Source organism: Callorhinchus milii, unplaced genomic scaffold (genome assembly GCF_018977255.1).
Source record: "Callorhinchus milii isolate IMCB2004 unplaced genomic scaffold, IMCB_Cmil_1.0 Scaffold7, whole genome shotgun sequence".
Classification (NCBI taxonomy): Eukaryota; Metazoa; Chordata; class Chondrichthyes; order Chimaeriformes; family Callorhinchidae; genus Callorhinchus; species Callorhinchus milii.
This window is the reverse complement of record NW_024704748.1, coordinates 22,944,925-23,505,975: the sequence shown is the minus strand read 5'-3', so window position 1 is coordinate 23,505,975 and position 561,051 is coordinate 22,944,925. Positions and strand designations below refer to the sequence as shown.

Sequence of the window (561,051 nt, the reverse complement as noted above, 5' to 3'; positions counted from 1 at the left end):
GAAGTGAATCATCAATTGTATCCATGTATGATGGATAATATGTGCATGGATATAAGTACACTCACCATACTGATTTTCATTTTGACTTTTACAACCTTACTATTTCAAATAATCTTTAATATACACAAATAACATTGTTAGAACGTTATAATATGGAGTGATGATAATGCCAAAAAAGAAAGATATACATGATTATATATATCTATATATATATTTAAGTCTTTCTTTTCTTTTCTTTTCTTTTCTTGAAGATGTGACTTGTGATAGGATCCTGTTCCATGTGCTTGTTCTTCAATTGATCATACTTCATCTGGATAACAAATGTCAGCATGCTCTTTAACCATTGAGTTCACACTGATTTTGTCTTGCTCAACGTATGCACATATAAACTTTCTATCAGGTACACTAGATAGCAACCAGAATCTACTTCAGTTATATAGTGCTCTGTTGCTGCTCTCACTGAAATTATCTAACCTAACACAGACCATGGAAAAAAGGGTTTATCATCACTTTCACTGTTCTCTACACGAAACAAAGCTGCATATATAGTATCGATTGAAATAACTCAATTGTGCTACCTAAATCCTCACAGAATGATTTACAGATTTAACCCAAGAAACGAGAGCTAAAGGCTAGCAGTTAAACATTCAAATCTTGATCGTATTTGTTATGCTACACAAGCCTAACCTGGTAGTGGAAAAAAACCTGAACTTTTAGGTTAAGCATTCATCCAGTCAACTATTCAACTATTCGAATTGAAACTCAGCCACCAGATTATTAGATTTTCACACAACCACTGCTAGGTTCCATTGTTCGAAAACATCAGTAGTGAATGCAAGCCTTGTAAAGTGACCCATATTTTGCTAATATTCGTAATGAATTGTGCATGGTTATATAAATAATAGAGCAGAGTTATTGGTTAAATACATGAGCTCTAATGCATAGAATTCAAAACATATTTGGTTTGCTTTTTCTTCATTCGGTCAACAAAACTCAAGTACGTTTTGTAAAGTACAACAAAATATAATAACATTTTAATACAATGGTTTCAATAGGGCAGAGGTACCACAAACTAACAATACTGCAATTGTAATACAGTAGGGCGCTACTTATTCACACGCTGGATAACCACATGTCTACATATCTATATTGAGGTTGCAGAAATGTTGGTTAAAAATGTAGTTATGCATCTCTGTGTGATGTCATCAGGTTCACAATTTTACCCTATTAATACATTTAAATCAGCAATGTTAGGAGAAGAAATCTGATAGACGTAAATACATGGATAGAGAGAAAAACTCAATACACAGAAACAGTGAGAGAGTTAGGAAAGAGTCAGAGAGACAGAGAGAGAGAGAGCACAAGAGTTGCGGTGTGGGAGAGAAAAGGGGTGTCACTGGAGAGGGGGGGCCTTTGAGAGAAAGATAGGGAGAGAGATAAAAGGGATGTCACTGTGTGTAGTACAGGTGAATGGCAATGCAGCTTTTGATGAAAGGCCTTGGTTAATACAAGATATTGTATTTGCTATTGACCTGATATCCACACTGTCTTCATATACACAATGGGCACAATCCCAATTACTGTGAATCCTGCACTCGCCACTGGACTATGAGTGACAGAGTATGTACATCAGTGTTTCAATCCAGGAGCCTCGGGCTATGCTTCCTCGCGATGATTATTGCACAGAGTCGATGTTTTTCTGTAGTATCTGACCAAGTAATTTCTGGCGAGAAACAATAATTTAAAGGAGAGGCTTTAAAATCAATCTTACTTAGATGGCTATTCCCTAAAATATTTTTGCAGGGCAATCTTACCTTTTTGAAAAGCTCAGCACGCAGTCGATTTGTTTGGGAGATGGCTTTCTTCTTTTCGTCTTCCTTCTTCTTTTTCACCTCCGGTAACTTGTTATAAATCCTACGTAAAATGTTTTGAATGACATGGACTTGTTAGCCGCTTTTGGATTGTAGGCATTTATGTGCTCCATCACAGTTTTAAAAATATTGAGCAACAAGAAGCGGAATGTAAAATCTTTATGATGGTGCCTTAACAAATTGAAGATTTGACAGGGTGCAGCCCAGCGTCTTTTTATTTCCAGCCTATCTTCAATTCAGTAAATTACTCTCATCCATCAAATATGATTATGATTATTCTCTCTATCAATGTATACGGTATAATTCTTAACAGTGAGGTGGTTCCATGTCTTATCTTTATGGGTGGTTTTTCAGGTATCATCTCCTGACATGCGCTGGACATGTGAGGATGTAGAAGCCTTCTCTCTGTGACTGAAGATAATTTCACTGCAGCTCTTTGCCTGATTTGTGACCACAGCACATTCTGACAAAAGCAACTGTCAATATAAATTTCCTGCTTTAATGTGGTTTTACATTCATCCTCTAAATAACATAAATCCTCCAATCTGATTGCAGGTAACAGTCGGGTGCTACTGTTTAATTTATGTATTTATTATTCCAATTGTAAAGTATTTGAGGTATTTAATGTCTTGGTGTTTGCCAATCTGCACTTGTGTTTTCTAGGTGAATATGTTGTGTGTGTGGCCTGGGAAAAAATCCAAATAAAAACAGAGTTTCCAACAATTGGAACTGGAGTTTCAAGAATGACGAGGGTTTTCCACCCACATCAGAGTCAAATTTGACTAAAATAATATAAGCTCAAATGCAATATATGAGGTAGATATGTATTTCAGTTAAGAAGGCAAAATATATCCCAGTGAGTTTTTTTCCACGTGTTTTGTGTTTACTAAATAATATGCTTTTTAGGCATGATATTGATTCCATTGATAGATTTATCTTGACATTGTGTTCAAGGAGCTTGTGATATCTGAACATAAAAAGGAAATAATACAAACTACTGTAGGTTTGTTACCTTTTGGATCTCATCTGCATTTCTTTCTCTGGAATCACTCTTTCCTTTGGTTTAAATAGATTGTCTAAAAAGTTAAACAGAAAAAGATGAAGGAACATAACTCTGATTTTTCACATGGCTCTACTGAAAGTGTATGAGAGGAAGGACAATGTCTGAATTGTTATCTCAGGACAGAACACAGATGGAAAATATCCTGGAGAGAAAGACTGTCTCAGACAAAGTCCAGGGGCTGGAATATTCAGAACCACTATGCAAACAGTGTTCACCCTAATTGCTCATTTCACTTCTGAACAATGATCATTAGGGCAACTATTATGTTTTGGTTTTCATGTCACAACTTTCCTCTTGTTTAGTAGGTTAATCGCTGATGATGAATGACTATGAAGATATTAAACCATTCATAACGGTAATTGTTTCAACTTTGGTGAGTTTCGAATCTCAGGACAAATGATTGGATACAAACCAGAGACGGGATTTGCCTCGATATTTCGGCATCCAGTGGTAATTAATGGAGAGCAATGCTTTGATTATGTTGCTGGAAAAGAAGCAATATTGCTTCCAGCAGTAAAGCGATTAGCAACAGGAAGCCTGACTTAAACTTCTCACTGCTAATCGCATCGGTCGGGGTGGGGGGAAATTGAACAGAGTTCAGTCCCTGCGCAGAACTTCCATATTGTGCCTTTAGTCAAATTTGAAATACATTTAAAAGTTCCTTAAAAAGACTAATTTCTGGGCAGAGCACGTGAATTGATTCTCAAAACTGCATTTGTACTTGAGCATTGTCAATCAATGTGCAGTTGAATCCATCTCCTCGAGGTCGTCTTGGCTGTGAGGACCCAAAGACCTTCCTTTTCAGATTGTATCGTTAAACACCAATTTATGCTACACTTTCACTGTAAATTGACACATTCAGTCTAAAACCACCCTTCTGCTCACTCCTCATAACCTCATGTTCCTCTTTTGCTAGCAATTGGATCTACAGAGGCCAAAGTTAGTCCGATTTCTGGTTACTTGGACTCAGAGCCTATTCATAGTTATTCAACAACAATTTGCATTTATATAGTGCCTTTCATGCAGTCTCGGAGGTTGATTGGTGTACATAGTCATTGGTGTATATGCGCTGTGTGAAAATGCTCACTGCGCTGAATGAATATTTTAAATTATCAACACATCTTGAGGTATCTTAGCATTCTGACAGGACCAATTTCACAACCCTTGACTTTGACCCTGAATTACACTGAATACTTTTAAATTAAATGGATAATCAAGTGAGCTAACGGGATCAGACATGAGTGAAAGAAAATGTATTTTAATGCTTTACTTGGATTATTGCCTCGGCTGCAACATTTTTATATTGGAAAAGGTATTGATTTTAGAACTGTCCAATTTTTTAACATCTAAAAATTACATTGTTCAAATATTTGTAATTTGTACATAAAGTACATGCACAGGTCAGGGAAATGTTTAGCAAAATACATTGTCTAATTTGAATCAACCCTGATAATAACTTTAATAATAATAATAATAATCATAATAATAATCCTTGCATTTGATATAGTGCCTCATCACATCTTCGAGAAGTCTCAAAGTGCTTCACAGAATATACTGTAAAGTGAATTGACTGTATATTTTGTGGGCGAAATATATTTTGTGTCTTCAGCCTTCCTTACTCTCATTACCTTTCCTGTATAGTAGTGATTCCACTGAGTCATGAAAGCTCAGATCCAATACTGGACAGAATCAGTAACCAAGCTATCTACTAATAAATGCTGGGTGCCAACTTAATTGCTCCCCATGGTTTAATGTTAAATTAAACAGAATAGCTTCCAGCTAAAGAGAAAGAGCATTAAAAATGCTTAATGTTTTACATATTTTTGTTTCATATTTCCTGGGCTAACATGTTTTTAGTCACATTGGAATGAAGCTGGTGATAATTCTATTAATAATAATCTATTTATGTCCTGTCCATATAAAGGAGGGCCTCACAGATCATTGGCACAAGAAGCACAGAATCTCTCATGGCCTCACTTATTTTTAAGAACTATGGAAAAGCATTTTCCAAATTACTGTAATACTGAATTTCTAAATGTTCTTCCAAAATTTTGCGCAAGCTTACATTTCAGGGAAATAGTCTTAAAACTAATATCAAGAAAAGTGGTCTTAAAATGTCTTGTATAAAAGCCGAGAATCCTGCTTGCTTTTGGACTTATATTTTCTCTTACAGCTCCTGCGCAGGGCAAAATATTGGGAAAGTTTCCTTACTCCACACGTGCTTCACCGAATATACTGTGAAGTGTAATCACCGAGTAGTAAGTGGAAACCTGGTTGTTAGTCGATTTGCAGATCATTTTTCCAGGGATAATAATCATTTAAAAATAATAATAATTGGGTCACTCAATCCACAACAGCAACTGGCTGCCGGTATTTTGCTCACAAAATATAGTCAAGTCAATATCCTATGAAACTCTTTGAGATGTCTCAAAGACATGATAATGCACTATAGCAAATGCAAGGATTCTTCTTCTTATAGAAATTTAGATACTTTATCTTCATGGTTGGTATAATCCACCAAATGGTGTCAGAAGTAAAACTATTGCAATTGGACTAATTAGTATTCATTCTTCACGAGTGCATTTTTCCACTGTATAAATTCATAATAGATTTGTTGATTCACTCCTGTGCCAAGACTCTTGTAATCGTACATTCATCTAACAATCAACGGCTTCAATTTCATCTGTTTGCATCTTTGAAGTTTCCTGGATCTCAATTTGTGAAAGAATTCAATCGGAGGATGTTCAGATAAAAAACTTATAAATTGAGTGGAAAGCCAATTGTTAAAGAAAACTGTAAAGTGTTTTTAAAAGTACATGGAAATTGTGTACATGAAGGATATAAATTTGTTGGTATATGCGTCTCCTACCAGTGATTCACACGTTAAGATCTGACAATCACTGATTGAAAAAACCTGTGATTTTTAAAACAATTTGTTGAAGTATGTTTTTGCCTTAGTACTGAAATTATTTTTCCTCTCCTTTTAGGAGAGATTTTCCTCTCCTTCAAGGCTTGTACCATTGCCAGCTGAGAGGGCGTGCAGGCAGGCAAACTATTTCTAGGCTCCTGCCAATCTCGCTCTCATTTGGCCGCTAGAAAATGTGTGAGTACCTCCAGGTACTCTGAATGTCAATTTCCTGCCTCTGTCGGAAGGCACAAGACCAGTGCCCAGCATTATCTGCTGGGAGTCAAGATGACAAAATGACCAAGCCATGTGAGGCATGTTAACTAGAATTTGTTTATTTTTCTCTCTCACTAATTTACTTTTCTCTTAACCTCTCCTGAAGATAATTGGTTTCCTTTGCCGAGCCTTCAGTGGTGCATAGTTTTTTTTCATAAGACTATGTCTTGATAATGCAAACAACAAAACCAAAACCAACAAAACATTACTTCCACTAAATAAGTGAAGGGTAAACAACCTATACAGCTTTAGTACTGGGGTAAATGTGTTTACACAAGCGAGACCAACAGTGTTAGACTGCAAACGCCAGCAAGTAAGCTACCAGGGAGGAGATTGCTGAATTTATCTTTAGATTTAAAGTCAGCTTTCTGTAGTTCTTGAAAGAAACTTACAGAAACTTGCTTGAAAATTAAGACTCTATTCAAGAATTTGCTAAATTCTGAACGCTTTGAGTGTAAAGTCAATCGAGCAAATCTAGAACCAGGTGGAATTTCTATATCTCTTTTTCTTTAGAAATTGGAACAGAATCAAAAATGGGAATGTGATAGTCCATGCACATACTGATAGCTTGCTACTTTTTAGAATGAGGGAAACCTTCATACACCAGATATTAACGTTTTGCCCACAAAATATACAGTCACTTTACAACATATGTGAAGCTCTTTGAGATGTTTTGAAGATGTGATAAGGCCCTATAGCAAATGCAAGGATTATTATTATTGTTAAACAAAATATTAGTATCACAGTGACACTGTTAATCACTATTAACACCATAATCACAATGGTTAAAGAGAAAGACACATTCACGTTTCAGCGATGACCTTTCAGATCATGCACTGGGCTATGCTTCAATTCCCAGAATGTAGTCCATCAATTTGAGGGAGGAGGCAGGGAAATTTCATTTAATGTGGTGTGAGATGTGCTGGCAAAGGGATTTATAGGACTTTATGGCACCACACTATATGTATGCTCAATCCTGCGTTACCAAACCCACTACTGCATGAACTTTAAGCAACCCTTCACATAAAAATAAGAAAAAATATAGTACTGAGTGGTACATTGGCATGCGATAATTCCAATGCACTGTGTTGGTGAATACAGGATATGGGTTCACACCATGTGATTTCCCAAATGGTCACTTTCAAACTTAGCCCTGTCATCATAGGGACGTCCTGAAGTGGAGGCCAGAGACTATCACAAGATCAGGGATGGGGGCACCCAAGGTTTCTCTCACATTCCCTATTGCTGTTTATACAGAGCCATTGCCAAGCCTGGGGTTAGATCATTCTCTTCTTTCATCTGGTAAGATCCACGATGTAGAAAATCTTCTAGGGGTTGTCTCACAACCTAAAAGAAATCTGTAAATCTGTATTTTATGAGCCCGTTCCTTCTCCCCACACTGTTAGAATCCAAGTTCAGCGGGATATATATGAACGTTATCTTATGGAGAATTATTTGGTTCCTCTTTGCTCTACTGGGGGGGGAAAAAAAGGCTTCTCAGTGTTACTAAGGAATTTGTAAAACCTGAATTATGGAATAGTCTCATAGTTCATTGGGAACAAAGAAATCTTTTTTTTTTAAAAAATGATTTAATCTATTTTCTTTATACGTTACAAAGACACTTTTAACAATTTATTTAACATCCTTATGTAAACTGTGCTAATAAAGCACAAAGGTGTCCATTTGTATGGCCTCAGTGTTTGCTGCAGTGTTTGGCACGGATTTACAATGATGCAAAATGTCAAAGATCAGAATTGTTAAAGTACCCACAAAGCAGTACCCACGAGAATGTGGTTTAAAAATGGGTTGGAAACATAATTCTCATTGTGCACATTCAGTGGCATTGTGCATCAGAACTGCAACATGCTGTCTCAATTCAAAGTGTGGAAGGAAATGTTTGCTGGTGATAATGAACATCATGTGTTAGACCCCGTTTGCACTAACAGCTGCTTGTTACTTGTGCTGATAAGAGGAAAATTGCAACAATTATTTTGAACTGCAAAATGGCCTTACAGCTGAAACTCCAATTATCCTCCTGTGTCATTCATGCGTAAGGAGAAGAATTCCTCCTAAGATTGTTAGCTTCCTCTTGTCGCATCAGAGTCGTTTTTTTTTACTGAGAAGGAACTTACCACTCAGCGGATGTGGCACAGTGAATTGCCTTTTTTTAGTTGGAGAAAGTGACATTGTGTGGTCTGGTGGAGATCCCGGGTGTTTTGTTTTTTCCATCGCAGGCTCCAGCAACTGGACTTTCCTCTGCTCTGCCTTAAGTATCAGCTGCTCGATCCGCTTTTGTGATCGAGAAATAAAGTCTGGCTTATGCAGCTCCAAGGCTTCCTGATGACAAAAGTAAAACAGGAGAACTGATCATTACTTTATGGTTCACAAACACAACATGAGTGCCACGGAATATTGCACCCAAGATATTTCTTTCACCGACATCTGGAAACGAGGAAGCACGGGTGGGTCGTGTGGAAGGTCACTGCACTCGCGTAGAGCAGCTGGATAGAAGAAGTTCATCCACTTTCGATTGGGCCATAAAGCAAATTCATATTAAAGTCAGAGAGCAGGAGCACATTGCATTAAAAAGGAACTAAAGTCATGTTTTTAAGACAATTCTTTCATTAGACGACTCATTGTTTTACCCACATTTCTCTCATGAACATGTGTGTGACGTGTCTTGTTCCTATAATGCCAGCACCCTGCAAAGATCTAGTCAACCTTCCTGGTTTGTGATGGTACCAAATTAATTATGGGTGAATGATCACTCTGCGATACAGTACTCAATGTGTGATATCCACTCTCAATATATGAGTGAAAGTTCTCTTCACAAATTCCCTACACCTGAAGAGGGTCATCCAAATTTGCTCCTCTTGAAAGTTGCCAAAGAGCAAAAAAAAATCTAACAACAACATTTAATCTGACATTTTACCTCTTCCTTCTTCATTGGTTCTAACACAAGTTATTCTTTAAGCTAACAGGACAAGAGGTGCAGAAATCATGGGACTTCACTCACGCTCCAATTTTCTTTCCTTCTGTGGTGAATTGTCCTTCACAATCACTTTGTGCTTCTCCTGGACAGTGTGGCTCAGATTGTAAACATGCTGGATGCAGAACTGTGAGCACAAATGTCTATCCTTTCAGTCCATTTTGACTAAATCCGCTTCAATGAGAATCCTCTGTTCTGCTACCTTGCTTTCAAAATATAGCCTTCACAAAGGTCTCTAGCTTAAGTATTGCCATGTGAGAGAAAACTTTGTAACAATATAAATAGTGCAGATGGGATTTAAAATACTGCTCTAGTTGTCCAGCATAGCATTCAGCAGCGTTGGAGTAAGGTGGAAGGTTGAAATCAGATATATTTTCTTTGAATCCTTTTTTTTAATCCATTAATTAATGAACAGTTTTGCATTGTGAGGAAGATTCCATGCTATTGGTTGCTTTCTGGTTTTTCGATATTGTTGGGGTTTATCTGTGTGGTTTTGAAAACCTTTAAGTACTGCGATTATTTCATACATGAATACTAATACAGGCAGAACAAAAAGGACATAATTGAAAGGCTATGGATTCTGGAATGAGAACAGTAAATTGGCTGTCATTGATGTCCTGCACATCTGGGAGATCAATCATTGTTTTCTGGTGATGTGCTCCACTGTATAAGTGGCAGCTCCCACAGGTTTATTTACACTGCTGTATCACACAACATCCTGCACAGAAAGGAGGAGTGGGAAAGGGTGGACATTAACAATCATTTGCACTACAACGCTTTCAATGTAGTTAGGTACTAAGTTGATTATAATGCAGAATTATAATAAATCCCTGAGCTTTCAAATGTCACAGTATCAGTAAGTTCCACTATGAATGATTCTTTGGATGAAATAAAATGCAGTGAAAAGCAACAACTATCGGTTTTACATCATTCAATTTTACACAGTTACATCCTGAATACTGAAGCCTCATTTGAAAGGATATTATTCTGTGAACTTTAACTAATGGAGAAATGCACAGCAGGTAAAAAGCAGATCGATAAACAGCTGCAGTCACTGGGAAATCACAGTACAATGTGACAAGAAGCAGCAGGAGAAATATTGGTTAGAAAATCAGCATAATTACTGAGACGCGCACTCAGGAACCCTTTTAATAACAACCAGTAGGGTGATATCGTGGCACTAGAAACACAAACTAGCTTTCAAATGTTCTTGACTAATGTTGAGTAACAAATATTTGTTAAATATATTTTTTAATTTTTTTTATTATTCTCTCTTGCTCTTTGGGTGTTCCTGGGTGACGCACCATTTTCCATCTGTGTGGTGGGGGGGAGTGGGGGTGGGGGAATGTTCCTTGTTAGGTTAGTTGTTGTGCGACATAATCCTAGGAACCTCGCTGTTACAATCATTTCTCCTTTGTGCCGAACAAGCATTCGGCCTTTGTGCAACACTTAAACTCCAGCTTAGGTAGTGAAGTTACCAAATCAGAAATGAATGGTGTTCCCGCATCCTACAAACTTGCTGCTTCTATACACTTTGTGTTCCTGCCAAGCAGCAGACAATTTCCACAGAGAGTAGAATATTCTGTGAGCAATTCTGCAGCCATAAAATGATGAAAATCCAGCTGGGTTCCAGTTAAAGCAGTTTCCTGGTGTCCAGGCGGAAATTATCATCGATCATTGTCTGAGTCGAGTTCCAGGTACACATTGAAGGATCTGCCAGTTACAAATCATTTTTGCATCATTCAAGAGTTTGCTGCTGTAAGGGGAAGGATGAGATCAAATTGTTCAAAGGGCCTTCTTCATCCAAACCTCTTGAGTGAGTTTGTGAATCTCAGTGTGCTGAAAATAATGTTGTAAAACTTCAACAACAACAAAATTACATTTGTATAGTGCCTTTCACGTTGGGAGGATGTCCCAAGGTGTCGAAACAAATAATCCTCACTTTATTTGTGGTACCTACTTGTATTCACCAACCGTAAATTTACATTTTTGCACCTATTAAATCCCTTCACATTGTCCTCCGTGGTTTAGTGTTTCTTTGAATTCCATTAATGTATATTGTTACAGAAGTGTGTTTATCGAAACTGCCTGTTAAAGGATCTGAAGAAATTGCTGATGCATTCAGTTTAATATCTTTCAATTCTTTACAATCCTGGTGTTGCACACAGTCTGATAACATGATATGAATCCCTTAAGTGGCTAAAAAGCAATTTTGCTTGCTGCACCAATTGTGAACTCTATTACAGAACATTACAGAACTAATATCTGATAATGGAGCTTGTGAGCATTTTACAGTAACTTCCATTATACGTACTCATATTATATTTATTAGATGCAGGTTGCAAAGTATCTATTTGGACAATTTGAGGAACAACTGTTGAACAGGACACAGTCAATTAATTTAATAACAAGTTTCGCAAAGCTTTTGCACACATTAGTTGTAGGAGAGTATTTTATGAAATAAGAAATAAAGTACTTTGCTTGCTTGCTAAGTTTCTTTTTGTGAAGATCCTGGCTCCAACCAGTCATAATTAAACCCACAAAGTTTAAGGTCAGCAAATTTTGAAAGAGACAAGCACCTTGGCACACTGTAATGTTATGCTATGCAGTGGTAAGACATTGAGTTTTTCCCACATTGTCAACTCCCAGTCCCTTAGGATGAGGGAGGCACCAGCAGTGAAGAGGCTTATTTCCCATTGTGAGGGAAGGAAAAATTGAGATCAAGTTACCCCAGTCAATTTCATGCACATTCTAGCGTCTGACACAACACCAAAATTTGGCAGAGGTCAGAGAATAGAATATGGCACAGAATATGGACTGAAAAAAGAAACGCACAAACACATTATTTTTAAACTCCCAAATGTTTCAGGTTTATTCTAAGATATTTTCCTACTCAGGTGCCTTCATCTGTTGTTTGTCACTGACAATTACTAGCTCATTCATGAACTTTATTAAATATGATTATAATAGCCTTCTCACATTCCCATTCCAAATCGAATTTGTAGTTTTCATAATTGTAAAATTATTAAAACCTGGACTGCACAGTATTGGTGGGACACCTTTATATTTGCTTTGGGTTAAAATATAACTTTGCAATGTATTTATCAGATATTTTGTTGCCTCTCCTCTCTTCTCTTGAAAGCGCAGATTCTAACTGGTTCCACTGGTTCCACCTCTTTCCAAAACCTTGTCCAACGAGTGTCCAGAAACTATCTACTTTTTGACCCTGAAATGTTTGGAGTTTCCTTTCTATTGAAATCTTGAATATTTTTTGGTTTTCTATAGGGTGGAGAAAAAGCCTCACAAAGAAAATATTTTCCCCAAATCATTTCTCTCCTTTACATTTTCAGTCTTATTTATCCACATGCTCTAACTTTATAAAATCTTCCTCAAACTATTCACCACACTCTGTTACTGAATCTGCCTCTGTCTGTAGTGACTTGGGTTTGTCTGATTTCAAGTTGTAAAAGCCAACTGTGTCTCATTTTGTGTTGTTCTACCTAATAACAGTAAATTATCGCTGTCCAGAGTTTGATGTCTTACCCGCAATGTGAGCAATCGCAGTGGAGTTTTCTCATGCTCGCTGGTGAGCCCTGAGTGCTTATCTTCCCCTCCACGCACAGCGGGAGATTCTGTCGCAGACTTGGTGACCATGCTGAGGGTGGATTCCTGTCTGCACTCTCTCTCTGTGTTCTTCCTCTCTCCGTTTAAATTAACACGACAATTGGGAATTTTCTTGTCAACTGTTAAGAAAACCGTACATTAATTCATGCGAGCACTGCAACTTTATATCTAGCGGTGAATTGTATCTTGCAATCCCTCAAATGGGATGTCAGTCCAATGCATTGCAGTAGTAAAGGGAGAATTCAGCTTAAAATAATATATATTATCTTGAACAATGTTTTCAGAAATGGATTCCTTGCCCAGCATTCCGAGCAATAAGCTAATGTTTCATATTCTCCCCCCCACCATATACAAAAACATTTTTTCCCTCCTTTTGCTTCCTGGTTTTACTAAGGATAGATTTCAAAGGAATAAATCTTTCTGGGGTATCCCAGAGGCTCAACCAGTTCATTTACTGAGTGGTTCTGCCTTACAGACTTGGGAAGGTCCCAGCTTCAACCTCTCATCTGAGATGAATTAACTGATCTGGGTGTGTATAAAGGTGCAAGAATTGGCCTCAGTATCCTCCACTAAGGAGAAGAAAGTCAACCAGGCGCCTCAGTCTTGACCACTGTCCAGCAATCTTGGCTGTAAGTGCAGGGAGCAAGAACAGGGTGGGGCTCGCCTACTATTTCATTTTACAAATTTGGATTTTGATACAGAATTCACAGCTATGCATCCACCCATTAACCTTTAGTAACCCCCGCTATTCGGTCTTACATAATAAAGTATTGAACACACTGGCTGAAACTCTGATCGCCATTAATGTGTCGTACATTTGGCAATATTGGCTATTATTTTATCCAATTACAATCCTATACATTGGTCTCAACAACAACAACAACAACAAATTACGTTTGTTTAGCGACTTTCACATCAGGAGGACGTCCCAAAGCCCTGGGACACAGTGTTCTGGATCATAACACCTTGTGCCATTGAGTGTTGAGTCAGGTGTTTGATTTCTTAGATTGCTGGGTTTCTGATCTAAACTACGCAGAGTGGTAGCCAGGGAAACCCCACGGCAACAAAGCAAAATGAGAGGAAACATTATCTGTAGGCTGCTCACATCGTTCTCCTGAAATGTCATTTCAGAAGAGCATTGGCAGAGACCTGAGGATAAGTCTTGGCTGAACCATGGCCCAATGAGAGCACAAAATGAGAGAACAACTCAAGACTGTGGGACAATAACTTAAAAGAGTGTGTAGATAAAACACTTACATACTCTTCACCTAACATACATCAAGGAAACCATTAGTTTTCATGGATATATCAATATCAATGTAACTCATTGGCAGCATGCTGATTGTGCCTGCTACATAGCATTGTTCTAATAAATGTACATATTGTGAAACAAAACCGTGGAGTTCATGAATCATTAAGGCAATAATTGTCTAACCCGCTGAGCATTCCTGCAATATGTAAGGAATATCAACAACGGTCTGATAGTGGTTCTGTCACTGGTACCATCTGGAGAGGTTATAGACCTGCAGTTTTACGATATTTGTGGAATATGTCATAAGAAATCTAAGACCCTTTTTTTTAGATTATTATTGTCTTTCCTTTCAAACTTCAGAACAGATGTTTTTACGCTTTGGAAGACAGAGAACCTGACCGAGTTGAGAATGCTTTTCATACAGTTAAAATACACAAGATATTTCTTTGTCTTAGGAGAAGGGAGAAACAATTTCATCATTGTCCACATAGGTAGTTAAAAAGCATTAATTGTTATTCATGTCCACCTTTTCAAAACCTTTCATAATTTTAAACATCTTCATCAGGTCCCTTCTCAATAGTCTTGCCTCGAGAGAGAAAATCTCCGATCTGTCTTGCTAGCTGTATTCACTCATCCCTGGTAATATTCTATTAAATCTATATTATACTCTCTCTATTGGTGAATAAAAAAGTATAGCATGCATAGGATTGTACTTTAAACAGTTTAAACTGTTGAAGCGTGTTACTGTGAAACTTTTGGACTTACAATGTGGCTCTCAGTGTACATATACATATACACATTTCTATCTCTGTGAAATTAGGGTGAGCTGTTTCAATTGCTCCACAATGAAGCACAGATTGGAACCAAATTGCCAGAAATGTATGGTTGTTATGAGAGGGGGAAAAGCTTACATTGATGGATGAGGTGGAAAGTGGGGAAAGGTCTTGTTTGAGTTGGGTTTAAGGCACGTTGCAGGTCAGAGAAGAGAAAGAACTTTACCCTTTGGCACATGCTGTACCAGATCTGCAAGTGGTTAATGCTGAAATGAAATGCCAATAGTTGGAAAATATTCCATTCCTGGAACTCAAAATCTCGATGAGCTAAGCATTTCATTGAAAACATTTTCGATAGTTTAAAAAGGAAGAAATCTGACTTTTCTCTGGCAGCCAAAACGTCACACATTGAATGAAGCTCTCAGAGCAAGTTGTGAGATTATCCAAAGCTCCCCAATGTGATAAATTGCCGTCAATGCATCTGTCTAGCTAAACATATAACTGATGTTCCCGTCTTTCCACAATGTAAGTACAACAGTATCAACATCTTCACATGAATCTCCTGTAACGTGATCATTTACAAACACTTCATTGACAATTTCTTTCCATCTTTGTGTAGAGAAACAAATGTCATTTAAAATTCCTCATGTCTTTTAATGAGTAACTTGTTGTAGACATGATGCACATGTACAGAATGCGAAGAAAAATGGGCTTTTGGGAAAATATTGAACCTACTTATTTAATATAAGATTAATAACATTAATACCCATGTGAATTATTCGTGTTTCTGAAAAGCTAATGGTTACCATCACTGAAAATTGGGTATCAAATAGGAAATTTACTTTTGGTTATTACAATCTCATTCTAAAGATTCTTCAGCTTTCCAGGATTCCACTTTAAGTCTTTTTTATTGGTTTGTAACATTAAAATAATTCTTGCATTTGATATAGTGCCTTATTGCCCACAAAATATACAGTCCACAAAATACAGTCAATTCACTTTGCAGTATATTCTGTGAAGCGCATTGAGACGTCTCGAAGACGTGATAAGGCGCTATATCAAATGCAAAGATTATTATTATTAGTGTTATTATCACGTCTTTGTAACATCTCAAAATGCTTCACGGTATTTACTCTAAAGTGTAGTGACTGTGTACCTTGCTTTGCTCTAGGCCTGATCCATATTCATGTAGTGATGTGTGTCTGCTGATCTCCTGTGAGATACTAGTCACAGACAAGACTGGTACCGCTTTAGAACTCAAGTTGTTTTTTATTTGCTGTCATGTTGCCTCGTGTCATGGATGACTCAATTTAAGCCAACATCAAGAATATTAAAGCGGGTTTTGCATTATTAACACCATTTGCATTATTTGTGTTTTCCTTTTGTTTTGCATTATTAACATCTCTTTTGCCCTATTTTGTTGCAACCCCCCCCCCCCCACCCCCACTTTGTTTTGCATCATTAACACCTCTTTAACCCATCATCCTCCATTCTCTACCCCATTTTCTCCTTTGTCTTCCTTGCCCTACCTCCCCCCTCTCTATTAGTCTTTAGAAGCCTCTGGGCTTCCAACATGCCTGTTCTGATGAAGAGTCGTGGACCTGAAACATTGACCCACTTTCCTTTCTCCATAGATGCTGCCTGAGTGTTCCCAGCGACTTCTGTTTTTTGTTTCAAGAATGTTAAATCAGAGCTAACAGGAAGAGGATGGAATCTTGTTTAACACAAGACAATTTCCTTTGATTGCTGCCTGTGTCTGTGTTGGGACCTCAGGCGCTGACAGCATCACCATCCATGGTTGCACACTCCACCTTGCTAATCCAGTCCGGAACCTTGACATCTTGTTTGACCCTCAACTGTCCTTTCTACCCCACATTTGCGCCATGACCCGCTTTGCCTTCCCCCACCTCCGCAACGTCGCCCGGCTCCGGCACTGTCTCACAGCGCAAGCTGCCGAATCCCTCATTCACACCTTCATTACATCGAGGCTCGACTATGCAAACTCACTGCTTGTCGGCCTCCCCAACTCCTCCCTCCACAGGCTGCAGATCGTCCTCTCCCACACCAGGCTCCGTGACCCTATCACCCCCATCCTCGCCCGACTCCACTGGCTTCCCATCACACAGAGGATACAATTCAAGAGATAGAGGATAGAGTTCTGGTCCTCACCTTCAAAGCCCTCCACGGTCTTGCTTCCCCCGACCTCTTCGACCTCCTAACCCCCTACCACCCTGTTCGTTCCCTCCGCTCAGTGTGCTCCAGCCTGCTTCATGTCCCCTGCCTTCCTTGTCCCACTATCGTCTGGCGGGCCTTTCCGCCACTCTGCACCCACTCTCTGGAACTCCATCCCGCAGTCCCTCCATCTCACCCCTTCCCTCGACACTTTCAAGACCTACCTCAAGACCCTCCTCTTCAACTGTGCCTTCGATCTCCCTGCTTCCCCCCCTGCCCTCCATCCTCCCCCACCCCAACCCTCAGCTTGGGTCTGTAACTCTGTCTGTCCAGCGCTTTGCGATGTCCTCCTGACGTGAAAGGCGCTATACAAATGTCATTTTGGTGGTGGTGTTGTTGGCAATCGCTCCACCTTTATGAGGTGGGATTTTTGGGAATTTGGTCTACTCAATACTCTTTATCTTGACTCTTACTAATAGACAATGCACACCATTGCACACATAGACAAGAACCCTAGGCAATTTAAGAAAAGTTTAGTTACAAATAATGAATGCCGCTTCACTGCGACTACCTGCAACCATTTCTGGGAACAATTTTGTTGTGTGTCAATATGTAAGTCAAAGGCATCAGTGCAATGCTTTTGTTATGCTTCGGGTGAACTGACCTTGCTACAGTGTGCTACTCTTTGCCGCAAAAACCTTGACAGATTTTGGCAGATATTATCAGCAATGTCTCTGACTCTGTATTTTAATGTTAATATTTTATTATTTAATCTTGCTATTTAATTAAGTGTATGTATGTAACCGCATTATATCTGGCATTTCAGATGTATTAGTTTGAGATGTCAACTTCTGTGAGTGGATTGGATAAATCATTTACAGTATTCTTTCATTTAACGTGTGTCATCTCTGGCAATGTAATCTCAGTTCATGTCAGTATTTTATAATATACCCATCAAAGAGAGTAATATAATGTGTGATGGTTTAGCAGCACATGAATATTTATATATCTATTGCCTCATGAACATGTATTTGGTATTGATCCATTGATGTTGGCGATTGTTATTTGTATTTCTCAATCCAACAAGTGGAAATATCTGACCATCTGTTTGCGTATCTCAAATAGAGCTGATGCTATATATTATACATGTGAGGAGGGGGGCGGGGGAGGAGGTTGAATACACACACATAAGCGCACAATCAGAGGATGAAATAAATTTAACATTGAAGTTTACATAGATTTGTAAATCAAATATTATAAAATTTGTTGTGTTCATTGATGGATCACAGAATGTTGTTGCTGCGCTCACACAGTTATTGAAACGGATTGCTCTCTGGTGAAAACTTTGTTGACTAGCCCATAAAAGTTTCGAAGATTACTGTAAAATATCATTGCCAGCATTACCCAGGCGTGACTTCATTGACCATTGGTTCACAAGATATGATCCTCACATTTTATTTGGATTTCTTTTGCTACTGATTTTGCATTTTATAGTCTTGATCTGTGTGCCCAAACCTGCTGAGTTGAACAGTAGCTATAAGGCAGCAATAAAAGCCTTCCACAAAATTAATAACTGGAGGAATACTGAGTGAAGCTTTTGTGCCCCTTCAAATACAACAACAACAACTTGGATTTATATAGCGCCCTCCATGCCGGATGGCGTCTCAGAGCGCTTTACAGTAATGGATCCTGGGACCGAGCCGGGGGGGGGAGAGGAAGGTGACCAAAGGTGCGGTCGAAAAGAAAGGTCTTCAGCAGAGACCTGAAAATGGGAAGGGAGGGACCGAGACGAAGGGAGTGAGGAAGGCAGTTCCAGAGCCTTGGGGCGTAGTGGCTGAAGGCACAGCCGCCGAGGGTGGAGTGGAGGACTCGGGGGACGAGGAGGAGGCCAGACCCGGAGGAACGAAGGCATCGGGTACTGTTTTGAGGAGAGAGGAGGTTAGAGAGGTCGGGGGATGCAGAGGAGTGCAGGGACTTGAATACAAGGGTGAGGATCTTAAAATCGATCCTCTCTGGGATAGGCAGCCAGTGCAGTCTGGCAAGGACTGGGGTGTTCGGGGAATGGAGCTCTATTAGTAAGTAATTGTATTCTGCAGCTACTGTAATGGCAATGAACAGCAGGAAAGTCCGATGTTCCATTATGAAGTTGATACCATGGTTGTATAATGCCAGTGTCACCATGTGCCTTTCATTTCACATAAACGTTTATGTAATACATATCTGCCCTGCTTGTCAGCCTTCCCAACTCCTCTCTCCACAGGCTGCAGATAATCCAGCCCGTGTCCTCTCCCGCACTCCGGGAGTTACTCCGTAACTGGGAGTAAATGGGTTACTCCCATTTCCATCCCCCAGTGCCTTCGCCTTGCTTCCTCCCTTTTCTCCTTCAAGGTCGGTCTCAAGACCTTTCTCTTCGACCGTGCTTCAGCTCCCCTCTCGACTCTCTACTCCCTCCTCGCTCACTCTCTTCCCTCCCCTCACCCTGACCATTTCTCCCCTGCTTGGGTCCCGACCCAACTGTCCAGCGCCTTGGGACGTCCTCCCGACGTGAAAGACGCTCTATAAATGAAATCTTATTGTTGTTGTTGTTGTTGTACTCCGTAACCCTATGTCTCCCATTCTCACCTGATTCCATTGACTCCCTATCATTCAGAGGATCCAATTCAAGATCCTGGTCCTCACCTACAAAGCCCTCCATGGCCTCGCCCCACCCTACCTCTGTGACCTCCTTCAAGTCCCATCTTAAAACCCTCCTCTTCGACCATGCAAGTCACCCCCCTTTCCCTCCCATCCCTTCTCTCCCCTTGACCCCAGCTCGGGTCTGAAATGCTGTACTCTGTCCAGCGCCTTGGGACGTCCTCCCAACGTGAAAGGCGCTACACAAATGTCACCTCTTACCCCTGAGGAGAATCACCACAACATGAAGGGCATCACACCCCACATTGTACATTGTTTAAGCTCTCTGGGATACTACCCCGTGTGAACGGCGCTATATAAATGCAAGTTGTCTCTCTCTAATGTCCCAAGAATAACACTTGAATCCTAAAAAAAACAATATTGCTGTAGTAAAATGTTCTATTTTGAATACCACATATTCAAAACTTGGGTGGACAGATTAGCATCTCATTTCAGTCTACACTATGGCTAAGGAAATGTTTTCTCTCATCAAATTATAAATTATTGTGAGGGATGGGCCATGGAACTTTACTGTTTTCTCTGCAATCTACGGAACACGACTGAAAGTGCCAATTGACATAATGTTCAGCTAAAGCTAACCGTGATTATGTATATTTATATATCTTCATTTGTCCATATGATAAATTTAAGGGCCATCACCCATCTTTAGAAATTATTATGACAGTTCTGGCTTCTCACTGAACCCGACCAAGAACATATTTTACCGAAAAAAAATCAATCTAGTTTGCAAATCAAACTTGCCACACATTGCGTAAGACCATGTTCCACCATTGGACCAGGTCCATACCTACATTTTACTTCTACTTTTCCCTGCACAACCTTTGCCCCGGCTGCTGTCTTTCGTTGCTTTATCTCCATCTTCTGGCGGAACAGTCTAAATAGACTGTCATCAGTGATGCTCTTTGATTCACTGAAAGGCAGCATAATGCATCAGAAAATTTTCTATTGACAAGTTAAAATACCTTTCAAGGCTGGGCTTCAAGCATATATTATCCAGATTATCTTTTTTTTTAACTTTAAACCATCTAGTTCTGCTCTTGTAGTGCAGTCAGATACTCTAAGGATCACAGGTGTAGACGTAAAGACCTGGTTCACATTTCCTCACACTCTTTTTTTGTAATGAGAAGAAATTTAGCTTTGTGAGTCTCTCTTCATAACTCATAGCCCTTGGTCTTGGAAACATTCTTGTTGCTCTCCTTTAAACCCTCTCTGATGTTTCAATGTGGCCAATTTGGAGAGTTGCAAAATTATTTGTAAATCTGTACCCAGAGATGTTGGAAGCTTAATCTTTGGATTATATAGATGGTGATTGCAACTGATCTCCTGGGTGGCCACTGAATGGAAACCGGATGTTTGATTGGTGTCTGAGCAACGTTCCAGTGGGCAACCTCAAACCCATCTAGGTTTCTGCAGGATTTGCAAGTTACAAATCCTTTAGCAACATCACACACTAGACCCCAATGTCCTTTTGTAGGTGAAGTGATGAATTCTAAACTGAGGAATATTTGCAATTCTTCATCTCCTGAACACCTGAACAGACATTACTGCGATGTGCCCATTTAAGTACAATAATATAAAGGTAAAATTCATACCTGGTACATCATTAAGGTCAGTAACTGCAAGCTGAAGTCTAGAATGCTGCCATTTATCAATCTGTTGAATTACAGTTTTGTTTGTTTCTTTGTTGATGTTTGAAAGAGAACCTAACAGGTCAGCAGACTCTTCGGGTAGATTCGGAATATCTTTTACATTGAAAGGAGATTCTCCCTTGCCCTGACCAACAGTTGACATTTGGTGCTTAGTGAAACCATTGTCTGCTAATGTTGCAGACGGTGCCTTGACTTTACTCTTCTCAAAAACTATGAAAGTTACTTTTCGTTTTGGCCTTGTGTTGAGTGAAATTAGATTTAATGTGCCACTGCCACCATCTGCTGACACTTTAGAAGAAGTGCAGCTCAGTTTTAAGGATAGAGCTGACTTTTGTAGTAACCCAGCAACATTGTTGTTCGTAGGAAGGTCAAGAGCAACTAATAGGGATTTGTCATAGTAGTAAATACTATTTGAGCTTTGTGGCAGGACTTTGATATGAGCACAAGAGAGAACAGAATGTGGGTGGGTGGCAGACAGCTGTAAATTGTCTTTATTGTTGCTGAGCAATATTTCAGAATGTCTGTTGTTAATTTTTAAAAAGCATTCATTATCAGCTGCTGAATGTAACGCTGAATGAGATTTAGAGGGCTTTTCTTTACATGAAGACACATTGACGTTATCTGCGTGGCGAGGCATCTGCACAGTACAAATAGAATTCTTGAAATATTTCCGGGTGTTCACATGTATGTCTTGTGCTGTTTCCTTTTTCTCGCTTATAGCGGCATTCGCAGGTTTAGGAGATTTATTCACTGGATTGATGATTTTTCGGGCAGTAATTGTAATAGAAGAGAATCCCTTTCTGTGTTTCATTGAGGCTTTACCTTTTGTGCCACATACAATGGATCCACGAACATTTCTTTGAGTTGCTATTGTTGGCAGAGCAGTGAGCTGTGCAGTATCAAGGAATGAGCTTTGATTTCTTAAAGGTTGATTGGAGAGTTCAGCCCGAGCAAGGTTTAAACACAAAGGCGAGGCATAAAAAGGCTCTTCTTTTGCATCTTTCTTTAGTGGTGAGATGCCAAATGTTGAAGCCATTATTACTTCTTTGTTAGGCATTGCATATTCCTGGAAAGAATTTAAACAAAAATATGTATAATTTTAGTACAGGCATACTTTATTTCAGTTTTCCATTGCATACATTCCTTTAAAAAATGTAATTAAATGAAAATGAACATAAACACTTTAATCCTGTTCAATAAATTGAAAAACACGCATGCCAATTGTATCTGGTTGTAATAAACAGCAGGCAATGTTTCTTTTGCAGAATTCTGGATAGCAGTATTAAAGAGTTTCTTGATATTCAGCTAGGTGGCATGCACTTACAAGAAATTCCCCTCGTGTGGACATTAGTTTAAATTCATACCAAGTCATATATTACTGAAAGATAATATACACAATGCTTAACTCCTTGAACGCGGAGTCTAAATGATTTTTTTTGTTCCATTTGTTTAGGAACCCTGTAATTGCGTTCCCATATTTACTTATGTTATTGTGTCTTCTGTTAGTCAATAATAATGCAAATTATTCCCTAGGTCACATAAATATTACGAGGATTATAGGCATCTTTACCATTGAAATGTACATTCTTGAATTCTAGCTTATGAGGGAGTTTAATATTTGTATGACTGCCTTATCTAATGTATCTGACATTGATAGTGTCAGCTATGTTTTGAAGTATCAGCCTAGACTGTGAGCTCAAGCTCAGGATTTAGAGGTGGGAGAGCTACTAACTGAGCCAGGCTGACACCTGTATACACAAAAACTAAACTTATAAAACATTTATACCTATTTTTGAACAATATCTTGGCAATAAATCATTGTGCTGGCCATTTCAGTTCCCCTTGTCCTGAACTCTTATATTCTTTGTGTCTGCATACTTCAATGTTCAATGTGCAAAAGTGATGCCAGGAGCAGCTTAGCGACCCGGAAGTCAGACATATTTTCATGCCTCCATTATAACGCAACTGTTGAGACATTGGACACAGCTGAATGCATTATAGCAATGTTTCGCTATAAAAGCAGAAAACATTTGAATTGTACTGGAGATCGGTTAGCTTCTGAAAGAGGTTCACACCGAACAGTTTATCAGAACAAATCAGCACTTGGTAACAATCTGCTTACACAGTGGAAATCTAATTGTCACATTGCTAGGACAGGATGAGATTCCGACTCAAAGCAATATGTGATCCTGACAATATCCCTCTCGTTGCAGCATGGTGGAGGCTCAACTTGGATCAGAAGATAATTTTAATTTTAAACTTAGTTATACTTGTATGTTATGAGTCAAAATATTCATTGTGATTTTGTCAGGCTTGAACTATTGTATTTGAATTTAAGTTGCTTTGTTTGAACCAGTAGCAGTACATTGCCATAAGGAATTTCCTTTACCTCTGGCGGTTGTGCTTTGAAGTGAGAATGCTGGGTAGAAAAGTCACTTTTAGCACCATTCTCCTGTCCTTGGGATAAAGCTGAAAAAAGAAAACAACATCTGTGTATTTGTAAGCTTCGCTTTATAGAGGGTTAGATTATTACTGTCTGAGGGAAAAGAAAGAATAAGCATTTTCAACAACCTTTAAAGCCAAACCATGTGGAGAATTATAAAAGCAGATACACTGTAACACATACATCCATTCTGTATAAAACATTAAAGTAAGGTTAAAATCTTAAGATTATTGAAGTGACATGTTCCTAGTGTGTATCTATTTCGAACACTGCGTGAGAATCCTTTGTGCTTGATGAACTGAAGATGGACTCAAATGTTACTGGCTTTGACCATGAAATCTTTAGAATTCAAAAAGCCTACGTACATTATTGTGGCTTATTTTGAAGAGCCCAACAGTAAGTTTGCATCGACAGTTGTATTGATAGCCGATTTGTCCAACAACGCAAGTCCTTGTATTTATCTATGTTAACCTGGAAATCTAAAGGTGAAATTTGGCATTCCCTAAAAGTGCTTTGACCTCAAAATTTTATGAAATGCCTCATAACTTGCCTTCCCCATCACCTCATTTAATATTCTAATAACACTTCCAGCATTGCTATTTTATTGATATCATTATTTGATGTTGCAATTTGCGAATAATTTTTTTTAAATGCTATTGCCATTTATAGATCAGAGCTGTCTACTTTGGACAGACTGATGAATGCAGATTTTTTAATTGAGAAAACAAGCATATTGTTTGATCTTATAGTCACAATCGTTATTCAACTCTGATATGATAGCCAGAAAACATGTTATTAGACTTGACTGGTTGGTAATCTGACCGACATTTCAGCTCTAATGTTAGTATTCTGTTGAGCTTCTGTAGTGATATTTTTCTGCATTGGAGGAGCTTTTGAATCCCTTCTGCCCACAGCAAATAGAATGAAAAAATCACAGAAATTCTAAATAAAGTTTTCCAAATCAGCTGCCAACAACTTTTGGTTCCCGAGGCAGAGCAGCAACTTGAAGGACCAAAAACTGACGACATGGATCAAAATGATCGCTCGTTGAACAAACCTGTTTTTGTCATGTGTTATTTGCATAAAATATACAATATAGTCCTCATAGTATTCAAACACAACAGTTTATATATTTTTACAACAGATTTTTCAAATCGTTTGGATGTGGTGTTTTTGCTTCTGTTCTCACCTGCAATTTACATGTGTGAAAATATTAGTTACAAAGTCACAGGTGCAACTGGTAGATTGGCGAGGAATATGTACAGTACAATTATGCATAGTATTTTTAACACATTAATTGTGGTCCAGTCGCCATCGTCCCCAAAGCATTCATGTCTATAAAATACATATAATATTGCACCTATAAACTGGTATTAGAGCCAATACGAAAAGAACATAAATGGGAGCTTCTCACATTATTATATAACAAGGTTCACTTATGCAATTTTCCGTTCATAAACTGAAACAAAAATGAATGTAAAAAATACATGTAAAAAAAGTACTGTTGTCATGTGTTCATAAGTCAGTCTGGAACATAATTTTATCCCTTTAATCGGAGGAACATAGGAAAGAAGTAAGAGGCCGTTTAGCCCATTGAAGTGGATGTTAAAGATCTCATAGCACTATTCGAAAAGAGAAGGGAGTTTCTCCCGGGATCCTGGTCAACAATCCCCCAAATTAAATTGGTCACTCACTCCATGGCTGTTTGTGAGATATTACTGTGTGCAATGCAACTGGCTGCCCACAAAATACACAAGTCAATCCACTTTACAGTATATCCTGTGAAATGCTTTGAGAAGTCTCAATGACGTGATGAGGCGCTATACCAAATGCAAGTATTATTGTTATTTTATTAGAGCGATACAATTATCCTGAATAAATCTACCTTCAGCGCCACTCATTGTTGATTCAGTTTATGAATGGAAAATTGCATAAGTAAATCTTGTTGTATAATAATGTTCCACCCTTTCAGCAATTTTGCTTGTCTTCATTGTGGTGAAAGCATGATTAATTCAGGATGTTCCGGTCCTCTATCTCAGACCATCATCTGCTGTAGTACAATTTACTACAACTGATGAAGCTCCGAGATAAAGGACGAAAGCAGCTTGAATTAATCGCACTTCAGTGCTGAGGACCAGAGAAAAAGACAACCATGCAATCAAAAAGAAAAAAAACGTCCAGAGATAATGAAACCATCCAAGCAGCTTAAAAATAACAATAATATTTGTTGCTATATCAAATCCACGATAGACTTGCTTTAAATTTGTTAAATTATGTAACTTAGCAGAAGAGCAATGCCCATGGATAAACGTGTAGGTGGCAGAATAGCAAATAGCATTATTCCTATTTACCTTAACATCTGATGTAGTTATAACGTTCACTGCATGTGAATTTGAAAGGCTTCCATTAAATATTGAAAATGTTTTTAAAATTATTTTTTTCAAAGGCTTTTGTAGTACACCGTTCTATTTATTTCTAGAAATTGAAATGCCCACAGACATCAAACTTGGAATCCATAATAATAATAAACCTTGCATTTGATATAGTGTCTTATCACGTCTTCGAGTCGTCTCAAAGCGCTTCAAAGAATATACTGTAAAGTGAATTGACTGAATATTTTGTGGGCAAAAGTAATAATAAATGGCTTGCATTTTTTTAAAAACAAGCTGTTTAAATGACAATCAATCCAGACATGTTTATCTTACAAGTGATGTTGTTGGCCACTCATTTTTCCCTTATTAAATTTTCTGCTCCAAATTCCTTAATCTACACATGGAGTAGCTACAGCTTCTATGTTTCATAACAATAAGGGAAATCGACATATCTAAATGAAATGCCTGTCTTAAAAGTCCTGTACGACACAAATGATCAAATGTAATGTGATATTCTTAGCCCTGAATAAAACCTGAGAATTCATTCTTACTATCCATTATTTACTGGACAAAAGGAAACTAGTTGTCCTATCATATCTGGGTATAAGCGCTCTGGGACGCTACTCCGTATGAAGGGCGCTACATAAATACAAGTTGTTGTCTGTTGTTGGTATCAGGTATAAATCACAGAATACTAAAAGCCGATACAATATAACATTATCTTTAGCTTGACATCTATTTTATTTCATATTTCCTGAATTAGGTTGTTTGCATCACTAATGAAGGATTCATCCCCCACTATAAATAGTTCTCATCAGTCATTTGTCTAAATAAGTAGACAGGTAAATGACTTTAAGCAATATTACATATTGATGTTACAGTGCATGTACTTGATGGTCTGACTACTGTCTGATCAGATAGGAGCATTTTGTATTAGCTGCCAGATCTTCCTATATTTAACCTTGGGCACTTTCTGTGCAACTTTGATAGTCCTATTTGAAATCGATGAATCCTGAAATTCAATTTTTTCAGACAGTTTCCAAACTTACTTTGTGCAACCAGAAGTTAAGCGAGAAGCAGTGTCCTGAATTATCTGCTATGGCATGACCACCTCGATCTTGTCTTCTATAATGGAGAAGTTCAGAAACTCTTAAATCTAGTATATATCGAAACCTTCCATATTATAGGAACTAGTTATACCAATATAACCTAAATGTCCTCAGCCTGAGGGTTCTCTTCCAATGAATGCAGAAAAGTAATACAGTACTTTATCTAGTGGCCAAAAGCTGCTCGGTTGTGCATTTGGGCCTGTCCCAGAAAAGCTGTGCTCAATATAAAAGGAAATACTCTGAAGGGAGGACCGTTGCCCTCTCTGTCAATCTGTTTTTTTTAATCAAACCAACCACTCCTGCTTGAGAAGTGTGGTAGCAGCAGAACTCTTTTATTCTATGCCCTGCACCTGGTCTTTTTGACTTCAAGGGCAAACCCCCTCTGGCTGAAAGTTCAACTGTCAGCTCTCAAAGGTAGTAATGCAAGTAAAACCTACAACATGGTCAGCTAGTGTATAGGAGCTGCGGCCGAGAGAACTTTCTGGCTTTGTCGTTGCTTTCCAAACTGCCTTTGATGTTACCCCTATTTTGTCCATTCTCTTGCAGTAAATAAACAAACACTGCAGAAGTTCAGACTTGAAATTCAAAGTAACCTGCAAGTGTGGGGCAGGATTCCAGGGAACTATTCTGGATCCTGCAACGAGAGGAATTGCTGATCTTTGCAATGTGGCTGTTAAGATGATGTGATCGCCATTTTAGCAGGGGCATTCTTTCCCTGATTGGTTTGATTTGAGGCTAAACAGAGGCTTACGCTATACCAATTTGGAGGGGTTGATTTTACCTTACCAGCGTTAGTCAGATAAGATACAATGTCATTCTGATTTGCAAGGAGATGTGATGCAATCAATATTCTTCCTTTTTCACTCAGAATTGTGAACTTATTATTCTAGAGGGGGGCACGTAGTTAAGCTGCATTTTGCAGCAATTAGCCACATAAATTGACGTTGAGCAAACGTGATTCATAATAACAATTTCAGGCCGAAGTAAATATTCAAAGTGAAACATGGCCGTCAAGTCTTGAAACATTGTCCTGCCCTGAATCTCTCATGCATTGACCTCCTCACTTTGATAACGCTACCAGTGGCTCAAAAATTGCTGACAGAATTTTCTCCTTTTTTTTTTGTTGTGTTGGCAGAGTACATCTAGAGAACTAATTGGCAGAAAACAAGGTTTGGTTTGCTGCAAGTTTTCATCAAAAGGGAATCAATATCTCCAGACTCTTTACAGAATGGAAGTGTTCAATCAAATTGAGTTTAAAACATTATCCTTAAAATCCCTCAGATGGCTGTTTGCATCATTGATTCTGAAAATTTCAGATGAAGCTTTATGAATATAAATCCACAGGGCAATACATCCAACAAGGAAAGTTGACAAATGGGAGTTTTGTAGGTTTTCCAGGTTAAAGTTTGCTTTTCAGCTGAGTTGTAGCATTTATTTTAGAATCAACAATGTAATAATAATCGGTGCCTTATCACATCTTTGAGATGTCTCAAAGACGTCAGTGTGAAAACCAACATACTATTCTTTTCTTTGTATTTCATTGAAGGGATTGTTTTTTTTGAAGATTATTAACAGCCTGAGAGAATGCGAGCTGCACTTTAATCAACCACCATCTACATTGGTTCCCTAAAGTATTACAATCTAGTGCAGTGTTCAGATAGTACTTTTGAAATTATAATGAATATTTTCAGAAGCTGGAGGAGTTCTAAAAAGCATGCTGAGAAGATAATGATTATAGTATTAAGTTTTCTATTACAGTGTAGGTAAGGTCAGTGAGATGGGTCACTGATTTAGTTGATAAATACAGAATAATAGCGAGACAGGAAAGAGGTTCATATTAAATCCAACTATAGGGTTCAGATGATTTCTAAAGACATTTGGATTGTTAGACATTAGCAATCTCCTATGTATAATACTGATGTATGCTTTTAACAACCCCAAATTATCCCTCATTACACACTGACTATGTTCATTTTGATTCAAGCCTGGATAATGTCATCTAAGAGAAATTGTAAAATAGTCAATTGTCATTTCTAACTTAATAGCTAAATGTCTACACATCTGCAATACATAGTCTATTTAATGTTGTCACTGTAGTGAAAAAGCCAGTTAGTATTTGTAAAATTTGCAGAGTAAGTTTAAAAAACTACTACTTCTTTGCAATTTATTCTCATTAGTATTCTTACATGATGTATTGGATATTTCAGGCAGTAACAGTATAAATAATAATCATATAATAATAATAATAAATGTTAATGCGGCAATGACTTTAAGCAAAGTGTTGGCAAACTTTTCTATATTTGTGCACACACACACGATGATAGATTGTTTAAACATGACACGCGGCTTTTCAAAAAAAATTTCAATACATTTTTAGGACATTGTGTTTTTCCGACTAACATGGCATCAAAATTGTAAAGTATAATTATTTAGCTATGTTAATAACTCTTGTTCTTTCTCCTTGGAGCTGCAAATCAAACTCATAGGACCCAATGACAACAATTATTCCAAGGAGAAGAATCATGTGATTGGAATTCACCCTTTGGTAAATGTTACCAGGGTAGCTGGAGCCTGCCAAATACATTTACACAAATACCAGATTGACAAGCATAGTCACCAGACAGATCAAGAAGTCAAAGACTCAACTACTTCTTAAATGAGTACTATGATCATTTTATAACTTCCAGCAGGTCATTGTCAACAAGGAGACTTCAATTTAAAATTCTTCTGCTTAAAGACACTCAGTACTGATAGCCCTGATGCCTATCTACATGTCTCTACTAGCAGTGTATTGCAACTCTAAAAGGTATGGTATCTGTACGTTGTCAATGAGACATTCCATGATTTAGGGTGACTCAACATTGATGCATTTTAATCAATGCATGTATTAGTATTGTCCTTTATATTCTTAGGTCTAGAGATCTTAGAAGCTGCACACACGAGTCAATACCACCACAATGGAATGGAAAATGCGGTGTAGCTAAAAACAAATAGTTGCTCTTTTACACTCCCATGAGTAAAATAGGGAAATTTGTTTTAATAATTTTTACCTGTTAGCAATGTTATCACTCCACAGGCTGTGAAAATGTTGATCCTAGCTTTGATCATATTCACAACCTGATACCGTAAGGGGAATGTCATATGAGTAATAACATTCAAAGCTGTGCTATCTGTTGCTTTCAATTTATTTTTGGTTCAATACTTGACAGCATGATGCAAAGCCTGATGTGCCGCTAGAACTCTCAATTGACCCTTTTCCTGAGATTTACCATTAAAAGCCTCAAGGGTCAGACGTTTTCATGTTTGTTCAAAATGGGTGTAAAGCCACTTTAACAAACTTGTAAAAAGACTCCAATAAAATGGCATGAGAGTCTGATATATCTGAATCAGGGTTGTTAGAAATGTGATTTTTGTTAGCTCTTGCACTATAACAATCCACCTGTAATAATGAGATTGTTTCAATCGCAAAGTACCTAAACAATCTATTTGAGTGGTGCAGAAGTGTATAAATTGCCCTGCGGAGAGTGGGGATTCTCAGAGGTAATGTCTCAATGACAAATTTGGAAGTGCTGCTTTTCAGAGGAGGCTCTGAATTGTGGTTATGCTGACAGCTATGGAAAAGATCCAGGAACATTGTGCAAAATTGCAATTGGCAGCAAAAACTGAACAGTAATGTTACAGAGGCTCAACAGCATTGCATAGGGATCTCAGAACTTCAACGTAGTTGCTCTTCAGAGGTTTATGTTCATAAAGACATATAGTTGTATCACTGAACATAGCTGAATAACTGTGATTGGTATTCTGATGGCTGATGGTACATGAGGTCCATATGATAGCAATACAGTTCTTCAATCATCTTCTTTATTAAGACCTTTCAAAACCATTTACACATTTACAGAATGTTTGGGCCATCATCTCCCTCTCCTGCACTATTAATAAATCTGTAAAAATCATTACACCAATGCTCACAGATGGTAAAGTCCTGTGTATTATTTACTTCTGATAATGTTATAGATAATTGGTTTCCCATTCATTAAAGTCACTAAGGCCAGCTGTAATCTATCAAAAAGTCAGGATAACTACCCTATTATCTAAAAACAAATTTAAAAATGTCATAATTTCTTTGAGAAGTATTAGACATTGTAGTGATATCACGACTTTTTGGTCATCCTATATTATTAACAATTCCCTTTTCAGTCATATTTTCTTAGGTGCACAATAGAGATTCTCCCACATGTATCTAATTTGCAGTATAACTAACTGAGATTCTTAATAAGAAATTCTGTTCTAATCTTATTGAACTGTGGGAGCCAGAAGTACATTACATCTGAATGAGTATTGACCAATGAGTATAATCTCCGAGATTTCCACTACTGTTTATGCACGTCAATATTGTTGTCAATTTGGCGGTAGATGAATCCTAAATTTTAGAAGTGATATTTTAGCCCATTTAGAATTATGCAACTTTAACACACATTTGCTTTATTCTGGTAGTAAAAAGGTCATTCTGTACTGAAACTGTCTCCATTGGGATTTAGGGAGATATCTTGACTTAGCTAATTGCCTTGCAACTCCATTGTAAGCCTTTAGTAGCTGTGAGTATTCCTTAAGAGCTTCAGTCATCATGAAGATAATATCCTTTTATTAGCGGTGAAGGAATCACTTTAATAAAGGATTTTTCTCAGAAATACTGTATCATTCAACAATATTAATTAGGTTTTATAAAAAAAAATCCAATTGTCAAGGAATTTCCTGCAGTGTGCTTCATTATAATAAATTGGGGACCAAAGATAATTTAGGAATTATAGGATCAAACTCATTACAAGTTGTGCTGACTTCCTATTAGCAGAGTGAAATTATTTGTCACAAAAATGTAACTAGTTACTGGGAATGAGGTTAATTATACTTTGTTTTTATCCACTTTTACTGTCTTTTCACAGCCACGCTTTATTTCTGATGTCAGGAATGCACTGCAGTCTGGATATCAACTCGCTCCTGGTCCATGTGAGTCCTGCCTTGCATTGGCCACTAGGAGGTATGCTTAGCAGGGTCCATTCACTTTTTCTCAATTTTTCACCCGTCCCTCAATATAAATTAAGAAATCCATTTGTCATTTAGCTGAGGAACGCTAAATGTAGCCAAGTATAAATGGCTGAGTGAATTGAGTCCAGGAGTTTGCTGCTAAAGCTATTGAACTATTAAGTATTCACTTCCCATTATTTAAATGCAAGAGTTTAATATACTTGTTCTGAGTAAACACACATTGGCAGATGTCACATCCGCAGATTCTGTAGCTAAAATCATCATACGTGTGCGTCCACTGGGGAACGGGAAAGTAGGGAAGTTACTTGAGATTAGACCATTGAAGAGTCAGATTTCACAGGGGCCAAAACCTGCAAGTTAGAAAATCCTGCTACAAAGTCGGAGAATTCATTATTATTTTAATGTTCATGGATAGTAGGATTCACATGCTGATCCTACTTTAAAAATGTCAAAAAAAACAAATGTTTAATGCATTATTTAAAAAAAATACAAAATTAAATCTTTTCACTACCATCTTTAATGTTACCAGGTCATTCTGTACTGAAACCTTCTCCATTGGGATTCCAGGAGATATCTTGACTTAATTAATTGCCTTCCAACTCCATTGTAAGCCTTTAGTAGCTCTGAGTATTCCTTAAGAGCTTCAGTCATCGTGAAGATAATATCATTTTATTAGTGGTGAAGAACCACTTTAATAAAGGATTCTCTCAGAAATATCCTCTGCGGTTGCTGCATGAACACCAGCAGTAACAAGTCTGGAGTTGAAACAAAAATTACTGATTTGCAGGTCAGAAGTTAATGATGAAATGAAAAATATAAAACCATTGACAGTAACTATAGAGAGAGTTGCTGCACAATCTGCTCTACACATTTGCTGGATTTTAATTAATACCTGTTTGACAGGTTTGCCTAACTTAAAAGGTCTTCAAGTTAATGGAAGTAAGTACTAGAGTGTTTCTCCATTTCTATTTACTGAATAAAGCTTGTAATTTATTAAGTGCTGAATATAATTCATTGTGATGTAAGTACTGTATTCTGTGGAAAACTCTACAGTTTCGTGCTGTCACTTAATTTTTAATTGGATGATGAATGTCATGAGAACCAAACCCTGAAACAACTTTAGATTCAGATATGAAATGAAATTATGATTTACATTTATATAACGATCTTCACATTGGATAATATCTCTGAGCATTTCACAAGGACTGAGATATAAATGATTGCTAACACTTTCACACATGAGGCAGTGGTATATAATCAATATCTCCAGTAGTATAATATGTGAGCCAGTGATTGATGTTACTGTCATATGTTTGGTGTAATGGACTTTCTAAATTGTCTCAGAGTACCTAATACAGGTAAACAGCTTCCCAAGACCTTGTCTATTGCAAGATCTATGGATGTGACTGGTCCAGTAATATATTTCTGGGATGATAAATAAAGAAACTGCTTTTCCCCCTCCTGCTCCTTTTCACCCCTCCTCCTCTGGTCAATTATCCTCAGTGGAAGGATTGTGTGCTGATTTATCTCCTTTATTTACGTATGCCACGTCAATCAGATGGATTTGTACAAGGTCTTTCCACATCCACCTGAATCCGGACTTTGTTTGACAAAGGAAGTCATCTCCGACAGGGCTCTCCCATCATTGCACTGGAGGGTCGGTTTGTACTGTGAGTTCAAAGTTCTGATGTGGGGCTTGAACCCACAACCTTCTGACTCAAAGCAACAATGATACCCGCCGAGCCAGGCTGATACTAGAATTGCAGGCTTTCGAAAATAGCATACAGAGAGGAGTGTAAGGGTCGTGGACCCGAAACGTTGGCACACTTTCCTTTCTCCGTAGATGCTGCCTGACCTACTGAGTGTTCCAAGCGATTTCTGTTTTTGTTTCAGATTTCCAGCATCTGTAGTATTTTGCCTTTTTTTTCACATGGAGGAGTGATCTGGCATAGCATCTCTTAGTGAAAAGTGTCTTTTGCTTTCAAGCTTCGGAGGGGAAATCTCCAATTCAAATGAAGTTGCAAAATCTCTTTGAAAACTAATTGAGGGATAGCAAAGGGCTTGCGTGAACTTGCATTTCTTTTGACGATTAACACTAGAGGATCTTTGGTGCCAGATTCAGAGTGTTATTCCATAGCAATGCTGAATCTTACGTAACAACTTTTCAGCCATCTGCATAGAACGGTAGAACATTGGAATGTACAGTACTGGAAAAGAACATTGCAATCCATCTCGCCAATTGCAAAGTCAGGGTATGATTTCGCCTTTTGTGTATTAAATAATAGACAATCGTCGTTCACAATTCTAACATTGTTTCCATAATACAAGAATGCACTATCCCAACAGCACTAGCTCTTTTAGAAGTGGAAAGCAAAAAAGGAAAGCATGGAACAAATGCTCAATGTGTTCTTATTTTTTAACCCGTTTTGCACATTTTGAAAGTTTTCCTGGGGATCAAGAGCCTCCTACATTTGTTTTTTCTAAAGCCCTATAAAATAAAACCTAACAGGTCAGCATGCATACAGAAAATACACTTGTATATGGAATGGATCTCTGCAAATCTTGGCAACAGTGTGCTGTGCCAAAACAAAATGCTGGAAATTGTCTGGCACATAAAGTAGCGCACAATCCAAATCTTCTATTCCCTCAGCCAACTTTGTTAAAAAAACCTTGCATTAGTAGAAAGGGGAAAGGGGGGAGGAGACCAAAAAAAACACAGGCTGCTTTTTCATTTGAAACAGGCAAAAAATTGCCTTTGCCCAAACCATGTTTGCAAATACCACCTTGCAAAAGGCTGAAGAAGAAATTTGACACCCTGCCCTCCATCCCCCGATCCCATTCCACAGTGCAGGTCCAAATCCAGTGCCTTGGGACGTCCTCCTGACATGAAAGTCCTAGACAAATGTAATTTGTTGTTGTTGTTTGGAATCGGTAAGAATGTTGGCCAAATACAAATTCACTATCTCCTCAATTACTTCTCACAATCCACATGAGGTATGGGTAGATGAACTAACTATTTTAATATTTTTAAAAAAGTATAGTCATTGAAACTTTCATTATGTTCATCTCCACTTGAGTAAACACAATAAGGGAGAAATTCAAACCAAGTCTAGATTTACTGGCACTGTTATGTTAAAAGAACATTACAGTAGAATAGCTTTAAAATTAAGGCTGGGTTTAAGAATTAGCCAAGTTTTGAACACTCTAAAATGCTGCTTTAATAGAGTAAATCTCGATGCAGATGGAATTTCTCCCACATGTTGTGTGTCAGTACATCTGCCATCAATTCAGACATGTGTCAGAGAAGCAGAAGTTAATTGGGAGCAAGCAATTGCTTCCTGTACCTAAGAAAGGGATAAATGTGTTCTTTTTTGAAGTTAGGGCAATAGATTCCCCTGCCGATGTTGTTACATCTGAAAGTGATTTATTGAAGAAAGTTTAACTTAACCTTGAAAACTTTTAAAAGAAAATTGGTGCTTGGTATGCATGTTATAATATATTATTATTATTGTTAAAATATATGGAACACGGTTCTGTCATTTTGGTAATAGTGTTTTCTGATTCTGTCAATTTTCTAACCATGTTTATTGGTACAATAATGCCATCCCAATGCCATCACTTTTCGTACTTCACAACTAAATTCCCAACAGGTCCAATGAAATTATAAATTCTGTATGCCTGTCTCCTCTGGGATATACAGAGCACTCAAGTCTGAAACACAACACTCGACTGGCATCCAAATTGAGTAGCTTAATGAGATTTGCCAGATCTTAGCCAGGATACCAGATGAAATATTCCCTGTGTGGAAGCCAATTTGAGAGCACAATTAACAACAACTTGCATTTATATAGCATCCCTCACCCAGGGTAGTGTCCCAGAACGTTATTAACTGAAGTTCCAGTGATATCTGTGGCCTGTACCATCCTTAAGGAAGGAAACACAGTTGCAGATAACATCAATGGGGTCCAAAAGGCATAATCATGCACTTTTAAGAGTTTTTTGGTGCTAAAAAAAAACACCCTTTTAATCTGGCCTCACTAGACCATGAATTAATGGAGGCTGACGGGAAGATAGGCTGCTGTTCTGCACTCAGTCACATCAGTACAGCTCTCAGCCAGATGCTTAAAGCTTCGGCCTTCCGATGACTTGCCCTCAATCTTTCTCGCTCTCCTACTGAGAGATCTGTGCCCTCTGCATTCAGACAAGCGGATACAGTATCAAGAACTCAACTGAATAGTAGATGGAACGTGTGCATCTGACATCTCGTGTTAACTGTTCGTGTTCCAATGAATGGCAGAGTCAAGTCCCCAACTGTTTGTTTCTCAAGTATTAAAACGTCTAAAATGTCTAACAATCTACGTCTATGACTGAGTAATGTATTCATAAGGTGACGCAAATCCTTTTTCAAGGAATAAATTGTATGTCAAACACGGCAAGATCATTTTACTGAGATATGAGATGAGTACGTGCAGCCATACCAGTTATAGCACGTCTTATGTTACCGCGATATCTTGCAGATTGTATTTATAGTAAATTTGAATATGTGCTGCTTTTAGACTTGCACAGAGAGATCCTGCCTACCCCTTTAAAATGTAAATGTCTCTCTGCAAAGTTAATGCATTTTTACAACGAAAAAAATCAATCCACTTTTTCAGGAAAAAAATGACAAAAATACAAATAAAAATGGTAATGGAATTAGTGAATATTTTAAAAATCAATTTCTGCTCGAGTGGAATCTGATTAAAACAATGCAGTAGTATAAGTATCATTTGCATATGTCTTTAAACACCAAATTCATCACTTACTGCGAAACATTGTTACAACGTCAGCCAAGATTTGAATACAAATGTGTGTTATTCGAGTTGGGAGGGAGACGTGTAATGGAAATAGCTAACAATCATTTTGCAAAACATTATTTTTGACCAGGTAACAATGATCCAGTTTATCTTTTTTTTCTTTACCAGTTGCCCGGACTTTTTAATAAATGTATAGAAAACGACATGATTTTGCAGGGAAACCTATCATGAATAAAAACGAGATTGTGTGTGTGTGTGTAACATCATTTTTCATAAAGATGAAATTGCATCCATTCGAGCCAGATGGTCCCAGCGATTTTATTCATTGGGGGATTTTTAAAAAAATCTTGAGTCTGAATGTTTAATGCATAGAGGTTCACCCCAATCCAGTACCAAAAGTAAAATTTGAAGTTGTAATATTTGATAGTAACTTCCTGACTTAATAAGTACAGAGAAATATAAAATATTTAATTTAATAACAAGCACATGTTAAGCTTTCCTTATCAGCGGGTTATGATTTCTTAAATTCCATATCATTTTTGTTAATAGATTTAAATGAGTTAATTATGTTAAAAATTAAGAACTTGTGTTTAGGATTTTTTTTTTACAGGTTTCTCTTTCAAGGTGTTTATTTTCCCAGTTCATTCAAAATGACTGGACAAAAGGTTAGGTTGACGATCTGCTACCAGTGGCGCTCTGAAATTAGATATGTGTAGGATTTGGCCTCGGGATCATCTGTACTAGCTTTGGTGTCTCTAACAGATACATGGCTGAGATACCGAACTCAGTAATTCAGAATTTAGCTTCAGGCTCCAGCAATATAATTTGCTGCTTAAATAAATATGCATCATAGAGCAGGGGGTTAGAAAGAAAATTTAAGCAAAGATTTATATGAACATTATTTGCCTAGTTGATTTGCATTACTTCAATTCCACTATGTGCAATAAGTCAAGATTTGCATTTACATTACCCAAATGAACAAAGATTATCAATTTATTTTCCTAAACCTGTTTTCAAAGTTTAATCAGCAATAGGGTTTTATCTGAAATCCAAACTTGCTGGAAACATTACAGGAATATTAAACTTTCTTTTAACAAATAAACTCTCAGCAATGGGTGGGGGGGGGAAACATAGTCATGACATCTTCTCAAAGTTCCACTTCTCACTGAAACCTATTCTATTTATAATCGAGTATTTCCCATTTCTTTTATTTGATCATAAAATCGAGACTGATAAAAGTTACATTTTAAAAATTTCAAGAAGATGCTGTCAAACGCCCAAACTTTGCACCAACTTCACTCAATGTGTAACTGTTATTTGACATTGCTATGAAACATTTGAAGATATTTGATTTGGCATTAAGCAAGGCTACATAAATCTGAACAGGTGGGAGCCTGTATTGTTTTGTTTTGCTTAGTTCATTCTCTACTGTCCTTTAATTTGTGGCTCTAAACCAGATTTTGTTAAATGAAGCAAGATGTTAAATCATCCTTAACAGCATCAGAGCTGGTAATCATTTAAATAACTAATTTAATGAATTCACTAATATCATATTTCTGTTCACTGATAATTGGTTCAGTCAAGAGCAGCGACTGTCTCAAGACAAGTATTTTCACAGCCAGCGTCTGTGGCTGAAATCTCAGAGATAGCTGCATTTATTTATTTGTGAAGACTGAGAGTTTCTTCTAATTTATAGTGGGTAGCATGTGCTTTGGTGATTTGAATCCCAGGAGATATGTATGAGAGTCTCAATGGCATTTATACGGCTATGTGCATCTAACTTTTACAGGTAGGCTTCAATCTAAGAGTGTGCTTATGCATAAGAGAGAGATGCACACCTTTAAATTTGTTTAGTTGTTCAAAGTCCCAACCCAGGGCTTGAACTTACGGCCTCTTATTTTTTTTGTAGAGATCTTCAGTCTGATTCCAAAGTTGATGTATCCGAGTCCATTCTCATTGAACTAGAGTTTGTTCATCATTAGCTAGTGCTTCAAAGTATTATGGCTTCTCCATTGCTTTTTTGCCCCCCAAAAAATCCAACCAGGTCATGAAATCCATTAACTGTATTCAAAGGAGGAAAAAAATATACATTCATTCCAACACTTGTGTTTCTCTCTGAATTTGATTATGTTTCTTCACTTTTGCTTCTTGCTTTTGAACTGTTTTATTAATATTCTCTGTCCTTAGTCCAGTGGAGATGTTATTTATGACTGTGGAAAATTAATTTTGCCTCACAACAACCCTTTTGTTGAGTTAAACCAAGTGAGAAATGAGGAGGAACTGATCCACTTCTCAGCCCTGACACTCTAACGCTAGGGATTATGGTTTTGTGATTGACCATAGTAATCATAATTCAAGCATGTGAAAACATTTCCATTATTCTATCTGTAAACTGTATTCAACACGTTTTTGTTAATCACAAACAACAGGTTATTTTTTTCAAGTAGGCTATAATTATATCTGCGTTCTTTCTCTCTGCATTTGGATTGGATTCACCCGCTCTTTCTCTCCGCATTTGGATTGAATGCACAGTCCTTCAAATAGAGAGAGAACAGCTGCGGTCCCAGAAAACATTAATGTCTGTTGCTGTTTTTACAAAATCTAAACCAGAATGTGAGATGTACAGAATGGGGAATTTAAATAAGAAGAGAAGTATGCCTGTGTTCTGCATATCAATTCCCGGCTTGCAGAGAAAAAGACTTTCTTGCTGCACGTTTTAAAAGTCAAATGTTTTTATAAAGTTATAATTGATCTGAAGAGAAGATTACATTAGCTAAGCAGTTGCCAGTATAATTTAGAGAATGTCCTTTGTGAAACCCAGTCACCACTTAAACAAAGCAGTTCACTTATTGAAGTAATGACATGCAATATATTACTGTCAGCTACCAGGCACCGGCTGGTATTTGAGTTCCAACTGGTTGGATTGTGCATTCTTCCAAGACACATTTGAGTAGGGCAGAGAGATTTGGAATCAAAAACACAATTCTAAATTCAAACCATTGATACAATAGAAACACTAGAATATTTTTTTCAGTGCCGTCCATTCATCTTCTTGTTCTAGTCTTCATGGATTTGTTTTGAAGACAAATTACAGAATCTATTTTGACATCTCTGTTTACATTCCATCGTACGGAAATTAACTGGCCACCTGTTCACAGATTTTAATGAGAAATAAGTGTCAAACAATTACAAAACTAAAATTTGTATTTCATGAGGTCAAGGGGATGCTTGTATGAAAGAGTAATTTTCATGGATTGAGTGAAGGTTAAGGTCACTATTTGTACAATTTGTAGTATCATGGTTATATGATTGGCAAATTGAGAATATTTAGCTGCTTTAGTTGTTAGCATCCTCAGCAATTTCTCAGTCATAGATGTATGACCAATTATTAGTGTGATATCGTTTTATTATCCGAGAATGGAAAGGAGAGTGGTTGCAGAGCAGAAGATGCAAAATGATGGACAAGAAAATAAATCTGGTGAATAGCTCTCTGTAGCCACATTCTTACTAAAAAAAAATTGATTGTAAAATAATTTATTTTAGCACATTAAAAAATGTGTTTGATAAGTATCTATTTAATCAATGCAAATTTCATGGATCCACAGATTTAATGGACTGAAGCACAATATCACAAAAAAATTAGATTAAGAAAGCTCTTCAGTCCATTTGATCTGAATATGTTCAGAATACCAACTCTCTTAACTTCCCATTATACCACGAAGGCACTTCTTAAGTGAGTCCACATTCCTGACCTCCACTCCCTCACTTTTGGTGATCTCTTCCACATGTTAATTATCAAACTTTTAATTATTTAATTCAATGACAAATTGGGGCTTGAAATACTAAAAGAATGTAAATAAATTTCAATTGTTTCTTCAATTTCCAGGTCGTCAGGAGAAAGTTCCATCTCTTTTCCAAAGATGCCATTGGATCTTTAACGCAAACAAGACCTTGGTGTAACATCCCGTCCGAAGGATAGCATCTCTAACAATTCAGCATTCTCCCAGCACTGTACTAGAGTGTCAGCATAGACTAAGAGCTCAAAGTCCCAATGTGGGGCTTAAACCAACAACTTTCGGCCTCAGAGGTGAAAGGGCTACCAACTGAGCCAGGCTGCCACTTAACTAATTTTAATGATAATTGAAGAATCACAGAAATATTTATTCAGTGAGTGATAGGGTTAGACAGAGGCACAGAGGAAATGTTTGGTTTTCTGGAAGAATGAGCTCAAAAGGACAAAGCCTTTATCCGAACTTCACTGGTGATCTTTTGAGAATACAATTTGCATTCAGTTCTGTCAACCAAGCAGCAGTTTTAATATCAAATAAATATAGCATTCATTTATCAAATGTCAATAGTTCAGTTTAAGAAAGATGTTTTGTTCAGTCAGTTAATGAGCTAAGTTGACCATTGGCAATGTTTGTGCCGACAATGCACATGATATTTGGTGCAGCATGAATTCTAACAATGCCGTTTTTGTAAAGCCATGCTGTTTTCCAGAAAACTTTACAAAACATTTAGTGGTACACAAAGTATCGAAAGGTGTCATTCCATCACCGAGAGTGATGAGAAGGAATCCTAATCTATCTTTGGCAAAAATAGAGAAAAAAGCTAAGACACTTTGGGTATTACCTTTTTGGGATGTTTACTGACAGATTCCAAACAGGATATTCCGCAATGATAAATCCAGCATTGTTCTTGAATGATAATAATCATAATATAATCCTTCCATTTGGAATAGCACATTTAATGTCAAGAGGGCGTTTCACAGCTCTTCACAGGATATACTGAAAAGTGCAGTGATTGCGTGCAATGATCAAAATGCTCCACTCAACTCGTAATTTCAAATCAGCCACCAGTATTCACTGTCAGAAACAAGTGAATACTGCGAAGAAACTCAACTGCCTGGATAGCTGCAATTAAAATCAGCCAATTTCCAAAAATGTGATTGCAAGAGAAACTGTAATGATAAGAGTTCAGACAGGAAAAAGCAATGTATTATAATGGAAATTTTAATGTGGACAAATAAGCCCAAAAAGACACAAATATTTTGCTGTGAAATTAATATACTTCAAATTAATTGTAATACATATGAATTGACATCCATGTCTAAGGATGTTTCTTTTGTATTACAGTTCATACCAATATCCCATAGCGTAGATATTGCTTGCCTTGCAAATGAGAGGACCCGGATTCGATTCCTGGCTGGGGCAAAAACTTAGGTAAGTTTCCTTATTACACATGTCTCTGTTTACCTAGCAGTAAGTAGGAACCTAGTTGTTAGTTGGTTGGGAGATCGCTTTCCGGGCTTAATAATCCCTACAAAAAAATATGATAATGATAATAATTTGCTGACTCAATCCATAACCATTTGTGGGAGGCTGCTGCGTGCAATTGGCTGCCGAGTTTTGCCCACAAAATATACAGTCAATTCACTTTACCGTATATTCTGTGAAGCACTTTGAGACGGCGCAACAATATGTTAAGGCACTATATCAAATGGAAGGATTATTATTGTTATAATATTACCTAAAATATGTTGTAAGTATTGTAACTTTGCTGCTGGAAGTCTTAGCCTTAACCATCAGCCCCATCCAGCTGGCTCAATAATTCCACAATTATCATTCTCATCATGATGTGACTGCTGGCACATTGGTAAATCTGAATTTCAGGTTGTCTTAATAGGAATTATATGGATTCTGTTTTGCAATGAACAGAACTGCCAACTGCCTGGGAATCAAGCCATGTAATCTGACTTTTTTTTCCAATGCCAAGCATCTGGCAAATAAAGATTAATGCCTGACAACGAGGAAAGTCTTAAAAAAATTAATTTAACACTTACAGTCGCTTTTGCACACAGAGGACATACAAACAAAGGGGTGATGTTCATGAATGAGACCAAAATAGTCAGTACAGAAACATCCAAATTGAATATTCAAGGTGTACTCATTCCGTAAGCAAGAGGGATTTCTCCAATATTGTCATTTCTGAATAGACATTTGTATTCCACTCTTGTGCGCTGTATATTTTCACTCAATGGTCTTTCATTTTGATAATGCATTCAGCTTTCTGACTGGGACCACTTTCCTATACTATGTTCAATGACTCGAACAACCAAAATAAAGCTTCGGAATCTATTTATTTCAATAAATTGTCATAGCTCAATGATAAATTGGTACAGTAAATGTTAGAAAAATGTAAATGGTTAAACTAGCTGGTTTAGTCATGCAGACTTCATTTGTTACTTGAATTTAGCGATATATCCCTGAACTGAAACATTTGAAATATATTAAATGCCTCCAGTATCTGGTGCTTTAATTTATTATTGAGCTAAACAGTTGATCAAACTTTTTGACAAGTTACTAATACTTACACTAGCTGGGATTATTCTCCTTAGAGCAGAGAAGGTTGAGGAGGGATTTAATAGAGATGTTCAAAATGATGAGGGGTTTTGATAGAGTAGATAGGGAGAAATGGTTTCCTCTGATGGCAACGAGAAGACACAGATTTAAGATAATTGGCAAAAGAACCAGAGGAAAGCCAAAGAGACATTTTTTTTACGTAGAGAGTTGTTATGATCTGGAATACACTGCCTGAAAGGGTGGTGGAAGCAGATTTGCTAAAAGCTTTCAAAGGGGTACTAGGTATTAGATAGGTACTTAAAAAGGAAAAAAAAAATATTCAGGGCTATGGGGTATGAGCTGGGGAGTGGGACTGGTTGGTAGCTCTTTCAAAGAACCGGCGCAAGCACGATGGACTGAATGGCCTCCTTCTGAGCTGTAAAATTCTATGATTCTAGTGCCTGTATCATAAGTTTCAGGTCCCAAATGAGGCAGTGAAAAACTCCTATGGGGAATGGTAAAAGCTATTTCATTTGAATACAAACGAACTTGCATTTATGTAACGCCATAAAATATGTAGCAGACAGAGCCTCAGATTAATGTCTCATCCAAAGGACAGCACTTCTATTAATGTAACGTACCACCAGCACTGCATTGGAGTGTAAGCCTAGACTATATGAGTTCAAAGTCTCAATGTAAAGCTCAAAATTGCAACTTTCTGACTCCGAGGTGACAGGATTACCAACTCAGCCTGGCTATCACACTCACTGTCAACTGCAGTGATTATTTTTGTAGGCAAATGGAAAGTTAGATTTCTTTTACGCTGAACAAATAATCTCACTAAACAAGTTCAATACTCTAAAAAGCTGCTACAAATTCCTTTCTTGTAAAGCTACATTTTTTACTATTCTATGAACAGCAAATCCCATTAGAAATTCATTGCCACACTCCAGCAGTTGGAGAAGCAGCCCTCTGATCCTTGTTCTTCTCTATAACAATAAGTATGACAAGCACAATGCCATCAGGAAGCCATACATCTGCTGTGGCATTTTCAGTAGTAATAGTGCGCATTCAGTCCTCCAGTCGTCCTCATTTATGATTCGTGGCATAGCATTATGTTGCCTGTCATGGTCAGCAATTTTTGTAATTGTTGATGATGGAAACATTTAGTTCCATTTGAACAGCCATTCCCAGCTCATGCTCTGCTCAGTTATTCAACAACTGATCCATACACCCTACGGCCAGATGGCGATGTATCTTTTAATGTGATTAAGGAAAGGTTAAATTATATTGGAAGTAAAGGGGTGAAGGGCAGGCAGAATGAATGGCCGAGAAGGACTGTGGTATGCTGCATCGACAAAATTTTACAGCATTACGTTTAAGGCTAGACAGCAATCAATGCAGCAGTAAATAATAATAATAATAATAATCCTTGCATTTGATATAGCACCACATCACATCTTCTAGACGTCTCAAAGCGCTTCACAGAATATACTGTAAAGTGAATTGACTGTATTTTGTGGGGAAAATGCGGCAGTCAATTGCGCACAGCAGTGTCCCACAAGCAGCCGTGGATTGAGTGACCAATTATTTTGTTTCTAAAATTAGGTGTGCAGCAAGGTCCGTATTTTTTAAGAGACAGATACAGCCTAACCATATGGCTACCCGGGAGATGAAGAAGATTGTATCTGCTGCAGCATCAACGTACATGTGGAGACATTTGGAAAAAGACTCTATTTCTGTTTTCATTTTTATTATAAATACTTGAAAGTACTCCATAACTTGGTTTACGATGAGCGAAAGAGTGAAAATTATTGTTGACTCGAGGCTCCAATTTGTGTAAAACACCCACTGAAGAAGCCCAGCAGGAATTGGCAAACAGGCAGCAACCTGTGTCTAAAGGGGCATTAATGAGCGGCAAGCTTATTGCCACTCAAAAAGACCCAGCACTTAGCTTACAGTCCCTTTTGTCTAAACTCTGTTAGAGCTGATTTCTTCTCATACTTCCAACAACGGAGTCAAAGAGCCTGAACTCTCACGTTACAACTTCAATACTCTCTTTGTCTCTCAGCAGGCACCGAATAAGGTGGACCTGAAATGATACCCAATTAGTCCTTTCCAATGGCCTGTAACGTTGCTTTCCATGTGTCACTGTCTGACCTCTGACAATTTCATCTTCTCATGATTAATTTCCCCTAGTTTTGTACAGAATTGAACCTCATGGTATGGAATTGTCTGAATCAGACTGTGGAACACAAAGACAAGGTATACAGAGCTGAGGTGTGCAGTAAAGGTTATCGCCAAGTAATTAATGATTGTACCATCGATTACAAATACATTATGAATACAGTATATTTAACGATGCTTTCACTAAGGTAATTCATTCAAAAAGCCTATTAATCAAAGGCAATAGGCACACTCTGCAGACAAAGCATAAAAAGCAAATACTGTTTTACTTTCTGCCTGTTAGGATCAGTCACAATAACTAAAGGAAACCTAAAGCATACGTATGCCTGAAATATTCAATCAATCCATTGTTCCAACATTTGAGTCTTTCTACTCTTTTACAAAGAGATGCTTTCTCCTTTTTGACACAGTCTCAATTGTTTACAGTGAGCATTTTCTTTACTCTGAAAATCCGTTTTCACCTTATCTTCCCAATGAAAATTTGGGAAAAATGGTTATTCTGTACTTGTGGAGATTAGTTGATGAACTTAGCTTTGAAGGTTAAATGCATTTGCATTCTAAATCATCATAGAAATTAAATGTCTGGAGCATCATTAGACAATGAATCAATAAGAACCGTACAAAGACTGCATTGAAAAATTGGGTGTATCTCCAGGAAATAATTGTAATAATAATCCTTGCATTTGGTTTTGAGGTTTTCACATTGGGAGGACATCTCAAAGCACCTCATGGGATTTACTGTAAAGTGTAGTGACTGCTTATTTTTAAGTGAACGTGGAGCCCAATAGAGCACAGCAATGTCACACATGAAATTATGAAAACATATTACAAGTTAATATTTTTAAAAAATCAAATTATGTACATAAATTATTGAACTATACGATCTGCTAACTTTGGAAACTTAATTACGACATCCTTCAGGTTTACAAGTGAAACAAAGTTGTGCGTTTGATTTGATCTAATTGATTCATTACCTTGAACAGCTTGGTCTTCACTGGCGCTCAGAATGTCACATTTAATGCTTTGGATCGGAACAGATGAAAAAGGAACATTTACTTTCTCGATCTGTTGGAAACAAAATTCAAATCTGTAGGTTTTCTTAATGAAACAATTTTTGTTTATGTTTTTGGTCCACTTTAAGAAAACGTTGTACTTAAGTTCTTAAAAGCGACATAAAGATGAAACAGAAAACAACAACAACAACAACAACAAGATTCCATTTATAAAGCGCCTTTCACGTCAGGAGGACGTCCCAAGGCGCTGCACAGTTGGGTCATGACCCGAGCAGGGGGGAAATGGTCAGGGTGAGGGGAGGGATGGGAGGGAGCGAGAAGGGGGAAGAGAGTCGAGAGGGGAGCTGAAGGCTCGGTCAAAGAGAACGCATTTGTCTCGCACATTATTTGGATTATTTTAGTTCTCTTTAGATTCCCCCTGGAGTGAGGGAGTTAACCCCATTTTAAAAGAGAAATACTGTTTGTCTGAATGCATACAACTGAATGTATGTCAAGTGGTTGGCAATTCCATTATCTAACCATCTGCTCGGAGGTGTGCAAGATCAGGGTTTGGGTCATTTGACAATATTCCTTTCCTTTCATTGAAAAACACCTTAATTTCTCATGATATCACAGCCAGACAGGCCAGCTGAGATCATGCAAGTTTGCAACCTTCCTGTCCATTACACAACGTGATGGACAACACATGTACTGTGCCACCAAACACTAAACTTGTATTATCATTGATATTTTTCAGACTGGAGATGCTATGGTGATTTTCTTCTTTGTAACTGTATTCTGAAATGGATCATCTGTTTTTCTTGGAACAGTTATTCAACAATTATACAACATTTTTATGCACAATAAAAAATAAAGTCTTCTGATAAAAAATGAGACATAGATGTTATGGAACATATTTTTAATGGCCATAAAACTGCTGCAAGGTTCTTGTTCAAGGAAGTAATGCAAAATAAACAAAGAGGCTCATTTTCCCAACCTCATCTCAGTCACTGAGATGCTTCTTTTATTGAAATTTCCTATGGGCCTAACAATCGGATAATGGACATAACCTATAATGAAACTTTTAAAAGAAACAGATGTTGAAGATGTTATTTGAGATGCTCACTGAACAGGAATTTTGGGGATATGTTTAAAAGGATCAGTGGCCATTCCCTTTAAGATGCTTTAAGTACAATTTCCACTGAAATGGACCATTTTCATTCTTTGTATGCTTCATCCCATTTGATCTAATACTTCCAGAATATTCACCCAAATAAAAGCATCAAGATTTTTTTAAAATGAGTCCAGCATCCTGGCCTCAACTAACCTTCTGATAATCTTTTCCAGCTGTTAATGATCCTCAGTGTAAAGAAATACTTCCTGGTGCCTGACCAAGTTTAAAAGCTATTGTTTAATGTTGGCTTTATTTATTCACTAAGCCATTTGGGAACTCATCAAGATATACCTGACATTAGCAAAAATGGGCAAAGAACCCAATCTTATAAAATACAAATCAATTCAATCTTGATTTGCAAGCTGGGCTTGTTTTGCAATCTAGGGGGAGGCTGGCTAAATGCAGCGATGCTCTGATAGAGACCCAAATACAGGTATCTGTTCATCTCTCACTCATTCTAATGGTGAGTTTTAATAATAATCATAATCGTTGCATTTGATATAGTGTCTTATCATGTTTTTGAGACGTCTCAAAGCACTTCATAGAATATAAAATGTAATGACTGTGTATTTTGTGGGCGAAACACAGCAGCCAATTGCACACAGCGGTGTCCCATAAACAGTCGTGGATTGAGTGACCAAATTATCATTCTTTTTTGAAGGGACCAAAACCCCTGGAAAAGCGATCCACCAATCAACTCAACAACAATTGAGCTTTGAGTGTTTCCATAAAATTTGTACAGATTTATCCTATTGAGATCCACTTGAAAGTACAGCACTTTAAGCTTAATGTGCTCTGCCAGAAATACAATGGCATCGAGTGGAAAGATCACCTGAAGAAAATATTCACTTTATTGTGTTGGAATAGGTAGTTTCTTTGAGACCCACTCTGCTGGGTTCTCCAGCTGAAAGGATAGATGCTTTGTGATTTTTCTGGGCATTCTGTGTGTGGTAGACTGTTTTTAACCTTCATTAAAAATCGTTATCATTGGCAATCCCGTGTGGAATTGTAAGTATTAAGTTTACAACTTACTGGGACACTTGAGAGTTAAATTAAATTTATGCAGGGTGGAAAATGCAATGTTTTATAACCAATTTGATGTGATCGTTATCTAGAAGAAAAATAGTGAGTAAAAGACTGAGGCAGAATGCATTGGAAGTATTATTTCCAAGGGATACATTTATTCAAAGAGAGTTTCATGAGTGTATTGTCAAAATACCCAGAGATGGATAATAACAGCAAGTAGGCCTCTTGTTACATAGCAACCAGGAAAACAAGGATCAAATCCAAACATGACCCTTTTGCTACGTAACTCAATTAATTGAACAGAAATAATAGAGCTCTCTGTCTGAATTTGCATGCAAGCGATTTAAATATTATGTTATTGAGGCCATTTTGCGCTGATCATTAAAGTTTTATTTTAAAGACCAAGTGGAAAGACAGCTATGTCTAGTGATTTAATCATGCTTTGGAATTAGTTCTGCACTCGTGACACAAATTCCGATGCAATAAAAAATCCTTTAGACTTGTTGGGATGAAAAATGTGACTTTAATAACAGATTCAGCTGGTAAAATGGGGGTCAGTTAAGAACCGTAAAGTTCTGTTGAAATTCTTATGTGCTCAGCAAATTGAATTTTGTGTTTATTGGGACATATTTTACACTTCTCACTGAAATAGTGACGTTTTCACTATGTATTTAATGATATGTTGCATTCTTCATTCCATAGTGTGATAGCTGATCATTTTTCATAGATGATCACATATCACAATTGTGGCCACTGGCTTGAATTGGGTCACAGAATGACATTCAGCCCTGATAAGCAAATGAGCAATATCATTTCTATAATTGTTGGGAAGCTCTAACCTCTTTGTGTAGAGTTCCTTGTTAAGCCCTCCACCCACACTCTAGAAGTGAAGAGCAATCGGAAACTAAGCAGCTCTGAAGCATGACAGGAGGTTGAGAGAAGGGATTCTGAGTGAAAAGATAAGTGCCAACATGAACCTGTTAGAGATGACCCCAGAATATGAGGAGCGGACACTGAAAAAGGATTGCTGTTTGGCTCACTGCACCTAATATAGGGGTCTCTCTGCTCATTAAGAGGTCTTGTGTGATGGTGAAATGATGTTCCTAATTGATCAGGGCCCTTGTGATTACTCTATAATAATAACATGAAATTAATATCTACATATTCCGTAAATCATTATCTTACCTCTGTGTATTCTACTGTTGCTTTGTGGTTGCAGTGGTTTTCATCAATGACATAAATTTCAGCTCTGCTCTGCTTGGGTAATTGGCTGTATTTCACAATATCTGATGCGACCAGGGTAACATATTCTTTCCTTTGCATCAAGGAATCTTTTATTCGTACTTTATCAATTCTTGCACCAAAAGCAATTTCAACACAGGTTTGTCTGCAGACGGGAAAATCTTGTATTCTCTGGACATGTTTTGTAAAAGGAATACCTGAGTAGTTCAGGATAGAACTGCACCCTATGGAGCCCGAATGATTTTGATTTAGTCCTCCACTGTAGCCAAATCTGCAATTTATATTCTGTTTTTTCAGGCTTGCTGTGTCGATAATGTTCCCATTGGACAATTCTGGCATTGATAAAGTCCGTGAAGCTGGTGGAGCTGTTCGTTTCTTAAAGTCTCCTGTGAATCTTCTCTGTGACTTGTGAAAGTGAGACGATATGTCTTCCATGTTACTGTTTCCACCATTACCAGCCATAAAAGATGTAGAAGGTAAAATCCTCACCTGAGACATCAGAAAATCCCAGTAGTTGCCTTGACAATCCTCATTTCTCTCAGCCAGAACCATTTGTTGAAAAGGTAGCTCCATTGTTCTGTGTTGATTTGATAACTGGATATTTTTGGACGCGTTTCAGTTTCTGCCTCTTTGATGAGCTGATCAGGAAATGGGATTCTTCCTTAGAGCCTCAGCTGCTGCGTTTCATTAATAGAACAGTAATACCGAAAGAACCTGAGAGGTGTAAAAATCCCACGGACATTAAATTATTTAGATGTGCCAGCCCAGCAAAAACATCCACACTCTGCATTTTCAACAAAGAGAAATTACTACAGTAATACAGAGATGGTTCTCCGACCATAACACCCGCACTACAAGTTTGCAATAAACACTCATACCTTTGTCTCCAATGTTGGTGTCCACATTTTTGTTCTCTGGTTTGAAGAATTGATGCAAATGAATATTTCACATCGAGAAGAAACTCTGTAATCCAATCTAGTTATTTACGACAGGATTGATTACACTTTGGTGCACTTTGCGGCTTTCTTCCAGTCTTCAAATAGTGCTAAACACACTGATCTAATAAAATGCTTTCCAGCTTCAACTGCAACTTATTTGTTAGGCAATACTTTGTAGCTGTTGGAACATTTACAAGTCATGCGTGAAATAACTGTGAAAATCTGCCCCCTCCCTTCCCCCTTTCACAAAAGGCAGCTCTGTTAGAATCCAAGGCAGACATCACTGACTGTTTACCAAAAAATAAAACTCTTATCTTTTCAGATAAAAGTTAGCTCCTTATTTTGATCGCCAAACCTATTCCATGCTATTTTGTAAAATCATGTGAATTTTATTACCATCAGTTCTTTTGAAAGTTTTCGCAGTTTATAAACAAAATGCTGGATAGTATAGCTAGCTGTAGTTATGCAATAAATAACCTGTCTTTGAATAACCTGTGTCATCTAATTAAGCAGTGTATTATTAATTTTTTTGCCCACAAAATATACGGTTAATTCGCTTTGCAGTATATTCTGTGAAGCAATTTGAGATGTCTCGAAGATGTGATAATGCGTTGTATCAAATGCAAGGATTATTATTAATTTTAATGAACATTTTTTCTGAAAGCTTCCTTCATTTGACAATTATTTCCTCCCCTCCCCCTGATTTTTGTTCTCTGCTCTAATTTTCTCCTGAAGTCAGTAACTCGTGGTGATCAGTAGCAGTTCACACGGTGCTTAGGGGGTGAAGCGTGAGTGGGCTTCATAGCCATCTCAACCGTGTTTGTCAGACACTGCTGTCTACAATTGGCTGTCTACATTTCGCCCACAAAATATACAGTATATCCTGTGAAGCTCTTTGAGATATCTCAACAATGTGATAAAGTGCTATACCAAATGCAAGAATTATTATTATTGTGAGTAGTAGCAGTTTATCGTGTGGGACATTACTGCTAAGTGCAATTCTATCCTCACCTGATGTCGGGTGTCTCTGGATAGGGATCAGGAATGAAAACCTTGCATTTTTTTTCCACAAACCCCAGCCTAAAAGCACTGAGCTCAATATAGACCCCAACTGCTGTCCTGGCTGAGAATCAACTCTTGGTATACAAAAGGGCTGAAATAGTATTTCCTTGTAAGACCACTTTGTCTTAAAATTCTTTAATTCAGTCTTAATTTGGAATCTGCTTCTTTTTAAGAACTGAGATAAACAGGGTTTCCGATGTGTCTCATTTAATGGCCTGTTTCTATTACGTTCCTATAGTGTCCAAGGGATTGCTCAAGAGCTTTGAAAGAACAGGGGCACATCCATTGTGATTCACATCCACTGCACTTATCTATCAAGGTTTGTGCTATTGCAACCTCTGTTTGTTCTGTACATGACCCTGGATTGCAAGAATTCTTTTCTAAACACATAGTATAAAAGTAGCATTAATTTTTAAAGACGGGGTCCAGCGCAATGTTTTTGTTCCAGGAAAACGTGGATTTTCTTGCAGCTTAATTTCATCTCAAAGGGATTTCTGATGTTTTGAAATAAGGTTATCATTGAAGGCGTTCAAAGAAGTTATCATCACAAAAGGCTGTGTTATGCCTGACAGATCAGTGCATGTGACTTTTCTTTAATAACTTCAAACAACCAAATCAGTGGTGGCTTACTGCCTTTAAAGGTTAAGTCACAGCAGCTGGAATTTTTGAAGAGAGTTTACGAGCGATTCCCATCATATTATAGTGGGCATGATCTTACCCATAACAGTATGATCCATATTAAAGAGGAGGAAAAGCCTTCTCTATTATCCTGTGATATTGTGAATTCTCACAACTCACTATCAGGCAGCCATGCAAAAATCATCAGGTTTACTCAAACTAAGAAAAGCACACATAAAAAGATAATATTCTTCTCGGAATGAGGAACGTTTGACCTTTAAATCCAATATTTTTAATGCAAAAGGATTACTTTAGTCAGTGCATTAACTGTAGTTAACCAGATATTTTTGGTTAAATGGAAAGATTCCTAATTCCAGAGATAACTTCCCGTTCCAAAGTCTTCCCAATGACTGTCAAACACAACTACAATAAACAAGAAGTTCAGAAAACTTCCCACATTAGAAAACTTTTAATCAACAGGTTCTGCTGATCTGTAAAAATATTAAACAAATATGAATTCAAGCTTTCTTTTCTTGCATAACAGCTTTCAACCTTGTTAAGTCTTAAAAGAAGTTTGAGCTTAATATGATCCTATTATGAGGACTGAGCTTCATCAGTCATGCATTCAGAACATTTAAGGGTCATGTAATGATTAACACTGAAATGCTTATTTTGCATTAGCAAGATCTCAGACTTTGTTTTGCACTGGGTTAAAGGAAACAGTCATTGACTTGTAATTTTCTGCAATAGATTCACTTTGTTTATCCTCACAAATGACTAAGTTCTGTCTCCAACAAACAACCATTCAAAATTTTGAAGTCAGGTGTGAAAAGATATCCACCCAGTTCAGTAAGGCTAATGTTATATGTTTGAAGACTAGTTATGTTGTGTGGTTTCATTTATTTCCCAACATCTTGTTTGTAACAACATCAACAAAATTACATTTATAGAGCACGCTTCACGTTGGGAGGACATCCCAAGGCGGTGGATGGTCAGGGGGTCAGGACCCGAGCATGGGGGAGGGGTGGGGTAGGGGTGAGGGAAGGCAGAGAGGTGGGAGGGTGACTGAAGGCACGATCGGAGACAAGGGTCTTGAGACCTGCCTTGAAGGAGGCGAGGGAAGAAGCGAGATGAAGAGACCGTGGGATGGATTTCCAGAATGTGAGGGCAGAGTGTGAAAGCCCGGCCCCCGATGGTAGGGCGGGTCGGGCGGGAGACATGGAGCAGATTGGAGCCCGATGAACGGAGGGAGTGGGCAGGTTGGTAGGGAGTCAGCAGGTCAGAGAGGTAGGAGAGGGCAAGGCCATGGATGTCCTTGAAAGTGAGGTTGAGGATCTTGAATTCGATCCTCTGGAGGATGTGGAGCCAGTGGAGTCGGGTGAGGGTGGGAGTGATGGGGTCACAGAGCCTGGGGCGCGCGAGTACACAAACTGCAGAGTTTTGGATGATCTGCAGCTTGTGAAGGGAAGAGTTGAGAAGGCTGATGAGGAGGGAGTTTCCGTAATCGAGCCTTGATGTGACGAATGTGTGGGTGAGGGTTTCGGCAGCCTGAGGGGTGAGGCAGTGGCGGAGTCACATAATGCGGTAAGTGATGTGATGATCATCACATGGGCAGAAAATGTGGTTAAAATGTGTCCTAAAAAGACAGGTTTAGGAGTAAACATCCACGCAGCTTTGAGAGAACAGTTTCGCCCACAGGCTCTGAAGATTCAATAATATCTATGTTTTCAATCGAGTGAGGAGTGCTGCCTGCCATTATTCAGAGCTGAAAGAGTAGCATTTCAACACTGCTTCACCAGAAACCAGTGATAATTATCACATTTAACACCCCCCCCCACCCCCCCACCCTCCCCTGTCCCCTTCCCTGCCAGGGTAAAGCTGAATACATTTAAATAGGATCATTATTTTGGAGATTATACGCTTCAGGTACCAATCATTGAAAGTATTATTCTGAAAGCAAGGACTCTCAGTCGTGCTGCAACACAAAGCACCGTCAGTTATTTCATCTGAAGAAAACTGAAAGAGATTAGGTTATCTTACATCAGCACACCTCTTGATGGGTGATTGAGCACCACTATTGATGGTGGCTGCGGAGGTGTTTGACTCTCAACGTATTCTTTCCTTCCCAAGCAGATGTGTTGGCGTGCAGTCTGTAGGAAGGAAAAAAATTAAAGAACATGGGTGGGGGAGAGGGGTACTTAAAAGCAAACTGGACAAATTGCAGACAATTCGGATGTATGCCTCTGTAAGCTTTATTTACAACCAACCAGTGTATCTCTGCTTTTGTCTTACCGCTTCTACACACCTGTTTGACAGTCTCACTTCTTTGTAAATGTGTTTTCAGTTGAGCTATGGCCCCAATATATGAGAAAACTGCATATCAGCCTTTGATCAGGTCAGAGGTATGGTTGTGTGCAGTCTGCACTTACTCAATCTCTGCTTCTACTGCAATGTAACTCACAACAGGTCTTATTGCGATATTGTTCTGCATACCATTAAAACTGGCTTTCACAGACAAAAAATAAAAAATTAGCATTTCTCATTCCTCACTTGAATTTTCGAAACACTTTATTTGATACACAGGTTATTTAAGACACGATTCCAGGGCCAGCCTGATGGTGTCATGGTTAGAGCTGCACATCACAGATCAGGAGTTTGCTGGTTTGAATCCTACTGTGTGCTGTGTCTGTTGGTTTCACCTGGGTCTGTGTCGAGAGATTATGGAGTCCTGTAGCTCAGTGGTGAAAGCACTCTCCTTGCGAACAAGAGGACAAGTTTATTCCAGGACAGGGCGAAACGTTGGGCAAGTTTCATTAATTCACACATCTCTATTTACCTAGCAGTAAGTAGGAACCGGGTTGTGAAGTTGATTGGCGAATGGCTTTTCTGGGGAATGGCTTTTCTGGGAGTAATAAACAAACAAACAAACAAACAAACAAATAAATAAATAATGATTTGGTCACTCAATTCACGACTGTTTGTGGGACGCTGCTGTACGCAATTGGCTGTTGCGTTTCGTCCACAAAATATGCAGTCAATTCACTTTACAGTATATTCTGTGAAGCACTTTGAGACATCTCACCAATGTGTTAACTGTTTGCCAGGACAAGACCACGATCATAGAATCATAGAATCATAGAATTATACAGCACAAAAAGAGGCCTTTCGGCCCATCGAGTCTGTCCCGGCTCTTTGAATAGAGCAATGTAATGTCAATCCCACTCCCCAGCCCTTTCCCCATAACCCTGCAAACCTGTCCTCCTCAAATACCCATCTACCGCGTTTTTAAAAGTAGTTATCGAATCGGCCTCGACCACACTTTCGGGCAATGCATTCAGATTCGAACAACTCGCTGCATGAAAAAATTTCTTCTCACCTCCCCTCTGCTTCTTTAGAGACTATTTTGAATCTGTGACCTCGAGTCACTGACACACCCACCAGTGGAAACAGTTTTTCCCTTTCCAACCTATCAAACAAATCAAATCCCAGCCTCTCTAGCCTTTCCTCATAATCAAGGTCCTCTGCACCCTTTCCAATGCCTAAACATCCTTCCTATAGTGTGGTGCCCAGAACTGGGCACAGTATTCTAACTGAGGCCTAACCAGTGTTTTATATAGGTTACATATATATTTATAAAGCCTAGAATCCCATTTGCTCTTTTTACAGCTTTATCTGGAGTCCTGCAGCTCAGTGGTTAGAGCACTCGCTTTGCAAGTGAGAGACCTGAGTTCAATTCCAGGCAGGGCGAAACCTTGGGCAAGTTTCCTTACTCCACACGCCTAATAATAATCCCTCCCAAAAAAAAAACAATAATTAAATTGGTCATTTTCAATCTACGACTGTTTGTGGGACATTGCTGTGCGCAATTGGCTGCCGCGTTCGCCCACAAATATACAGTCAATTCACTTTACAGTGTGTTCTGTGAAGCGCTTTGGGACGTCCTCCCAACGTGAAAAGCGCTATATCAAATGCAAGGATTATTATTATTATTATTATCCACCCTTTCTGCGATGTCTAAGACTGTTGCACCAGGGAGGCAACATACCATCCTTGACTCCCGTCTTCTGTTGCAAAAAAGTCGGTCTATACCGCTCACTGTTGCATCCCCAATGACAACAGCATTACTCCTGTTACCTATATCCCTCTGTTCCACCCGTTGGTTTATACTGTCCTCCCTGGAGATATCCACATTCTCAATGTTCAGTACAGAGTACTGGTTTGAGAGTGCTACACTATTGGGGGCATTCTGCCCAGCCCGTCCCCTCTTCCTACCATGCCGGACAGTCACCCAGTCATTTTCTGTCTGAACCCTCGGTGTGTGGGGTGAGGTGACCACCTCTTGAGGTGACTGGTCCATCAAATACTCACATCCGTTGATCAAGTTTGAATTCCAAGGCTCGATCACCCCTCTCTCAGGGGTCCCATTATCTGCAGGACTGATGAAAACATCCTGTCCCTGAGCATTAACTGGATGAAAACATCCTGTCCCTGAGCATTAACTGGATGCAAGCTTCTCTCGAGCCTCAGGGGAGTGATGGAGCACAGTGTCTACACCTTGGCTTCCAGCTCAGCTACTCTCAGCTGGAGCTTCCTGAGTTGCAGACACTTGCTGCAGATGAAGTCGCCCGGGCTCAGGGCACACTTCATTATCTCCCACATGTCACAGACCTCACATTTAACCTCACATCTTTCCACACAGTTTTTCAATATCTTGTTTTAATTTTTTTGTTTTCTTTGTTTTAATTTGCCGTCAGTGTTGTGGTTTCTGACAGTTTGTCGATGTTTGTCCCTGGTTCTGCTGTTGAAAAAAATGACGTCACACCTACGTCACTTTTTCTTTTTTCATCGCTCCGACAGTTCCAACAGCCTCAGCCGTTCCTTTTGTGATGATCGCTCTGTCCTGATTGCTCTCCCCGAGTGACCGAGTGCTTACCTCCGCTGCTCCTTTTATGCTGATTGCTAGGCCCAGACTCCGACTCTGCTCTGTCCTGATTGCTCTCCCCGAGTGACCCTCAGGATACCAGACCAGCAACAGTGAGGCATGTGGCAAAGCAGGAAAAAAATGGACACATTAAAAAAAATTATTATATCTAAAAAAAAGGAAGGGATTCCATGTAGAGAATGAGTGATGGGATTGGCGTAGCAGTATTGTAATTCCTTTCAGACCTCTTGGAAAAGAAAACATTCAGGTCAAGTGGCTTTCTCCAGCATTAATTAAAATAATTTCCCAGGTACCGATGTAAACCAGCACAGTCTCACCCTGCAATTAATACACCAACAAGACAGATATGTCACTGTCGTGTAACATTGATTAAGCTAGTTTAAGATGGTTCATTTATTACATAGAAACAGTTCTATCCAGAGGTTGCAGAAACCTCGGTATTGTGCAGATTAATCAAACCAGACAGAAAATGAAAGGGCTTTTTTTTTTGCTCCATCTAATTAATGTAGTTAATACGTGGTACTGTACTTTGTGAAAATAATAAGGTGCTTTTAGTTGGAAATTGTTCTTTTGCCAGCTGCTTCCATAGTTACTTCAAACCAAAGATTTTTCAAAGAACATGTCTGAGATGCCAGGGGCTCACAGAAATGAAATCAAAATTATTAACCTTCTAACATCGTGGTTATACTGTGTTTTAGAGGTCAAGCTAGACCCAGATCAGACAAACTCAAAACCTTCACAATGCAATGTTTTCATTTTGATTTATGTATCCTGAATCAGAGCCAATACAAAGGGCGTCTGTGGCTTGTTAAATTAACATACCTCAATGGAGGAATATATATGTAGATTTCAGCGTTATAATCCTTGTGTTTTGCAGCAGCTGAGACTCAGATTCCCAGCCTAATCAAAACCCATTTTTGTAGTGTTCAGTGTTGAGCTCAGGTTTACCTGCACTCAGTTACATAGACCTACATGGACTACAACAAGGAAATAGGTCATTTGACCCAACTAGTCTATGCCAGTGTTTATATGCCACATGATCTTTCACCCATCCCAATTTTCTCTCCCTATCTCCCTCTATACCTGTCAATACACTCAATCCACTTTACAATATAGGCGCTATTTCAAATGCAAGGTTTATTATTATTATATTCACTTCTTCCTCACATATGCATATTTTATACGGTTACTTGGTGATTACTTTAATTCCAGGCATAATGTATCTTATTTTCTTCTTGAATTTCATAGATAAATCTCTGGGCTCTATTAATATGTGTTGGAGCCCATTACGAAATGTGTGAAATGTACCGAACAGATATATTGAAACAATGAACAGGGGGATGCATCATTATTTTATTGAGGAGTAGTAATACAAAAAGGACAGAGAATAAAGGCAGAAGGGGAGGAGGGAACATAATCCAGAGCATCTTTTAATTATGTACAAGTTCAATTTTATTAATGTATCTGTTTTCAAACTAAGAACTCCGATCGCTACCCAATGCAAGTTGTTGTTGTTGTAAACTATAATACTGTAGCTGAAACACCGATAATCTGATCTTATTTATCAAGAAAAATAATTTGGAATTTTATATCACATTCATTGAGAATTTAAAAAAATCAAAATCTTGAGGACCTGCATATGTATATCATATTGTTTGTCATATTGTATGTTTCTAGATGTATAGATAAAATATTAGACCAGTTACTAATCACGTTTTTATTTAAAATTATTTTTCTCTCCGAGACGTTATCTAAAAATACCACCAAGAGCTCCTTTTATTTATCTGCTTTTGATTGAGAGTCCCTCGGGCTTCCATTCAAAAACAATTCCCCTGAATCATTACATTCAAAATTGGTCTCTGCCCAATTTCTATCTTTGATCTGTCATCAACAACAAAATCTCACACTTACATTTGTTTGGATTGTATGGAAAAAGTCTCCTTCCACTCTCCTCAGAGGAAAAACAGTACAGCACTCAGATCTGCATCTAGGCAATACCCATAATGTTACATATTTTCAGCCTCATTCTCCCCTGTCTTAGAAATATTTCTACCTTCAGTAAGCCAGGAAGCAGATAATAATAATAATAATTCTTGCATGAATTAACTATGCATTTTTGTGAGCAAATCCCGACAGCCAATTGCACAGATGTGTATTAAAGCTGTGCTCTAAACCGACTCGGGCTAGTTCACAAACCAATTCAGGTCCATTTTTCTATTTGCTGCTGTCTAACATTTTGTAGTATTTGGTTAATGAGCCTCGCATGCTAACCTATTCAAATTTTGTGAAAGAGGGTCATTGTACAACATTTTGGTACAATTCGTAAAGAGTTCATTCACTGACAGAAGTTTTGTAAGCATCTCCCAATCTTTGTAATTGTCTTTAGAAGTTACTGGGAGTGACAGCTGGTCTGTACATAATGATACCATCTGGACAACTGAGGGAATTGGGAGGGAAACTGCCAGAGTTTGGCTATTGAGGCACAGGAAGTTTTTCTACAATGGCTTCAATCATTAGAGAAGCTGTCCATTGGTTTTGCACGTTGATGTGCCACAATAAGGATCAAGAGACAACAGATGAAATCCTAGCCTCTGCTGACATTCAGAACTGAGCTTCCTCCAGATGATGGGTTGCGGATCTCAGCCAAATCATTGAAAGCAAAAGCCAGAGGGAAAGAAAGAAATTCAGGGGGAGAAACTTATTCAACTGCCACACTTGAACAGCATTGACTCCAACAGCACTAGCCGAGCAGTCACCTGTTTAGGAAAGGCCACACCAGGGCAAAGGGTCTGGTTTAAAAAGTACTGAGAAATTATTTATGGAAGGCTCATTGACAATATAGTAAAGCTTCTATCCATTATTGTGCTTGATACGGTGACTTTCATGTTGGGAGGATGTCTCAAAGCGGCTCACTGGATTTACTGTAAAGGCAGCAGCCAATTTACACACAATAATGTCCCATAAACAGCCATGAGTTGAATGATCAATTTTATCTGGGTAGTACCGTGGGATCTTTAATATCCAGCTAAATAGGCAAATGCAATCTTGGTTTAACGTCTCATCCAAAGGACTCCAAAGAGAGATTGTGACTTGTGGATTTCTCAATATAAGCATGTATTGAAACGATCACCACTTTTAGTGATCTGTGTCCAATGCACCCCAATCTCTGCATTTTCCTAGACTAGCCTTGATCTAATAGTGGCTGAATTGAGCCTGGTAATCCTGAAGCTATGCATTTTTGTGGGCAAAACCCAGCAGCCAATTGCACAGATGTGTATTAAAGCTGTACTCTAAACCGATTGAAGAAATTATTCTGTAAAGGTGTGATCTGACAACGACAATAAACATCCACATTTACTGTATTGGAGATTGAGTAAACCGAGACCTGCTGTGGAGTAACCAACCTCCAACAGTCTCTTTTCATCACGCCGTACCCCAGTTCACTTCGGTAGAATCAAGCAATATCCATTACTGCTTAATAAAATAGAAAAACAAGAAATGTACTGGGAGGTTCATTTCTGAACTCACTGTTTAAAAAAAAGCAATATAAGTTGCAACATTTATGAAGCTGGTGATCCACAAACGAGGCGGGCAGTGAGGAGAAACTAATTTGCGACTGCAAAAGTGAGGCACTGAAAGTAAAGCGCTCGGTAATGTCAGCGGACACTTCTGTCTCTTTCCTCTCAGAAAAGGGTTTGTGTCATTTTAAAAATAAATATTTAGAGGGATTTCTCCCTGTCAGAATGTACTTGTAATGTTGTGTTTATTTATGATGCTGCAAGAAGTTCAAGCCTTAGTGATTAATTTGCTTACAGTGACCAATTCATGTAATATGCAATGAGCGATATATTAAAAAACAATAAACAACAAGAACAACAAAATTACATTTGTAAAGCGCCTTTCACCTCGGGAGGACGTCCCAAGGCACTGAAGGTGCAATAAACATAATGGCTCTTACACTACACAGTGTTCCCAGCGAAAATTTAATCTTGGTGAAATCCAGTCACAATAAAAATAGTGTTTTAATTTTTTAAATAAATGGAAATTCTAGAGATGGGTGGGAAGAAGTGAAGAAAAGCGTGGAAAAAAATGAATGAGAGAAAGAAGGAAATAAAAAAAACTGAGTAATCCAATCCTTTATACCTGAAATGCTAATGAAAGCTAAAAGTGTAGAAATTTCTAGCATCCATTCATTTCAGGTGAAAGTTTCAGGCTGGAAATAATTAACGTTGGTTTAATCGAACAATCTTTTAAATATTAATTGATGGTAATTAGCTTAACATTTCAATTGCAGAATGCCTGCCTTGACACCGTTCTGCTGATAGATCTCATTTGTATTTCCTCAAACGACACCTTTACTTACATTGCCAAGTTCAAGTGAGAGACCTGAGTTCAATTCCAGGCGAAACCTTGGGCAAGTTTCCTTACTCCACACGCCTAATAATAATCCCTCCAAAACCCAAAAACAATAATAAATCGGTCATTTTCAATCTACGACTGTTTGTGGGACATTGCTGTGCGCAATTGGCTGCCGCGTTCGCCCACAAATATACAGTCAATTCACTTTACAGTGTGTTCTATGAAGTGCTTTGGGACATCCTCCCGACGTGAAAAGTGCTATATCAAATGCAAGGATTATTATTATTATTCATCCAAAGTGAACTCCTGAAGACTTAACATTGCAAAACTGCTAGTTTACTGAATTTGTACTCCAGAGGTGAGTCCTGAAAGAGGATCCCTTTAGAGTTTCTGTAGTGTAAACAGTCTGCTGGTCTGAAGCTTGAGTAATCATCCTTGCATTGATTGGGATTATCCAGCAACAGAGATTCATATTTCTATATCAGTACCACAGATTTGTGAAATGGATTTCAAATTATTTTCCATAAATATAAAAACACAATAATCCTGAACCTATTTTAGGATCCATTCTGGATTTTTTTTAATGTGTTATTATTCAGCAATACTTATTATTGAGCTCAATCCTGTCCTGTTTTGTTCCATGCTGTCTAGAGGTTGCTCACAAAAAAAACAATTATGTATTAGAAATTAGGGGATCCCATGCCATGAATGAGCAAATATTGCTGATGGAAATAAAAATAAAAGGTTATTATCAATATCTAGGGTGTTCCCCATAGTTGCCCCATAGTTCTTCTATGTGAGCGCAAAGTTAAGAGTGTAGGAACAGCTAGGGGATATAGATCAATGTGAGTGATTTATTGAGGACATATTTGCAATACTCCCTGATAAACACAGGAAAAGTAATACTATTGTGCTGCCAAACACAGCAGTGGATAAGGGATTCTAGTTTAGAGGGGAAACATGAATTTAAGAGATTTGTGGAGGATGGAGGAGAAGATGAAGTTCATTTTGCCAATACAAATGATAATGGGCCATGGGGAGAACTGGCTGTATGCCAGAACCTCATTAATATCCTTTTCTAATTAACTTAAATATTAATAACCAACTTACACATTTTACAAGGCTTTTTCAAACGCTTTGAATGACTTTAAAATGGTTTTAATTGTCAAACTGAAAGCAATTATTTGGGGATGATTAAAGTTTGTTGCTTCCGTTTAATAAAATGACCATATTTTGCTCCTGCAAATGTACTACTCTGGTAAGAGTTCCCTGTGACCTGGGCAGTGATTGTTTTACAAACAAACTCGATCGTTAAACCTTTTGATTTTTTTTAAATAACTTTCTCATATCAAAGCCTGAGAAAATGTTGAGATGGTGATGCTTAGTTAATTGGGATCTAATACGTAGTGATCCCTAATGAGATTCCTTAATAAAGAAATGGGAAGTTTGCTCTGCCACAATCTATTTTCAAAGCGAGTGGAGTTCCTATATGGCATGATTGCGGTCTGTACTTCACTTGGTGTTACCAGAAGTAGATCCCACTCAGATTCTTTGTTAAAATTAGAAATCACTGTCTATTATAACAGTAATAATAATCCTTGCAATTGATGTAGAGGCTTGGGATGTCCTTCCGCAAGAAAGGTGCTACATAAATTTAATTTGTTGTTGATTTTGTTATGGTCGCTCCTTTCACATTGGGATGAGGTCTTAAAGTGCTTCACAGGATAAACTGTAAAGTGCAGTGTATTTTGTAGGCAGACACCTACAAAATGTTAGATTCCAATATTTCCAATTGTGGAATAATCAACATGATAATATGAGTGATAATGATAACAATATAACATTCTTCAAATTGGAGAATAAGGAGATTTGCTGAGAGAAGGAAAGACATGTAAAGTATTTTAACCTTCCCCCTCCCCGGATGGCTTGTGCTCTAAAAGAAGAAATATATGTCCAGCATCCAACCACAGTGTGTTCTCCCTGCTATGAAAAGCAAGTAACTTAATTGCATGTTGGGCAGGCTAAGTCTCCTCTGTCCTCTGAGTTGTGTAATCTTCTTAAAACCAATTACTAATGGTTTACCATTCCAAATAAAATTTGAAGTTAATTGGTTTAACTTCTCAAATAAGGCAAAGGCACTGATGCCAGTAGCATACAGGCTATGTGAATCAGGACTAATTGTCAGTACTTACTTCCTAGTAAAATAAATAATTCAAGCTAGCGTTGTTTAGCAACTTTACACTGTCGAGCACTCTGGGAGGCTACCCCACGTGAAGGGCGCTATTTAAATGCAAGTTGTTGTTGTATACAGTAAGCAAAGATAATCAGAAAAATTACTTATAATCAGATCTGTATGTGAGTGGCTTGAGCAGAATTTGTGCTTCATACAAGGTTCATATAAACTGTGGCTTGAAATTATGTGATGTGAAATAATAAGGCACTTTCCAGTCAAGATAGAAAGGTTCCAGATTAAGTCATTGCTCTCTGCTGAACAGCTGATCTCAACTGGGAGCACAAAAGCTGAGCAACAAATAGCCTCTACTGCTGTGGATTTGGGGGGATGGGGAATCACAAGCTCAGCAGCACCTGATCTCTTTCCTGTGACCCATGCTGGAAATTCTGTGTGTGGCTTCAGGTAAGAACAGGTATGGTGGAGGTATGATGTGAACCAAACTGATATTTGCTGTCTAGGCCAGTGATGTGTCCCTCGCTTGCTGATCAATACGATGTTCAGACGAGCCTTAGCCTGGGTAGCTCTGGGATGTTGCCAAAGCTAGGATTTCAGTGTATTCCCTTCCTTTTGCACTATTTTAAATAGCATTGATCATTGATTGATTCATTTATTCATTGATCACGTCAGGACATTGACGGTCACGTTTGCTTATAAAATGCAGTCTTTAAACTTTAAAATGCATTTTACACGCAATCCCATGAAATGCTTTGAAATGCCCTCCTGATGTGAAATGCACTATATCAAATGCGATGATTATTATTATGATGATTATGATTATAATCATCCACGTATTCTGTTTTCACACATAGACCTGGTGTTTCAAAGGGAAGTTCAACCCTGGCCAGTCTGGTATCAAGAGAGCAAGAGATGGCAAGACACTTAATATTAGAGAAAGCTGTGAAAGAAGACAGATGATTCCCAAACTTCCTCTACCTCCATCGTTTCTCTTCTCACCCCCCACCCCCCCCACCACCAAATTCTCAAAGATCAATTTCAAGTGGCTTGTCACCATGGATACCATTCAGAGATGGCCAGGGAAGCTTGGTGCTCACAGTGATTACATCTCATTGAATTCACCCGTTTTGTAGTTGGCTGAGAAATCTCTCTCTCTCCTTTTGTCCTGTGCACAGTAGCAGTGTATCTGCAAGAAGAGCCCAGATCGAGCACATTGCTTAACATCTCGTCTCAGGACTTAACCCCTTGCCTGCTGAAAAGCAGAAAACTGGTCTCACCAATAAGTATCGGGGGAGTAAGGATTCATTTATATATATTGGAATATTGGACTTTGCATAAAATGAAAGGTAACATTTTATCTAAGCCAGTCACACCTGCATATTCACAACAGAATATCCAAGAGAAGAAATGTATGGGGGTTGTTAAACTATTTAGTTGCTGCCTTTTTTCCATTATTTTGCACAAGTTAATTGGTCTGTAAAATATGGAAATTCCAATGGCTTCACAGGCAGCATTATGTTTAAAAAAAACTTTTCGAGCAGCCTCAATTCCAATACTGCTTACAATTCTGCACTAATTGCAGCAAAATTGACAGTGTCACTTAGAAAGGCTGCAAGGATAATTGATTTTGCAAATAGAAATGCCACACTGGTGCACGGTGGGGGGGTGGTGGGGGTGGGGGGAAATGTCAACTAGACTTGTCAAGTCTCCCTCTTGTTGGTTTATAAATAGAGACTCTTTTACTGCATCTCACTTTGAAAAGCAAATGCTTCCTTGTGGGCGGAATCTCCTTGTGGTTGAAAAATACAGAGAGTGATAATTGTCACAGCATGGGACATTCCTTTGGGTTGGAGGGAAGCCAATGGAATGGCCACCGACATCATTCACCTGTGTTTTTTTTTGTGTTTTCATTGGCTGAACTCATGGTCTAGATTGACACTCCCAACGGAATGGTGGGGAAGTGTTGCATTGTCAGAAGTGCAATCCTGCGAAACCTCAGGCAACTTTCCTTACTCCACACACACTGAACGACCGCACTGAGAAGGGGCTCAGGGCACTCTGGCCGTGCTCATTTTTCTTCAAGGACAGCGAGGTCACAATGCAGGTCATGCTTGTGACATATAAGACCTGTGTGCAAGCAATCCTCCTTTATGGATCTGAGCTCCTGGGGATACAGCGGAGAGACTTCCTCTGACCCTTCTGCAAAGTCCAGGATCAAGCAGTGAGGGGGATTTGTGGCAAACATGGGAATTAGCTACAGGGAGGGAAGGATCCAGCCGACACGGATCTGTCGCTAAGCACCCTGGAGACGGAGGTGGCGTCACAGTGGGCATGTCTTTTAGCCAATACATTGAACTTGGACCTCAAGAACAGCAAGGTGACTAGCTGAATGTAGATGCTCGCCAGATAGCTGATGAGGAAACTCTAAGGCTTGGGCGATAGCTGTTGGAAGACATTTCCTGGAGTCCAAGTTTGTGACACACATTCATACATCCAGTGCCTGGAATCCACCTTGATTGGCCTGCAGAGAAGCAAACAGCTGCTGCTTAAACTTTGCACCACATATTGGTGGAACCATCGCTCAATGGGAAGGACATGTGCCCGAGCTGCGTACAGGAAGATAATGGCGATGCTCTCATACATTTCATGCTGAGACGCATTGCCCACCGGGAAGCTCGCAGGGAGTTCCTTGTACCTACCAACCACCTAATGAGGGTTCAAACCCGTGTTTGTCAGATTTCAAATGACCAACTAGTGACTATCCTCCTTGGGGGGAGATAAGCGGGGGTCTCCTTGGAGCTGAACTGGCTCCAAGATAACATGCCTGGCAATGGAATGTCGGAATCGAGCCAGGCCTCTGTGGCAGTCTCGGTAATTCGGTTTCTGAGCCAGGCAGGTCTGCAATATACCAAGGCACAGCTGATGACAGCACAGCCAGCCTGGGTCATCGGCTGACCTGAGCAGGAAGTTGGGAGAAGGAGGGGTGGAGGACGGGGAGGGTGAGGTTAGTTCTAGAGAGGCTGAAGGCAAGTCTCGTGTGCCAACGGTGGGGCGGGCAAGGTGAGGGATGTGAAACAGTTCGGCGCCTGCTGAGCGGAGAGAGCGGCCAGGTCGGTAGGGGTTAGGAGGTTACAGAGGTAGAGATAAACTTTGAAAAATACATTTTGAAAACAACTTTTCCCATTCTCACAAATTCTGCGTGGGAGGAAGAAGACAACAGATAAGTAAAGAGTTTAAAACATTATAAAAAATTTAAGCAAAAAAAATTAGAAAGATGGAAAAGGTCAAAATTAAGAATAGGACAGAGTTTAGGAAGGGAGAACGAATAGCGGAAAAAAGGTGAGTACAGAGGAAATCTTTAAAATGCATCCATTTTAAATTGTGTTTTTAATATTTCTTTTTAGGTGTTGAGGGTTAATAGTACAGTAATAAATCTATCCGGATACTTGAGCAGCTTTACTCCTGCAACATTAGTGTGTGTGGTGGGGGGATGGTTTGAACAGCACTGCGTGATCTGAAAACTTCTCACTATATAATTTGGCAAATGTGAAATCCTGTGATGCAGAAACACTCCTGCAGATAATTGAACCAACGATTTTAATTATTTCTGCCCTGGTGGTTATGAGTACATGCAATTTACCTTTTTCTGTTTTCAAAAATCGAGAACCAACTCGTGTTAAAAACATTTTTGTGGCAGAAAAATGACATCTCGTGTGTGATATCCTCACCATCCAGCTTTGTGATAGGATCATCTTCAAATGGCACTCACATCTGGGTGGATTGTGTCATTTGGGAAGTGAGTTTGCAGAAATTTCCATTTTAGAACTAGGGCAATTGCAAGAGCACAATAAAACAGCCCTCAATAGTGCCTCAACCAGCAATTTTTCCAAAAGATTCTTACTCTCGAAACAGTTGGGAGTCATGCCCTCAGCAGTGCAGGAATTCACAGCGGTCAGGGGTATGCTTGTTTTATTTAGTTTAAAATTGCATCTGGCCTACACTTGGTTCCTGCGCCAGATCTCCCTTCCTTTCCTGTGCAATTCCAGATTTGAATGTGAAACCTATGGAGATTATGTCCCGGCTCACATATATGCTTTCTGTGAGTTCTCACCCTAGAGTAAATATTACTTTAATGAACTAAAGGGTAACTACAAAGATTGTACTTATAATTTGCTCAACTAAGCAACTGCCAGCCCATCTAACCCAGGGGTAAGTATTGTGAGAACTATTCATTTTACTTAAGACCAAGTTCTCAAAGTTCCATGTGTGGCTACTTTGTTTAGTAGTGATACCTTCCTAATGGTTAGGGAAGGTTTATTAACAGGGCAACAGAGTAAGCAGGCAATACCCTACCAACATCAACCTCCACGGTTGCCCACTACATCTCACCAAGCCAGTCAGGAACCTAGATGTCTTGTTTGACCCTCAACTGTCTTTTCTCACCCACATTCAAGCCATGACCCGCTCTGCCTTCCCTCACCTCCGTAACATTGCCCGACTCCGCCACTACCTCACCCCTCAGGCCGCTGAAACTCTTGTTCATGCCTTCATCACCTCCAGGCTCGACTATGCAAACGCCCTGCTTGTCGGCCTTCCCTAGACCTCCCTCCACAGGCTGCAGATAATCCAGAACTCTGCAGCCCGTGTCCTCTCCCGCACCAAACTCCGTGACCCCATCTCCCCCTTTCTCGCCCGACTCCATTGGCTCCCTATCATTCAGAGGATCCAATTCAAGATCCTGGTCCTCACCTACAAAGCCCTCCATGGCCTTGTCCCACCCTACCTCTGCGACCTCCTAACTCCCTACCAACCTGCCTGCTCCCTCCGCTCATCTGGCTCCGGCCTGCTCCATATCTCCCGACCCACCCACCCCACCATTGGCGGAAGAGCCTTAAGCCACTCTGCCCCCAACCTCTGGAATTCCATCCCTCAATCACTCCGCCTCGTCCCCTCCTTAGCCTCCTTCAAGTCCCGCCTCAAGACCCTCCCCTTCAACCATGCCATCAGCCACCCCCCTTCCCCTCCCATCCCTTCCCCCCCAACCCCAGCTCGGGTCTGAAATGCTGTATACTGTCCAGCGCTTGGGACGTCCTCCTGATGTGAAAGGCGCTGTACAAATGTAATCTTGTTGTTGTTGTTGTTGTTGCCAGTCCTATGTTACTGCAATATCAGCCACCAGGAGGTGCACGAAAACATGCTCAAGATCTACTTTCATTGTTCCCTCCCTTGCAGGGAAACACCTGCAATCTGTTTATCCCATCCCCAGGATAGTGAAACTGAACGCTATGGAAAATCAAGAGCAAATCTACATCCTGCCACATTGGTGCTCATTTACGTTATTTGAACATCTTGTTCACATCAGAAAACTATTTGAATTGTAAAATGGTGCAGTATTATGGCGGGAATGTGTCAGAATTGCAAACCAAGTCAATGTTTCAAAAATCTTTATAAAAAAGATACCTACCATGCCCATGATAATACTTTAATTAGACCTGAATCGTGCTGTTCCGAATGTGTTTTAAATGGCTCTGTAGTTACAGATTTAATTAGCTGAATTGGTCTCTCGATGCTCAGTAGGTTGAAAGCCAAATTCTGTTCCCTTGGGTTTTTGGTGCGCCATATTTTACTGCCTAATGTGGTAGGTTCCACTTGGATCACATTTTGGATTGGAGCTTTCACTTGTCTCTAGCTTTGTAATGTAGCTTAAATTGCTATTAGCTCACAAAATTAAGATGCTAAAAGTTGGTTTTCTATGCTGCTATTTATGTAAATCTGAAGTGCAGTAAATGAATGTACTGAACATTAATGGCTCATATATTGGTCTATAATGGTCAAGGGTTGGTGTGGTTTTAATGGAAAGACAGTGACCAGGGTACACACATCACATACATTTGGTGCACTGCTTACCAAGATTTAGATTCAATATTCAAATGTTTGTGACTTGTAGGAAGTGTGAAGAGGATTGAGAACACCTACAATTGGTTCTACTGAAGATGACCTTTACTCTCATCTTTCCTTCACAGGCAAACTTCAGCTAGAGCAGTGATGAACGTTAATCCTTAATCCTTGCATTTTGATATAGCGCTTTTCAAGTCGGGAGGACGTCCCAAAGTGCTTCACAGAACACACTGTAAAGTGAATTGACTGTATATTTGTGGGCGAACGCGGCAGCCAATTGCGCACAGCAATGTCCCACAAACAGTCATAGATTAAAAATGACCAATTTATTATTGGTTTTGGTTTTGGAGGGATTATTATTAGGTGTGTGGAGTAAGGAAACTTGCCCAAGGTTTCGCCCTCTGCCTGGAATTGAACTCAGGTCTCTCAAACGTTAGTCAATCATAGTGTTTAAAACAATTTCCCAGTTCAGTAATGCTTTACTCAGCAGGACACAGCACAAGTTCAGCTTCCAACGAGCTCCACAATAGCAATAGAGAACTGAACGGGTTTGGTTTGTTGTCATTTCTACATTCCCAGTTTAGTGATTCATCTTAAGTATATTTGCATTTTCAGGATGTCATGCTCAATGTGTATGACAATTTCTCCATCTCAAGCCATTCCACTTACCCCCAGTCCACGTAAGCGGATTCAGAGAGAAGCATTGACTGGAGACTGGCTTCTAGATATGAAGCTTCAATATGGAACATACTTTTGTCACTATTACTCTGCTGTGATTAACAGCATCTTTTCTTACGTTGATCACCACTGTAGAGGATAAAAAGATCGAGAAACATATTCATATATATAACATATCCTTGAACATATTCAAGACTGAGATTGATAGATTTCTTGTGGATAAAAGGATTAAGGGATATGGGGATAAGGCGGGTAGTTGGAGTTGGAATAGATCAGCCATGATCTTATTGAATGGCAGGGCAGGCTAGAGGGGCCGAATTGCCTACTCCTGCTCCTAATTCTTATGTTCTTATGAAAGAGAGAATACATCACAGAAGTTTCACACTCAAACCCCAAGGAGCATTTTTAAAACTGTCATATACATCTTCATGGATGGCATATCACAATGCAGCCAGAGGAAAGGTGGTACGTCAGCTATTTCTCTTGCATCTGGCAATACAGGACAACACAGAGAACCATTATAACAAATCGTGCCAGTGACTCCAGCTTCCTGAATCCTATTCTGGTGGGCGTGTCTTTCTGTAATTATTCTTGACTTGCTTTTGTTTGCTTTCTGAGTCCAGCCAGTCTATATTCCTGTTATCATGCATTGGCAGTATTCTTCAGAGAAAATTACCAACATTATTTTCCCCCCAAAGGGGGAAAGAAAATCTTTTTATTTCTGTAATAGCCCATTCACAATACTTCACCATGCTGGGGCATCATTCTGTTTTAAACTCCACTTAAAAATTAAACGTGTGTTTCTCCAAGAGAGGGATGAAACCTTTTGTATTATTGTTCTATTTATACAAATAATACATTCGGCTATGAAACATATCAAATGTCTGTGCCAATTTGGGATTGAAATATGGGAAGAATTTTGCTTTAATTTGTTTTTTTTGTAACAGTAAAGCAAAATTCCCACTGACATTCATGACCCCAATATGTTAATAACTTCAGTCAGATGAATGATTTGCCCAACAGTTGATACAATTTAATTGTTAAAAGAGCCGAATGGATCAGAATAACGATGAGTTGGTATTGAACATAACGGTACAAAACAAAGAGGACTTTGAACAATGGATAAGGAAGTGCTCGCTCAAATGTGCAAATTTCAGGTGAATGTTAGATTGAGAGATCTAACACTTTGTAAAGGAAGGTCAAGGCATCAATGAAAGAAAGAAATGCTATTATGCTCAACTGGTAGCGCTCTCTTGTCTGAGTCAGAAGGTAACAGGTTCAAGCCCCATGTTGGGACTTGGAACTCATATATTCTAATACCCCAGTGCAGGTCCGGGGATATAACCTGGACTTTGGATGAGATATTAAACCGAGGCCCGGTCTGTTTGTTCAGGTTAAAGATCCCATGGCACTATTCAAAAAGAGAAAGGAGTTTCTCAGGCATCCTGGCCGACAATCCCCCAAAACAAATTGGTGATTCACTTCATGACTGTTTGTGGGACATTGCTGAGTGAAAATTGACTGCTGCCTTCGCCCACAAAATACAGTTACTCCACTTTACAATGTATCCTGTGAAGCGCCTTGGGTTATCCTACTGACATAAAAGGCACTATACCAAATGTAACAATTATTATTTGGGTGGAATAGGCAGGTCAGTTAAAATATGTTCATTGAATAGGTGTCATCACCTCATCTTCCAAATTAATGAAATTCTGCATTTAGACACCCTGATATAGTACCTTTGTACAGGATACAAAGCTAGTATTTTTGAACAGATTTTGAATGGATAATATCATTCAGTTCACATGTTTGGTTTCAGCAATGGAACCTTCTTTGAGGGGTGGATTATGAGTCATTTTACACAACTATAATTCAATAATTTGATTTAATACAAATATAATTCAATAATATAATTCATATAATTTATACAAATATACATTCAAAGTGATATAACTTACAAAGCTGAATATAAAAGCATTGGAAATAGAGCACTGAGTGCAGAACACTGAAAAGATTTGATCATGCAAGCTGGACCCTAGTTTGTCACTCAATACTGTCACATTTTCTTCCAAGGGGGTATTCACAGGTTAAATTTGCTCTGCTTGACTAATTTATGTATTTAATTATTTGTAGGCTGCAAGGGTGTATTGAGGTCTGATTTATTATAGTCCCAAAAGGGATGGGAAGTGCCATTAGTGCCCTCTGAAAGCCACCGAAGTGCGAAGAAAGCCAGAGAATGAAAACAAATCTCACATCTGTTTCACTCTCTGGCCCCTTTACTCTCTTGACTCCCGCAACCTCATGAACCTACGGAAATCATCGACCTCTGAGGTGGAGACTCCTCTTAGCACTTCACATCCCTTTAGTGAAAATTGCAAATCAATAGCAATGTTATCATACATTTCTATGGGCCAAATGAATGGTACTCCTTAACCTGTTCCTTGTGTTAACTCGGGGAAATGTGTGCAGTTTAAAACCTCCAAATATGGATTAATAACCACGTTCTCAGGCAGAAAATTGATTGTATAACGTCGGTTTAAATTGGCAAGTATCTAGATGAGAAGACACCTATGGAAGTTTTGAGGCCCCTGAATGAAGATGACAATAAAGAATATTGCGATTTTTCTTCCTATATTTCTAACAGGTACATCTCACTGATAAATGGTCATTGAAAGACAACCTTTCTTAAAACATTTATCAGATACTTCCTGCATGATCTCAGTTTCATTTATTTGTGTATAATAAATATTAGCATTTTACATTGGCTTACACATTTACTGTACTTGTGCACTCGTTTACATAATATTTAGGGCAACATGTATTCACACGGTTGGCGATTCCTAATAGGAGCCTGAGTTTCAAACAGCAATTCTTGTCGAAAGTATGTCATGGTGACCTGTGGGAACTTCAGTCACAAAGTAAATCAACAAGAAATATTGGGAGGCATCATTACATGCAGCTTGGAATCATTATTAACAACAGCAATTCATATTATGTTTCACTGTATTTTAAACCCCAGTATGTCTGTTGGCATTGTTATGTGTACGACAGCACTTTTACCATTTCACCCCATGCAGTTCTGCTGTACAGCAAAATCGATGCTTTACTTTGGTGCTCTTCATATACTGTACTTCCGAAATTCCTGCCTGCTCCTCTGAATCAGTGTTGATGCTGGGGATTAAGTTATCCTGATCGTGAAATTTAGCAATTTTTTAATAATAATATAATTTTGTGTTATAAAGTTGCAACAAAAGGATTGCTATTTTAGCAATGGGTGTAAGATAGACCTCTTCCCCCACTCTTTCTTATTTTGTATGATCATGTTTATTTCCCTCTTTTCTTTGACGGGCCTCTCGTCTGGCAAATTGTATGTGCAACGATTTACCAGTGCCTGGTCTGTAAATCACACTTCTTACTTCACACACTGAGACAATTAATACCTTTGCAAGATGAATAAATGAATTAAATATAAATGTATTAAGTATGACATGGATCTTAAAAACATGCTATAGAACACGAAAAGGCAATGAATCAGCTTGATGCAGGACTTAGCCCCCACAGCAATTGATGCAGTGCTAGAATCAACTTCCCTCTGCTGTCCAAGACCTGAAATAACACTGCTGTCTGCTTGATGAAACAATTACATGCTTGACCTTAGGATGTCGGTGGCATTAGCAGATTGCACCGGTACATTTCTTATTGAGACGAATGGGAAAGGGGGAACGGGCATTTTAAATGTTACTGTAATTGGTCTTCAGTCATTCTACTTTTTTGTTGCTTGGGCTCATCTCACAAAGTGCATAGTCAAGGTTTTACTCTGGTTGACAAAAAAATTTTAGGAAAAAATAACAGCAGCCAAAACTGCTTCAAGTCTTATCTGAGAGGACATGTCAATGCATGGCATCACTTTACCTTGATTCAGTATTAAATCTGAATATTTCATGACCAGTCACTATCCCTACTTACATATTCTATTTGTATTGTCTAGAAGAACCGAGAGAGAGACGGATTTATTTGAAGATGGAGGCTTCATTGCGTCATAGACCATGACAGTAAAATACCCTAATTCCAGCAATGGAGAAACAAATTGGAATTTTAGCAGGCACTTAGCAATAAGATTGAGGTTCATGGAGTTAATGGCAAATTAGCTAATTGAACTGAAACTTGTCTAGCAATTAATACCAGAAGGGGATGATAAATGGGAAAGCTTCTCTGAGAAACTGGTGATTTGTGGGGATCTGCTTTGAGTGGCCTATTGGTCACATGATTCATGAAAATTGGAGAGTGCCTTCTACAATATAGCATATTGTTCATGACATTAAGCCACACAGTCATCTGCCAAATATAAAAGAGACAGATAACACTCAAAAGACTATTGGGCAATGTCAGCAGAAAAATGTATTCTTCCAAAAAGGTTATGCAATTGCTACAGGAATTTTATTATCATGAATAATAATGCTTGTGTTTCACATAATGCTTTTCACATCAGAAAGATATCTCAAAGCACTTCACAGATTTACTGTAAAGTATAGTGACTGTATTTTGTAGGTGAGTTTCTCTTACCACCACATAATTATGTTGATAATTCCTATGCATAACCTTTGCATCCTTCAATTTCTATTTTGTAATGATCCAGTCTGTCCTGCTTGCAGTCACCCGTGTCAGAGAATGCATGACATGTATAAAAATAAGGTTTGTCAACGATTAAGGCTGACTTTAATGGATAATGTTCCAAATGCATCTTGAATGTGTGCTTTGATGGAGAATTTTACCCTTGTAGCAGCTGGAAAAGTAGTTGGCAGTGTGTCCTTGACCTAGACGTTTGAATGCTGGTATGTTTCCATTTTCAAAGTGAAGTCTGATCATCAGGAACATAGAAAAGGAAAATGGAAAAAGCATTTAAAAACAAAATTGCAGTGTGCATGTACCATGTTACTTGAAATATTTAAAGACTGCAATTTGCCACAGCAGCGAAAGTGTATTTTAGTCAAAATATATCTGATAATCTTTACCAAATAAATACATTATACCAGTCTCCATGTCAGCAAAATAATAACTCGAAAAATAGATACAATAGGAACAAAAATGCAAAAACTGAAGCTACCTACATAAATTTTCTTTTTGGCTCTGTTGGGATTCAGTCATTTACAGGAAGCTACACTCTTATACTGCATCTGCCTGCTGGTTCCAAATCCTATTTTCTGCTGAGCATAATTGCCTTTAAATCTCAGAGTCTTAAGATATTTGTGAGTTAACTTTGTTAGTGGACCAGTCAACTAGAGAATTGTATAATTAAGGCCGAAGCTACACATTTCAGACTCATTTTGTGTTTCAGCTTTTTCTCAGGTAGTCTCTCGTGGATAATGGCTTTTTCAGCTTAGGCAGTCATATTGGTGTTTGTGTTACCATGCCAGAACCAAGTACTAGCAGTGATCTGAATAACAAAGCATCCATGTGCAACGAATAGCATGTGGTGTGCTAAACCCCAGCTTAAAGAAAGCTTTGCATGCTTGAGTTTGCATGAAGACATCAGTATTCAGGTGCTGATAAGGCCAATGTTAATGTCCAGGAAAAATGATGGCTTTAAACTATCATTTACAAATCTGGTTTGTCTCTTCATCAATATGTAGCAAACAGCATCAAACATATTCTCAAATGTTTTGAAATTTTTCGCCCACACTATTGTTGTCTTATTATTTCGCCCTGAAGAAGTTATATGGTATAGATCTTGTATTTGATGCCCTTTATCTGACAAAATGACCTTCAAAAGAAACCACTGCAAATCATAATGCATATTAAATCCAAAGTGTGTAAGAATAAATCAAGGTTCAGTTGATTAGTATTAAAATTAACAAAACACATTTTAAAACGATTTAATTTTCATATTCTGATAGCTTCCTGATATTCCTGCTTTCATTTCTATCTGAGACAAATGTGGTGTAATAATTTATTTGAAAGGGAGGCTCATCAGCAAGACTCTTTATATAATCAAATAGTTGTAAAAATTAGAATTATCATTAACAATCTTCAGTTGTGTTTATTTGCTGTGCATCTTGAATACATTTGTGCCGTCGACTTTGTCAGTGTTATTGATGTTATTGAGGCCAGTTGTTGGGAGCATATCATATATATCATATAAATCATATATATGACAGTAAATATATAATACATTCAGGGATGATTTAGCATATTTGCAGATTAAGTGGTACCTCATAAATAAGTAAGTCTAAATGTGTAGGTATTTTTCTAAACCCAAATCTCACAATTAATTACTATGGAGCTGTTAATTACCTAAGAATATAGCCATTTTCAAACTGCTCAATTTCAATATTTTACCCCTAAATACAGTCTGCCAAGCAATTAAATGCTGCAGTGTTGAAAATTAACTGACACTTGAGATTGCTACAAGGGTCACAAGAGAAATACAGATGAAGAATACCTTTCAGGCCATATGAACTTAGCCTTCCAGAGTATGCACCTTGTTTTCTACCCACATCAGCATTAGGCTATTTCTTAAATGAGTGCAGTAGCCTCATCTCTGCCACCCTTATGAGCAATCCATTCCAGATGTTGGTCACCCTATGTCAAAGAAATACTACCTGTCCTTGCGTTGACTTAAAGCTTTGGTCTGAGTTTACTTTCAGTATCCTTTTTAGAATCTAATAGACTGCTGCTAAAAAGTGTCCTCTGAGACATTTCTTTTCAAGATTGAAGAGCCCAAGCTTATTTTATTGTTCTTCATAGCTCATCATTCTAACACAGGGGATAAGCCTCATTATTCCTTGCAGCTAGGTTTCCTGGTGTTTTATTAGTAACTTCCCAGTTGCATCCCTAGGTGCTTAAAGGAGGATGTTCAGCAGCACAGGAATTGTCTTATTTGACTGACCAACAAGGCAACCGGTTGAATATTTGCTCTAAAGTTTAGCTAATTATCACCTTAGACTGTATTCCACCCTGGGCACACTGAGAATTCTTTTCTCAATAGTTTAATGGTAATGTTGACATACATGCGATGAAAGAATTATATTACACAAACCTGTGGGAACTCTGCACAAACAATGTGCCAAAGTCACTGGTCACAGAATAATATGACATACTTATAGTTTCCTTCTTAAGGAATGGTATTTGAAATCACCAATAATAGACCCCAATGTGGACTCTCAGAGAGAATTTAGTGACAGGACATTAAGATGTTGAATCTATCTCTGACCCAAAGACTTGTACTACAAGATTAGATGATACCAACTGAGTAAGAGAGAACTTGCATTGTCTCAAAGTGCTTTAATGTAATTAGTGTTAAATGCAGTGATGGTTATTATAGGCAAACAAGCAGCAATTGTCTGCACATTAAGGTCCAGCAAAGAGCCATGAGATGAATGTACAATTTATCTGGAGGATTGTTGGCCAGAACACTATGAGAAACAGCTTTCCCTTTTCAACAATCTTTAATGTCTACTTGAAGATTAGGTATGAGGAACCTCAGATTATGTTTCATCAGCAGGATGGCATCTCGGACTATACAGTGTTCCTCCCCACCACCCAATGCAGTTCTGTCAACCTAGAGCTGAAATCCCAATGAGAGACATGAATCTATGACCTTCTGACCCAGTTGCGAGAATGGTGCTGAGCTAGGGCAACCGTCCAAAAGGTTCTTGCGTGCTTTCAAATACAATAATTACAGATTTTAAGATAACCAAAAGACTTTTTCGTGCACTTGACTTATTTGTTCAGCTATTCGTTTTGAGTTCTTTGTAACTAGTGGATCTATTTTTTTAAATGTGCAATGTAACATTTTTAAAAAAATCAGTGCAGTTAGAAATAAACTATGGTTGATGTTTTATACATGTTTTCTTCCTTTTCTTCAAACTCCTACAGCAATTATGCTGAGCTGCTTCATATGGCTGAGTAACTAAGTAGGTCATTGCATGTTATTCTCTGTTCTATACCACTTATTTGGTTGCAAAGAAACAGAAGGCATATGTCTCATGAAAACCAATAGTTGAGTGGCCAAGCAGGTCATCCACTTGTGTCCTTTACATTATTACTTTCAATGCATGGCATGTGCCATGTGTACAGTGAGACTCGTTTCTCTTTAAGAGAATTGATTATATATGAGTGCATCATAGGCAGGTCAGCTGCACTGCAGTTTGGTTACTACGTTTGCCTACAAAATATACTGTCATTATATTTTACAGTAAATCCTGTGAAGCGCTTTAATGACAGTATATTTGCTCTAAAGTTTAGCTCGCTTTCCCGGGGGTAATAATCCCTTCAAAAATAAATAAATAAATAAATCATTTGGTCACTCAATCCATGACTGTTTGTGGGACACTGCTCTGTGCAATTGGCTGCCGCGTTTTGCTCACAAAATAGAGTCAATTCACTTTACAGTATATTCTGTGAAGTTCTTTGAGACGTCTCGAAGATGTGAAGGAGTAAAGGATAGATTTTTATTGCAGCATGTTAAAAAAGACTTTAATGTTTCTTCACTGGATGATTATAGGGCTTACACTGCTGACTATGATAAGTCAGACAGCTTTAATTTGGAGTACTCCCATTCTTCCACTGGAGTTTGCATCTATCCTTGCCATTTGTCCCGATGTAGATCAGATCCACTGATGTTTTGCACTTCAATGCTGCGAACATACAGAAACAAACATTAATTCCAGCCAAATTTGCTATTCCATGCCTATTCAGCGATTGCTAGATTTCATCTTTTGCACTGCTGCTGTGCAAACATAGTGGTCACAATGAGATGGTTGTTTGAAATGTTAGAGACTCTTATTGGATAATTTTGGTAAAAAGCTGTGGATTAATGTAGGAACAAGAGGATGACATTTGACCTGTCAAGCCTGCTCCTCTTGTTTATTAGATTATAGCAGCTTCTCGTGTTCTTAATCCTATTCTGAATGTCAAAGAAAAAAAATCCACAGTAGTAATGTAATGAACAAGAGTGAAGTGCAATGGAAATAATATTCAAAATAATATTACAAAATAATTTGTTCTGTTAGAAAATAAACCCTGAGCTTCAATATAACACAGAATAATATTTCCCTCAAAGCAGAAATTGAGCAGGATAGATATTAGGTGAAATATGAATTCTGAAAGGAGACTGAAGGCGGAGAGATTCAAGCAATATTTTTTCCATTAATTTTCTATAATTACAGAGAGGTGAGAGTGCAAGAGAAAGCATAAATGGGTTCTGCAGAGGTAGATCTCACTATCATCTGGCACAAATCCAGCTTGTTTTACAATATAGACATGGATCAACTGGAAGAATAATATATTATGAGATATTTACTCACATCAAGAAAGGAAAAGCATGATGGGCCTTGTCATGCACAGTGAGATTTCTCAATATGATTCCAATGAATTAATCTTGACAAAATGTCCCTGAAATAGCTGAATTCAAAGTGGCAGGAGACATTGTGACATTCCATATAGCTTGTCAGCAATTGTAGCATACCCCATGACCAGTATCACCAAAGAACCTAAGGAATACTTAGCAAAAAACAGTATATTTTGTAAAAGAACATCATTGCACATTGTATTTATGTTGTGTTTTCCCCTTAATTTAGCTTCTATGCGTATCAGCTGCACTCCAGCACCTTGCCTAAGACAATGACTGTTGGGAAGGCAATTTATAAAATAATCGTTGCATTTAATATAGCGCCTTATCACATCTTTGAGATGTTTCAAAGCTCTTCACAAAATGTACTGTAAAGTGAATTGACTATTTTGTGGGCGAAACGCGGCTGTCAATTGTGCACAACAGGATCCCACAAACAGTCGTGGATCGAGTGACCAATTTTTTATTTTTTTTAAGGAATTATTCCCCCCGGAAAAGCGATATGCCAATCGACTAATAACCGGGTTTCTAAGTACTGCTACGTAAACAGAGGCGTGTGGAGTAAGGAAACTTGTCTAACATTTCACCCTGCTGGAATCAAACCCAGGTCTCTCGCTTGCAAGGCGAGTGCTCAAACTATTCATGAGAGCATCACAACCAAACCCCATTCTGTTTTTTCAACCCAATTTCCCATCAGTAATAATAATAATAATAATCCTTGCATTTGATATAGCGCTTTTCACGTCGGGAGGACGTCCCAAAGCGCTTCACAGAACACACTGTAAAGTGAATTGACTGTATATTTGTGGGCGAACGCGGCAGCCAATTGCGCACAGCAATGTCCCACAAACAGTCGTAGATTGAAAATGACCAATTTATTATTGTTTTGGATTTTGGAGGGATTATTATTAGGCGTGTGGAGCAAGGAAACTTGCCTAAGGTTTCGCCCTGCCTGGAATTGAACTCAGATCTCTACTTGCAAAGCAAGTGCTCTAACCACTGAGCTACAGGACTCCACATCACCACATAACTCACATCACATCACCAGTCCGTTAATCTATACCACACAGAGACCCTTACCTCGACTATGCAATACTGAAATGTGCATGAATTTCTTTGCACCCTAGTTTATCAAGTACCCTACAACAGCAGATTGATATACAGCACACTAACTCCATAATTACTCTGTGAACAATCTTATTATACTCACCTGTGAATCATGTCACATTATTATTCAGCTTCCTAGCTGGCCCAGCCAGCTATTATACCATTTTATTAATTTGATTGTGGAAGTGATGCCAGGTGTCATTGATGTTCAGTCCTGGATGAGGGCAAATTTCCTACAGTTGAATGTGAACAAGACTGAGGCCCTCCTGATTGGCACACGACAGCACTTCAGCACCTCAGGCTCTGATAGCATCAACCTCCATGGTTGCACACTACAACTCACCAAGCCAGTTAGGAACCTAGGTGTCTTGTTCGACCCTCAACTGTCTTTTCTCCCCCACATTCAAGCCATGACCCGCTCTGCCTTCCCTCACCTCCATAACATTGCCCAACTCTGCCACTACCTCACCCCTCAGGCCGCTGAAACTCTTGTTCATGCCTTCATCACCTCCAGGCTCGACTATGCAAACGCCCTGCTTGTCGACCTTCCCAAGACCTCCCTCCACAGGCTGCAGATAATCCAGAACTCTGCAGCCCGTGTCCTCTCTCGCACCAAACTCCATGACCCCATCTCCCCCTTTCTCGCCCGACTCCATTGGCTCCCTATCCTTCAGAGGATCCAGTTCAAAATCCTGGTCCTCACCTACAAAGCCCTCCATGGCCTCTTCCCACCCAACCTCTGCAACGTCCTAACCCCCTACCAACCCACTCGTTCCCTCCGCTCAGCCGGCTCTGGCCTGCTTCATGTCCCCCGACCCACCCGCCCCATCATTGGCGAGAGAGCCTTCAGCCACTCTGCCCCCAACCTCTGGAACTCGATCCCCCAATCACTCCGCCTCGCCCCCTCCTTAGCCTCCTTCAAGTCCCGCCTCAAAACCCTCCTCTTCGACCATGCCATCGGTCACCCCCCTTCCCCTCCCATCCCTTATCCCCCCTAACCCCAGCTCGGGTTTGAAATGCTGTACTCTGTCCAGCGCCTTGGGAAGTCCTCCCGATGTGAAAGGCGCTATACAAATGTAATCTTGTGTTGTTGTTGTATTCTCCTCAGTAGCACAATACTAACTGCCTGACCTACCAATCACACTTTTCAGTTCCAAACATAGTCATGATATATGATATGAAGAAAGATGTTGAAACCAATTTATGAATTTGTAATCACTTTTTCCTTAAATGCTGTTGAGAATCACTATCACTTGAATGCCCGAGGAGCCTGCAATACTGTCCTGTAGAAAACGATCAAGCCATAGCAAACTTCAATAACTTTTACCTAATACGGTCAATTAGTGCCTTGTGGAAGATTGCACTTTAGGCAATATGAATACTTTAAAGTGGTATTTCTGCCACTGTACATTTGCCAATAAAACTTAACGCAGCAGTATACATTTGCTATTAGAAAACTAAAACCACTAGCTTGACTAATAATTGTGGGAAATTATAGGAACTTTAGTGACTCTGTAATTTTCTGATATTTTAGGCCATTTAGAGTATCAGCGTTCCAAGACTGAAATTGTTTTTTTTCTATTTGCGCTGTTGGAACATAGAAAATGGGGCAAGAATTGTTCAGGTGACTAATGTTGGTGCATGGTGTATTAATAGGATGGAATGTCAGAGATCATACTCCTGTCTTTTTTAATGCTCGTTTTGGCACTTTACTGATGCCAATGCTTCAAAAAGAGCTGGCATTAATGATTTGAATGACAGGAAAAGTCTTTGTGTCTTTGTGTGTGTTCACTGCTTACTACGTACTGAACCATCTGGATTTATTCTATTGCTGGTGCCTGGTCAACTTGGATTAAATTCAATTGCGAGTGTTTGTTTATGAATGTAATGTCCTGAAAATACACAGCGCTAACTGTTTTGTAACAACCATTTATCATCAGGATTTATGAATCCACATGGTGCTTTTAAAATAAGAAGGACCAAATCAAAGAAATAGCATACATTATTAGCATTACCACATACAATTCATTCATAAAATTGTTGCTGCTATTAATTTCCATCCTTAATATTTCATAGGCTCGATGGGCTGCATTGAATGCCTCCTTTTGTTCCTATTTTCCTCTGTTCCTATGACAGTGAACCAAAAGTCTCTAAATGTAATTACTTTTAACTTAAATACATTATGCCTTCTAAATTCACATAAATAGTTGGATCTAATAAAAATATATTTGTAAAAATTAACGGTCCCTGTGTTTATTTCCTATTGACAGACATAGTCAGGTAGAATTATATATAATGCCTACTTGTCCTTCATTCCAAGTCAATCACTTTCCAGTCACACTTCAGTGGGAGACTGGTGATGATTATCGGAGATTGTTGCTGTTGAATGTCATCCTATTAGAGAGTAAACATGGTGCTGTCAGTTTTCTGATGGACAGCGTGTAGTGGCTTTGGTTGGAACATTGAAGTGTGGGAAGAAAGGAGCACAGATAACGTAAAAATATTTTGAGAGGCAATTAATTCCACTTTATATTTTGCATTGCTTTCAGGAGGCCTCTTAAAAGGGTTCAATTCAGAACTAATTAATGAAGGATATGGAAGCGTTCTTTTGTCACTACAAGACTAAATGCAATTGAGTGTCTATTAGCATTACACCAGTAACTGTAGGGAGGGATTAGTGAGTTTCATTCCTCAATTATTCCACTCATCTCTGCAATTGGGCATTGCAAGTTTCCAACACCTCTAGTCTATGAACGTTATGTGATATATTTACATAGAATTTGCTGCCTGTTCATCTGAGGTTTGAAATGTTACCTAGTCTTAATCTGTAAAGCCATTTTGTCTTCAAATTTAAATTCCTGAAATACTTTGGAAAAATCTCAATTCAGTCATAATTTGGAATCCGGTTCTTTTTAAGATCAGTGGACAAACAGCTTTCTAATTGAAACTGAATTGAAGAGTTTTCACAATTCTGGTGATATACAGTGTTTTAAAACAAAATGGACTTACAGTCTAAGATTAGATGGAATTTCAGTTCTCGGATCCTTTATTTTAAGCACTATCAAAGAAAATGAAAATAAGAAATCAATTCTGAAATTGTGCAATGTGACTGGTGTAAACTTCCAGTGCCCTGTGCTCCTGAATTTCCCCCTTGTGTCTTGTACAATTTCCTTGTTAAATGTGTTTCTGTCCTACTGGGACGCTTCACTAGTTCAAAGAACAACACGTGTAACTCTGAATAATTAACTCCGGGTTGCAAAGGATACAGAAGACCAGCAATTTATTAAGCACTTCACGGTTGTTTATGTGATTAGAATAGTTATTATGAGCAGTTGATACATTACCAATAGAAATATTTACATTTATATAGACACTGGTTTAGCAGAGTTCAGTACAGATACATGAGTTCAATAGTGAGCCAAAACTGTCTGTACGTACATATATATATATATAGGTTCCTCTACCATATAATATAATTCATAAAATAGGACAATAACAGGACATAACCAAAGGCAATGAGTGAGAATCAACAACCTGCTCTAGTGCTGGCAGGAGCGGTTCCTAACAAGCTCACTGAATATCACTTGAATTGACAGAATCTCTGTTACCAAGGTAGCCTCAGGTAACCATATTTTCTATCTAATTCTGTTTTTATAATCTCACATCACAAACTGCACCCTGCTGCCAACTAACTTTCAGTATAAATATGTATAGCTCTATTTTACAAAAAAAACTTTTTACAATGTTATATAATGTTTTCATGCTCGGTGGATAACCAAATTGATTACAATAAATGCATTTTGTGAGATCAGATAATTCAACATAATTCTGAATAGATTGGGGCTGAAGCTGGGACAATCTGGTTCTGCATGACTCAATGTGACTGCAAACAGTGGCTTAACCACTATTGTCTTCAGTGCTATCAATGCCAAGATTTTATTTAATTTGACAGTGCTATAAATATTGACGCTATTTGAATAAGCACGTTAATTTAGTTAATTATTTGGTGGTGAATTCATTTGATTAGTTATCTCATTATAATCTCATCATCAATAACTTGTACCAATGACAAGTGGAACAAGAAAGGATTGCTTTTAAAAGAGCTAGCACAGACACAATGTATTGTACTTTTTTTTAGTAAACCATCTGACATCATCACTTGCTGTAATGCTCAATTTTTGTTTCCTTTCTTCCGTTTTGTTTCATTGTGCCTTTCCTGAGGACATTGACTCGTCATGAAGTGCAGTTGCAGGAGAAAATCTGGGACTTTATGTTCTGTTTGTTTAGTGTTACAATGAATAGCACATTTATCAAATGCACCTTTGGATGAGTTGCTCATTAGATTTCATTATATACAGAAAATATATATTTCCAATAAGTTACATGCAAAATATTTCATGAATAGTTCTAGATGATAATAATTGGCCTGCATAGAAAACACAGGCTTTTAATGACTTCTGCGCTTGTGATTCATGAGGCCCACAGAGGCTCTCGCATATGGTACTGTTTTATAACACACTCCAACCCACATGTTGTAGCATAAAAAAAAGAAGCACTAAGGTAGGTAAATTAGACCCTTGGATCTCATTGAAATTATTGATTCCAAGAACCAAAGAGATTAAGCTGCTCTTCAACTTAAAATCAATGCTATATTCACTAAACTGATCCCAATCTCCAAGAAGCTTCAACAATCTCTAAGAAATGTCTCCGTTTTCACATGAGTCAAATATTTGATGAGGGGAGACCTGTGACTGATAATTCAAGTTCACAGTTTCAGTCATTGCAGTGAGGGCAAGAAAGGGCAAGAAACTCACAGAAAACTGCAATAGAACCAAACAGTAAATATAATTGGTTCTAAAGTATCTTCTTAGATCATTGTGGAGAAAAGCTGAAGCCTGTTTGGTTCTGTTTTCCCACTGCAGCATTCAGTAGTTGTCTACAGTTGGCAACGGTCAAATATGTTGTACACAATGAGAATTATTAAGAAAATGTTAAAACATTCTGAAATTACATATACTGAATAATTACAAAGAAGTCACCAATCAGAAGCAAAACAAAAATATTGTGCCACTGCAATATATTGGATTAAGTATTGGCACCACAGGTAAAGCTGCCAACAGGATAGCACAAATGTATGCACACAAATCTTGTGTCAATGAAGACTTCGAAGGTCATACTGTAATCTATCCCTTCAGTTGACTTATTATTCACAAATATTATAAATAATAATAAAAATTCTTGCATTTAACAGATCAGGATTGTCATTTGAAGAAGGCATGAGCTAAAATGAACTTATGCATTAACTTTTTCACACAAGGCTTACTTTACTATTGATAGGACTTGGTTAGATTTTTCATAGAATAGAAGGATGAACATGGGTTGGATCCTCAAGCTGCACTTAGATAACCTGAATAGCTTTTTCTCATTTATACTCGCTCATTCTTTCTTTCATTGGCATTTTCAGCTTTTTTTTAGTGATCCTTCAAGACGCTTCTCATGGTTACCAAAAGCATATTTTATTCTTTTTAAGTTTAATTTCCTTTGACTCGATTTTAAACAACAGTTCTACGAAATGAAAAGATATATCGAGAATTTAAAACGTATCCTGCATTTACAAACATTTTTCCAGCGACAAGAAACTTTTAAATATTTTCAGAATTCTCTTGAGTGCATATGCCTTTCAGTCCTCTCCAAACAATTTGATGCAGAGTGATTTGATGTAGGATGCTACCATTGCTAGGTACTGTAGAGTACCCCCAATCTCAGTTACGCTGCTTTTGGGGGTGACAAGCAGAGACCAGTCATTTCCCCGCAGGAGACAAGAAGTATTTTCACCCGGCTGATCTCTGTGACCTGCTAAAAGTAATAAAACATATTAACAGGGGACAAGGAGCACATTGCTTGACTCAGCTCTCTGTTGCAGAGATGCATGGCTGGTGTGAAATCTATGGAAGGAGAAAAACAGGTCAGGAGAGTGGAAAAAAAAACTTTAAAATATTATGGAAGGTTGACATACTTTTAAAAAAAAGCAGAGTTTATTTTTAATAATTAAATTTCACATCATTTTCGAATTTGATGAAAGTTGGGCTCTCTCTTAATACCATTTCTCTTAATAGCATTAACATTTACTTATTTATGATCTCCTCCAAGTAATTTATTGGTTCCAATGAATGTTAGGGTAGTTGGGAAAAAAGGTGATCTTAAAGCAACTGTAATATTTTCTGATGTATCGGCTCAGTTGATGGTGCCTTTAACGTCCCCAAAGTCATTTCTGTTGCGTTAAGCTGCAGCTACTTTTCCAAAGGTTCTTTTACCGTTTTTACTAGTATTCCAGTTCCCATAATCAACAGCCATCAGCCTCCGATGTGACTGTGGTTGTATCATATAAATGCATAGTTGCTATGGTAAATCTCATTTCAATATTCATGGCCAAACATTTTAAACCAGAAAATGCTACAGTATTTCCTTTCACAAGCCTCCTTTAGTTTTCTAAACATTAACAATATTATCACTCTGCAAATTGGAAAGTAATTAGAACAACAATACTTGCTGAGAATTGCAATACAGTATTTTCAAACCTTTTTGACCTTAGGGTACATTGTTGCAATAGTGATAGACCTGACACAGTGGAGTAATTTAATTGATTTAATTTTGCTTAATATCTACCCATTCTACATTATTGAATTTCTGTCCTTACTTTTCCATGATGTGCTTAATAATATATACTGTGCTCTATTATATAATATATGTAATCACAGTAATATAGAATACTGTATAATAATCCTTGCTTCAACACATCTCAAAGCATGTCATAGGATTTTCTATAAAACGTAGTGACTATATTCACAGACAAATTTGATGAGCAATTTGCACACAGTAATGTGTCACAGCCATAAAGTGAACAGCCAATCGTTTTGCTAAATTAGGGGAAGGTTAATTCTGAACAATGAGAGAATCTCCCTTCTCTTTTCGAATAGTTCCATAAAATAAATAATAATGATAATTTAGTCACTCAATCCACAACTGTTTGTGGGACACTGCTGTGCGCAAGTGGCTGTAGCGTTTCGCCCACATGAATAAACAGTCAATTCACTTTACAGTGTATTCTGTGAAGTGCTTAGAGACGTCGCAAAGATGTGATAAGGCGCTATGTCAAATGCAAGGATTATTATATTATTATTATTAGTGCCATGAGATTTTTAATGCCAACTCAACAGACAAATAGATTTAAACATCTCTGCTGAAGGACGGCACTTCCATCCTCGCAGAGCTCCCTAAGTACTGCAGTTCAGTGTCAGCCTAGATAAGGTGAGTTCAAAGCCCCGATGTAAAGGCTTGAACTCACAAGCTTCTTGATTTAGAAGCGAGATTGCTGTTAACCGAACCAGGCAGATATCTGAATGAATCACGTGTCATTATTAATTGATTGAAATATTTTAAAAGTAAAATCCAACTATATTCTGTTTATAAAAGGAGGCACATTTTGTGTTAAACTTCTGCAATGTACAGCTGTATAGGAGGGCACAAGGATATGCATGGAACTGGCCAGGAGTGCCTTTTTCCCTTCCCCTCTCTGGTTTCTGCTTCAAACTGTACCACATGTAAGATCAGAAACTTATTGTTAAGGGAATTTTGAATGTAAAGCTCCACTCCATGATATAGAGACTCGGGTAGTTCAATAACCATTGCAAATTGTTTATGGGCTCTGAAGAAGGGATATACATCATAGGACATATGACAGTCATTGGCACAGAAATCCAGCAAGTTGATAAACACCAGCTGAGTTTGTTGGCATGCAACATGATGTTATGCTTCACGTTGTAAAATCTTTATTTGTTATGTCAAAGTATGGAGCATTGCCTGTATCATAGTGATTAATATAATGCCCAGCTCTGATGGGCTTCCTCCATTCCCAAAAAAAACTTTCAGCGGGAACATACTATTTTTCTCTGTGATTCGCATTTCCTAGAAGAGACGAGTTTTTCTTATTTATCTTCCCATGTATGTATTATCACTCGTAAAATATTCCTGTGAGACACAGTTATGAACATTGCTTCTTTATTATCTTATGATGACTCACTGCCCAAGGACAAACGTGAAAAAGTCAGTGTGAAAACGAGGACGTTGGAATAATGATATCAAAATGGTCCATTATTAATGAAGTGAAAGAGAACATTAATGATAAGTAAGTTCTCGCATTCTAGAAACAAATGTGAAAGATTTATGAAAGGCTGCTCAATTTATAGAGTTTAGGTAATGATCCTTTTACAGTACTCATAACAGTAACAGCAAGATACTAAAGTCTGGAACTTCTGTTGCAGCTTACTGTGGTAAAAAGACCAATGCAGTTCACTTTTATGTTGGAGCCTATTTTTTTTCTTTTACTCTACCGAGTCAGGCACCAATTGGAACAACAGCAACAACAACTTGCATTTATACAGCACGCTTCATGTAAGATAACATCTCAACATGCTGGACAAAGAGGGCAGGGCATGAAACTGATCTTAGTTCTTTATTGTTGCCATACTTAACCTCCTGCTACCTTCTGCTCATATGTTCTCTCACTCAGTGGTCTCAGTTTAGATCTTTCCTACTAATGATGGGGCTGATGTGTGGAAGACAGGAGTGAAAGGAATTATCAATGTTGTTGACTCCTGTGCCACAATAGGATCACTCTCAAGCTCATTTTATATTTACTGACTTTCCCTTTGTTGAAGTGATGTGACAGAATCTGATGCCATTCACACATCAAAATAAGATTCATGAACAGAAATTAATGAAAATAAACATAAGGCACAAGCAGCACAAACAAAATGCTCCATTGAAGGAATTGATACAACTTCTATTCAGCTGAAAAATAAATATTTGACCTGATTCTCTGCTTATTGAAATGTCCATTTGCTCACACATGCAATCTCATATCAAGCAGTGGAAAGGCAATTCTTACATCTTAATAATAATCCTTTCAAAAATAATAATAATAGTAATAATTTGGTCACTCACTCCACAAATGTTTGTCGGACACTGCTATGTGCAATTGGCTGCCCACAAAATACACAGTCTCTACACTTTACAGTATATTCTGTGAAGCTCTTTGAGATGTCTTGAAGGTGTTATAAGGCGCTCTATCAAATACAAGGATTGTTATTATTTATGGCTGTTCTGTAACATTTCCTAACAGTGTTATAATACAATTGTAGAGTTCTGGGAGCAGCAGTTTAGCTGGTACTTATCAGCCTGAGTGTTGCATGTTGATTATTTTTCAATTCATACGGTATCAACTTATAACAATAAAAACTTGCATTTATATTCAAGATTAATGCATCACACTAAACTTTGTCTCCCAACTTTAGTTATCTTTTTGACGTTGAACGCCCAAAAGTCCATCTGCTGGATTGATTGGGCACATTAACCTTGAGCTTTCACTTCCCTCTCTTCTTCTATAAAGGCCTATCAAGAGAGTGACTTGCTACAAAACATGCTTTTGAATGATAACCTCACCAACAATGAATCTTACACTGTTTCAGACAAACAGAAAGAGGAAACTGTGTGTCATTGCAGTCGGGATAATCCATCTGCATTATCATTTGCTGACCCCTTACAATTAACAATAGTCATGTCATTTGTTTGTAATCCAATGCTCTATCCCCAGAATGAAGCATCAGTCATGTTCAACCATATCAGTGAACTGTATTTTGAATGCACTGTAAGTTGTAAGGTCAAGGCTAAAATGTTTATAAGACCTACCCAAAACTAATACGTCTTGAAAAAAATCTCAGCATTCAATATTCCTGGACATAGATTTCAATAATAATAATCCTTGCATTTGGTACAGTGCCTTTCACGTCTGGAGTTTTCCTTAAAGTGCTACACAGGATTTATTGTAAAGTGTAGTGCCTGTGTATTTTGTAGGCAAACCAGCAGCCAAATTTGCACAACATTGCACAAGCAGTCATGAAGTGAATGATCAATTTTATCTGTGGAATTTTTGGCTATGAACAAGATACGTTATTATGTGCACTTCCCATAGCCATTTACCTGACAGCACAGTCCTGATTCCCATATCCAAGCCACCTAACAAGTGTAAGCAGGATTTAGTGCAATGCTTCCTTCGGCTATCATCAAGTTCAGGAGTTATTTTCTGATGAGGTCAGTTAATGGGAGGCTTTTGTTCCATTGTTTGAAAAGAAAGTTTAATTATTTCCAAGGGAATCGAGAAAACACATATTTTGCCTTTGTGATAAGATAAATCCCTTTGTGAAATCTTGTCCAGCTTGCGTGAGTCTTAACCCTGCTTCCTGTAGTCATAACAAGCTGTCACTGACGTGCACACTACAGCTGTCCCACACGAGCTGAGATATAGTAATGGCATCTATACACCTTCTGCATATCTCCAAGCCTCTTACAGTGCAAACTCCGCCAGCTTCTACCATGTGGCTGATGAATTTCTCATCCCAAAAGGCCCTTTCGTACTTGCCCAATTATTAACGAAAACATTATCAAAATGCACTCGTCCCCAATGATTCTTGGTTCTGGCTGTAAAAAATGCCTTGTAGCTCTGATGTCTTTATACACTGGTGTCTTGGGTACCACATGATAATACTGTTTGTACTGTAATATAGTACATTATCAGGCTATTGGCTTGTCAGGATAATTTGGGGCTAAGGACTGCTCATGATTATGGAACCAAATATACAATGTTCCTCATGGCATTTGTTCATGACACAAAGAGGTTTTTTTTGAAAAAAATATGCACTGTTAGATCAGAAATTTTGATTTGCTTCACAACTGGTTTCACGATTAGTTTCACAATTATCTGTTAATTGACAGTGGTGGGCAATAGTAATATTCAAGAAACGTCCCACCCCTCCCACACACACACACAGACACAAACTTCTGATGGCGGATATTATAAACCACAGCCATTTTATTGCAAAGTTCTTGTAAAAAAAAATTGTGTTTTGGCAGGCTGCCATAGATTGAGCAGAAGTTGCCATGCTGTGAAAATGATCACAGTTTAATTCTGAGCTCATCTCTACCAGCTGGATCCAGCGAGTGAGACTGTATAGAATATATTTGCTTCTATCTGTCAGTTGTTGGTGGCTGTGCATCGTTAGAATAACAAACACAAGTGTCAAGAGTATAATTATAAATAGTTTTAAACTATGTTTTCAGGGTACGTGAGAAACCACACCCCCTTAGGTTATGTAAATGATTAAACGTTGAAAGATTTCCAACTTCAGGAATTATGAAACATTTAGGAAGAGTCAGTGGTTAACCATGATAACCCCCAATTACTGTCAATATGTTGTAAAATATAACATCCGGCAAATTCTTTAATTCGGCTAAATATACTTTTCATTGTTTATTTTTAATTGTTTGGATTTTAATAAAACTTTTTTCATGAACGTGCATTCCACATAAGAATTTTTACAAAAGTTGTTTGTTTTCAGATCAAAAACATGATAAACCAAAGTAGTAGGCCAAGCTGTAATCTTTCAACAAGAACAGAAACAAATAGCTGGTTAAATTAATTTCAAACATACCAGCATTAAAGGAATTTTTTTTGTCATTGGGAATGACACGTTCTGAGTTCACCTGCATAATCTTTGATTATGTTATTGAAAGCGTGTTCATATAGGAAGATCAAAAATGAATTATTCCTGTGAGTTTGCAAATGTGGAATGCAGTAATAGTCTGAATCAATGTGTTAGTGTGTCATTGGTATGTTTTCCATGGGAGTATTAGGACACACTAACTGCCCCACTAAGATGTGTGAGTTTGCCTCAGGCTCTGCTCATATCAGTTCAATGGGGGAATACCATAATCCTGAACAAACTGGAGGGTGGGGTAAAATATTCATGGGCATATTATATACACTGTCTCCATAATTTCCTACTTATCAAGGATAGATTACCACTTGATAAATGTGTAATATTATATCAAAGTCACTAATCTTTTAGTGCAGATGCTGTTGCATATCAGGTGTAGAAAACATTACCAATAGATTCCCATTTTGACACCCATCATGCAGAATTCCCTACCAAATAAAAACCTACCCAAACCCACACTATATGATAGTAACAAATTACTAATAATATGGGAGTGATTTCAAGGGAACATTCTCATGCAGTTTCAGATCATTGTATGAAGCACTTAAATCCGATTTTTATGATTTCTAAGACGTTCTTTGGCACCCTTTTAATAATGTCTTAAAGATAGCATTGCATTAATTTCCTCTGACAGTAATTGAAGATTTGTTCATCACTATAATTGCGATTAGACGTGCAAGAAAAATTGCCTTAAAAAATTATCTTATCATCTTTGAAGCCAAACTCTTTAAAAATAATTATCTAATGCAGGTAATTACATAGGTCGTTTTATCCAATAACAACTGGTTTCGATATTATATGGATTTAAGTATTTTTTCTAGAGGGAAATATATAACATGTGGCAGTGTGAAATAACAGGAGCCATGTCCTCAACAAATCAGGATTCCAGTCACTTCAAAATATGAAAATGGTGGTTAGCCACTTCTGACTTAGTTTATTTTATAGTCATTCCAGTCCATGTTTTCCTTCAATCTCTTCATTAAGATTGTTCCTGCAACACTCAGCGTTAAACATTTAATGCCTAAATTCCATAGCAGATAAATTCTAATTATTTAAATAAGGACTTTATTGTCCCGACCATAAAATAGTTCATGCAAAATCCCTGTCTTATTCCCACAGGCAGTAAAACCTTACCAATCGAGCTTTTAATATATTTAGGAAGTATATTTTAGTGTGAACATTACAAGCAGTCTAATCTAAACAAATGGTATGCAATCGCTTCAATGATTGCTACATTATTTCCTTGGAGATACTGTGGGTCAAAATCACCATGGTGAATACTTACCAGTGAATAAATAGTGGAAATATTTCAAACAAAAGCCTCCTTTTGGCTATATTCCAATCTGAATTTGCCAGCAGTCAAATATTAGCTCCATAGACCAGGCTTTGGATATTAGATCAATTATTTTCATAAATGTTTTATAAAGGTCTGCATCACAACATTGCAACCCCATTGAGAAGCAAAGCAGAAGGACATAATGCTCATTAACAAAATATTTCCTGTGTTATAATTTAATGAGAAATGAGACGTCTATAGTCTGTTATATATATACTGTATATATAGTCTGTTATATATATACTTATTTTAGTAATTGTCATTAATATTGTTTTTGATGGGTAATTAGCTCATATTAACATGCTATAAAGTTTGCTTGTAAAGGTTTAAGTTATTCTGCTTTGAATTATAAAAGCTATAGTTTGGAGATGATAAAATATAGGTGAAGACATTTTTACTGTTAGGTGTAAAAAAGTAGAATGTGAGAACATATTGTCAAGATCTGGAAGCAAAGTAAAGAAATTGGTAATTCAAATTATTATAAGTAAGTGCACTTAAAGCATGGAATAAATTGGCACTTACTGCAACAAATGTAGAAAATAATGGTTTATTTACTAACAAATTATAGATGTTTTACTTTTCATAAATTTTCTCCAGCTTTCACTGATGTTTACAACTGCTTTTCAAGGTGATTTTCTTTGCCTTAGACCAGGAGCACAGAGACCGACTCTAATGTCTACCGCCTTGCCGAGTTGGCAACTAATTCAGCATCTGTCTGGTAGATATGGTTCAATCACATTGGATAATGTTTTTTCCCAAAGGAGGGATCAGGAGCGTTGCTGTCTTCTTGACAGTGGAGATCCAGGAGGGAAAAAAAACATAAGGCACCATTTGAAAAGAGAAAGGAGTTTCTCCCAGTGTCCAGGCCAACAAACCCCAGATAAAAGTGATCATTCACTTCAATCCAAATTTGTGATCCAAATTTGTTGCTGCATTAAATCCCATCAATTACACAATCACTACGCTTTACAGTATATCCTACGAAGTGCTTCGAGATGTCTTCCTGATGTGAAACTTGCTCTAATACTATATTAATAACAAAGTCTTAGGCTTCGATCCGGTTCCTTTCACTGAAGGAGGAACATCTCAAGGTGTGGTACAGGAATCGCCGCCAAGTGTGGTGACTGTGTAATTCGTCAGTGAAAAGCAACAGACAATCTGTGCACAGGGACGTACTGCAAACAGCTGTGACACAACTGACCAATTTTATTGTGAACCAGGATTGTGAGGATTGTTAGTGGAAGTATTGCACAAATGCAATAAATGAAAGGAGGGGAGGAGAGAGAGAGAGTGAGTGAGAGTGAGGGAGTGAGAGAGAGAGAGTGAGTGAGAGTGAGGGAGTGAGAGAGAGAGAGAGTGAGTGAGAGTGAGAGAGTGAGTGAGAGTGAGGGAGTGAGAGAGAGAGAGAGTGAGTGAGAGTGAGGGAGTGAGAGAGAGAGGAGTGAGAGTGAGAGAGAGAGAGAGAGAGTGAGGGAGTGAGAGAGAGAGAGAGTGAGTGAGAGTGAGGGAGTGAGAGAGAGAGTGAGTGAGAGTGAGGGAGTGAGAGAGAGAGAGAGTGAGAGTGAAGGAGTGAGAGTGAGAGAGAGTGGGAGTGAGAGTGAGGGAGTGAGAGAGAGAGAGAGAGAGAGAGAAGAATCTGGCAGCCCTGAACCAAACCAACCCCCCCCCCCCAATTCTGAAAGAATAGAATTAATACATATAAATATAGTTATATATACTTAATGCATTCAATTTATATTTATGTACATAGAGGCATTGCCTCTTTAAGAAAGTGACTCCTCTCCCAGAACAATAATAGTGGAGGCAGCGCCCCCGGAAGGGAAGTGACCTGTGGTTTGTTCCAGAAACAAAGTCCAGTCAAGTCCTGAATTATCTGTCATTAGGGGCTGAGTGTTTAGGGGGGAAGAGAGGGAGAGGGAGAAAGAAAGAAAGAAAGAAAGGAAGAAAGAAAGGAAGGAAGCAGAGAGAAAGAAAGAAAGAGAGAGAGAGAGAGAGAGAGACCACTTTACTGGGAGAGAAAGAACATCTCTCTCCAGTGTTGAGAGAGAAAAGAAAAATAGATTGTTTAAAATATAATATATCTGTCTATCTATTTGCTGGGAACCTTCTCTCCCTCTCTCCCTCCCTCTCTCTCTCTCTCTCTCTTTCCACCATTCTCTCTCTCCTTCCTTTGGGAAGTGGGGGGGGAAGGGGGGGGGAAGGGGGTGGGAAACACATGAGAAGAACTTTCTTTCCTCTCTCAACTCAACTGTGGAAAATGGCGGCGTGGACTCCTCGGGATAAATGAGGGCAAAGCTGGAAAGGGGAGGAGAGAGGACCAAAAAGTTGTGGAAGAAGTTTGTGCCGCAGCAATGACTCGTTGGGTCCCAACAAAGAAAGAGAAATACGGAGTCGGTGAGTTGGAGAGTTCCCCACAACCCTCACACACCCCCCACCACCACACCACACACACACACACACACAGCCCCCCCCCCCCACCACCACACACACACACACACACCCCCCACCCCACCACCACCACACACTCACACACACACTCACACCCCCTCACACACCACCCATACACACTCACACACACACTCACACCACCACACACACTCACACACACAGACCCCCCCCACCACCACACACTCACACACACACTCACACACTCACACAGCCCCCCCCCCCACCACCACACACACACAGACCCCCACCACCACACACTCACACACACTCACACACTCACACAGACCCCCCCCCACCACCACACACACACACACTCACACAGACCCCCCACCCCCACCCCCCACACACACACACACACTCACACAGACCCCCCCACCACCACACACTCACACACAGACCCCCCCCCACCACCACACACTCACACACAGACCCCCCACCACCACCACCACACACTCACACAGAACCCCCCCCACACCACACACACTCACACAGACCCCCCACCACCACCACACACTCACACACACACTCACACAGACCCCCCCACCCCCACCCCCACACACACACACACACTCACACAGACCCCCCCCCCCACCACCACACACTCACACACACTCACACAGACCCCCCCCCACCACCACACACACACAGACCCCACTACCACACACTCACACACACTCACTCACACACACAGACCCCCCCCCCACCACCACCACACACTCACACAGACCCCCCCCACCACCACACACTCACACAGACCCCCCCACCACCACCACCACACACACACACACACACACACTCACACAGACCCCCCCCCCACCACCACACACACACACACTCACACAGACCCCCCCCACCATCACACACTCACACACACTCACACAGACCCCCCCCCCCTCACACCACCACACACTCACACACACTCACACAGACCCCCCCCCACACCACCACACACTCACACACACTCACACAGACCCCCCCACCACCACACACTCACACAGACCCCCCCCACCCACCACCACACTCACACAGACCCCCCCCCCACACCACCACACACTCACACAGACCCCACCACCACACACTCACACAGACCCCCCCCACCCACCACCACACACTTACACAGACCCCCCCCCCACACCACCACACACTCACACAGACCCCCCCACCCCACCACCACACACTCACACAGACCCCCCCCACCCACCACCACACACTCACACAGACCCCCCCCCCACACCACCACACACTCACACAGACCCCCCACCCCACCACCACACACTCACACAGACCCCCCCCCCACCACCACACACACACTCACACAGACCCCCCCCCACCACCACACACTCACACAGACCCCCCCCCACACCACCACACACTCACACAGACCCCCCACCCCACCACCACACTCACACAGACCCCCCCCCCACCACCACACACACTCACACAGACCCCCCCCCACCACCACACACTCACACAGACCCCCCCCCCCACCACCACACACACACACTCACACAGACCCCCCCCACCACCACACACTCACACAGACCCCCCCCCCACCACCACACACTCACACAGACCCCCCCCCACCACCACACACACACACAGACCCCCCCCCCCACCATCACACACTCACACAGAACCCCCCCCACCCCCCCACACACAGACCCCCCCACCACACACTCACCCCCCACCACACACTCACACAGACACCCCCCACCACGCACTCACACACACACAGACCCCCCCACCACCACACACTCACACAGACCCCCCCAAACCCCCCCCACACAGACCCCCCCACCACACACTCACACAGAACCCCCCCACCCCCCCACACACAGACCCCCCCCCACACACACTCACACAGACCCCCCACCACACACTCACACAGACCCCCCCCCACACACCCTCACACAGATACCCCCCCACACACCCTCACACAGATACCCCCCCACACACCCTCACACAGATACCCCCACACACACCCTCACACACACCCTCACACAGACCCCCCCACACACACCACACAGATACCCCCCACACACAGACCCCCACCCACACAGACCCCCCCACACACACACTCACACAGAACCCCCCACACACACGACCCCCCCCCCACACACACACAGACCCCCACACACACAGACACCCCCCCCCCCACACACACACACACAGACACCCCTCTCCCCCCACACACAGACCCCCCACATCTCCTTCTGTAATGGGGGGCAACTTAGCATTTCACAGTCGAAGAGTTTGGATTATTTTTTCTCGTGTTATGTGTGTTTTTGTGGGGAGGAGAAGCAGTGTTTATTGGTGGGGGGGACCCTCCTACTCCTGTTTGTACATTGCAAAGATTTCCGAAAATCCGGGCCTGCTTTGCTTTCTTTCTTTCTTTCTCTCTCTCTCTCTCTCTCCCTCTGTCTCCTTCCTTTCTTCCTCGTTCAACACCCCCCCACTCCCCCCCCACCCAAAAAAAAAACACACACACAAAACGTGGCTCAGTGTGAAAAGCTTCAAAGCTTCTCAAGTTTGGAGGAGGTGTTAAAATGGGGAGTATATTAGATTTAGAATTAATAGGATCTCTCTCTCTCTCTCTCTTTCCTTCCCTCTTCTTTCCTTCCACTCCTTTTTTTCCCCCCACTTTCCTCTCTTTCCTCCTTCCCTCTCGCTTCTTAAATACTGGGAATCTCTCTCTCTCTCCCTCTCTCCTCTCTCCTCTCCTCTCCTTTCTCCTCAAAGACTGGGAAGCTCCTTCCCTTCCCTTTTCCTCCTCTCCTCTCTTTCCTCCTTCCCTCTCTCCTCTCCTTGGATGAATTAAAATGAGAGGCACCAGGGCTTGAGAGGCTCCACTTTTCCCAACTCTCCCAGAGGCCTGAGCCTCAGTCTTGCCTGCCCTTGCCCTGTTCCTGCAGGAATTGTTGGATCATTCCCCAAACATCAACCAGTGGCTCTTTACATTGTGGGGGGAAAAAAAATCACTCTTTGATGTAGGAATCAAACCTGTTGAAATGCCACAATCAGTAACTTTCTTGCCCGGTAGTAACCCTGCTACCGTTTTTGAGTCCTGATGGATACAATTTGTATAAAGACACAAACACACAGTCTTGATAATGAACAAATACAAATGTTCTTTTATCAATTGATTCTCTTGTTATTGTTCAACACCGACCGACCGACTGACTGGAACTCGTACTTTTAAGTTGCTCACAAAAGACGATTACTTTTTTTTAAGAGGAAGAAAGTCTTTTATCTCATGCCAAACCGCTCAATACAAAATTGTCTTATGAAGGTATCCAGCTTTATTTTGGTAGGTTTATTTGTTTTGCTGTAAAGGAGGTTACGGTGTATCTTGTTTATAAACATAGGCTTACATTGTGTCCAAAGGATGCTATTGCAGCAGATAGTACTGATAGCTCTGGCTTAACGTGTCGCCACTACCTGTTAAGTCATCATGCTGTCAATGTCCTAGTCACAGTTATTTATGTATTTATACAAATGTCCAACTCGCCACTCCAGATAACTCCTCACTCAGCCCTTTGCCCTGGGAGTGACGAGTTACCTGAAATACTGTAAAACGATGGGTATAATAATACTGTAGGGGCTTGAACATCAGTGTAGTGATGGGGTGGTGCTGCATTATTGGAGGTGCGACCATCCTTCAGATGGGATTTCATGTCTGCCAGATCAGGTGGGCATTGAAGATCCTGTGGCACAATTTGAAGAGAGAAGAGTTCCCCTGCCCCCCACCCCACCCAAAAAAGTCATTTGTGGTACACTGATGTGTGCAATTGGCTGCCGCGTTTCACCCGCAAAATAAACAGTCAATCCACTTTACAGTATATTCTGTGAAGCGCTTTGAGCCGTCTCAAAGATGTGATAAGGCGCTATATCAAGTGCAAAGATTATTATTATTATTCAACTTCTGGCTGTTTGTGGGTCATTGCAGTGTTCAAATTCACTGCGGCATTGACCTTAAGATTACAGTCACAATGCTCTACTTTTTTTTTACTTGGGGTACTTGCGGAATAAGAATACCACAGAGAAAGCGATTCATCCGTGACTAGCTAGAGCAGTTAGGGAAAGCATCAAATTAAAAGAAAAAGCTTATAAAACTGCCAAGAAAAGCAGCAAATCTGAAGATTGGGAGAGTTTTTGAAACCAGCAAAAAAAAAACTAAAAAACTCATTAAGAGTGAGAAAAAGGAGTATGAGGGTAAGTTCGCTGGGAACATTAAGTCTGATTGTAAAAGTTTTTACAAATACATTAAGAGGAATAGGCTAGTGAGGGTAAATGTAGGTCCACTTCAGTCAGAGACGGGAGAAGTTGTAATGGGGGATAAGGACATGGCAGATTCCCTAATTGGGTACTTTGCATCTGTCTTCACCCGAGAAGACACAACAAGTCTGCCAACAATAGAGATGCACCAAGGGGATAAGGACAGGGAGCAACTTAGGGAAATTGGTGCTCGGGAAACTGTTAGCACTAAAAAGTGACAAATCCGCTGGTCCGGGTGGCTTGCATCCCAGGGTTTTAAAAGAGGTAGCTTATGAGATAGTGGAGGCCTTGTGTCTGATCTTCCAAAATTCCTTGGATTCTGGAATAGCCCCCATGGATTGGAAGATCGCAAATGTCACACCACTATTTAAAAAAGGTGGAAAGGAAAAGATGGGGAACTATAGGCCAGTTAGTCTAACATCAGTGATAGGAAACATTTTTGAATCATTGATTAAGGATGTGGAAGTGCGCTATTTAGGGGAGCACAATATAATTAGGCCAAGTCAACATGGCTTTACAAAAGGGAAGTCATGTTTGACAAATCTCATAGAATTTTTTGAGGATATTTCGAGTAAACTAGATAAGGGTGAATCAGTGGATGTGGTCTATTTGGACTTCCAGAAGGCATTCGATAAGGTGCCGCATAAAAGGTTAGTCCAAAAGATAGGGGCCCATGGAATTGGGGGAGCATATTAACGTGGATTGGGGAATGGTTAACGGGTAGGAAACAAAGAGTTGGGATAAACGGGTCCTTTTCAGATTGGCGGGATGTGACTAGTAGAGTGCCACAGGGATCAGTCCTTGGGCCTCAGCTATTTACCATCTATATCAATGATCTGGATGAGGACATCAAAGTTAGTATATCTAAATTTGCGCATGACACAAAACTAGGAGGAAGTGTCAACACAGAGGACGACATTAAAAGAATGCAGCGAGACATAGATAAGTTAGGTGATTGGGCAGGTAGGTGGCAGATGAAGTATAATGTAAGGAAGTGCGAAGTCATTCACCTAGGTAGCAAAAACAGTAGAGCGGGTTATTTTTTAGAAGGGGAGAGATTGGAATGTGTTAGTGTCCAGAGGGACTTGGGTGTCCTTGTACACCAATCACAGAAAGTTAGTCTGCAGGTGCAGCAAGCAATTGGGAAGGCAAACGGTATGTTAGCATTCATTATAAAAGGATTAGAGTATAAGAGTAGGGAAGTCTTGCTGTAACTGTATAGGGCCCTGGTGAGACCACACCTGGAATACTGTGTGCAGTTTTGGTCTCCTTATTTAAGGAAGGATGTACTTGCCTTGGAGGGGGTGCAGCATAGATTTACTAGGTTAGTACCAGGGATGAAAGGGATGAGTTACGAGGATAGGCTGACCAATTTGTGTCTATATTCTCTAGAATATAGAAGAATTAGAGGGGATCTTATAGAAACCTATAAGATCATCAAAGGGCATGATAGAGTAGGTAGTGGGAGATTGTTTCCCCTGGTTGGAGAAACTAAAACCAGGGGTCACAACCTTAAAATCAGAGGTCAGCCCTTTCGCACTGAGTTGAGGAAGAACATATTCAAGACTGAGATAGATAGATTTCTTATTGCAAAAGGGATTAAAGGATATGGGGATATTAGTTGGAGTTAGATTAGAAGATCAGCCATGATTGAATGGCAGGGCAGGCTCGAAGGGCCATGTTATGTTACTTCTAAGGGTCATAGGTAGTACACAGAGTGACTTAGAATTGCATAAAATTGAAAGTAAAAGAAAATAATTATCTTGAATTGATTATTTTTAATGAAACCATTGTGCGTACATATTTCACTTTTGTTTAGCAGCTTAAAGTTTACAATCTGTCGATAGTTTAACAAATATCATCCACCTCTACAGATAGTGTCATAACTCTGTAGATCCAAAGACTTGTAATTAAAAGTTTTAAGAATCGCCGTTTGGTATTCTAAACCAGCAGTTTGTCCATCCTAAGCTGTTGTGACATATAATAAATATAAGTTAAATGGAAATAAATGTTTCATTAGAGGTTGGGCATTCAGCATCTCTGCTCACACAATGGAATTCTATCCCGGAATCCCTCTGCCTCACCCTCTCTCTTCCCTGTTTCAAGTCCCATCTAAAGACCTTCATCTTTGACCATGCCTTTGACCATCCTCCCACCTCCACCCACTTGCCATCCACCCCTCCTGACCCCAACTCCCAGCTCGGGTCCAAAAATTTGCTGGCTGCAGCGCCCTGGTATGTTTTTCCGACGTGAAGGGCACGAAACAAGTGTAATTTGTTGTTGTTGTTAATCAGATTATTCTGCCTTTTATTGCAACTATGGTACCATTCAGCAGAGTGAAAATTGTAAAGGGGTACTTGAGCAGAAACCTTCAGACAGTTTTTAAACAAAGGTTGAAAAACATTGCTCCGCAGTGTATCCTGTGAAGTGTTTTGACGAATTTAATAAGGCACTGTATCAAATGCAAGCATTATTATTTATTATAAATGGAATAGTACTTTATTTCCGCTGCACACCATTGTTGCTGTGAGTCTGGCTTGTTTGTGATGAATAGTACCATGTATCCAGAGTGATGAAAGGCTTAATCATAATTGATATTTTGCTGATGGCTGCACCAGTAAAGAAATATATAGAACTGACTTATTGCAACTACTTAGAATTTTAGCATCAACACCAGTAACATTAACAAGTGTTGAAGCCCCAGGCACAGAACAAGGGACCCTGTGCACAAACTAGCCCAATTCTCTCTTCTGCTTGTCAGAAGGTGCAATTGCTCAGTAGGTACCAGTAAATAATGAGGTCTAATAATAATTAATTCTTGCATTTGATACAGTGCCTTACATCATTGAGATGACTCAAAACACTTCCTAAGATTTACTATAAAGTGTAGTAACTGTGTATTTGTAGATAGGCGCAGCCTGTTTGTGCACAGCAATATCCTACAAACAGCCATGATGTACCATATAAATAAATTGAGCTATATTTAAAAGCGACATTGTGCTACGTGTATCTGTAGGTGTCACAGCACCTGTAATACTCTTGAAGAACAGTGTGTGAATCTTGTCAGGCTAAATAATATATATAAAAAATTAACCGTTCGAAAAAAGAGAGAATTACTGCAAGTGTTACACTAATCTGTGTGTGAATGGTTCTTTGCCAAATCAAAACAGTGGCTCATGGATTTATTTGGATATATTCTGGTACATAGTGCTGGCCTAGTTAATCTCTGTTCCAATTTGTAACATTTTTAAAGCTATATTCTTCCACTTTTAATTTCTCTTTCTAATATTCTACTTGGGAATCACCTCATTATACTTAATTTCTTACTTGTCTTCTATCTTTTGTTAATTGTTTTTTTTAAAAGCAGGCATCATTATTTGTTGTACCTCCAATTGACCACATGTTAATGGGTGTGTTCAGTGCATGTTGAAATGATTATACAGGTCTGTATTAATGTCTACAGCTGATTATTCTCAGCAGCTTAGCTTCAATTTGGTACAATATGTAAAAATAGGATAGAATTATTTTTAATAAGGGAAACTACTTATTAGACCAGGTCACCTAAAGAAGCCCAACGTTATTTGAATCCTTTCTGATGGTTATTGTGTTTACATGCATTTCTTTTTGATGGGCTGTCATTGTGGTTGTACTAGGACAGTGATTAACTGTACAATACTCTGGAAGTAACTTGGGTAAAACAGTGATTAAATATAACCTGGGAATGGACACATGCATAACGCCTTGAGCCTTTGCAAATTACTGGAAAATAGCGCATTAAAAAAATCCTTCCATTTGATATAGCACCTTTTAATATTGGAACATCTCAAAGCACTTCACAAAAGTTTGAAGTGTAGCGACAGTTTATAGGTGAATTACAAATGTATTAGAAATGTGTTTTATTTCTAAGTTGCTTGATTAAATAAAAACATGGCTGCTTAAGGGACTTTGGCTGCTATGTATGTCTACAAAATACAGTTGCACGATTATTATCAAATGCAAGGATTATTATTATAAGATTATTTTGTGGGAGAGAGGGAGATATCGTTGATACTATTTCCAGGGATAACTATACAGGGCGTAATGTAAAAAGCAGCATCATAGAAATCAGCAAAACTACTGATTTGCAAAATCTTGAAGCTTAATAAATAGTTTCAGTGAAACCAAAAGTTTAAACCAACTTTAGTCTATAGGACAGGAGTTCCTAAACCTTCCAGGCTCAAGGCATTTACCTTTCCACCCCCCACCCCCCACTTAGGACAAGAACTGAGGACCCCCATTTGGGCTGCACGGACTCTGCGGAGCAATGAGGCCACCCTTCCATCCCCCACAACCTCCACAAAAGGTTGCCTTTAAATGCCTTGCACTGGAACCATGGGAACGAGCCTTGCTCTTCCGTTCCTCAGTCTGTCTCTTTGCACGTCTGGTGTGTTTCTTGGGTCTGCTGCACCCCCTGAAATAATCTTGTGCCCTGCAGGTGTTTGGGACCAGTTTGGGAACAAACCCCTGCGATAGCAAACTGCAACAAGAATCTTTAGCCACAAGGTGGGATCACTCAAGACATGTGCATCCATCTATTCGGAAAGTGTCCAGTCATGCAAATGCGCTATTAAGGGGTTGAAAGCTTATTTGTAATCTGTAATCTGTTCTGAGCTGGCTGTAATATTTCTAAAGCTAATTGTATTTGCCCAGTACAACATTTATCCACTTAGGACAGTCTTGTTAAATCTTTGGCTGCTGGGATTGAGGACACATTTACACCTCCCAAATCTCATTAATGAGCCAGACAGTTTAGGCAACCATCAACAGTGGCTTTGATTTACCATGGAGTGTCCTGAACTTTGCCAGACATGTCTCCCCCCGCCCCCCCCCCCCCAGGTCTATATTCAGCCAACAAAGCCCGTAGGATTCCTCCCTGGTTGGTAGCATTGTGGTTGGTTATTGATATTAAAATACGAGCATTAACTTTCTGGATGTGTTACTTTGAGCCATGGTGAATAGAAATGTTTTCTTGCAGCACCTATGGAGGAGTCCCTCTGAGGAATTTCATTGGTGCTGTTCATTGGAGTCCTGTAGCATAGTGTTTAGAGTACTCGCCTTGCAAGCGAGAGGACCCGGGTTGGATTCCCGGGTACGGTGCAACCTTAGACAAGTTTCCTTATTCCACACGCCTCTGTTTACCTAGCAGTAAGTAGTTATTAACATGGTTGTTAGTCGATTGGCGGATTGCTTTCTGGGGATAATAATCCCTCAAAAAAAATGTATAATTTGGTGACTCAATCTGACTGTTTGTGGGACACTGCTGTGGGTAATTGGTTTCCGCATTTGCCTATAAAATACAGTGACTACACTCTGTGAAGTGCTTTGAGATGTCTCAAAGACGTGATAAGGCACTATATCAATTGCAAGGATTATTATTATTAAACATTATTATTTTTTGACTTGAAGAATAGAATGTCAGGAAAAAATGTTCTTGCTGATAACGCCACTATGTACCAGTGTGGTCTCCTTCCAATTGAAAGGTGAGTGACAGCCGAATCGCTATAGGTAGATCTGATCAGAATTGGACATTGAGTGGATAAATGGCCTTTTTTCTTTTGTGCTTAAAAGACAGTCTGCTGTGAAGATTGATCATGATTTTGCCTTTTCAGTTCTCTCTCAGGCAAAGATTAGCAGACTTTCTTTAGTTACAAACGCTGAGCTTCTTACTTATTTTTGTAATCAATCTGGTCCATGCTGGAGTAGAAGAATGGAAATGAATGTTGGAAAGGCTGGTAGCTGGAATCCTCAAAGTTCAGTCTTATTTATCACTGTCAGCAACTTAGATGTTGTGCAAAACTTGTATTTGGCTAGTGATGGATGTTGTAACTGTGCTCAGTAAGCTGCAGAGAATATCCTTCACTCCCCTATCGCCTTCCTGGTCTCCCATAGAATCCAAAGCTGTAAAGGTCAGTGGTTTTTGAATATGGAGGATTCTGTGCTAGACTTTTCATCTCCACAATACTGGAGAAAGATTACCCTTCTATAAGGCCCCAAAGAGGTGCTACAATTTAAACTATTGTTTAAAACTACAGTTGCTTGAAATTATGTTTAAACTAATTTAAAAACCTAATTTAAACTATGTTTAAACTAACTAATTTAAACTAGGTTTAAATTTGGTTTGTGTTTTATGGAAAACTCAGGTTTTAAATGGAGCTCTACTTCGATTTTTGTGTGAAAATTACTTCGGTTAATGATTCACACTGTTTCTCTTCTGTTTGTAACTCAACTAGATGTGTTAGAGATTTGTCCCTGTGCAGTAATTCAAACACAATGTGCGTAATTACCTGATCCAGGATTTCTGAACCATGCGCAATGGGCTGCAAATAATCGCTTGCTTGTTGATCCCTCAGTATTATTTCATAGAATCGTACAGCACAAAAAGAGACCATTCTACCCATCGAGTCTGTGCTGGCCCTTTGAAAAGAGCTCTTCAACCGAGTTCAAAATTGTGTTGCATATGACCTAGTTGCAGTTATCTCCAGTTGTTTGTTACTATTACAATTACTACTATTGCAAAAAAGCCCCGTCCCAATTCTTCCTAACACATTCCAGAATCTATGTGGGCATAGTGTTGAGTTTCATGACAAACAACTTTAGGTTTATCTGGAACTAATTCTCAATACTTTTGTATTCTATTAATTTACACATAGCGAATGAGTGAGGGAAGAAACATTATGAACAATGCATTAGCTTCCATTGAGTTTCGACAGATTAGAAGGAGAGCTTTTGGAATGCTTTAATAACAATAATAATCCTTGCATTTGATATAGCGCTTTTCACGTCTTCTCGATGTCTCAAAGCGCTTCACAGAACACACTGTAAAGTGAATTGGCTGTACATTTGTGGGTGAAACGCGGCAGCCAATTGTGCACAGCAGTATCCCACAAACAGTCGTGGATTGAAAATGATCAGTTTATCATTGTTTTTTTCTTGAGGGATTATTATCAGGCGTGTGGAGTAAGGAAACTTGCCCAAGGTTTTGCCCTGCCGAGAATTGAACCCGGATCCCTCGCTTGCGAGGCGAGTGCTCAAACCACTGAGCTGCAGAATCCAATGAAGCGTTCTTATCAAAACCTCACAATGTCTCTGAATTACGCTGATCTTTTGTTCACTTTTCAAACAGTTGATATTTTATTTTGGGTTCACAATTCAAGAATTCATCAAACAGCCTGGTTCCCTGTGAGCTTCCCGGTGGGCAACACAGCTCAGCATGAAATGCTTCAGAGGATTGCCATCATCTTCCTGTCCTCATCTCGGACCACTGAGTGATGGTTCTCCCAGTTGGAGGTACGGAGTTTAAGCAGCAGCTGCTGATCCTTCTGTAAGCCAATCAAGGTGGATTCCAGGCACTGGATGAACGAACATGTGTTCATGGACTACAGATAACGCCTTCCAGCAGCTGTCACCCCAAACTTCGGAGTTTCTTTATCAGCTATCTGGCAGGCATCTGCCATCTGGTGGACCTTGACAGGACAGCTTGCGACGTGCCAGCCACCTTGATTTTCTCCAGGTCCAAGTCCAATGCCGCGTACCAGGTTTAAAGCATTTTCCTCCTAGCAAGGAAATGTCCCCATCTTTGCCCTTCCGTCCACCTGTGCAAGATCTTTGCTCAGTTGAGAATTCATCTCCAGCAGATCCGTTTCAACAGTTGATGTATCACTCACATGCTGTGCAAGTTTATATAAACTACTCACTGTGTAGGTTGGCAAGAACTGTTTTTTAAAACAATCTGTTGGTGTCGGTGAAGAGAAATGAAAAAAAATGCTGTATCTCCTAAAAAAAAGCCTCAATTATTCCTGGTAATGAATACTGGATCCAGTCAGTTCAAACACCATCATGTGAAACCTTTGTTTTTTTCCATATAGTTCCCAACACATAAAAGATTCTTATTATCAAAGATTTTAGTTGATATAGAAAAGTTTCCTTGAAGATCACAATGGACTTGTGCAAATACTGCTTGTTTGGGTGCAGTGATGAATTTGTGCAAGATGTGTTCCTGACAAAGATGCCTCATTAAAGCCTGGGGAAGCCTAGGATTGCTTTTAGTATGACACGATGTCTCACAGATGCTTCAGAGATGGAGATCTAAAATTGGTTATAGTTTTGAAGTTGTAAGTCTGGCATCCATTGACGGCACATTATTTCAATATGTGTATGACAGTGGAGTGGATTAAGAATGTTAGCATATTGTTGTTCTGAATTTGAATTAGTTTTGGAGGATTTTAAAAAAATCCTTTCATCATAATTGGCTTACCACAAACGAGATTGAGAGTGAAAGCTCGTGAAATTGTACATGTTTTGGCAGCTAGCTTTGGGGTGGAAGGAGAGGACTTGTAAGTAAGATGGAATGTAGGAAAATATTTCCCATTTTATAACTGGGATAGATTGAAACAAGTGTTTTTAGTTGCAGGGCCTTTTTTTTGTAAGAACTCTTATTTCGCTTTCTATCCTTGCGTCACCCTGGATTAAAAATTAATATGACTGGTTTGGAATTTGTTGGCAGTTTGAACAGGAAAAGAATCTGGGAGTGACAGGAAAGACATCACAGCAATGTGAATGAGTCAATGGTGCACTACCAATCTAAAAATGTTCTATGTTGCTGGCAGCATCATCTAAAACATTCTATGTAGTTAGCATCATTCCAAATAAAATATAGGAAGTGCAGAAGAGGCTTGAAAAAGAAAATTAGAGGGGCAAAAAGATTATACGAAAAAAGGCTAGCAGGTAACATTAAAGGGAATTCTAAAATATTTTACAAGCATATCAAGAAAAAAGGGTAGTCAAAGGTAGGGTGGAGCCAATTAAGGACCAAGGGGGAAATCTTATTGTGGAGGCAAAGGGCATGGCTGATGCGCTGAATGAGTACTTTGCATCTGTCTTCACAAAAAAAGTGGATGCACCAAATGCCGCAGTATCAGAGGAGAGGGTAGAGGAAATGGATAGGATAAGTATAAACAGAGAGGAAGTACTGAAAACGTTGACTCTGCTGAAGGTAGATAAGCCGCCCGGTCCGGACGCAACCAAGATTACTATGGGAGGCACGGGTACAAATAGCGGAGGCTTTGGCTACAATTTTTCAATCGTCGTTGGACACAGGAGTGGTGCCAGAGGACTGGAGAGTGGCCAATGTGAATCCCCTGTACAAAAAGGGAAAGAAGGACAAACCTGGGAACTACAGACCAGTCAGCCTAACATCAGTAGTGGGGAATCTCCTGGAGACTATAATCCGGGACACAATAAATCTTCACTTAGAACAATATGGGTTAATTAGAGACAGCCAGCACAGATTTGTTAAAGGCAAATCTTGTCTAACAAATCTAATAGAATTTTTCGATGAGTTAACAGTGAGGGTGGATGAAGGTAGTGCAGTTGATGTAGTTTATATGGACTTTCAAAAGGCATTTGACAAAGTGCCACATGAAAGACTTGTAAGAAAGATAGAAGCCCGTGGTATAAAAGGGACAGTGGCAGCATGGATCCAGAACTGGCTGGGAGACAGAAAGCAGAGAGTTGCTGAACGGCTGCTTTTCTGACTGGAGGGAAGTGTACAGTGGCGTCTCTCAGGGATCGGTATTAGGACCACTGCTCTTCTTAATATACATAAATGATCTGGACTTGGGTATAGCAAGCACCATTTCCAAGTTTGCGGACGACACAAAGTTAGGTAGGGTAGTAAACAGTGAGAAGGATAGTAGCCAACTGCAGGAAGACATAGACAGAATGGTAAAATGGGCAGACACATGGCAGATGAGTTTCAATGCGGAGAAATGCGAGGTAATGCATTTTGGTAGAAAGAATGAGGGGAGGCAATACAGGCTGGTAATACAATCTTAAAGGGGGTAAAAGAACAGAGAGACCTGGGGGTGCAGGTAAATGAATCCTTGAAGGTGGCAGGACAGGTAGATAAAGCTGTAAAAAGTGCATATGGGGTACTAGGCTTTATAAATAGGGGCATAGAGTGCAAGAGTCAGGAGGTTATGATTAACCTTTATAAAACACTGGTTAGGCCTCAGTTAGAATACTGTGCCCAGTTCTGGGCACCACACTATAGGAAGGATGTTAAGGCATTGGAAAGGGTGCAGAGGAGATTTACGAGGATGGTACCAGGAATGAGGGACCTTGATTATGAAGAAAGGCTAGAGAGGCCGGGATTATTCTCATTGGAGCAGAGAAGGTTACGAGGAGATCTAATAGAGGTCTTCAAAATCATAAGGGGATTTGATAGGTTAGAAAGGGAAAAAGTGTTTCCACTGGTGGGGTGTGTCGGTGACTCAAGGTCACAGATTCAAAATAGTCTCTAAAAGAAGCAGAGGGGAGGTGAGAAGAAATTTGTTCACCCAGTGAGTTGTTCGAATCTGGAACGCATTGCCCGAAAGTGTGGTCGAGACCGAATCGATAACAACTTTTAAAAACGCAGTGGACGGGTATTTGAGGAGGACGGGTTTGCAGGGTTATGGGAAAAGGGCTGGGGAGTGGGATTGACATTAATTGCTCTATTCAAAGAGCCGGCACAGACTCGATGGGCCGAATGGCCTCTTTGTGCTGTACGATTCTATGATTCTATGATCATCATCACTGCTTTTGATCAAAAGAAAGTTGAGCTACTTTTACAAATTATTTTTCTTATTAATAAGGAAATCCTTATAAATATACTGTCAATTCACTTTACAGTATATTGTGTGAAATGCTTTGAGAATTTTAGAAGACGTGAAAAGTGCTATATCAAACGCAAGGAGGATTATTATCGTAAAACTAACTTGCTTCAGAAGTAGAACAGGGTGAGTGATTTTTTAAAACATTTTGGAGCCATAGTGAGTTAAGAAAATTTAATTCTTCTTTTAAAGTATTTGGTATCAGAATAAATTACTATGATAAAGTATTTTAATAATGAATGCTATTCTGGAAAGGATACAATGACTCAGAACTCTGAATCATGGAGAAGCAGACTGGATTCCTGCTTCTAAAGTACTTTTATTGATGAACTGCAAGTCCTTTAATGAGCCAGAAGATTGAAATATTCTTGTGTGTAATTTTTAAAAAATTACAGTGTAACCACCCAATGGATCTACATTTTCTCAGGCACTATATCAAATGCAAACATTATTATTTTTATATTATTTATTTGTGCCTTTTTAAATATTTTACAATTCACTTCATGTTACATTGATCAATAGCATAATATAATACAAAGCTGAGTGATTCGAGTACAGTTTGATTAAATCCATCAAAAATATCTCCCTCACAAATAGATGAATTCTGTCTTCTTCAGATTTCACAGTGTTCTTCTTATTCCTGGGAATAATATGAAATGTTATGCACACAGATAGACACATCTAGTTGTGATCCTTTCAGATTGCACCACAGGTGTTTTTTTGATTTTTATTATAACTAGGAATACTGAATAAAAAAAGGCTCCAAGCTGTAAAATTTAGTTTTTGTTTAATTCCCTAGAATTACAATTTTTGTCCCAGCAATTTATGATTGGAGTACTGGGCTGAGTTTTTTCAATGTTCAATCTGCCTTCACAGTTTGGTCAAGCTATTGATGCCTGTCCATTCCTTTCTGCAGTCTTATATCAGTGAAGGTTCATATCATTTCATTCTTGGAACCTTTCAGTTCGGCTCTGAAAAATTAAAATCTAGCACTTAATTGCTTCAAAAGATTATCTTAACTACAAATAGTCACTACACTTCACAGTAAAATCCTGTGAAATTCATTGAGACACCTCGACAAAGGGATCAAGCGCTATGTGAAATGCAAGTATTATTTTATACATTGTTAAAAGCTCATCCGAAATCTTCCAGTACTAATCATTCTCTGGAAACTAGTGCAGTGTTTTATTCAGAATAAAATGTGTGTAAGCAAAACTCTTAGCAAGCTTTTAAAATATTAAAAATATATTTTAATTTGTCGATTAATATTGTACCATCACTGGAAATTAGCTATGGTAAAACAATGTGGCGAGGAATAATTAATGGTGCTGCGATAATACACCAATAATAATGTAAGAGTAGATTAATGCCCTTGTATATGTCATAACTTGTATAACACGCACCTGACTTCTCAGAAAAATAATTCAAAATATTTAACACTTTTGAAACAAAAGGTTTGTAATATCTGATTTGTTACTGTGTGGAATTTGGGTTTTAAAAAAAAGTTGGCCTCTTTTGAGACATCTACATAAGAATTAAAAATAGGAATAGATTTGCCCTTCTTTCATATGACAAAAGCAAGTCCAAATTGGTGAACCAGTGGGCAGCTTCGGAAGTGGTTTGAGATGCTGTGGAATTTTATTATATACCATAGTCTGCCTTTCATAGCCTCACGTTGGCATGAAACTTACTTTTAGACTTTTTAAGTTAATTGTTTTCTTTTCAACAGACTTCTGTGTTTTTCCTACAGGAGACAATTAACAGGCTTCCAAAAAACAGGATTCCACTTCTGACCTTTTCCCCTTAATGTAGGAGCAAGAACATTAGCTAATGTTCCATCCCTGGTGCCACCCGTGCCCAATGAGCTGTGGAAAACGCCTATCATTTCCACACTAATTTCTTCAAGTACTCTGATGTGTCCCATCTGGTGCTGATGCCACATGAATATCAGACGACTCCAGAAACCAATATAACCAACATTTGCATTTGCTTTCCTCAAAATTTGTGAACAAAATGCACTCAAAATGTAAGCTTTGTTGTTTGCCTCTTTATAGTGTCCGCCTCTTCTCTCAGAGTTCACTGTTTTCTTGCTGCAATTATACTCCAATAATTGCATTTGGATACTTAATTATATTATCTATATCCTTAACATTCCTTTTCATCCTGAGTCAATATGTTGAATTTAATGTAGAAACCATTTAATGAATACAAAAGTTGCCATTTTGAACACTAAAGTGCAATTCAGCAACTGAAATTGTTTTGACCATGTGTACAGCATTAGAAACTTTTAAAAATGACATTCTAATATATTTTTTCAATCAGAGGTGGCACCTGTGGAGAGTACATTGCTTTATTTTCCTGAAGCCGGATCATTGACAAAAATAAATCTTGTGGAGTCCTGTAGCTCAGTGGTTGAGCACTCGCTTTGCAAGCTAGAGACCTGAGTTCAGTTCCAGGCAGAGGGCGAAACCTTGGGCAAGTTTCCTTACTCCACACAGAGCCTAATAATAATCCCTCCAAAACCAAAAACAATAATAAATTGGTCATTTTCAATCTACGACTGTTTGTGGGACATTGCTGTGCGCAATTGGCTGCCGCGTTCGCCCACAAATATACAGTCAATTCACTTTACAGTGTGTTCTGTGAAGCGCTTTGGGACGTCCTCCTGACGTGAAAAGCGCTATATCAAATGCAAGGATTATTATTATTATTATTTATCTTTGTGAAAATTCCTTTGACCTCGTCCCACAAATGTAATGAAAGTCCAAATTATCGATTCAACCCATACAGTCTTACTCTAACCTATACATTGCAGCAATGCAGTGCTCTATATAGGGAATGTTTGAACATCTACACTTATTTTTACAACTGCCTATATTGTGGTAATCCTGTTCTGAAGTAAATGCTGTATTTGTCATTGTCTTTATTGTGATAACTGATGCAGCTTTATCTACTTTTCCAATGTCTCTTTCTCTTGTATGCTAATCATAAATATACGCTGTCACCATTTGTTGATAAATTATTAAGCCAATCTCCAAACTGGCTCTTTGCCTTGTTAGTTTCATATTGTTGAATTTGTTTTCTATGGTCCTCATCATTTTAAGTCTCTTATCGTTTCTCAAATTAGAATCAATTGAACTCAGCAAGCTTTCACGCAATGTTGGTCCTTAGTCTTTACATCGTTGCTGAGTATTACAATGCATACCATTCTTTTGAAGGTAGTGTGAAAAATGTGCAGACTATTAATTGTAAGGAGAGCTGTAGCTGAACCAGTGAATTACATAACATTTGAGATTGAGAAGATTTAGGTGACCCTTAGTAGCTGCATATTGGATTAAGTCTGCCTATTCATATTTGTTTGCAGCGTCTTTGAAAGCATTCTGTTTCACTTTCCTGAAGTATTTGTACAAATGGATAATTTCAGCTTAGCGGACCAATGCTTTCTTAACATTCGTTCACTCTATAGTTCAATAGAACTGCTGTCTCAATTGGCTGCCGCGTTTCGCTCACAAACATACAGTCAATTCACTTTATAGTATATTCTGTGAACTGCTTTGAGACATCTAGAAGACGTGAAAAGTGCTATGTCAAATTCAAGGATTATTTTTATTTTTTATTAGTTGCTTGGAGTCTCCTTGTGATTAAGCAGAGTTGGGAATGCTTTGAGTCAGATTCTTCTGAGTAAAGGTTGACCAGCAACTTATTTCTGTACTTTTGCTTCTTGGATGATATCTGAAGATTTTTTTCCAGACACTGGGAGCATTGCGTTATGTTTCGAGCAGATTTTTTTTGTCAACATTGCAGGAAGGAATTGCTAAATTAACAGGAAAGGTTAGTTTTAAGAAGGCATGGCAGAGCACGTGTTCAGGAAAAAAAACTATGGCAGTGTGTGACATGGGCAGGATGTATGGTTTGACTGAGGTTTATATAGCAATAATTGGCTGGCTGAACACCTGCAGTACGATTCAAGAGGAAATTGGATAGCTATTTGGCAAAGAAATCGATTTGAGGCTTATGAGAAATAGATTGGTGTGATTTTTCTTTTCAACATTGGAGCTGGCCAGATGGACTGCAATGTTTTTTTCTTGGCCTGTATGTTCTATATATAATTGATGCCTAAGTCACATCTCGCTGTTGTTTTTTTTAAGTACTATTATTTCAAGTGGGATGCTTCATGGGGGGAAACAAAAATGCTCCAAATGAGTTTTTGTTCCATTTGTTCAAAAGAAAATCTTCCACTTGTTTCTCAAATTCGAAGTGGATATCCCCGTTTGATGCTTGAAGAATAAATCTTTGACAAAATAGCAATGCGCTGTGCATTATACAGTATGAAGGGAGAAGGGCAACCAGTGATTCAAGAAGTACTTGCATAAAATGAGTATTTTTGTAAGGCGGAATGAAACATTTAATAAGCAGTATCTATACAGAGCATCCTTGAATGTGCCTCCTCACCCCTCCCAATTCCCACACCAGCTCCATTCCTCTGATGTCTCTGTGTGGGTTTGATGTTTTAAAATAATTTCACAAGGGACACTTCTAGCCAGTGGACAGAGCCCAGTTGCTTTTATTTTTTACAGCATAAGCATGATTACTCATTTTTTGGCATTTCGTAAATTATAACAAACAAATCTTTGCAGAGCAAATCTAGCATGCCTGAACTGAAATGTACTGCATTCCTGCATACGAGAAGCGACATGCACAGTAATTTGGTGTATCATATTGCAGTTGTTTTGGAACTCTTGATGAACTAATTATCTGTACAGATCTCTGTTAACGAACCTGAATGTTTGCTTTTTTTTTCTTTTGAAGGCTGGAAAGTAACCCCCCCCCCCCTCCCCCTCTACCATTGCTTAACGCACCATGTTTACAGAATATGAAAAAAATGTTAAATGAGCATTTTCTTCCTTCAAGATTTTGCTGCATATTTTTTCTTTCCCGCCGCCTCCCATCCGCCATGATAAATCTAAATTATTCTTCTGTCTGCCATGAATGTCCCCTTATCGAAGCAATCATACATGTTGTGGTGTCTGCCTATTAAATGTAGATTGAATCATTTTATCAGATGCTCTTCCTTCCAGTGGCCTTTTATAATGTCAGTAGGATAATTGAGAGCTGAGCTCTCACTGTATAACTAGCCAGGAAGGAAATCAGAAAACCTCTTGTCAGCCTCACTTGATTTGATTTTTGTTTCCTCCCCTTACCTTCCCGTCTCCAATTTTGAGCTGATTTCATGTGAGATTGATTTCTCTCACATCATACTGACTGACATTATTTTCACTTCTTATTTGAAACTAAGTAGTAATGCATTTCACTATACACTGTAATATGCCTTTGATGTGTGTGGGGCTACAGTCCCTTGCCATGCTTGGGGCCACCATTATTTTACAACTGATTGCCTGTTAGTTGTTTGGCAACTTTTACAGTACGTCTGAGACCCAAGATTTGCAAGTTGGAGTATGGAATTTGTGTAGCTTTATCCATTAACTATTTGTAATCTTCTTTTCTTGAAATGGTGACAAGTTGTCGCGCAAGGATCTGTAGTGCCTGTTATTGATTCTTGGGTCTTTCATCTCCCACATCTGAAGAAGGGAAGACTGATGGTTGAAAATCTCTTTGCTCAATTGAACTTTCTTGATTAATGGGACCCCTTTGCCGAGGCCTGGAATCAAGATCATTGTTGGCAAATTGTTGATTTATGGTCCTCGTGGATTAGCTTTTTGGTATTGGTGTGAAATTTTCTAATTTTGCTCTGTTTTTGTTTGACGCTCCACTGATCATAAAATCTGCTCTTTCAATAGATTGATGTTCAGGTTGCACTCTTGGGGTCTAATTCTTTTCGAGAAGGAGCAAAGTAGAAAATAACTGCAATGGAGTTTTGTGAAGAACTCCTACAATATTTTTCTTCAACAATAACAACTTGCATTTATATAGCGTCCTTCACACAGGGTAGTGTCTCAGAGAGCATGACAGTGGCAGAGCACGCTGCCGAACCGGGTTGGAGGTGACCGTAGGCACGGTCGAAGAGGAAGGTCTTCAGGCACGATCTGAAGATGGGGAAGGAAGGGGCCAAGGAGGAGGCATAGAAGATGAGTGCTCCAGAGAGTGTTGAGCTCAAAGATAATTGATTACAACTTCCGTGTTTGTATTTTGCAGGCAAGGTATCCACAGATCTCTTGAGCGTTAAACTGCTGTGTTGCGTAGCATGTTTGCACATCAATTCTTTTCAAGGTTAAATGTTTTAGCAATGCAAGAAATGTGTTCTCTTATGGGCTAGTTTCTCGAGCTGTTATTCCTCTGGGTAAAAGCAAACTGACGGAAATAAACATATAAAGGTGTATGAAGGGGAAATCCTGTAACCGAATGAACTAATAATGTGGAGATTTTATAGAGGAAGGCACCTAATAGTAATACTTAATGTAATCATATAAAATTCTTGCATTTGATGTCATGCCTTTTGCATGGGGAGAATGAAAAGCCATCCTTGAATTTTTAATACAGTATACATTGTGAAATATAATGAATTGTGCCATGGGATTTTTATTGTTCTTGTGAAAAGGCAGATAGGACCTCATCCAAAGGTTAGCACCGCTAACAATGCACGCTCCCCCAACACTGCACCGAAATTTTAGCCAAGATTATGAATTCCAAGTCCTGACTTGGGGCTTAAACCCACAACCTTCTGACTCGGAATTGAGAATGCTACCAACTGAACCAGGCTGACACCTGCATGAAGGCAATTTGAAAGCTGACTTGAAGATGTTAAACAAGAGTTCTTGAAATTGAAAACCAAGACTGGAATCGTATTGAAGGTTGCTTAGAATCTGAAAGTGAAAATGGATTAACATTTTGGGTGTGACCTTTCATTCTCGTTCAGATGCTGATTGACCTACTGTGCATTTCTGACATTTTCATTTTTCATTTTAGATTTGAATGTGTAGCTTACCTGCATCGGCTATGTCTCCAGCTGCTCTGTTATTGCAGCTTGTACTTTGTGATCCACAACTGTATGCTTCACTGTTCTGTTCAGCTGTGTTCTGGCATATCTGCAGTTCTCTGTGATATGCTAATGGTATAGTGAAGGACGTGACACAAATCTGTTAAGCTCTTTTCTGTAAGTTGGAAGGGAAAAAGTAGGAGCAAAAAAAAGGAAGTAGAGTAGGCTGAATACATCTGTATTAAAAACACAAGGATGGCTCCTCTTAATGGCTCTAATGAATTGCTATGCTGAGTTGACGGAGCTCAGCTGAAGTGGCAGTGGATGCTGGAAATAGTCTTGATTTCTCTGGGCTAGAGAGGAGGAATAGTCTTATGTTCCCTCTCTTGATCACAAGCCAGTGACTTGCCGAAAAGTCCACATGCAGGACAGTCCCATATACAACACGGTTGTCTGGGTCTAGTGTCTCAGAGATTTGTTATAACAAAGCTGATATCACTTGTATGAATAGGAAACATTGCAGGAAGTGCACAGGAAGTTGTATCAGAAAATCTTCCTGCATATAGTGAACATCTGTATAGCACACGGGAAGTGTCATCAGCGGTGACCTGAGTAGATCAATTTTTAAGCTTGGGAAACCTGCTAATCAGTTTTAGGAGGGAGGTGTACTGCTCTTCCAATAGATTGAGGGTCCACAGTGGAACCCACTAACTGAGCAACTAGAGTGTGTTATAGACCTGTGTGTGGTTTGTTTTTTTCTTTTATGGTGAAATCTTGGGTATTGTTTTACAGAAAACTGCATTCTATTATCTAACATGAGTTGCTACATACTGGAGATGAGGGATAAAGGAAGAAAGGGTAAATGAAGAGAGAATATAAATGAATGTAAGGTTATACACATGAACATATTTTTTGAACTTTCCCTTGTTACCTCTGTTTTCATTAAGTGAGGTTTGATACAGGATTGACAGTATTGGGCTTTTTTGTATTCTAACACACATTGGAACAGGATCACTGAAAAATGTCATATAATAATTGTTGCATTTGGTATAGCACCTTTTACATTGGGAGTACCCCCCAAAATGTTCACCAGACTCACTGCAAAGTGGAGTGACTGTGTATTTGTGGACAAATCTGGCAGCCAATCTGCACAGCCATGAAGTGAATAACCACATTTTATTTGGGGAATTGTTGTCTTGCGAAATAATTTTTTATATCCAAATCAAAAGTGTAACCAGACCATTTTCTCTCTGTTTAAATATTTTTAAATCTTGTTTGGCTTTCTATCTTGGAAATTTGTCAGTGTGGCATGAAATATAGTTGGCAACTGAAAATCCCTTCAGTAAACCACAGGTGAAATCACTGTGAGAACAAAACTACTGTGGGTTGCAGTGTTTCCAAGCAATTAGTTCTCGCTATGTTGGCTGTGAGATTCCTAGTGTGCTTATTGTCAAGGTGAGGTTAAGCACTGTAGTAGATAAATGGTATATGATTATCACAGTGCGAAAGTTGTGCAATAAAGTGAGTGTAATATGATATGATTATGTTGTCAGCAGAGTGTCAGCTGGAAATTGTGCAGTTGGTTACCACTGTAGTGTCCAAAATTGGGTACAAAAATTACAGGATATCCTTTATCTATTTTGCCAGAAGGCAAATTTGCTAAACTTTCAGGCCAATAAAAGTACTTTTTGGTATTTCGATTTTAAAAATTATGGAACATCTACTGAGCAACGGCAGTATCATTTACCTGTTTGCACTTATTTAAATAAGCATATCATGGAGCTGACGAGAGGGGAGTTTTGATCATTTCGTAAATCGGTGTTTAGGGGTTGGTAGGGGCACAGAAGCCAAGTACTGCATAATCTTGACTGATATAAAATGGTGGTTAGTGATAAATAATAATAATTTGGTCACTCAATCCACGACTGTTTGTGGGACACTGCTGTGTACAATTGGCTGCTGTGTTTCGCCCACAAAATATCCAGTCAATTCACTTTACAGTATATTCTGTGAAGCACTTTGAGACACCTCGAAAACGTGATAAGGTACAATATCATTCTTATTATTCTAGGCTTATTAGTGGTGTATGCTGGCTATACAAACCTAAACACAATGTACATTACCTTTCACTTTTTTTGGTCAACGTAAAATAAATCGCGACAATGAAAGGGTATTTTAATTACAATACAAAATTACATTTGTAAAGCGCCTTTTACGTCGGGATGACATCCCAAGGCGCTATGACAGTCAGGGATTAGGACCCGAGCGGGGGGGCGGTGGGGGGTAGTTGGGATCAGGGAGGGTGGAGGCCAGAGAGCTTGATGTGAATTGAGTATTAAATTCACGTTATTGTTTAGCTTCAGGTATCATTGCTTTGAAATGGGAGTCCAGGCTCCTATATGAATATTTGGCAGTAAAATTCCTTTCAAAGACTGCATACTAACACTGAAGGAAAAATAATGCTTCCACTCTTTGTTCCATGTACAGTGCTAAATTTGCAGCCACTGTTGGAGAGAAGTGTGATTTTTCAGTTGCTATTCTCTCCTGTGAATCTTGCAAAGAAAATACATTCTGATTCATGATTAATTATGCTGCATTTATTTTTATTTACCCTTATTTCTCTGTTCATTTTTTCCCTTGGTCTGATTTCATCCATTTCCTCTACCAAAACCTGGGCTTTTTTCTCACTTGGATTCTCTGCTCACAAGTTCAGATGTAGAATATGTCACTTATCATTCCATGGAGAAAATCAGCAATCTGAGTCCTGCAGTTTGAGATCCATCACCGCCCCTGCTAAGCTGCTTTTAAACAGTGAAAATTATGTTGCCGTAAAATATATGCAAATACATTCCCTCAGATTTAGTACAGTATTTGACTTTAGATGGAGCACATCTAAATAGATATTTTTTTTGAAAATTGTGCACTCCAAACTCCCGATGATCAATCTCATTTTTTTTAATCTATTGTCGGCTATGCATATGACTCATTACAACCTGTGATTTTTTTTTGGAGCACGAACTAAAGATTTGCACTTGTGGTAAAAACGTACATTGGACCTCATATGTGATTGCAATTGAACCCTGTCTATGATTCTCTCTTTCATGTGCAAGCGTATTGTAGTGGGGAAATGATGGGCATCTGTTTTGGTCCTTCAATGTGCACTGTATTCAGAATTCCTCAGCATATTGCACATACACAATATTCACATTTTAATAGGGTGAGATTGAACTTTTGTATGTAGGTCGGCCCATCAACTGAAGGAAAATGAAACTAGAATAAAGTTAAAAATGCAATGTGTTTGCAGCTGCAGTTTTTAAATTGACTAGCTTTTTCAGAGAATTGTACAATCCTGGCTTCTTGAATCTGGATATCTACTGTAAAAGTTCAATTTAAACTTAATTTATCTTGGCTGAACATTATTTTGCCATTCATTTTACCTACCTGATCAGAAAATACATTGGGTATTCCACTTCAAGCCAAGGTATGCTCTCTCAGTGTGTTGTGATGTATGTGTGCACATACATTGTGATGTGCACAGATAGCAATTGAACAGATTTTATATATTTACAGAACAGTATACAAATATGATTTTAATTTTTGGCTGTACTTGCTATTGAGTTTCTCACTTCTTTCTTTAAAGGAGCTGAAATAGTTTGGTTTGGAGAATGCTATCAACACTGTTTTATTTAAATAAAACTGGAAGCATGCAAAGACTTGAAATAAACTATATTAGCAGGAAGAAGAGGGTACAATTCTAACTTGTTAGAATGCAAGTCTAATTCATTATAAATCAAAGTATTTTTTAAGTTGAACATACATAGCAATGAAATATTGCTATTGAATGTTCAAATTGTTGCTTTACATTACTTAATCATTCCCATGTGCTTTCTATTGGATTGAACTGAACGCTGATTCGTTTTCTGCTGGCGGCGTAACTTTTAAGAAGATAAATTAATATAGTACAGACAATGGTGTAAATGTGATTGCTGGTAAAATCCTGGCCAATTAGTTTGAACTTTTCTCCTTAAAACAATTAACGTGTCTGACTTGTAACCAGGTTGCATATACCCAAGAGTTGCTGATGCATTGATTGTGGCACAATATCAGATTTAATTAAGTCTTTTTGGTTGCAAGGTTTAAAACGTGTTGTGCAAATTCAGTAATGGGTCTTTCAGTCTTTCCATATGCTGTATTGATAGTTCAGGTGATAACAGACTCCCTAGTATGTTGATCTCTACTTGGCATGAGTTGCCTGTGGGGAAGCTGGTCAGATGCAATCTGATTCAGCCCATCCACGTGCAAAATGCTACCAATCATACTTATTCGATCATTTCCAACGATAAATTTAACTGTACATTTTGTTTGAAGGCTATTGATGACTGTAGACAATCATGGAAGGTAAGTAAAAATAGACTTTTTTTGGTTGCTCTTTAATATGAGGTTGAAGCATTAAAAATAACGTACAACGGATTCTTTTGTTGGTACAATTATATGAAATGTTCAATAATGTAATTTATAAATTTTCTTTTGAATTAGACGTGCATCACAATAACCTTGTTAAACTATGCCCCCCCCCCCCCCCCCCCCATCCCAGTCTACAGCTCATTTTTCAATAGAAAAACTCTCTCAAACACATTTTGTATGTATTTCCAAGTTGTGAAATAGAAAATGGAAGTTACAATTGGGGCACACTTACAGAAAATTGGTGCCCAGAAACATATCGACTCTTGGAAGAAAGGCTTTTTATTACAGAGATTGAAATAAACCAATCCCAAGTAGAAGGCAGTATTCAGTGATATGAAATAAAAAAAGGAGAGAATGCACATTGCATCAAAATGTAGGAAAATTGATTTGCTGAATTCATTGTGCTGTCCTCTTGTGTTGTTTGACACCTGAAGTAAAAAAAACAATAAAATAGTTTCAAGCCTGTAATGAAATCTTAAAGGATTGAGACTTCATTCTGCTGAACTCTGAAGCGAAAAGTTCAACTTTAAAGCTCATTCTCACTATTTCCTTTGGTCCTTTCTCCCCAAACTACTGTTGCAAACAAAAAAAATTCCCTCCCCCCAAAAAAAGACTGTAAACAATTGGGTTGTTTTGGACTGGAAATGTTTAGACAATGCTAAATAGAAATGTGAACGTAGGTACTGATGATGAATATATTGTGATTTTTTTGTATAATAAATTTAGCAAATACAGACTTAAATGTAAAATTTTCTGTTTTCAGCTATATACAATTATGACTCCAGAGAAGAAGTGGAACTTGCACTGGAGATTGGTGATACAGTGCACATACTGGAGACCTATGAAGGCAAGTACAAATGCTGTATTTGAGGAATCTAAAGTTTAAACTTGTAGTTGGTATTTTCAAAAGTTTGGGACCGTAAGCCACTTGCTGTTCTTCTGTGATTGAATCTTGTAGCTTATAGAGTCACTCAAAGGATCAAACTGACTTGGTTTCTAGAAATGTTTCTATCTCTTGCTTTGTAGCTTTGTGCCAAGCAATGATAAGCTAAGGGTTCACATCTGCAGTATTTACTTCTCAGCTTCAACTGCTCTGTTGTAGGGATATAGAATAGAGAGAAGAGTTATCCTGGACCTTCGCTCACTCTGCTCAATGCTGGTCATTGAGTTCTATCAGCTGAGCATTGACATCAACCAACTCTGGAGTATTTGAAGACTTAACCTGGGATCTTTTAGATGCGTATGACTTAGCTTTACAAGATCTTGACCTGCTGAGGTATCAGGGAGCTTCCAAGTAATAAATGTAACTATGTCGGAGGAATACTGTTGAAATCAAGTGAAAGTGCTATTATGCACCTTTAGGCTGTTATGTGAAAGTGGCCATTATGCACCTCTTGCATGGTAGAAGTTAATTCATTAATTAATTGTTAGAGAACATCTTATATTGTCCTTTGGATGTGTAATAGTTTGTTTAGAACACAATGGGTTCTGCATGCTGTTTATTCAGTTGCTCTGGTGTGAGTACATGGTGGAACATTAATCATGTCTTTAAATTTTGGAATACTGTGTACTTCTGTTAAGTGTTTCACAGGTGTGAATTCATTAATTTATTATTTCTCACATCTGAAACATTCTGTAGGTGACTCATTTACAACCCAGCCCACAGAACAATGCACAATTTTGAACATCTGCTTATGTTTCATGTTAAATTTGTAAATTTCTTTGTTTCTAACCTGAGTTGACCCATAATTGAATAATGTGAGAATGCTCATTCATAACAAAACCCCCCATGGACAGTGTAGAAACAGTGATTTATCATGCTTTCATCCAGAGCCAGAAGCAGGCTCTACCTCCTTTGCCTCATGTTGTTTATCTTCACATTGTCGAGCAGTAAACTACGATTGATGGATAAGATACAACCCGGCATGCTTAATGCCCTAATTCTATTACTTGCAGCTTGTCTCCCGAAACTTTAGTATTAAAGCAAAATCAAGCAGTGTGTCCCTCATTTGAAGAAGGCTTGGAATTGATTTCGAACCTCACCTGATCAAACATCTTTGGATACAATGCAACATTGAAGCTTAATATAATTTTACTATTTTGTTTAGGCTCTACTAATTCCACTTAAAGGATATTATTCCTGTCAAACAGTTTAGTATTATTACTAGAAATGTAAAATTCACCTCGAGATGTCCATTATTACACTGTTATGCATTGATGTATTCTAATGTCTAAAATCCCAGTATAAATTCTTACAAATTATTGTCTCTTCCAATCAATCTGCAGCATCTATAACTTTAACATACACATTTCTCAAATTCTAAATGGATCTTGGCAGTTTGCCCTTTCCAAATGTGTCCACATGGCATACTAAGTATTACAGAGATGTCTGTTTTGTACTGTGGTGGGGAACTTGTTTTTCAAAGTCTAATTTCTACACCCTATCTCTCCCTAAACCCGTACCATGCTTCCATCCCTGCCAAGAGTATAGGCAGGAGACTTGTTCCCAGGCTGCCTCCAGTATTGCTGCTGTATTTTGCTTGCTAGAAGGTGTACAAAAGCAAGCCATTATTTTTGAGTGTTGCATTTTTATTATAATCCAATCTCTTGCTTCATTTGGGGGGGTGGGGGGTGGAAAACACCTGGCTTCTTTCATCTCCCTGCAATGCAGCTGTGATCATGATGAATTATTGGTGTAAACATCCTGTGCCAAGAGTGAATTTGGAACACTTGTGCCATTGTGCTGTTCTTCATTGTGTCTATTTTAGAATTCAACAACATCAAAAAACATTTCCAACTGACCCCCTCCCAAGCAATGGAGAGCAGACATTGTAAACTGAGCATCCTCCTCTTTATCACCATATTGTATTCCTGGCAGTATAACCATACAATAGGATGTCCGTGTTGTGACTTTCCTAGACTTTGACCTCCATGCTAAAGGTCCTGTTCGTATACAGAATGTTAGTTTTACATAATTAATAGCCCAAGAATGCAGTCAGCTTCAAAAGAAAACGCCATGTGTTTTTATGCTTCAGAATGAATATCAGTAACAAAGAGCTGACCTTGAAATGCTTTATTGAGGGCATGGATCCGTCTGGATTAATTTTAGCAATTAAATGCATTTGAAATTCCAAGCACATTTTGAGAATGCTGGACTGGATGTGGATTAATAGGTGCTTCTATGCTAATGACATGCTCCACATGCTGTTTCAGAATTTTGTTTCTTTCAGAAGTTTCCTGATTTATTTGTCTTTTTAAAAATTAAATTCTCTATTTGAGATGTTAAGTAAAGATGTGGTTTAGTGGAGTACTTTACACTAACTGTTGACCTTGGGTGCTATATTTTGTTCTTTAATTCATGAATGTAATAAAATCCATCAAAGCTAAGCTCACAGACAGCTGTCCAGAGTGCGCTCCTGTTATAGAACAATGTCTAAGTAGCCAAATCTGTCTTAAATACACTCTCGGGGGATTGGGCCAGAGTGGCCTTTTTTTTATAAGGGTGGCATCTGAGTAAAGGTTTGTTGGTGTGTGAAGTGAACACACACTGAAGGGGCTATTCCAGAGTGGTTGCTAACAGGGGGTGGTTGCTGTATGGAAGTGGTTGCTTGACCAGTTTAGTATTTGCTGTTTTCTGGAAGAAAGAATTAAAACCCATCAGTTCTTTCATAGAATCACAGAATTATACAGCACAGAAGAAGGCCATTCGGCCCATCGGGTCTGTGCTGGCCTTTGAAAACAGCTATCCAAATCAATCTCACTCCTCTGCTCTCTACCCATAGCCCTGCAAACTTGTCCTCCCCAACTAATTATCTGCTTCTTTCTTAAAATTTGTTATTGAATCGGCTCCCATCACCCTTTCAGGCAATGCATTACAGATCCGAACAACTCGCTGTGTGAAATTGAAGCATTTGTTGTTGCTTATTTCTTGTATGACGTTAGTCTGAAGGTGGTGTACAGTGGAATTCTATCCTATTAGCCATTTGGCTTGCTGCACTAATAAAAGCCTGTTTTATCATTGGGTCATCATTTTGCCACTGACATTACTTGCTCCTTTGTTTGTGCACCACACAGAAAAGTCACGTCAGTGGTGACCTAATGATACGTAAGTCGGCAATTTTTTTTACCTAGCAAACAGACTAGTCCATGTGCTGGGTGTGAGCTGTCTGGCTGCAACCATACACAATGAATCTGGCAATCACCCCCCAGTTGCGCATGTTGGAATTTTATGAATCCCTAACACTGCATTATAACAGGACTCCAATGTATTTTGATGATTGATAATGATGCTCAGGTGAGCTGAGCTTGGAACTATGAGATAATATTGTGCTTGTGGTAATGTTGGATGAATAGGGAAGAGAAATGCGGAGCTAGGATATAATTGACACAGTGCTGTGTAAGTAATAACTGAATAAAGACAGAGCTGGAAATGTAATGAGCTTCTCTGAACTTGAATGGGAAGAAATGGGTTCAGATCACACAGCGAGGCAATATAGGCAATGGACTCTGCTTAGGCATTCACAATACTCTCTTTGATCACTTTTCCACCATTGCCTCAAGCTAGAAACTGTAACAACTGGTGTAGGATCTGTACATTCAAATCATATTTGCCTTTGATATTGATATGTCTTCAGGTGCTTTGTACAGTGACTAGTTATGTAGGGAAATGCTTAAGTTAGTCTGTGCTGCAAGTTGCAATGGTCAATTGATCGTTTTTGGTGAAAAATTACAACTGGAAAACTATCTGTTCTTCAAAATAGTCCACCAGAAGAGGGGAATGGAAGCACATTGATGAGGTTCTGCGAATTGCTGTGGGAATATTTCAGTAACTGAAATTTTGTCTTGGTTTCCAAACCCGGTTGAATTTAAAGCTAATTTTATCCATCTGTCCTAGAACTTTTTTAAAGGGATGACTTTTAATATTATTAAAGAGCCAGTTAATGTGACAACGAGTAGAAAGAAGCCAATGGACTAGTCTTGCGATTGTATTGCAAATACTCTGATGATTTAATTTGGATGCTGCTCAGAATGAATATCTTCAAAGGAGATTTATTAATTTGCAATAATACAACAACTTTCACAAATAGTAGTAGTTGGTGGTTCTGTTATATTTCTCTCCCAAACACCATATGACCTTTTTGAGGTGGTCAAAGGCCAGTTGATTTACTCTCCCAGCATCTTTCAGAATGGGTGTTTTCCTACAATAACATAGAAGAATTAAAGTTCACTTTATATTGTGCTTTCAAGGCCATTCCATTGGATCTTCCCTGAACTTTCACTTTGCCATTTTTTAAAGCTATTACAGTTGTCAGATCAGCTCTTCAATAATATTAAAAAATGAGTTTGTTATTACTTGCCAGTGGAGCACTACGCATGGTTTTAGTTATGGGGTTTGAACATCCACACATTCATGTTCCAGTAACCTTTGTGTGTCTTTATTTATGATGCAAACTGAAAAAAGACCTGAAGGTGAGGAGTTTGATCCTGGAAGTAAGTACTCTTTTGTCCTATTTTCTTTTTGATCGAGCTGCTTGTGTCTATCCATCCTAGGGAGGGTGGGGCAAAGGAGTGAGAAGGTAAGTGGGTTCTTCCTGGGGTGAAGCTTGTTGCAAGGTGACACACACCTGCTGAAGCTGTCTCAGTTTTTTGTGATTCAGTGTGCACGTCCACAGTATTTTAGGGCACTGTTGATTGATCAGTCTGCTTGGATCATCATTGGAAACATAGATATGCATTTTGTCCCTCTCATCTCCTCATAGCGCTGGAAGACTATGGACATAGGCAGAGAGAGTGTGTTTTACTCTGGAACTGGCCAATTCTCTCCCGTGACTAAAAACCTTTAGGATAACTACAGAATTACAAATGATATAGAAGAACAATATCATTTTGACTAATTAAGGCTTATCAATATAAGATTCAACAACAAATTTGTTCCAAGTGTAGTTATATGCATAAGCACATAGAAATACTGCAGTTGAAAACACCGTAACTAGACTCGACCTCCTGAAATATAGCCTTGACTATTTTAATGAAGTATGTAAGAATTGTGTTCAAAATTTGTGATAACTTTAATATTAATCGCATTTTTCTTTCTGCGTCTTGTTTTAGTCTGTATAGGAACGTACAGGATGGAGACAAAGATGATAGCTGCCCTTCTGATTGATTCCAAACATTTGACGGCTTTTTACATGTCCATTTAATTTATATAAAAAAATCACAGAATTGGGATGTGCTGTGTAAAGGTTATGCAAAATGCGATAAGTAGATTCATATGCAAGTTTTTAAAAATATATTTTTCTTTTTAAGGTTGGTTCAGGGGTTACACACTACGACGTAAGGTGAAAAAGGTGAGTGTTTTAAAATCTCTTTGCCAAGTTCTATTGATGAATACCGTAGGGTGTGCTTTGCCATTAATTTGATGCCATGTGACCTATATTTGAAGTGAGCCAACAGGTGATCCAAAAAAATGGTAAAATGATCCTGCAAACTGGAATATTGCATGAAAAGGTAAGAAGAATAAGAAGAAACCTATTTATCCTATCAGTCTTTCCTTGCAATTTAAGTGGTGCTCCATCTATTGTTTCCTGCACCAAGTAAATATTCCTATTTTAGTATGCTTCATCACCATTTCATATCACTGTGCTTGGGTGAGAACTTACTGTTCCATCCGTGTGGAGTCCTGTAGCTTAGTGGTTAGAGCACTCGCTTTGCAAGTGAGAGACCTGAGTTCAATTCCAGGCAGGTCAGGGCGAAACCTTGGGGAAGTTTCCTTACTCCACACAGAGCCTAATAATAATCCCTCCGAAACCAAAAACAATAATAAATTGCTCATTTTCAATCCATGACTGTTTGTGGGACATTGCTGTGCGCAATTGGCTGCCGCATTCGCCCACAAATGTACAGTCAATTCACTTTACAGTATATTCTGTGAAGCGCTTTGGGACCTCTAGAAGACGTGAAAAGCGCTATATATCAAATGCAAGGATTATTATTATTATTATTATCGGATTGTAATTTTATCTCTTTGTGCAGCACAAAGAATATCACCAAATTTATCAAAGAAGTTCCCTTTGTGGTTCTGAAACAAAAATCCAGTATCATCTTTGCACTTTTTAGGGTTTTTTTAACAGAACAATTGACTACATTCCAAATCCGGCCACCGATCATTTGAACTGAAGTGGAGGGGGGTAGTGGGGGAGAACAGGAAAATCAGATGTCAAATTGAAGTAGATATAAGTGCTCATAACAAGCACAACTTGTGGCTCTTAGTCATTGTTTGAACTATTTATTATTTATGAGGCATTTGGAGAGCACTCAAATTCACTGCACTTTATTTTATAAAGAAAATTAACTTGTGTTGCTTAGTAGAAGGGCATCAGTAATTCAGTTGCTGTAAGTATAATCATGTAAACTATGCAGTGAATGAAGATTGTACTTTTAAATGTAGTTTTATAATGTGAGGGTATATTAATATCTATGTCTGTCCCATTCTTAAAGCAAACTACATTTTATCTTAACATGTGCAGCTTAATATGTGCAGCTTTATCCTAGGGATACTTACTGTCTACATAAGTCTTTAAAGGTGAAAAATAGAGTTGACAACACTGTTTTTGCTTTTTTATATAAAAAAGTCAACAGGATTGTGCAATGTCAAGATGATAAGTAAATTTGAAGGCTGGCAAAGGAAATCATGAACGCAGGTCACTTGAGACATTTACAGGCCTACTTCACAGTTCATTAGTGTGCAAGTCTTATCCAATAGGGCTTCCTAAATGTCTTTTTTGTGTCTTCAAGTGACCATAAAGAGTTACTGAAATATGTGTCTTTGTAAATTGCTGTCTTTTTGGAGAAAGTACGTTTTGTTACAATGTATTAGCTGAGGGCCATAATGAAATTGTCCCATTGCAGCTTTGGAGCATTTACTGTGACATTTGATTAATTTGATGTCCTGGTTTGTTAATGAACACATTAATTTACGTGGAGGCAGACCATGTACTGCAATTTGTTTTTGAAGGCTAGTATTATGCATTCTCCAAGCACAGATCACAACAATTTTTTGAAGTATCATTTAAATTAAGAAGTGATAAAATGTCTCTTTTGATTAATTTTTTTTGTTTTTAGGGTATTTTTCCTGCTTCATATATTCACCTGAAGGAAGCAACTGTCGAAGGAAAAGGGTGAGTTATATAATTCGAACACGTAACAATGTTTTGTGGTTAGAATTGACTTTCATTATAAAACGTTGAAGTCCTGTCAGTTGTTGTTATGTCATTTGTTAGAGCACACACCTAGCTGCAGTAACGATGTTGTATCTTTTTGGGTTTGAAACTGAAGTTGTTTCAACTCCAAAGGATATGTTTTGCAGAAATGCAAATTAAGTGATACTGACCATATAAAACTGAATACTGTACATAAAATATAAATAAATTGGCAAGTCGTTTACGATTTATACTGTACCTATCAGAACCCACGTGAAATAAGAAGTGTATTTTCCGATAATTTTGAGCTAGGGCTGAAGGGATGAAATTCTCCTATGTTGGATAAAATGAGTTTGGGCAGTTTCAGTACAGTTTCTTTGTGTGTGTGTGCGCGTGCATGCTCACAGTGCAGAACTTCTCTGAATTTTAGCACTAAATTGACTGCTGCGTTTACGGAGGGCACAATGGATGATGTGAGAAATGAAAAATGTCAAACTGTTTGCAATGGCCAAATTCACTTTGTTTTGGGGGCAAGGAATAAGGATTATGTGCTGCTCCAAACCTATGCTGCACAATACTCAAAACTGTGTGGCATGCCGGTCACTATAAACTGGATCTGTATATTCCCAGAAGCAGCCTTGTTAAAAAGGCTCTTAGCGTAAAACTTAAGGAGTAATAAAAGCAATGTTTGTGGACATTGCTGGTTTTTCAGAGACTGAAAGCAGCATTCTAATGGGAGAGTCTTGGGATTTGTGGAACAGCTGCTGTATTTTCTTTCATGTAATTGCCTATATTAGACTTTGCTAATTACATCCCTACATTGATCTTTTTCGATGTAGACCTCAACTGATTTAATCATCTAAAACATGTGTTTGCTCTAATTGTGGAAGAAATCTTGGACTGCTCCCCTTAATGTCAGATCGTTTTGACCAAACATTTTTCTTTCTCCTTGCCCCTCCTCCATACCTCAATTCTTAACTTTTCACGAATTGAATACAGTAGCCATTTCCTGAGAGAGTCTTTGAGCATTTATCTTAAATTCCTGGTCTGAATACATAAAACACACTTTAGCTTAAAGTGACTTTAGCTTCTTTCCCTCATTTCCCCACATTTCTGAATTTTATTGGAACTGAGAACATTCCTGTTGGTCTTCCCAAGCTCCAAACATGTCTTCCTATATGCACTTTTGCTTCGTTAATCTCTTAAAATTAGGAATTTCCTAGTTTCATTTTTTCCCAGGATGTCGAGACTGGAAATCCTTGGCTCCTACTTAATTTTAAATGTTATATATATATATATATATATTCCATCTTCCTTCAGTCTACAATGTTTTTAAAAACACAAACAGAAACACTTAGCTACTGATTCCTGAATTCTCATTAGCATCAGCCTTTCCCCAGCATGTTTTCAGAATGGTAAATTTGCTCCTATAGACAAAGTGTACTTTTGATGGAGCACAGCCGTCCAATGGTCAATTTGATTTCCATCTTATACTGCGACACGTTGTGAAATAAAAGGAACGAACAGAACAATACAAAACTAAAGAAGCAGTCTGACTTATTTCTTATCTCGCACCATTTCATCGTAAGTCCCATTGTAGATTGTTGAAAAGTATTGACAAAATTACACACATACACAAAAAGACTAGTTCAAGGCTTTGCTTCAAGAATAGTGCTATTTATTGGTAGAAATATAATGAAATGTTACAGGCATTGCAATGTATATATGAACACAAAGAAGCTTTGTGCCATCTTCAGTATTTTTAAGCTGGTGTATCTATTTAGCCCTGTCTAACTCACGGTGTTGAAATAATTGGCCTCAGTTCCCTTAAGAGGCTGTTGACTTTGTATGTAATTGCACAAAATGTGCTTTACAATTATATGTAACTATGTGAACGTTAGATAATCGTAACGCACAGCTTCATATGGCACTAGTTATCAATTGATTAACTGTTGATGTAGGACTGCTTTGCGATTTGGTGCTGATAGCTCTTTGCCTTCACCCTTCTTACATCAGCTGGGCAAATCTATCACATTGAAGGTCAGTAAAGTTCTGACGGAAGAAATTCAGTAGGCAGCCAATAGATAAAATACTGCACACCTAATTATCTAGCTCTCACCTGGGAAAAATAACATGTTTAATGTAGTATCTTTGCAGAATGGTGTCAGACAAAAATAATCCCTAGTCCATTGTGGGTTCCTCAGGAAAACTGAAGTAGAAATTGCATCACCTGATGCACTTGTTTCTGTGGTGACCTGTAATTTTTTTTATTCACAGAAAGGAAGGCCATGACAACGGTTGCATGTATGCCCAATTTTATTCTCATTGAATTAGTAATGTCTACGCGAATGATTATTAGTATTAACATTGTGCAATACCAGTATTCAATTCAAAATCATTTTATAGTCGATTCGCGATGATTGCTTGTGTATTTGTAAGAAAAATGCATGTGCTTGGCTGAATTATTTTTTCTACAATTACAGAAGAATCTTAACTTGTCATAATCAAACATGTGTTCAAGTTTTTTTATGAAGGGTTTCTTTTTCTTACTACATGCTGTGAAATTTCGGTGGCAAAATTATGCATGTGTATTAGAGTACATGTTCCTGACAGTTGACTGAAGTGTGGTCTTGGGTTTAGGCAAATATCAAACAGAGAACTGTTAGATTTTAGAAGATCATGTGAGGAGGAGGGGATTGGCAGTTCAGAATTCAAGTTGTTAAAAATGGGTTTAAAGTAATCCCATCTCTTTTGGAAATTAATTGGTTTATTTTTAGCAATATAATATAGTGTCATTCATTTTATAACTTGGAGGTAATAATGTTTTGTGAAAAGTAAAGTGCCAATATGATTTTTCCAGAATTGCGCTAATTTGTTTTAGAACAATTGGAAGCTATTTGGAAATCTATTTTCAGTTATGAATCTTTGAAATAAATACTTGCTGTCACTAGGCATATTTAGTCTTTATTATGGAAGAATTACACTTATTTTGTGTAATACTCTTAATTTATTATCTCAAATTACTCCCACTGTCATCCATTTTAGCCTAGTCTATTTGCATATTGCAATTGAAGGATTTGATCCAATCTTTCTTCCAAAGCTACAATCTATAAATTTACATATGGGTTTAATGCTCACCAGTAGTTCCGTTTCACCAGTCATAAAGCAACAACACAAGATTGCTCCCACGATACACAGCATATAATCAGTTTGATTTGTCAGATATGCCGTAAATACTATAAATGGGTTCAGCAGTCTCTAAGGAGATGAGTGACTGATGGCAGACTTTATTTGCAGTGCCACATCTCGTGGAGAGGGAAACTTTGAAATCATTCATTTATACGAATTTGTATATCTTTTAAATATGAAAAAAATAAAATGGGAGCTACATATTTTGGTATACTTGAATTCAACCATGTGTTGCTGTGCTGAACCTTTGGACTTGGTTAACTCTCTGTGGTCAATTTTGTTTATGCAAACTCCTGTTTGCTATGAGGTAAAAACCTCAGTATTGCTGTTGCCTGACTATTAATGATGCTGATCATTTTACCAAAGCATCTATTAAACTGCACTCGTTTAATGAGTACTTCAAGTCATGAATAACAAATAAGCGCAACGTTTTAAAAGGACTACCATACACCAGCGACACCAATCAAAATGTAAATGAATGCTGTCAAACCACATTTTGCCCGAGTGTAAATGCAATAAACTCTGGATAACATGACCCTGGCTTAAGGTGTCACTGTCACTTAATGCTGTCAATATTCTGGCTGCTCCTCATGCAAAATATTAAAAAGGGACTTTGCATTACTTGTCCCTCCGCTTAACACGTAACTTGATGCATTCTAGAAATTCATCCAAAAACATGGTGTTTTGCATCGCAAATCCTATCCTATGGCTGGTGTGGGCGCTCAGCGGAGGTTGGGTCCGCATGCTCAGATGCATTGCAGAGGCCTCTAGTCTATTGGAGGTCCTCTCCAAAACCTCCATTGTCCCTACCAGGCAACAGACCAAAGGCCTCTGTGATACATCTGAGCATGCACACCCAACATCCCCTGAGTACCTGCACCAGTTGCAGCATCACAACACCACCTTGTGGCCCTGGAAGACTTGTGCCTAACTCGCCACTCTGGATAGCTTGCATTTGAGCCCACTTCCCTTAGAGTGACGAGTTACCTGATGTTTCCTGTGTTGGTTTGTGCCATTTTTTTTAAAAAAAAGACCACTTTCAACTCCTGAACTACTATATTAGGAACATTTTTTTAAAAAAAGAAAACAATTGGTTTATGCTCAATAATGAAGGCAACCAAAACTACTTAGAACATTGTAGGAAAGGCTTTTTATGGTTTTGAAGTTGGTTATTCCATCTACAGTTGTTTGTTCTATCAGTGGATCCATATACAGCTAACATAGTGAGATATCCCACATCCATTCAGTGTTCTGTACTGTAAAATCTCCTGTCAATTTTTCATAGTAATATTGTATTGCCTGTGAATCACTTTTTTTCCCATTACATTATCTGTAATGGATGCAAACACTTAATATACCATGAAGAACGATTCATGACTTCCATTTATCAGTCACAGCATCAACATTTCAGGCTGCACTTGTATTGCATAAGTGCATTTGAAAGGTTTAAGTCCTGGTGCAGGAGGTTGATTCTCTAACAGCTGGATCAGCTGAAGAATTGTGCATCTCCAAGCTTAGACACATAGAAACAGGAGTAGGCCATTCATTCCATTGAGACTGTTCCGCCATTCTATAAGCATCTGTAAAATGTTGTGATTTGCAACAGTTTTCCTGACAAATATGCATTTCTGTGATTTAGTCAGGTCTATACAGCAAGCAAGCAAGAATCGCTCTCTTTTCTCTTCTTCCCCCTCTATATGGACGTACACACACACTACATTGCGGTCTGCAAGGGTGGATTATGGATTTTTGGTGGCAACTGGGGTCAAAAGCATGACACTTGCAATTGGATTCACAAATATTAGATAATATTAAATAATAAATATTAAATAATAACAAATATTATTATTAAATATTAGGTGGTGGGGAGTAGAGCGAAATCCGCTTCAATGCAATGCACTCCAGGATGATACATTTCTGGTTCCTGGCAGGATTCAATATTTGCGAATCCAGTTGTGAAGAATGAGCATTTGTACCCACTGTTTTATTGCAGTTGGGAGGTGGAGTTCATAGCCTCTAGAGATAGCACTTATCTGATTTTAATCCATGGTGCTGCTGTGAAAATTCGAGGTTTCCATATTGCAATGCTATTAATATGTCTGTCCTGGTTTGGAATCTTATTAGGGATATTTGGAAGAGTCACTTTAATTTATCTAAATTTTTTAACATTTTAAATCATTTTAGACATCTCTTGAAGATGAATGAAGATGTTAGGAGTTCAAAACAAAAGGGAACTATGAATTTAATTGTACTGATTTTTATTTTCTTCAAGGCAACATGAAACAGTTATCCCAAATGAGCTTCCACTGGTTCAGGAAGTCACAACAACCCTTCGGGAATGGTCTGCCATATGGCGGCAGTTGTATGTGGTAAGTAAAAATATATCTTATGATGAGTTTTATTCCTGTGCTGAGTTAGGGATACTTCAATGCATATTTGACATAGCATGGGAATATATTGTTGACAATAATTACATTTGTTACAGCCCCTTACATGTTGAAACATCTCAACGTGTTTCAGTTTTGCTGTAAAATGTAATGACTATATATGTAGCTGCCAATTTGCACACAGACATGTCCCACTAATAGAATGAATTGAATGACAAATGTATCTGCAGGATGGTCATCCAGGGCATCAGGAGAAACTCCCCTTTTTCCATTTATGTTACAGGATCTTTAACGTTTGCCCGAACAGGCACAGGTGGGACTTAGGGTTAAGGTCTAATCTGAAAGGGCAACAACTCCGACAATGCAATATTTCCTCAAGTATTGTGTTGGGGTTATCTGTCTGGTTTGTGAACTCAAAGCCCTGACATAGGGGCTCAACACATAATCTCGGATTTTCTAAAATTTTTGGTTCTTCTTTATTTTTCTTTGCAAAATCTTCGGAAATAGGAGAGGAAATTCCTTCCAAAATAATTGCAACTGAAGTACATTTTGTAATTTGTACTTTTGTGCATGAAACAAGAAAAATGAATCCTGCTTATATTTATAATTTTGATCACTTCAGCACTGCTGTTTCGTCTCTTACTCTGCATTCTTGACATTCTGCTGTTACGTTCATTCCTCTTAGTTTACTTTTTTGTTTTGGTTCTCGAGCCTTCTCTCCCTTTGTTCATTTTTGTCTTCAGTCCACAAGTGTGTTCAAGATAATGTGTGCACTTGTTGCATTAAAATGGAAATCCTTATGATTTTTGGAGAAGCTGCAGAGAAATTCGGTAGCGATTGTCATTTGTGGAGCACTAGAAAGCTTATTAGAAACTGACGTTTGTTGTATTTTTCTTATAATAATAATCTTTGCATTTGATATTGTGCTTTATCATGTCTTTTATACTTTTGTGGGTGAAACGCGGCAGCCAATTGCACACAGCAGTGTCGCACAAAACAGTTGTGGATTTTTTAAGGGATTATTACCATACTGAAGGGAGTGAAGGATTTTTTTTTATATTCATTGTTTTTTTTCTTCCAGTATTTGTGCAATATCCAGACCTCCTGTGTAGATTTACATGCTGTTTAACATTGCGAAGGATGTATTTTCAGTTTGAATTCTGAACGCATTGCTTGTTTTGAATTTCTTTGCAGCTCCTTACTAGATTGCTTTTATGTAGCACTTGCCGATTTCTTGCTTAATAACAACGAAAAAAATCAACTGATTGATATTCTGTCCCTTCCTTATCTTCACACCAGTAACAAATGGCAATAGTTTCTACTGAGCATGATGTTTATTCAGCTACAATTTTGGATGTATTGCAGTGAGTTGTCGTACCATGTTATTAAAATCTTGTATATAAATCCCTTCCCAATTTTACACTGAGGCAGGACAATCCTGGATTGATACAAACTTTGTAATCTGAATATACAATTGCAACACTTGTACCCATCTTTAACAGAACAGGTTTCCTGCTTTCCTTTCAATGTATTTCTGAAGTTTTATGCGAGCATGTCTATGTTTCTTATTTCAGAACGACAACCGAGAGATGTTCAGCCGAGTTAGACATATGATGTACGATCTTATTGAGTGGCGATCGCAGATTCTTTCTGGAACGCTCCCGCAAGATGAGCTAAAGGAACTGAAGCAGAAAGTCACTGCCAAAATAGATTATGGCAACAGGTCTGTTTGACTGTGTTAAATAATCTGCTAATTAAACTGAGCAATTATTATTTCAGATGAACGATATGGTTCTTTAGCATTGCTTGTGGAAGTTTGAAGTGTGAGTGCCTCATCATTGAGTCTTTAACCGGATGAGGAAAGAGGCTGAATTGAGGATTAATTTCATAACCACATGCAATTTTAAAATAAAATAGCTTTGTAGAGAATGGAATTCCATTCGTTTTTAGAAAAGATTGTCTAGCGCTCCAGGACACTACCCCGCGTGAAGGGCGCTGTGTAAATGCATGTTGTTGTTGTTGTGTACCTCGTTTAACCATTGCTCCTTAGGTTTTTTGTTGAGTTAAATGTCCTCAGGATGTAGCAGGGAGAGTACTTAAAACAGAAGGCTAGTTGCTTCCCTTCCCTTTTAAACAACCGTACAAGAATGATGTACCTTAACATTCATTTAACAGTGATTGCAATACTTTTTGAGTCAATAACCCACTGGCCACTGTTGAACATTTATAAAAGTCAAAACAATCCTTTCATAAACGTGTGGGTGTATTAAGGTTGGTGATTATAACTGATACATTACAACATAAAAGTAACAATAACGAATAAAGTAACACCATGGTGAAATAGATAATACTATAAATTAGCAATGGAGTGATATAAAGGAGGTCAGTTTTAAACAAAGGCAAGTAAAGAAACAAGACAGATTATTTGGCATTCATCTATAACTATGAATATTACTCTTTCACAATGCAGTTGTTTATGAAATCTGAAGTTTTTGAAATCTATAAGAAATTTCCTGAGCTATTTGAGTTTTCTGGTCTTTTGAGTTTCCAGAAAACATCTCGTCATCAAATATTCTGATTGGAGACGAGTGCAGATCATGTCCAACAGGTGCACACTCAATACAAATGAAGGATTCTGTTTGGATGAAAGGAATGAACATAGAGCCAAGAGTTAAAGTGTTGGTGTATTATAAATGTTTGGGCGCCTTGTGCCAAGTCTGACTATTTGCCTAGCTCGTGCTATTTCATTGATTATTTACCCTTTTGCTGGTTGATTTTCAAATATTATCTGGATGTTCATGTATTGAGTTCCAAACTAAAGGTCTTCTGATTGTTATCAAAATAGAGTCCATTGATACCATTTTTTAATATATATATAATCAATAATTTGTTCCTGTATTTTAATATACTTATTTAAAACCTATTCTTCAACATGCATATAATCATCGAAGCGCTAATGACTTAGTTAACATGCCAGATTTTCCTCCAAACCCCATATGCATATCTTATTTTTTTAAAACCATTATTAGAATGCTAATATCCCAGTGGTACAATAACCTTGAGAAATATGCAGGGAATAGAGATAATCTCATCTCTATATAGCTGCGTGGAAAGCTGCTTTCAGCAATAAATTTACATATTAACAGTTGTGACAATGAAAGCAGACAAAAATTGATTAAATATTCTCAGTCGTTTCTCAGAAAGTGTTCAATGAAGAGCAGTAGAATACATGGGATAATTCCAAAAGTCAGGAAGGTCCAAGACTTTGTTTTAAGGACTGTGTGTTGCGATATTCTTGATTTGTTTGACCTGCGCATGGAGTATGATTGATTTTGCTGAATAATATTCAGAGGATACTTTCAATGGCACAATTAGTGGAAGTAGTTGTCTGGGATTGGTAGAGCCACTCTATTACTCTTTGTTCAGTTTTTTTTAAAAACAAAGTGGGTTTGAGCTGGGTTACCTTTATGACTGAAGATATTTTAAGCATAAATTGTGAGCAGCACATGAATTTTGTGGTCACATGTTTCTCAGAAAGTGAGTGGAGATTCTAAGGAACAATCTGCCTGAGCAGCTAATGTGCACTTAGCTGGATATTAGCTGTACAATTGCACATGTTGAATAAAATAACAACATGGGAGAAATCCATATTTCCTCCCAGATTAATCGTACTTATTTCTGGCCAATTGATGTGTTTGAAGGCCAGCCTTCTGTGCATATATGATAGCTGGATTCCGGGTTATCAGGAAGCTGCTGATGCCAATCACTCTGCATTGCACACTATCCACAAGATGTGCTGTAAAGTCACTTCCTTTGCCCCGCATGCAAGAAAAACAGCGGTGACCTGACAACCCATTTATTCGCATTTTGCTAATAACTTGGTTGATGAGATATTTGACCCAGGCTACTACACTATAAGCAAGAGTTATTTGTATAGATTACTACAACAATGCTATTCTGATTTAATTTCCAGAATTCTTGATCTGGACTTGGTGGTACGAGATGAAGATGGCAACATATTAGACCCTGACGAAAGCAGTACCATCAGTCTATTTAGAGCACATGAAATGGCATCAAAACAAATAGAGGAAAGAATACGGGAAGAAAAGGTAATTCTACTTTTTGACCACAGATGAGCTGTGTGCAAATTCCATCGGTGCAAACCCTTGTTGCTTGTGTCTGGGAAGCATTACTGTGTTCCTCAGACTGCAAAGCTATTTACAGTCATTTTAATTTTTTTAAACAATATTTCCTGCTTATTATGTTGACAGATATCTGGTTTTGGTTTGTGTTTAGGTAAGATTTAAAAATGAGTGTGAACATAGATATTTTTTAGGTCAGGGTATTAGGGGATACGGCAAAGGTGGGTAATTGTATTTGAGATACAGATCAGCCATGATCTTATAGAATGGCGGAACAGGCTCGAGGGGTTGAATGGTCTACTCCTGTTTCTGTATTTCTATGAACCATTTTCACATTATCCCTTGGAAATAAGGGAATGGGAGTTAAATACTGGGCATGGCGGCATGCAGAAATGGAAACTGTCAATCCAATTTCCTGATATCATTATTCTTTATAATTCCTTATCAAGGCCCTCATAAGTAACAGTATTGAAATATTTGTTTGTACCGTCAATTCAAATGGATTTTCATTAATGATCAAAATCCTCTAGTGGGGACTGAAGGATTTTAGGATAAATTCTGAGCCATATAAATGTCAATATAAAAGAAACCATTCTGAAAAAAATTCTTAACTGGCTCCAGCCTGGGTCAGGTTGGTCGAGCCAAGAATGTTGAAATGACGGCTGGGAGTTTTCAGTTAACTGATTGATCAGCAGCAGCAACTATACCCACTATAGATTTAAGGATAAAGCTAGGAGCAAGATTATTGGTTGTGTAGAAATTAATGACATTTCTTTGTACTGACGAAAATGTATAGAATTTATGTATGAGATACTGCAGGAGACCTAATCAGCTCTCAGTGATAAGTGACTGTTGATGACACTGAAGCTTTATTGCTTTTAAGTTGCCATCTGTTCTGCTTATGCAGGTGAAGTCCCGTAGCTCAGTGGTTAGAGCACTCACCTCTCAAGCGAGAGACCTGAGTTCGATTCCCGGCAGGGCACAGCCATGGGCAAGTTTCCTTACTCCACATGCCTGATAAAAATCCCTCAAGAAAAAAACAATAATAATTTGGTCACTCAATCCATGACTGTTTGTGGGACACTGCTGACACTGCTGTGCGTTGCAGTATATTCTGTGAAGCGCTTTGAGATGCCTAGAAGACGTGAAAGGCGCTATATCAAATGCAAGGATTATTTATTATTTTTATTCAGACAAACCGAAGAACAACAACAATAACTTGCATTTATATAGTGCCCTTCACTCGGGGTAGTGTCCCAGAATGCTTAACCTCCTTTGAACACAGGAAACAAAAAGTATTCACAGCTGTTGGTCAGATAAAACATGTTAATATTTTTGGCATCTCTCTGATTTAGGATCTTCCACACTTCAGATGTCCAAGTATAAATTGAACCCCATGTTTATTTTTTTTAAAAAAAGTTGTATACTTGGAAGCTTGTCTCACATATGAAGACAATGCAAGTTAAATTTATTGCAAGTATGGTGCCAGTCTCCATAACCTAGCAATGTGCCAATTTTGCTCATGCCAGTTCTGGTTTGTACGCAGTTGTTGTTTCCTGTAAATTATTCCATCTAAATTCACTACAAAAATCTAAATTGGGCAAATCCACTCATGTAGTACAATGAAATTTTGTGCTGGAATACTTTGTGCAATAATATTTTTCAATTAAACTTATTTCAAAAGATGTTTTTGTCCACGTTCAATGAAAAAAGATTTTCATAAAATGATAAGAACATAAGCTGGCTATATCTTGCTCAGTTTGGGGATTTATTTCAATGTGTGACCATTTTGGCTAGTACAGGGCTCTAAGTCGAGTATATTTATTATATTTGGTGCTAGATTTAACATGTTTGCACAGAATGGTGGATATGTGGAACACATTGCTTGTGAAAAAGTGGAAGCCGATATTGTCACCAAATTTAAGATGAAGCTTGGGAGTTTCTTTGTGGGGGAAAAAGAATTGTTGGCATGCAGATATAGACACTTAGCTGTCACCTTAAGCCATTTCCCTGAGTATGGCAAGTAGCTTTCCATTATTAAACTCTTGACTCCTTTCGTGGAAAAAAAGTCATCCAATAAACTGTCCCCTGAGGTCTAGACCAGGTTCAGCAAATGCTTAAACTGCTTTGTCTTTCACCTGCACTTGAGGGCAAGTCTTTATCAATGTAGCTTAATTCCTTTTTTATTGCAGGTTTTATTTGGAGAGCTGTAAAATCCCCTCTTGCCAGTAGATATCAAATTTGCTGAGGCAGTAAATCTGTTTTAATTGTCACTGCCCAATGTGCATGCTCTAGAGTTGAGCCATCTGATTTGTTTAGCAGTTAAGCATCCTCTTCATTGCTGCAATGATTTAATGTATGTGGCAACCCTGATTAATTGTACAAATGCTAGAATTAACCTGAGTTTGCTCAGTTTAATTTTTCAGTTGATAATGAATTGCCTTGCGGATGCACTAAACCAGAATTTTACTTCATTGTTTGGTGATGAGTGGAACTTGTTTTACAAAATAAAGTGTCATCCATAGAGTCTTGATTACTGGCGAAGCTGGTAGAGGGAACTAGTATTCTACCTTGGGGACAATGAAAGTTTATTTGTGATTTTGCTCACCCCCTCCAATTTGCTCACTTCACTCCCTTTTTTGAAGAATCTGCCATCTGTAAAGGAACAGCTACAAAATTAATATGATATTCTCCATTACTTTGCCCCAAGATGCTTTTATGAAAGATGTTTTAATGAGGCGTGGCTGTCAATTTGAAAACTTAATGTTGCAGCCACATTATGCAAGATCAGTAATTTTAAGCTCCATAGTACTGCAAGCTTTTCAGATTCATGCAAGGAAAGAAGATTGTGTTTATAAAAAAAATGTAACTCCTCATCTTTTATTATCTCCATGGGATAGTTCTGGTCTTGTTTGCCAGTCTGTCTGTGCTAGCGTAGCTTATGTAAATAAACTCTAGATTGCTACACAGATTTTCTGAATGAGTTCCTCAGAGACTGAACTATGAATTACTAGTTTAGGTTTGGCATGTTTTTGTAACCATAGACAAATAACTCTGGATATTTTATTAATCATGGACCCATATTGCTACATTCTGTGCAGGTTTAATATGTGGTTGGATCCGTGCTCACATTTAGAAAGTAACTCTTGCTTATTTTATTTGTAGTCACAGAAGCAAAATATTGATATAAATCGACAAGCCAAATTTGCTGCCACACCTTCCTTTGGTCTGTTTGTGACTCTGAAGAACGTTGTCTGCAAAATAGGAGAAGATGCTGAAGTCTTAATGTCTTTATACGACCCTGGTGAATCCAAGTTTATCAGGTTGGTGACGAGATTCATTTTGACAGGATGACTTACCGCTGCTTTAATATTGGAATTCTGTTTAGTTATTGGCATGGCGATTTCATGTACACTAAAACCCTGGCAAGCCAGACTAATGGAGCGAGATGCGGTCTGGCGAGCTGGAATTTCTGACTGTGTATTTACAATGCCGGTACCGACATTCGCCGGCTTTTATTCAGTGTTGATTAATGCCAGCATCAGCACCGTAGTTATTTGAATCCTGCGAGCTGAAGATAGCAAATAAGTAAATATCCCTGGTCCCTTCAGTCAAATTAGCAAGCACAGTTGGGGGGTGGACACACACTTAGCTAGTGGGCTGACGGGAGTTTATATACAGGCGAATGGAAATGAAAAAAAATTGGCTTTGGGCCCAGAGTTTTACTGTATTAATAATCTGTTAAGGAAGAACACTTGTATGTTCTGAGATTTCACAGCAAGTCCCTGAAATAGACTGTATTTTGCTCTTATAAATTTCAACGCAGCTTTGTAGATTTGACTGACATAAGGCTGAAGTAAAACATGCAGAAAATCTTTACTTCTGTGTTGAAATTTTATGTTTCAATATATGCATAATTTGTTTCTACTAACTCCTTTGAAAATAAAATGGGAGTGGAGAATTACCTTAATTATTCTTATTGTTATTTTGCAATTAAACTCTTAAGTGTTTTAACGTAGGAGTTTCTTGTGTATTGGAATTGCAGGCGATTCAAATTATACAACAGTCAGATTGTGAACATCATTATCATTTTCCTTCGTAAATAAGTGAATCTTATTTTTGAGCCTTAGATAAATAAAGATTGCTGTTCAAGGAATGTGAACTCATTATAAAACAAAAATGCATGCATTTAGAGCAAATCGCATTGCAATGTTTATGCGGTAGCCATCAACCAAGTGGAAATTACTCTGACCTCAATAGTTTATTTCTATAAAGCATTTCATATTATGATTTTATGATTGCTGATCTCTTTGCTAAATTCTGCAAACTATATTTGTGTACAATTGTGTAACATCCTTGCAAACTTTCACATGGATTGAATAGCACTACAGAGTGGTCAGTCGTATATTTCTTGTGTATATTTTAGCATTCAATTGTATAGAACCAGAATGGTTCTTGGCATGTCAAAATCCAAATTAAACATTCATGCACATTTTATTTAATTTACTGAAGGGAAGAGGAAGTAGTGAATAGAGGCAACGACTGATTAAAGTGAATGGAGGCAGCACTGCAGGCAATGGCAACTGTGTTTGAATTTGAAGCAATCTGTGTTTAAGTGACTTTTGTTTTCTTGCAGTGAAAACTACCTGGTTCGATGGGCAAGCTCAGGGCTTCCAAAAGAAATAGACCGATTAAACAACCTCCGAGCTGTATTTACGGTATTTTTAAAATATTTTTTATGATAAACAGCCATAGCTATTTATTTTCATCACACTTTACTGCAAATTATCTAGCTGGTTTGACTCCAGCAGTATCCCAAAACACACTTTGGGGTCCCCAAGCCTTGACTCTTGCCACCCTTCGCCTAATACTTTCTGGAATCAGGTAAGCAGGAGGTCGTCCTCCAGGGAGAGAGTTCGCATCCCATCAATCTGTCTCTGGGATTTCCATGTTTTGGTGGGATGCATGGAAATCTCAGCTTGGTCTGGATACTCTTAAGCACGGTGATGGGTTTGTGCAAGTGTCAGACACCCGGCTGATCAAAAAAAAATTAACTACAAGTTCTGCTTTTTCATTAAAAACTTTAGCTCTACTTTTTTTAATGAAATGTTGTATCATGTAAAATGAATGACTGGAATATCTCAATTTCTTACAGGACCTTGGCAGCAAAGATCTTAAAAGAGAAAAAATCAGTTTTGTGTGCCAAATTGTGAGAGTGGGTCGCATGGAGCTGAAGGACAATAATTTAAAGAAATTCACTTCTGGGCTGCGAAGACCCTTTGGAGTAGCAGGTAAAAAAGTATCTTATTAATCATTAGGATTATTTGAAGACTTAACAAAATAGTCATTTTAGTTTCTTTCTCCAGGCTCTCTTCAAATATTTAACTAGTATAATAAGCTTCTGGACTGAATGGTCTATAAAAGTATGCAACTGTTTCAAGATTTTCATGGTGGAGTCCTGTAGCTCAGTGGTTAGAGCACTCGCTTTGTAAGCGAGAGACCTGAGTTCAATTCCAGGCAGGTCAGGGCGAAACCTTGGGCAAGTTTCCTTACTCCACACAGAGCCTAATAATAATCCCTCCAAAAAAAACCAATAATAAATTGGTCATTTTCAATCTACGACTGTTTGTGGGACATTGCTGTGCGCAATTGGCTGCCGCGTTCGCCCACAAATATACAGTCAATTCACTTTACAGTGTGTTCTGTGAAGCGCTTTGGGACGTCCTCCCGACGTGAAAGCGCTATATCAAATGCAAGGATTATTATTATTAAAAAATAACTTGTCAATCAATTGACTGGGATGGTCATGGATGTTCCTAGGTGCTCACATTGCTCCTTCTACTCTTTTTTTCTACCCATGAAAGTAAGCAATGTTGTAACTGGCATAGAAGGCCTCAAGATTGCGGGTTGAAAGAAAGTGTTGTACTTCAATTTATTAATGTGATAATACTGTATCAAAAGAAGGTTAAAATATTAAGAAACTAAATTGCGCTACAGCATGTAAACTGAATCAAACGTTTATCTGAAACTCTGGTAAGGACCTCAGCATGTTTGTCTAAAAGTGAAAGTTGCAGTGTTTTCCATATTTTAGTGCAATTTAAATAGGATATAAGCTGTCCCAAGATCTGAAGTTGCAGCAGGTTTTATTAAGCAGCCAGAATGATATAGGAAACCACTTTGATAGATGCTGAGGATTATGGCACACATTCTCATACCTTCTCTAAGGAGTCAAATGGAAGTCTTGCACTCAACTTGTAACCCTGAATTTAGCTGGAGGCAACAGAACATAAATCTATCAGCACTTTCTCAAGCTTTTCTTGTTCAGAACAAATTCCATCCAGCATTATTTTGATTCAAATGGAAAAATGTTTCAGTCTTCAATAATATAACAGTTTGGAGTTGTTGTGTGTGCGTCTTCTTACCCAAGATATTTTATGATTAGACATAAGATGCTCATCATAGATGGGATTTATATAACCCCAGATTTGGTTTTAGGACGTTCTATTTGGCCCAGGAAGCAGAGTGATTCCACAGACCATCATAGTCCCCATCATAATCATAGCCTACTTCATCTATTTAATTTCCAAAAGTACTTCTCTGAGTAAGTATTCCTAAATTGAGCAAAATTAGAACGATTGATTCCTGTTCAATATGGACCCCCGAGGAACGGAATCCTTATCCCGAGGGATTATTTTTGACTATTCTCAGAATAATAATGATAATAATAATCCTTGCATTTGATATAGTGCCTTTCACATTGGAAGGATGTCTCAAAGCACTTCACAGGATCCACTGTACTGTGTAGTGCCAATATTATTTTTAGGCAAATGTGACACCCAAGTTACACATAGCAGTATTCCATGAACTACCATGAAGTGAATGACCAATTTTATTGGGGCGATTGTAGGCCAGGAAACCGAGAGAAATTCCCTTCTCTTCATGTAGTGCCACGGGATCTTTAACGTCCATCTGAAACAGGCTGATGAGATCTTGGGTTAATATTTTAGCTGAAGGATGGCACCTCCAACAATGCAACTTACCCCAAGCATTGCATTGGAATGTCAAAGACTATATGAGTTCAAAGTTCTGACACAGGCTTTAGTCCACGGCTTTCTGACTAGGAGGTGAGAGTACAACAAACTACATTTCCTTATCGGAGGTAAATGAAATAAATGGATTGTAGTTTGCTAAATGTAAAAATTACTGGGATTTAAAATATCCTGAAGCAGTCATCTTTACTTTTTGTAAAGAAGGCAGTTAAATTTTGTCTTCCCACTTTCTGTTAATTTCAGTCATGGATGTCACTGACATAATCAAAGGCAAAGTTGACGACGAGGACAAACAGCACTTCATTCCATTCCAACCGTAAGTAGCTAATGTCTGGGTTGATCAGGAAATTGTCTGACATTCTACTGTCAGAAGAAATTATTTGTTTTGTTCATTAATCTTTGTAAAGAGATAACATCTGCTTACATTTTGTGGCTTCTTCACCTAAACTGAGGTTGGATACGCACGTAGTCTATAAATGTGCTAATATAAGTTGCCACGAAGGAAAATGTGATAGATATCATGACTTTAAAATTGTACACAATTCAATCATAAAAAACGTTTGTTGTACTGCCCTTATCACCTAAAATACCGCAACTACCTTCTTTAGTGTGCTTTTTACAAGATGATGGATTCCGTGCAAGTACAGTATCCTAATTTGATACAGGACTCTTTCTTTAGAAGTTTTTTTTTCTCATTCTTTATGCATTATCCCCAATTGAGAGACCAAGCAGAAAACTCATTCTCTGGATTATGCCACTCTTGAATTAGCCAGTATGAGATGTTTGAGTCCATTAAGAGTGACTCTTTTTAGCTTTAACCGAACAAGTTGCATCGCTGAAGGAAGCATTTGGTCTTCACTTGCCACTTCCTGAGGGTGAGTTTCATAAATTGCAGTTGATAATTCTGGACACAAATCCATGATTTACTACCACTGTGTATTGGAGCATACACTCTGCTTTCATGCTGCTTAACTAAAACAGTTTTAGCTATTTTGAGAAGTTTTGGTATCGGTACATTAATTACAGCTGCATGCAATTCTGATCCCTTTGAAAAGTATCTCATATCTATAACTCTTATGTATGCAACATGTTGAAGCGAGGAGTTCAGCACAGATTGTTTTTCACAGATCAGTAAAATTCCTGATTTGTTTTGTCCGCACTTCATTTTTTCAGTAACACAAAAAGATAATTCATGGGCTTTTACTTTAGCAGCATGGGAATCCATCAATATTTTTTTACACCACTAAAGAATCCTTGCACGTGTGACTGTCCAACTGATTCACACAAGCAGGTATTGAGGTATAGGGGCAAGGATTCAAAGCAAAAAGACAGATTATCTAGAACCAGCAGATGCATTTACAATTTCTGAATCTAACTTGTAGTTTTATATCTGAAATTATAGCAATAATAAGTGACTACTAGTGGACATTTCCATGGTTACTCGGTTTTATAGTGGCAGAAGATCGTAGTGTATTTTTAAAAAAACACAAGCGGTTTACAGCGATGGGGGCGGGGGTGCTTTTTGCAGCGGATTCAGTGGAAGAATTATGGCTGTACTTTTCTATTGGCCCCAGCTAATGAGGTAAGGAATCTGGAATGAGAGGAGCTGCTCTCTGAAAGATGAGCTGGTTGAGCTGAATTCTATTTGAATCAGATTCCTCACAGCCACCTCCATCATTGTTAACTAGCGAATGCAACCTTTTAACATTTCTGGTATGGATTGGTCCTGGCACTTAAATGAAATCTTTCACTTCACAGCCTGTCAAGTAAGAAAACCATACTTCCTTTGTAGAAATCTTGGCGCAAAACATTTGGAGGCATTCTTTCCGTGATACAGAGTGATAGAAAGGTCTGCTTTTCACTGCCTGTACTGTGTGCCTCAGGCACGTTTCTGTTCTCACAGTCGTCGGCCGACTCACCTGTAGTATTCTAGGTCTAGATTAATTACTAGATTCATGTCAAGTTTATCCTTGGCCAAGGAAAGATTCTGAACAAAGGAAAATGCACGTGTGAAATGAGAACCTTTATTTTGATGAGTTTCTCTAAACTTGTTTAGCCTTTATTGGGTGTGGTTTGTCCAAAGTAATCCTCCCAGATTGACCTGGCAGTCACCCAGATTCATGGCTATTGTTGAGAATCGAATTATGTGCTGCAAAATATTATTGCTCTGACTGCCAAGTTGTTCCAGTAATAAGTCATGGATATCCTCAAAATGAATGCCGTGCCAATCTCTCAGGACATTCCACTTTGATATGAATAAAAGTCCAACCTTTTCCAGTTGAGCCAAAGCTGCTATTTCAGCTCAAGGATGTATTTATTCACCCATGGTTCAACATCGATAGTGTATACTTGTAATTCATGTAGTTGTTAAACGGCCTATATTGGCTTGCACAGTTTTAGCCACCTGTTTTGTTTGCACACTATCTTTTGAATAATAATTTCACATCAATTGTCTGCGTTATTAGTTAATTGGAGATCTCTGAGTAACTGGTTAATTTGGGCAAAGTAGGTAGAACTGTGGCAGAAGCAGTACAACAACAACTTGCATTTATATAGTGTCCTTCATGTGGGGTAGTGTCCCAGAGTGCTTGACAGTGGCAGAGTCTGACCCCGAGCTAGGGGTAGAGGGAGGCAGTACATTGCGTCCCATTCTTTCTTCTTATTTTAAGAATGTGAAATAATCCTTGCATTTAATATAACTCCTTTCACATCAGGAGGATGTCTTAAAACACTTTTTTTTTGGGGGGGGGAGGTGGACAAAAGAACTTCAGCATTCCTGACATTTTGTTAATGTTGGGGAAAATGTATTGTTAAGGAAAAGGTGGTAGGGTGCATTTCCTTTCACTTCTTCATAGATGTGTTCTATCAGGGATAGACCTCACAGCTGGGGTGGTAATTGATTTCGGGTCAATGTATGCAGGATGGTCAACAACCATGACGTTTATAGGTTCTTGTAAACCTGCATGCACTTTTTTGCGTGCAAAAGTTGAGTGAGAAGGACAAATGTCAGTTTGCCTATTTTCTGTGTGTTCTTTCCAATACTTTGAAGCTCAAATGTAAAATTTCCTCCTAGCCTATTTGCACTTCCCTATGTGGCTTGGCATAGCTTTGAAGTGTGTCACATTACACATGTTTCTGTTCTGTCATTCTGGTGCTTCCAAACTCTCATGCTTATTTTGTTGAAAGAACTCGGGATGTGTCCGAGCTATACAATTGACTTCAATATGGAGAACAAGTAATATGCTATTACATATGAAAGCTAAGCTTAAATGAAAGTGTCACATTTTATATCAATAATTAGCTGTTTTACATCTCTGCTTGCTGCACTGTCAATTCAGTGTGCTTTTGGCACCTCGGTATCCAAGGATTTGGGGCAATAAATCCCAAAAACCTGAGATTTGGAAAAAGACCCGGGGTTGCAATCCCAAGCTGCAAATATATTTCAGTAATCATGTATAGCATCTACTATGACAACAAATATGCAAATTGGTTATTGCATCTACTATTGCCCTGTAATTTGCCAGGATAAAAGAGTGTGATTTTCAGTCACCTGATATCAAAATTAGAATGTAAGATATTGGTGCACATTTGTGCTGCTTTGTGGTTTTAATTAATGTACAGTATCAGGCTCAATTGAAACAGACAAATTAATTTCTTAAGTGTAGCTGCAAACAATAAAAAAATCTACCAATCCAATTTTTTTCTAACTAGAAAAAATATGAATTGATTTTTATAGGTATTTCAGAGAATTTCTTCTACTGGTGTATGTGATATTAATTAAAATCAATTTAGATATCAGCTTACAAAGATATCAAGATAAATTGCATTGAGTATAAAAAATCTTTTTAAATGTAAAAAGCTGATCTCTGCAACCTGTGACGACATGAATTACTCACTTTCCACTTATTTAGAAGAAAACATGAAATAAATTGTAAAGAACATGAGATTTCAGCAATTCAATTCCATGTACTGTAAAATCACATGTTAGTATTCACCAAAGACCTTTATTTTGGGGAAAACATTGCCTCATATTTGAGTGTTCCTGTTGCTCTTCCAAGATATTGCAATGGTGACGTAGAACTCTTGGTGATATCACTACAATAAGCCTTGGAAAATCACAGCTTGGAAACATCATTAGCCATTCCAAAATGTAAAGTTTCAGTCTTTTTTTTCTCTCTCTGTAATTCTCTTATTTTCCACTTATAAAATCTTATCAAATAACTAAGCACAAGTCCGAATTGTTTGAGTATTTAAAGCTTAATGGAGATGTCCCTACATTCGCGTGCAAGATATTTACAAAACGCCCTTTAAAACAAAAAATATAGATGAAACGGTCTGCAATATTTAATGTACCCAAAGGGCTGCTTTTGAACCATTTCCTCTCCACCTGTAGTACTTACATCACGTCCTTCTATTGCGTGCCTCCATTGTCGTTCTCTGATGACAAGTGCTATTTGATGAACAACCAATGTCTCATGCCAATGAAAGGAATGGATAAGGGCCACACGTTGAAGTGGGTAAATTATTAAATGGTGCAGATGAATAACTCCAGCCGACCATCGTCAAGTTTTACATGTACATTCACAGCATGTGTTAGGGAACCATCTTAACTGAAACAGTGACTAATTTTTGCAGTAAAATGCCGAATAAGAAATTGAGGATGGGTAGAAGTTATTGAAAATGCAACTAGATGACACGATCTGAACGGCATCAAACTATAACGCTTCAGTGTGTCAAATAGTCTATTCTCATGCCTGACTCTTTCTATGTTACTTTGTAATAACTGAGGAGGTATATTTAGTGCAAGCATTTATTTACAATTGGCGAGATTAAGCTTTTGAGGAGAAATATCTTTAAGGGGAAAGTGCCTTGATGATGATTTCCCAAATCAGATAACCTGTTCATTGTTAAATTAAAGATTATTCAGATTCAAATTAATGTATTTAAAAAATCTAGTTTAGGATGAATAAAAATGTATCAAAAATTCTATTTAAATTTCTACTCCCCTTCCTTCTCAGTTTTATTCAGTCGTCTCATTCAAATGCCCTGCAAGTCCCCACTGGCCTGTGTTTTTTAAAGACTTCTTCAAGCATGATAGATATATATATTATATAGTAATGATCAGCTAGATTTGATGGTAATCATCTTTTGATCACAACTGTAACTTTAAGTATATTATGTTATGTATATTAGGTCATTCTGTTGGCATTCCTGGTCAAGAATAACTGGTGCCTCATTATAACATATTGAATTTCTGTGCTCATTATGGGATTCCTTCCGATAGTAGAGAATAATGCTATTGGTTAATTACTCAGTTTTGATGTATGTCTAATGCATATGTATATTTACAAATACGTTTTTGTTCCTGTTCTTTTGCTGCTCTATTGTTATCGACATGTTTCAGTAATTGGGTATTTTGAATTTTCACCATTATCCTCATTGATCAGTTGCTTAAAAACAGAGTCAAATTAATACTTGCAGTATAGTTTAGGTGTTGAGATTATTGATCTTTGTAACACTGAGTTGCACATCTGTTAGATACCACAATGTAAAAAAAATCTTTCAATCTTTCAGTCACATTTTTATTCATACATGGGTGATTGTTAACTAGTTAGCGTTTAGTCTTTATCATGAATGTATATCTGGATGTTTTTGGTGTGTGTGCAGGTTTAAGTCAATTGTAGATATATTGTGCAAATCTAGTTTCAATCTTTCTAAAGTTTGAGAGCCTTCAGAGTTGTTAAGAAACTAGTCTTAAATATTAATACTTATTATCTGGCACATTTTTGCTACTTGTTTCTTCTGGCTCTTTACTTTTGTGTTTATAATTTTTAAAAAAATGATCTGAAGAACATTGGAGCCCACTTAAGATCAAGAATCCTAATTACAACAGTAGCAACAATCACATAGTTTTTCAACGATGGCCATGCCTCAAATTGTTTTATAAGTAGTGAATGGAAACTGAAGGACGGTGGGTTTCCACCCCAACGAGGTTATTGACTCAAAGGCATGATCAAAAAGGAAGGTTTTGAAAGCGGCGGTGAAGAGTATGAGATGATGGGCTTTTGAAAGGTAAATCCAGAGAGTTGGCCGTAAAGGGACTAAAACTTTTGTCAGTTCAACATAAATTGTGTAGCATATCTGGATCATTCATTCAGAGCTGTTTTAATTGCAACTTTTAAGTTTAGAATTCTTTCCTATCCTGGGAACGAGCCGGTTAGATGAATACTTGTGTTTCTTCTGGAAGCTGATCACTGATCTTGGGAGGGCTCTTTTGCAGTATGAAAGCATTTTTGCAACAAAGCTTCTGTGGAGACAATTCATTCTGATTGTATGTGCATATTGGATGCTATTTTCTCCATATGTTCCTGGGGGAGGACTTTAAACATGAAGATTTCTGTGTTAATGATGCAGATTTGCATTTATTCTCATGCAATCAGCATTTTCTTGATTAATTGATCTTCCTGTATCTTTCTTGTTAACCATCTGTCCTGTGTCGTATGTTGCTAATGATAACTGTTTGTTGCATTTATTGCAATGGTTTTCTGTGCCCCCTTGTACTGTGACTTCTGGTCCCTCTGTTTCCTGTGGTGTTGGTTATCGTGTGCATCCTCCAGGCTAGCGTTGGATGACGCCATTCGACACAAGCAGCTGAACATATCATCCCGTTTTTCACCCAGGGTAGCAGGGGAGAATGACTTCCTTCAGACTGTTATCAATAAAGTTATTGCGGCCAAAGAAGTGAACCACAAGGGTCAAGGTAAGCAACATTGTTTTGAGGGGAATATGGGAAATTGTGCTATTGCAGAATCTAACTGATCTCTTTTTTATAAACTGCAAACTGTGAATTCTAATGTTGTGCCCTCTGAGATTAAACAACCACTAAAGAAATGTTCTCCAAGCATGGATTCCTGTTCCTGTAATATGTTCAAGCTGTTCAACATTCTTAGTTCAATTATTGGTGTTTGTAAAGTTCCGTGACCTGCTTTCTTGAGAAGTTTGACTTTTTAAAGACTTTCTAATGCATACATTTTTAAACTTCTCGACACCGAAACTTTTAAAACATTTTTTATTTTGCAAGTAGTTTGTTGACAACTGTAGGGTTTTAGAAAGTTCAATCTGCTATTCTGTTTCTTTGCTGTGTTTAACAACTTCACTTATGCATTTATAAATAATGTACTTTTCTATGCATAATTTATGATGCATTTGTATTTATAATTTAAAGTTGCATTAGCGATTTACAAGAATACAACAACTTTGCTAAACTTGGTAAACAGAGCAGAAAGGCCCAGTCTACATCAGGGATTGATCTGCATTGAACTAATGAAGCAAAATAATTCCCTTAGTTAGTTGATAAGTTTATGTGGTGCCCTTCTATTGTCACAAGCCATAGTATTCAACATCATCATATTTGCCTTGTAGTGACATCTACTTGCAGGTAACTGGTATTTGTAACAATTTTGCTTTAAATTGGAATGAAACACAAATTCACCCATCTTCCTCTGCACATTCTCAGTTTGTTTTTCCCTGGTAAATGGTATTTGCTACAGAAATGACTTCAAGTCAAATGCTTTGGCATTTGTATATTAGGAGAGTGATTAACCTAGTCTTCAGTTTTTGCCAAAATGGCAATCATGTGAGGGAGATTTATAACCCAGAGTGATTAAACATCAAAACCTTGTTACAATTCTATTGAAATCATATATAGTTTATGACCTATCTAGTTGCAGCTAGTAACCCAATTAATAAAAAAGAGGCACGGTACCATTGGCAGATTTCAGACCATTTTAAAATGGACCACATTACTCAGGGGGATAGCTGTTGGATAGAGTAGTGTTGAACAAAGCGGTGATAGTACCTGAATGAATCCCATATTCAAATTCTAGTATTTCCCAGAGCAGAGTACAAAATGTACGGAAAACATGTATAAACATCCAAACAAATTCTGTTTTTCTTATAATATTCCAAGTTAATTTTGCAATAGTAATCATCTAAAGCACTCCTCTCATTCCTTTGGCTTCCAGTAAGGAAAGCCAGAATCCACATACAGTGTTGTTGATAGACAACTATATATTGAACTTCCCAAAAGTTCTCAGACTGTGTATTTGTTGGCATATTTGTTCAATCAAATGTCCCACAGCCATGAAGTAAATGACCAGTTTATCTGGAGGATTGTTGACCTGGACACTAAGAGTAACACCCTCTTCTTTTCGAAGACCATCAGTTTCAATGTCCACTTGAATGGGTCGACGTGACCTTGTTTTATTGTCTCAGTGAAGGACAGAACCTCTGATAATGTAGCTTACTTAACACTGTGCTGGCGTGTTAGCCTAGACTGTGAGCTCAAATTCCTGATATGAAGCTTGAAACCACAAACTTTTTGACCCAAAGGCAAGTAGGCTACCAACTAAGTCAAGCTGACACACTGGAGTTTACTGCTTTGTTAAGTAAACATTTTATCTTAGTGCATTTTATCATTGTGGTATTGCTGCTTAAGAATAACATTCCTAAGAATACCAATTTTAAGCTGTGCGTCTACAGAATGTTGAAGGGAGAATGTTGATGGTAAGCACATCCTAGCAGCAAGCTATCAAATGTCTTTTGAGAACTCTGATGCTTCAGTAAGTAAATGCAATGCCTAATGTGGTATGTGGTCTATTTGGACTTCCAAAAGGCTGTTGACGCTCAGTCCTTGAACATATTCAAGACTGAGATAGATAGATTTCTTATTGCAAAAGGGATTAAGGGATATGGGGATAAGGCAGGGTTGTGTTATTAGCTGGAGTTAGATTAGAAGAGCAGCCATGATTGAATGGGGGGCAGGCTCGAAGTGCCGAATGGTGTACTCCTGCTCCTACATGTTATGTTATTTATGTATTGACTCCTACAGACCTAGAAAGTCCTGGGTTAAGTTAGCTCCATGGTCTGTGTTTAAGTAGCTGATCTTGGCTTGTGGCAATTATTGGGGTTCTACATTTGACCTCACTGCTTCTGACTTGAGTGGAAAATCAACAACCTGTCAACTTTCCTGATTTCTATCTTGTCATCATCTGCTGAAACCTTACAATACAGATGTAGGTCAATGCACAATCAAACTTGACTGATGATCTGATAAAGGCTAGCCTACTGACACTGTCTGGATTGACAGATGAACAATATCCACTTCGGTGAGGGACAGGACCAATGGAAATATGACAGCATATTTAGAGGGAAAAATTGTGATGGGAAATGTATGTCTATCTTTGTACAATTGTATACCATCTTTTTTAATTCCTCCTCATTACTAGATGTAATTATAAATGAAAGGCAGTGAAGTTGGGTGAGAAGCGTCTATAGATGAGATCAAATGGACCAAAGAGACACCCTCACCCGAATCTTTGTGGTCATTTGAAACCTGAAATTTTTTTCCACAAAAAATAAACCTTGAATGTGGTTTTTTTTGTTGTTGCTGCAGCACGGTGGCTTAGTCAGTTTTTTTTTTGGCTTCAAACTCATCAGGGTTCAAACTGCCTTTCATGCATATCACGATGTAGGCAGAAAGCATTATTCTGCATATGGTTGCTTGCTGTGTTTTTGTGATATCTGCCCTCGGCTGCTCCTGGCTGTTTGGCAGTGCAAATGCAGATCAGCACCGCCCCCAGTGGACCTCTGTGGGTAATCTCTCCTCCTCCGCCTCACTCTTCGCTTGAACAATTTGAAGCTTGGCTGTTTCCATTAGCGGTTTATAAAAATGCTGATCCCAGCATGAAATGGTTTGGCAAAAATGTATGCCTGTATTGCCACAGGAATTTCAAATGCAGTTCTTTTGCCCCTTTTCAAAAATTAGTTTTCAGATGTACTGAGGACAAGGACACGCATGACCGTGATTTGATGTTTTGTTACTGGAGGTGATACTAAATCTCACTGCAATATGATGGGAAAACTTTAAAGCAATTAAAGTATTTTTTGTAGTATTTCCTCTCCATATTGTATTATTTTTCTTCCATCTAGGTTTGTGGGTGACCATGAAGTTACTCCCAGGAGATATTCATCAGATTCGAAAGGATTTTCCACATCTGGTTGACAGGTCAACAGCAGTTGCAAGGAAGATGGGTTTCCCTGAAATAATAATGCCTGGTGCGTTTTTAATCATCTGTTCATGTGTTTTAACAATGGTGAAATTCCCGTAGTGACCCACATTTTTGTTCACTGTGTTTAAAAACCCGATACGAATGCTCAATTGAGTGACATCTGTGATTTTGATGTTTTGTTAATAGAGGTGGTGCTAAACCCCCATCCAATATGATGGGAAACCTTTAAAGAGGTTAAAGTATTTTTGTAGTGTTTCTCCCACTAGCAATGAGATGGGCAAGTTGTTCTAAAAATGTTTAAGTCTGTGCCAATGTTTGAGGAACAGGAAAGTTGTTTTTTCTAGTGAAGGGCTAAGAATTTGAGTCTCATGTGCATGAACTTAAAAGCTTTGCTTAGTGTAAGTCTATGCAACATTGTAAGCCGATTGTTTTTGAATTTCCTGGGTAAAAGGCAGGTTTTGTTGCAGTAAAACCTGAATCTGCAAGCCATCTAAATATTTTGGGTGATTGGTACAGTGTTGGTGTATATAATGTAGGAGAATTACATTTGCAGAGGGTGATAATTGGGGTCATTCATCTATGAAAAGCATAGGGGTATACTAGTTCTTAATTCTTCAAATCCCTGCTACCAGAACTGTGTTTCCTCTTCCCCACAACTCTTCCATTTGTGAGGTTTGTCCAACACTTACAGGAAAGAGATACTTTTGCAACTCTTCAAATTGTCCCTGTGGTCGAGGGAAATGAATAAGCAAAGATTGAGCTTGCATTTGGATGCCTGGAAGACATTTTAAGTACATGTAAAATTTGAGGAGTGTGTCAACGTTCTTGTTGCAGGATCCGACCTGTCTGATGTAATTTGTGTGAAAGTTCTTATTTGCATAAGAATTGAACACAGCTGTGGATCTAATGAGATGTTTCAGGATGACATTGAGAGTTGAAGGCAGTGCAGTGAAGTAATACCATTTTAATTCACACTGCAGTGAAGAGACATTGATCTGTTTTGCCTTTTTTACTCGATGCTGTTGTTTCACCCGAACAGTATCAGAGTTTGAAGAACATTTCAAACTGTGCTTCATTTTATCTGGACTCGTTAAAAATGTGCATGGAGATTACACTCTTGAGTTTAAACCCCTGAACATTTATTATAACTATTACAACATTTCTGTGAGTAAGCATTCCCATTTCTCTGAATCCTGGAAAGAGACTCTTCAGTTTTCTACTTTTGTGAGAGTACTTTGCAGATGATCAGAAAACATTTCCATGACAAATTACACTATTTAGTCCTCATTTTCCTCCATAAGCAAATCACGACTACAAGGTAAATGAGATGCCATTTTTCAGCTGTGCATTCCCAAACACATTTTAATAACTTATGCAATTCCATGTTTTCCTTAAAGCTAAGCATGAAGACCTTTTGTTGAGTTTGTGCTTGGTGCATCAGTTTAAAATCTTGTCAACATACTACTAGGTTGTGATGCCTGTATGGAGGAAGAGATGAGGATGGGGGGAGAGTAAGAAATCTCAGTGCATTAAATTTTCAGTAATGTTGAGTTCTCCAATGAAAAGCTAAAATCCACTAAATATAAACATTGAGGGTGTGGCCTGTGGCATAAGGCACAACTGTTTTTTTTGTTTCCCCAATCTTCATATCTTTAGCTTTCACAATAAAGATATACTTTGACATTACTTGTGGAGTGGAAATTTTTGTTGTCAAACGTGTGTCCTTGAAGAAAATGAAGCTATCATGCCCATTTTATTTTAATCAGGTGATTCTCTACTTTGCAACTGTTTGGTTTTATTCTGAAATGCAACTTTTAGATCCATATTCTACCATTACCTATACATATACTCCAAATAAATCATGCTGTTTTTCTACGCAGTCTTAAAGGGATTGTAGTTCTCAATTCTCAGTTCTGTGAAATCAGTCTTTTAAACTGTTCATTTTTGGTAAAAAAAATTAAGTCATTGTCATTTTCTTTGAGCAGAAGTGTCTATGCCTTGGTATCAAGTCATTCTGGTCCCTCGCTTAATTTGGTTCCTATCAATTTATCTTTAGCCTCCCAATTATTGCCAGTTTATGGTCTTTGGATTTGAATCATGTCATGGTTTGTAACAGGAGCACCTCTCGTGTTGCCTTTTAATGTTGTAAAGCATTAAACTTCCTAAGCAGAGAGTTGTCATAACAGTTTTATTTGTTGGAATGCTGTCCTGGTAACACAAAATAAATTAAAGTTGATTCCTCCAGAAAATAGATGTCTGGTTCTATTAGAAAGTACAGCTGTAACTCCATGTCAGGCAATGAGCATTCAGGAATGCTTCAACAGCGATAAACAAACCAAGTAATGTTCCACACACTCTTTAGATAGTACAACAACAACAACTTGGATTTATATAGTGCCCTCCATGCCGGACGGCGTCTCAGAGCGCTTTACAGTTTATGATCCCGGCACCGAGCCCGGGGGAGGGAAGGGGGGGTGGGAAGGTGACCACGCGGTTGAAAAGAAAGGTCTTCAGCAGAGACCTGAAAATGGGAAGGGAGGGAGCGAGATGAAGGGAATGAGGAAGGCAGTTCCAGAGCCTCGGGGCGTAGTGGCTGAAGGCAAGGTTGGAGCGGAGGACTCGGGGGACAAGGAGAGGCTAGACTCAGAGGAACGAAGGCAACGGGTACTGTGCTGAGGAGAGAGGAGGTCAGAGAAGTAGGGGGGTGCAGAGGAGTGCAGGGACTTAAATACGAGGGTGAGGATCTTGAAATCGCAGAGGCAGCAAATTGTCCTTTGGACCCCACTCAACTTCTGCCAGCACAACTGACAAGCAAGCACTGGAAGAAGTCTTTAATGGGGAGGGTGTGGTAGGACCTAATGTAAGTGTAGAAGAGTCATCAATATAAGATATCATTAATTGTTTCCATGTGACATGCTAGCAATTTCTGTTACCATTTGAATACTAGAATACATTCAATGAATGTTAATCCATGCCTACAGTCTGATATTGATTACTAATTAATACAGAGATATTTCTGCATTTGCTTTTAACTAATAATCAATTCTTTATTGACAATTTTGAGGTGGTTCTGGCATATCTTTTCTCTTAAAAGTCTATGAAATGCTTAAAAGAACGTTTAATCCCTGTTCTTCTGCCTAGGTGATGTTCGTAATGATATCTATGTTACACTTGTGCAAGGAGATTTTGACAAAGGGAACAAAACAACGTCCAAAAACGTGGAAGTCACAATGACTGTGTATGACGAGGAAGGGAAGCGTTTGGAGGTATGGCTGCTACAGATGAAACCGAGAGTGAACTGGACGGAACTAGCGATCTACTGATCTGTGTGGGACATCGTATTTGTTTACTTGTTTGTGAATTCAGTCTTGAAGCCTCTGCCGTTTTTTCCACCTTCCATTATTATAAAATTTGTCCCTATTCTGTGCCTAAATTGTATCGTCTTACATGAATGTTATCTTTTGGGCATTCCAATAATTGTTTATTATTTTAAGTTTTTTTTTATTGATTCCCCTATTCAGTACTGATGCTTGCTATTGTGTTTTTTTTTAAAAGAACGTCATTTTTCCTGGTGCTGGAGATGAAGGCATCTCTGAATATAAATCTGTCATTTACTACCAAGTGAAGCAGCCCCGTTGGTTTGAGACAGTCAAGGTATGTTGAGACGGTCGTAATAAGGCGCTATATCAAATGCAAGGATTATTGTGTTCTACACTATTAAATGGAATCAAAGTAAATATTTTCTAGGAGTATGTAGTGTGCTTAATTTGGTTAAATAAACTGTGGTAAAATTTTGTTCAATGAACAATTGTGACCATATTTAATCGTGACTGATTGGATTTTGTAGGTGGCAATCCCTATTGAAGATGTTAATCGTAGTCATTTAAAGTTCACATTCCGGCATCGATCATCCCAGGATTGTGAGTATTGTTACTGCTCTTTGTACATATAATGCACTGATGTATAATGTACCTCTTTTTGTTGCAGTCATTATTGTTACCTGAGAATAAAACTCAAAAAAAATAGTCTGCGGTCTTAACTCGCGACATATTCGAATTGGAGATATTGTGTTCAGCCTTGCATTGTTTTCATTACTGCTATGGTCCCCAACCTTTATGGTCAGACAACAAAATACATTTAGTTTATTGAGTTTTTATTCATTTACGGCCAAGCCATGGGTATCACAGCTCGGTAGCGACTGGAACGGTGGTGCATATTTGCTGTACTGGAGGGGGCGTTTGCAAATTTTGGGCTTTAGAAGTTGGGTGTTCTATTAGAAGGCATTTGTAATGGTTTTGATTTAGTTGCATTCTATTATTGGGGAATATTAATAACCTACTTTTGCATTCCTTGTTTCAGCCAAAGACAAATCTGAAAAGATATTTGCCTTGGCATTTGTCAAGCTAATGAGGTTCGATGGAACAACACTGAGGGATGGAGAACATGACCTAATAGTGTATAAGGTACTGTGAAACTTTTGCACTGATTTTTGTTTTATACTTTTCTACCTATGTGAATTGTGAGGCAAGTGAAGGAACTTGAGAACTAGTAATTTTACAGTAGTGACAATTTTAAAATATATGTTGATGTGTGCTTCATTATGTAGTGTCCAAGATCACTGACATTATTTTTGTGCACAGTGGGATGCCAAAAAGCCAGAAGATGCATCGCTATACTTAAATTTGACAGCAACTAAACTGTTACTTGAAGAAAAGGGTTACACCCTGACTGGAAAGAACATGCACAGCACTGGAAACTTTCCCATTAGCAAAGACTCGTTTCAGATTTCCACCTTGGTCTGTTCAACAAAACTCACACAGAATGGTAAGGCTCGAGATTTCCAAGACAAAATTTACAGTTGAGCGCTTTTAAGTCATTTCATTTGATAATCTAGATGTGCCTCAAACTCAAGACAAAGTAGCAGGTTGAATTTGATGACTGTGTTATCTTTAAAATCTGAAGTNAAAAAGTTCCGTGCAGATTGGAATCAAATTGTAGCTCCTCTAAATCAAACATATACAAATTGCAATCTGGGACCATTCCAATGAGTACGACTTAGTGTCTTTAAGTATTAAGAAATATTGTATTTATTCCTCTTTTCAAAATCATAATCATCTTTAAAAATAGAAATTAACCCAAATCCAATTATTTCCAAAGCAGCCTACATATTTCTCATTTTTGACGATCATTAAAGCATGTACTAAACATTGCTTTGAATACTGCTCTTTTGACAGCTGTTGCAAAAATATTTGCTCCACTGGCATTCTTCACTGATTAGACTGTATATTTAATGTGTACTGGAGGCTACACAATGCACATTTTAGAAATAGAGACAATTTCACATCAATTTTAGTTGGCAGTAAGTAATAGATGTAGTCATCATAGACACATGTCTGTTGTATTTCGGATAGTTTCCCTTTATGGTGAATGAATCTTTTCCAAAATAAGCCAAGTTGATATTCCACCAGCAACTGAAAATAGAACTCAATTATTTTGGCCTTGAGCAAGTTGTACTGAGGTTATTAGTATTATTATGTGACACAACTGTTTCCATCCCTTTTGAGAGATAATAAAAACTTTTTGAAATATCAAATGCCCTCATGCAATCAGTTTGAATGGTGCTGTGTATATGGACAATTCAGATTTGATGGACATTATACTGAAACAGTTACATTTCTTTTATCCACACATGATTTCAGATAATTTGACCTATGGTTGGTGTTTCAGATGTGTACATATCTTGAGTTAATAGGCAGAACATGAGAGGTTCTGATGATTTTGATTTCATCTTCACAGAATACCAATCCTACCATTATTCCATTATAGCATCACACTGTTTCTTATAAGTGCAGTGCCCTGCCCTCAACCCTTTCTGGAAATCTGTTTCAGTCGTTGATTGTGCTTTGGCTAAAGCAAGACTTTCTGGTGTGTATCCCAGAATTGCACGTCATAACCTGTGCCCTTTTGAACTGCTGAATTGATATATCTGAAACTTGTATTCTCGGTTTAGAAATCAGAAATGGCAGAAAAAGCCCATTAAGCCTAAGCTGGTGCTATCTCCTTCGCTGAAGCTATGTAAAATCATCCCAATACCTTGTTCTTTCCCTGTACCTCTTGTTCCTCTTCAAATGCTTATCCAACTACCTTCAAATGTTATGGTTTCTGTTTCAGTAGTTATTTGTGGGAATGTTCAGATGTTTGTTTCATGTCCAAATAACCCTTTGTATAAAGACATTTCTGCTAACCTGCCAATTAACTCTGCCAAATGCAATTTTGTTGTTGTTGCCAGTGGCAATTCTGACATTGTGCTCCTTTTTTACTGGTTTATCAATCAGCTGGAATAAACTTTTACAATTTATTCTTTCAACACACTTCAAAATTTTGAAGACATTTATTGAACTTCCTCTATCCCTCCAGTGAAAACCTAGACTTTTGTCTAAAATAATTGTAGTCAAAACCCATTGTACGTGGGTGTGCTCATATTGCAATTGGGTTGTTGTGCCTGACTTTACTTCCATCGCTGAGCCAGTTTAGATGTAATGCACATTCGTAATGCATGTGTTTCTTTTCATACAACAATTTATTTGTCTTTGAACAAAGGTTTCAGAATATCTTATGCATTTCACTACAGTGCTAAGATGGCTGTTCATGGCTGTTTGGGAGATATTGCTGTGCTCAAACTGGCTGACATGTTTGTCTGCAGAAAATCTTGTGAAGTGCTTCTGGGTGTCCTCCCAATGTGAAAAGTGCTATACCAAAGGATTATTATTAAGATGGAAAAGAATTACAATAGTGAACCATATAGGAAGGCATTCTTTTGCGAATATATAGAAGTGTTCTATTGTATGAAATGGATTAGGTTGGAGAAAAAAATCTGTGTGATGGCGCAACTTTTATTGTTAGACATTGGATGAGACCAGTTGGGATTTTGAAGCAATCTACTTGTGTCGTGAGGGTTTACACATGACTGTACTGTGATTAAAAAAATATAGATTGGCAATAAAACATCTCTTAAAACGGACACTAATCTATACAGGTATCCCTATCAGCTTCAGATATGATTATACACTTTAGCTTGGCTTGATGTTGCTACCCTTCAAGATACTGAAGACTGTTATTAGACATCTGTTATGATGACCGCCAACGATCATAAATGGCAATCTATTAATGCTATAACGTTAAATTACTTAGGTACCCATTCTCTCAGCAATTCTTACAGGCTTTTAGCTAAAGTGTTGAAAGTTGTATCTTTCCAAGCTTTATAAGCATTCAGTATTCTCTTAATCTTTCAAACCCTCGTGTCTAAAATTACTGAGTTAATTGCAATTGGGTACTACTTTTAAAAATCAAAAAATAACCTACAAAGTTTCAGATTCCTGTTTTTTAGCAGAAAAGATAATTTTGCTTGTTAGAAGTGTATTGAATCATAATTATAGCATAATTATAGCAATTATGCTATAATTGAAGCATATTGGAGATAGTTTAAGCTTACTTGGAGAATATAAAAAGGGTCAAAAAGAGTATTGGAATTTCGAAATATTTATGTGAATTCCAGGAAAAGTGGGATTGTTAATAGTGCGGACATAAATTTAAATTTTATCATATGGCATAATTGTGCTTTTGCTTAAAACAATTTGCTTATAACATCCATGTGAAAGCAGGGAAATGAGCAGGCAGCTGAACACTATTCCCTTTCTTCTGCTGTTGTATCAATTTGGCTTTATACATACTTTCTTTTGCTGACCATTAAAGATGTTTAATGTTTGCATTTTGTTCACAGTGGATCTCCTGGGACTTTTGAAATGGCGGTCCAACATAAATTTACTGCAACAGAATTTGAGACAGCTTATGAAGGTGGATGGAGGAGAAGTGGTTAAGGTAATTATCTCCTTTTTAATGATGCCTGATATTTTTCTTTTTTGATAAACGGTTTAAAAATATCTTTCTGAAAATTCCCATTTCTTTGACGAGTTGAATGTTTTCTAACAGATCCTGAATAGTTCTATATTAATAAAAAAAAACAATCTTCCTATGCTGCCAGACCAAAATAAAGTTCATTTTGTTTTTCAAGGATGTCTGCCCCAACCAATATAAAGCTGCTCACCATCGCACATTGACATCAGGCTTTCCTACATATAGTCATTAGCTATACAATAGCACAAAAGGTGTCATATCTCATCACGTATTTTATTCTGCAATTATGTGGGTGTACAGCTATATGAATCATAGAATTATAGAAATTGCAGTATAAGAGGAGGCTGTTTGGTTCATAAATTAGCTGAAGTTGATCAAGTACATCTAACTAGAGTAGAGCCATAACTTTTTGGACAATTTCAGGCTACTTTATCAGTTTTATTAGTTTCATTTAAAACTGTGGGCATCAAAATTCCAAATGCACGAATAAGGGCAAAATAGGCCAGTCATTGAATGACCTTAATAGTGAGATTTCACTGTACCCTAATCTCATATTTCTACTCTTTCCGTTTCCCTGTATTTAAAATCAGTTTATTCTACCCTTTCTTTGAATTCCTTTGGTATCTGTGCTGTGTTTCCTCTCTTGTTGTTGATTTAGTAACGGTATAGTATTTGGAAACCAGCTGTTCTGTTTGTTTATCTTCTTCATCTGTTCATTGCCTTCACTTTTAAATATGCAGAAATATGCTCCTATTCCTTTGACTGTTCCGAGTTTATTTTGGATAAAAAGGTTAAGATTATGCCCTAGATTATTCCCTTTCCCCTCCAACCTGTCACATTTGATTTATATTCATATTGATTGATTCTATAATTGCTGGCAACATTGCTGTCTCATCAATAATTTAACCTCAGTTTTTGTGTGGTGCATAGGGCAATCTCTTTTCAGTAACAAAAACAGAGAGAGCTGGGAAAGCTCAGCAGGTCAGGCAGCATCTATGGAGAAAGGAAAGTGAGTCAACGTTTCGGGTCCACAATCCTTCGTCAGAACGGACCCGAAACGTTGACTCACTTTCCTTTCTTCATAGATGCTGCCTGACTTGTTGAGTTTTCCCAGCTCTCTCTGTTTTTGTTTCAGATTTCCAGCATCTGCAGTATTTTGTGTTTTTAATCTCTTTTCAGTGTTTGGTGACAATACAGTAATATGCAAATCAATAAGGTGTGGCATAGCATTTCATATGCATTCATTTTAATATTCCATTTATATACGTTTATGTGCATATAATGTGCATTTGTAATAACTCAATCCAGCAGCCACATATACTGCGATGAAATTCAAAAGGAGAGGTTTGATGCATTAGAAATCCATATATATTTTAACCAGCATTTATGGAGATTGTAGCATTCTTCTCATTATTCTTTCATAAAAAAGTCACTATTTTCAATCAATCCATCATATCAGCTAATGATCCAGCTAATTTTAGAAGCTATTTTTACAAGAGCTGCTGCATTTGTTAGTAAACTGAAGTTGCAGAAGATTCAGAGAATTATCAGTTGCCGATGAAGTTTAGCAAAGGCAGGAAGGAGGTCATCCAAGGCTTCAGCAGAAGTTTAGAAATGCAGAAAACAAGAGAAGCAATAAAGATGGCCACAAAGAGAGAGAGATGTTGTGTCTCATGTTACAAGAGAAAACTGATTGACCTTTTAAAGGATGCAGAGATGATTATTCAAGATGATTATGGATATCATAAAGGTTAAAGATTTTTTTCAGTTTAGAAGAGAGTTCAACTAATTGTATTTCTATAATCGTGAAAGGGATTGACAAAGTTGATGAAGGGAAAATTATCCACCATTGTGAAGAATTTAAATTTAAAGAACTTGCAGGGAATGCAAGTATTAAATATTAGAAGGTTGCATAAAAGGGGAAATTGAGCCAAATATCTTCAGGCAAACATTTTTGAGTTGTGCATTAAGTTATCAAACAAGACAGATCATACGCATCAGATTAAGAGGTAACTCAAAGAGTTTCTGGAGAGAGAAGGGATTCAGGAATGTGAGAGAATGATGAAGGGAGAGGTATATGGGGGCGCGGGAGGCAAGTCTGTTTGCCCATTGATTTCTTTGTACTTTTTTTAAAAAATTGTATGATCTTGACTTGTGGTTTCAAGAACAAAATGTACCAGAGCAAACTGATGTTCTGTATGAATTCCGTCAAAATAATTGATTCTCCTGTTAAAAGAAGAATGGTTGAGGGGAAAGAAAAAGGTGAACCTCAACCGATTCATTTATATAAGTTTATGTACATTCATCTTCTAGCAGCTAATGTATTTTTCTTTCAGTTTTTACAGGATACACTTGATGCACTTTTTAACATCATGATGGAGAATTCTGACAGTGACACATTTGATACATTAGTATTTGATGCTCTGGTAAGATCTTTTTATAAATTTAACTGTTGCCACATCCTAACCATCAATTCAATGAATAATTCAGTACTCAATGCAGTTAATAACTGATATGTACTTCAAGACGTAGCCTTTTAAGCACCATTGAGGACTGGAAAATATGTGCAGTTCTGTCTCAGAACATCTGTATAAATGACTTTCTCTACATTTTCAGAATGTGGAACTTCTGGAATGTCCAGAAGTCTGGTACACATAATCAGTACTGAATATATTGAAATTGTTAGATAATGCAGCCGGTGTCCTTAAAAGATTAATTAGCAATGTAAATATTTCAGTAACTGCCACCAGACTTGTTTAAGTACATTTAATGAAATGAAGGGTAACTGAACCTTGCCTTTCGTAGCAAGAGGGGGATGTATTCTATGCTGTACTGTATTCTATGCTTGTATTGAGTTTCTATGAATCCTAATTTGCCTAAAACCTCTGGTGTTTATTTCTTCAAAAGGTATTTATTATTGGACTCATTGCTGATAGAAAATTCCAGCACTTCAATCCAGTTCTCGAAACTTACATCAAAAAGCACTTTAGCGCAACCTTAGCTTACACGTAAGTATCTAAAGATGAATTTCAGTTCAAAATGTTGTTTTTGTAGTTTCCTTTGGCTCCTTTAATAATAATCCTTGCAATTGATATAGCGCTTTTCACATCTTCGAGGTGTCTCAAAGCGTTTCACAGCATATGCTGTAAAGTGAATTGACAGTATATTTGTGGGCGAAATGCAGCAGCCAATTGCACACAGCAGTGTCCCACAAACAGTCGTGGATTGAAATGACCAATTTATTATTGTTTTTTGTTTGTTTGGAGGGATTATTATTAGGTGTGTGGAGTAAGGAAACCTGCCTAAAGTTTCACCCTGCCTGGAATTGAACCCAGGTGTCTCGCTTGCAAGGCGAGTGCTCTAACCACTGAGCTACAGGACTCCACTTTGTTGTATACACAACTGGGAAATCAAATTTCTTACTTTTTTTTTCTAATTCTAACAGTTTTGGAGAACAATCCTTTTGGAAGTAAATTTAAAGCTTTGATATATATGGTTTTGGCTGATGTTCTAGATTTGAATGCCACTGACATCATCTCTTCTAATGATGCATTCTTTGCTTCCGCGCCTCAGCATCCGCTCATGGAAACCTGAATCTGGGTAGATTTGTTCCGGTTGATTCATTTTCTGCCTCCAATGCCAATAGTTTCAATGTGTATCAATTGCCATGCATCCTTCATAGTGAAGGTTATCTACCGAACCAGCTTGCATAGACTTCGAGCTAGAAGTGCAACGGATTTGCTTGAAGGCTCTATCACAAAGAGGATTTACAAACTCCATTTACAAACTCCATTTTTGCCAGTATAGAGTGACCTAGAGTTTGGTGCTTTTGAGCAGTACAGCTCCTGGTCAGCTCATTTGATCTCATCTTTCCAGAATACCCACTCGACTGACTTTCTATTACAATATCTAGCTGTTTCTTCAGTTGAGTCCAATGTCCTGGCCTCTGCCACTCTTGCTTGCTCAAAAAAATGTAGTGAGAGGTCAAGTTAATATTTTCAAAATGGAGGAAAGAAAGTCATGTTTAATATATGTAAATGGGTGAATAGTCTGTAAATTTGCTTTGCGGATTAGGAATACCATATAATAATAAACATTGCATTTGATATAGCACCTTATCACGTCATTGAAATGTCTCAAAGCACTTCACAGAATATACTGTCAGTGTATTGACTTTCTGAGCGAAATGCAGCAGCCAGTTTATGCACAGCAATGTCCTACAAACAAGCATGGAGTGAGTGACCAATTTTTTAACTGGGGAATTTGTTGGCCAGGACACTCCCCCGCCTCCCGAAAACTGTTTTGGAGTGTCATCTTTCATGATGTGATTCCATGTCCCGTAGTGGGGCTCGAACCCATAGCCTTCTGACTTCCAGGCGAAAATGCTACCCCTGAGCCAGGCTGACACACCATCTGTGCAGAAACTTCCCAGTAGATATGGTAGCTGACCTGAAATTCCACATGGTTTGTGACAGACCAGCTGGCTTTTTGCTCTATGCCTTCTTATGTTCTTAAAATATTATTACTGTTAAGAGTTTGGGGACATAAGTAGGTTCAAAATAATTTTGAAAGGAAAGTGAGTCAGAGAGGCTAATTATTTAATTCCTTCAACAATGAAGTTGTCCGGATTAAGGGATTGAATTAGACTTCCCTTTTTACTAGTTTGGTAATGCCATTTAAAAGGCTTTTTTTTTACTGCTGATCCTGTATTTTTATATAATGTCCTCATTACAATTCTTTTTCTTTACCGACTCGTCATTTGAATTGTGCCTGTCATGATTAGATATTCCATTTGATGATGAATACCTCTCTAAATGTATTGCTCAATATTCAGTTCTGGTGATAAAACATGTTTTGAACTCCCTGACTGCACTGCTAGTATCCATGGTGTAGGTAGACATTAACTGTGAGTCATCCAGTGAAGTAATAATCAAAATGAGAACATTTGGGAGAGTACTGTATAAAATCACTGGAGGAAACCTTATCTTGATGCTTTTGTTTTATGAAGCCCCTTTTGAATCTTGCAGAACATCAAGTGCTTGTGTACATTTTTTTTCCCATGCTACAAATGGGGTTGTTTCAAACTGGATTACTTTAATGGAATTGTTACTTTGTTTAAATATTAAAATTCGAAATGATATGGACATGTTCAGAGTACTAATGAAGTATTGCGGTGGAGCCTTTTACAGAATTTTTTGTGTCTATTTTGTGGTCGATTTGCATGACATTTTAGTAATTTTTGTTAATGTACCAAAGCAGCATAACATATAAGTAATAGTGATTTATTAATTTTTAATCAGGAAACTTACCACCGTGTTGAAAACCTATGTGGAGCATCCAGAGAAGCCTTCTGTTAGTGACCAACTATTCAAAGCTATGAAAGCTTTGGAATACGTCTTCAAATTCATTGTTCGCTCCAGAATACTGTTTAATCAGTAAGTACTAAGTCTGTTGACAATGTTTTTGCAGGTTATAGCAAGGTTGCTTATTTATTTGGCAGAATATTTTAAATAGTTTACTACTAGCAATTCCTTTAAAGCCATTGTTTTATCAAGTGTGTCGCTGAGTCATACAGGTACGGAAGGTTTCTGTGCTCAGTTATCAGAATTGAGTCGTAAAATAATTTGTAGAATGAAATGTTATTCCTGAGCAATGTATCCTTAGTTCTTCATAATGTATAATGTTGGAGCTTCTACTATCTATGTCTATGGGGTTTTGTTGTGATGTTTAGGGTATTTTAATAAATTATGCTGATTCAACAATATTTAGGAGATGCAGTAAAACTCGCACAAGCTGTCTCTTTATAAATCGTATAATCGTCTTAATTTGTACGTCCACCAGAGTCCCTTCCGTTTCCTACCAAAACAAGCTTAGATTTCTCTGCACTAGTCCTATGTTATAACTCGGATAAAAGTCTAAATCATAACAGTTTCTTGGCCTCTGAATTATTTCTGTCAGCTTAGTATAACTTTTTTGTTTACAAGTGTAAAAGGCTTATGTTACTTTGAGTTACTTTTGCTCCTTTCCTGTACAGAATTAGAAATTAATTTTAGATCCAAACATTCTCCCGGGGGCGGTGGGTGGGTGGAAGAATTGCGATGGTTACATTTAAGCAGTTTTACCTTTCATCTCTTCTGCCTACCATCTCAGTCAGGATTTCTTTCTCTGTAGCCTTATAAAATGTCACCATTACCGACAAGGCCGTCTCCGATCACCACTTCATCTCCTTCACCACCTCCACCCCCTCCCCACCTCCACCAGACCCACCACCATCTTCTACCGCCCCTGGAAGAAGTTACCCCCACAATCCCTAACCGCTGCCTTGGAGTCCTCTGAACTCCTCTTCTTCTGGCCTTCAACCCTCACTGACCCCTCTTCTGCTCTCATCCTCCTCCACAACACCCTCTCCTCCACACTCGACACTCTTGCCCCCATCATCTTGCCCCTCCCCCTGGTTCACCACCCACCTCCGCTCACTGAAGAGCCAGGTGCGGGCCGCTGAATGCACCTGCCTCAAATCTGGCCTAACGGTCCACCGACAAATCTGGCTGGACCTCCTCAAAATCTACCGCTCCACTCTAGCCTCGGCCAAGTCGTCCTTCTACTCCAGGATAATCCTGGAGGCGAAGAACAACCCCAGGCTTCTGTTTTCTACCACATCCCGACTCCTCCGTCCCCCCCCCCACCCCGCGCAGGTCATCTCCTCCAACCTTCACTGCGAGGAGATGCTGGATTTCCTTGAATCCAAAATCAAGGGAATCCGCTCCGCGGTCACTCCCCTCCAACTTCCACCCACCCCCACCCCTTCCCTCCCACACTCCGACTCCTACCCATCCTCCCCTACACACCTTCGAACCCGTTTCCCCCCCCTCTGTCACCAAACTCATCCTGTCCCTGAAACCCACCACCTGCTCCCTTGACCCCATCCCCACTCCACTCCTTATCTCTCAGCTCCACCTCCTTGCCCCACTTATCACAGACATCATCAACCTGTCCCTCTCCTCTGGCTCTATTCCCATTCACCTAAAAACTGCTATCATCACTCCCACTTTCAAAAAACCCTCCCTTGATGCGTCGCAGCTATCAAGCTACCGGCCCATCTCCAACCTCCCCTTCCTGTCCAACGTCCTTGAAAGAGTTGTTGCCTCCCAGCTGCGCTCTTTCCTCTCCATCCATGCATTATTCGAACCCCTTCAGTCGGGTTTCCGTGCTGCCCATAGCACAGAAACCGCCCTGGTCAAGGTCACCAATGACATCTTGACCATTTGCGACCAGGTCTCCCTCTACCTCCTCGTCCTCCTCGACCTATCGGCAGCATTCGATACGGTCGACCACGCTTTCCTCCTCCACCGCTTCTCCTCCCACCTCAACCTTCAAGGCCCTGTCCTTGAGTGGTTTAGGTCGTACCTCTCCCACCGTCTTCATTTTGTTTCCACAAATGGCTTTTTCTCCAGCCCCGGTACTGTCTCATGTGGTGTCCCTCAGGTCCTCGGTCCCCTCCTCTTCACCCTCTATATGCTCCCCCTTGGTGACATCATCCGCAGACATGGGGTTAACTTCCACATGTATGCGGATGACACCCAACTCTACCTTTCCTCCTCTACCTTCAACTCCACGACCACCGATGTCCTGACAGCTGCCTGTCTGACATCGAGTCCTGGACGAGAGACAACTTTCTTCAGCTCAACGTGCGCAAAACTGAGGCCCTCCTGATTGGCTCACGTCAGCGCCTCCGCACCTCAGGCGCTGACAGCATCAGCATCCAAGGCTGCACTCTCCACCTCTCAAAGCCAGTCAGGAACCTTGGCATCTGTTCGACCCTGAGCTGTCCTTTCTTCCTCATATCCGCACCACAACTGGCACCGCCTTCCTTCACCTCCGAAACATCGCCAGACTACGCCACTACCTCACCCCTCACGCTGCTGAAACTCTGGGCCACGCCCTTATCACCTCAAGGCTGGACTATGGGAACTCTCTCCTCGACGGCCTTCCCGGCACCTCCCTCCACAAGCTGCAGCTCGTGTACTGTCCCGCACCAGGCTTCGCGACCACATCACTCCCACCCTCGCTCGCCTCCACTGGCTCCCCATCCCCCAGAGGATCGAATTCAAGATCCTCATCCTCACCTACAAGGCCATTCGCGGCCTTGCTCCGTCCTAACTCTCCGACCTACTATCCCCCTACTTACCTGCCCGTACCCTCCGTTCCTCTGGCTCCGGTCTGCTCCACCTCCCCCGCCCCAACCGCCCTACCATCGGTGGCCGGGCCTTCAGCCTCTCAGCCCCGAGGCTCTGGAACTCCATCCCCCAGTGCCTTCGCCGCTTCCTCCCTTTCCTCCTTCAAGGCCGGTCTCAAGACCTTTCTCTTTGACCGCGCCTTCAGCTCCCCTCTCGACTCTCTGCCCCCTCCTCGCTCCCTCCCTTCCCTCCCCTCACCCTGACCATTTCCCCCCTGCTCGGGTCATGACCCAACTTTCCAGCGCCTTGGGACGTCCTCCCGACGTGAAAGGCGCTCTATAAATGGAATCTTTTTGTTGTTGTTTTGTAAAAGGTAAAAGCATTGGATCTGGATTTGAATTTGACACCCTGTTTTTAATGTGGATTTTAGTTGTGGTTCCCGAAACCTCTGGACATAAACCAACAATGTTTTCCATTATTGCAGGAGCGCAGTTAAGAAAGTGCATGCATTGCTGTTTTCATCTCCAGGAACAAATTGATTTGCACTATAATTACTGTATGCAATGGGGATGAAAATTGCCATAAGTTTCATATTGATTAAACTATATGGCTTTTTTTTGTACTTGTATTTCTCCAACTATAGGAAGCTCACGTTAGAAATGTTTCAGATCAGTCAATCTGATAGGGCACTTCAGAAAATGTGCTCCTCTTTGTCTTAAAGCATTCAATGTATCCAAATTCACAATATTCTATTTCTTTCAAACAATATTTTAGTATTTGATATAATACTAAATTAACACCAGTTTAGTAAACTCATTTCGCATTTTTAGTTGCCCTGCTTATTATGAAGAACTAAAGATATATTGCTCAGGAATAGTATTTTACTTTATAACATTCCTTGACCGTATGATTCAGCTACTCACTTGATAAAACAATGCCTGAACTTACATGAGTGTGCAGCTTACCTTTACTTTTAGTGCACATAGAAATATGCATGGAGATTAGATTTGCCCATGATATTCTTAGACTTATTTACCGTAAATATTTTATGAACTTCAAACATTCAATGAATATATATATATATATGTAATATTTAAATATATGTAGAATCGCTCAGTATTTGGTGGGGATTATAACTTCATTAAACTTGAAATACGTGCAGTACAATTGCTAATCCTCTTGCTAATAGTATTCTGCATAAAGGGCATGGAGTGCACTGAGAGTAAGGAATAGCAATTTCCAACACACAATCTGACCAAAATCAGAATGGAAAATCTGCTCCAATTGAAATGAGATACAATACAAAATTACATTTGTATAGCACCTTTCACATTGGTAGGACGATGCTCTTAAATCCCCCAACTGTAAATGATTGCATAGAGAATAATTAATGCACGGATTTATAATAAATTAACAATACCACTGCATTTATGTGACATCAGAATGAATGACCATTGAAATAGTTCCTAGTGCAATATGCACTAGGAAATTAATTTTTTGCTATTAGTGGGTGCAATTGCTGATATTACCTAAGATACTTTGTGCAGTAGATGCTTAAGAATTGCTTTATTTTAGGATTTGTGTAAAATATATTTGTAAATTTATTAAGTTGTATTGCAATTGCACTAAAGAAAGATGATGTATATCGTAAACCCTAATTTTTTTGGGGGGTGGGGGAGACGAGTTCTGATATTTATGTAGCGACTCATGCCTTCACAGTTTGACGTAGAAAACTTCAATTATATTAGTGCTTTATAGCCACTCACAGGTATATACTCAAATAAAATTTGGATGCTGTCTTGCTACAGATAAAATATTCTTCAAGAACTATATAAAAATTTTATCAGGAGATTGTGTGGTGTAGTGGTTCACAGCAATTTCCTTTCACCTCTGGGATCAGATATAGTTCAATGTGATAAAAGGCTTTATTTCAAGGACTGCAAAGGTCCTAAGTGAAACGAGTTTGTGCAGCCGCAATCAACTATCTACAGAGCGTGGAAGTACAATACAAAAACTTCCAGAATTCAGCACTATCTTTCTTAGGGAAGTAAAAATAGATATGTTAGTTGGTGTTAGAAATAAATGGTGCACATAGCAATAGGACATGCTGATCTCGGATTAAGGAATGTAAAGCAAACATTTTGCTCGTTAAAATAATTGGTGAGGTCACAAAAAAGAGGATTAATTCCATTTTCCAGCATTGAATTCTAATGAACATGATTGAATCCTAACCTAAGTTTAGATTGATCAACAGACGTGGGCAGAAGAGATCAGAACACAGAAGAGAGGAATAGAATGGGTGGAGGGTCGTGGGGGTATAAATACCAGCACACATTTGTTTGGTCAACAGGCCCATCTTTCTATGTAATTCTATGATCTTTTTAATAATTAAAATTCTGTGTGTGGCCATTTTTGCCTTGAGGACTGTTCTGGGAGGAAGAACAATCTTTTTGTATTATGCCGTGGAAGCTTTTATGTCTATCTGAACAGGTGGAAGGACCTTGGTTTAGCATCTCATCTGAAAGTCAGCACCTCCAACAATGCAGGGCTCCCCTAATACTGTATTGGAGTGTCAGTCTAGACCAGGCTGCTCCAACCTTTTGGCTGCTGAGGGCCTGATACCAGATTTGAGAAATGTTTGCGGATCGCATAAGCAATATTTTTGTATTTTCCCCCCAGAAACGTAACCCGTAAGAATTGTATAGAAATCCTTTGTTTTTAAACCATCGAGGTATTTGTGTCTGTGTGTGTGTCTCTCTCTGTATCTGTGTCTCTCTGTCTGGGTGCGTCTTCGTATCTGTCTGTCTGCAGGTGTCTCTTTCTCTGTCTCTCTGTTTCTGTATCTTTCTATCTGTCTGTGTGTCTGTGTACCTCTCTGTCTCTGTATAACTCTTATCTGTGTCTCTGTCTCTTTCTTTATCCGTGTGTCTCTGTATCTGTCTCTCTCTGTCAACAACGACAACAACAACCTCTGTCCGCGTGTGTCTCGGAATCAGTCTCTCTGGGTCTCTGTATCTCTGTCTGTGTGTGTCTGTATCTCTTTCTCTCTGTTGGTATGTGTGTGTGTGTGTATCTCTTTCTCTGTCTCTGTGTATCTCTCTGGTTTGTGTGCATCTCTCTCTCTGTCTGCCCCTTTGTGTCCGTGAGTGTGTGTGTCTCTCTGTGTGTATCTGGATCTCTCTGTGTGCATCTCTCTCTCCTGTTACCGGTGTGAAAGTGATTGGCAAATTCTGCTGCTACCCGGTGCTTTGCACCGCTGTTTTTCCCATCAGGCTCCAGACACACAGGCCGACTGTGATCGCAGGCCAAACAAAATCATCCCCCCAGCTGCATATGGCCCATGGGCTGCCAGTTGGACCACTCTGGCCAAGACTAAGTTGCGAATCCTAACGTAGGTCTTAAACCAACAACCTCTTGAATGACAGATGAGCAATGCTCGTCAACTGAGCCAAGCTGAGACCTGAGCAACTTCTTTTTCCCCAGTCCAGTTGTTTGTGCGTGGGCATGTAACATTTCAGGTTTCAGTGAATTTATGATTGAGTAATCAATTTTTGTCTCTTAATGGGTTTGTTTAATGAGATATTACTCAGATTTGTGTGTTTTCCTTCAGATTGTATGAAGACAAAGGAGAAGCTGATTTTATGGATTCCTTGAGGCAGCTGTTCAGGTCAATCAACGAGATGATGAGCGGCACTTCAGATCAGAATGTAATAGTTAAGGTGAGTTTTGCTTGCAGAAATATGAACGCTATCCTAGCCTTTTATTGAAACTAGGCTTGAATGTTGATGTGAAATGATTCATGCACAAATTTGAGCCGTTTGTGTTAAAATGCCCGAAAAGGTAAAATAATTAATGTAACCATATAAAACCATGGAATGCTAGCTCAGCAAAATGTTGCTCTTGGTTTCAGTATAATTTCTTTTTGTATAAAGTGGAGGTTAAGTGGTGTGTATCACAGCTGAAGTGAAATGTTGCTTGATAGCACCTCGGCTAGATATGTATTCAAACCCAGTCTTGATTTACTGCATTGAACTAACTTGCAGCATACTAAATTATCGGATCGCTATTTTCTGATCTAAACTATTCACACAGATGTAGATATATATTTTAAGCTTGTGAGTCAGGAAAAATGGTACAAAGATTGGCAATTTGCCTTAGAAGCTCATTTGAATAATAAATAGTTTGCAAATGCAAATTTAGTTTTGATTTATAATTTTGCATATGTAACACAGAATTTTTATACATTTTGGGTCTTAATTTTGTTCAAAAAGGTAAGATCACACTCCAAAATGATCACAGCACACATAACACTGCAACAGGAGCAAAATTAGTCTGAATTGATTCACTGCCACTGGAAAGTCTCTCAGTTCATTCGGAATATCACTGTGATGGTGGTGTCAAGAGCTGAAGTTTAAGAGGATTGTTGCAGCAATCTCTTTCGCTTATCTCTTATCCTGGTGAAAGAACCTTTCTTCACAGGATGGGCCATCAATCGAGAAGTGGCTTGATTTAGGAACTGTGGACCCAATCATTCAGCCTCTGGCTGTTTAACAGACTTTAGCTTTCAGAAGCTTACTCATCTGTGTGTCTTCAAAGAAGGTTATTGGATTAACATGACCAGACCAATCACATATTAATCAGGAAGAACATGATGCCACCTGCTCTGCTTTCATTCTCGGGTAAATGTGGCACCAATGCATTCTAATATTTGGATTGTTTAAGGAGGATAGGTCTCAGTTGCATTCATACCCAGTTTATTTGGTACAATTGGTAAAGGGGTAGAAGCCATTTATTAAAAGGACAACAAATTAGAAGTCGCAATATAATTTTATACGAAACCAACGCGCATTCTATATAAGAGCAGATAGATGACTGATGCCAATATTCTTCACAATTTATATATTTTTCCCATCTGCTACACAAAGCACTCCAAATGAGAGGGTGACTTACTCCCGAATGGTTTGCTCGTGCTGTGACTGAAGTGGCCATAAGAGTGTGCACTACACTTGACTTGATTTTAGAAATGCAATTCTGGATTGTGAGAGGCTTTTTAATGGGAAAATGTTTTATTCCTCCACTGCCCAAGCCCAAATGGCATTACTCTATGGAGAATCGCAAGATAAAACTGTACTTTTCCACTAGGTTGGTAAAGTAGGTTAACCAAATTTGTCCCAAGTTGTCTGGCGCATAGTTTTTGTTTTCAACAAAAATTAATCTGACAAAATGATTTGGTGCAAGTCATTATTTCAATGCATAATGGAAAGATGCATACATTTGTACAGTCAGTACATTTTGTGTTTCCATGTGGCAAAGCACTCTTATCTGCTTTCATTGGTACAGTTGTCAATCTTTTTTCTCGTCAATGGCTACTTAAGGAGAACATACTTTGGTGTGATTACCATTTAATTTGCCCCTTTATATTTAAAGAACTTTCCTGGAGAAATACCTGTCAAGACACTTCAAGAGTTATAATAATATAAAAATAATCCTTGAATTTGATATAGCGCTGTTTCAATTCGTTGAGACGTCTCAAAGCGCTCCACAGGCGAAACGAGGCAGCCAATCGCGCAAAGCAGTGTCCCACAGACAATCTTGGATTGAGTGACCAAATTGTTGTTATTTACTTATTTTTTGCAAGGGGTTATTACCACCAGAAAGCAATCTGCCAATCAACAAACAACCAGGTTCCTACTTACTGCTAGGTAAAGAGAAGCGTGTGGAGTAAGGAAACTTGCCTAAGAAATTCACACCGCCCAGGAGTTCTCTTTGTTTGCCATATAATAATAATAATCCTTGCATTTGATACAGTGCCTTTTCAGGTCTTTGAGATGTCTCAAAGCATGTCACTGAATATACTGTAAAGTGAATTGACTGTATGTTTTGTGGGTGAAATGCAGCAGCCAATTACAAACATTGAGTGGCTTCGAATTATTATAGAAGCCATCTGTCCTATAAATTGCTGGCTTGTTTCGATACCTGAGTGTTGTGTTTATACTGACTGTTGCTTGGAAGCTATTCTTTGTCACTGTTTGGTTGTTGTTTGTGTGTGTTCTGTCAGTGCAATCCTTGAATTGGTTACTGTAAGGTTTATGAGAATGACTAAGGATACGCCCATAATTTCTGTATGTGGACAGGTACCTAATCTTTGCTTCCGTTATCTTGCAATTCATCACCTCAGCATGCCTGAGTTTGGGAGATTTCTATTCCGAGAAGTGAATTGTACACAAAATTTCAAACTGTCCCTCTAAGGCACGGTGTATTGAGCATCAATATGTGTCGTCACTGCAGTGGCCTTGTTAACCTGATTCTGTAGGTAAATACATTGAGCAGACCATCCTGTGTTACTGGTTTCTTCATCTTTGACTGTTGGAGGCTGAAACTCTAAATCAGTAACTCCTTGGGACATAAACGTTTTTTTTCAGAGTGATGAGGCTTTTCTTCTTTCGGACGCTGCAGGAAAAATCGAAGTGGTGCAACATAATGTTTTTTCACCATTTGAAACCCATTTCTCTGCTGGTGGTTTTCTGTGTAATATAAGTGGCTGCCTCTGTGGAAAACCTGTTTCACTGATGATTGATTCTAACAGCGGTTGGAACATGCAGTAAGAAAGAAGAGAACTCTGTAAATAATCCTCTTTTTGACATTGAGAGGAAATGTTTTGACCCTAAGGTGTGTGTTTATGTGGCCGGTGTGGGGGGAGGGGGGGGGAGAGAAGCAGTCCTCAATACTTTGGTTTCTCTTTCTTGCATACACAATGTTAAGAGTCCTCCCAGGAAAATATTTACCCACTATTCAATGTAAAGTCAATTTACTGTATTTTAAACTTGTTCTACTCTTAACTAATATTTATGTTACGAAGGCTAGCATTTCGGCATTGAATCATCTTGCCCAGTTCAGTGCTTGCATTTTTGGAAATTAGGTGTTGTGGGACTCAGATTCTCTCTAAGTGTAGTCCAAACTTTGTTTCCAGTGCTTTCTCTCTTTTTAAAGTATTGTTTCAGGCCTCGTTAGTTTTAAATGACCTGACCTAAGTTCAACTAAGTTCGGTCATAAAGAGGGACATGAGTGAAACTTCAGCTGTGTTGACTTATGTAACTGTTTGTAAGGAAACACCTTGTTTCCACTTGCAAAATATTCACTTTTTAAAAAAAATTAGAGGCTTTTCTCGGTGTTATGACAGCCTTGGTTCATGATTTAATTTGTGTAGATTTTTTTAAATAGCCAGTAACAGGTCTCTGAAATTAGGTTCAGTTCAATTCTTTTTCCTGATGACAATTTGGGTAAGTAGTCAACAAACAATGCCTTACATGGGCATTTTTTAAAATGTATGTGCAACCAGTTGTTTGCCTTTCCTAATTCTGAGGGGATATAGTTGAGTTGATTTTTAATTGAAAATTTGCTGATTTGAAGTTATGACCTAATCCCACCTGCGGGTAGGGTTTTTGTGCAATATGTGGTATCTGGCAATGTATTAGATGGCTTGAAAGCTTTGAGCAAGTACGAATGAGCAAACCTTACATGTTTTGTACTCTCCATGTTTATACAATGTGAGTGCAAATCACGCTAAGCTGAGCTCCAAAATGATAAACACTGCATTAGTAAGTATCACCTAGAAATGATCTTCTCTTCTCCATAGGATTTTCTCTCTCTTTCTTTCCCCCTCTTCCCTCAACCCTGTTCTGCCCTTATGGTTTACAGGGTTGAGCAACCGTGTTCCTCTTGAGACCACAAGTAACATTTTCAATAGTTGTATCCTGGCAATACCCTATCTTCTGAATGATTTTTATGGTCTCAATTTAAAAGAGAGTGTGTGTGTGCTAGTTTAATGTTTATTAATATTGTTTCCCTCAATGTGTTTCGTTTCAACATCGTTTCATTACTCTGCAGAGCTAAGGTCATTTCTGTTTTTAATAACCCTTGCACTTTATTACATCGGAAGGATGTCTATCTCAAAGCGCTTCTCAGGATTTACTATGTAATGGACTGACTGTATTTGTAGGTAAACACGGCAGCACCCATAAGAGTGAGTGATCAATTTTTATTTGGGTGATTGTTGGCCAGGACACTGGGAGAATTCCCTTCTCTTTTCGAATAGTGCCACAGGATCTTTAACATCCACCTGAACAGGCAGACACGACTTCGGTTTAACATCTCATCCGAAGGACGGCACCTCAAACAATACAGCACATCTCTAGTGTGGGATATGAAAATGCAACCTTCTGAGTCAGAGCCACAACTGAGCAAGACTAACCCAGTTTTGTTTTCAATTTTTTGTTAGGGTGCAGCCTTGAAGTACCTCCCAACAATTGTCAACGATGTAAAGCTGGTATTTGATCCTAAGGAGCTTAGGTAAGGAAGCAATGCTGCAGATTTGGTTGTATGTTTTAATCATTTAAGTGTTTTTCATTGGGGTAGATATAGACGTAAAGATTTCAACTCTTAGCTGGGTTTTTAAGTGCTTTAAGAGGGTTACAGAATCAACATATTTTGAATTGAATATTTTCAATATTATTTTTTATTAGCTAGAACTTGATGTTTACTGAATGGATCCATGCATCTCACATTTGCGCTGTTGGCTAGCAGCACTTTCTCTTTTCAGCTCCTTTCGCTTAGAATTAAATATATTTTACACTTTGCCGCTTGTTCATAGGTGTGAGTTTTTTTTTGTGTGTGGTAAACATCAGTTTGAGTTTCTTCCCAAAGTGTTATTTCTTATTTTTGTCCTATTGTGACAATCTCCATCCTTCCCCAGCCATCTGTTGTAGTTCTGGTGCAATATTCTACTCAAAATGTTAACCTTTTCAATTGCTGATTTGCTGTGGGTTTCAAGGATTCTTTTGCTGGTACACTTGTACATAGCTTGTACACCTTTCAGCTTCTGAATTGTGGACTGGAAAATAGACTGGAAATGGAAAATTCTGATAGTAAAGCTACTAAAGAATTGCTTTATTACTATAATTTTACAAAAATAATCACTATTTACAGTCGGCAACCTGTCTTCACTTTTTCTTACCTTGGCTTTTTTTATTGAAATATTTCTGTTTAATTTACTTCTTCTGTTACACTTATCTTTTGTATTTTTTCCAGCTCCCACAGTCTACTTTGGAAGGTGGGAACAACTTGCTTAAAGCTCCTTTTCATTGACTCATTTTGCAGCTAGTCAAGCTGCTGAATGGTCAGAACTGCATTTGTATGATAGATGTAGCTTGGTCAATTGCTGACCTGGGACAGGAGTAGAAAATCCGAAGTGGACTCATAAATACATACAATGAGACACCCAGAGAAACTCTCCGTTAAACACAAATGCACATTCTCTTAAACGTTAACACCAGTAATTAAAGGATTTAACTTTTTTTTTAAAAAACACCTCTATTTCGATAATGTACATTTTAAAATAGTGAAATCAGTATTAAAGCTCAATATTTAATTTACTGTTTATTTGCATATGCAAAACTGTGATCGTTAGTGTATTGTTATTCCTCCTCATTCTCATAATGCAGAACTATATTGGTTTCTTTGACTCACTATCAATTATATTTGCATTTGTGCCAAGTAACCAAAACTACTTAACGGAATTGCGATTTTTTTTGTTCCTTGAATCAGTTTATTTGCTGCGTGCGTTTTGGCTGAATTAATGTATTTTCTTGTTAGAAATTTTGTTTCTTTTAAAATGTCTTAAAATATAAATGTTATGAGTGGAAGATATAAATGCAATAAGCCATAGTTACTGCATAGCATTTTGATGTGATTCATGTTTTCACTTAACGTTTGGGGATGATTCCCTTGTGTCTTGTGACTTACTGTTCCATTATTTTTTATTCTCCAAGTCATATGTGAAGGGCAAAATTGTTTAGAGCGTTTGAAAGGAAAGTCTCTTATTACTTATTTATGGTAATAATGGAGGAGGAGTTATATTGGAATAATTATGCTGGCATTCATATTCATTTCGTTTTCATTTTTGAGCAGAATATTTTGTAGTATGACGATAATATTCATTTGTGAACTGTAGAATTTTCCCTCAATTTTGGAATGTGTTTTGATGATAAATTGAAATAGTTTATCCCTCACAAAAATAGAAGAATGAAGAATAAGAAAAAGCTCTTCCACAAGCACGGAGGCCTTTTCTGCCAATTGTTTTTCTTTCAAATCGGGTGGAGGAACTTTATTGTGTAAATCATTGGTGTGGGTATTAGGAACACTCAAAAACAGGGCTTCAAGAATCCTTATGCGATCCTGCTACAGCCATTAATATAGGTCTTCTGATAGCTTGCAAGCCCGACAATTTTAACATTTCAGTGAACACATGTGTATCAATGGGAAATTCAAACCGATTGCCTTGATGATGGATGTGATTTTCTCTGCCCTTGCCCTTCTCCTTTTTCAACCTCTCCCATTTTGTTTTTTAAAAAAAATTGCAAATCCATTGTTACAATATTGTAATGCTTTGAGCTGTTCATCCTATGTGCCTTGCATTCTCTAGTTTTGATAACATTGTGAGATGAATCCCTATCTTGGACTGTTTCTCTGGGTTTTTGTGCTGCCTTACCTCTGAACGCTGGTTAAGTTATCCATTGCTATTGAGTGTGGGATACAGTACTCGAGTTATCCAGGAACACTGCACAAGTCTGGATTGTGCACTTAAAACGAGACTAAAATGAACTTGCTTCCCAAAGCATATTCCACAATCATTCAACTGAAACCTTTTTTGCAAGGTATTGCAAAGCCTTTCTAACTTGCACATTCTCTAAATTATTATAGCCTTGATCTGCCTTTGCCAGAGAGTTATTCTGTCTTTAGGTTCAACTACCTCTAAATATTAGGGTAGGATGCTTGATACAAACTGTTGGGGGATCAGACTCCTTTCATTTGTGAAAGCTATTCACGAGCTTTAATGGTAAGTTCACTTATCCTAGCCAGTTGAACGGTAGGAATGTGAAGTTAACATGAACCCAATCCTCTGCCAACTCAAGAGTAGGACATCCGCCTTACTCAGAGAGGAAATAGGTGGCAGAGATCTATAATTGAAGATGCATCAGGTAATGTCAACCAAGCCATAAAATTGTAAATGAAATTGCTGTCAACAGAATCCCACGAGAAAATTTACTAGGGGCAGAAGGTAGTGTTGGGATTTATTTTCCGATTTTCAGAATTGTTTGGTGCTCTTTCCGTTGAATTTTTGATGCTATGTTTATGGATGTACCTGGATGATCATACACTCATTAGTCACCTTTGTTCACAGCAAACTATTTACAGACTTTATCCACAACGTTCCGCCGGGCAAGTTAGTGCTTCAGAAGCTCTACTGTTTGATAGAAATAGTGCACAGTGACCTCTTCACACATCACGGTGAGTAATATTTTCTCATAATTAAAGCGACATTTTTCTTGGTGATAAAGCTTCCACTGGGTTTTGATCTACATTTCTGTGACAGGAGTTGTGGGGGTCTGAGCCAATTAAATTTACTTTGTGAGAGCAGCAATGTCCTTGACTACTGTTTTAAAATTTCAGGTTTGTGTGGGAGAAAGATCAAGTAAAAATTCACTGACAAAATTCTGTGCAGCGTTAAAAGTAATTCCCGTGGCATAGGTTTCCAGAAGTATTACGAAATAAATAAAATCCCCAGAGCTGGTGTGAATTACTGCAGTCAAATATTCTTCTTGTATTTTGTCAGTTTATTGATTGCTTTCAAATTAACATCACAAATTGACAGATTGATAAATTTGCTTTCACTAACTTGAGGGACCCAAGTGCACCAAGCCAAAACAACAAATTATTGCTTCAGTTTTATGGGAGACATTTGATTTTTCATGTTGTGTAGATGCAGTTGTTTTTTGTGATCATAAACCCATCTATCCTTCCTCACTACTCCAGCAAGTTTGACGGAATCTTTTTTGTACTTTTGGAAGAAATGCATTTTGCATCCAGCAACCTATTAGTCAGACAAAGAACTAAACTTGTAAATCATGCTCTGACTTGGGGATCAGAATCAAATCAATGCCTAAATAGTCTATTTTACATAATATTTTAGGAAGTTGAAAAAAATTGGCACTGAAAAATGTGTAAACTTGAAGTTCTGCTTGTGGTGGGGTGTCGCCTGCTATTTATTTGGAGACTGATACATTCGTTGTATGCTTTGTTGAAATGGGTTTGTAGTTTTGTTTTGTAAAAAAAAACTATAAATCTCAATTTTTATGGATTTCTCTTGGGTTGAAGACAGTGTTTTGACAACTCTCTATCAATGTGCATATTAAAAAAAATAGACTTCAAATAGGCTCTGCACATTTTACTGGCTGTTGGTGTTTTATTTCCCCTGTGCCTACAGTTTTCTGCGTGGTTCCCCTCCTCCACTCTCACAGCTCACTGTGGAATTATTCTTTGAAATTTTTTAAAAAATGTACAGTACTCTATTTGCAAGAACCACATGGAGCAATCTAGAACTTCAATGCTATATATTAGAGCCAAATACATCACAAATTTTTTTTTGTAACTGCTCATATCCAGTCAGGAAGCTCACAGTATATTATTTTGGATACCTTGGTCAAGATAATATGTTCCCTGGCTATTTGATTGTATAGGGAATAATTGCCAAGCTTGATCGTGCTCTCACACAATTCCCATGCATAAGCAATTATTGGTAGGATAAGTGATCAGAATAGAACTCCTGCTTGACTCTTGCTCTGCTTGACTCTTGCTCTTTCCTCCTACCTTAACCCAGCAGGCTGGGCCAATTGTAGCATTCCTATTGCTTTCCAGGCAGACTTGCAACCCTTCACTCTGTATTCTTGTGCCTTTGCCGATTAGGACATCTGTGTCACTCCTCTCATTGACTTACTCATATTACTTTCCTAAATATTCATGCACCAATGCTCAAAATGTTTTATTTTCTCAGCCTCTCCTTTATAAAGATTAATAAAAGGCTCAGAATTTATGATTCCGTGATATTAAACACTCAAGTTTGTAGCTGTGTGAAGTGGAGTGAACAGATGTTGAATCATTGTTCTCCAGGCATCGTCATGCATCATAGTTATGAGCAGATAGCTGATCCTTGGCAATGCTACCTGAGGAGATTTGTTTGGGACAGCAAGAAAGTTGTAAACTATTGATTTATCAAGGTTATTCTGAGATCAGTGGTGCTCCACTGCTTGTGACAAGGAAACTGATGAGGGTTAAATTATAGCATGTCTGTGCTCAGATTTACTAATTCTTCCTCATTTGTTGAATATCTGCGTACAACCAAAATAGTACACTTGGCCTTCGTGCACTTCAGTTAGAAAGTGAGTGGAGAAAAATTAGTTCTGATTATTTTCCACTGTCCCCTGGTATGGGCAACAGGGAGGAATAGAAGCCTTGATCAAATAACCTGCCGAAACTCATTGAAGAATGATCACTTCAGTGAGTACCACCAACATCTTTTGAAATGCAGCCCAGTGTGAATTACACCTTCAACAGTGCGGAGAGAACAAAATGAGGTATCAACTCGTATGGGAAAGTCACCTTGAACATTGTATTGATTAAAAAATTTACACCTTCAATGCTCACATAGTCTTACCTCACTGGGATGAATAAACGCAACATTTTCTCAGTTTTTCAAGCACTAGAAGAGTTCTGTCATCTCCCACATAAGGAAACGTTTGCTGTTGAGCAATTCAAACTCCTTGTGTACTGTTGAGATAGTAGTAAACATGGTCCCTTCAATGTTTGAGCTTTATTCTGTAAACGTTCAAATGCAGTTTTTGTTTTTCACCAAGGATGCTTGAACTTATAACCTGGTGCAATTGTTTTTGGGTCTGGTTTGCCTCCTGTAGCCAGCTCCTGATATTAAATTGTACGTCCCAGTGACCAAGGCCCACAACAACAGTCGGTCTTTGGAGAAAATGTCATTTAATGATAGAAAACAAAGAGCAAAATTTATTCCAGTGTGTGCTCAAGACTGCAATATGATTAATTTCTGGGTTGAAAAGCAACCCTGCTACCAAAATGTAGGCTTAATTCTTCATGGTACAGAGAGATCTAATTGTGGGTGGTTCAGAAGCACTCTACTGCTCCGAGGTCAGATAAAACGTCAAGCTTAAACAGGGAATGGTTGTTTAATGTATACCACTGCCTCTAGCTTTCCAAAAGTGGTGACCACGGCTGTACACAATGCTCTACGGGGATCTGAGCAGTGCTTTGTGAAGCATTATTGCTTTGGCCTTTTATTCAGCAGAAAGATATTGCATCATATTTGGCTTTAGTAGAACCAAATGCGTTGGTGCTCTGTAGTCTTGAAACTTGAATATGTAGCTGTTATTCCAAGCTAAATAATGCACAAACTTTTTGGGATCAGCTTGATTTAAATAATTTTAAGATATGTACATGTAGGAGGACTGATATCTGCATACCGGGGCAGTGCTGAAGAGACTCGAAAGGGATTGCTTAATCAGATTGTCTTTAATTTGAGTTGACTGATAGCTTCAGACCTGCTTTTTTGTGACTATCCATCCCACATCGCTTTTATCTTGAATCGATCAGTACTTAAACAAAATCCATGGTGTCATTTAATATCCTCTCATTTTCACACAGTGCCTCAATACATTTTGCAGTTATATTAGATCTCATATTGAAGTCTCTCATTGGGTATTATCACTATAAAATAAAAGAATGTGAGGTAGAAATGAATACAGATCTAAGATATGACATGCATTCTGAATAGAAGTAACCATTTCTGTCTTGGTTAAACTTTCCCTGAATTAATTTAATGTAGATGGAAATATGACTATAATCTGCTTTGGATAATTAAAGCTTTGGACCTCAACAGTCTCCACAGAGATGAGCCAAGTTCTTTACATTTTCTTTTCATTCTTTTTGCTGTTTTCTTGGGTGAGCTACAAACTGCAAAGTAGATACTAACAGCATTTGACAATTAAGCCAAAAATCTAATAGGACAGAAGGTTATTAGTCTGGGATCAAATATTAGTGTAACAGATAATACTGTCTAAAAATAGTATAAACCTCCCCATTATTTACAAAGATGAAGCTTACGCTCCAGATTGACATAAAGGCTAATGAGTAATATAGTGTGGAATCACACTATCTAGGAAAAGCAAAACTTGCATCCTTTCATTTTCTATTTAATGGTACCTTTGTGGGTGGAAAGGTCCTTGTTTCAAAGTTTGGTAATTTTCTGTGTTCATCAATCTAGCTATCTCAAAACCGGAACTGCCACCCCCCACCAATCAATGCATCAAGCTGTTTTTTAAATGAATCTTGTGTATGGCCTGTCTTCTACCACCTTTCCTAGCAGCTGTTCCAGTTGTTGATTATCCTTTGTGTGAAGAAAAACCTCCTGGTGTGTGTCTTGAAAATGCCCTTTACAGCTCTAAATCCATATCCTCTTTTTATACTGTCTTAATACATCCAAATGCATTGGTCTGGGTTTACTTTTTCTTCCACAAAAACCATTCCACTTTCCCCCTATCCCATTTGAATCCAAAACACACAAGTCATTGTGTTTGTGGTTTAATTGTTCCGTTTTCTATAATTATTCCGATATTGTCCAGTGTTGCTTTTAAGCTGATAAGATTTTTGAAGGAGTTTATTACATACTGTACGTATACAAAATATGCATAAGGGTGTGTGGAGGTGGTTGGTGGTGAAGTTGCAAGATCCAAAGAAAACTATTTTGAATGCCTTCAAGTTGATCATTTCGACGAATATACATTCATTGTATTGTTTTAGATACCCTGTAGTTCTTTGATGAATTGCTTAATGGTGAAAATTGAAAGACTGACCTTTGAGCCAAGTTTATTATTGAAATCGATTTATTTGCCATGTTTAGACTGCAGAGAAATCCTTCTACCCTTGATGACCGATCAGCTGAAACACCACCTGGAAAGACGAGAAGAACTGGAGGCATGCTGCCAGCTTCTTAGCAATATCCTTGAAGTACTCTACAAAAAGGATGGGGTTAGTAGATAAATCCTGTATACATTGAGCCTAATTTTCCAAGTAAATGCATTTCCATTAAATTGACTTGATATATTTTCATGTGTTAAGATTCTCAAAGTGTTTGAATTAGCTTCAAAGTTGTATTCTATGGTGTTGTGTAGCTCCGCTATAATAGATATATGGTTGAGGTATACATCTGGAATTGTTTTCTGCATGAAATTTGAAAATTGTGTGTTCATACTTTTCAGCATGACAAATCCCCTATGTCCAAATGTCCCTGAATTTCTACTCTAAGTGACTGCTTCTCAGAGGCTCCCTCTGCCTCCACATCCTCCTTGGCCTCTCTACTGCCTTCCACACCGTTGACCACTATGTCCTCACCCGCCGCTTATCCTCTCACCACAACCTTTACGCTCTGTCCTTAAGTGGTTCAGATCATACCTCTCACACCACCTGTACTTCATCTCCACAAACGGTTTCTCCTCTAGCCCCATCACCATCTCATGCAGCGTTCCTCAGGGCTCTGTCCTTGGTCCCCTCCTTTTCAATATCTATATTCTCCCTCTTGTGACATCATTCGCAGACAACTTCCATATGTATGCAGATGATACCCAACTGTATCTCTCTGCCTGCACTCTTGACTCCAAGACCACTGCTGTCCTGACAGAATATCTGTCGGACATTAATAATAATAATCCTTGCATTTGATATAGCGCTTTTCACGTCTTCTAGACGTCCCAAAGCGCTTCACAGAATATACTGTAAAGTGAATTGACTGCATATTTGTGGGTGAACGCGGCAGCCAATTGTGCACAGCAATGTCCCACAAACAGTCTTAGATTGAAAATGACCAATTTATTATTGTTTTTTTTGGAAGGATTATTATTAGGTGTGTGGAATAAGGAAACTTGTTCAAGATTTCGCCCTCCCTCAAGTCCTGGATGAGAGCTAACTTTCTTCAGTTGAATGTCGACAAGATCGAGGCTCTCCTGATTGGCTCCCTTCAGCGCCTCCACACCTCAGGCGCTGATAGCATTACCATCCAAGGATTCACACTGTACCTTACTAAGCCAGTCTGGAACCTTGGTGTCTTATTTGACTCTCAACTATCCTTTCTACCCCACATCCATGTGCCATGACCCGCTCTGCCTTCCCTCACCTCCGCAATATTGCCCAGCTCCATCACTGTCTCACACCGCAGGCTGCCAAAAACTTTGTACGTGCATTCATAACATCGAGGCTTGACTATGCAAACTAATAAAGATAATAATCTCAGCATTTGATATTATGTCTTCGAGCTGTCTCAAAGTAGTTCAAAAGATGCACTGTAAAGTGGAGTGACTGTTTTTTGGGTGAAACAAAGCAGCCAATTCCCCATAGTAGCATCCCACACACAGTGGTGGATTAAGTGACCATATTAGTATTATTTTGAAGGGACTATAACCCATGGAAAGCGATCCACAAATCGATTTGAAATGTTTGTCTGCATTTTGCCGTGCACGTACGATGACGAGTCAGTCTGATTTATAATCAAATACTTGAGCACTTTTGTGAAGGAGTTAATTGAAATAATGATAACTGGGGGCTCACATAGTCACATTGCTCACATATTCATTGTATATGGTGATAAAATAATTCCTTTTACATTATTGCTAGTCCTGAGACTTGTTAATTTCACCTTGCATCTTTTGCGTTTGCAGGCAAAGTCTGCTTGCATCTGCATTATTTATGCCTCTCAGCATTTTGCAAACCTTTCTCGGTTTCAGCTCTTTTTAATTTCTCTTCATGGTTTAGTGTCCCGAGTACCAGAATTATTCTTCGCCATTATTTTCCGTACCCTCTCCAATGTATCAATGTTCTTTCCGATGCAAATTGCAATTAATAATCCAAATGTGGCCTCACAAAAAAAACAAGGTTATTTTTGACTGAAAATACAATGGCTCAAGTTAGTCGTGCAGTTGTTTCCTACGTGTTAGTTACAGCTTTATATTCTAGCTGTGGATCTTCCCTGCTGTGAATATTTTGTGTTGATGACCTGTACAGGCAGACTGATGGCCTTTAAGCAAGGAAGACATTATGCCTAGCTTTGACTGAACTAGTTGTAAAACTTGCTTATCCCAGCGTTTCCATTGTTGGGACCAAGGCATGTACTGTGCAAGACCTGAATTGACCAGTGGAAAGAATAATTACAGGGTAAAATGTCTTCATTTTTAAAAGCATATTCATGTTATGATTTACAGTAAGCCTTGGCTTACCAAACTCCGTGCATCTGGAATTCGAACTTGGCCGACTCGGGCCCAAAACCCCCCCAAATAAAAAAAAATTCTGCAGGCCTGCAAATGTGTAGGCTATCGACTTCCAACTCTCCCAATACACGCCACCACCGTGCTGAGGAGCTTCACCTTGCCAGCCTTTGCAGTGGTCGGGGATATCAACTTACTCACTATCTTGTGCTCACGGGATTTAAATAATTACAATTACCAGCAACGGAATTTATCACCATTTTTTGGAAAATTGCCAGTAATTGTACTTAACTGCAAATCCTGGTTCGCCGGATTGGATCCCTCCCATTTAAGTGTTTCCCTGAACTCATTAAAGATCATTTTCCATTAGGCTGCATTTTAAAACAGTTCCCTAAAGCCACCAAGTTTTTCACTCCTGACACAATGATGTACTTGGGTGCTGTTACCACATAAATAAGCAAGTAGCAGGAAATGGTTTCATGAATTCTTTGAAACAAAGGTGTGATTACTAAGGAATCTCTGCACTTTATCTGACCGCACTGGTTTTTTGACATTCAATGTAACTCCTTCTGTTGTCTTGAACTTGCATAGAATTATAAATGATTTACACCTTAGAATGAACAACAACAACAACAAGATTCCATTTATAGAGCGCCTTTCACGTCAGGAGGACGTCCCAAGGCGCTGCACAGTTGAGTCATGACCCGAGCAGGGGGGAAATGGTCAGGGTGAGGGGAGGGAAGGGAGGGAGAGAGGAGGGGGGAAATGGTCAGGGTGAGGGGAGGGAAGGGAGGGAGCGAGGAGGAGGAAGAGAGTCGAGAGGGGAGCTGAAGGCACGGTCAAAGAGAATGAAGATGGATTTTAATGAAAAAATTCAGTATTGTGCTATATTAGTTTTCTTTGGTAACCATTTCTATTGGCTTAATTCCCATCTTAGGGACCAACGCAGAGACATGTCCAGATAATTATGGAGAAACTACTGAGAACTGTAAACAGGACGGTCATCTCTATGGGACGGAATTGTGACTTAATCGTAAGTGGCTCTGAAAATCTATTAGATTTTTAAAAATATCTGGTGTGTCCAATTATTTTGCTACCAGCAAACACAGCACAAATCTGCGAGCCCCTCATCCGTTAACGATAATTCTATCCACTGCACCATTAGAATCATTATTTGAATGTGTTGTAACTGGCTTAAATGCAATACAGTACAATACAAAATTACATTGCCTTTCACTTGGGAGAACGTCCCAAGGCACTGGGACTCTATGTGGACTGCATAAATAATGGGATAGTACCACTGAGCTCATTAAAGTGGGAATCTCTATTTTACTTAAACTTTGAACTCCAGTTGGTCCAGTGAAGTTCCCAGTTTCCTCAAAGTAATCATTTGTTTTTCACCTTGCACACTGACATTGACACAAACATTGATATGAAAAGCAGTAAAACTAGTCACACGTCAGGATTTACTTTTCTGTACTGTTGACTTTGTATCGCTAAAATGCCCAAAATATAATTTTAAGTAAAATGTTTAGCACTCCCAATTCTCACCTTATCGCACCATATCCACTAATTTCTGCCATTTAAATTATCCTTTTTACTCGATTTGTTGACATCTCAAAATACTTGCTTTCTTCTCGGATTCTCAAGTCTCCATCATTTGGTGTGGAGGATGGTGTGAGTTAAAATATGGCTCCAAAAATGTGTTTTTGTTTTAGCCAGTGGAGCCTGAGAATTGTAGAGAATAAGAATTGCCAAGGTTGTATACTCCATCTGCCCGGGTCAATCTTTGGTGTAATGTTTTTTGTGTTGGACGCCCAGTACCTAGTTATCTATGATTGCACTGTTGTGGCTGTGTGAGAGAACTCATTTGTGGTGCACCAAGTATTATAGATTGAACCATTAAAAATAGACACTCTTGTTTGTTTTCTGTGTCTCCATATCTTTGTAAAACTATTTTAACTTATAGTGTAACTATGGATGACACATGGGAAGGTTAGCTTTTAGGAATATCTGAGCCCAGCAACAAGTTGAATCAACATCAGTAGATAGTCATTTATTAAAATTGCGTTATTGAGCCTTTTTTTAACTGCAAGTTCAGTTTTCCAACTATTGGGAACACAGGATTCTTGGGGTTTTGCATCAATAGATGTGTTTAACCTCAAGACATGGCAATCTGTCAGAATAAACAGTGCAGCACTATTGCAACGTGCTTTGTAGTGTTAATACGGTGCAATGGGGACCCCATTCACGATGCATGCACACAACCAGTCTGATTGCTTCTCGCGTGAGGGAGAAGAAAATAAAAGGGTATGGGAGGGAGTAATGAGTGGGTGAAAGCTGGTGTGGAGTATAGACACCGGCACAAACTGGTTGGGCCGAATAATGACCTGTTTCCGTGCCATACATTTTATGTAAATGTCAATGTAGGCCGACCAGTGATGGATTTAAAATGTCTGAATTCTGGGTCATTGGGTAGTCAGCGACATCTTCCTGCTTGCTACACATGTACAAGTATCCCATTATCTTAGTGCAGGAACTAATTAACATCCAGGGAGTGAGCCAGTCGTCAACACCCATGTTGAGTGAAACTGGCTATGCTGTCTAATTATAGTGGATTTGATGGATCCCAAACCTTGTGTTACAACAAAGCTTGTGTTGTATTGTTGTATCGATTGTGATCAGACTTCAGCGTACCTATAGGCAAGCATCTGTGCAGCTCTAAGGGTGTGAAATATTTCAGAAGGGCCAAAGGTAAGGAGTGAGCATTGGGCTGCACACCTGTTTTAATAGTTGCAGAATGCCCACAGTAGAGAAGGACGTCATTTGGACGATAGTGTCTATGATGGTGCATTTCTCTGTATTAAATTATTTTTCTCCCGTTTCTTATCTGTATTGCAATTCATTTCAGTGGATTCATAAACGTGAATTAACCCCAGATTTACCATTAGAGAAATTAAACGGTACCATTGTGTTCTGTACCTCTGACAGTTCAGTTAATAAGCTATGCTGGAGATATTCATTTGGAATTCGAATGTAACTTCTGATTCTCAGGTTGTGTTTAAATGGATAGGTATCTTGCAAGTTATTTTGTGTTGTATTATAAATTATATCTGTACATAAATGGACATATTTGAGTTGAATCAGCTAATTTGTAACCAGCTCACTATATTCTCTGCATGAAACTTGTAGAGAAGTTGGTAAGGTGTGAAATGTTTGTTTTTCCAGATTTATGTCTTTGATTACATGCACATATTCAGTTTGTTCTTTGCTCTATTCCCAACTGTGGTTTCCATTGACGTTTTTATATCCTGCAGCTCTGCTCTGATGTACTCTGATAGAGCAGAAAAATCGCCAAAGCTAGTGTGTGTAAAAAAAAATCAACACTTTAAATTGCCAAAATTTGCTGCAGTTCTTATTTGTATTGGTGATTGATTGCAGGGGAATTGCTTATTGTACTGTGCGCTCAGGTTTTCTGTTTATCTGTCTCTCAACACAACAGTGCCTTATCTATGCTTCAAACTGCAAGATTACCTTTTTTTTAAAAAAATAATGCATGATGTGTTTGATGGTGCAATGAAGAAATGTAACGACAAATATGAAATTAAATATTGTAGAACAAACTACATTTGGTCAAAATGTCTAACTGCTGCTTCTGGAGTGGTTTGGGTTATCGTAATCACAACCAATAATAAAAGCAAACTGCAGTAAACCTGTAAGATATCTGTTGTGATGGAAACTGAGGCCAATTCCTCAGGGTTTGTGCCCCATGGTCGTGATCTTTTTTTATGGTAGAATGATTGTTTCAATTTTGCTGCACTTCACTTGAGAATATATTTTGTGAAACTTAATGGTGTGATTATTGATACTTTTTGTAAAAAAAATAGAAATCTAGTCCCGCAACAAAAGGGGAGGGAAAATTGCGTTGTGTTTGAGGTAAGAATGATGTAAGTGTATCTCTAACTTACAAGTACTCACTGCTTGTAAGAGAATAGTTGGCCAGAGAAGTATTCACTTGTAAGTATTTCTTTGGCCAACTATTCTCTTCTTGCCTTAATTCTGATTCCTTGCCTGTTTCTTTGGAGCATATAATATCAGCTGTTCCGCTTCATCAATGATTCACATGTCACAGTGTTTACCCCAATATCTTCTTTGTGTTGGGGGTAAGTGTTGTCTCCTTGGGCAATGCTGGTATCAAGGTGTCAAGGTGACGGGCTTGGCAATGGCATGCTTGAATTGAGTCAACCCTCTGTGCTAGTTTCAGTTTGTCCTGCGCCTGAACCAGTTTGCAATAACCCAGGGCACTGTTAAGACAAACCAGAAAGCCAAGATCATCAGCAGCTTTTGGAGGGGCAAACCAGTCACTGGGATGAGGATTCCTCTCACTCTGTACTTGTTAACACTGCAAGCCAAAGCGAAACGAGTTGAGTGATCCAAGCACGACAAAGCAATGAAGAGATTGCTAAGCAGGGCTCTCAGTGGCTAGCAATGCAGATTTTGTGAGTTGAACCCTAGCGGTAATAGCAATGCACATTCTGGGGTCCCAAAGCTCTCACCAACATGCCTCTCACACTTTCCAGAATTAGGTAAGCAAGGTGCGTACCTTCAGAGAGTTCATTTCAGCGCATTTCATTTCAGATGCAGGGAATTTTGCATGTGTAGGCAGCATGCACATGTAGAGTTCTTCCTGGTTTGGTTACTCAAAGCATGGTGATGGGTTTCAGCAGATATCAGACACCCAGCTGAACAAAAAAGTCCCTATATAGCTTTCTAATTGTCCATTTTTTAAATCGTTTTGTAAAATTTCTCAATTTCAACTTATCTTAATGTTTAAATCTATGCCCTTTTGACTTATTTGTCTGTTTTACTTTTATAATACTCTTCAGTGTACTTACTGTTTCTTAATTATACATTCTGAATGTCTTTTTGTTGTGACTGGTGATCTATCTGACATTTTCTTTTTTCAGTTTCTCTGAAATCTGCTGAGTGGAATTGAAATTAGCACAAATTCCAAAAAAAAGTAGATTCTCATCTTTATGAGATGAATGACCAATTAATCTTTTGTGTGTGAATTTCAATGAGAATTGAATATTGGAAGAATTCCCTGCTTTCCTTCAAAAGAATCACCATGGGATCTTTAACAAACTCAAAGCACCTGAATGAAGGGCCTTAAGTTTAGTGTCTTGATTTGAAGTGCAGTCCATATCGTACTTTTGTATTTTTTAAAAATATGATCGTACAGTGTGATCATGTGCTCAGTGCATATGTTTGACCAAAATCATGTTTTCCAGATTACAATAAAAATTATGGTGTGAGGGTGAAAGCGCTCAGTGGTTAGGTGTAGGTTTTGAAGATGATGCAACTGAGTGTAATATATACTGTGGAACATATGACTAGGATTCTTATAGCAAGTGTGACATTCAGAGATGCTACACAGAATTACAGCATGACTAGCTTTTGTGCTGCTTGGACTTCTTTTGCCTATATGAGAGAAGGAATATAGATGGAACAATGCTATAGCTGACATTAATGTAGTTCTGTGATGATTTTTGGCATTGCATCTAATTTTCTATTTAAAAAGAAATTTGGGATTTAAAACCAGATGGCTAGAATATTAAAGTGTTTAGTCTGTGCGCTATGGGCATAGCAAAGCCGTTTTGTACAAATGTATATGTCAGTTGACCAGCTTTCATTCTAGCTGTTACCTTAGGCGATGGACAGCTATTACCAAAGTTCTATTTCCATAAAAGAGATAATTGAAACTAATATTTTCATGTAGCTTCTGTTGAGATTGGCTAACAATGCATGGAATAGTTTGACTCCTCTGAGATTTTTACGGGTGAGTTATTTAAGCGATGACAAAGTGTTCACATCTATAATCACCAAAAAATTTAATTGGTGAATGACTTGGATATTTTACTCGAATATGTATGGGTTGTCTCATTCCCGTCTTCCATGATTTTTGACTCAGTGCCATGAGCTTTTGACTTTCTTCAGATAGATTGTAATTAAACTGTTGGATTCACATGGCCATTTAATAATCTCCTGATTTGCATTAGCAGCCCTCTATCATGAAATGTTAATTTCTGAAGTGCAACCTTATTTATGTCTATGAATATTTAATGTGCTTGTACTGTAGGAATCAGCAGGTCATGTGCTGTGCAATAAAGGACTGCTACATTTTATCTTTGAATCTTTGAACCCCTTGCCCCCACCCCCCTCTCCCCAATACAAATAATTCCTTAAAAAAACCCACAACTGTTTGTGGGACACTGCTGTGCACAATTGGCTTCTGAGTTTCGCCCACAAAATACAGCCAATTCACTTCACAGTATATTCTGTGAAGCCCTTTGAGACGTCTTGAAGAGATGAAAAGGCACTACATCAAATGCAAGGATTATTATATCTTACAATATAAATTGTAAAACTCCTTCATGTATAAACCTGAAATAACTTGCTACGTATTTGAAATATGATGGTGTTGAATCAACATGATGAAAACAACCTTGTAAATGGTATATAACTTTAAGATGGCATTACAGTCGTTCACCTTGACCATATTATAGAACCAAAGAAATTTACAGCACCGAAAGCCATTTGTCCTATTGTGTTTGAAAGAACAATCCATTCAGTCATAGTTAGCTGCCTTTTCTCCCATTCTCTAGCAAATTACTCCTTTTAGATTTCTATCCAGTTGCCTCTTGAAAGCTAATATGGATTGTGCCTTGACCACGGCAGCTAGCAGAGCATTCCACTGCCTCACAATTCCCTGTGTAAGAACAAATCCTCCTCATCTCCCTTTGCTGTTATCTTAAATTCATCCCAACTAGTCATTGTTTTACCAACCAATGGAAATAATTTCTCTCAATTCTTTTCAAATCTCTCAAAATTTTAAAGACCTCTATCGGGTCATCTCTGTTTGGGTATTTACAAGTTTAAGTGAAAGAAGGACCATAACCACACCTCTATTTTGTGTTGACAATAGACAGCTTTGCAATGTGTGTTGGTAAAGCACCAATTTTTTTATTATATTGCAATAAAGTTACATACATTCAATCTAAAATCCAAAGTTTAGCAAGAATGGAGTCATTCTCAAGCATTATTGCACGGAAAGCATACACAGCACACCATTATTAATATCGCTAGAGATTAGAAAAGTATGATCCCATTGTTGTATCATAAAAAATCAGTATAATGATTAAAATCTATATTTCCTCTACCAGTTGTTTATCTGTCAATTCCTGGGGACGGGGCTGGGAGGGGAGGGGGTTGGTGGAGGAGGGAGGAGAATCAGTGGTAAGGCTGCCTGTTGTGTTAGCACACAAGGAATGATACATTCTGACTCCCAATGGTCTGGAGCTTTTAATTTCTCAGTTCTTCATGTTGGATCGTGGCTTTCTGTTTTTACTTGGATACAACAGTCGGGAGGGAGTTCCTTGTGAGTTGCTTCAGTTTAATCAGAGTTGATTTTAGTGAAAAGATCCTGAGAGAGAACCGCAGTGGCTGGAACTGTTTTCAATAAAATACCAGACATCGTTTGTTTCCTTAAAGAGATGAATTGTAGTTACATAATCATCCCTAACGTCTTTGCACTGGAATTTCTTTTAAGAAAACAGTCACCTTTTTAAAACACAAAAATAGTTATTTTCAACATAGAAATACATTTTTAAAAAATGTACTGACTTCTGGCTTGTCAAAAGTATTAATTTGTACTATTCATTGTTTCTAGCAAGGCACAATTGCCAATAGTATGAGTGACACTCTCCCTCCCCACCCCAAACCCCTTTCCTTACTCTTTTTGAAACCGATAGTTCTGAGTATTTCTCTGATCCCAGTTTTCAAGTTAACTCTTAGACAAATTTGCTGACCATGCAATGTATTCATGACTGACCACATGTCACTTTATGTTCCTTATGGTTTTCTACCTTCTTCCAAGTATATTCAAGGTCTCACTTCAGTCTTTGATTCTCAACAAATATCTGTAGATATAAAATATCCTCTATTGTTGATGTCAACGTTTAACTGCTTATTGGAATCATAGAATATGCTGTAATTTGACCAAACTTTCTCACAATTATGCTGAGCTCCTTCACAGCCTTTTCTTGCTTAATTCTTAATTCAAATCTTTTTGTTTGAGTGAGTGTGATTCTTAATCTTGTGCTTATTTCATTGTGCTGAAATACTGCATGAAAAACTGGATTAGGACTACAGAGCTTTTGCTCCAAAAATACTGAAGCGTTGTTTACATTTTAAGATGATCTAAAGTGACATTTATTTGGTACCTTCTCGATTTACAATAGGGTAGTTTGTTCATAAAGTTGCCCCGAGTACTCATTATCCTTGGATTTGATATAGCGACTTATCACGTCCTATCGGCCTATATATTGAGGTTAAGTTATGGTTTTGCATAATAGCAAAGAGTCTACCCCCATTTCATAACCCTATTGTTGATATACCTGAATGAGTTGCAGAGAAAATAAGCTTGATGGTTTTTCTAGCTGGGGGGGGTTCTTGTTTTCTTAGTCACTCTTGGCGTAACTTGATGCATCTCACTCTGGTTATAAGTTTTTTTTTATGTTCAACTACCCCTATGGCGTACTTTGAGTAGCATCATTTAAACGTAACATGGGAATGAAGATTATGAAGTGTGAGAACAGCATGAAATGAATAGTGCATGGCTATGGTCACACCTAAGTTTATATAAATATGCCTATTCTACCTTGTACTTTTCTGTCCTCCAGTTTTTCTTCTGTTTCCTGAAGGTTGGGTTCTACAGTCCCATTTTTGTTCAAGTGGTCATTCTTCGTAAATCTGTGATAGTGAGTATTTGACGAGTATTGTATTTAACCACGAAGGCATCAAAGTGGAGGGCTAGAATCGATAGCTGGCTGGAATTCCATTCTTGCTGAGTATAAGTTGAGTCACTTAGAGGCTGGTACTGTGGACTAGTACTAGAATGATTCCATTTATCCACTGAGCCATCAGAAGCCCTCCTTCCACTCATGATGTTAGCAAGAATAAAGGATACCGATGTTTATAACAGGAATAAATTAATTGAAAAGCCAGAAGAGTATGCATGTCAGAGATTAGAATTACAAAAGGATTTAAAAAGCTTGATTTGCATATAATAGTTTTTCATCTTTTGTTTTTAAACAAAAAACAGATCGATAATCTGTTTTTCATCAGGATTGTTTTCAATAAACTGAAAGGTTGGTGAAATTCCTCTTCTGCACTGCATATGCACTTCAAATACCAATGAGCTTTTGAAATACCTTTTGAACATATGTAGAAAATAGTATTCAATTTTTAAAATTAATTTCTTCAGGAACAGTATCTTCTTTTCAAATACTGCTACACTCAGCAGCTCAATCAAGGCTTATTCATACTAGTCAATGTTTCTCTCCCTGATGTTAAGTATATTTTAAAATATTCCTGTTGGTGAGGAGCTGAAACACACAATGTGATTTTGTTATTGTCATTTTGCCCTAGTTGGCCTCTTGTTGGCCCATTTAGCATTCATTGGGTATCTATTTGCTAATAATTTCTAATTTTAATCTCTATTTATGGAAACTGCAAGATCGTGAGCAAAGTGTTTGCAGATTAGCGAAAGCCTTTTCACAAAAAAATCAAAATGATATTAAATAGCTCTTTGCCTTTATTATAACTCAAATAATACTACCCTATTATTCAACCTATTCAGTCCACATCTCTCCTGAAACAATTTTTGTTTGTAATGTCTTATCCATTATCACAATTTGGAAATGTGTGTCAAACTGGGGCAGGGTGATGCTTGTTGCCCAGTTGGTGTCCATCACATTTTGTAACTAAAATTCTATATTTACGACGGTGAATGCAAATCTCTGAAAGCTGCGACAAAATTCTAGCTTTCATTGACGGTTTGATTTTAAAACAATCTATTTTCCTAACTGCACCTTATTGTGCAAGATCTTATAACACAACATAAATTGAACTCAAGGAGTTGCAAAGAAAATATGCAAACTTGGGAGATTTGCAAGTAACTTGTATAGTTTGGGCCAATTTCAGAGTTGGCAATGGTAGAATTGCTATGGGCTATTGCTTTTTATAGCTGTCTCTTTTCTTTGTGATTGACATATTTAATCTATAAAGGTTGAATAGTGCCACAGGAATAAATCTTTTCACTATTTAAATGAGGAGCTGATACAGCCAAAGCAAATTGTAATGTGCATATTTTATATAGTCATCAACATTTGAAATTAAGAATCACTGCAAGGCAGGAGACCAGTTGAAGAGTATACATAGATTTTGTCCGAATTCTATGATATTAAAGCAATTTTACAGTGTTTTTCTGATAGTGATGTACTTTGTTCAGCTTGTGGCATCATAGGAGTGTTTGGCAAATGGTGTTTTGTGAAAAAAAGCATCCTTTTAATGAGATTATAAATTGACCAGAGAAAACTTCTTTTTTAAATTCCAAAATATTTGTGCTTTTCAAAGTTCAGTTTAAAATTTTCTTTCTAATTTTGTTACAGAATCATTGGTTTTACATTTATAAACATAAATATTTAGTGTTTAGAATCCATAATTTTTATATAAACCCTGTAAAATAATAATAATAATAATAATAATAATAATCCTTGCATTTGATATAGCGCTTTTCACATCTTCTCGACGTTTCAAAGCGCTTCACAGAATAGACAGTAAAGTGAATTGACCGTATATTTGTGGACGAAATGCGGCAGCTAATTACGCACAGCAGCGTCCCACAAACAGTCGTGGATTGAAAATAACCAATTTATTATTGTTTCGGAGGAATTATTATTGCCGTGTCATCAGGCTGTGAGCTTTCTGTGAGATCTTTTACACGACACATGCCTTCTCTTCCTGTTTAATCTGAAAATGTCACCCATCCAATTATCATTTAGTACAGGGACCATGAATAATGCACAAGTGAGCAAGTATTAATAAATACAGTAACTTCTAATTCTAGATATTATACATAACATTGCTAAATTTAATTGTGTAGGACTTCTATGTATATATATTTCTATATATTTCTATATATTTCTATATATTTCTATACAACAACAACTTGCATTTATATAGCGCCCTTTATGCCGGATGGGGTCTTGAAACGCTTAACAGTGGCAGAGCCCGACGCTGAACCAGGGGGAAGGGGAAGGTGACTGTAGGCACAGTCAAAGAGGAAGGTCTTCAAGTGTGACCTGAAAATGGGGAGAGGGGGGCAAGCAAAGGGATTGAGGGAGAGAGTTCTATAAGTTTGGCTGAAAGCACGGCCGTTGGCGGTGGGGCGGAGGATCCAGGGGACAAGGAGGAGGCCGGAGCCAGTTGAGCGGAGGCAACAGGTAGTTGTGTACAGGACTCCAAGATGCTATTTTATCTGAAGGGCAAATTGTTCTATACTTGCATCATGTGTCAAGTTCATTAAAGGATGTTAGCAAGTGGTTGAAAAAAAATTACATTGTGTCATATATATATTTAATTTTCATCTCATCACCATGAAAATGTAATTTTATTAGTCGGTAAAAGTGAAGGTATTTGTCCCGGGGCCAAACTGATTGTGTGGGAGCTTTATTTTCTGGAATCTTGTTGCCTCCAAACATTCTGTCCCCTCCATATGTTTTCCTGTCCTCTAAGGATGTATCCCTATGTCCTTACTCAATTTTATTGTGTTTGTATTTTTCTGGACTGTTATTTCCTCTTGGCTGTCTTTGGATGCTCTCTACCCAGGTCCCATTGCACCTCTTTCTGCATCTGCTAGCTTCTGTCTGCATACGAAAAAGCAAGAGGAAAGGAAACAAAAAATACCTGCAACAGGGAAATGAGAAGTAAAAAAAAAACACACACAGTTAGGAAAGCAAAAAGGGGATAGTAGAGGTCTGCAATGGAGATGTGTGAAATCTTACCATTGCATTTTAGAATGGACTTCCAACCCTTTCTTTCACATTTCCTTTTGAAAGTCGTCCCATTAATTTTAAAGTGGAAATCAGTTTCCTTCAATAAAATTCAGTTGTGTTCGAAATGCAGTTATCATTCTGTGAACTACTTTAGTTATATTTTTAAGTAGAGAAAATTGGACGGCTTTTCCGACATTTAGCATTTTCTATCAAAGTATTTCTATCATTGTTTTAAGTGTGGAAAGTCGTTCAAATTGAATGCATTTGATGAGTTAACGTCATGTCAGTTATTATACAGAAGTAGGTCATGTGATACATCGTGTCTGTGGTGTTAGTTCCCCACTATAGTGTTACCACTCTAATTGTCCCACACTTTACATTTTGTTATAATAATCCTTGCATTTGATATACCGCCTTATGTCTTCGAGACGTCTCAAAGCATTTCACAGAACATACTGTAAAGTGAATTGACTGTATATTTTGTGGGCGAAACACAGCAGCAAATTGTGCACAGTTGTTTTCCATGAAGTCTTTATCCAATTACCTTTTAAATGCTGCACGTGTGGTAAAGAATTCCATACTCTGTACTCCTGTCCTTCCTCTTTGCTTTCGTAATAATCGATTTATTCCTTCTTGGTACTGGCTCACTTGACTAATAAATTCATAGTGACTCAATCTCGCTATAATCAAAAAGTAGACCTTTTCCAAAGTTGCATTTAACATATCTGACTTTTATTTGTTTCAGGAATAGAATTTATTTCCATAAATCATTTGAAATAGCCCTATATTTTCAGTAGCACAATGGTTTACTCCTGTAAGAATCAGAACTTAGTTTTAATAAACTATATGTTTGTTTGAGTGTTATCTCAAACTGTTTCTGAAACATTTTATAAAGTTACATCGACCCTAACGATGCTCAGTAAAATCAATGTTGATATTCATTTTCAATACATTAGACTAAATATTGAAATAATTTCCCATCAAAATTACACCAAATACGAAATAGTGATTTATTTAATCGGTGTTCACAGTAAAATCCATTTCATAGATACTATTCTATAAATATACAGTTTCATCACTTAAAATATTTTACTTAAAGTGACTTGCTCTTTAAACCGCTATCTTTTTAGAATTCTAAGAGTGAAATATTTTTATAGTGCAAAACTTTTTTAATAATAATAATCCTTGCATTTGATATAGCGCTTTTCACGTCTTCCAGACGTCTCAAAGCGCTTCACAGAATATACTGTAAAGTGAATTGACTGTATATTTATGGACGAAACGCGGCAGCCAATTGCGCACAGCAGTGTCCCACAAACAATCGTGGACTGAGTGACCAAATTATTAATGTCAAAACTGAGTTAACATAATAATAATCCTTGCATTTGATACAGCGCCTTATGTCATTGAGACCATTCAAAGCGCTTCACAGAATATACTGTAAAGTGAATTGCCTGTATATTTTGTGGGCAAAGTCTACAAGTATATGTCGTCTTCTAAATAATATCTAAAATCTTCTACGAGCTTTCGTTGTGATGTTTTCCTTGTTAATGAACTATTTCAACTTCTGATACTCTGTTCAATAAAAACGGCTTTTGCAGTTTTCTGCAAAGTCTTGTGTGTCATTTGCAATGTACATGATTTTTATTGGGAAGCTGATTTTTTTTCGATACTTCATAGTAAGCAGTTTATTTCTTCCATTCAAAAGTGTGTGTGCATTATATTTTTGTATGTCACACACATTGCTTATGTAGATGACATTTTCAATCGAGTTGATCTTTGGGCACTAGTGACTAGTGGATTAAGTGCTCTCATCGAGAAACAAATTTGTGCTCGGAGCAATAAACCAGCTGTGATGGAAAAATAACCCACAACTTTTGCATATGGGTTCACTTTTCACAGACGAATGATAACCATCCAGAGATTCTGCAATAGTGTCTGTCCAGTCTGTTCTAGTTTATGATCAGAACATTTATACAATCTTTATTCATAGCATGTAAAGTCTGATGGTAAACCCATTATATAGGCTGTGCCTGTTCGGGGTCAAGGTAGAATGGACTTTTACTCAAAAGAATCTGTGATGATTTTTATTTAGACTCTCAAACTCAATGTAAAACTACAAAAAGCAGCCTTCTCTGCTCCCTTGGCTTATTCGTTAATCGAGAAAGGCATTAGAATATCTTGCCTATTCGAAAAGGATGAAATGACAGCTTGACATTAAGAGGTTGAATCCATTGCATTTGGAGGACTAATAGAAGTAGTGTTTGAACACATTCATTTAAATTCTGACTTTAGTCTGTCAACTATAAATAAAAATGGCAAGTTATTATCTCGTGCCCGGGATAGAAGTGATTTCATTAGAACTAAAACCAAAACTTCTTGCAGTGGATGAGTTCTGCCTTGTACATTCTGTAGAATGATAGCCAACTGATTTAAACTCTTGCAACTATTTAACTTAAATCTGAACCAATTTAAAGAGGGGGCCACTTTAATTCACCTTAAGCATGAAATACCATTGACATTTAAGAAGTTAAATAGGCTTAGTTAAAGAAACCACAATTTCCACTTTCCGTGCTTTTTTGATTCAGTCTTGCTACTTTTTTGCTTTTGGTAGGCAGATGGACAGAATTCTTGTGAATAAGGCAGGGTTGAAACCTGAGTTTCTTCATTAGGATGTAGCTTCCTCAAAATAGGCTGAAACTTGTCTTCTTGTTGCTTGAAGTCCAGTTCAACACTAGCAAAAATAAATATGATTTATATCATGGAAGTGGAGATTACATTGTGGTTAATACATCCTAGTATATTATGAAGAAAACTCACTGGTGCATTGATTTATATTGCATATAAAATACCCTCAATTCCCAAGATGATGCTTTTCAACTTAACTGACTGGTTTGGTGAAGAATTCACCACTAAATCAGGTGCTTTGTTACATAATCTTGGATATATTTTGCCTCTTTGTTCTAAATTAATATAATACCAGTTGCTTTTGTTGAGTTCTACTGATTACAATTGAAGTAAAATGAATTGTATTGTACTGTGATAAATTCATACATAATGCATTTGCAAAGGTGCTTTGTTTTTAATTTGAATGCTGTTTTCTCAGACTAATATCTTATCATAGAGTGAAACAGTTAAAGCTGATTTTCATTTTACTTAAATTTATTTTGAGTTTGAGGAGATATTTAAATATTTTTTAATGAAACCTGGCTTATGCTGGCAATTTATAACAGCCTTCATTTAAATTCAGGATTTTGCATTTCACAAGCACTGAGCAGGTTACCTGAACTGACAGTTTTATATTAGAGAAGTAGATCTTGAAGTTCTTTTTTTTGACCCAATTGGGATTTTCTTATGAAGATGAGAGACGATTTTGAGTATTTTTACGTGTTAAGAAAAGTCAACCAGGGAGAGAATTGTTTTTCTTTTCTGCAGGGGATTTTGAGCACAACATCTGATTAAGCACTTCATGCCACCAATTAGTCTCCTCATTGCCCATGCAACTCATAGTAGATTACTCTGGTTGCATTGCAGACTAATGTATAAAATATGGTAATCCCACTGTTTAGAAAAATAAAATGTGCAGTAACCGTTGCATTTACTATAGAGGTTTGGGTCAAGAATAGATACTGTTTTTTTTAATCCTTCAACTGAATTTGGTATAAGCTACACCACCCACCAACCCCATTGCCAGTTGAACAATTCCATGTATTCTGCTTGCATTCAGAAACAACTGTAGGTCTACTCTTACTTTACATACCCTGTAATTTCTTAAATTAATACAGGGTCTTAAAATAATAACCTGGGTTTAGTATCTTGCTGTGATTTTACAGAGTGACCAAAAAGTTGTGTTACCATTACAATGTCTAATAAATCTCAAATAAATGATGAAGAAATAAAATAATTATTATTAAAATAAATGGTATGGCGACTTTTTGGTCACTCAACAACCCAGTTGTTCTGCGAAACTTTGAATAGTATTAACACGGGACTAGGAGATAGGAAATCTCCTCAATTTACTGACAAGATTAGACGGTTCATTATTGGATGGATACAGTTTTAACAGTAATCAGTTGGTTGAGCAGTCTTATGTTTCACCACACAATTTTGCAAACTTCATATCAGCATAAATTAGATGATGTTCAGCTCAATATTTACTTACAAAAAAGTTGAGTAGAGGTGTTGACTATCATATTCTATTAAAATAATTTACAATTCAGTGTTTAGGAGACTGTAATGTTCAAGTTGACATCATTAGCAAAGCGAACAGGAATTTTAATGTTATTGAAAACTGAATACTAGGAGGGCAAAAGGGAATACATGAGGGCAAACTTGCTTTGAGCATTGAGAGGATTGCAGATGATATTGCATTGAATGTTTACACAAGCTTTGAAGCCACATTAATGAACACGCAGCATGTTGTTGTCATCATTCATTGTTATATTTTTTGTTAGGTTAATAGTGATCATATCAAACCTATCTAACTTCTGTTATTATATTGTGATCGAAATGTTCCATGCATCAGAATTCTGCTTAATAATTCTAAAGCTGAGGTTTAAAGCACAAAAGAAATATTACTGAAAATTGGTTATATGACAAACACAAAATGTTTCTTGAACAGTAAAGAAAAATTAACCAGCCAATTAATAGGAATGATTCAATTGCTTTATTTGTAAATTTGTCATCACTTCATTGTATCCTTTTTAAATTTAGCTTTATGACTCAGAATTTATGATGGCTTTTGTTAGGACAAAGCTTGCAGCTACTTTTTAAAAATAATCCTGCAAACAGCTCTTCTGCAAATTGGAATAATATTTTAGAAATTCAATTTATTTTATATAAAATCCTTTGTTGGGATTCAATTTTAAAATGCACATGTTGTAAAATATTGTGTGACATTGTGAGGACCTAATTATGCAAAATAACATTTCCTTGACTAGTTATTCTCAGTGTGCCCTTACATCTCTTATGGATCTGGATTTAATTTTCACCCAAACCTCAGCAATGGAATTCATTTCAGTTTGCTATAAATGTTTAAATAAATTCACAAGCATTGTACCTCAATAATTGTAATGGAAAATTTGCCACCAGAGAAATTACTTTTACACAAGCCTAGCAAAAAGAAAGTAAATAGAAAATTGAATGAAATAGAAGTTGAAATAACAGTGTGGAATGAGAGCTGTGGAATTGTTATCACTGTAGGAAATTGTATTTGACAAATGATAAGTTTGACATCTTGATTATAAAAGGTAATTGTACATTCATTGTTGAAGTGTACAATGATTGTGTTTTTTTACTGAATTCTGCTTTCGATTCCTTCCATTGAGTTCCAAAATCATTGCAATTATATTTAAATCCAGTGATGTTTCAATCCTAATTCCTGCTATTTTTGACATTAAATGTTTAACCCTGGCAAACAGTTTTGCACATATGTGCACAACAGTATTTTTACAGAAACTTGGAAAAGTGGGGTGGGGATAGATTGTGGTACTTGCCTAAAAGCACTCTTCCCATGTCAAGAAATCCCATTACAATTAAAACAATCAGAAAACTATAATTAAGAAAACAAATAGAACAAAATTGATAAATAAGGAGTTGCTTTGAGCAATAAAAGTATGGGGAGGAAACTCCTAAAAGTGTAATTTATTATGTTCATATATTTGCAAAAGCCTTTGGGATCAGTGAAAGATGAGCAAAAACGAAACTTATGGAGTCATTGCTCCACAGACAAATAATATATGGAGATGATGCTCTCCAATAAAAAGCTAATAAAAATGTCTTGGAACTAAATTGGAAAAGTACAACATTGAGAGACAGATTAACAAATGAATGTGGACCTCAAACTCCCTAGGTATCCACCAATGCTAACTTCTGGGCCCGAGCCAACTCTTCTCAATACATGTACCACAGAATAAAAGATGTCTGCTTTCCTGACAGCAATTTTTAAAAGGCATTAGTTTGGCCGTTAGTGTGACCACTATGGAAAATGTGTTGACAACTTTTTGAAAGATTTATTAGAAAAAGGAGTCTGGCATTACAGGCTACAGAACGGACTTTGTTGGAAGCGAGCCTACCCCAGCACAAAATGCACGTCTTATCGCTACTCATTCATTGTCGTCTTTTAAGCAATCTCTGAATTGAGTGCTTAAAGGAATAGAGAAAGCACGTGTAGAATAATACTTTCAGATAAATGAGGCAATGGAGCATGCTGTGATAGATTCAAGATTGTGAAAGGCAAAGGGGAGACACGCTTTTCACAGAGGGTAATCAAAAGCTAGAACAGGCTACTTACTTTTTAATAAAGCTCGATTCTGTAATGGGAAGATACAACAATAATAATCCTTGTATTTGAAATAGTTCCTATCACGTCATTGAGATGTCTCAAAGCACTTCACAGAATTTACTGTTAAGTATAGTGCAATATCCTGTAATGGGACAGTCTAGTGTCTGTACAGTTGGTTTTCTTGAAGGATCAAATCAAATGGACGATACAACTTTCTTCATCTTAACCTCTCTTGTGAATATTAAAATCATGTTTTTTTTAAAATCTGTAATTTGATTGAAATTATTTGGCTGTTACACAAGCTCCTTGATTGATAATTGAGAACAATCTTCACATGAGGTATTTTTTGTCTGCTTATGTACTTTTACAGAAAAAATTCAAAAAATCGTTCTGTTTTTTGAGAAATAAAATTCCATACTGTAATAGTTACAGTTTAACCATGTTGTATAATATTACCCTCCAACTCTGCCTAACAGTCATGACACATTATCTTAAATTTCCTTGGCAGCTGACTTCATCTAATACCTACATATATTTCTTCTCACAAAAAAAAACTGCTGGAAGGGCCTTGAGAAAGGCAGGACTCTGTGCCCTTTTTTGAAACCTCTATTCAATAATCTGCCAACAGAACAACATTGTTCACTGGGTATATGGTATTATATTCATCAGGTAAAATGTTACAGAGGAGTATTTTCTGGTATGGAAACTGATGATTGAATCCTAATATACTACTCAATATACTACTTCCCATTCATCATAATGGACAATTTTACCAACTGCATATTGTTTTGTGAAAAGTTGGTTGTTACTGCACAAAATGTCTCAATATTGCTTTACGATTATTTCCTCTCTATTCCCTTCTCTTCTCCTCCCCACCCCATCATTCACCACAAAACGCATCTCTATGGAATCTTTTGCTAGCCTTCATACCCCACTGAACATTTGTCTGTTCAAAAACATCTTGCTTCCATGCTGTAACAAAGATGCTCTCACACTGCATGACCGTCCTGCCAACCGAAGGAATCAACTGATGCGTTCTGACCAACCCGAGCAAGAGGAGGGATATACATCTGTTATTTTCTTCAATTAAATATAAATACAGAATAGAAGGTTGAAATTTTCAGCGGATGTTCAAATAATAATTTGCTTGTGTGTTCAGTTGTGCTAGCAACATTATCATTATTAACATCAATATAAAGACTATTACTTATTATTCTTATCAACATGCCATAGTTGTATTTAATTCCTTCTTCCCTGTGAATCTTCACCATTGTTCATTGTCCAGTATTTTCTGGCCAAGCTATCTTGGGCAGGAGTTAGGAAAAAATGTTCTTTGTACTCCTGTTGCAAAGAGCTGATTTTGTGAAAAATAATAATAATGATCCTTGCATTTGATATAGCACCTTATGTCTTCAAGGCATCTCAAACACTTCACAGTAAATTCTGTGAATTCACTGTATATTTTGTGGGCGAAACTGAGATTGGTGAAATTTTGAGGTTTCTTCCTTAATATTAGATTTTCTACACGAGAGCTTTGTTCCCATAGTAATGAGAATACAATAATGTAACTCGTGGGATTAAATGTTTTGATCTTCCCTGATGATATTTGTTTTTTTAAAAAATTGAAAAAATATAGATGTTATTTGCATTTTATTTCAATGCTTGCGATTTTTTTTCAGTTAAACACAATGAATCTCACACATTGTTGGAAATATAGTTAACCTGTACAGATATCTATCTGTAGTTGTGTATTTTCCAAAGTCACTTGTTTTCAAATGGAGATTGATTTTTTATCAAAAACTAATATGAAAAATCAACCTAGAAATTTTGGCTTAAATGGAACTCGATGCCTGATTACTTGAATTGGTGAAACTAATGAGAATATCAATTCAATACAAGATTTGTTTTGAAAAGTGTTCAAGCTTTATATTAAATTCAAACTTAGAGGCATTTGATTTGGTATATATTTGATTGAATAATAATTTTGCGGGTGAAATATAGATTATTATGTTGAACCTCAAAAAATTAAAATGATACTTTTGAATATTATTGACCATTTGGTTGACAAAATCAGTTTATTTCCTTCATTAAATTATTTCTGACGAGCTTTATGCCAGTAATCCACGGAAAGCTAAAGGGCTTGTTCCTCTAGATAAATGATTTATGATGAAAAGATTTTCCAATGTATGCCTTCTGCGGTGATTCTGTTTTAAACCAAATTAAAGAGACAATTTTCTAATCACTAAACAGAGTGGCTGAGACAGGTTTTATCTAGATAGAATTCACTGATTGACCGAACTATCAATTTAGAATAGTTACTTTGGAATAGTGTGGAGTCCTGTAGCTCGGTGGTTAGAGCACTTGCCTTGCAAGCGAGTGACCTGGGTTCTGTTCCCAGGAGGGTGAAATATTGAGCAAGTATCCTTACTCCACATGGCTCTGTTTACCTAACAGTAAGTAGGAACTCGGATTGTTAGTCGATTGGCGAATCGCTTTTCAAGGGATAATAATCATTCAAAAAAAATGTGGTCACTCAATCCACGACTGTTTGTGAGCCACTACTTTGTGTAATTGGCTGCTGCATTTTGCCCACAAATATACAGTCAATTCACTTTAAAGTATATTATGTGAAGCGCTTTGAGACATCTCCCCCCACCCCCCAACTTGGAGTCAAGCTCCGCACTGTTAAGAGCTCTGGGATGCTACCCCATGGAGGGCGCTTATTTAAATGCAAGTTCTTCTTGTCTAGAAGATCTGAAAAGCGCGATATCAAATGCAAGGATTATTATTATTACTGACTGCTATGACTCAACTTTTGAAAAATTAAGTATATTGAATACTTTTAGATTACACTTAAGTATAATGAGTTTTAAGTGACCTAGGTTCACTTGGACAAAGTAAATGTGAAATGTTAAACCAGTATTAATTATTAATCAAACCCTGTTGTTATTCAAGCCCACAGTTCCCCAAATGCTTGCTTACAAATTCATCACTGGAGCGTTGTCTAAAAGCATTTACACATTGGGGGCAAATTTAATTTTAGCGTGGAGAAATGTTTGGCAATTATCTGGTGCAAATGTTTTAAATGGGAGCTCTTTAATATAATGAGTTACTATTTGCATAAACAGTGTCGTATGAAGGCAGGTTTTATATTCCACCTGTATTTACTAATTGTGTACTCCTTATAAAAAGCTAATTACATTTTGGCCCAGAGAGTGGACTTGGATCAGAGGATAGCCACGTTAGCCCTCCTTACCAGCTCTGCAAAGGATTTTATAAAAGGATGATTCCTGTCACTGACTGTACAAGAGCCCTCATTTGTACAACTGAGCTATTTTATGCAAATAAATTTGAAAAGTGCAATGAAAGGTTAAAAGGGTCCCCAGCCTTCTGAACAATGTGAGTTCTGGTGTCTGTTTACACTGAAAACTCTATTAAAATTTGCATATTCTAGGCACTGTTTAATGCAACAGCATGAGTACACATTCTGTTGCTTCCTTGGAACTGGCAAATGTCCGCCAATATAAATCCCAGATGACAAATGGTTGGAAAATGATTAAGTACAGGCCACTGCAGTAAAGCCAAGACGAAAAGAACTGTGCCACATCATGCTTTCCTTCTGCAAGTGGCAACTTTATTATTAAATTGGAGCTGGTAGTGGCCTAACTACAGAATTTTTTGTACCAAACTCTTAAAAAGTTATTTTAATTTAGAATGGCTATTTCATAAATATCATTCTAAAAATATATATTTTTAAATGCAGCTAATTAATCACAGCCACTGTTTGTTCACAAGATGTTCACAAAATTAGCCTGGATAAAATTAGTCATTTATTTTATTTCTGGCTGTTTGTGAGATATGGGCTGGCTGTGGGCAAACTGGCTGCTGTATTTGCCTATAAAACACAATCACTAAACTTGACAATATATCTGAAGAGATTTGGGAATTTTGATACCATAAGCTGCTATATCAATATTATAACAATTATACCTGCTATAACGAGAATCATCTATTTTGTTTAAATTTCTTAAAACTATATCAAATATCAAATGCAAGGATTATTCTATAACCATTTGGTTTATTTGGTCGACAATTGCACGATAAACAATTCACCATTTCTAAATAATAAGACTTCATCTTAATAATCAAGCTAAACTGGTAAAGAGTAGATGCAGAAAACATTTCTGAACACAACCTTTGTGAGAGTGTGGAATGCCCTGCCCCAGATATCCCCAGACACAATCTGAAGTTTGAAAGCCAATGTAATGGAATTGGCTGAATGGCCTCCCCTGTTCCTACGTACTGAGCTTGGCAAAGAAGGATATTAATGAATATAAAGTGTTGTACTACAGTGATGGTATGATTCCTCATGGAACAATTTTTGGTTTAGTGGCACTGTAGCTGATTTGTATTTTGGGAATGGATAATTAGCTGTACTCTGCCTATCCACAAGGTCTTAGTTAATACAGATTATTCACTATCATCTACAGTTTGAAAACTGCCACACATCATTTACTGCCTAAAACTATTATTTGAGATGTAAGCATATTTGAGGAATAAAATGCATTATAAATTTGTTTACATTTGGTATGTTTTGAATAGTGTAAGAACAAATTAGCTGAGAAGAGACGAAACACTATTTTTTCCTCAGGTTCTGGCCGTGCTATTACTCGATTGACCCAGCAGTTCATTCTGTGATTCACAGCTGGGTTGGAAAAATCCAACTTTCTGGGTTGTAAAACCGCTGAGTTTGACTGTGATTCATTTATCAAGCTTGTTCTGTCAGTTCATTTAAAAATGCTAGCTAGCTCATACAGTGTTCGAGGTGTTTATGCTGTGGACAGCATCCTCTTCTAAATAGGATCCGTTGAATCTGAATTTGAGTTGTTTGTGTATCAAAAAGAGATTTGTTGCACTGAAATGCTGTCATAAATTCAGAAATTGACCTATCCTGTTCGGCTAATATTAGGTTATACATTACAATGTGTAGTGGTTCGATATGTTTTTATACAGATCTGAATTACATACAAAGCTTCATTCTAAACAGATTTGTCCAGTTGCAATCTATCTCACTGCCAAGGAATGCTGAGCTTTCTGTAAATACCAGCATCAGTTTACATTCGACAACAGCTTAATGTAGTGTATTAGCCTATAAGTATTTTATACCTGGGGCATATTGAATTATCTTTTAAGCGTTAACTCGTCATTAGACTATAAGAAATATGCTGCATCACATTAGTATTCAATGAATACAGATTGTCTTCAGAAAAAATTAATTAGTTTAATAATTTCAATGCAGCGCCTTTTCATCTATAACGGGACTGACATTGTGTGATGTACTTGAATAACCAGTACAGTAATTGATACATTACCTCATAGCTTTCATTCTGCTTCATTGCAGCAGTTGAACAATGTAACAATAATGTATGTTGAGTATTTATTAATTTCTGCGGTGTTTCCTAACCTTTTTTCCCCCACATCCAGTTTTAACATCGTCTGCTCTGACAAGTTCCCGATTAACAGCTTAAGCATGATTCCCTACCTCTATTATATTTTATTTAAAAACTTGCCTTAAGCACCAATGCATCAACATTAGGAACATACACTGCTGATTCCTCAAACACTGGGTTTTAAGTCTGTATATTGTTGACATTGGGAATATCAGACATAAACCAGTATCCCATTTTAAAGGATTTAGTGTGGGATATTGGAGAGATCGTATCCTATTCTCACATAATTTAGAGGCTATATCCAAAGCAGACCGGGGACAGCATAGTCTTCATCATCCTCTGACAGAGGAAATTCCTCAAGCAAATATAGTACCAATACTGTATTAGTTTCTTTTCCATAGATGATATGATAATAATCCTTGCATTTGATATAGTGCCTTATATTGTTAAAATGTTTCAAAGCGCTCCATAGGATTTACTGTAATGTGTAATGTTACATATCTGTGGGCGAAGGTGACAGCCAATGTGCACGCGGTGATGTCCCAGAAAAAAACAGCCGTGAGATGAATGAATGATTTTATCTGAGGAGATTGTTCTCCGGGGTAATTCTCTTTTTGACTAGTAAAAGGGGATCTTTAACATCCACCTGAACAGGCAGACAGGACTTCAGTTTACGTCTCTTCCAAAGGACAACATATCTGATAATGTGCAATGGACGATGAGCTAGAAGTCCTGACGTGGGGCTTGAATCCACAGCTTTCCGACTCAGAAGCAACTGAGCCAAACTGACACCTTTCAGAAGATGAATGTTATTAAATTTAGAAGAGTAAAGCCGAAATACTGTGCCTGGCGAAAAAGTAAATAGGCAAATTTGGTCATTTCAAAAGTGCTGTCAATTTGGTTAAGAATTGGTCTTACAATGAATTATAAGATCATTGAGAAACGGTGAACCTTATTCTATATATTCATTATTGTCACAAGTCTCCTTGTTGGTATAATCATTTTTTTTCTGGATTAGGCTGATCAAAGAAAGTGGAAATCTTCTTTACTGATAAATAAGTAGGATGTGCCAGAAATCAATAGATTTTGTTCCAGTCAAAGTTGCAATGAGACTGCCTACGAGAAAACAGTGGCTGATAAATGTATGAGCTTTTGTAAGATGAGTAACATACTCCCTTTGTTCAAATACAGATGAGTAATCTATTAACTCTATCACAGGTTACGACAGTGTTCCTTTTAAGAGTTAGGTATCTTATGGGCCATTTATACAGCAGAGTTATTGTTCATGTGACATTTCTTCCATTTTAAATGCACACTAAAAGTGCAGTATCATGCAGCTTTGATTTGAATCTGAGCCCCACTCCTGAAACAGCTTTGAGGATCGATGCAGTTGACTGCATGTAAATCTGGTTTACACTATACCTGATTTCTAAAGAACCTTTAGATTAACGGATGTGTTTATTTTTCAGTATAGTTATTCAGGCGATTGCCCACTAGTCAGCAACTGGCATTGCTGAAAGCAGCTCCTTTGTTCAATGAATAACATCCTGCATATCAGAAAGCTCTTGCAACAATCTACAATTGAAAACCTGGACCTTATGCAGAATCTGCAGGTTTGAGAACCTCCAATTCTCATTAATGAGTGAACCAGCAAAAAAAATTGGATTACTGCCCGGTTGCTTTATTTAGCCAGACATCAGTTTAACCCCAGGGAGATCTTACTGCTTTTTTGGTAATATTTTTTCTATTTCAAATGGGTGAAGTACTGAGTGAATCCCACTGGGATTTGAACCTAGAACCTTCTGACCACAACTGACCCAAGTTTTATAATGTCATGGTATTGAGAGTGTCCTGGGAAACATATTCTAGGCAATTCAAAGGAGTCGCACCATCTTTGGGAAGAATCATACTTGTAGTGAGAAGGTGAATGCTTTGCCAAAGAAACTTCACCGAAGAAACTTTGCTTTGAAGATGTAAAAGCTTGTGTTGCTATTCAGCACATGGAGAGGTTTCCTTAGGTCAGGAAATCTGGAAGAGTCTCCTACAGACATCCTCAGAGAAAGCTGGCAAATGAATCTTAGCCCTGATCTACTATCTGGTATTTGTGATCAGTCAAGACAACTCCCAGTAGTAGCTGACACAACATTTGCTCTTCAAAAGAATTCAACTCTATTAAGGAGGGGTAGGGATAGCCTCTAACCATGATTCGGCAGAAAACTGCAATTCAAGAGAGCTTCGTAGAAGTAAGGAACTGTTGGTAGAGACCAATATCATCTGTGCTTCATCAAGAATACTTATAGGTAGACCTAGGCAGTATGACAATGTGACATGAGTACAGGATTCTGATAGACAAATTCAAGATAGACACCCAGAAGTATTTCTCCATAAATAGGGTAATTAACAACTGGAATGGGTAACCAGGAAGGAGAGTTAATACTGCAATGAGAAGACAGAATGTGGGAATTCTGGGAGGATGAGAGTAAATGTTCCAAAGGGCTTTCTTCATCTGAACCTCTATTGTGATGCTGATAGCGACACCCATCTTTTTGGTGCCAAATATGTTAACCCACCCAGCTGAAGGTCGGTTTTGCCACCTGTGGGAAGGCAATAAGTTAACGTCAAATGTATTGAGGTGCGTCCGGATATATCTCCTTATTTTATCTATTCTAACCTTAATTACTGTTCCATTCTCCTCAACCCCCAATATCTATACTTGAAGTTTAAGTAGTTGTTTTACGATCGTAACAGGTGGGTTTGTTTTACCTATATTGGTTTTCTGCACTTTCTGACACTTTACAAAATGTTGGTTACCTATTACAATTCAGTAATATTTTACTGACTTGTCTTCCTAATTACTTTGTTGTCCTACTGCCCTTCGTTGTCTTATAAAAGAGGGCCCTCAAAACCACCCATTTCAGTTCTAATGAAGGATTGCAGCCAAATTATTAAATGTTTGGAAGTTGAACAAGCGCTATGCATTTTCTGTGTTTTAATATTTTAATTAAAACATTTGTGGCGTCATAGGAATTTTTTTTTAATTTGTGGTAGATGTTGCGTAACTGTTAAAAAATGGTAGTAGCATAATCAAAGCAAAATATGGTTTTCAGTGAAATTTTAATCATTCTACAATAATAATTGAAATTAATTGTTACTTTCTTTGGCTTACCTATAAATGATGCATGCACTGTTTCGACAGGTATCACAGTTTGCAGTATCCTGTCCGGTTCGATAAGAAAGTCTGTAAAGATAACATTGCATTTGATTAGTTTGGGGAAAATACTAACCAGTAGTTAGCACAATTTAAAAGTGTATTTCTGATTTATATGGTGTCTCAGCTCATTTACCACAAATTAATGTTCAATGTGCATATGATTATAATTGTTCCCCTAAAAATACGATTGTGGCGTACATTTTACTCCAAGTCCAGTGAAGCACTTTGAGACATTGTAATGCTGTGTTAAAGCGAAATATCAAATATAAGAATTATTGACTTATATTTGGTTTGGTTTTAACACAGAGTTACTAATTTGTTTTAAATTCTCTTCTATGAATGTTGCGTGGCCTTTTTTTCTTATTTTACTAACATAAATGTTACCTTGCAAATTATTTAATGATTAATATTTTTAAATTTATTTCAAGGATAAGATTGCTGCACTAAAAGTGGATGGCCAAGGGAGCAGAGAAATGTCTCTGAATGTCACAAGCTAATTTAATCCTTTTCAGCCAGACCTCCATTTGGTACAGGAAATGAGGCACCTTAAGCTCTTTGTATAGATGTTTCGAACCTCCCATTTATATGGCATACATAATAGTAAAAGTATTTGGGGAGATTTCAATTTGCTTTGTATTCATTCTTTCTGATTTCCAAGGCCTTTGAATATGGACATGTCCAGTTAGTTGATTATGGTTGTTCCATGTTAATTGGCAGGATTGGTTCTATCAGTTGTCAAGACTTCCACATGATTAGTACCATTATGGCTTGAAAGAACTCGACTACTCCCAAGGTTTATCATAGAAAGATGAATTATTCAGTCTATTGTCAAAATAGGGAAGTTTACTCTATGGTTTTCATCCCAATTGTAAATTTCTAGATTGTTTAAACCTTTGAATCAGGTTAGTTGCAATATATGTTTTGCACTAACTAGTTAAAAGATATGTGAACTTGTACACCCTTAATGGTCAGATTCAACTGGGAAGTCTAGATCATGTTCTAACTGAGAGGCTCTGAGTATGCACAATACCAAATTCAGATGCTAATCTTTTCTTTTTCACTGATGTCTACAACCGATGTATGCCCAGAGAACACTTGCATGTTCAAAGGACCATTGCACATAACCATTAGCTACTTGTAGGCTAATGTGTCTAACTTTGGCTTGTTTGGCTTGTTAGTTTGGCTTGTTTGTGTTTTCTCAGTGTCTGATAATCATATTATTATTATGTTGAATAGCCATTAGGTCATTTATAAAAAAAATGCTGTCAGTTCAGTCGTTTCTAGTTCATTGGAGGGAGGGGATGGAAGACTTTTTGGGTGGAAAATAATGATGACTGCGTGGGAGCATGAGTGTAACAGACTGTTAGGGTTTTACTTTAGGTGAGGGAAATAATAGCAAATTTCATAACAAGTGGTATCTTTTCTTTCAAAAACATAACATTCCTGGTAATTGTATCCCAGAGGTGTTAGAAGTCTGGATAAGAAAAAAATGGGTTTTCTGAGTGTAATTGTTTTATTTGATGTTTTTATGTTTATAAATTTTGCTAAATTCTGCAACATCCATAGTAGAAACCATTGCTCAGAGTGCTTGTTAGCCTAGATTGTATATGCAATTTGTGAGGTGGCAGGGAACTTGTCTTCTCTTGATCATGGAAATCTTGAAGCTGATATTGCTGTGTATAATGGCCTTTTATTGCTTTATTGATTTCCCATCCAAAATCATGTTGTGGCCTCATCTGAATAATATACACACTTATACAATTATTTTCTTATCAAAGTCGATCAAAAGTGAGATCTCTACTTTCTGTTTATATTTTGTGTATCTTTTTCCTAGTCCTGATAAGATGATGCTAATTGTAGCAGCTCAATTCACCATAGCCACTCGGCCGAGATCTGTTTAGTACAGAACAGATTCATTCTGGGCCTTACTAATTTATCTGACTCAATAGCACATTAGAGCATGACATTACGTGAATTTCAACAATACAATTTGAATTCTTTAAATCGTTTCATTTTAGAGGTTTGAAAAGGCCTTTGTATTCCCCGATAATTTTTTTTGCAACAAGAATGCTGTTCTATAAATAGTAAACTCCAGATAACTTGGTTTAACTCGTCATTATCACCTTAGTCATCATGCCATCAATATCCCACTTGCTTACCATCATTCAAAAATTTTATTAAGGACATCCATCGCTTTAACTTGCGGCTTGACTCATCAACATGTAATCCATCACAATCTAGAAATTCTAAGTACTTACAATGTAAAATTGATTGAGTAACTCATCCTATAAAATGGAGTCTTGTATTACATAGACCTTCCACCCTATCCTGTGATTGGTACAGGCCATCCAAGGTTGGTATGCCACAGCGCGTCCCTCCAATAAACTAGAGACCTTTGCGATGCATCTGAGCATTCGCACCCAACTTCTGCTGAACATCAACACCAGTCACTGGTGCTCAGTGGAGGTTGGGTGTGCATCGCAGAGGCTTCTGGTCTATTGGAGGACCTTGGCCTATCCTGTGACTGGTATGGGTGCTCAGCGGAGGTTGGATTCACATGCTCAGATGCTGTGTCCGCGATAAGCGAAAGAAAGCAGTCCAAAGGGGCCTGGGAAGGTAAGCTTTAACCATAAACTCTCTCAACGTGTGGTTCATTTGGAGCTTTAACAGCGACCTCAGGGGCCCTGAGCTGGGTTAATTCCATTCGGCATTCCAGCCACCCTTGTGGGAAAGCCTAGCACTGGGGGAGGCAGAAACCAGGATGTTTCATGTATCAAGTTACTGCTTCTCACTTGCTCACTTCTCCCACAAAATATACAGTCACTACACTTTACAGTGTAACATGTGAAGCGCTTTGAGACTTCTCGACAACGTGATAAGGTGCTACATCAAATCCAAGGATTGTATTATTATAATAAACTGATAGACGCGGTGCCTGGGGCTGCTCTGTTACACTGACAGCTGTTCGCTCTGCACAGGCACAATGTGTGCTGGTGTACAGAGGAGAAACAAGAGATAAGATGATTAACTCTTTAAGTTAAGTGCAAAATATAACTATTAATATTGAAGACCTTTATGGCCAGAGAGAGGATGGGTGCGTAACTTGCCATATCTGATAACTCGTCCTTGAGCCCTTTTCCCCTGGAGTGATGAGTTATCCGGAGTTTTCTGTAAGTGTCAAATTTTTTTTATTGGGCTTCTAAATTTGAGAATAATAATTTTTGTTCTTGGGTACAAATAATCTGCATCAGCAAAAAGATAGCCTTTAGGCCGCTTAATGCTGTAAAAATGTTTCATAAAATGATGCAGGTTTGGGAATTAATCATAATGAAAGGATTAAAATGGTCCCCAACGTGTGAATATCAGGCTTGCTGAACAGCACTGAAAAATTAGCTGCTTCCTGTACCACTGAGGCTTGAATCCGCCAAATTATTTTCTGTATCAGTGTTTTTCTGGCAAGATATTTGAAATGCTATTGGAGTGACATCTTAGTAACTTCCATCCCTTCGATAGATATCCTGGGAACTATCACTGTACGGATATTTGAGTTTGGGGATCATAGAAACTCAGTTTTTTCTCTGCCCAGAAAAGTTGACCCAACATTTGCTTTGCTAAGCTCACAGATCTTTATGCCAGTAAGCAATACATGAATGTCAATATTAATAGTTGCATTTTGCACTTCTCTTAAAGAGAATTAATAATTTAAATTCAATCATTTAGCTCTCGTTTCTCCTGAGTTTCAAATGCCCACGCTACCTGCACTTCATCCTCACTATGTTGAAATCAAGAAACTATCTTCCAAATTCTTTCTCACAATCTCAAGACTATGGAGGCTTTATTACCTTTGTTTTTTTTTCTCTTGTTATTTGTGAGGTTTGAAAAGCCAAATTTAGGCTAGTTACTTCTTATCAACTTTTTACTTTTTATTCAACCTTGGTTGTAAGCAGCACCATGGATGTTGGTTGTGACCCTAAACTTTTGAATTTTGCACAAAAAACTGCCACATTCAACTTGTACAGAAAGTAGTTTTCAATGGGATTGTGAAATGTTGAGAAATGTAATATAAGTAGGTCATTTTTTATGTACTCTGTGCTATATAATATATTAAATATTGATGCAAATATAAATCTGATTAGCCTACACAATGCACAATCACTATACAGCAAATCCTGTGAAGCACTTTGAATCATCCTCCCGATGTGAAAGGTGCTATATCAAATGCAAGGATTGTTATTATGATAGTATTAGGAGTTCAAATTAAATTGATGATTACATTTTTATATCTAATGTGTCTTATTTATACTTTTTTCACTTTTTACACTGGATATATTTTTTTCTGGGATGGTTAATTAACCCTGTTAAAATACTGTAAATGCCATTAATATAACATGTAGGAGCCGTAGTAGGCCATTCGGCCCTTCGAGCCTGCCCCGCCATTCAATCATGGCTGATCTTCTAATCTAACTCCAGCTAATACCATAACCCTGCTTTAGCCCCATATCCCTTAATCCCTTAATTGCACTGAGTCGGCAGAAAATAAATGTTATACTATTAGAAAATAGAATTTAATTGTATTTTGAAAATTGATCCTTACTTCAACAAAAATATGTGATCCAAAGCCAGTAAAATGTTTAGTACACTTTTTTAATTCATTAAGTTACTGTTAATATGGCTTAATTTTTTTTTCAAAAAACGTAATCAATAATCTACCAAGAATTTTACTGATCAATTTATTCTGTTTTCCTTACCTGCGATCTTGGATCAATATTCCTGTGTACAATTTACTTAAGTCCTTATCAGCTCTTGTTAGGTTATTGACTATTCCTCCTACCTTCTGGTATAGAACATAAGAGTTCAAGAGAAAATGTGTATATTATACATGCTCTTACCCTTCTCTGAGAGCTTCGCCTTTTTCTAACTCCTGAATAACACCAAGAAGCACCTTAATGGTTTCCTGACTGGAATTGATCAAGTTTTCCATTATCTGCAGCTGTGCTTTCAGATCCACCGTTTCTGTAAGAGGCACAATTTGCCTGTTTGAGTTTATCACAGATACTGATGTTTGGCTAGGCTGATTTCGCTCAATCGGTACAATGTCTGACAGAAGAGGTTCAGGGCATTCTTCACTACTTTGTACTCCACTGTACTCCTGTTCTGCACAGATTTGACCATTGTCTGATTGAGAACACAGACCAGTGGGCTGCAAAGTTCTTTCATGTTCTTCCTGTACTGTCAAATGTTGTGGGTTGTCCTTCGTAAAGGAGTTTGATAATTGTGCAGGTTCACTGTTGGTTTCTGTTAAATGGAAGGAGGTGAACTCTGTTAGCTGCAGATTGCTGTGCGCTGACTGATTAAAGTTCTGATTTCCTGATGATGGCACCTTATCTTGATTTGCCTTATTAGGCAGTTGATTATCTTGTTCTGTTGGATTGGAATCTGTCAAGCTTAAAAGAGGAGAGGGCTCTTCAGTACAGCCATGTTTCTCTGGCTGCATGTTACCAGAATTGTCAGAATGCTCACTACCAGCTTGTTCTTGTAAGTTGCTTAATTCCCCATGTGAGCTGGTGTTTGGACTCTTTTGATTGCTCACTGTTCCACTGAAGTTGAAATGCTCTCCTGAATCTTCATTGAGGTTATTATCCTTAACAGCAAGGCCATTGTTTTGTCTCCTGAACGCTTCAAGAGTTGGAGCAATTTTAATGACATTCCCTTTTTTTCTTTCCAAAGGGAATGTCTGGTAACGCTTTTTGAGATCGGGTGATGTCTGGACACCTGTGCTCCTGGTAACATTTGGGATTGACCTCCGTGCAGGCACTGTCATGTATTTGCGATAAGCTGCCTTATAAGAAATAGTTTTCAATGCTTTTTTGTCCAATTGCTGGGTTACCAAAAGATTCTTGTCCTGTTCATTTTGGGCCTCACAGATGTCTTTAAATCTCACCTGTAGAGCTTTATTTCTTTTTCTAATGTGCCTGTTTGGGTCCAAAGCATATTTCATCTCCACTGTTTGTGAAGCTGCTTGTTCGACTTCATTCTCTGCGCTTGTGAGTGGGCATTTGCTTGCTTCCTTACTCACCATGGTTCCCCTACATTTGGGGGAAAGAAAAAAAGGACATCTGTAATGCACAGTTAGCAATGTATCAAATGCTAAGAATCTGGTGGTCCTGGATTTTAAAATATTGTTAGAGTGACACCATGAGATGCATTTTATAACTGCATACTATTTGCAAGACTGTCACTAAGTGACATTAGTGCCAGCAAATCATTTGTTTGTTCCAAGTAATAAGGGTTAATGTTTGACCATCCAAAGTACTAATGTCATATTCCCCACAAAAAACAACAGATTCTCTTTCCATTTGTCTCATATATTCTTCCAGCTCATTGCAAAAAGCAACAGCTTATTTCTGAAAAGTTCAGTTGACTTGGTTGGTATTACACTCAATATATTAGAAAGTATGACAACTTAAAGCACTATATTTTTTGTAGATGCAAGCTTAATGTCACTTTAAATCCAGCACTGTATCAAAAATTGACTGCTAACCATTCTGCATTAAAACAGATTCATTGAAATTCAACTGACTATTTAGTCCATGTGGGAGAAAAAAAACTTTCATGGATCCTATCCATAATTTTGTCTGATTCTAGTTGATGGACACCACCAACATTTTTTAAATTTGTGCACTCTTATTAGCATATGTCTGCGGTTCAAAACAATAATGAAATTCGAGAGTTTGAATCCTCACAAGCAATACACGATCATTGAGTGGGTGAGCGCATAAGCTAAGTGAAAGCAGGTGCTGATGAATTCACTCAGGAACCAACAGACAGAGTCCCCTTAGATCCATGTGAAATCAAGCATTGGTAGTTTGTCAGTAAAGATATGTACGTGCACCTGAAAAAATGCTCTACATGTTGATATTTATCTGCCAATTCTTGAATATATCACTCTTACCGCAAACTTTTTTTATCAAGAGTAGTGTTTAAAACAAATTACTCGTTTACATTAGAACAGGATGTATAACATATATAAGGGAAAAGGAGAGGTGGAAGTAAACATTTATTCTAATGAAGGTTATTTATTGGTGCAATGAATACAAACGTGGACAATCCAGAATTCACAAGCATCATGTATAATGATTGCATTGTATATCACATGAACCTGAGCCCTTATCTAGTTGATGCTGCGGTTGTGCTTTCTGCTTATTTTATTGTTGAATATAAAAATGAACGTATAACTTATATTGGTGTTTTGTTTAATCTTCTTGTCTGCCTCAATAGAAGAGGTTTGGACATATATAATTGGTCACGTTGGATGTCTATTTTATAAAAAAAACTATGAGGCAGTGATCATATCTGCAGTGAACAGACTTAAAGCAACATCAGAATTTATTCTCTTTGACCGTGCCTTCAGCTCCCCTCTCGACTCTCTTCCCCCTCCTCGCTCCCCCCCTTCCCTCCCCTCACCCTGACCATTTCCCCCCTCCTTGCTCCCTCCCTTCCCTCACCTCCCCCTGACCATTTCCCCCTTCCTCTCTCCCTCCCTTCCCTCCCCTCACCCTGACCATTTCCCCCCTGCTCGGGTCATGACCCAACTGTGCAGCGCCTTGGGACGTCCTCCTGACGTGAAAGGCGCTTTATAAATGGAATCTTGTTGTTGTTGTTATTATATAAAAGGAAACTATTGTATATTAATGCTCTACAGTCAGATTTGCCAAAGGGTCTTTTCACTTGATGTCCAGTACCTTGACATTCATATGTACAGACTGGTTTTAACAGATGATGAAATGGAACTGTAAAAGCCCTAGCAATACTCACGTTAAATTTCTTTAAGCATTACAACTTCTTGAAATCAAATGTCCATTAGAATTTTTTTTATATACACCTATTGATTAAATATGAAATCCAGTTGCCTGAGCAGAGGAACACTTAATTTTTTTTTTGAAAGAGACACGGTTTGGAATACACGACCTTCTTTTATTGTTTTACTTTAAGAACCAAACTGTGTGTCAGATTATTGCCGAGCAGCTCTTTCATTATTCAGCAGGATGTGAAATCAAAATCCTGTTCTCCATAAATTGGAGCAGAGGTTAGGATTTCCAATGTGGAATGCTTCCTTTCTTTTCCCCTCGATTTAAATTGTGTATCCTAGCAACAGACAATATTTCTCACAAACATTCATCCCTTTTCACTTCCTGACGAAGAGCATATGTTCAGCTCATTATTGCCAGAGTACATTTTAGAACAGTGGCAGATTATAATTTAGAAGCACATTTTCAAAATAGCAAAAATCATGGGGTGAATATTTTGCAGAATTCTTCTATCTCAAGAAACATTACATTTGTGGTAAATTCAATTTTCAGCAGCACAAAGAAATTGTTGAGTCAACCACACCAAAGTCTCATGAATGTAGGAAATGCTTGTGCTTTTGTGATAACTCTATTCGTTTATCTTTATGTAAAACAACATTCATAAAATGTACTCTATTATTATAGTTTAGGACATTGATATTTCTTCAACCGATCCAAATACTGATCTCTTTGAAATTTATAGTTTGAATATTTATCTTGAAGTTTCTTTTACCTTTTACTGCATAGCCCCAACAACAATAAGACTAAACGTAATATAGAAAACTATTTGATAATTGCAGCTATCTATGTTCCTATATACAGCGTGAATCAAAAGTCCTTACTCATAGATTTTTAATTATTAATTATGTTCTTGTTTTAAGATAACATTGGTAGAGCGTGTGAAGCTATTACAGGAGATGTCTTTCATCACGTTCATGGAAGTTTTTGTCACTGAGTTGATGGCATGTAGTTTAAACATCTCATATAGACTTATGAGTAAGGACTTTTGATTCACTCTGTATGTTTATAATGAACCTGTGATAGACACATTGAAGGATTATGCACTGTATAAACTGACTTGGATCTAAAATACATAATCCTCTTAATTACACACTTCTGGTGCCTGCTTTTTAAACAAAAAGTCGTAAAATAGTTTACCGGTGGTCCTTCAGACTTTATGTTTCAGATGTAAAAGAATTCATAAGGACCAGAATATTCAACTTGCTAATCCCCAAATGATCAAAGTTTGTAATTGTATTTTCTTGTTCCAGGTGTAAAATTGGCTTTATTTTAGAATGCAAACTTTGTAACATTTTTATTTGAAGAGATTTATGATGCTATATCATTTGCGATTAATATTTCAGTGTTTAAAAGCCATGTATATGATATGTGTGTGTGTATGTGTGTATATATATAGATATGATCTATTCAAGTATATTTGTATATAGTGTGACAGGTACAGTATTGGACATTTCAATTTTGAAATAAACTACAATGGAGCTGGCATATGGCATGTGGATAATTAAATCTAGCTTCAGAGTTTGATGAGAAGTGAAAAATTATATGACTATTTTATAAACTGAACAGCTGTTAGAAGCAGAAATTGTGTCATAGGTGTGATGCCACTTTGTATTGTGCATCAGTTTCTAGTGTATAATGAATTACTAGTGTATGCTGTATATTAGTATTTGATATATCTTGCCATGATGTACATTGGTATTCACGTAACGTAAAAAGCCTAGATTGCTGCATTCCAAATATAAGTACATAAAAAATGGATACGTGTTCTATTTTAAAATTCACATTAGTACAAGAGCAGTTTGATGAAGAAGGCAATTTGATGTATTTGCGCTTCATTCTTCCAGAACACCAATCTACTATCTTCCCATTATGTCATCACGTTACATCAACTGCTTTTCTCATAACCTTGAAGGGAAGAAAGTCCCCTGTTAAATTTGCCAGCTTCCTCTACCACCTATCCCGCAAGGAAAAAGTCCTCTCTCCCTATTGAGGAAGACTTTAAAGATCCCATATTCAGAAAGAGAATGGAATATTTCGTGTTGTCCTGGCCAACAAACCCCGATCAAATTGGTCATTCACTACCTGGCTGTTTATGGGAGATTGTTTGGTGCAAATTGGTTGCTGCATTCGTCAACACACATGCAGTTACTATATGTAACAGTAATACTGTTATTACAAGTGCTTTGAGATGTTTCAGCACAAGAGAAATGTCAACATCTACTGCAAGGATTGTTATTTATCCACTGTGATCTTTCGTTGTACCTATTTTTTAAGCTGTTGAATATCTGTGACAAAATACTTCCTGGTGTCTGTTCTAACCTTCTCATTTCCAACTTTAAACCTTTTTTTATCCAGTTACATTGGAGTATTTCAAATTATTATTCTGGGTTCGCTTTCTAATTTTTAAGTATCATATTTATCTCTGTAAGGTCTATTATTTCAATAAATCTTAGTCCAATGTAGCAGTAGCAAACTGATTAAGGACAGTTTATTGATTTCTTATTTGCTTTGCTACTACTCTGGTGAATTCTGTATGCATACTACTAGCAGATGGGGAAGTAAATTGCATTGTGCATAAATTGCTATATTAAAGTGTGGAAATTACCAATGGATTAGTAGTCTGTCTTGATTGCATTGGCAATAAAAGATTTTCTTTCAGATTCCCTTTGTTTTTAAGCAAAAAATACGACTTAGATGAAAATTTATCATTTTAAAAAAGGAAAGCTTACTACAGTGGAACCTCATTTATCTGACACAATAGAAGGAACCTCCACTGGAGGTTTTTTGATATTGGTGGTTAATTGGGATTCCGCTAAATAACCAGTGTATTGATAGTTAACTGTTGCAGCACTGAATGATAGACACTCAACTGTGCACAGACATTCTTAAGGTATACTTTTCTCCTCTCCCCCCCCCCATTGCATCTTAAGTAAGATATTACTATCTTGCTTGAAGATTGTCNTTTTTGCTTGAAAATGTCTACAAGGTAATGTATTGTTCCTGATTATAGCCAAAATTGGCGTTCACATTGGTTCTCCAATTTCTGCTTTTACTGGGACAAAAACAATTCTAGGCGTGAACTTCCTCTGTGAACCTGAACCTTTAAAGTAAAATAATTGATCTAGAAAAACATTTTAAAATGAAGGAACATTTCCAAATTGTATTTGCTTTATTAAATCCAAACATTTGTTTCATGATATAGACCAATGGTACTTTTTGGAAGATTGCATAATACGATTCACTGAATATGATATGGTCAATATTCTAAGTGCCCCCACTCGTCTCTTGTTTTGCTCAATATCCCGACTTAGCTGAATCTCGGAGGCGAATGGAGTAGATAATCAAAGATTCCACTATCATTATTACATTTGAGATTTACAACATTGAGAGCAGGTGAACATTTTGATGACGAGCAAAGCCAAGTGTTAGTAACTAAACCAACTTTTAATAATCTTGAGTGGGGAAGTCACGTCTGAGTATTGTTAGAATTCTGATTGATTGGAGCGCTACGGTTAAGTTCTTTAACAATTCAGTATATGTACATTTTCAAAAAATACGAGATACTCTTCTGAATCATTTGTTTATGCAATACTACTCAATCATCAAGGGACAACTCATTGGGAGTGGTATTTATCATATTTTTAAAGCATTTACTCATAGATTATGTTGTGGCTCACTTCAAATTAAAAAAAAACTCAGTATTTCTCCATCTATCATTAACTGTTACTGATCTTGCTGCTGTGTTCTTTGTTTTGAACTCTCAGTGGTATTGATTCCATTTAAAATCCTTACTTTGCACATTGACTAACTTTTATCAGTCTGACCTTCGTTGATATTCCTCATATAAAAGCAGACCATGGGGAAACTATGTAAAACAAGGTCAATGGGAAACATGGTAAACCACATTTTGTGAAAAGTGCATCTTAGAATTTGAGAGTATTTTGATGTGATGTGTGGCTGCAACCCCCATTATATTTCCATCATGAACATTATTGTTAAGGAGAAACAGACCAGTTCATGAAAATATAGCACTTTTCATCCAGCAAGTCTTTTGGTCTTGGAAAGTGGAAAAATGTGCTTTAGGACAGAGAGGGTTAAAATAAAGTGATTCTTTCCATGCAGCAAACCAGTGGTGTGGAATCAAATGGTAAACTATACTACAATTCCCCTGAGACCAGCCCTTTGTGAGTTACTGTAGCAAGCATAATTTTTTTAGTGAGCATTGTTTTCAAATTGTTGCTTGCGGTATAGAAAATTATTTATTGTTCGGAAGTTGCTAGCCCGAGAACTATTTCTGCAAGGGATTTAAAAACGGTGCAAAGCTTTTTATTTTTAACAGCATGCAGAAAGAATGCTTCACTGTGCCTTTATACGGAGCATCGTAGGATGACACACCATACAATAAAAGCATGCTGCCTCTCTGAATATCGGAAAGAGTTCTAATTATTGTCTCTGCTTCTATCTGCTTCTGCCAATTTTATCGCCCAGAATGATGCATTGCAAAAGGTTTTTATGCCTGCATGTTCTCAAAATTACACTTCTGTGAAGCGGTCACTTATAAATTATTAGGTGATAGAAAGACTACTGCATTAGAGAATTCAAGTGAAATAACACGCTTCACTTCAATATTTGTCAAGGAGTCTTGTTAGTAAATTGCTCAAAATATAATACGAATCACTCTGGAAATGATTGCAGTTGCAAAGTACAAATGAAGCATCATTAGCTTTCAAGATCATTGTTAACTATTTGTATTCATACTCAGCCTAGGTACATATTTGCTGATGCTTTTTAAATTAGGAGAAATTAGGAATGAATTTAATATTGTCAGATCAGTTCCATATCTATATTAGAATGATTGCTTACCTTGAAGTAAATTAGAGTTGAAAGAGCAATGTCTGTAGGCTGCTTCTGCTGTACATATCCATGTGTGCGTCTGGAAGCTTTTCTATAGTGATCCAGCAATGGAGAACATGAAGCATTAGTTTACTTTCCAGGATGATGCTGAGCATGAAGCTATCATTTAAAGTTCCCTCTCATCCATGGTTTTTTGGTAGTCCCCTTTCTCTTAAGATATCAATGAGACATTTAGTCAGCTGCGGCCAGCAGTGCATTTGCTAGAGGCAGCCACGCACTCACAACATTTCCTCAGTTACTGTGATTGCCCTGTGCAAGATCTCTAGGTTGCTGGGGAAGTCCAGTTCCTATCAGCTGCTACTGGTATGCTGTGCACTGAAAGCAGGACCTCGCCTCCTCATCATCTTGGCTGAGATGCTTTCACAGTGGATACATGCCAGCGAGTTATTACACAAACTGAATTCCAGGCTTCTTGAAGTGAGAATGAAAAATGATATTTTGCTGCAGTTTTTTTTAATTGGATGTTTTCTTCCCACATGTTCCACGCTGACATTTGAGAGAAAACAATCAATTCCAGTAGTACTGTGGACTGCTGGCTCCCCATGAGGGAGAGTTAGAATATTACTGTTTTTTTTCGTTTCTCTCAACACAGCTGATTTGTGATGAAGAAACCTGTTGAACCTGACACTCGAGACCTGTGTAAAATTGTGTATGATATGGCATTTGGCAGTAAAAAATAAGCTTAAAATATAGCTATTCAGTTAACGCATTTTCTAATCTTTGTTTATATTTGTCATGCTGTCAAGCACCATTGCACATTATTAGTTAAACTAAAGCTGCATGACAACTCTGTTAATTATTGTTTTTCCCTGTCACTGGGTTGTAGGGTAGTTCGATTCAAAGTCCTTGGTTAACTTATAGGTTTCCTCAAAGCTGACTTATATTTTTTTAATGTAAACCTGCTGTTTAAAATGCTCATTTTAACCACATTGCCTAAATTCGGTAAGCAACATATCTATTTGCACTCAGTTACAATAGAATGGTACAGTTAATTTTCAAAGCTAGAGGTCATATGAGAGCAATGCATATTGAAAGTTGGCAGCTTTTATTTAATTGCGAAGGGACTGCTGCCTGCATCAGTTGACGCATATAGTGGTGACTGTTGGGAGTCGTTCATCAGTTTCGTCAGTTGGGAGCACTACCATCATTAGTTTGAGCTAAGAGCAATTCTTTTCATATTGCTGCATCTTCAATGACATTAAATAGGTCACCACTCTTAGACTCATAATGTGGCTCTGGAGATTTTTTCTTATTGGGGAATCATAACATACAGAATCTGCAGATGTGTTTAATTTGATCAGTTGGTTGTTAGAACCTTCCCTGCTTATGGATGTGAACCTAAATTATATATGCTGCCATTAAAATGTTCTTTATTGATGTGACCACCCACAAAACCCTTTTTCTCTTAGTTCAGTTCTTTGGGGCAGTCGTGTTTTAAATGTAGATGAGCTTATTAACATCCCACCATCATGTTTTATCAGTTGACTTATCACTTCAATTTAAGCAATTTTAAACCCTAAATTAAAAGTTTCCTTTACAATAAATATAATTCGTGGATTTGGAAATCAAAGTCTCTATCTGCTGTCTCTATATGCTTTTAATTCTGATGTTTTTGTAATTTGAGTCTGTAATTTGTATTTCACTGTTTAATAATGAGGTGAATATTAGAAAGGGCTAAAGTGGTGTTTATTACCCTAAATTGGTGTTTTTTGCTTGAATTCAAGAATCATTTGAACTTGCCATTGTTACGAATGATTTTTGTCTTCAGAGGTCTTATTGATTGCAGTCCTGAAAGCAGTAATATATATGTAGGTGATAAAGCCTCTTTAGGTGATATGTTCAGGAAGGGTATGACATGTACCAGAAGGGATTACGGGAGTTGTTAAAAGATTGCAGGACATGTATTGCAAGAACATTATACTGAATATACTCAATTGTATAGTGTCAAAAGGAAAATTGCTGAGTTGTGCATGCACATTCCTATACGTGCAGAATTTATTTGGCCTATTTATTAATTAATTGTGTGTGTGGTACGGCACAATTGAGTATTTTGGACAAGAAATACACTAGAACAAATTATAAAATTGTAAATTGTATGAAACAATTAAATTCAGTTTTTAAAAATATTTTTCTTTTAGAAGTGATATATATATATGACTTATATTTTCGTGAGATTTTAAGATTACATTATGGAAGTGCAGTGAAGTCACTTTCATAAAAACATAATATTTACAATGATTGTTCATGATACAGCTGTTAATATGATTTTACTGTTAATAATCTGCCAAATTAAAGTTATGTTTTGCTTGTGAATTTCTTACTACAGATAACAGATTGACTGGAGCCAGGCTGTGATAATTCTCTTCCCTATGTCATTCTCTTAAAGCCACTTTCTGTGTTTCACTGTACTTTTTTCGTTTTTTTATAAAGTATCTTTCCTCTCTTGACGGAATACCAAATTCAGCTGAGATATGATTCCTTGAATGCCAGAAGGCTATTCACCCTTTAGGTCATTTGAATGGAACCTTATCTCTCACTCCCTGATGCTCAAACATGCGTGTTTTCCAGCAGGGGTCATTGTGTCATGACTGGGATTGGACTCCTGTCAGAATTTTTCCCTTTTCCACACAGTGAGGTCAAAAATAGCCCCCGACAACTTTTGCCACAGCTGAGATTGAATAACTAATAATAGACCAAGATTTGAGCCTTTGACTTGGTACATCAGACAAAGCATATACAGACTGACCAGTTGGGGGAGGTACAGTATTGGGCTTGTATTATTGAGGCATTTTGGGTGGTTTGCAGCAGAGATGATGAGGCAGTGGGAATAGAAGAGTAGGATCTCAGCAGATTGGAGGCAAATGGGAATGAAAGATAGGGAACAGGCAAATTTACAACTACTAATTTAGTTTGAAAATATTTCTTGTTGCAGGAAATCTGTTAATATGCAACATAGCTGCTAAACAAAGTTTTTTTAAAAAACAACACCTCGGGCAATACACAGTAGCGATCTTTGCACTTCTAGTGATTCAAAAAGCAAGCTATTTGCAATCGATTGAAATTTCATTGGCATTTGGAGGTTGGTGAGCAGAGCTCTGTACATGTATGGACGTATGCCTTCCCTATTTCACAAGAATGCGAGGGATCTTGTAGGAATTTTGATAGTCTTTTACAAATAACAGTCGGGCAATACCTGGAGCAATGCAACTGAGGCTTTAGTTGAACATATTGCCTTAAGCAACCAATTTGGTCCAACCACAGGGACGGCCACTTACACTGACTGCCATTCTCCCTGAACTCCATTCTTAGCGTTGTAATATTTACAGAAAGATAAATCTATATGATTTATTAAAGGAACATTTTGTGAAACTTGAACTTTGTTGCTGAATTTCTGTATAACTAATTTTCATGTGAAAGCCAATCATTGCATAACTTCAGTATTTTGCTTTCCATGTCTCAAATGTTGTAAATCACTATAATTGGTTCCATATCTCAACCACAACAACAACTTGGATTTATATAGCGCCCTCCACGCCGGACGGCATCCCAGAGCGCTTCAGAGATATCTCAAATCTCAGTCCTTTCTTCATAAACAAATGCCTCAGTGTACAATGATCAACCAGACTTGTGATTTGCATCTTGGCTGTGGAAGTGTAGCAACAGTACACCTTGTTCAAATGAATTATTTAAAATGTTTTTAAAATTACATATTTTCATTAGGCAATTTGTCAGTAGTATTGCAGTATTAGTCATTCAATCAGAAACGACAACAAATGTAGCTTAACAGGCCTTTTAAAGTATCAAATAAATCTGTATGATACAGATACTGTGAAATTGTAATGACACATAGAATACCAGCTTTTACTTTGATGATACCAGTCATCTTATGTGATTTCCCCAACCCCCCATCTGACAGCTTCAAAAGGCAATTGTTACCTTGTGAAAATGTTTATTTTAGGTGTAAACAGGATGCAGTTTGGGAATTTATATTGGGAGTATTTTGCTAATTTGTGTGGGAAGCTATATCGGAACAGGCTATTTATAACCTGATCTTTATAAGGAAGGTGAATGTTTCATTACCTAACTGTGTAAATCAACAACTTTTTAATCAATTTGCACATGGTGTAATTGCCACTTGATTTTGAATTTAACAAATAGAAAAATTATACTACAGCTATATGAAATAGATTTGAAAAAGTATGACAATGTATAAAACTAAGAATAATTTTTTTGCATGAATTAGGAAAATGCCACTCTTTTCGGGATCTGATTTGTAATATTTCTTAGGATGTCTCGGCTAGCTGTGACACCCACATTTGCCTGACTTGCATTCTTTGTTAAGAAAACCTGTTAAGAACTATGACAAATTAGACCTCAAAACAAATTGCCCTAATATGTAGATTCATTTTTTTCTATTTCCCAAAGGAAGAGGTAAGTATGAACTGATACATTTTGATTAAAAGGCACATTAAAGTGAATGCTCAGTTTGAAAAGAATCCCGATCATCTCTCTGAATAATAGTAATCAGAATTTTATTTTAAAACATCAGTGAGCATATTCGCATCGCACTGTCTTGTAGAGTTCAATTTAGGGCTTTTTGACTTTGAAGTTAATACCATACCGTCTGTTTTAGCATCTGGTAACAGAGCAGATGTTTGACACATACCACAAGAGGTATGTTGGAGGTTAGTGATCTTCGCAATATCATTGCGCATCTGTTAGAAAAGCAGGCGTATGAGAAAGTTAGCTCATTCTTCTGTTACAGGCTCCATGGGATTTCCGACTGGGACCAATGAATTTTAATACCTGCATTAAACAGCACTCAATCTACTCTGTTCCTTTGATCATGTACATTAAAGGGCATCGTATATATTTTCAATCTTAACCTGAGCATAAAATGTCAGAGTATTCCTGTAGTTCTAAATTATTTGGGAAATCATTGCAAAATTTCACTCCTAACACAGTGGAAATAATGCTGATAGATTTTTATCAGTGTGGCCAGGTGTAGGAAATGAAAGCAAACATCCACTTTTATCTGCAGTACTGTTTTCTACATATGAAGCTGTTGGCTGACTTTGAAAATATTGACTTCAAAAATATTTCAGCATATCTGCCTTCTGAGCCTTAACCCTTAGACTGCCTGCAGCTCGACAGACACACTGTGATGCTGAGGAAAATTCTAATCATGCAATAATAATAATAATCCCTGGAATTGATATAGTGCCTTATCATGTCTCAACATCTCAGATACTTCACAGATGCTTTGTTATATTTGTAGGTGAATGCAGTAGCCAATTTGTGCATAGTAATGTCTCACAAGCAGTTAAGTGAATCACCATTTTTTTTAAATCAGGAGGATTGTTGCCCATTATACTGGGAGAAATTCCCTTTTCCTTTTGAACAGTGCATTCGTTAATGTTTACCTGAACAGACAGTCAGGACCTCGATTTAACATCTTATAACTTCCCCCAGCATTGCATTGGAGGGTCAGCCTCGATTCTGAGCTCAAAGTGAGATTTGAACCCACAGCAGACTGACACGCTTGTAGTAAAACTATTTTTACGACAGCAGTAGTAAATCAGCAGTCGGCTAGTTCCATTATGTTTCGTATAAAATGCCATGTGTGGTAAAGTGACTCCTACAACTTGTTTGTTTCTGCAGCTGATGAGGAACAAGGTACAAAAGAAAGCGGGTGCAGGATAGAGAATGACACAAGAGTGAAGTTGCCTGATTATTGTTATTTATTGTTATTGATTATTATTTCATGATGGCGAAACCTTGGGCAAGTTTCCTTGCTCCACACGACCAATAATAATCCCTCCAAAAAACAAAAACAATAATAAATTGGTCATTTTCAATCCATGACTGTTTGTGTGATGTTGCTGTGCGCAATTGACTGCCGCGTTTCGCCCACAAATATAGTCAATTCAATTTACAGCATATTCTCTGAAACGCTTTGAGACGTCGAGAAGACATGAAAAGCACTATATCAAATGCAAGGATTATTATTGTAATTGGATGCTACTCTCAGTTTCTACTATCTCTGTGGCTTCAGGCTCAGATTCTTGCAGACTACAGAGTAGAAATGTACATGACCTTATTTTGTATATGTGGGTCAATCTCAATTGTGCCAAAGCTTTGTGACCCCAAATTGCTGGAGTTGGAATATCCTCATTTTTGAGTGATCGGTTTAATATGTTTCAATCTTCTGATTGTCTCCATCTTCTTAATCCATAAAGGAATTAATATTGTGTCTCCTGCGAGCATAGCTAAAAATGAGTATATATCTTGAGTTAATCTGGGCTTTACGTTGAATAAATTCTTACTAAAAACAGTGATGGATGCCTTTTTTAAAATAAAATTAATATATCCTTATATTTCTATCTGTGCAAGGACAATTATATTTTTCTGTTAATTTAGCATCTTAGAGTCTATGCACATATACTATGATTACATAATAAGAAATTATTAGAATCAACAAGTCCTGTATTGACTTTGCAAAATGTAAATTCAAATGCTATGTTTATATACAGTTTCAGTTTAGTTACCATGTGGTAAGGAACCATTGACTAAATAAGTCTTTAGAGGAGCAAGTATTAAAATGCAAATGTATCCTCAACCAAGGAGATATACAGAGAATTATTCTCAGATGTTACTGATGACGTGCACTTTGAAATGTTTAAATGGCATTCTTCATTCATTTCTGTGCAAGTTGACTTACAAAGATGGTGTTAACTGAAAGAGTTAACACCTTAGATGATGACCTTCTGCGAAGTGCATCAGCAGCACCACCATGTTAGTCTGTAATTTTAAATAATTGAGAGCAGCCTCTTTTTAAGTGACCAATCTCCTTTCCTCAGGAATGAGCTTGAATTACTGTTCTGTTCAAATTACATGCTGCTTTACTGAATTATAAAGGAGGCATTTGATAGATGTAAAAGGATTTCTTGGATATAAAAAGAATTGCAGGGCAAAAACTTCATGGCTTGTTGCAAAGGTTTACCTGTGAGTACATGCTCTATGAGTGTCAGCCTGGCTCAGTTGATAGGACTTTTGTCTCTTGAGTCAAAAGGTTATGAGTTCAAGCCCCACTTAAGGACTTTGAGCTCAGAGTTTCAGCTGAACCTCCAGTCAGTGATGGGGGAGGGCTGCACTGTTTGAGGCGCTTAACTTTGAATGAATCATTAAACCAATCTACTTGTTCAGGTGGACGTTAATGATCCCATGGGACTGCTCAAAAAGATGGGTCAGATATTGATCTGTATTCTATATTCCTGTTTTCTGCCAATGCAGCTTTTAAGCTAGTCGCTAGGAGGTGTGCAGCAGCCAGCTCAAGGTCATTGACTGCCCAATGTTCCATCTAATAAACCATTGTCACCTTTTTGCAATGCTGGCGATGACATTGGAAAATTTATCATGTGAGGCATTAGGGGTGAAAACTTGTTTCCAGCTTGTATGTTATAACCTATGATCTTAATTAATTTTCTTCAGGCTACATGTGAATTTGTGTTTGATTTCTCTTCTTTAGTTACTCACCCTTTCATTTTGGTCCACAAGAAAAGAAAGAGGTGTCATAATTCCATACAAGGGCAACTTTCTAAAAGGTTATTTAATTTGCCAGTCTTACAGTTTTCTAGTTTACAAGCTTATACAAATAATAAATGCTGAAAGAAATCCTGTTAGATCACTGAGTAAAAAGGAACTACAGCAATAAATCACTTTAAGAATTAATGAAGGCCAGCTACAAAATTGTATCTCAATGATTGCTCTAACTAGAGCAGTTATGTATCTGTAATGTTATCTCTGTTTCATTGCAAAATCCAGCATTGTCAAAGTATTCTCAGTATATCTTATTGATTATGATAATGAATTGGATTACAAAATCACTCTGACAGCACGGCTGGATTGTATTTGTGTTCCAGAAGGACTGGTCTGCTTGTAGTCAATGTTTCCATTATATTGAAGGAGAATTGAGCAGATGAATCTTGGAAGTGGATGAGAGTGGTTTGTGAGGATTATCGGGCTTGTCTGCATTGATTCCTGTAGCCTAGTTTTGACGATCAACTCTCCATGTGGAGGAGAATTGAAGTGTTTCCACTACTTGAGGTACAATGCACCAGAATGTCAGTACATTAAAACATGGCATGGGGAGGAAGTGCGCTGAGAGAGAATCTTTATCTTGCCTCTATTTGTGCTTTTCAGAATTGACTCATAAAGCTTTCTCACTCAAGTGACTAATTTCAGAAATACCTTAAGTGTAGCAACAGGGCCCCCTTTACATTTTCTTTATCCCCAGTCAGTTTATGTTCAAAGTGATGTTTGTGATCACTGAATTTACTACACAATTACTACACAATTTTAGCCCAAACTGGTTCACAATTGGCTGTCCTATCAATTCATATCTGTACAGTGAGTCTTGTACTATGTGAGATAAAATGCATTGTGTTATTGCTTACTCGTGTTGCATAATGCCTGAATAATACTGTGAGTTTATGTTTTCTGCTAATACAATTGCCTTTCTTGATGTTTAACATGGAATGTGGGAGAAGTGTGCATTCTCGTTGGTTTTACATTTTATAATGTGTCACTATTTGTGAAATCATCCATGAGGAAGTGCGATAATGAACGTCAGGTACAGTACTTTTTAATGCATTCAGTCGATGTAGTCAGTCCAATATTTGACAACATTTCCTCTCCAGCAAAATGGTCTGAAAACAATCAAATTCATCATAAGTATTCATATCATTCAGACCAAACCTCCGCTGAGAATTAAACTCCTGAATTTAACTTGCCGAGTGCACAGCCTAATTCTTATTTTGAAATTAATAAAATATTAATTAATATTAATTTTCTAAAAAAAAGTTGTTTCAAAGCACATTGCCTTTATTAATCAGCACCTTTCCTGTCAGGAGGATGGCTCAAGGCACGTCACAGAAAACGTGCATGTTGGCAAATGTTTGGCTTTATTTTGCTATACTTAAGGTATTTCTGAAATGAGATGACAGAAAGGAAAAATAGTATTTGGTTCCAAACAGGCCTAAGAAAAGAATAATAATGCTTACATTTGATATAGCACCTTTCTCGTCAAGGGGATGTCTCAAAGAGCTTCACAGGTTACATTGTAAAGAGAAGTGACTGTATTTTGTAGCCGAATGCAGCAGCTGATTTTTTGCTCAACAATATCCCACAAACAGCCATGAAGTGAGTGACTATTTTTTTCTGGGGGATTGCAGTGAACAGTTACTGAACAAACCGAGGCTTAATTAGTGTAATACCTTGTTTGTTGGACACCCCAGCTCTTCCCTACGCAAGCTGCTAAATTGAGGACACAGCCGGCTGTCCACTCCCATTACCAGGCTCCTCCATCCCATCCTCACTAGGCTCAACTGGATCTCCATCTCCCAGTGAATCAAATTCAAGATCCTCTTTTTCAGTTCCGAGTACCTCCATGGACTCGTCCCATTCTACTACTTCAAACTCCTGCAACCCTACTACCTTGGCCACTCCTCTGCTCAGTAAACACCAGCTGACTGACTTCATGTCCCTTTTCTGATCTATTGCACCATCATTGAGGAAGATTTCAGCCATTCTATCCCATTCTCCTCCTGCTCTCTGCAATTCCGTCTTTTTGACTGCTTTTGGCCACCTTCCCTCTCACCCCCCACCCACCCCCTTCCACCGCCTCCCCCCCCAAGCCCAGGCTCCAGTCAGCTGTGTCAAGCACTTGTAGACATCCTTTCAATGTGAATAACGCTATATAAATCTAAATTATTCGTGTTTATACTCAGTGTTTCCTACATCAATAATCGCTTTCTAGACAGAAGTACAGAAGTAAAAGTTTTATAGGTTTTAACCTCCAAGCATTAATAATTTATTCGAGTCAAGCATTCTTCTATAATGACACTTAAATAGCAACATAGGCAGAATTTTCATAGCTACTGATCTGTTTCCTGGTTTTTGAAGTTCCGTCTTTGAATCTATCCTGAATCTATCATGAAAATTCATGGCAGCCTCAACTTGTAGCTGTCGTTTGTAGCATACCCACTGTCTCATCAGTGTCCTGTTAGCTGAACATTTAATTTAATGATGATCCTTTAATAAGCATTGATGCCTTTGCATCTATTGGATAGAGAAATTCAAATAACCCAATATATGTATGGTCGATGATCTTGGTTTGAAAGTCGCATCATGAAATTTGCTCAGTCTTTTACAGTTTTTACTCAAGTATTTGTAAGGTGTTTGATATTTAACAAGCATTTCCCCTGTTTTAATTGACTTCAGCAATGTTTACACGTATCTTTGTTCATGAAGGTACATACCAAGGAATGCTCTAAATTCCACCCTGCCATGGCAGAATCATGTTGGCAAATGCTTTGCTGTTGTACACATTCTGGCCATGCTCCTTGCCTTACACTTTCTGAATAGAAATTCAGTTCATTTGCCTTTGTTATTCTTAGTATTTTCATATGCTGTGTTTTGAAGTAGGTTATAAATGTATGCACAATCTATTTTTCATCATTTTTCTTGCTAAGTGAAGTGCCGTTAAAAGGATTATTGACAAGTCACTGGCAGAAACTCCCTTCTAGTTTCATACCATGGGATCTGGATCTTTTGGATCCACTTAAACAGGCAGACGAGATTTTGGTTTAATGTCTCATTGAAGGATCGCGGTCGCAACAACACGACTCCCCTCACGCAAAGCACTGAAGTGGAGGCTAAGGTTGTGTGAGTTCAGCGTCTGGTGTGAGGCTTCTACAGCACAACCTTCTGACTCTGAAGCAAGAGTGCTCAACTGAGCACAATGACACCTATTCTAAGAACTGTAGAAGCTCAAGAAATTAATATGACATTGGTAAAAAAAAAACATTAAGAAATCTATTTGGAACAAGTGGCATCCGATGACATCGGACTAAGATTTAGAATGTTATAGAAACCTAGCCAAACAGGTGTGAATCCAATGAAAATGACAGGCTAATGTGATGGGAAAGAATAACATGTGGCTATGCATTCAGATCAGAAATGGAATTTAATATTTATCTTATAAGCCACAGGATTTATGTTGAGTAGATGGGGGAAAAAAATGGACTTAGTTTCAAAGATATTGTGATTTTGATGGATTGAAAAATTGCAAAATAAAGCAGCATTCACTATGTATGAAGATATACTGAGCAAAACTGAAATGAAATGGAAATTGTTCCTTTGAAACTGTGTGATGACTGAACTAAACCTAGAGATCGGCTTCATTATTCTAGATACGCAGATTGAGAAGCAACCAGAGTGAACTTTAGTATAGTATTAAAGAACTATCTCGCTATTCAACCGTCAGAAATTAATTTTGAATTGAATTGATTATTGGAACCTGTATCGCCTGATAATTAAATGCGAAGGTGGGTATAGTTGGCCTGATCCCATCATTGCCACCAAAATGTGTTTAACTTGTCAGCTCTAATACTCACGTGGTAACGCAGTGGAAATCCATAGCACAGTACAAGTAATTTATGCAACACAGTCCTTGAAGAGCATGTACTAAATCCAGAGATCAAACCTCTTTTTGTTTCAGTACATAGTGCAAGAGTGCAGTCAAGTTCACTTTCAATGGTATGAAAAATATGGAAAATCACGAAGTTGTCTTCAGCCTCAGGCAAGTTATTTCCAGTGTTTAGTAGTTTGTGACCCTGTTTACAATTTGTGGGAAGATCTTTACCGATGGAAATAGAAGATGAAGGACCATTTCAACCAAGCTTCCTACAGCTAACCAAACGTATTTTTTTTTATGTGTTTGCAATGACAAAAACAGAATTAAAAATGTGTAGAAACAATTAAAATGATCCATAAAAGACCATGTTATGTACATGGTAGTAAAGCAACAGCTTGGGTAAGTAATCATATCCTTGAGCTGTAATTTGAGGATAAACTTGCTTGTAAGTATGTCAAATAAAATATGAATCTTGTATCTTGCATTGCATTTTGAGGCAGTCTGATTCACAAAGATGACCTCGATGTTAAAGAATGCTGTTCTCTTTAACGCTGGAGGATATAATATTATTCATGCTTGTAACGATCTATCAGCATTTTCTGTAAAAACTAACCAAAAAAGTCAAAATGTGCTGAATGATGGCCTTGTCACATTTATTTCCTGGTTGCTAAGAGCAAAAAAAAGGTTTGGTTTCATTACTTTTGTTTTGAATGAGTCGGGGGAATAGTGGAGTGCAGTATTCAGAAAATCAATTTATAAAGGTTGAGTGACCATGCATTGCACTTGATCTACAACAATGTGTTAGTCAGGATATATTAATTAAACATATCTTTAGCAGCCAATATATTGATTTTTTTTAAAAAATACACATTTGAATGGAAGGATATTTTCTAGGTTAAGGGACATCCTCAAGTACATTTATAATATCACTTATAAAAATTCTTACCTCCATCTGAGTTCTTTATATCTTTTTTGTGTCAGATGCCCTTGAACATAAGCTGGTGAAGGTATGCAGACAAAGATCGATATTTGTTTTGAGAGAAAGCGAGTTAAGTATTATCAATGTAGAGTTGCGTTCCATTAATCGGTATCAAAAAGTATGCTGTGGCCAAAGTCAGAGATCAAACCTCTTTACATATTGAAAGTATACTTCAATTTGTACTTTTGTACAGTATACCTGTACTCCTTTCTTGTATGGAGAAGCCCTTTTATTGGGGCTCTGAGCACTTTTGTTTGACATAACCTGGAAGATTACATTGGACCTCTCCCCAAGATGTTTAGTTTTATAATGTACATCTGTAGTTCTTCTACATTAATTTGTAAGAGTCTTGGAACATTAAAATATCTTTATGCACTTCACGATAATTCCTGTGGAGTGGTTGTTTCTTGTAGCCTTGTACAGCAGCCATTTTGTGCATGTATCAAACTCCTCAGGTGAATGAGCAGTTTACCAGGAGGATTGTTGGTCAGAATACTGGGAGAAAAACAACCTACTTTTACAACATCACCATGAGAGCTTTAATATCAACTGGAATTGGTTTTGTGCTGGCTCTGTTTGGGGTGAATATTGAAGAACCAGATCAACAAACCATCCCATATACATTTTTAGTTTTCACCCACTTTGAACTTTAACAAAATACAACAATATTGACTCTCTTGGAATTTCCTCCTTGTAGTTTTCTCAGTTTTATAAACCTCAGTGAAGTAACATTTATTACATGCTTCTCACTATTTCTTATCTTTCGTTTCTGCTCTCCCTTTTCCTCTCCCTCCTTTTTGTTTCTACTCCATTTCTAACATTGCTTTACAACTGCTCAGCAGTTATCTTTTCCTAAAATAGCCTTACTAGAGGTAAGGTATAATCAAATAGAGTAGATTGCAAATTCTCAAGCTGTTAACGTCACTATCCATATTACTTTCAGTCTTTGTCACATTAGTGACCATCATTGTCTAATTGTCCTTAGCATCAAGTCCAGAAACACTGATTCTAATTCATATTCGTAAATTCTCATGATATAAAACTGGAATCGTTCCATCTGCAGCTCAGTGTGTTGCATTAATGATGTATAAATCTTGATGCAGCATAAAAATATATTACTGGAAGGTAAATTTTAGCTTTGAGAGTCTGTGAAAGTAGAAACTCCATTACATGGACATTCATGATTCTCATTAGTCCATGCCACGTTACTGAGGGATTCCAAATATGTTTTAATTGTACATGCTACATATTTCTATAGTAGCGTAAGCAGACTGATTTTAACCGCACAAAGTAGTGTTTGTGGAGTCCTGTAGCTCAGTTGTTAAAGTACTCTCCTCACAAGCGAGAGACCTGGGTTTGATGCCCAGCAGGGTGAAACGTTGGTCAAGTCTCGTTACTCCACACGGTTCTGTTTACTTGGCAGTAAGTAGGAACCCAGTTGTTAGTCGATTCGCTGATCGCTTTTCCGGGGGTAATAATTTCTTCAAAACATAATAAGTTGGTCACTCAATCCACGACTATTTGTGGGACACTGCTGTGTGCAATTGGCTGCTGAGTGTCACCCACAAAATAGTCAATTCACTTTACAGTATATTATGTGAAGCGCTTTGAGACGCCTCAAAGATGTGATAAGGCACTATATCAAATGCAAGTACTATTTTTTCAGTTTATGGGATTCTCCATTTTTTTTAACCTATGTTGAACCTCGCTATAACATTCTATGATTCGTACATTTCATAGGAATTTCTCCAGCAAGAGAAAGCAAGTCGTTTTTTTTTTAGAGCTCTGTTAGAATTTGCACTTTTTGTATAATGTTAGAATCACAATAAATGTTGCGAACGGGTTAACCTTTAAGTTAAGTGTGGGGGGCAACTGGACTGACAGTCATGGGATAGGACTCATCTGGTTTTCTCTGTTTTTGAAAGAATAACGGACAGCTTTGGAAAAGGGCAGGGGCTTACCTCTTATCAGTAAATGACAACAAGCCCACAGAGGTAATGGTCCAAGGTACTAGTCGACACAGGATCTCGACTGAGCAATAAGTCGCTAGATTCTCACAGGGCCTGCCAAGCAACAGAAGGCAACCCTCAAGAATAGCAACTAATGAGCAAGTTGCTTAACGTAGAGGACCTTGGTACCATCCCGGGATACTATTAAGGAATAACCAGTCACTTAAAAGGAATGTACTAATGATCCCACACCACAAAATAATGAGCACCAGATACAGCCCTAAACTGATCAATCCTCTATCTCAGACAATTAAAGACAATGTGTGTGTGTGTGTGCTGAGGCACGTACACCCCATGAGGTGTTCACGTGAACCCAGCATGATTTTGGCCAGGTGACCTAATGTCCGCACCATGATTGGATGGACAAAAGCTTAAGACACCGTGCTAGACCAAGAGTGGCGCGCGCCCAGGACAGTACCTACCGTGGATGGAAGACTGAGAGCTAAAAGACAGAAGTAGATGACCACGAGGAGGAATTACGCGGTAGTATTGTTCTGTTAGTAAATTGATTGATTGTGCTTACTTGCCCACACCCATCGGGAACTTGGACGGATCCTGGAGTTTAATAAACACTACTCTGGTTGCAAACAGTGGTTGTGTTTGATTGGAACTCGAAAAGAAGATTTTATTTTCTAACAGCACTTATTCTGTTTTAAAGTAAAAATGTGAAAAGGTACCTGAGTTATCTGAACAATGTGCATACAGTGACCATAACATAAATAGAATATATTTCTATTCTCCCTTCTTGTTGCAATATTTAAAACCAGGTGATTTACAGTGTGCACTCTTGATCCTCTGTTGTATAAACAGTCAGAAGTGCCCAATATTATTTCCCATGGGACATTTGTCACTTTATAACATTCTGCAGCTTTGGAGTTACTGTTAGATTTATTATTGTACAAATGTGATGGTTAACTCCAATTCTTCCAGAAACCTTAGTTTCTGTAGATTCTGCACATCATCAACTGAGGAGCTGTATTTTCCAAGTGTCTTTGTGTTCCAAATGTTAAAGCTTTTTTTGTCTGACATATAGGGGATTCCACAAAGAACAGTCTTGTAAAATTGTTGAAAGTCTAAACTTACCCAAACCTGGTATTATCATCTCATTATTTTGTAATCTCTGTCTGATTGTAGTGGTGGCTTCACGCTTCCATTCTCCGAATCAATGTCGTTTTCTAGTTCATCAATACTTCGGTTGGCTATTTGTTCCAATTGCAGTGGATGATGAGATAATTTTAACTCCCGAGTCTCGGTTTCATCATCTCTCAGAGCATCTTAGGAGACACTTCAGGAGCATGATTACATTTTAAAATGGAATCTGTCAATTTTTTGTAATCTGCATTGTAAAGGAAGGATTTGTTGAAACGGTACCAACTAGTTTTACATGTATCTATATCAGAGAAATAATATGATTCTCTCTCAGATTCACACCTTATTAAGCAGTCCTTTTTAAAATGAGATAAATCAATCCTTGAAATGTATCTGTGCATTACCAAGTGCAATCGTGGAATGTTTGGCTTAATAACCTACATATATCAATGAAATCTATCTCTTTGAATCAGCATGCACTGGATATTATCAATCTGCATTATTTTATGCTTTGTTGAATGTTGGCTCCATCACTGACACAGTTGGTACTGTAACTCAGCAAGAAAATGTAGCAATCATTTCTCAAAAATATTATGATGAAAATATTGGAGCATAAACAAGCATCAGTAATAGCAAATCGAAGAAAAATAGTCTGTACACAGTCTGAGTATCGTTGTTTAGGGATATTGTGCTTTTTTAGTTTAGGTATGGGTTATTATGTTAATTTGAGATTATTTATGTACAATTTTAAAAATTGAAACTTGTGAAACGCTATTTAATGACAGAATCTTGATGTGAGCTTTTTAAAGCTATTTGTACATAAGTAAAACTTTGGAAATATTTACAAACCTATTGAATGTATAAAAGCAATCAGAACGTTTACAGTTGCAACTATAGTAACCACATATCACCTTTCTCAGTCATGCGATGCTCAAATATAAATCAGATATGCCATCATTGAACAAGGCTGAAGCACCTTGTCACTTTAAGATGTTTATACTATTGTACGGCTATTCTGACCAAGTTAGATTCTTCACAAATGCTTTATATTAGGTCTGTTCTGAACCAAATCCTTCTATTTTCCTCCTGTCATCTACAATTTGACTGATGTGAATGGATCAATGAGGCTTATTGTTTCAAAATACCCGTTTACTTCTTTAGCCACTGTACTATTTAGATAAGCGTTAATCATTTCTCATATAATCTTTAGAGTGCAACTGCTAATTATACTTGAGATTTAATATCTGGGAATTAGTTCATTCTCCTTTTAAATAAAATGCATGAATTCACCAATTACAAAGTTTGCAAATGGAGATTTCTCATCACCTGTTAAAGGACCTTGATATAACTATGAATTAGTTCAATGTGCTTTGCATCAACTGTTTTGTTTCATTTTAAGCGTGAAAATTAAAATGAATCATGTTGTTAGATTTAATTGCAGGTGTTTTTAATTTGTTGGTGAATTTCTACCAGAATCCTCTCCGCACTTATTTTTATAAAATGCTTGGGTAAATTACAGCGTTCAATTCAGTCTAATAGCGATGCCTGAGGACTAATAAGGAATACTGATTTTTGCCCCCTCTGACATAGAAAAAAGTATTTTAATAGAAAATAGGTCTTGCATTCAAAAACCCAACTATCCAAGCTACTACCATCCAGAGCAATTTTCAGCTTGTTTCATACATATTTTACATGAATAGGTACCTTCAGAACACGAATTGATGAACGAGAGTGGTAATCAGACTTGAGCGGAAATCCACATGAATGCATTTTCTTTAGAGTTGCAACAGAAATTAGTTGCATACGTTTAACCTTAGTGTAACACGGCCATAAATATACATGTTTTATAGAAAATATTACATTTGTTAAAGGTTTTTTTTGATGATTGTCTGTCTCTATTCTGAATGTGTTGTGGTATTAAGGTCAGCTTCAGAAGATCTAGCCCTTTACAATCTCTTGTGACTGATGGGATTAACTAAATCATAGAGTAGCTTTTGTGTTGCATGCTAGATTTACTGGCTTTATTCCATGGTGTGTTCATGTATTTGCTGTAGTAAAAAAGTTGCTTTGTACACCTCAATCAATCACAGTTATTTCCTATGTTGAATGATGACACACTGTGTTATGATTGTACCATTAGTACCGTGCAACATTATAATTTAACCATTTTAACTTTTTATTTTTCCCTTTGCAAATGCGAGACAGGTACAGGTGGAGTCCTGTAGCTCAGTGGTTAGAGCACTCGCTTTGCAAGTGAGAGACCTGAATTCAATTCCAGGCAGAGCGAAACCTTGGGCAAGTTTCCTTACTCCACACGCCTGATAATAATCCCTCCAAAAAACCAAAAACAATAATAAATTGGTCATTTTCAATCTACGACTGTTTGTGGGACATTGCTGTGCGCAATTGGCTGCCGCGTTCGCCCACAAATATACAGTCAATTCACTTTACAGTGTGTTCTGTGAAGCGCTTTGGGACGTCCTCCTGACGTGAAAAGCGCTATATCAAATGCAACGATTATTATTATTATTATTACAGTACATCACATTAGTGGACATAACATTACATTATTATTTCAATATAACTTAGAAATGACAGGCATTTGACAATTGTTCCCTTATGACCGGCCTATGGATGATTCTATTGGTTTTGTACTACTGTTTGTTGTGTTCACCCCAAGGAGTGGGGAAAGGGTAGCGATTTTCATCATCATCCTTGCGTTTGATATAGCGTTTGGACTCCAGACAATTTGTGGGAATGCTGTGCTAGCTATTTCTGGCAGTAGGAATGTATTGCTTAGAAGGAAGACATCTTTTAAATATCTTTCAGTGTTGATAGGGAGACTCGGGACTTTTTGGAAATTAGGAAGAGCTGACAGGTTCATGTTCTCAAGTTTTTTTTTCTGGCTGTGTGGGAGGGAGTCTAATTTTGGTTGTTCTCCTTCCTCTGTCTTAGGAGGTGAGTGTCTTGTTTCCTGTGAGGATGATTTGATCTCCAGCGTTGGGAGATTCAGTTCAGTTCTTGTCAGTCTTAATTAGTTAGTGGCTCTCTGGAAGCTTGCTTGAGCTGTCATGATGATGATGCTTTTGTTTATATCTGTTATGTATACCCTTGATAGCAGTAGAACAGTAGTCATTATGAATGCCCAAAAGCTGGGAGGAAGGTCCTTGGGAAGCTTGTCCTTAAGATTTTACTTTCGTCTTGAGTTGGGGGAAGGGGAGAGAAGAGATACCACGTGTTTCTCGACAAGTCTGCAGGTGGAATATTGTGCGTTGTCTAACTGTGAACAAGTGTTTGACTAGCAAGCAGTTGAGGAAATGGAAACTGTTGTTCCCGTGCTTTATATCTTGCTTTCATCCAGCATTTTTAGTGAGGAGAGGAGGAAGACTTGTGGCCTTCGATGTTGAAAACCTTTCCTGAACGAGTTTTGTTCCTAGTTGTGACTATTTTGAAAGTTCCTGCAGGATTCAAACCTCACAATTTTATACATACACAGGTATTAATCATCCACACATCGGTCTAGTGCATACTCTTTAAAAAGAGTCATAATAATTGAGATCCAGTACATATTTATATTATACTATTTTCGGAAAACAGACCACAATTTGGATTTCACAGCTTATTTTGTTTAATGCTGACAATAGTTCCAAGGAACAGGAGATGACATTCAGTAGAGTTTGGGTAGAGAGAGCATTATGTTAGTGAAGCATCCACACTATAATTTGTGAGTTAGTTATGTAAAGTTATATTTATTTTTGCATGCTTGGAGCTGGCAGACAACCACTTAGGTGCAACTAAGACCACAGGCTGCTGTCAAGATGGAGCTTCATGATGATGGGACATTGCCATGGCTCCTAACATTGTATGCAATTGAGTCAGCAGTGATGTGTTAATAATTTAGAAATTTATGTTCGTGCTTTTTAAACCAACTTGAAATGATTTTTTCTCATCCTTTGGGATTCTCTCAAAAATGAGCACACATTGAACTATCAATGTATTCATGTTTTATTGCAAACTCGCCAAACGTGAATATTTCCTATATATTAGATATCTTGGGATTATAGCTGCTTCTGATCATTTGATTTTAAAAAACACTCAGGTTTTAATATGTTGCAACAAGATTGTTTATTTTTGAAAAGGCACATGCTTTATTAGTGTTTTTAATATTTTAGATTTGGATAGATTTTTTTCTACAGTGTAAGAGAATTATTTCTGGAACACCTTAATGTTCCAACACTTATTATGATAACATGAACCTACAGCCATAAATCATCTTCATTAATTTTTGCTTGTTGAAACAAAAAACTTGTTGAAACTAAGTTTCTGTGTGGCTGTGTGTTTGAAAGACAGTAAAACTTCAGACGGATATCAAGTAGATCAACGTAAATAGGTCTTGCAACGATTGAGAAAATTGTCCATTGATCCAAGTATAAATTCAAGGAATATTTAAACATGCAAAAGGTTTGAACACAAGGATCAAAAATGCAAGGCTAAATTCCCGTAGATTTTAAAATCAAGTGATAGTTGCTTTATTAGAAAGATCACAATTTGTGAATACATAGGGAACCGATGGATAAAAATTGGGTTCAGTGTTATGTGCATCGCCTTTGGAGATGTTCGGCAATTAATGGGATTTACCATTATAGTTGCGGTAGTCAAAGACACCAAAGAAGGATTTTACTATTATTTTCAGCTATTTGGTATTTTGCACCATTGGTCCCCAGTGAAGGAGTTCGGAGTTCAGATTAAAAGAGATGTTTCCAGTGGATTATGTAATTGATGGAGCATTGTCAAATGGAAAGGTAACATTGATTTTGTGATTTCAACAATAATAACGCATCACTTCCTTTTTGCTCCAGGGCAATTTTGTTGCTTGCATGACCGCAATCCTCAGGCAGATGGAGGATTATCATTATGCCCATTTAATCAAGACCTTTGGGAAAATACGATCAGATGTTGTGGTAAGTAGAACAATTGGCTAATTTTGTTCCAGCGATTACAATATTTATACATTTGTTTTCCATAAATGACTGACTTGGAATATTGAACAGGTGCACAACTCGATTTCAGCTATTGCAAACACTGTCTCGAATGTTAAAACTTCTTCTTTATGTTGTACTGTCTTTGTTAATTTGAAAAAATAGTCTAAGTCACTTAGCTCCAATGAAACTGTTGTTTAGACTTTATAGTATTGTGTGTGTATATCAGCTTGGTTCAGTTGGTAACATTCCTGCTTCTGGATCAGAAGATTGTGAGAGTTCAGGCCCCTACATTGTCACGTAAGTTTGTAACTCAGGCTGACACTTTGGTACTGAGGGATTGCTTCATCTTCAAAGATGCATCTTTTCAAGATGCTAAACTGTCCAGCTGTCCTCCAGATTCTTTGATCGTTCACCTGGTCACACATCATTTCACAGCCCTTTGTGCAAGATTGGCCTTACTCAGAGTGCAATCCTGAAACATTCCACTGAAATTACTGACCACTGAAACACCTTGACCAGAGTTTAGGGATTTATTCCAGCGTACACATTTTATTCTTCCGGTGGCAATCCAGATCTTGTGGGTTAAGTCTCGAGTGTAACAAAGTATCCAACAAATGCACAAGGTCAGTACAAATTAATTGAATTTCAGACACAAAGTGAAGAAAAGTCTAGTAATACTAATAATCCTTGTATTTGATATAGCATTTTATCATGTCAATGAAACATCTCAATAATAATAATAATAATCCTTGCATTTGATATAGCGCTTTTCACGTCGGGAGGACGTCCCAAAGCGCTTCACAGAACACACTGTAAAGTGAATTAACTGTATATTTGTGGGCGAACGCGGCAGCCAATTGCGCACAGCAATGTCCCACAAACAGTCGTAGATTGAAAATGACCAATTTTTTTTATTATTTTTTTATTTTTTTATCAAAGCACTTCATAGAATTTATGTGAAGTGATAAATGAAATGTAGCATCAATTTGACATTGTGTGCCACACTCCTACAACATAAAAACAAAACACATTCTTATTAAGATCCTTGTTATAATTCCAGAAACACTGTAAACATGACACACAACGACCTACGTCAGCATACAAAAATACTAGGAAATCAATGAGCCATAAAATAATTCATTTTTCAGGAATACGCCACTTTTCTATTAGCATTTATGAAATGAGTTTCTGTTCATAAATATGCTCCATCAAAACCAGTCCCTAAAATAATAGGATTATGTGTAAAACCATTATTCAATAAAATGAAAGTATCAACACCAGAAACAAATGGTAAATTCAGTCACTTGTCTTAATTTGAAAGCTCTAATTATGAGGATTAAATTGGAAGGAGATGATTCTTTCAAAAAATATATGAATAACTTCATCAAATAATAAAATTACTTGAAAAAGGCATCAAGATACCTCATCTATTTGTGAATTTATCAGTTTATATTGCGAAGGAGTGACCTTTTCTGGAAAAAAACAATGACAATCTACATGTTTTCTCCCTGGTTTAGGACTTTCTGATGGAGACATTCATCATGTTCAAAGATCTCATTGGAAAAAATGTCTATCCTGCTGACTGGGTTATAATGAACATGATGCAAAATAAGTAAGTATTGAGAAAAGCACTGAACCCTTACTGGAATGATTGCATTCTGGGTTTGATCTAAAATCGCACTGTTGCCTGGAAACAACAACTGCTCATGGAATACCAGTGTCTCAATAGGCTCTTTCATATAAATGATTTTAGCATTGGCCTTAAAATTGTCTACAAGATCATATGGGCTGGTATTCTCATATACTGTCACAAAAAGGGTTTGTCGAACTGTCGCAAATCTAAGACTATGTAACTTATTTTTTGTTTGCTTTTTTATAGTTTCTCTTATTTTTAAACTGTTAAATGCACTCTGCTGTTGCAAATCGAATGACCTGCCTAATAAATTGCTGGTCTGTGTTAATCGTAGTATTAAATACTGGGGTGACATTTAAAACCTACTGTGTCATTTACCATCTTGCTGCAACCAAGTAATTCTGATGCAAGCAGTGCAGTGAATGTTGATCTTCAAGGCATTCATGTTGATTGTGGTTAGACCTCTGTGCATTGAATTCATTGTTAGTTGAGGAAGAAAATCATAAATTGAGACAGTTATATTGTGTTTATCTGACTGAAATGGATTGCAAATGAAAGTCAGTGAAAAGTAATTTGCATTTCTAGTGCTTTAAGAAGCCACTTAGTGTAGTCCCTGTGTGACAGTCAATGCAGAAATCTATCATCCAGAAGAAATGTGTTTCTAGCCAAAAATTGAGGTTACTTCTGAGATATAGTATAGTTGCATGAATATTTTAATTAGAAAGTTGCGTGTGGCAAAAAAATCCAGATCACGTGAAGCATCAGAAATGTGATTTGACTCAGTGTATTACTCAAACGTAAACTATCCAATGGTAAATTTACAAGCTCTTCAAGAAAGGACGCCTGTCACTGATGAAAGTGATGTATTTTAGTGCAAAGTTAAGCGGATATAAGAAATAAGTTGGAGCCTCACATTAAATAAATTCAACTAGAATAAACGCAGTAGCAAGGAAACAAAGGATATAAGAACAGTCCACTCATGAACACATATCCCCGCTCGTGCACATACACACACACATACACACACACTTCATCAGAACGTTTCTGATCACAATCGATTTGAAAACTGATTTTACTCCCTAACCAGAGAATACTGCAGGCAATTTGTGTACCCTGCTGAGATTTAATCACACCAACAGTCTTCTCTGAAGTTGTTCATCCCTTGTGGTATGTTCTCCATATCACTCTTATACTCCCTCAATGTTAATTTATGATTTCTGGATGAATTTCTTATTTATTCATGTTTTGAACTTAGCAACTGATCAAATTCAAGATTTGCTTTTTCTCAAAAATCCATTCAGTATTTCTTGGCCATTTGGCAACCATAGTTACCCTTCCCAATATCAAACAATCTACCAAAACAAAATGTTGATATAATGGAGAAAGTAAATCCTTTTCAATATACCGGGACAGTGGGACAAGAGGGGACAGGTTTAAGTTTGTGAAAGTTAATTGAAGAATAAATACCAGGAAGTATTTCTTTACACACAGGGTAATCAACAACTGGAACGCAATACCAGGAAGTGTGTTTGAGGCAAGGACATTTAGAACTCATTTAGAAGCATTGAATGATGATAGGATTGTTATTCTGGAAGGATGAAATTAATAAGGCTGAAGGACTGTCTTCATTTGAACCTCTTTATGATGTACTTCAAAATGAGTCTTTTGATCACACTGCAGCACATTTGGGATGTTGAAGTATTCTGGTTCAGATGCAACTGCTCACTATTTTATAAATTCTGGCAAAGTAACCCAATGTGCCTTATGCTAATGAAGGCTTTGCAAGTAGCCATGACAAGCATTTTGACTGGGGTCATTGACAGTGAAATTGAAAGTTAAGTTAGAAAAATATTGTATGAGTTTGTAATTATTGAGTAAAAATGTTAATTTTAGTGACAAATAATGGAGATTGGATTTCAAGGATGGAGAATCTAATTGATATAAATTACTGTATGAGAAATGTTGTTGACATGCAGGATATTACTGAGCCTACTCCTTGATAGAAATGTGTGCTATAGTTGCATGAAATATTGAACTAACTGGCATTTCTACAGCCTATTACAGTTTGATGTTTTTTCTGTTTTGTTTTTGATCATGTTTATCACAACCTTTCTCTGTCTGGCATTGCATCAGTGATGTTTTCCCCCAAGTGCTACATCTGTGAATTAAACTTTAAACAGGACATCTGCTCTCTTCATAAGCTTTGCACACATGGAAAACATTCTAAAGTAGGGCTGCATTGCTGCTTCAGAAGATTTGCCAACCAATTAATAATGAACCCTACACATCAAGAGAATTTTGTATCTAATTCAGAATCTCATGCAGAAGGTTTGCCTTCTCCATGTTTCTCCCCTAACTGTGAATCAGATTCTGCAGTTAACAAATCTTGTGATTAAGTGTGTAATGGTATCACTTAAACTTTGAGTCTTTGCATCCCAATTCTATTGCTAGATTTTTAATTCTGTCCTGCCCTATTCTGGGTTTACACAGTGCACTGATTAAACATGTCTAACATTTTAAATGAGATTGAAAAATGAAACCCAGAACATTAGGACACATCAAGACAGGATAGGTTGAGAGTTGCAAAGGGCAACATCAGGACAGACACCAGAATGTTTTAACCAGAAGATAATTTAAAAACTGGAACAGATTGTCAGGAAAGATGGTTGAGGCTAGGACATTGGATTCATTTTTTTTAAAAAAATGGTTGATGCTATGATGGCAAAACGGAAGGGTTAGTATCACAGAATCTTACAGCACAGAAGGAGGCCATTCAGCCCAACGTGCCTGTGCTGGTTCTTTAAAAGAGGTACCCAATTAGTCCCACTCCCCCGCTCTTTCTCCATAGTTTTGCAAATTTTTCTTTTTCAAGTATATTTCCAATTCTCTTTTGAAAGTTATTGTTGAATCTGCTTCCAGGCATTCTAGATCGTAACAACTCGCTGCGTAATAAGATTTCTCCACACCTTTCCTCTGGTCCTTTTGCCAGGTTCTCTGGTTCTGAAAATATGGAATTATCTGGCCAAAGGTGTCTTCATCCTAATCAATCTTGTGATCCTGTGACATTTCCTGATGTCCTCGTGGTTGATGGTTGTTTCAGTGAACAATGAGGTTCACATTGACCGTTCTGGAAATCAATATTAGAGAAAGACCAAATAAACTTTTTAGAAATTGCCATCAAAATAGAATGGTTCAATTTATTTTACATTTTACATTCTTCAAATGTGGAGACAAAAGTGAGCTAAGGGTACTACATATTTTATACTGCTTCGGTGTATAGCCCATTAAATCAGAAGTAAAAGGAGAAGGGAATCAAAACTCCTTCAGGATAGAAGAAAGTGGAAGTGGGGGAAAAGGAAAGGGGGGAAGATCTTGAAAGATGGAGTGAGAATGAAGATCTTGAAAACAGAACAAATATTGGGGATGAAAGAACACAAGTTGTGGAGAAGATGGAGGAGCAGAATATCAGACATTCGGAGAAGAAAGGAGAAAAAAATACATCTGTCTCGCTGATCTCTATCCATCAGTAATTGACAGTGTCATTGTGAGTGTTTTTAATCACTAAACAACCACTTTTTTTTATTTGAACTATTTTTGCAGGGTTAATTTCAGATATTTTTCAAAACTGAATACCTGACTGTAAGCCATTAACTATTCCACACTGCATTCCATATTTCCTGTCAACTGAGCATAATGATCAGTGTGAGCACTTAGGAATTGATTTCAGGGAAATCTTAATGACATAATTAATATGCACTTGTCAGTTTGTCCACGTGCCATGATTGTGTCTGTAAAGGAGTTTGATAACAACCAAAATATGTCACCTATATGCATAAAATTCAGTGAAGTGTTAGATTAATATAATCAATGAGTCGAGTTTGAATTTCACAGTGTTCTGACTATTGGAGCATTCAAAATCTATTTTTTATAAACTATTTTTTATCAGTAACTTCTGGAAGAGCAGTAATGCTTCTATATATTGGAAACTTGAACACATCATTTGGATTTACCTTGTCCACAGTTTGCAAATTCAAGATTGTTTTAATTCTGTTATTTACTGTTTTAATATATAGTATACCATAATTAACAACATTTGATTTACAAATGGAGCTGGTACCAATTCAAATTTATGTGGATGCCGTGATACTTTTTTCCATAGTTCCTCAGCATGTTACTGCAAGGTTTAATTTATTTGCTCAAAAATCACACTGTAGTTGCTTGATCTGTTTATTTTTAATGATATTGGTCTTCTCAATTATTTCTCCTAAATTCCTTTATTATACGCTTCAGTTTTGAAGCAATTCTTGTCAGTTTATCAGTAATTTTAGTAATATAGTTAAACTTGCATAAGTCCTATCTTTATAAATCGTATAATCGCCCAAGTCATCAGTCACCTGAGTCCCATTCAATTTCCTATCAAACCACTTAGATTTCTTTGCAGTACTCATATTATTCACCTCCTCATAACAACTTGTAACGGCGCTCCCGACACTTCATAACTCCCACTCTTTATTATTATATAACTGCTTATATAACTATTATTATATAACCGGCAGCTTTGAATCGCAGGAAATGACGTCCTCACAGGCAGGCATGTACACTTACCAGCCGGAGGCATTGCATCACGGGAAACGTAATCTTGATCTGTCAATGCGTGCAGAGAAGAATTTTCCCACGAATAAATGCGATGCTAACCTTGCCAGTAAGAGAGCGTGCCTCAACGGGTCAAGATATAGGGTCAAACCGACAAAATATACAGTCACTTCACTTTACAATATATCCTGTGAGGTGCTTCGGGACACCTCGAAGACGTGATAAGGTGCTATATCAAATGCAACGATTATTTTATTAATCACGGGAAATGTAGGCATGTCCCGTCACTGAATGCGCACTTACCGGCTGCATTAATTTATCCATGCGCACTGTCGATTGTTGATCAAATCGGATTTTATACAACTTATACAGTTTGTTTGCAACTCAGACTTCGCATAAGTCATATTAAGTGTAATGGTCCCAACCGATATATGACTTATGGCAGTTTTACTGCAATGAATTGCTATGCTTGTAGAAAAGTAGGTGAATTCCAATCTGTTCACAGCAGAGAGCTAGCTAACACCAACTGAGATTAAACTTGTTGTGGATATGGAAATGATATGGATAATGGGGTATCATGTAAAATGTAAATTAGCAAATGTAACCCAAAACTTCATCCATTAGGTTATACTGTCACTATATTATCATATTGTGACAGCTCTTCTGTCCCTGAATTTTTCTCTTTCTCTCTGACTTATCTATTCCTGACTTTCTGTGTCTGACTCTGAATTTTCATTTCTCAGAGTTTCTCCCTCCCTCCCTCTCTCTCTCTCTCTCTCCATCTTCCCCTTCTATAACCTTATACTCTACCTCTTAAAACTAATTGCTAAGCAATTGCGTACGTCATACTGCAGGTTCACACTTCACAGTTGAATTGCATGGGTGGATTATGTATTTGGGAACCTTGCAGACATGCCCACAACCAATTGTTTTTGGTGGCATCAAACTTCTGCATCAGAGTCTGATACGGATATTTTGTAAACCAATTTTCGTCAATCCATAACTACGGAGTACTTTAAATCTTGATGTTTAAAGGATTTACTGGAGAGTGTCATTTCTATGTATTTTGTAGGCTAACATCAACACTACAATAATAATAATAATCCTTGCATTTGATATAGTGCTTTTCACGTCTTCTAGGCGTCTCAAAGTAGCATTAAGAGATTGAAACATTATAGTTTCAATCTCTTTATGCCGATGGCTTTGATAGGGTTATATAATGATCCATATACGTATATATACAATTAATACACATTCAAATGGAAGGTTAGTAAGCTGCATGCTTTGTTTGCAGCCCATTGAACAGCATCATGTTGATCTAGCATTGCTAGGGCTATTCGTTGTTTGGGTTGCAAATCATTATTCAGTTTCACGAATTTCAGAAAATCTTGGTAATAATAATAATAATCCTTGCATTTGATATAGAGCTTTTCACGTCGGGAGGACTTCCCAAAGCGCTTCACAGAACACACTGTAAAGTGAATTGACTGTATATTTTTGGGCGACCGCGGCAGCCAATTGCGCACAGCAATGTCCCACAAACAGTCATAGATTGAAAATGACCAATTTATTATTGTTTTTGGTTTTGGAGGGATTATTATTAGGGCTGTGTGTGGAGTAAGGAAACTTGCCCAAGGTTTCGCCCTCTGCCTGGAATTGAACTCAGGTCTCTCACTTGCAAAGCGAGTGCTCTAACCACTGAGCTACAGGACTCCTGAGCTACAGGACTTGGTGTTTGATTCTTATTATTAATTTCATGGAAACATACAAGTTTAGAAAGGCAAGCCTCTCATAATTTAAAGCTCCAAATGCTAGAGTGATCTCTTTCACTCTCTGAACCCTTCCTGACACGTCAATGTATGTTTGAAAAGCTGATGCCCAACAATGCTGGTGATATTCCACTGCCACCTCAGGAATGATCTTCCAATGTTAGAATAATTATTTTCAACCTATGGTCAAATATTGAATTGGATGCTAGGGTCAAGAAAACAGATGTGTAGGATACAGAAATAAGGTCTGAAAACACGGCATTTCTATAATCATCTGAAAGCTATGCATCGCTTCCCTCCTTACAAAATCAGCATTATTAAAAACTAGCTACTGTAATGTACCCATGTTTTCAATGTGGGGAAAAGAAATTTAAACAGAAATACCCATTGATAATCTCATTGACATGCTTTTCATTTGTACGCGCAGTTGCCCTTTGCTTCAAGGTTGATAAATGAAAACCAATTTGCTGATAATTGCTTAAAAAAATTAAATGCCATTTAGGGTTTTATATAGTCTGAAATTATTACAGAATATTGCTGTTTCACAAATGCTCAAATAAAATTTATATTCTAACCAACAATCATATTGGCAACGAGAATGAGTTCTCTTTGAAATGTTTTTCTTAAATTATTTCTCTAGTTTAGGAGTTGCTCACATTCAAACATCCTTTTCATACACTTAAACTACTTGTCCTTGAGTTACAAAAAAATTACTAAATCTTGAAATATTCTTAAGAACTGGAAGTGAATTTTAATATAGATAAAACTAAATCTCATTGAAGTTAAATTTGCATTGTGGCAAAATTGTTTTCTTTTGTAGAGGCTTTCTAATGTTCTGTGGTTACACTTGATTGTGTTTGCCATTTGACTTGATCATTGTCACAATGCAATATTAATCCCTTAAACCATTTTTTGTTGTATAATTTATCCAGCGGATAGAATTGTTATCTAAGCTTGGAGAGCATAGCACGCAATGTTCTGCCTTTAAAGCCATGAAACTTATTTTAGGGTCAGCTGGGTGTCTGACGCATGCTGAAACCCATCGCCATGCTTGAAAGTATCCAAACCAAGCTGAGATTTCCATGCATCCCACCTACACATGGAAATCCCAGAGATAGATTATTGTAATGGAATGCACACTCTCTCCTTGGAGAGCCGCATCTTGGTTACCTAATTCTGGAAAGTATTAGGGGCAGGTTGACAAAAGTCAAGGCTTGGGGATCCCAGCGTGTGTGTTGGGATACTGCTGGAGTTCATCCAGCTAAAAAAAAAGTGTAGCTTGACATTGATATCACTGTTGACAAGTTTTCCCGCTGCTAGTCCAGCTAGGACCACCCGCCCCCTTAGGGCTTTGGCTTGCAGAGTTAACATTAGTTGAGTGGGATGACTCCCGGCCCCCAGTGACTGCTTTGTCCTTCTAGGTCCTGCCAATGAGCCAGGCTGCATGCACACAACACACAGGAAGTGATGTCAGTGGTGATCTGATGAACCAGAAGTTACTTTTTTTTTTGCTTCTCACTTATATTGCTTCTCACTTCTTTCCCTTAATCCCTTTATCCACAAGAAATCTTTCAATCTCAGTCTTGAATGTTGCCACCTGAGACAAATTTTGGTAAGAATAACTGCTTTTGAATGCAAACACGGCACACAACGTTGCATAAACGGCCATCACAAGCGTTGCTTGTTGCTCCAAAACTGTAGCCAGGATCTGGTGTTACAATAAACAGCCAATAAGTGAATGGAGCACCAAGTTAGACTGGGAGCTCAAATTCTGACGTAAACCTAACGAATAGACTCACAACCTTCAGACTCACAACCAAGAACATAAGAATTAGGAGCAGGAGTAGGCCATTCGGCCCCTCTAGCCTGCCCCGCCATTCAATAAGATCATGGCTGATCTATTCTAACTCCACCTACCCGCCTTATCCCCATATCCCTTAATCCCTTTATCCACAAGAAATCTTTCAATCTCAGTCTTGAATGTTGCCACCTGAGACAAATTAAAAGGTATATTGTTCAGGTGTCATTTCTTAATTCTAATACATAAGGTATGTAGAATTGAAACCGCATGCTTGTGACTTAGCCTTGCGTTCTTGAATAACACAATGCATTTCAAAAAGTAGTTAACATTGACTAGGTGTTTATGGGTGACTATATTTTATGTATCTTATAAAAGCTTGCAATAGAACCTCATTAAACAGAGTTAATGTCAAGAAATCAATTGACTCAAATAATTAAGAGACACATTCTATTTTTCATTGGAATGCAATGCCACAAAAGATCGTGGAAGCCAATTGTATTCTGTGTGGCAGCTCAGAAGCTTACTGCTTCATTGTTCACAAGAGATATTCTCCTGCAAGTAATTCCAAGGCAAGATCAATGTTCTTTTGACAGTGTCTACTATAATAATTCAGTGGTAGACTTTATTTTCTTCCAAAAGAAAAGTTAATACCTTGTTCCTACTAAGTCATCCCTGAGGCGATGCAATCATTTTGGTTGAAGCTTTATTACTGGAATTGGCTCCAATAAAAATTGAACAATTTGGGTATCCTTCAAGTCAAATATCACAGTGAGAGCACTGGTGCCAGAACTTGCATCTACTTCCATACAAATCAGTGTGCGTGACATTGTAGTTCATCATCCAACAGGATCTGCCATTATGAATGCCACATTCTAGTGGGTAGTACTGCAGGTGCACACCAGTGCCCAAGTCAATGCACTTCTGTTGTCAAATTAATCGTGATCTCGTGAACATTATCTCAATACATATTGCTCAGCATCTTGAAGTCCTGGTCGACGTAATGTCTGAAGATAGCCACCTGCTAAAGCCAATGAGTCATATTAGAGTCATGTATGGTGGAATAGAGTAAAGCGCACACAGTTTTAAAATGCATCTGTCTTGAGACTCATACCAAAACTTAACAAGCAGGTGACAGGTCTTTCAAGTGGTTGTCTGACCAAATCTTGCCATAGGTAGTGTGACAATTGAAGCTTATTTTCAAGATATCCCACCATGCCCTTCAAAGTTTTTCATTCCTCACTCCCTCAAACTCCCAATATGTTTTCAATCATAAGCGCGATACTTGTAGTCCACTATTAGTACCTCCTTGTACACCATGACTCCTTGGATTCTACCAAATAGCCATTTGTTGATTCAGTTTAGTACACTGCAATCTATTTCATAGACCTTAGCTTTATGCAGCAGTCTATTTTGTGGCAAGCACCTTTCCAAAATCCAGATAAATGCCATCTGCCATCTCACTCTTATTCACTTGGTTGGTAATGTCCTCAGACAAATCCGATGCATTTATTAAGCACAACTTTCCGCTTCTAAAGCCAGTCAGCAAACCATTACAGGTGCTAAGAGGAAAAGATTTGCATTTTGATGCTATGATATGTGTTCACCTTCAATCAAATTCATTATCCTCAAAAATGCAGTAAACATCTTCAACCAAGTTCTATTAAATAGATAATTGTCACATTGCGTGTTTCTGGCCAGTAGTAGAAAATTATTGCATCTTTTGTTTAATGAAAGACAAAGTAAAAATCTTATATTTTCTTAAAATGTATAACTACAATGCGACATCAGGCTCATCTTGCTTAATTTTATGTAGAATTTGAACCATTACATTCTTGCGGCTTAAAGACTCTATTTCTGAAGTTTTGGAATTTCTTTCAAGAGTTAGCTAACTACAAGAAATATATATTCAAGTCACTTTTCACATAATATTGTTATCCTATATTTTTTCCATATGAATTCTACAGTGTATTACACACTTAAAAAAAAGCTGGAAAGGTCACCGACTTATTGTATAGCCCAAGGAAATTGTCACTTAAATTAAATGGATAGACAAGTGTGTGCTGCACCGCTATTAACCTATTGAGAACCTTTAACACAAAAGGTCATTCTGCTTGGTTCTTCATAACTACTGTTTAAAATCTGAAATACAAAATCTTATCAGATAGTAAATACAGAATAAAATGAGGGCAGAGAAATTCTAGAATAGTGGCTCATAGAAGGCAAGAAAAATAGTGCAAAGGTATTCAGTTGAGAGCTGGCCGTAATTAAGTGGGTCCCAGTCGAATTTGCTATTTAGACAGACGGATGCAAAACTATTTGAGTGCACATTTGAATTTTCAGAATTGTTCTTGCCTGTCTGTTTTTGTTTTTCATGCATTGTTAACAATGAAGCCTACCCTGAGTCCAACATTAAGAAGCTAGAGTTATATAGCACCTTTTACTTTGGGGGGAACGCCTCAAGGTTCTTTGCTCAGCTACTGAGAGCCCGAGCTGGGAGGGAGGGGAGAAGGTGACAGAGTGTAGGGCAGAATGGCTGAAAGATTGCCCACCAGTGGATTGAGGGGAGGACATGAAGCAAGCTGGGTTGGTTTCTCTGAGTGAAGGGAGTAGTTAGAGTCGTTGAATTGTTAAGAGATCACAGAGATACTAGCATGGCAAGGCTGTGGATCCGTTTCAACACGAGGACCAGGAACTTGAATACGATCCATTGGGGGATGTGGAACCAAGTATAAAATAATTTAAATTATTTGTATTAGTATTACTCTTGGCTGTACATCATTACAATAGTCTTTTACATTTTGTGCATTAGTACAATTTTCAGAGTATGATTCACCACACTGCTAAATGTACCCTCATTAGTCAAGCACCTCTTTGTGAGTCATATGTGAATGACCACGGCATTTACTATTACAAATTAGACTGAGACTTTCAGTAGTCACAGAACTCATCTTGGGCAATAAGCATTTGTCATCATAAAATGCAGACGGCTTTTGAATTGACTTAATGACTAATTGTGGTTCCGTTAAAGTAATTTACTCTGCAAATTAATTTGAAACAGAAATTTGTCTGCCATCAAATAATTTACAGTCTACAGTGCAGTGGTATTGAATTTTTATTAGAGAACGTAAAGTTTATCTTGCTGAAATTTTACGTGATGGGGCAGAATATTAAAAGGGCACGAAACACAGACATTAACTTGCAATTTGCAAGAGAGAAAAGGTTGCTGAGGTATCTTATCATTTGTTTTAATTATACTTCCCTGAGTTGTCAGTTTTTTAAAAAAAAGTTTAATATTTGGTGAACTTTAAAGATTGGTTGTTAAAACTCCCAATGTATTACAATACAATACTGTAGCATGTACTTCCTGTTACTGTTTGTTTTATGTATTCGTATCCTTGTGGTCTGGTAGTTTCTTTAGTGGTTGTAAAGTGCTGGTTTTACAACCAATACAGGATGAAAAATTGGTTGCCTTTGGGGGTTGATAATAATTCAGCAAAATGTACGCAGGTCAATCTTATAAGCTTAATGCATCATGTTAGTCAAATATGCTTTTTGTTTCACTATTGTTTTATTGTTTACTAACAGAAGAAAAACAGTTAGCAGCCTGCCACAGGAAAAAAAACATTTGGAACCAAATTTATCATAATCTTGCTCCATTTCCAGTACCTGACGTGCTGTCTTGCAGAACTGATTGTTACGTGCTGTGTGTTGGAGTTGGAAAGCCAAGGGAGTAGCCACATGGTGTATAAGAGACAACATTATGATCTGGAGACTATTTAACGCTCCAGTTGACCTGAAACAAAGTGTCAGACCTCATTGCACTAGCGGCGTATATTATCTTATTCCCCTAATACCCAGGGGCAGTGAAATGATTTATAATCCATTAGATCTTATTCTGCAGAAATGAATTATGGTAGCTGCATGATAGAGAATTAATTTAAAATGTGAATTATATACACAAGCACTGTCAGTTCTTTAACAGGGAGACTTTTGCACAACAAATTATTACTTTTAGCTCTTTTTAATTACATTTATTTGACTAGCTACAAAATACAGCTATGGCAAATGTGACATTATGATCTAATTATGTGACCTGTAAAGTAACAGGACATTTAATCGCATCATCAGAAGCAAGTCATTTTGCATCATGACAAATGTCAAGACAAATGCTTTACCCAGAGTCAAAATCACCTGTTGGGGTTCTTCATTATTGGTGGGAGGAAATATTCCCGCAAATGTCATATTAAGACCTCGAAATAACCTCACATTATCCTAGCAAATAATACATTCAATGTTTTAATTGAAGGCCTTTGCAAACAAATAGAATGCTTAAAGTTGTAAATTAAAATAGTTTGCCCCACTTAATTAACAAGTTTTTGATGAAGGAAATGTGTTTGTGCCGCAAGTTGTTTGTATATTGATATTACTCTCCTCATGTTTATTTTGGAGGAAGGGAGAGGATCTCCTTGGACAAAAGCTAATTCCAATCTAATATGCAAGGCAACGGAATGTAGAAATCAAGTCTGCTCGCTTTGCTGGAGTGGTCTACAGTAATCCAGGGCACTGCTGATGACAGACCAGTTAACACAGCTCATTCTTAATTGAAGGGATATATCAGTCACTGGGAGGCGGTATTCTTTCCACTTGGCCCTTGTTAACCCTGCAAGCCAAAGCCCTAATGGGTAGAGTGATGGTAGCAAGACAAGGAGCAGGAAGCTTGCAAAAGACAAGCTATACGGCAGTAACAAGCTGCACGGTTTCAGCTTGTGTATTGGTATCCTCAACTATGCTACTGTAATAGACTTAAATACTAATGTATTACATATTTATAATGGACTCAAACATAATACCACTGTTTTCGGTTGTGAATGCCAGGAAGCTCAATATCATCTTTTTGTTAATATACATGCACTGCAATCCAGAATGTTGTTAGGATGTAGTGTCTTTGCATAAAAAAAAGGCCTAGCCAAAAATCAACAGTAATCCTGCTCCCTGTGCACATATCTTGATAATATTTTGTTCATTATATTTCACTATAAATCATAAGTGCAGCTGGAAAAATTTCAGACTATTTTACACAAACTCATGATTTTTACAACATTAGTAGAATTGCTCTTTCCATGTACCCCTTTTCTTTCTTGTTCTCGTGGTCATTTGCAAGTCTGTTATCCTCTGCAAAAAAGATGCCTTTTTGGATTTTTAAGCNTTTTTTCATTTTGTATGGGAAGAGTGTTTCTATTAACATTTTTAAATTATTATTAAAATTCAAGTTGAAGTATTTTTTTCCCCATTGCTGGCCTCTAGTGTTGATTTCTGACTGTCATGTAATAATAATAATAATAATAATCCTTGCATTTGATATAGCGCCTTATCATGTCTTCTAGACGTCTATAGAGTCTATCTGGGCTTTAAGAAAAGGACAAAGAAACGCGGTCCAGATGTTTCATGATATTACTGAGGCTGAAAAGATTAATATGACTGAAAAACAAGTTGGGGAGAAAGGCATAATGTCTTCCTGTAAAGGTCATGCACCATTGCTTGGGGACGAAGCTCCCAATGATGGATTGAGTTTAAGTTCCTGCTGCAACATGTGATTGCTATTTTACCATACGAATGTGTAAATGTGCTTTTTAAAACCAAATCCTTTGATATTCAGAACTCCCCAGCTAACTCAGCATTAGGATGAAGTGGAGAGCAGTGAAAGTAATTCCTGGTCTGAATACAAAGATGGATTGGTGCCATGCAATCAGAAATCTAAACCTGTACAACAATATTTTAATGTGAACAAACTCTCATTGTCAGATTGTGCGTGTGTGTCTGCGTCTGTGTGTGTGAACACAGACCGTTTATTTTTGAAAAAGTCTATAAAATATGAAATACTTCTATTCATTCGAGCCGTTAGCAACTAAAGCACTGACTAGTAAACCAGCTATGTTATTATTTGGGCAAAGCAATACATTATTAGATTAAAAACTCATATAATTAGTGACAAATTAGTTAGCTCTATTGAAAAGCAACTCAGCTTGAGGATGTAAAAGTTGATAAAATGGAAAATATCTTGTTGGAAAGCAGGGGAGGGGGCAGGAGGAGGGTTAGTATTCTAGATCACAAGAGTAGTTTAGATGAAGAAGGTCCTTTGGCTTATTTGATCAAGCTATTTCTTGATTGAATCTAACGTTTTGACCTCAACTGTCCTTCCTAGAACCCTGTTTCAACTGCTGATTACTGTGGGTGTAAAGAAATATGTTCTGGGTTTTTTACTGTTCACGATACAGATATTCTGAAAGATTTGGAGGAGAATACTTATTACATATTGTAATGTTTGCTGATGATATCAAGCTGTATGTTTCAAGTCACTAATATAATGTTGATAAATTGCATTCAAGATTAACCAGACCAATTAAACAGATGAGCTAAAGGGTGGCAGATGGTTTTAATGTAGATAAATGTAAGGTAATTTACGGGAAGACAACATTCATGCATTGAAGGGATGGCCAATGGTAAAGTTTGAGATGTCTTTGGAGGGAAACGGTTTAGTTGTTTAGTATTTAGAGAAAAGATATACACATATGTCAGAGCAATAACTATTGTTATAAACTCATGAAAAAAGGTCATTGGCATGTTGGCTCATTGATAATCATCTTGAAAATACATCCATACCCAGTTATCAGAGTACTCTCTTGTACTGTCATGGAATCTTACAGGCATTACTGTTGAGACAAAAATAACTGAATCACAACTTTTTTGTTGAATTGTGTTGTACTCTAACACACGAGTCTTGATGATTTCCAATGTTCAACAATTTTACAGAAGATGTGATAGAATAAGAATGTTTTGATAGCAGTAAAATCGTGTTTGACGCTTGAAAGATTGATTCAGTTTGTGTTTGGAAATCCATTGCCAGATTTTGACAGAAAGCTTGTACTTTCATAAGGCTTCAACTTATTTTCTGTTCCCTACAACAGATTCAACTATTCTGCCCTCCTTGTCCCCAGTTTTATCAATAGCTGTGCCACTCTTCTATAAAGATACTATTTTTCTCTTGAAGATCTTGGTTTTCTAACAGGCTACTTCGTAATGTTCACTGAGCTGTTAAAAAAAAGCCAAAGGTATAACCTTCATCAAACGCTAAATGATCCATTGTACGGAACTGAGCCCTTTATACTTAAAAGTGTTTACAGTGTGATTGATTGAAATTGAATCTTCACAGGTTTCCCAGCCAAGTTGATAGAAATGGTTTCACAGAATAAACCTCTAAAGGCCCTGCAAGATCTTGCTTCATAATGTGAGCTGTCTCAGTTTTCTTGAGATATTATTTTGACTCGTTTTAGTTGGATCATTGCTGGTTATTCCATTTTGAATCTATTCATCAAAATTGGCCCTGATTTTGGGAGTGGGATGGGTGGGGGAATTAAATTGTCATGCATTTGTCTATGAGAAAACATTTAGGATAGCAATGAACAAATAATGCTTTTTCTGTTTACAGGTGCAAATAGTTTATAATTGAATAATACTCCTGAAGATAATCCGGGACCATAACTCGATTAATAAGTAAAATAATAAAGCTTGCATTTGATATAACACCATATCATGTTGTCAAATTATCTCAGTGCTTTACAGGATTTTGACAATGAGCCAGGCTGGCCGGAGTGTCGAGAGTACTACTAACTGAACCAGGCTGACATTATGTTAATAAAACCATTAAAATGTTCAATTTTTTTTATTGGTTACTATCAGCTGTTAAAGAGTTTTTGTTTAACTTCTAGAGTCTTCCTGCGAGCAATAAATCAGTATGCAGATGTGCTGAATAAGATGTTTCTTGATCAAACAAACTTTGAGTTGCAGGTAAGAGCATAGAAACTAATGCATTGAACCTTTTCACCATGAAATTCATTTGGAACTACAAAATTAGATCCTATGTTTACTGGTCGGTGTTCTATAAAAGAGCAAATTTAGAAACAATGCTTCAGTTGTGAGGTGCTCTTTATGTGGTACTTCAAAGGAAGAATATGTTTTCATCTTGAAAGATTGGGTAGAGAAAGTAAAGCACAAATTAAATTGAATCTTTAGTACCACATTGTCCTACAAAGTGAGATTAAGTCATTTTGGATTAGTTTTATTATCTCAGATGTACTTTAATAGCTTCTTAAGTAATAACTGTACAATAAATGATGTATAGAGGTTTAATAGCAGTAGTTAACTTGAGAAACGGTAGAACAGATTTTATTTTTGGAAATGTATCCATGGTTAGGGAGACCGAAAATTATATCTGAGTGGGATAAAAAAAGACAGCTAATCAAACTGAAACATTTTGCTGAACTGTCTTTAATTTAGTAAGGCAGATGAGATTATGTTAAGATGATATAATGGATATGATTTTCAATGTTCAAAGATGATACATCATGTAGGTTATGGAAACTTGAGTTTCTACATGCAGTAGATTGTAGGAGAAATGGAGGAGTGAATGGGTGCACAGAATTGAGGCCATAGAAAATAAGTAATTAGAGTGAAAGGTCTGATGAACTTTGATTTCAGTACAGTGCAGATTCAAGCAGTAGAAAACATCTCAGCCTTGAGTGACAATCAAACTCATAACCACAAATCCACATTATGTTGATAATCCAAATACCGTGAAAACTGATATTCTCTTGAAATATCACTAACTTTTTAATCTTAAGGGCATACTTGGCTTATAGAAAATGCCTCATCTGTACCTACCTACCTACCTACCTACCTACTTACTTACCTACCTACCTACCTACCTACTTACTTACCATGTTTATATCCTGCTTACTTCATTCTGGAAAGATACAGGTTGGAAAAAGCCAAGGCTTCCCCCATCCCCATTGCTGTTGAAAAACATAATTTAATGTTCTGTCCCTGGAGTAACAAAATACCATGCTCCTCCATACTGCTGTAAACACTGATTTACTTTTTTAATAACTTTCGCAGACTGGAGGTTATGAAACTTATTCCCATTAATCAGATTCTGAAAATATGCATAACATTTCTGTATGTAGCTGAACCAAGGTTCTGTTTTTGAATAGAAGTGTTTGAATCTTGAATTGTTTAGCACTATACTGTGATGTACCAAAAAAATGAATTTTGGCGGCTTGTTTGGCAAAAAGACAATTGAAATATAGGGATTTCAGTCTACAACGTCTTAAAAAGTAATTAGAATTATTGTAGTACTTTCTTTTGGAACATTCATAAGATTAATGGAATCTTTCTTGATGTGTTCTTTCAGACTTAGATCTTTGCAAGCTCCCCTATTCTTTAATGAGATAAATTTGATTACCTTTCCTACACAATATGTTAAGTTGTTGATTAAATAAAAAGAGACGGTAGTTGAAAGCATTTCAGAAACTTGGGTATAGAAGTAGTTACTTTCATTTGTTCAGTTTTTACTTACAAATATCAAATCCTGTCAATGGTGGGGTGGGTGGGGGTGGGGAGAGGGGAATGGGATAATTTCTGGGACCTTAAATAAACTAGTGATTTGGGCACTATGGCAATCTTACTACACACCCTGATTTGATGCATTCCCTGTTTTGGAACGTGATGTTGATTAATTTTCTAATGTAGTTGGTCGGGTAACGATCTTCTATCGAAACCTAGAAATACAATATCAATTTTCATTTTAAAAAGACCCTTTATCTGGGGAAGATGTCTCAAAGTGCTTAAAAATACTGGCTGGGCACCTGAGCAGAAGTAGAAGCTTAGAGGTGCCAGGGAGGAGAAAGATGATCGAAAGCACCATCCACCGATGTAGGTCTTGAATGAGGTGAAGGAGGGAGCGAGTAAGGTAGACTGGGGGCAGAAAGGCTGAAAGTCCGTCCACCGATGGTAGGGCATTGGGGACATGAAGCAGGCAGGTGCTCGCAGAGTGAAGGCAGAAGCATGAGAGACATTGGAAACACATCATCAATCTACATTAGTGTAAAGATGTTCAGTTGCCTTTCACCTGAAATTCTGTGAAAACGTTTTAAGACATCTAACATTCTGAGGTCTACTTTGATTGAATCAACTCTAGTTTGTGCCCAATCCTGGCCTTACAATACAACTGATCCTTCACAGCAAATAACAGTAATTGTCTTCAACATCTTTTCTTGTTACATGATGTCTGAAGGCAACTGAAGCTCAGCATTTGGACCCAGTGTGACTGATGAATCAGCTCCAACGTGATCATGGCTTAATTGTTCACAGCACAAGAGATATTTCAAATTCAATTTAGTACAGAGAGTTTTGCTGCCCTTCCCACTCATATAATACTCAAATGTAACCAATGAATGCTTGCTCTTAAAAATGAGTTGTATTGAGTGACTTGAAAAGCAACAAAGATTTGAGAGGATTTTGTTATTGCTTATGATTTATATGAAAAGCTGATGTTCTTTGAATTTGAAAATAACATTTACAGCATTCAAGTTTTCCTGAATAGTTGAAACCAAGAATGAACATTGAATTGAATTTAATACAGAATGTTTTTCACATTTACATGTGAGCAATGTATGTGGCATTTTGTCTAGTTTTGTCTAGTTGATGATTTCAAGATTTTATAGGTGAGATGGATGTAAAACCAGTTGACATTCTTGCATGATCTGTTTCCTTATCAAAACTGTTTTAGTAAAAATAGCCCTACTAAATGCGTGGCAGAAACAGTCAGTACCACATAATAACTTATGTGTGTTACATATGGATTTTACAGGAGATGAATGCCATTTTATTTGTGCAATAAATGACGACATATAGAGATTTTGCACCACATTAAATTGCAGTTCCTTCAATGCCATCATTAATTATATTACCTTCAAATACTGCTTTCTTTGCTGTAATGGAAAAAAGTTTTTAATCTACAAGGTTTGAGATAACGGAAATTCTCTATTAAAAGCCACTTGTGATTATATGGAAACTCATACACAGAGTGAAGATAGATAAGCTTTGCAATGATGTCACAAAGAAATGGTTAAAACATGATAAATAGAATACTGTTTGACAGATGGTAAACCACAAACTATTTCTAATCAGTTGATAACTGTTTGTGATTCCTTTTTCCATTGTCTAATTTTCAGTTGTGGAACAATTACTTTCACTTGGCTGTTGCGTTTCTAACACAAGAATCACTACAGGTGGAAAATTTCTCCAGTGCAAAACGTGCCAAAATAATTAACAAGTAAGTGGATGACCCAAATGAATAAATATTTTTGAAACAATAGTCTCAATGGTAAACGTTTCCGTTACTCTATGATTTGGATGGACAACTGGTGCCTCTCCTTCCTGTTTCTATCACCGTACTTTAATCCCTATACAGTAAAACACGATTATTATGCACTTTGGGTTGACCCGAGGTCGCTGAAAATGAGATTAGTTTGTGGATCTTTGACATTCTTACGTAAAAATCTGACATTGCGACATCCAAATTTGTCACCTCATTTCAAATTCTGTTGTTGGGCTTCCAAACGCATCATTGCAACATTGGGATTTGAAGCATGACAAGACAATCTCAAGTATATAGTTGGAACTTTCTGAGCAGTTTAACATGACTGGTCAAGTGATTGGCAACAGTACACTACAGAAACACTGACTCTTGATTTTTCCCCAGGTATGAGGCAGGTTGGAATTTTGCATACCCCCATCTACGACCTTCTAACCAGGTTTTGTTGCAAATTCTATGGTTACAGTGAAATTTCAAAAAATCTTACCACTGCACATTTAAATGGTTGCTGCTTTTCCAAGATAAATATAGGGTTTGAAACTAGTGGGTTTTTTTACACTGTGGCTCAGTTTATGTTGAAAATCTTTATTTTGGCAGATAAAAGCATGGCCTAGCTCCAGAAGACTAAAATCCAATAGACTTAGTTCAGGCTTGGCTATCCATCCTAGTAATTTGCCTCCTTGCAGTATCTCCCTTCAAGGATCAATTCCTATTTTTAATTGAAAAAACATCCTTTTCTATGCATATTTCACGTTATTATAATATATTATTCTCTTCAATTAGTTTCTCATTTTTATAGCAGATGAATTCCACTACTGCACTACATGCCGATAAAATGTTCTACCCAAACGAGCATTACATTTTGTTTCGTTGCTTTGTCAATTTGGACCAATGCTCAGTGTTTTGATTTTATCATTTCAGTGAAATCTGTCAAAAGAGCAATAAACTCTTGTTACTTTCAGGCTCAGATAATACCATCTCTATGTGTTAGTATATGTCTGTAAACAGAAAGCCCGATGAGAAGACTGTTGAAATGATCAATTTCAATATAACATGAAATCTAATAAACATTCATTACTGTTGAAGATAGAACTTTGTTTGGCAGCTTTGTTAGTCTTCCCGGTTTGTTATTTTATTCCTCTCTGTAAAGGACATTCTCACCTTTCCCTCTCTCCTCTTCTGAGAATGATGACTAATACTGGGATATTATTCCTCAGATGTAGTCAACTCGACATTCTTCACTGAGTGTTGGTAGCTATTTGTCCACAAGGGTATTGCATTTAAGCTGGAGCCAGATCTGACTTGTATCCATACAAATACAGTGCTCCCCACTATGTGTCTAACCCCCTACCAACCTGCCTTCTCCCTCTGCTCAGCAGGCTCTGGCCTGCTTCACACCCCCCGCCTTGCCCGCCCCACCATTGGAGGGTGAGCCTTCAGCCACTCTGCCTCCACCCTCTGGAACTCCATACCACAGTCCCTCTGCCTCGCCCCCTCCCTTGCTTCCTTCAAGACCCGTCTCAAGACCCTCCTCTTCAACTGTGTCTTCGATCACCCTCGTTTCCCCCTGCCCTCCACCTTCCCCGATCCCAACCCCCAGCTCGGATGCGAAACACTGACGTCCTCCCAATGTGAAAGGCGCTTTACAAATGTAATTTTGTTGTTTTCCTCTCAGACCAATTTAGTGTCGCTACTACTGCCCTGACAGAGCTTGGGGCCAGAACACATGATGCATTTCCCCCGTTAGCTAATGGGAAAAGCCTAACCTTTTGTCCTATGTATATTGTTTCTAGAGATCCTATTACAAATGCTGTACAATATTTTCCAGCATTTTTTACTTGATTATACTGAAAAATTGTTTTTGAATTTATTATTTTTTCTAATTCACTTTCAGCTCAGAAATCTTTTGTACTATAAATATTGATACAATTCTAGCTGTGAATAGAGCTATTTACAGTATGCTCTTAGAAGGAGGACAAATAGCATGTTACATAATAATAATAATTATGATAATCATCATTGCATCTGATATAATAGCTTATCATGTCATCAAAATATTATAAAGCACATCACTGTGAAGTGTACTGACTGTGTTTTTGTTGGTGAACACAGCAGTCAATGTGTGGGTAGTAATGTTCCACAAAAAGCCATAAAGTGAATGAGAATTGTTTTTAAATCGTGCCACGAAATCGTCAACAACCACCTGAATAGGCAGATGAGACTGAAGTTAACATTTCTGGTACCCGATTTGAAGCAATTTGAAGCGCTCCTCCCGATGTGAAAGGCGCTATATAAATGCAAATTGTATTACGTTGTATCTTACACAAAGGACCCCAGCACTGCACTGGGTTGACAGCTTAGATTACAATCTCAAAGTTTCTGATGTGGGTCTTGAGCTCACAACCTCCGACTCTAAGGCAACAATATGAGAGCATTATACAACTTCATTTCATTACATAGTGCATTTATCACCTCAATTTTGTATTTGCTACAGCTGTTTTAAATAGACTTTGCTGAATGTGCGACTCCTTTCCTCCACCAAGCACTATTGCAAAATTCACTCTTTTTCCAAGCAAGAGCTGAAACAGCACATGCCTGTCTGCATTCTGTAGTGATGAGTCTTTGGATTCAACTTTGAAGATGAATGCCACTCCGATTGTGCATTATCCTCGTGGGTCTATTTTCCAATTTCAGAAAACACACATTCATTTTCATAACTATAGCATCTCTCCATTATTGCATCGAGCTGCTTCTTAAATGAGTCCAGTGTTGTAGCCTCAAACATGCCAGCTGTTGGTTAGCCTGTAGTTAAATATATTCTTCAAGGTAGTGTCCTGAAGTTCCTTTCATAAATTTCAAATTTAGAGATGTTCAGAATGTGTTGCGTCAACCGTAACCTGGTAATTTTAGTGGGGTTTTTATTGAATTTTAACTACGGTATTTAGATAACTCTCACATCGACTGTTTTGTAATGTTATTGAAGCATCTGGTAATGTGACCAGCTCTTTCATAGCATTAAACTCCAATGTCAGTGTGATAAGCTGCATCTGTGATACTTTAATATCAATGGCCCTGATGTTATTTATGCATGAATCCTACTTCACACCCCACATTGCTTGACTGAAGGATGGAATATCACTTTGCTCCCAGCATTATTAACACAGCATTAAGGTGTTTGTACATGTCTGAAAATTATACCTAACATTAGGATTTGTCAAGATCCGATGACAAGTCAATCAATTCCAATTGACGTAATTAACTGGTTTATCAGCCTTGATATTACATTTTCAGGAACACTTTTATGATGTACATTATGACACTGTTAACAAGTGATTAACTGAACTACATCAAGCTCAGAACATACAATAATAAAACATTAAACAAATACACCCACTATCCTTTTATGAATACATTGATTAACGTATGAGAAATATTCTTTTTGAGAATTTCTTTAAATTTTCAACTATGAGCTTCTACACTATACTGGATGTTAAGAGAACAGGCGGTATTATATGCTCTTAAGTATAGGGGGATCCACTCAGCTGCCTCTGCCATTCCGCCTACCACCCCCTCCCCATCTCACCCTCATATCACGGTCCCTACTTATCCCTCCAAATCTTCAAACCTGTCTCCCACTCCTCTCTCACCACCACTATAACCCACATGAAAACAACCACCTGCTCCCTCAACCCCATCCCTACCCCTCTCCTTACCTCTCAGCTCCATCTCCTTGCCCCTCTACTCACAGAAATCATGAACCTCTCCCTGTCCACTGGCACCATTCCCACCCTTTAAAAACAGCCGCATCGCTCCAATCCTTAAAGAACCCTCCCTGGACCCATCTCTGCTCTCAAATCACTACCCCAACTCCACCCTCTCTTTCATTTCCAAGGTCCTGGAACGAGTCATCGCTTCTCAGCTTCGCTCTTTCCTCTCCCGCCACTCCCCTCATGAACTCCTTCAATCAGGTTTCCAAGCTGCCCACAGCACAGAAACAGCTTTGGTCAAAGTGACAAATGGCATTTTGTCCATTCGTGACCTGGACTCCCTCTGACTCCTCGTCCTCCTTGACCTCTGTTGCCTTCGATACTGTTGACCGCTCTATCCTCCTCCACCGAAAGTCCATCCGGTAGTCCTTCCACCCTGCCCCCTCCCTTGCCTCCTTCAAGACTCATCTCAGAACCCTCCTCTTCAACTGTACTTTTGAATACCCTCCTTTCCCCCTGCCCTCCACCCTCCCAAATCCCGACCCCCAGCTCGGGTCCGAAACAGTGATTATATTTCCAGCACCTTGGGACATCCTTCCGACATGAAAGATGCTATACAAATGTAATTGGCCGTTTCAACTAGAAATTACTTTAATTATCCGAAATTACATTGGAGCAACTTTCGTAAAATCAGCTCACAGAGCAAACCTCGTTTAAAATAAAATTTATTTCCGAACACCGTCTTCCATTTTTAATTGCATTTGCTCTTTAAATTTAACGTTTTCTAAATATATTCTGTACCTTCAGTGTCTTAATGTTCGCTCACCTACAAACACACCATCACTACACTTAATAGTAAATCCTGTGGAATGTTTTGAGAATTCTCGATGACGTGATACAATGCAATTTGCATTTATATAGTGCCTCACACATCAGGAGGACATCTCAAAGTGCTTAAATGAGGCAGCTATATCAATTGTAAAGATTATTATTAATAATAGCTCTGTTTTTAAATGAGCCCAAGGATGCCAAGTTAATTTTGTACTTTGTTTTAATTGAAGATACGGTGACATGAGACGACAAATTGGATTTGAGATCCGAGATATGTGGTATAACCTTGGTGAGTCACGTCTTCTCCCTTTATTGGCTGAATTGTAAGATGTTTAATTGACGCAGTCTGCAAAATAAGCACCAACATTTACTTTGTCCTTGTCAGGCTAACAATGATAAACACAGCGTCTTGTACAACTGAATAAATTACACAAAACTGCATAACTGCATTTTTTCTTAAAAGATTTCTTACTTAATTTCAAAGGAACGTTTATTCCATTTGTTGATTTTAAGAAAGAAAAAAACTTTTTTGTCAGTATTTTCATTTGGGATTTCTATTCAACTGGGCTGTTCATGTATTGCTTTTGAACCGGGTTATTGAAGAATTGCTTTCTATCCATTACACTACGCACTGTAACTAAGAAAAGAGGGAACTGCTTCTGACACTTTACAGAGCTTCATGACGTTAGTATTACAGATGATTTATAGGCCAGTGTATCCAGCAGTGGACATCTGAAGTATCAGTCTAGCAGCTGCAATATTTGTCAACTAAACCTTAAGCATGTCAATATAGAAAAGGTAAGGAAGCCATTATCATTGTTAGTAAGCTTTGGAAATTCATTTTATGACTAAACACATGTCTAAAATTGTTATTTTATTGGTTTTAATTCAATCTCTTTTCTGTGATGTAAAAACAGTCAACTAATAAGCTTCAATTCACTTTTATTTTAATCTATGAGCACTTTTCTCTTCTTTGTCTTTACAGGCCAACACAAAATCAAATTTATCCCAGAAATGGTGGGTCCAATCTTGGAAATGACGCTTATTCCAGAAACTGAGCTCAGAAAAGCAACGATTGCCATCTTCTTTGACATGATGCAGTGTGAATTTCACTCGACAAGATATTTTCATAAGGTAAGTTAATTCAGGAACATGTTGAACATGTTTAAGGGCTCTGAGATGCTACCCTGCATGAAGGGCGCTATATAAGTGCAAGTTGTTGTTGTAGTTGAAATTCATATACAGGAGGGGAACCCCATTATAACACAGGAGCCTGGCTCCAATATCTCAGACACTGCTTTTTTTAAAAAAAAGTCAATGTCTGGGTCATCAATCATTACCAATGTCCCTTCTTGCACACATACATCATGCAGAAAGTGAGGCAAGTGGTGTTTCCTGTGCATATCCCACTTGTGCAGCAGGCAGAAAGTGATGTCCGTGGTGCTATCTTCATATCATCAAGGAAATGATATCGGTAGTAAGCTGACGACTTGGAACAGGAAGCTAATTGGTCCATATGAACAGCAGCAAGAAGTGGGAACTCATTTCCAATAACCGCAGGTCCACAGGGCGCCCACATTAAAGGCATATTCGCACCCCAGCGAGGTGCGTAATAACATCAATAGAACTTTACAAACAGCAAATGAGTATTTACTCCACAGGAAAAAATATTTTTACCTGTCCAAATAGTTCCAGTAGTTTATGCAATCTAAATGCACATAAATAGTGTTGAAAGTTATCTGTATTGATATTTCACACTACCAACCAAATCTTGTTCTATGTAAGTGAAAATAATTACTCGGTGGCCTGCTCCAGTGATTTAAAAATAGCTGTCAGCCAGTGGAAGCAAGATTCAGATGCTAGTCATATTTCACATGGAGCACGCAATCTTTTGTAGCAACATGAATTTCACAATAGCCCAGAATAACAACAACAACAACCACAACAACTTGGGTTTATATAGCGCCCTCCACGCCGGATGGCATCTCAGAGTGCTTTACAGTAACGGATCCCGGGGCCGAGCCAGGGGGAGGGGGAGGAAGGTGACCAAAGGAGTGGTCGAAAAGAAAGGTCTTCAGCAGAGACCTGAAAATAGGAAGAGAGGGGGGAAGTGAGTGAGGAAGGCAGTTCCAGAGCCTTGGGGCGTAGTGGCTGAAGGCACGGCTGCCGAGGGTAGAGCAGAGGACTCGGGGGACAAGGAGGAGGCCAGACCCGGAGGAACGTTTTGAGGAGAGAGGAGGTCAGAGAGGTCGGGGGTGCAGAGGAGTGGAAGCATTTGAAGACATGGGTGAGGATCTTGAAGTCGATCCTCTCTGGGACAGTGCAGTCTGGCAAGGACTGGGGTAATCGGGGAGCGGAGTTTGGTGCGGGTGAGAATGTGGGCGGCAGAGTTTTGAATAATCTGGATTTTGTGGATGGGAGACGGGTGAGGAGGGCATTTGAATAGTCCAGCCGAGAGGTGACAAAGGCATGGACCAGGATTTCAGTGGCTTTCGAGAGATGTATTGACAGAGACGGGTGATGCGTCGGAGGTGGAAGAAAGCAGTGCTGGTGAGGGACCGGATGTGGAGGAGGAAGGATAATTGGGGGTCGAACCTGACTCCTAGGTTGTGTACGGGTTCGGAGAGTTTTAGGGGGAGGTCGGGAAGTTGGAGGAGGTGAAAACCGTGAGATTTTAGACGTTGACGAGAGCCAAACAGTATGGCTTCTGTCTTGTCAATGTTGGAAATTTGCGCTCATCCAGTAATTAACATCAGGGAATCTGGTTTATACGCCCTGCTCCTATTCACATTGGGACGAAGGAGAGGAAGAAATAATTCTTCATTCACTTATACAATGGTCATTTAAAATCTCTTGAACATCCTTGAATCTACAGCACCGGAACCATGGCATTTGGCCCAAATAATGCATGCTGGTGTTTGAGCCTCTTGAACCTTCACCCATCCTCATTGCCTTCTCCCTCATTTATGTATCAAGTTTGGTCCTAAATGTAATGATACTTTATGCTTCAAATATGACTTCTCCAAAGTGACTTTTAAATTCTGACTGAATTTAAGAAGTCTTCACAATTTTGCACAGTCTTCGAAGCGAAAATGGTCTTTCCACTACGACCAGGTAGAATTTCAGGCCTCTAGGAATTAGTGTTTTCCATCTGAATAATCTTTTTATTGTTGTTCCGAAAAGCATTATTTCCAGGTTATTTCAGGTCTGGAATTATTGAGGGGAAAATGCGCATTGAAAAATGACAAATAAATGCATCTGTCAGAAGTAAAGATTAACATGCTGTTTGAGATGCAGGAATCATACGTCCTTGAAGCATAACATCATTGATGACTGAACAGTGCTCCACACCAGTTATTTTTATCTCACACTCTTGGTCCATTGCCCATATCTCAGAGAAACGTGAACGTAAACAAAACTGTGACTGTGGCAGGTTGTCCAAGGTTGCATTCATCTACTGTGATGCTATCAGGAATGTGAGTTCTGTTGGCCACATTCCCAGTAGAACAGATTAGTGATGCAGTGGTTTAATAAAATAGTGTTGTGTTGGCTCTGGTATTTTGCTGTTGTATTCATTTTGCCACAATTGTGTTACTTAAAAAGTGTAAGCAAAATATAATGACCACTACCAACCAACCTGCCCACTCCCTCTGGTCTGCTCCATGTCTCCCGCCCGACCCACCCTACCATTGGTGGCCAGGTGTTAGAAATAAAGTTAGCTAACACCCGTTTGCAACCAGATATTAGACTGTTTTATTGATCGTTATTCCCCAGTTTCCCAATGGGTAGAATAAAGGCAGGTACAATCAATCGATTTTATAACGGAAAAATACTACCGTAGATGATTCACGCTCAGCACTGTGTCTTTACAGCATACAAACTCAGCACTGTGTCTTTTCAGCATACAAACTCAGCACTGTGTCTTTACACTTGTTGCTTCCGGCTTTCAATCTTCCATCTACCCGTACTTTGGAGACATCTGTCTTTTTCCTGTTCTTACTCTTATTTTATCCTTTGCACCCGAGCACACTATGCCCCCTAATCTATTTTGCAAGTTACCGACCTTATTTGGGTATTCACGTGGTCCTGCAACATGTTAGCCACAACTTCTTCCTTATCACTCATTCTTTCAGCCATTGTATTTACAGTAAAAGTCACAAAACCAACGTTCTTAACTTATTCCCAAATATGGTCTTTGACCCCTGGACAGCTTGGTTTTCGTACAACAACTGTTTTCGTCAGCAACTAGCATTGGTTTCAGCAAAAGCAGTGTAGCACAATCAGCTCAGCATTGCAACACAACCTTGTTTTTACTCCTAACAGACAATTTCAGCCATAACACAGGCTTTCAGCCTCTCTGCCCCCACAGTCCCTTGCCTCCTTCAAGGCCGGTTTCAGGACCCTTCTCTTCGATCGTGCCTTCAGTCGCCCTCCCCCTCTCTGCCTTCTCTCACAACCACCCCACCCCTCCCCCATGCTCGGATCCCTGACTGTCCAGCGCCTTGGGATGTCCTCCCTATGCGAAAGACGCTCTATAAATGTAATTTGTTGTTGTTGTTGTAATTAATGTAGCTAATGTTAGGAATTTTATGAGTTCATATTTTAAATAATTAATTAATTGAAAACTATGAATAATAATTGATCCTCCAGAGCTAGCAAAAAGTTACACAAAATTTGACAAGGTTTTCACACTACATCGTGTGCTGATAGCAAAGTCCTTATTGTCCCACAGTTGCCATTTTGAAATATTTTACCACTTAGTCAGTCAAGAATAATAGGTGATTTACTGTCACATGCTTCTCTTCACCAATTTATAAATCATTGAAGCTTCAACAATAAATGAACATTTTGCATTACGCTAATAGTTTGCTATAATGCTAATTATTCAAGGATTATTATTATTAACATTCCTGTTTAATTATAGTTTGAAAATGAGATCATCACCAAGCTGGATCATGAGGTGGAAGGAGGCAGAGGAGATGAACAGTACAAAGTGTTGTTCGAGAAGATGTAAGTGTCAATTGATGGAAAAAAATATATTCCATAACACAACAGTTATACTGTAACATACTTTATGGCTTTATGTGTGAATAATCTGCAGCATCCTAACATTGAGAGCTCTAAATTTGACCTCAATTTTTTTAATACATGCATGAAATTAATAATCTGTTTGCTACTCTATCCAGCCTTCTAGAACATTGTAGAAAGCACAAGTACCTTGCTAAGAATGGAGAAAACTTTGTCAAGCTGGTGGTTAGGCTTATGGAGAGGCTTTTGGATTACAGAACAATAATGCACGATGAAAACAAAGAAAACCGCATGAGTTGTACAGTGAATGTACTGGTAAGTGCTCACATCGATTTTTGTATTCCACAAAGGTGGTGAATTTCAAGACTGTGTGATGTGTGTTCTTACATCAGAGATGTGATTCTTTCCAGTGTCTGCTGTGTGGCTCGCACAAAGCAAGAATTCATGGGTGAAGGACAGAGGAGTGCAGAGGCTGAATTTCACTTTTGCTCTGAACAGCATTAAAACGTTTTTTTTAAAAAAGCTCACTGATAATTTATACACGCAAATAAGGCAGAAAAAAATCAGTTCTGGAAATTCTATTTTTTGATACCTTATCATTAACACCCTTTTCAGGTATTGATGAGGGTGTCGTATATTTTAATACTGCAATGTGCTAAATTTCTATTAGCGTAGAAAATGTTGCAATCAACCTTTCTACTGCCATTAAAATATGAGCTGATCATCAAGGAAGCCTAGCAAAGAGAAGCTGGAGGTGAAGGCTTCATAGAAATTTGGGTATTTTGAGCACAAATCAAAATGTTGTGAAATGATGTCAATGATTATTGGTGCCATTCAATTTTGAAAGCTATACAATTGTTTTTCTAACACCAGAACAGTTTCTTGTTCATTTCATAGAATTAATTAATTAAATGATGACTGTAAGCGTGGCTGAGAGAGTGGCTCATTAATTTTTATCAGACAACACATCATTGTAATAAAATTCCAGTTTAATAAAAATAGAAATCAGGTCAAACTGTGACAAATATTTGTGCATTGGATATATCCTACTTTGTTAGAGACATTAGTACAGATAATATATATCTCAATGAAAGGATGCACAATTCATCAGTTCTGTTCAGTGATATGTGAGGAACAGTAAACGCTAATAAAATATATAATGTAAATGGACACATGAAGCAGATGGTCTTATTAATTCTGGAGCATTGCCTGCAGAAGCTAAATAGTTTAAGAATGTCTGTGTCTGTCGCCTTATTGGTTCAGTTGTGTTATAGTTGTAAAATTTACAGTGAAACACTGACTATTAGGCAGCTAAAACAAGTTGCTAAAATAACAGAATTTGTTAAATGTTCACGAAATCTCTGAAATGAATTTAAATGTGAACCAAAGGAAATAGATGCCCAGATGTTCGAATGCGTCAGAAGCTCCAGTAGCTATTTAAGTTACTGTATATTGTCGAATAATTCTTTATTTCTGCTAAATAAAGAGCAGTAAATAATTTATGATTTAAGAATGTTAGTACTGACCACATTCATGTAAAGTGTATGTTTCTCTGCAGTTCTTGGTTTTAATTGTAATGAAAGTTCAAAACAAATTAATTTAATTTTTAAATGATTTTAAAGAGCGGATACATTTTAAACTCTCTGTACATGCACTTGTCTAGAAGCAGTAATGCAAGGTGTAGTGTGTTGTATGCACATCAATATGGTTTAATTGTTTCAGCTGTACCAAGGACAAACTTGCTGCTTGTTTTACAAAAATTGAAAGTCTTGTAGCAGTGTGCTCACCACCTCTCTGTTTACTTTTGCTTTCCAAAATTTAAAAATAATCTTGAGGTTGGATAATTGAAAAGAGTTGACTGTGCATTTTGCTCTTTGAAGTCATTTGAATTTTTGGGGTGCTTTTTAGGCAGAGAAACAGTGTAAGAGGTCAAGAAGCAAACCAACAGCTTCAAGGAGAGTGACTTGCAGATTACGATGGGAGTGCTTTACATTCTCAGACAATGTATTTGTGTCACAAAATTGTTGGTGGAAAAAATGCTTCCTTGTTTCTATTTCAGAACTTCTACAAAGAAATTGAGAGAGAGGAAATGTACATCAGGTATGTAAAGATTTGCAACACCCAGCAAAAGCTGTAAATTGAGTTGTGAAATGATTTATTTCCAGCATTCAGATGAGGGTTTGTTCATATATATTCTTCCTAGCTCCATCCGTTGTGACAATAGAAACCTTTTTCAATGGAGTCAATTCAAGACAATATAGTTTTTATACTAACAATGTCCTCCACATTTCTGAACCAAGGATATTTTCTCCCAATTTATGGAAGACAATGACAGAGTGTGCTTTCAAGTTTTTTTCCCACTATAAGTCCATATCATCGGATTGATAAATTTACCAGGAAAAGGAAATTGCTCTCTGAGTTATAGTAATAGGTGACATTTCCCTTCTATTCTAAGTTACTGAAGGAAACTAAACTTTCATTTTTTAATTGTCGGTAAATTTACCAATCATAAATTATAAGTGCAAATCTCCAGATGTGTATTTGGGTTATCAAGGTTAATTCATTTTCCCAATATTGTAATAATCACCCTTTAATATCTAGCTTCTAGTATTTTATTCACTCATTGATGACAATTGGTGCAGTATCCATCAAATACCACTACATTAAATGCAACTATGATGTAGTTAACCAGCTTTGCATACGTTTCAAAGGATAGTGTTTTCTAATCAAAACATTACCATTAAAGTAGTTTATGTGCCAGTATTTTTCTATTTTCATTGATCTATTAAAAAAGACACATCAGTTTCATTCTGCTTACAATCTTTTTTAAAATTTGTTTTTATCTGATACGTAATGATTGCTATTGAGAAAACTCCCATTTTATATTCAGTTCACATTTAAAATTGATGTTGCTTTCTTAGGTATCTGAACAAATTGTGTGATCTGCACAAAGAGTGTGATAACTACACTGAAGCAGCTTACACCTTGTTGCTTCATGCAAAACTCCTAAAGGTAATAAATACTTCCAACATGTTTTGTTAAGGTTGTAAAATTAGTTTGTTAAAATTATAATATTTGGGGAGTTTTATTACTAACTACATGAAGCTAAATTGGTGTACAGTGGAGCCTGCCATTTTGGATAATGAAACCTCAGTGAGGCATGGTAGTGGTGGCAGATTCCCATGTTAAAAGAAGAATGGGTGGCTTTGAGGTCATTAGGTCCCTGCAAACATCACTTTCTGCTTGCTGGACTTGCACAGTAAAGTCGGACGTGATGTTGGCAATGACTAACTAACACTGAAGCCAGCCATTTTAGCATGGAAATAACATGGAAGCTGGCCTGCTGGTGCGAAGGAAACTTTAGAGAGAGTTTTGTGAAGGGAAACTAAATTAATAGCTGGAATTAAGCACTTGAGTTATGAGTTGCCCGCAGAGACAAAAGATGCTAATACGATAGAAGAGAAGGCTCAGGGAGAGCTTCTACTGAGGTATTCACTTGTCACAAATGCTTCCAGTGGACTCATGTTCACAAGAGAATTAGTCTGATAGAAGATTTTTTTCCCACTGCTTTACATCCTCGCACTCAGTGATTTATTTCAGCCAGATAGACTGAATAGTAATTTTTGCATTCCTATATTCCACATAGGAAAATAGAAAGTGCTCTTTCCAATAAAAGGATAAGTCTTCATGGATTTTTCTTCCCTGGAGATAGAAAGCTCCTCTTGTGATGTGCAGCTGCATCTGGAAGCTCAGTTGAAAATGAACAGAAAATTTGCTCACTGGGGGCTGATGGTGAATTCAGACAAAGATCTTCAGTGAAATATTTCACCACTAGTGCAGCAGAGGCTGATATTAGTTATTTATTTAACATTAAAACCACTTAGAAATTGAGACATTGTCAAAGAAGACGTCAGCTCTCCTGCTGAAATAAATGGAGATGATAGTGACACAAATTTCACATGCACGCCTGGGCTCTTTAATGCTGTCATTCGTTTTCCAATGGGTTGGATGAAGTGAGACATGGTATAAATAGAGAAGCTGAGGTGTTTAATACGTTGCTCAACTTAAGAAAATAGTTTTGTAATGCATAGCAATGCTGACATTTTCCATCTGTCTATTGTTGGTGGCAAACTTGGTGCATTCAAAATAACAGAGACATTTCAAAATTCAGGACGGAGAAAAGTAAACAAAATGAGTAACATGGGAAAAATATAACATGGAAGACCCAGCTGGAGAGTTCTGCCCTGGAGAGGCAGCCAATTTATAGAGGAGAAAATGTGAGATGTATAAATATGATTGCAATGAATTAGTGTTAAATAGTTCATTTATTTGTGCTTCTACATGGCACACGGTGACTCATTTAACTATCAAAAGTGAATCACGACCTCCAGAGAATGGCCATTTCCAATATGAACTTGGTGGAAATAAACTGTTTTTAAATCTGCTTAAATCATTCTGAATAAATTTGCATTCATAGTCTCTCGTGACTCTGTAGAATTTAAATCACAATTCAAGATCATGGCATTCTTATGAAATGTCTCTCTTAATTCTGTTGATGTGCCTGAGGTCCCGAACTAATATTTTGTTCTGTTTATGCTGCATTTACTGATGTAGAAATCAAGAAATTAAACTTGTTGTATTCCTTTTTATCGATTTTTTCCATTAAATATCAAATAGTTAAATATCAAATTGATTTAGAGATAGATACATCATTTGCGAAAGGCACAACTATACATATATAATTCAAGTTTCTCATCATTTGCATTGTGAGAATTCTTCTGTTGATTACACTATTTCCTATGTAAGTACCATTGATCCTGTTGGCATTTAATATTCTTCCGACCCCAAGACATGCGGACCATGGTAGATTTGTTGGGCCGAATGGTCTATTTCTAAGCTGTAATGATACCATTCACAGATAATGTGAATTATCTAGCTGCAGGTACCTGATCGTCCTTAGTATTTTTGCAATTTACATTATACTGTACCATCTACTGTATTGGCTAACATTCTTTTGAGTTGCTAATGATAATTTTTTTTGTTTAAGTGGTCAGAGCAGCCCTGTGCTGCCCACCTCAATCAGAGAGATGGATACCAAGCACAGACCCAAGGACAGCTTAAAGAACAGATTTATCAGGAAATCATCCACTACTTTGATAAGGGGAAGGTAAAATCATTTTGTAGTGCTATATCAATATAAACCAATGTCACTGAATATGCGTAGCAGCCAATAACATTTCTATGCATTTCGTTTCTGTACAGGTCTGGCAAATATTGCTTTTGAATTGCCACTCAAAAGCTTATGTAAAATTAAAAAGTAAATATGTCATATCTTTACAAGATATCAAGCAAAATAATCATTCCTCGCAAAGTATAGCAGATCTGTTTGTATCCTGCAGAAGTCAAGTTCATATGATGGATTAATAGCTTTTGTGCAGAGCCAAGTGTAGTAAATGTTGTTCGGGAGCTGGAAAGATCTTCTGAAAGTTGTATGCTGTCCAATAAATGTAATGCTGGCTGCAGTGATCTAGGAGGCCGATCATTTCTGTGGCAATTGAGATATGAACTGCTAGTGGTAACCCAATAGTAGTGAAAATATAGGTAATAGGGCTGCAGAAGCACGTTATCAGTGTGTTGTTCTATTTCCTTGAACCTCTTCTCCAAATGAGATTTAGAAATAGGAAAATGCATTGAAACAATCAAGTGAGTGGTAGGTGATTTTTTTTGTTTGAAAAGTAAGTAGCACACATATGAATACATTGTTAAAATCGTTAAAATTTTCTGTTGGTGATGAATGGAGTGTGAAGACCACCATTTTTTTTCAAATGTTATTTTTTTTCTGATTAAACCATTCTAGCAGCATAAAAATGATTTTTTTCTAGCATGAAATGTCTTTTACTGATCGCAAAAAGAGTACAAGTAGAACTTGAACCATGACTGTGCATGATACTCAAGAAAGCCTCTCAAATTTCAAGAGGACACGATCACAATAAACATATCAATGACCTGGGGCAGAAACAAAAGCTGACTGTAGAAAACAGTGGATCTACATCGAAAAGAAGTAATGAAACATAAAAAGACTAATTTGCTTGCTGGATGAATATTTCAAACTTCTGGGCAGCAAAGATGGCAGCTCCTCAAAATCAAAACAATGGATCCATTATCAATCTTGCATTTGATATGGCGACGTTCACCTTGGGAGGATGTCTCAAAAGAGCTTCACAGGATTTTACTGAAGTAAAGTGCAGTGAGCGCAGCAACCAAATTGTGCACAGTAATATCTCCAAATCAATTGAAGTGAATACACAATTTTATCAAGGATACCAGGAGAAACTCGTGTTTTCGAGTAATGCCATGAATCTCTGTAATGTCCACCTGAACAAGCATATAAGATTACAGTTTAATATCTCATCTGAAGGACAAACAACTATCTGGTCAGTGTAAAATGCTCTTGTTAAAAAATTCTCTATAGTTGATGTAACATAGAAACAGTGCTCACACTGTCTTTCTTAATCTGCTTACTAATAGTTGTTGTGGAAAAATATATATAATATATATATATATGAAACCATGGAAATGACGTGGATTCCTCTCTCTCCCACTATGTGTGACCTGCACAAATTCTCCTAAGCTTTTCTGCTATCTAAATACATTTCCAATGCATTTTGTAAAGCAGAGAAATTAATAGAACAATATCCTTGTCTCCACAGATTAACTCTCCACAATTTCCTGCGGCAACTACTATTTCACAGCACACACAGTGATAAGCACAATTAGATGTTGATTCCTCCAGCAAGAGGAACCAGCACCACTAACAAATTCATGCCAACCATAGACTTGTTCCCACTGCTTCAAGCAGACTAAAACCTTTCAACTATTGCTGGATCCTTTGCAGGGCCTTATTTGCAGTTGATCATTTTGCATTGTCAAAGTGCCCTTAGACTGCAATAACACAAGGGCACTTTGACAATACAAATTGGATGAGTTCCCCCACCCCACTCCCCCCAAAAAAAACTTAAGAAACTTGCTGATAAAACATTGCAGCGATAAAATTGTCCTTTTTCATCAGACCACTAACATTGGCCAACACCCAAATGGATATTAGCATGGCATCATAAAGTAGGGTTAAGCATATATGGCAGAGCAGATTGGCTCTTTGGTTTGAAAATAATAATCCTCTTCCATCCTGTTCTGGGATTTTACCATTAGATTTCTGTTGAATCTTCTAAAGCTGTTCTGTTGATAATCTGAGGGCATTATCAAATTCTCCTGTGTCTGAAGTAGTCCTTAATCAAGAGTCACCACCCTATGGAGTAATGGTTCTTCCAAAAGCTTGACAATCAATACTTGGTTGACCACCCAATAAAAAAAAGGGGACATTTCTAGAAAATATATTGTTATGATTTATGATATGGCCCTACAACAATGTCCTTTTTTCTAAATCATATACACATTATGACACATAGCCTACTTAATGAAGTGAATAATAAAGAGAGAAGATTGATTGGGCTTCAGTGTGTCTGGTGTCTGTCTTGAGAGGTTCTTGCTGCTGGTTGTGCCTGAATAGTTGATGTGTGGATCTCTGGCTAGGTGTAACTGGTGCCAGGACAGAGTATTTTGTGTGACTGGTCTGGGGATGGAATGGGATTGGTGAGCCCAATGACCTTCTGTTTCTTGGGACAGCTCTCCCCATGTTTACTAGTGATTGGTGTGCCTTTCCTCCTTCATCATTGCAAGTTCTGGAGTCCCATAGTGTAGTGGTTAGCATGCTCACCTTGCAAGCGATAGGACTCAGGTTTGATTCCCGAGCAAGGGGAAACCTCAGACAAGGTTCCATACTGCACAAACCTCTGTTTACCTATAAATTAGTAAGAGCCCAGTTAGTCGATTGGCGGATTGCTTCCAGGGGGTAATAATCCCTTCAAAAAATTGGTCACTCCATCCACGACTCTTTATGGGACACTGCTGTGTGCAATTGGATGCTGAGTTTTTACCACAATAATAATCGATCCATTTAAAATATATTTTGTGAAGTGTTTTAAAATGTCTTAACAATGTAATAAGGTGCTATATCAAATGCAAGAATTATTATTGAAGACCAAAACTATTCAACTTTTGACAATCTACAAATTATAAATGTTGATTGGAATGTTTTGCGTTCGATATTTTCTGATTTACAGATATTTTACAAGGCAATACAGCCAAAAGCTACATTGAAGTATATATTGAATTGAACGTCTCAAGTAAAAAAATATTTTACTTGTTAGGTTTCCTGGTTCTTGAAATGCATGTTTTTTTTTCTAATCTCTCTGCTGTATCTTTCTCCTCTTCGTGCCAATTTATCAAACAAATTTCCATTGAAGCAGTCAGTATGTTGACCGTTAACCCACTTGGATGCATTTCTTATAGCTTTTGCACTACAGTCATTTGTGGTGTTCTTTTGTTCTGTATGCTGCTATGAATATATCTGTGCGGTGGTTGACTTGATTTATGACAATTACAAAAGTGAAATTATTTCCTGAACACATTTACATGTCTGCATTTCCAATATGTACATTGCGAATAATGCACCAATCCAATCGAATTCCCTGTACATAGGGTTTGTTGAATAAATTGAAGACACCAGTCAGTATTAATATATTGTTCCTCCAGATTAATTGGCATTCAATTTATTTTCTCTTATTGTAGGTTCTATGATTTAACCGAAAAGAGATGGATCATATTCTCTTTAATCTGCTAGTATTGTTGACTTGGTTGATTGTTACTTATAGTACATATAGAAGTGCACCATGTCAGTACATTAATAAAATGGCATCCCTCCTACCTCTATAAGTGCTCATTTTGTCTTTTGTGTTGTTCAGTATTAAATATTTATGCTGTTAATCAATTTTCACTGATATTTTGAAAATTAATATTGATATTGCTATAAAGTAAATTTAATGCCTTGATATGGGCCTTCATACTGTTACTGTGTCACGTACACATTCTGGGCTGAGTTAGGTGATCCAAATTGNAAAAAACAGAGGGAAAAGTACTTTTGGTCTCGGTCCCCTGAGTTTAAGGGCAAACAGATTAGCCAGCGTTCTATTCAAGATTGTTACAAGGTGAGTCCTGGTAGAGAATTGCACAAGTTGTTGAACACGTGCTTAGCTTGTAGTTAAACCTTCTGCCCCTCGCTATCCAGTATCAGAGCTCCATGGTAGATATGATACTGTTCCCTGTTGAAAAATCAGGAAGGCAAATATTTATTGTTGTTTTTAGACTTGTGATGCTTTTAGACAAGGGTCAGTTTGGTGTAGACAAGATTGCCAATAAAGTACTTAGAGGAGCAGTATATCAGATACACTTGAAGCATTAAACCCTTACCAACTTTCTTCTGGAAAATACATGGATTAAAGAAAGCAGTGTTCATAGAATCATTCCACACTCTTATTAGCTAACACACCAGGTTATTATTCATTTATTGCAGAGCTCTTATACCCATTCAGCTATTTTCCTTTTGAAAGAAATTTGCATTTCAAAGCATATCTAATTAAACTCCATTCCAATACAGACAGGCCTGATGATGATCAGAAGACAGAATATGCATCACATCCATGTTAACAGTACCTGTTAAACATTTAATAAGGAGGTTACATCCCTAATGAAACTTAAAAACATGTATTCCGAACACGTTTACTTTGATAAATAATAACTGTGTCTGTAAATCGCAGTATTTTAGATTAATATTCTATCAATTTACAACCGCTGCTGCCACCATGTTGTTGTAATAGGTCTATATACTTTCTCTTAAAATGCTTCTGCAGACCTAAATTATGGTAATTATCTCTTTATTCTACACACGTTTTCTTCAACTGGCTCAAACCAATTTTTTTTTACCATTGTCTCTCGTACTCACCACCAACGTAATCATAGTTCCACAATTTTTCATTGATTATACAATAACATTAGCAATTTGGTTTCTTGAAAGGTCAAGTGATGAGTTTTTTTTCTGTCAGTTGCACCTTACTTTTACTGAATGATTAAATATGCATTTCTATATTGTCTGTGGAGATAATGTATTACTTTTACAGTAGTAATAGAGGTGTCTTCCAGAAACACTATTACTGACAAAATGAAATTGTCACCAAATTTAACGCATTGTTTTTGAAAATGATTGTTAAAATTGAACTCTGGTTAATCTTGTGACCACAAGATTAATCAGCATTCATTTTTAACAATAAGCATAGGATTAATAATCATAGAATTAAATTGTTTCTAGCAAAGAAAATTTGAAGTGAAATTATTAACCTTGTCATAATTGTTAAGACTACGTGGAAACACAGTCAATAGTCATTTATTAATAAGTGACTGGAAAACCTTTTAAATATTTCTCTCATGTTGGATTTTCTCTTTTGTTACTCAGATGTGGGAGGAGGCCATTTCTTTGGGCAAAGAGCTCTCAGAACAATATGAAAATGAGATGTTTGATTATGAACAACTGAGTGATTTGCTGGTAAGATCTGAAATGGCAAATGCTGCAAAATGCTTTGCAATTATTGTGTTACTTTTTGAGATGCTATTGGTTCAATTATTGCATGCCTTACTTTTACAGCAAAAACAAGCCCAATTCTATGAGAACATTGTTAGAGTGATTCGAGCCAGGCCTGATTACTTTGCAGTTGGATACTATGGTCAAGGCTTTCCTTCATTTATTCGGGTAAGACACGATTTGTTTTTTATTTGTGTGAGCTGACAGTGCTGGTCGGTTCTCAGATGACAGAGGATCTTCATATATTCCATGAAGCGCTTTGAGGCGTCTAGAAGATGTGATCAGGCGCTATATCAAGTACAAGAATTATTATTATTATTATTTAGAATTACAGTAAACTCCTGATTACTCATTACTACAAGGGAAAGCGATCAGTGGCTAGTTATCCAGAGTGGCGTGTAAGGCATATGTAAAAATACATAAATAAATGGGGCCGGGTTATTGACAGCATGATGATGTAAGTGCTTGTGACAAGTTAAGCTACGGTCAAGTTATCATCAGTTTACTGTGTATTGGTGACTTGCATTAGCTAACTAAGCAGGCTGGGTTCTGCTGATATCTGAAATAATTATCTTTAACACATCTAGAACCATTTTGAAAAGGCTCGGTCCATTCACATTTTTCAAAATATTATTCAGAATTGCAGAAATAATCATGTGATATGGAATGAAATTCCCCATGAAGGACAACAAAGGGCATTATGAATGATGATTGACTGCAGAATTAGAAGCTATGTCTCATATCCATGTTCTAATTGTACTTTGCAGTACTACGTGGTTTAATAAGCTCGATGAGACACAGATTGTGATACAGCAACTCAATCTCACTGACGCAATGATACTTCTTCCACACCCCAAAAGTTACAGTGGTACATCTTGCAACTCTGCTGTTGTGATGCTAAATCATTTTATGATCCTGATAATAATAATCATTGCATTTGATGCAAAGTCAAAACATCTCAAAGCACTTGACAGGTGCTAACTGTTTATTTATAGGCGAATGCGGCAACCAATTTGCACCGAGCAACATTCCACAAAACAGCCACGAAGTAAATGGCCCATGTATGTATTGTTGGCCAGAATACCAGGAGAAACTTCCTTTTTCCGAATACTGTTGTGGGATTTTTAATATTTACCTGAATAACAATGCTTTGGTTTCAATTGCAGAGTTAGCCCAGACTTTGAGTTCAAAGTCTCAACGTAGGGAATGAACGCACAATCTTCTGACCTAAGATGAGAGTGCTTCCAGTTGAGTCGAGCTCAAGTTTAAGTCATGGAATTCACTACATGTTTTCCGAATTATTTCTACTTTACAGAAAATAATGTTTATGTATTAAGTTTAAATAATTTGATGCAGTTTATATTTGTTCTAGTATCTCCATAAAAATTATCCCTAATTAAACTTGTGGAAATATACAAATCAATGCGGACTTGTGCATTTTAAATAGCTAGTAAAATAAAATGCATACATATATAGTGAAAAATAATGAATTTGAATTTGTTTATGAATACACCAACCTAAAGTAAAAAAATGTAGAAATATCCCCTCGTAGTTTTGTAAACCCAAACTCAACATCTCTTTAATCATGTCATTGTGTTATTTTGAGGAAAGATATTTAAATCTTAGTATATTTGTATCTGAATCATTATTCTGCAGCAGCGAATTCACTTACACTTAAACCAAGTAGTTTGGCTAAGGAATTATTTGTTTTCCTGCTCATTGACAAAAGCTTTAATTCAATGTTTTTTTGATGAGAGGAAAAAGTAGGTGGTCTAATATCTGTTGGTACATCTTAAATCATGACTATTTAGAGGATGCTTATCATTTTAGACTTTACTGTAAATCTTGTAAGCCTTAGCTGTTAAGGATACACAAGATGAAAGGTACCTTTTACAGTAAGATTTACCTTTTCCGATTTATTTTCATTAGCCAAATATTTGACAGATGGGGAAACCTATCACCATTCTTAAGTGTCTGCAAACTTAATTATTGAGAGTTCATATAAATGGTTTCTGTACCTGTCTATGAATTAGATCTACTAAGTGTTGATTTGTGGAGATGGATTATATCAGAATCGCAAGAGAAGCAGTATGTTGTCATGAATATTTGAGTGATGTTGCACTGGGTGAGTGCATTGCATGGCTGAGTTGGTGCCACATTGACATTCAGAAAATGCTTCAGATTACTAAGTGAAGCTCTCAATCTTCCATTTGAGCCTTAGAGTTTCAATTTTTTTCAAAGGAAATTCTGAAAGCTTTTGCACAGTAATTTGGAGGCAAGGCACGAGATTCGGTTAAACTTTATTCTTGAGGTTGAGGTACTTTCGTCATTATCTCAATAATTTTACTTTTATTGCATGACAATTTTGATTCCATGGCCCCATATCTTACCCTTGAAATCCAGTGACATTAGTTTGTAAAGTATTTGACCAGGTATGGTGCTCCTTTTCATACAAACATAACAAAAACATTAATCTTCATTTGATGAGCTTACATATATAAGACATAAATATTGAAGTTGGCAAGGATTGTTGGAAAAAAATCCCAGTTTCCAGAATATTCTAATGAAAGTAATCCATAAGATGTTGTTTCATGACATCCACTTCAGTCCCTTTGCTCTCGTCCAGTTTTTTCTACCTTGCCCCCTTCCCATGTTGAAGTATAGCAATGAAGCAGGCATGTTTCTTATTCCACAAGCATTCACTCATTGAGCTCCCGTGGTTGGGGTGGGGGGAAGCATTTGAGACATTTTGTGCTCACATGAAAGGAACAAAATTGAAAATTTAAGAACTGGCAACTTTTCAGGAATATGCTGCCCATAACATATTTTTCATACCTTGCCTTAAGTAAAAATGGATTGTTTAAAAATTGCAATGTAACAAATGGACATTTTTGAAAACTTTTTAAACAAAAGCATAGGTTTATTTAAATTAAAAATATTCAGATATAGTGTATCTAAAGTATGCTTTTTATTATTTTGCTGAGTTTATATCTTCTACAAACTTGATTGAAAAATGTTGCCTTTAAAAATTATTGAAAATATTTTACATCACAAAACTAAAACAGAATTAAATATACCAAATCATAGAGGTAATTATACTGATTTTGATCCTGGTTATATTGCTATAATTTCGAATGCCAGATATTCATGCACGTTTTCAGTGGGCTGTAGTTAAGTGTGAGGAATATTCTGCTGTTTACAAGATTACAAGAAGATCGAAAATGGATATGGCAATATTCATTTATAGTAAGTAGCCTTATGAAACTAAAATGTGAATGATTCCTTTGGTTCTTACTGAATTCTCGCAGAAATATTGCACTTCATCAGTGCAATGCAGTTAAGAGGAGGTCTTCAAAAAAAATTGGAATATTGTTAATCGAATCTGTCAATTGGGCTTCAAGCTCTCAGTTTGGAATGTTTGCAAGTCTCGATTACTAGTCATTTGCACTCGTTGTCAATCCATTGAATTGACCTTTACATCGACTCTTAAGTGAACCTGAGTAAATCAATTTGATATGACTCATGTGGACAGAAAAGTTGAATTCTCACAAAGTGAAGCTTAAAATAGAAGCTTAAAATCTGTCTTGTTTTTAATTGAAATCCCCCAAAATGGGGGTCTCCAACCAGTTGATCGCCCCTGGGTGGCCCTCTCACATGTGACCAAAAAGACAAGAGGAAGGAGCGATAGAACTGGGGATCGAAATAAAATATAAACTTTATTGTCAGCTGTGCTAAGTATTGCTCCTTCCTCTTGTCTTTATTGAGCATGCAAGAGAGGACACCTAAAGACGATCAATCAGTTGGAGACCCCTGCTCCAAAAAATCTTTCCCAGTTACTCAACTGATAGAAATTCTAGCTTCTCACCGAGGGAAAACAATTCACACCCCAAGTAAACTTTGCATTCTGTGACAAACCTGTGGTTCTTCATCTCCCATTGAGAATTTCTGTTCTCTCTTACCCTTGAGATAAATCCATTTGTTTTTTTATCTATTGAATACTGCTCCCATATCTGGAGAGGCATTTCTAATGCCTCTTTTGCAGTTTCATGCCATATTCTCGTCTTTATTGTATGATCCAACACACGGCACCTCTGAAATTCCTTCTCCTGTCTCTTCTAAGCATGTGGTCTTATATAACTTTCTTCCAACCTCCCAAGAAGCTAGACCTTCACATGAGGGAAAGAGGAGTAGAAAGGTATGGGAGATCTAAAGAATGGGTGGAGACTCATGGAATATAAATACCGGCACAAACATTTTAGGCAAAGTAGCCTGTTTTCTGATAGACTTCTAATTTTCTTTTAAAAAAATCATAATTGTGGTCTTCTAGGGCAAGATGTTCATTTACAGAGGAAAAGAGTATGAGCGACGTGAAGATTTTGAAGCAAGATTATTCACTGTATTTCCCAATGCGGAAAAAATGAAGACAACATCTCCACCAGGCGATGATATTAAAAGCTCTCCTGGGCAGTGTATCCTTGGACTCGCATGTGGTTGCTTCTTGTTTCCTGTGTGAAAGTTGGTGGTGCAAATGAACATGCATAACGTAATCTTTACGTTTCATATAGCGCCTTATCACATCTTCGAGATGAGTCAAAACTCTTCAGAATATAATGTAAAGTGAATTCACTGTATATTTTGTGGGCGAAACGCGGCAGCTAATTTTGCACAGCAGTGTCCCACAAACAGTCGTGGGTTGAATGACCAATTTATTATTTTTTACCCCCAGAAAAGCGATCTGCCAATCGACTAACAATCGAGTTCCTACTTACTGCTAGGTAAGCAGAGGCGTGTGGAGTAAGAAAACTTGCCCAACATTTCTCCCTGTCGGGAAGAGAAACCCAGGACTCTTACTGGGATTAGAACCAAGATCACTCGCTTGCAAGACGAGTGCTAGAACCACTGAGCATCAATGCATCGTTGAAACAGTATAAAATTGCAGACTTAGTTTGACTGTTATTTTCTACATTGGAGTCCTGTAGCTCAGTAGTTAGAACACTCGCCTTGCAAGCGAGTGACCTCGGTTCTAATATTAGTCAATTGGCAGATCGCTTTTCTGGGGATAATAATCCCTCAAAAAAAACCAATAATAATTTGATTGCTCAACCCACGAATGTTTGTGGGACACAGTCAATTCACCTTACAATATATTCTGTGAAGCGTGGAGTCCTGTAGCTCAGTGGTTAGAGCACTCGCTTTACAAGCGAGAGACCTGACTTCAATTCCAGGCAGGGCGAAACCTTGGGCAAGTTTCCTTACTCCACACGCCTAATAATAATCCCTCCAAAACCAAAAACAATAATAAATTGGTCATTTTCAATCTACGACTGTTTGTGGGACATTGCTGTGCGCAATTGGCTGCCGCGTTCGCCCACAAATAAACAGTCAATTCACTTTACAGTGTGTACTGTGAAGCGCTTTGGGACGTCCCCCCGACGTGAAAAGCACTGTATCAAATGCAAAGATTATTATTATTTGAGACCTTTAGAAGATGTGAAAAGTGCTATATCAAATGCAAGGTTTATTATTATTATTTGACACACATACACTCAAGGCAGCTGTTGACAGGAAATGCTTGCAGTTGAAGTTAAAAAACAGAGTGTTTCAGTAATGAAGAAGAAAACTTGTTGCTTCGGTTTAACCTCAAGTAAGTTCTCAAATATGGCTACTCTTCATTCACCTCAATGTGTTTAGCAGGCTCATTGTTTATAAAGTGTTGTATTCGGATGTTTAAAAACTAATTGAATGAATGTACTACCAATGAGATATACAGGATAATATAAAACAGTTAGAGATATGAAATGTTATTTCATGTGTCACATTTCTATTTCTCTTCATTTTTAAAATCCTTGATAATCACTTGTAGATATTCAGTGTTTCACAGTACAAACCATCCGTGAGCTTCCACCTAAGTTCAGGAACAAGCCTATCTCAGAGCAAATATTGAGGTAACTTTTCCCCCTGGCTTTACTGTATAAATCATTTAGATTTCTTGTCTATTAACTGGACTATCCAAATGGCCTTGATAAAAGCAGGCAACATGATATTTAGCTTAAGGAGTTGCTAATGTTACATTAGCAGTAATAGTTTTGACTCATGTAATTTAATTATGATTTTTATTTTACAGTTTTTACACAGTGAATGAGGTGCAACGGTTCCAGTACTCCAGACCGACCAGGAAAGGAGAGAAAGACCCAGACAATGAATTTGCTGTAATATATGTTTTAATTGTACATTTGTAGCATTTTCTAATATTTCAAAGATGACAGAGATTGTTGCTTAATAATCATATAGGAAAATGAGTATTTCCTTTCCTCAAAGAGGAGAACAGCTATACAGCCTCTCAAATCTGTTCAGCCATTTTATTTAGTTCATGGCAAATCTTTTAATCCCATTACCCTGCCTTTTTTCATATCTCTTTCACAAATATGTGCACCTGTCACCCTTTTAAAGATTTCAATGGATTCTGCACCTATAGCCTTTTGTGCCAATTCATTCCACGTTTTCACAATAGAATCTTTCAACAACAAAAGTGAAAAAATATAAAGAAACTTGAATTGGATCGTAAAAATGTAGAATCTAAAACTATGCACTATATGTTAGAAGTAAAAGAAAAGCTTTGAGTGTTGGGAAAGTAAAATAAGAACAGTAATGCTGTCACTCACCATCTGAAAGGTGTGATTATCCATCCAAACTGATATGGGAGAGGAGGACAAGTTAAGAAAAAAAATACATTTGGAAGAAGTTAAATATATTGTTCTCCCGAAGACCTTTATCCAAAATTTTATTTGCTTACAAATTATGCTACTACCTTTTTGGAAGGTTGGGGTATATTTGAAGATCAAGTCCATTGTATGTCTAACTCCAAGAAACTTGACTCTAAAGAAACTATTTGATACAATTATAAAAGTGAGTCAACAACAACAACAAAATTACATTTGTAAAGCGCCTTTCACGTCAGGAGGACGTCCCAAGGCGCTGGACAGACAGAGTTACGGACCTGAGCTGAGGGTTGGGGTGGGGGAGGGTGGAGGACAGGGGGGAAGCAGGGAGATCGAAAGTACGGTCAAAGAGGAGGGTCTTGAGGTGAGTCTTGAAGGTGGCAAGGGAAGGGGGGGCGAGACGGAGGGACTGCGGAATGGGGTTACAGAGGGTGGGAGCAAAGTGGCAGAAGGCCCGCCCGCTGCTAGTGGGGCGAGCGAGGCGGGGGACATGAAGCTGAGCGGAGGGAACGAACAGGGTAGTAGGGGGTTAGGAGGTCGAAGACGTAGGTGGGAGCAAGACCGTGGAGGGCTATGAAGGTGAAGACCAGGATCTTGAACTGTATCCTCTGTGTGATGGGAAGCCAGTGGAGTTGTACGAGGATGGGCGTGATAGGGTCACGGAGCCCAGTGCGGGAGAGAACACAGGCTGCAGAGTTCTGGATGATCTGCAGCCTGTGGAGGGAGGAGTTGGGGAGTCCCGACAAGCAGTGAGTTTGCATAGTCAAGCCTCGATGTTACGAAGGTGTGTATGAGGGATTCGGCAGTTTGCGGTGTGAGACAGTGTCGGAGCCGGGCGTCGTTCCGGAGGTGGGGGAAGGCAGAGCGGGTCATGGCGCAGATGTGGGGTAGAAAGGACAGTTGAGGATTAAACAAGACGCCAAGGTTCTGGACTGGCTCAGTGAGGTGGAGTGTGCAACCATGGATAGGGATGCTGTCAGTGCCTGAGGTGTGGAAGTGTTGATGGGAGCCAATCAGGAGAGCCTCGGTCTTGTTGACGTTCAATTGAAGAAAATTAGCTCTCATCCAGGTCTTGATGTCTGACAGACATTCTGTCAGCACAGCAGTGATCCTGGAGTCAAGGGTGGAGGCAGAGAGGTAGAGTTGGGTGTCACCTGCGTACATGTGGAAGTTAACCCCACGTCTGCAGATAATGTCACCAAGAGGGAGCATATAGATGTTGAAGAGTCGGTCCTTTTATCTCAATGTGATGTGAAAATGTCAAACTGGTGGCTAATTATTTTTTTGGGAACTGTGTTTTTGATTGCGGTGAATAAATTTATATGGGGCCGGTGAGAGACATTCACTGTTGCCTTTCTCTAATGCTAAGCTAATTGCGCGACACTGTTTTCACAGAATATGTGGATTGAAAGGACCACGTATGTCACAGAATACAAATTACCCGGCATTCTGAGATGGTTTGAAGTGAAATCGGTCTCAACGGTAAGCACAGCACTCGACGTGTATTCACTTCCCTCATGCTGTTCATGTGCGCAGAAAGTCACTGGTGTGGCAATACACCATCTAACCTACTAGCAAGAATAAGATAGGTTGTGGTTTGTCGTTATGTAAGAAGTGCAGTAAGTCATGTCATCAGTGACCTGATCTACTGTCTTTTTTTTATTGAATAAATTGCTAATTCATTCATGAAACCTTCACACATGAAAAGATCCCGTCACCTTCCTTGTAAGAAACAAAATCACCTGGGGAAGCTTTCCCTATTGGTTCTTTGGGTCATCACTACTGATCAAATATGTTTCAGGTTAATATTACATCGCTAAAGTTAATCCTGATATGGGAGTAGCAGCATTTATTTTTTTCAATGCCTTTTTAGGTAAGCTGAAGGAAGCCTACTTTTATCCCTGAACCTACTGTCAGTCTAAGGTTTAAAATCTACTATCTTTGATATTATTAAGCTACTAAGTTTACAGAAACCTTGCATTCATTCTACTTTTAGACATTATTGAATTAGTCGCATTTTGACACTCACAAGTAGATATAACTTCAAAACGGGAAACGATCTGTGTTCTGCCAAGAACACAGATCGATGGTTGTGACTTTGAATTCCAAGGATGCAGGGCATTTCAGTTTGGTTTGTGCTGTTGATCTTGGCCATGAATCGAATATTATGCCAAGTACAGAGAGGACTATATATCTCTTGGGAAATGGCAGAATTATAACAGCTAATTTCCCTGCAGAAGATGTGAAAAGCGCTGTATCATAAAGCAAGCATTATTATTATTATCTGCTTTGTAATAAGAGCAACCTTGGAGTTGTCCGTGCCTTGAGTGTTTTACTAATGTGGAAGTTGTGTTGTTTAGAAAGCAGCCCTGGAATACAGATCAATTTTTAAAAGGATTCAGGCGTAGAGCAGAAATTCAGAGAAGTGGTGGGATTTAAAGATTTCAAAATGTGCTTTCAGACTTTTTATCCAATTTATTATCAGAAGAGGAAACAAATTTGAAAACTAGTCATAAAACGGCAAAAGCTTGATAAAAAAGGGTTCAAGCTTTAAACATTTTTCAATATTGTCTTTGCACAAACATATATGCTTTGGCAAACATGTGACTGTATTTGTCAGATCCAAGATAATTTGTTATTCTTGCAAGGGTATGCACTGTATTTTAAACTATCTTTCTCTAGTCGTCATAGCAATTATTCAAAAAAGGATTAGGGCAAATGGAAATTCTGAAAAACAACCTAGTGGTAGAATCGACTTTAAATACATATTGTGCAAGTCGCAACTCTCAAAAGATACTCCCTAACCTTTTTAAATAATTTAGTTAGTCGCTGTAGGTATGTAAGTTTCTCAAGTGAGATTTTGCAATGGAGACAGGAAAGTTAGGAAACCCAGACTTTTTCAAAATTGCAGGTAATCTTGAGATTTTAACTTCTGTAAAGTTATTTTTGGATTATGAAAAACAGTTTGTAGCATTTCAAATTATATTAAAGAACTCAGATTTTAAAATAAAGTAAGAAAGGGCAGTTGCATGAGGATTTGATATGACCTAATTTTACACACACTGGCATCTTAGCTGAAAATCTACCAGAAAAATCCTGTCATAAACTTTGTGTTTTAAAAAGATAGTTTGAAAACTGATAGCAGGTATCTTTGAACATAAAAAAAACAATAATAAATTAGTCATTTTCAATCCATGATTGTTTGTGGGACACTGCTGTGCGCAATTGGCTGCCGCGTTCACCCACAAATATACAATCAATTCACTTTACAGTATATTCTGTGAAGCGCTTTGGGACGTCTAGAAGACGTGAAAAGCGCGATATCAAATGCAAGGATTATTATTATTATGTTTGCAATGTTATTTCCTTTCCATATTTTAGGAGCTGATGAGTGAGAATAAGCTCCTGTGGCTAAACTCTGAGCAGCAGGAGAGTGAATAAATGTCTATAATAAAGATTGGTCATGTTGGACAAGCTACAATAAATATTATAGCCATCAGGGGAGAGGAGAAATAGACTCAATAAAAGCTGGAGTTGCCAGAAGGAAGAGGAGAAGCTGTAGTGAAGGAACAAAAGCACTCAATTATATGTTGCAGTCTTCAGTTTTTCCAAACCTTTGCTAGCAATTGGTATTGCTATTGAAAACCAGAAATCAGGTTTTCAGTCTGTCAGCACATCCCCATTTCTGCTCTCGTTCACCATCTTTACATAATGGTGTAAAGAACATCTGCCTGACCGTCCCTCCATCACAACATCTGTGTCTGTCCTGAAATTGCCCTTTACAACTCTAAACCCATGTCCTCTTTCTCTATTGTCTTTGTTCATTATCAAATTATCAATTAATTATCAATTATTACATGGGTTACTGTTTCAATCCCATTGGAGTTCTGTAGCTCAGTGGTTAGAGCACTCGCTTTGCAAGTGAGAGACCTGAGTTCAATTCCAGGCAGAGGGCGAAACCTCGGGCAAGTTTCCTTACTCCACACAGAGCCTAATAATAATCCCTCCAAAACCAAAAACAATAATTAAATTGGTCATTTTCAATCTACGACTGTTTGTGGGACATTGCTGTGCGCAATTGGCTGCCGCGTTCGCCCACAAATATACAGTCAATTCACTTTACAGTGTGTTCTGTGAAGCGCTTTGGGACGTCCTCCTGACGTGAAAAGCGCTATATCAAATGCAAGGATTATTATTATTATTATTATTATTATTATTGTTCCAATTCTGCTAAGCAGACAGCTGTTGTCAAGGTGAAATTTATCATGTCACTTTTTGACTTTTAAACTATCATATGTTTAGTAGATTAAGTACACATGACCAAGGGGAACTCTCCAGTAGAGAGAGCTGCATTTTACGGACAGGAGCTTGCTGGATTGCATTTGCTGCTCTTGGCTTGGGATACATTGGGTGGTCAAATTGATCCCACCTACCCAGGATTAAAGCTTGCCCTAGACTGAAGTCTTATTTCAACAGTACCTTAGATTTCCATTTATCCTGGATTCCTGGTTACTTTTGCAAGCTTTAAAAATTTCATTTTTGGCACCGTAAAGGTTGATTGGACAGAGATTGAATAGAATTCACACCTTGTGCTATATATTCTCCAGCCTACGCACTAACTCTCATGGGTTCTCTTTTTAACCTGCCTGTTTTTTTTTCATGCATTAGTAAACGGGATCACAATGCAAACTTTAAATTGTAAATTATAAATGATATCCAGTGTACCTGAAACCATGAAGAAATTGTGCACTGTTCCATAAAAAGCTCGAACGATAAAACTTCAGTTTTCAGTGTCCTACCTAAAATAACGTAATCTTGCATGGATCATGTTCGTTTACTTTGATTTTTTAAATTAATTTTAAGTATAATTTTTAAACCTATTATGCCATCTATAAACTTGGTCCAAATAAAGGATAATATTATCCAGCAAGCATCCCTGATATAGCACATTTATGATGGTATCATTTATATTGTATTCATTCAGCTTTACCAGTTTGATAAATGTCCCAGCCACCTGATACCCGACATGTATCCTCTGTTTTAACATGAACTGGGTCAGGGACAAAGTAATTGCACATGAATTTGCTAAAAATTGATGTAAAGAATTCCCAGCATAGCCATCCTAATGATTCATAGCCTACAGCAACTCTAAATTCTACCTGCTATTTTTATACCTTCAGCATAAATGAATTATGTTTTTCTGTTCAGTAATTTAGATTTTTCTGTGTTGTTGCCTTGTTGAATGTGATGGAATGTTTCCTGTCACAATTGTGAGGCTTTATGAAATAAATAATAATAATCCTTGCATTTGATATAGCACCTTATCACATCATCCAGATATCTAAAAGCAATTCAACACCCAAAGAGATCCCGCTTATCTCCATCCTCCCCCCAAGAAGGATAGTCACTAGTTGGTCGTTCGACATCCGACAAGTACATATTTGAGCCCCAACGAGGTGGATGTTAGGTACCAGGAACTCACTGCGAGTTTCCCAGTGTGCAACACATCTCAGCATGAAAAGTGTGAGAGCATTATTACCATCTTCCTGTCCGCAGCTTGGGCACATGTCCTTTCCCATTGAGTGATGGTTCTACCAATTGGAAGTGTGGAGCTTAAGCCTCAACGATGTGAGTTCAAAGTACTGTGCGAGGCTTGAATCCAAAAAAACTTCTGATGCAGAGGCAAGAATGTTATCAGGCTGAATAGAACAAATTTAGAATAGAGCTTCAGTCGAACTGGCTGCTTGCTCTGTGGTTCATAGGTGAGCTTTGGTAGTCTAGGAGTGCATCTTAGCCAAGAATCTCTCTTCACCTGTCACACACCAATAGAGAGAGGTGAAGAGGGATGAGGGGCCAGTAATCCTGGCTGGTTTTACTCTTTCCAAACCCTGGCAAGACTGGGGCCAGTTTAGCATCCCATATAGATTTGACTGAAGCTAACAAACTCAGCATGGACTAGGATTTGAACCAACGAGTCACTAGCCCCTCTATCGACTGCACCATCAGGACTGCCCCTGGTGTATATAATGATAATAATAATAATCATTGCATTTGATATAGTACCTTATCACGATTTCGAAACGTCTCAAAACGCTTCACAGACAGAATACATTGTAAAGTGTACTGACTGTTTATTTTGTGGGCGAATTGCGGAAGCCAATTGCGCAGTCGTGGACTGAGTGACCAAACTATCATCACTTTTCAATTTTTTGGACGGGATTATTACCACCAACGATAAGTCAAAGTGAAGTGGTCTGCTTTCCAGCGGGATCAGGAACCGCTCGCCACAGGCTGTACAGAATTTTTCTTCACATTAAAAAAAGGATCCTCAGACTTCCTGCTGTTCAGTAACCTTTGGAGTCAAGGAGAGCAGATATGTCAGTGTAAGTAAATTACAAGATTGCAGCACAGCTTTAGTTTGTACAGTGTCTGCTGGACGGAGCAGACTTAAATGGCCAAATGACTTCTCATTCCAAATGTTACATTCAGATAATGTGGACAATGAAAATTGAAAACTTGAAACAATTCTCTAAGGCTTTTCTAATGTTTGAGATAGTGCGGCAGTGGGAGAAGCAGCAGCTGTTAAAAAAAACAGCAGCAGCAATAGATTTCTGTGTTTTTAGTTATGCATATAACACACTGCTGTTCATGCCAATTAGCTTAACGATGATGAAAGTTTTAGTGCATGGAAAGGACAGTGAAGCACTGTGGAACTAAGGAATTACAAAGCGATTGAAAACACTTGTTGATGACAGGTTATACATCAGTGGGACTGATCAAGATGGGCTTCACCTGCTTACTAATTAATGTGAACAACAGATTGCATTAATTTAGGTTAATATGGACTTCAGCTTTTGACATTTACTATTATATTTTTCTCTCTCCGGTCTCTGTTCATGAAATGCTTGTTGAGAATTATAGTAGGAAAGGAAATGAAATGAAGTTGAAATGTTTATTCATTTAATTCACTGTCGGTCAGTTTACAGCCAAATAGTTCTTCCTGACCATTGAGGGAAGTACAATTTTGGATGCAGCATATCCATGGAAAAATCCTGCATTAAATCTGAAATTGCAAGACATTTGTCAAAGGGATAGCTATTTTGTTTTAGTTTCCCTCTGACATGCAAGAATTTTAAATTAGCACCTCTACACTATGTGCCTGTTAGTTTCATAGAGTGATAGCATTTAGAATCAAAAATAGGACTGAGAAATAAAACAGTAGTTGTAGCAAAATTATCTATAACTATTAAAAGTACAGAATGACAATGCTCTAATAGCTTTGATATTAAATTTATACAGGATGTTGGTCAGGAAACAACAACAACAACAACTTGGATTATATAGCGCCCTTCACGCCGGATGGCGTCTCAGAGCGCTTCACAGTAACGGATCCGGGGACCGAGCCAGGGGGAGGTGGGGGAAGGTGACCAAAGGCGCGGTCGAAAAGAAAGGTCTTCAGCAGAGACCTGAAAATGGGAAGGGAGGGAGCGAGATGAAGGGAGTGAGGAAGGCAGTTCCAGAGCCTCGGAGCGTAGTGGCTGAAGGCACGGCCGCCGAGGGTGGAGCGGAGGACTCGGGGGACGAGGAGGAGGCCAGACCCGGAGGAACAAAGGCATCGGGTACTTTTTTGAGGAGAGAGGAGGTCAGAGAGGTTGGGGGGTGCAGAGGAGTGCAGGGACTTGAATACAAGGGTGAGGATCTTGAAATCGATCCTCTCTGGGATAGGCAGCCAGTGCAGTCTGGCAAGGACTGGGGTGATTGGGGAGCGGAGTTTTGTGCGGGTGAGAATGCAGGCGGCAGAGTTTTGAATGATTTAGATTTTATGGATGGTAGTGAAGGGGAGACCGGCGAGGAGGGTGTTAGAGTAGTCCAGCCGAGAGGTGACAAAGGCATGGACCAGAGTTTCAGCAGATGTGATAGTTCATTACAGAAAGGCATCAGAGCTTTGGAGTGGATTCAGCATAGGTTCACATGGATGATGATAATAATAATAATAATAATAGTAATCCTTGCATTTGATATAGTGCCTTATCACGTCATCGAGACATCTCAAAGCGCCTCACAGGATATACTGTGAGGTGTAATGGCTGTATGTTTTGTGGGTGAAACGTGGCAGACAATTGCGCACAACAGAGTCCCACAAACAGTCATGGATTGGGTGACCAAAGTATTATTATTTTGAAGGGATTATTACCCCCAGAAAGAGGTGATGATGATGCCAGGGATAACAAAATATAGCTTTGAGGATGGGGTCTGTTTTCACTAAGTAAATGGTGAAAGATTATTTCTGCTGCTGGTTGAATTCGTAAGGCTAAGATAGTCGCTGGAACAGAGAAACGGGAGATTAGAAAAAATATTTTCATGCACTTTGACACAAGTGGCATTTGAAGGGCATAGTGTTTTAAAAGGGAATTGGATATGTATTTGAAGAGAGTAGGTGACTCCAGTTAGCAGCTAGTGCCAGCCGAGGCTTGATGGCCCTATTCCCTTTTAAACGTCTCCTGTTTTGTCATTTTTATGATTTCTAAGCGTTTTTTTTCTAAACTAATTTATCACAAAAATCTGGAGGGGGGAAGCAGATTGTTATCCAATTAATTGTGAATGGATTTGTGTAAGAAGTACTTCCCAAATTTTTGCCCTCATTCTCCCACTAGCTTTCATTATTGATGAGCAAAAAGTTCAGCTTTGAATCACCCCCTGGGCCATTAGGTTTTGAAATATTCTCTTAATGCTTTTGAAACCCGCAGTAGTAATGTGTTTGCTAATGCGGCACTACTTCAGCATATTTACTTGACTATTTTTGTTTGATTTCATGAGGATCGGGGGATCAAACAACATTTACCTGGAATTTACTTGGAAGTGTGCCTGCAGCTTCATTCATAGGACCCTGTTGGCATTAAAACTATTAGCCAAAATAAACCCTTGATCTTTATTTGAAATTGGAGCAAAAAATGGGCTTTTACATTGGGATTGATTTTATTTAAAGAGATATGTGGAAATGGGTTAAAAACTTTAAAGGTCCTTATGTATATTCTACAACTGTGACCTTTGGTTAAGCAGAATGCCATGTTACGAGGGTGAACAAAATGAAGTTTGCTACACTTGCAAAGGCTATATTTCCTTATGACTTTCTTAAAATGAAAAACCTTTTTGCTCACATATATCTGTTGTTGTCAGTCATTCAGACTGTGCTCACTAAGATTAATTGCGCAGAATGTTTCAGTTCAAGGGTATAAGATGCATAAGAATCTTCACCCTAGCCCTCCCGAATCCAACTCCCAGCTTGGGTGCAAACCCCTCACTTGTCCAGCACCTTCAGACATCCTCCCGACTTGAAAGGCCCTACATAAATGCAATTCTGTTGTTGCTCAGAGTCCTGAAAAGGTTTTGCATGGCCTTAAAGTAATTCACCTAAAGCCAAAACACCAAGTCATTTTGTTTCGAATTGATTTTCCATCAATTTTCAATTGCAACGCTTATGAAAGTTAACTGATAAAGAGAGAATTAAGCTGAGTGCATTTATTTTTATTTTAAATAGGTAAGTTATTTTCGATGTATACTTAGAACACATGAGAGTGGTCATCACAGAGTTTATTTGTTTAAGTTGTGGCTATCTACCTAGTAGTTATTACACATTATTAAAACACTTTACACTTTAAGCACTTTGGGATGTCCTCCTAATGTGAAAGTCACTACATGAATGTAAATTTGTTTTGTAGCAGCAAACAGATTTTGTAATAGTCTAGAACAAGATGCTGTTTTTAACTGTACTTGTAGACCCTTAAGTCATGGTGATAGTATAATATTTATCAGAGTAGTCGGTAAGCCTTCAATCTTTGTGCGAAGAATTTGATATCAATCATTCCAATTCATACTCGCTGCAGGTAAATGCAATGATTATTTGTTATTGATATCCAACCTTATGTTGTGTGTGCAGTCCTGGTGAACAACAACATAAAAGCCTAGGCAATGATTTAATAACTCTATTGGCTGAAATACAATGTGCACAACAGATCCATATACAACAATAGCAATCATATTAAAAAAATCAACCTCCTAACGTAAATGCTGAAATTGATGAATAACTCGCTCCACCCACCCGTCTATGTAGTTTATCAGTACAGCATCTCTGTTGCTCAATTGCAATATATCTGTTTGAATTACTCAAAAGTAACGTATCTTTCTGAGTGATGATGTCTGCAAGAGATGGATCTATGTTGGATAGTAAATAGCAGTACACGTTGTAGATCTCGGCAAACTGTACAGTTCTGGTCACTGCACTGACCGTTTTTCTGGAGGTTTGTAGAGTGTGCAGTCTGATTTATACATCCCATTCCATATTGCATAAGAGACTTTTTTAAAAAAAAAAACTGATTTCAAAGTTCTACCTGTGTGTAGGTTAAAACAGACAGCACAAAATGAGTTGAATAATTATTCCAAATTATTTAACAAAAAATATTAATTTGGTCACTGAATCCACGACTGTCTGGGACGCTGCTGTGCGCAATTGGCTGCCAACTTTTGCCCACAAAATATACAGTCGCTACACTTTACAGTATATATATTTTGTGAAGCTCTTTGAGACGTAAGGCGCTACATCAAATGGAAGGATTATTGTTGTTATTGGCAGTCGACAACCACAACAACTTGCATTTATATAGTGCTCTTCACGTGAGGTAGTGTCTTGGAGTGCTAAAGCCAAGCCAGTTGTTGTATCGCACAATGTTTCCAAGCCATTGCTGCCAGAAATTTGTTAGAGAAAAGTGTTTATTTGGGCTGTCCCAATGGAGCTGAAATGGCTGTTGTAATTCCTCAAGGGCAAAATGCATTACAAAGAACTTGCAACCACTTTGCATCTCCCCATGTGTACACTAATGATCTTGTTTCCTCTTTATTGAGAAACCATACAATGTAGTTGGACTGTTTTAGTGTGACTGGTGTCTTAATTTACTGCATTTATTAATCTACTGGCAAGGAATTCAAATTGTATATTGGTGCTGTATGAATTACAATATATGCAATTTATATCACTTTATAATTAAAAATCTGTTTGTGCCTTTTAAGTTACACATATTTTAAATTCATCTTTAAACCTTTCCAGTGAATAATTTGCTTTAAAAAAATGCCCTCCAAAAAATCTCTTTAGACTAACCTTGTTCCAATCACCCTGCATTTCCTGTAATTAGTGAAAAATAATTATTGGCGTGCCGGAGTATTTTGAGCACTACTCAGTATTCAGTTAACAAGAGGAATGACATTTAATCAGAGGGAATCAAGAACCGTTCATTACCCAGTGAGTAAGTAAGACGCTTACAAATAAATCTCTGAAAGAAGCTGGTCCCTGAAGCAGCTTTGATTTCCATGGGAACAGAATTTAAAAGGTAATGAAGGATAATATCAGGTTGATAGAATAAAATGCTGTATTGAATCATTGGAAATTTCACTAGGCAGTGATGAAACCCACAGTTTGCACCTAGTTTCATGCTAAGTAGTTTTCCAAAGACAAAAATATCACACACACACACAAGAACACTGCATCAAAGCAGCAGATGATAACGAAGCCTAGCACCTGACTCTGCAGAGGTAGTTTGTACGAATGTACTTTTTGTGCTGTGGTGTGTGCCTCATACAAATGTGATAGATCCCATTTACAGCACTTGTACTGTGTGCTTTATAAAACCTCAAAAATGTATATTCCACTCATCTGAGTCCTGAACTCAGTGATTAGAGCACTCACCTCTCAAGCGAGAGACCTGCGTTTGATTCCCGGCAGGGCGAAACGTTGGGCAAGTTTCCTTACTCCACACGCCTCTGATTACCTAGCAGTAAGTGGAAACCTGTTTGTTAGTCGATTGCTATTCCTGGGGTAATAATTCTTTTTTAAAAAAAAAGAAGAATTCGGTCACTCAATCCACTACTGTTTGTGGGACACTGCTGTGCGCAATTGGCTATTCGTGCTTTGCGCACAAAATGTAGTCAATTCACTTTACAATATATTCTGTGAAGCGCTTTGAGACGTCTTGAAGACGTGATAAGGTGCTATTTCGAATGCAAGGATTATTATCTTTTTAGGACAACAGATGAAAAGCACACTGTTTTAAATTGGTTTAAAGCAATGCTACTGACTGTGGGGCCTTTTTGCCTTTAGCTGATCCAGGATGATGCCGTTATATAAAAAAGTAGTTGTAATTTAGTAAAGAGTCACAAGAATATTCACTTTGCACTTTAAAAAAATGAACACAGTGAGAACCATCCATTTCTCTTTCATACATCTATAAATCATCCCAATAAATGAAGTAACTCATCTTCAGATTTTAATCCAACATCACAACTGATTCTCTATCATCTTCCTGTCAAGAAATGGCATTCAAGGAATCATGAATGCATTATACAGGTCAACTTTGTTATTGTGCAGTGGTTTGGGTCAATAAACTCAGAATCAAAGTTATAAAAGATGGTTATCAGTCAGTGCTTCCAAGTTGTCGACATCAAAGTGCATTATAATGGGGGTCAGACTGTATAATATTTATGTATTGCTTCCTTTATTAGTTTAATCATTAAAAAAATTAATGTATTTTAAATTTTATCAGGGGCTCTCAATAAGTTTTTTGTTCATTTTGATATTGGGAAAGGTGAAAACCTAACATAATAGACAGTCATTTTATTCACAATTTGTGTTAAGCCACAAATGGTGGCTCTTAACATTACTGCTCTAAGACAGATGAGTCTTGGGTTGCTCTTTTGTTTGTGTATTGGTTGCATTCATTGCAGACGATTTTACAGAAAGAAACGGAAAGCATTCACACTTAAAGTTTCTGTATGTAAGTACCCAAACACTGTGGTACAGAGTAGGAAGCTGAATCTGTGAGTTGAAACCTGTAGGAATGATGGGCAGGATTATCAGAAAACCATGGCCATATTTCAGTGTCATTCCAGACCATCAGATTCACTATCTCGCCCCAAAATATAGTCAATTCACTTTACAGTATATTCTGTGACGTGCTTTGCGACATCTCAAAGACATGATAAGGCGCTATGTCAAATGCAAGGATTATTCTTATTATCTATTTTAAAAACAATCTGGTTATCATGGGAGGAAGCCTATCTATAACCTGTAATATTGCAGCTATACATAGGTCTGGGTAGATGGACATTTATGTACATGATACCATTTTGAATACGAACATTCATGCAATAGTTGGAACTATAGATCAAGCTGATTTGGTCTTTGACTAAAAGTTCCCCATCATTGAGTTCAATATATTGCAGGAAATGATTTATTTTTACAATTTAGAAACAGGGAATGTTTAAATTAGATTTTTTGGTGTGCTTAGAAAACCTTATTTCAACTGAAGTGCTAATTTATTTCACAATGGAGTGGGGGCCTCAATTATTGCATGAGTGTTTGAGAAATAAAATCAATGTGGATTGTAATTAATGTGTTTGTTGTTTACTTCTTAATAATCTTGTGATGAAAGATTGTACGCTGTTGAATCTTTATTCAGTGAATTCCACCTGCTGGCTATTGTTAACATTGCACTTTGTTGGAGAACAATAATTCTTTATAGAATTGCATAAACTGTTACAAGCATGGAAACAGGCCATTGTTTATAAACATGCCAGTGTTTATACTCCATATGACCCATCGTTGCTCTTAATGCTCTTTCCCATACCCCTCTACCCACCTGTCCATCATGTTTGCAATGAAAGAATATGCAACAGTGTACAGATAGTTAATTTTATAAGGGAGCCAAGTACTTAAGTATTTGAATGCACAAATGTTAAACAAGTTAAAACTGAAATATATGAAGATGATTATACATGACGTAACTTTTTAAACCAGAAGAATGATGTTGTAATAATGCTTTGAAGAAAGCAAATCATGTTAAATGTATTTAATTATATCTAACCCACCAAAATGTATATTGTTGCACTGCTGGCTGAGATTACAGTGCTTCCCTGGAGGCAAAAGTCTCAGCTTGGTAACATTTAAGGGCATTGAAACTATTACCCTCCAAAGCTAAAATAAGAAAAAAAAGGTTGTGTCACATGACTGTTGTTATCAAGAAAATTCTAGCCCAAGGGATTATAAGACATTTGAGCTCCTTCGCAGTTTGTAGATGTGGAACAAATACTGCTGATAATCATTATGGAGGAGAAGATTAAAGAAACCAACATGAAAAGTGTTTCTTTATTGTCTAATTTAAATAAGTGCATAATATCGTTTTGAACCTGACACAATAAATAGCTAAATTGATTCACCCGCTGGAATCATATAACTAAACTTGAAGCTTAAATGACTTCCTTTACAAAGCAGGTAAATACAAGCAATGTGTCTTACATTCACTTAAACCTAATGAACCCTAATGAAATAACAGATAATAACACTATAATGCTGCTCATCTGAAGGTTATTGCATCTTGATATGTCTTGTCTGCAGGTTGAAATAAGTCCTTTGGAAAATGCAATTGAAACAATGCAATTAACAAATGAGAAGATCACGAATATGGTTCAACAGCACATGAATGATCCAAACCTGCCCATTAACCCTCTCTCCATGCTGCTGAATGGAATTGTGGATCCCGCAGTAATGGGAGGATTCACCAATTACGAAAAGGTTTGTTCATTATGTTGTGCTAAACAATTGCAGAAGTTATTGTTCTCCAATTGCCACACGTCACATTATATATTGAATCATGTTAATTTTGCATTTAGGTCATCTAATTGTTGTGAAGATATTTTCTCCAGTACTGCAAGTTTCCATACAAAAATAAATTAATTTGGAGAAAAGGTTAAACTATCAGTTTTTATTCTTGTTGCATGTGCATAATCACATGCAATTACACAGGCAATACATTTAACAGTAAAAATTCTATGAAGCATTTTGAGACATTTCAACAAGATTATATTGGCACTATATCAAATGCAAGGAATATGATTTCACTGTTTGTTGTGAGTCATATTCTTAATAATAATAATCCTTGCATTTGATATAGGGCTTATTACTTCTTCAAGACGTCTCAAAGCGTTTTAAGGAATGTAAAGTGAATTGAATATTCTCAACATCCTCCCAGTGTGAGACGTTCTATATCAATGTAAATTTGTATTGTAATTGCATTTAATGAAACTGAGCATACGTTTATTTTCCCTCTCGTCATGTCAGGCTTTCTTCACTGGAAAGTATGAACAGGAACATCCTGAAGACCAGGAGAAGATTGAAAAGCTAAAGGACCTAATTGCATGGCAGGTAATACCATGATCCTAAATTCCTGAGAAAGCTGAGTACAATGAACGAAGCTAAGCAGTGTCACCCGAGACAGAAAATCATCCTGGTGAAAGGGTGTCTGTCTGTCACTTGCTCTGGCTGAATAAATGTCACACAATCCTGAGTAACAGACTCCTGACACAAAAATGTCAGTAGATAATCCCAAGTGAGATTAAAAAGACTTAATAATTGTCGCAATCTCTCTGGTGAGGCATTTCTTTCACATAGTAACCTTCTTGTACAGTAATGGCATTGCAATGACATCTTCAGTAGCATTTCAGAATTTAGCGATTGAACCTGTAAAATGAGTTGAAGTTTGGTTCACAGTTTCACACATTTTTGTATAGATTTTTAATGGGCATCTTTTCGAAAGTACATAGAATTCAATGATTCATTGAAATAATTATATCAGGGCTATTCATCTTTTGACTTAATCTTGGTCATTCCCATCCGGAAGTATAATAATCTACTACCGAGGTATAATTCAGTACATCTTGCACTTTATTGAATAGAAGGGCTAATATATTGTTCCAAACCTTCCTGCCTATAGGAACCACTGGGAGCTGGGATTCATGGGTAGATTTCCATGTGTAGACAGTATTCAATTATGGAACTCATCTGTTTTGGATACCCAAACATGGTGACGGGTTTCCGTAAATGTCACTTTGGCTGACCAAAAGAAAAGGAATCTTTCTAAAACTAAGTCCAATATGCCATCCTTGAAAATAGAGTTCTTCCTCACAATTGGGTCATATGTAGAATAGGCACCCACTCACAGTATGTCATGAAGGATTCAAGTACCAGAACAAAATAGCAAAGAAAGGAGGTAGTCAATGCAAATACCTTGTAAAGAGAGGGAGAGTGTTTCATTGGAATGATAGCCCAGGGGTCCATGTAGATTACGTCAATCTAATTAATAAAATAATTGCTAAAAACATTCAGAGTTTAGAGAAATAACCATTCAACCTTGTGAAAGACATTTAGGTATACATTCACACACTACAAATACAACAGCACCAAAATTTTCCACAAAGATAGTAAGGTTGAATAATCTGTGTAGGTTGTAAGAAGAGCATCTGGATTTAGCAAAACCCCACTTGACCTGGATAAACAAGAGAGAGGAATATTCCTTTCTGTTACGATAGCAATATCTTCCCTATGATTGAACAGATTTTCAGTGATGCCTTTGTTTAAGGTTAAAGAATGCTCCAGTAAAATGTTGTGTTGAGCAGATAGGAAAAGGGGCTGACATTTATCACAGAAGTGCTGAAATATGCAATCTCAGTAGGGGCAGTCATAGAGGGCTACAAATGACCACAGTGGGTGTTCACTGGGTAGAGAGGAGAATTATCAACTAGGCTCTTGTCTCTACTAGAGATCTGTGGTTCCTGCTGGTGGGCAAGGTCAGATTTGGCTATGATGCTCCCACCCAGTTGAATAGCCTGCTGACACTTATTATTTGGACACACACTTGAAAAATGGCAAATTGGTTAAGTGAATCACGGGAGGGGGTGGACTGTGGAAATACCCCAGCATTAGTCATTACCTTCAGGAGAGAAAACTGAAGCATGTTGCTTTTTTAGAAAGAGAATGCAAATACTATATGGCATTTGTTGCATTCAGCTGAGTCCTAGCCCAACATATATAGGGAATGAACTAGCCTGATGTGGCTGGCCACCAGTCGACATTCTACTTTATTGTGCTTATGTTTGAGTTATAATTTTTTTTTAAAAAATGTGGCCTCATTATTTAGAGTTGATTGAATTCATTGTTTTTGCATCTGCTCCTCAGTTCCAGAATATAGGACCTGAGCGTGATGCTCCGTTTAAGATTTAATTTCCATTTAATTTAAGTTTTCAATTCTTGCTAACCTCATCTTGCTTCCTTTGGGAAGTATAAAAAAATTACGTGAACTCTCAAAATTATGCTTTCCTCTGTGGCACTCCGTGCCATGACTGTTTAGATATCTAGGGTAACATTGAATGCTAAGTATAAATTTCAGTCTTTCTGTAAGAAATATGGTAAATGAGTTTCCTGGAGAAGCCACTCATTAAATCTCCACTATTAGGAGGCAAAGAATTAGAATTCAGAGCTGTAGAAACGTCCTCTGGGAATTGGGCTGAACTAATCGGAGCATCTTTCTTAGAGGTCAAACCAGGAATTTAGGATGTGGTCCAGAAAACATACACGTAGCATTTAGATAGAATAATAATAATAATAATAATAATCCTTGCATTTAATATAATGCGTGTCACATCTTCTAGACGCCTCAAAGCACTTCACAGAATATACTGTAAAGTAAATTGACTGTATATTTGTGGCGAAACATGGCAGCCAATTGTGCACAGCAGCGTCCCAGCGTCCCACAAACGGCTGTGGATTGAGTACGAAATTATTAGTATTTAGTTTTTTTTCTTGAGGGATTATTTTCAGCATGTGGAGTAAGGAAACTTTCGCAAAGTTCGACTTACACCTGATCAAACAATGAATGAGTCTGAAGCAGGGATGTGTTACCCCATATACAGCTGTAGTAGATATGAGTAATGTAATGGTTATGAAACAATTAATGCTATTCTGCTGTGATCTGACTAACACTTTTAAGAAGAGATGGATGAGTATCTGATTGGAAACAGGATTCAGATTCTAAAGGCAAGCTCAATTAATCAAATGCTTTGAAGGCATTTGAGCTGCTAGGACCATGGAAATGTCATGCCAAGGAAACAACTCATGTAAAGTTTGTAATCCACCATGTAAATTTGGATAGTTATTCAAGATTTTGCTTTGATACAACACAATCCGTACAATTATTCCATCATCCAAATACATTAAGATAATTACTCTATTTGAAAATAAGAACTCACTACAAAAGGGAAGAACAGCTTTTCAGTGGGGATATCAGTGGAACCTTTGAGACCTGGGACATTTTTGAGAACCCCAACCAACTGCAACACTCGTTCACCCTGAAGGATTTTCAGTTCTCATAATCTTAGAATCAGCTGAGCATTTTGATACATAAAGAAGTTCTGTTTCCTTTCTATATACAGTAACTTCCTTTCTCTTGATCTGGAAAGCATCAATATTTCAGTTTGGCTGAGGATTCTCTTTAATGCCTAAATGGGAGCCCCAGGATCGATGCTGTCTTGATTTCCATCTCCTTCATGTTTTCTAACCACCTTGATAACTATTTCTGGAAGAATTCAATTTAAAACCTCTTGGCCTAAACAATTAGCAAACCCTTTCGGTTTGGGTTCTGTTTCAATTACAAAGCTTTCCATCTTCAGTTTTATCATTTGTACTTCAGTGGAAGTGAAAGGATCTTTAAATTTTGCAATTCTGTCTCCTCCTCCTCCCAAATGATTGCTTGATGATGATTTTGAATTAAGAACTTACTGTTTCACCTCGCAGTAAATAGAAACCCAGTTGTTAGTTGATTGGCAGATCACTTTTGCGGAGGTAATAATCCCTTAAAAAAAAGTAATATATAATAATAATTTAAATCCACAGATGTTTGTGGGACACTAAGTTTCTTTGTGGAGCACAAAGAAAAAGATAAAACTGCAGCATTTATGCTATTCAATGTAAACTGTTTCCCAGTAATCAATGAAGCAAAGTTCAGGTAATAATTGTTCTAGCCTATTTTAAGAAATAAATTCAACTAAAATATATTATGTGAGGTTTGGGGCGGGAGTGATGTGTGTATGTTTGTGTATATATCTTTGCAGGACTTGATACAACAATTAAATTACAGAAGCAATTAATACTTTAATGAGCTCTCTTTTATCTTCTTTTGAAATGCTCCACATCTGGTCTTGATGGGTTGAATGTAAAAAGACTTTGTTTGCACAGGATACATTATTTTTTTTAGAAAAAAGAACTGTAGGACATCTGTTGTAAATTGTTCTAGTGTATTTCTTATCCTTTGTAGATTAAGTTGTTTTATTAACTCTCATTTAGAAGTTCCACAATATCAAGGTCTCTGATGAAATCTATATTTCAGACATTCACCAAAAAATATTTAAGTGAGTGGGAGGTTGAGCCCCAGTGACCTTTTCTTGCATGACAAAGGGCATAGAATGACCGTGGGTAGATGATAAATAAGACGAGAGATAGATGTTTGTTGAAAAAACTGTGTGTAGATTTATGTAGCTCCAGGGATAAGACAGATGTATTTTTAAACACTCTTAAAGGTCAGAAACTCCTCCTCAGAATCTTTATAAATGATTTGAACTGGTCGGAATTACTAAGAGGTTCTTGTTTCAGATTGTGGTATGGGTGAAAATGTGGGATACATCTCATTAAGTCTGAAATTTGCTGTGTTTATTTGAGTGCTAAGAAATCTGGTTTGTTGATACCTTACACTATTTCCCTTATTGAAAGCCTACACTGTATTTGGTACAGCTCTATCCAATTTGTACAATGGCATAACATCTTACTTTCTGAACATTAGCAGCTGTCTAAGATCAGCGGTCATCAAGTCAAATAATTAAATTAATAATTTTGGTATTTTATGTAGTTGTATTCATAAAGCTGGGATGGAAAATGTTGGTGATTAAAGAATTTAACACTTTCAACTTTTGCTAGGCAGAAGTATAAAATTACATTGTTTTTTAAAGGCACCAATTTTGGTGATGCGGCTTATCATGTGAAGTATCATCACAAGTACCTTGAATGTCGATAACTTTACCAAACAGTGGAATTTCACTCTCTCCCAGGATCAGAAATGACCATTGTGCGATGGACAGTTAATCTCCCTCTGGTCTGCTCCATCAGTGCTCCTTAACTCCATCCTCAGAACAACAATCCTAACTGGAGTAGAACAAATGTTTTCAGTTCCGACACATTAGGTCCTCTACACACAGAGGCACAATCTGTGTAAATTTATGGATAGTTTTGAGCTGTGGTACCAGGAACAGTGCTTCGACTGTCCAAACTCATTTCAGATTAAGACCCTTACAGCCAGGTAGAGAAGAGATTTTCATCCAACGACTTTAAGATGGATTCAGACTCAAATTCCAGAGTTGAAATAGTACCGTGCTTAGACCGTTGCACGACCTAATCCCCTCAAAGCTTACTTTATTGAAAAGCTCATGAGTTAAGAGTTAAAACACAAAAACAGGGAGATGTGATGAAGGAAGTGTCTGCTATTCAAAACTACTAACCAGTCCGGTGTACGTTATCAATACAAAATGGTTTCAATATTTTTATTAACCTATATGAACAGTATTCTGTATAATATATCAGTGCTTATTTTTTGACAAACCCACAGCAGTAGACAGAGACATGCCATAGTTTGGCTATTGATGTTGTATGTAGCAAAGAAACAATGAACACTAGCTGCTGCAACTGACACCAAAACAAAGTTTAAAAACTGAATAAAAGTCCTGCAAACAATTGAAACGGTCTAGTTTCATAAAGTATGTACGGAGACACCTTAATAGCAGGAGTTTAACAAGGTAATTTAGTTTCATGGTTTGGAGTACATTCATGCGATTGATTTGATGGCGTCCTTGTAATAACTTCCTCATATCCATTATCATCTATCTTTCAATATTATGCTTTCTTATTTGGGAAACAATTATTTTTCAGGTAACAATAGTGTTAACCGAGACTGCTTGCTTGCTAGATTTGAAGTTCTGTTTGTATCACTCGGTTTCACTGTCTTTCCATTTTTTCTGGCTGTTAAAGCTTCTGAGGGAATTATTTTATGTAATTCTAACCATGTTCCCAGTAGATGTGATTTCGGACAACAACCCATAATGTCACCACTGATTGAGCATTCACAGTCAGAGATGACGTAAGGATGGCTGACTTGAGAGATGGAATCGATTATATTAAAAAAAAAATCGTTTTTTTGCAATGTTCTACGGTCTGATGTAAATGTATTTCATCCTTTTTTTAATTAAAGAAAATAGTTTTTACAGTGTGCATCCCCTTGAAGATTTTTAATGGCAGCAAATAGCTGGTAATACAATTGGCTCTTTATTAATATGAAAAGCTGTCCATTTAGTTGCTAGTTTAGTGGAGCTCTCACATTTAGCTCAATTTGACTTGTCACTTTAGTGCAGGGAACTGTACATCAAATCTTTGTCAGCAGTGTAGCTCCTTTGTTAGAACCCAAATTCACCAGGGATTTGTCTTCTCCTTATGCATCCTCTAAATGCTGATTATATCAGTCACCTGTTATTGTTATTAAAGTTATATACGCGGATGACCGGATTGTGTTTTTGGTTTCTTGCAGATCCCGTTCTTGAGTGAAGGTATCCGAATTCATGGTGAGAAGGTATCCGAAGCATTGAGGCCATTCCATGAGAGAATGGAAACTTGTTTCAAACAGTTGAAGGACAAAGTGGAGAAGCAGTATGGGATCAGAACCCTTGTACGTATTTTTTTCCCTCCAGCTTTTGTTTTGATATGTTTTCATTTGTTATAGATCATGTACCTTAGATAAGGTTAATGGTAGATCTGTTCTTTCAAGAGATTCTTGTAAAGAACACACCACTTTCCTTTACTAAAATATTATGTAAAAGAGCCCTTGAGCTATTTTTGCTTATTTTTTCATCCTAGCTATTCCATCATTTGCTCCATTAATAAGTGCAGTTATTTCACAGAGGTACATTTATGCATAGTATTGGTTCATAAAATTGTCATTGTGATTTGTAATATAAAACTTGGTTTTATGACCAGCTTTTAACTTTGTATTGAGAACAAAAAATATTGCGTTGCCAGTGACAGGAGTGCATTTGAACCATATCAAGCTCCTGAGATACAGACAATAAAGTTGCAAGCATTATAACAATAATACTCTTTGCATTTGGCATAGTGCCTTTCAAACCAGTTCACATACCATAAAGTGGAGTGTATTTTTTTTCAGCACATGACTGAGTGTAATTGTTTTTTTGCAGAACTCATCTGCTGTTAATGAATGAGCTTGTGGTGTGAAATCAATTGCTGATTAGGCGCCAAGATCAACAATATGTATACAATGTCACTACAGTTTAAATCCAATGCCACAATTGTATTTCAGTTTAACCATGACTTGACTACAGGAGCCTGATGCCAGCCATGGTGTAGTCACAGTGAAAAGAAAACTTAGATGAAAGCAAAGTAAAACTAGCCCCTCAAACTCCCAACTGTATACATTATAGAGAATAATACAAGCTGAAATGTGTTTCAAGGACGTGATACAACTCAGGGCTTGTGGAAAATACTAATAAAGCACATAAACTTTCCACACTTTTATGAGTGAATCCCATGATGTGTTCCTGCCTTGCTGCAGTCTCTAACTTAACAAACGTCTACCTTGAGTTATCTTATCTATCTCTTCAAAATGCTTGCTTTCTGTGAAGAGTCATGTATCTAATTGTGATGGATAGCAATGTGAGGAGTTGGTGGCAGCAGTCATTTGGAAGGTCAATTCTTTCTCAAATTCTCATCACATTCTATGTGTACATTTCATATGTGGATTTATTTCTGATCATCGTGATCCAATGTGAATCTAATAACTGCCAGTGTGATGAGCAATTTATGATGGCCCCTGCTCCTGGTAGGGAATAAAAATCCTGCATTTGTGCTTGGGAAGTTTCACAGCTAGCAAAGTACTGTCAGTATCCCTCTCCTTCAGCCAGATTGTGTTCTTATACCACCAGTTCCTTGATAACACATTCTCTGTAAAACCAGACTTCGACACAAATAACAACAAAAATTACATTGATGATTTCAGGAGAAATGGAAAAGCAGGAGAAATAGTTTAATAAACTATTATCTGTTATGTACTCGGCTTACATTTGTGAATTAGACACCAGTGATTTATTTTGGGTGTTTGTTTCATTGTTTGTCACTTTTGAAAGGATTGAACCGAAGTGGCTCATGCAGACGAAGATCAACTTTATTTAGATTGCAGTTTGTCTTTGTTTAACCACATTAGCTGTTCTTCACACGCTTGAGTGCAAGATTCATCTGTTCTATTATTATTATCACTACGTCCAATCTGTTGCTTCCAGCCTTCGAATCTGGATGACCGCAGAGGAAGTCGGCCAAGGTCAATGGTGAGATCTTTCACAATGCCATCGACTCCAAGACCTCTGTCAGTTGTATCAGTCTCTTCTATATCATCCGACAGTACCCCATCCAGACCTGGCTCTGATGGGTATGTGAAAACCTTGCTTTCTACTCAATCTGCTTGGGCTGTTTCCATTTGGTTGTTATGTGCAAATATGAAGGCAGCAGAACTTGCTAAACTACAAAGGATTTGTGTATCCTATTCTTTAATTCTATAATTTATGTGAAATATTTTAGAATCGTTTCCTGTTATGCTACAACTTTCATCAATATTGCAATATTATGTACTTGAATCACTGTATGTCAATCTTAATGAAACAAACTGAAGTTTCCTTATTCAGCGTTTTCCTTATGATCTGGTACAAAATATAGTTGTCATTTATAAACTAGGTCTTCACTTAGCATAGTCAATATAATCCAAAACGAAGGTTCCATGCTGGGAAGAAGCAGCAGTAGGTAAGATTGAGCCTTGAGATGATCGTGATAGAAAATGTCACATTATCAACAAGATCATCGAACCTTGTACTGTTTGTTTACAAATTAAGAGAAATTCGCTACATGCCCGATAAAACCACACTGAAAAGAGTTTATGATAAATACTATTTTAGCATTTGATGTTCTGGAAATCTTTGTTCTGGTTATGTTATAGTCTAGAGAAAAGTTTCTAATGTAAAGCAGAGCAACTTAATAACAACATGAAATGGGTTTTCAAAATCTGCTTTCAAATAAATAAGTGTCCATTTTCAAAAGTGTCATAAGCCTTCAAATATATATTCAAGACTTAATGGCTCAGTTTGCTTTAGAAATTTTTTTTATTTGGTCACATGGTAATTGATTTTGACTGCCTTTTACTTTTGCCTATGAAAGTCATTAATAATTGATGGTAACAGTTCAGATTGGTACATAATTTATTTCTTATGTCTAATTTAGGATGCCTTAATGCCTCAACCACATCAACATTTATAACCTGTCAGAGTTGTTTGAGAGTGCATTTACTACAGGTCCTTACATAATCCCATTATATAATACACAAGAGGGAATTTGAGATAAAAACAGTGCATATTTTTACAGAGCAGGAGAAAGCTGCAAAACTCTGTTTACATTCACATTCACACACATTTTAAATGCATGCAAAGCTTGTTACAGAATATCTTGCAAGATGCTGATTTTTTGAGTACCCACTTCTTCGGATTAGCATTCCTGCACCTTCTTGAAAAAAATAAAGATTTAAGCATTTTTCATTGTGTATAACTGGCAAATATACTTTGGATGCCAAGATATAGAATTTGGGTGTTTATCACATTTCCTTCAGAAATATATTGTATAAAAGAATGTTTCTGTTTCCAAAAAATGGTCCTTTCAGATTTAATCGTGCATATGTGTTTGTTTCAAGTGACAATTCCTCTTAATGACTCTTAAACAAACTTTACACTAATTTACAGCACAGGCCACCAACTTTTATTTATTTTATTTATTTTAAGGTTTATTCTTGAACCCCTCCTTCCAAAGAAGATGCACTCAAGATCTCAGGACAAATTGGATAAGGATGATGTGGAGAAAGAAAAGAAAGACAGGAAAAAGGAAAAGAGGAATAGCAGACATCAAGAAATATTTGATAAAGAGTTTAAGACCACTGAGATTCCTAGTCAACCTGCAGAAGCAGTGATTCTCTCTGAAACGGTAATTCCAGGATAATTCGTGAACTGGGAGCTTGTATAAAGTAACTGTCATTTAAACACTCAGTAAGCCTGACAGTATTTAAATTACATGTTCTGAGAACCTTGGTGAAGACTTGCTGAAACATCTTAGCATTGTACTTTGTTAGTACAATATGTGCTGATGTCACATGTGAAACTGAGCATCTTAATTGAATAGCAAACAGTAATTAGTATTGAAATCAGTGTTGAGTCACAGAGTAAATTGTCACCTTTTTAATGTTTTCATTTGATGTCACTTCACTTTTGTTGAAAATTTAGGCGATGTTCTGTTGAAGGTCAGGAATGTGTATTTGGTGACCAGGTTGTCTTTGTTCACAGTCGACCAGCAATCTATCAGTGTTGCAAAAGCTAGCATTTCCATTATACAACAACAACAAGATTACATTTGTATAGCGCCTTTCACGTCGGGAAGATGTCCCAAGGCGCTGACAGAAATTGAAAGAACCTAAAAGTGACGGGAAGTGATGAAGGCGGTTCTTTACTTGTTTCTGCTGAAGTCAAACTTCAAAGATCTTGAATAGCATTGTGAAACATAAACAGAAGTCTCTGAGAACACTCAACAGATCGGGCAGCATCTATGGAGAAAGGAAAGTGAGCCAACGTTTCATCAAAACTGGAAAGTGAGTCAACGTTTCAGGTCCACGACCGTTCATCAGTACGTCAATCAGTGGATCTTGTAATGTTGGTTCACTTTCCATTCTCCATAGATGCTGTCTGGCCTGCTGAGTGTTCCCAGTGACTTCTATTTTTATTTCAGATTTCCAGCATCTGCAGTATTTTGATTTTTGTATAGCATTGTGTTCAGTTCTAATGAGCATTGTCCCTCCTAAGCAAGTCTTTCTCATTGTCCTATTAATCAGTTCAATTTAATGTTTTCTTTAATTGTTTGTACTGTGATTGTCCCAAGGTTGTGCCTCATTCGATTATAAATAATTATGCTTGTACTTTTAATATTATGAATAAATTTGTTATGATGGTGTAGCTCAGACATGAAGCTTGAAAGATATGCAGGGAAAACTTGTTAAATGAATATACTGGTGGCATAAGAAATATTGACAATAGAAATATTGACAATATAAGGCTTAAGATGTTTTCCCAACCTTCATCATGCTTTGGAGATTGTTTATGCAATATATTAATTCCCATGTGAGATAATGGTTGGTGTGGAGACAGCAAGAAGCCAATTTTGTGTGGAGTGTGTAAGGAATGGTGATATTAATTGTTGGGAACATTACTGAGTTTTGAGAACATTTTGACGTGAATTAAGTCAATTCCAAATGTGCCTGTCCTCTTGACAACATGGTTTACTTCTGATTTCAGATCAGTCCATTAAGGCCACAAAGACCAAAGAGTCAGGTGATTACTATCATGGGAGGTGATCGACGTTTTTCTGCATCACCTTCACCACAGTCTATTGCAGCAGTGCCACCTCCAGTAACTCCCAGAGCCAAATTATCTATTTCATTACAGATTGGCCAAAGTAAGTACTGTGACGCATGTTGGAAGAAATTGCATTCATACAAGTTTTCTTGCTTTGGTGATCGTCGGGGGAAATCAGTGGTGGATGGTTCATAAGAGAAAGCACAACATTTCTGAAAATACTGAATTTTGAGTTAGATTTACATGAATTACTGCGTATAGTAATATCAAAGTCATACATTGTAAAGCGTATATTTAAATTGATAATATACTAATTGATATTACATAGAATTCACTAAAAAATCAAATGCAAATAAAAATGTATTTTGGTAGTGTTGTCAATTTTACTGTAATTCAAATATGAATTCAAAAAACTATTGCTGATTCATTCAGATTTCATACTCACACAAACTGCCCACTTGCCTCAGTGTAAGTTACCTCACACACTGATCCAATAAGAAAACTATTTTTCTATTCACTTCCCATCAGAAGTTAATTATATATCAGTGCTCATTGGCTTCTGATTTACTACTTAGATATTTTACTCTCTTTTACTTTTCAAAATCTACATTGAGTGTCTCAAGTCAGTGACAGAAATCCGCAACATAAATTATTAATGCCTTTCATTGTTTTAGCAAGTGGGCCCAATAAAATTGATTCAAATCATTGGAAGCCAAAACTCAGTTTATCTTAGACAAACAAGAAGGCCAAATCAGATAAATGTATTTATTAGATAAATATGCCAGCCAGTTCTGCATGTTCTGTTTACCACAACGTGTGGGAGAATTTGAAACAAAAACAGAAGTCGCTGGGAACACTTAGCAGGTCAGACAGCATCTATGGAGAAAGGAAAGTGAGCCAACTTTTCAGGTCCACAACCCTTCGTCAGAACTGGGGCATGTTGGGAAGGAGAGGCTTTTAAGGACTAAAAGAGAGGTGGGAGGCAGGGCAAGGAAGACCAAGGAGAAAATGGGATCGAGGACAGGGGGATGTTGGGTTAAAGAGGTGTTAATGATGCAAAATAAAGGGGAGGATTGCAACAAAACAATCTTTTCCCCTGTTTTGTTGCAATCCCCCAGTTCTGTTTTTGTTTCAGATTTTCAGCATCTGCAATATTTTGTATTTTATAGTTGTACTGTCACTTAATTATGTTTTGGAAAAAAATCTGAAATTTATTATGCTGCCATTTAATTTCTAGTAAGTGATTATTGCATTGGCTGTTTTCAGTCACTTGGAGAATTTACCAGAAGTTGAAGGCTTATAATCAGTCCTGTTGATTTTCAGTATGGACAGAGCTTTGCTTTCTTCTCTTTACAATGGTGCAAGAACACAATAAAACCACAGTGGCTCCATGCATTGCTGCTAAAAACAGTCAGTATCATGCCGGTCAATAAATAGCCATGAAACTAAACAATGGTATACAAACTGATGTCAACCATCTTGCAGAAAGTTTGCATTGCTGTATTGGACTAAGTAGGAATAGCATGAAATCTAAAATCTTTAAAATAATTCATTTCATATGGGCTGAATTTTTAAATGTTTTCATAGAAACAGGATTGTGTATGAATAGTATGGACACGTAGTACAATGAAAGTCAAGGCTAAGCGTATTACGTTTCACAGGAAACAATGTTGAGTTGTGGCAAGCAGCCAACACTATGTCAGTAATTATATTCCCTTTTGGTTCAACAATAAGCAGTGTATCCATGCATGCCCTGGGGATTTCACTTAAAACACAGAAGCATTAATTTTACCATATCTAAACTTCTACATTGTTTTGCTATTTCTTAATTAGCACTTTTCATGGTAGATTTAGTCATGCAAGACAAACTGCAATAGTATTATCAAAATAAGTGAATGTAAAAACACAAGTTTAAATGTTTATTTCTATTAAATTGTTTAATCAAGCATTCTTTAAAAAATAATTAAAAGCTCAGAAATTAATGACCTGTTTGAGTGCGTTTGTAGAGGTGTGCTGCCTTTATCGTTCAGAAAAAGTGCATTTACTATGTCAGCTTTGCTAAGTTGGCCGCAGTATCGCCTATAAGTTAAGAGGTTGTGGATTCAAGTTCCATTGTCCCATTGCAGAACTTTAAACTCGCAGTCTAGGTTGACATTTCAACACAGTGCTGAGGGAGTGCTGCATTGTTGGAATTGTCAGACCGAAGTCCCGTCTGCTTGTTCAGGTAGATGTTAAAATCCCAAGGAACTACTAGAAAAGAGAAGGGAATTTCTCTCGGTGTCTTTGGATCCTCCAGGTAAAATTGATCATTCACTTCATGGCTATTTATGTGGCATTGCTGTGTGCAAATTGGCTTCTTCAAATGCCTACATATACACAGACATTAGACTTAACAGTGTTTCTGTTTTGTGCCTTGAGACATTTCATTAACTTGGCAAGGCACTATAATCAAATGCCAAGATTATCTATGTCATAATGATATCACTCACAAGTATTCATATTCATATTAAGGCTTTAATCTACTTTCTGTGCTTGGGGTTCTAAATCTAAAACAATGTTTTACCTTGAACATTGGGTATTTGGTACCTTTTTTAATGGAGTGGATTTATGTTCACTTTACTGGAGTAAAATAATAGTTTCAACTTCTATTGTCAGTTTTATATTATCGAACCCATTTTAGAAGCCGGTTGTGAGTAACGTTTTGCTTCCTGCACCCTGTAGAGATGTGGTCTCTTAAATGATTTGTATTATTATCCTATAGTATGACATTAGAATTACTTAGCTATTGTCTTACTGCATTTAGGTATGTGTCAGTTCAGACTCATTTCAGTATTTTCAACGTGTTTGAATGTTTCAAAAATAAGTTATAGAACCTTCTGCAGCTGGCAAAACAACAGTTTTATAGTCTACAAGCTATGTACTAAATTGCTGTTATGTGTATTGTGTTCTGACAGATGTTGGGTACATGTGCAAGCTGGAAGCCCAGAAAATGGGACAAGAAATGTTGCAGTAATTGGGGTTAAGCAGCATGTCTCCATAGGGGTAACTTCCAGCACACTGAAATTCACTGTATTATAAATAGATCATGTGCAAATTGATTTGGGTTCTCATAAGAAAATGGTCCCTCAAAAAATTCTTTGGATTGCCCATGATGTTCTTTTATCCGAAGGTTGCTATATATCCCTAATTGTCAGGGCCTTGGGACATCATCCCGACATGAAAGGCGCTATAGAAATGTAATTTTGTATTGTATACAGTGAAAATGCAAGTTGTCTGCGAATTATACCACTCCCTAAAGGGTAGTTTGCATATCCACTGGGTAAAATATTATAATAGTGCCAGATTAATCTAATAATGTGTGCAGATTGTGTTAAAAAAAAGTTACACAAACTAACAAATGTTTCCAATTGTAAGAATTAGGCAGCATATAAGTTCGGTATTGTATAACTATGGAGCAAAGTACAGAATGACTCCATTATGACATGATCTGCGGGCGTTTGTTTTATGTTTACGATGGGAGACTTTTCAGGATATTTTAGAACTAAAAGCGCAGGACTTGAATGACAAATAAATTGTATTTTACAATCAATATTTTGTGTGGAGAAAAAGGTCTAAACTGAACATCTCTTGTTCCAAAATAATTATTTAAAATATAATTTGATGTGTTTCTACTTATAGACATGGAGTTAAATGGCACGGCCAATCCTGAGCAGACTGGAGTCCCACCTCCTCTTCCTGTCAAAGGCAATAGTGGGGATTATGGAACGCTGACTGATAGTCAGGAACTCACCATTCCTAGCACTCCACCACCTCCACCACCACATCAATCCAGGGTAACTATACCTTTAAACTCTGGAACACTCTTCCTCTATCCCTCCACCTTCCCTCCCTATCTTCAGGTCGCACCTGAAGACCTTCCTATTCGACCGCACCTACGGTCATCACCCTGGCTCGGCGTCATGCTCCATCACTGTCAAGCGCTCTGGGACGTTACCTGGCGCTATTTGCATGCAAGTTGTTGTTAAACGTAGAGCACTTTGCAGTGAGCCTCATCTTTCCTTCCTTCACAAGCGCAAAGTGTATCTGTGTTCTGATGTCTCCCAATTCTTCTTTTTCTGTGTTCTCTGCAGCAATCAATTTTAAATTACCTGCTTTACTGTATTAATTGGAATGTCATAACGCTGGTTTCATTTGCTGAATAAACTGCGGGCAGACTGCAATAAATACGTTTCCCCAAACCAATCTTAAGCACTGTTTAGCCACTTAATGTTCAAGCCATTTTTCAATCACTAACACAAGCAATAAATAGTATTGCTTACAAATAGTGCATCACTTTTCCAATATCTTGGCCAAACATTCAGTCAATAAAATTGACTATTTGGTGGAACAAATGCATTGTGTTTCTGTTTGATATAAGTAATGGGAAAATGAGAGGCTTTGATAATTTAGAGAAAAGATTGTCAAGAATCGATAGTGCTTTGCTATCTTAGTTTAGTCACATCATTGTTATAATGTGATGGTATTGAATGTGAAGAACCTCATTTAGCACTCAAGGTTAGATTTGAGCCAAGGTCACTGCTTGCTGGCAATACTACAGGCAAAGGAGAAATTGAAGAACTGATTATGATTGCTTTTTTTTCAACAGCTCCCTCCACCATTGCCCAGCAAGACTCCTCCTCCACCTCCTCCAAAGGCAGCTCGGAAACAAACATCAATAGATTCTGGGATTGTACAGTGATAAGTTGATATTGTATTCAGTACCACTTCCAACATATGCAATTCTTTTTCAAAAAAGACCAAAAAAACATATCCCCTTGGTCCCCTTTTATTTTCTCTTTACAAATTCAAAAGACATTCGAACATTATTTACCTCATTTGAACCTGCACCAGTCAAAATTTGTATCGCAGTGGTTCCATTTACCACAATAAGGAGATGGAAAGTGCATTTTAGCCAACAAATAAATTCTGCTGCTGAGTCATAATTTTTCACTACCACAAATAATGTGGGTGTAGATAACGCCCAAAACCTATTCATTGAACCTTTCAAAGGACTGAGAATGTTCTCTTAATGGATTGAAAACTTGCACCACCTGATTTAGACTAGCGTAATGATTTCTGGATTCAAACCGCATGAGTGTTTTACTTCTCTTGATTCTGCAGTTAGTTAATTCTTGGTCTGAAGCTTTGCTTAGTTTTGAGCAAGACGGGTAAAGTAGTAGACATTGTTGGAAAAAAGAAACAGCTTACTGCTTTGTCCATAAGGGTGTAATCGTTATGTATAGAAGTTTGTATATATGAAGCTGAAAATTTTAAAACTTGTTTTATGGTGTCAACATTTATTACCATTTGCTTGGTATAATTCTGCAAATGAATTCATTCCTAATGAGAACTTTTAGATTTTGAAGCCTATTGACTGTAAAGTACTGGTCATATTTTGCTAAATGTCTTGTTTCTAGTTTTATTTAATAGGATCAAAAAATGGGTAACATATGCCAACTAACTCCTGTTCCTTTATAGTGGCATTGTCATTTATAAAATATAATTTTTAGCAATTTTTCTGTATTCATGTAATGAGCGAGATTAGATTGTTCGAAATCCACTACTGATAAAAATACAAGTTTCATTGTCTGAATGTGTTGTTAATTAGACTTGCTTTGTCTCCTAGTTACCTTCAGTTCAAAAGATTTAACTGGGATAAATGGAAATACCTTTTCCTTCAAAATCTGAAACAAGGTGTGCTGCTGTCAAAATTATTGTAACACAACATTTTGACGACTGGATCACTTTGTTATTTGAAAATCAAACCATAACATCTTTCAAATTGTGTTTTCATTGTTCAGAATACAAAATAGCTCATACTGTACAGTTCTCTAGTTGGGCTATGTGTGGAGTAGAAGGCACAAATCTGGTCATTGCAACATAAAGAGCTGCCCAGGCCAAGCAATGGAGCTAATCCCCAACATTTAGGAGATGGACGACGTGTGAATGACTGGATAAATTGGAGCTTTTCATCCTTGTAACTGGATATGGGGGAGCCGGCTTAGACCATGCTCTAGTTGAGCGCAGATTTGATTACAAATGGGTCCACTGTTCCATAGGATTATCAACCTCCTGTGCTGACTCGCTGGCTCCCTATGCTAAGAAATGTGACCTTTCTATGTGCTAGGCAGGCACATGTTTTCTGCACAGGAAACATCAATGATGCCACGATGTTATCAGTGCTTTTTTATACAAAATGGGCAGAGATAGACAGGAAGTAATGTCAATGGTGACCTGATGACCCTGAAGTCGGCAATATGTTTTGTTCCTCTGGACCCAAATGACTGGGTATGAAGGATCTGCCCTGTATCTCAATTGTTTCCTTACAGGTATATAGCGAAACAGAGAGCGTGTATCCAGGCAATATCTTCAGATACACAAGCAGAGTAAGGGCTTTCAGGTTCAGGGTTGTGAATGGGCACAGGTTAAGAAGCTTTAAAGAAGAAACTGGATGATATCGAAAGCTAGTAGGGTGGGTATTCTGCAAAGATGAGTTTTAATAGACTACTTTAAAATAAAATATGTGACGTATTGTTTTCTTAAATCATTCTTGATAGGATTACACATATATTGCAGTGCCGTTAAGATTTACAACACCTGGCTGATGATGAATTTAATCTTCTCATAAAATAAATGGGAATTATTGACCAAACTTGTTAAGAATTCTTTATCAAACTGTGTCATAAATAGAGTACTGTGCGATTATTTTAAGCTGTTGGCAACTTTTTGGCCTCTTGTACCTAAAAAATGTTTTACAGTAGTTGGAAGGCAATGGTGCAAACAGAATATGAAAAATCTATCCTGACATTTTCCAGTAGGCTTTTCAATTTGTTGAATGTGTTTCTCTTGTACACAGATAATATCACAAACTGGCTTTGTGCCATTTAGCCTTTCAAATGGAACCTATATATGCTTGGCAGTACAGTTGAAGTAATACACTTTTGGGCAACACGCAATGCAAGATGGATTCTAGGAAGCTCCATTGGCTCCTAACCATTGCAGTTCTTTTACTACCACTCTTATGTGCGTGAACAGGAATGATTATCTGCCAACTACAATGTAGTGGATGCAATGGGAGACGGATGAACTTGAGTTAATAAGCGTGTGAAAGTCATTTAGATGTCATGCTTTACGCTTGCATGCAACAGTATATATAGAGTAGGAAAAGTAAAGAAAACTAAAGTGAATTCACAATAGAAAACTAAAGTGAATACTTAATTAATAAATAATATTTTAATACTGGTTTATTTGCTCGTACGAAAGAAAACAACTATAAAATATACATTTGTATCCGAATGGAACAGGCACATTGTTCAAGTGGTAATTATGAGTTTACGGTTTGCCAGTTTTAATCGTGTAATTCTTTATTACTTTGAAATATGGCAAGTTAATTGTAGCTATAGTTTTGATGGGTTTTTAATCGTACGGGCAAACAAATCAAAGGAAAGAAAACATAATCTAAAACGTCTATTTGATGATGTGTTTGTTACATCCATCTTTATTTTTATTGAGTACAATTATAGATTTGATGCTTCAAGATTACTGTTTGCCTTTAATTATTGAGTTTTTTTGAGTTATTTTTCGTATTCAAAAGAAAAGCCGATCCAAAAGAAAATATGTTTCAGAATTCCCCCAAGAGAAATAAATGGTACAACATTTAAAAAAACAGTTGGCTACATTCACCTTAACTACACAAGGATAAACCCCCAAAAGTGATTTGTCATAATGAATTTCTAATCTTTATGGATCGGACACAGGCAGAAAATGGATCTGCTCGTAGCTGCTAAAACAAACCTTTAATGAGCATGCATGGCACCACCTTTAGTCCAGTTTCTTACTTAATCTAGGTCATCACACTTTTGGTAAAGGAAATGAAGAACTAAAACGCTTGAAAGAATTCAAACTAATTGTGTGATTTTTAGACTTGATTCCCACAAGAAATAGACTAGTATTACCAAACATTTTAGAATCATAATGTTATTTTACCTGCTCCTGGTCTATATTTTGTATTGAGTTTTTGAATTTATGAAGATATGTATGAAATACATGAAGGAGATTCCCTCGTGGTTTAGTGAGGCAGCAGGAAATGGGAAGAAAATATCTACAGACTGGTATATAGAGGAAGAACAAGTCTAAAGCGTTTAGTTGATGGTGAGGCATTAATCGTTCCTGCTTTCTGACCTTTAATTAAAAATTAATCTGCACTATTTCATAATCATTATACAGCAGGTACTGTATTGCAATTCCATCATTTAAAAAAAATTATTATGATATTTTAGAAAATTGAGAAAAAATGACTAAAACTAATTGCAAACATTACAACTCTTCAATTTTTATAAATTAGTAACTGTTTTATTCCAATGTTTTAAAGAAATTTTTGGGGAGTGCAGTATTCAACATCAATATCTCTACAAATGTTTCATTATATGCTTTATTTTTATTTGAATTTGGTATTGTCAAAAGATGAGAAGAAATGACAACTGTTGAGATGAAATGTGCATAGAATCTTATATGCACCCTTGTATACAAGATATTTCACGTTGGGACTGGTTCTTAAACTGATGTAAGAATAATTGAGTCTCTATTGAAACCATTTTTTTATTGCAGTTATTTTTTTTAATGCTTCTTGCCATTTTTGGAAATCATAACACATGCATTAAAAATGTGTTCCAAATCTGCTGCGAAAACATATTCAAATATATGTTCTTTACGTAATAATCACAACCACACAAACATGAGCTTGTAATATGAAGGTAAGTAACACTTGTACCTTTTCATTTTTTCCTACACTTATTCCTAAATTAGAACTGCTCTATTTAGTACATCAGACTTGATAAAGCTAATTCCTGAATCTTGCTTATTGTGCAGAAAGAGATTGCACCATGGCAACCCAAGTTGTTCTGCAGATGCTACAAAATTTCCTATTTTAACCCAATTCTCTTTTTCACAGAGCCATTGATTTAGTGGCTGAAAGACTCTTTTGAGAATGTTTAGTGAATGTGTTCATCCAATTGTGATTATCTTTTTACAAAATGCCATCGTTACTAAGCCTTTGAGTAGTTGTTGATATTTAATGGTTCATATCATCTCATAACATCTCATGCTTAACATTCTAATAGTACCACTACCTTTTTGTTAATGTGTTTACCAAACCTTAAGCAAAGTTCTGCTTCTAGTGAATAGCATAAACACACATAAATGTTGATCCACCTTTAGTGCAGTTCAACTCACCTTGGATGATGGCATAGCACAAACTAAGCAAAACATGAAAGGGTATGTTTCACAAGAACCAATTGGCCATTACGAATACATCTAATAAATATCAAAATGTAGATGTCAGTAAGCATGGAAATGCATTTTACATGGGTCTAATAAAGGTCACAAAGATGATTACATGAAAATGATTATTTCATCTTGTTTAATTGTTTGTGTTTTATTTTATTATCTATCCATTTTTCGTGTTCGAACACCATGCACATTTCCTTGGAGAAGACAAGCGCGGAGGTAGATCATAAGTCTGCTGATTCTCATGTATTAATATTGCTCGGAGAGACATGAGTTATGGCTTCTCTGATATTTTTCCTCCTAATTTTCCTATGCAAAATAGCTTAGCTTGTCTCCACCTAGAGAAACAGGTGAGATTGTTAACCATGGAACTGTAAGTACGATATGAACCAATGTTCCAGCAGTCAGAGGCAAACTCATGTAGTTCCAATGAGATTTCCTTCTGTGGTTCCCACAACAAAGATTATTGTACAATTACTGTAATTTAATAGAATCATCCTTAGTAAATGTATGAAGAAAAAAGAAAAATACTTGATGGGACATTTGGGGTGGATCACCTCTGCGCAATTCACTTTGGATTTATCTGAATAGCCATGAGGATGTTTAGGAAATCACACAGTTTAAACAATGCACATAATTTTTAGCAACAGGAAATTAAAAACTACCGGCAACCCAGAGATTGTTTTGTATGCCTGAAACAGAGTGGACTTTTTCTTCCAACACTGTATAAATTGACTTGTTCTTATGAAACTCCTACCAATCCAAAGCACTTACAGATAAGATAGACACTTGGGAATGCTTTGTGCCAATTTTGAAAGATGACTCAGCAGACAAACAACCTTAGGAATTGATTATCTCTTCGTTGTGTTGTACACTTTGTCAAAGTAAAATCTATTCTAGCCGATAGGGGACCAGGTTTAAAGAAGTATCTTTAAATAAGCTGTTATACCTTTCTTTCTATTAATGCCTAATGATGTACTTAGCTTTCTTACATGCTCGACTGATGTGAAACAACCATGTTAAATTATGGGAAATCCATTCTCCAAATACCTTGAAATTAGTGATGTGCTCTCTGGCACACTGGCCAGCAGTGTCAAGTCTGAAACATTTTTTTGTTAATTTGCCTTCTTTAATTTTCTCCCATTTGAGCTCTTTCTTTCAAATGGGGTAGGTAGGTATGATTCAACAGGTACTAAAATTGTCACATATTCATTACAAGGCTCTGGGTAGAGAGAGCCCTGGCTGATTTGTCAAATGTAGATGTCCACCTTTATTGCTCTGTGATTACAGATTAAAGTATTTGTTTTAATTGTATAAACAACAACTAATCCTTTCCAGAACCATCTGCAATGCTTTAATTTGTTAGTTATGTAAGTAAAGGCAGCTGAATTCGCTATGTACACATGTGCTTACATCTGGTTGCCACAACCTGCAAAATAGACCCTGATATCAAAACTGATGTCTCATTGTATCACTAAAGCCCCAGCAACAATGACTTCAACTGAGAAAACACAAGGACCTCAATTACACCTTTCACACACACAAACTACTCGTCCCACTGTTGTGAATTAGAGTACGGGTTCACACAGCTAGCTTGCAAATCGCAGCTCACAACAGAAAAGGTAATACAGAAACCCTGGAGATAATCATTTGGAATTGTAAAGCACAACTGGGCATATGTGTTCAATAGTTATTTCTAATCTTCATAGATAAGGTGACCCAACTACTTTCACTAAGCGAGATTGTAAGCGTGAAATATACAGCATTACGAACCTTTGTTATAGTGAATTTTTAATCTGAATTTGGAAATGAGAATTTAGACAGGGAACACCATTTTTATTATTTATTCACGGGTGAAATCAAAAGTTTAACAGGATTCAGAACTTTGTTGATCCTCAAACATAGACTTAAATAAAATATGGAAAACTGTACAACTCAAGCAGGAGAATATAAGACTGTTGCATGATAATTCCTTCAGCAGATTGTAACAGACACGCTTGCATTGGTTTACACAGAATTAAAATACTGCAGATGTTAGATGTTATCCTTTAGAAAGAATCTGCTGATCTTGGCAAAATCAAACAATAAATAGCCGCTCTCTATTTCCATTTGGTTGAGCTACAGATGTTTAATCAAACTACTGTAAATCACTGTCAGAACAAAAACAAATCTGCATCCCAGTGCTATTAGAAACCAGAAAGTTATATCAAATAATGTCTTAACATTGGGCAGGGGAGAGAGGCAATGCAACATGTCTTAACACTGGGGATCACTGTCACAATCAAATATTTATACTTATTACTGGTGTCATGGAGATTTTTCTCCCCTCCAGCCAGTGATGATCATTGACTGCTTTGAATTGCATTGTTGGTTGATGCGATAATTATTCCAGAAATTTCTCTTTCTCTTCCAAATGCCCCCACATACCCTTTTTTCCCCCTCGGTTGAGCTAATTCATAACAATGTTAACATGCTCCTCATCTTAAATGCAGTATTAGCTAACATTTAGCTGGTAAGCATCATGGTATCTTGACTGTGGCAACCATGATATATGTGTAATCATCTCATTTGACCTCTGCTCTCACGCTGTTTCAAGCTGCGTTTCATGGAGTGTTACCCTCTGAACTTTCATTTTCCAATGCTATTTTTGGTTAAGAGGATAAGTGCTCCTTCAATTTTGCATGCCAAGCAGCCATGTGAAGATGTCAAGCCAAGATGTTGAGCAAATTGGAAGTAGAATAACCCTAGAGTGCTTTTATGCACTTGATCGTCAATAATATCTTGTGAAGGCCTGGGAATAAGCCACATGCCCTAACTGGGAGTATAGTCCACAGTGCAGAAAGGACACAGAAAAAGAGAAAAACATAGGGGATAAAATAGCATAAAAAGGACCTTCACTCTCACTGCTGTATTAGTTGCAGTCCTATTTACACCATCGGGAAAAATACTGTAAGTTACTGTGCAAGTTATATTCCTATGGTTGGCAGACATCACAATTCTGCATAATACTAACTTGCACGTATTACTTGTATAATTATGGTATAAATTTGAAACTACAGTTTGTAAATATCACTTTGTGACTATTAACAGCAATGATCAATTGAGTACATGAAGCTCCTGGGCACACACAGCAATTGAGATGATATTGGTCAATAATATTCTTACTATGTCAAACTTTTTATTAGTACAGTTGTCAGCTACAAACTATAGAATTCTCTTTTACATCCCCACCACTCCCACCCCTTTCTTGAGGGACACAATCACCCAAAAAATTCAAAGCAACTAACATTAGACTGGCCAGCTCCTGACTATGACAGTCCACTTCTGTGTGCAACTCTCCCATATCATCCTCTACTTCTTCAAGCTGAATTTCACAGAGTGTTACCTTCTCAATGGAACAAATGTATTCTCTCACAACAGCAATTTATTAATTCTTGAGGCTACATTAAAAATGTACATTTACAAATTTGTGTACTTGAGTTAACCTGTTATAGTTTTCCCAAGATATCTTCTTTATGGGGATCAGGTACCAAACAGCAACTGAGGCTTAGGAGGAGGGGAAGGAATTGAAAATGATAGCAGACATCTTCCAGAACCAATACTATCTTTATTTGTTCATTATAACTTATAATGCTACTGCATTGTCTCCCAGACACTTTTCATCACTTCAGATGGTAAGAGTATACTTATGGAGCAGTCTGATAATTATGGAGAAAGTAAGGACAATATGGTAAGAATACATTTGTACCATTCCCCTTCATCCTCCCTCTGTGACTACTAATGTTACATTTGTTTCAGGTAATGCAATTAATTAACCAGTCTTGGCAGACAGGTAAGGTTTTAGCAGGTTGCAAGGGGAAGGGCAAGACTGTGGAGGGCTTTAAAAGTAATCTCTAGTCAGTGATTCCCCTCCTTAGGGTAATCAATGTCTAGTTCAAGTGTTCCACATAAATGTGTTCAGCAATAAGAGAGAAGAAAAGATTTATGTTGTGGTGTCAAAAATGGAGGTTTGTTGAAATAAACCTGCATTGAGCTATCCTTCCTGACCAGGAGATAAATAAATATTACTTACCATTTACAAACTACAATCTGGAAAGAACACCAAATGTGTTTTGCCATTTTTTTTAAAAAAAGGATTAAAATAGTTGTAATTCTTGTTTTGGCAGCAAAACAGTACTGAATGTGTATCTGCAGATGCCAATGGGTTATGACAGACAAGAAAGTCAAGCAAATCTGTTGTATTTGAAATGAGGTTCGGTGAGCTTTCTTATTTAAAATCTATTCCCAGATAAAAAGAGAGTGCCATTGAAAGCAAAATAAAGACAGCAGTTTCAAATTCCAGTTCACCACAACATGTATGGAAGCTTTCCTTTCTCTGCCATGATGCTCCTCCTGCAAATGTGATCTCTGCCACATTTTTATCTTTTGTATTTTCTTTTCTTTTGCATAGATTTCAACCAGGCTGCATGCTTTCGTATCATATGTTCATAGCCTATAAAGAGAGTGAAAAAGATCATTTCAAATAGAAAATCTTCAAAGACTTTGAGAATTGATGCCGCTCAGCTTTGAAGGCATTTATAGTCCCCAGAGACATTTGAGCCACTTCAAGTACATGATTGTACAAAACATGGGCCACGACTGACTCAAGGCCTTGAATTACTTCTGTAGAAGAGGTCAAGCAATTCACTTGGCCATGGAATTCAGGGTTACAGCCTCTTTCTGAATCAACAGTACCAAAGCTTAATAGTTGTATGCTTTTCTCTCTCTCGCTATTCAAAATATATATCTTTGACCTCAGACTACTGAGAGGAAATAAGTGCCTCTATGTTTTCCAGGAATAACTTTTCTGTGATGCAGTCAAAGGAAGGAGTGTATGTTATAGTTAATTTTTTGTTAGACTTTAATGTACCCTCCCCATATTTCCCAAAATTTCAAATAGTTTAAAGGCCAATGCTCATTTGAAAAGTGCTTTGGATTCATTAATGTTCCGTATTTTAATACTGGTTTACTTAATTTGCTGCTTTGTTATATTTTATATTTTAAATTTCTAGAAGTTTGTCTAGAAAATAATAAATGTATTAAATCAACCCTGAAATCATCATTAGTTTGGTTTGTAAATAAACTATTGATTCATTTAACTACATATTTGATGTTTAAAAATTAACTAGTTAACAAGTCTACAGTGTGCTATTTCATTGCTTAATGTTTCATTTTTTTCAGAGAATTGATCTAATTGGGAACTATTTACTAATACAACAACAACTTACATTTATATAGCGCCCTTCACGTGAGTCCTTGAGCGTTCAGATCAAGAGATAATTTTCAGGCAGTGGGACCTAATGTAACATCAAAATGTCTTTAAATGTTCCATAACCAGTTTATATCAGTATTGAATAACATAATTTATAAAAAATATATACACTGTGCACATAAAGGTTAATTGAAGCATCACTGATTAATTATTGCAGTGGTTTAAGAGGTTTCTTATTACATATTAATTATTTATGGTAATGCTGGTACAGCTTTATGAACTACACATTTTTTATGGTTGGAGTATTGGATCGTTGTCGAAACATTAAATGCCTGACATTTCTCCCATTGTAAAAAAAATGGGCATACAGTCTGTTTAGCTTTTTTAAAAATTGTTTTTTGCGGCTTCAAGTTGATAAAATTGCCTGAGCTGCTCAGATTCTTAAATACCAAACCTGAGAAATGTGGTTGTTAACTTTAACAATTTCTCAGCCTTGAAGAGGCACCTATGAAAAAGATTATTTCCTGCTACTCAAGTACCTTAACTATTCAATTTAAAGTTATAAAGGCCAAAAGTCCATGAATCTACCTGCCAGTGGTGCATTTTTTTTACTCTCCAGAAATGATGACAAAGTCTGTATTAATTGCCATCCTTCATCACCCGAGAAAAGTAGTGCCAGGTCTTCTCTTTAAGCTGATGTTGTCTGAAATGCCCAACTTTAGTAAACTTGATTAGCCGAACTGCATACTGGGCTGGATGTATTCTGCAGGCCAAACAATATGTTTCTCTTCCAAATCTTGCACGTACCACTATGTTCAGTCTTTTGAATATCCATCCAGAGACTGTACAAACAGGTACAGGCAAGGATTGGAGAACAAAGGTATTGCAGAAAACATTCAACAACAACATGCATTTATATAGCATCCTTCACGCAGTTCAGAGGTTCTGTTTGGCACAATACACCAACTAAAGTAAGCTAGAATTCAAAGCACAGTAATCTTGTGAAATCTGCAGGAAGCTTTGAACCAATAAAGCAATATATATTATTGGCATTAATGATTTTAATGGTGAAGGATTTATTAAATACAATTTGTGTTTTATTAGTTTGTTAGTGTTACAATTAGTCAGGGTACAGATATTTTCAACACTAAACTTCAAGCCACATTTGAAACGGTTGTGCAGATTGCACATGTTGTCAAATTCATGAGAATTAGAAGCTATTTTGCACAGAAATAGATTGAAGGATGAGAGGGAGGGTAGAATATGTTTTTTTCTTACTTTGGTAACAAATAAATGAATTCACCACATCTTTTCCAGTCCTCCACATTCCTATTTTTCTATGTAAAAAAAATATACAATTAGGTGCATTTTCGCAAATTATTTGCAAAAAATAGCAAATTTAAAAAAAATCTTCAGGCAACCAGCTGTCAAATTAGATTGAATTTAAAAATATTAAAACCAAATGTTCTAACAGGCTAAGAGTAGGTGGAATTTTGGATCCTGGTATCCCACACAGCAGTGGATATTTTAGCGTTCATAGAATGACAATTCTAAGCTAATTTTTAAAGAGCATTGATCTTTCAAAGCTCATAGAATAATGGTACATACCTTCAACCATGATTATTACAGTACTGCAACGCCTTTATCAGCTCTCTACCTCTTTACATGTTGGGATCCTGGAACACAATGATATAATAATATTCTTTGCATTTCATATATCGGTTTATCAAATTGTCAATGTCTCAAAGTGCTTTGTAGGATATTACTGCAAGGTTTAGCGACTGTCTGTACACTCTTCACAGGATTTCACTGTAAAACCTAATTACCATGTATCAGTAGACACTTCACAGGACTTCACCGTAAAGGGTAGTAACTGTATTTGTAGGAGATAACACCTGCCACTGCATAAACACAAGAGAAAATCATGGGAAATTATGACACTTCAAACAGTATTACTCTGATAGGAAACGGTAAAGCTCCATCTTGTACAGCACTATCTGAACTTATAAATCCCAATTTGATTGGATGGATCTGTGTTTACCACTAATTCTTCTAATCTTGGCTGTATCACAATCTGTTCTCATCTCTGAAACTGCTGCTTCACCAATTATGCCGCTGGTCCATTATTGATTTCCATTCATCAACATGAGTTCAAGTGAAAGAACAAAATGGGACCAAGACCTACATGTAACAAAGCTAAGAAAGATTGTTATAATAATATTTTCCTATGTCAGGAAACATGATGTACATCAATATTGATACAGCTTCAAAGCTGAAATCAGCAAGTGAATACTTAACACGTAATAACGTGCAAAGAAATGTTTTGGTATGCAGTACATTAGATGGGTTTCAAATTAAAATGAATCTAAAAGATAAACATTGAAATATAGGTTTTAAAAGAGTGTGAAATAAATTGAAACATTATGATGTAATGGTGTTTGGAATTAATGGCCTAACCTTGTTTTTACGTTCCAATTTGTTAGCCAAATATTTGCAACTCCTTTATTGTAATCCACTCTTAAAATCTTTTATTCTCTGTTGAGCCCTGAAGCCAGATTCAATGGCACACACAATGCTGTGGTTAGGCATTGAAGCACTGCCTTTAAGATAAACAAGGATAAGAAGATTCCATTTTGAACGTGATTACCATCACCTCCCCACTCCCTCTACCCCCTGGCTTGTCAGACTCCGCCACTGTGAAGCGCTCCAGGACACTACCCCACGTGAAGGGTACCATATAAATGCAAGTTGTCGTTGTCGTAAACGAAGGTAAGAAACAGAACTCTTACTTTCTCCCAATTCAGGAATTGGGAGTGGAACCTTCTAGAAAGTTTCTATATCTAAAGGCTTGCACTTATTTTCAAATTTACTGAGAGCAATTAAACAACAACAACAAGATTGCATTTATAGAGCGCCTTTCACGTCGGGAGGACGTCCCAAGGTGCTGAACAGTTGGGTCGGGACCCGAGCAGGGGGGAAATGGTCAGGGTGAGGGGAGGGAAGGGAGGGAGTGAGGAGGGGGGTAGAGAGTCGAGAGGGGAGGTGAAGGCACGATTGAAGAGAAAGGTCTTGAGACCGGCCTTGAAGGAGAAAAGGGAGGAAGCAAGGTGAAGGCTCTGGGGTTGAAGTTCCAGAGCCTCGGGGCTGAGAGGCTGAAAGCCCGGCCACCGATGGTAGGGTGGGGGTTGTGCAGCAACCGGAGCCAGAGGAACGGAGGGCAGGTAAGTAGGGGGATAGTAGGTCGGAGAGGTAGGAGGGAGCAAGGCCGTGAATGGCCTTGTAAGTGAGGATGAGGATCTTGAATTCGATCCTCTGGGAGATGGGGAGCCAGTGGAGGCGAGCGAGGGTGGGAGTGATGTGGTCGCGGCCTAGTACAATCAGAAAGGAGTAACTTTGCAAACGTGTATAAAGTGATGCAAATTATTCTAAGAAGCTGTTATTTTGGTATCTGGATTTGAAGAATGCAAACGTATTGACTTCTGTTTATTAGATTTATAATTACTGTATTATCAGATGGTCTAGTCAATAGTTTATAGAAATCTCAATTAGAGGCGAGTACAAAAAGTACAAGTCAGGCGGCTTTTGTGAAAAACAATACCTAATTACTTAAGAAGATAACAGAGAGCAACAAAGGAGCAGTAATGTGACAAGCTTCTTTCATAAAGTTATCTAACATTTTACAGATTAACTTATCTTCCTTCTGAGGAATTATTGGGTTCAATGCAATCATAAAATACGCCATATTTAACAGCTTAACATTCTGCTCCTGTGTTACAGCAATGCATTCCATATTGGCTTACTCTATATACACACAACTAGATTATATATATATATTTTATATACAACAACAAATATTCATTCCACAACTAGATGTTTGAGGTCTTGGAATTGATATATAAGTCGACAATCCTTTCTAGCTGCTTACATGCAACCTACTCGATTCTATTGAAAGTATCTGCCCCCACATTAAAATCACCTGGCAATACACACCACCAAACTGGAGTCACCAGATACCAATCAAAAGAGATTTAGGCTGATTTATTTTCCTTAACAAATCAGGCCAGTTGTGAAATCCCTTGTTCTGCCCCAGTTGAAATCAGTTAACAGAGGCTCGATCATGAATTACAATTAATGTCCTTCAGTCTGTATGGTTAAGATACTCAATGAATAAACATAATGAGCCAATAGGTGAGATTACACAAGATGTTAAACTCACATCAAATCATTTTAAAAGCTGAACTTTGGCAAACAATATAGTTTTAGCTCATGATCTTTCAATGCCTGACATTAGATTATAACTTAAGTTTAAATATACCTTGAAATATCAGCAAATTATCCACTTGAGTTGAATAATTGGTGTATGTTAATATATTTTAATAAAGTAGCAGCAAAACTGGCATGTAGATATATATCAAATGTAAGGATTATATATATGCCTATTTTATAAAATAGATTTAATAAATTGAGTATAGCACATAGCTCACACTGCTCGAAATCAATGAATATTTACTGAAATTATACAGGAATAAGAATTTCTTTCAGTTATTTAATGCATAAAAACATAGAAACCTGCCTGGAGGGTGACCCTATTCACTAATGAGTAAAATCTACCATGGTTGACCTCACTAACCAGCTTTCATCTTCTAATGTTTTTAAAAATAGCTGATTACATTGGAAGACAATTTATTCTAAAATCTCTTCACTGAGCCATCTCTCTCCTATTGTTTCAGGCAGTAAATGTTCTGCTATTCCCATTCAGTTATTTAGCTTCCAACCACACAGCGCTAACCATCTTCATTCACATTATTCAAGAGAAATCTACGGTGATTGAAATCGCAATGAGCAACATCCAACTTCAGCAGTTGTAAGAACCCCTACATTCATAAGGATATTGTCAGTCTGGAGAACACAGTATTGTGGTGGTTGAGTTTGGAAATTATTTAAGGTTTTGTCCATGCTCAGTATGTTGTGTCTGACTGGAAGCAAGATGAGAATCCCTAATAGCCGAGGTAAAATAAACACTTTATGATTAATATATCAATATAATTAACATCAATTCCCTTACTTGGAAGAAATATGTGTGTATGAAATTTCTTAACAGATTTCTTAATTGAATATGATGAAGAATGAAATAAAGAAATGATTACACAATGCCTTAGGATGTCTTCCTGATGTGAAAGGTGCTATATAAATTCAATTTATTGCTGTTGTTATTAGCAAAATTCATAAACTCATCTTAGATACATATGGGACAGGACAATAAATATAAAGTACAAATATGTATTACAGTATCCAAACATATTAAGCCTTTATGAGTTTGTGTAACAATTTCACTCATAGTTGGGCATCTAATGATTCTATCAAGAAAAAACATGCATTGACTGTGCAAAATTAATTCTAAATAGAATGCACATTGTGTGGGGATATTGGTGGGGTAAAGAGGACAGAGACAACCATGGAGATTTATCCCTGTGATGGATCATTCCCTAAGTTAGACTACAATGCAAATGCATAACTCATATGTTAACCAATGTAGAAATTGGATGAATTGAACATGTGAGTGAACCAGATGGACATTTCAACAGACCTAGATGCTTGCAAAACAGAACTATGTGAACATCAACTGAAGTACAGAACAGACATCCAAATGCAAATTGATTTGCTGTTCATGAGTGAGAATAATTTCTTCAAGGGAAAGGATGAAACTGGATTCTAATTATCCAAATAGGGCCAAAATGCAGTGCATTTCAATACTGTCAGTTAACCTCAAGATATTGTTAAATAAAAATCCATCCCACTGTTCATTCATAGGACGAAATGCTTGTTTTAGTGAAGGGTCCTATGTTGATTGTGTTTCAACAATCTCAATCCAGTTTTTAGTAGGTACCAGTATAAAACTAGCAATAATTTAACACTAACTGAGGCCAATTTAGCAATATTGCTAAGATAGGTTATAAAAAGGTCATATTCAAAATAGAGCTGTCATATCAGGAAAGGGATTCTGATTCCCGTACTAGAAAGTGCTTTTGAGGTTCATTCTGCAGCACTGCGCTTAACTCAAGATATTAATAATATAACAAACCTTAATTTGATGTGGAGCCTTATATTGTTAAAAGTCAACCAAGTAAAGTAACTGATCTTTTTCGCTTACATTGAAGGATAAAGACTGCAAAAGAAAACAGCTGATTCCTGGTCAACTGGAAGCAGTGAGGCCTTAAGGTAAAGCTGCAAATAACTTGCCTAAATTGGGGTCACGTGTGGGGATAAAAGCTGGCTGTCACTTTCACAGTTCTTTAACTCTTGATTCTTTACAATCAGGTTTGCAATGTCAAAAGAGCAGCTAGTGAAAGAAAGCAGTTATTTTGGAGACGAAACTGTGTAAATGATCTAATATTGTACAATATGTTGGGAATTATAGACCAGTTAGTATAATTGTGGCAGGGAAGAAAGCGTCATGGATATTTTTCAAGCCACTATCAATCTTTTATCTAAAGAGCGTACAAGCTGCAAGGAACAGTGAGCATAATTTTAGAAGCAATAGATCATGTCTTGCCAATGCACTGCGACTCTTTGAGGATGTAACTAAATTAATAAATTAGATTGCATTTGATAAATTTCTGTCAGTGAGCCTTTTTAAGAAGATTAAGACTTCTGAAAAAGTGGGGCTGCATTGTAAAATTAAGTTGGCAATGGAAAGAAGAAAAAAATGACAGATGCACTGAGGGACAAGTAGAGTTACTTACCTATAGCTGTGGTGTCCAGCCAGAATTCTCCAGTGTTTTGGGATGTCCTCTCGACATAGAAGGCACTGTATAAGTGTAAATTGCATTGCATATTTAAGGTAAATCTCCCTACTGTGTGACTTTTAACAGAGAAAATCTATTGGAATACATGAAGGTGATCTTTCTCACTAATAATAGCATTGATATCACAACTTGAAGGCTAGATTCCCAGCGCTCCTGAACATGCTACTCTTGTCAGCCTCAACTGAAGATGAGCATATTTCTGCTGGGCTGCTGGTGACAAAGTCTCAGTGCTCCACTTCAGCAAGAGGGAAGAAGTGACAATGCACATTTCACCCAATTTTTTCCACTGTAGCATTGGTTACTTTTCCCCCAATAGTGTGTGTAAAGCAGGAGGATATGTTTCTTTACTGAAACATGCCATCAGTCAATGTACTGAATGGTATCAGCAAGATGCAAACAACTATAGTATGTGTTAAATGGCTAAAAATCATAATAAAGAGATACTATTTTGTTTTAATGATTCAAGAAGAATGGGGATTCACTGACCAGTGTCAGATTTACTTAATTAGTGTTCCCAGCTCAAGATTTTCAGAATAGAACATTCAGAATGGAAACTGCTTGATTATCAGAAGAAAATATTTGGTTCCCTAGACACTGTTTAATAAATTATAAATAAAGCAAATCGGATATTTCCTACTGTATGCTAATATTAATGGTATAGATTATGATGTTTGTATGTTCTTATCATGGAAGGAATTATGGAGTGGATGTAGTTTCATACCAGAGTCCAGTCAGGCACACAATGAAATACAGTACACAATATTTGTTTCAAAGGATCAATCTTTCTCCGATTACCTCATATATGAAATTGTGCCTGAAACATGTGTTTGAAATTGATTCTTTAATCCTAGTGGACCTCCGGGTTGACAAGGTGGAGCCAAAGCTAATTGAATGAAGATTGCTAGCGTTGGAACACAGAAAGCCTCCAATCTACCCATCAGCAATTAGAGTAGAATTAGAGCAGAAAGCTAAGAGCGAGTGTTTCACAAACACGTACTCACATTTGAGACAATCGGAAAAAAATTGAGCTTCGGTTATGGACGTGACTTATAAGTTATAATTATAATCAAACTACAATGCTGTGGTGACTGATTTGCTTTGAAACAATTATTACAACTCTTTCATTATATGCCTACCTGGACTCTGGCAAGAAACTACATCCATACTTTCTATGATTTAAATAAATGCATTAAGTGCCAAATTATGCTCTAGGTAAGATTAATGAGCTCAGCACAGACTGGGAGTTGAATCTCTTATCTTCTGATATAGATGGTTTAGTGCTCTAATGGACAATGCCTTACTTACCACACTGCAACCTGTGGTTATTGGAGTGAGTTTTCTCTGATGCTTTACTGTGCCCGCTTTGCTTGAGAGTTACTCTATATTCATCCTGTGGTCATAGGTGGTTTCTTTGTTGGCATATTGCAGCATATCTTGCCTGATGAATATTCTTTAATCCTTATGCGAGTGAAAACCTTTAGAAATGAAAGAGGTCTTGATATATTACAATCGTTTCTACTTTTAGCAACGGCAACCTTTAAGTTTAAATTGGGTATTTGTTTAATGATACCAGGCAACCTGTACGTTTTTGAAACTTAGATTCCCAAAGTTCAAATTTTCAGTGTATTAAATGAGAACTCATTAAATGAGTTCTACGTGTCATCTAATTGGATTTTGCCTAGAAACCGATAATGCTGATTTTATATATCTTTACCGTCACACAGAAGGAATGATTATTTTCATACATTGCCTGACTGACTACACTTTGACTGATGTAGAAAAAAAACAGCTTTTCTGAAACCATTATTGGAAAGGCCTTTTATTAAAATAATATTGGAGAGGTAAAATAGGAACTCCAATTGGGAAGATTCTTTATTAGAACAATATTCTTGAATAATTCATAATCAGCAAAAGTGATAAACCTACAGCACTGCAGCATCATTGCAGCATGTTGTGCGAACTTTTGCAAGAATATAAGATATAACATATTTTACAGTGGACTGCTATGATACTTAACAGCTCAGTTGTAATTGTTCACGTCTTTTGAAGATGTGCTTGAATTCATTTTAGCAAAGAGACTGTACAACTGTGTCAGTTTGAATATGTAACTTTCATAAGGAGGTGGCACACAGGTAGAAAAGGATTCAAGATTTGAACCAAAACACCTCCTCTAATTGTATGAGTGAGTTACTGTGATTTGTATCCCTGGCTAGACTCTATCAACTGCCAGCAGTACAGATTGACAGCTTCTTCCAAGCATCAGGAAAATCAGCATGTAGTTTTTGGCAGAAACTAACAAACAGATGATTAATTTGCTTGTTTTGTAGCCTGCAACCATCTTGGGACATGATGCATTTTATAACTTGAGCATGTTTGTATAGCTCAAATATAAGCACTCAGCTATGTTAGAAAATAAAATCAGCCAAATCTGTAAGGAAATAACGCTAATTCCTCTAACCAGATATCAGACTGTTTTATTATAATTCGTTCGTTATTCCCCAATATCCCGATGGGTCAGACCAAAGGCCGGTACAATCAACAGATCTTATAACAGAATAACACCACTATAGATATCTCGAGTTCAAGAGTTCAACACTGTGTCTGTCCAGCACACAAGCTTGATTCTTCATGCTTTCAGTCTTCTTGCTTACAGCTTTCAATCTTCCATCTGATATCCTCAGTCTTAGTGTTTCCAGCTCTCAGTCTTCCATCTCTGTATCCTTGTCTCCACGACCCGGGACGGCTCCATCTCCCGTATCCTTGTCTCCGCGACCCGGGACGGCTCCATCTCCCGTATCCTTGTCTCTGCGACCCGGGACGGCCCCGTACACAAAGTTATCGGAACTCTTATACCAATATTCATCCAATCATGGTGCGGATATTAGATCACCCGGTCGAAATCATGCGGGGTTCACGTGAACACCTCATGGGGTGTACGTGCCTCACACACACAAACACACTGTCCTTGAGACAATCCGTTATCTCGTGTTCGTGTAGGGAGTTTCAGTCCAGCTGCCCACAACACACTTAACTTAAAAGTTAACCCGTTCGCAACATCTATTATGATTCCAACATTATACAAAAAGTGTAAATTCTAACAGCTATAAGCACTCAACTTCTTACTCAATAGCTTTATTGCATTCACAGCTTCAAATGTATTATTTCCTCTTCAGCGTATTTCCTCTAATGTATAATTCGGGAGGGTAGAACAGAATTAGAAACATTTCTGAATTGAATGAAAATATTCATGTTAAATAAAATGTTAAGATTTTTGTACATTATGTGAGTGCAGAAATACAGCCACATTGCTTAAGATGGAGATTGTCCGGTAACATTATCTAAGAACGGTGATATAGAATATGCAGTTCCGAATGCAGATCTCCTGAATAATGAGATCAGTGGAAACCAACAAGAAGTCAATTTTTAGTACCGTTAATTAGCATCGGTGGCCGGGCTTTCAGCCTCTCTGCCCCCACACTCTGGAACTCCATCCCACAGTCCTTTTGCCTCGCATCCTCACTCGCATACTTCAAGGCCGGTCTCAAGACCCTTCTCTTCGACTGTGCCTTTGGTCTCCCTCCCACCTCTCTGCCTTCCCTCACCCCTACACCACCCCTCCCCCATGCTCGGGCCCCGACATCTGACTGTTCAGCTCTTTGGGACATCCTCCCGACATGAAAGGCAGTCTATAAATTTCCTTATAAAAAATGATTTACTTATAAAAAAAAATTTCACAAGAAGTAAATGTCATGCAGCATGTCCACCATTTCCAATTAAAGTTATTTTTAAACAATTGCTGCATGCAGTCATTGTCAGAATGGCTAAGCAGTGTTGTCAGAAATGCTGCTGTGCAGTGAAGTTCATAGTGACTTCTAATTGACAGACAAACAACATGTGTTATAACAAACTTCTAAACATAGCAGTAATCAGGGTGGAACATCTGCAATCATGTCCATTCTTAAGGCAGATTGGCTAGCATTTAGGTAGTATTTGAATAATTTATACCAAGAATCAATATTACAAAGTTACTTTTGTAGAGATTTTTAAGTGTTTTTAACTGTTCTCAAAATGTGAGTCAGCTTGCCTGAGGTGGTAGTATTCTTGCCTGTAGATCAGGAATTTATGAGTTCAAACCCAATGTCGAGGCTTGAACTCATAATCCAGGTTGATAATCCAGCACTGGGGAAAATGCAGTACTATGAATTTATTGCTGCAGATGTCAAACCCTAGATGAAATTTGAAATTGAGGTCCACTGACTGTGGAAGGTTGAAATCAAATGTGCCAAAGCTATTCTTCACCTAAGCCTTTCTTGTGATCTACCTACCACTGCAGCCTTCTAAAATCCTACCAACCATTAGCCTTCGGTCTTTCAGCCTTTCTGTCCCCACGCTCTCGAATACCATCCTGGAGTCTCTCTGTCTCACTGCTCCCCTTGTCCCCTAAAGGTATGTCTCAAGGCCTTTATCTTTGACCACACTTTTGGTCATCTTTTATCCACCCTGATGGAACCCTGTAGCTCACTGGTTAGAGCATTCAGCAACAACAACAAGATTCCATTTATGGAGCGCCTTTCACGTCGGGAGGACGTCCCAAGGCTCTGTACAGTTGGGTCAGGACCCGAGCAGGGGGGAAATGGTCAGGGTGAGGGGAGGGAGCGAGGAGGGGGTAGAGAGTCGAGAGGGGAGCTGAAGGCACGGTCAAAGAGAAAGGTCTTGAGACCGGCCTTGAAGGAGGAAAGGGAGGAGGCGGCGAAGGCACTGGGGAATAGAGTTCCAGAGCCTCGGGGCTGAGAGGCTGAAGGCCCGGCCACCGATGGTAGGGCGGTTGGGGCGGGGGATGTGGAGCAGACCGGAGCCAGAGGAACGGAGGGTACAGGCAGGTAGGTAGCAAGCCAGAGAGCTGGGTTTGATTCCCAGCAGGATGAAGAGTTGTGCAAGTTTCCTTACTCCTGTTTACCTAGCAGTAAGTAGGAACCCAGTTGTTAGTCGATTGGCAGATCGCTTTTCTGGAGGGGAATAAGTCCTTCAAAAAAAAAATTGGTCACTCAATCCACGACTGTTTGTGGGACACTGCTGTGCGCAATTGGCTGCCGCGTTTCGCCTACAAAGTATACAGTCAATTCACTTTACAGTATATTCTGTGAAGTGCTTTGAGATGTCACGGAGTCACATTAAGGCGTTATATCAAATGCAAGGATTATTATTATTGGAAAATCACAAAGGCTTCTTTTTCTTCTTGTGATATAAATTGTGATTGACAATTATTGAATAATGCACTATGCGTTATCAAATTAGTTTAAAGTATTTTTTAAATCAAGATGGAAGCTAAAATAACTGGTTCAGGTAGTGCTGTACTTAAGGCTTGTCATATTACATACTGGACACAAAATAACCTAAGCTTCAGTATAACCTTATTGAGTTGACTTAGAAGACAGGAGTTGATTCGATTTGACCTAGCTAGGATTAGCTTATCTCTTTTTGAATACCTCTTCCATTTGCAAGATGCTGACACTTTTAAAAGCAGAATCGGAAGGAGCATGGTCATGAATGCAGGGCATATGCAATCAATAATTATTAGGGCACTATAACACTAGAGTATTCTTGTAAATAGACTGAAAATAGAAGAGATGATCCTTCTAGTCTCCTAAACGTCTGTATTTATATTACATTATGTGTGATGTTTTCTTTTAAATACTTTATTACTTTATCCCTCTTAGAAATATTCACATATGCTGCAGTTTCTCACAATGTCACCTTTCGTCAGTGGCAATACAAGGGATAGCATAATGACACCAATAAAATAGCTTTGGCAGGAACAAGAATTCAGGGTACAGACAAGAGCATCAATGGGGAAGATTATAATCCTGAATACGATTCTAAGTGTGCACTTTACCTTTCATTCTAAAAATAAAAAATCACATGTATGGAATCACTGACTGCGCAGATATTTACAGATTAAAATAACAAGTCGAACAAGTTAAACACTGATGCAAATGCAGAACGACAAGGGGGAAGAAGTAAAACCAGGGATTTTCTCTGCTGCTGAATACATGGGTCAATAATGTATTCTCCATTATTATGCTTCTGCTCAGGAATCTTAAAAATTAAAATTGTGCAATGCACGTCTTTGATGAAATGCACAATTACAAAGGGCTTATTCACACAAAAGATAAATAATGGGCACCGTAATAACTAATTAAAATTGAATATATGAATAATTGCTGAGTGTATAAGGATGAAACGAGCACTGCCCTTTGACTCCTGAAGATTTTGTCAACTGTTTATTTTGCATTCTGTGAAAGGTATTGGTGCATCACTCATTAATATGAACAGCACCCTTTAAAATCATTGTAAAAATTTGACTGTGTTTAAGTTATTCATCGGTCTGCATCTTTTTCCCCACAAGTATTTGCATGACATTAAAATGATATAATAGAGTGAATTTGTGATTCAGTGGTTATTTCTGTCAACTGAATAGAAATGGCAAGCTAACTACCTTCATTGTAGTTTCTATGAATAACTGGACACTTTTGGCTGCAATTCCATAACTGAATGGTTTCTTGTTTCTATTGCAACTATTTGCAGCCCATCTTGACAATCCTAATTTTCATTAAATTCCGCATGTCGTTTTGAACTTTTCACCGAACTACAATATACAATTCTATGTTTTTATGATAGTCAAAAACACAGAAAAGACCTTTTGGTAAAACACACATAACCAATCAATGTTATTGAACATTCCTCATTTGTGAATATTGTCTTGTACTTGTGGGAGACTGTTTTTACGACATTGGATTGTTTCACCATATTGGGGAAAGCGGTCCTTGTATTGTATATAAATTTATTTGTATGCAATAGTTACTCTTAAAATATTTAATGGCTAAATGTCACCAAACAGATGAATACATTGTATACAATTGTCAGGAAGAGGTGGTTCATTGTAGTTCAGTATCCAATCTATTTAAATCAACAAAACCTAGTGTCTGGTTTACCTTGCTCACTCTGTTTTTGAATGATCTGTAAATTTATTTTTGTAATCTATCCTTATTTGTAAGACTTCAGGTCTGCAGCATTGACAATGTTACAGTATTTAAGAAGTGTATGCAGGAAGATTATACTCATCAGAGATTATATTCATATATATCACGATTATATTTTTCTCTAATATTGTGTTTAAAATCAGTACTTTGCAAATATGAATGTCATAGAAATAATTTCTAACTAAGATATTTTACCAATTCACATCTTGTACTCTGTACAATTTATGCAAGTCATTGCTTGCTGTCTTTCCCTCACAGATAAGGCTGTCGTGGAGGTCATTAAATATCATCAAGATGATTTCTGTTAAATGCACAGGATAGGAAAGTATGAAACCTTTTGTTAATCTGAAAAGAGCTGAGTGCTGCTGCAGGGTTAAATTAATGCCCACATTTAGCTATCTGTGCAAATTAAAAGAAAGCAGGTGCTTATTGATTAATGACATGGAGCAAAGTGATGGAAAGAAATTGCATCAGTACAGTGCACCTGTGGTTTGCTGACGAACAGCTGGTGCAGCTAAGTGACATCCATATGTAAGTCACACAACTGTGCAATGCTTCATCATGCAAGAACTCGTGATGTATTTTCTAAATAGGTAATCTACACATGTCGTATGCATACTTTGAAGATCTATTTTTGTTACCCGCTTACCGTAATATTTCGCCTTTTCATTAGCCGTGATTCACATTTTAATTTTTGATACCAGTAATGGCATTCTTGATTCGGTGCAAGTCAGCCATCCAGTTACATTTCTGCCTCAGCCTCAGTCGCTATTATAGTGGTGATCAAAGAGGAAAAGCTAGCCAAGTCGCATTAGTACCTTGACCATTTTACAGGTTATATTTTTCAGATTTACTTCAATTGTCTGTCTTTAATTAATAAAAGAGTATGTAAAGTATCGAGAATATTTAATATCTGTTCTGTGACATGAAACTGGACACCTGCTGTTATGTTTATTTCTTAAACAGTTTTGAGGTCCCAGCTTTTGGGGTTCCACACTGAAGCGGTGAGTGAACACTAACTTCATACTGTCTCTTTTTGCACAAATCCCCTCAGGAAATGTTGTCAGTTCTGACCTATAAGACATTAACCACTGCAATGCATTTCAATGTGTTTCCAGTCTATTTGTTACCCTCTTGATTTTCATACAATTGGCAACTGCTGCCAGAAGGTCTTAAGTGTTTCGTAACTCATGCTGTCCATGTGCCCGCTCAACCTCATTATGATCTTCACCCCAGAATGTTGACTTACTATATTGGCAAGGCTTTACCTACTATTATAATAATAATAATAATCCTTGTATTTGATATAGCATAACGCCTTATAACATCTTCAAGATGTCTCAAAGCGCAAAGTGAATTGACTATATATTTTGTGGGCGAAACACAGCAGCAGATTGCATACAGCAGTGTCCCACAAGCAGCTGTGGATTGAGCGACCAAATTATTATTTATTCATTTTTTTGGAAGGGATTATTACCCCAGAAAGTGATTCGCCAATCGTCTAACAACCGGGTTCCTACTTATTACTAGGTGAACGGAGCCATGTGGAGTAAGGAAACTTGCCCAATGTTTTGCCCTGCCAGGAATCGAACCCAGATCTTCTTGCTTGCGAGGTGAGTGCTCTAACCACTGAGCTATAAAACTCCAATTGTTCAATAATCTACAAAATAATATTATTATTATTATTGGGATCATACTGGTGACTTGGACTTGCTTAGCCCCTGCCATCTTCACACCATTATTGGGTGGCTCAGCCTTCAGTTCCTGTTCTCCTAACCTCTGGAACATCCTCACTACAACTCCATTGCGCCCCCTCTCTTTCTGTCTTTAATTTCCGCTTCAAACAATACCTCTTCGATCGCACTGATGGCCGTCTCCCCCTTCTCTCTGCCTACTCACCTTGCTCGGCAGCCAACCAACTCCTGAAGCAATCCAAGACAATGTGAATAAACTATATAAATACAAGTCATTGCTGTTTGTTAATTAACAAATTGTACAGCACAATTTTGACCATTATATTCCAAAGTTTGCCTTGTTAGTGACCTATAGCAAAGTCTGTCACTTTCAATTATAACCTGGAATTTGATTAGTTTTGTTGATTGTAGCTATATCAAATCCAGTTGCATCCTTAGTCCATCTATATTTTGTACTTTAATGGGTTAAGTCAGATGTTAGACTAATGAATCTTCTTGTTTGAGTAGCTTTATTAAGATAATATTAACATATTTCAGTCAAAATTGCAGTGTGTGAGCTGATAAGATAAACTGATAATAATATAAGCACACTGAGATGTAAATCTAGGTGCAAGTAGTTGATAATTTACAGAACCAGTCAGTGCACAATGCCATGAGTCTTTGCAGACATGCCAGCACTCAGGCATATCAATGTAAAGGAAGCTCTAAGTGCATTATACATCACATGGAAGAGAATTTGATTCTGAAGTGGTTCCCAGTGTGAAACCATCTCACCCTGATGAGCACAATCAACAATTTTTCTTAAAAAGGGTATTTTGTAAAATTGTAGTGCTCCATATTTGTGCCATAATTATAGCTCTTTAGCTGCCTATAATTTATATCTATCTAAGAATAACTAGCATTAAAAGCACTGTGATTGTCTGCATCCTGTATTTTCAAATTCATTACATTTTCCTAGGAGTGACCCATTCAGTAATGCACAGTTCGAATTGTCATGTCATTGTCCTCTCCTTGGATCCAGAACTTAAATTCATTAATGAAAGATCTGTGACACAATCCAACAAAGTGCACAGCTTTGGCCTTGTCTTCTAATTCTTAAACTTAATTAACTTTAACACATGTGACATGAGGGATACAATGTGTTCAGAGCTGTAAAATGTTGGTATGAGGAAGTCAGGTTATGGTGCACCTGTAACGCACTGGAGTTTTAAGTCTAGTTCAAGTACTTTATGACGAAAGCTATTCTCCAGGTAGTTATTTCAGTGAAATGGAAAGCATGCTTAAAGAATTACAGACGCACATTCTTTGAGGCTAGTCTTTAATGTATTCATTTCTTTGTCATGTAAATTCCTCTAGTCAATTGGTAGTGCAGTGAAATCTTGCTAACCATATAACTGCATTTCCAAAAGTTTCCCTGGAATGCTTCATTATTTTAGAGCTACTCTGAATATAACAGAAATCTATCTAAATATAAGATTTTGGACTGGGTGACTGTGTGGTCTAGGAACTTTCTATCAAGTAAAAATTATTACATATCACCAGGATTGTAAACCCAAAGGAATTTAATGCACAGCCAATTGGTTTTCTAAAATGCATTGGCCTGGGGCAAAAAAAAAGCTCGCAGTGAGTGGAACCAACCAAAGCTTCTCCAGTTAGTGCCAAATGTTGATTATTGAATGAACAGTTTTGATATCATTAAAAGGTCAAATGCGATTGCGCGGGCAGCTCAAGAACTTTTTTTCCACAAATAATCAGCTGCAGTACAAACCTATTTTATAGCACTCACTTGATTCCTGAAACTATCTCCTCAAGTGGTTTTGGGAGAGGGCTCCGAATTGAATCAACAGCCTTTGAAACTTGATTTATATTGCACGTTTAGCGTTGAGTCAGCATGATAATAGCATTAAATTGACGTTAACTGCGCAGTGTAAATAGAACATATAAGTTTCCCTTTAAATGTGCTCTGGAAAAGGTGTTACTGAACAAATAACTCAATTCATTGTATTTTTCATTTTCTGTACAGTCTGAGAATACACTAAAAAAAATAGCCCGAACCATAAACATTTACTGCACAGTGGAATATAATAATAATCCTTGCATAGTCTTCTAGACGTCTCAAACCACTTCACTTCACAGTAAAGTGAATTGACTGTATATTTGTGGGCGAAATGCGGCAGCCAATTGCGCACAGTAGTGTCCCACAAACAGTCGTGGATCAAAATGACCAATTTTTTTTTGAGGGATTATTATCAGGTGTGTGGGGTAAGGAGACTTGCCCAAGGTTTCACCCTGCCAGGAATCGAACCCAGGTCTCTCGCTTGCACTGAGCTACAGGACTCCAGCCTAGGAAGACTATTCGGCTAATCGTGTCTGTACTGACTCTTTTAAAGAACAATCCTTTCAGTTCCATTTACCTAACTTTTCCTCATACCTGCCTTTTCCTCATTAGAATGGCTATCTTCATTTCATGCCCTCTCGTCACTGACTCAACAACGACAACAACATGCATTTACATAGCGCCCTTCAGAAATACTTTCTCCCTATTGTCTATCAATACCTCTTATAATTTTAAAGATCTCCATCAGGTCACCAGATAACTTTCTTTTGTTCCTGTCTCTGAGTTCTCTGAGACTCTACCCCACATGAAGGGTACTGTTAAATACAAGTTGTTTTAGCCTGAATGATAAAGATTAATTTATTATAGAAATTAATAGCTGGTGTGGTATCCAAAAAAATCTCAATTGCATTTATGCCCAGTAAAATAGGGAATTAGAAGGAATTTCTTTACACAGAGAGTAGTGGGAATGTGGAACATACTACCAAAAGGAGTTGTTGAGGCAAATAGCATAGATGTATTTAAGGGGAAGCTAGATAGGTACATGAGGGAGAAAGGAATAGAAGGTTATGTTTGAAGGCTTAGTTGAGGAAGGGCAGGAGGAGACTCATGTGGAGCCTCCTGTTTCTTTGTTGTATATTCTAATGTATTCTAATGTAAAACACTTGGAGACAGCTATCATGCCATTTATCACGTTTCTTAGCTGCAGAACAATCCCTGACACCTAAAGAAAGAAATAGCTTAAAATAGAAAATGGGATCTTTTACATCAGAGAGTCTCCATGATAATTGCCAATTGTGCTGGACTGAAAATATTCAGTGTTACACTTGGGTTAAAATGAGATATGCCCAGGTTTAGCAAATGAGAAATGGTTTGGTACATCTGAGCTTTACACTTGAAACAGGGTTGCTTCTGAATTTTAAGTCTATTGTACATTCGACTTCAGATAGACTGTGAAGATTGCATTTTTGAGAGGGCCACATTCCTTGACACATTATTATTCTCCACTTCTTATGTTCCTGTTAGAAACAACTGATTCATTACATCTCCACTACAGAAATATCTACAGTGTATACATTACTCTGTTTCAGTGAGGAAGATTGCAGAACGTTTGATGTGTAGAAAAGCAAATAATGATAGAATGATGATAGAATAAAAATAGTGTTTTAATTCATATCTTTGTTATCGGGAAACAATGCCTTCCTTGTTTGATTACAGCATATTATAAATATATTTTAAAAAGAGAGGTTTTGTGGGAGCTGGTTGGTCCATGCTATTGAATGCCTTTAGTCTTGAAAATACTGCCACCATTTGGCTGATAGTTAAAACTACCGATTGACTGTATGCTGTAAAGAGAAGTGCCAACATATGGACCAGAAATATTTGGCTGTGATAATCTATGGTAATTCTGTTAAAACTAGTGATGCAGAATGTGTGTCAAAGGTATATATTACCATGGTAAATAGATTTGTCTCTCAGTCTATTGCTTACTTGTTGAATTGGTTAAATTCCTGTTAAATACAACAGAGTTTAAAGGAAAAGGAAGAAGTTACAGGTATGAGAAAGGAGAAGTTTTTCAGAAAATTCACGGAACTTATTGACATGAGAATGATATCTTATGTTAAAACACAGTCTAGCTGCAAAGCTTTATACCACAGGGTGTTTAGCAAATTGTTCTTTTTATACCAGATGCAGTTGACATGTTGATAATATCAATCCTTTTAATAATTTATCTAATCGACGAATGCAAGAGATAGTAATAAATTATTAAATGAACTCCACATTTCTGTAGGCAACCTACTTTCATTACTGCACTGTGAATATCCTCGTGGGATTACGGTGCTATATTATTCTGCACTAACCAGGAAACATTGCAATGTGTTTTTTTTCCCCTTGCGCTTTAAATGATCGCACTAACATTCGCTAAAAAATGAATAATTGTTTTGTTCCTTCCTCTGCCGCATCAGTCGTATAAATATGTATGGTTTTTTTTTTGCTTGTTTCATACATTGTTGACCTCTGGTGTAAAGCAGTTTTCATTTAATCAATAAAACCTCAAATCCCCATTCTGCCTCTGTGACCTCTTGCAATGCTGCTGCTCCTTTGCTCAGCAAACATTCTGCCTGCTTTACATCCCCTGCCCTATCCATGGTGAGCTTTCAACCATGCGGCCCTTGCTTTCTGGAACTCCATCCTAGAGTTATTCTAACTCAACACATCCCGCCCCACCATCAAAGCTGCCTCGAGACTTGCCTCTTTGACCACACTTCTGTTCATCTTTCTCTGTAGTAAAAGCGACAAAGCTGCTGTTATGAATATGTTATGAAATATTTCCAGAATATGATTTATTACACCAGAAAGGGCATAAATATAAGATAGATAGTGGTAGATCTAATTAGGGAGTTTAAAGGGAACTTCTTCACACAGAGGGTGGCAAGAGTATAGCACTCAATGCTAGAAGCTGTGGTTGAAGCGAATTGCATCAATAAATTTAAGAGAAAACACTGTGTTTACAGATGAAGTCAACAATCCATTATTTAGACATTGTGAAACCTAGAATTCCTGTAGGCAGTGATAACAATGATTTGTCATGTTAATCATATATGAGTTTATTCAGTTAAAGAATTTGTTAATGCCTGATTTATTGTTTTTTCTAAAAAATGGAAAACTAATAAAAAAGGAACAAGAAATGCATACAGGGCAAATCATCTGAGAATTGTGGTCCAATAATATTTAGTTCAGGAATTAATGGTTATGTTATTCAACAACCTGCTCAAAAATAAATAAAATGCTGCAGGATTTTGAACTTTCTATTCACATGTGGAAATGTTACCAACGACCCTCTTATTTTTTAAAAAAACTAAAGACAACCTCTAAACCTCCCTGCCTCGATCCCTCTAGCTTAAACCCTCTTTGCCGTCTTCAAATCACAGCTGAAGACTTTCCGCTTCAACCATTCCCTTGTGTCACCTTCCCTCTCTTTCCAGCTCGGGATCAAACCATACTCTGTTAAGCGCTCTAAGGTGCTACCCACATGAAGATCGCTGTATAATGCAGGTTGTTGTTATTGACAGTCTTAATTGCTGTAATCGATTTATAATTTGATGTCTTATAGCAATATTACCTCAGTGTGTACAGTATCATTGTCAAATTGTTGAATGCATGCTTCTTAAAAATGTACCAGTTTTGTAGCTTGTGATCAATGCATGACACCATCACTGCTAATAGAGACAGGAGCTGTATTCCTGTTTTAAAAGAAATTCTAATAAAAATTATTCAAATAATATTGTGAATGAAGATCTATTTCATGACTGCCCAGAATTTGCTCGTTTACTTTAATGTTCTGTTGGTGAACAGGAAGACAATTTCAGAGATGTAGGATTTTTAAAATGGGAATTATAAAAATAATAAAGACCTCTCAGGATTTAAAGAGTTGAGGTCACATAATGTGGATCTGCATCAGTACGTTTTAAATGTTTTTTGTGAAGGTTCTTTTTGAATGCTGCAATTACATGAGACATCCATTATGTAGCCAATTTCTTAATTGCTCTGTTCCACATTACATTTACTAAATATAGTATTAAGTTGTTGCATCGACATTTTCAAGTACATTTTTGTTGTCGTGTGGTCATTCCACCATATTTTAAATGCAGAAAATATCTTAGCAATATGAATTGCCCTTATCCAATTTCTAAAGATTTTTATGATGACCATTGTAAGCAGTCAATCATTTTATTTTATCAGTTCGGCACAGTACGTTATTCTAGTATTCAGTCTTTCAGAAATGCTTTGTTCCTCGTGTATTTTATTATTCACTCCACAGTATTTATCACTTTTTATGTCCGCAAGTTTACTACACTTGGAAAACTGTCATTTCCCGGTGTTGTACGGCAAAGAAATAACATTCTGATTTATTTTTTATGTGAAGTGATAATGTTTCCTGCAGGAGGTGAGATTCTTTGAAATGTGATTGTTCCCATTTTAAAGAAAGAAAATTGCATTTTTTTCCTCCATTATTTCATTTGTGAAAATTACATAAAGCACAGTTTCTGGAGGCGGTATCATAAAAGAAATATGTGTTTTGGACCATTTTTCTCTGATAGGAACTGTATATTTTCAATTAATATGAAATGCATTGAGTGGGACACATGATAAAATAGCATGGCACAGACAAATTTGATACCCCTGGAACAGGACAGTGACCTTATCAATGAAATATTTTATAAAGTAGAGAATGCAAATGTACTCTCGTTATTTCTCACATTATCGTTTCAGCTAATAGATGTCTGGAATACATTATCTGGAAATTAGTTTTTCTCCTGCTAATCATTTTGAGCTGCTGGTTAATAAGCATTTCTTGTCCACATTTACAGGGAGATAATTCAAAACACTGTACATCTGCTGGTCCATCTGTTGTATAAACAATTTCAGTCTTCATAAAGTTACAAATAATACCAAACTATCACATATATCAATATTCCACAATTGTATAGATACAATACTTTCTCACTTTACCACTGCTATTTCATTATCTGTGTTTATGGTTATTTCATTTTTTAAAAAGAAGCAATATTAACCTGCCATTTTATAATAAATACATTGCTTCCAAATACAATATTAGTAAACTCAATGTATATCATAACTGGAGGATGTGTCAAATCGAAATTCCACCTGACCTGTACTATTGGAATTTATTTCATTGTCTTCATTTTGAAAACTAGATCATGACAACTTATTGTTGATAATTATAAAAAATACTTATTTCATTTAAAAAAAACATCTTCCATATTAATTATAGTACCATATTCATTCCATATTAATTCCAAGTACTGAAATTTAAAATCTTTGTTTAGTATAATGCAAGAAAAATAACCTTTGTAATTCCAATTAGTTGACATCTACTTCGTGAAATAATTCTTGTCTGTTAGTCCCATTTGAGATGAACACGCCATATGGCAAACTTTTACGATAAGTCAGATCATATTACAATTAATTCTACACCACTGCATTGTTCAGTTTACAATCTCTATTGAATATAATACTGCATACCTATATGAAAATAATTTGACTTATACATGTCTGTAACATTGTCTATCTATGCTGCATACTTTGTCTCGCCCACAAAATATACAGTCAATTCACTTTACAGCATATTCTGCGAATCGCTTTGAGACGTCTCGAAGATTTGATAAGATGCTATATCAAATAATTCTTGTCTGTTAGTCCCATTTGAGATGAACACACCACGTGGCAAACTTTTACGATAAGTCAGATCATATTACAATTAATTCTATACAACTGCATTGTTCAGTTTATAATCTCTATTGAATATAATTTTCTTCGAACAGCTCTTATTCCTTATAAAGCCATTGTAGTATTCAACTTCTGACTGCTCAGGTATCAGTTATTTGTAATTTATTATTAATATTTACCAGTGACAGCACCTATCTCGATATTTGTTATTATCAGTGGACCACCCAGATAGATGCTCTTGTGATGTTAGCATTCAGCCACAGCTGCCTATTGCATAAATAACTAACACTTCCCAAAGGTCCCTGATGTATATCCCAAATCATTGCAATATATACTGCATACCTATATGAAAATAATTTGACTTATACATGTCTGTAACATTGTCTATCTATGCTGCATATTTTGTCTCGCCCACAAAATATACAGTCAATTCACTTTATAGCATATTCTGTGAATCGCTTTAAGACGTCTCGAAGATTTGATAAGATGCTATATCAAATGCAAGGATTATTATTATATACTGGTATTTCTATACAAAAATACCAGTGTACAACTACTGTACAGTGGAGAGGAAGGTAAAAGTAGATATAATGCATATAACGACACTCTTTTGGGAGATACAAACCAATGAATAAATATTTTGGTATTTGACTCTCTCTCATTTGAATAATATGCTCAGCTGTAGGAACTGAGATATCATTCTGTCTCCACCAGCCCCTTGAACTACACCCCAGTCAATCCTCTGAAAATGCTATCTTTTAATAACTTGTCACGGGGCTAGTTTAAATTTCATTCTTCATGACTCATTGGCACAGTCAGTGTAAATATGTTTTCAAATTGGGATGGAAGTTGAAGAGGCAAGCGTATTCTGTTGTTGAAGGTTAGCTGAAAGACTGTATGGCAGAGCTGATAAAATATATTTATTACCTTGTACTATTTAAAGTGTGCCGCAAACTCACGGAATCTAAACTGGCTCCATGATAAGTCATCAAAATACACCAAAACCTTCACTTAAAATAATCCTTGCATTTTGACTGTACCTACTCATTAGCATAGTCTCCATCTTTGATCCTTACCCGAGGATGTTTGCAATATTAAACAATTTCTTTGAGGAAAAAAGCAAAGTTCTTGGTACTCAATCACATTGTTGTGTAACGGAAGGTATTAAAGTACCAAGAATGCTTTCAGTAAACTGGGCTGAAGAATGAAGCGTACAATAACAAATAGCAACTAACAATTTATATGTTGTTGTAAGATTTCCATTATCACACTGTAGTATAAATAAAATGTTTGATGGTAAGAGTTCTACCTGGTATGCTGAACTCACTCGTGCCTGGGGCAATCTTGGCGTAATTATTCATTCAGTTCACTTAGTTGTGGAAGGGGGAGAGAGAGAGAATATTCAACAAATTATGCTGTATATTTGTTTCTAATCATTTTTTTGCTTCATTTCACGCATCTGAGCAAGATTTTAAAATTAGACACTTGCCAATTCTTCATCATGCAAATCGCTCCATGTGGAAATATTTGCAATAAATTAAATTTTGACAGTGAGAGAAATCCTGACAATACAATTTCAGCAATCATAATTAATTTGTTTGACAACAAGGCACTGTAAAAGTGGTCAATGAGCGCTTTCCCATTAGTTCCACATGAAGAGCATTCCTTATGTTCTTTAAAAAGACATTTGTAGGTGTCAGATTTTGATTACATAGAGGCATTTCAATGAGCATTGAAATCAAAATCCATAGTGAGTCTGCTCCTGCTCGCTCTCATTTGATCCTATTTGCTCATGAGCAGCAGAGTTTTCATAAGCCTACAATAACCACAAATCATCTATATTCTCCCTGCCTGAGTTAATCGCTAAAACTAGACAATTTTTAATTCATATTTTCATGTAACTTTACACAACATTCCTCAAGTTTTTTTTATTAACAACTGTATAATATGATCTGTATTTATATCATTTGTGTAGGGTACAGGCATACAGGCATTGGATAGGTTGTTGCCATTAATAGGGATTAAAAAATACAACATTTCACCCGCATAACCGATTCAATATGGAATCTGTTGTGAAAGCCTAGGAGGCCACAAATTTTAAAACTGCTTGGCACATTGCTACAATTTATGGTTATTGGACCTGTATCTATGTATAATTTGTGACTTTAATGGGAATATTAAAAACATGTATTCCATTCATCTTTGTCTATTTCCAAAAGCAGTTGTTACCCAACGATGTGAAGTAAAATACAATAAGATGTGTTTTAATAACTACAGATTAATTTGCTTTTAATAAAATGCCACTCTCAATATCTTTGGTTTCCACTGTTTAGCCCAAGAGGTTAAATTGAAGGAATAAAAAAAAGTAGGTTAACTTATTTAATAAGTTGGAACTTTTGTTTATATCATGTTGGGTATAAAATGGTTCTGTCATTATTTTGTTTCTCCCACACAAATGCTTTATTTTGAGGCACTAGTGTCATATATGATACAGTGTGAATGTTAAGGACAATGTCATTACATTTAAATTGCTGCAGGTTATCATCTCATCAAGGAAACCGTTACATGCAGGAGATGAATAAGTTTTGATTACACTGTGATTGCTCTTTTACCCTTGGTGCTTGTTTGTATGCTGATATTGTGCGCTCAGAGCTACACAATTTACACTTTTAAGATGGAAGCCAGCAAGATGACACATTAAACTGCATGTCACATCATATGTCGTACTCTGATTTCAATTGTTGTGGAGCCAAGTTAAGGATTCCAACAGAAAAAGAAATGCAAATATTTTACAGCATTAGCCAAACAACTTAAAACCGATTAGTTAACTGTCTCGACAAGAGATGTACGTCATTAAGAACAACATCATAATGGGTCACAGCAGTGAGTGGAAGGTTTGATTTGGTCTTTTATAAAATACGATAGGCCAATGCCAAACTCACGATGGCGAATGAAAAGCTGTTGGATGTAGAACTTCAAGTTAAGAAGAATGAAAAGATTGATTGACTGAACGAAAGGTTATTAAAATTAGAGACAGACTTGAGTGTTGTGATCATAGGAATCCACAGAAGCTCGACTTAAATAACAATAGAAGATAAAAAGATGGAAAATCAAACTAAGAATCGCCAGTGAATCACCACATGATAAACTAGAAATAAAACAAACTCAAAGACCAGCCTTAATTCATAATTCACAAAGGAGATTTGGATGAAGGCCTATTTGATCTTATACTTTCAATGTACCACCCTACCATCTTGCCATTGAAACAGCAAGTAGCTTCGTAAATCAATCCTGTGTCTTTCCTAGGGACCTGTTCCAGTCGTTAATTACTCACTGTTTATAGAAATACTTCCTTTGTCTGGTTTAAAAATGCCCTTTGCAATCCTAAACTAGTTACTCTTTTTTGTTGCCTAAGCACATCCAAAACATTGATCTTGGTTTGATTCCTCTAATCCATTTAAAATTTATATCCCTTTATAAGGTCCCTTCTGATTTGTTTCTGTTCATGACTCAAGTCCCACAGGTTGTCTAATCATTGTTCATATCTCATTCCTTTATCATCCTAGATGTCAACTTGGATCATTTGGTAGTACTCTTGCCTCTCAAGCCTACGTCTAGAAGATCTTCTACTTCTAGAAGATGCTGTTCTCTAGCAGGAATACTTTGGATCGCGTTTGTTTGTTTCCCTCTTAGTATCTTCCTCAAAATCATGTACTGTTTCATTTTTTGATAGCTCATGTCTGAGATAATAAGGTCTTTGCCTGATTTAGGATGAATGTTAAATTTCCTTTTGTCCGGATTTATCTGCTGAGATTCACAGATAAAAAAAGATTTAAGATAGGATCCAGTCGGACCTATACTCTCATAGAATTTGTGGTGCATTGTTCCACAGTGCATGTGGCAGAATTTAGCATGCTATGAAACATCACGTTTCTCTCTGCATCCCAGAAGATGGAAAGATTCGTTAGAGGTCTAGACAGTGCTCTGGAGTGTGAAATAACAACACAGATAAATTCTGCGATTTTATTTGTTTCTTTCATAGATGACAGTTGCCATAGAACATCCTGAGTACTGATTGTATTTGTTGACATTGGAATCCAAAAGGTTACAGCATATATTAGCCTGATCATGTAATGACTGCAAACTGGCTCTGTTTGAGAGAAAGCCTGACAATATCACTGTGTAGTAGAGACAAAAAACTCACAGGGTTGAAAGGATGTGCTGTGATTGTGAAGCATCGTTATAGATTCCTTAGTTCTGACACAGGCTCACAAACAGTGAACTGTTTAATAACAATAAGAGATGACTGTAGAATCAGACATTAATGGGCTGCTGCAGTTAATAGAAAATTCAGAAGAGCAGGCTTTCTGAGATAGTGGCACACAAAATATTGTTTGTTAACCTGCAGCGAAATGCATTTCTTGCCCTTAACACAATACAGTTCAAAGCCAAGCAAATCAGAGGAGTAGGTGACCTTAAACCCATTCCTTACAATATCGGAATACTATAAACGTAATCTGTACTCGTGTAAGTGCTATCCCAGTGATAATCCTGCTCAGTCCTCAGGATAACAGGATTATCACTAGAATAGTACTTACATGAGTTATTAACACTTAAGACAAACTTTCACATTTATGCCAGATTCTAAGTAACTCCCGTCTCAACCATCCTAGTAATAATCTAAAACATCCATGGAAAATATCAATACTGAGGCTTGGTTCTTTGTGTGCTCTAAGTAACAGTCAGCATCAGGTCTTTGAGAATGTCTAGCCTTTTTACAGTATTCTCTAGTTGTCTCATGATGTTATAACATCCAGTGCACAAACAAATGTGTGTGTATATATATTAATAATAATCCTTGCATTTGATATGGCACTTTATGCAATCAGCGAGACATCTCAAAGCGCTTCACAGGATATACTGTAAAGTGGATTGATAGTGTTTATTTTGTGGGCGAAATGCAGCAGCCAATTACACACAGCAATGTCCCACAAACAGCCGTGGAGTGAATAAATGTAGACCTTGGCAAAATGGGCATAGTAAATAATATTAACAAAATTAAATTGACCTGGTTAATGGAAAGGATTGTTAAGCCAAATAGAATAATAGATGTACGTGCCTGTAGTGGGAGAATAATTGATGAATCTCTGTGTGAATAAGTAAATACTCATTAAAAGCCATATGTTGTTTGATGTAACACATTGCTGCTGAAAAGAGTGTAAAAGGATAAATAATCTTGGTATTAAAATTGTAGTAAAGGAATCTGATAAATTACAGGCTCCACATACGAGCAAGCTTAGAGAGTGAGGAGCACAATGTGGTACTGGAATGACAGTAAAGCTCCAGACGGAACAACGTTTTAGTTAGTCAAGTAGCCAATTTGTATTTTACATGAGGTCCACTTAAAATAATAATCTTTGCATTTGATATAGCGCCTTAGCATGTTTTCGAGACCTCTCCAAGCGCTTCACAGAATATACCATAAAGTGAATTGACTGTATATTTTGTGGGCGAAACGCGGCAGTCAATTGCGCACAGCATTGTCCCAAAGAGGATTGATTCCAATTAGCGTGGATAATTGTCTCTCTGCTGCATATATTGGTCTGTTCCTGCGATGCATTTTCATGAGGTAAACAGGCCTTAGACCATCAAGAGTCAGGTTAGTTTCCAAACTACCGATGGTGCACTGTTGCAACAGTATCACTCCAAACTCTTATGAGATTGGGTGCAGCACTTCCTGAGATCTATCAATTTAGTGAACACCGAGATTTGAACCTGCAACTTTCTTATTTCTTTGACTTACTGTTCCATCAATGAGAGTTAGCATCCTCTTGGCTATTAAACACGTGTTTTTTTTAATCTTGTTTATGGCCTTGTGCATATTTAGCTGAGTTGAGTTATGAAAATAATTCAAAATATTCAAATATATAATAGGAACATTCCAGTATCCCACACTGAGCTTAGCTGATAAGTAAGCATATTCGCACAGTTTCTAAATTCATACTTCTGTAACCTTCATGCTTTTATTCGAAGAATTAATCTACAGATTTAGAAGCTGCAATAAATTATTTCCAACTGCTACTGTATAAATGAATTCATTACAAAAGTGCTTTACTAGTGAATTTATTACAAAAAGTACTTTTGCCAGTAGAATATCGTTAAATGGGAGAATGTTTAAAATGACAGATGCTGGAATTTGCAAAAATTGAGACAGATTTGCGACTGGTCCTAAAGGAATATTAAATGCATTTCAGCTGTTTCAACTGTTTAGAACTCTTCATTTGTAAAACGAACAGGGTATTATGGTTATGCTAAGACGACCATTACGTTACGCTAGCTCCTGAGGGAGCCAGTAAGTACGAGATATATTCTTGGTAATGGAACTTTGTCAGATTTTTGATAGGTAAATGTCACATGGCTTCTGCTCCTAATAGAAGGAAACAGTGAGACTCCCAATGAATCCAAATCTAGGTGATGAAGGTATTAATATTAAGTTGCAGGTCTATGTAAGAGACTCTGAGTGCCTGACTGCTTGAGCCTTTGAAGCACCCAAATGAAAAATCAGAAACTATTTTATTCTCTAACAAAAGGATATCTTTCTGACTTCAGTGGCCACTTTGTCATTAGCACTGTGCTGCAGATAAAAATCTGATTAACTCTGCTTTAAAAGCAACGGCTGACAAAATAAGCCCCGAGGTAGAGGTCTTTGTTTTACAGAAGAAATTCATTGAAAGAATTATGGCTCGGTCTTGACTCAACCTTAAAATGTGTGCTGTTATTCCCTAAACTGTAGGTAATTTATAACTGAAGATAGAATCCTCATAGCCAAAGATGTGACAGGAAAAAATTGCAAAGTCTCTCATCTAGGAGTCTGATAGAGATAACACAGAATGCTTGAGTGCTCAGAACTATGCAAAGTGTTAGAAAGCATTCAGTCTCAGCTCCTGTTCCATCAATTATAGTGACACAGAGAATATAGAGTTACATTTTGTCTGAGCCATTACCTGCTCCAATGTGGAAGCCTCCCATTGTGCAGAAAGTTCTTCTTTTAAGCACATGTTGGACCTTGGCTGGTTCAGTAAAGTGCTTTGTAAGTTGTTTCACCTGCTTCCCTGAGGTTGTGAGACGTCAACCTCTCTGCTTTTCCATCCTGCCCTGGAGCTCCAGCAATGAAGAGAACCTATCAAAATCTCCACAGCTCAATAGATGGATTATTTTTCCAGTCATTTGCTCGTCTGATGGTGCTCGAGTGTCTGAGAATCACAGCACGTTACAGCAGTCTGTTGCAGTTGCTTCAGCGAACAATTTTTTTTGCTTCCACTTTGAATTATCTGCTTGTTTCTTCAACTTGTAAGACAATCCTTGATTTTATTTGTCTGAAACTGGGAGGTCCTTTTTTTAAAAATTTGGAATCCCAAAAAAGGGGTCATTGGGCCAAAACTGCAGGCTTGAAGATCTAGTTACTATTGTTGCTTTTGAGACTGATCTTAAATCACTAACATGTGTTTTAATGATTGGAGCATTTTACTGGAAATTGTTGTTTGCCAGTATTCAGCAGTGGGCAGGCCTGAATTCCCTAGTGTGAGAGCTGTTCTATGTGGCAGTTCATCTATTAAATACTGTGCAGGAGGTTTTGGTACGATTGATGATACATCGGTTTTAATCCAGTATCAAGTCATTGTGTTTTCCCAAACATCATTACACAGATTTAAAATACTCAGAGTTTGGTATAAATTATGGATTGCATTTTTATTTGCTTTTCTGGTTGACAGGTAAGTCCCCACTTGCAGCTAAAATAAGCAAACTTAAATAAATATATTGTGTATTATGACAAGTCTCCTTGATTTGTTTTGCCCATTAAAGACAGTTGAACATGAAGTTGTGTTACGATATCTGCTAAATTCAATATGGAACTAACCTGAAACTGAACCTCTAGTGCAAAGTTCAAGGAAATGATGCTACTCACTGTGCAAGATGCTCATATTTCATTCTCGGGCTTTGACATCTGTATGTAATATAAATGGCTATGTGTTTTATAACTAATGCATGTTATAAAAGTTCAAGTGTTGAACTTAATTTTTCATTTGGTAAGATGGAGAGAACAACCCATCCGTACAAACACTTGCTGAATAAATCCAGTGGGAGTTGAAAAAGGGACGGTTCATGATGCAATTCATTAATAGCCATTCAGATTCGGTAACTGGAATGCTAGTAACCAGCAATGCATCAAGCTCATATGTGATTTTTTTTGCTCGGCCGGGTGTCTGACACTTGTGGAAACCCATCACCATGTTTAAGTGTATCTGAGAATCCCACATTCTATTTACACTGCCTTGGACTGGGTTAGTTGTGAGTTGGTTGTGATGTAACGCTGGTTACAAGCAGCATTCCCCATTCGTGATACTAAATGACTATTAGTGAATCATGTGATGAACTAACACTGTTCAACCACAATGTAATCGTTTTGTTTGTTTTGTGATAGGACAGAGGAGACCAAAACATGAGCAGTAGATCCTAGTTGGAGTTTCAAAACATGTGGCAGGAGATTGCACAGGTAGGGTGAGGTAAGAGCATGAAGGGATTTGAAGGGAGTGAGACAGGGATGCAGGTGGCTGGTGTTCTGAAGGTGGAGAAAAGGACTGGATGTAAAGATTGAAGTAGAGCTGTGGGTCAAACAAAACGGCAATGTTGTGCCATGGCTCAGTTAGTCAGAATGGGGAACTGAGGAGGATAATGAAGTCAAAGTCAGAGGGAAGAAGGCTCAAGCTGACTGCTTGTGAGGCAGGAGTACTCACTCTGATATGCAATGCACTGATCAAAACACACATGGTAATGTATCATACGATTCAGTATCATTTATTTCGCACACAAAATATACAGTCAATTCACTTTCCAGTATATTCTGCGAAGCGTTTTGAGACGTCTCGAAGACTTGATGAGGCGCTATATCAAATGCAAGGATTATTATTATTATAAGATAGAAGAGAAGCCCATAAAAAAAGATTAAACCGTTCCAATTGTTAGTTTATATTTGGAAATGTTGAGCACCTTAATTGCCGTACTAAAAATATTTAAATAAACCACCGCATACAGATTCCATTGAAAGGAAATTAGGGGTTTCATGTAATATTCTGTTGTCTATTGCAAAAAAAACAATGCCTGAATGATTCTGATTGAAGCTGGAGAAGTTTGACTGAAAATGAAGCTAATAAGGAATCAAGTTGAAGGTATCGGTACCACTATCGTTTTGTTCCTAGTTTGTTTCTCTCACTTTGTTAAAGATAAAACCGCCCATCAGATCTAGAAAATTGGAAGTTTTTTTAAAAAAAGCAATAGCTTCAAAATCAGCGGAAACCATATATTCCTTCAGTATTAAAATACCAGGATCAATAACTTTGTTAGAATTGCCATATGCATCACTTATAGTCTCACTTGCGCTGTCATTTGCCTAGAGTGTTCCAAACTAGAATATTAAAACACAGCAAATAAGCCCAAGTGTGAGATTTGGCACTGCTTGGAGATGTGAGCACAGCTCTGACTGCAACTCATACAGATTTAATGTGTTTTAACACTGAGTGACTATAAAGCATCTTTCAGTATTACATGGAAATCATAGGTTTGACATTAATATTTTGTTTACAGTGAGCCGCAGCAGCCACATCTATAAGACACAATAACATCATGAATTGTGAAAATCGTGTGTAAATAGTGTGTGTACAGAGTGAACTTGAGGTGCTCTTAATTATATAATTAACACTGAATAAATAAATTATCTCATGTTGTTAAACTCCGAGAACTTGTAGCAAATGAAATAAAATCTCTAAATCTGCTAAATATTCTCGCAGCAAATGCAAACACCATTCTTGTGTAATTAAGTGAATCATACAGCTTGGGCCAGTGTAAATGTTTCTGATCACCTTTTAGCTGGCAGAGTATATTTGAAAAAAAATCTACAACAGCAATATATTAAAAAGGTACCATCTGTAGATCAGTGGGTCCAAACAGATAGTGGGTTTTCCTTTGCAGATATAGGGACATGTCCATGTGTAGGTGGTATACATATGTGGAACTCTGTCTGGTTTGTACACTCTTAAGCACCGTGATGGGTTTCTGCACGTGTCAGACACTGGCTGACGACAAAAAATCAAATCAAATTCTACTTATTGTAAGATAACAAAATAATAATTTTATTCTATACAAACCATAACCTCAGAAATTTCTCCCAAAGCACAGTTCTTTGAATGATTTTTGTTTTGATGTCTGAAAATCAGTAGCAATTGTAATGACAAGAAAATCACTCATTTCTTACCTATCCAATCTACTTATAATAATAATAATAATAATCCTTGCATTTGATATAGCGCTTTTCACGTCGGGAGGACGTCCCAAAGCGCTTCACAGAACACACTGTAAAGTGAATTGACTGTATATTTGTGGGCGAACGCGGCAGCCAATTGCGCACAGCAATGTCCCACAAACAGTCGTAGATTGAAAATGACCAATTTAATTATTGTTTTTGGTTTTTTGGAGGGATTATTATTAGGCGTGTGGAGTAAGGAAACTTGCCCAAGGTTTCGCCCTGCCTAGAATTGAACTCAGGTCTCTCACTTGCAAAGCGAGTGCTCTAACCACTGAGCTACAGGACTCCACAACTCCACCACCTTGCCCCCCCACCACTCCACCACCCGCAACCTCCGCTCGGCTGGCTCCGGACTTCTGTTTGTCCATCGTCCCCTCCATTCAGCCACTATGCCCCAAAGCTCTGGAACTCTCTCCCTCAATCCCCCCACCTTGCCCCCTCCCTCCCCACTTTCAAATCCCGCCTAAAGACCTTCCTTTTTGATTGTGCTTACGGTCACCTCTCCCTTCGTCTCACCCTCGGTTAGGGTTACGATTAGGGTTATCCTTCTATTTTACTTGACACACAAATAATGGAGATGTAATGATAGATAAATATTCAGGGTTTTTCCTTCATTATCATTGTGCATCAAGCAGTATTTATATAGAACATTAATTTGGAAGATTAAATATGTGAATTGCAGACTACAAGAGAGAAGATGAATAGAAGTTGGGTTGTTGCTTTCTTGTGACCTTGTTTGGTTAGATACAGTGCCCACCTATTCGTCTCTTAGATTTTGTAAAATTCTGTGATAGTGCACTACTGTTCTATTGTCGTTAGGCTCCAGGAATAAAAGGGTCTGTTTTAAACTCTCAGGGATGAGTCGCAATTCAAAAGCTTCCCTAATTCATTAAAAATAATAGTCGTACAGTATATTGATATAAAATAATAAATATTACCAATGATAACACCTACAGAAGTTCACTATTGATCCTTTTTTTAAAAAATATCAACACAAAGAGCAGTTAATCAGGACAGCAGGAAAAAAAATTGGGTCATTCAAACTAAATATGTGTGAACTTCTAACCCACTCCCCCACGATTCCGTCATAATGTTTGGGCCCAAAATTGGTCTGTGCAACATGGCATCAGATTTACTAGCCCATGTATGGTTTCAGGGCATTGGATTGCCAGTTAACTTGATATCGTCATAGGCTCAACAAAAAAGTTATTGTTTTCAATTCTCGAAATATACAATGAAAGTAAACCGTGAATGAAAGTTCACCGATCAGGCTGCTAAATGTGACATTAGCAGTATTTGTATCAGTTAAAAAACATATTCAGCTATTTGATATGAATATTCCCTAAATTTGTTTCAGAAAAAATATTTCCTACAGAAGCCCAGTTCCTATTCTGCAAGTTACTCAAAGCGTTTAGTTAAGTTAGCTGGCTATTTTCCAGCAACTATCAGCAGGAGACCTTCATAATAAATTGGACATTACATTCACAAAACAGTGTGTTACCAGAAGACAATCATTAACATATACAAAGGCCTATTGTATTGATCCTGTAAGAAGACAGTGTGAAAATTGTTTGCTTCATTAACCAGTTGCTCCTCTTTCCCATGCGTATATCAGCAATGAAGATTTGTAATATTTTCATTTCAGGAACAAGAAATGTATACTAAAAGTTAAACTAATTTCCCAAGTTACACAAAGGGTACATGAATAATTCTATCCATATTGTTTTACCCATTCACGAAATGAGAAAAGATTAAAAAGCAATTGTTTACCCTGTAAGACTGCAAATTAGATGATGTAAGCTTGAAAAAATAACGAATAGAATTCTAATCAACTACAAAGGTCAGGTGCAGCCTCCTAATAAAACAGAATTATCATAAAGTGACAATCTGTACCCCGGAGACTGAGTTGGCCTGAACTGGGCTTTATTCTTTGCCAAAACCCGTTGCATATGAACCTGACAAGCGCACACAGATGCCTTAGGATGGGTTGGTTACTCCCTTAAATCAGGGAATAACCTAAAGTGCTGGAAAACTAAGGGAGAAGAAAAGATAACATAAAATGATAGAGACAGCTGGTATTAAAAGAATAGAAATTGAATCTAAACAAAAATAGAAACATTCCACAATTCATTAAAATGACAACAAGATGAAAAGCTTAAGAAGTGCACGAATGTGCTACTGTATCAGGCTCCAGGGGGGAAAAGGGTCTGTTTTGAACTCTCAGTAATACACACATGCTAAAATTGCATTTGGGCAATGCATAACAATTAATTTGCATGCTGCTACCCACTTTTCAATGTAACCAGAAAAGTGCTTTACAGATTTTGTTATATATTTGAGGCCTACTCCAATATTTGTTCAGTTTTCAATTCTTGTTTTGATTTTGTAAACCTTTAAATTGGTTTGTTTTGAATGTGTCTTATAATGTCATGTGGTGCGTAGAGAAGTATGTTTAGCAATTTAATATCTTTGGTGACGTGGCCTGTCACAGGTCTGTCACAGTTTGGCTCGATCTGTAATTACATTTGTGGTTTACATTACAACAACAGCAACTTGTATTTAAAAAGCGCCCCTCACGCAGCGTAGTGTCTCAGAGCACTTAAGAAGCTCCAAGAATAGAGGTTCCTGAAGACCAGTAGAGGGGAAAAGAGAAACAATACTGTACAGAAGTTAGAGTAATGAGAGTAAGTGGTGGAAAGGAATAAGGAAAGAAATAAAATAGGTATGACAAGTGTACCTTGACAGAGCAAAACTGGAACCATGAAGAAAGTGTCCTTGATATCGTTCAGAATAGTTCACCGACTGCATGTAAGAGTAAAGCCAAGAAAACATTGAAACCACGCATACATGATATTCAGAAAATATTGGTCACTCCTGGTCCTGAAATCCTAGACAAGAGTGAAGGATATCCTTTGAAGAAGTAAATAGCTGTTAAGAAAGAGCCACTGAGACAGACAGGCAATACCAGAAGTATAAAAGGATACTGGAAATGGGACAAAACAGTGTGGTTATGATTAATGGATTGGAGTACTCTTGAGTTGAGAATAAAGAAATTTACAAACATACTCGAGCTTTGGATTGAGAATTATTACAAAGAGTGCCCCAGCTGAAACTCCTTCAAATAGCATTCAAATGTGACTACTTTCTGTGGAACAATTTTTAGTGGTTTCTGTGTGACCCAGTGGATCAAAACCCATGTGGTTGTGGAGAAGTCTGTGTTCCAGACTATTTAAATTTTTCAACAACTCTAAATGAAGTAGAGCAACTATAACATGCAGTAAAAATTAACCAAATGGATTTAAAAACATCAACTCAAAGGAGTGGAGAGACAAATCTACAGCTATGCTGCTGACGCTGTAGAAATGCAGAGCATTTCTTCTTGTATTTTTGATGCTGTTGTGGATTTCCTAGAAGGTGAAAAGTTTCTCGAGAAAAAAAAAGGAGGCCGAATTACAAATTTTCTTCTCACCAATCGATAGTGTTTGGAAATTAATTTCTGAGAATTCTTCCTCTCACTCACGTTCCTGCTTTATTTCTGCAGTCATTCTGAATACAGAACAGACGAGCAAGGAATTTACAAATAGAGAATCTATTCCACTTGTCAGTTAACTTACCAGCCTTGGCAGTGTGTTCTCATTACTGGATTTTTCCATTAATTGTGCACAGTGTTAAAGTCACTGCCATTAAAGGTCAATGAAACATCTCACCCACAAGTATCTCTGAAAGGTGACTGATTAGACCCCACAGTCTTGACCAGATATTATATGAATAATAATGTAAGGATTATTAGATGATGAATTCACTCATAATATAATATTAATTGCAAATCTATTGGGAATAAACCACTGATTGATTTTAATTTAATTTGCTAAAACACATAATTTTGACAATATCACATATCACCCACTTGATGGCAGTGCAGTCACTTTGTGGAAGGTCTTGTGGACACATCAACCTGTGAGTTAGTAAAGGAAAAAAACTCTTATTTTGTAAACACTAAAGCAAATAGCGGTCAATAGGCAGGTCAGAGCTCAGGATGAACTCCTTATCAGCACAAACTGTATTTTATCAAAACATATGTCAGGGTTAGAATTTCTATTTCAAAAAGGAACATTATTCTGATTTAGGATGTTTTTAGAGTTAGTTCTTAAAATACTTTCCGATGAAGGTGGCAAATATTTACTGAAGGGATTAATAGTGACTCAGCGTTCATAAATCCCGGAGCATGCATTCTTCTTTTGATGCGAAACTGGCAAGAGAAATGTGTTTAATATTTTCGATAAATTGCTGGCATTCCTGAATGCTGCTTGTCAGAATTGTTAGCAGCAATAAAAAGGTTAGCAGCCAGTGATTGGCACTATGTGCTTCTGAAACAGCACGCAGACTGTTTAAACCCGTAATGATAATAATAATAATAATAAAAATAATGCTTGTATTTGATATAGTACCTTATCACGTTGTGAGATGTCTCAAAGCCGACGTCTCAAAGCCCTTCACAGAGTACATTATAAAGTGAATTGACTGTATATTTTGTGGGCAAAACGCGGCAGCCAACTGCACACAGCAGTGTCCCACAAACAGTCGTGGATTGAGTGAATACATTTTTTAGCGGAATTTTACCCCCGGAAATCCAACAATCGACTAACAAACGGGTTCCGACTTACTGCTAGGTAAACAGAGATGTGTGGAGTAAGGAAACTTGTCTAAGGTTTCGCCCTGATACATTATACATCAAGAGGTGCAGAATTCAACTCAAAGTGAACTTTGGATGAGGTGTTAAAAAATACTGAGTTTCTCCCAATGTTCAGGCCAACAAACCCCTCAGATAAAATTGAGCATTTATTTCATGGCAGTTTATGGGACATTGCTGTGCACAAATTCGAAATACACAGTCAGTGCCTACAGTTTCTGGGGGTAATAATCCCTCAAAACAAAAATGTGGTCATTCAATCCATGACTGTTTGTGGAACACTGCTGTGCGCCATTGGCTGACACATTTCACCCCCCAAATATACAGTCAATTCACTTTACAGTATATTCTGTGAAGGGCTTTGAGACGTCTCGAAGATGTGATAAGGCGCTAAATCAAATGCAAGTATCATTATCATTGTTCACCCACATCTATTAACGTAGTACTTCAAAAGGTGTGTAAATTGAACTCCTCCAACAACCCTGTGGCTCAGTGGTTAGAGCACTCGCTTTGCAAGTGAGAGACCTGAGTTCAATTCCAGGCAGAGGGCGAAACCTTGGGCAAGTTTCCTTACTCCACACGCCTAATAATCCCTCCAAAAAAACAAAACAATAATAAATTGGTCATTTTCAATCCATATGACTGTTTGTGGGACACTGCTGTGCGCAATTGGCTGCCGCGTTCGCACACAAATATACAGTCAATTCACTTTACAGTGTGTTCTGTGAAGCGCTTTGGGACGTCCTCCCGACGTGAAAAGCGCTATATCAAATGCAAGGATTATTATTATTAACCCTTTTCCCATCCAGATATAGGAAACTGCATAAGTGACCGAATAAGGTCTCGAACTGGAACTGGAGTATCCTTAGCAAGAAGTTTCCACCTGCGTTAGAATTGTCCCCCACTCCAAAAGAAACTGCAACAACAACAACAGAATTACATGTATATAGTGCGTTTCACATTGGGAGGACATCCCAAGGCATTGGACAGACAGAGTTTTGGACCCAAGCTGGGGGTCAGGATTGGGGAGGATGGAGGGCAGTGGGGGAAGCAGGGAGATTAAAAGCATGGTCAAAGAGGAGGGTTTTAAAATGGGTCTTGAAGGAGGCAAGGGAGGGGGTGAGGTGGAGGGACTGTGGGATGGAGTTCCAGAGGGTGGGGGCAGAGTGGCGGCCCGCCCGCCAATATAGAGTGAGCAAGGCGGGGGACGTGAAGCAGGCTGGAGCCCACTGAACGGAGGGAACGAGCAAGCTAGTAGGAGGTCACAGAGATAGGGGGAGCAAGACCATGGAGAGCTTTGAAGGTGAGGACCAGGATCTTGAACTGTATCCTCTGTGTGATGGGAAGCCAGTGGAGTCGGGCGAGGATGGGGTGATAGGGTCACGGAGCCTGGTACGGGAGAGGGCATGGGCTGCAGAGTTCTGGATGATCTGCAGCCTAGGGAGGGAGGAGTTGGGGAGGTCGACAAGTAGTGAGTTTGCGTAGAAAGGCCTCGATGTAATGAAGGTGTATATGAGGATTTTGGGGGCCTGCGGAGTGAGACAGTGGTGGAGCCGGGTGTTGTTGCAGAGGTGGGAGAAGGCAGAGCAGGTTATGGCACAAATGTGGGGTAGAAAGGACAGTTGAGGGTCAAACAAGACCCTAAGGTTCTGGACTGGCTCAGTGAGGGGGAGTGCGCAACCATGGATGGTGATGCTGTCAGTGCCTGAGTTGTGGAGGTGCTGACGGGAGCCAATCAGGAGACCCTCGGTCTTGTTGACGTTCAACAGAAGAAAATTAGCTTTCATCCAAGAATTGATGTCCAACAGACATTCTGTCAGGAAAGCAGTGGTCCTGGAATCAAGGGAGGAGGCAGAGTGTCATCCGCATACATTTGGCAGTTGATCCCCGTATTTGAGGAAGATGTCACCAAGAGGGAGTATGTAGATATTGAAGAGGAGGGGATCAAACACAGAGCCCTGAGGAACGCTGCACAACATGGTGTGGGGACTAGAGGAGAAACCGTTTGTGGAGATGAAGTGCAGGTGGTGTGAGAAGTATGATCTGAACCAGTCAAGGACAGAGCCATGAAGGTTGAGGTGAGAGGAGAGGTGGTGGATGAAGCAGTGGTTGACGGTGTCGAAGGCAGCAGAGGTCAAGGAGGATGAAGAGGCAGAGGGAGTCCTGGTCACAAATGGACAGAATGTCATTTGTCACGTTGACCAGGGCTGTTTCTGTGCTGCGGCCGGCACGGAAACCCGACTGGAGGGGTTCGTGAAGGGAGTGGCAGGAGAGGAAGGAGTGAAGCTGGGAAGCAACAACTAGTTCCAGGACCTTGGAGAGGAAAGGGAGGTCAGAGTTGGGGCAATAATTTGAGAGTAGAGATGGGTCCAAGAAGGGTTTTTTAAGGATAGGTGTGATAATCCCTCAAGNAAAAAAATAATAATTTGGTTACTCAATCCACGACTGTTTGTGGGACACTGCTGTGCACAATTGGCTGCCGCATTTTGCCCACAAAATATACAGTCAACTCACTTTACAGTATATTCTGTGAAGCGCTTTGAGACATCTAGAAGACGTGAAAATTGCTATGTCAAATGCAAGGATTATTATTATTACGGACATTCTTAATGGAGTGGGAACAGTACCATTAGACAGGAAGAGATTTATGATGTCTGTGAGTACAGGGGCAAGGAGGTAGAGCTGGGAGGTAAGGAGAGGTGTAGGGATGGGGTCAAGGGAGCAGGTGGTCAGTTTCATGCGGGTTATAGTGGTGGTGAGAGAGGAGTGGGAGACAGGTTCGAAGGTGTGGGGCAAGGCACGGGTAGAGGCCGGGGTGGGAGGGAGAGATGGGGAGGGTGTAGCGGACGGAATGGTATAGGCAGCTGAGCGGATCCGCTGACATTGGATTCGAAGAAGCCAAGCATCTCCTCGCGGGTGGCGTTTGAGGTGAGGATGGGCGAGGTGTGAGAGGGTGGGCGGAGGAGCTGGTTGGTGATGGAACAAGTTGATCAGAAATGCAAGGTTTATTTGTGTAAATTGTGCTGTGTGAGGGCATGGAGCCATAATTTTAGCCCTGAAAAAAAAAGATTCATCCCAGATCTTTCTTGCCCTGTTATTTCTTAACAAATGTTGAACTCTGCCCCTACGCACAAACTCACTCAATTTACCAATAGGGGGAAGCAGAGCAGCACATCTGGATTTACATGGCTTCCCAATGTGATTTTGAGGGGGAAAATCGAACAGTGCAAACTCCAAATGCAAGAAATAATTCGCAAACGTTCCATATATATTTTATTGAAGACATGGTTGAAGTTTTTTGTTGTTGAAAGTGTATGCGTCGTGGCTATTTACAAGATCAATATTTTGAGTGAGCAAACTTTACGTTGTGATACTGTATCACTTGCCATAACATGCTGGGAGTTCCCACAGAGATCTTCGTGCATACACTAAAGTGTTTGCCAGTAAACATCAAGAGCTGATATAATTGTTTTGTCTCCAGTAACACAAAATAGTTGGGGTCCATCGTGACCCATGTACTTTGCACCTAACAATCTAGAGGTGTTTATTTCTGCAACAATCATAGCTTACCAGCAACTCAGCTCTGTCTGAGTTTGAACACACACAACTCTGTTTTGTGGTAAATGCCAAAAGTTTGCTCGAATTTAGTTATTTAAAACAGGGTGGAGGTATTTAACTGCGACTCAGTCTGCACAAAAAAACATAGGGGCAAGAACAGAGATGAGAAAATAGGGTCAAGAAACCCCAAGTGTAAACCCACTTGGTAGGTGAGTTCATTTAAGTCCTCAAGCTCTTTATCGACTTTTATTTAAAATTTGGTGTGGAACTAAATCAGACTTAAAGAAAGTTGTAGTTTAAGTAAACTGACATTTTTTTTTGTAATCCAGAGAGTAACTGCGCTGTGAGTGAATGTCTGTAGAATTCCTCTCCGGAATCAATGAGAAGCAGTGAGCATCGTCAGTGTGGAGCTCTTCAATATTGAGAAGTTGATGAGACTTTTGGAAATAGTTAAAACCTACGGGAAATGTGCAGTGTGCGCGGATCCTGAGAGATACCTGTGTGAGTGTGAGTGAGTGAGTGAGTGTGTATGAGTGAGTGAATGAGTGAATGAGTGTGTGTGAGTGAGTGAGTGTGTGTAGTGAGTATTGTGAGTGAGTGAGTGTGAGTGAATATGCGTGTGTGTGTGTGAGTGAGTGTGTGAGTGTGTGTGAGTGAGTGAGTGAGTGTGAGTGAGTGAGTATGTGTAGTGAGTATTGTGAGTGAGTGAGTGTGAGTGAATATGCGTGTGTGTGTGCGTGAGTGAGTGTGTGTGTGTGAGTGTTTGAGTGTGTGTGAGTGAGTGAGTGAGTGAGTGAGTGAGTGTGTGTAAGTGAGTGAGTGTGTGTAGTGAGTATTGTGAGTGAGTGAGTGTGAGTGAATATGCGTGTGTGTGTGTGAGTGAGTATGTGTGTGAGAGTGAGTGTATGAGTGTGTGTGAGTGAGTGAGTGTGAGTGGAGTGAGTGAGTGACTGAGTGGAGTGTGTGAGTGTGTGGAGTGAATGAGTGAGTGAGTGTGTGGAGTGAGTGTGAGTGAGTGAGTGTGTGGAGTGAGTGTGAGTGTGTGAGTGAGTGTGTGAGTGTGTGGAGTGAGTGAGTGAATGTGAGAGTGAGTGAGTGAATGTGAGAGTGAGTGGAGTGTGTGTGAGTGAGTGAGTGTGTGAGTGAGTGAGTGAGTGTGTGAAGTGAGTGAGTGTGAATGGAATGAGTGTGTGGAGTGAGTGAGTGAGTGAGTGAGCGAGCGAGCGACTGTGTGCAGTAGAGTGAGTGAGTGTGGAGTGAGTGTGAGTTGAGTGAGTGTGTGGTGCGAGTGAGTGGAGTGGAGTGAGTGAGTGGAGTGGAGTGGAGTGTGTGGAGTAAGTGATGAGTGAGTGGAGTGAGTGAGTGGAGTGAGTGAGTGGAGTGGAGTGGAGTCGGGTTGTCAGTGTGGAGTACAGAGAGAGAGAGAGAGAGGGGAGAGGGAGGGAGGAGGGGGTGGAGGCGCTCCTCACTCCAACCACAGCCACAGCCGCTGACACCCCCCACACCGCCCCCCCCCCCCCCCCCCACACCGCCCCCCCCACACACCTGTCCGCACAGCCTCCGGAGCTCAGCCGCGGCTCCGCGTTGGGGGCGCTCTGATTATTTAAACGCCGCGCTCTGGCGCTCGGGCTCTCAGTCGCCTCCGGTGAGTTGACCGCAGAGCTCGAGCCGCAAAAAAAAAAAAAAAAAAACCCCGGGCGCCCGCTTCCCCCCCGGGAGATCCCCTCCCGAAGTCCCCCCCCCGGAGCCCCCCGGATGGGGGGGGGGGAGACCCGCGTGCGGAGCGGACGATGAACGCTTTCGGCCAACAGCCCGCGCCCGGCGCTCAGCCGCCCCCTCTCCAACAGCAGCAGCAGCAGCAGCAGCAGCACCCGAGCGCGCAGGACATCTTGGACGTGGCCGTGTACTGCGACAACTTCGGGGTATACCCCCAAAACCTGCACCACCACCACCGCCACCACCACCACCACCACCGCCCTCACCCTCAGCGGACATCCACCGCCGCCCACCACCCGCCGAGCTACGGACTGGGCGACTACCCGCCCACCGCCAGCAGCCCTTACCTGTGGCTGAACGGACCCACCATTAACTCCTCTCCTTACCTTCCAGGGCCGAACCTCCCGTCCGGCTATGGGGCGGCACAGCGGCAGTTCCTGCCCTCTGCCTCGGGCTTCGGGGGCACGGCCGAGCTGGGCTGGTTGTCCCTGCCCGGCCAGCAGGAGCTCTTCAAGATGGTGCGCCCCCCTTACTCCTACTCCGCCCTCATCGCCATGGCCATCCAGAACGCGCCGGACAAGAAGCTGACCCTCAGCCAGATCTACCACTACGTGGCCGAGAACTTCCCCTTCTACAAGAAGAGCAAAGCGGGATGGCAGAACTCCATCCGGCACAACCTGTCCCTGAACGACTGCTTCAAGAAGGTGCCCAGAGACGAGGATGACCCAGGTACAGTTTGAGCTGTTCTCCATCATCTCCATCTCCTCCATCATCTCCATCTCCTCCATCTCCTCCATCATCTCCATCTCCTCCATCTCCTCCATCTCCTCCACCATCTCCATCATCTCCATCTCCTCCATCATCTCCATCATCTCCATCATCTCCATCATCTCCATCTCCTCCATCATCTCCATCATCTCCATCATCTCCATCATCTCCATCATCTCCATCTCTCTCTCTCTCTCTCTCTCTCTCTCTGTCCCACCGTTTCAATCGGGTTTATTGTTCACTTTGCTTCACTGCAAAGCAAAACCTCAACTGGGTGTTGTGGGGTGTGTGGGGTATGTGGGGGGTGGGGTGGGGGGCAATGAAAAAAAAAAGCGACCCATGCAACAGTCACTTTTGATTCAAATCTAAAGGCGAATGAATGTTTTTAGTCGTTCACCAGCACAGGGTCGGGAGGAGCTCGAAATACAACTGTTCTGGTTCCTCTCGCAACTGCGACGTGTGCGTCAAAGCAATTTGCACGGCGACAGGATGAAGGGTTCAGTGCACGTTTCAAACTGTTGCCCCCAATTCATTGGGGGGCAATTAGAAAGTCTCTTTGGGTGGGATCTGACTGCCGTTGTCGGCCTACAAGCAACTGTAGGCGTTATTCTCAACGTCTTGGGGACGGAAAGGGTCGAGGTTGAAGGTTCAGTACAGTTGTGGGGTGGGGGTGAGGGGGAGAGGGATTGTTTTGGGTTCTGTTTGGGGCACTTGACATTTCACCAGAAAGTCACGCTGTCTGCAAAACCTGTCTAAATTGCGTGTGGAGAAGTCGTTTCGCTTCCTGCCTCGTCTCCTGCAGAAGTTCACTGTGTGTTAAAAGTTTGTTGGCCATTGTCAGTTTCAAACTTGAGTTGCACTGAACTTTTTTTAAAAAGAAAAGCATTGCCTTTTCATTTCTTTTATATATATATCTATATATATATAGATATATATATATATATGCGCAGCTTGTTTCAAATCAAACCTTTTACATTCAAGCACCAGAACCCCGGGGCTCTTTTGCATTAAAAAAAACCCCCAACTGTAATGATGTACCAAAGTCGTGTGATTTAGAAGATTGACTGTTTTGTCCTTCCAGGTAAAGGTAACTACTGGACTCTGGATCCCAACTGTGAAAAAATGTTTGACAATGGGAATTTCAGGAGGAAGAGAAAGCGCAGGTCTGACACGACAGGTGGTCAAGGGCTTGGTGACCAGACGGGTGACTCCAGCAGTGCAGTTATCAAGCCTTCAGAAACGGTCAGTCTCCTGGACTCGACTTCCCCGGGACTGGAGAATTCCCCTGGATCTGCAAGTGATTCCAAACCTTCCCCCCCACCCAGCATACAGTCCAGCAGCCCCTGTTTCGGTAGCTTTGTCTCCAGCATGAGTTCCCTGATGAACGGGTGCAATGCCATGAATAGGCCAATTGCTTCTGGAGGACTGGTGGGAGACTTAGTGCAGTGCAGGCAAACTCTCCCCGGACTCAATTCCTACTCGCCTTCTCAGAGCGCAATCCACAACGCAGTCAACGTCCACAATCGACTGAACTACTATCCATCTAATATTTCAACCCAACACAGTGGGATGAGCAGCCCCTTGTGTAACAACTTCAGCGTCAACAATTTGATTTACAGCAGAGAGGGGACCGAAGTTTAACCGCAGACGTTGTAAATATTAAAAAAAAAGTGTTTTTTTTGTTGAAAAAGCTAGACCAAACAGAGAAAGTACTTTTATAGAATGGAGATGTAAGTGATACTTTTAGTGTAGTTGTGTTTTTTTTTTGTTGCATAACCGTTTTAGCATTTTCAAGTAAGAAGTGCCTTTATTGATCCATTTTGTGGATGGATCAAATTCCGTTTACTTACACAAAGCATTCCGACACGAATGGTTTGCTTACATATGTGACACTATGCAAAATTAAAATGTCAAACGAAAGATTGCTTCAGCCAATAGATGAACAACAATGCACTAAAGTAAATATAACATATAACTTGTGACTGTGTTCTGTCTTGATATCATTCTTTTGAAATGTTGCCAAGCCTCAATGTCTTATTGTTGTGTTCCATGGAGAAATATGTGTGTCAGGTTAAAAATATAAAGGCTTCAGAAATCGTTCATTTGACCCCTTAGGATATAGCTATCAGGCTCTTGGGATGATTGGTTTGATGAGATTCACCTTAAGTTACCTGTGTATTTGGCATGTTGAATTTGATTAATGCTACTTATTGTGTTGAAAAACATGTATTCATTGTACCTGCTACTTGCATTATTGTACCTAAAGGTGCATATCACGTAGTTTTAAGGAACTAAGTAATTCCCCATATTTAAAAATAGCCTATTGAAGTTTTCATGCATAAGATTGTTTATTACATTGGAATGAAAATAAAGGTTTGAAATACACCACCTTAATATGATGTCCATCTTTTATTTCTGTATATGCAAAAGATATACGTACATACGTTTACATTTAAGATCAAACGACGACTTTGATGAAAATCAAGGGTAATATTTTTTTCATGGGCTACTTGGATTTCTAAAGGTAACTCAGGGTATACAGTCTGTAACAAATGATATTTGGATTTTGAAAGCCGCATATGTACACATATATTCACATTCTTATGTCCCACAGTTACACTAGAATCTAAAACTATGGGTGTACAAATTATTGCTGTTTACACAAATCAATATTGAAAAATAATCCGATGCCCACGAGAGGGTTTATCTTGTGACACAAGTAGGATTATCTAATAAAATAAAAAATAACGTAGCTAACTGAGAAAGTTTCCCTTTACTTTGGGGATATTTAGACGTTTCAGAATAAGGAAAGGCAAAATGTCCGAATGCATTTGCTCTTTAATTTTCATAAATACGCAACACAAACCCGTCGCTCAATAATGGTTGGACCAGAGATGTTTAAGTAAAACATTAAATAAACAAAAACCCTAGAAGATCGATGAACATCTTCCTCTGTGAAATTAGATGGACTGAAAACGATAAGGGGCAGTAAAAAAAAAATCCAAGGCGGAAAAGTGTTCCACTTTCACCGTGAAATTAATGGGCAAATAGATTTTAGGACTTGTGTTTCTTCATTCCAACACGTCAAAGCACCCCAGAAAAAATTGCAGTTGCCACTTGCACGGAATCGAGATGTTTTTTTACCGCATTTGTAAATTTACCACATCTCAGTCTTCCAGTTGATATAACTTGTAGAAAATACCTGCAAGTATCGAACACGCTCGCCTGTGCAACCAGTCACCCTCTGGCCAAAGAAATTCGTGTGAAGTGCTTTGAGAGCTATAAAAGAAGGCTCTTTCAAAGGCAAATACCATTTTAATTGAATCTGAGCTGATTTTTACTAGTTGTGCGCTGATTATGTTACACTACTGGTGCGTTTGATTTTTTTAAAAAAAGTTCCCTGGAATGAATCCAAAAACCACTAATGCCATTAGGAAGAGGCTATTAATATCGTTTCAGTGGGTGCCATCGTAGTGGACAGACATTTCGACAGGAATTGTTCACTTAGATGAAGCAAATACACATAAGTGACACTAAATCCTAGGAAGAGAGCTCAGCTCAGTGAGGACAGTGAAGAGTTTCGGATTTCGTCCCATCACTGATGACATGCAATGGTTACTTTATGCCCGTGACCTGCAGTGAGTTTGGACTTCAACAATAAAAGGCGAGTTTCAAGTTCAATTCTATTATTTAAATCGAACATTATCCAAAAAAAAATCCCAAACTTTCCGTTTTCAGTCTAGGATCCAAAGCAAATCATGACTCGTGGAATGTGTTGAGTGCTAACGTGTTACACTGGGAAGCAACTTTCAATTGGGTTTTAATTCACACGCGGATCCCTTGGTTTTACTGTAATAAAGCGTGGTGTTACAACAGGTAATGTTGCTTTTCTATTGGTGCTGAACTTTCGACGGGTGTTGATGTTTACTGATGCAGAAATCACCTTGCATGTTCCTGGCGGTATTACAGTAAGTATCATTGACATTGCAAGTGACAGCTGATTCCTGAAGCAGGTGTAATCCTCTCGTTACTTGCATGATTCATTAGGGTTATCAATGCAATATGATAACAGATCGATTTAAGGTGCTGAGAGACAGATCCGACCTAATATCCTCCAATCCGATCACCTAAAGCAAGTAAACATATTCGCTGAAAACTTTTGTGCTTGCATTTTTCTTCCAAAAATAACTCTTACAATAATCCGACTTAAGCTCTATACTCATCCACCTCCGAACTGCACAATTACAATAACGATTAGCATAGTGTATGTATTTATTTGTTTATTTGCATATTGGGGTCAGTAGATAACTTGCTGGACAAACAGGGTTTGTTGAAGTGGAAGTCATTCTGAAGTTTTTTGCGCTTGGGTAGGAATAATGAAACAACCTACCTGTCGTGTGCGTTAATTATTTTTTATTGAATGGGGAAAAATGAACCCATCCGTTTCTCTGAAACAGAACATTAGTGACAGATTTTACATGCAGACTTCAAAAAGGTTTAATCGTTATTCTAGTGCAACCCGACCTCCCGTTGAGCAGCTCTTTAATTACACACTTCTTTGCAAAAGTAGGTTCGTGTTTTTTTCCCCCCCAGTTTTAGTGTAAAAAGTAAGGAGGTATTGTTCGGAAAATATCTGATTAAACACTACGTTTACGTTACATCATCTACCTGGTATTTGATCTTTATATTGTGTTGGTTAATATCTCATTTCATTCCGAAATACGACTGAAAATGCCTTCACCGCAGGCATTTAGACCTTTTTTTTTCCCCCCAAAGAGAAAAGTCAACTGTGGGCTCTCCAAAACGCGTGATGTGTGCGAATTTTCTTCGAGTGGTTGGAGTTTAATGCCCTGCGTAAAAGTGGACTGCAACCGTGTGAAGTGGTGGAAATCTCACTGCTAAAGGGCTAAAGGTTAGATATATTTTTTTAAAAATTGGGGGGACAATTCTACTTCAAACGAGAGGACACACCAATCGCTTATCTGGGTTAATTGTGTCGGAATAAATAAAAATAATCGTCTCTCGCCCTCGCTCTCATTTCTCGTGGGGGTTAATGTTTTAATGGTGTTGATCTTTTACCAATTTCCAAAAAAAAAATGAATGAGCTCGCGTGTCTGAGGACTACTTGCAGGACAAAAAAGGCGACCCTGGATCTTTGCAATTTGTTTGGAAGGGCAACAACCCCCCAAAAAATCGAAAGTGCAATTGCACTTTTGCTTGTCCATTTCTACACCTCACTTTGGTGTTTCTCCACGTAGCCCTCTATTTCCACAGGTTTTTTTTTTGGGGGGGGTGGGGGGTGGGTGGCGTGGGTCATTTCCAATATTGCCATGCTACACAAGTGCCTACAAAATGATGAACATATGAAAGAGTCGCGTAATGGCAGCAGTTGAGTTGAATCTCACTTGCAGCAACATTCTTCGTGGGATGGGGTAGAAACACCCTTTCTTTGGGGTCATTTTTTTATTAAGGTAAAAATGAAGATTTTTATACAGAAATGAGGTGCTCAACGTTACAGCAGAGCTGCCGAATTCTTGGAACATCTTTGTGCAATTTCAACGAGAGGTGTCGCCTCCTGTTCTACATCTCATGCACTGTGTTTCGAGCTTCGCGAGGGTCCAGGTGATCTCCATAGAGGTATAAACAAAGTTATATCTGATTTTACAACCTAATTTATTCAGATATCATTGCAACACATGACCCATATACTTAATGCTTTCAAAATCACTGAAGATAATCTGTAAGGAAAATAGGCCAATGTACAGTTCTGGACAAATTGTTTTTTTTTTGAACACCAAATCTCATTGCCACTTAATTGAAATACTCCACACAACAATCTCTCGTTGAATGTGCTCCACCGTATATTCTGCAAAGCTATGAAGACCAAGTTATTTGTTTGCCTCTCGTTAAAACTATTTTTGACTCGACACTGAGCAATTCAGCGTTGGAAAGGCTTGAAGAAAATCCAATTGGGTACATTGGATGTTGGTTAGGTTAAACTTGCAATATTAAACTGGAACTTGTTGGGAGTTTCATGGCAATCGCTACTAGTTCGGTTCAACGGTGGAAAGAAAGCATGTGAGCAAAGCTGGGGATGTCCTCCTGAGATACGGTGCAAACATTCTGACCTCGAATTACATCGCTCAAAGCATTTTTTTTCCCTCTCTCTCTCTCTCTCTCTATCTGAATACAATCAGGAGGGCTATGTTTTCACACAGATCCACAAAAACAGAGGGCAATGCACTTCATTAGCGACTCTTCCTGTTTTGTCGTTCGCTGTGCAAATGGGCTAATACATCTTTCTGTCTCAAATGTTGCTACGTTTTAAAGAAATACTGCATATTAAACTTTATGCATTTCGTCCTGACATTGTGTATTTCGGTATCATTAACTGTTATGATTTTTTTACAAAAAATGCTGTTGCCAGGTATTATGCTAATAAAACAGCCAACAGTGCAATTGCAATTGCAATGATTATTATTGTGTTTATTGGCTGTGTGGTGTGTAAGAGAAAGGGTAAGTGAACACGTTTGCGCTTTGAACAAAAGGGCGCATACAAAAACGTTCGTGAGACTGGTTTATATGTTTTATAATTCAGTGACAGGATCTTGGCAGGTCTTTCACGGGGGCTATAAGTCCTGGACCAATTCCACATGCAGAGACTGGGGCGAAGGATTGCATAATGGAGACAAATGAGAACCCATTTAGATTATTTTGTGAGCTACAGTTTTACCGTTAAATTAAATGAGTTCATTAACCAACAGCCATTTAGTTCCAGCCTTTAAGTTGTCATCGGACAAACAGCCACAACTTTATATAGTTGCAGTGGTATGTGCTAAAAGACCAGCTATTAACTTGAGAGAGTAAAAACAGTCAGTGGTGTATATACTGCAGAATTTGCTTCATAGGATCAGAATCTTATTCTTATGCCAGGTGACGGCACTGGCTAGATTTATCCATAAAATGGTTCCTGTGTTAATTTGCTGGTTCGTTATATGAACTTTTAATGATATCGTTTATCTGCGAGCTTTGTACATAAGTGCTAGACATGTTTAAACACTCCGAGCCATTAGAGACTTCCGAATGCATGGCAGAAAGATTTGTGACATGCCAGTTAATGGCTATCAATTAGTTCTGCATTTCTGTTAGGAGGTGATGCACATTCTCACACAACGCATGCTTTGGAGAGCAGAGATTATACAATACACATCACTGAATAATGCATTTCTTAAAATGCAGAATATTATTTGGGAATCCTTCGTGCAACATCACTGGGTATTGGTACAAAGTTACTCATGAATGACTCCTGCAAATTCTGATTTGGTTTTTGAAAATAAAAACGCAAACATTCAAATCAATTTAACCAACAATTGTGTGCGGGGAATTAAGGTAAAACCGACCATAGTTCATGGCGTTTATTGCTTTAATAACTTAAAACCTCAAATGCTAAGATCAGCCTCGCCCAATGGCAGCAATGATGCCCCAATTGGTTTCAGCACTGTTGAGGTTGAGGGGAAAATAAGACATGGTTTTCTGCTGACTTGTTTGGCATTTGGGGGCCATTTGGAGAATTACTACTTAGGTGAGTTAGTAGAAGGTGACTGGCACCCAGTGGAGCCTTACCTTGCTGCCTTTGGGAGAGAACACAGCATGGGAGGGTTTCAATTCCACCACTCAGGTAATGCTTTGAAACCAGTAGCTGTACTACAAGTACCCGATCTAAATTGGCTTCAGTTGGTATTAGTCATTGGTCTGTTTCAAGACTGATTGCAGGCCGTATTTTTCCAGGCTTTGTTGAGTATTTACTACATTTAAGCAAAAATCCCATAATCTGGAAAACCCAAACATTTGGAGTATATTATGTTCTACGTGTCAAAACATGACCACTATGGACCACTTCATTGGTTTTTAGTTATATAATTAGGGCATCTGTGATTTCCTCTGTGTACATGTATTTTATATACAGTCCACACATAGTGTTTAATAGACTTCATTCTTTCAGAAACGGCCAATTTAATTGACACAAGTAATAAAGAATGTATGTGCTTTGAAGGCACATTCTTGACTTATAACACAACCAATTTAGACTTCATCAAAACAAAATGGAAAGTTAATAGTTGAAAAAGTACTTCTGGGAGTGATTTAGAAATAACCATTTATCATTACGAGTAGTTATCCATTGAGTTTTTTACTTTCATACAGATGTACTCTTCACACTCTTAAGCATATCTGTTTTTCAACTAATCCCTGGCTATGAGAATTATCTTGTACTGAATGATTGCTCTTCCACTTTTAACCTTTTAATATGTAATGTGCTCTTTACTGGTTACTCCTGATTTATAAAGCAATGGTTTCTGATATTAATAATAAGTTATTATTTCTTGTGCATTATTGTATAATAATTGTTATTATTAAGTAATAATATTTTAACTGATGCATCTGCTGAATGATTGGGTGTAGTGTCTTCGGTAGCGAAGCTACTGCACTTTTCAAAATGATGACAAAGAGACAGTAAAATAAATAATTTTCAGTGTTTCTTAATGGGATCCCATTAGATTTCTCATTGAACACCAGAAATGCTCCATTCAATACTTCACATTGGAGTGGAGTGTCCATGGCTCAGCATGTTATATTTCCACTAACAGAAGCCCATTTGACAACAAGGATTCCTTATTGCAAAATACTGCAAATTAGATTCCATACTATCTAAAATCAAATCACAATCAATTATGTTTTGATGAACAGTTTCCTACAGATATATAATCATAACAATGCACAAACATTGTTTATTGCATTGTGCACTCTCTCTTTGAGTTTAATATGAGCACATTTTGTTTCATTAAGCACGTTTCATTAAGATTGTGTAATTAAAACGCTGTGACTAATAAATGAATGGTCTGCTAAAGTGTCTGCGCTGCTATATTATTTGCAATTGGCTTGACTTCAGTATAATACTTTACTTTAGAGGCAAAAAGAACTAAAGCTGTAACATTATATGGTTCTTTCCTGGTACTTTTCCTAAACCCATTTGCAGTAGAGATAGTTCATCAAACTACTAGTTGAGTGTTCTATTTTGCATGCTTCAGTGATCTGCACTATCCCCAAGGCAAACATTTACCTCAGCACCGGAACACTACAAACTGGGCCTGCTTGACGTGGTCTTGGTTAGGTAGATTGGGATGGGTTTTTCTGACATGCCTTAGGGGGTGGGTTTGGCCATGTAGCTTTGGACAGGGGGTGATACACTTAGAGTGTGAGCCTGTAATACTTTAATGAAAGGTTTCAGGCTCTAGGGATCAGGCCCAAATAGAAGAGCTCTTAATTATAGGGACTGAATTCTGCGTGCTTTCCTTCAACAATTTAATCTGGTCCTCACTATTGAGCAGAAAAGAAGATTCTTCTGTTTTTGACACCCTCCAAAGTCTGATGTGAGGAAATGCATCAATAGCAGTGTTAAGAAAGGTTAGGTGTCACATCATGGGCAAAACAGTGGAAAAAAGGCAACACTTCCTGAAGTTGTAGTGTTAGGAACAAGAGATCACTCCAGTTACAGGTCACCATCCATCTTATATGTCATGAAACCAGGAGTAGGCATTACAATCTACAGGTTTCTGAATAAACTATTTTTTATGAGAAATGAGTTTTGTCACCTCTGAGAGTGGAATTTAAGTTATGGTACAGGTCACAGTTAATCCAATCACAGGGCACTGAAGATTCTAGTGGAAAGGTATTGAATTCTGTAGTTTGATCATGAGTGAGGTTGAAGAGAAACAAAATGTACAGGTTTTTAAAGAATAATTACCCCAGCCACTGTATACTTAATAATCGAATAATGTAGAGATAAGATCATTTTTCATGCAATAACTGAGAACGTCAACAAGCACAGTCATAATATTTATCATTTCTATCACTCAATAACATTTTAGAACAAGGATTGTAATATTTTCTAATGAAATTACACTAGAGGCTATCATTTGTTTCTTTGAGAAATTCAAGAGTGATATGGATAGATACTTGGGAAGTAGAAATATTAAACTCAGAAGGGGGTTAAGTGGAACTTGGAGAGAGAGTGGTGTATAATGGCATGGAATTGTTTGTGGCTCAATGGTCTTCTCCTGTTCCTATGTTTCTTTAAACCCCATTGTCTGTGGAGCTGAACACATCACGCACATCTCCTCCAATCTTCCATACTGCAATCACAGTTTGTGGTGCAGTCATCTCTATATCGGTCAGACCAAGTGCAGATATGATCATCTTTTTTGCCAAACACCTCAGTTCTGATTCTGCCCACATGTCTCATGATAAACTTGGAAGCAATCTCCTCAGCATGTGGGTTAGCTCCACCTAGAGAACTAGTAAAGTGTGTGGTTTACCTGGTTAAATGTCAACAGCACCCCAACTTAAATTTTGGGTTTCATAATGTCTTGGTTTCCTTATATGGAAATGGCAACCAGAATCTTTGCTCAGTTACTGGGACTGAAGATTCGTGGGCATGTGCAGAAATTACAACTGTATTAGCTGTGTTTGATATCCAGTTTACCAAAATAATGTATTGATATTTAGCCCGGTCATAATACCTCTTGTTTTTGACCAAGTTCTATTTCACCTCCTCGATCTTAAAAGGGGCTTCCCGCACACTTCTTTTTTTCCCCCTCCCCAATTTATTCTCTTATGCCTCCCTCTTCTAAATGCGATGACACACGCTTGGGAGCAGATTGATGGGAGCCAGGAACCCACTTGGACCTTGTCCGAGTGATCATTCTTCCTGTGTGAACTTAAGACACTGGTTTTCAGGAGGCTACTTGAGGGGGAGGGGTGATGGGAAGATGAATAACATCAGAGCTGAACCTGATCTTGTCCTCATCAGACTTACACACAGACACACCTTGAGCAGGGGTCACTGGATAATGATCAGAATGGGGAGCAATGGACAATGTTTCCCCTTAGTAGCCTGGAGGTGCTGAGGCCAGTGTAAGTGGACCCCACTTCCATCCCTGGCACTTGAGTAGACCAACTAAGTCTAACAATTTTAAAGCTACTTTTATAACTAAATTCTATTTTGGTTCAAGTTTTTAGTTTCTGCTACTTAGATTCTAACCTATGTGAAGCAAGCCTTGTATGTGTCTGTATTTGTGCATGTGCATGGAAGCCTTTGATAAATGGTGTTTTTGGGCATCTGAGTTATAAAGTTCAAGGAAAATATACATGTCACTGAAATGAAGTGCACTGAAAATGTATGCCATGCATAACATTACAAAATATGTTTGTTCTTTTCTGTTGATGGATGGTAGTGTTTACCTGGTAGCTTCTCGTATATTTTATTAGTATTGACTAGCTTATGCACATAAGATATTGCAGATCCTTACTAATTAGAAACACATAACAATGGATACATACATACATTAATTTATCTTGGTAACATAGATATAAAACCCATTGGTTTCACAAACTAATTTTACAGTTTGATAAGCATTAAAAATATACATTTCCGTAATGGAATGATTTGACCTTACAGCCTCAGCAAACATTGCTAATCTGTCACGTAGATTTCCTTCAGAAGCAATCTATTCTCGTGCCCTTTTTGCCCAAGGCAAAGGTGCTTTAAACAAACACATTTCCTGAGACAGCAGTAAGGACTGCATCAGCAAGGTGTTTAGTTGCACTCTCCAAGGTGTGAAATTTCTGAAGCTATTCCCCTTTGACTGCCTTTCTTTATTGTTTCTATATGTTATGGAGAATATATTATTTGAAGAAAGAAATCATCTCTTGTTGATCCAATTGATACTAGTTGTAATATTCAACTGATCTACTTCTACAACCCATAATATAATGAGCAATGTTCTGATGATATTTGGTATGTTATAGTAACCCCCAGTTTCCCAAAACATTTTCCCAAAAGTTTCCCAAAACATTTTATCCACATTATGTACAAAATATTTCTGCGTTTTTGTTTTCTTATGTTCCTGAACAGTTAAAGCAGGCTTGATCCCAACAAATCTTGTCCAAGAAAAGATTTCTAAATATGTAAAATTATATTTTAAATACACGACAACATTCATTATCTAGTTATAAAATATTAATACATAATTACATTCCTATTGCTCCAATAATTTGTGATTTCAGTGTCCAGTTTTCTTATTTATTCCATGGTATAATGTTGAGTAATATTTCAACAGTAACAAGAATGAGAAGCAAAATATTTATCCCAGGGATTAGCTGCTGATCCTATATTATTGTTCACAGCTGCAATAATGATCCAACAGGAATCTTCAAAACAGTAACTCTCAAAATCATTGAACAAAAGGGAGATTACTGTTCAGCTCCACTTAAAGAATTGGTCTGTTTTCAACTTGTAGCTGGTGAATGAGATTGGATGAACTCAGTACGTTTCATTTAATACCAGTCACCAACCTGTTTCCTAAGACAGCTTGTTCAAAGCAGATCATTCATCAATGCTACACAATTCTGCAATGATGCTAACAATCCTGGATCAGATATTGTTTATGAAAAATATTTGAATGTTAATTTGATTAATGAAAATCACATTGAAATTACATGGTCATAAATCTATGGCATTCTATAATTGTATCTGTTTATTACTATTGCAATTAAATGTAACTTTTATTCAACATACATATTTATGTTTAAGGCTAACACTAATAATAATTATTCATCATAATTATTCATCATAAATTTTGCAATTGTTGCCTGGTTTTCCCATTTCCTTCCCTCGATCCCAGTTGGTAAATCTCCAAATATTGCATATCAGTAATAGTTTGGCAAATTACAACTAGTATCAATTAGTTTGGCAAACGGCTCACAGTCAGTCAGTTTGTAGGCCTGTTCCTTTTTAACAAAGAATGCAGATAAAATTTGTTTTTTTGTATTGTATTGTTTTGAAACTGCTGAAAGATCAGGTGCGATTTGAAGCTTTGAAAATGTTCCTCAGCATGAAGACCTGTCACAACATTCAAAAAAGGTGATTCTGCAGTTTGCTACAGTTCTCTCGTGTTTTCGCTTTTGCTTTAAACACAACAAAGAAAGGTCACAAGTGTATATTTCTATACTATCAAATCCAACAATTTCACCTGTATTTAATGTCTGCTCCAAAAAGTGATATGCTCTACAAGGACTTTCTAAATATTAAATTACTGTATACAGACACATATATATGAACTGGTATTTCTTATGAATTGATGTTTCTAGTTTGGGAGTCGGTATTCAAGTAGAGTATTGTTTTAGCTGGCTTCTCTTCTACTGAAGCATTTCTACTTTTTGGCAATGCTGCAGCTTTTTATTGAACCAGATTATGAATTGCTGCCAAGATTTAGCTGCTTGGGTGGGATGTAGCACTTTATCAGACTAAATATTATCTTCTTGTTATCAGCCAAGATAAGCCTGAGCCTGTTGACTGGTGGCAAGGAGGTGAATCCAGCATAGCATTTTCAGACTGTTCCAAGTGATCTTGGCATACAGCCAGATGTATCATTATTTGTTAAAGACATCAATGAAAAACTGCTGGAGGTGCAGCCCAAGTCGTGGTCATGTGTGTTTAGTTGTGATTTGTTAATGTCTTTTGTTGAGAGAATTTGAGTAATACTCAAACAGTAGGCATGGATTTTGAATTGAAAATATATTAGCTGGGGTATACTAGCCATTAACAAACTGCAAAGAGTAACACACTAAACTGTGGTGAGTTGAAAAAAAATTCCCAGCCAATCCTTATAATGGTAATGTGGTGCAGACACCAGGGACACCTCATCACTGTAAGAACTAACGTGGACACGTGGAAGAATAATGTATTACATGTTTGTGATCAAACATTTTATTGTGTTTGATGAGCAGGAACAAACTAGCAAGAGGTGATAGATCGTGAACTGTATATTTCCATCCAAAACACTTCAAAGATTCTTTTATCCCAAATCTTACCTACACAGATTGTTAGCCATAGTTGGAATATTGAGCAACTCGTCCATTATCTATAATGCTATAAAGTGATCATATCTAATGATGGACACAGCCTTGTTTTACCACTTGGCATACTCAAAATGTCAAGATTGCCAGTAAGTCATAACAGCAAAACGTTAGCCCTAATGAACGCTACAACTATTTGTAAAATGTAAAGTCAAAGTCCGTGTGTAGGTTGTTTGTTTGCCTCTCCCATTATAATAATATTTGTCATTTCAAGTCATCTTATGATGGTCTACTCTCAATTAAAAAAAGGCGAAGCCTGGTCTGAATGCGATGGCATGAGTTTTGCTACTGGCTGCTTCCTGTCCCTTTCGTGCTCATGTTTTAAATGCTCCGGGACGCTACACTGCGTGTAGGGAGCTATTTTAATGCAAGTTGTTGTTGTTGTTGTTGTCCAGAGGCCTCAACACGCAGGGATTGACTTTATCTCATGTGCCTCATACCCAACTCAAAATGGAGCTTGTAATAATCTCGGCTTCTCCTCTGAATAACTGTAATGAATGGCAGCAAACGGGCTGAGACCACAGTTAAGTGCAGCTCCCTGGCTCTGCTTCTGTTAATTGCTAACGTACTTGGCTCATTACAGCTGATCCCAGGGATTTGCACAGGCACGGGATTGAAGCCTGAAGAAAGCCATCATTTTCCAAACTAAAGGGAGCAGCATCCCCTCTCCCCTGTCTCACATTCTTATCAGCACTTTCTTTAGGTAATCCTTTTCTTCCTCTCGCACACCGGCTAAACCTTAGTTTTACTTCTGTTATTTCTGTTCCCTTCCAATCCAGCTCAGAAACTCCTGTTTGCCCATTCCAGTTGCAAAGTTTTCAATCATCCTTAATTTAAACAAATGGATAAATCAGAAAAAAATGAAAAAGGCATTGATGTCGGTGATAAATCTTTTAAAATATTTGGCGTTGAAGATGAATACAGACAATGAAACCCTTTAGGTGCGTCACTATTTGCTCCATAGTAAGTTTCTGATGCCGTAGAAGTGCCTTACCTGTTAACAATGTTCTTACTGATGCTATCTGTTCAAAAGATCAGTTCAGGAACATGCAGCTCATGTACCCAAACCACTGACCTTTGCTCTTTACCCCTTGGTCTTGCCAATCACAGAGCATGAATTCTGAGATAAAGCAAAGAGGCTAGCTATGGTGCAAACATTTTGAAATTGTAAAATTATAAATATTCTCACAACATGTACTGCTGCGAAGTGCAATTTTCAGCAGCTATGTTTCTTTATTTATATTGTGAGAAGTGTTGTGCTCAGCAAGGTGAAGGATGGACCGTGCTCAGGAATGGAACATTTTCCAACTTTTAGCACCAAGTGCCATGTAAACTTCCCTTCAGGCAGATATAGCTATAGCAAGTACCGGATACAGAGTAAAGTTCCCTCTACCCTACCACACAATGAGAATTTCCCCGCTTCCCATTTACCAATTTCTCTGGATATGCTTGGCACCTTAGCAGCAGATTGTGGCAATTTTTAACCAGTGTTGTACTGTGGACTTAAGTCTACGAGAAACTGTTACATCAGAAATGCCCAATATCTCATATCCTGCAACCAAATGAGGGGAATTTCTACTCTGCGATATCCTAAGTTTCCCAGGATTTGGGCTGTTAAACCCTATAGGGGGATCTCCCTTCCTCCTTGTGGAAAGTGTTTCCAAGCCTTTTTCTGATGTGTACAGAACTGCAGAAGCAAATCGTACATCTTTTCATTCTGTAGGGGGCACTTTGGTACAACACCTTCCTCTCAGTGACAAAAATAAGCTCACACAGATGCGTAGTTCTTATATTTGAATTTATTGGAATATTTTTGGATAATAATAATAATCTTTGCATTTGATATAGCGCTTTTCACGTCTTCTAGACATCTCAAAGCGCTTCACAGAATATACTGAAAGTAAATTGACCGTATATTTGTGGGCGAAACACAGCAGCGAATTGCGCACAGCAGTGTCCTACAAACAGTCATGGATTGAAAATGACCATTTTTTTTGTATTTTATTATTAGGCGCGTGGAGTAAGGAAACATGCCCAAGGTTTCGCCCTGCCTGGAATTGAACCCAGGTGTCTGGCTTGCAAGACGAGTGCTCTAACCACTGAGCTACAGGACTCCACAAAGTCCTGTAGCTCAGTGGTTAAGACAAAAGTGCTTTAAGAAACTGACTTTGTTCGTTGGCATTGCAAATACTGCAATAAAAACATTTATACTCAGGCTACTTGGTTTAAAAAAAAATACATATTTTCCATATGATTGTATTTACTCTGATGTATCACCACAACATTTTACATGAGAAAGCCTTTTATAACCATAATGGGAGGTTTTGTTCAAGGGTATACAGTGAGAAACTGGCTTGAGTCCTATCAATCACAAAAAAGAAATTCCAATGCACAAATATAGTGACAATAAGCATGCACTGACCCAGATAATGTTGAAGGGATTGCTAACACTTCTTAATGAATGTGATTGTAAATCAATCGTGAGCAATACTAGATTATAGGAATTTCTCCTACATGTAAACTTTATTGCCCACCTGTTTGTGCTAGTCATCGAGAATTATTGAGTAATATCACATATTACACTGAAATCTCAGGAGGCAGTTATATATCTAAGTTCTCTACAGTCTGATGACAGCTAAGGGCAGACAGTGACTGCTACAAGCAGGGAAAGGTGCTTCATTTCACAGCACTGTAAAAAGATGAAATGTACACACGATATCTGAATCTAATGACTTCCAAGAAGCATGAATTGTATCAGTTACATAATTTCACATACTGCGCTCATAAAAAATGACTCTGTTTCAAGGCCGTTTACAGTATCTGTGTGAGCTATCCATATGCTGCCCCAACTCTGGGGAACTGCAGTCAGTACTCTGAATGTCAACCATAGAGACTTCACACGTAAGATCTCAGGGTCCATCTGCACTTCTCATTACCAGATGCAACTAGCAATTTATAAAATGTATAAGAAGTCAAGGGTTAACCAAATCGATCTACAGATCATTCTACAGGCATTTATTTTCTGCCAGAAAATTACAGCATTCAAAGTCTGAGGAATGGTAACAATAATATGCTGAGGTTATGACACTGTAATCCGTGGTGACCTCGATCACATCAGTTTATAGTCAGTTTGAAGGCTCGTCTCAAACTAGCTGTAGAACTGATGAAGCAGTGGGTAATGCTTCGTGGTATTAAATCTATCACGCCAGTGGTATTTTCTTCATTTGAATCAGTTAAATTAAGAACAATGGGAATTAAATAATAATGATTCGTAATTGGGTGACCTAATTGTGATTTAGGTGGTGTGATGGGAAATCCCACTATGTAGAAGTAGATCAAATGGTTGTAAACTTGATTATGATATAGTTGGTGACCACCATGATTTCCCTTTAGTGGCTCTGAGTCACTAAGAACAAATCCATTTGTGAACAGCTGCATTTCCAACCCCACTACGGTTGATGTATTGCCTATTGCTATGATGGTCACTGAAACATTCATATGGAGGACAAAGAGAGAAGGTGTTGAGAACATGTTCTGAACTTGATTCCTACTAACAGTACCAATCCATACATTGCACAAACATTATATAGCTTGGACTGGACATAGCACCTAATAGTCCTCGACCCACCACCTAGTTTGTCTGTTTATGTTGCGGTGAAAACTCCACACAATACTTTGTTCGAAGATCAACCTTCAATCTTGTATCTTGAGCAACAGTAGCAACCTTTCATGTTGGGAGGGCATCTCAAAATGCTTCATTCAACTGACTGGGAGTCCAAGCTGGAGGGGGGCAGTATGGAAGAGGAAAGCGAGGCTTTAATGGAATAGAGCAGGAGATAAAGGATCAGGGAGGTTAGGAGAATGTCAAGTAAGGTTCCTTGTATTTTTCTTAAACTTGTCATAAGACCAACCTCAGAAAAACAACTCTACTTAACCACATTCGGATTTTTATTCCCACACAATGCTCTTGAGATTATGTAAGTAAGTCTGTAATTTTAAGGCCAATTAGTGCTGAATTACAAACAGTTTAATGCCTGGACCCATGCCAACCTGAACTAGATGGCGTTTGCAGAGGCATAAATCACTTAAAGCTCTTACAGGAGAAAGAGGGAAGACTTTCATCTCATCTTTCTGATTCGGACCAGGATCTCAGAAGGCAATGTCCTGACTCATTGTACTTTCAATCCTTCTAAGAAAGTAATCGCTTTCTTATTTCTGGCACTGTTTTATGTTGTGGCAGAACTAGGCAGAGGTTTGGGTGGAAACTCCACTGGTACTTTGACATGCAGCTTGGAAGAAGCAGAGATAGGCTTTGATGGAATGTGACAGGAGAGAAAGTATCAGGGAGAGTTGGGCAAGCAGTAAAAGAGCGGGGCCAAAACTGAAAACCTGGATTAACAATGGCAAGCGCTGCTTAGAACAAGAGGGAAGGTGATGTGTCAGTGAATGAGAAATGGTGAACGTAATCAGCACGTATTGAGAGATCATCCAGAAGAAAAAGTGGCAAAATGGAAATAAAGGTAAGAGTGAAAGCAAAGATGAAAAATCCGTCAGATAAAACAAAATAGTGGAGAAACCCAAGGAAAAAGAGTGAGAAGTACATGAAAAAACCAGAGCTAAGATGAGAGCCAGGAAGGCTGGTGTAATTTCTTTATACCTAGTGAAAGGCTTAGTCACGGAACAATGGATAGAATAGACATGATAGAATTAGGCCATTACTCCTCAGAATACCTATTTACTGAAAACAACAGTATCTGTTATTGAAAACATTTATAGGAATGATGAAATGAACACTTTCAACCCATACAGTATTATTTGATTGAAATTTTGCAATAGAGGGAAAACAGGCTTACAGTAAAACATCCATTAGGAGGAATGCATTCTGGACACTAGTCCACGTGAAGGGCGCTATATAAATGCAAGCTGTTGTTATTGTTGAAAGCATCTCTTCCACTGCATATGCATTGAGTTTGCAACACTGTTGAATCTGTTATCTGTTTCCAGTGGAATTCAGTCACCCATAATGCCAAGTCTGTACATTATCTGTAATGAAGCAGTATCTTTTACTCTGACTGTTTCGAAGGTATCAGTGCACACATAAAAGCTAATAATGTCCACAGCATTGTAGTATAAACCACCAAATAGTACATTAAAAGTTGTGAAGAGAATTTCGCAAATTGAAGACTCATTTTCTGGAGGAGACAATCAGTAAGTGAGTTGCAAGTGTATGATGCACATTACTTCCTCTTGAAATGGAGGATTAGCACATTTTGCACCTCCAGGGCTGGAGCAAATCTTCCACAAGATAATACACTTATAATTACCTTTTGCTTTCCTTCAGGGCTCCTTTAAGTTCTGTTGTGATTTTAAGTGGAGAAAAGATTCTTAAAATGCGTAGTGTCAAAAGTGAGCTCTTTGTTGATCTGTACCTGAGGTGATTCTGCAGAACAAAAGTAGGAAATACGAGCAAACACTTTGAGTGAATAAAAGCGACATTACAGTTTAAGTGTGTTTCCGTGTCATGTTTCTGTTCTACTGCATGCCTTGTAGATAACGGAACTTTTTTCTAAATAATTCTTTCACTCATTTTCCACAGTTTCGCCAATAAAATACAGTCAATCCACTTTACAGTATGAAGCACTTTGAGACACCTCAATGTGACGAGGTCCTATATCAAATGCAAGGATTATTATTATTTATGCAGCTTAATAAGCAACCAGCTTCACCCACAGGTCTGAGCCCCAGTAATTCCCAAGGTACTGATTATGTTCATGATGATGTTCAGTGGTTTCAGTAAATTGAAATGCAACAACAACAAATTCCATTTATTGAGCGCCTTTCACGTCGGGAGGACGTCCCAAGGCGCTGTACAGTTGGGTCAGGACCTATCCCACCCATAAAATGATCTTTTGATGTAATACCTTTCATGTCGGAAGGACGTCTCAAAGCATTTCAAAGAATATACTACGAAGTGTATTGATTATATATTTTATAGGCAAAATCATTTTTGCTTGTGTACTTTTGGGCAGAAGCATGCCAACCATTGGAAAATCTGGACTATCTGTTTTCAGGAGGAAGTACCTTAGAAAGGGGGAAAACATTTCATTGTTACAAGAATAATGTGAATGAATATTTTATTTTGTTTCCTTGTGGATTTTAACATAGAGCTTCTGAGTTCTTCAGAGCAATGAATCTTTTTAAAAAATGATATGGTTTAATGTTTTTTAAAAAAACAGGTTGTTTTTAACTTTGAAAAGTTCTATTCCCACGCTGTTTACTTGCCTGACTGGTCTCACATTGGGGTTGACAGCTGCATGACTGTGCCAGGTATAAATAAAAAGATAATAAAACATTCAAGATAATCATTTACAGCTACTTGTGATTTCTCAGTGAATACTTCAAATGTTTTTTGTTATACAATACTTATGTGAAACTGTATGATTTATAGATAGAGTCCAAAACTGATGGACTGTAAAGTCGCAACTGATAGGATCAATTCACTACTGGAAAAGACGGCTGGATTCAGTTGCATACTTCAAGACAAACGATGTCTTTACATAACTTGTAAAAATTCAAAATGCATAATAAAATCATAAAATTCTTAGAACAGTTAATACGAAGCAGATAAATTGTTGATAGTTCAATGTCCTAAGTGCTAACTGGGGGAACAAAAAAAATCTGCTTTCAATGAATGTACAGAGTGGCCAAAAAGTAGCGATACCATTATAATAAGTCTAAGTCTTAAAGAAATGATGATATTTTGTTTTTTTTGGACAATAGGGTAGTTATCACAACTTTTTGATCACCCTGTATTAGTCCTTGTTTTTTTTAATAACAGAGGCTTTAACTAAAAAGGGAGCATTGGTTTAAGTATGTAATTATCCATTCTATTGTCAAAAAATTACTAATTAGCATCAACCTACAAAATATACAATGACTTTTTTTACAGAAATATCTTGTGAAGTACTTTGGCTTGTCCTCCCAATGTGAAAGCCACTATTACCAATGTAATGTTTGAATTATGGAAAAAAAATTCTCAGCAATAGTCATTTGATATTTGCACCAAAAATCATGAGAGGCTCAGATAGAAAAAGCCCTTTGAACCAATTTGATCTCATCTTTCTAGAATACTAACCCTACCATTTTATGATTACTAAAAATGAACTTTATCTTAAATGAGTCGGTGTCCATTCCTCCTTCCCCATATCCAGTAATCCACTTCAGCTGATGCTTGTCCTTTGCACTTCACCAACCTGAAACTGACATTTTATCCTACTGCCTTTGCATATCTGAAAGTATTGTTGTAGCTTTACTTTCACAATCCCATTTAGCAATTTATATATCCCCATAAGGTCCCCTCTAAGAGGTCTATTCAATCCCCAGTTTATCTAATCGTACCTCATGGCTAATCCCTTCTAACACCGAGGATCAGTTTCTCAGCCCTCCACCATACTGCCTCTAGGGCTTGAGTATCCTCCTTATGCTGTGGTGACAAGAACTGTACACAATACAGCTTATCCCCCTTTCAAACGTTTCCCTTCCCTCCAGCCCTGACGATGGTTGTATCATTTATTGTAATCCTGGATAATTCCAAGGCCTGACATGGAGTTGAATTGTGAAATAAAATATATGGTCACCTTAGAACTGTTAAGTACTTGGACTGTTGACTGTATAGAGTTGTTACGATCACAATGTCAACGGCAGCCACCAGAGTCGTCAGCTGATGTGAGTTTTAACTTTTCCATTCCAAGAACAAATCTGAGCTTGTTTGCCACACGGTTAGGAATGATCAAAAAGGGAGCTCCAGTTCTCCCAAATTGTGACAATTCCAGAAATATTGAAATATAATGCAATATTATATGGATGAGTATAATCTACAGACCATTCATACAAAGGACACATTATAAAATACATTGTAATTGTGGCTATTATACACTGATACCGCTCTTTTGACCGCAGCTTTATCCTGGAAATACTCATCCTCATTATAAAGACATAATAAAGGACAACTAGTTTTAATAAAAGATCAGTCAACATAAGAGAAGTCTCTATCATAGTTACCAAAAGAAATTCAATCATATTGTCAAAATTGGGTGAGCCCCTTTTGGCAGTAAGATCTGCAAAGCAAACCATGACTTAACACTTTTGGTTTTCAGTCTGAATTCTGCATCATCAAATAATGAAAGCCAATGTTTCTTTAAAAAAATCGTGTTGGGGTCTGCAGCTGAGAAAGAGAGGGAGTATTGAGGAAACATAATGAACAAAACAAAAATACATCTTCATTCACTACTTTTTACAGTGAATCCTATGAAACACTTTGAGACATCATCCTGATATGAAAGATGCTATATCCAATGCAAAGATTATTATTTCTATTAATTTTCAATTTGAGCTACTTAACATGGATCATTCTATAATCGTGGCCTACATTTTATAAGCGTACGTCCAGTATATACTACAGAAATTTCAATTTTCCCCAATTCACATTGTGATCCGAGGTTTGAAGAGATGCTCCAACAGAAAGAGAGAGTGAAGTTTTTTACGCAGATATGTTTGCCAATATTATTAATCATGTGCTCCGTACTACAAACGTGCTTACGATGCAAATGAATTCCAAAACAACAATGATGGTCCAGTCACCTCAATCTTCCACATAATGTGTAAAAGCCCATTTGTAAGACTTCAGTCAAAAAGCCAATTTTACAACAGGAAAATATACAACCACACATTAAATTATGTGGGTTTAGGTAATCTACAACATTCTGAAGGTTTAACTGAGGAATTTCTCCACAGAGCATTTCAGATCAAACTCTACTGGTAATGTTGATTGCATACAATTAAGGCACAACACATTATCACAAGAAAATGCATTAAAACATTAGTAGAGGCCTACAGGCTAGCAATTCCTACAACTTAAAACCTAATTTGTTGCACCTAAAGGTAATATTCTGTTTCTTATTAGCAACAAAGTGAAGTAGTAGTAAGCATGTTGAACCAAGATTAAATCACAGCAGTATTTCCAGTTAAGAATTCGGGACCCGAACAGTGCAAAAGAAACAATGGAATATTAATGCAAGTTCCAAAGTGCTGATTGTCCATTGTTCTATTCTAAAAGATTTCAATAAACAATAAAATAAATTATTCAGTTCAAAGGTATTTGTTGGACATTGGCCGTCATGTTTGCCTAGAAAAATACGGAGCCACTACATTTTACAGTGAATCCTGTGTGTTTTAATGTGCTTTGAATTAGACTCCTGACTTGAAACATGCTATAGCAAATGCAAGGATTATTATTATATTCATACGGTTAGAGAAGAAAATGTGGGCTTGAGGTTCAGCTGTATAACTGTGTTCCAATTATATGCCCCATTGCCCAATTGTTAATGTTTGCTAATCAAGATCTTCAACTTCCATTTTCCACTATCAATAATTTTCTTCAAATTTCTGATACAAGAATATAGCAGAATTTGAGACAATTTCTACAGAAATGTTTTTTAATAGTTTTTTTAGCAAGCTTTATTAAAGACATCTTGTGAACCAATAACTCTGAAGTAAATCAGTCTTCTCTGACAAATAGACTAGCTCTAAATACTCTGTCACTTGGCATCTAAGGGGAAAGGTGACCATAAGTGCGATTGAAGTGGTAGGTTTTTAGGTGTGATTTAAAGATGGGTAAAGAGGGGCTAGTTGAAGAGGTAAAGGAAGAGCATTCTTGAGGTTAGGAGCACAGTAGCTGAAGGCTTGACCACCAATTCGTAGCACAGAGTGTGAATGATGATAAACTAGTGGCTTCCTCTACCTACACTTTCAATAACTGAATCCTCCACTTAAAGATCGCTGTGAGATTGATATTCAGTGAATGATAAGAATCTCAGCATTCAAAGGTAGTTATTTATGGTCAACCCCACGACAGCTGTTAATAATTTTGTTTTTCCCTTTGGAATGACCTGGTTAATTGTTTTTGATAAACCTGATGGTTTGATGAAATAACCTTCCTTTGCATGTGTCAGCAATTACCACTTGCTTGATGGCATGCTGTCCTTGTAAATTAAATACATCAAAGAGTGCAAAAGTCAACTACAATGGGCTTTTTGTGTTTGTGGCAGTAATTACACTAAGTACTGGCCTTGCCATATATGCTGTTTGGCTTCAAATACCAAATAGCCTTCAGCACCTCAGCAACAGAATCCCTGAACTGGATTCTAAACTAGTTGGCAACCTTTAATAAATTGCAGTAGAAATGTTGGACATTGCCAGACATGAGCTGAATATTAATTTCTGGAGCCAAATTTAAACCAGTGTCAATTTATGTTTATTTTCAAAGCTGTGTAATTCAGATCTACTTGAATATCAATTCTGCTTGTTGCATGAAAGTGGGGTAGTAGGTGGCGCAACAGAAAACACCTGAAGGTACCCAATATAGCTGACCAATATACCATTAAGAAGTACAAACATTGGTTTTGGAGAAATCGGAATCGTCTTGTAGATGTTCTGAAAAGATGTTAAGCTTCATATAAAAGTGTATTAGTTGCTTGAATGATAAAAAATTACAGGAGACGATTTTATTTACAAAAAACACATATTACCTTTGTGTTAACCTGACAGTATGAAGTACACTGTTGGATTTCTTTGATACATGTAGAGAATATGTTAAAAGCAATTTTGGGCATTTTCCCCCAAATATGTTAATTGTGGGTATAACTTTATAAGGTCCAGCAAGGGACTCAAAAGCACCAACAGGATCATTTTACACTAGTCTTTTTCTCTCTTTGACAGTATTGTTCTGAATTAATATCAAGTAGATTATGCGATGGAATATTTCCAAAAATAAAAAATATAGCTTGCCGAAAACATGTTTGCATTAATACCCTTTGTTAAGGAGTTTTTTGTCCAGAGAGTATGTTAAGTGTAGTATTTGGCTTTCTCTCAAAAATGCAATGAGTCTGTACCTGACCAGGTAAACAATAGGTTTTTTGTCTCCTGAAAATAAAATTAAATGAATTAGTATTGACTGACAATGCAAAATACTTTCCCTATAATGTAAAATATGTTTGAACTGCATTCATCTGACTGTAAGATACATGATCTTTAATCATATATAAGGATAGATAAGTACAGGTTAACCTAGCTCAGTTGTCAGTACTCTCACCTCTGAGTAACTAGATTGTGAGTTCAAGCCCTATTTTATAATAATAATAATAATCATCCTTACATTTCATATAGCACCTTATCACGTCTTCGAGACTTCTCAAAGCGCTTCACAGAATATACTGTAAAGTGAATTGTCTGTATATTTTATGGGCGAATTGTTGTTAAGCTTTGATCTCACTATTTAGAAGCAAACGTTTAGGATGAGATCTGGCAAAACATTAGTCTCCTAAGTAAAGCGATCTATCACAAAGATCAAATAAAAGTGGGGCAATGTTGGAGGTGGGAAAAGAAAAGGAGGAGCAACTGACTAAATCGGTATATGTCACGAGCAGAGGATCTCCCACGCATTAGGCAATGATCTTGGAGGAGCAGAAGGGAAAAATTGCCTTGGACTTTCAGCCATTAAGTGCAGCTGATGGAATTTGAGACTTGGCATCACATCCAACTTACATATTCATTGAATTAGAGTATGCTTCAAAAGTGGTTCTCAATGTCTGAGAGCCATATGTGTGCAATGGATTGGCCCAAGGGCATTTGGACAGCTTGATATTTCCTAGTAGTTGTGTTTGACTTATTGATGCTACATGGTTTGAGCAAACTAAATGCTATGGCTTTTCTTCCTACATTGACATGACTCCCCCGAGTCATGTTATGTGAAAGATGCTTCATTGGTGATGTCTATGTCTTCGAAGGCTTCTGAAATAAATAAGATATAATAAGATATAATACAGTACTGCATTTAGTTAGAGTCATGACTTAAGGCAATGCTAGATTCACAATGCCCCTTGATCTCATTACAGAAGTCCAGTATTGCCAGTTTATTCATCAACTCCTTATGACCTGGGTGTATCAATCACAGTGTAATGTAGCATCTATAGCATTTGCACACAAACAGTAACTCCTGCAATTTGATTTTCTATTAAGCACTGCTCTGTTCATCTGCAAAGCTTTGGCAATAGCTCATAAACATTAATGTACTGTGGCACATCTCCAGAAGGCAGTGTTCTGCTAAAAGGTAACAGCTGGGAACACTTTCTACAAAAACATTGTTTGTAAATAATGTCCCTCCGCAAAAATTGTACATTTTTGAAAAATCGCAGGACCCACTTCTTAGCAGAGTTAGGGTGAACAGATTGTTTCTTTCACTTAAATTCAGTCTTTCAGCAAGAGGCTGAATGCAGTAAATGAATAGAGTAAAATAAATCTCATCTGGATAAATCGTATAATCGCCCAAGTCGTACATATAATCAAAGTTTTGATGAGTTATCATGGCATCAGACAATGCAGGTACCTCAACTAATTGCAATTTAAATTTATATTCTATTAAAACAAATCTGTTTTGAAACCTATTTGGTTGTGCCATTCATTGGACAGTACATGTTTTCTGCACGTGAGGTAAAGTATTGTGCAGTGCTGTATATGGAACGAATGGGTTCCCATAGTTTTAATGTGGATGGGTTAAACATGGTACAGAAACCTTGCCTTAATGGCACCAGCCAGCACAGTACCTTTATATTTAAGTGTTAGTGATATTAAATATTATGGTCCCAGCTACGATTTATGTGCGTTTTAGTGTACTCTTTAGTAAAATAAGAACATATCAATGCAAGATATAACATCAATTTACAGAACAAAATCAAGTTGGAAACTCTGCACAACTGTAAGAGTTTTGCAACTGATTGTCAACAGTTTATTTTTTAGTATTAATTACATTAATCCTTAGGGATAATCCTAACAATTTTGTGGTGTTTGTTCCAGGAATATTGTGTTAGCACAGGGAGTTTTCCATTTCCCCAGATTTGAGAGTTTAAGGGTTTGTACATTCCATTCCCTATATTTCTGAATCCTCGAACAAGAAATTGTACCAGTGAAAAACACAAAATATAGCATTTTCGGTACTGTTAAAATTTGGTTTTCTTTTTGGCCAACCTGGTGTCTAATGCATGTCGAAATCAAGCACCATGCTTAACAGTATCCAAATCAGACTGAGAGTTTCATTCATGCAGCCTACCGTGGAAATTCTTGTGTTTGGAATGGAATGTGCTCTCTCTCCCCAGACGGATGCATCCTGCTTACCTAATTCCAGAGAGCATTAGGCACAGGTTTGTAAGGGTCCAGGCTCGGGATCCCAGAGTGCGTGTTGGGGTACATCTGGATCGTAACTCAATCTAACTAGAGTTCAGGTGCATTCTATAATCTGCAGCATCATTCTGGAATACTAAGTGCAGCATGAGAGAATGATAGTTGTTTCATCCTTAGATCAGTTTGAGTAACACAATGAATTTTTTTTGTTTCAACCACTGCAGAAGGGTCAAAACAAATTCAAATAGGCACATGACCTAAACCCTGTTATTGACCCTCTAATTGGATTTTGAATCGGTATGATCAGAATGTTAATGACATTTGTGTCCAGTAATTTAGGTAAAATGTCTCCTCGCAGTTTCTACATTGCATCCGTTTTGTCTACTAGCTGGCAGTGCACAGAGATCAGAAGTGCTGGAAGCACATAAAGGGATTCCTGAAATTTGGTCATGACCTACTGCTGATTACCAAAAAAAGTTTTCTCCATTAACAACGCTACGTCACTATTAGTGAATCGCAACACAAACCACTTTTTGAACACATCATAATAATAAATCTGTTCTACCCTTCCAATTGCACATTTGTACTCCAGTTTTGAACCAGCTGCGCACAATGCACAGACATCAGTTGCAGTAGCCGTGTTTACAAGAATCCTAACTAAGAATAATACAGTACTGGTAACTATTTACAGTAGAGGTCAAACCAAAAAAATGTATACAGCAAAATTACTAAACAGTATTCAGCAAATAGCACATTAATGTAAAAGAGGAATTTTTACCCACTTGTGTAGTTCTTTGTTATGAACATAAAGCATTTTTGCATAGTGACCGAATTACCTTCATTGATCATGTTTTGACAAACATCAGATTAAATGTTATTTGATCTACATACTGCAGCTTCTACACATTTGTTGGAAGGGGTGGCGGATATACAGGTGCTTTAAATAAATATCAAGATAGCGATTTAACTGGAGGAGCACTTTGGCCATCTATCACAAGAGTTTGTTGTTTTGTTACCACCATCACAAAAAAGGGCTTGGAGAGGGTGCCTTTTATTTATATGTCAACAACCACCTCACGCACAGTCGCAGTGAATTATTATATTACCAAAGTGGGGGGGAAAAAAATGTTCTGGAAGCAAAGTGTGCATGAACTCTTTGTCACAAATGAATTGCACCATACAAGAAAGAACCAGTTGTCAATTTCCAGACTGTTCCTTGATATCCAGCCGCAAACAGCCCAGTGTTTACTGATAAATTCTGATTTAGTAATGTAGCCCAAGGACTTTGGTAGCATGGGCAGGGCTGATAATAATTGTAAATAGAAAGGGGTTTAATGTACTTATTGTAATTGTCTTACTTTTATTTCAGAAGCAAGGATTGTTTGATGGCCAGAGATCAATTGTATGTTTTAAACAGGTTAATACCCAAGGTAAAAAAAACAATGCAGAACATGACCAAAGGGGTTTACAAGCCATTTTCTATACGATTTTAAAATGAAATCCCAGGGTTTAAACAAACTTATTTATCTTTTCTTCCTTCAAATGGAAGTTCTAGTTAGTGATAAATTCTTTTAAAAGAATATTAACTCTTTTCCTAAGCAGAAAAAAATAATTTGTGCTTGTGATACTTAGATATTTATTTCAGTGTAATGCGAATGGATTATGTATAATAATATTAAATAATATTAAATGTAAAAGTCATATGAAAACTTTTACATAACTAAAAGGTAACAATGACAATAGTAAAGCAGATTGCATAGTAAAGCAAAGAGGATCAAAGTTATATGTTACAGAACAAGTAGAGCTTTTAAAGAGTTTCATTGAGTGTCACACAGAATGAATCTAACTCTTGATCAAAAACAAGGAAACAGATTTGCAATGTGCTGTAATTTTAGTGAAAAAACATGGTCTGCACACTGTTATGAAGCAAACAGCAAATGGGAAATCAAGTTTTGTCTCTAATGTTATCTAGCATTACTCACACAGATTCACAGGCAAAGCTAACTTTCATACATGCGGCGTGTGTCATTTATTCTGAATGTGAAAGCTCAGTGAAAAAGAACTGAAAAAAGTGCTAAAAACAAAGCCACATAGAAGACATCAGAGTGGGAAAGAGAGGGAGACTAAGGAGATTATAACCAAGTAGAAGAGATATAGTTAGGGCATGAATAAGTGGCGCCAGTAATATATGAATATTCAACTAATAATGTTCAGACATTTGTTAACAACAATACTGTGCATGACAACAGCATGCTATTCTATTTAATAAACAAAGAAAACTGATTATTGCATTGAAATCAGCTTAGCTGAACTGAAGAAATATAAAACTAAACAACTACTGAGAAAACTAAAAAGCTATTACAGAACATAATTAAGAACAAAAACATCATTCAAAAACGCAGTCGCCAAGAAATCTCTGTCTATTCTTGGCTTAAGATCTTATTATAAGGATGGAATAACATGAACGTGTGCTATCTGAGAATCTGGTTTCAAAAATGTAGGGTATAGCAATAGATGAATAAATGACTATGATGGTAATCCGATCACTTGAATAAATTGAAGATTAGGTAGGGAACATTTTAACAGGATGTAAATGTCGGCATGAAACCAAGCGCCAGATCTCAAAACACACAACTATGAAAGCTTGAGGACATTTATTTAGCTGCACATTAAAATTCCTTTGTCAAGCAACCTGTAAATTGACATCTCTTCAGATCCCACTTCCACACTGCCACAACCTTTCAAGCTCCAGTGCTGTATGATATATTCAACATATTTTAAAGCAAGTGGCACAAATCTGGATCTAGGGTGTCTATACCTTTGATATACAATCAACATGCCCTGTTTTACTCTTGTTTAATGGTGGGGGGTTGTGGGTTGAACTGAGGAAATCATTGACTTCTACTTTTAACAAAGAAACCGGGGGGTAGGGAATCAGTCTTGTGCACCATCAGCCTGGGGCATAGCTTGCAATGTCCTAACATTGCAGGCCAGCTGATACAAGTCTACATGGTATAAGTCCATTTTGGCACATTTGTGCCTATCATTTGAGTGGTAACTAAATGGATTTAATGCCTACTTTTTCCTAAAAACGCCAATACTTCCCATTATCATTTGCTTTATGATTGTGTGAGATTACGCTGTGCATATTGGCTGCCCCATTTGCCTACATATTTAGATAGAGCCAAAACTGAATAAATTAATTTATGACTCAACTTCACCCACAGTGACCTCCATCTAACCAAGTATTAATAATTTTCAAATCAAGTTCTGCGGTCTAGCCTTTGATTGCTCATGCAACTGTTTTTGAATATAGAATTCATAAAGCAGTAGATGCATTTAGCAGAGACAGTGAAGTTTAATAAGCCACTTAACCTTATTCAATATGTCTCTTGACATCTAGCAATATTCTCAGCCTAACCCCTGTTACTTTACCAGACTTACAATACTTAGATATCTGCTCAGCATCACACCTATACTTCTGTGATTATCAATCTTCACTCAAGCAGACCTGAGAATTCCTTTAGAAACCACAGAAACCATTGGTTAAGAATACAAAGTAAACAATTATCCTCATTCGAACGAGATGAATAAGATAACTTAGATTCAATCGTACAGCTCTCCAGAATGTAATTTTCGCATTATTAATTAATTAAGCACACCCAAAACGAAGTCCAAGTGTATAATATTTTTCAGACTTTATATGAAATAACAGATAACACAAAGCTTTGTTCCTTCCAAATCGGATTCAGTGAAATTGGTTTTCAAGGTAATTTTATAAAATGTTGACACTTTGTGCTGATGTCGTAGACCTGAATATTAGTTTTCTTCCACACTCGGTGTTTTGTTCTGAATACTTTTGTCCATAGTACACAGGAGTATCTGAAAATGTGGTAAAATTTGAAAGCCAGACTCTGTTCTCGCTGATTATTATATCAAAGGTACTGTTCACACAACCTATGCCTTTTTTTGTACTATGGAAGAGAAACAATATTGTTATTTGAGTGATATTTGTGCTATTGAGCAGAAACTGGGGCATTTGGTAAATTGATACTGTGCTGCTGGGATTGGATCTGTTGCAGTTCAGTGTTGTTGAGAGCTCCGTGTGTCATTTTGAATTCCGCCTGTTCATGTTGGGTAGTTCTACGAAATGAGAGGAAAGGGAAGCTAAGAAAACTAAACAGAAAAATATCCCTGAAAGACCAGCGGAGCAGTGAATACATGAATACAAGAGAGAATCAAGTTAGGAAGGATGCACCAAGGTTATTTTCGAATCCACCAAGACAATTTTCAAATTTACCAAGGCAGTAGAACAAGAAGACCTAATAATAATAATCCTTGCATTTGATATAGCACTTTTCACGTCTTCTAGACGTTCAAAGCGCTTCACAGAATATACTGTAAAGTGAATTGACTGTATATTTTGGACCTAGGTTTAGAGTTGCAAAGGCCAATTTCAATACGAACGGCAGGAAGTTTTTATTTACTCAAGGGGGTAATGAATGATTGGAACAGGTCACCAGGAAAGGTGATTGAAGCCAGGCGATTAACTCGTTTAGAAAACAGCTCGATGCTGTGTTTGAAAAATAGTAGGGTTGGTATTCTGGAAGGATGAGGTCAGATGGGCTGAATGGCCTTCTTCACCCAAACCAATTTTGTGATCTTGTGAGGAGAATTACTGTAAATCTGGAGGAAAGTGATCAAGTCAGCTAATAGAAGCAGCAGGAAGTGAAAGGTCTGGTTAAACACAGCAACTTTGAAAAGGCATTTCTAGACACAAAGCCACCAAATAGAAAGTGTGGAGCTAAGCTTATTCCCTCATGCAAGAAATGCAAACTTTAACATCATGTGTGATCTATAGAATAGTTCTGCAATTGTTAAACAACAAAAATCAAGTCTTCCATTTGTCTGCGTCAACTTTCAATAGCCCTTTTATATACAGAAACTGTGCCCGATAAAAACCTCAGGAGATGATTTTCAGCAGCACCCCTTCATCAGCTGTACTTCTCCGTTTGCCATTTAATAAGTTGTGCAATGTCTGTCTGGAATTTTGCATTTGCATGGATAGTTAGAGAGAACTGAGAGAGACACACTTTGGGTCAAAAACCTCATGGCACACTTCTGCATGGCATTGCTGTTGTGATTGATGTCCCATACATGATGTAATTACTGACATAACATCAGAGAGACTGTGACATTACCGGCCTCCTTTCTTGCAGTAATTGCAGAAACTGTAATCTGTGTGCACTTAAGCGAACACTTCATTAAATTGACAATGACTTAATTCACAACACTGAAGACCAGCTACCCACTACTGTAGCAGATTGAGACTGGCAGAGGCACTACAGTGCAAATAGCATGTCTGATCTAGCAAATAGCATACGTGATAGCAAATAGTATGCCTGATGGACATTAAGTTATCATTAGGGCAGAAGATTACACACCATTTGATCCTAGGCTCATAAATGCACAATGTATTCCAAACATTATGCGTCGTTTAAACAATAATATAAACATGCCTCATTTTCTTATTTAACTAACCTTGTGCTGTTATATTTTTCTAATCATTTATTAGTCTATTACTATTTTATTTTATTTTGCTGATGTTTTATGTTTTGCGAGCTTCTCTAAATCATCATTCCTTCATGGTCTGTTAAAGTCTCCTCTCTAAACTAATTTCTGTAGCTGAACATAACCTAGAGTGTACTTTTTTTAAGAAAACTGTTCCACTATGTTTTGAAAAGTTCAAAGAAAATACATGTTCACTCATTTTTGGTTTAAGATTGTTCTAATTTGTAAGTCTGAAATAGGGAATGAAAACAGATGAAAAAATTGTGAACTTTTTCACAAAAGTCTTGTGTTTTGATATATTAGAGCATCATGTTCATCAGAGAAGCTAGGAAGCAATTTGATCTTCCCTGAGGAACTTTCTTTTGACTGTGTCCTGAAGAGCACTGGGAGAACCTTCAATTATAACTTAGATGTGATTTGAAAATGGTTGTTCTTATTAATGTCGGGTAATAAATCAAGCAACATAAAAGATTTAACGACTAAAGTCCTCAAATATACCAGGTCAACATTTAAACAGGTTAAAGTGAAGAACATGTTCAGCATTTCTAAACAAAAGTTATTTGACTAAGCCATGTGTGTGCACATATAGGTTTGTATTCTGTAAGCTGTGCACATGCGTTTGAACATTTTATCCAAACAAAAGCAGATATAAAATTAGCAGATATAAATCAACAAAGGCTGGAAGAAATTAATAACAGTACAACTAAATGATATAAAACTGGTGCTTTCTACTAGATTTATTTGTTGACAACAATATGAATATTGAAAGCACATGTATTACAAAAATGAGGGCTTTTAACAAGATTTTAAAAGTAAAATGGTAAAATGGTTCCAATATTCTTTCCTTGTAGATTTCCTAAATTTCCACTGAAATCAATAACTGAATCAAATTTGTTATCCCATTTCCATGCCAGTAAATATTTTATTGTGAAAATCAGAAATAGTGTTAAAAATTTATTGTTGTGCCAGATAAACATCAAATATGAAATATGAAATTGACAAGTATATTGGTGGAAAATAGATTCATATGGGATCAGTGATGGAAATAAAGTTTAACAGTAGATTAGCAATGCAGACATTGTTTTTGTACTGAATCCTATAAAATAGGATATTTTGGAATGATTCACATGTCTAATATACATTAGACTCTACCCTGCATGAAGGACATTATATGAATGTAATTTGTTGTTGAAGTTTCTTCACATCTGTGAAAGTTGTCAATCAGACTTTCATTTTTATTTCAGGAATTATTAAAAATCCCTCATTTCATAAATCATGTTGGGAGGGCATCTTGAAGTGTTTCGCTGTGTATTTTGTAGGCAAACGTGGCAGCCAAATTGTACACAGCAATGACCCATATACAGCTATGAAGCGAATGATCAATTTTATTCAGGAATGTTGTTGGCCAGAAGACTGGGATAAATTCACTTCTCTTTTCAAATAGTGCTATGAGATTTTTAACATCCACCTGAACAGACAGATGGGACATCGTTTTAACATTTCATCGGAAGGTTGACTTGTGATGCAAATGAACTTAGTATTTGTGCAGAATATCTAACACAGTATACACACCACAATTGGTTTCACTTTTATTTTCCAAAACACTAAATAACAAAGACCATATCAGACCATAACAGCTCACCTTCCCCCTCCCCCTCTTCTGTGGTCATAACATCTGGGTCCCAGACACACCTTTTCTCTCTCTGGTCTGCCTATTTTGTTGCAATTTCCTCCCCCCTTTGTTTTGCATTATTAAAACTGCTTTAACCCATCATCCCCTGCCCTCTACCACATTTTCTCCTTTGCCTTCCTTGCCCTGCCTCCCCCCTCTCTGTTAGCCCAAAAAAGCCTCTCCCTTCCAACATGCCCCAGTTCTGACGAAGGGTCGTGGACCCGAAACGTTGACTCACTTTCCTTTCTCCATAGATGCTGCCTGACCTGCTGAGTGTTCCCAGTGACTTTTGTTACTAAATTACAAATTAATTGTTAAGTTATGAATTCAGTTTAGTTCTACTTTATGCACATGGAGGACAAGATACAAAAGCTACACTATACCATCTATATTGACTGGGGTATAAACAATTGGATTGTTGTCATAAAGAGAACAATATGTATCTTTCAATCAGTCATATTTATCATTAAAGTCCTTTTAAATGTTCTTGTGTAAAGCACGTCTAATTCGTATTGATAGATTCGCAGGAGAAGCAAGCCTATATACGCAGAAAGCACTTAGAGACATGTTTATTGGTAAATAAAAGCAGGCAGCGAGCCTGTAAAACCCAAAACAATGTGTATGGTTGCAGCAATCATTTACAACTTCACCTGCACTCCGAGTTCATCTAGACCAGTGCCTGTATTTTGCCCAAACATTCTGAGTCCATGCCAGCTTAATGCCAGTCAAGATACTTAACATTTAGATAGGCGCCATGTTGCTTTGTACAAAGTAAATAAAACACCACTGGGGCACAAAGCATCATTCATTATAGAGCCTCCAGCCAAGTCCACACATTTTCACAGAACGCTTCTCTGAAGCTTTACTGACAAAGCTTTTGACAGGTTGTCGAAAATCACGCTACTGCTTGATAATTAAAAACAAAAAAAAGGGAAATTTGAACCCTTTTCCTGAAATAAGCTGAGGGAGAACTTACCCATAAATGTTATTTTAATACTTTCTACCATCAGCTGCCAATTTTTGGGGGACTTGTAAGGAACTTATTGTAGGTTTCGTCACTATAAAATTACAACACAGAGGGATTGGCACTTAAGCATTCCTTTTTTTGTTCCCTGCTCAAAAGCTATATAAGTGCTATACAATCCACAGCCTAAACTTCCTCACTATGCCAAAATAGCAAAAGGAAAATATTGTACGTGATTATTAACTCTATGCGGACTAAGGCAGCAATGTTACAGATTTACTTTTCTTTATTTTCCTCAGTCTTCTTAACAAAGTAAAGTTGCCTCTTGACACTTCATAAAATGATTGTCAAGCAAATGATTTATAAGATTATAGGATGACATTTCATAATAGATTGGATGTGATAATTCACACCAAATATATTACAATTTTCACTGCTTTATGTAGTAAAAGTACTTAGCATTTAAAAGTTGTCCAAGGGCTAATAAAAATTCTTATCATGCATGACTATAATAATAATCCTTGCATTTGATACAGCAGCTTATGTCGTTGAAATGTCTCAAAGTGTTTCACAGGATTTATTGTGAAATGAGAGGCTGGATGTTTTGTTGGCAAAGCACCTCATCCAATTTGCACACAGCAACGTCCCCGAAACAATCATGAAGTGAATGACCAATTTTATCTGGAGGATTATTGGCCAAGATACTGGGAGAAAAGTGGGAAGGGATTGAGGGACAGAGTTCCAGAGTTTCGGGGCATAGTGGCTGAAGGCAAGGCCACCGATGGTTTTTAAGTGCCAAGTACTTTTACAAAGCACCAGAAGACCAGAACTGCTTCCCAATCACTGGTCATTCCTGTCATATGTATTGATGCACTTGAAGACTTTCCACCTACGTCTTGAAAGACATTTAATAATTGTTGGATATCGCTTTAAGAGGAAATAGACAATTAATTGGGAACTATTGAAAGAAACCAGGAAGTATAAAAAGGGATTCTGGGACAACAACTTTTGTGGGTTTATGATTGGACTTAAGAATAAAATAATTACCTTATACACCAGAGTCGTGAGAATCATTCCAATTATATTTATCTGATAGGATCATTTTGATTTGTTCTTTAAATAACTACAAAACCCTCAAATGATCTGCAGAGCATAAGTGACATTCATTTTTTTTTGTATTTTACAGCCATAAAAGGCTAGCGATGAACAAGGATAAGATAAGAATGAACAAAACCACCAACATTTGATTTGAGGGATAGAAGTTCTGGGTGAAAAATGAACAAAATGATGTCTCGAAGACGTGATAAGGTGCTATATCAAACGCAAGGATTATTATAATTATTATTATTGCTTATCATCACTGGTGATAATCATCACATCACGTACAACATTTTCATCCTTATACCTCACATTGAAAAGCACTTGATTAATTTGAAATATGTATGTTTATTTTGAGTGTATTTACCAGTGATTCAAATGTCCTACAGTCTTATATCACTATGAAAGGAAAAATAGAATCATCGAGTTATGCTCACATAAATATTTACAGTAAACAAAGATGTCTTGCACTATTATTTTAAGATCACAAACCTGCAGATGCACCTGCTTAAGCATTTCCACCTGACATGCACATGACTTTGTCGATGCTGTTTACTATCAACATATTTTTCTTGTAAACCAGCTTGCGTAATCCTTCTTCAAGGTCACTTTTTTTTCTAAAATAAGGATACAGTTAATTGCCGTATGCTAGATTTCTGTTTAACACTCACTAAAATTAAGTGAGTGCTCCGTTATCAAAGAATTACATGACTTATGTGCTTAGATACAATTGGCATTAATAAAGCATTTGGATAAAATTATTTGTGTTAACTAACTCCTGCAAACAAATTTGCAATAATAATAACCCTTGCATTTGGTATAGCGCCTTATCACCCTCGTCTCTGAATCAGAAGGTTATGGGTTCAAATCCCAGGTTGGGTCTTGAACTCAAAGAGTCTAAGAAAACCTTCCAATCCAGTGCTGGGGTGTGTTGCATTGTTGGATGTGTCATTATGTGCCCTAAATTCAACCCCAGAAATGTACTCTGATTTGTATCGGTGTGAATTTTCCAATTTCCCATACTATCCATCATCCTTTTACATCTGAGCAACACTTCCAATATGTCCTAACTTATAGATGAGGCTTTCTCCTGTCCTTAAAAAAAACTCTTACGTCCTTATATTTTTCTACCAGTTTCCTGAGGATTCTTAGTAAGGTTTATTGTATTCAGCTTCAGATCAGGTCTACTTGCCCTCATGATTTTTAACATAAATTCATATATAGCTTTCTCTAGCAAGTGAATAGTTTGTGTTAAATGATGAATGAGGGAACATGCCAAAAAATAATTTCAAGTCCGTCTGTAGAACTTGAGTTTTTAGATAATTTGCATGCATCTTTGGGAGCTATGTACCATGATCATTTGAAATTAGCTAATTGATCCAGTAGAACATTATAATAATAATAATAATAATAATAATCCTTGCATTTGATATAGCACCTTATCACGTCTTCGAGATGTCTCAAAGCGCTTCACAGAACATACTGTATAGTGAATTGAATGTATATTTTTGGGCTTCAGATATCACACAGGGATGATATTATGCACACAATCATGTGGAATAGTTTTATCATAATTTGTTCAGTTGTACTGTCTTTTTCAAATATCATTGAAATACACCTGCATATATTGTATTTATTATATAATATAGATAGCATTATTAGAAGAAATTATATTTTTTTATATTTAGAAAAGCACAGGGATAAATTCGCTAATGAACAGAATAGCTTTTCGCCTACATCAACAAGTTTGCTACCTAGAAGGGATGGAACAGCTACTTATGTAACTGAGTAAAATATGGAACAGACCATTCCACACATGCTGCTGAGTGCCACGTTTCTTTTGCAAGCAGCTAACTCTTGCTGTGTTTTTAAAATTGTGACAAACATCTCTCTTCTGCATAGGTAATTATAGGAGTTTTAGGGATTAATCATGTGATCCCTTCAGAACTTTAACTTGGGTGTCGGGTACTGTCAAAGATGAACGATCACCTATGAACCAAGAGATTACTGAGGTACCATGTAATTCTTATTTTTCCCCTCTCTGTCTCCTTTTTCAACTTTTACGATGGTCAATGACTGACTTACACTAGGATTTGGATGACCCTGTTCCTAGTACCGTAATAATCTCACCGCTAGTCTCTGATCATGGAGAACAGCAAATACAGCATGATTTCTGGCATACAGGGGTCAGGGGGGGATGTTGGCTATGGAGGGGCGAAAAATATATTCCTTGAGTAATAGAGATGTGGGGATGAAAGAATATTGTGGAGATGCTGTTTCACTTAAAGATTCAGAGAGTGTGTAAGGTATGTATAAAGAGTTTTTTACCCAGAAGATAGAATCAGCAGGACAATGATGGGAGCAACAACAACAACTTGCATTTGCATAGCGCCCTTCGTGCAGGGAAGAGTCCCAGAGCGCTTGACAGTGGCAAAGCACGACATCGAGAGGGAGGGAGGGAGGGGGGAGGTGACCATAGGTACGGTCGAAGAGGAAGGTCTTCAGTCACGACCTGAAGATGGGGAAGGAAGGGCCAAGGCAGAGGGATAGAGGAAGTGTTCCAGAGTTTCCAGATCAGGCATAATGTGGCAAAATACCTTTTTTTTGTTCTTTTGTTTCTTGAGTTTAAAAAAACACGCATTAGTTTTAAAACCAGGTGGAGGATATTTCAACCGCTGATAATTTGGCTAATTCAAAATGCAAATTCATTTTGTTGGTATTCAATCTGTCTTGCCTGAAAAGCAAAATTATATGTTAACTATATAAAAAAACTAGATTTCAATGTTATTCAAGGTCTGCATTTACATAACAATGACTCCCAATTATAAAATAATTTAAGCAGCAAATATGCATATTTTCCATTATAATCAGCGACAGTGATGAGCTTTATGATGCATTAAGTTACACTGATAAAATATTATAAACACTTTATTGTACTATATGCTGTATATATCTAGTAAATCAATGCATTTAAACTGGATTTCCACATTCTTGATCTGTCAGTGCTACTTCATGTTGTTATCTGTCATGATGATGGTGGTGTCAGAATTAGTTGTCAAGATTATTTGTTTACCGAGGATAAACTTTATTGTTTCTGATTTTTATATTATGATCATGGATTTTCCGAATATGGAATTAGGGACGTCTGAATTGATATATGATGTTTCAGGGCTATGTGTTAACCCATAACAGTAGCAGCTGTTGAAGTACCACAATTCTCAGTGGGTAGTAATAATAATAATCCTTGTATTTGATATAGTGTCTCATCATCCCATCGAGACGACTCAAAGTGCTTCACAGGTACCGTAAAGTGTAGTAACTGTATTTTAATAGGCAAACACAACAGTCTATTTGCACACAGTAATGTTAAACAACCATGAATTGGTCATTCAATTTTTATCTGAGGGGTTTCTTGGCCAGGACACTGGGAAATCTCCCTTCTTTTCTAGGATAGTCCCATTTAGAGCCCAGTTGTATGAGGCGACCTTCACAAGCAATCAACTGAGCTGTGCCCTGAAGCTACATTTATAATAAAATGTTTACATTGCTTGAAGGTGTCAAACAGCATTGTGTAACTCGAACATGAAGTAGTCATTCTGGTCTGCATTTTCTAGAATATATACACTCATGCTCCCTATGTCTCCAGTTGTTCTGATTCACCGCAAACATTTCCATAAGTTGGACATAACATAACTAGATGTGAAAATAATAGCTTTCCTCTAAATGTTGGAGTGAACATAACAAAAGTCACAGTGACATCTATTGTTATTTCAGGGGCACTGCACGCTTCAGGCCTGATCATTTCTCCAACATATGATACCCTCTCCCACTTTTATCAGGTGTTTTTAAAAATGCACTCACTGTTCGACCATCTTATCTGTATTAGTACTTCACATTTAACTGTAGTTTATAAAATATGAGAGATGAATGTCATTAGACTGCAAAGAGCTCTTATTATAAATCTGTGTAAAATCTATTTTACATCCAGAGCAAAAAAGTCTCAGTATTTGTTAGTATTTTATATACTGATTCTGTATTCATTGCAATACTATTCGATGGAGTAATAAAAGTATAGATTTGTTCATAAGATTTAGGGTTTACACAGGAAACTTCTTCAGCTATTGATTCTGTTTTAGTATTTTGTCCAAGTGACAATTCTTCATACAGCTAGAGAGTAAATATTGGGCGGTTATTAAATTGTGGGCCTATCTTGTCCTTCCTCAATGACGACACACATTGTATATTCCAGCAGAAATTACTCAGAAGCAATCAGGGAATTTGCCACACCAGCTCAGATCAGTCAACTCAGCACAAACCAAGGATCAAACTGAGACATACCGCTCTGTATGGCTTAGTCACCACATGGTGGGTTTTGAGTTTACCAGCGGAGCAAATAAGGCATGGAAGGGCTTTTTTTCATCAAGTATCTTACAAATTTTTATTTTCTGATACTAGTTATAAAAAAATTGAAAGAAATTCATGTGCTTTTGACGGCTACAGAAATGCGCTTACTGTATTTTCATTCCCTCTTTCATTTTGTATATTACATTTTGGACTGAACATACGACAGTGTGCTTGAAATATATTTGGAATTTTGCTACAGAATAATCGCACTTATAAGATGTAGGCTATAAATATAGGCTCTTATGTTATTAGATATTATTGACAGAGAATGAATATCCACCAGTGTACAGCAGACAATGTGTGTTAAGGAGTTTATCCAAGGTTTATTAACTTCAATAATAAAATAACCCAGGTTACAATTTATTTATGTAACTATTTAACTTTATTTGGTTCTGATGTTTAAGTTGATAAGTTCGATATGTACGTTTTTTTAAAAAACTCGCTTTTGCTATTTTTCATGTCAAAGCCTGCCTTGAGATAGCATAGAAATTAACTTCTTGAAGCAAGAAGTTCTTTCCTGCAGATTCCAGAATCTATTCAATCATCAGATTCTAACAGAAATCACAGCAGTACCAAAAGCCAATCCATATCTAGGAAAAAAAAACACATATACACATGTGGCCTTTTACCTGGCAAAGGCATATTAAACAATAGACCTCTGCACTGGTGATCAATACTACTGTCTTTCAGAACACCAACATGAATATAATGATATGGTAATTATTATTTTGTGTTGCAATTTTTTTTAAAAACTTCCTTGAATAGTTCATTGAAACACACTACAAGAAATGTTCTTTGTCCATCAGATAATACAGGCAACTCCTGCCACACAATCCACATTCTGTGGACTTTTACGCGTTCCACAAAATTGATCTGCGCAAGACTTGTTCGATGATCATTCCTTTCATTATTCTTTGTGGTACATTGCTGGCACAGAGAAGCTGTTACAGTAACTACACTTCAAAATAACCCATGTAAGGCATTTTGACCTGATACATCATTGTGGTATTATTAAAACAGCACTGTTAATCAGATGTAAATGCCAACATTCAGCATATAAAGATAGACTTTCAAGTTGTCATCAGAATACACACTCTTGTACATATGCTTCCTGACACTGATCAGTCTTGCAAGGAAACGGGAAATTAATATCAATGTGCAGATAAAACCAAGAAATCAGAAAAAGTAAAGAGCAGATTACAAATGGACAACAGTGATGGCTTTAAGAACAGGGCTCAGAAAACAATCGATGTGTTATATCCTAATTCATACTATGTTTAATAATGGTTTGATGCTACAACAGTGTTTAATTGCCACTAGCTACACAGTGTCAATGGTCTATAAATGAACTGTTCAGTTAAGAGGAAGTTTGTTCTGTGCTTCAGTGGCTGTGAAAAGAAAGAACAGACATAAAGAATAGACATTTGAATCTATGGTAACAAATGAGAAGAAAGTGATGGAAGAATATTAGGAACCCTTAAAATGTTATGTAAGGTGAAACAAAAAACCTCTTTAGAAGCAAAAATATTTACAAATAACATTAATTATCTCAACAACTCAAGTCCATTCTTGACTTGTGAAATCATTCAATGCAAGTAGAAATCGAAACCTTGGGAAAAGGTACTGAATAGTCATTTTGCACTTAAAGGTATTCATAAGCATTTTAAAAGGCTTGTTGGGGATGGCAACCAACTGAGAAAGTGCCACAGGCAAAAATAGTTGCAGGACTTAAAATGTTTTCTTTTGCATTTCTGTCCAATATCACCAAACCCTTTTCTCACATTTGAACTGCATGTGTGGGTCTCAATCAACAGCTGATTATTGCCTTCCACTCTCTGGATTTGTTTATTCACTGAGAATATAATGAATCCAGGATATGATCTTTTATAAATCAATAGAAGATTCTAATCAAATCATCTAACTTCACAGGTAATACAAACACACTCAGGTAATAAAAATGTAAAGCTATATATTGTACATTACGAACAACTGGGGAGGGGATCTTTCATTCTCTGAATACAGTATCCAGTTAATGAAAACTATAAAACTATTATAAATTGATGACTTTCTTTCATAGTAACATCTGGATTTTGAGGTCTTGTATGTACCTATTGAATAACAATAATAATTTGGTCACTCTATCCATGACTGTTTGAGGGGCTCTGCTGTGTGCTATTGGCTGCCGTGTTTCACCCACAAAATATAGTCAATTAACTTTGCAGTATATTCTGAAGCACTTTGAGGCGTCTCGAAGATGTGAGAAAGCACTATATCAAATGAAAGGATTATTATTATTTTGTATTATTTATGGGGATACATTCACTGGAATATTAAAAAAATGAAAAACAAAAAGAACTCGAAGGCTGTTTCTTGTCTCTATCTCATCTAATGAATTTTCTGAAGGAAGGTTTTGCTTAAATATGTTGAAGGTAATAGATTTGTCTTGAAGATTGTAGACATCGAGAGAAACTCCCTTCTTTTTTCAAACAATGATTAAGGTTTTAAGAAGCAAATGGAACATTAGTTTATTGTCTCTTCCTGAAGATGGCATCTGCAACAATGCAACAATTCCTCAGTACCGTGCTAAAGTGTCAGCTTAGTCTACGGAGCACAGGTCCCAATGTGGGGCTTGAACCCAAAACCTTCTGACCTAAAGGCAAGAGTGCTACCAACTGAGTCAAATTGATACATGACAGGTTCCTCATCTCTATATCTGTGATTGACAGCTCATCAAGCTGTGTTTGAGAAGGTGGAGCAGGGACTATTACCACTGACCACCGCTATTATAACCTTGCAGAATAACTGAGCTGGAATTAAAGGAAGAAAGGGCTTAAGTATTCATCCAAAACATATCTTTAGAGAAAGCTACTTTCCAATTACAGAAGAGAACAGATTGACTCCATAAAGCCCTCGGTGAAAGTAACCTTTCATTAGCCTGAATGTGCAAGCCAAGAGGTTTTTGAATCACATGAAACTGTTTTACAAGAAATATCTCAAATCAGGTCAAAAATAAGATCGGGGCCAAGCAAAACACATTAAAAATGAATCAACCCTCACATGCTGAAAAATTACTGCATTTATATTTTTCCCTTCCCTTTGCTGTCAATTTTACTTTTCATTTGTGCTGCTCTAGCAGCTTAAATCTTGGGTTCCAGCATAATATATGAACATCCTAATGAAATATTAAACTGCAGCTAACATCTCATTAAGCAATGATAAGCTATTAGTTTGTTTCGTATTCACTATGGATATACTGGAAGTTGAGATCAGTTGTTCGTTTGTTTGTTTTTCTTTCTGTCTGATGAAAAGGTTTATTGTGCTCAGTGAAGTTCTAAGAAGAGCAACTCACTTTTCCCAAAGATAAAAATTAAGTGCCGTTCGGATTGGTTTGCCATCACTAATTCATGAGAAATCTATTTCTATGTTAGAATATTTTATTCCTCTCTGGCCCACAATGCTTTTCACAATAACATTGCGCATAAAGATAACAGAAAGCACTGCCTTGCAATGCAGAACTATGGATGTTTGTAGATTCCCAAATCCTGCACCCTGTCCTCTCTACTGCAGTATTTTATACATATTGAAGAATGTGCTTCGAAGTCTGACTCGCATCACATTTGATCTGTACGCAGACTACTGCTAGTGTTCCTTCTCATTCTTTCTATTTACAAAAGGAGAACATCTTTTCTGGAATCTTGTTCATTGCGTTCGGCATGTGGACGGCTTGTTCTACAGTATTGGTCTGTTTGCGTCACAGTACAATTCAAGCGCATCAAGACGGATAAACTCAGTTTTTCTACCCCACCAAAGATGGACGTTTCCGTTCACTCCCACCAACACCCCGGGTGAAAACTGCAGCCATTCACTCACTGAGGGACTTGGAGTGACAGGAAACATGAACTTGTGACCTTCTGGTCAACTGCTTGAACTACCGGGCCACCCAAGAAACTGGAATACGTTGAAAGGTATGTTATGATCTCAGTGCAGCCTTGAATTACAAGCTTCATCTTGCTAAGTCTCCACCGCGCTCCAAAAATAATGTTTAACAAACAGGTATAGGCAAAATTCTTGAGTTTCTTACAACTTAACCCAAGCCGAGATTCTTGAAGATTGACAGAGGCTCACTGGCTCCATGAATTGGTTAGTAATAGTTTGTGCCTATTAAGCTGATGACCCAAGTGTTATCTGGCTGTTATAGTTCAGGCATGTTCACCTGCACCCTGAAGCATAACCTAGTTCAGTATCTTTAGTATCACTACAGACTTTGATCATGAAATTCAGTGTGACTTGGCAGAACAAACCCACCTGACGAAAATTGAAATGTTTGAACTTGACCAGTTTGATTCCTTAGTTGTTTAATATAAACAACAATTCTGGTTATTTAAACACTTGAGTCTCTGACTATTTTTCCTCCTCATTACAATTTTGAAAAACACCCAGATTTAAGTTGCCAAGTGCTAATTAGATGTTAGTAGCCTTGTCATATAGAGAAGTGTAATTGGTGTAATGTGAGAATGCAGTAATAATCTGCACCTTGTTGCCAGGAGCGGTGCAATTAAAAGCCGTTTGAATGTGCACCAACCCAGGACACATTGTCCTAAAGCTACTTGGAGACTATGTATTAATCAGAACTTGAATTGGATGTTGCCAAGGTTATTCTAGAGAAAGGGAGTTAGTCACTTATTATCCGTATTAACCTATCAGAAAAATCGCCAAAAGGTTGCTTTAAGGCATTGATTTGTGCTTTGATAAAGTTCTACAGGCACCAGCAACACTCCCTCACCAACATGGTCATTGTTTATGGGTGTTCACTTGGTTCAGTTAGCAGATCCTCACCTCTGAGTTAGCAGGTTGTGGGTTCAATCCCACTTTGAACTAACAATGACTTTTTTTAATCAATCATTTAATCCTTGGATTCATGACTAATGATAATACAGTACTTAATTTTTACCAACAATTCTGAGTAGGAGTGGAACATAAAACAAGAAAATAGGTCTGATTATTATTATAAGGGGTGTTTCTTGTATACTTTTAGTAGTAAAAACTATCTGCATAAAATATATGGATGGGCACAAGTGTGATTAAAGCCTATAATGTTCACAGTTTGATTGGAACCCTGTCAGTCATGGCTTATTACTCTTTAGTCAAAATGTCCCCTTTAACTGGAGCTCATGCTATCTGTAACACAAACACAGTGGCTCATTACATCTACACTGGGAGTACAATCACTATTTACCTCTCCCACTCCCCTGTGCTAGTCTCTACTCCTGATTCTATTTAAGTTAGATGTTATCACATAAACAGAGCTGTTGTTCTCCTTTTTGGTCACAATTTTGAGATTTGCATCAAGCAGATAGGATAGAATTTCTCCCCTCCAATATTCTTCCCTTTTCTCCCCATTTGTCCTGAAAGCATTGATTTGTGCTGTGGGTAAATGTTCACAAAAAGCCCTCACCTCAAGTTAGTTATTCTTTATGGAGAAACCTAGACAGTGACTGTCCAGTCGACCGGGTGAGATGGTGTGGAGAAGGAAGAAAGGATTAGAGATGAGGTCCAATTCTATCCTTACCAGACACAAACACCACCCTTTCTAGTCAGTGGTAAAAGCATAGTAATCAGAAAACCCTGTCTAAATCTTTCCTATAAGTCAAACATTAGGAAATGTGATAATCACATGATTGAAAAAAAACTGCGCAGTTTAAGGGTCAAATTTGAAACTTTCCTTGTCGATATGGCTCAATACTGAAATATTGACAACTCAACCAGGATTATTATAACTCAAACCCAGACTCTTTTCAAATCATAATTTCAGTCAAATTATTTGACATTATTAAGAGTGTCTTCATTTAACATTTTAAATATCCTTTCTGCCACTTTATTAATTTCGAGGTGTTTTAATAAACTAGTACTGGTGGCATTAATATATTGGTTGCAAGGGAAAAGAATAAAGAATGCTGAAGGTATATATGACTTGAAACGTGAGTGAGATAACTCAGAGTTTGGTCTATATTTCAAAGCGTGTTTAAAAATAATCCATTACTCCAAAATAAGGCAAGTTTTCAGCTTGTCTGATGAATGCATGGATGATGAATGAGAGAGCACTGTGGAGAGAAGTGACAAGACAGAATTGTCCCATCAGAAATAACAAACTTTCTGCATAACCATAAATGCTAACGTCACTGGCCAAATGCCTCCAAAAATAGAAGAACCTTGGTTGCATGGCTGGCGAAAAGTCATTTCAGAAGGACTAGCAGAAAATATCTAGATGTTCTATTTTAAGCTAAGTATTTTGTTTAGTCTTATACTGATGAAAATTTGAAATCAGACCATTACATATTTGGTTAATCTTGTTCAATTAGTATCCGCTGTATCCGATAGTATCACGAGACAACTAGAGAGTTGCCTCAAATTGATAATTTGAGAATGATGAATTGAATACTTTATTTAGTTCAAAAAGGAAGTCTGGATAACCATTTTCAGAAAAATGGAATGTATTAAAACAATGTTTTTATCCCAGAAAGAATGTGCAGGAAGTAGGATTCCTAGAGGCAAATTGCTTGCCATTGATCAGGAAAGTTGCTGACAATGGGGTCTGGCTCACATTGCCTCAGGTGATGTGTGAAGCATTTTTTCCAGTGTGCTTATTGACTTGGAGTGGATAACTTAATGCACACAATCCTGTTCCGAAGAACACTTTGGCAAATAGATCTACCACAACCCCCTTCCTTGGTGAAATGATACTAACCACAGCTATCAAATGAAAGATTGATGGAAGGAAGAGAAAATGTTGGAGGTCCTATTGTTCTATCTAGCAGGTCTCCTGTCTGTGTTTTGTCTAAACGTGTGAAAAATATATACTTTATTTACACAGCAAATCCCAGTAATAATTGCCGCGATGGAAGATCAAGTTACCGCAAAAAACAAGACCTTTCATTTTATTCATCTGTTCAGCATGTTAACGTTGGAATATAATATATTCTGCTCTTTGTCCAACTATGCTGGACATAGAACAGAATACGATCTCTCATTTGAAATATCCTGCAGTAACAAGGTGTATATCAGACTATAGAGATAAGTAAGGATTTATGAAGACAGAAATATAATGAATGGGCCAATTATATTACAGAATTGTGCTGAACAATGAATTTTTTTGTATTAAACCAAACTCTTGTGGAGGTAAAACTCTTGAAGAGGTAATCTCTCACACAGGTTTGCTTCTCACAAGCTATAGTACGGTATAACTGGGTTTGGTGCTAAGGGGCTCCTTAAGGTTTGCATTACTAGAGGCAGTGGTACTCCGAACCATTTAATATTGTTTAAAAAACTAACAGGTCAGTAGTCAGCACAGCTCTATGCTCATCCATTAATGCACAGAGCTTTGCTTTACTTGTACTGGCAGGAGAATTCCAGACATGTCAGTTTTCAATAGAAATGGAACTGGTTGGTGCTTGTTGCATACATCCTCCATTAAATACAAGTTAAGAGATGGGCCACTTCCTATAGCCATTAAATACATATTTGAAGCGAAATTTTAGAACGTGTGATTCAACAATGTTTTTCACCTGAGCACCAGTCTAACATTTGTTTTATTATTCCTATGCCTGCTAAAGTACAGTGAAAAATCTGGGTGAATGACCTAGGCTCATAGGGCAGGACACGATCATATTGTCAAAAAGCAAGTTCCAAGGCGAGGGAAGTAGAGAGAGTAACTTCTATGCATCTCTATCACGGTTTGAGTAGAATTATTTGTGTCCCTTCCTGTTTATTACTGAAGTGTTTTATTTATCATGTGAGTGTAGCAACAGAGTGAATAAGTGACGTGATAATTATCAGTGACCCATCCAAAACCTGATTCTTTCACTCCACCCCTGATAAGAATCGTTGATTAGAAAAGCAGTACATTTACATTTTGTAATGAATATCTATACACTCAGTAGTCACAAGAATATCCTTAATTTGTGCTTTCAGGGTTATTTTCAAAAGCTCAATACAGTTGTTATAATAAATATTTAAAATATGTGAATTTGCATAATTTCTGCAGTTAATTGCTGTTATAATTAATGTTGCTTGAAACTCACCATGTTTCTTGTTGTTAGCTGACAAAGGAGGAACCGTATATTTAACTTTCAGATAAATGAGGAGGTAAGACAGCCAAGGGAAGATTTATTCTTGAATGCAAATGACCTGCAGCATTGCACTGAACTAGAAAAAGAGCCACCATTAGATCTCAGACAATAATAAAGTATCTCGACTGACTAAGAACTGTTGTAAAATCCTCTCAAACAACAAAACCCTTTATTTTAGCCTACAATTATTAGTTAACCTCACAACGTTTGGGTAACATGTCATACGCACCAAACAAATATTTGGTAAATGTATTTGCTTCAGAAGCAAAACATGCAGATATCTCTATTCTAATGGTAACAGTGAACTCACAGAGTATTACCTGTGATTATCAATTAGTATTTCTCTTAACCCTCTGTTAGCTGGTGTTTTGCTTTTCTAAAAACAGGCAAACTTTAAAATCTAGAAGGAATGTATTGGTCCCTCTTCTGGGAATATTCAAATGCCCTAGGTGAAGTACTATTACATCCAGACTAGACAGTGATTGGCAACCACATTATCTTTCATTACAAATCCTTTAATCCTTTAGTATTGCTAAGTGATGGCCACTTGCTGCACATTTTCAGTTCGTTGCTTGCATGGCAACCAAAACCACAATAATCAGGGTGAAAAGACACTTGATGCTGCATGATCTTTTATAATAATAATAATAATCCTTGCATTTGATAAAGCGTTTTTTATGTCTTCTAAACGTTTCAAAACGCTTCACAGAATATACTTTTATTACTTTATTATGTGTATATATAACACAATCAGAGCACTATAGGTGTATCGAGCCAGTCGTTACTGCATTGAGAGTTTCTATCACTTTGAGGTCAGCCCTCACTGAAACATGTTAATATGTCATTGTAGGAGGCATACGCTTCTGCATAGAGCTCCAAAACAGTTGGATCTTGTAGACAAGATAGTGCTGCAAATTCAGTAATTCATTGTTGTGGTTAGAACAGAATAAGTATGGGTTACATATACGTTTTTGATACAACATAAATTACATTGGAAAAAATGGGTATGGTCAGCTCTCTATAATAGTCAAAATCTATTGTGAGACAGCATGTGAGACAGTGGGTGGCCCTGGATGATTTTGAATTCACAAAACTCCTTTGTTGTTCAATTCATGCAATAGTTTTGTAAAAAAACACCTCATGTTTTTGGATCATTAACAGCAAATGAATACTAAATGTACGCTACTGACTTGGTAACACACGTGAAATAGGGAACAAAAATCCAAATAATTAAACATGAAAGATTCACTTGCCATATATGTAGCTTTATCTAGTTATTAATACAATAATGAGCACATTGGCGTAGGTTTCACAAAGCTATTTTGTTGTTCAAGATTATCAAAATGTGTCTGAAAATAAAAAATATATAATTCAAGAAAGTTTATTTTCAGCAACTCAAGCAAACGAAGCTTAAAAACATTTTAAGCATGACTGGAAAGTAATGATTGCTTTGGCAATTTTTTAGTTCTAAATTTATGCACTGTTTAAAAAAATGCATTTTCTTCTAAGCCTGCTCAGTCAGGATTTTACTGTAAAACGGAGTGACTGTGTACTATAGTATATCCTAAATAACTGCCTCGTCCAAAGGATGGCACCTCCAACAATTCAGAGCCCCTCCAGCACTGCGTTGGAGTGTCAGCCTAGACTATGAGCTGAAAGTCCCAATGTGGGGCACACTGAGGCAAAAGTGTTACCACTGGCCGGGCTGATACCTGGACTGATAGAAAAATATTTGAAAAGGAAATGGATCTTTTAACACATTTTGCAGCCTGAAGTCTACTGAGACACCCAAAAAGAGGGTCCAGCTGACATAAGACATTCTTCCCATTACTACAGCTATAAAACATCAGACTTTTCGGCCCCCACAACCTTGGATGCTGTCTCGCTGATATATTGCTGTTGCTAGCAGTTTAGACTGTTTCACCTCTTATGAGATTCACCACCCTCTTCACATTCCTCGCCAAGACAGTTGATGGTTTCAGTGTGGTACAGATGGTTGTTTTAAAATACATGTATGTACATTTAATCAGCAATGTAAAGAACACTGTGCCCCTTCGATATTGTGCATCTTTAGAGAGTTATTGCCAGTTAATATTTGCGAATACCATACTTACAGTTTACAAGAAGCAGTTGCATTGTGTGCTTGATTTAGTGCGGTGAATGGAACAAATAATGGTTGGGGTGGGGGGGGGTGGAGGGATGAGGTATGTGTCATACTGCATTTTTTCTTCTTTAATATATATATTTTTGTTAATTACCAAATTATGAACTGGTGAGTAACTGCTGTATGTTCAGTTGGACTCTTGCACCTTATGTAAAGTGAAGTTTGCAAATAATTGCACATTGCAATATGAACAGTGAACTAGTAAGTTTGGTAACCTAACCTGGTTTCAGTATCCCGCTCCAGGGCAGTGATATGAAGTTTTACAACCATGTGAATAGAGCAATGGGCTCTCTGGCATATTAAATCTTCCTTCTCATTTTCCTAATAAACCATCAGATCAGTAAGATCTCGACGTACATTCCAGTTAAAAAGGCGCCTATTTAGCATTTGATACACCATTTATAATCCTTCTCGTCTCCTACAGCAAGCATTGTGAGAAGCTCCCAATAGGATCGTTAAACGGCACAAATTCTGTATTGTAAATACACTGTGTCTTGTCACAAGTTCAGATGATCCTCCATGTCTTTTGCTTGTACTGTACAACTCCTGAGACAGCTGCTTTTATATTACGTTCATGAAGTGCTACAAATGTTTTAGTGTGACCTTCATTTGTGTTAGAGTAAGCCTACAAGCTACATTTTAGTAAAATATCACTGCAAGTAAAATAGTAAATGTATGTCAATGCCCATCGGTTATCCAAAGGGATACTTAGATTTTCCCCCAAAAAAAGTTGTTTAGATTTTCCACATTTTTCTACAGGACTTTATGACCTTTCTCGTAGCTGCTGTTCATTGCAGATATTTATCAAGGATTTTTCCTGATATTTAGGGTAAGGTAGCAGTCACTCTCACACTGTAGAAAAATGTTGCTACATGTTTTGTTCTATGGGTAAGAGACTCCTGGAAGCACAAAGCAGCAGCAGGACATGTGTGCCTCCTTGTGGTATAATTTTCCAATTACTTATTATAAACCATACCTCCATCTCAATGGAAACGCAGTTTAAACCGTACAAATTTAAACCCAAATAAACTGTACTTTGACAACTTTCTTGCTAAAAACTACAAGAACAAAAAAGTGTCTCCTATTCAATTCACTGTAATATTTTCTTCTACTCTCTGGGAAGTCCAAACAATAGCTATCGCCTCTTACCACAAAATATACAGTCACTACACTTTACAGTATATTCTGTGAAGAGCTATGAAATGTCTCAAAGACATGATAAGGTGCTATATCAAATACAAGTATAATTATTATTACATTCAATGGTTCCACTCTTAATCCTCCTGCCCTGATCAATATTTCATGTCTCACTATCTCTCTTGAATTCAAGTGCAAGTTTTACATCTCCAATGGTTTAAAGTAGCCTCCAACAAGCCACTCATCCACTCTGCATTGAGGAGCATTGGGTGATAGATTCGTGGAAAACAAATCAATCTCTATTTGCAGAGTAGTTATATTTAAGTATCCTCTTTGAACAATCTTACTGGTCAGTCCTTTGCATCATTAATTTGTAATTTAGATTGTTTGGTGTTTGTGATTCGGTGCTTGTTTTCCAGGAGGTGTACAGTCCTTTCCACTAGAAAAGGAATGCACCTGTCAATGCAAACAACAGTGTAATCTCTAAATAATTACAATAATAATAATCCTTGCATTTGATATAGCACCTTATCATGTCGGAAAGATGTCACAAAGCGCTTCACACGATTTACTGTGAAATGGAGTGAGTGTGTATTTGTAGGCAAAAGCAGCAGCACAATTGCACACAGCAATGCCCACTAATAGCCATGGAGTGAGTGACCAATTTTATTGGGAGTGGGTGGGCGGTGTGTTGCTCGCCAGGATACTGGGAGAGGACGTCCCAAGGCACTGGACAGTTGGGTCAGGACCCGAGCAGGGGGTAAATGATCAGGGGGAGGGAGCGAGGAGGGGGGTAGAGAGTCGAGAGGGGAGCTGAAGGTACGGTCAAAGAGAAAAGTCTTGAGACCGGCCTTGAAGGAGGAAAGGGAGGAAGCGGCGAAGGCCCTGGGGGATAGAGTTCCAGAGCCTCGGGGCTGAGAGGCAGAGGGCCCGGCCACCGATGGTAGGGTGGTTGGGGCGGGGGATGTGGAGCAGATCGGAGCCAGAGGAACGGAGAGTACGGGCAGGTAAGTAGGGGGATAGTAGGTCGGAGAGGTAGGACGGAGCAAGGCCATGAATGGCCTTGTAGGTGAGGATGAGGATCTTGAATTCGATCCTCTGGGGGATGGGGAGCCAGTGGAGGCGAGCGAGGGTGGGAGTGATGTGGTCGCGAAGCCTGGTGCGGGACAGTACACGAGCTGCAGCTTGTGGAGGGAGGTGCCGGGAAGGCCGGCGAAGAGAGAGTTCCCATAGTCCAGCCTTGAGGTGCTAAAGGCGTGGGCCAGAGTTTCAGCAGCGTGAGGGGTGAGGTAGTGCCGTAGTCTGGCGATGTTTTGGAGGTGATGGAAGGCGGTGCCAGTTGTGGCGCGGATATGAGGAAGAAAGGACAGCTCAGGGTCGAACAGAACGCCGCGGTTCCTGACTGGCTTTGAGAGGTCCTGACGTAGGATTTGAATCCACAATCTTCTGACTCAGAGGTGAGAGTTCTATGAACTGAGCCAAGCTTAAAGACCATGTGTTGATAAATTAGGCGGTATAAAAGTAATATTGTATGACCTGGTCATGATGGTTGTTTTCTAAAAAAAAGTATTGAAAAAATAATATCGCTCCAATAAAAAAAATGGAATAGAAAACCAAGGATGTCAAAAAGTGTCCCTGCTGAAGGTATTCTTTTCTCTACCGTGCTATAACCTGAGATCACGCTGAACATTTATTCAACAGAGTTCAAATATCCCTGGGAAGCAAACATTCAGAAAATATAGGCCTTGGTCTATTTATTTCATCTGAGCTGGGAATCTAAATATAAAGTAGTTTTAAATGTAAGGGTGCAACAGCAAAAATGTCTGGGGAGGTAACCACTTTGTGATTTTTATTATCTATCTAATGGTTGGGGGAGAAATTGAAATGGAAACTGTGCACTGCTTTTAAGAATAGCTGCTGGCTCTGTGTTAATTACTGTTCTCCACCTCCATAGTTGTGAGAGGGCAAATTGTGATGGATGAGGGAGACCTGTCACATCATTGCTGTCAAAGGCTTATAATTAGGTTCGGTAACCACTGTGTTTTTGTTTTGTTGGGGGCAGGGCAAGGGATGCATTAAGTGTAGAATACCTTGCTGCACAGTTTGCTCTTAAGTTTCTCTGATATAGATATTTTTCTAAATAATGAAGTTAAAATATTTTAGGTAATGGGACAGAAACGTATTGGGGCACATATGCATGTCATACATTTTCTTAATTAGTGCACATTAGCTTTTTATACATTCAGGTGTGATCTTTTAGAAAGACTGGGTTACCTATATTTTTATTAAATTTCCTAAGCAACATTTATGCACATTCATTCATAAGTTCTTTCCCAGAATGTCATTAACTTGTACAGAAAGTAATGCAAGGTTCATCATTCGATGAACCACATTCTGACCTAGTTAACAAAAAATTGGACTCCTCAAAATAGTTATAGAGCTGACTCATTCCCCTGTTGACTAAATCCTCTGTGGTGCAATTAAGGCTGATAGATCGAGGAACAGATTTCAACCCTGTGCCCACCCCACCTATTTTCAGGAACCAATTAATTCTTGAAGCTAGAATTGTCCTCAAATATGATACGTTTCATGGACTTGCTTTTTACGTCACTGCATCTTAAGGAATGTAATACTAATCTACACAAGTAAAATTTGGAGGAACAAAGGACTAAAACCAACATTTAACATTTTTAATCAAGAACAGTAAGTTAAACACATTGAATTCAACAGAGGAAGAAAGGAAATTACAATATCAGTAAAAAACCTTCATTGAGGAGGTTGATATCATGCAAGTTAATTTTATTTTTTATATTGAAGAGAATGGCAGTGGTATTATCCAAGGACAATATTTTAATAGAATATTGATTTGTATTGGGTTAGTGTTAGATGAAGGTGTATAGGTCCAGGATAGAGGCTTTAGGAGGCATGGGGTTAAGGCAGGGCAGCGGGACTGAATGAATACTTTGCTCTGAGAGCTGAATGGGCTCATCTGTGCTATAAATTTCTCTGATTTTATGATGTGCTTGAAGTTCTTTATGCTTCTACTTGGTCCATACTTTTTCCTCCAATGAGTTACTGAATTTGGAGCATTGTAGAGGATGTCGTGTCTATTGGAGACTCCGTTGAAACTAGAAGAATTTATTTCACTTGTAATCTTTAGCAGCCATCAGTAGGAAGAGATCTTTCATTCCTTATTGTCAGGTGAATTCAATTGTCTCCTGAGGCATGAAGCATGGATTTGAGTATTTTAGCCAACTGTGCTTGGTAGATAGAAAAGTAACCTTTAATAATATGAGTAAGCGTAGTTGTAAGGGAACTGAAGTGAAGCAGTGGTTGATGCAAAGCATCACTGATAGATATTAGGTTCTGTAACAAATGTCTCAGAAAGCTTGACTTCTGTTAAACATAGACTTCTGAATGTCTTTTTGGTTTTAATACTATCTTGCAATTTGTCATTTTGGAGAGCTTATAAATATATTCATGCATTTTTAGTGGTAGCTTAATGAATGATGCCAAATCAAAATGAATTCAAAATTTGCCACATAAATCTTTGCTTTTTGTTCTGTTTTGTTTTATTTCTTGGCACTTCTGTGTTTATTTACTGAATAAGAGGGAAGTGTCTCGACAGAGGCATCCAACCAAAACAGAACTGATGAAGAAACTGAAGATAAATGGCCATTGGCAATGTGAGTTTATGCTATGCCACCCACAGAGTAAACTGTTGTGCCTTGTGGGCAGATACATCAAGTCACTTTGTGAAAAAAAAATTCTTTGGCAACCAAATGATTTTGTACTCTCTCTCTCTTTCTCTCTGTCTATCTCTCTCCTATAATGTCACACTGCAAATGGTGGGAGTGATTGGTTTTTTTAGGAATTTGAGTGTTGTTTGACTGAACACCTATCTACCTATGACTACCCAATTAATTCAACCTCTAAAAGGACCTTGTAGAAATATCTACCAACATGGAAATGTGAACACGAATTTCTTAATTGGAAATTAACTTTTGCGATATCATATCTATATATCTACGTATCTTAAACGTAACTAGCCGTCCATAGGTGGTGGCGTGGATTAAAGTACCTTAAAGTCGTTTCTATGGAATGAAGGTTCCTTTATGATGGGTATAAGAGGGTTCAATGATGTATTTATTATTTCAGCCCATTCTATGATCTTCCAACAATGCATATTATGTGAAGAAGACAAATGACTTGCTCTATATCCCTAGCAATTTGGGAGTACAGGATAGTAGTTCATTGTGACGTTTCCCCTAATTACTAATTCCCGAGAGAATTGTCTCTGTTTGCCACAACAGAAAATATAGAAAATCAGTGGCCTACCATTTGGTGGTAGTGTGTTTTTAAAATCTAACACACTATAGTACATCTTCATGATTTAAGTGTCCTCCATTTTTAGTAACTGTGAGTCCACAGTGCAATTGATTTAATTCATGGAGTAGTTAATCAAAGATTCGTTCCTATTTATTCTCTGGATATGGCTGCATTTACAACTGAACGATAATTAGTTTCGATTATAAACAGTGGGCAAACGCTCAACTAAACAGCAGTACATGATATATTTGAAATGTGTATTGTATCTTCCCCTTTCTCTATGATTTATAAATAAATTACAGTGCCTGAAATACATATGCAAGGATCATATACAAATGTAATCAGTTTTATGTCACCATGGGTGCAAAGCGCACATTATTGGGGAAAGCTAATTGCTGCTGGGGTTATGGCAAATTGATGCTGTGGCTATTCTACTGGGAGCAATGCTGCTTTTCTCCTGACAGCATATCTCTGCAGAAAGAAAAGCAAGATGTATAATTCCCTGCATGATGTGTTCACAAAATACCAAGTGNTTTTTTTTAATATTTTTAAAGGTGTTTGCTTGACAATCTTTGACAATATTAAAAGGTAATAGAGATTTAAAGTCATTTGCGCAACTGCATTTGTTTAATATATGCACAGTGTAAGGTCGTTTTAATCTGCACCAGGCAGTTATTAGAAACTGATACAGCTAGAATCACAAAGGTTTAGCTGAGCTCTCTCAGGATTAATTTTGCTAATTGTTGTGATAGTGAGCCAGAGAATAATGGGTATTTTCTGAATGCCAATAACTATAAAAACACAATGGAAAGCAGCAAACCTAGTTGTGTTGTTCATTTGAGCAATGTTGATAGAAAGTTGTGTTTTCTGGCCTGGGTATTAAAGCTACTCTATATTGAAAACTTATGACTGGTGATCTAAATACACTAGTCCAGTCAGGTATTGAAATGAAGCCAGCCATTGAAATAAATTACACTACATAGCATAAAGTGTTGACTCATCTGCCATAAAAGTTATATCAAGAACTAATACACACAGACATAACTCACTATGTTTGCAACTACAACCCTTTAAGTACAGCAAGGGAGCACTCAGTCATCATTAAACAATATAAGTTAATATTAACAGTTAATGTACACCATATAAGCAATGAGATAATATATATCTATTGTCATTCAAAATATACTTTAAGGAAACTTTATATTTTCTATTTTTTTTGCATGAAACTCAAGGTCCACTACATCTTCAATGGCACAATTCTCCAAAGTATTTTTAAAATCATCTTATGTTGCAAAGAAACACAGAATAATAGCAAGTTATTTATGTCTTGAGACTAGAGATTGAAACTTCAACAGTCAAGCTGTAGGAAAAATTGTGTGTAACACATTGACTGTGGATCACTTTATTTGTATGTAATCTTAAAAAAACAAAATTTATTCCGCAGTAGAGGAGAGGCTTTTTGTCATCATCTCTCAATGTTTTGGTTTGGAGGGAACTGTAATCCTACCAAAGAGGCTGCAGGGCAATTTCTGAGGAAAGGAAGTTGTTAGGAACCCAAGTAAGCAAAGTGCTTCCCAAGTGACAAAACAAGGGATTAGAAAACAAGCATATTACCTTAATCCAATTATAAAGATACCCCACTTGAAGGGTCAATGCACTACTTAATACTAAATGCATCCCAATAACAACCTCTCATTTATTTTTAGTCATTCCATTCGTTAAATAGAAAGGGAAGTATTATATTATGCAAATTTAAATCTTTGCTTTGCCAGATGGATGAAATGCCTCCAATTAAATGTTTGTTTGGAATTAATTTCATAAACAACAATCACCTGAGCCAGAAACCTTCTGAATATTAAACTGACATGAATATTCATGTTTTTTTTTATAAATGAGCCTGTTCATGCTATGGCTCATGGCTCATTGCAATTAATCCCAATGACAATATATGGGGCGTCTTATTCCTTGAATAATGCTCAAATGATGTACTGAAATTAACATGCACAGGTGTTGCTAATTTCACCTTAATTTCACAAAACGTGAACAAGTATTTCCAGATGAGGATTTTTTTTATTGTTGCAGTGATATTTTACTGGCCTTTTTACTGTAATAGCCTCACTACTGTTGTATACCACCAAGTTGGATGTGAGCAGAGATTCAGGTTTTTTTTAGTCATATATAGATCTGATAAAGGCAATTCAATACTGCCCTCTATTGGTATGGCACGTTTTACAAAACAACCCTAGGTACTCTATTTGTGATAACAAATCCAAATGAATTGGTCATTGGTAACATTTCTCCATATATTTTGGTGGATGGTGGAAGGTGAATTGGATGGACCTTAATGAAATAAAATATTTAACATTTAAATGCATCACAATAGCAACCTCATTTATTTTAGTCATTGCATTCCATTCACTTTACTTCAAGCTGGTTGATGCCTGGATAATAGAATAACCAAACTTAACATTCAAAAAGATGTATCAGAAATTATAAATGTTTCATCAGTCATAAAATCATGGGGAGCTATTTCCCTATTCCCTTGGGATGTCCTCTTGATTTGAAAGGCGCTATATAAATGTAAATTTGTATTGTATTGACTTTGAATGAGGGGAAAATTCCATAAGTGAAATGTAGTTTTTAATTCAGATATCAGTTCTTACCAGATCTGCTTTTATTACTGAGTTTATGACCGAGACCAACACAAAAAGAGAAAAATCTTGATCAAGAAAATCTATTTTGTTGCTTAAAATAATCATGCTCACCAAAATAACCAGTTCCACTATAAATTGTCATTTCATAAATTTTTTGGGGGGGAATTTCAAAACCAAAAAGTTTGCTTATGGAATTCAAGCTAATATTTTTTATTAAATTCATGGCTGTTTATGGGACATTGCTGTTTGCAAATTAGCTGCCACATTTGCCCACAAATACATGTACAGTAATTACATTTGTGGGTGGTACCAGGAAGAGGCTAATATAAAATTATTATTTCATTGACGTGGGCTTGTTGACATAAAAATATAAAGGCTGGGTCAAATTAATCTCAGTACACTGTCCTCTGTCTCTTGCATTTGTCCAAACCTAGGACTGATTCCACAGATAACCACAAGTCAAAGGGCAGCAGTGTTTCCAGTTTAATTCCTGCAAGGATCTTATCAGCACAAATCTTCTGATGTGGCAACACTCAATACAAATCATGCAATGAGATTACGCATGAAAAGTGGCAAAAAAGCTCCAAGAGGCAAGAGAGAAAGCTGCTGCTAAACAAAGAATTAATATTAAAAAAAAGCCCTAGATGAAGCAGTGTAGCCGCACGCATAAACAATTTTGACTGGTTACATACATTTCGTTGATCAACTCCATACAACACAGATTAAAAAAGACAAGGAAACAGATCTTTAGGGGGTGCTAACAGTGTTTGGGCAAAGTTCACGCTCACAGCTTTAAATAACCTTTTAGAATCAATCAGATAAGAATCAAAGCAAAATGTGACACTGGGACCAGAGCCAACTTTTTTGAGGTTTATAGAAAAGTTTTTTTTTGTAATCTACAGTGTTGAGAGCTTTGTGCCTTTAGCTCTGGAGCTCTAATGAAAGGCAGATCAGGAATGTAGTGCAAGATCACAATCCAATGTTCAACATGGTCACAATCTCTACAAGAGTCTCAAGGTCGAAAAAGGCAATATGAACAGACCGTTTAGATTTATGACTTTACACGGAGAGTGGTGAGCAAGTAGAGTGGACTACCCAGGAAGATGGTGGAGGCAGATTGTTTCAGGAAATTTAAGTGGGAATTTTATAATAATAATCATTTCATTTGATATTGCGCCTTTCACGTCGGGAGAATGTCTCAAAGCGCTTCACAGGATAGACTGTAAAGTGTAATGACTGTGTATTTTGTAGGCAAACTAAATATCTATTAGGTGAAGAAAGTGATTGAGTGGTATGAGATTTAGAATTTCTTTTATTTTGACATCAGCCAGATAGACCTACAATGTGTTTAGCTCTGATCCTTTGTCTGTAATAACTAATTCAAAGATTTTCTCTTCCTGACTGTCACAATTACCATTATTATTAATAAATGACTATTTGGTTATATGTGATGTGTTAATTGGAACATCCAATGTTTGTTTGGCTTATTGCCTTTTCTTGTTTGGATATATAACAATTAGCGTTTTATAAAATCTGCAAATTAAATAGCTATAGACATTGGCAAACCAGCAGTCGCAATTAACACACTGCATTCTGCTCACACATATCAAATATCAAGTTTAAACTCTGTGGACTCATTCAATAATTGCTAATTTGTTTGCCTACAAAATACACACTCACTACACTTTACGGTAAATCCTGCCAAGCGCTTTGAGACATCCTCCCAACGTTAACGATGCCGTATCAAATGTAAGGATTATTATCATTATTATTTTCTCCAATATATTATGGGAATTGGATTCTATGGTTATTGATTTGGGTACTATTTCCAGATTCAAAAAGGAGAGATCTGAAGAGCTTTCTAATCTTTGGCAGCTCAATCAAACCAAATCAAATAGAAAATGGATACTTAAAACACTTTAAAACAGTTTACAAACTAACAGGAGTAGCAGACTTGATTTTATATTTATTATACTGGTGATTGCATCTTGCACTGAGTCCATTTCACCAGCATTATAAAACGGAAGTAGTTTTTATGCAGGATGACTTTATCCTATTGCTAAGAGATGGAATTCATAGGGACACACCCATGGATATTTGGTGGGGTTGGTAAATGTGTCATCAATGTGACTTGACATTTGTATCAAGCACGCCAGGTCACTATCTTGTGTGAAGGGCGCTATATAAATGCAAATTGTTGTTGTTATTTTTTCAGGTGATACATTGGAGGTTGGAGGCTATTGTGTCAAGGGTCAATGAAATTGCAGGACTCGTTTCAAACAAATATGATTATAATCTGACAACAGGTTAAATTCAACTTGTAATTTTTTTATTTTACATCGTGATCTTTCTTTACCTCAGTGTCATTGGCATCTATTTCCATTGGTGTCTCCCGTCTAATCCTACACCAACTTTCCTCAGTAATTCTGCGGAATTGATTCAGATTTTGAATATTGCATTTTGACTCCCAATATTTATCATTTAAAATTTAGATTTTTACAATAGATTTAATTGATTGATCTTTCAGTTGATTTGTGTGGATTGAAAATAAAAAGTTGCAACGAAACAATTTTTTAAGTCAACATTTGATTTTCTCAGCTGTTCACTGTGAATTTATAGTAAGGGATGTGTGCAGGAACCTAAATAGGTTGTTTTTTGTAATTCAGGATTAAGTGGGTTTATTTTATAATAAGGGGATACTTTTCAATGTGATAAGCTTTTTATAGTTTTCCAAAAAACATTATTAATATAGGAAATTAATACATATAAAGGTATACATGTAAATCAATGAAAATTGAATGAAAGACTTGACAACTTGAGCAGTTCATTTCACAACAAGCCAGCGGAGGGCAGTATGATGAGTAATGTTCATTGAATACCATTTCTGTAACATTTACAATATTCAGGTGTTTAAACCAAGATAAACTCTTGAATGAAGAGAACTCCAGAAATAAAATGCAATGATTCCAAGCAAGAAAAAGTAAAACGTGAAAGCAATTGGAAAGAGTTGTAAAGTAAATTGCAAGGCAAACAGGAAGAGCAGAAAAAGATTACAAAAAGAAAGCGCTTTTTATGGGACAAAGAGATGTTCTTAAGGTTAACTCATCAACCAGATTAACCAGTTTAGTTTTACTTCAATATTTCTCAACTCTGGATAAATTAGAATCTAAAATACGATAGATGCAAACTGTATTTGAGTTGGTAATTACATTTTCCTGCCACCATTTTACTTTGTCTATTTGAGATTTGCCTGTTGTAAATTCGTATCTTGCAATCTTAGGTTTGCAAATTGGAAGTCACAATTCCGGTACTTGTGAGTCTTGTCCTCTTCGAACCCCTATTGTTGCTGCTTCATGTTTGGAAAATATCTGGGTTGTGGTATGTCAGGCACTTGAGTGAAGGCATAAACAAATGTCAAATTGCCTTTGGAACCACCCTTGTGATCAGTGTTGCTGTGTTTGTACTTGATCTCATGGGGCTATATTAGAGCAAGATCATTTACATCAAACCCCTTCCTGTTTAAAACGTTGTAAAATAACGCTACGTTTCAGCAGAAAAGAGCTTGTTCCAAATCAGAAATTGTTAACAGGTTCTATTGTTAAATCCCTTCACTGCCTGATCTTTATCAAGGTCTGTGGATGTACTTTAATTAATAGTGTATACGGTTTATTCCTGCAGCTTTGCTTTTGTTGGGGTATTGAATTATTTTAAATTTCATGGTTCTAATTCTACTAACTTTCTTTCGTCTCTCAATTTTTAACTTATTTTTAATGTTTAATCCAAAAATGTTCTAGTTATTTTTGTGACCTTTTCTCTAATTTATGATAATCCTCACATTCAATATAACGCCTTCATGCAAGGAGGATGCTCAAATGCTTTGCAGGATTTGCTGTGAAATGTAGTGACTGTGTATGTTGGAGCCAAAAGGCAATTTGTAGACAGCAATGTACGGCAAACACAACAGAAATAAATGTACGTGTCATAAAATACAGTAGAGACCTCTGCACCAAGTACCATTCTCTGGCTATGTAGCTTATTCACAACCCTAAGCAAATCTGGATGCTTAGTAAAATGGCTTTAGTGGTTAACCAACCGCTATCTTCCCTCTGGAAACAAGCCTGGTATCCATGCTGCCATCAGGAGGTAGTAAAATGAGGAAATGTGCATGAGAAAGTAAGTCCTATTACAATATGGCACACAGTATTAATATGCCAACACACTTGCCGCCATGCCAATCTCAGTTCCTATTTCTTTCTTAGTTTTGCTCATTTCCCAAACAAGCATTATTCGCTATCTCTCAATTTTGTAACTTTAAGTGTATCCTTAATCAACGTCAGTTTTTCTTTCCCTCTGCTTTTATTTCCCTCAACCTTTCAGTTTTAAATTGAAACACAATGGCAAAGGATGGATGAACTCGGAAGGTGCAAGGACATTTTGGTGTTGGCTTCATTGCAAATAGCCCTAATGCTGTGTGGATAATACAATCATTAGAATGTCCCTCGTCGGTTTTATCAGATTTTTAAATAGAGTTATGAACATCATCCAATTATCACATTTGCCTCCACTATTTTCATAGCTGTTACTTCAAATTTATTAGGGCAAAACAGTGTGAATCCTGCTTTGTAACAGTTCATGCTGCTGGCGATTAGTACATGCAGCAGTGCAAACTTTCCCAGATGGCCAGTATGGCTAATCCAAGCCAACATTTCAGAACAGGCAGGAACTGAGCCAGCTCAAGACGTTGATGAACAAACCCTTTCATGTTTCCTGATTTTGCTTCATTCTCTGTCAGCGAAAGAAATGTCTCAATAAAATAGCTCATTGGAGATATATTATATTCCCAGTTTGGAATATAATAAAGACAATGCACATTGGACATGCACATTATCCATTGAGTTAAGCCTGTATTCCACGAGCCAGCACTCTAATGCTATACCACTGTGTCTGTCTGCCACAGTCAACACTGTGCAACCACTTTGACAAAGGCAGAGCTGGACGGGTGGTGGGTTGGGAGCTTTACTTATCATTGACTGAGACTTCAACAGAAGTGGAAATTACAACTATGTGATCGTATCACCATCGATTAATTACTGTATTATCCTCGTATATTTTAAGCAACGTGGCTGAAACTGAACTTAAAACAGATTTTTAGACATGAACATTTTTAGGCGATTATATTATATAACATTATAAACCATTGTTTCATTTTTTCACTTTTTTTCCCCGTGGATATTTTAGACTGTTTTGTGTTGTCCGTCACTAACCAAGAATCGTTATTATTGAACTTGAATGCTATCAATAATCCCTGTCAAAAAAAAACAAGATATTATACGGATTATAATAATAATAACAATAATAATAACAATAATAGTAATAATTAAACAAATTAGACTGGTCACGTAAAATTACTGAATTGTTATGTCCAAAGTCATGAGTTCTGCAGGAATCCCAACTTTTGAAAATAATCTTGATTCACTGACTTTCCTTTCAACGCAGTAGTTTTAGTGTGACGTCAATAGCTTGTAAACCACAAGGAGAGCATTGTGGGGTAATCAGAGAGAGAGAGCTTGAAATCAACTAAGTGGCTAACAATGTGCCAACATTGCCTGTGTGATAAAGATGAATACAGATTTTACTCAGTGTCATAGAAATTAGAATTCAGCGTTCATTGATTGATACTTTATCCTCACGGGGAGATTCTTTCATCAAACCCCAACTGACATTGATGAAAACAATTTGGTGTGAGTAAAGAGGTAAAATAATAAGCCTTACATTTGATGCGGTGCCTTATCACATCGTCAAAACATCTCAAAGCACTTCGCAGGATTAATTAAGTATGTAGGTGAATGTTCAGGTTAACATTAAGGTTGATATTTTTGTGGATGCATGTAAAATTTGTGAGATTGCGTATTAATACTTTGGACAGAGTTCAGGTGCTGACACCCTTTGTTTTGTAAATTGCAGTCATAAAATATATCATTGACACCGTAACAGTTTAAAGAAACTCTCTCTATCAAAGTTCATTTTACTCTTAATTGATACTGTTGATACTGATATTTTACTCTTAATTGATACTCTTAATTGGTAATGTAAATATCAATAAATAAAGAATGTTACTCCCAGACTGTCTATGTATTAATAAAATGTATCAGAACATTAAAGAGCAAAGAGAGATGAGTTAAAATGATTGAGTAACTATTCTGGGCTAGGCCATGCAGTGAATTTGTCACAGGTTTTAACAATGAGGAGCCAAATGGAAAATACGCCTTAGATAAAGGAAGCATAAGAGCTATTTTTAATCTATGTGTTTCTTCTCTGTCCGATATTCTTCTCTCGTCTTCCTGAAGAGTCTGATTCGGGAATGGGATATGATTCCACAGCCAATTGTTGTGCCTTTTTACCTTACTGTAGTGACGTTCATTCATGTTGGAGACAAGACAGTGAGTATGTGTCGGCTGGCTATTTGATTATGGAGAACGTCACAGTCTAACCTCAACACACTAAAACTTTCTAGCAAGAACTCACTTGATAGCGAGGATCTAGATGATTTTGCTCCCCCCCCCACCACCAAGCATAATGTATTGTGTCCTTGATTTCTGCTGCAGCTTTGGCTGTAATGAGTTAACTTAGAACATACCATAAATCATACCTTGAAACTCATACATAGGGCCGTATGATTAGGTTTCACACTCAGATTTAGCAATTGAGCCAACGACCAAAGGGTTTGAAAAAAAACTATGACCTTTTCATGTATTTAATAAATTTATTTCACATCAGCACTTCTAACAATCCCAAACTATACAAAGAACACGACTCAAGCTTCTGTGCTTTACCAAACAAACATTCTCAACAGAGAAATGCACTGGAACTCACCAAACACAAATAAAAATAAAGGTACATCTTAAGCTCTTATATGTCAGATTGAACAAAGTCATTTAAACATGATTTTGAGAATAAGTATGTTTTGACAGAATACAGAAAGTTACATAAAGTTTCTGAACAATATTACATAGTACATTTGGATCTCTATTTTGTTACCATTAGATAGATCTAATAAACAATGCATTAGTTACTAGAGTGTCCGTCACGATGCATGGTGCCACACAACTGAAAGGAGTTTATTGAAACAAAAGGTATTTCTTAATGTGATTTCATAATGAAGAAATCCTGTCAAGAAAAACTCAAAATTGATTGGAATTAACAACATGTCCTCAACAATAGTAACTCCACATTGATTGGTTTCAGTGTTGTATTATCTTCTTAAAACTATAAAGTATTTCCACTCTAGCAAATGGTTAAAATTGCCATGCGGCAAAAGTTAATTTGAATTAAGCAATTAATGTTAACTTGCTGTTATGACCTTGCTCTCTGCTGAGGTGAATAATATCAATACTTTGTAGCATGGCATTCAGATTTTTGCTTTACATTCGTGCTGGTGCGGATATAAACAACACAAATATAATGAAATGTAGCCCAACATGAAGTATGTTAAAAAAGACTATTAAAGACTATTTACTGTTTAAAACAGTACGGTTGTAACACATTATTCATAATTCATTTTAGTTATGATATAAACTTCCTTACATATTCTAGTTAACTAATCAAAGAAAATGCTAACAAATTTCTATAACAATAATAGGAGAACAATCTTTTAAATACAAAAAGTATTAACATTTTACCATTTTAAGAACAAACTGGTGACCCATTATTTGAGTTTGAAATTCCACCTGGGTCTAGATTTATTCTATGTATGTAGCATTTCAGAGTGTCCAAAATTTGGGGTTTAAAAGAACTGGCAGAAAAATGGCTTCAAAATTAAAGCTGTATTCTGGATAATCTAAAATATTGCTGAAATGGGAATAAATGTAGCTCTGGGTGGAAATTCTCCTTGTTTATCTTGTATCCGTCCATATCCTCTTCAGCACCAAACTCCATACCCTCATCACTTTAGTACTTGCCCAACTCCACGAGTTCCCTATTGATTTCAAGATCTTCCCACTCATGTACAACTCACTTCATGCTCTGGAATATTGTGCTCCTCCACTGTCAAGCTCTCTGTGACGCTACCCTGTGTGAGGGGCGCTATATAAATGCAAGTTATTGTTGTTGTTCAAACCCTCCTACCTCTCCAACCTGGGTAAACTCCATTCTTTTATCCACACATTTCACTCTGGAGGCTGACAATGTACGATATAATATAATATAATAATCCTTACATTTGATATAGCGCTTTTTCACGTCTTCTCGACGTCTCAAAGCGCTTCACAAAATAGACTGTAAAGTGAATTGACTGTACATTTGTGGGCGAAACGCGGCAGCCAATATCCGCGCACAGCAGTGTCCCACAAACAGTCATGGATTGAAAATGACCAATTTATTATTGTTTTGTTTTTTGGAAGGATTATTATTAGGCGTGTGGAGTAAGGAAACTTGCCCAAGGTTTCTCCCTGCCTGGAATTGAACCCAGGTGTCTCACTTGCAAAGCAAGTGCGCTAACCACTGAGCTACAGGACTCCACAAGATGATCATCAGTTGTGAAAAATAGCATCACATTCATGATTTATAATACTTCTATGGCCCATTTATAGAAATAAGAATCATCAAACTGTACGCCTGATGTCACAAGATTCTGGATCATACTCTAGTTTGATAATATAATATTTGAAACTTGTACGAACACAAGTTGAGTAAAGGCATTTACCATCCTACCGCTTATCAATGTGATTCTGTACGACACAAGGATATTTGGATTAATAAATGTTAAAAGATTCAAGGAAATTCATTGGAATTGAACAACATTTTATTAGTCAAAATCTTACTGAAATCAACTAAAATGGAATTTTGTAACATTTTTAAATTTGGAACTGAAATGATATTTCAGATCAGTATTAGATAACTTCAGATTCAGAACAAGGCTGTCAATAGGGGTGACATTTGTGACGTTTCATAACACATTCCTTGTGATAATGATTTTGATACAACATTGGTACAAATTGATCAAACAATCGTCCACAACTAATAATTGGGGAGTCATAGTCAGTACAGAACGGAATATACCACAACTTTGTATACCTGAACACATTATTTGGCCATCGCTGCTTTCAATTCATTCATTGGAGGTTGATGTATCATTTTACTAATAATAATCCTTGCATTTGATATAGTGCCTTATCACGTCTTTGAGACGTCGCAAAGCGCTTCACAGAATATACTGTAAAGTGAATTGACTGTATGTTATCTTTAATTAATACATCAAAACATCTTTGGGTGCATATTCTGTTGGTCTTTGTTGCTCTTTTTGCTTGGTGTAATTTGCATGCTGATAGGTATAGACAATGACAATAGAGGTAATATTAAGAGCAAGAGACAGCAAAATCAGCCAGAAGGAGTATCCGTAGCTGTCACTCTTATGCTTCAATTCAATGGTGGTTTGAGGAACTGAGTTTCTCACCAAGATCGTCGAAAGATCATTCACCTTTGTGTTGATAACAAACAGAATCATTGCCAGGAACATCACAATGCCTAAAAAGAAAAACGTTTTCTATTAGTAATTTTGTATTTAAATAATAAATAGTAACTAAATAACTAATAGTAATGGTGAGTGAATAAGGAGGGCATATAGTGAGGATTAGCACTGGAGAATAAAAGGGGAAGGTAGAAGTTTATTTATAGATATGTACAGTAAACTCCTGGTAACTTATTGCTCCATGGGAAAATGGCTCAGTGATGAATTATCCACAGTGGCAATTTAGGCATATGTATAAACATATATATATAAATGCAGCTGGAAACTGGCATGATGACCTAAGTGGTAATTGCAATTTAAGCCAGAATCGAGTTACCAGGAGTTTACCGAATATACAAAGTAACATATACACAGGAAATTAGAATGCAATAGAAATCGAGTCCTTATGAGCATTTATAATTGAATTGCACAAATACTTGAGAAAATAACATGAAAGAGAATAAGGAAAAAATGGAGGGATGGGGTTAGATCTTTTTTGTGTGTCAATATTCTATGATGGTAAATGGCTTCCTTATTCTTTTGTGTTTGCACAATGCAATAATGCACCACTTAATATTCTGGGGTAAAAAATATTAGCATATTAAATGGTATTGTTTTTTAATTCGTGATTCATGTTAAGGATTTTTTGACAATGAAACTCAAACCTGCATCAGAAGCATTAATATTTTTTAGAGGGTATGAAATACTGGTTACTTAACTAAAAACATAAATTGGAGAACAAGCTATCGTTAAGAAAATGCAAAATTGCAGAATACTAGAACACAGAAATTGCTTATTTTATACCCAAAAACAAAATATCAAAGAAGTTGTTCCCTTTTTAAGCATATTAAGCAGCAATCTAAACAATAGCTTTCAATCACAACAGAGAACAATGTGTTAGTTCTTACTTACAGCTTACGGAGCTGCATGCATAAACACTGAGTGGCCCACAGATGGTCTCATACGGATTACTTAAACTGTTGTAGAAGGTGACAATAGTGCTCAGGAACGAAAACACCAGCCCCAGAACAGTGAACAAAATCACCACAATATGGATATGTTTTGCACTGTTCGTATCGCCGAATAATTCCATGACTGAAAACATCAACCATATAATATGAGTTAGTATACATATCCTTACACATACAATTTTTTTCACAATATTATAATCAACTAATGAAATCAATATTTGAATAAGCTACTGTTCTGCCTTGGAAATTCTATCAGCACATTTTAACTGGAAGGTCTTTAATGAGCCAGATTTATGGCTCATAACCTCTACTAACATTTACCACGCAATCAAAAAAGGCTGGAATATAAATCTAGTTCACACATTTTCTCTGCTACACCCCCTGTTGCTTTTGGTTAGTGCTGTGATGTTTGACTTATCTGTTATTAATCAGTCTCGCTTCACTAATTATACTACATTTGGGATTTTGACAACATTTAATGTGATATATAGTCACCTCCATAAGGACTGCTGCATGACTAACCTCAGTTAGTGAAATGTAAATTGTATTTATTTTTCATGACAAGAAATAGTTTCACAATCAGTGGGTGAACCTTCAGCCAATTCTATACCCAGTCTCTGGAACTCCATCCGCCTTATCTTCCAACCTCTCCACCTTCCAACAGCACCTTAAAACCTATCTATGACTGCACTTTCTGATGCCCTCTCCAGCTATCCCCCTCCAGCTTAGTCAGTTATATGAAACATCCTGAGACATATAATGAAAGGCACTACATAAATGTAAACTGCTGTAGTTAGAATCCATTTTAAAACTGGGTTAAAAATTAAAAAGCCTTGAAATTTCGAGCTATTTTAATTTGTTTCCACTGAGTTGAGAGAAAAATATTTTCTCGACTATTCAAATTATAATGATAATAATGATCCTTCTTTTTGATATAGTACTTTAGCACGTCATTTAGACAACTCAAAGCGCTTTCAGAATACATTGTAAAGTGAATTGACTGTGAAACATGGCAACCAATTGCTAACAGCTGTGTCCCACAAACAATCGTGGATTGAGTGACCAAATGTTTTTTTTGGGTGGGGGGAGGAATTATTATCTGCTTTGTTAAGGTTATTAAACAGTGGCAAGGTACTTTGCAGCTGGATTAGAGACCCTCTCGTCTTTTCTCATGCTCATCCTTGTAACCATTTATTGTGTGACAGTATCAGGAACTCTGGAGACCATCTACAAACCCATCTTGTTTCAATGTATGTTCTATCGTCCCCACATCACATGATAATTGTGGCAAACTGAAAGCCTGTGGAATGGTATGTTGAACTGCAGCTTCAGCCCGTGAATACCTCTCCCTCTCAAATAAGAAATTCAGTGGTGCAGGAAGTCACACATATGGGCCCGTGCACTATGGTGCCGTACATTGATGCTCCAAAGCATTTCAGCACCATGCTGCCTGGGAATGCAACCTCTTAAAAATAGGGCCCAAGAAGCAGAATTGTGGGGAAACATGTATTAGAATTGACTGAAAACCAAGCTTTAGTAAACAGTCTGAGTCCCAAAAAGTTTTGGCTTTAGTTCATTTCCTGCCCCTCTGCCTGATCTTCCCATGTGCTCCTCAAGACAAAAAGGGGAGAAAAGGGCTATATCTTCCTATCACTCTGTCTTGGCTTAGAAATTGCAACCCACTATCAACGTTCTACCACTAAGAAAGGTAGACACATGCATACTTTTACATCAACAAGAATGGCACAAACTCGTTACAGAATATAAGGAGAGGATACAGCATTCAACCATTGAAATTTACTATACAGAAAAAGGCAGTTTGGCCTATCTTGTCTGGGTTGGCTCTTTTAAGATCAATTTTTTCAGTCTTGATTGATTTACCTACTTTCAAGAAAAACAGGAAAACCTAATCCCCAAGTTGATTTTTTTAATCGAAAATTAAACCTTGAACAAATATAAATACAACCTTCATTTCTACAGTTTCATCCACCAATTTCTACACAGTCATGTAATGTGATACAATAAAATCCTATAAATTTACAGCGCAGAAGAATGCTATTCAGCCCATCATGTCTGTGCTTGTTTCATTCACTCCCATGTAACTGCCTTTCCCAACACCCCTGCAAATGACTACTTTTTAGACTTCTATCCAGTTCTCTCTTGAAAGCTAATATGGATCCTGCCTTGACCACTGCATAAAATAATTAGAAATTTTTAAAAATGGCTGTTTACACATACAGTCAAATAAAATATTACTGTTCTGCAGTCAGAAATAAAGACTGAAAAATACCAATATCCATGTACAAAGTGTACAGTTTATTTTCTGTTTACTGCCCCAGTGAATCAGGAAGATATATATCGGAATACAAAATCAACTCAATTAAACCAAATTTAAACATCTGTGTATAAACCCAATTGTCCAAATCAAACCAATATAGATTTGCAATTTGCTTTTCTTTCACATGACTGAATGTTCAAATTCTCACTCAAATCAAATGTAATGTGCTATGTAGCATTTACCTTTGACATCCCCATCGTCGATCAGGAGTGGGCAGCCCAACTTTTCGCGTACACCTTCAAACAACCCATATCGAAGCTGCAGTTCGCCAGTTGCATTGCCAGTTGAGTTTGCCATACAATGAACTGAGCTAGTGATCCAATTATCTGTTGCCATTATTGCAGCTATTAATATACAAGTTCCCAGACTGGCAGAAAATCCTGCTAGAAACATCAGTTTCTTCCTTACAGATGGCATTTTCTGGTGCTTAAAGGTTGTTTTGGACAAAACACTTGGCCAAAAATATTGTTTCAATTTTCAATTTGTTTCTCGAGATAATGCGACTCAGTTGCAAGCTTACTTTCTGGATACTGCTCCCAACTTTCCCGTAGCTGTTATTTTTTTAAAAAAGAAATGGACTTTGCATCATGACGAAAAGCAATAAAGTGTCCTGATCACTGAACTTTACCCTGAAGAAAGTGGTTTCCATAGTTTTGTCTAATAACATTAAACCATAGAAACAGAAGCTTGGTATCCCCTCCCATCTGTTCATGTAGTTGGTCTGTATTTTCAGTATCGTTACTCACTGGATGTATCAATCAGTTTTGAATTCTTTCCTATTCCTGTTCATTTAAAAAGCAGTTTTCATTCTAAAAGCAGCTTGATGCAGCGATGGGGGAGGGGAGGGGGAGGGTGTTCTGGAGGAAATTAGATTGGATGGGTCAAAGGCCCTTCTTCACCCAGACTAATGTTGTGATCTTGTCATAACAATTATTTCAACAACAACAATATGATTGCATTTATAGAGCGCCTCGAGCAGGGGGAAATGGTAAGGGTGAGGGAAAGGAAGGGAGGGAGCGAGGTGGGGGTAGAGAGTCGAGAGGGGAGCTGAAGGCATGGTTGAAGAGAAAGGTCTTGAGACCGGCCTTGAAGGAGGGAAGGGAGGAAGCGGCGAAGGCACTGGGGGATGGAGCTCCAGAGCCTCGGGGCTGAGAGGCTGAAAGCCCGGCCACCGATGGTAGGGCGGTTAGGGCGGGGGATGTGGAGCAGACTGGAGCCAGAGGAACGGAGGGTACAGGCAGGTAAGTAAGGGGATAGTAGGTCGGAGAGGTAGGAGGGAACAAGGCCATGAATGGCCTTGTAGGTGAGGATGAGGATCTTGAATTCGATCCTCTGGGGGATGGGGAGCCAGTGGAGGCGAGCGAGGGTGGGAGTGATGTGGTCGCGAAGCCTGGTGCGGGACAGTACACGAGCTGCAGAGTTCTGAATGACCTGCAGCTTGTGGAGGGAGGTGCCGGGAAGGCCGGCGAGGAGAGAGTTCCCATAGTCCAGCCTTGAGGTGATAAAGGCGTGAACCAGAGTTTCAGCAGCGTGAGGGGTGAGGTAGTGCCGTAGTCTGGCGATGTTCAAGTCATATTAATCAGTATCTAATGCTTAAAGTTAGTAAAGCAATCACTTGAACACCTTAAAGTAACTGTTACAAAACATTGCCATATACACAATTGTTCTGTATTACTCATCTTCCTGAATGACTATCACCCAAATCACACCCGATGAGCACATTCAGTGACATATTTAAAAGAAAAATTAGATGGAGCAATACGTCCTTTCACCTAAGTTTGAATCCACGTTGCACTGCTACTGGGTTGAAGGCTTTATCTTTCTGATAGCCGTAAGGGTCTTGGGTGCAATTAATTTTAGGAATCTTAAACACATTTAAAGTGGATGTGGTCTCATGGCACAAAACTGCCTGCAATTTAGCATTCATTTGTCTACCTCATTCAGAGAGCCAGAAAGGTGTGAATGGAAACACTCACACTGCTGCGGAAGGGGAATTTATCCAGCAGTACTTGATGTTAACTCACAAGATGGATAATAGCTCAGCCACGCATCATTCAGAAGTGACCATCACTCACCTTGGCTTAAACATATCACTTTGTCATCCTGTCAATCCCTGGCATGCTTTTCACATTTAATACCAGAGATTTTGTGTGCAACCGAGCATATTGATATTAACAGCCCTTGAAAGACAGTACAATGTTGCAGGCCCCAGTACTAATATTGCACTTCAAAGAGTCTAAAAAATATATAATTTACGGTCAATCCACCGTCAATTTTGGATCAAAATGTGATTAAGTAGAGGAGAGTATATAAAGCAGTTTACTTGAGGCTGATATTAGATAGATGAGCTTGGGTAGATACAGGTACTCTAGGCTTCTTTGTTGGATGATCTGTACTGTGACCCCTCCTGTTCACCATATACCCCAATACCATTGAGTTGCTGACCCGGTGCATGGTTTGCATGTGACACTAAACTGGAAGAACTGTGAAATCACAGGAGGCAAAGGACAGTAACTACATAGACTGCTGACTGGCAAATGAAGCTCAAAACAAATAGATGTAAGGTTCTGTATATAGGATGTAAAAATGGGATGTGTATGTACTCCATTGATGGGACCAAGGAGGAAGCTGAAAAAGGACCTAGAAATGTTGACTCATCAATTACTATGTCAAACAGTGTGAGGCATCAATAAATATGATGAACAGGATGTTGGGTTACATTGCCAAATCAGTTGAATTGCAGATCCTCAGAAGTCATACACAAGCTGTGGTCAGGCCACACCTAATATATGAGCATTTATTTACCCAGAGGGCAATTAATAACTGGTACAACTTCCAGGCAAGGGTGGCTGAGGTCAGAAAACTGGACCCATTTACAAAATAGCTTTTTGCAGTAATGGGAGGAAGGTAGGGTGGGGCCTTGGGAAGGAATAGATAAAATGGGATGAAGGGCCTTCTTCATCATAACCTTTGCGATCCTGTGATTTGCAATTCAGCTCCTCCTAGTGGTTGAATTTATTATACTTATCCCAGAAATCAAGTACTGTATAATCTAAATCTAGATAGAAACAAAATTGGTTTGGTCGGCAGCAATCTCATCTCTGGGTCAGAAGGTAGTGAGATAATCAAGATTAGCATTATACCATGACAGAACAGGATCAGGATTTCAGATCATAATCAAGCTTGTACTCCATTGCAATACTAAGGGATTCTTTCACATTTGTCTCAATCTGAGATCTCAACTGCCCATTTTGTTGTGTCATAGAGACATAGATGTCTTAGCCAACAATCCCCCAGATTAAAAAAAATGGTTACTCACTTCATGGATTTTTGTGGGACATTCCTCTGTGCAAATTGCCTGCTGTGGTTGCCCACAACTTCAGTCATAACTCTGTCCAGAACTTGGAGATATTTCAAATGTGTTAAGGTATCATATCAAGCAAGGTTTATTGCTATCATAACAAAACTATTTGAAACAACACATGTTTCAAAATGTCTCCAGTAATAGTATGGAAGTGTTTGTACTCCAGATTGTAATATTTATTAAAACAGTATGAACAAAAATTGTTTTTTGCAAATGTTTGATAGCATTTTAATGAATAAAATGTGCCAAAAGTCATTCAATAAATTGAATCCATTTAGGGAGAAAATATGCATTTCCAATAATCTGGCATCAATTATTATCAGAAATCTAGAATAATGTTCCTGATATCTGGATCAAACGAAAGAATTGCATTATCAAGATTAAAACATTCAATTTTTAGTTTCATTTAAATATAGCTATGAACTATGGGCAATGCATGATGTAATCTTATTTGCTTGTTTATTTGTTTATTGTCACCAAGGATTTGTTTTTAGTAAATCAGATTTTATTTTGGTCAGGCGGGTGTCTGACACATGTGGAAACCCATTGCTATGTTTGAGAGTGTCCAAATCAAATTGAGATTTCCATGTATGCAAGCCATCCACTCATGGAAATACCTTTGTGTCTGGAATGAAGTGCATTACCTAATTCCAGAAAGTAATACTTGCTTACCTATTTCCAGAAAGTAATAGACACAGGTTGGCAAGAGACAGTGAATCATGAGTTCCTGTAATTTATTCTATACCTAAGTTGTTAATCAATAGACAGGGTGAGCTTCTTCCTTAGTGTGGAATTAGAAAAGGCATGTTACCATACACAAGTATTGTATTGCGCCAGAAGGTGTGATTCCCAGGCTACGTACTATAATTGAATACATGCCAAATGCACAGTTCACAGTTCACAGTTCTGTCATGGTGTAATGTTAATGAGCTAAAGATCACTGTTAGAGATAGCTAATGAAAATGGAGACTACTGGATCTCCACAAGATAACTGCACTTACTTGAACGTTTTTTTTGTATAAAGGGTGAGTTTGTACTGTTCAACTGTATCATGTGGGGAGGGTGAAAAGATGAACTAGGACCAATGCCTCCCTCCACTGTCGAAATACAGGATTGCCCAATTCTAGCATATTTATAAATATGGGCTCCGCTACTGTTAAGCGCTCTGAGACGCTACCCTGTGTGGAGTGCACAATATAAGTGCAAGTTGTTGTTGTTATTGTTATAATTGGGTCATCCTGTATTTAGATAGTGAAGTGCCAGAGAGCTGACATCTTTAAATGTCCACCAGAGTATCAATATCAGTTTTAATCGCTTGTGTTAAGATCACCTTTAGGAGTAACTTATCTCTCTGTCTCTCTGCTGATATCTCTCTCTTGCTCAGTACGACTCTTCACTGTGTGTTACTCTCTAATAATAATCCCTCCAAAAACAAAACAATAATAAATTGGTCATTTTCAATCCACGACTGTTTGTGGGACAATGCTGTGCGCAATTGGCTGCCGCGTTAGCCCACAAATATACAGAAAATTCACTTTACAGTATATTCTGTGAAGCGCTTTGAGATGTCTAGAAGACGTGAAAAGCGCTATATCAAATGCAAGGATTATTATTATTATGCCAATCTCTCCACTCATTCTCTCTCCTGTGCAGTGCATGTGTGAAGTTGTACGTGAATAAGGTTACTGAGGCATGGATCATGTTCAAAGTAACGTCATTAACATGTGTACAATGTCGTACAACTTAATTTTGTTTGTCTAGGATTCATCATCAGATTTTGCATGTTTGATACCTTTGTTCTATGATGTACTTTACGAGAATGGATACATACTCCCAATTAAACAACCAAACATAATACTCCTTGTTTTCATATTTATTGTTTGTTGAAGGATGCTCTACGGATACTTAATGTAATCCCCCATTTCAAACATGTGTCCAGATATCAGGCAATGTGTAGACATGCAGAAAGCAATGATAAACACAATTGTTTTCTTCCAAACATTAGGGTAAAACAAGTACTCAAAGGATTAATGTCAGTACATGAGATGATCTTAAAAGACAAACTTTATTTGGAGTTTGTTAGCTCTCTTTTCAGTGGAGTTAAAATCTTACAACTGTTTAAATACTGATCTTTTCAGTTTTAACATTTAATCCTAAAATTGTGTTCAGCCACTATTCGTTATTGACCATAATAATAATAATCCTTGCATTTGATATAGCACCTTATCACATCTTCGAGACCTCTCAAAGCGCTTCAGAATATACTGTAAAGTGAAATTGACTGTATATTTTCTGGGCAAAACGCGGCAGCCAATTGTGCACAGCTGTGTCCCACAAACAATCTTCGATTGAGTGACCAAATTATTATTATTGCCACAATAATATGCCACAATTTCTATTGGTTCTTACATAGAATTACATAGAATATACAGCACAGCACAGCCATTCGGTACTGGTCAATGCCAGTGTTTATGCTCCATATGAGCCTCCTCCTGCCCTTCCTTAACTAAGCCTATCAGCATAACCTTCCTTTCTCCCTCATGTACTTATCTAGTACCTGTAAACTCATCTATGCTCTTCGCCTCAACTACTCCTTATAATAGCAAGTTCCACATTCCCACCACACTCTGGGTAAAGAAGTTTCTTCTGACTTCCCGATTTGATCTATTTGTGACTATTTTATATTGATGGCCTGTGGTTTTGGTCTCCATCACAAGTGGAAACATCTTCTCTACGTCTACTCTATCAAAACCTTTCACCATTTTAAAGACCTCTATTGGCTCACCCTTCTCCGTGCAAGAGAAAACCCATTGCTATCCTGCACCTCTACCACCTAAAAATGATATCGTTTTGGAAAGCACATAACGATACACCACAATTCGACGGCGATTTACTAGGGAAACGTTCAAGGAACTCTGTGTATTTTACAGGTGAAAGGCGGCAGCCAATTGTGCACAGCAGTGCAGTGTCCCACAAACATTTGTGGGTTGAGTGACTGCATTTTTTTTGAAATGAAGTTGCAAGAAGACCCCCATCCTCCAATGTCCCGTTGACTGTCCCAGTCCCACTGCTGGGGAGTGGAGTCTCAGGCAGTTTGTGGCAATTCCAATTCCCTGCAGCAGGCGGCTGTCTGAGTGTGTGTAAAAAAAATGAAGCTTTAGACCAGCCAGATTAGAGCATTTCCCTGTTTGTCACCAGTTGTGATCAGGGAGGAGGAGGAGGAGGAGGAGGACACTGCAATTGAGCTGAACTGAGCTGCCTTGGAAGAGAGCAGTCACTCACACACACAGAGACACAGCCTTTTAGGGTAAGTTCATCTACATTGCACACATCTCCACCCCATTGCCTTTCCCCACTCGCTGTGGAAGATTGCAGCCCTGATCTCTCTCTCTCTCTTTCTTCTCTCTCTCTCTCTCTCGTTCACTGATAACACAGTAAATGGGGAGGAGAAAAGCACATGAACCGAGGGATCTGCTCCTCTCCCATTGCATGTCAAGCAAGACAGAGCCAGGTCCAGCCCAGTCTGGGTCAGTGTTAAGACACTGCCCTGCCTTTCAGTGGCAATACCATTAATTAACCCAGGACTGTCCTTGGACATCACACATAACACAGGGCGCCTTGTTTCTCATCTGCCCCCTCACTGAGGGCTCAACCACAGCAGATGCTCTCTGCAGACTGGTTAAAAGTCCACATTTTTATTGTATGTTTTTAAACAAGTGCTTTTTTTTACAGATGTCCCAAAGTCTCTCTCTCTCTCTCTCTCTCTCTGAGAGCAAGTGATGATCTGCTTTTCTGCTGACTTTCTGCTGATTGAACCCATCAGAGATTCTGCACTGGCCCAGAGGTGGGTGAGGTGGGTGGGTGAGTGGGGTGGGGAGGGGAGGAGTTGAGAGTGGAAAGGTACAGTTACAAAGAAGGTGTGGACAATAACCATAATCATAATAATAATAATATTCCTTGCATTTGATATCGCGCCTTTATCACTTCATTTAGATGTCTCAAGTTCACTGTAAAGTGGATTGACTGTATATTTTGTGGGCGAAAATATGTCCGTGGCGGGTAGGGGGGCTCTAACAGAGTAGCGGTCCCCAAATAATTTTGCTGAGTAGTGCTGGTGTATATGGGGGTGTGGGTTGGGGGGGAGAGAGAGAGGGGAAGCATGTAATACTTGGCATTAAGCGAAAAGGATGTTTGGTTGCATGTCAGACTTCTTTGAGGACATAAGAGGATTAAGATAAGGAAGTGCAAGATAAGTGAGTTTGTGACCGTTAACCATTTTCATGGTGGTTTCCTTTTGCGTATTTAACTGGATTAATATCCTAACCTCGGGTCCACATTTGTGAATCGTCACGTGTATGATTAATCATAAGGATTGTGTATACATTTACAACTTACTGCTTGACGTGCTGTGCAGATATACCTGATATACCTGACCTGTGTTGCCAATTGTGCTTCACATACAGATTATTTGGCACAATATTATTTACAAGGCCTCTGTTAGTATTGAGTAGAGTAAAATGGTCTGGGGTATACACTATATTTAACGAGTGGTGCTCACTGTCACCTTGCATTAATCTTTATAGCTCACCTGAGGGGTGGTAAATATTAAAAGGAACATTTTATGCTGAGTTGGGACATTAGTGACCAGCGATAGCTCCGTCTCAATGAAGTAAGTTCATGCAGGTGTAAATGTATCGCAAGATGTTTCACTTGTGACTGTTGTGGGACATTGTTGTGCTCAAATTGGCTTCCATGTTTGCCCACAAAAGCACAGGTACTCCAATTTACAGCGTATCCTGTGACATGCTTTAAAGACATCCTCTTGCTGTGAAAGCACTAAGCCAAATATAAGGATTATTATTTATTATTACCTTTAACTCGCATGCCAGAATCACTAAATTAAATTATACTGTATAAGTAAGACCTTTAATGGAAGGGCCTAGAGAGTTGTGGGTTTATTTTCAGGGGTCAGATTTTCCTATTACAATCTTTTGAAAAGGTTTATTGAGTTTTTTTGTTTAGGGGTGCAAAAGCCGTACACAATATTGCACATAATATTATGTTAACAACATAACATTATTGTTGTTGTTGCACATAACTACAAAACTTAAAACGTGCCTTAAATGTAATTTACTCACTGATCTAATGGCTTTAGGGTTTTTATTTTTTTAATATTGTTTCAGGAACCAGGAAGAAAATAATTTAAAGTGAGGTTGATTTCTTTTCACACTGACGGAAGCAAAGATATACAGGAAACCCATTGGATGGAATCATAATTTCCTATTTAACCATTAGCCTAGCAAGGATTGCCTTGTCAGGGCTGAATTATGGTTGTCACAGCATTTGTAGGTTGAATTCAAGCAAACATTTATGTTATGAATGATAGAGAGGAGTGTGATGTAGTCACTACACTTATAAGAATTTAACTTTAAGGGGGATGTGAAGGTTGTAATGAAGTTGAGCTGCCCTGATTTATGACTCGACTGAATTACAGCTTTAACTTTCCCTTCACAGTTTCTTGAGCTAAGAGAAATGGGGAATGTTTACTGTGGAGAAGGGAAGGCTCAGGGCAAATCCTTTTGGAATACTCAACCTTTGTAACTGAACAAATGAACAGCAGTTGTCTGTATCAGAACTGTACATTCCAAACAAACTAAATTCAAAGTGAAGCTGATGTGAGATGTCAGTCGAAAGCAATGCAGTCAGTTGTGATGTCATTCCACATCGTGATATCAAGTAATTCACTGGAATCAATAATATTGATCATAATAATTAGAAAGAAGTAATCAACTGGTTTACAAATAATGAGTATAAGTTGATTTTCTGCATCGTGTGTGGGAGTGGTGTGTACATACATGGATCTATTTTAAACTGGTTAACTTCGCCTAACTACAGCAGTAATTAGAATCATTAAAACATTTTTGGTACTTTCGCTTATTTTGAACTCTGCCTGGAATAGACTTTTCTAATACTTGTCTCACCAACCATCTGCGATTGATGTCACTGATAGAAGTGTACAACAGAAGTCTCGTCAATAATTCAGCACTATGATTGCATTGGTTTTATTTTGCCTCTGCTGAAGTAAATCTTTTTACAAAGAAAGCAGTTTCATGATGTGATATCAATTGGACGTGTGATTTATACAATGCCTTGGGAATTGGGTGGCATTTTTGGGTTAAGCCTTTTTTTTTGCCGTCTGGGCTTCACAGAATGTACTGTAAACTGAACTGAGAGTATATTTTGTTGTCAAAACATGTGTGAGAAAAGAGGATGGAATTGGGATGGTTGACGTCATGGAGGAGCAAACACCAACATAAAAAGGTCAAATGGCCTCCTAATGTGTCATACATTTCTTTAGTTCAGTGGGAGCTTTTCCAGATGTTTGTTTTATTGTATGTCTAATTGGACTGTGCTGAAAAATGGAACCCTGGTTTCGAAGATTTATAACAGATTTATCCACTGTGATGAGTTATTCAAGCATATTTGCATATCGTTTTTTACACTATGGTATGAGGTTTTTCATGGAATGAGGTTACCTGTAATATCAACATCTGACTTCATTTCTTACCAGTTGTCTAATTGAAATTATACAATAGGATTATAGATCCTTTATGAAGTAGTGGTGCTGATATTTTTATTTATCTGATACGTATTGATCTTTTATATATTAAGTATAACTATGCCAACAATGCTCAATATGTTGCAACAGTAAATTGCTATAGTTAGGTAATAATAATAATAATCCTTGCATTTGATATAGCGCTTTTCACGTTTTCTAGACGTCCCAAAGCGCTTCACAGAATATACTGTAAAGTGAATAGACTGTATATTTGTGGGCAAACGCGGCAGCCAATTGCGCACAGCAATGTCCCACAAACAGTCATGGATTGTAAATGACCAATTTATTATTGTTTTTTTTTGGAGGGATTATTATTAGGCGCGTGGAGTAAGGAAACTTGCCCAAGGTTTTGCCCTCTGCCTCGAATTGAACTCAGGTCTCTCGCTTGCAAAGCGAGTGCTCTAACCACTGAGCTACAGGGTTAGGGTATAAATATATATATATATATATATAATATATATATAAAATATATATACTCCACAGGTATAAAATCAACCAAAGAAAACCTGTATATGGTGGAACATACCTGATTTTTGCATAGAAATTATCACAGCATGTGATCTACAAACAGCTGTTTTGTGTATAAATCTGCTTTATCTGATGATTCAAAAGTTGCATAACCATGTCTTAAGAAAATAAATCGCATTGAGATGATGAATTGAAAGTGTCAATAGTTAGTGAGAATATGTTTTGTAATGATACAAATTAGTAACTTGATTAGAAACACTTTCAAAATATAATTGAATTGTTGTGATCTGCCAAATTTTATGTACAAGATTTGCATACTTGTGGTTGGAAGAAAGGAACTCAGTTTTGTAATCAGATGTCTTGTTTTGAAAATATTTTGTTTTTATGTGTGTGTAAGTTTGCTTTGAGTATGTCGTTTTACTGTAGAAGTTAAACTGTAATGAAAGGAAGCCAAAGGATGATATCATTGTTGGTTGTCTGTATGTAGTCAGACTTTGGAGATTCCATTTCTGTTTAGCCTTCAGATGCTTATTAGATAACTCAGACTGAGGAATGTTGCAGCACAACAAATGCAACAATTAGGATAGTTTAAATCAATCAAGAGGCCCTTTTTGCCACCGAGCCTATTAATATACAGATCAAAGTTACGACAACCTTTGCCGAGAGAATTTTGCATGATAAATTGCTGTATGTAATATCCATTATTTAATGTATTTATTAACCAGTTGTGTTTGGGTTGTTTGCCCTGTGTAAGTGATGTGTAGAAAACATCTACTAGCCAGTCATTGAATGGAGATTTATATTACACAAGAGTACACCAATTTTATTTGGGAGATTGATGACCAGGGCACAAAGAAAAACTCCCTTCTCTTTTTGCCTGGTCCATCTGAACAAGCAAAGATGGGACTTTAGTTTAATGTCTCATCCAAAGGACGGAACTACCAACAATGCAGCATAAGCTTGGAGTGGCAGTCCACACTATATGAGCCCGACATTGGACTTGAAACCTTCTGCCTGGTGGGCAGGAGTGCTACCAACTGAGTCAGGATGACACACATGGGAAGTTATTTGCGTTTGCAATTTAGAACAACATTGAGATCAAATGCGCTGAAAGACTTTCTTTCTTTACTTGAACCTCTCTTATTATCTGATACATTAGGATGCCATTGTGCACGGAATGCCCTGCCTTTCAATATCTGTCTTGAATCCCAAAACTAGTTTTTTGAAAAAAAGTATAACGTGGAGACAAAATTATTCGAACAGCAATGGTAATTTTAAAGGTTATAAACGTTTCACCGTTCAGATAATGGTTGCAAACAACTTGAGGTTTGCTGTCCGTTTGAAATTTGAAATCTTGAATGAGATTACTGCCCACTAATCAGTCTGCAGTACTCTTAGTCTTGGTATGATATCAATGCTATTGTAGTCTGGTTATTGTGGACTCCAATTAATACCTCACCTGAAGCAAGATTCCAGACATGTTTTTCTGCCATCTTAAAAACTCAATTCGTGGGAATGAAAGAAAACCATTATGGGCCTGTTATAGCCCAGCAACAATACATTTTAATAACTTTTCAAGCACCTGGTTCATATTTCCAGTTGTTTGACTTTGGTATTGATATTTTTGTTAATATTTAATTGGTCCTGGCATGAGATTGCTGCTAACTGATGGTAACAAGGACACCCTTCCTGCTTCAGTTCCTTCCTGAATAACTGATTTAATGCTGCATTTATATTTACAGTACCAATGAGTCATGGAGCTCAATCTAAGGCAATTATTAACCCATTGACGCCTGGCAGGTCCCAGCAAGTTCCAGGCTCTGTGGGCTTGTGCACTGTGACGCTGAAGCAAAACCCTAAAATGAAGTAATAAGGTGCTTAATGTCACAAGTAGATTTATTATTGTAAATGTTACCCAGACCTACAAAAAGCTGACTTTTTATTTAAATAAAACATTTTTACTGTTTTTTCTGCTTACCATGCCATTTCATTAACCCCCCCCCCATCTCAATTCTATCTCATTCTTACTGTTTCTAGGTTGCAAACTGCATTTAGACATTGCATAACTTGAGCAGCTCAATCTCCATCAGTGGACCAGATATTAATATTCCTTTGTCTCCTCCCCACTCACCAACCACCCCTCTCTACAGGATAACGTCATTGGTACTGACAGATTAAGAAGTATTACTTTTGGAAAATTCATTGGGTTAGTTTTGATCCCAATCCTCACACCTAAACGAATTATACAGGTATGAAGACTGCATAACAAGTGTTTATACGGCTATTTATATTCTAGCACCAGTTGCAATAACGTAACCATCTGCTATCAAATGTGCAAGGAATGTACAATGAATCCACTCAAATACAGTGTATTTTATTGATGGTACATGCAGATGACAAAATTGCAATTTGAAAAGATAATGTTGCGGTACTGCTCTCTTGCTGTCATTACAGCACTCATTTCTGAAGCATAGTGGATGCATCAAGTTAATAATAATAGTTGTAATAATCCTTGCATTTGATATAACATTTTTCACATTGGGAGGACGCCTCAAAGCGCTTCACAGGATATGCTGTAAAAAGTAGTGATGTATTTTTGTAGGTGAACGCCGCAGCCAATTTGCGCACAGCAATGTCCCACAAAATAAACGGCTAATTTTATTTGGGAAAATTATTGGCTTGGACACTGGAGGAAATTCCCATCTCTTGTTGAATCATGCTAAATGATCTTTAACATCCACCTAAACAGTTTCATGTCTTAACTGAAGGATGGCACCTCCAACGTTGCACAGCACTGAATTGGAGTGTCTGCATAGGCTGTGAGATCCAAGTCCCAATTTGAGGTTTGAACCCGCAACCTCTGACTCAGAGGCGAAAGTGCTACCGACTGAGCTAGGCTAACAATTGGTCTTTTAATAAAGATGCATTTGTTCTACTCTCTTTTTATACCATTTTGTATTTTGTTTTTATAAGCCAAATGTTCCTCATTTATTATTTCCTGATGCGCAGCAGGGCACCTGCTGATGCGTATGCAAGCAAGGAAAATTGGATTTAATTGGAAACAGTCCATTTTCCATGACCAGCTTTCAAATCAAAAGCATTACGATAGGAACTGGAACATTAAATTACCACCAATGCTATTGCGTGGCGATCATAGAAATCATTAGTAACTCGGTGATGCTTGCAGTATAGGCGTCTGAAAGCAGCAGGTGACAGCTATCATGAAGTGCGAGGTGGAGTAAGTGTTCCAGAGTACGACAGTCTGATTTATTCTAGATCAGCTGTTTTTCGAAGTTAATTTCCTATTTAACCAATGCTGACATTGTCAATGTCATGCTTGCTTCATTGAAGGATGTCTGGAACCAGCCAAGAGATTCTGTTACATTAGAACAGAACCCCTATTCCTTTGTCACCTCTAATGGTATCCAATGTATATTGTGTCCACTTCACTGATTATGTATATAGCTCAGGTCCCCATTCAATTTGCTTATTAGTGATTCCTAAATGCACCCTCTCATTTGTTACTGTCCGTGTTCTGACCTCTTGCTGAAATTGCTCTGTAATTGTAAGGGTCAGGGCAAACCATGATTCCTATATAATTTGGTATCTTTTGAAATGAAGCATCATTTGACACATGCACAAGTGAAGAAGTAATCTTCGGACAGAATCAATTTCAGGGACAGATTTTTATGTTGAATGCAGGTTTAGACTTGAAGAAGAGTTGGATGATACTGAAGCCAATCTGTTAGGATTGTTTGTTTTCATTTTGCACCACTGGCCGTTACGACCAGATTTGAGCTGTAACGAATGTCATGAAAGTAGTTTACAAACTCTTTAAACTGTTATAATTCTATCACTATTCTCAATATAAAACATTTTTCCTAAATTTTTACCGCAGTGTCCAGAAACACATTAAGTCCATAAAATATCCTTTGATAATTCCTTCAGAATTAGTTTGTTACAACATTGTATGTGTTCCAAAAAGTGTTTTCAACAGAAGAACTTTTCATAGCATCAAGACATTTCAAAGCACTTTACAGTATTTATTATTTTTTCCCTTCTGATTTGAGATAGTCAAGGTCCACAGTGCAGAATGACATCAAATGAAAAAGAGTGGCAGATAAATGGATAATGTGTCGCCACGTGTAGGTTGCAACGTGTAGGTTGCAATTTAACAAAGAAGAGAATACTGGGTCACATGAGGAGTTGGTTTTCTCAAGCCTGAAGGTTTGGAATGAATAAGTTAGTGTAGGAGGCAATGTGGTCTAAAATTGCAGGTTGGGTTAACTGAGGAACCATCCAGCAAATTTGTGGGTTGGGATAACCATAAGCAAATATGCGTGTAGAGAGAATTATAGGTTGCTTTTATTGTATAATTAATAACCAATGAAAATTATTACATGTGAACCTGTCATCCATTCTATTATTTGTTAGTTGAATAATCAAGGACACTTGTTTGTGTTGGTCCATAGTAGACCCACCTCCAACTTAGGTACATGGCTTCTTCACCCATTCTGCAAATTAGGTAACAGTATAATGGATTAATTTTAACACAATGAGGATTCAGGGAGGAGGAAAAGACAATGTATATGTAGCTTGACAGGGATGTTTAGAAGAGCAGTGACCATAGCTGCACTGACAAAATAGTGTGACAGGAAAAGATAGAATCACATTAGTTTTATGGTCAAACCTGGTGCCAACTCCCTCAGTTAAATGTCCTATTAAGTTCAGAGGCATCAGTTCTGCCGGTTTGCGCAGTTCATTTTGTTAGCGAACATGTAAGGAAGATGGATGCAGCAGAGATTTTGTATTCCTGTCTATCATAATTCATATGTGTAATCCATTCCCAAATCCATGTGTTTGAATAACAATAGATTGGCCTGAATAAGAGCCAATTTGACTCATTCATATTTCCCTTGGAAGAAGAAAGAAATAATAATAATAATTCTTGCATTTGGTATGATGCCTTTCATGTCAGGAGAATGTCTCAAAGTGCTTCACAGAATATACTGTAAAGGGTAGTGATGCATATTTTGTAGGCAAATGCAATAGCCATTTTGAGCACAGCAATGTCCCAGAAACAGCTAGGAAGTGAGAAACCAATTTTACTTTGTTGGCCAGGACACTGGGAGAAACTCCCATCTCTTTTCAAATCGTGCCGTGGGATCTTTAATGTCCACCTGAACAGGTAAATAGGACTTTGGTTTAACATCTCATCCAAAGGCTGGCACCTCCGACAATAGAGCATCAGCCTAAACTGGCAGTTCAGTATTCGAGCAGCTCTCCTAAATTTAAAAACTAAAGTGACCTTGGTTGGTATTTTATGCAAAAATCAATATTGTGTTGATTAGAGTGTTGATTAGTAATAACATTGCAAAGTTGAACTTAAAAACCTTTATTGATATGTACTCACACAGAAAATCAATTGGCTTTTAAACCTAAATACCCAACTGCATCTGCAGCCTTGGATCTAATGATTCAGGAGTAATTCTTCTGGGGCTCTTCCATTTTTGAATTTTTAAAAATAAATTCTAAACCTTATTGATATTTTCCAATTGAAAGTGTTTGGGGTGAGAGAGGAGAGATCTGATCACCATAGCCTGATCAAATTCTTTTTCCAAAGGGCAGGACGTTTAGTTCTGATTACCAAGTAGAGAAGCAACGTTAAATTCCTCAAGGCCTATCAATCAAATTTTACCTTGTTGTAAATCTTTATTTTGGAGCATGCCTTCAAAGAAGCTGGAAACAAATCATTCTAAATTCTTTTTAAGTCAAGTTTGCTTGCCTTTTTTATTTCACAGAGTTTNAAAAAACTAATAAAAATAAGAAAACAAAGCTCCATTTGGGCTCCGTTTTGTTGTTGATGCCGTACATTGTGCTCCAGTGAGCACTTTTGGCTGGAGATGTTTCTATTCTCAAGGGTTGGTCGGTCAGTTTGGCTGTCCAGATGGAAAATATAACTTTCATTAAATTACTATTGTGAAGTTTCAAATGCATCACATATATAAATATACAGTATATATATATAACGTATCAGTTGTTAAAATTCTGTTGAAGGCTATTTTTAAACATAGCAAAAGTACACCCGGTGAACTCATTTTATCAAGCTTTCAATGACTTGCAGGAAGTCAACTCTGTGTCTCTGAAGGTGACAACAGTCATAGCTTTGAACTTGATGATCTCATTAATAGCGCCTCTTGTTACATGATCATGTTCATTAAAAAGAATGATGGTTTCTTTTGGTGGGGGTAGGGGGGGAGCTGTAATTTACCTTTTTGTTAAATGATATTGACCTTTTTGGCAAACAACAGTAATTGCAAACAAACCATAAAAATCACCTGATTCTTTTCAAGTAGGTTTTACTATTTTAGTTCCTGCTAGGATGTGTTTGCCACCAGTCATGGTGACACATCAAACTAAAAGGTGAAGTGAAAGGTGAAGAAAGGGAGTGACTGACCACTAAAAAGTTATGTTATGAGTTACAATGTGCATCAGAGTTCTTTAGCAGAGCCTTCACTGCCAGTCTTGTTTAGGCGTGCAGTAACAAAACGATTAACCCTTCAGACATGTAGATAAAGCATTGACTGATGAATTTATTCTGACCAAGTGACTGTGTGAACAGTAAATCACTGATGGTTTGCTGCACATTTTTCACCCACTCTGCTCAGTCACTGAAACTCCGTCCCTCCCTTGCGTAGCAACCTACACCATCCCCTGAAGTGTTCCAAAACGTTATCCTAAGGTAAGGGTGTTATATAAATTCAGGTTGTTGTTCTGGATCTGGGATTACCAATTGTAGTGTCTTGAGATCTGTACCCTAACTGATATCTTTTTCAGGATTGTAAACACTGTGAATCATTGGAAAGAGGATCACAGTTAGTGGTTGGATAGCCAGTTAGTGGTTCAGAAGTGGAGTTGTGCCTGGCATTCCAGTCATGTGGCTATTGTACGGTGCTCCCTGCTTCTATGTCTTGTTTGAACTATATTTATACAGCTGCAGTGTATTTTTCCCTTTCCCACCCCAGTCCCCATTTTGCTTAGCTTGTCCCTTTATAGATACATTAGAAGCATTCTTTCAATATGCCATGCACACACTAACATAACAAGTAATTGGCTGCATTTCGTAATGCAAAACAGAACATGCAACATCCCTTCCCTTCTATCTTGCATGACGTGTGGCTGTTTCCCAATCTTAAACTTGTTGCTTGGGGGAAAGAAAGGGAGTGAATGGCTACTAAAAAGTTATGATATGAGTTGCAGTGTGCATCATAACTCTTTAGCAGAGTCTTCACTGCCAATCTTGTTTAGGCGTGCAGTAACAAAACAAGAAATAACTGGACAATGAATTCATACTGAAACATGTTTCAAGCTGTTTCAAATGCACAATATTAGCAATGTAATCTTTCATTCATTCAACTTTTTGTAAATTATGTCAAAGGTTTATAGATAATTGAAGTGGAAATTTCTGTGACGTGAATGTCTGAGTCCAGTTCAAATCGTTGCAGCACCAAGTTATTGTCATCGTAAGCTGTTTTGTGTTTTTCATAATAGTAGGCAAATTGTTCACGTCCTTCCAAAGAATGTTAAGTGACCCTTTGCATTTTGGCCCACAATGCTGTCATTGTCATGATTCCATTGAGCCGTATATTTTCTGTTGATTTCTGACCAGCTAAGAATTAATAAGACGCATATTGCCACCATTTCTGATGTTTTGTTACTAACTTAAATTAGCACCCAACCAGTTAGAGAATAGCCGTGATTACATCTACACAGAATGCAATGAGCCAGTAAAACCACTCTTTCTAAAAGAGCTAAGCGTGTGCAAGAGCTTAAGTCGAAATATTAGGATTTCCTGTGATAAAATATACTCTGGTAAATCACATAGATTTGGTAATGGTTTTGTCAAAATTGTACAAAGCCAAACCATCATAGTTTCTTCAGTCTTGGTTAGGCTAGGAATTGGAAGTTTGGCCAAGATTTTCCAGTTGATCAATGTGGGTCCAGGCACTGTGGAAGATGGCTCTCAGTCTGCTCGACAAAATAAACTACTGACAGACTCTGAGACCTTTTTCGGGTTTGGTGTTTCTAATCCTGGCTTACTGTCAACAACCGACAAATCCTGTCAGCAATATTTCCCACATAAGTAAAAATACTAAATCATAACTGCACTTGATAACTCATCCAACCAAAAATAAGATCAATAGTAAGAGCAAACCGATCTTACGATAGTATATTTCTAATATCTTTACCCCAGGCATACCACTGTCAAACTTATTACATATAATAACCAATAACAATCACGTGCAACGTGTAGATAGTTACTTGCAAATTTGGGACCATTTCAGGCCTCAACAAAAGGCTCTTGACAATCAGGTCTGACCTTTTGCTACAAATGTTCAGATTGTGAGGTGGAGAGAAGCCAGGTCCATGGCATTGGATTGCTTCCCATGGCTTTTGATGGCCTGTTAGCTCAGGAATTGTTATCCCACTAACTATCAGAGGAAGGCTACAGTTCAATGGGATAGAAGTCCTAACATCCATTTCTGTAGGCCTAGCTTCTCCGAGAGAATGAAACCCATGATCGGCAAGGGATTTGAGTAAATTACAGGCTGATGGGTCAAATTGCCTTTTCTTGTTTTTTCTTATTATTTCTTTATTTTAAAAAAAATTATTTCCCTCTTGCCCATGTTCTGCTTACTCTCTGTGTGTGGGTGTATGATATGCCTCCTCTAAATAAAACTTAATTTCTCTGCAAGGTCTGCCTTGATTTCTATCTATAGGCATTGGTGTTTTAAAATATAATGGATAGTGAGAAAACCCACTTCCTAGAATCATAGAGTAATACAGCACGGAAGGAAGCCATTCGGCTCATCGTGTCTGTGTCGGCTCTTTGAAAAGAGCTATCCAAATTAATCCCACTCCCCCGCGCTCTCCCCCACAGCCCTGCAAACTTGCCCTCCCCAAATAATTATCTACTCTCAGGCAATGCATTCCAAATCCAACAGCTCGCTGTGTGAAAACATTTCTCCTCACCTCCTCTCTGTTTCTTTTAACTATGGGCTACCGACCCACCCCCTAGTGGAAATAGTTTCTCATTGTTCACCCTATTGAATCCCCTCATAATTTTGAAAACTTCTATTAAGTCTCCTCTTAACCTTCTCTGCTCCAAGGAGAATAACCCTAGTTTCTCGAGCCTCTCCTGATAACTGAAATCCCTCATTCCTGGTACCATCCTGGTAAATCTCCTTTGCACCCTTCTCCAATGCCTTGACATCCTTTCTAAGGTGTGGTGCCCTGAACTGAACACAGTACTCTAGCTGAGGCCTAATCAGTGTTTTATAGGAAACTATTACAATACAAATATTTTTAAAAAATAACTGCAACATTTGGACACGTCTCACTTGTGACGTGTTGTGATGACCAGTTCCTCGCTGTGAATTTTGTATGTGTTTACAAACTTCTATGTGAACCTCCACTGTATCTCAGGGAGGAGAATTGGGTCTGGTTGGTCAGTTTTGTGTTTGTGTTAACTGAGTCTAGGATTAGCGACTCAGAGAAAGAGAGCGAGAGAGAGCAAGAGATCAAGAGACAGACCGGCGACTTGCTAATTGACCAGCTTGGGCAACTTCCTTTGTTTTATTTTTGTCACAAATTAGATTCGCTTAAAAATAGCTTAGCAGAATTTACTTCTTCTAAAACAGTTGTTGGGGAGACAGTGCAGAAATTGCCTGATGCGATTATTATTGTTAATAATAATATAATTGTCGTATTTGATATCATGCTTATAAAGTTGAACATCTCACAGTGCTTCAGAAAGTTTATGTGTTGCAGAAATCCACAGATATAAGGATATTTCAAAAACAAGTATAGAGTAATTCCTTCCCCCCCCCTACTCTTAATAGAGAACTAAGATGTATAATTACGATGATATTACTTTAATCATATTTCCCCTTTGCCTAATTCTGGTTAATGCCATGCAGGTAGTTTAGACTCAAGTCTATTCTGGTTATGTGGGGTTCCCACAGGACATGCTGTGCATTTCCAGTTACCATTGGGACGAGCTGTTTGCAACTCTGGAGGCCTTATAACTCCTGATATGAATTGCAGCATTTTTAGTTCCCACTATAAAAACTGTTTTCTAACTATATATATATTAACCATAAATAAACATGTGCTTGTTCGTATCAGCATGTTAAATCTCAACATTCAAACCACAACGAATATTCATCCAACACCCAAAACTTATCTCTGTGCTCTTTCCCATTTGAACAAACACTGTGGTCTAACGGCAACCTTCAAGTGTGGACTTGTGCGGTCTGTCAGAGAAGATTAACTGCAGAAATTCTCTCCACAATACCTGCTCATACCTTCTATATGTGGGCTTTTCTAACAGCAGAAAGAAACTGGCCATGAATCTATGATCTTTTGCTTACTTTGTATTTTGTTACCTCAAAAGCTGCAGCATCTTCTCTGCACAAATAAAATTGGACCATTCCTACAATCAGGGAACATTTTGAATTAACGTATTGGTTCCATTTGTTGCTGCTGTTCTGATCACGTTTTTAAAATGTGCAGATGTTTTGACAGATGTGTGCTTTTTTTCTTTTAACTTTGTTGATGGGAATAAAGTCCCTTTAGTGGAAATAAACACATAACTGTGGCCTAATTAAAGGGCATGTAAGCTGGATGATGTGAAAAGATTTTAAATAAATCTTCTACTCAGTAGGGTGTATTTATATTTTGATCCTCCATTTAACTTCCCCCTCCCCCCCCTTAAGACCTACTGCATTTACCCTCCAACCCTTCCTCTCCAACCCACAGTGCTGAGCTGGGAACCACAGTAGGACTCAATGACACTTGTCAGAGAGCAGCTCCATTGGAAATCCTTCAAAGCAGTCTTCTAGTTTGTGCCAGTTGCCAATTCCATAAACTCATATCCCTCTCAGGACTCGCTGTTTGAACACCAATGTTTGGTGAAATCTGATGAAAAAATGGGCCCTTTCTTGTTGCCTCTTTCTTATGCAAATACCAGTTAAAGCATATACAGTACTGCAAGGCCTGTGGAATGTCACCAGTGAAATACAGCTGTTTAGGGTTAGAAGGTTAATTTAATATGCTTGAGATTCCTTTTATCACCAAAAAAATTGGATTCGAGTTGTTGATCGGGTCCAAACAGACATGGGGACAATGGGGTCTAATTTGCAAGTTGGGTTAACCACGTGTAAAACCATGTGTCCAGAGGGAATTAGAGGTGGCCATAATAATGTAATTGACCAAATATAGTATTTCAGGTGAGTATTACCCTATGTGTCTGTAATTCTCTCTGTACAAATGCATACAACAAATGGTTGTTAACACAACCTGCAAATTAGTCCCCAGTGTAACCGTTTAAAAAGTGCCTTCTATAATTTGGTGAGGATTCTGCTGAGCTATGCATTATTGAGTCTCGTATCAAATGTTGACACATACTCAAAAGTTATCTTGGCATCAGGACATTTAGTGTTAACTTCATGTGCTTCAGTAACCAATCAAAATTTGGTCTAATGCCAGCACTCCTAAGTGTGGTCAATATGAACTGATTATCTCATTAGCTGAACCAATGTTTTCCATTGAAAGACTAATTGTGTTATTTCCTTTGCCTTTTTTTTATTTATAGTCTTAAACTCTTATTTGATAGCATGGATTAAAAATGAACAAACCGCATTACACATGAGGAGGTAAGTTCATCTCCATGGGTACGTAACTGCAAATGACAGTTATACAAACTATAGCGACTTAATCTTGATTCCCAAATGCCTTCAAAAGATATATCCATTGGTATTTTGTTCGGTAATGCGTATTCAAATATGAAATGGTGAACAATGAGTCTAGCTTGTGATATTTTCACACTGCCATGCTAATTGTGACTTTGGTTGTGATTACTCACGTTCGCAGGTGAGTAGGTGACCATAACCCACCTGTGAAACAACCAGCAATAGAAAATTGTTGCTATCTCTTTGCTCTCTTGCAAAAATAGATTAAGTCACAAATCTTTCAGAACAGGCAGTCACGTCTTGAATACAAGCAGACCTGGTGCTTTGTCCAATGTGAGAGAGAGAGAAAAAAATCTCCTCTTGATGGCTAGAAAAGACCCAGTGAGCAGAAAGGATGAGGCATCCATCATTTTTACAGCCACAGACAGATCAGCTCAAGACATTGATGTTTCTTCTAAAACAGCTTCCAGTAACACATTACCTTCAGAGCCAACCTGAATCTATTGAAAGCCTCCATTAAGTTGATGTGTGCTGGAGATCAGAGGTCACACAGAGGTAGTGAGTGGACAAGGAACAGCTGATGTTACTCAAAATTGTCAGCTGATTTTTTAAAATGTATATGTGCACAGCGAAAGCACAATATAATTTGACAAGATTAAACTTGTCACAGATATTTCCTCCACTGGCCTCCTATGTTCCAATCTTCCTCGCTTGTGCATATGTTACGCATATGGGAAAGCATCAAAGACAATAATGCTTAGAAATTGGCTTTGGTCTTTAAACATCACCCACTGACTGGCTCACACGGATATTAATTTCGGTTTCGTTTTGACTCTTGGTGGGGGGAACAAAGAAATTTGCTGACTGAAGCATATGTTGACTATCTTCTGAAGGACATAAATGTTTCAGCTGTAGAACTGCAACTTATCCCAGGCTTCGGTTGATAAGCACATAAGGAAATCAGCAAAGTTTAATGATTTACAATTCTGGGAAATGCTGCTTAAAGTAGCTAAAGTCTGACATGGATTTTGGAAATCTCTCAGAAGCACAATGGTTTTCTCCTCAGTCACTTGAAGCAAGCTTTTGTTTTTTGCCTCCCAACAATTCAGTTTGAATTTTTGGAATGCCAATAACAAATGCTGAGATTTACACAGCATACCAGAAAAAAAAGGGCGGGGGAAAGAGAATGAAAGAGATTATATAGTGCATGTTTGAGGTTCGTAATTTAACATGCAGAACTAAAATGGTTAATCACTTAAATGAACTCACAGGAGAGGCTGCTGTCTTCATGACTGGAAAAGGTGGCCAGGACATTAGACTCATTTAAAAACACACAGCTTGGTGCTGCATTGGAACGATGGGTGTTCTCAAATAAATAGAATGACCTTCTTCATCCAAGCATACAAAAAGAATAAATGTGCTTTGCAGTGGAAATGATTCAAAGTGTGGCAAAAAAATGACAGTTAGTTCAGTTTTTGTCAAAAGGAGCATTTTGTGCAATACTTTGGAATATATTCTATATTGAGTATGGTGCCTATGAATTATTTAGAAGGCTGTAAAGGTGAGATTGGATTGTATGACAGAGGGAAAACTAACACTATGTCTGTGAAATGTTGCAGTGACAATGATACCATCTGGAAACAAATAGAAATTGCAAGCACTTTTTTTTGCATTGTATCATTGGAATGTTTAAAACTATATCTAGTATAAATGAAACACGTTTTCATGAAACTGTGTGAAATCTGACAAGCCTTGACGAGTGTTGATATCTTAAAATACACTTGAGAGGTAAAGAATGAGGATCCAAGCTGTGATCTTAGCAGTCCCAGCACACACATGTTTGACTGTAAAACAAGCCTGTTTACCATAATTCCGTAAAGTATTATTTTTCCTTACACATTATATGATGTTCCTCTGATATGCTATAGAAACACAATTAAAATAAGAGTGAGGGTAGGTTTGTTGACATGTTGGTAGGTTAATTTCCCTCACATATAATGAGCAGAATTTCACATTCTGAAGGTTATCGGTACATCATGTGCTGAGAAGAAGTTTAAATCAAAAAAGTTATACATTGTTTCTTGAATTTAACAGTGAGATTTTACTCTATTGGTGTGCTGAAACAAAATGGACCAATAGATATGCCACTGTACATCTACATGAAAGCAGAATCTAATCCTACAGATATTGATTATCCTCTGTTATTTTTCTTTCATTTCTTGAAGATCCTGATTTAAGGTTACTTTGGTCTTGGTGTGGTTTTATGGGCATGGATAAACACTTTGATAGTTTAACCCAAGTGAGAGACATTCTAGATGTCAGTCTGCCTCAATAAGTAACACTCTCACCTCTCCGTCAGAAGGTTGTGGGTTCAAAACCCCACATTGAGACTTTAAACTCAATGTCTAGGCTGATGCTCCAATAAGTACTGGAGTACTAAGTACTGGAGTACTGATGCTCCAATTTGTGGAGTCTTGTAGCTCAGTGGTTAGAGCACTCACTTTGCAAGTGAGAGACCTGAGTTCAATTCCAGGCAGAGGGCGAAACCTTGGGCAAGTTTCCTTACTCCACACAGAGCCTAATAATAATCCCTCCAAAACCCAAAACAATAATAAATTGTTCATTTTCAATCTACGACTGTTTGTGGGACATTGCTGTGCGCAATTGGCTGCCGCGTTCGCCCACAAATATACAGTCACTTTACAGTATATTCTGTGAAGCGCTTTGGGACGTCCTCCCGACGTGAAAAGCGCTAGATCAAATGCAAGGATTATTATTATTATTATTAAGTACTGAAGAAGCATTGCATTATTGGAAATGTGGTCCTTCGTATGAGACATTAAACCAAGGTCTTGACTTCCTGTTCAGGTCACATTAAAGATCCCATGGCACTATTTAGTAATGACTTCTGATTAGGAGCTAGATTTATTGGGACCAGTCAGCCTTCCTTTGGGATTATAATCCATCAATCTGGTATTCTCTTTGGTATAAACATATTTATATGGTCTCACAAGCAATGACGTGCAGCCCTGTAAAATAAATGCAGTCATACCTTTTTATTCTTGATTGTTTACAAATGGCATCAAAGCAGTAGATATATTTTACCCTCTGACTTTCGCGGAGCAAAATGACTAGTTGTATTTTTTGCTCATGTTTAAATACATTTCTGGCCAATTCTGATTTCCCCTCACAGAAGAAGTCATAAAAACTAATGTAAAAATACACTTCCAAATGCCGATCAGTTCAAAGTACAATATTATTCCCTTTTGCTCTTTAGTAAATTAGACTGCACTTCAACAAAGGATTTCCTGGCAGTGCATACACCCAAAACTGGATATGAAGAGAGGTCACTGAAGAGAGGGGAAGGTTGAATTATTTATGCATGGCAGTAGCTCAATCACTCACAAAATATGCACTAAGCATGCCAAGTTGAGTCATACCTTGTTACATCAGTGATCTTAGCTGTACTGAGCACACACTATTTGCAAATGGCGCTACATCAGGTAACCTTTTGTATTTATTTATACCTTGAAATATTTCACATTAAATAACTTCATAAGTTTGACCAATGATTTGAACAGAAGGAAACGATCAAGCTTACAAAGAATGGTAGCATGAAGGCTGAACATTACTACTGTTTATAGAGTCTAAGGTAGGCCATTTTTTTATTGAGTTCATCATCCCAGTATTAGACTGGAGCATTCTGCTACTAACTAGATCTCCACATCTGCAGCAGCAAATATCACAGCTGTTCACGTGGAAAAGTCTTGTTTAGTGGTTGTTTTAGGATTAAACCTAATCACTGGGTTTTCTCACATGACATCTCTATCAACTTCTAAAAGCTGAACGATCTTTTCATCCCAAACTAATTTTGTCGCAGTGTTATAACAAAAAATCAGTTGGTTCGTTATCCTAGCTTCCTGAACACCGTCATTATAATTGCCCGCACCAAATCATTGATGCGATCACAAATCCATTTTGGTAATTCGTACCATTAAGATGTTTATAATAATGTTTTAAAGCCATTCACTTGTAATTTCTGGGTTTACAGGATTAAAGGCACTTCCAGAAATTCCTTTAATGTTACCTCTTTGATTGAATGATTGTCAAAAACAAGTTAGTACTCCAGGGCTATATGCGTATAATGTTCCATTTTACTAATAGACAGTCACTAATCACTATAACAGATGATAACAACACAGCCAAGCCATCTCTGTGTATGAATCATCCTTTCTCACATTGAAGCTGCAATCACTGTGAATATTTTCTTTCTGTTAACACCAGAGAGATGGTAATAAGCACTTCTAGGTCCTTAATTTGCTGATGCAGTGGAGATGTGTGTGTGTGTGGCAGTACAGCATAGTTTCTGGAAGTAATCTTGCTTTTACGTATTTTTGCTCCATTGAGACCCAACTATTTAATGCAGCATTATCTTATTGAAATTACTACATATTTGAGAACAAATGATTTGTTTAATACAGAAACAAAATCTGTAACCATTTTCATCAGGAAATCAAATAGAAACAGCACTTTAGGTCAAAGTTATGGGGAAAGCGTAGGGGAATTATTGAACTGGACCACAAAACTCGAGGGAGATCTCCTACACCAACAGAGCAACAATGGGTCAAATGGCCTCCTTTTTCTATAATCATTCTGTGAATCTATTATTTAATCAGTCTCTGGCCATTGTTTGTTGCAGAAATTAGATGGATAATACTGGATTAACAATAACAACCAGCATTTATATAGCATTCTTCGCGTGGGTAGTGTCTCGTGAGCTGAACTATGGCAGAGTTTGATGAATGAACAAATATGTTGCTATACACAGTAATATCCTGTTGTACATGGCGCAGGTGCACTGTGGACCCACAGTATAACAGAAGTGCAGTACACATTCGGCACATTGTGAGCAAGCACAGTAGGTCTGCTGGCAACTCAGCAGTTGCTGGAAACACTTGTGGGAATCTTTGCCAGTTTCCTTCATGCTGTTGAGACCTGCTACCCCGGAAATGCTGAATAGCTCCCGCTCTGTAGTACTGTCTGTTATAATGTCGGGTCTTGATTTTTTTTTTACGTGGACCCAAACCACCGTAATTGAATGCAACCACCATGATAATCCCTCCAAAAAACAAAAACAATAATTAAATTGGTCATTTTTGTGGGACATTGCTGTGCGCAATTGGCTGCCGCGTTCGCCCACAAATATACAGTCAATTTACCTTGCAGTGTGTTCTGTGAAGTGCTTTGGGACGTCCTCCCGACGTGAAAAGCGCTATATCAAATGCAAGGATTATTATTATTATTATGATCGGAGTGAATGAGCAGTTTATCTGGAAGATTGTTGGACAAGATGCACAGAGAACCTATCTCTTCTTTTTGAGTAATGTCACAGGATCTTTAATGTTCACCCAAACATCCTTGGTTTTAGCATCTCATCCAAAGGAGGGCACCTTCAACAATGCTGAGCTCCCCCAGTACTGCACTGGATTGCCAGACTGGACCATGAATTTAAGTGGAGACATAATGAAAAGCATGGCCTTGGTCAATGTGATGGTGGTGGTTAAGTATCCTTGTTCTTGTTTGCAATCCAGATACATAACAATGGGATACTGCATGTCACACTGACCTGCGGGAATTCTTTGAAAATAGATTATGTTGGAGGAATGATTCCGTGAATTTCCATGACCGACTCCTGATTTCTTTAATTAAGGAATCTCTTTAGAAATTTCTGCATCTTACATACTGATAAACACTTAATATTCAGCTGCGAAATAACTTTTCACGTTACTCATTCTGATTCAGAACTAACGATATTTGGAGGCAGAAATGCTACCAGTGAACTGTAGAACTTGGAGAATGGGGTAAAGTAGATCAGTTGAATTACTTTGTTTCTACTGTAGTTCCAACATTAAGTTCTGATAAGGTAAACCAAACACATCAAAAGTAATGAATTACAAATATTGAAACTTTTAACATATGATAATATTTTCTATTCTGTTTTGTATTGTTGTACTTCTAGCAATTTTTGTTTCCCCAGTGATCTTTTTAAAAATCAAACCTATGGTTTCATACCACTTCCTCTGAAAACCACAGTTGATATTAGAATTTTAATATAACTTAATCTGCTGATGTGTATTTTGCATCAGAAACTACTGATTTGTTCAGTCCTTCTTTGAATGTCTTCGTGATTTTGTGATTAGCTGTTATAAGTAAGGAAACACTTCTTGTGCTAATTTAATCCAACTATCATGTGGTCAGATTGCCCAAGAGAAGTTTAGTACAGCAATTGTGAGATAGAAAACATTTCATTCATGGTATTGATATGGTAAATATCATATCATTTGAATTCCTTAACATTGGTTTATCTCGCATTCACCTGAGAAACTCGGCAGTTTTATAGGTACAAACATCTGTAATTCATACATGGGCTCCACCTTTGATTTATTTTCGTATTTACTTTCAAACATTTATTTTGTTCCCTCATTTCGTACAGATGTCCTTGGCTTCCACACCAATAAACAGCCACAAGTATGAATGGGTAATTCCTTCCAGATCCTTGTCAGTGGCGCCCACAAAGATTTTCCTTTCCTCCCTCACCAATGTTTTTGTTATAAGGTTGTTGCATAGTGTGAAGTTCAGTCCTGCTACGCCCATGCTGTTTTAAAGTTGCATTTGCCATTTATTTTCCACTTACTATGAATTCCTCCTTTTATTTGTTTTCTAGAGTTTTTTTTGTACAACTGTAACAAATGGAGAATGCAGTTGTTTTGAAAAAGAGGAATGTAACAAATCCCATCAGTTTTTGTGTTCTCAGCCTTTTCTGTTTCTCAGCAAAACATCTTACTGCCTTATATTGAACCGTTTGCACATCTCCGATAATGAAAATACCAAGATAGCTTCAAGAGTAAGCCTCCTGCTACCCCTCCAGCTGTAGCTAATGCATTTCATAGATGTTCCTCAAAACAGCACCCGTTGCCTTCGTTCCTCCGGGTCTGGCCTCCTCGTTCCCCGAGTCCTCCGCTCCACCCTCGGGGGCCGTGCCTTCAGCCATTATGCCCCGAGCCTCTGAAATTCCCTTCCTCGCTCCCTTCGCCTCGCCCCCTCTCTTCCTACTTTCAGGTCCCTTCTGAAGACCTTTCTTTTCGACCGCACCTTTGGTCACCTTCCCCCCCTCCCCCTGGCTCGGCCCCGGGATCCGTTACTGTGAAGCCCTCTGAGATGCCGTCCGGCATGGAGGGCGCTATACAAATCCAAGTTGTTGTGGTGGTTGTTGTTGTTTTGCAGCTAGTGTGCGGGATTCTGAATATGGTCACTATTGAAGGTGTAGCTGGAGACAACAGAATTAACACAGAACCTCCATCACTTTAGTTATTCCATTTCATTAATGAGAGGCCACTTTTGGCTTTTCAAAAGGTTGCTGTATCCGAAAGCAATGGTGATGTCATTTTAATCAGTGTATACAGAGTTGAGCACGAAAGGCTGGATTCAGGGATATTTTGTCTCTGGTTTGATTGTCGGACTGATACATCAGGATGATATTGTTTGCAGGGCATGTAATGCTCGGTTAGCACGATCGTGGCAGCACATCATTTGGTGTTGTGGATTGTAAAAAAAATTGTCAATGGTCAGAACTGATGTCCTAGCACATGATTACCACTTCTTATGTTGCGTATTTCTTCCCATTTAAACAAGCTGCTCGAGCAAAAGTGCACTTCTGTGTGGCAAGGAGTTGTTGGCAACTACTTCCAACTGGTTGCAATTGCTGGTTAGTGATGCCAGAGGACCATGGAACAAAAGAGAGCTTACCAGGTGAAGAGTAAAAAAGTCTTACACGTCATCCACCTTCAACCACTCAGTTAACTGAATTTGGAGAGTTATACTTTCCCCTAATTTGGCAGGGCCTGTCGATGTCAGCCTGTTTGATCACAGTCAAGCCTGATTCTGGTCTTATGAAAGAATACCTGCTCTATTCTCGGGCCACTGAACTAATTATAAAGCCTCTTCTGTCACCTCCAGAGATCCACTATTTTTTTCTTGAGTATCATTTTTTTTCCTTAACACAGATGCTTACTATAATCTGATAGTAAAATACTTCATTGAGTTCCGCAGAGCAGCATCTAGTAAAATAAATACTGTATGTTTGTTGTCAAATTAGTTTGCACTGTTAGTCATTTCAAATTGCAGTGTTGTTGGTGTTCTTAAAAGTACTTGCAGAAAAGCAGCTTCAAAATTAAGACTATTTAATTTGTCAAATGCTGCACATTCTGAAATAAAGTAAATCTAGACTAAGGTGGAATTTATCCCCAGGTCTGTTATTGCGCTGCTTTTCACTCCAATTGTTTCCTTGCATCCGTTTCACGCCAACATTTTATTACTTTTTTTGTTTTATTATTTTGTTTTATTCATGTTACATTTTAAGAGGCTTAATAATAGATATAGCGTAAAATCCTAATGTCTTAAAAAAAACGCTCAAGCTAATAGGTAACATTGGGTTTATTAAGTCGACGGTAGATCAAATATACTATTGCTTTGTATTGCCATAATAGATATTATATTGCCATATTAAAATTTACTTGTTTGTGCAAGATAAGCAGATATGTGAGGTAATGCTGACGATGTGAAATGTATAGATTTTTGCTATACGTAAGGGTTTGATTGCATGTCGTGTAGATTGATATGTGCATTGATTTTGGTGTTTTTAATGAGTCATATACAGCATCTTGTCAACCCGAATATAATCTTACTAACGTTTCTGCCTGTAGCAGAATTGAGACAAGAACTGGAGCTGATAGGAATGAGAGACCAGCAGGAAAAAAGAAGTGAGACCCATACAATTGTTGGTTCTGTTAGAAAAGCTACTTACATTTTTCAAACGTTGTAAATTATGTCAAATTTAATCAAGTGGTTCACCTTTTTGTTATGTGATCGGTTAATATGGGCTTCAGTTATATTTAGAGTATGTTTTATTTTAGCAGAGAATGAGGAAAAGCAAGTAATTTGGGAGATGGCACAGACAAAGAGTAAACAACTGATATACTTCAAAGCTGCAGATACTTTGAGGATTTTTCTCAAAAAAATTGGGAGAATTATGCGCTGAACCCCGAGTTGCATGATTTTGGGGTTCCCCGAATATGTAGTCCAGTGTTTTGCAGTCTCTGGAGGGACCCAGATATGTCAAATTCAGGGTTCCCTAGTAACAGATGAAATGGCCACATTGATACTGTTCAGAGTCGAAAGAGAAATCATGTCAGCCAAGTGATTAAACTGACAAAAAAAAATGATTTACCGTAATCGATTTAGTCTCGAAGCGAATGACAGCATGTAATGTAAAACTGACGTCTTACTGGTCCTCCAAGGTAAATAGCAAAAGTTTTGTAAATTCTGTACAGAAATTGTTCTGTTGTACGGGAGCTGAAAATACAATGCAATAATGCTTATCTCTTAGTTTGGATAAATGGATACCAGTGTTATTCTGCATTGTTCATAATCTTAGTGTGTGTATTTATGGGAATTCTTATTCCAGTAAAGGAGCATATCCAAAGATTGAACGCAGTGGAATATTCCCTAAGGTTAAAATGGGTACAGGATGATTTCTACAGCAGCCTGCATAGCGCTTTTGTCACGAAAATAATGAGGTTCATAACTGTATCAATGATTTATATAGAGATAAATGTTCCACAGATATAAAGCCACATATTTTCCTGTTTTTTCAAGGTTGTAGTGCTGAAATAATTACCGTTAAAAAAATGTACCGTTTGTTGTTATCATTGCACATATTTTAGGACATTTGTGTTTGTGGAAAGTATATCTTAGTATTTATAACCCATAATTTTTTTTATATATAATATATTGTTTACTGTGGGAATATTGCTATTTTGGGAGTCGAATGTCACCAATTTAGTTTTATGATGGTACATGATCCAAATAAAGCAATAACTTCCTTGGAAGTCGAGTAGAGTGTGGATTTGCACATAGTGCGAGGTCAATTGGTTTTCAATTCAGATGCACAGGTTCTTGTGGTCTATATAACAGCCAAAAGATATTATGTTATTTATGACCCACTGTTGTCTTCATTGTGAGATACCCATGAGCATGGGATATAATGTTAGAACAACTTATCACATTTATGCTTTTAAAACAAGAGCTTTTTCAATTCAGCAGCAGAATACTTTTCTTCGCTCTAACAATTTGACAGCATCATCTGGATATATTGCTGCTGTTAACCACTGTGTTTTTCCCTTTGTGTTGTGCTGGGGATTTGTGCCAGCGTCACGCTTGATCTCCTCCTTTCACTTCTGCTCCTTCTCCCTTCATTCTTGCTCAGTGTTCAGTCTTGCTTTGACCCTGTCTTTGTGAAGTGCGCTGAGATCATCACATCATCACTCTGAGAGACATGAAGGGCACTATTTAAATGTTTGTCGTTTCTTGTCTTCTGTTGTTATGTGCAGCTCATCCAATACAGTTCTCTACCACACTCCCCATCGTTCTCTAATCCCTCACTGTGCCCTGAAAGAGACTCTGTTAAGGCCCATATATATCCTTTTACATAGATTTGTTTACCAATGCCCAGAAATTGTAATTATGGGTCATGCTCCCTGTTCCCTCCTGCGTTTTATATTGACATTGTATTTGATTCTTATTGATCCCTAAAACCTAGAATGACTTCCACTAAATATATCCCCAATAGTTTGGCATTGTAGCTGGCTGATGTTACTCTGAAACTCATCCACACGGTATAATTACTATCTCAATTTAGTCTCTACTGAAAGCAATTTCTACAAAAGAAACGTTTAAGCATAATACGGTATATTGGAGTTGTTGCAATAAAGTGTAAAAGCTGTGCTATTCAATGTCAATCATATCACTTTTCCGAAGTTTTAACCGAAGACAGTAGCAAGCTGGGACTACTTTATAATTTTTGCCCAAACAAAGCACTTGTCTTGTGCTAATATTCACTCTTTGGACCTATTTTTACAGCATTGCTCCTCTTTTTGAAAAAAAATAATAACCCAGCAACACCCAATCTGTAGTTCTTCCGAAATAGAAGCAATCCTGTAACAAAATCAAGCTGAAGGCATTTAAAGGAATGTTTTTTTTTGTACTGATGGCAAGTAGTTTTTGTGCACAAAAGAGCATAAATACAGTACAATTCTGTGTGCTACTCCTACACTGCGTCTTGGCAGTTAAAGGAAGAATTGACTTGCCAATTCTCATTTGAAAGTGTGCTTTAACAGGCTGTCTGGTGTTTCTTTGAGCAGACACTGACTGCATTGTTGTAAGGAAATTTAAAGAGTTCCTAGTGTTTTTCTTCTGTTAATAGTCACTGTTTCTGTATTTTCATAGTTTTTTGACATATTAAAAGTTTCTCAAGAAATTTGGCAAATTCTTGAATGCAACCTTAGTTTTGAAATTGATTTTCTACACATTATTTTAAAACCTACGTCAATGTGAATCAGCAATCAATGGTAAAATAGGCTATAATTGCAATATCTCATATTATATACTCAAATCTAAATGAATGAGTTATTGCTTTGGTAACTCTTTACTTAAATAATTATCAAATGCAGATTTTATTTGGATGGCCTGTGATTTTTTTTTAAAAAAGAACATTTTTAGGAGTGTAACTTGCATTCATAGAATTTTACAGCACAGAAGGAGGCCATTCGGTCCATCGTGTCTTGTGCCGGTTCTTTGAAAAGAGCTATCCAAATCAATCCCACTTCCCCACTCTCTCCCCATAGCCCTGCAAACTTGTCCTCCCCAATATTCTTGAAAACTCTGCATACAATTGGTTCAGATTTGCTTCATGATCAGTTTCTAACATCTAGCCACCTTGACAAAACGAGTGGATTTTAAACATTTAAAGTTCATTCATTTATTCGACTTCATCTGCCATGGCTGGTGATCTTATATGCAGCAAATCCCACAAGGAAAATTCTCATGATTCTAGTAGAATGCATCACATCATCACATCTTCTGGCTGTCCACCAGTGCATCTCATAAGTTTTTTTTTAACTCCCATGTGGTGTAGTCTTATGTTGTTTCCAAAGCAAACAAAAATGATTCTCTGGTACATCTCCCGTAAATCTGTTTCTGGCAGTAATTTTGTTTTGATTAAAAATTGTCCTGGCGTTATGCCTGACTTTACAATTTGCATAACTTACAGGAAAGATTTCTATTTTTTTTAATGGCAATCTTGGATAGAGCTTCCAGCACATTCACTTCAAACTGCTTCACATTGTGTGAGTTTTTAGATGCCAGGACTGTAACATCGTACCAGTCTTTTTCTTCCCATTCCCATTAATGGAAGCTGCTGAAAGTGAATTGGAATGGAACGCATTGGGGTCAACACATCAATCAAATTCTGTTTTACATTTCTGAAGTGCGCATCAGATGACTAAAATGAAGTATCTTGAAAAGAGACCATTCCCTCACTATCTTATCACAATTTCTCAGTTGGTTAGACATTATCAGGTCAATATATTCCTATAAATTGATGTTAAGATAGATCTAGGACTGTTAATTTTTACATTGCCTTCTATTCTAACCCGCTAAATTATTTCTGCCTGTGTCTCACTGTCTGGTTGCAGGAGAGGTAATCGAAGCAAAGATTAAGAGGCGGACTGTCTCCTTTAATAGATGGAAGTTAGTCTCCAAAATTCACTTAGCTCATGGCCTTCCTTCTTCTATCAGCAGTGTTTATTGACTTAATATTCAGAAGGACAGATTCCACAAGAGGCAGATGAGAAAGTTAGAGGTGCATAGCCCGGGAGAGTGCAGTGAACGGTTGGAAAGAGAAGACAACATTCTCCAGCTTGCATTGTTTGTACCATCTATGAATTTGATTTGATGTAAAGGTAAATTTACCAGTTGATACGTTATTTTTTGAAGAAAATTCTGTGCATCTTGGTATACGTTCTAAGGTATTCCAAACTTCTTTTATGTAGTTTTTTGAGTTTTCCGGTTGTTTAAATTTGCCTATTTTATTATCGCAGTGAATCTTATGTTTATTAGTTAAACGTTTAAGAGGGTGAAGATCAAACAGAAATGTTCCAGATGTATGTGAGATGTGTGTAACCACTTTCTAATGGTAGGTGTCTATTTTGCTTTAGTGAAGTTGTTTTGAATACCCGACATTAATGTAGACGTGTACCTTCTCTCCATGAAGCTGGGATGGAGCTCTATGGAGATTGTTATATTTAATCTTGGAATTGCCCAATTAACTCCCTGTGCACCAAGGATAATAGACAGATATTTCATCTCCAGTTCAAACTGCTATAATTAGAACTAAATGAAAAGTGACAGCAATTCAGAACTACTTTCCTCACTGATACAGATATAACTCTGTGCACAGTTAAGGTAAAATAATCTCAAGGTGACTAAGAACACTAACGCTGACAAGAGTTCATTTGAGCTGTATAATCAAAGACCAAAGGAGTGGAGAGAATTATAAGTAGATCTGAGAAGCACAGAGATGGATGGAATGAGGGCATAAGGGAGGCACAATAAATAAGCGACAGCCCCTAAAGACTAGGTAGCTCTCGATGGGCTCAAGAGAGCATTCTTTTAACCAATTCTAATGAGAGACAGCCTATTTTTTGAAATAAAAATGTGATTTGTAAATTAGAAGGAACTTTTAATTGCCGTCCATTTCTTTTTCTCAGTTCATCCCTTGAATTTCAACTATTCCTTATACTTCTCATCCTTACTTATCTCATTATGATAAATTCACAATCCCCCTGTTTCTCCGACTCTGTTCAACTAAACAGTTTCTCTTAACAGTCACGTTACTCTCTAAATTTCACTACTATTTTCATTACCAATATGCAACAGTGTTTTATTTCATGATTTCCACCAACAAAAGACTTCAGCAGCATGCTCCATGCAGATTGTGTTTTGCATGTTCGGCTTAAAGTTTTAAATTTTTTAAAAAATTGAAAGTTTTAATTGTTGGCAGATGAAGGCTCCATTGGAAAGCAATTTACACTGGAGTCTCTACAAATGGCTTCTGTGTTGCCAAATAATTTTCAGCAGACAATAAAATATAGGCCTGTGGAACAAAACAACCCAATTTGGGAGCCACAGCTAAATGCTAGAAAAGTGAAGGTTAACAGGCATGGCATGTTGTTTCCTATCCTCTTGCTGGCTGTCCTTTCCATTCTCTTCATTTCCCTTTTTTTCCTTCTGCATACATTCTCTCTTCCTGTCAGTTTTTTGTGTTCTGTTTGTTTCTTGCATCTTGTATCTTTTTTCATTTAATTGCCTTTCCTTTAACTAGATCCTGCCCACTTTTAAATTTCTTCAATAAACCTTCAAAGGAAAATGTTTCACCCAATAGTTCATTTTTTACTTTCCATTCAATGTCCCTTAGTGACAAAGGCTGAAAAGAAATAGAGGATACTTCAGTGGAGGCAATGTGCAATGTGAGTTTCATTTTTCAGAAGTAGAGCGCTTCATAAAAAAAGTCACAAGTTAATTATAAACCATGCGTGTTTTTATGAGTGGGAAGAAAAATGTAAACCTGCATGAATTTCAGAAAGATTTGGAAGAGGTAGGAAATACTAAATACATTAAGCCATGTCTTAATATTACACGTTCAATGCAAAGACTTTGATGTAAATCATCATTGATCTATTTGTGATTTGCAGCAAAACATTGGAGGAGGGAAGATAATGTTTCATGCAGTGGAAGTTTAGCATCCCACTGAACGCTAATTTTCTACATTGCTATATTCTTGGTTCAGTTGCCATAATACAGAATCGATTCTGTTGGTGACTAAAATCTAAAAATCTTTTCATAAAAGCAGAAGCGCTTCATTGGAGAACTCCCTGCACCTGTTTCCTAAACTCTACAAGCGAAGAGATAGGATGTTCATTTTCACAAAGCTAAAGAGGAAATTGTAAAGAAATTGCTATTTTAATCATCATATACTTACTATGTTTTAGCCCAAAATAGATTTTTTTCCACTGTGAACTGCAAAGTGTCATGCAGTAATTCCTGTTTGTTCATGCAAAGATGATTTAAAAAGAATTATGTTTGCTGTAATTCTATAAAATATACTAAAACCAATTTGGTATTATTAATACTATTCTCCATTTAGAGTTACTGAAGCGACAAACTTAACATCCCGTTGCAGCATCAAGCTGCTTTTTAAAACAAAGTCCAGCATTCTGGCTTTAACTTGATAGCCTGGGTAATGAAATATTTCCTGGTGTTTGCCCCGAAATTGTCTTTGAATCTGGCGGAGGAGATTCGGATGCTGATTTACCAGATCTACAATGCCTACCTACCCAATGAACCAGATATTGCAGAATAACCTTGTCTGCTCCTTGCTGCTTTGCATGTTTGTGGACATTGAGCGAGGAGAGGATCTGACTCAGACTCAATGGTTGCAGAGGCCGCTGAGGTTTACTGGATCCCGAAACCCAGAAAATAATCCACAAAAGTAACGAAAGCAACTTACATCTTCTATGACCATCCAGTTATAAAATGTATACCAGTGTATACAAACTATATATCACTCACAGCAATGGTAGAAAGGCAACTGGTAAATTGCTTCTTTTTATCTTTTCCATCTGAATTTAAATTTACAATCTATAAATGATGTTATTTTGAGACTGTCCTGCAGCAATTACTTAGGAGTGAGAAATCTAGTATCACATCACTTTGCAGCATATTTCATAGCATTGAGGCTGCATTTCAATAAAATTTTCTAGAATAATAAACCTTTCAAATGTAATTAGATTTTCCTTTGAACCACTCTTGTGCACTGTATAAATTGTGGTCCTTGCTTCACACTTATTCCCTCCCCATCTTGAGATTTGTGTTGGTTTCTCCTGTATGTAGTTTTTCTTTGACAATTTACATAAACCACAGTATCTTGTCTGTGGATGATTTGTCATATCCATTAGCACCTTAACAACAAAACCATGAAAATGCTGGAGTGTCTGATTTGCATTCATTGCTCACAAGCTTCTGCAAAATAAGGAAGTGTTTACCAGAAACATTAGCACTGGCCAATCGTAAATCCAGCCTGAACTGGTTCTATCAGGAAGTGGTACAGGAAGTCGTGTTGCATCCCAATAATCTTTAATGCTGCTGAGTACATAATTTGCTGCGCTTTAGATGTACATCAGGCAACAAAATAATAATAATCCTTGCATTTGAAATAGTGCCTTATCTCGTCTTCGAGACATCTCAAAGTGCTTCACAGAATGTACTGTAAAGTGAATTGACTGTATATTTTGTGGGTGAAACGCGGCAGCCAATTGCACACAGCAGTGTCCCATACACAGTCATGGATTGACCTCATCTTTTTGGTTTTTTTTGTTTGAAGGAAAATAAAGTATGAATGATTTAAGTCGTGAAACATATTTGTGATACATAGAGAAAGGAGTTTCTCCCGGTGTCCTGACCATAAATCCCCCAAATAAAATGGGTCATTTATTTCATGGCTGTTTGTGAGACATTGCTGTATCCAAAATGGGCTGGCAGGTTTACCCACAACATACAGTCACTCCACTTCATAATGAAATCCTGGGAAGTGCTTTGAGACGTCCTCCTGACGTGCAGGATGCTATACCAAATGCAAGGATTCTCAGCATTATTATTTGCTATATTTAATGACTTCTCCCCCCTATAATTATTGAATTATTCTGTCAAGTACATTCATTTATATAAGAATAAGAAAGATGTCAGCATAACACACATGGATGCAGCATACACAAGTGTATCAATACTTCATTTCACTCAGTGATATCCTCTTTAAAATATGATGAACTGTTTGGATTACATTGGACTTCTGCTGTGAATTTTTTTGAGCTGCTCATTAACCAAACCTATCCTTTGTCACTCCTTTCACACTAAAAACTGTAGGGAAGTGGTTTAAAATGTGCATCAGGTGCTGTACATTAAATTACTGGTCAGTCTTAGCGATTCATTTTAGCAATTAAATGTTTGCCAAATTGAACATTTCTTATAACTTTCATGGTACAACTCAAACCTTTTTTTATGTTGGGGTTTTTAAGTGAACCGTGTAAAATGTGCACCACAGTGCGTTAAGGCAAATTCAATATTGCCCTGAATGTACTGTGGCTTTTGTATCTAAGTATAGCATCATTCGTCCAGATGGACAGTAGCTTGGGGAGAAACCACATGATTTCAGGAAATGACTAGTGTTGCTTGAGCTAAAATCCTTCTTTAACAATTTATTTGGCAGTGATTAATGTAATCACGTGACCAGCCATATCAAATAAGACTTTTGAAGTTTCAACAATTATCAGCCCAGATTTGTACTTGGTATTGAATGTGATGTGAACAGTATATTGAAGCAATGTGTTTGATCCACTTTAAAATTACAGATACATTAGATAAAGATGTATAGTTTGCACAACACGTGTTTCTCACAGCAAGGGCTATTTGGGTTATTTTGTACGTGCAGTCTGCATCACTCGAGGTAATGATTAACTCTTTTTCTGCTGAGTAAAAACAGTGTGTACACTTGCATAATAAATACACTGATTAACGCTTGAGTGTGTTCCAGGGCAAACACTGACGTTTGTATAAAATAAAATAGTGATCTGATCATTTCAACATTTCAGAACCAAACACTCCTAAACTTCACAGAACTGTCTCCCAATATTTCACTGTGTGCGAGAACCTAGATGATTTAAATCTGAAGACTGGCTTAGTTTAAGCTGAGCAGCTGACTTAACCTACTTCAAATGGCATTAATGACTGAAAATGATCCAGTAGCCAATTGCCCTTATCACTCACGTTATTAATGTATATTTTTAAAATGAAAATCATTGTTGTTTTTTTAATACAAAATATTAAAAAATGGCAATAATGGTATCGATTATGTACATAAGATTTTAAATGCGACAGAGAAATTAAAGCCAGAAGAATACTTTTGGATGCGTCAAGACAGCAGAACAGGAGGGCACATCATTATGGGCTGTGAAGGGCAATTTCAGGACAGACACCAGGAAATATTTCTTTACAGTGGGTAATTAATGACTGGAACAGGTTACCAAGAAGGGTTGTTGAGGCCAGAATGCTGGAGTCATTTAAAATAAACACTCGATGCTGAGAGGATGGTAGGGTGGATGTTCTTGAAAGGATGAGATCAAATGAGCCGAAGGGCTTTCTTCATCCAAATCTCTTGTGATCTATTAATGGTTCAGAGTATCTGTAAGTTAGCAATTTAGACCTTTGCTGCACCTGATCCTTACTTAACAACCCATGTGTATGCAGACAAAAGTGAACTAGCAATTATTTTTTAAATGGTACTTAATAGTTTTGTACCGACTGAAGGTTTGTTCCACACCAGGTAATTAGTACTTCCTATTAAGGCTCCTGTGTGCTGACAGCAAGTACAACTACTTGGGAAAGACTGCATTTATAACCTGACCAAGGAACAGATCCACGTGAAAGTTTGGGTAAAACTAGGTGGCCTCATATTCAGCTTGGAAACCTTTCTTTCAATTGTTAATCTTCAGTGGGATAACCTGACTGTATGAGTTTCTTGACTTGAGCTTTACAGAGAAATCCAACAGATGGTTTGTCCTGTAGTATTTTTTTGTGCCCAATCATTTGGAAAATGCAAGCAAAATGTGTTACAGGGAATTTGGCGGTAACTAACACGATTAATTTTGTCAGCGAAGAATTTCTTTATTTGCAGTAATATAATTTGTTGTATTATCATGAGAATTCCAATGACGTTTACAACTATTGTGTTGGCTGTAATGCTATACTTTCTTCCTCTCTCCATTCATTCACTGTCTGATGCTGATTATTGGCATTACACCAGATTTGTTACTTGTTCTTGACTTGTATTTAATATACAATATACTGTATTTCCATAAGACTGCAGTGGGATAGAACAATAGTAGTCTGGTGACAACAGCACAGATTCTTGTTGCAGAGGCCATTGTTTCTATTTTGTTTCTTTCATGTCAACCAACAATGATTGAAAACCACTGTTCAAAAAGCAGATCTTTCTTTTTTTCTGGTTTGAATTGGATTTAATCCGCCAAGATGTTTTGCAGTCTGGAACAATGTGGATAATATTGCCACGAGTAATGCAGTCTTTGTGACTGCTGAAACTATTGTATCTTTCTCCTTGGATATCAAACTTTTATTTTCAAATCCTATTTTTTCAGTATATTTGGTAACTCACGAAGTGGATTATATTTTTGATTAATTTCGATGATCTTGAGTCAAAGTAGATTGAACTTTGCATGTAAATTGACAAATGTATTTAATTCTTAGATGGCAATTCAAAGTGACTTTATGGTAATTAATATATAATTTTCAGGATTAATTCCTTTTTTGTTTGAGATCCGGGGAAGCTCCTTTCTCAATGTATTTATTATAGTTTGCCTTTCTCATAGGAACATAGGAACAGGAGGAGGCCGTTCAGTCCTTTGAGCCTGTTCCGACATTTAATTAGATCATGGCTGATCTGTACCTCAACTAATCTTTTCAATTCTAATTTCCCACTTTCTCCCCATATCCCTTAACACCCTGACCTACCAAAAATCTATTAACCTCACTCTTGAAGGTGTGGATGGATCCAGCATCCACGGCCTTTTGGGGGAGAGAATTTCAGATTTCTACCACCATTTGAGTGAAAAATTGCTTCCAGATTTCACCCTTAAATGACCTAGTTCTAATTTTAAGACTATATACCCTTGTTTGGATTCCCCCACCAGAGGAAATAGCTTCTCTGTATCTACCCTATCGAATCCCTTTATCATCTTAAATACCTCAGTCAAATCACCCCTCAACCTTCTAAACTGAAGGGAATACAATCCAACTTTACGCACCTTTCCTCGTACCTTAACCCTTTTCGGCCTGGTAACATTCTGGTGAACCTGCGCTGCACTCTCTCCAGCGCCAATATATCTTTCCTGAGGTGTGGTGCTCAAATCTCAACACAATACTCCAGATGGGGTCTGACTAACGCTCTGCACAGCCGAAGCATCATTTCTTCCTCTTTGTATTCCAGGCCCCTGAGATAAAGGCCAACATTCCATTCACCTTTTTGATTACTTTCTCCTTATCTTCTCCTTTTAGTTATGGAATTTACAAAAGTGTTGCCATAACCTTAGTCAATTGCATTAACATTCATATTAGGGGAACTTTAATCAAGGCACAGTTCATTAAAATACTTCACTTTTAAGCCTGGGACATAGAAACAGAATAGGCCATTCAGCCCCTCAAGCCTGTTCTGCCATTCTATATGATCATGGCTGATCTGTACCTCAAGTCCAATTACCCACCCTTGCTCCGTATCCCTTAATCCCCTAACTTAACAAATATCTATCCACCTCAGTCTTGAAGATTTGAATGGGACTTACATTTGAACTAACTATTCTGATGATACAAAAATCTTCTCAGCTTCCTGAGAATACCCAGTGAAGGAGTTTGAACAGCCGCAAACATACGTTTATTGAGAATGAGTCAACAGCACAAATTTAGTACTAAACTGGCAATGACACTATGGAGACACAATTTTCTTAGTATGAAAATGCCATGCTGGTGCAGTAGGGTGCTCTAATTATTGGATCATGCACAGTCCCTTTGCTGTGGATTGACCTGAGCAGAGAGTGCATGGTGGTGACATTGAAATTGACACAAAAAGAGTGAAAACTATTCTTTGCTCAATGCTGATATTCTCCACTATGATTATAACTCGTGCTGTATTATTGGTAAGATTGGAAAATCAGTCCTCAAATTCTTTTTATTAATATCACCGTGCCTGGAAGCTCAGAGGTGCCTCAGAAAGAATGAATTAAACTAATTTGGCTTTGGCTGGGTTTTGTGTGTCTTAGCTTCGATGGATCCCAGAATTCCAAACATTCAAATTTGCATCTCAAAATATACCCATACAATATTCATGTGGAAAATATTGTTTGCCAAAAAAAGAAAAATCACCATAATGGGTTTCTTGATGACCAAGTGGCTAAGTGCACTCTCATGTGATACTCAGTTGTATGACAGGAAAGCTCTGAGTTGCATTTCCACTGATAGCTTCATAATTGCAGTAGATGGTGGCCACACCTCAAACTGAGTTTACTTAAAAACATGTTTTATTTTCATATGAATACGGAATGATGTTGCGGTGTTTTATCACGCAGTGGCCTCTTTAAAACAATGAGGGGTAAGAAACAAATCTTATCATGCAAGAATGTGCTTGTAATTCTCTTTTTAAAAGAAGGGGATGTAACATTGATTCATCTATTAATAACGTCAGAGATTAACATGTCACAATGTAATGATTAACATATACATTGCATTAGCACATCTATTGTCATATAACTAGTAGAGTGAAAATAAGCAATCTATTTCCTGTTCAGTCACTTTAACACGGAAGCATACTTTCAAATTCTACTGGCTTTCTTATGCATTCATATTGATATTTAAATTTTACTGCATCATCCTTTTAACAAATAAATTGTATCAATGCTTGTGAAATGATATGTAACAATCTAAAACATTTCAAAGATTTGTAAATTGAATTACACAGAATATGCCATTAATCTTGTGGAAATGATCTTTTAATCTCAGACATGGAAATTATTTTGTATCTCATTAAACATTTTAAGCCTTGCGATGGATGTGTAAACCTAAACGTAATTTTCTACCATGGACAAAGAGCGGTGTCTGATGAAATGAATGATGGTTTTAAATCACCATTTCTCTGAAATCTCATTACCACTGCAGAGAGAATACAGTGACTATACTGCAGCATCACCATGGAAACTGCTGGGAATATTTAGGTTTCAAACAGTCTATTTTTCTGCATTTCCCTTCCTTGTTTCCAGTTGTTTTACCTTTACTGATTTTTCCTTCTACTGGAACATAAGTATATTATACGACCTTGTCAGATTCACCACCTCTGACTCCTCTCTATGAGTCTGTTTCAGTAAATGGTTCTGCTTCGCACAGGTGAATTCACAGTGCAGTTGTAGCTAAAATTGATCTCATTGATTATATTGATTCTTGCCTTGAATTTATTCTCATTAATTAATTCTCATCAATTTCATCTTTCAGGTAGTTAGGATCCATTAAAGCAGCTCTGCCAATTTCAGGGTCACTGCATTCTTTGGAGTAATAAATGCAAACTGGCTTTACAACATTGAACTTGGTCTGGCAGAGAGACGTGCACTGCTGATGCTACATTCTTCATAATGAAGATACAAGCAAGAATACCTGTATTATCTCAACTCTCATTTCCACGCACAAGGGATTGCTGAGATTACAAAACGTGCTGTCATAGTGAGAAAAAACCCTCAAAAGAAACATCTAATTTCTTGACTATGAATTTAAAGGACGCCTTTGTTTGATTGTCATGATCTGGAACCCACAGTTACTTGTAAGTATCTTTAATTCATATCTATGTTTTTGTCTGCTTCGGGATGTTTAGTGATCATTTAGCTCCAATTTACACGTTTGTGATAGAAATCCAGTGATACTTTGTGCTAGAAATCCAGTGATACATTGCAAATATGTCTTGCAATATGAGATCCTGAATTTTATTAAGAATGTTGCTCTCTTTTGCATACATATGCAAAACTGTTCAATGCACCAGAAGGGAGCTTATATCAAGAATGCATTTCTTACAGAAACACTTTGTGCCTTTCAGACAAGTGGAGGTTTTTGCACAATCTGAACTTAAATGGTTAAACGGATTGTGCAGCAAGATTCAGTCGTGCTTCATTCATACGAAAATGGCAAAGACCAAATCTATTACTTTTTAAGAGATAAGGAGCACCTTGAATTCAAGTGAAGATAATATGTTCATTCATCCTGCTGACTTGATTCGTGTAAATTGAGAAGCCATGGCTCTTTTAATTCAGGTTCCTGCCTTTCATTTGAAATACTTGTCGAGGACATCTACTGTTCCTAAATACTGCAGTAGAATGTGCTGATATTTAGCTGTTAAACTGAAATGCTAGGTGAATATCTAATCAAGTTGGGTAGGACTGTCATTAATTATTTACTGGTATCCATGGACATAAATTATTTAACACTTCTCTGTCTTCAAGATGTATTGGAAACAAGGTGACCAGATTCAACAGTATTAGTATTTTTGTTTGAAGATAACCAATTCTGTTCATTTGGATCTTTATTACTTATTTCTGCAGTTGAAGGTCAGCCTGAACAAAAATAACAAATATTTTGTCCTTCCTGATTTATTTTCCGTTTTTTTTCTGTTTACGCCAGTGTTATTTTTATTTATTTTTGTCACAAAAACAAAGTAAATGTATTTTGTTTGAATTTCTAATCATTGAAAATGTTCCCCTGTAGCAAAGTGATCAGATAATATGTATTTCTGCTAGTTGCTTTTAAACCCAGAGATCTGTTACAGCATCTATTTTGCATGCTAAGGAGAATTGAACAAAGAATGCTGAACAGCACACTGTTGTCCCAGGATCTCATTTCTATGATTTTATTAAAATAATGTTCCCCTATTCCCACCCCTCTTCATGAAACTTTTTCTTGACTTGTTTCCTCATTTGCAAGAGACGAGAGTTCTTTTGATAGAAGTAAATAAACTTTACGTAAATATTTTTTTTAAATTTGCACAGAGCTAAAAGTGGTCTTTGCTTTCAACCTGCAATTTTGTTCAACATAAAAGGAAAATTCCTTGTTGGGTTCAAAACGCCATGGGTCATTCCCTCTGCTTAGAGAACAACACAACAACCATTGTACAAGTGCAAGGTTGCTGAAGTTGCAGAGCTTCTGTTCACATCTGTAATAGGGAACTTGCCTCACTACTGATAAAGCAAGAGGAGATTTGCGGCCAAGGATTGTGTATAGCATATTTTGATTGCTTTATAGCACTACAGCTAAGCTATAGAACTGATGCAATAAGTGAAGGTTTGAGACCAAAGATTATGTAAAACACATTTTGCTCATGGTCATTACATAAAATAACTACAAAAAATGAATACCTTTGAGTGTGAACCAAAAAAGCTTTTTTGGGAGAACAGTACTGTATAATCCGCTTGTATCCTCAGTTCTATTTGCAACTAGGAAACCAGAATTGATTTGAATGCATCAGACTGCTGTACCTTGTATCTAGGCTCAGATTGTTGAAAACCAAATGAAATATTGATCAAAAGTTAAGCTTACAGAAACTCTTAAGCCAAGAAATAAAATGTGTGAAATAAAACATTACAGACGGATCTTTACCAAATTGAAAACGTTTGGAAAAAATGTATTTTATTCCCGTCTTCTGCAGGGAATTAATTCCCCATACTTGTGAATGTGCAGGGATTGTCTGCTAGCAGATCAATTCAAACTTAAATCATTAGAAATATGACAGGACTGGATTCCATCATCCACACCGTTTGAAAAAAAATGTGGGTTAACTGAGAGATTTTAAAATGCAATAAATAAATAATAAATCTGGGAAACCTAGTTAGTTATCGTTTGCTAGAAGTACAATTTTCACAACCCATCTGTTGTGATTGTGAGACAGCCAGTCGCTGGGAAACAGCTCATAACATTTTGTTGACCCCTTTCAACAAGTTAAATAAGTGTTTAGAGTCTAACTATGCCACATGCAGCTGTGCAATAAGTATTTTAATTATGTATGTGCGATATTGGTAAGCAAATAAATATGTGCTTCTTTGAGCCAGTTATGAAAATCATGCTGTAATTTCAATGTGTACCAATATACATGTAGCATGTGTGTTTTAACTACTCTATAATTCCTTGATGCACGCATTCAATTACTACATGGGAAGTAAAAATAGAGGCTCAACATTACAGTACCTGTGCGCAGCATCAATATGCATAGATGGAGAAATGAGATGCCACACAGAAAGATTCATTCCGTGATGGATCATTTTTTCATAGATCCTGGTACTGTGCTCCCAGTAGATCCTGCAAAGCCCAGAAACTCAATTGACACCAGTACATGTGTATATACATTGTGCTGATGTTCAGTTTGACCTGAAAACATGGAAGGAACAATACATTGCAACTATTTCATATGCATGTGGGTTGCATTTCAATTGCAAAGAAACCACACAGTAACATTAAAAAACAAATGATTACGGTGAGTTACATTATGACTTATTGACATAAGAAAACAATATATTAGGTTGGTGTCACAGAGCTAATGACCTCCTCCAAATTTCTACACTGCAAACTACAGTACATACCAGTTTATCTATGGATTGTAAGGAATTATACCTCTAATACGGCACTATGAAATGTCTATAATTCTGGGTCTCCATGCCAACATTTTGGCATAACATCTGTATATGGATATGCTTTGACCCCTATAACTATATAATGCAAAATTCAAGTATTCAACCTCAGCTGATGGTATTGGTGGATTGCTATTGACTGCTCTGAAGTACATGTCAGACAAATGACTTATGTCTTGCATTTTGTGCCTTGCCTGTTAATCCTCCTGTTTCCAATATATATGGCACATGTAGCTGAAGTTGCTTCACTTGAGTTGGGGACTGAATCAATTGCATTATGGATTGGGAATAATTGCTGTTCTTGATGCACCATGAAAACTGCCACCAAAGGTTCAGTATATGCTTTTTCGCTTCTCATTGTGCAGAAATTATTCCAGAATTTATTGATATATTTCTTGTAACTGCACTCTTCCTTCACCACTGATGAATTCCAAACTCGGTAAAAGAACATAAAAGGTGGGGACTTTGTCGAGCTGAAACTTTTGATGACACACCGTCACATCTCCTGTCAGTATTCAAGGCCCAGTTGACAGTTGTGGATTGCTATCTGTAACTTCAAACATAGTTAAATAAAGTATAAGCATTTTCCATACATAGGATATTCAATGAGGTGTCTACATCTGTATTTTCATCCTAACCGCCTAAGGTGTGGGACATCCTATTTACAGCTCAGTTATGCTTTATTCTATTTCTGTTGTGCATTGTTGTACCACCAAAACTTGTTCCAAAGTTTAAAAAATTTGAATAAGATTTCACATCTCCATTAAAATGTAATGAACATTGCACATCTATTTGTAGACGATCTCATCTGTCTCCCAGTTTCATAAAGCGATACCTGTTGTTCTGTGCGGGATCTGATGTGATCTGACTTCCTTCGTAGTGACTACTGATCTAATTTTGTTCACTGCTTTTAGAAATGAGGCATGAAGGTTAAATTATGATTGTTTCATAAAGAGCTGTTAACAAGCAAGGAGTGTTGAGTAACATGAAACTGGATTTATTACAGCTGACAGCAATCTGCTGCACAGTGCAACACTAAAACCTTTTGCTCACAATGGGGTCTGATTTACTAGATCTGTAAATTGAAAATCCTGCTGGGATGTTTGAGATGCCTTCTTAGGCTGACCTGCTAGAGTGCCACTTGGACTTTGATCTCTGCTGGAAATCAGATTCAGCTTTCTATGTTGCCAGTTATTAAATGAATACAGTGAAAAGTTAGTAATGCTGCAGATTGAGTGTTTGCTGCATCAGGAACTTCTCCTGCAAATTGAATTGGAAAATGTAATCTCTATTATAAATCAATACAGATTATTTTTATAAGTTTTTTTAATATGCATATTTAGGTGGCCATTTATCATGAAGTCTGATTATAGTAACAGTAATAATAATCCTTGCATTTGACATAGTGCCTTATCACGTCTTCGAGACGGCTCAAAGTAATTCACAGAATATACTGTAAAGCGAATTGACTATATTTTGTAGGTGAAACGTGGCAGCTAATTGCACACAGCAGTGTCCCACAAACAGTCATGGATTGAAGTGACCAATTTTTTTTTGAAGTAATTATTACCCCCTGGAAAAGTGATCCGCCAATCGACTAACAAGTCTATTCTATTTACAGCAAGGAAAACAGGTGTGTGGAGTCAGAAAACTTGCCTAACATTTCACCCTACTGGGAATCAAACCTACGTCTCTCGCTTGCGAGGCGGGTGCTGAGCCACAGGACTCCCATCTTCCAATAGCAAGTGGAAGATGTTCTATTTTATATCTAATGCACTAAGGAATTCTAGGTTTACTACAGTACAAATTAGTTGCATCCCTGATCTCAGGTTTCATGTTTGTTTCATTTTGTAATAATTTAGAGTGGCAAAAATGAGGAGCAGAATTCAGGAGTTTGTACTGATAAGGGAACATCACTTTTTTTTAATAGGAAAGTGTTTAATAAGAAAATGCAAAGTTCCTCCCAGCAATAAATGGAGTAGTGAATCTTAATAGAATAAAAGGACAAATGGAGCTTATTTAAACAACAACAACAACAAGATTCCATTTATAAAGCGCCTTTCACTTCAGGAGGACGTCCCAAGGCGCTGCACAGTTGGGTCATGACCCGAGCAGGGGGGAAATGGTCAGGGTGAGGGGAGGGAAGGGAGGGAGCGAGGAGGAGGGAAATGGTCAGGGTAAGGGGAGGGAAGGGAGGGAGCGAGGAGGGGGAAGAGAGTCGAGAGGGAGCTGAAGGCTCGGTCAAAGAGAAAGGTTTTGAGACCGGCCTTGAAGGAGGAAAGGGAGGAAGCAAGGCGAAGGCACTGGGGGATAGAGTTCCAGAGCCTGGGGGCTGAGAGGCTGAAGGCCCGACCACCGATGGTAGGGCGATTGGGGCGGGGGACGTGGAGCAGACCGGAGCCAGAGGAACGGAGGGTACGGGCAGGTAGGTAGGGGGATAGTAGGTCGGAGAGGTAGGAGGGAGCAAGGCCGTGAATGGCCTTGTAGGTGAGGATGAGGATCTTGAAATCAATCCTCTGGGGGATGGGGAGCCAGTGGAGGCGAGCGAGGGTGGGAGTGATGTGGTCCCGAAGCCTGGTGCGGGACAGTAATAATAATAACAATAAAGGTCGTGAGGGAGGATTACATGCATGCTGTAGTTCTGTAGCTGACGAGGCTCATAGGACAATAATATTTAACCCCCGCCAGATCTAGATTTGGTCAGAAAAAAGGTGATGTGTTTGGATGTGGACAATGTCAAAGGAAGTCTTGGGCTCTCCATAGAGGCTGCAAAGGGGACACTGTGAAATTGGGTTGTTGAATACCTGCAGGAGCACTTAGCTACTATCTCAGTTCTACCAGTGATAGTAAAGATAACCACTTCTGATAAATCCATCACATGTTCTTCCCTGGAACTCTTAAGGATAAATAAAGATTTAGCCACTTTGCTTAGATCAGCCATGATCTAATTAAATGGCGAAATGGGCTCGAAGGGCTGAATGGCCTACTCCTGTTCCTATGTTCCTATGCTGTTTACGTATCAAGGATATTACTGAAGACCTGTTTGGAAAGATGCACCATTATATGTACATGAGTAGAAACTAACAGCTGCAGTTATAAGGAGAACTCTCATACCCACAAGAAAGTGGGTTGAGTCTGTCCCAATTCATTTTATAATTAAAGCTAGCACAGAAGAAGAGGTTTATCATCTATCATTCTGAGTTAGAATCAAACTCTGGTTCCAGAGGTGAAAAGATTATACTCTTATCCACCATGTCATTTTTTCATGAGGTTATGTATTATCCAAGATACTTTCCCAGAATGATCAAGTTTTCCTGATCACTCACTCTACAAGTGTTGTGTCAGCTCAATTGATAGCACTCACGCCTCTTAATCAGCACGTTTTGAGTTCAAGCCCCCATCAAGACTTAGACCGTATATAATCGGGCCGATACTCCAATGTTCGAACTTTTGGAACCCTGCCTCAATTCCTCCTTCTTTCCCTGTCTTTGCCCGTCTTCATATCATACCTGAAAATGTTCTTCTTAGACTGTCCCTATGTTCACCTCCCCTTACTCCTTGTCTTGGCCATTGTTAAGCACCCCAAGATGCTACCCTGCGTGAAGGACGCTATATAAATGCAAGTTGTTGGATATCAATATTTCTGCTCAAGTGCTCATTCCTTTTTCGTTGCTACCATTAGTGTCAAGATAACGATCTCACCAAGAACAAAATGCTGAATGCTTGTTTTTAAATTGCTTTCCAGCACCAGTCAATTATAATGTGCAGACGGATACAGAAACTAGGGTTGTACTAGCGCTTCTCATCTATCTCAATGTTTTTTCTCCGATTTTTTTTCAAAGCAACCAATGTAATTACAATAGTTCTTCAGCCGGTTAATATTTTAGTGAATAGTTGATTTTCAGTGTGGAGAAGAAATTAAGACCGTAAGATATAGGAGCAGGAGTAGGCCATTTGGCCCCTTGAGCCTGCCCCGCCATTTAATAAGATCATGGCTGATCTTCTAACCTAATTCCATTTACCCCCCTATTCCCAAATCTCTTAATCCCTCTATCCTTTAGAAATCCATCAACCTCAGTCTTGAATATGTCCTACCCTCTGAGTGAAGAAATGTTTCCTCAACTCAGTTCGAAAAGGTTGACCCTTAATCTTGAGACTGTGACCCCTAGTTTTAGATTCTCCAACCAGGGGAAACAGTCCCATGGCATCACCCTGTCAAGACCCTTAAGAATCTTATAAATTTCTATACGATCACCTCTAATTCTTCTATATTCTAGAGAATATAAGCCTAGTTTACTCAACCTATCCTCATAGGTCAACCCCCTCATCCCAGAAACTAACCCAGTGAATTTACATTGCACTCCCTCTAGGGCGAGTATGTCCTTTCTTAAATAAGGAGATCAAAACAGCGCACAATATTCTAGGTGCGGTCTCACCAAGGCCTTATACAACTGCAGCAAGACTTCCCTACTCTTGTACTCTAACCCTTTTAGCCTTCCTAGTTGCTTGCTGTACCTGCATGCAAACTTTTTGTGACTGGTGTACAAGGACACCCAAATGCCTCTGAACACTAGCACTACCTAGTCTCTCCCCCTCTAGAAACTAATTCGCTTTTCTATTTTTACTACCTAGGTGAATAACTTCACACTTCCCCACGTTATACTCCATCTGCCACCTTCTTGCCCACTCACCTAGCCTGTCTATTTCCCTTTGCATTCTTCGTGTGTCATCCTCACAGCTTACTCTCCCAACTATCTTCGTATCATCCGCGAATTTGGATATATTAAGTTATATTTCTAAATCATTGATATAGGCTATAAATAATTGACGCCCAAGCACTGATCCTTGTGGCACTCCACTAGTCACATCCTGCCAATCTGAGAAGGACCCATTTATCCCTACTCTCTGTTTTCTTCCTGTTAGCCACTCTCCAATCCATGCTAATATATTGCCTTTAATTCCATGGGCTCTAATCTTAAGCAACAGCCTTTTATGTAACACCTTATCAAATGCCTTCTGGAAATCCAAATACACCACATCTACTGGTTCCCCCTATCTAACCTGCTAGTTACATCCTCAAAAAACTCTAAGATTTGTTAAACATGATTTCCCTTTCGTAAAGCCATGTTGACTCTGCCTAATCATGTTATGATTTTCTAAGTACCCCATGACAACGTCCCTAATTAAGGACTCTAGAATTTTCTCTACCACCAATGTCAAACTAACTGCTCTATAGTTCCCCATTTTATGTCTCCCACCCTTCTTACATATCGGCGTTACGTTTGTGAAATTGTAAGTCTGTTAAACAGGATATTGCTTTGCAAAATGACTTGATTGTTTAATCTTGGTGTTTAGATTAGCGGTGATTCAATATTTGCTTTCCATATATTTGTCACATTTTACGTTTTTATACTAATGGATGCATTCATTATAACTTACTCTATCTAGCCTTTTAACACTGTACAGAAAGAAAACAATAGTAAACTAGTAAATGTAATGCAGTCAGAGTAAACTAGTTAAGTTTCAGCCAGGCTCAGTTGCCTCTAAGTCAGAAGGTTATAGGTTCAAGCCCCATATTGGGACTTTGAACTCACAATCTAGACTGACACTCCAGTGCATAGGAACATAGGAACAGGAGTAGGCTATTCAGCCCCTCGAGCCTGTTCTGCCATTTTATAAGATCATAGCTGATCTGTACCTCAACTCCAATTACCCGCCATTGCCTGTTTCCCTTGATACCCTTACCTAACAAATATCTATCCACAATCACTACACTTTACGATATATCCTGTGAAGTACTTTGAGACATCCTGATGTGAAAGGTGGTATATCAAATGCAAGGATTATTATTATCATTTAACTGAGAATATAAAACATTCAACTCTACCTTCATTACAGACAAATTGTTGCTGACAGATTTAATGGCAGAGTGGAGGAAAGTAATCAGTTTAGAAGGTAAAACTGGATAGGCAGCATTTTGACAATAAATTAGATTACTTACTGCTCAAACAGTGAATGTTGAGGTTTAATACTAGCAGTATGGTAAATCTCCCAGTGAAAAGCTGGTTGCCCCCTTTATACAGTATATCCTAATAGCTGCAAATAAATGAGGCACCAAATGCTACTGGGAGGAATGGCACAGAACAGATTCCAGAATTATACAATGATGGTCACATTTCTGTGCCTCAGAATTTTTATCCTTTTAACACAGCTTGTGAATGTTAAAACAGTTGCACACTCCATCTCACCAAGCCAGTTAGGAACTTAGGTGTCTTGTTTGACCCTGAACTGTCTTTTCCCTTCATATCCGTGTCATGATTTGCTCTGCCTTCCCCCTCCTCCGGAACATTGCCCGACTCCGCCACTGCCTCACCTCTCAGGCCGCTGAAACCCTCATACACTCATTCGTCACCTCAAGACTACGGAAAATCCCTCCTTGTCGGCCTCCCCAACTCTTCCCTCCACAAGCTGCAGATCATCCAGAACTCTGCAGCTCCTGTCCTCTCCCGCATCAGGCTTCGTGACTCCATCATACCCACCCTCACCCGGCTCCATTGGCTTCCCATCCCTCAGAGGATAGAATTCAAAATCCTCATCCTCACTTTCAAGCCCTCCACGGCCTTGCCCCCTCTACATCTCTGACCTGCTGACCGCCTATCAACCTGTTTGCTCAGCAGGCTCTGGCCTGATCCAGGTCTCCCGCCTGACCCGCCCTACCATCAGTGGCAGGGCTTTCAGCCTCTCTGCCCCTACTCTTTGGAACTCCATCCCACAATCCCTTCGCCTCGCTCCCTCTCTTGCCTCTTTCAAGGCACGACTCAAGACCCTCCTTTTTGACGGTGCCTTTAGCCGCCCCCATACACCCTCTGCCCTCCCTCAACCCAACCTTGCCTCCCACATGGTTGAGTCCTGATTCCTGAATGTTCGGGTCCTGATTCCTGAATGTTCAGCGCCTTGGGAGGTCCTCCTGACGTGAAAGGCGCTTTACAAATGTAGTGTTGTTGAGACATACAAACACTCTGGGATGCAACCCTGTATGAGGGGTGCTATATAAATTCAAGTTGTTGTTGTATTTTTGGAATATCAACAATGCTATTGACATTTGAAGGAAGTTCACACCCAAAAGAGTATGTGAAGTTATCAAGCCCAGTGGGTTGTTAATTGAGATTTATATGGAAGAGGGTGGTTGAGATAATACAGAAAACTGGATTTCGAAGAAGAATGGTCAGAGCAACCTTTTTTGAGATACATTGATCACTAAAAGGAAAGTCTAAAGAAAGTCTTCTTCCAGAAGAAAGGATTGCAAAGATCTTCAGAATCATTCATTGTTAAGCACAGATGTGTGGATTTCATGTTGCTCAGCTTGAGCTGTATTTAATTTAAGACTATATGAATGCATCAGTGCAGAAATTATTGCAAAGCGAGCTTTGTAGTGCTTGCTGGTCTGTGAAAGGGTTTTCCTTCTATCTGTTCTGTCAGGAGTTTTTGCTGCATGTCGTGCCTCAAGGCATTGATTTCAGGTCATGTGGAAATAGGTCACATGGAAATGGAGAATATAAACAGAGGTAGGGAGATGAGAGCTTGCTTCTCACAGCCTAAACATTTATCCTGCAATGGATCAGCTAGTTACTGATCAACTCTCGTCCATTTATATTTCCTAATGACAGATGAACCGATAAGAGCCTAATGCTTGTAACTGGAAGCTGCTATTTACAGGAAAAAAAACTACTTGTTTCAGGTCTTGAGTATTTCAGATCTGCAAATAGCAGATCGCAGACAAATACCGTAAACCTATCAAAATGGTAACTCATGATCAAGTTCCAGCAGAAACTGCATGTCTGTTTTTGTTCACAAGGTTGTTCCAGAAAACCTAGCATGTGGGGAAACAAAAGTTGTGGTCATCTGAAGTTTTATTCTAAGATGAATTGGAACTTTACAAGAAAGCAATCCCTTTTTGATGTTGTCCCAACATCTCATTGGGATCATATTGATTCAGAGAACAATTCAGTGTTTTGGGATTCTAGTCTGAGGATTGCTTGTAACTGCAATGTACCAGCCTTAGTTATTGAGTGTGTGTGGGTGTTATTGGGATGAGGAAGGAAAGACTAACATGATCTGTTTTTTCTGGGAAAGTTATGTCTTTTGTTGGTTAATTACAACAAAGATGTGGTGGCAGTCTGAAATGCTCAGCCTTAATGCTGGTGGATGGTGTCTGGGAACAAGATGCTGAAATGGGAAAGTGGAGAGGCTGTGAGCGAACAGAGTATTAACACTTTGAGAATGAAGATGCAGAAATTTTCATCTTTTACCTCTCAATTCTTAGTGGATAGACTAAACACAGATAGACCAAGTCTTATAATATTTAATGTATGAACATTTGTAAATAATTGCAGGACATCAAACTTATGAGTAGCACCATAGCAATGTTGTGAGATGTAAAGTGGCACTTTTATGGTTAATTTGTGCAATTCGCTTAGGGGGTTCCAAACTGACCTTGCATTTTGCAGACTAACATTGCGTTCGAATCTTAATCCTAACTATGTCAATGCTGATTAAAATACAGTCTGAAACAATGCTATATATTGTATTGATGCTCATGAGTGGCAAGACACATTAGACATAGCTTTAAATTTGTCTTTTGGTTCTGTTTTCCAACTCAGCCTCTGGACTACAATTAATTAAATTACTGCTGCAGGAATTTGATGTAGTCAGAATAAGAAAGTAGCAATTTTAGTGATGCCCTAAGATAATACAGTTCTTAAAAAAAACTAATGATAAAGGTTACACATGTTTTTTTTATTTATAGAGGATGACATTTAATTAGATAATACGTTAAAGCCACAATTTAAAAGTTGACCCTTGGGGAATTGACATAAAATGGATTTTCACAAACACTAAACTTCAAAGGTTAACTTCACGAAAACAAAATTAAATCTGATTGGTCAATTGTTTAAAATAAAATAGAAGAATCTCATTCTTTATCATTTTTTTAAAAAAAGTCTTCTCTTAAACATCCATGATAGCTGGATTTTAAAAAAATGAACTTTTGTGCTGTGGTTATCAAACTGATAGCCCTTTTTGTCCCTTTCTCAGATTGGTCTTCCCTGTGCACGACTACAATGATTGAAAAATCACAATTATAATAATCGTTGCATTTGACAGAGCACCTTATCACGTCAAGATGTCTCAAAGTGCTTAGTTTAAATTCCTGGGTTCTTTGCAAGAGTTTCTTTGATTCAGATCATCGCCTTACTTGTATTTACCTCAATTGCAAGGATTATTATTGGTCCCTGTTTTGGTGCATACGTGTAGGCAAATAAATCCAGGTTACACTGATTTGAAAGGTAACATTCTGTCAAACAGCTGTGTTCGTAATTGCTAGATTTTCAAGATATGCGGCACTCACTGAACAAGACCCTAATCAAACATTGATTCTTCTTCATTAGTAACCTTTTTACAGCTGAATACAGTAATTGAATTAGTTGAGGCTAGATCAAGTAAGGAATTGGCAAAGAGTTAAGAAGGGAGGGGAAGAGAAGAGGTAAGAGCAGAGGCTTGCCTGGTAGGATATTGTAGGGAGGAATAAATGGTGTATGAAGTGCACTGAAGTTCAGAATAACTCTTGAGTTCTGGCATGTTTTATGTTTTGAATCGAGCAGAACGATTTAAGATTAAAAATGAATGATTCCTGTTAGTTGGACACCTGTAACAGTTTGCATTGTTGTTCAGTGAATCTCCTGGAATGCTGTAGTTGGCAGGCACTGAACTAGCGTGCTCCAACTCCAAACAAATCACTAATCCTAGCCTTAAATCCTGACTGCTCCTAACCCTAACTGTAAGGCCGAACAGAAACTCAGATACAACCAGATGATGTCTGGGCATGAGTTGGATATGTTACTTTACCAGTCGAGTTTCTGAAATCTGTGATTCGTATCTGAGTGTTGTTTGTTTCTGTGCAGTGCTGCTCCAGATGGCAGTTTTGTATTAGATCTTGAGGCTGTCGTTGACCTACACAAATGCGACTTCAGTGCTAGGGCTTACACTACTCTTTGTGATGTGAAGCTGAAAAACCTGAACCTCTGGCAGGCTGATTTCATACAGAGTAGCAGTTGGAAACGATCGTATTTAAAACTGCATCTCAACACTTCATGAAAGTGACCTCCGTTTGCACAAGTTTAACGCGAGCCTTTTTTTTCTTTTGTTATGAATAATGCGTTGCTGAATTGATACATTTTCATTCTTAACAAATAATTCTATAGTACTCTCCCCATTTCTTTCCCGACTGAACTTTAGAGCAAAGTGCTGATATTCAATTGGTGTCAAAACCTGTATATGTGGAATTCTTTTTTGGTGCCAGTGAAGCCATTAAAAGGGCTCAACTCAATCATATTTCTACAAAAGTAAGGACGCTTAATTTGAAATCTTCCTATACTGTTCAAGGACATAGGAAATCAACTTTGTATTGCTACATATGAATTGCAATGTTATTTATGAGAAAAGGTAATAGATTAGACAATAAGATTATTTTCTAGTGCAGTTTTGCGTGGATAATATGTTAAATGGAGTCCTGTAGCTCAGTGGTTAGAGCACTCAATTTGCAAGTGAGACACCTGGGTTCAATTCCAGGCAGGGTGAAACCTTGGGCAAGTTTCCTTACTCCACACGCCTAATAATAATCCCTCCAAACAAGCAAAAAACAATAATAAATTGGTCATTTCAATCCGCGACTGTTTGTGGGACACTGCGGTGCGCAATTGGCTGCCGTATTTCACCCACAAATATACAGTCAATTCACTTTACAGCATATTCCGTGAAGCGCTTTGAGACGTCGAGAAGACGTGAAAAGCGCTATATCAAATGCAAGGATTATTATTATTATTAAATGCAGCATTGACTAATCTTGTTGTTAAAAAGGAAATGAAGTTAAATAACTTTTAATTCAATTGTGGCATCTAGTAGATTGTTACAGGAAATAGCCACAGAGAATATGCTTCTTTCTTGTCGCACATCAGTTTGATATTTGTTGATAACAGTCTTTTAATTTCAATTATTAAAACAGTATTACATCAAAATTGCAACGTGTATGATATATTCTCCACAACCTGAACTCTCAGCTGTTACTTTTGGCTCTGCGAGCTGGTTGGAGGCTTTTAGCACTAATCCTAAATAAGCAGACTGCTCTGCTGCATCTCCTTCCTTCATGCCCCAATTGAGCATTTTTGGTCGTAATCCGTCTGACATAGATCCTGAACAGTAATGACCATGTGTGTGGGATGAGCATTAATATGAGATTTATTTGCCCTGATTCTGCGTTTCATTCATTCAGAACATTAGGCACTCAGAATCCTTTTAACATGTTGAATGTTTAATGCATTCAGATCCTGCTGTTGTTTCCCTTTGAGTTATCGCACATCGGGTTTGATATCATATGATTGACAGGGTTGTATGGTTCTCTGTCATTTGGGATGTTTTGATGCAAATGTCAAGACAGTGACATAACAAAGGTCAGACTGTAAACAAGGTTATGTCCAAGCTGTAAATTCTGTGATTCTAACTTCATTGATGTATGTCTCTGTTGCTGCTTTTAATCGGTCAAGACGGCTGGGAACCAGTGAAAACCCTTGAGGTCTCAATGACCCTTTGAATTTTGTGTTCTCTGGATGATGAAATGGATTGAAACTGAAAAATGTGAAAATGAACTAGGGATTAAAAGATTCACCCTTCCCCCCCACTCCCCCCAGAATAGTAGATATGTAGCTCTGGGATGCTACCCTGCTATATAAATACAAGTTGTTGTTGGTGGTGGTGCTGGGGGAGCTCCACTGCATTGTTGTAGGTGCCGTCCTTCAGATGAGACATAACCCGAGGTCCCGTCTATCTGTTCAGGTGAACATTAAAGATTCTGTGGCACTATCTGAAAAGAGAAAGGATTTTCTGTCAGTGTTCTGGCAACAATGCCCCAAATAAAAGTGTTAGTTTACTTCATGGCTGTTTGTGGAACAATTTGGCTGCTGTGTTTGCCTACAAACTGTGTAGCATATTCCGTGAAGTGCTTTGCGATGCTACATCAAATATTAGGATTATTATAAGTCATATAGCTGTTTTCTTGAAGAGGAATCCTTTTCGTCTAGCAGTGCAGAAGGAGCTTTATATGTTTTTTTAAAATCCCAGTGGTTTATCATGAGATTTAAACATCTATACATGAAAGCAATGAGACCAGCTTAAAATGTGTGAGTATCACGTCTGATGCCCGGAACTTGACAGCTCTGCAATTTTCGATTTGCCTCCCTGAAGAAGCTTTCCCTCTAGTAGGAAGAACATTATATAACTTGAGCACAGACACCAGTGTAATCCCCTAATCATAAAGAGGACTTCTGTTAATGCTATAAAGCTGTTGTAACATCTATGACAGACTATGAAGGATGCTGTCATAACTGAAAGATAGCTACAATCCTACCTCGGTATTTCTTTAGCTTCAACTATAAGAAGCATAAAAGCTTTTAAAGGAATTGCAAAAGGTCAGCAGTGCTTCACAGGAAGGAACAGCGATGCAATCTGTGTGGCACGACACTATTGTTGTAGTGCTTTAAAGTGTTACCCAAATGTGCAGTTTTTTTAACAGTGGTTTAAGCTGTTTAAAAATAATAGATATAATTTGATATAGCGCTTTATCACATCGAGATGTCTCAGAGCTTCACAGGATGTACTGTAAAGTGTAGCAGCTATGTATATGTAGGAAAACATGGAAGGCAGACAGGATTATGATTTACTTATCAAGCATCCAAATACTTTTTGTGTTCTTTCCAATTACTAGTTAAGACAACTTTAAGTATCTCAATAATTCTGAAGCACATTTTGTCTTTGAACATTTTTCCTGGGGTCTAACTTTCAGTATTAACTAAAAGATTCCTCAAGTTTTATATGAAGTGCCCCGTCTCTAAGATGGATGTATTGAAGTGCCTCGACTGACTTTCCTGCCTTAGAATAGCCAACTCAGGAATTTTCCCAATCATTATGTCTCAACAGTGGCATACTACTACGAATAGGCAATTACTAGATAGATATCAGGAACAGGAAATGATTATTTTCCCTTCCCCACCCAATGAGAAAATGAGACTTGGTATCGTCTCAACAATCATCCAACAATTGAGCAACTCAGCTTTTAACAGGGATGAGCCTGGTCTGCATGACTCGTGCAACCTTTATAATGTGGGGTACTTCAAGAGCATTAGGCTGTTGGTGCTGAGATCCTTCCCCTTTACTTTGTGGGACAGAATTCAAAGCACCAATGGAAACATTGACTAATCGTTTTCTTCTCTGCTTGGACATTTCCTAATCTTTGTGGAAATTTCCAGATTGGTCAATGGTGTCGTAACTGGTTTGTGATCTTGAGTGCAGGCTAATATCTCAACTAGATCCAACCAAAAATACACGTTCTCTAATACATCATGGGTTGCAAGGTTTACTGTTCTCCACTTGGTCCCAAGTGATAAGTGGCTCCAGAACCACAACAGGGTGAGCCAGAAATTTCAATGAGAATCCCTTCAAACATGCACTGAATTATAGCTGAAAACTTCAGCATCTTACACACGACTACTAATGCATAAATGTGGTCTAAATATAGGACCATCCAATGCGCCCCTTTTTGTTGGCCACTAATTACAATACACTCGCTTTAAACTCAATTTTACAAAGCATTTACTTTAAAATAATGCATGCAGTTCTTGTAACAATTGACGCACAGAACTCAAGATTACAGCATCCAAATAAAATCTGGAAAATTTGCAAATACTTTCTAGATTGCATAACGTTACACTCATGTTGGCAAGTGCACTGCACTATTATCAGCAAAAACAATTTAATTAGAAAACTGTATGAAATAGTTTTTTTCTAAATAAATGAAATGTGTGCTGTCATTTTGGCTTATTTATCTGGATCAAAAGGTTGTGAGTTCAAGTATCATATTAGGATTTGGGTTCATAGTCCTGGCTAACACTGGAGAGCACAGCATTGTCAGTGGTGTTGGCTTTTGGATGAGCTATTAAACCAGTGTCCCATCTGCCTGTCCAGGTGGACAGTAATGATCTTGTGAAACCATTCGGAAAGAGAAGGGAATTTCTCCCATTGTGCAGCCAATTCAACCTCACAATTGTAATTGTTTTTCAACTGACGGCTGTTTGTAGGTCCTTGATGGTGGAAAATCAGTACTGTGTATAAGTCGATCACATTTGAGTAGAATTACATATGAAGTGCTTTGAAATGTTTCAATGTGTTTTTTTTGGTGTAACCAATGGAAGTAGACGATAAGCATCTGAGCTCAAAATAAAGTCAATTCCTGCAATGTGATTCCACAGAATGAAATGTAAACTCTTCAACTGAAGAGCCAGATAGGATTCTCCAGATCACCCAAAATTATGAATACAAAACAAATTCATGAAGTTTGATTTTGTATTGTTGCTTAAACAGTAGCCTGCGAAAGGAAAAAAAAATTGCTTGCTGATTCATACCATAGGCGAATTCAAGCATGACTTTCTGTAGGTTTTGCATTCATTTCACACTCCTATCACTGTTGCTGGCAATGCTCTGAGAGACCTAACGCAATGACCCATTTGAGTTGTCAGATTGTCTTTTGTGTGAGACAAATCTCTGCTGAATTTATTTTCTGCAAAGCTTTTCAGGTGGGTGCAAATTAAAATTGAGCAGCACTAAAGGAAAGTCATACTAGTTCCTGACTTGAAAGGTGCTATGCCAGATGAACAATTATTATTATTACTGTGTTAAGCATGACTTTCTTGATGGTTTCAGAAATTGCTTGAACTTCGATAGCATTGTTCTTACAGTAGCATGATTATTGTGTAGTTCCACAAGCCAAGAGTTTAATGTTATTTAGCTGCATTTAGATATCGGACAACGGATTGCTATCTGTCACTATTTTATTGGGATTGAAATTTACATTTTTTTAACCAAAGCTCTGGTAGTCAATATTCTCCTCTAATATTTTTTGAGGTATTTGAGGCAAATCCAAAGCATGGCCAAATCCCTTTAAAAAGATTAGTTGTGGCAACGTTGTTCCAGAAATTGAGAAGGCTGGATTCACCGTGTGTATATTTGTATATTATGACAATGCATTTGATGAATCTCTTAACATCTTGAGGACAAATGGAATATTTAATTTTCATATTTTTTATTCTGCTCTTGTACCTGAAACATGAATGAATGTTTCTAATTGATGCCTGAGGGTATTCTCTCTTTCACAATTGTATTCTGGTACACATATGATTTGCTGGGAAATATTCTAGTTGGATCAGTGTTTGTATAGAGGAAGTATTAAGACACTGATGCTCCCTCAAGTTGCAACTTCATTTCAATTATACTTTTTATACTGGTGTACAATTTGATCTTGTACATGGAGTTATCTGTGTCCTAACAAGATTGATGTCAAGGACTATCACTATTTCAATGATCTGAGAAGTAAAAACAGGAATATTGTAATTTCGTAACATTATCATCTTGGATCAAGATTACATATTACATTTTATTGGCTTGGATCACACATTCTATATGATGGGAGTGGTAGGAAGTGAATGGGCATATTGGAATTCTGTGCTTGGATAAGAATGCTGCTTGCTTCAGATATGCATTTTTATCTGGAGTAATCTGTACCAACAAGACAGCTAAACTCCTTTTTGTTTAGATAGAAGATTTAGACTGTCGTTGAGCATTTGGTGCATCAGAGTTTGAATCTAAATTGCATTGATGTGGATGATCTGTGTAATTAGAGCAGATATTTCACTGTGGAATGTCGTAGTGTGATTAAATATTTTTAAAAAAATTAAAGCCATATGTACATGCTTTATTGTTTTGTTTGAGCAAATTCCCATAATTCCTGTACAGATACAAATACAAATACCTAAAAGCTGCATTTAATTTGATGTTTTTACTGAACAATACAAATTTGCACTTTGTGCATGCATCCTGTTCACGGGAAATGCTGCTGATGTCATTTTGTAAAGGAAGTGCCTCTTGTGTTTAACAGGCATAGAAGGTGACATCAGTGTTCACTTGATGACTCGGAAGTCAGACTTTTTTGGGGTTTGCTTATAGAGTGATTGGAAAACATCATATTCAGCGGACATAATATGGGATAGTTATGAAATGCAGACAGGTCTGTTGGTTCAAAAATAAACATTTGTTCAAAAATTACGCTTTAACCTTTTCACCAGAATTGTGTTTATTGAATTGACAGGAACTTTAGGGCAATCTATAGTTACCCTGAACTGTGATTGAAAATGCATCTCCAGTGCTGCAAATATAATTAATGGAATTACTGCTGCACAGGTAGGACAAAAGTAAAGTGGCACTTTGAATTATGCTTCTCAACTCTGATGACCCATAGTTGAATAGCCTGCAAACACTGTCTTGGCTCATCAATGGAGAATGGCTGCATAGGTGAGTGCTGGAGGGCAGTTGACATCTACATAGCTGTAATGTGAATTGTAAAAAGGAAGAGCAAACATTGTGGGTCGTGGCTGGAGGATTTGTCAAAACCTAATGTTGAATTGAATATAAAGATGCAATGTCTTAATCTGCAACATTTCATGGTTAAAATAAAAAACAAGGCAAGTTTTGCTCAGGTTCATATGCACTTTATTCATACAATAATAGTACACAAACCTGAATTATTTGGAGTAAAAAGGGAAAGGGCGATATGGTTCTAAGTATAGGCTTATGCTGCCCTTGAGGGTTAAAATCTATATCAAGGTTTGTTCTGGAGGAAAAGCTGAAGAAGGTGACAAGAGTCGTAATAAACAAAATGGATATGTGTGATTTAAAAAAAAATCCTACAGGCATGAAGCTTGATTGAATAAAAGTGTTGCTGGATGAAATAGCTTTTTAACTTTTGGCCGATTGAATTTTCACAACTTTTATAGTGAGTCGATTGCCAGTCTAAATTTTCCAGATTGTGATGTAACATCTATGCGCACAAATACCCACATCTTAATGAGCATTGTCTAGGATGGATCAATTATCAAGGCAGTCCACCAGATATTACCTCTCAGCCTCCAGCAGTGATATTCTTAAAAGAGACAAAGAAGATACTGGAGCAGCTGAAAGATAAACTGCTTGGTATAATCTGTGTTTAAATTTGGAAATAAATATTAGTAAAGATTAATACTGACTAAAAGGAAACTGCTCGCTCGTAGAGTTGAACTCTGTTTACTGCCCTTCATTCTACCATTGGCGGCTGTGGTTTTAGCCACTGTGCCCCGAAACTCTGGAGCGCTCTTCCTCTATCCCTCCGTCTTGCCCCTTCCTTCCCCATCTTCAGGTCATGCTTAAAGACCTTCCTCACCTCCTCCCGGCTTGGTGTCGTGCTCCATCACTGTCAAGTGCTCTGGGACGCTACCCTGCATGAGGGGCGCTATATAAGTGCAAGTTGTTGTTGTTGCAACCAGGATCATTTTGGATCTTGAGGGGAAGAGTTCATGCAATGTTTTTATCCTTGAGTTGTGATGTTCAAAAACTGTTCTGAAAAACCTTTTATCTGTAATGTTAAAATAAAATGATGTCCTTTGGTGGCAAGTTACTTCCTTCAGCACTTTAGAGCATGATATTTTAGGTATTGGTCTTTTGCAATCCTTGCTGCCTTCAATGCTTATTGCTAGTTCCTTATGGTTGCTTAAGCAGCCATTGAAGCTTATCATTATTCAAGGGCAGTAAACTCCATGGGACATCGAATGACAACAACAAGATTGCATTTATAGAGCGCCTTTCACGGAGGGAGGATGTCCCAAGGTGCTGGACAGTCGGGCCGGGACCCGAGCAGGGGGGAAATGGTCAGGGAGAGGGAAGGGAGGGAGCGAGGAGGGGGTAGAGAGTCGAGAGGGGAGCTGAAGGCACGGTTGAAGAGAAAGGTCTTGAGACTGGCCTTGAAGGAGGAAAGGGAGGAAACAAGGCGAAGGCACTGGGGGATGGAGTTCCAGAGCCTAGGGGCTGAGAGGCTGAAAGCCCGGCCACCGATGGTAGGGCAGGTAGGGACATATTAAAGGTGCACCATGGAAAGTCCAACTTTCCATTTCTCCCTCATATCTAGCTGCAATCTGAAACTTAATTAACGAACTCTTGCCTGAACCTCTGGACTTATGTTGTAATAAATGATTGACTTTGTCATCTCTTTCTCTTATCTCCACATGCAACGTAAGTAAACTCCAAGTGGTTAATCCACCCTTATGGATTTGTACTCCAGTAAGGCAGTTGTGAGATCACGTTTTTGCCTGCCATTGAGTTTTATTTGCCAGTAGAATAAGGTGTATGTTTTTAACCCCAATGTACTGGTTAACTCTCGAAAATCATTTTGTAGAGACAGTGTTTCAAATTTCTTGCATTGGCACCCTGGCATTTAATCATTTCTTTTGCAAATTTCATGCTGCAATACACTGGTTTATCAACTCATAAACCAAACCAAATGAAAAATTATTCACTGACATTAATAGCATGACCATTTACACCCTGATTTGTTCTGTATCGAATCGGGCCCCTATCCCCATTTCAACAAAGCAATCTAAATTAGTGCCAGTAAATTAAAATGTTGCAATTAATATTGCTGCCTGATTGAATTTGAAGTTTCCTTAATGTCACCTCGTCTCTCTAGACTTATTCGCTTAAAGTTAATTTCTTTCAGAAAGCATTTCTGATCATTTGCAAGGGGGTCATTTTAAAGAGCTCTTCAATGAAGAGATCTTTGTACTTGCTTTTTTTTTTGCTGTTTTGCCGATTCTCCCTGGACCACAAAACTCTTGAGTGAAGAGGCAACGGGGTAACCTGCTTCCAAGCCATTGTGATGCTACTCTTACCCAGTTGCTGTAAGACAAACTGAAGGGACGCTACATCTGATTTTCTCTTTCTTTTAGGAGAAGCCATACTCAGTTTCTGTTCAGTCTCTCTCTATACAGTGCTGCTTAGCCTAAGACATCAGGGCTGGTGGAACTGAATTTTGTGGTTCCTTCTCTATTGTGCTGCTAATGTTCATAACCTGATTTTAAAATCTCTCAGAAATAGGCTGCTTTTGGCTTTTCATATGTTTAAACCGTAATTCAATTTGGTGTTCTAAAACCTGCACCTCTTTAAGCAGTGAAGTTGAGTATTATTTTTAAAACTATTGATTTCCCAGAAGTAGGAAATGCTGAATGTGGATGGCAAATTAGTGGTAGAGTCCAGTTCAAGCTATTAATTTGGAGTTAGAAATGTCTAACACCCCAGAGAGTCTATTAAAAGAATGTGTTATTCTGCTGACATCGAGAAAACTAGATTCTAAGATAATAGGAAGCTGGAGATATTTGATAGAGAATACCAATGACTGTCGCTGGTAAGAGTTTCTCTATTTTATGTGAAAGAATTTTGACTGAAATAATCATTAAAGAAATAATCTGTGGGAGGATAGCAAAGCTTAATGTTGAACCAATTAACACTCATAGAATAGAAATATTTAGTCAATGGTAATATTTTCACTCTTTTGGTGATGAATTGATACAAGTTAAAAAAATTATTATGTAGAGATTTAATGATTTTCATCTTAATAATCATCCTTGCATTTGATATACTGCGTATCACATCATCGAGACGTTTCAAAGAGCTTCAGAGAATATCCTGTGGAATATTTTTAAACATAGTTGCGAAAATATTTGCTGATTTTGTAGTGTATGTATCGCTTCACTGGCGAGATTGAAATCTATTGAATTCATAGTTCTTTGGCAGTCATGAGGAAACAACAGTCTGTATTTCGTATCATTTTTGGGCAGTTGTTGGCCATGTTATTGGGTAATTTTGCTGTTTGAGCAATGTTAACGATGCCATTAAATAAAGCCTTGAGGGGAGAAAAATATAGGCGAGAATTTAGCCAGGAGAAATAAACTCTCCTCAGCAGCAGCAAAGCAATTTATACTTTCTGCTCTGCGCCACATAGCATCTGGGCCATCAGAAAACACACACCTGAGCATGTGCAGGTCGATCACTAATAAAAGTTCTTTAATAACATTCAAAAACCCATGGAAAGTTTCTGGGTGATCAGGTCACTCTCAATGGAGCATGGGGGAGTGAGCCAGATTCACATTGTATGGTTCTACTGCAGAGGATTTGAATTGTACTTTCAGGAGCGGGACTCCAACATAACATACTATCTCAACCTCACGTTGTACATCACCACCAACTGTGGTGCAAATGGACCATTATTATTTGAACTGAACTATAATTTGCATAATTTGTCATCTCTGGTCTCAGAACTGTCAACTTCAAATAATTTTTTTTTCAGCTTATTTCATTTTGGTGTCATGATTATTTTTAGTTGACAAATTGTGGGTTTTTTTCAGCGAATGAATAGCCTACCATGTTAGAGAGAACACCTATTCTAAATGTTTTTTTGTAATCTGAACGTTTTTTCCATGTTCTCTTGTATAGCGGCAAGACAAAATTAAATGCAGCATACCATTTTAACTGGATTAATTGTCTAATCTGATACAAGTGACCACATAATTAGGAGAATGTCCAACGTGTTACTTACATATGTGTATATATGATGCAAATTAGGATTAATTCAGCAAACGTCTCAGCAAGAATAGATTCTAAAGTATATATTAGCAAATGATTTTGCAATTAAGGTATACGAAAATGCACTAACAAGATAGGTATGAGGCATTTGCACTTAATAATCTTGTGATGGTTAATAATAATAACCCTTGTATTTGATATAGCGCTTTTCACATCTTCTAGACGTCTCAAAGCGCTTCACAGAATATGCTGTAAAGTGAATTGACTGTATATTTGTGGGCGAAATGCGGCAGCCAATTGCGCTAAGCATTGTCCCACAAACAGTCGTGGATTGAAATGACCAATTTATTATTGTTTTTTTTTCTTGAGGGATTATTATCAGGCATGTGGAGTAAGGAAACTTGCCCAAGGTTTTGTCCTGCCGGGAATTGAATCCAGGTCTCTCACTTGCGAGACGAGTCTCACCACTGAGCTCGAGGACTCCGAACGGGATTGTTCCCATTTATATCCAATTTAACGATGGTCAGTAATGCATTATTGAAGGATATGTGAAGCTTGGTTTCTCTGTGTGCATTGAACGGCCAACCTTTAAATTTTATCAAACTCCAAACCAATTAGATGATGATTTGTGGAAATCCTTTTCAGATTATCTGTCGTTTCATATACTGTACTGTCTGCAGCGTGTTTACTTTTGCCAAATACCATGCTTTCACTGACAGTCTGTGAATGCCTTATTATAATACGTGGATTACACAAATGAGTAGCTTGCATGCGATAGAAGAAAGTAAGCATGTCTGTCACTGAATAGTCAGTAATTGATAATACTGTGAAGAATACTGATAGAACAGTGGATCTTGTTGAATGAGGGTGTACAGTATCTGATCACGAGCTGAGCATCAGACCCATGAATATGTAGAAGACCAAATTCAATCAGCAAAACCACTGCAATTGAAATTGTGATTCATCCCTTCACATTTGTTGGTTTAAATTTATTTTAGTTGTTTTTTGACTAAATAGGGAACTAGTGGTTTGGAGCTGATGCACTGCTTAAGATGTTTTGCATTGGAGGAGTACAATTATAGGGGGAGAAAACAATTTAACGTGCAGATTATAAGACAAAGTACAATAGAAATGCAGTAAATGTCCAAATATTATACCAAACCTAATAGTCTTTATTTCAATGAAACCAGTACTGATGATGTTATTTTTGTGGCAGCATAATACAAACAAATACAAAATGAATTACAGTTGATAAAAAAAGCTTATAGCCATGCATTTTTTTTGTTTCAATTGTGCCAAAAACCTGAAAATCCCACTTAAGAATCGAGATTACATTATTCGCTGCATTAGGCAAGTTACATTATCCTCTACTTTCATGAAGGGATCATATAACATTGAACCAAAATTTGTTGCTGAATAATTAATTCAGCCAGTGAACCTGTATGTTCTGGGAGAATAGTTTCCACTATTATCGATAAAAGCAGGAATCCACATAGAGTCAAGCATGAGGATGCCGAACGCTATAATAATGAATCGAAAGTTTTGTTGTCTACAAAACAGGATAACAAAACACACACTCCTATTCCGCACAGTGGACAGTCCACTGCTGTAATCATTTCATGTTTGTATAAGAAAGATGGTTAGCATGTAATTTGTTTCTCAGTTTGTTTTTCCCTGTTGCCAAATAATGGAGCATATCAGGGACAAGAATATAATTCTGAACATAGTAAAACCATCGAGCCTGTTCCACCAGTTTATTTGATCTTGACAAATCTTTTTATCCCAATACTTCAATGGCAATATATGCAGTTGCAAAATTCCTCCAACATAAAGCAGCCAGATTTGCTTTACATTGTTTTTTTATATAATTTTATTGAAGCAATCAACTTCTTAAACTTTAAAACTCGTGTACATTGTAAAGTATCTGATAGATGCATTCCCAGCCACGAGCTCGCGCTAAATTAGTTCACTGCGAGATTAGCACTCCCTAGCGTATTCACTTGTAGCACTAATTTTAGAATTGTTATGGTGTCCTTGGTGCGAATGTGCAAAATAATTTGTCACTGCACGGCTTTTGTGAGTTTAAAATCGACCTAAATATAGAGCGATTTATATTTAATGGGAAAAAAAGGTTTAGACAGTTTGAAGGGTTTCTTATTTCAAGATGATGATTGTCTTTGTTACAGGTCAGTGACCAAGCTGTGCAGTCCATAAATGAGAATGCAGCAGGAATTGCACAGTTGGTAATCTTGTTGATTTCATGCAGTTTGATTAGATATTTGGAGACATACAAAAGATATGGAGCATTCAGCCCTCTTCGCTGAGGCTTTGGTGAGGAGGAGCGGGGAGGGGGAAAGAGGGTCAATTCACATCGGCATGAATGAGACGTGATGTACAACGATTTATTGTAACTTGCCCTCTCTTTTTAATCTATTGTAGGCGACGACTGTATGAGTTGCTTCACAAATGGGTTCCCACATGTCATCGGACAGGTCTCACTAGCGATCTATCCCAGGCTAGTCTGACTCTGCCTCTCTAGTGTTTGTGCGGGTGCTTCTAGTCTAGACGGATAGAAACTCCTTCATTTGTAAGTAACCAAAACTATCAATCTGGCTGAGCTGAAATTTGATATAAAGGATGTTGAAAGATTGAATTGCTCCCTTGTCAATAAGCTGTAATAGCCTTTGAATATCCTTGCTGTGTGAGGCCTTGAAGTTTCCGCCCTGGGCTGGAGGCAGGACGTCTGCGATGTACCAGACGCTGCAAACAAACACTAACTCTTAATTGCCGTGAAAGTGGTGGCATATCTGCACAGTGGACCAAATGAGTGAGGAATGCGTGGAGGGTGGGGAGGTTTCCTTCAAGACCTGTCTCAAGACCCTGCTCTTCTTTCAAGACTGTGCCTTCGATCAATCTCCCAGATGCCACCCCCAACTCAGGTCCGAAACACTGACAGTCTAGCGCCTTGGGACATCCTCCTGACGTGAAAGACGCTATACAAAATGTAATTTTGTTGTTGTTCTTATACTAAGAATGGAGCAATAGGAAAACGTATGATATGTAAAGAGGTGCTGCTACTTGTACCCGCCCAGTAGTGATAATAAAAGTAATAATACTTGCATTTGATATGGTACCTTCTTTATCAAAGTAAAGTGCGGTGACTGTGAATTTGTAGGCAAAGATGCCAGCCAATTTGTGCTCAGCAGTATCCCACACACAGCCATGAAGTGAATGACCTATTTTATCTGTAACGCTGTTTGAGTTCAGGCACAGGCAGAACCCCCGAATATCTCAGCAGAGAGATTAAAAGGCAATTGCTCAGGGCGGATGAGATGCATTTTCATTCTGAATGGGTTTCTGACAGCCTGGTAAAGTTAATGCTCTCTTGACTGTTCATACATGAGGAGTTGATAGCATGTTACTTGCCTAGTTGAAGCGTAGAAGGAAAAATGTTCCAGAAGGGTAGGAGTAGACAGTGCAAGCAATGAAAACATGGTGATTTATTTTTATATCAATTCTGGAGTTAATTACCAATCAACTAGATGTCAGCCTGGCTCAGTTGGTAGAACCCTCACTTCTGAGTTAAAAGCTTTTGGGTTCAAGTCTTGGGTTTGATTTTAATATCCTATTTTCTTAATTTGTGGTGTTACCAGGATACTCTCCAGTAAATGGAGGGATGCGGAATGCATCACACACATAAACAGCTAGCTTGCAGGTCCACTTAATACGAGTTCTTGTGCCTCTCGTATATACGTTTAATAATAATAATCCTTGCATTTGATATAGCACCTTATCACATCTTTGAGATATCTCAAGTCGCTTCACAGAATAAACTGTATATTGACTGTATATTTTGTGGGTGAAATATTTGCCTATAAAATAGGCAGTCCTGGCACTCTATAGTATATCCTGTGAAGATCTCTGAGATGTCCTCCCAATGTGAAAGATGCTATATCAAACGCAACGGTAGTTATTATTTAGTTGCTCTGCTGTTCGAGTACCATCTAACATCTTTGATCATGTCCATGCGAAGTGCACCTAGCAATAATAATTAATGCATTCCATACTTTAATTGCACTTTTGTGACTGCAAAGGAGTCGTTTTTCAGCAGCTCTTTAATGCTAGTTTAGAGATGCAATTAACTTACGCAATAAAGAGCACAGCAGGTGTATATCAAGGGTCCAACCGCTAGGGATTATTTTGACACGCCGTGAAGCTGAACACCACAAGAATTGCTGATGTGGTTGAAAACAAAATTAAATAAAATGTGCATGCCTGTAGGTGGGATTATTGCCATGACTCACACTACTCGGGTGTCCTATATATCAATAATATATTGTTAAGTGATTTCATATGTGAAGAATATTGAGAGAATTACCATTTTTATGTTCCAGTGTCTTCTGTACTGCAAATGTTGGGAGCTCGTGAATATTAATGAGTTTGTACTTAATTATGTTGGCGAGAGACAACATGTAAGCTGAGGCTGTTTTTTTTCAAGTTCACCACCTCCCCTATGCATTCAGTATTTATTGCTGTGTAAATTGAAAGCATTTGCAGTGGAGAGACGTAGAGCTGCTTCAGAAAGAATAAAGCCTATACAAGGATTGCCCCTGACAACCGCAATCCTCGTCAGTCATTACATAAGTAGTTCAAGTGTTGAAGAAGTAATAACAACAACAGCTTGCATTTATATAGCGCTCAGAGCACTTGTATCTGTATGCTTGTATCTGTACACTTGTATGTTGGAAATGTACCTTAGTGGAAGTAATCGGAATAAAACATTAAATCACGATCCTCATTGGTTAAGTGACATTTTTAGCAGGGTCAACATAAAAATGACATTTTATCATCATGAAGGTTGCTTCTGTAGCAGCAGAGACAGCAGCTCTGTTGTGAATCATGGTAGTGTGCATTCAGTGAGGTGATGTAGGTGTAGGGAGAAACCAAAACCAGAAGAAAAAAATAGAAACCCAAAACTGGAAAAGCATATCTGTCAAACCTAATCTCAAAGTGAGAGGTAGTTAAAATCTCAAGTGTGAACTTGATGAAGACAAGTCGAGACATGGTCAAGAAAACAAAGAAGGGAAGCGAAAGCAACAGGCAGAGAGCAAGGATGCAAATCTACTAACAAACCACAAAGAGGCAGCTGATAGCCTGTTAACAAGTTTAAAATGCTGAGACATGGCACACAGCTATATTCTGTGCAAAAGTCAAAGACAGGGCATATTTGAAGTGTGCGTTGACCTGGCTTGAGCAGTGTGGTAGGCTAAAGGTGAAAAGGGCAAGGGAGAGTGTTTGAGAGTGTCAAAACCATGGACCTCAGGGAGCTAAGATCATACTTCAAATGAGAGACTAGAATTCACAGAGCAGGGCTTCACTGTGGGCTGGTTCTGTGCAGCTTGTTGTACAGGATTTGATGAGTATTGGCAATGTAGAAGAATGCCACTATTATGCTGAGGTTCCTGACATTTCACGGGTTATTCATGAGTAGTGAGTGTATCATAATACGGAGTATAAGAAGAGCGCCCTCTGTTGTAATGATAAAGGGAAATTTAAGGCGCAGTGCAATCTCAATCACCAATGAATTTTTTTTGTATTTACCAGATTATTTTAAGTAGATGTTTTCCAAGTGGCTAAGATTAAACCCAGCTGGGTGCAATCTTTCATCAGATGACAGCCTTTAGATACTATGTCACTAACCGCTAGATCTCACGCCATCTAGACTCTATCTATCAGTATTTAAATCCCACCTAAAAACCTATCTCTTTAACTGTACCTATGCACATCTCCCCTTTTCTCTCTTGTTCATATGTACAAACCCCATCATTGTGAAGTGTTTTGAGATGTTATCCTATATGTGAATGACGCAATATAAATAAAAGTTGTTGTTTGTTGTATTATGTCAGTGCTTTCTCAAAACTGACCGTGTGACGTGCAGAATGTATCCTTCATTTGCTAAAGTGAAAAATGCTGTTGCCCACATTTAGGTCTGTCATTGTACCAGAAAACCTCAGCAATAGGCAAATCAACAGAGTGGGAAAATGCAATTACATCAAGCCTGGCTATAACTTCTCTAAATGTGGAGTGTTTAATTCCTGATTTTGGTCAATATGCAAAAGTTGCAGAAATGCCATTCACAGAATGGAAACAGTTCAGAATCTTATGGCAGCTAAGACACTGTAGACATATCTAATTTTAAGGTCATAATCATGAATATATTTAAAAGCTAGTCATCAGAAAGTAACTTTTAACTGATCACTATGACTACACTTTCCTTGGATGAGCAACAGCTTATCCAAAGAGTGGATGTTAGCTGAAGGCCAGCTCTTGACTTACAGAATCCAGAACTGCTAACCGTTTGCCTGAAGGCTATTCAGACAGAGCCAGGTAAAATACTGTCTGGCATCAAATTTGGAGAGAAATAGAAAGATAGCGATTATCTCTCCCTGATGACTGGGGGCTCCAGTTCTGCACTAGGGCATATAGTCACAGGTTTGAGCATAGGTCAGTGCTGGATTAATATGACAACAAGATTACATTTGTATAGCGCCTTTCATGTCGGGAGGACGGACCAAGGCGCTGAATAAATCTCAGTAGGAGCAGCATGTAGGGAGATCCAATTGGCCATGAGGCATAAGATAATGCAACACCAGACATATTAAAACGTGTGAAGTGTACATTATAATTAAGACTACACCAATACCTATGACATGAAATGTTGCATTTCAGCTAGTCGTTTAATGACAGCAGGAGACTCAAAGATGAAAGTATGCAGGAGCAGAGACTGCCGTCTGCTTTTCTATGAAATAGTTACTATTCCTAAAATATTACAGTGAGTGCTAAGAAAAGTGTTCGTTTGGAAACAAATTCTGCAGTCCAGAGTAAATAATGTTCATGTTTACTGATCGCTTCTGGTTTGAATTTTTCCCATTCCAAAAATAGAGAATCACAGCGTCTGTGGTGTATACAGCACTTCATTGTGATGGATAAATTCCTCCATTTCAGCCCTAGAATTTCCATGTTTATTCTGGTGTTGAGTCAGCACTGCTCGGTTTATTTCCTCCCATGTCGTCAGCTTACTAGTGGTTACATTTTTTAAAAATAGAGTTTGTATAAAATTGTCCTTGTGTATAATGGTACGCTCCTGGAAGCTACCCTACGTGAACAGCACTATATAAATGTGAGTTGTTGTTGGTAGACTATCTGTGTTCAGGCACAAACTTTCTCTGCAAAAACAACAATAACTTGCATTTATATAACACTCTTCACACTGCATGGCACCTCTGTTCAGTTTGATTCTATTATTACATGCCTCACTTGTTAATTTTGTTAAACACAGTGCTTTATGATTATTTTTTTCATATTCTGGTTAGACATGCTGAACATTTCATTAACCTCAACAGATGTCATAATTGACATGAGTCTGGCTTTATCTATTAAGTGTGCATTGTTGATGAATTTCCTAAGTAGTAGTTCCCTTTTAGTTAGTTTGATGTATTGATAGCACTCAGTGCTAAACTTAATATTACATAGTTAGCTGTAATATCACATAATGGATGAAGGCCTAATATTAAAGCCTAAGGCTTTTTATACACAAGAAAGCAACGTGACTGTTTCTGTGTGAACCAATACAAGTATAAATATGTCGGTAGCCAATTCTACCACAGGAGTCCTCACACCCAATCTTAATCACTCCTCATTCTGTGCTCTTAAAGCAAGGAGACACTGGATAGTAATATTAGTGGGAATCATATTCTCAGGTTTATCCAAAGCGGTGAAGATATTGAGCAAATTGATTATTAAAAAAAAACGTTAATGCAATGCCCACCCTGTTCCATTAGATGTCACCCAAATGCTTCTCAATACTGCACTGTATTGCTGGAGTCTGATCTATACATTGGATTAAGACTTAATTTAGAGTAGAAATATGGACAGGCAGTGAAATCGTTTTGAGATGCACATTTATTCAGTATTGGCAACTTGTCTCTAGCAGTGCCAAGATAAGGCACGAACATATGTTTGTTTTTGCTTTTCACAGATTAACTGTTATTGGAATTCTCAAAAGGCTGCAGATCCAATTTTGTTTATGTTCTGAATAGTTGTAGCATTACTTCTGTTATTTTATATGCTTTAGCTTTGTACTTTACGGTTTGCTGTATTTTTTTTAAATTCAGTCAATTAATTGTAAAGCATTACATTTGCCAGTTTATTCTATTAACTTCAAAAGTAAAGTCCTGTAGCTCAGTGGTTAGAGCACTCACCTCGCAAGCAAGAGGATCTGGGCAGGGGATTCTCGGGCAGGGCGACATGTTGGGCAAGTTTCCTTACTCCACACGTCTGTTTACCTGGCAGTAAGTAGGAACCAGGTTGTTAGTTGATTGGTGGATCGATTTTCCTGAATAATAATTGCTTTTTTAAAAAAAAATGTGGTCACTGAATCTACGACTGTCTGTGGGACGCTGCTGTGTGTAATTGGCTGCAGTATTTTGCCCACAAAGTATACAGTCAATTTACTTTACAGTATATGCTGTGAAACGCTTTGAGACGTCTCGAAGACGTGATAATAATGTAATAAGTAATGATAATCTTTGTATTTGATATGGCCCGTTATCACACCTTCGAGAAGTCTCAAAGCGCTTCACAGAACATACTGCAAAATAAATTGACTGTATATTTTGTGGGTGAATCGCGGCAGCCAATTGTGCACAGCAGTGTCCCGCAAACAGTTGTGGATTGAGTCACCAATTTATTTTTATTTTGAAGGAATTATTACCCCCGGATAATGAAGGATGAGGTGTTATATCTAATGCAAAGATTATTATTATTATTATTATTTAAGTGCATATGTCTATATGAGTGGACAAAAATGTCTTATTTGGTTTAATTCATGTTATAATTGGGTTTTGAATACATCTTCAGTTGGACGTAAAATATGTAAAATAACCAATTTTCCATCTGTTCCTCTTGCAGTCCCATGATGAGTAATAAAACGAGTTATATATCAGCTATGACAAGATATCCAAACTCAACCAGTACCCCTAGTAGCTCTGGTGAAGGTAAATGATATGCATCTGTTCTCCTTTTATAGAACATTTATAAAATCACACTGAACTGTACCTCTCTGCCTCCACCCTTGACTCCAGGACCACTGCTGTCCTGACAGAATGTCTGTCAGACATCAAGTCCTGGATAAGAGCTAATTTTCTTCAGTTGAACGTCAACAAGACTGAGGCTCTCCTGATTGGCTCCCGTCAGCGCCTCCACACCTCAGGCGCTGACAGCATCACCATCCATGGTTGCACACTCCACCTCACTGAGCCAGTCCAGAACCTTGGCATCTTGTTTAACCCTCAACTATCCTTCCTACTCCACATCTGTGCCAGGACCCGCTCTGCCTTCCCCCACCTCCACAACATCACCCGGCTGTGCCACTGTCTCACACTGCAGGCCGCCGAGACCCTCATACACGGCTTCATAACATCCAGGCTTGACTACGCAACTTCCTCACTTGTCGGCCTCCCCAACGTCTCCCTCCATAGGCTACAGATCATCCAGAACTCTGCAGCCTGTGCCCTCTCCCGCACCAGGCTCCGTGATCCTATCACCCCCATCCTTGCCCGACTCCACTGACTTCCCATCACACAGAGGATACAGTTCAAGATCCTGGTCCTCACCTGCAAAGCCCTCCATGGAGTTGCTTCCCTCTACCCCTATGATCTCCTAACCCCCTATCAACCTGCCCGATCCCTCCGCTCAGCGGGTTCCAGCCTGCTTCACGTCACCTGCCTCGCTCGCTCCACCGTTGACGAGCGGGCCTTCAGTCATTCTGCCCCCATCGTCTGGAACTCCATTCCGCAGTAACTCCACCTCGCCCCCTCCCTTGCCTCCTTCAAGACCCATCTCAAGACCCTCCTCTTCGACCATGATTTCAATCACCCTTCTTCCCCCCAATGGCCCTCCACCCTCCCCAATCCCGAACTCCAGCTCGGGTCCGAAACACTGAATGTCCAGCACCTTGGGATGTCCTCCCAATGTGAAAGGCGCTATATACACGTAATTTGTTGTTGTTATTGGAGGTGATGTTATGTTCAAAGGTCAGTTAAAATCTGTTTGGTTAAGAAAATGTGGAGCAATTCCTGTTATACTTCACTGGTTCTGGTCTATAAAATGCAGGAAAATGATAGCCTCTGGCCCTACCTACAAAATATACAGTCAATTCACTTTACAGTATATTCCGTGAAGCTCTTTGAGTCATCTCGAAGATTTGATAAGGCACTATATCCAATGCAAGGATTGTTATTATTATCAGGTTGTCTCTGATGTCACTTATTGCTTCCGGGGCAAAAAGGCTGGTTTACTGCATGAGTGCAAGTGTCCCACCAGAATGACAACAAGGCCACGAGAACATACGTTAAAAGCAAATTAGTGCTTTGATGAAAGGCTTTTGATAGGGCATCCTGTAATGGGCTATTAAAGGGACTCTTGTCTCCTTGAGTTCTTTTAAGCACCTTGGGATGTCCTCCTGACATGAAAGGTGCAATACAAATGTATGTTGTTGTTGAGATCTTTTAATTCTTAATCAAACGCACAATTATCGAGTATCTAAAATATAGAAAATACTCAAGAATGCTTTCTTCATTGATGCATGTTTGATGTTTTAGAAATATAATAATCACACATTTCCTTTTGTTATCTGTTAAGAAATACTGCAAATTAGACCTTTTCTTTTAGCAGGTTGAGCGCAATAAGTGTTTGATTTGTACAATTGCCTCCTGATATCATGACTCGTGTTGTTGCATGGTGCTTTTAAACCAATGAAAAAAAGATCTGCCAAAGCATCATTATATACATGCAGCGTCCCTTTAACATCACCCTTTAACATTTAACATGTTCTGTTATATGACTTCAGTGGCTTGCTTCTCTTGAACTTCAAATCATTCAGTCCCGAGGGCTCTGTGAGGCATAAATTGACTTTTAAAGGAAAAATACCACTTCCACTGATGGACTCTGCAGCAAGCATTTGAGCTGGACAGACTTCCAATTTACTCTGAGAGTAAAACATTTACTGTTCTGCAGTCTATCTTATACGATTAGCGATGGCTGGATGGACAATACAGAGAACATCCAACTGTCGAAAAAAGATATCCTCTCAGTAACCTGACCTCACAAACCACCCCGATCAGATTGTTATAAAGGTTGTATCATGAGGGACTGGTGACAACCATCTCTGCAATTGGAATATATTACAACCTTGGAAAGAAAATACTTTATCCTCATCTCTCCCCAATTTTCTCTTTCTGCTTTCCCAGAAGTGGTGAGATATGGTTCCATAGTTCTTGGGTACCCTCCAATACTGAGATGCTTGTCCACTGACCTCAACTGGTTTATCAACAATGTGGTACTTGTCACAGTTGATAAATAATCATATCACATCACAATTTTTATTCCCGTTAGGATAAATTGATAAATGATTGTCAATTAAAATGATAAATGATTATCTGGAAAAGCACAACAGGTGCTATTTTACGCACCAGAACAAAGTTACATTAATATTGTATTAAATCCATTCAATCCAGTTCTCATACCAATATTGGGATTGTACTATATACTTACTATCCTAAACACAAATGGAATGGGACATATTTAAGGGGATGAGTGGTACTCTCCACCATCCAGTACCTTAGAATGTCCTCCCGACATGAAGGGCAATATACAAATGTAATTTTGTATTGAAACCCAACATGATCTCTGGCCTGAATGTCTTTAACCTTGCCCCACATTCCTTTCAGCTTCCTTGTCATGTTTCTGAACTCATCCATATTTTCTTTTTTATCAGATTTAGGGAAGATCAGTATTGTACTCTAACCTTGCAGTTATTTTGCAAAAATCCCCAAATACATGATTTCTATCATTTTATCAATAAAATATCGCACTCGCTCAAAACATTCACATTAATAATAATACTTGCATTTGATACAGGGCCTTATCACATGTTCAGGATGTCTCAAAGCGCTTCGCAGAATATACTGTAAAGTGAATTGACTGTATATTTTGTGGGCAAAAATTTATAAAATTCATTTTTCTAATTGTTCCTCAGTTAGAACACTGTGTTAAGCATTGTACAGTACCTTGTTCTTATTGTGTGCAGAGCACACATGATGCAGTGTGTGTGGTTGGAAGTGACGTTTGCATATTGACTTGTGGCCAGGTCTGGTGACTCATTCTAGTGCCAGATATATTTCTGGCTTTCCTGTTGTGTCAATGTCTGTATAACATTTATAAAGAAAAAAACAGTGCTTAAATGTTCAGATGATTTTTGAACCCCAAACTTTCACAAATGGTATAAAGTTGAAAGCAGTTACAATTTGCACAATTTGAATATTTCATTTCACCCTTTAATACTTAAGCAGGTGTATATTTGGCCCACAAAAATACAGTTGATTCACTTTACAGTACATTCTGTGAAGCGCTTTGAGACATCTCGAAGACATGATGAGGTGCTAGATCAAATGCAAAAATTATTATAAACAAGTCAAAATGTTTTTCATTCAAAATGCAACTTGAAAGGAGCCTGAAATCAATCAATTGTCAAGATACTGCACTCTACCATTAAGTGCTATGCGCTGATGTTTGCATCCAGAAATGGCATGTTTGCTAAGGTTAGGGTGGAGTGAGGGTAGGATTCCTACATTGCTCTGTAAGTGACAATTAAGGTAATTCACCATTTTATAAATTGCAAGAAGACATCTTATAGGTATAGCTAACTCACCACCTTTCGCCCACACAATATACAGTATATTCCATGAACCGCTTTGAGAGGTCTTGAAGAAGTGATAAAGTGCTATATCAAATGCAAGGATTATTATTCTTAATAACCTTTTTAAAATTTTACTGTACCATTCTACCTACTCTGGCTGTGGAGACTGTGTGAAACTGTTATGAGATTGTTATTGCAAAATAATTGGCTTTTAGGACTCAGAGAATGGTTTAGTTGGGTTTCTGCTTTTCCTCTGATGCAAATCTTAGAATTTAAGAGCCTGGTATATTGTGATATGCCTCTGCTCAAACCTCTAAAGTGGTAAACCACAGTCAACCTTTTCTAGAGGGAATGGAACTGAATTTTTTTTAAAAAAAGGCCATACCAAACGAATTGCCCCAAATCCATTTTCTCTGAAAAACTAATTACAAAAAATTCTGCATATACTTTTTATTTTAATATTCCAATTGGAGAATTTGCTTAATATTCAGCCCGTGGGAATTTTAAGAAAATTGGCAATCAAACATTCCTTATTGGAAATAATTTTCCCTCCAAAAAAAAACTTGTGTGTAGAAGGAGAAAAGGAAAGCAAACAATTAAAGAAAAAATCTTTTCTATCTAATACTCTTCTTATTCTTCCCTACGGAACTGAACACCTGGTTTGAGTACAGCGTAATCTCAGACATGAATGTAATCCTTTGCTTTTGATATCGCACCTTTATTGTCAGGAGGGTGTTTCTGAGCACTTTGTAGGATTTATCATAAAGCGTATTTGTAGGTGAATGTGGCAGCATGCAGGCGGATGCCACCGCAACAATACAGCACTTCCCCCAGTACTGTATTGGAGTGTCAGTCTAGATTGAGAGTTCAAAGTCTCAATGTGGGGCTGGAACCTACGACCTTCTGACTCAGTCACAAGAGTGCTACCAACTGAAACATTTTGTTGTTCCCAGCTACTGTTGGAACATAAAATAACCTGGATGAATAAATTGATCATCGACTGTGAGAGGCCACAGCATCACTTGCAGATCTTTGGGAAGCAAGTGAGATACAAGTAAATGGGTGAAAAGCCTTCGCTTTATTTATTTGTGGGGAGAAAAAAGACAAGGAATGGATAACGTGTAAAGATATAATTGTTAGACCCGTAGATCTTAAGTCCTTAATGAAAATAAACAAAGCCTGCACTGCTATAATAATAATAATCCTTGCATTTGGTATAGCGCCTTATCACGTCTTTGAGATGTCTTAAAGCGCTTCACAGAATATACTGTAAAGTGAATTGACTGTATCCTAAACTTTAACCACTGGTGTAACACAGGTGACCAATAGATGTCAATGTACAATCTCCTGTTATTTTCTGGACAACGGGAGTCTGTAATGTGTAAACGCATTCACCATTCTCTCAGTCCTCCACAGGGAGCTTCAGAACTGAAGCCCTTTGCTTAGCATGTATTCCTGTATCACAACAATCTGTGGATGCTTAACTGGCGTGTCTTAGCATGACACCTCATTTTCTGCTAAGCAGATACTTGAAGGTGGGCTGTGGGTTATGTAATCTCAGCAATAGTGTTTACCACAAGAGGCGACGGCCAAAACACTTGACCTACTCTTGCATTGCAGGAAAATGGAACAACCTGTTCCATTTGTGCTAACCACTAATGACAAAGACATGTTCCGTTTTACGAAGTAACTTAACAAAAATTCAGCCTAAAGACACAAATGAAATGTAAAGTATCTTTTCCTCCATTTCAAATTATTTAATTTCTTTTTTTAATACAGATCCAACAGAGACGGATCCATATATTCCTGTATACGTAATCTTGCCATTCGTGATTGGGATTTGTATTGCAATTGCAGTTTACTTCGGGTAAGGTTTCAGTCTATCTTACTTTTTTATGGCATTTAAAGTTATACCAGTTCAATCGGGCCTGCAGTCACCTCTTCTCTCCTTCCCTAATCAGTATCCGACTCTGTCTTTGTGAAGCAATCGGACCTTATCCTACGTAAAATAGGTACTTGAAAAGGAAGAATTTGCAAGGTTATGGGGAAAGAGCAGGTGAGTGGGACTGATTGGGTAGATCTTCCAAAGAGACAGCACAGGTATAATGGGCCGAATGGCCTCCTTCTGTGCTGTAATATTCTATGATACTTTGAAAATGTGCTATGTAAATGCGAGCTGTTGTTATTATAATACTCAAACTGCTGTGAAGGCAAATATTTATTTGCTGTCTTCTGCAAATCATTCTGAGACACCCTATATATGACCAATATTTTTAATACCTCTTTATGGACATCATTTGACACTGAGGCTCTTCAGTGTTTGCAAATTGAGTTCAAGCTGTGGAAAATTCCTCAAATTACAATATAATACAATTTACATTTATATTAGCGCCTTTCACGTCAGAAGGGCATCTCAAATTGCTTTTCATAGCTGGCTGGGCACCTGAGCCGAAATTATGGAAAATTATAACTACATAACCGAACACCGAATAAGATTAAGGTATTGTAACTCCAAGGCCCATTGGTCTGTTCATCGCAAGTACATTTCACTCCTTAGCTGCAATATAACTTAAAGGGCTTGAGCAAAAATCATGTCTTCGCTGTAATAGTGACCAACTCCGACTGTGTATCAGAGAAAAATCAATGAGATGGAAATGTACATATATTTTATGCATTTTGTACTAATTTGAAGTTTTATTAATTTGCTTCTAATGTTAATACCATATATTCCTGATAACTTGTCACTCTGAGGGCAAAGGGGCTCATTGACGAGTTATCCAGAGTGGTGAATTAGGCATATTGAATAAATACTACTAGATCTACATTTGCTGTATTTAGCAGGTTGGATTTTATTGATGGCTTCAATTCCTTGATTTTTCTGCCCTGTGTCCAGGAAAGTGGGTGATATTCTCTGCCTTCACCCTGAGCTAGGCACCACAGGAACCGGAAGGACTTTGCTCCCCTTCCCCCACTCCGCATCCCCCTCCCCACTCACCGTCTCTAGACATTAATGAGTCTGAAATTGACAATCTAGTGGCCTGCAGGACTCGAGTTGAATTGACCTAGTGGATCGCTTCACCTATTGGTACCCCAGTTCGCTTTGCCATTACACCTGCCTGATGCTGCAAAAACTAGTGGTTCATTTGTGGTTTTGTGGCTGGGTTCAAGGCACATTGAGTGAGCCATCAACCTTTTCCATTTGAATCGCGACCAATAATGTGTTTCTCTTACTTTGCATTCTTCTTGTAATGCAAATTCCTTGTGTATTGTGATTTTTCTTCTCTTTTTTTCTCTCTCCCCTCCCCCCTCCCTCCATTTACTCTCGCCCACACTGTTGTCCTGGGAAACAGAAGTAGTCGTGTTGCCCAGAGGAAGTTCACAGAACAAACCCTGAAAATAATCAGAGAGCAGATCAAAACTTTAACCAATAGATGGAGCAGTTCTCGAAGGAAGGTAGTTACAGAGCAGTAAAAACTCCTCCCCTGCTCCGTCTCCAACTTAAGCGTTTTCAATATTGGTACACTTGATAAGGACTAAGGACATTGAAACCTGAAGAATCGCCTAAACGTGACAACTATTTGCAGGCAGGAAGTTTTTTAAGTTGTTTTGACTCTGACAGCAGTATAGAGCTGGTCTTGTTTCACTGTGTTGGCTGCAATGGTTATGCAGTTGATTCTAGGTTACATTCTGGGTCTTGTTGTCTAGCTCACTTCAAATGCTTTCATTTCCTTTCCTGCAGGTACTGCCTTACCAGGCCTCTGGCCGCCAAAATTAACCATTTTCCATTTTAAACCATGCATGTTTCCTGGAATCAACTGTTTTTGTACGGATCAATTTCTGGGTGTAGCTACTACAGTAGTTAGCTAAGTTGATTTTTGTAGAAATTACATTTAACTACTTCCTGAAAGAAATGCTTCTGTTTTGTAGCCTTGCTTCAAAAACGTGTCACTGTAATTCATGTTCCCGAGTTCCATCAATCGGTTTGAGTTTTAACTTGTTCGTTGTGGAATTTAAAGCCTGTCGTAGAAAGTAATTTATGTTCTTGTATCATCACAATTTTACAGTTAAATGTGTGGCAACGCAAATGTTTGATATGAAACTATCTAAGAATGGGAATATTTTGGCATCTGTGACCTGCACTATATTTATTTCTGGATTTTTTTTTTAAAAAAAGGTTGAGAAGAAAGAAAAAGGACTCGGTCAGTCTTGGTGAGAAGAAGATGCCAAATGGTATTATAGAAGAACAAGGTAATTTGAGTCTGTCCGTAGCAGTTCGTATTCTCAGCAATATTGTGCGACCTTTATACTGGACGTCTTGCTTTAATCTGATGTGAAAATAGTGTTGAGATGTTCTAACCTGAATCTTGATGGCCTTATGGCTAAAAGCTCCAACTGCTGATTGCTAGGTTCTATAGATTGGAAGACTGCAAATCCCTATTTAAGTGCTGAACTAGTTGATCTCAAGCAGCACTAGAAGTTTCCTCAGTGCCCCTGATCTTGGAAGAGGAAAATCAGCTAAGACACAGAATGAAAACTGTTTTGGACACAAAGTTAATCTGTGGACGCCATTTAGAGAGTACTTGAGAAATGAAATTGATTTTGTGTGCCAGCAGTATAAAAGCAAACACTGTAGCAATGATTCTAAATCTGCTCTCTCCACTCACGGCCCTCCACTAAACGCATTCTACCAATCATGGTAACTCATATCATTTTATAAATTGGAAATATAAACAGTTTTGTAGAATCCAGTAATTGATTCAAACTTGTTTGTTGCAAGAGGAAGTAGGAATCTGCCTTTCAGGTTGTTTAGATCTCAAACCAAAACGATATCTCAACACGTTCGGCACTATTAAAGTATTTCATTTGTTTTAACATTGGTAAAGAAAGCTAACACTGTCTTGATAGAAGATATGTAATGAGGATACATTTTATATCCCCCGACTGTACATATAGGCGAGTATCTTAACTGACCTCCTTGAATCTATAATCACAAAGTGCAGCCGCTGGAACAACTTTATACTGAGTCTCATGAGCATCAGCAACAAATAATAATAATAATAATAATCCTTGCATTTGATATAGCGCTTTTCACGTCGGGAGGACGTCCCAAATGACTTATTGTCAGCATTAGAATATGAGTATCATTTCAATCATATCCCACTACCATATCTCTCAGCTTCTTGGGATGTCCTCTCAACGTGTCCAGCGTGGAGGGCGCTACATAAATCCAAGTTGTTGTTGAAATGCGCTCTATAAATGTAATTTTGTTCTCGTGTATTTTTTGATACCAAATTTTGTGATAGGAATTAGAGGCACATACCTTCACTTTACACACATGATTGTGTGAACTACACACACATGCCCCTTAGACTTTTTTTTCACCTACAAGGCAACCATGGAAATAAGGTTGCGATTTATAATTCCAATTTTACAGTGTGGTGTTCCAGCATTCAGGATCGTTTTACTACTCTGTTACATTAGAGGCTTGTGTCAAAAATTGATCTTTTTAATGAAAAAAGGTTCTTAAATCATATCTGAACTAATCAAAACTCCTTTCTTTTTCCTTCATTGTTCTGTCTCCTGGGAGAGATAACAAAAGACTTATTTCCACCACCCGAAGTGCAGATTAATTCTTTATGTTCTTGAAAAGTAATGATCTTATTAAATTATGAATTCTGTGAAGGTCCAAGGTTCACTTTTAAGATTTAATAGCAATTAGACATTGCTCGGAAGGAACTCCGTAGGCATTTGGAGACTTTATTTGACTCTACCTCTGATTGTTGCTCAAGTGCATTTATTCAGAGGCAGTCAGACAGAGCGATCTGGCTGCAACAATTATATTTCAAGGGAACTTTCCACTCTTTTCAAATTTTATTATGTAGTTTCTTTCCCAAGTCATAACCTCCTCAGACCACCCACCAGCTTCTAACTAGACATCGATACAATACCAAATTACATTTGTAGAGGGCCTTTCACGTCGGGAGGATGTCCCAAGGCGCTGGACAGTCAGGGATTTGGATCCGAGCAGGGGGTTTGGGATCAGGGAAGGTTGAAGGTAGGAAGGTAGCTGAAGGTGTGGTCAAAGATAGTGCTGCCTATGGCACCTTAGGGTTTATCACTGGGAGGTGTATACAAACTGCTTTGGATGGTTTGCTGAGCTTTTTAATTTTTTCTACTCTTTCCCCGCTCAACCTCTACTTTTCTCCTCCTCCTTTTGCCCCCTTCCCGTCCCACTCCTTTTCACCAGTTGGATAATCACCACTGAGAAGAATTACTAGTTGTCTAGCATAGTTTTAGAAGAGGCAATCCTCAGAAACCAACAATGCAGTTTCAGTATTATTTACCTACTTAGACATTCCCACAAGCGAAAAAAAAATGCCACAATTTAAAAACACCCGTACACGCAAGTAAATGGCAGATGCCAGGCAACAGCAGCCTCAGGCTGGTTAGAAAACCAGTTCTCACATAGTTTGTAGGTCAATGAAGCACAAGTCGTGTGCACATGTAGTAACAAGAATCCACTGATGACAACAGTTACACCAATCATTGCACCGTTGCTTTTGACTGCGCTCTTTCTTGTGAGTTGCATTTTTCTCGTGTTTGATATCAAACTGTGGTTCTGTAAAAGATTAAGCTTGCCTGCTGAAACCGAGCTTGAAATCAACAAGATCAAATGCGTGGCCAACAGATAAAAATGTCATGCTGAGTACTGTGCGTTTAAGCATTACAGTTTTGGATTGAAGAATTATGTTTAGCAGGAATTGATGAAAAGTGATCTGGTATCGTAGAATCCTCAGTTTATAACAAGTAAGGATGTTTCTTCAGTATCATTGTGTGCGTGTGATTAATTGTATTATCTTGGATTCAGCTTATGGTAAAAGGTAAAATAACACGGTATTGTACCATGATAATGTGTTTTGTCTGTTGGCTTTAACTAAACTCTTAAAGTTTTTTTTGGGTTAAACAGAACAGCAGACAGTGATGCTTCTCAGTAGATCCCCCACAGTTTCGAAGAAATACTCTCCCATTCCAGTACCAAGTTTGGAACATGAAGTCAGGAAACGGTCAGCTGATGAGGGCAAGCTATTTCGGGAGGAGTTCAATGTAAGTTTTTGACTTTTCTTTGCAAAGTGTCAATAGTTGCATTGTTGATTACGTTAGAATATATTGGAATATACAGCACAGAAACAGGCCAGTCGGCCCAACTGGTCTATGTCAGTGTTTATGCTCCACATGAGCTTCCTCCTGCCCTTCCTCAACTAAGCCTTCAAGCGTAAGTATAGAGGGCTGCCTTTTTCTGTTAAAAGATGTGCGGCAGCAATAAAGAGAGCAAACAAGGTCCTGGAACGAAACGATAGATCCTGACGCAGAAATTGATACTGAACTTGTACTGAGCACGAGTGCAGCCCCTTGTGGCATACTGTACACTGTACACAATTCTGGTTGTTTTATTACAGCAGGGATATCTTGGCATTGGAAAGAACAGAAGAAAGGGAAACTAAATTGACAGGTGGAATTCAGTACCAGTGCTATCAAAGGCCAGGATGTCAGAAATGCGGAATTAAAACAATTATTTGGCAAATAAATCAATTTAGGTTTGGGAGAGATAGAGAAGTTCTTTTTAATATCTATCAGGTGGTCTGTTTTTAATCCTGTAAATTTATAAATTCTTAGATTATTTTTATTAGAATTGTATACATTTCTGTCTGGGTCAATCTTACTTCCTAAAGTAATCCATTTTTTAAATGTATGTAATATGAATTGATATTTAGTCTTTAAATATAGACTTGAACCAAATGAGGTTAATTTTCCCTTAAGACTTATTCCACTTACAAAATATTGGTAGGTAGATGAAGGGTACATGTTGAATATTTGGCAACATTTAAACAAGTGTGTAAGTGGGTTCTCTTTTTCACTGTAAGATTTTAGTCATTCTAAATCTTATACTGATAAAACGAAGTATCTGTCTGCGCTTCAAGAAGGATCTCAATGACTGATTGATGTAGAGACATGATTTATACTTCATCGGAAAGGTCTTGCAACTGGGAGTGACATGGGCATATTTTTTTCTGGGTATCTCTTATCGTTCACGAGTTATTTTCATTTTGGCGTTTTTTGCTACAGTTACACCTGGTGGCCATCGAGTCAAAGTGGCGCTGTGGCATCGTACGTCACAGAGCACCTACGTATGTACGCACACGCTGCAGTGCCACCTGGTGGCCGCGCTGGCCGACCGCGATGCTGTGGCATCCTGCGGCACAGAGCGCGCACGTAGCCAAGCGGCGGGAACATTAAAGAACACAGACGAAGCTAAGCCGCGGCAACAACAACAAAATTAGATATTTTTAAAGCACAAAGTCCTCCCAAAAGGAGTCCTCCCATAGGAGTCCTCCCGGATGCGTATAGATAAAGGTGAAATGTCTGTCTGTCTACATTCCATATTGGATCCTTTGGTTGCAAGCGTAGCTGCAGTGGGTACAGCTAGTGTCTAATCAAATACGGCAGTGTTGCTGTACATGTCTGACGTACGTCTGTTCTGCCACAGTCTTTACCAACTGGAATTCCCGAAGCATGTTGTGAAGCAGCAAACAGGGAAGAGAACAAAGTTAAAAATCGATATCCCAACATCCTACCAGGTCAGTGTTCTTTAAGTCATCCATTCAGAATCTCATCTCCCCTGTTAACTTTCAGGGTCATTTGACAATCTGTTTGATTTCACCAAATGGTCCTCTTCAAAAGAGAGTGGAAGTTTGTGGAATGAGTACCCTGGCGGTAAAGTTGTGTAATAAATGGATTTGCGTTATATCACATTGTGTTGATCGTATTATTTTAATGGTGCGTTACAATGTTTTACTGTGCAAATACAAATGACGGGGCAGATAATTGGGTATCTTTTATTCTGATGTAATACTGCAATTAAGGTCAAATAGCATCAAAGTGTGACCCTTCTTTCCTGAGTAAGTAGGGTACTGTACAGTAATATCTTGCCAATGTTTGTGGATGGAGTAATTACAGTGTGGCTCCTGGTAATGCATAGAGGTCTGCAATGTTATTACTCGTGTAAACATTAGACTGTAGACATGAAGCTGTGCTGAGGAATAGGTCAGTTCACTACCTTTCACTTCTTGTTGTGTTTGATATGTTTGACGCCTGTTGTCGTCTATCCCTCAGACCTATGGCAAGATAGGGCAGACTGACCGATCAGATAAAAAAATCACAAAGTCTAATATTATTTTATGACTGCTGTGTAGGATTTATGCTGCAAGTTTCATCTGTTCCATTTCTAACAGATTTGCTCTGGAATACACAGTATGGTGCAAAAATATTAAAACCATGATACAGCTGTTAAATATTTGCTGAACAAGAATATTAAATCTGCTGCATCATATGATTTCCCCTTGTGGACTGGAAATGAGGAGATATTGCACCACAATATGTCTAGCGCTCAGTGAAATGACTTGAATGCATTACCTCACATGTTGTCCTGCTTTCATTGATGAGGCACTGACATTGTAGTCTTTTACAACTCACTTGCTCTGGTCAAGAAATTTGAATACAAGGTCCTTACTTGCAGCACACATTAGCAGCAACTAGAATTCACGACAGTCGTGTCTTGTCCTTTCAAGCTAAACCCTTTCCACATCCATTGGTTTGAAGGAGTGGTATGTCAGCTACCCTCGTGTGCTTCTTTAGATCAAACATCAGGTACACTGGGGTCAGATACCATGTTTCGTAACCAGATTCCTGTGTAAGAAATTCCTTGTTAAGTCATTCAGACCGCCTGCAGGAATCATGCTCTGAAAGTAGATAATGTTGTGTAATCATAAGTCCTATTTTCCATAACTTAAGGAATCCTGTTGCAGTTCTACATTTTAGATCCAATGTTATCTTATATTATGAAACTATAGTAATAGGTTTATGTTGGTATATTTAGCTAATTCATTCCAGTTGAGTTTGGTCACGTCTAAACTTTCTTTCAGGTGACAATTCCAGAGTGGCTTTGACATCTATGGATGGGATAGCAGGCTCTGATTACATCAATGCCTCATATGTTGATGTAGGTGCTCATTCATTTTACTGAACTACTTGTAATTCATTTAATCAGCATTTTGGCTAACACTTTTAAAAAAAAGTAATGTAATGTGGTCAGCCTGTAGATTGAATGCTGATTTTTTTCCTCCCTTAGGGTTATAAAGTGAAGAATAAATTCATAGCAGCTCAAGGTAACTCATTTTCATATTTAAGATCCAATTTTGCCGTAATGCTCAACTTTTGAAAACTGTAATTGAAAATTAAGCCTCTTTTGGAATTCTTTTTAATTCTTGATTAAATTGGATTTTATATGACTGTTATGGTCCCGATTGATACGACTTATGTGAGTTTTACTGTGGTAAAAAATAATATACAGAACAAGGATTTTTTTGCTTAAATTTTATAATATCTTCTGAGCAGGTTATTCATATCTTCATCTTTAATAGGCCCCAAACAAGAGACTGTTTCAGACTTCTGGAGAATGATCTGGGAACAGAAGTCGTCAACCATTGTTATGCTAACAAATTTGAAAGAAAAAAAGGAGGTGAATATATCAATCATAGAAAAACTGTGTTCTCCAAAATAGGACAAATATCTGCTGCTTTTATACCTTGTTGTTGAGATAATTTTTGTGATCAGGTTCATTTCCCCAGATAACAGTTTTAAAATGTATTCCTAAGTGAAACTGATATTTCTAATTTGCCAACTTGCCTGATTTCCCGATGAATCTCAGCAGAATTAGCTTTGTGATTCTCTTTCAGTTGCGGATTAGTTGGAGTTTGGTGTAGTTGTGTTAGGAACATTATGAAACCGTAAATGGAGTGAGTCAGTGTAGTATCTGGTACACCATTTTATCCTCCGGATCACTAACGCATTTTAGCAATAAGAAATACAATTTAACTCAAAGTTCAGAATATTTCCAAGAAACTTTGGAAATAGTGCTGTACTGATACAGAAATGTTTTATTTTCATATGGTCACAAAGGAACATACAGTGATAGAATATTTAAATGACAACTGCAGGTTACGATGAATAAGCTAGAAAAAATTACTTTAGTTTAGCAACTAGAAAGAACAATAATGGTAGAAATAAAACAAGCAAGATATCCTTCTGCCTGTATTTTTCTATATTCATTGAACATGTTTTGCTCCGAAATAAACATTTTAGAATGGGTTTGCACCTTTTAATAATAGGCCTATCAATTAAATGCATGCCTATTCCCACAGGAAAAGTGTTTTAAATACTGGCCTGACCAGGGTTTATGGTCATATGGAACAATTCGTGTTTCAGTGGAAGACGTCACAGTGCTTGTGGATTATACCATCCGCAAATTCAGCATACAGAATGTAAGTATTATCTGTTTTTACCACCGTTCTGAAAACCAGAATAATTTCAAATGAATAAGCATTCAGTTATAACTTGTTGCAAATCATTTTATTTTCAATTATCTTTATTTGTAGGGATTTTAACACACATGTTATTTTCTGCATGCGGCAGTGGCATGATCTTCAGAAATAAATGTCTAATTGCCTTATTACAGATAGACAGACAGATGGATAGATACTAGCAAGGGAGATTTTTTTTCTTGGTTTAGAATAGTGTATTTTTAAAGCATTGAGCTTCTTTGGCAGATTAGACGTAGTATGGAGCAAAGTATCAATCTTATTCGCAATTGTGTTTAGTGCTCATTTCTTCAGAATTTTTGACAACAACATTGACAGTAGACGCAGATACGCAACAACATTTTACCAAGGTAACGGTTTAATGACAAAAAAAACTTTATGTGCTGTTAGGTTTGCTGCTATTTTGACATTGCAAATGGAGGGTAACGTGATGTTTTTGTTATGTTCATTTGGATGTTTATTCTGCTGTGATTTCCTTGCATTAGGTACAGCAAACGGGTGGTCCCAAGGCCCCAAGATTCATCACACAACTGCACTTCACAAGCTGGCCTGATTTTGGTGTACCATTCGCACCCGTCGGTATGCTCAAATTTCTTAAGAAGGTCAAAACAGTCAATCCTTCCTTTTCGGGACCCATTGTTGTTCACTGCAGGTATTATTCGCTTTGCCTTTACATCATTTTGCAACAACATACTTCACATTTAATATGCATTGTATATCCTGGATTGCACACCTTTTTGACTCACCATTATATAGCAATACAATGGAATTTCACAATAAGTAGTGCACTGAATGATAGAAAGACTATCTTAGATACAAATTTGAATGTTAGAGAGGGAGGGTGTGTGAGGTGGAGGGATTTTAGAAACGAGCTCCAAAGAGTGGAGGCAAAGTGGCTGAAGGCTCACCCCCCCACGATGAAACGGCAGGGCTCGAGAAATGGGAATGACCAGAGGGAATGACCAGGAGAACAGGGTCGCAAAGGTAGTGTGAGGCATGGCCGTGCAGGTGTTTGAAGATGAAGGCGAGGATATTAAAGTCAATCTTTGCGGAGCCTGGTGCGGGAGAGAATATGGGCTGCAGTTCTGAATGATCTGGAGTTTGATTAGAGACAGGTGAGGAGGCTAGCAAGCAGGGCTTTAGAAAAGTCGATTCTGAAGGAGATGATGCTTCCCTTTTAACACATAGAAAAGAATCTCAAGAATTTTTAACTTTCTATTATATTCAAGTGCCTCTGGACATCATCAGTTCTTATTTGTTATCTATATAGAAGAGATGGCCATAAGACAACAATTAATTTAAGCAATTCTATGGACTTCTTCTGCAATAGCAAAGCTCAAGCAGCTGCTAAAACTAACCAGACCTTTGAATTATCGGCTTCATCTCATTGTGAAAACATTTTAGCCACAGACATCCTGTTGCTAAAGGTGTTTTATTCATCTCGCTTCATTCACCTGGTGTCTCTTTTGCATTTTTAACTTTAATAACTTTTCAGAATTGTTTTAAATTGTCTTTCAAACAAAATTGAATAGTAAACCTTAACTTCGACTCTTTTAAAATCATCATTCTCCACACTCTTCAGCATTTGCCATTAGCATTGCTTCCACTTCATTCTTTCATTGATCAGACAGGTTGACCATTAATGCAGAATCCTGCATTCCTAATAACCGTGAATCACTTATCAATCAATCTATGTGCATCCCTGAGTGTTTCAGTCATTCAGGTTAGTTCCAAAACCTTTTCCACATCTCCAAAACGAATTCCAACACTGGAATTTGTTTCCTAATCTCCAACCATTTCAGACTAATGTTTCCCATCTGCCTCTTGCATGATACTGTGCGACATGTTACGATGTAGGCCAGACCATCTTTTTCTCAAATGTTTATCATGTCCAGAAATTAATTTAAATAATGAAATAACCTTATAAATGCAGAAATGTTAATGTAGTGCCACGGAAGTTACAAAGCTCTATAAACCCGTGGCTGGTTAGTGCAGCACCTTTGCGTAACAATTCACTGCAAAATTAGGGTATTGGACACGGTTGAGTACCTCTGATTCTCATGCACTTTGAGTCACAACTTCAAGTTTGAAGTTGTGGTGGGTAGAGAAGTCATTATTTACCAAACAACAACAAAAATTCCATTTAAATAGTACCTTTTATATCAGAAAGACGTCTCAAAGCACTTCACGATGCTATATATTTCTGCATTAACTAACGACTAGTTTCTGGGGTTTTGCAAGACCCGTAGAATCAGATTACGAAAAGTAGTGTGGTATGTTCTCAATTCGCCCATATTTCAGCCACAAAATACTTTGTCAATCCATTTTACAATATATCCTGTGAAGCAATTTGTGATGTTGCGATGACATAATAAGGCAATATATCACACGCAAGGATTACTATTAATTTTGGCTCCTGTCTTTACAAAACTGGCCAATGCTTCAATCTAACCTGCTATCTCCTAACCCTGAATAGACAATGACAGTGATCTGGGAATATATACCTAACGTGAGAAAGCTAGGTATTAATGTGCGGTCACAAAAACATGGAAAGAGAAGAGAATGAGCTGAATGATTTTAACATTTTTTTGAAATTACGTATATGAACATATATAAACCTAATTCTCTTTTTAAATCACAGTGCTGGAGTCGGCAGAACAGGAACATTTATAGTTATAGATGCCATGATTGATATGATGCAAGAAGAACAAAAAGTGGATGTCTTTGGTTTCGTGTCAAGAATTCGCAAACAGCGCTCACACCTAGTGCAGACTGATGTAAGTAATATCTTGTTTACAACACAGGGGTTTTCTACAAAACTAAATACTGCTTCTTAATGGAAATCATTGTAACTGTGTCAGACTTGCCATTGGCATACTACACAAGTATTTTGCTAATACCAGCACTGTGTGGGCTTATGACAAATGCCAGTTTAAAGATAATAATCCTTGCATTTCATTTTTCATTTGATCACGTCTTCGAGGCGTCACAAAGCGCTTCACAAAATATACTGTTAAATGAATTGACTGAATATTTTGTGGGTGAATCGCGACAGCCAATTGCGCACAGCAGTGTCCCACAAACAGTTGTGGATTGATTGAGTTTAATCCTGAACCTCGGTTGGTTTGTTTCTCTGCAATAATTCTCTGTTTTCATAATGGAGTCTGTGAATAATGCCTGGTATCTCACATGACATTCCATGTACAGGAACGTATATGGTTTTATTTACATTGCTTTCCCTTGCAGATGCAGTACTCCTTCATTTACCAAGCTCTGCTTGAACATTTCTTATATGGTGATACAGAGCTGGATGTAAGTTCTTTGGAGAAGCACATACAGAAGCTGCACAGTAGAAGTGATAACAGTGATATCACAGGCCTAGAGGAAGAATTTAATGTAAGTACCTTAAGCTTATTGTGCTAAAGCTGGCACAACAATATGCCTTCAACCACAACATTTATTGTTTGTACCATAATTTATGGCTGCGAAATTGCCAATGACAATACTATGCTCAGATTTTTTTTTAGAATATCGTGTGCCAAGTGTGAGGCTTTGAGTGTAGATTAAGTAAATAAATCCAATGTTTTGCTTAGAAGTAGCTTTCCTTCCTTTGGTACAGTACTGAGTAGTATTTTGTCCTGTAGTTGTACAACTACACCAAATCCAGCTAAAAAACAAGGATTTGATTAGGTGAACAGTGTTAAACAATGTAAATTAAATGAACTAGTGATTCTTTGTGTGTAAAAGTGCCAACAACATCAACAACAAAATTACATTTGGAAAGTGCTTTTCATGTCAGGAGGACGTCCCAAGGCGCTGAACAATCAGGGACCAGAATCCGAGCATGGTGGGGGCAGGATTGGGATGAGGGAGGGCAGAGACGTAGGAGGGCAGCTGTAAGCACGGTCGAAAAGAAAGGTCTTGTGTCATGGCTTGAAGGAGGCAAGGGAGGGAGCAAAAGTAAATGTAGTGTGTAGATTTCTTTGAGTAAATGTTTGAGACACACAAAATGAGGGGGATTTCTGAGTTTAACCTCAAGCCAAACTAAGGCTATGGAATTGCATACGCATTCCTGAGAGGCAGAAAATGTGGTCCAAACTGTGTGTGTATGTGTGTGTGTATGTATATATATGTATATGTGTGTCTGTGTGTATAGCTGTATGACCAGAATGTAAATCAAATGTGAAGATATGCATCTTCTACTTTATACCGCTCTCAGTACTTGCTAAACTGAAATCCTTAGCTACGTTCCCAAAAAAGGCTAACGTTTCTACTTTAACCTTTCAAGCTGTTAAGCCCTCGGAGACTCTAGCCACATGAAGGGTGCTGTATAAATGCAAGTTGTTGTTGTTGGTCCATGAACATTACACATTGTCTGCACTATTCAAGGGAGAAAAAACAGTCTTGGGTCTCACCTTCTTATCCCTAGTTTTCTTTGTTTCAGTTTGTGCATAGCTGAACAAAATGGGGGCAAAAAAAGTCTTCCACGGTTTTTTTAAAAAAAACGATATATTGTTTATTTAGCTTCATTTGAACTTCATTTATTTAGAGCTGAGCTTTTGTCATATCTCAAAGGTTTTTTTTTTAAAGTTAATTTTCCCAAACAATTTTCTTCTATGTTATTACCTACAGAAACTTACTACTGTGCGAATAAGAAAGGATCACATGAGAACGGGGAATAAGCCAATAAACCTGAAAAAGGCCCGAGTTCTTCAGATTATTCCTTGTAAGATATCTATATCTATCTATATATATATTATATATATAAAAGCTACTATGTTTATTCATTCAGACTCCACATACATTGCATCACCTGATCCCAAGGAGAGAGTGGGAAAATTTGCAAGAGTATGGGCATTTTGCTGCCCACTCTGTCATTTAGGCAATGGTACATGGCCAACTTAAACTCAGGTGCAAAGTTTTATAGCTGATTGAGTTTGCCATCACTAATGCAATTCTGAAGTTCTTGAAGAGCTGCTTATCTTTGTTTCCCTGGATGCTGAACGAGAGGGAGATTATCAGGAATTTGGGAGCGTGTTTCAAGTGGTGTTAGGAAGTGCATTAAATCACCATCTGCGATTATTGTCTCTTGAGAATAAAGCTTAGAATTTTGAAAAATCATATCCAATTCATTTAGGCAAATGTTATATTAAGTAGGTGACTACCCAGTGGAGATAGTGGAATACTACGTCTATTCAATTCATGACTATGGATTCATTTGAATTAATCCAAATTTTACCCAGTTTGAAAGCAGTTGTCACTTCCAGTCTCCTGTTTAAAGTTCTTCATCCATATCTGCACAGAAGGAAAGGATGCTGTCTGAGATTCTGATGACATATAGACTGCTATTTTGCTCAAGCAGTGCAACATTAATTTGTGATTCAGATCTTCCAGGTTTTTAAGACCATCTCAAACTAGTCATACACACTTATCTGTATGAAGTTGTCGTTTCATTGTTGTACATTTTGTTTGTGTGTTTGTTACCTGCATCTATATATACATACAATTATGTATTGATTGTAATTATTTTATTCTTTTAAAGATGATTTTAACAGAGTCGTTCTTCCCAGGAAAAGAGGGCAAGAATACTCAGATTATGTCAATGCGTCATACATAGATGTGAGTATTCTTTATGTGTTTATTATGCTTTTAGTTTTGCTACTTACACATGATATTGTAGTTATAAGTGATAAACACACCCTAGCTTGAAAAAAAAACTTGAGTCAGGAAATTCATAAATTACATTTTTGTATTGCTGTTAATTATTTCATCCGTTGGAAATTCAGTAAAAATAAGAATAATCTAAATAGTTAACAAACCACATAGTGAAACAATAGTGATCAGACATCTAAAACATTAAACTGTCTCCATAAGGAATTAGGCAGGGAGAATGAGTTCACTATGTTTACGTACTGAGCTGAGAATTTGATCTCAGCATCCTCGCTCTTTTTTTATATAATTTAATTTTTTAGATTTGAGCCAGTGTTTCTAAACATTTGGCAGGAATGGCTTTTGTATCTTGTACCTCTATGGCTGAATCAGGCTTTATCTGTGATTGTTATATAATAAACACTTCTTTACAAATGTGGGGAGAGGGGTGAAATTAAATTGCATTCAGTCCATTTTAGGCACTGCCTTGGTCGTTATTGTTGCTGTCATTATTGCTGAAACAAAACTGCCTTGCAATAATTTTCATGCAGTGAATTAAAGAAAATAATTATTTTTCTGCTAAACATTATTTAAACAGCATGGCTAGAATTATATAAATTAAGGTTATACTTCTGTAATTCATTCATGCATCTTTGATAAATCAGCATGTTTTTACTGCAGGGTTACAGGCAGAAGCATTATTTTATTGCTACTCAAGGCCCTCTTTCTATCACAGTGGAGGACTTCTGGAAAATGATTTGGGACAACAAATCACACACCATTGTAATGCTCACAGAGCTTCGTGAAAGAGAACAGGTATAATGTCATCTTTATCACCAATCCTGACTGTATGTCTGACTTTGTAATACTATAGTCCTGGCATTAAGAAAGTCATTTCAGTGAAAGATAAAATCAAATGTTCAGATTTCCCATGTAAATGAGGATCAAATTATGCATGTCCTAGTTTTACAATTTGTGAGTAAGGATCATAGATCGCTTGGTGAATCATTTGATATCATGTGAAAATCAAACAAGCATTTATGATGCTTTGTGCAAAACAGGCCTAAAACACTGAAAATGCAGTTATTTTGCTACAATTGCTAAGGCAATGCAACCTATTGCCAATAGTGCTATTGCTCATCCTCACAATCAAAGTGGTTTACACTGTATTCATTTTAAATGTGGTACTCTTTCATATCTGAGTGTAGGATGTTCCTCTGCTGTAGGAAAGCTTACTGTAACTGGGATGGATTTTTTTCCTCTCTCTAGGAGAAGTGTTTCCAGTACTGGCCATCAGAGAACACTGTGACCTTTGAAAACTACACAATTGAACTGAAGACTGACAACGTGTCTGATGCTTTCAGCGTGAGAGACTTCTTGCTCACAAACATTTCTGTGTGTATTCTTTCTTTTTTTTAAAGAAATATATTGCTATCTAGAGTACGAATGTATATATTATGAATGTAGAGTTGCAGGAGTGCTGCAGGTTGGGGGACAAACATTTTGTTTAAAAATTAGACATCAAGTAAAGTTATAGATTCACAGAATGTTACAGCTCACGAACAAACCACAGTATTTGGCTAAGGGAAAAATGTTTGACATCTGATCGTTGCATGGAGAAAGCTTCCTCCCAACCTTAACGCCTAGGTGAGATACTGATGCACAGGGATAAAATACAAGGATAACACCTTTTTTAAATGCATACGATTCTTTAATGGTGCAAAATCACTGAACTTCACAGACAAAACGTCTCTTGGGAACCGAAAGAAAAAGTACATTCTTGCAGGGGCCAATCTATTCCTGACATGTAGATTCAGATCAAGTGACTTTCATGAAGGTGCCATGTAACATCACTTGCTATTATTTGTTTTTATATTGTGTCAGTGTTTCATTGTCACTGATGCCCATTCAATTCCACCACAACAATACTTTCTTTACATCTATTTAAATTCCACCATGTGGGACCTCTCGGGAAACTTATTAGAAAACAGCTATTTTAATATTTTAATTAAAACAACATTTTAATATTATTTGTTGCCGAACGGTGTATTTTTTAATTAGTTATACTGTTTTGTACTATTCTATGATCAGTTATATCAGTTGTGTGTAAGTTTATGCTTTGTGGAAGCAACTTTAAAGAGAATAATTCACATATTGAGATTCCTTGTCAAAATATTCTTTTGCTGGTCTGATGGATGATTGTTACTATTTCCGTTGTTATTGAAATGGAAATGCAGGAAGGCAGGAAGAACCGGCTCATTCGGCAATTCCACTTTCATGACTGGCCTGAGATCGGCATTCCAGCTGAAGGGAGAGGAATGATCGACTTGATAGCAGCCGTCCAGAAACAACAGCAGCAGACAGGCAATCAACCCATTATCGTGCACTGCAGGTAACTTAAGAGTAAAATCCCCAAATGGTACAAAAACTGAATTCAAATCAGCCCTTTATAAATGGCACTCAGCCAAGTTGACCCCCAGGCAGTTAATCTCACTTGAGATGGCAGTGGGAATTCTAAAATCAGCTTCAGCAGAGCTCTGTTGCAACATTAACAACGACAACTTGCATTTATATAGTGCCCTCACACAGAGTAACGTCTCAGAGCACTTTCTAGAGAGGAGAAAGAATAGGGATCTCACTTGTGCTCAAATGTATGGGTGTAAATATCAGGTAAAGAGATACCTGGGTTTGGCTATGAAACTCCCACACAGTGGAATAGCCTGTGATACTTGCTTTCTATGCTAAATTGCTAGAGTGGCTACTTTAAGTGAGGTTTCAAAGGGCTTCCATTGCCAGTACAATCATATCACAGTATGCATTTGAGCCTTTTAAGACAAGATAGGACTGAGTGAAGGGGATATATTGGAAGGGATGAAGAACCATTTTCCATGAATATTGATTCTGAAATTTGCAGGAAAGCAATCCCTGTCAGTAAGAACAAAAACACATGAAATACATAGTGGATACGTGACAGATGAATGAAATAAACCATTAAGTGAGCTACAGGTCCCAGGCTTTGAATGGTTCACTTTTCAGCCTTTTTCAGTTTCTTTTTTGAAGTTGTAAAAACACTTGTGCGTCCTGAAGTAAATGTTTAATCAACCGTGGGTTGGTGGGGGATGCTTATTAAGACTTATTAAGGCTTAGTAGACATTGCAATGGTATCATGACTTTTTAGTTACCTGTACAATTAGCCATGAAGACTGCAGGAAACACTCCTACATCATAAACTTTTGCTATTTACTCTCTTTTTGATAAATTAGTCTTGAAACTATGAACAATTATTTCCAAAGCTAATAATAACATTAAGATTATGTCCCCCTGTATCTCCAGCCTTATTATCTATATATATATATATATTTAGGGAAAGATTAGATGGATTCAAGTGCTTCAGTTACACTAATAGTATAGGATACGATGAATCCACAGACATAAGGTTGCTTTTATTGCTATACATGTGAAGATAGCAACAACATACAAGATACAAAAGCCCTGTGCATGAGTTAATTTGGCAGGAAAGCTTTGCGATTAGCATTAAATATACTCCATAAGCAGGTCTATTTTGTGCCAGAAGGTTTAAAGCGTAGAAATCGCATTCTACGCTTTAAACGCTTTCTACACTGTTACTTAGAGATTGAATTGGAAGTGTTCAATCTGTTCTGAATGGGAGGGCAAACAAAATACTAGAGTAAGCCTCTGTCAATTTGCTATGGAGTTTGTGTCCCATAGGATCAATTTAGTGGATGCTGGGAACCAGAATCAATTAGTACAAGGTAAATGTGGACTTTAATGTTGTGGAAACCTTTTTTTAATCTGTTAAATCCATATTTTCCACTGGGTCAGCAGCAGGAAATAACACTATTAACACCCTTTACTTATTCACTCTAGAGAATCAAGTAGCCTTTAACATTATAGCATGTCTGGTAGGAACCTTCTTTGGTTTCTTTAGTTTTAAAAGCATTTTGCTTTTGAGACTTATTTTTTTCTGAATCACTTTAATGCAAGGTGAAGTATTTCGAAGGAAATGTTGTTGATGTGCTGGTTTGTTTCATTTTTGGATGTAAATTAAAGCCATTTTACAAAATTAATTAGGAACTACATTATGAGGCATGTGTTTGAATCCATTCAGGTGAAATCAGTGAAGGTAAATTAAGTTTGAACCTGTTTATTTTGCAGTGCTGGAGCTGGCAGGACAGGTACCTTTATTGCACTGAGTAACATTCTGGAGCGAGTGAAAGCTGAAGGCCTTTTAGATGTTTTCCAGACTGTTAAGAGTTTACGTATGCAACGACCTCACATGGTGCAAACAGTGGTATGGCATTTTCTATTTTGGTTTGCAATTCTTTAAATGAAAATAATCTAAAATCTATATTTGGATGTTATTACATTCTCAATTCTTTGCAGAAATGACTATTGCGTTTGTCTTTTTCTTTGCAGGAGCAGTATGATTTCTGCTACAAGGTGGTGCAAGATTACCTTGACATACACTCTGATTATGCCAACTTCAAATAAAAACGTTTGCCTTACCGTTTTTTTTACCTTTTAAATTGCTAGCTGACGGGCCAGTAAAGCATCTTTTGTACATTAAATTATCTCAAGAATTTATTTTATATTTTGCTATGCACTTGTTGTCTTGAAGAATATTACTAATAAGTCGAAGGTCTTTTTATTGTCTTGTGTCTACGCTTTCGAAATACCTTGGTTACAATAATAAGGGAGTAATGGTGTGACTGTTCAGTCAGTCAACATTTTGACGAAAGTAATTTTTTAGTACCTTACCGCCTCTCTTGCACTCCTAAGTGAATATTATTTAAACCATTTTATATGTCATTATCAGTTAACATTTTAATTCTTGAATGTACAGAAAGTTTAATTGATTCTACTGAAGAAAAAAAAATTTGCTTTGTTGAAGTACCAACAATGCTTGATTTCCCCACGTGTTACATAATGTGAATACAGTATAAACTGTGCATTGGAGTTTGCATTATTTTCAAAAGGTTGGGTGTGATACATAATATATATTTTTATATGAAAGGTTTACAGTATTATAATAGTTTAATGTCATGCATTATTGACATTATCTTGGCCTACGTGAAAAGTGTGTATATTTAGAATGTCAATACACTGTTCCAAGAGTTTCAAACAACTTATTTTAAAAATATATAACTTTTCTTCAGGTTTTATTCCCCCCTCAAGTATTGCTTTTCTGTAGTTAGCAACTCATATTTCTATGGGATTTCTGTAGCTGGCTTCAATCCTCAAGTATCTTACCCACATAATACTTTCTCGTGTGAAGCTGGACAGTTACTATTGCTGAACTATTCAATCGGGGGCATGATCGGATCAAACCTGACATCCACTCACTGGAAAAACAATCAAGAACTGGAGTGATTTCCCCCTCTATAACCAGAAAACACCAAAGCCCAATTGTAGCAGACATCAGAGATTAAACGCTGGCCTTTCTTGGCTCAGTGCCATACAATGAGGGTACATTTACCCACTGGGAAAAGAGGATTTCTACACCCGTTACTTGCAAACATACAACTTATAGAGCACATTTAAACAAAACAAAACCTGTCTGTAACTCATAAATCTTTGAAAGTTCAATTACCATGGTACTGATGCTATTCTTTACTGTTGTGCTGTAATTTTATGTTTTAAAAGAAACCAAAAATGAGCACTTTTAATAGTTATTTTTCTATTTTGG

General features: G+C 37.7%; 4 protein-coding genes across 9 annotated transcripts; 3 read left to right on the top strand and 1 right to left on the bottom strand.

Annotated features, from left to right (window-relative positions):
- The first annotated feature begins 96,272 nt into the window (after positions 1 to 96,272).
- Positions 96,273 to 333,282, top strand: dock1 (dedicator of cytokinesis 1). Of its 4 annotated transcripts, none has more exons than XM_042337073.1 (53): positions 96,273 to 96,474; positions 123,656 to 123,739; positions 129,199 to 129,239; positions 131,014 to 131,069; positions 133,368 to 133,394; positions 136,552 to 136,648; positions 138,241 to 138,389; positions 140,640 to 140,775; positions 143,974 to 144,131; positions 145,445 to 145,526; positions 145,964 to 146,099; positions 148,101 to 148,173; positions 154,538 to 154,617; positions 157,848 to 157,973; positions 161,069 to 161,193; positions 161,483 to 161,581; positions 161,775 to 161,847; positions 162,287 to 162,390; positions 162,568 to 162,751; positions 165,708 to 165,805; positions 168,178 to 168,267; positions 168,749 to 168,849; positions 171,142 to 171,276; positions 177,629 to 177,737; positions 182,297 to 182,367; positions 185,258 to 185,364; positions 189,836 to 189,963; positions 193,126 to 193,221; positions 252,224 to 252,325; positions 253,864 to 253,958; positions 269,909 to 269,987; positions 273,212 to 273,312; positions 278,123 to 278,181; positions 278,878 to 279,026; positions 282,817 to 282,902; positions 283,079 to 283,235; positions 284,980 to 285,020; positions 285,842 to 285,932; positions 287,968 to 288,087; positions 293,326 to 293,415; positions 293,515 to 293,619; positions 297,779 to 297,920; positions 299,315 to 299,396; positions 299,576 to 299,660; positions 301,566 to 301,652; positions 314,611 to 314,787; positions 315,334 to 315,417; positions 321,674 to 321,811; positions 323,436 to 323,581; positions 324,975 to 325,173; positions 326,532 to 326,691; positions 330,270 to 330,424; positions 331,237 to 333,282. In XM_042337073.1, the coding sequence occupies exons 1-53, from the start codon at positions 96,432 to 96,434 to the stop codon at positions 331,327 to 331,329; spliced, it is 5,631 nt and encodes a 1,876-aa protein (XP_042193007.1). In that variant the 5' UTR covers positions 96,273 to 96,431; the 3' UTR covers positions 331,330 to 333,282. The 4 variants fall into 4 exon arrangements, with proteins under 4 accessions (XP_042193007.1, XP_042193005.1, XP_042193008.1 ...); XM_042337071.1 differs by having other exon boundaries at positions 154,475 to 154,617; XM_042337074.1 differs by lacking the exon at positions 133,368 to 133,394.
- A 51,410-nt stretch (positions 333,283 to 384,692) lies between these two features.
- foxi1 (forkhead box i1) lies at positions 384,693 to 387,770 on the top strand. The gene is made up of 2 exons (XM_007899626.2): positions 384,693 to 385,347; positions 386,468 to 387,770. Exons 1-2 carry the CDS (start codon positions 384,693 to 384,695, stop codon positions 387,025 to 387,027), a joined length of 1,215 nt encoding a protein of 404 aa, XP_007897817.2. The 3' UTR covers positions 387,028 to 387,770.
- A 66,165-nt stretch (positions 387,771 to 453,935) lies between these two features.
- On the bottom strand, positions 453,936 to 458,074 carry LOC103180295 (clarin-3). Its single transcript, XM_007896064.1, has 3 exons — positions 457,709 to 458,074; positions 455,130 to 455,312; positions 453,936 to 454,234 (listed from the first exon to the last, which is right to left on the bottom strand). The coding sequence occupies exons 1-3, from the start codon at positions 457,941 to 457,943 to the stop codon at positions 453,957 to 453,959; spliced, it is 696 nt and encodes a 231-aa protein (XP_007894255.1). The 5' UTR covers positions 457,944 to 458,074; the 3' UTR covers positions 453,936 to 453,956.
- Positions 458,075 to 464,642: 6,568 nt separating this feature from the next.
- ptprea (protein tyrosine phosphatase receptor type Ea) lies at positions 464,643 to 560,127 on the top strand. 3 transcript variants are annotated; one of them, XM_007896076.2, is made up of 21 exons: positions 464,643 to 464,734; positions 501,790 to 502,111; positions 534,474 to 534,559; positions 540,040 to 540,127; positions 542,435 to 542,508; positions 545,228 to 545,364; positions 546,806 to 546,896; positions 548,241 to 548,317; positions 548,447 to 548,483; positions 548,739 to 548,836; positions 549,519 to 549,638; positions 550,181 to 550,347; positions 552,337 to 552,472; positions 552,942 to 553,091; positions 554,328 to 554,421; positions 555,238 to 555,314; positions 556,026 to 556,160; positions 556,614 to 556,739; positions 557,582 to 557,736; positions 559,521 to 559,656; positions 559,782 to 560,127. In XM_007896076.2, exons 3-21 carry the CDS (start codon positions 534,478 to 534,480, stop codon positions 559,854 to 559,856), a joined length of 2,055 nt encoding a protein of 684 aa, XP_007894267.1. In that variant the 5' UTR covers positions 464,643 to 464,734; positions 501,790 to 502,111; positions 534,474 to 534,477; the 3' UTR covers positions 559,857 to 560,127. The 3 variants fall into 3 exon arrangements, with proteins under 3 accessions (XP_007894267.1, XP_007894275.1, XP_007894279.1); XM_007896084.2 differs by lacking the exons at positions 464,643 to 464,734; positions 501,790 to 502,111 and adding an exon at positions 528,018 to 528,090; XM_007896088.2 differs by lacking the exons at positions 464,643 to 464,734; positions 501,790 to 502,111; positions 534,474 to 534,559; positions 540,040 to 540,127 and adding an exon at positions 541,746 to 541,844.
- The last annotated feature ends 924 nt before the right edge of the window (positions 560,128 to 561,051 follow it).

What these genes read in the sequence shown, in the direction of transcription:
- dock1 (XM_042337071.1), top strand. Translation starts at nt 96,432, where the DNA reads ATGACTCGTTGGGTCCCAACAAAGAAAGAGAAATACGGAGTCG. An exon ending in AGATATGTGGTATAACCTTG is followed by an intron (nt 278,182 to 278,877) that starts GTGAGTCACGTC and finishes TTGTCTTTACAG; the next exon opens with GCCAACACAAAATCAAATTT. An exon ending in AGTATGGGATCAGAACCCTT is followed by an intron (nt 321,812 to 323,435) that starts GTACGTATTTTT and finishes TGTTGCTTCCAG; the next exon opens with CCTTCGAATCTGGATGACCG.
- foxi1 (XM_007899626.2), top strand. Translation starts at nt 384,693, where the DNA reads ATGAACGCTTTCGGCCAACAGCCCGCGCCCGGCGCTCAGCCGCCCCCT. An exon ending in CAGAGACGAGGATGACCCAG is followed by an intron (nt 385,348 to 386,467) that starts GTACAGTTTGAG and finishes TTGTCCTTCCAG; the next exon opens with GTAAAGGTAACTACTGGACT.
- LOC103180295 (XM_007896064.1), bottom strand. Translation starts at nt 457,943, where the DNA reads ATGCCATCTGTAAGGAAGAAACTGATGTTTCTAGCAGGATTTTCTGCC. An exon ending in CGACGATGGGGATGTCAAAG is followed by an intron (nt 455,313 to 457,708) that starts GTAAATGCTACA and finishes TGATGTTTTCAG; the next exon opens with TCATGGAATTATTCGGCGAT. An exon ending in TGCATGCAGCTCCGTAAGCT is followed by an intron (nt 454,235 to 455,129) that starts GTAAGTAAGAAC and finishes TTTTCTTTTTAG; the next exon opens with GCATTGTGATGTTCCTGGCA.
- ptprea (XM_007896076.2), top strand. Translation starts at nt 534,478, where the DNA reads ATGATGAGTAATAAAACGAGTTATATATCAGCTATGACAAGATATCCA. An exon ending in ATATCCCAACATCCTACCAG is followed by an intron (nt 546,897 to 548,240) that starts GTCAGTGTTCTT and finishes ACTTTCTTTCAG; the next exon opens with GTGACAATTCCAGAGTGGCT. An exon ending in TCAATGCGTCATACATAGAT is followed by an intron (nt 555,315 to 556,025) that starts GTGAGTATTCTT and finishes TTTTTACTGCAG; the next exon opens with GGTTACAGGCAGAAGCATTA.